General features: G+C 38.9%; 11 protein-coding genes across 18 annotated transcripts; 6 read left to right on the top strand and 5 right to left on the bottom strand.

The window, feature by feature from the left end:
* Nucleotides 1–35913: 35913 nt before the first annotated feature.
* PLPP1 (phospholipid phosphatase 1) lies at nt 35914–150815 on the top strand. 2 transcript variants are annotated; one of them, XM_079703249.1, is made up of 6 exons: nt 35914–36164; nt 72201–72355; nt 109245–109525; nt 138074–138131; nt 149941–150117; nt 150682–150815. In XM_079703249.1, the coding sequence occupies exons 1-6, from the start codon at nt 36107–36109 to the stop codon at nt 150811–150813; spliced, it is 861 nt and encodes a 286-aa protein (XP_079559375.1). In that variant the 5' UTR covers nt 35914–36106; the 3' UTR covers nt 150814–150815. The 2 variants fall into 2 exon arrangements, with proteins under 2 accessions (XP_079559375.1, XP_079559376.1); XM_079703250.1 differs by lacking the exon at nt 72201–72355 and adding an exon at nt 103903–104054.
* A 298-nt stretch (nt 150816–151113) lies between these two features.
* On the bottom strand, nt 151114–276188 carry MTREX (Mtr4 exosome RNA helicase; the record flags this gene model as incomplete). The annotated part of the gene is made up of 27 exons (XM_079703248.1): nt 151114–151249; nt 152663–152767; nt 164512–164674; nt 165836–165892; nt 169195–169300; nt 174379–174542; nt 178398–178586; nt 179968–180078; nt 188849–188977; nt 207642–207710; nt 208312–208484; nt 218801–218951; nt 223168–223293; nt 225179–225280; nt 226830–226940; nt 228782–228861; nt 230173–230304; nt 231762–231864; nt 232266–232364; nt 233677–233801; nt 241675–241765; nt 243095–243269; nt 264201–264313; nt 265265–265327; nt 268600–268666; nt 270073–270210; nt 276061–276188. The coding sequence occupies 27 exons, from the start codon at nt 276186–276188 to the stop codon at nt 151197–151199; spliced, it is 3123 nt and encodes a 1040-aa protein (XP_079559374.1). The 3' UTR covers nt 151114–151196.
* A 447-nt stretch (nt 276189–276635) lies between these two features.
* DHX29 (DExH-box helicase 29) lies at nt 276636–323449 on the top strand (the record flags this gene model as incomplete). 2 transcript variants are annotated; one of them, XM_079703907.1, is made up of 27 exons in its annotated part: nt 276636–276816; nt 284433–284506; nt 285712–285825; nt 286948–287077; nt 287816–287961; nt 289410–289535; nt 292457–292583; nt 293310–293468; nt 296152–296317; nt 296566–296689; nt 297958–298563; nt 299851–299994; nt 303657–303833; nt 304855–304995; nt 306240–306384; nt 306512–306629; nt 307635–307719; nt 309255–309343; nt 310497–310625; nt 310720–310795; nt 311506–311730; nt 313052–313188; nt 313594–313687; nt 318432–318734; nt 319532–319663; nt 320787–320883; nt 323197–323449. In XM_079703907.1, 27 exons carry the CDS (start codon nt 276636–276638, stop codon nt 323241–323243), a joined length of 4092 nt encoding a protein of 1363 aa, XP_079560033.1. In that variant the 3' UTR covers nt 323244–323449. The 2 variants fall into 2 exon arrangements, with proteins under 2 accessions (XP_079560033.1, XP_079560034.1); XM_079703908.1 differs by having other exon boundaries at nt 297958–298410.
* A 29332-nt stretch (nt 323450–352781) lies between these two features.
* On the top strand, nt 352782–354906 carry CCNO (cyclin O; the record flags this gene model as incomplete). The annotated part of the gene is made up of 3 exons (XM_079703986.1): nt 352782–353156; nt 353791–353976; nt 354421–354906. 3 exons carry the CDS (start codon nt 352782–352784, stop codon nt 354904–354906), a joined length of 1047 nt encoding a protein of 348 aa, XP_079560112.1.
* Nucleotides 354907–359170: 4264 nt separating this feature from the next.
* MCIDAS (multiciliate differentiation and DNA synthesis associated cell cycle protein) lies at nt 359171–365268 on the top strand (the record flags this gene model as incomplete). Its single annotated transcript, XM_079702850.1, has 7 exons — nt 359171–359287; nt 359375–359471; nt 359652–359743; nt 362995–363067; nt 363635–363849; nt 364460–364570; nt 364828–365268. The coding sequence occupies 7 exons, from the start codon at nt 359171–359173 to the stop codon at nt 365266–365268; spliced, it is 1146 nt and encodes a 381-aa protein (XP_079558976.1).
* A 51784-nt stretch (nt 365269–417052) lies between these two features.
* On the top strand, nt 417053–488813 carry CDC20B (cell division cycle 20B; the record flags this gene model as incomplete). Of its 3 annotated transcripts, none has more annotated exons than XM_079702897.1 (12): nt 417053–417115; nt 417397–417459; nt 441793–442012; nt 445981–446111; nt 449103–449196; nt 455817–455933; nt 460351–460547; nt 461627–461721; nt 463955–464180; nt 472628–472753; nt 473260–473377; nt 488713–488813. In XM_079702897.1, the coding sequence occupies 12 exons, from the start codon at nt 417053–417055 to the stop codon at nt 488811–488813; spliced, it is 1551 nt and encodes a 516-aa protein (XP_079559023.1). The 3 variants fall into 3 exon arrangements, with proteins under 3 accessions (XP_079559023.1, XP_079559024.1, XP_079559025.1); XM_079702898.1 differs by having other exon boundaries at nt 473260–473365; XM_079702899.1 differs by lacking the exon at nt 472628–472753.
* On the bottom strand, nt 423717–428393 carry GPX8 (glutathione peroxidase 8 (putative); the record flags this gene model as incomplete). 4 transcript variants are annotated; one of them, XM_079702902.1, is made up of 3 exons in its annotated part: nt 423717–424310; nt 427330–427465; nt 428343–428393. In XM_079702902.1, 3 exons carry the CDS (start codon nt 428391–428393, stop codon nt 424147–424149), a joined length of 351 nt encoding a protein of 116 aa, XP_079559028.1. The 4 variants fall into 4 exon arrangements, with proteins under 4 accessions (XP_079559028.1, XP_079559027.1, XP_079559026.1 ...); XM_079702901.1 differs by having other exon boundaries at nt 427330–427591; XM_079702900.1 differs by having other exon boundaries at nt 427330–427591; nt 428190–428393.
* On the top strand, nt 477808–478122 carry LOC307052110 (vesicle-associated membrane protein 3; the record flags this gene model as incomplete). The annotated part of the gene is made up of 1 exon (XM_079702904.1): nt 477808–478122. One exon carries the CDS (start codon nt 477808–477810, stop codon nt 478120–478122), a length of 315 nt encoding a protein of 104 aa, XP_079559030.1.
* Nucleotides 488814–493789: 4976 nt separating the features above from the next.
* LOC307051626 (granzyme A-like) lies at nt 493790–500692 on the bottom strand (the record flags this gene model as incomplete). Its single annotated transcript, XM_079702088.1, has 5 exons — nt 493790–493951; nt 495796–496065; nt 496315–496456; nt 497903–498041; nt 500623–500692. The coding sequence occupies 5 exons, from the start codon at nt 500690–500692 to the stop codon at nt 493790–493792; spliced, it is 783 nt and encodes a 260-aa protein (XP_079558214.1).
* A 10120-nt stretch (nt 500693–510812) lies between these two features.
* LOC307052478 (granzyme A) lies at nt 510813–520128 on the bottom strand (the record flags this gene model as incomplete). The annotated part of the gene is made up of 5 exons (XM_079703404.1): nt 510813–510965; nt 512277–512549; nt 516266–516407; nt 518202–518349; nt 520068–520128. The coding sequence occupies 5 exons, from the start codon at nt 520126–520128 to the stop codon at nt 510813–510815; spliced, it is 777 nt and encodes a 258-aa protein (XP_079559530.1).
* Nucleotides 520129–560545: 40417 nt separating this feature from the next.
* On the bottom strand, nt 560546–568570 carry GZMK (granzyme K; the record flags this gene model as incomplete). Its single annotated transcript, XM_079703293.1, has 5 exons — nt 560546–560707; nt 562124–562393; nt 563164–563314; nt 568061–568208; nt 568507–568570. The coding sequence occupies 5 exons, from the start codon at nt 568568–568570 to the stop codon at nt 560546–560548; spliced, it is 795 nt and encodes a 264-aa protein (XP_079559419.1).
* Nucleotides 568571–576716: the final 8146 nt, after the last annotated feature.

The following is a 576716-nucleotide window of genomic DNA, read 5'->3' on the forward strand; positions in this document are numbered from 1 at the left end:
CTGAGATGTTGCAAAAGTCACACTTCCTAAGAGTTCCATTTAAGAGTGCTCTCTTAGCAATACCAACTCCATTTTGACTTCCTTTCATAGCTTTTACCTATGATTATAAAGTTAAATCCATTGGCATCAAAACCTCAAACATGGTTTAAAATGTTGAGTATGACATGAATATATCCCCAGTTGATAGTTTCCTTATCTTGCAGGGCATCATAGAAGGTAGTCTTAGCATCAATGACAAGCTGTGTTATTATTATTATTATTATTATTATTATTATTTTTTGCGGTACGTGGGTCTCTCACTGTTGTGGCCTCTCCCGTTGCGGAGCACAGGCTCCGGACTCACAGGCTCAGTGGCCATGGCTCACGGACCCAGCCGCTCCGCGGCATGTGGGATCTTCCCAGACCGGGGCACGAACCCGTGTCCCCTGCATCGGCAGGTGGACTCTCAACAAGTGCACCACCAGGGAAGCCCTGTGTTATTATTTTTAATTGAAAATTTAATTGAGGTAATTGTAGATCCACATGCAATTGTAAGAAATAATACAGTGAGATCCTGTGTACACTTTGACCAGTTTCCCCCAGTGGTAACATGTTCTAAAACTATAGTATAATACAACCTGGATACTGACATTGATACAATCCAGTTCTACTTGGACTCGTGTGCATGTGTGTGTGTGTGTTTATTTATACAGTGTTATCATCTATGTAGCTTTGCGTATCCACCACACAGTCAAGATACAGACAGTGCCATCACCACAAGGGTTCCTTATGTTGTCTTTTGTAACACACAGGCTTCCCTCCTACCCCCCAAACTGTATTATTTTTTGACTTACCAGTTAGTTCTCCATGTAAATTGGAAAGCCAGTATATATAGTGATTAAGAATGGCTCAGAAGTCCCCGTTGCCTGGGTTTGAATCCTGACTCTGCCACCATGCTAGGTAATGTACATACATGATCTTATTTAATGCTCACAAAAGCCTCCTGAGATAAATATTCTTGTCCCTGTTTTCATATGAGGAAACGAAGCCTTAGAGACATTAAGTATAATACAGAATTTACCCAAAGTAACACTCCAGTAGACATTTTAGCAAGATTCAAAATCAGATCCATCTGATCCCAAAACTGATGCTTTTCCACAATAGCAAACATATTAATTACAAGTGTTCCAGTTAGAGCATTGTGCTGGTTGTTAAGCTATTGTCTCAACCTCAAACTCACCCTACTCTTCACTACTTTATGATACAAACCACAATTCTCCTTAGCCAGTTGGCTCCCTTGTAGGTTCTGCCAATAGAAAGCTCCAAGGGGACAAGTTACTGGCTCTTTGCCATTTGTTTGTCGTTCCTATCGGCATCAGCCTGGAAACAGCTCTTCACCCTGGCAGTGGCAGTTCCTTCTAGTTGATTCCAGCTTGCAAGTTGTCTGCATTCCAAGCACCAGCCTCATTTCAAACACTCAATGATGCCACGCCATCCAACCACACTCCCTCCCAGAGATCTGGGTCCTGACTCCTCGAGCTCTCCTCTGAGTCCCTGAGGCATCTTACATCCTCAGGCCCCACCCCCATGGTTCCAAATTTTAATAATCCGGCCTCTACTTTTTGGTCCTCCAGTCCTAAACATGGTAATCACCTCCTGAAGTTACTTACTTCTACCATATTTTTTTTTTGCGGTACGCGGGCCTCTCACCATTGTGGCCTCTCCCGTTGCGGAGCACAGGCTCCGGACGCGCGGGCTCAGCGGCCATGGCTCATGGGCCCAGCCGCTCCGCAGCATGTGGGATCCTCCCGGACCGGGGCACGAACCCGTGTTCCCCTGCATCGGCAGGCGGTGTCTCTCAACCACTGCGCCACCAGGGAAGCCCAACAATTCTTTATATTAAATTCTCTCTGTTAAAATAATTGTTCTGCTTTCTGACTCCTGATTGGACCCTGACTGGTACAACTAGCTAGCTCAAAATTTGGAAATTTATTTGCAAGATTGACCAAAAGTGTGGCAAAACTGTTTCCTCTAGCAAATAGGACATGTTATCGTGTTAAGAAAAAATATTCAAAACTTTAAAAATAAGGCAAAAGGATGACTGTATGTCTGTCCTTTCAGTGTCACACTGGCATTGTCTAACAGGCCTACCCACATAACTACATAATTCTCTAGAGAAATGCACCTTTGTTTAACTTATTATTTATTATTGCTTAGGGCCTACACTCTGTGAAATTAGACATAAACCTGTAGAAGATTAAGTGGTAAATGATTTTTGCAGAGTAGAGTTGTAAATTATTTCTGTTGGATAGAAAAAGGAATCACAAAGTTTATAGTTCTATTACCCTAAGGGCATTGAAGTTTTAAAAAACTAATAGACTTTATTTCTTAGAATTTTAGGTTCACAGATAAACTGAACAGATAGTACAGACAGTTTAATATACGCTCTCTCCTCTTTCCCCCACCTCCCTTTTTTCCCCTATTAATAACATCTTGCATTAGTGTGGAACATTGTTTCAATCGATGAACCAATATTGATACATTATTAACTAAAGTCCATAGTTTACCTTACAGTTTATTCTTTGTGTTGTACAGTTCTAAGGGATTTAACAGCTGCATAATGTTATGTACCCACCATTACAGTATCATACAGAATACTTTCACTGCCCTAAAAATCTCCGGTGCTTCACCTATTCAACCCTCCCCACCTACCCTGAATCCCTGGCAACCACTGATCTATTTATTGTCTTTAGTTTTGCTTTTTACAGAATGTCATGTAGTTGGAATCATACAATATGTAGCATTTTCAGCCTGTCTTCTTTCACTTAGTTATATGAACTTAAGGTTCCTCCATGTCTTTGGAGGTCATTTCTTTTTATTGCTAAATAATACCTATTGTATGGATATATCACAGTTTATTTGTCCATTCACCTATTGAGGGACATCTTGGTAGTTTCCCTGCTTTTAGCACTTATAAATAAAGCTTCTATAAATATTTGTGTGCAGGTTTTTGTGTGGACATAAGTTCTCAACTCATTTGTGTTTGCTGGATCATATGTGTGGACAAAGAATGCCGCCTGCCATATCAGTAAAAAAGGATGTTGCAGTCATCAGCCCTCAGCCACTGCAGCTACCCCTGCCTGTGCACCCTGAGAGGATTCAGGATAGAGAAAAACAGGATACTGACTCTAGATAGTTAAGGCGCATATCAAAGAGGTAATTTCATTAAGTCCAGATTCTCACATCTTCCCATACATAGAAAAGTGCTAAATTCATTAACTTGAGATGGCTGTTTTTTCTTTAATTAGCAGTAACCTTCTGACGATAGACTGCCTGTTTTTTTTCTTTTTCTGAAAACTCCTGTATATCCTGGCTCCTCCCTTGCCTCTTCGAAACAGTCCCTCAGAGCTATCTGAGAGGCTGTTTCCCGGGCTGAAGTCCTCAGTAAGCCTGTCAAATAAAACATAACTCTCAACTTTTAGGTTGTGCCTTTTTTTTCAGTTGACATATGGTAAGGGTATATTTAGCTTTATGAGAAACTGCTAAACTGTCTTCCAAAGTGGATGCATTATTTTACATTCCCATTTTTAAAAATTTATTTATTTATTTATTTATTTATTTATTTATTTTCGGCTGCATTGGGTCTGTTGCTGCACACAGGCTTTCTCTAGCTGCAGTGAGTGGGGGCTACTCTTCGGTGTGGTGCGTGGGCTTCTCATTGCAGTGGCTTCTCTTGTTGCAGAACATGGACTCTAGGCACGCAGGCTTCAGTAGTTGTGGTGTGTGGGCTCAATAGTTGTGGCTCAAGGGCTCTAGAGCACAGGATCAGTAGTTGTGGTGCACAGGCTTAGTTGCTCCGCAGCATGTGGGATCTTCCCAGACCAGGTCTCGAATCAGTGTCCCCTGCATTGGCAGGCGAATTCTTAACCACTGTGCCACCATGGAAGTCCCTGCATTCTCATTTTTTTTTTTTTGCGGTACGCAGGCCTCTCACTGTCGTGGCCTCTCCCGTTGCGGAGCACAGGCTCTGGACGTGCAGGCTCAGCGGCCATGGCTCACGGGCCTAGCCACTCTGCGGCATGTGGGATCTTCCTGGACTGGGGCACGAACCCGTGTCCCCTGCATTGGCAGGCAGACTCTCAACCACTGTGCCACCAGGGAAGCCCTGCATTCTCATTTTTAAAAGAATCTAATTTAGCAATCTTACTCCTGGATTCTTTCTTTCCTAAACTACATATACTTAGTCTCTTGAATTCTCTTATGAACAAGTTTTACCATCTTGATGGCTCCCCAAGTAATAAGGTAAATAAACATTTGGCATGTGCTCACTTAAATATTTGGGCCATGTTTTTCACTTTCTAAATATTATACTTTGACAATAATAGCCAACCATATTTCCCACATGAAAGATGACCCTGCTGATTCACCCTTTTTTATTTTTCTAAAGCATGGTAATGACCTTTACAGTCACACTCTGAATGACTTTCCCAAGTGTGAACTCCCATGTAAACTGGCTCAACAACCCTACGAAAAGTTAATATTTTAAAAATGCAAAAGAGCACCTGGTGAACATTCCAGTAAACTGATCCACAAATTTGTTAAAAAAAAAAAAAAAAAGCTTCAATTTGGGAACCAATTACTGGATAAATGCTAAGTCATCCTGGCATAAATCTGATTAAAGTAAAATTTTCAAGTCACACAGTCTCCTTTTTTCTATATGTTTTAAAATTTGGTGGCCTCTGTTAAGGGAGAGGATGGAAATCAATCCTCTGCAACTGTGTCTTAGGCTTATATCCAAGAATTAGAATGCTTACAGGGTTTTGAGGCCTGCAGGCTGAATTCTGACACTACACAGACCGTCCACAGGCAGGGTAGAAAGAGTAGAATTACATGTCGCAGTCAGGGAAGCTAGGGTGCATGGTTTGAATGTCAAGGGCATTCTTGGGCTTGCTGCAAACCTCATTCTGATTCGTCCATTTTCAGATTGTTGAGCTGAAGTCTTTTCCCCTGCAGTTTTAAGTTATTCCAGACCATGGATAGAATGGTTCGCTCTCCCCACTCTCCTCAGATGTGGAGCCCCTGGGCAGCGGCTGGCACTGTGCATATGTAACTTGCACACATACCCTCCTCAACTAATGTAAAGGTCCCAACATAAACATTAGTTCTCACCAGTGTTCCAAGGATTTTAAAGACTTTGGTGCTGTAAAAAAAATATTTAGTCAGCTTGTGACAGCTACAATCCTGCTCCTGTTTCAGCTTTAAAAAAAAAGAAGGAAAAAAAAAAAAAAAAAAAAAAAGGAAACCATACTCATTTCTTCCTTCCACAGCTCAGTGAAGTTCCAAAAAGTAGAAAGAATCCCTTAGCTTGCCTCATTGGTAGAAATGCCTGGTTGGGACATTCCTTTGGGCACTTTAGCCGAAAACTGCATACCTCTGGGACCAAAGCATCCCTGCTTTAGTCTCTGTCTCAGAACTGACTGTGAACTCTCTACAGGGATAGGAGAAGTCTGTGCAAACCCCCCCAGAGAAAACAACACAAACCACACCTGACCCCAGATGGAGGTTGCATTTCCGGAGAGAAAACACAGCCACTGAGATAGTAGCTCCCTCAGGATCTCTTTTTATTCTGACTGCTGAGCAGGTAACCACCTTTTGGGGAGTGCCTTTTCTGTTTCCATCGTATCCAGGGACGTGTAGGAAACTTTTACTCACTGAAATGAGACAGTAGCCAGTATGACACACTTGATATCCTTCTCCAAGGCACCATGCTTACATGAAAAGGAACTCTGCCCTATAGGAAATGGAAAAGCTGATGGGGCCTTTTCTATCTAGGATACTCATGGCTGTTTTCCTGCTGGAGCCTGTGCTTAATTCCTTGTTTCACTTGGCAATGAGCAAGCGAGGAAAACAAGGGTATTAATAACGATCATTGACATTTGAACTTCCTGGGTACACCCTGTGCTTGTACCCAAGTGCTGAACAGAATTTTTAAAAAAGATTATCTCTGTGTGTGCATGAATGAGACTAAAAGTTGCCACAAGCTTAAATCATTCATTTTCCTTTGTCCCAGGAAAATACATTTTTGTCTCTGTGGCATTTGAATCAACTCTTCTTTCCTTTCAGAGTTTTGGCACTTGAAAAGGTTTTATGTCATGAAATGACTTTATTTATGTATTCTGCAACTCCTGCCACAAAGCCTTAGGGCACGCCAATTAAAAACACAACAGCAAAGAAGTGAAGCAATGTGATGATTTTCCATCAATGAAATGATTTCCATCAGCAAGCTCCTTGCAAAATGACACTGCTATTTAGTGGCTCAAATGCCATAAATCTGGTTCTTTCTGGGTTTGTGGCAAATCCCACCTGCTGTGGTCTTAGTTGGTGACATGGGATTTTGATCTGGCTGCCATTTGTTGATCCATGGCCCCCATCCCTCCTTTCTTAGAAAGGTGGAAAATCAGCAGGGATGTAGGTGCTGGAAAAACAGAGGTCCTGGTTGCAGTCTCCTGTGGGTGGTTCCATAGTCCATTTATGGACCATGACCTATAGAATTCAAATTCTGGGACATCTGAAGTCTGCCCCATATTCTCAGAAATCTGCCCACAAGAGAGTTTACCAGAAAAGGGATCTCTGAGGTGAGGAGCTGGTGTCTACATCTTTGCCTCAGACGGTCAACATTTCTCAGAACAACTCAGCTGGGAGCTCTTCTGAGAAATAAGCTGACATCATAGAGTTGAAGGACTTATTGCCTCAAGACTCTAATGCTCTAGAAAATTAAAAGCCACTATTTGTTTAAAACTGACTCTAGCTTGGAGTCAGATGCACTGATGCCCCCTTACAAGCAAATGGAGGACTTGTGCCCCAGGAGCAAGTGTCCTCTGCTGTGAGGGATTCCAGCGTCAGCAGTTTATGTGATTTATACAGTGGTAAGAACACATTTGGTGGAAACCCCCCAGCAAAAGCAATTCATATATCTATCCCTGATGCCTTTCCCCCACCTACTTTGGCCCTCTTAAATAGCCTAATCCACCTAACTGCATGTTTGGCATTCTGAAAATGCAACATTAACAGTGACCAAAGAGAATAAATTAAAGATAGAAGACATTTAGGTATTTAAATGACCTATTCCAATCTCTAACAACTCCCTCCCTGACTCCCTACCATCTTCTCCCTTTTTTTTAAATTAAAAAGTAGAGGGAATTCCATGGCAGTACAGTGGTTAGGCCTCCATGCTTCCACTGCAGGGGGCGTGGGTTCTTGCTTGTCAGGGAACTAAGATTCCGCAATCTGTGTGACACAGCCACCAAAAAAAAAAAAGAAAAAAAGAAAAAAGAAAAAGTGCAGAGAGGACCTGCAAGATGGTGGAGGAATAAAACATGGAGATCACCTTCCTCCTCACAAATACGTCAAAAATACATCTACATGTGGAACAACTCCTACAGAACACATAATGAATGCTGGCAGAAGACCTCAGACTTCCCAAAAGCCGTGTGGCTGACAGGGTCTTGGTGCTCCGGCCGGGAGTCAGGCCTGATCCTCTGAGCGGGGAGAACCAAGTTCAGGACATTGGACCACCAGAGACCTCCTGACCCCACGTAATATCAATCGGCAAGAGTTCTCGCAGTGATCTCCGTATAACACTAAGAACCAGCTCCACTCAACGACCAGCAAGCTCCAGTGCTGGACACCCCATGCCAAACAACTAGCAAGGCAGGAACACAACCCCACCCATTAGCAGAGAGGCTGCCTGATATTATACCACGTTCACAGACACCCCAAAACACACCACTGGACATGGTCCTGCCCACCAGAAAGACAAGATCCAGCCTCATCCACAGTCCCTTCTACCAGGAAGCCTACACAACCCACTGAATTAACCTTACCCACTAGGTGCAGACAACAAAAGCAACAGGAACTTCAAACCTGCAGCCTGAGAAAAGGAGACCCCAAAGCACAGTAAGCTAAGCAAATGAGAAGACAGAGAAATATGCAGCAGATGAAGGAGCAAGGTAAAAACCCACCAGACCAAACAAATGAAGAGGAAATAGGCAGTCTATCTGAAAAAGAACTCAGAGTAATGATAGTAAAGATGATCCAAAATCTTGGAAATAGAATGGAGAAAATACAAGAAACGTTTAACAAGGAACAAGAAGAACTAAAGAGCAAACAAACAATGATGAACAACACAATAAATGAAATTTAAAATTCTCTAGAAGGAATCAATAGCAGAATAAGTGAGACAGAGTAACGGATAAGTGACCTGGAAGATAAAATAGTGGAAATAAGTACCACAGAGCAGAATAAGGAAAAAAGAGTGAAAAGAACTGAGGACAGTCTCAGAGACCTCTGAGACAACAGTAAATGCATGAACATTCGAATTATAGGGGTCCCAGAAGAAGAAGAGAAAAGAAAGGGACTGAGAAAATATTTGAAGAGATTATAGTTGAAAACTTCCCTAATATGGGAAAGGAAATAGTCAATCAAGGCCAGGAAGCTCAGAGAGTCCCATACAGGATAAAACCATGGAGGAACACTCCGAGACACATATTAATCAAACTATCAGAAATTAAATACAAAGAAAAAATATTAAAAGCAACAAGGGAAAAGCAACAAATAACATACAAGGGAATCCCCATAAGGTTAGCAGCTGATCTTTCAGAAGAAACTCTGCAAGCCAGAAGGGAGTGGCAGGACATATTTAAAGTGATGAAAGGGAAAATCCTATAATCAAGATTACTCTACCCAGCAAGGATTTCATTCAGATTCAACAGAGAAATTAAAATCTTTACAGACAAGCAAAAGTTAAGAGAATTCAGCACCACCAAACCAGCTTTACAACAAATGCTAAAGGAACTTCTCTAGGCAGGAAACACAAGAGAAGGAAAAGACCTACAATAACAAACCCCAAACAATTAAGAAAATGATAATAGAAACATACATATCGATAATTACCTTAAACATAAATGGATTAAATGCTCAAACCAAAAGACATAGACTGGCTGAATGGATACAAAAACAAGACTCATATATATGTTGTCTACAAGAGACCCACTTCAGACTTGGGACACAGTCAGACTGAAAGTGAGGGGATGGAAAAAGATATTTCATGCAAATGGAAATCAAAAAAAGTTGGAGTAACAATTCTCATATCAGACAAAATAGACTTTAAAATAAAGACTATTACAAGAGACAAAGAAGAACACTACATACTGATCAAGGGATCAATCCAAGAGCAAGATATAGCAATTGTAAATATTTATGCACCCAACATAGGAGCACCACAATACATAAGGCAAATGCTAACAGCCATAAAAGAGGAAATCGACAGTAACACAATAATAGTAGGGGACTTTAACATCCCACTTTCACTAATGGACAGATCATCCAAAATGAAAATAACTAAGGAAACACAAGCTTTAAATGACACATTAAACAAGATGGACTTAATTGATATTTATAGGACATTCCATCCAAAAACAACAGAATACACTTTCTTCTCAAGTGCTCATGGAACATTCTCCAGGATAGATCATATCTTGGGTAACAAATCAAGCCTTGGTAAATTTAAGAAAATTGAAATCATATCAAGTATCTTTTCTGACCACAGTGCTATTGGACTAGATATCAATTACAGGAAAAAAAACTGTAAAAAATACAAACACATGGAGGCTAAACAATACGCTACTAAATAACCAAAAGATCAATGAAGAAATCAAAGAGGAATTCAAAAAGTACCTAGAAACAAAGGAAAAGGAAAACATGACAGCCCAAAACCTATGGGATGTAGCAAAAGCAGTTCTAAGAGGGAAGTTTATAGCAATACAATCCTACCTCAAGAAACAAGAAAAATCTCAAATAAACAATCTAACCTTACACCTAAAAGAACAAAAAGAAGAACAACTAAAACCCAAAATTAGTAGAAGGAAAGAAATCATAAAGATCAGAGCAGAAATAAATGAAATAGAAACAAAGAAAACAATAGCAAAGATCAATAAAACTAAAAGCTGGTTCTTTGAGAAGATAAACAAAATTGGTAAACCTTTAGCCAGACTCATCAGGAAAAAGAGAGAGAAAACTCAAATCAACAGAATTAGAAATGAAAATGGAGAAGTAACAACTGACGCTTCAGAAATACAAAGGATCATGAGAGATTACAACAAGCAACTCTATGCCAAAAAAATGGACAACCTGGAAGAAACGGACAAATTCTTAGAAAAGCACAACCTTCCCAGACTGAACCAGGAAGAAATAGAAAATATAAACAGATCAATCACAAGCACTGAAATTGAGACTGTGATTAAAAATCTTCCAACAAAAAGAAGCCCAGGACCAGATGGATTCACAAGAGAATTCTATGAAACATTTAGAGAAGAGCTAACACCTATCCTTCTCAAACTCTTCCAAAACATAACAGAGGGAGGAACACTCCCAAATGCATTCTATGAGGCCACCATCACCCTGATACCAAAACCAGAAAAAGATGTCACAAAAAAAGAAAACTACAGGTCAATATCACTGATGAACACAGATGGAAAATTCCTCAACAAAATACTAGCAAACAGAATCCAACAGCACATTAAAAGGATCATACACCATGATCAAGCGGGGTTTATCCTAGAAATGCAAAGATTCTTCAATATATGCAAATCAATCAATATGATAAACCATATTAACAAACTGAAGAATAAAAACCATATGATCATCTCAATAGATGCAGAAAAAGCTTTCAACAAAATTCAACACACATTTATGACAAAAACTCTCCAAAAAGTAGGCATAGAGGGAACTTACCTCAACATAATAAAGGCCATATATGAGAAACCCACAAAAATAAAATAAAAATGCAAAAAAAAAGTACAGCATATACACATAGAATAATATTTATTAGAACACAAATAATTTTTAAAAATCTTTCAAAGTTCCATGTTTTAGAAACAATTATTGTAACAGCCTTTTTTCTATGCAGAAATTTTATGTATTTTGTATTATAAATCATATGTATAATATTGTATTATAAATTATCACACATTCTATAAACAATTTACATAAGAAATAAAGGAGAAACTAACATTTCCTAGAGTCTCAACCCACAATAGATGATAATATTCTCTACTATATATCAAGATTACATATATATTATATAAAACATAAAGTGATATATACAATATCTATATTGATACATAGTGTCTAATATGTATCTACTACATATTATCACTTGATATTTTTACCAAATGGCTTATACTATATAGTCTGTTCTGTAATTTGCTTTTTTTCACATAACAATATATCTAGACATCTTTCAAAGTCCAGATGTAAGTATCAACTCCATTTTTAAAATGACTATATAGTATCCCATTGCATGGGATGTACCATAGTATTGTTTCTAATCTCTACTTCGAAAGATTTGTTGTTCCTAATTTTTTGATATTGTAAACAATGGAGTAGACATCCTTGCATATTTATCTTTGCACATCTATTTGGGAAATGGAATTGTTGGATCAAGGGACATTGTGTGTATATTTTAAAGTAAAATAATAATTACATTATATATAATTATGTCCTTCACTTCCACTAAAGACTATATCATTTAATGATCTCACATTAACTTTGTAAGTATCATTTCAATGCAAAATGTCTCACCAAGTGAATTCACACTTCTAAGCCATATGAATACTGTATACATGAGACACTTACCCCTCACTGTTTTTAACAACTAATGCTAGTGGCTGGCTTTAACCACATCCTGTGTGGGACTCAGTGTGGCTATAAAACATGTCTTATTCGAGGCAAAAAAATACATAAACAATTTTTAAATTTTTCTTTATATCTGTAAAGATAGGAAAAGATACAAAAAGTCACATTCCATAATTTTACTAAGGGAATAAGCCAATGTTTCAAAGATGAAAAAATATTTCTTGATAGCACATCTAAGCCACCTAAGATTTTAGTGAAAAGTCTAAAATATAGTCAGTTTTTAATCCATCCTGTATATACTACTTTACATCTGCTAATACTTCAGTAAAATATTTTAAAAAATAGTCATGTCAGAGCGAGAGGATGATTCTAGCTAAAATGGTTCTTTAGCAGTTAACCTAGGAAACCACAGTGTTTCCTGATCATAATATTTGCTGCCCTGGTTTCTCATCCCCTGGATTATCCATACATTGCTCTTGGCTAACAGGTGTCAGATAGTTTCAAACCACGGTAGTTAATAAACACAATACTTAAAATGCAGACTAATGAGCCTGTTCAAACCCCTGTCTCCAAGCTGCATTAAATCACACCTCTATCAAGAGCCTGATTCCCAGAAACATGAAGTGTATCGGACCATGCAATTCTGGAAACTTTTATTAATCTGCTCTTTGTAAAGCACTGTCCATAATCCAGGATTTTTTAAAATGAGTAAATGGAACACTTTTTTCAAATAAAATTTTATATAGAAACCTAATATTTAAAGCATTAAAGAAAACTGCTCAGGTCCAAGCCAGATCCAGGCTCACAGCCCCACTTCTTCAGCTCTCTGTTTTCCCCAGGACTGTGGTCCTTGAGGTACATCCTCAGACAGCAGTTGGGTGTAAAATAAGCAAGAAATGAAACAAAATAATAGATGAGATATTGATAAGGAGAAGGGCCAAATATGCAAAAATCAAACTCTCTTTTTTCCCAAGAAACAAATATTCATTAAATGAATTTTTTAAAATTAATTTTTGGCCACACCCTGCAGCAAGTGAACTTCCCACGACCAGGAATGGAACCCATGCCCCCTGCATTGGAAGCACAGAGTCTTAACCACTGGACCACCAGGGAAATCCTACTGAATGAATTTATAACCAATTCTGTTGACCTTAACGCACACATTAGGCTCACACAAACATCTGAATTAATACATACACACCTATCCTGATAGACACTCTAACATACAATAAACATTTTGTGACATTGTTCTAATTTTCTAACCAGATTCTTTCTCTCCTTCTTTCTTAAAAATAGAGCTCCATTTTCCCCCCTCAGGGAAGTGGTACATTTAGTTAATAATACTACTTTCCCAGACCCTTTGTAGCTAAGGTGGCAATATGAACCAGTTCTGGCCAGCAGATATTAGTAGAATCTAATAGAGCATTTTAGAATCTAGTAGAACATCTGTGAACACTTTGTGAAAGGGATAGATGTATCTGGCTTGCACCTTAACTTGAATATAATCAAGAAGGGGTCCAACCTTTTTCTGGAAGGGGGATAAACTGACAAGCTTCAATAAGAGTACACAATTTCCTATGCGGTTTTCAGCAAATGTTCTGCTTTATTAGGCTTACTTTAACTAAATTTTCTAGCACTGCCAATCATATTGCCATTTCATATATGCAGTTGTACTTAGCATCATATTTCAAGTTTCTAACAAATTTGAAATGAACACAATCTAATATAATTCTGATTTAATACTCCATTTAGGCTTTCTTGAGTTATTAATTCTTTTAAGGTTCAGAAGAATCTTATATAATTTTGTCTTCCTTATTGTACTAAAAGTTCTTCTTACATAAAAACACATAGGTAGACATAATTTTTAAAACCCCAAATCTTGAATTCAAGTATAATCAGAGGTCATTTATTATCTTAACAACTGATATTTGACTAATATTAGACCCGCTAAACCATTCCCTATCCTATTTTTTGGAATCTCCTTTCTTTTAATTGAAGTATAGCTGGTCTACAATATTATGTTAGTTTCAGGTGTGCTACATAAGGATTTGACATTTGCATATATTATGAAATGATCACCACAATAAATCTAGGAACCATCTGTCCCCATACAAAGTTATTACAATATTATCTGTCATACTCCTTATGCTGTATACTTCATCACTGTGGCTTATATATTTTATAACTGGAGGTTTGTACCTCTTAATCTCCTTCAACTATTTGTCCCACACACACCCCTCCCCTCTGGCAACCACCAGTTCTCTATCTATGAGTCTTTTCATTTTGTTTTATTTGTTTGTTTGTTTTGTTATTTAGATTCCACATATGGTATTTGTCTTTGGCTGACTTTTTAAAAAATATTTATTTATTTATTTGGCTGCACTGGGTCTTAGTTGCAGCACACTGAATCTTCGTTGCCATGTGTGGGATCTTTGTTGCAGCATGTGGGATCTTTTAGTTGTGGCATGTGAACTCTTAGTTGTGGCATGTGAACTCTTAGTTGCGGCATGTGAGATCTAGTTCTCTGACCAGGGACTTATTTCAGTTAGCATAATACCCTCTAGATCCATCCATGGTGTGGCAAATGGAAAGATTTCATTTTTTAATGGCTGAGTAATATTCCATTGTATATATATACCACATTTTCTTTTTCCATTCATCTCTCAATGGACATTCAGGTTGCTTCTGTATCTTGGCTGTTTTAAATAATGTTGCAGTGACATTGGTATATATATCTTTTAGAATTAGTGGGTTTTTTTTTCCTTTGGGTAAATACCCAGACATGAAATTGCTGGATCATGTGGCAGTTCTACTTTTAATTTTTTGAGGAACCTTCATACTGTGCCAGAGTGGCTATAACAATTTACAATCCTACCAACAGTGCATGAGGGTCCTCTTTTCTCTACATCCACGTCAACACTTCTTTGTTGTCTTTTTGATAACAGCCATTCTGACAGGTGTGAAACAGTATCTCATTTTGGTTTTGATTTGCATTCCCCTAGTGATTAGTGATGTTAAGCATCTTTTCACATGTCTGTTGGCCCTCTGTATGTCTTCTTTGAAAAAATGTTTATTCAGGTCCTCTGCCCATTTTTTAATTGGATTGTTTGTTTTTTGACATTGAGTTTTTAGTTCTTGGTATCGTTTGGTTATTAACCCCTTATCTGATGTGTCCTTTGCAAATATCTTTTCCCATTCAGCAGGCTGCATTTTCATTTTGTAGATAGTTTTCCTTTGCTGTGCCAAAAGATTTTTAATTTGATGTTATGCCATTTGCTTATTTTTGCTTTTGTTTCCCTTGCCTAAGGAGACAGATCCAAAAACATTGCTAAGACTGGTGTCAAACAGCATACTGCCTGTTTTCTTCTAGGAGTTTCATGGTTTCAGGTCTTACATTTAAGTCTTTAATCCATTTTGAGCTTATTTTTGTATATGATGTGTATATATTGAGTCTTTTGCATGTAGCTGTCCACTTTTCCCAGCACCATTTGCTGAAGAGGCTGTCTTTTTCCCATTGTATATTCTTACCTCCTTTGTTGTAGATTAAATGACCATATAAACATGGGTTTATTTCTGGGTTCTCTGTTCTGTTCCATTGACCCATGTGTCTATTTTTGTGCCAGTACCATACTGTTTTGATTACTGTAGCTTTGTAATATAACTTGAAATAGGGACATGAGATACCTCCAGCTTTGTTCTTTCTCAAGATCGTTTTGCCATTTGGAGTCTTTTGTATTTCCATATGAATTTTATAATTATTTGCTCTAGTTGTGTGAAAAATGTCATTAGTATTTTGATAGGGATTGTATTGAATCTGTAGATTGCCTTGGATAGTATGGTCATTTTAACAATATTAATTTTTTCAATCTATGAGCATGATGTATTTTTCCATTTATTTGTATCATCTTCAATTTCTTTCATAAATGTCTTATAGTTTTCTGAGTACAGGTCTTTTACCTCCATGGTTAGGTTTAGTCCTAAGTATTTTATTCTTTTGATGCAATTGTAAATGGGATTGTTTTCTTATTTTACCTTTCTGATAGCTCTTTGTTAGTGTATAGAAATGCAACAAATTTCTGCATATTAATTTTGTATGCTGCAACTTTACTGAATTCATTTATTAATTCTAATAGTTTTTTGGTGGCATATTTAGGATTTTCTGTGTATAGTATCATGTCATCTGCAAACAGTGAAAGTTTTACTTCTTTCCAATTTGGGTTCTTTTGTTTCTTTTTCTTCTCTGATTGCTCTGGCTAGGACTTCTAATACTATGTTGAATAAAAGTGGTGAGGGTGGGCATGCTTGTCTTATTCCTGATCTTAGAGGGAATGCTTTCAGCTTTTCACCATTGAGAATGATGTTAGCTGTGGGTTTGTCATATATGGCCTTTATTATGTTGAGGTATGTTCCCTCTATACCCGCTTTGTGGAGAGTTTTTATCATAAATCAATGATGAATTTTATCAAAAGCTTTCTCTGCATCTACTGAGATGATTATATGATTTTACTACTTTTGTCTTTTAACCTTCCTACTAGCTTTATAAGGGGTTGGTTGATCTACCATCTTTACCATATATTTGCCTTTACCGTTGAGATTTTTTCTTTTCATAATTTTCTTATTTGTAGTTGTGGTCTTTTCTTTTCTCCTTAGAGAAGTCCCTTTAACATTTTTTTGTAAAGCCAGTTTGGTGGTGCTGAACTCTTTTAGCTTTTGTTTGTCTGTAAAACTTTTTATCTCTGCATGATACCTTGCTAGGTAGAGCATTATTGCTTCTTTTTTTTTTTAATATAACTTTATTTATTTATTTATTTTTGACTGGTCTTCGATGCTGCACACAGGCTTTCTCTAGTTGCAGTGAACGGGTCTACTCTTTGTTGAGGTGCACAGGCTCTCATTGTGGTGGCTTCTCTTGTTGTGGAGCATGGGCTCTAGGTGCATGGGCTTCAGTAGTTGTGACACGCAGTCTCAGTAGCTGTGGCTTGTGGGCTCTAGAATGCAGGCTCAGCAGTTGTGGCACATGAGCTTAGTTGATCCGATGCGTGTGGGATCTTCTGGGACCAGGGCTTGAACTCGTGTCCCCTGCATTGGCAGGCAGATTCTTAACCACTGCACCACTAGAGAATTCGGTTTTTTTTTGTTGTTGTTGTCTTGTGTTTTGGTTTTCTTTTTCCTTTCATCACTTTAAATATATTGTGTCACTCCCTTCTGGCCTGCAAAATTTCTGCTGAAAAGTAAGATCATAGTCTAGGGAATTCCCTGGAAGTCCAGTGGTTGGGACTCCATGCTTCCACTGTAGGGGGTGTGGGTTCGATCCCTGGTCAGGGAACTAAGATGCCACAAGCTGCACGGTGCACAGCCCCCTCGAAAAGTAAGCTCATTGTCTTATGGGAATTCCCCTGTACGTAAATAGTTGCTTTTTCCTTGCTTGTTTTAAGATTCTCTCTTTATCTTTAATTTTTGCCATTTTAATTGTAGTGTGTCTTGATGTAGATCTCTTTGGGTTGACCTTGTTTAGGACTCTCTATGCTTCCTGGACCTGGATGTCTGTTTCCTTTCCCAGGTTAAGGATGTTTTCAGCTATTATTTCTTCAGATAAGTTATCTGCCCCTTTCTCTCTCTTGTCTCTTTCTGGGACCCCTATAATGCAAATTTTAGCTTGATGTGATCTTGGACGTCTCTTAAACTATGCTCATTAAAAATTTTTTTTTCTTTTTTCTATTCAACTTGGGTGATTTCCACTACTCTGTCTTCCAGTTTGCTGATCCATTCCTCTGTATCATGTAATCTACTGTTGGTTCCTTCTAGTCTATTTTTTATTTCAGTATTGTATTCTTCAGCTCTGTTTCATTCTTTTTATATTTTCTAACTCTTTGTGAAACTTCTTACTGTGCTTACTCACTTTTTCTCCTTACTCACTTTTTCTCCTGAGTTCACTTATCATTTTTATGATGATTGCTTTGAACTCTTTGTTGGGTAGATTGCTTATCTCCACTTTGCTTAGTTCTTCTTCTGGGGTTTTATCTTGTTTCTTCTTTTGGAATGCATTCCTTTGCCATTTCATCTTGCCTAATTCTCTATTTTCATTCCTATGTATTAGGTAGGTAGGTGGGTTATGTTACCCAATCTTGGAGAAGTGGTCTTATGTAGGAAACATCCTATAGGGCCCAGCTGCACAGTCCCCTCTGGACACCAGAGCTATATGCTCTAGCACTACCCTCTATGTGAGCTGCATGGGCCCTTCTGTTGTGGTGTGGCCAACTACTATGGCCACGCTGGTAGGTGGGGCTGGTCCATGGCCCAGTTGGCTGCCAGGCCCTGCCTCATATGGAGACTGCCAGTTTGCTGGTGGCTGAGGTCAGGTCCTGGCACAGTTGGCTGCAGGGTCCTGGGGGTCTTGAGGCTGGTGCCAGCCTGCTGGTGGGTTGGGTTGGGTCCTGGGGCACTGGCTGCTTGGCCTGGGGGCTCCCAGCACTGGTGCTTACCAGGTGGTGGGTGGGTAAGCCCCTGGCATTAATAGGCTAGAGAAAGAACTCCAAAATGCCGCTTGCCAGCACCAGTGTCCTTGTGGTAGAACAAGCTTCTAAAAACGGTTGCTGCCTGCATATGTGTCCCCAGATGCGGTCCTACCTGCCTTTTACCTCTCCAGAAGGCTCTTCAAGATCAGCAAGTGGGTCTAACCTAGGTTTCTTTCAAATTACTGCCTCTGTGTTGGATCTCAGAGCATGTGCAGCTTTGTGTGTGCCCTTTAAGTGTGGACTCTCTGTTTACTAGGGCCCTCTGGCTCTCCTGTACACAAGCCCTGCTGGCCTTCAAAGCAAGACATTCTAGGGGCTTGTTTTCCCAGTGCAGGATCCTTGGGCTGGGGAACCCAGTGAGGGGGTCAGACCCATTGCTCTCTAGGGGGAGTCTCTGCAATCGTGATGATCCTCCCATTTGTGGGTCACTCACCTGCAGGTATAGTACTTGACTATACTGTGTCTCCACTCCTCCTACTCATCTCATTGTGCTTCCTTCTTTATATCTTTAGTTGTGGGAAATCTTTTCTGCTAGTCTTCAGGTCATTCTCATCCATAGTTGCTCTATAAATAATTGTATTGATGTGCCCCTAGGAGGAGGTGAGCTCAGGGTCTTCCTACTCTGCCATTTTGGCCACCTCTCTAATTCTATCTTTTACAGATGAATGCTTCTGATGTTTAGTGCCTTTTAAACTATGTGAAATATACATAATTATGGATAAAGTCTAAAATGGCCAATCTCAAAATTAACCAAAATCAGATTGCAGAGACAGTTTTCTGCTTTAATGCCATGCCTAATTCAACTTAGACCAGCAAAACAGAATATTCACAAAAGTCATCAGACATTATCCAGTTAATAAGAATGATATTGACATTAATCCATCATTCGGATTTTAGTGATAATGTAAATATAAAGTTCAATCTATTTATATATTAAATAGTGTGTGTTTGTTTGGAGGCTACTCTCATTCTATAGTCCAGCTCAGCATGATGGTTTCATTCTAGTAGGGTAAAAGAAAACTTGGAGGATCCAGAAATTTGGACTAGAGTAGTCTCATCTTTAAGCACTGCTTTTTAAAAACTGAGTCCACAGATCACCTACATCAGAATCATCTTGAGGTGTAAAAAGTATAGATTTTTCTACTTCATTTCCAAAAATTCTTATTCAGTTTCTGGGGAGAAGCCCAGGAATCATCTGGTCTCCAGGTGATTCCAATGTGCACTCATGCAAGAAGCTGGCAATAGGGAGTTCCAGCAAGAGATACTAGGGAATTCTGGTAGGCTAGCTTGCAGAGCTCAGCTGCAAGTGAACTATAAGACAGGTAAGCATCTGGCATCCAAGAAGCCTCAAACCAGTCCTATACCAGTTCTGGGCTACTTGTTATCAGATCTTTCTTCAACTCTTTCTCTGCTCTGCTCAGTACAGCAGGGTATCTTTTTCCTGCAGGCTGTTTCCTAGGCCCCTGTAGATTGACTTCCCAATGGGATTAGCCAGTGAGAGATATTGGCATAAATCTGGAGAGCAGAAGGAAGAAGCCAGGGCATTTTCCCCACATTTCTGTCTTAGCCTCCTTCTCTAGCTGCAATTGTGTCTTCTTCACCGTTCAGCTTCCATCAGACAGGCCCACTGTGGTTCTTGTTTCCACAAGTTGACTCCAGCCCTCAGTCTCGAATCATATCATTTTCAATCTCTGTACCTCCAGGTTTGAAGTGGAAGTGCCTTCCTTCTTCTGCTGCTAATATCTGGAATGCTTTAAATTCCATATTAATTTCTCAACTACTCCATCACCCATGTAACCAATTCTCTTTCTTAAATTCTCTTTATTTTAAATACTCAGAATGTTTCTGTTTTCCTTGTTGGATCACGACTGATACAGGGCCCCAGCCGTAGGGCTAGCTAGGGTTCAGAACCAGTTCTCCAGTCATTCCCGAAGCAGATAGAACAGAATAAGTCCTGGGGCAGGCTGCCAAGAATAAGGCAGACAGGGCCTCAGTCATGGGGTGAGGCCCTGAGGTCTATGCCTCAGGGTTCCCCAAACATGTGATAAAGCTTGGTTCCTCCCCACAGACTGTATCTTGTTAGCTTAAAAATGGGACACAAGAGTACAATGTCTTGTGGAAACCGTACCACTGGAGTGTCTAGCATGTAGTAACTGCTTAATCAATATTTATTGACTGGATGTGCATAGGTTGCAAGGGAAACTATTTGATCAGATTTAGGGTGAAAAATGAGAAAGAGATTCTTTTCACCTCTATCCAACAAATACTTCTGGCATAAAAAGAAATGAAAGTTTATTTTTCTAAAGCTATTAATTTTTATTTTTAAGCACCCAGAATTTTTTTCTTCTGGAACTGTATAGAGTAAGTCCCCTACATATGAATGAGCTCTGTTCCAAGAGTGAGTTCATAAGTCCAATTTGTTCATAAGTCCAACAGAGTTAGCTTAGGTACCCAACTAACACAATCAGCTATATAGTACTGTACTGTAATAGGTTTATAATACTTTTCACACAAATAATACATAAAAAACAAACAAAAAATAAAGAAAACATTTTTAATCTTACAGTACAGTATCTTGAAAAGTACAGTAGTACAGTACAACAGCTGGCACACAGGGGCTGGCATTGAGTGAACAGGCAAGAAGAGTTATTGACTGGAGGAGGGAGAGGAGGTGGGAGATGGTAGAGCTGAAGGATCATTAGCAATAGGAGATGGAGGGCAAGCTGTAATTTCACTCATGCCTGACGTTGATGGCACAGATTCTGGTTCCTTGCTGGATTCAATTCTATCTACCCTCTTGAAAACATGATCCAGTGATGTCTGGGTAGTAGCTCTTTTTTTCTCATTATAGATGACACAGTAGCACTGGATTGCATTCTGAACTGTCGCTGCAGCCTTCGTGTACCATTCTATGTTCGGGTCTTTTGCCTCAAAAACTAATAGTGCCTCCTCAAACAAAGAAAATCCACTTGCCACTTCCTGCGTCGTGACTCTCTTCGGTTCTTCAGTTACTTCTTCTTCCTCTTGTCTCTCTTTGTCCTTTTCCTGGGCCCCCAATTCCATCTTTTTGCCTTGCGCCACTCTCTCAATTATTTTCACTTTTGTTTCCATCGTCATTGCTTGGTGCTTCTTAGCAGTACCAGCTACATCACTGCTGCTTTTATGCTTGCTTCCAGACATCCTGGGCTTGAAATAAAGATACTGTACTACTGTACTGTATACAGTACTGTCCAGTAAAGTACACAAAGCACAACTACTTGTAGAGGATGCACACACGTGACAATGTATGACAGTCACATGAGCTAACTTACGTGATTGGACATGCAAACCACGTACGCGTCTTTGAAAGTTCGCAACTTGAAAGTTCGTGTGTAGGGGACTTACTGTAATATCTTTTAGAGATTAAGTCAGGGTTTTTAAAAACTAGAAAACCAAGACTTTGAGCTAAGAATTTATTTTATCTTCCTGGCAGTGAACATTAGTCAGTATCTTGCTTTTGCAAAAAATGCATGTTAATGAGATATGCAATATCAGTTGCTTGTCACATTAAATTTCTACCACAGTTTTGTAGTAAAGTGTTAACATCCTTAGGGAACTGAAAGTCTAGTATTACTGGGAAAACAATTAAGATTTAGGAGAGAGCAGACGTATTGAGATTAATGGGTTAATTTTTCACTGTAAGTTGGTACATTTAATATTTTTATTTATTAAAATTCCATGAAATCAAAATTTCTATGTAACTAGTCTCACTCAATAACTAGGACATATAATTTTTAAAATCAAAAATTAAAGTGTTGATGTACAATATTATAATAGTTTCAGATCTACTATATAGTAACTTGACATTTGCATACATTATGAGATGATCACCATGATGAGTCTAGTGACTATCTGTCCCCATACAGACTTATTTAAAGGTTAAAAATACTGGACTTCCCTGGTGGCGCAGTAGTTAAGAATCCACCTGCCAATGCAGGGGACGTGGGTTCAAGCCCTGGTCCAGGAAGATCCCACATGCCATGGAGCAGCTAAGCCTGTGCACCACAACTACTGAGCCTGCGCTCTAGAGCCCACGAGCCACAACTACTGAGCCTGAGTGCCACAGCTACTGAAGCCCGCATGCCTAGAGCCCGTGCTCCGCCACAAGAGAAGCCACCACAATGAGAAACCCGTGCACCGCAACAAAGAGTAGCCCCCGCTCGCCGCAGTTAGAGAAAGCTGGTACACAGCAACAAAGACCCAACACAGACAAAAAAAATAAATAAACACTAATTGTCTTTGTTTGGGGGGTATTGAATTATTGTTGATTTTTTAATCTTTTTTTTTCATTATCCATACATTTCTAAAAGAATGAGCATTCAGGGACCTCGTTGGTGGCTCAGTGGTTAAGAATCCACCCGCCAATGCAGGGGACATGGGTTCGAGCCCTGGTCCGGGAAGATACCACATGCCGCAGAGCAGCTAAGCCCGTGCGCCACAGCTACTGAGCTTGTGCTCTAGAGCCCGTGAGCCACAACTACTGAAGCTGGTGTGCCTAGAGCCCATGCTCCGCAACAAGAGAAGCCACCGCAATGAGAAGCCCGCACACCACATTGAAGAGTAGCCCCTGCTCGCCACAACTAGAGAAAGCCCGTGCACAGCAACAAAGGCCCAATGCAGCAAAAATAAATAAGTAAATAAATTAGTTAATTTGAAAAGAATGAGCATTCATCTTTTTCTAAGTTGAAAAAGAAAACAAAGTTAAAATTAAAATATAAACCAAGGCTTTGTTTGCTTCTTTTTTTTTTTTTTTTAGAAAGAACATCCATAATGCCAACCATAAAGGGGGAAATTGACACATTGGTCTGGATTGTATTAAAATTAAGAACTTCTGCTCCTCAAAAGACAACCAATATATCCAGCTGCAAAGGACTTCCCAGATCCAGTTCCAATGTGTGTGTGTGTGTGTGTGTGTGTGTGTGTAGGCTTCCCATACCAACAACCAATTCTTGGATGTCTGTACGTTGTTTGAGAATTCAAAGCAATTCTGACACTATCTACCTGGAGATAGAATCAGATTCCACAGGTAAAGGGCTCAGTCCCACAAGACCGCCCTCTGCTTTAGACACCCAGGTTACCTGTGCTTCTGACCAACTGGCTGCACAAATGGAAGGTTCCGATGACCCCCTGCAACTCAGGGTGCCAATTGCAAGTCCAGGTTGTTTGTTACCTGTACTTCTGACCAACTGGATAAAAATCAGAGATTCCCATACCCCCTTCTTTGTTTCGATTAATTGGCTAGAATAACTCACGAACTCAGAGAAACATTTTACTTACTGGATTACCAGTTTATTCTAAAAGGATATGACAAAGAATACAGATGCATAGGACAAGGGGTGGGCAAAGGGCAAAGAGCTTCCGTGCCCTCTCCACAGGGACCACTCTCCCCAAATCTCCACATGTTCACAAAACCAGAAGCTCTCCGAAACCTGTTCTTTTGAGTTTTTATGAAAGCTTTATTACATAGGCATGATTGATTAAATAATTGGTTATTGGCAATTGATTCAACCTCCAGTGCTCTAACAAGCCCTCTGCACAACAAGTTGCTTATATGGCTTATATGTCTATAGCACTTGCAGCTAAGTAAGCATAGCATTTGTTCTCTATTTTCCCCTTTAAACAGATCTTCTGTGGTAGGCAGAATAATGCTTCCCCTCCAAAGGTATCCATGTCCTAATTATCAGAACCTGTAAATACGTAATTTTATATGACAAAAGAGACTTTTCAGGGGTAATTAAATTAAGAACTTTGAGGAGATTATCCTGGGATATCTGGGTGAGCCCAAACTAAAATCACAGGTGTCCTTGAAATGGGAGAACTTCGCCCAGATGTGGTTAGAGGGAGATATGATGATTGAAGAATGTTCAGAGAGGTACAATGTTGCTGGCTGTGGGGATGAGGGAGACCATGAGTCAAGGCATATGGGCAGCCTTTAGAAGCTGGAGAAGGAGAAGAAATGGATTCTCCCCTAGATCCTCCAGAAAGGAGCACAGTCCTGCCAACACTTTGATTTTAGCCCAGTGAGACACGTTAGAATCCTGCCCTATAGAACTGTAAGATAATAAATGTTTGTTGTTTTAAGCCACTAGTTTGTGGCAATTTGTGATAGCAGCAATAGAAAACTAATACACCTTCCTTCTCCTGATTGTTGGAAATGCATTTTTTAAGAAATATGTCATGCTTTCTCCCCTTATGAGCTGCCACTGTCAGCAGCAGCAATAATGACCCTAGAATGTCAGAAGTTTGGCAAGACTGGGAGTTCTTAACTGTATTGCGTCAAAACAGATATGCAAGAGTAAAGGGCACAGAGGGCTTATCTACAGTTCGACCTCTTCACTGTCCTTGGAAAGGACATGAAAAGAAGTGCTGTTTCTGCAAGGTACAGAGATCAGGGAAATGCTCCTACATATACCTGCCCTTGGTGTAACAACAAAAATAACTTCATAAATAGGGAAATCATTCAAGTAAACACATGGCATGCCAGTGATTCTAAAAACCCATTCACACATCCGAGAGCTGGTTATACCTCCCTGACCTGGGGCCAAGAAGATGATCTTTCCAAGGTCGCCAACAATAAGAGAATAATATAACAGACAGAGAACTCCGTTGTTATTAACAAGCCAGCAAAATAATAACTTGAGAGTGTGCCAGTCAATGGCAACCTACTCTCTCTACCCATGTTCTCTGATAGGACCTTTGATTTTTTTTTCCAGTTGTTTTGAAAGTGTTGTGTAAATACAGCTTTAAGAGAGGTTTCTTAAATTCTGGAATTTAAGAATTTAGGAATTCTGGAACCACCATTAGAGCTAATATTTGATACATGACATTGACACATCATAGTTTCTGGATACTTGCTAATTTGGGTTGAAAATTGTTTGGCCTTATCTTGTAAACTTGAACATATGCACACCTGTGTTAGTTTCCTATGGATGCTGTAGCAAATCACCACAAACTTGATGGCTTAAAACAACAGAAATTTATTCTCTCACAGTTGTGGAACCAGAAGTCCAAAATCAGTTTCACTGGACTGATTCAAAGTGTTGACAGGGAATTTTGCCTTCTTCTCTTCTGTCTGGAATCAAATCTCCTTTTGCCTCCCACTTATAAAGACACTTGTGATTGTATTTAGAGCCCACCTGGATGATCTAGGATGATTTTCTGATCTCAAGGTCCTTAACTTAATCACATCTGCAAAGACTCTTTTTCCATATAAGTTAACAAGATCTTTGGGGGCCATTGTCAGCCTACCACAATACCCTAGCAATTCCACTCCTATTAAATGCTCTAGAGATACTCCTGCCAAAGTGCACCAAGAAACGTATACAAGACTGTTCATAGGTGTATTTTTCGAAGTGCATTTTAAAAGTCCAAAGGAATCCACCCAGATGTTTGTTGATAGGTGAATGGAGTAATAATGAGTGGTGGGCTTCCCTGGTGGCGCAGTGGTTGAGAGTCCGCCTGCCGATGCGGGTGACATGGGTTCGCGCCCTGGTCTGGGAAGATCCCACATGCCATGGAGCGGCTGGGCCCATGAGCCATGGCTGCTGAGCCTGCGCGTCCGGAGCCTGTGCTCCACAACGGGAGAGGCCACAACTGTGAGAGGCCCGCATACCGCAAAAAAAAAAAAAAAATAATAATGAGTGGCATATTCACATAAAGAGAAATTTATCCATTAGTGACAATGACTGATCTGTAGCAACAGGAAGCATGAATAAGCAGCAGAAACAATGGTGAGTGAAAAAGCAAATCCTCACTTACTAGTGTACATGATACGATACTGTTTTTATAAAGCTCAAAACATGTAAAATATTAACCAGGGACAAATATGTGGTAAAGTCATGATTTTCTTTTAAATAAAGGCAGTGATAAAGACAAAATTTAGAATGTAGTAACCTCTGGGTTAGTGGTGGTGGAAAATGGAGCAGGCTGGGGGTTTGGGATTGGGAAGGAGCACTCAGGTAACGTCAACCATGTTGGAGACGTTTTAGCTCTTATGTCAGGTAGTGAGTCCTAAGGTGTTTATTTTCTTATGCTTTACAATTTACACACATTACAAATATTCCTTTATATGTATCAAATATTTTTAAAAACCCTAAGGTAATGGACCTAGAGGGTGGTATGCTAAGTGAAATAAGTCAGACAGAGAAAGACAAATACCGTATGATTTCACTTACATGTGGAATGTAAAAAAAACCCCAAACCCGGAAAAACCCAACCAACCAAACAAAACAAACCCGAAACAGACTCATAGATGCAGAGAACAAACTGGTGGTTGCCAGAGGGGAGGAGGGAGGGAAGTGGGCAAAATAGGTGAAGGAGAGTAAGAGGTAAAAACTTCCCATTATAAAATAAACAGGTCATGAGGATGTAATGTATAGCATAGGGAATATAGTCGATAATACTGTAATAACTTTGTATGGGGACAGATGGTTACTAGACTTAACATGATGATCATTTCATAACGTATTTAAATGTCAAGTCACAAAATTGTATACCTGAAACTAACATTCTATGTCAACTATACTTCAATAAAAAACCAAAACCGAACCAAACAAACAAAACCCTCAAAAAATCCACCATGGTAATTAGTGGCATTGTGTTAGGCTTTTTTAAAAAAATTATTTATTTATTTTTATGGCTGTGTTAGCTCTTCGTTTCTGTGCGAGGGCTTTCTCTAGTTGCAGCAAGTGGGGGCCACTCCTCATCGTGGTGCACGGGCCTCTCACTATCGCGGCCTCTCTTGTGGAGCACAGGCTCCAGACGCGCAGGCTCAGTAATTGTGGCTCACGGGCCCAGTTGCTCCGCGGCACGTGGGATCCTCCCAGACCAGGGCATGAACCTGTGTCCCCTGCATTGGCAGGCAGATTCTCAACCACTGCGCCACCAGGGAAGCCCTGTGTTAAGCATTTTTTGAAGTTAGGTATATAGACTCAAGCTGGTTAGAGAAAACAGAGGGACTTATCACAAGGATTCATATGGGTAAGAACTGGGAAGCATCTGGGATTTGAAGCAGCTGAAGTATCGACTTCGATCTCCTCCGTTCTTGTATGCAAAGGGGAAGAGTCTGGTGCAGGAAGGCTGGTTCAGCTATAAACAGGTTATCTAACAAATTCTTAACTTGCTGATAGCTTCAGTTTTGAGAGCAGTATTTCCTCCCTAAATATAACGATCACACAGAGTAATTTAAAAAATTACCAGATTTAATAAATCAGAATTTCCAAGACCCTAGATAATCTGCATATTTAATAAGCATAGCAGGTGATTCTCATTATCAGGGAAACCTGGGAAATTTCTGGAGCATAGCTTCTCAAATGTTAATGTGCACAGGAGTCACTTGGGATCTTTTTGAAATGCAGATTTTGATTCAGTAGGTCCTCGGTGGAATCTGAGTGTGCCTTTCTGAGAAGCCTCAGGTAATGCAGACACTGCCAGTTGTGGGCACTATTTGAGCAGCAAGTTTCTAGAGTTCAGTATAGTGTCGCAGACCCCTTTTGAAAATCTAGGAAGAGCTATCTATAGATCCATTTCACAACAAAATTTCACACATAGAATTTAACATACAATTGCAAAGGGTTTGGAGCGCCCCGGACACTGTCCTTAGGCCAAGGTTAATAGGATACACCATCAACCTGGTTCTGATGAAATGACAGGAATCTTTGAATAGTAACATCCAACATTTATTGAGCACCTACTATATGCCTTGGCACTATGCTAAGTGTTCTAGACGTATCATCTCATTTAATCCTCACAACAAACCTATGAGGAAGGTACTGTTGTTATCATTCTCATCTTACAAATAAGGAACTGGTGCATAGAAAGTTTTAAGTAATTTGCTCACGTGTATTCAGTGAGCCTGATTCCTGAGCCCAGGTGTTGAATTACTACGTTGTACTGCAGTCTTACTGCCTAGCAATTACTTTGAAGAAAGTAATTTATTTTATTAAAATCTGTCTGGAGAGTGAAAATGTGGACTGACTAGACCTGAGGTTTTCAAATTCTGATGGGCATCAGAATCTCCTGGGGCATTTGTCAAACATGATAAAACAATGCTTGAGTTCCATCCTAGAATAGAATCTCTGGGGTTGGGGAAGGGAATTTGTGTATTTAACCAATGCCCCAGATGATTCTAATGTGTAAAGTTTGAGTGTCATTGCCATAGATTTTACAAAGGGCAGTGTTTTAAAAATCCAAAGGTGTTGAACTTCGTTATGTGAGAAACTCTGAAAGGAAGGTGGCTCTGAGGGTTAGGAAGTTCCTAGAAATGCTTTTCTGACTCTGATCTTAATGAGGAAGAAAAGCAAGGGAAGTTTCCTTTGCAGTCCAATCAGGAGTATTCCATAATACAGTCACTTAGAAGGGGACAGATCCACTTTTTTTTTTTTAAGTTTATGATATTTATTACTGGGGTTGTTTACAGAAAATAATCTCTTTTCCACTATTAAAAATTTTTTTTTGTTGTTGAAGTATAGTTGATTTACAATGTTGTGTAAGTTTTGGGTATACAGCAAAGTGATATCTATCTATCTATCTATATATCTTGTTGGTTATCTCTTTTATATATAGTAGTGTGTATCTGTTAATCCCAAGCTCCTAATTTATCCCTTCCCCACTTTCCCCTTTGGTAACCATGAGTTTGTTTTCTATGCCTGTGGGTCTATTTCTGTTTTGTATATAAGTTCATTTGTATCCTTTTTCCTTTTAGATTCCACATATAAGCGGTATCGTATATTTGTCTTTCTCTGGTTTACTTCACTTAATATGATAATCTCCACTTAATTTAGACATAAGAATAGGTGTTTGTCTCATGTGACCTCCTTTTAGAACTTTTATTTTAAATACCATAAAACTGTCTATATCTGGGAAAATACTAGTATTAATTTTTTTTTAAATGTGAGGAGGGAGGAAAGATTCACTTTTAAAAGTACAGTTGACCCTTGAACAAACGAGGGTTTGAACTGCTCGGGTCCCCTTACACTCGTTTTTTTTCACTAAATGCATACTATAGCCCTGCCTGATCCCCATTCGGTAGAAGGCGTGGATGTTGAACCTAGGATACGGTGGGTCAACAGTAAAGTTATTCTCGGATTTTCCGCTGAGGATCAGCTTCCCTAACCCCCAAATTGTTCAAGGGTCAACTGTAGCTCACATTATCGAGGACACAAAAATGTACTTATAAAGTGGTGTCATGAGCCTGTAAGAATAGCGGAGGGAAAATTAACCCTACTCCTCACCTCTGGCCCCAGGGAAGCTTAAATTTGGGGGGAAAAAGCTAGAATAACAACAGAAAGCATGGGGGGCATAGCTTGACTCTCTCCTAGACTGTTGTTTATTTTTTGTTTTCTGTTCATTTGTTTATTCAAGCAGTTTAACAACAACAACAAAGAAACCTGCATGTGACTTCATTGGGCCAAGTACAGCTCTAGGAGCTGGGGATACAGAGGTGAAGAAGGCTTACTCCCTTTGCTTTAAGGAGGTGAGTTAACCAGTTATATCAATACAGGGATGAGGTTTAACAAAGCACAAACTGGGGGTTGTGAACAGAAAAGAAATTAAAAGATGAGAGAAGGGAGAATTTTAATATGATTTCTAAAACAGCTGAAGAAGGTGGAGTCTGATTAAAGACTAGTAACTGGATGGCAATCCTACTCAAGATTTTTTTTAAGAAAAATATATATGATGTCTTTAAGGCTATAGATATTTTATAGGCAAATAACTTCTCTACCTCTGGTGATATACTATTTTAAAGAGATGGTTAAAGGAATAATTTGTGAGCATCCTAGAGAAAGGAAGTGGTGATAACCTGAGACCAGAATAACACAGCAAGACCAGCCCCATTTCTTTGGTAGACTAGGGAACCATGGTAAATTTGCGTCTGAGTGGGTGTTAGGGAAGCAGAAATAATAGATGTGGATTCACAGAAATCTTTGTTTTTGAAAAATTATGTAGTGTGTCTGCCTAGATCAGACATTTGCAAGGCAATTGCACCTACATTTTTATATTTGATTATCTCAATAAGCCGATTAAGGAAATATTGTCTTCCTAAAAAAACAAACAGAAAACTAAGGCCCTCCAAACTTGACACTGAAGGAGAGTCTTGGTGGAAGAATATCTTGGTGGAGCTGGTTTGTCCACCCACAAGGACTCCAACTCTGATCCTAGGGATTCACCTCCTTTTACGGAGGTGAATTACTCTCGCAAGTACTCTCCTCACATTTGTAGACTGGCTCAATTATAATAGAAGACTTTCCCCTTAATACTCAGCAACAAAGCTGAAAAAGGGCTGGAAGCCATAAACAAGATTTTAGGAAACACGGAAGATAATAAAATGGAAATAAACACAGAAGAGGACTTGAAATTAAATATGCTTTACAAAATAAGGTTTATTCATCTTGAATTTACAGCCCACTGCAGAGATTATGACTTCCTCTCATACTAGATTGTTTTAAATGACTGTTTTCAGCATGTCGCTATGTATTTTCAGTGATGTATTTTTACCTCCAGACACACTTTAAAACTACAAAGTGCTATAACCTACCTTCTAGAACCTTATCTTCCACTAGTCCTCAATGTGAGTTCCTTGTTTCACAGCCTTTCCTACTCAAAGACCCCAGAATATGTCACTTGTTTTGCCTCTATGCTCAAACCATTCTTCAACATCCATTCTAGATACGAAAATTGTTTTATTCAGGGCTTTGTGGTTTCAAGGACCAGAAATTCAATTAAATTAGCTCAAGTAAAAGGTTTTCTTAGAGTAGTATAATATATGATTTCTCAGAAATAGTAATCAAAGTACTCTTGAGCCTTGTATCAGTTGTGAATATTTGAGACTTAAGCAATTTTTTTCCCTCACATTAGAAGAAATCTGGAGGTAGCCAAGTTGCTGGTTGTTTTAGTAGCTCAAGATTAAAAAGACCAGTGATGTTCCTCTTCTTGACCATTCCCTCATGATCACAAGGTGGCTGCTGTAACTCTAAATATCATGTCCATGTTCAAGGAAGGTAGAAAGCAGAAGGAAGCGAAACCAGCCTTTTCCTTTGGTCAGGAAAGTAAAAACTTTCACACAAATCTGCCAGTAGACATTTACATTACATTTACAATAACTCTGTCACATAGCTGCTTATAAAGGAAGTGAAATGACAAGCCACATATTGGAAGGAAGAGTTTATAACACAAAGAATTGCTACTGAGAATATAAAAAGAACTTCCATAGTTTGATAAAAATAAGATAAACAACCTAATAGAAAAACAGGCAAAAATGTGAGTAGGCAATTGACAGAAGAGGAAACATTTTTGGTGAATAAATTTAGGAAAAGATGCCCAACCACATTAGTGATCAGGGAAATGCAAATTAAGACTATGTTGAAATATAGACTATATCTATTAAATTACCCCAAATTAAGAAATCTCAAAATATTAAGTGTTGCTGTAAATGTGGAGTCTTATCTACCACTGGCGGGGGTGGAGTAAAATGGTATAACCGCTTAGCAATCCAATCTGGGATTTTCCAGTGAAGTTGGATTTTTGCATACCCCATAATGCAGCAGTTCCACAGCTAGCGATTCCACACAGGACACATGTACATGAATGTTCACAGCAGCATTATTTGTAATAGCAAGAATGGAAATAACCCAGATGGTCATTGTCAGAAGAATGAGTAAAATGATACATTTATATGATACACCTGCAATGATTGCAGCAACATGAATGGGTGTAAGAAATGAGTGAAAAAAATCAAGAGCAGAAGACTACATATATGGCATAATGTTTTTAAAAGATAAAATACAAGAAGCCTAGGGCTTCCCTGGTGGCGCAGTGGTTGAGAGTCCGCTTGCTGATGCAGGGGACACGGGTTTGTGCCCTGGTCCGGGAAAATCCCACATGCCGCGGAGCGGCTGGGCCCATGAGCCATGGTCGCTGAGCTTGCGCATCTGGAGCCTGTGCTCTGCAACGGGAGAGGCCACAGCAGTGAGAGGCCTACGTACAAAAAAAAAAAAAAAAAAAAAAAAAAAGAAGGCAGCTAAACAATATATATTTTCAGAGATACATACACATGTGGTCATGTGTTTTTGAAAAAAACAAAGCAAGAAAAAGATAAACACAAAATTCAGGATAGTGGTTACTTCTCCTGAGACAGGGAACAAGAAAGGGATTGAACACACAGGTAGATTCAATGATACCACAATGCTCTAGGTATTAAGTTGAGTAGTGGATTCCCAGTTGTCTATTATTATGCTTCATAACTTACTTATATGTTATATATATATGTATGTATCAAATGTTACATAATAAAAAAACTTTAGTAAGGTAATAAATAGCTTTGACAATAAGTACACAAAGGATCATATCATATTGTGAAATTTTTTTGGGAGGGAGACACATGTACTAGGGAACCAGACACTTACATTTTTAATTGTTTTAGTTTTACAATGCTTTTTGAGTATAATAAACACTTTTTTGCTTCAGTCCAGGTGGGGAGAAAGGACCTAAGCACATACAAACACAAATGTTCTAAAGGGTTTTATTCTTATTACTGTGCAGAAACTTTATAAAATAAAAAGAAGTAAGCGCTGTTGGAACAGAGAGATGGAGACGTACCAATAACACTATGTTAAAGAACAGTGCCGGTAGAGGAGTGGGGACAGTAGTGAGACTACACAAGTATTAAGAAGAAATTAAAAGGGAGGTTGTAGATTACAGTCTCCTTTTCAAAATGCTTAGTAATAAAAGAAGAGAGGAAATTAGTTTCTCTCTTCTTCAGAGATTCTTCAGGACTATTCTTCCCAAGCCCACTCTATTTTGCTTTTGTATTTGATGGCTGTATTACAGAGACAAAAATACAGACCCCAGCATAAACTTTGCTAGGCATTTAAGAAAATCTCTAAGGTTTCATGTCCTATCCAGGGACACACTAGTACCTACCCCCAAGGGGGTGTTAATGGTGTCACTATATAATCAGTGTTTCATTATTTTCACCATCATTTCAAGGTTATTTAACTCATTCTCAATTCTAGTGATCACACTAGAACCCAATCTTGATAATAAACCAAAACAAATAAACAACACTCTCCCAAAACTAACAAAACCCCCCACCTCAAAACAAAATGACATTTCTTAATCATTCTCTCAACTGAAGACTTACTGCTTATAATCTGCACATAGCACAGATCCCATTTAAAATCACAGGGCATGACAATGCATTTTAATGGACTTTGCTTTGTTGATCTTTTTTTTTTTTTGCCATGCTCATCGACTTGTGGGATCTTAGTTCCTCAACCAGGGATCAAACCCAGACCCTTGGCAGTAAAAGCACGGCGTCCTAATATTACTCAGCCATAAAAAGGAACGAAATTGAGTCATTTATTGAGATGTGGACGGATCTAGAGACTGTCATACAGAGTGAAGTAAGTCAGAAAGAGAAAAACAAATATCGTATATTAACGCATGTATTTGGAACCTAGAAAAATGGTACAGATGAGCCGGTTTGCAGGGCAGAAGTTGAGACACAGATGCAGAGAACAAACATATGGACACCAAGGGGGGAAAACTGCAGTGGGGTGGGGATGGTGGTGTGCTGTATTGGGCGATTGGGATTGACATGTATACACTGATGTGTGTAAAATTGATGACTGATAAGAACCTGCAGTACAAACAAACAAAAAAAACAACTAATACTAAACTTTCTTTGGGTTATTTGTATGGAAATATGTTAATATAAATGTTTCAGACATTACATGAAATTTCTAAAAATCTTAAAAAAAAATAAATAAAATAGCCCCTCTTGCAGGAGCCCAGAATAAATAAAATTGCATGGGATTGGATTATTAAAAAAAAAAAAAAAAAAAAGCACGGAGTCCTAACCACTGGACTGCCAGGGAATTAATTCTCTGTTGATCTATTTTTAAAGCTATTATTTGTAACTCCTCCAAAGGGAAAACATGTCTTAATATATTAACTGTCTACTAGCTTCTCACCTAAGAAAATGGCTGTTGGTGTGGGAGACACAGGAAACAACAATGTGACTCTCACCTTCCTGTGAAGTCTCCAGAGCTCCCAGGTGAACACCCTGTCCCCTTGAGTGCCTCCTATACACCAACACACTTCTATCACGATATTCACCTAACACATGCCAAATACTTACATACCACAAGTAAGTTCAATTCACTGTGGCCTTGCAATTTGGGGTCCCTGTAACTCTGGAAGTAAGGGAAGTCAGAGAATAAACAATGGCACATCTTTCTCAGGTATAAAGTGTTTAAAGCTTTCAGAAGATATTCAAACAAAAGGTGAAATCCAATGTTCATATTCCTTTTAAAGAAAAACATGCTTCTTCAAATACATCTTTTTGCTTGTTGGGGGATCACTTGGGGCAAGATCTTCAGATTCCCTGAGGGTGATAGTATCTCTCCACTCATTTTATGACTGTTTTGCAGGCAAAGTCAGAAGTACTAGGTAACAGTTTTCAATTTGTCTCACATCTTATGAATGAGGAGGAGAGATACCAATGGTTAACATCTGTAGAGGGTTTAAGCTTTTAGAAAACACTTTCATGTGTATTTTTTCTGGGCTTTATCACTTCTTGACTAAAACACAGAGCAGGGATTATCAACATCCCAATTTTACAGGTTAGGAAACTGAGTTACTAAATTTTGCTAGGGTACTCCTGGAATCAGGGGTGAGAGGAATAAAGAAAACTCATTCTGACACTTGTTAAAGTGGTGAGGAAGACTTTATTCCAAACGATTGCAATAGGGGGTCATAACTTGCAACAGGAGAAAGCAATTGTGCTCAACTCCGACTACGGCAAAGACATCTGGGGGTTTATGACAGCCAACAGACAAGCAGAATGAGCGGGTTAGTGGATGGAAAATTAAGAGAAGACATTAAGGGTAGAGGGATTCCTGCTTAAAGGCAGGCCAAGGACATATATTAAAGGACTTACATATAAAGGAATTTGATCACATATGAAAAGTAACCAGATACCAAGGGTAGAGGGATGACTTAGCAGAATTCACGCTAATACGGGGTTCTGCCCTGCCAGATTCGAAGGCCTCAATGGAGGCCCAGGCGAGTGGAGGGCTCGGAGGAGCCTGGCTAAAGTTTGTACAGGGAGAGAGTCTTTTTCACTGACTACCCCGTTCCTCTTTATTACCCAATCCCCATGAGGAGAGCTGGCAGGCAGCCAGGGTCGAGGGTCCAGCTCTCCTCTCGAGTCAGCAATGACCGGCGGCCAGGGATGCGGAGGCCAGGTTAGACGACCACCGGCAGAAAATGGATCTGAGCAACAACCCTCGCACCGCACCGGAGATAGACCCCACGCTCCGCCGTCCGCCGCGCGGCCCACTTGAGGGGCGGGCTGCGCAGGTCGGGCGGGGCGGGGCCGGAGGCGCCGATTGGCTGGCGCGCCCCGGCCTGGTGTCTCCCCGGCCCCGCCCCGTCACCCCTCACTGGCCGCCCCGCCTCTGCCGCGCTCCCCCAGCCCGCGAGGCCGCGCGCAGGCGGGTCCCGCGCTGCCCCGCGGGAGGGGCCGAGCCCGTGTTCCTCCTCCCTACCGGTCCCCATCCTTAAAGCACGAGTCGGGACGCCCCGCCTGTTGTAGACGGCGCCTGCATCTGGACAGCGAGCAGCCGGGGCAGGCCAGGGCCGACCGAGGAGGGCCTGAGGCAACGGACCCGCCGCGGCTGGCACACGAGCCTCTCGGCCCCGACTGAGTGGTTGCGGGAGCTGCGAGGGAAGGGGTCGCGGGCGCCATTGCTGCCCGTCAGAACGCCGCAGGGTCCCCGTCAGCCCTCGGCTGCTCTCCCCCGGCTGGGAGGAGCCGTCGCCAGTCCCCGGCCCGGTCTCGTGAATCGGGTGCCTAGTCTGCCGCCCGCGCCGAGACCATGTTTGACAAGACGCGGCTGCCGTACGTGGCCCTCGATGTGCTCTGCGTGTTGCTGGGTACGTACGCGCCGCCGGCCGGAGGGGCGTGTGCGCGCGAGCCCGGGGTGTGGGTGCACCGGTGGGTTGCGGGTGTGTGTTCGCTGGGAGGGGACTGGGCGAGAGCCGCGGACGGGCGTGGGGTGGGGGTGTGTGTGTGCCTGACGCGCGAGCCGTGCCGGGCGAGACGGTGGGGGCGGCTTCCGCAGCCCGGGGACCCCGCTTCGCAGCCCGCACCCCGGCTCCCGCGTGGCCGCTGCTGTTTGTCGCCCGGCGGTGCGCTGAGCCCACCCTGCTTGGACGCTGTTCACGCCTCTGCGCTCCATCCCTTGCTCTCCTGTCCTCTGTTTCCCTTCCACTCCCAGCCCGGAGGGTGGGCTCTTCCCCTCTCAGCTGTAGAGAAGCCTGGTCACTGGCTCATCAGGTTCAGTAGCGAAACGGGAGGTTTGATGCATTGGGGGTTCTCAGTAACTGGCGCCAGTGCCAGGTTTATCTTATTTGTGGGAAGCCGTTTACATTTCTGTCTATGAAAGACTAGAACTCTCCTAATTAGAAGGTGTTACCAGCTTGTAAATTGTCAGGCTGTTAAGTGGGTGTGATGATGCCAGGTTTCTGCCTATAGGTTTGAAGAACCTTGCTTTTTTGGGGCTGGAGTGGGGATGGTGTGCCCCAGACCTGCTGTGTCCTTCTCTGCACAGACCTTGCCATTGTGTAGCTTTCCATCTCCTGTGAGAGCCCAGAAGGAGCACTAGACATTTCTTTGGCTGCAGCAAATTTGGCGTTGTCTTTCTGACAGAAGAGTTCAGTTGTGAGTCTTCTGGTTGCCAGTTGCTCTTTTATTTTGACGAGAAAGAATTGAAGTCATTTGGCTAAGGGATAGGCGTTAGGAGGAGAGATTTTCACCTTTTCAGTATGTATTGTGTAAGGCACTATCTTTGAACTATTTATATGTTATGGAAAAAACGACAACAAGAAGACCTCGATGTTTGGGTAGTCCTACTCATGGTTGAGTATCGAAGTAATGGTATTGGCAAGTTCTCAGCGTTGGTTGGAGAGCTGTGACTTTAGCATCTTAGATGCAGGTCTGCATAATAGCTTTTCAGTGATAGGAAATTTTCCCCGGTTTTAATCCAGTATTCCATTCTCTTGCCTCAAACCTGACCATTTAGGTGCTTGCAGTCTTGCCGAATTTTTTACAAATTCTGTTACCTGTTTTTTGAGGAAAAATCTCTTTTTTATTTATGAAACATCTTTATTGTTTATGAAGACACTTACTGTATAGCTCCACAGTGAATTTTAGGAATTCAGTTTAGGAAAGGGAAACACGATTTTGGAACACTCTTTTTATAGAAGCACAAGTGATCCTTTCAGATGTCCGGACATATTCATAATTACATTAAATATATTCAAATTTATTTTCAGTGAAAAGCGTACCTTGGTAAAGATGTTATATTTAAAAATGTATTTTAACTTGTACTGAATGTTAGTGGAGGTTTGTTAAACTTCATTTATATTATAGTGAAGGGAGAGGAAAATGTTTAGTCATAAGTGACTTTGATAATTCTAATATATTGGATATTATTCTGTCATTGCCACATATTGTGTATTGTCAGAATTATATATAAACTTGCCCTTTTCCTGCCTTGTGGGAGTTGGTAATTTATGAAACAAACGTCATGTTTTCTCTTTGGGCCAAACACTGAACCAGGATAGGTGAAACATAATACTGCTCTGAGGTAGCTCAGTGTTATTAAACAGAAAGCCATATGGTAAATCTATGTTTTGTTTTGTTTTAATTCATGTATAATGGAGGAAACTATATGCAGTACAACTTTATAAATTGTAGGTTCTTGCAGTCTATATTTTCAATATGATGGAAACATCACATAATTGTCCTATAGAGGTAAGAGTAATTTTATTGCTACATGGACCTGACAGTTGCAGAATTTATGACGGCTCTCAAAAAAGATAAAATTGTGTTTATGACTTTAAGTATCTTCGATGGTTTTGGAAAAAACTTGTTTTGGGGACTTACGCATTTAGTATCAGATACTTATACCGATCTATTTGAAACACATTTTATCTGTTCTTGTGTTACTAGAGTTTTAAAGTAATTCAGTGTATTGTCAAGATAAGCCCAGAATTCCCTATTCCTAAATAGAAAGTGAAGTGTTATTTTAATTTGGTATATACGATGACATTAGATTTAACAGTATCAACTCTCCATTACAAGCAGCAATGAAGGAGAACAGTGATGCTAGAGATACAAAGCATTTTCATGCTGAGTTTTGGGAGATAATATATTTTTATAGCAAACTCACCTTTCTAGTGGAGTCTAAGGGCCCACTTTAAACCAAACTTTAAATTTGGTTTTCATTCACCTAACTGACAGCAGGAGATTGGCGGCCTAAAATCGTGATAGCTCAAAGAGGGTTATCAACCTGGCATTAACTTTTTTTTTTTTTTTGCGGTACGCGGGCCTCTCACTCTTGTGGCCTCTCCCGTTGCGGAGCACAGGCTCCGGACGCGCAGGCTCAGCGGCCATGGCTCACGGGCCCAGCCGCTCCGCGGCACGTGGGATCCTCCCGGACCGGGGCACGAACCCGTGTCCCCTGCATCGGCAGGCGGACTCTCAACCGCTGCGCCGCCAGGGAAGCCCAACTTTTTTCTTTTTCTTTGGAGAACTACAGGCGAGATTTGACTATAGCAACAAAAAGATGATTAAGCACTTCATAAGTACAGGGTTATGTGAAAGTGATTCATAATTATAATGTGAATATGTTCCAGGTTCTGTTAATGATCACCCAACATCATATAGTGTATCCATTTGATATGCTAATGTTATGTGATTGTGTTACATGCCTACTTTATAATATTACAGAAGGTGACGTCTGTTGAAGTGATAGTTAAACATGCTTGTGGGGGGGGTGTGTGGGTTGTGCATGTGTGCACATGTGTATACGCATTCTACCCCAAATCAGTGTTATCACCGCTGTGAAACATGAGTTCCTCCATATAATATACCCAGATTATTAGTTCCTTTAGTGGATCTGGTCAATTCTTGGAAGAAGAGTGAGAATTTTGAGAGATGATGTATATTTGATTCCTTTCTGTGGTGGAGCATGGTCTTGCCATCTTTCTCTGGCTCTTTTGATAATGAGTTCTATGATTGTAGAAAAGGCCATAAATACCATTTGAGCACACAAGAAAAGCTACTCTGCAGAGAATGGTAGTGGGCTGGTATGGAAGCTGTGTTTTTGCTCAATGGTTTAAACCATGTCCTGAATAAAACTTATTAGTGTTTAATTGCTGAGGGTCATTCTAGATTTTATGCACCCTGGCATTAGGCTGCCAGTTAATGGACACTGAGTCCACTAATTGATTCAGTGCACATTGATTGAAGGCTAACTCTGTTCCAAGTTCATGTTAAGTGCTAGGGATACAAAGACGAATAAGACAATCTGTGCCCTAAAGGAGTTCAGGGTCTAATGAGGGAGAAACAAACAAGAGTCACAACACATTATGATAAGTGTAATAATGAAGGTATGGAATATATGGCCTTTGAGTACAAAGAAGAGAGTTGCTCTAGATGAGATCCATTATAGATAAAAGGGTTGTCTGTTTATTCTTAGAGATGCAGAAATGACAAAAATTACCTAGGACTACTCTTAGAATCTTTTTTTTTTTCTTCCTCAACTTGATATAGGGCAGTGGGAACCCAAATAAGTACCTGTGTTTATGACTTTTTTTGCAGGTTCTCATGACGCCTAGAAGATTTGGGTGGAACTGGCAAAACCTTTTTATGTGCCTGTGTTTTTCTGGGTGGCGGTCATTTGGAATATCCTTCTGTATTGTATATTCTCCTTTTGCCCCTTCAGATCTTTTCTCCACCCTGCTCTTGCTTTTTGGTTTCTGGTTGGCTTTGACCAATGGGACAAGAGCAGGAGGCCTGGAAGAGCCAGTTTACTCCTGCTGGATTTGTGTTGCCAGAGCTGTTCTGTGTTTTGTGAGTAGGTCACAGCTTCTATTCAGTGGCCTTCTGTGCCAGCCAGCTACAGTTACAGATCTTTCTGGGTTCTGGTAACCCTTTACTTGCCCCCTTAGGCCTAGAGATGATAATGACTTCCTCATGTTGCTGGTGTGGGAGTATTCCACCATCCCCTGCTGCTTTCCCTAAACCCTGCCTGTACTTTTGAAGATTATTCCTTCATTAAATTCTCTCTTGAAAACCTTATTTGGATGTGTTGTTTTTTGTCCAGGGCCCTACTGATAACACTCATGTTATGTCCAAACAGATGAGGTAACTTCCCTTTCTGCACTTGACACCAGTTACAGTTTCCCATAATAGCAGGTGATACAGCAACTCATGGGCCCCACCATTGGCTTTCTTGGAATGGAGGGCGTCATGGTTACCTCAGCATGCTGCAAACGTGGTATCAACATTATGCCAGATCAGAGTCAATAAATTTAGGGGAAAATGTGGCAGCAAAAAACATTGGCATCCATAGGTGGTTGTGGAATCCCTGTTACTTATTCTTCTCCAGTAATTATGCTGACATCATCCTGCCCCTTAAGTAGTACCCCTCACGAGTGCCCCCTTTCCTGACCCTGAATCTGGGCCCCTTTCTGAAGTAAAAATCAAATACTTAATGAAAGAGTCTCACTTGCTAAATAGTCTGCAGCCTTCCCTTTTCTCCTAACATTTATTTGTTCATTCACTCATTATTGGGTGAATTCACTCATGTATTTGTTTCTTATCTAGTAGGTGCTGGGCATTCTGTTAGATACCAAAGAGGTAAATAAATAAATAGGACATAGTGCCTGTCCTACTTGCCATTTCAACTTCTGTTAACTTCTATTCAGCAGACTTCTTTTGCTTCTGATGAAAGTTTACTGTGCTTGTTTCTCTGTTTTTTTTTTTTTTTTTTTGCGGTACGTGGGCCTCTCACTGTTGTGGCCTCTCCCGCTGCGGAGCACAGGCTCCGGACGCGCAGGCTCAGCTGCCATGGCTCACGGGCCCAGCTGCTCCGCGGCACGTGGGATCCTCCCGGTCCGGGGCACGAACCCGTGTCCCCTGCATCGGCAGGCGGACTCTCAACCACTGCGCCACCAGGGAAGCCCTGTTTCTCTGTTTTATGTAACTGTTCTCTTTCCTCTCAGCCACAGAGAGAGAGAAGGAATCTCAAAAGATGAACAGAAATTTGTCAAACTGGCCTATTCTTGGGTCACACTGGCCTCCTGTTGCAAGGCTTTTTCTACCTTTAAATGGCTAGTTTGGAACAAAAGCAGAGGCCTGGAAGAAATTGATAGTATTTGGCTCTAGTTGGTTTTATACAGTTGACATTAAACTTAAATTTACCTTGCTTGGAATAGAGTATGGAAATATTCTGAGGCCATTCCCCTCTATAGCTTTTATGAAAAGTAATTTTTTCCTTTATATTCTTTTTGAATTACATCCTTTTGGAAACTCTTGGACATGCTATGAATCTTTATTAATTTCTTTCTTGTTTAGTCATTTTTGGCTGAGTTCTACCAAAGTTTCCTATGTGTTGCTTAGCTTGTGGAATTATTCTAATTCTTTTTGATAAGAAATTAAAGTTTAAATTGTTTACCCTGCTAAAAAAGAAGTTGGTAGTAAGTCATTAAACATCCACATTTTAAGTGAACCAGTTAACGTGTAGCTTCAGTTTTATGGAAAGGAATTTGGAATGTTAATTGTTTCCTCCTAATTTAGGTGGCTTAATTCAGCATATGAGATGGAAATATACAGTCTATGTAATAAGCTAGTTAGGGATTATATGGAAACTGTCTTGCCTCTTTTCTTATTTTCTTTCTGAAAAAGCGTTCATTCAGGTATTATGAGCTGTGGTTACAAGTAACTTTCTTCTTTCTTTTTGGCCCTCTTCTTTTTCTACTTACCTTATTTTTCATTTTCACTTTTTCCACTCCAGCCTGCTTTCCTTCTTCCCTTCAACCTTCTTGCTCTCTAGGTTTAAAGCCCAGATGGCTCAGAGTCGTTTTTTACTTAACTGAAACTAGTCTAACATTGGGAATGACTTTTTCTTTAAAACATTAGATAGACAGCACAGTCTAGTGATGGACTCTGGATCCAGACTGCCTAGGTTCACATTCCAGCTCCTCCATTTACTAGCTGTGTGACCTTGGGCAAGTTTCCTCTTTGTGCCTCTGTTGCCTCAGCTGTGTAATGATAAAAGTACCTACCTTGTGTGGTTGTTGTGAGGCTTAAATGAGTCAGTATATAAAGGGCTTAGAGCAGTGCCTTGCACTTAATGTGCACAATGTGTTTGTCAAATAAAATTAATCACCTATAATCCTACTATAACAACATCATTATTTTAGTAAAAATAACATCAACCTCATTTTTTAATAGGGACAAAAACACAAACTTTAAACCGTTTCCCATGAGTACTCATGGAATGTCTTTGAAGCTTACAGAATATCTTGAAATAGTAGTGTTTTATCAGTCACATGTAAAAACCACATATATGATCTTCAGGTAGTGGTAATCCCAGCTACGGTAGAAATCGATCTGTATAGTCTGGGGTAGAATGTAATTAAACAAATGGAAAAACTGTTACTTTATACAGTGGTTAAGTCCTGAATTTCAGCTTAATCAAGAAAATGGAGTTAGCCACACTCTGATCACCTTCACTGTTTTTATTGCCCAGGCCTTGGAAATGATTGAGTGACCATGTAAAAAAGTAGACTTACTAATCCTAAATTTTTTGAATGACCTTAATTGTGCATCCTCATTTGTGTAAATTCTGTTGTTTGAATTCCTACCTGCAGTTAAGCAGGCAGCAAAGAAAAAGCTACTGTGTAATACCTCTTCATATCCCCTCTCCCTCTTACCCCTGTTCTTCCCATCAGGTTTTATTTATTTATTTAGTTGCTTGCTTGCTTGCTTGCCGCGGCATGCGGCTTATTGGATCCTAGTTCCTTGACCGGGGATCAAACCGAGGCCCCCTTCAGTGGAAGCGTGGAGGCCTAACCACTGGACCTCCAGGGAATTCCCTCAGAGATTTATTTTGACATGTGTTAACCTGGTACTATTTTTTATGTTGTGTTTAACACAATGTTAAGTTTTTAAAATATCTGATTTTGCAACATCCTTCGTTTATTTATTTATTAGCTATTATGCGCTTAGTACAATGCTAGGAGCTGTAATTATCACTGTGAAAAAGATAGGTAAGGTCTCTATACTAATATATAGAATGTGTGACAAATATATAAGACAATTACAGATGTTTGTGAATGCCATGGAAGAATGAAAACAAGGTTAGAAGAGAGTGAGATGTGGGAGGTGGCAATCTCAAGGAAGGCTTCTCTAATGAGGGCATTTTTGATTTCAGATTTAAGGATGAAAGTGGAGGAGCTGGAAGAAGATGATTCCAGGCATAGGGAAGAGCAGGCGTTGAGGGCTAAAGGGGCAAAAGGGCATTAGTAACAGAAAAGAGACCCGTGTGGCTGGAATATAGTATGTATCCATGATATTCCTTTTTTTTTTTTTTAATTCGCTCTGTCTCGGCACACGTACGTGTCACCAGCTCTTTTTATTTTATTTTATTTTATTTTATTTTTATTTATGGCTGTGTTGGGTCTTCGTTTCTGTGCGAGGGCTTTCTCTAGTTGTGGCAAGTGGGGGCCACTCCTCATCGCGGTGCGCGGGCCTCTCACTATCGCGGCCTCTCTTGTTGTGGCCTCTCTTGTTGTGGAGCACAGGCTCCAGACGCGCAGGCTCAGTAATTGTGGCTCACGGGGCCAGCTGCTCCGTGGCATGTGGGATCTTCCCAGACCAGGGCTCGAACCCGTGGGTCCTGCATTGGCAGGCGGACTCTCAACCACTGCGCCACCAGGAAAGCCCCGATATTCTTTTTTTTTTTTTTTTTTTTTTGCATTACACGGGCTTCTCACTGCTGTGGCCTCTCCCGTTGCGGAGCACAGGCTGTGGACGCGCAGGCCCAGCAGCCATGGCTCACGGGCCCAGCCGCTCCGCGGCATGTGGGATCCTCCCAGACCGGGGCACGAACCCGTGTCCCCTGCATTGGCAGGCGGACTCTCAACCACTGCGCCACCAGGGAAGCCCCCCGATATTCTTAATAGTGAATTTTGCAACTTATTTCTAAATGTCAGAGTGGATAATAATAATAATAACTGACATTTACTTAGTGCTCACTAGGCCCTGTGTGGCTGTGAGGTCTCTCAAAAACGTGCTCAGGGACGATAGCTTGTTCATCTTCATTCTGTAGATGATGGAATTAAGGCCTAGAGCAGTTGGGAAACTCCCAGTGTAACTCAGGTAAGAAGTGGTATGGTTGAGAATTGGGAAATGCATTTTTAAGGGTTATAACTTTTGAATTCAGATTGACTGGTCCAGGTTTGAGAAATGAAGAGGGTGAGGAATGAAGGATTGAGGGAATTAATTGGCTGTAAAAGCAGTGGTTATTTTCGGTGGCCTAAATGTTTTATGACTATCTTTATTCTATATGATGTTGCTGCAGAGTCAGTTTCTGCTTATCATGTTTTGAGCATGTGTCTGCTGTCCAAAGGAGGCACTTTAATTTTTCATAAGTCAAATGCGTAATAACTACTAAGAGTTTGCTAGGAGGGTATATCATACTGGAAGATGTAACTGATTTGCCCTGTTCAGTAACATACCCACAGACTTTTTCTTCAAATACGTTGTTGTCATAGGCATTTCTACCCAGTAAAGGAAGACCTTTGTCCTTCATTGCATTACACATGAGTCATGTGTATAGAGTTTAGAGTCACCTTTCGTAACTCACTCCAGCAGATATAGTTAGAGCCTCATGGTTTAGTTCTCAGTTGTCACTGCTTGGAAATGTTTCCTGAGTCTTTTTTCAGGGTGGAGTGCCCAGGAAAATGACATATAGGAAATGTGTAGCGGATGAGCTCTTGAGTTAATTGGCAGCTTGTTAAGCCAGGTTCTGCCTTGCCTTTTGGTTCATTTACGTCAGCAGGAAGAGAGATGGGTTGGCTGCTTAGGTGCTTGAGGTAAATGAGAAGAAGAGAAGAAAAACGTTCTTTATTGAATGAATAAATGAGCCTTTGGTAAGTGTCTTACATAAACTCATGAATCATCACAGAACTGTATGGTATTAGCCTATGGTATGAGCCTCATTGTATGCCCTAGCACTGGTAATACAAAATGGGTGAAAAAATAAAACAAAACCCATGGATCTCAAATAGCTTCTTGCTTTCTCTGGAAGTCGGACTCATAACAAACAATGACAATACTGTATGGTTGAGTTGAGTGCCTGATATGTCACAACACTTAGGTTACTAAAAATGAGTGAGATAGGGCCTCCCTGGTGGCGCAGTGGTTGAGAGTCCGCCTGCCGATGCAGGGGAACGGGTTCGTGCCCCGGGCCGGGAAGATCCCTCATGCCGCGGAGCGGTTGGGCCCATGAGCCATGGCCGCTGAGCCTGCGCGTCCGGAGCCTGTGCTCCGCAACGGGAGAGGCCACAACAGTGAGAGGCCCGCATACCGCAAAAAAGAAACAAACAAAAACAAACAAACAAACAAACAAAATGAGTGAGATAGGGTCTCCATCCCCAAGAGGTACACAGAGCACTGTAAGGGGAGAGAAGTAGGAATTTGAATGAAGTCTGTCTGTATTTCAAAATAGTTTCTCCTGAGACCACTGCTTTTACTTTCCAGCAGAGGTAATGTAAACCTTTGGGAACATCACTTTTGGCTAGTGCTAAATTCTGGAAATAATTCCTGTAGATAGTTCAGAATCCATCTATATTACTGGGTGGAAACACTGTAATACCGGTGCTTAGAAAGTGTGTGGCACATGGTAGGCATTCAGATATTTGTTACCTGAGTGAGTAGGCAATAGACTTGAGACAGCCACTCTTCTGGGGCTGGAATGCTCACTCCATCTATTACTAACTGTACGACCTTGGGCAGGTTGCTTCAACTCTCCGTGAGTTTTGTCATCTAATGAGGAAAAAGATGATGATAATAGTGTCTTCCTCATAGTGCTGTGAAATTAGATGAGATAATGTACGAGACAGTGTATGCGAAGTGTTTAGCGTATTCCTTGCCTGTGCTATTGTTGTTATCATTATCATTGTTAAGTTAATAAACCAATGTAGTACCACTGACCCAGTCTGTTATTTAAATTTGATACCATGTGCTGGTGACTTTTCTTTTGGAACATTATTTAGTGTAGTTCTAGCTTCAGTTTAAATAGCATTTAAATTGGAACCTGGTTCATATTTCAGTTTTTAGTGTCCAGATCACTATGGGAGATGTTTTGATTACTTCTAACCTGTTTCTTTCTGGACTCAGATACCTTACTCAGATCTTCTCATTTTACTTCTAGGTAAGCAATATTCCCACAGCTCATAGACAAAGTACCCAAACGAATGTTTGTGGTTGTAGAGAGAAGAGCAGACTAGAAATAGGAATAAACAAAGGTGTGTGTGAATAGCATGGTTGAGATAGTCATAAGTTCTCTTAGTACTCACATTTTAAAACACGAAGATTTTATTTCTTGAATATAAACTGGTCAAAAGCTAATAACTTGCAATACAGGTTGAAGTACAGCTGCAATACAGCTAAACATAACGAGTTCTTATAACTTCTCTTGATCAATAAGAATTTTTCCTTTTTTTCTTTCCATAGAGTTTAAAAAATAAATGTATATAGTGATCACATCCATCTGCAGTGTTCTTGGATAGTCCTAATTTTAGGTAACAGTCTTCTTCATAGAGGCAGTTTGTTAAATGTATAACTAAATGTAATTCAAAGTTATACTTTTATAATATTTTTCTTAAAACAACTATTAAAAAAACCCACACTTTTTTGGGCTTCCCTGGTGGCGCAGTGGTTGAGAGTCTGCCTGCCAATGCAGGGGACATGGGTTCGCGCCCCAGTCCGGGAAGATCCCACATGCTGTGGAGTGGCTAGGCCTGTGAGCCATGGCCGCTGAGCCTGCGCGTCCAGAGCCTGTGCTCCACAACGGGAGAGGCCACAACAGTGAGAGGCCCACGTACCGCAAAAAAAAAAACAAAAAAAACCCCACACTTTTCAAATGACATCCCAATTTGATTTAGAAAATATACTTAGCATAGTTATACAGTGCAGCAGAAGCAAGTGATGTTTATTGTATTTTACTTTTTTAAAAATAGCATTGATACAAGAGAGGAATTTTGAATATGCTCCTTCTCAAATATTGTCTGTGTCTAACCCAGTGGCCCAATTGGAGAAAAGGTCTCTTAATTTGTGATTGTTATCAAAACTTGTTAGGCGAGTTATGGGTAATACTCAACTTTATAGCTAGTGTTGGATATCTACATTAATATGAGAGATTCTAAGTTCTGCCATTGAATATAGTTTAATTACTAACAAAATCTAATAAATAAATAAGTTACCTTTTAAGAAGATAAGTTTGTGCATTAGGATTTGACATTGTGGATGATTTTTCACTGAATAACAATTTTGTTTATGTAACTTTTTTTAAAGGGTTCAGAGTGTGGTCTGGTAGTGAAAGAGGTTGGCTTGGAAGTCAAATTCTAGTCTTCTGCTACTCTCTCTGATCACATGGGCAAGATCACTTGGGCTCCTTCATCTACTTATATGTAAATTATAGTGAGAAGAATGTCGGCCTTGCCTATCTCTCCAGATCATAGGGGTGAGCAAACCTTGCTTATTAAGGAGAGTCAGTAGCTGCAGAATATATTGGAGCAGTTGATACCACTGGACTCAGGGTAGGAAAACGAAGAGCACATGGTAAATGGGGCATTTTGAGCAACTGCAGCAGACTTGCAGGAGATCAGTTATAAATCTAGCCTGGCCATGACGACAGTGAGTGTTGTCAGCAAAAAATAGGAAAAAGCTGAAGACTGATTGAAGTATTCAGGAAGTAGTGATATAGGAAAAATGGGCCCTGATACAAAGTAATGCAGGCCCCCTGCTTGAGTCTCTTCTTTCACCACACATAGGTATATGACTTTATCAGTGACCAAATGGCTCATGAAATCTTGCAACTAGTTGGTTACTCTTATGTCAGCCATATTGTGAGAAATGGTAACATATGCTACCTTGAGAAGCCAAAGCAAAATATAATTTGGTCAAACTCACTGAAATTTCAGTGAAGGGAGATTTTCAGTTTTAAAAAAGATAAAGAATAATGTTCACCTACTATCAAAATAAAAAGAAAAAACGAAAAAAGAAAGAAACCACAATTCTAACCTAGTCTGCTTAATATCAGGAGATTGTCATCTGTATCAACAGCAATTTGTCTTCAGCTAAGACTGTCAGATTCTTTTGGCAAAGATCTGAAATGCCAGGGGAACCTCTTCTAACTTTATATCCACCTGTGCTATATATTCTATTCCAGTGACTTGCAGAATAGTAAATAGGAGAGAGATTTCTTTAAATTAAATAATAACATTATCTAGGATTATGTTTCTGTTTTCCTCAGTACTAGTCTTGCAGTTTGTTAGCCAGTTAATGATTGGAATGGTGAGACCTTAATGTTACTTTTAGCTGTAGCTGGCAGAATGATTCATTACTACATAGGGCATTGGGGTATAGCTATCATTGAACAGTTAAGGAGTTTTGTCTATCCTATAGCCCTGGAAACCCACCACCAATTAGAAATATGTACATCATAATTAAAATACCATGGCCGAAGTTGTAAGAAAATTTTGACAAAATTGAGTCCTATTTAAGAGTCATATTTTTTGTTTGCTAATAATTTAAAACTTACACTTAAAAACACTGAGTAGTTGTGACTGAAATTTTAAACTCATAAGCCTCTGTAGCCCAAAGGCCCTGATGTTGGCTTTGGCTAACTTAATTTCTTCTGATAAAAAGGGAGGCAAAGAGGAGAGTGAGGAAAAGGAAAGTTTAAAAAAACAAAGAAGTGAATATTGCTATAGTCTGTTTTTACCTTCCAAGAGGAAGTCAGGAGAGGGTGAAGCTTCTTTGAGAGGAAGAGGGCCAGTAGGATTAATCATGAGGATGTACCTCACAAGGCCTGAGATTGCTGCCCAGTAAAGAGATTGTAGTGGAGGTTCTGATTTTCAGTTGGATGAATCTAAGGGTCACATTTATAGTAATTTAAATTTCCTGAAGTAAGGAATTTGTCCTTTAGGTTGATCAACTATAATTGAACCTATGTTTTGGATTTACTAGGAAAAAAGAGCAGATTGCTGGAAAAATTTTGTTATAGTTACCCTTACTTCATGTCCTCAGACTTTTCGTAATTAAGAATGAAATATTGAGATTGGAGGGGAATTCCCTGGCGGTCCAGTGGTTAGGACTCGGCTCTTTCACTGCCGTGGCCTGGGTTCGATCCCTGGTTGGGGAACTAAGATCCACAAGCTGCCCAGTGCAGCAAAATCAATCAATCAATCAATCAAATTTTAAAAAAAGGAACGAAATATTGAGATTGGAAGACAGCATAACTTGGTTGAATATTTTGTAAATTAAAAGAAGAAGAGTTTGAAATTTTGAACTGTAAGGTACATCAAACAGAATTGTGGCAGAAATGTTATAGTTCATATAGGGGCTAGCCATAGGCATGTTTTAGTGTATTATCTGAATATAATTCAGAAGAGGGTGTTTATGTTATAGGAGATAAAGACATATTAGTACTCTGTATAATAAAGGGGGTGAATGGGTACTTTTTGAGGGGGCTAGCATCATGTCTGTGCAAACTGATTACTCAAAATAAGAGGGGAATGGACTGTTGTATTACTTTAAAGCAGTTTAAATGTAGGGTGTTACCTTGCAATTTCAACAGAACTTTATTAAAATATTTTATATGTTATCAAGATACTAAATAAGTTTCCATTTATTTTTACTAATGTATAAAAGTTTTACAGAATTATTTTATATTGATAGGATGCATAAAAGTTAAAGAATATGGACACTGGAAACATACTGGTCTGAGTTTGAATTCTAGTTCTATCACCTACCACTAGGGTGAATCACCCAAGTTGACAACTTCAATTTCTTTATCTGAAGAGGACTGGGTCTTCATCTGTATGTTCTCCTTGGCTGTGATGCAGTGTCCACTACATAGTAGGCATTTGTTAATTCCAGTAATATTAGTTCTTCACATATTGTGTGCTAGGCCCTGTCTTAGGCAGTGGAGATGCATATAATCACACAAATAAATATAAAAATGAACCAATAAGTGCTATGAAGGGGAGGTATGGGTACTATGCGAGTTTATAAAAAGGGTTTTGAATAAGGAGGATAGGGTAGCTTTTTTAAATGATGACTTTGGCTGCAGGGAGGAATAATAGATTGAAGTTGGAAAAGAATGGATTTAGGGAGATCAGTTAGGAGGCTGTTGCAGCTGTCCAAATGAGATAATGGTAGTGAAAGTAAAGAGGTGCTGGTGGAAATGGAGAAAAGTTTGAAGGGATTTGTGAGGTATCTGAGAGGTAAAATGGACAGGTTTTGGTGACATATTGAAAGTGGAAAGTCGGAGAGAGAGAAATGTCAAAGATAGTTTTGAAAGTTCTGGCTTGCATAATTGGATAGACGTTGGTTTCTGTAATAACTGAGCTGGGGAGCACTAGGAGAGAACCCATTTGAGATGGGAAGGCGGGGGAGATGAGATAGTGAGTTTGGTTTTCAGAGTGCTGTGTTTAAGGTGCCTTTGAGATTTCCAAGAGGAAGTATCAAGTCCTTGTTTGGATAGATGGGTCGAAAGCTCAGAGGAACTGTCTGACTTTTGGGAGTCATTGGCATATTCATGGTAATTGAAGTCATGAGAATTGATGAAATCTCAGGAAGAAGTTATAAAGTGAAAAGGAAAGAAGGTTTAGGACTGAGCTATGAGAAACACCAACTTTTTAGATTGGTTGGAGGAAATGAAAAATACCAAGACTGAGAGGGAGGGAACACTTTAAAAACCAGGAGAATGTTTCTGGAAAGCCAAGTGAGGAGAATGCTTCAAGGAGAGAGTGGTAACAATGTCTACATTCTCCTGAAATGTAAGTAAGATAACACTTGGAAAGTGTCCATTGGGTTTAGTTACGCAAAGGTCATTGATAACCTTATGTAAAGCCATTTTTAAATTGGGGTGGGCTGGAGGCTTCCCTGGTGGCGCAGTGGTTAAGAATCCGCCTGCCAGTGCCGGGGACACGGGTTCAAACCCTGGTCTGGGAAGATCCCACATGCCGCAGAGCAACTAAGCCCGTGTGCCCCAACTACTGAGCCTGCGAGCCACAACTACTGAAGCCCGTGCCCCTAGAGCCCGTGCTCCGCAGCAAAGAGAAGCCACCGCAATGAAAAGCCCACGGACCGCAACAAAGAGTAGCCCCCGCTCACAGCAACTAGAGAAAGCCCCCGCACAGCAACAAAGACCCAACGCAGCCAAAAATAAATAAATAAAATAAATACATTTATTATAAAAATAAATGTTAAAAAAATAAATTGGGGTGGGCTGAGAAGTGAGTAGTTGGTGAAGTGGAAATCTGTGGCTATTGGTAATTCTCTTAAAAAGTTGCACTTAAAAGGGAGAGTGTAGTAGCCAATAGTCTGGGATAATACGTTGTCATGGTTTCCTGTGCTATGTTCAATGGGGGAAGAATGATCTTGCCAGATAGAGGGACCATTTTTAGGTCAATGGTATAGGAATAGTTGAACTCCTCTTACAGAACCCTGTTTACTGGGAACACTGGATTATTTGATATCCTTGTTTTCCAAAGTAACTGTTACCAAATGTGGTGGAGTTTGGGATATGAAGCCTGGTAGACTTGGTTTCAAAATTCTGCTTTGCTATGTATTCTTGCTTCAGGTCACACAAATTCTTATTTAGTCTTGTTGAGCTTCAGTTTCTTCACTTGCATAATGGAGCGGATACTGTCTACTTCACAGATTTGTTAGGAATAAATGAGAACCTATGTAAATAAAGTACCTGGTACTTAGTAGGCATTCAACAAACTAATATCTGCCTGTCTTTTTTTTCTTGCTTCCCATGGCAGCTGCTATTTATTGTGTAGTTTCAGCATTGCATGTTTGCTCTTAGCCATAAAGGAATAATTTGTGGGAGTTCTTCCTTCTTGCAACTTATCTTCTGTATAAAATAACTTGAGTGCTATAAACATAGATTTTTAGGAAAACGGATATATGATTTGCTACTGCAATAATAACTATTAAAAAAAGAATTTTACCAAACTTTTTGGCTTGTGTGCCTTTTAAAAAAAGTGTGTGTGTTTTAAACAAAGCTTACTAATTTAGATATGCCACTTTGGTAACTTCCTGCCAAAGTTAGAGTTTTTATGTTTTCCTTCTGAGACACACCTTAGTATAACTTTATTTAGTTTCTGGAACCTTGCCATTTGGCATAATTTCAGACTAGACATGATGGATCCACATAAATACTTTTAAGATTTAAAATACACAATACATTTTTTTTTATAGGTGGGGGCATGTGAACTCTTAAAAGCCGTTGAGGTCTCAGGTCTGGATTTTATTTGGTTGTTTAAAATTTATTTGTAGTTTTTTTTTTTTTCTTGCGATACGTGGGCCTGTCTCACTGTTGTGGCCTCTCCCATTGTGGAGCACAGGCTCCGGACACGCAGGCCCAGCGGCCATGGCTCACGGGCCCAGCTGCTCCGCGGCATGTGGGATCCTCCCGGACAGGGAGGACACGGACAAACCCGTGTCCCCTGCATCGGCAGGCGGACTCTCAACCTCTGCGCCACCAGGGAAGCCCAATTATATGGATTCAGCATAATGCATTTAACCCCATTTTTCGACATTTGAGTCTTGGATATGGAATAACATCATTAGTAAAATCTAGGTTAGTTTTTTCTTTTAAAATAATTATTCTGCCATTTCCAAATTTTCTAAAATTAACATGTAATAAATTAGTAAACTCTAAAAAGCCCAGAAAAGAATATAAGTATCACTACTAATCTTACTGCCACCCAGAGATGACCTCTTTTTTAACATTTTGGTTATATATCTTTCCAGACACTTTTAAAAAAAACCTGTGCTCTAAATGGAAATACACTGTCTTCAAATGAGCTAAAGAAGACTGTTAGGAAATTTCTCAAAAGAAATGATAGATCCCTCCCCCCCACCCCCGCCAAAAAAAAAGATCTGTCTAAAGTCCTTGTAGACCAAGCTAGAAGTCTATATTAACTGAGAATATCCTTCCAATGTTGAAGAAATAAATTTCAGACAGAATTCAACATACAAACCAATACAAGTTATTATTTGTAATCATGTATGTATCTAGCATAACTTTGATACTAACATGGCAAAGACATTTTATATATATATATAAACATCCACATATATATATTCACATATATATATCCATTCTCTCTTTCTTATGAAAATATTAAGAAAAAATTAGGAATAGAATTTTACCAAACTGAATCTAGTTACCTAAAAGACAATATATTACAGTAAAGTTTGATAAGGTCCCCAAAAAATCAACTGAAATTTTAGAAGCAGTTGATTTTATTGGACATGACTGGAAAATTTTTTAAAATTAATTTTGAAGCAAGAAAATATTTTTCCAAATATGCTTATATATATCTATATCATTTATTCAATAAATCTATTTATATTTACATATTTATATTTATTTTTATATTCAGTAAATATAAACTGTAGGTATAGTAGACATCAGATTCTGTATTCAATGTTAGGCATCTTTTTTTTTTTTTTTGCCATACGCGGGCCTCTCACTGTTGTGGCCTCTCCCATTGCGGAGCACAGGCTCCGGACGTGGAGGCTCAGTGGCCATGACTCACGGACCTAGCCGCTCCGCCGCATGTGGGATCTTCCCAGACCAGGGCATGAACCCGTGTCCCCTGCATCGGCAGGCGGACTCTCAAGCACTGCGCCACCACGGAAGCCCCTAGGCATCTGTTTTAAACAAGATTCATTTCTTGCCCTCAAGTAGCTTATAGTTTATTGAAAATGTAGTTAAGGCCTAGTGATAGTGGTAAGAAAAAGAAAAAAAGAGGGAGGAAACAATAAAAAGCATTTTCATTAAAGGGAATAGACAATTCCTAAGCAGGTATTGGTGTGAAATAAAGTTAGAGTGATGAGTAGATCATACAGTTTTATGTCTTATGTTGTTCTGTGCTGTCATTTCATGTCATGTGATATGATGTGAAATTATATTAAGGAGTAGAGAGACCACTTACTAATGGCAGTACTTGGATTTAAGAGCCTCATCACATTTGTCAGTTAAAAGATAACCTAGCTACAATGTGGCATGTGGACTCGAAAACTCAAGAGGGGCTTCAAGAGTCTAAAAAACTATCATAACACTTGTGAAAATTAATCAGAATAAACCAGGGAAATGACTGGAAACTTAAAAGAAGTATGTGGACTGTGAGGGAGAGGAGCAGTAGGAACTCTCATTTATTGCTGGTGGGATTGCAAAATAGTACACCCAGCTTGAAAGACAGTTTGGCAGTTTCTTACAAAACTAAACATACTCTTACACAGGATCTAATAATCATGCTCCTTGGTATTTACCCAAATGTAAAAAACTTATGTCCATACAAAATCCTGCATGTGGATATTTATAGCAACTTTACTCATAATTGTCAAAATTTGGAATTTTTGGAATTCCAAAATTTTGGAATTTGGAAGCAACAATGATATCCTTCAGGAGGTGAATGAATAAACTATGGTACATCCAGACTAAGCAAAAAGTCATGAAAAGACAAGGAGGAGCCTTAAATGTATATCACTAAGTGAAAGAAACCAACCTGAAAGGGCTACATACTGTATGACTTCCACTATTTGACATTCCAGAAAAGGCAAAACTATGGACAGTTGTTGCCAGGAGTTAGAGGAGAGAGAAGGATGAATAGGTGGAGCATAGAGGATTTTGGGGGCAACGAAACTACTCTTTGTAATACTATAATGGTAGATGCATGTCATTCTACATTTGTCCAAACCCATAGAATGTACTACACCAAGAGTGAACCCTAATGTAAACTGTGGACACTGGATGACAATTATTTGTCAATGTAGGTTCATTAAGTGTAACAAATGTACCACTTTGGAAGGATTATTGATAATGTGGGAGGCTGTGCATGTGTGGGGAAAAGAGGTATGTGGGCAATCTTTGTACCTTCCGCTTAATTCTACTGTGAACCTAACACTGCTCTGGAAAAAATAAAGTCTATTTAAATAAAAAAATAAAATAGATAACTAACAAGAACCTACAGTATAGCACAGGGAACGCTGCTCAGTATTTTGTTAATAACCGAAATGGGAAAAGAATTTGAAAAAGAATAGATACATGTATATGTATAACTGAATCACTTAGCTGTACACCTGAAACTAACACAACATTGTTAATCAATTATGCTCTGATATAAAATAAGAATTTAAAAACGAACAAACAAAAAACGTGTGCTCTAAAAAAAACAAAGCAACAAGTTGGGATATTACTTCATGTACCCTTTTTAACATAGTCTTCTACAAAATTACTTTTAATGGTTATGTGTGTTTCATTGTTTGTATTTGGCATAATCCACTTTACTTCCATTTTTTAATATTTAGGTTATTTGCAGTTTTTGTGCTGTAATTCTGTATACAACATCTTAGTAGAAACTTTGGAAAAGCTTCTTGGCTCGCCCATCCCAGACTATCTCAGTGTGTTCTGGCCTTTTCTGCCTGCTTCTCTCTCTCTTCCAGTACTTCCTTCTTTAACAATAAGACCAGATCAGGCGGACAAGCTCTACTTCAAACAATTCATTAACTATCAGGCAATGAACATGCTGGCCTCTGTGAATTCAGGGATCAGAGAGAGACATAGACCCATTTTATTTGCCAGAGATAAATAATTTCAATACATCAGTTAAGTGTTGTGATAATTTTATGTATGTATCAGGTCCGTGGAAACTCAGAAAGAGAGCAGTTGTTGTGAAGGCAGTAGGCAGAGGAGAAAGATCTGGGAATAAGCATTTAATTAAGCTCTCTTAATATGCCAGGTAATATGCTAGGCATATTACTAGGCTCTTAGTTTACAACAGGGAGGTACATAAATTATATTTATTTGCATCCACCATATGAGGAAACTGAGCTTAGATAGGTAGATCATTTGCCCATGCTCACTCAACTAGTAACTGGGAGAATGCCCAGAGTAAACCCAACTAGGTGTATCTGACTACAAAGCCTCAGCTCCATCTGGGACCCCACCCTGCCACACCAAAGGAAAGATTCCAGGAGGAGCTGAATAGAAAGAAGCTAGAATGGCAGGTAGACGTTAGCTAGGTGGAGGGGGTGGGGTCATTGTTTGGAGCTTGGTAAGAGGGGAGTCGAGAGAGGTGATATGAGGCTTAAGCCAACATTAAGAAAAAATTTGTATATAGTAAAATTCACTCTTTTGGGATACAGTTCTGTGAATTTAGACAATTTAGAACTTAGAGTCATGTAACCACCACACAATCAAGGTACAGAACTAGTCTGTTCCCCCGCCCCCCAAAATTCCCTCAGGCTTCTCTTTTTTAGTCAACTCCTCCCACCATTCTCCACCTCTGACAACCATGGGTCTGTTCTTCATCCTATAATGTCATATAAATGGAATGTCATATAATGCCATATAGTAAATGGAATCATACAATATGTAGCCTTTTGAGTCTGGCCTCTTCACTTAACATAATGCATTTTTAATTAGGCGGCCATTAATGATGTAAACGTTACTGTATAATTTTGCTGTAGTTTTTTGCTTATTTCAAAATGTGCTTATATCATCCCCAAGTCCAGCTTCATGTAAACAGCATGTTTTTTTTTTTTTTTGGCTGAGAAATGATTAATAGTTATAGCTTCAAATATCAAAGAAGCCCAAAATAGATTCCGGATAAGTGCCCAGGAGAAAGTAAAATAGAAAAAAATCAGCTGTCTCTCCCCACACCCTATTATGTTAGCCATCTCCTTGCCTCTTGCATGTAGAAATCAGCATGGAAAGTTTGCTACTGAGTGTGACCTTTGCCAGCATGAAAAAAAAAGGGAACAGCTGTTACCATAAGAGGGTGGAAGGAATTAATGTTGTTCCTGGCCAGTTGGCACTGTGTGCCTTTCTGGGACAGTAACAACAGGTGACCAGCTTCTGCTTTTTATTTTTGTTATCGTATAAATAAATAGCCTAACTTGTTTTTTGTGCGGAAGTATCAGGGTCCATATTAAAATAAACTGCCCATGTCGTTGTCCTGGATTTTTTTTTTTAAAGCTGTTTAAGTACATACACAAATTTATTTTAAGTGTCTTAATGAACTAAGAGACTCCAAGGTTGAGGATATTATAGGTAATTATTGACAGAAAACCACAAAAAGTAAAAACCTTTGGTAAATGTCACTTATATCTAAACTGCACTTTATCCCTTTTGTTCCAACTTAAGCAGAAAACCAACAAGATAACTAAGTACTTTTTATAGTAAAACCATGTCAGCCACAGAGAGGTGGCGACTACAAGCCAGTGACCAGAATGTAGGTGTTCCTAAAAGCCGAGGGTGCACTGTTCTTTGAACTCTTGCCCCTGGATACTTTGAGTGCCATCTCTGTGAATCACACCCAAATATATAGTGCTCTCGACCACTGACCCCTCCCATGTGGCTCCACACTCTTCACCTTCTCCCCCTCTACCTTGCACAAACTCCTTCTTGAGGTACAGTTTTCATCAAGTCCTTTCTTGCTCAGGAGCCAGTGTTGATTTTTCATTTCTTGTTGAAGCATATCCAAATTATTACCTGGAATTGAAAATCCTTATACTGTAGTTTTGCTTTGCCCATTCATATTTCTCTTATTCCTCATTTCCCTCTACCCTATTATAGTTGGATCATCCTGTTGTTTTTGTTTTTTAAATTGTCTGGCAACAGACTGAGCTCAGGTATCAATCTTTAATTCATTACTAATTGTTTCCCATTGCAGGTATTTTGAATATTTTTTTCTACTCTATTAAAACCTCCAGTTATCTCCTGCTCTCCTCATTTTTTAGCAAATGGTACTGTTTCCCACTTCATTTAGAAGGCTTTAGAGTCAGATAAGTGCATGTTTGAATCCTGGATGTATCACTTACTATCAAGGCTGGTAGACAGTATACATCTGAGTCTTCCTTTCCCCTGCCCACAACCCTCCCATGGACCTCCCCAAGATCCCACAACTAAAAGGTTGAAGCAGAACCCAGCTCCTCCAGCACCAACTGGCATCTGTTCTGAATGGCCAGTGCTGGTGCAGTACTAGTTGTTAAACATTTTAAATTTCACCCTTATTACATGTATGACTTTAAGTTACTTATTCTCTCTGAGTCATCCTCTCATCTTTAAAATGGGGATAATAATACCAAGGTGACTCTTTGTTCATTCATCAAATATTTGTTGAGGGCCTGCCTTGTTCTAAGCACTGTGTTAGGTGCTTGGGGTATATCAGAGAATAAAACAAACATACTCATGCCTTCTTGGAGCTTGTGTTCTAGTATTCTGAGAATTAAATGAAAATTACTGTTAAATGTTCAGTATGGTGCCAGACCCACAGAGGTGCTCACACTGTTTCAGCCCCCTTTCTTCCCTTTTGCCACACTGTTTTCATCAGGGCCAAAGGGCCCAGGGGAGTGTGGGAGGGGGAAAGGGTGAAGCCAATACTAATAACTGGATATGGCATCCCCAGAGAGTAACCAGGACCTGACTACATTGCATAGAAATACAAATCAAACAGGAAACACTAAAAAAAAAACCCAACACTAGCCAACCCTGCTCTTGATGAGTTGATAGTCTTGGTCGTCTGTGTATGCTTACATTTCCTCTCATCTCCTATGGATCCAGCTCCATCCATTCATGCTCATTCTCAAGTCCTCCTCTCCCACCATCTGCATTTCACCACATCAGCTCACTATCACATGTTTTGCACCATAGAGAAGACCAAAAAAATCATTAACCTTCTTTTGCCGTATTTGTCCTTCAAGGTAGAGACCAAGTTCTCCCCCTTCCTTCCTTTTTACCACAAGGCATTTAAAAGTTTCTACCCACTTACTCTCATTCTCTAATTCTTTTCAGTTTTTCTGTTTTCACTCAGAGTACTGCAGTCCTTCTATCAGGAGTCATCAGTGACCTCTTGTGTGTAGCTTTTTAAGTGGCATCTGCTATTGTTAAGACGATCTGAACCCAGAAGGCTCACGGCCTCGTTGACCCAGGGTTTAAATCCTAATTCTGCAACCTAAGTTGCCTTGGGTAGGTGTCTTCATCTTCAAAATGATGTAATAACATTTCCCCTTTAAAGTTACTAAAGACCGTCTAGCATACTTTCAGGGAGTTAAGTAAAAGCTGTTATTGACATTTTTGAAAAGTGCCCCCTCATTTTCCCTGACACTATTCTTTCATGTTCTTTATCCTACTTACCTGGTAGTTCATTGCTTAGTAGTCGGCTATGTTGTCTTTCTTTTTTCTTTTTAACATTATGGTTGTTGTCACTTTCTCTGATCGTCATAAAATCTCATGGCTTCAGCTATCCCCTTTATAATTGAAATTTCAGATATTCATCTTTACTCTGCATTCTCTCTTGAGTGTCAGATATGAATGTCTAGCTGTGTGCTAGACATGAAACATTTGTCAAATGATCAGGACTAAGAATCAGGAAGGAGTCTCTGCATTTGATCTGTAGAGGAAACAAGCTATCTTACCTGGCAGACTTATTAGTTTCACTTGTTAAGGTGGTAAAATTTTGAATGACTTTCTTTACTTTTGGACATCTAATGATCCTTTATAAAGGAGGGGGAGAAAACCCTTTATGTTCAGAAATAACATACAAGTCCTGTCAATTGGCAGGAAGATTTTTCATGTGATTCTGGAAAGATTTGCAACACCTGTTTCCAAAGAAAGCAAGAAAAATATTGCATGTTTTTCTCTCCAAAATGTATTTTGTTCAAACTGAATTGGACACCAAATAAAGAACATTCCTTAAATTTGGAATGAATAGAATTTTCTAAAAACTGCTCAGGTAACACAAAGTAGTAAAGAGCCAAAAAATTTTTATTTACTTTTAACCTTGGCCTTCTAAAAGGAGAAAATGAAAGGGTTTGTAGAAGCAAATTTCACGAAAGTAACTGTAGACTTACTTGTTAGACCCAAATATACATGTAGAGAAATGAACAAACATGGTTAAATTTATATATGCTGGATTTTTTTTTTGGAAGGGAGAATATTTCTTACATATGGGTTTTATCCATTACCTTTTTGGTAAAACATCAGCTCCTAGAAGCAGTTCCCTCACTGTTTATTTTTCTTGTAAGTTTGCTGTTTATTTTTCTTGTAAGTTTTGCTGAGGTTTCTTATTTCTCTTCCATAGTTTGCCTCAAACTGTACTTACACATTAGGATGGCTCAATCAACCCAAGTGTAGTACATCAAGATATATGCTAGGTCACACAGAACAACTCCACCTTCACCCCCAGTCTAACCAACAGAAGGAAATCAGCTGTTTGTCTCTACACAGACCAGCTTAAGCTTATAGAATCATGGGTTCAAAAGGGACCTGAGAGATGTCATTCTTCTTTTTCATTTGTAGCTAAGAAACTGAGACCCTGGTGGTTAGTGTCCATTCCTAAAAGAGAGGTGGTATGATATGAAAAGAAGAGGAACTTTTTGTTAAAATCCTGGCTTCCCTCTTTACCAACTGGGTAATACTGGTATCTGCCTTAGTACACACCCAAGAGCTGTGCACTCTTGGGTGAGTTGCTTAACATCTGTGAGTTTCTGATAAAATTCAGCTCAGAGATATAGTTAGTGCCGTTTAAAATTTTTAATAATTTGCTGTATTTGTGTTTTGTTTTCTTAAACTTGAGCAAGACTGATTATTTTGTTAACCTATAAAAACTCATTTGGTGGCGCTTCCCTGGTGGCGCAGTGGTTAAGAATCTGCCTGCCGACGCAGGGGACACGAGTTTGAGCCCTGGTCCAGGAAGATCCCACATGCAGTGGAGCAGCTAAGCTCATGCGCCACAACTACTGAGCCTGCGCTCTAGAGCCCGTGAGCCACAACTACTGAGCCTGCGAGCCACAACTACTGAAGCCCGCGCGCCTAGAGCCCGTGCTCCGCAACAAGAGAAGGCACTGCAATGAGAAGCCCGCGCACCACAACGAAGAGTAGCCCCCGCTTGCCGCAGCTAGAGAAAGCCCGTGTGCAGCAGCGAAGACCCAATGCAGCCAAAAATAAATAAATTTATATTTTAAAAAACTCATTTGGTTTTATTGATGTGATTTTTTGACCAATTGATCTGATTTTTCCTTTTTCTATTTCATTAATCTCCTATATTCTTTCACTTTCTCGAGCTTTTAAAAGATAAGTTATTGTGTTGAATGTTTGTTTCATTAATTTCTAATGTATAAATTTAAGACTACATTTTCACGTGTAGTATTTTAACTTTGTACTTTAAATTTTGATTTGTCATATTTTCATTCATATCAAACTATTTTGTGATTTATATCTTAACTTTTCTATGACTTAGTGACTTGGAAGTTTTCAGACATGCAGATTTAGGGGGATACTCTTTCTTTCCCCTGTGTAGAATTGTTAGAGATAGAATATAGGCAAACATCTGGCAAATAGTAGGTATTCAACAGATATTGTACTTTTCTTTAAAGAAATAAACTTTGACTCTTGAAATTAGAACAGGAAACATAATATTGCAATAAGTATGGAAGTAATACTAAAAGTGACTTTAGTTCTATAATATAGCCAAATAAGGAGACGAAGTATAAAGAGCAAAGAGGGATGATGGGAAGAGGGTAAAATTGGGAGGAGGGGAAGGAGGAAGCAGAATTAAGGGAAGATGTAGGAATATCAGGTTGAATTAATTCTAGCTTCTTTGAGGTCATATTCTACTGATCACTTAGGTCTGTGGACTTTAGGATATTAATTATTTTTATTATGTTTCATATACTTTTATAGCAGAAGTGTCCATAGATGACCATTTTTGGGTGTGTATATGTGTGTGTGTGTGTGCACGCAGGTTGTGAAACTATATGGCAAAAGTTCATGTGTTTTTGAGGAGAGGGTCCATAGTTTCATTAGAATCTTAAAGGGGTCTGTGAACCCCAAGAAGTTAAGAACTGCTACTTTAGAGACTTCACTATGTGGGATAACTTGAGAAGCCTACCAGGAAAGAATTCTGTTTTTTTCTGTTCTAACAGTAATGACTACTGCCCACTTGAGAGAGATTGAGTATCCTTTCTAATTCCTTAGGTTAGAAGCAGATGATCAGTCAGTGTACTAAGAACAGAATTTAGCTTTTACAGAAGTGAAACTTAAAACTAGATTGTATTTTATAAGCATACGTATTGTGCTGCTTGGAATGAATTACAAAAACCTACATGCCTTTGATTAGTATTATCTGTATACAGCCAAGCGGAGTGTTCATGGCCTCCATTCAGGGTATGAATAATTCTGGGAGTAAGAAGAAGCAGTTGGTAGCTGCTCTTCAGATGGGGTGCTGTAAAGGCGGGCTTTGGGCAGCCAGAGACAAGAAGGCACTCTGCTGGGTTAGAGATTAAGGGCTTCTTACCCCAGGACAGAAGAGTGGGAAGATTTGAGGTTGGTGAGCCAGGTAGGAGAGTACCCCAGACAAACTTGACCAGCCCTCTTCCTTCCCCTTATAGGAAGGCTAGTTGCCTGGAGAGAGAAGCCAATTCAGGGTTCTTAAATTTGAGGGATGCAGCAGGGACAGGTTCTTTAAAGGAAGCAAAAGTATTCACGTAGGGGAATTTTATTCTGGGCATTGGCTCACAGTTAAATCTATGTTTACTCAAGTACTTCATAATTATTTCCTCTTAAGTTAGGGAATCAAAATTAGTTTTGCTGTGTATTAAGTGTTAATGAAATTTGATGGCTCTCAACCTTAGTTTATTTTTGACCCCCTAAATCTGCATTATCCATTATGAAAGCCTCTAGCCGTATGTAGCTATTTAAGATGAAATTAATTAAAGTAAAATAAAAAAAATTAGTCCTTCATTCTCACCAGCCACATATCAAGTGCTCATTAGTCAAGTGTGACTAGTGGCTGCTGTATTGGACAGCATGTTGTATTGGTTATTTTTGTCATCACAGAAAATTTCATTAGACACTGCCCTAAATGAAATTGCTTATTTTCTTTCCTCTCTTCTCCATCAGACTAATGGTTTATATTAATATGTAATCAGTTTTGAGGTTTTGTTTAAATCAAAAACTTGAAAGACCCACTAGAGTAATATTCCTTTGCTTACTACATAATTAAAAAGACAGTGCCACCCTTTTAGAATGATCTGCCTGAGTACCATTATTTTATAAGATTTTTCAAGAAGTGGTGACTAAAATAAGTATATTCATTATGGCTTGTATTTGATTACCCCTGCTAAACTGATGACCTTCTACTAAACTGATGACCCTCTAGATTATTTCTACTGCCTATAAGATAAGCATGTTCTGGAAGGGCCTAAAGTGTTGTAACAAAATTTCTAATGTCGAAAAACCTTAGACCTTGGAAATTTGTTTTGTACACTTTTTAGGAGATACTAAACTTATAGCTATTATGATCTACCTACTTCATATGTGGTAAATCATTGTAGTTTTCAAAAGTTGCAAGAGAGGAAAACCCCCAAAAGTAATAATCTCACTGTAGGCCTAGTTCTTTGAGAGCCTATCAATCAGGCATAAAAGCCAAAGGATAATTTCTGTTACTTTGTTACTATTACTTTGTTTTTTGTTTTAAACAGAATAGAAAAATAGGCCTTTTCCTTTGCCCTGGTTTCAAACAATCTCTTTACTATAGATGGGACTTTTTCAGTTAAGTTGCATGTATAACAATTTCAGGAAACACAGTGAGAAGGGTTTCATTGTGATAAAGTGTTTTTTAAAATTCAAAATTAATGATCATGATCTTTTGTTTTATTATGAAATATTCAAACATGGAAGTACATACAGTGGAAAATTAGTTTTCTACCTGATTTGTATTAATACCATCTGGAAATAACTACTTGAAAGTTGGTTATATATTCTAGGCTTTCCAATGTATATTTAGACATAAATGCAAATACTTTGTTTTATGTAAATGAAACTATACTAAATATAATGTTTTGTACAGGTTAGTTTGCCTACTAAACAATATATACATATACATATATTTCTATGTATATGATTCATACTCATGCTATTGATTAGGTTTAAAATTTTTTTCCCCAGATTTTATGGTAGGACATCTAAAGCATAAATATGTTTTATATGAAGATAATATACAGTTGTAGTGGATGTGCAGCTGCTTTAGCATGATAGTGACCTATATGTGCTCAATACATGTTAATTTCCATTCTTCTTTTTGGACATATATGAGAAAGGCCATGGAAGATGATTAACTGGTTTTTTCACTATAAAGCAAACCTTTCTCTTAATCATATTTGTGTTTTGTTATTCAGGTTTATAAATTACTACAAGACTAGCAGGGTTGCTCTTTAAGAGTCTTGTAAGCTAGGCTGCCCCAACTATTTTAGGTGCTTGTGGTAAGAGCAGATATTTCCTAGTGAGTAAGAGACCACATTATGATTTATCCTTTTTTTTTTTTTTTTTTTTTGCGGTACGCGGTCCTCTCACTGTTGTGGCCTCTCCCGTTGCAGAGCACGGGCTCTGGATGCGCAGGCTCAGTGGCCATGGCTCACGGGCCCAGCTGCTCCGCGGCATGTGGGATCTTCTCGGACCGGGGCACGAACCCGTGTCCCCTGCATTGGCAGGCGGACTCTCAACCACTGCGCCACCAGTGAAGCCCTGATTTATCCTTTTAACTGAGAGGGCACAGTATAGTATGTACTGTAAAGTTGTACAGTATGTGAAAACATTTTACATGGGAATCTTGGAACAAAGTCCTTTGCTAACTTTGAAGATGTATAGAATGGATGCTGAGATTGGGAATTCAACACTTCTTTTATGGCGTAGGATATGTTATTGTGTGCTTTGTGATAAAATTTCAGGTCTGATTGTTTCTGTAGGTTCTAGAGAAGAGATTAGGAAAAGATGGATCTAGAGCTGATTGTTAATTATTTGTAAAGTCCTATTTTGAAGTATTATTGCTTTATACTCCTCATTTCATCTGGAAATCTGATCCTTCTGCTTTCCTGCGGGAATTTGTGGACCTCTGTTTTGGGTGGATCAGGAAAGAAGATTGAATTGGGGCCCCAACTCCTTTTTTCATTGAGAAAAGAGTAAGGGGTGCTGCTGAGAGAAGTGCTTCTGCAATAGCCATGTCTTAAGCTTTGTTTGGAGATAATGCTGGACTGTACAAAAATTGCCTTCAAGATTCCAGGAATTTGTGAATCATAAATTTCTTTTAGCAATTAATGTGGGTATATCAGTCTTTTTATCTTTATTTGTTAGCACTTTGTGTTCCCAGTGGAAAACAAGCTTGAGAAATAATTGTTAGAATATAGAATTGTAAGTGCTTCCCTAGCATGTTCTTGGACTTAAGATCATTAACCAGTTTTGTTTGTTTTTTGTTCTTTTCTTGGTTTATTTGTTTTAACTTGGGTCTTGTGGAGAGAAAAATAACTTAAAACTTTTCAGGACCTAAGTTTATAGTTATACAAAATTATTATTATGTGCCTCAGAGGCTTTTGCATGCTTGTTTATTCATTGGTTCATTTATTCATTCAACATATATTCCTTGAAGTGCTTACTATAGGCAGGATTGTGGAGGGAAGTCTATCAGATAGTAATCTACTCAGGGTAAAGGACAAATGGAAAATGTATTTTGTAGAGAGTCCAAAGGCTGAAGATAGGTGTGTGTGTGTGTGTGTGTGTGTGTGTGTGTGTGTGTGTGTATTTAAGAGAGAGATAGACACACATCCATATATACATATACAGAGACATGGTCCATAGTTCTGTGGGAAAAATCTCCTAAACATTTTTAGAACTGTCTCTTCTTATTTCCACTGTTATTTCTTTATTTGAAGCCCTCAACATCTCTCATATACACTAGTATTCCTTGCCTCTGGACTTTCCCTCTATTCTAACTTCATACTTCTTTTTCCTTTATACAGTTTTTACCAGAGTCTTTTTCCCCACTAAGGCACAGATTGGGTGGTGTGTCTCCTGTTACCCACAGAATAGAGTCCAAACTTCTTAATATATAGTCTGAATATAGATTCTGTAAATAGTCCCTTTATTAAACTCTCCTGAGTTATCTATATTTAGTTACTGGACTCTATTTCATGCTGAGACCCTGACTGGTCTTACCTTCTGCCTCCCGGTTCTAGCTTTTTCCCTGCGTGGACCTGCTCTCAGCATTGTCTACCTTGTCCTCAGTGCTAGGAGGCTCACTTTGCCCTTTGGCTTCTAGATGGGTTTGAAGAATGGGAAGCACTGGAAGGAGAGTGGGGTTTCTTCTCCTGGAGTCCTCCTGCCAACTCCTGTCGTGTTGGCTCTCCCAGAGGTCATAGCTCTTTGAACCTTTTAGGTCTAGGAGTGGTTGCAGCTTCAGAAGGTTGTACTATCTCTTGACTTTGCCCTCACCATACCTTGTAAATAGTCCCTTATTAAGCTCTTCTTAAGTTCCCCAGTTTGGGAGTGCTGTTTCCTGCTGGGATCCTGACTGCTACATTGTCTAAGTCATCTAAGCTTCAGCTCTGTTTGCAGTTACAGCTGTGTTATTTTCCAGTAGCGCTTATCTCTCTCTTATTAAAAATTTTGTGGTGAGGTCTTTTTCATTCCTTTCCTTCTTTAGTGTTTTTAGTCCTTCCCTTTTTTTTCTTTTTCCTTTCCTGGCACTGTGGCTGCCGTGTCATAGGAATTGAAATGTCTGAGTGAATAATGAGAGGAGATTTTCAAGAAGATGGACACTTGAATTTCCCTGTGCTATAGTGTAATATTTATTTAGATGTCTGAAATTGAGAAAATAGGGAAAGGTGTAGTGGGTACTGAAGTCAGTATAGTTACTTTAATAATGTCTAGATTTATATTTCATTCTTTTCAAAACGTAAACTTAGGACTTGTTTTTCTTTACCTTTGCTTCTACATATTAGAAATTAACATTGATTCTCTTTACAATGCATTTTAGATTTATTCCATTGGAATATTTTGTAACAACTTGTCTTTAAGGAACTATGTACTATGTATAAAATGGGAGATATTTTAATTATTACTTAATTGGAGAAGAATATAGGAAATAAATATATATATATGTATCTATCTCCAGGTATTCATTTGTCTATCTTCCTCAATATAACTTAGAGATGTGCTAAGAGCAGACATACAGTAGCTAACAAATGTGTTTATTAGCAGTATTGAACTTTTAAAAGTGACTTCTCTTGGGCTTCCCTGGTGGCGCAGTGGTTGAGGGTCCACCTGCCGATGCAGGGGACGCGGGTTCGTGCCCCGGTCTGGGAGGGTCCCACATGCCGCGGAGCGGCTGGGCCCGTGAGCCATGGCCGCTGGGCCTGTGCGTCCGGAGCCTGTGCTCCGCGACGGGAGAGGCCACAACAGTGAGAGGCCCACATAACGCAAAAAAAAAAAAAAAGTGACTTCTCTTAAGGGAATTTCAATTAAGAGAAAAATACCCTAGAATTATGATTAGTGTCAAAAATAGTTTCTATATCCTTTATATATTAAGGAAAGAATATTCGTGTCCTATGAAAGAGTTTGTTTTGAGAAGAATCTTCCTATAGTACTAACTTTGACCCAGAACTCTCTATTACTACCCTAAAAAATTACCACTGAAAATAATTTCTGTGTAGATAGAGAATATTCCATTGCTTTTTAGAGTAGAAGTGTCTGTTTACTCTGGGGGGATGGCTATACCTGTGTGTGTGTGTGTGTGTGTCTTAGTCTGCTTGGGCTGCCATAACAAAATACCAAAAACTAGGTGGCTTAACAACAGAAATTTGTTTTCTCAGAGTTCTAGAGGCTGGGATTCTGAGATCAGGGTGCCAGCATGGTCAGGTTCTTTTGAGGGCTCTCTTCCTGGCTTGTAGATGTCCACCTTCTTGTTGTATCCTCACATGGCCTTTCCTTGGATGCGTGCGTGTGGAAAGAGATCTCTCTCTCTCTCTCTTCCTTTTCTCATAAGGCCACTAATCTTATTGAATTAGGACCCTACCTTTATGACCTCATTTAGCTTAATTACCTCCTAAAAGTCCTATCTCCAATTATAGTAAAATTGGGGGTTAGAACTTCAACATAAGAATTTGGGGGGACAGACACAATTCAGCCCATAGTAGTGTGCGTGTGTATGTGTGTGTGTGTATATATAAATCATATGAGTAATAGAGGAAATCATTGTGATTTTTTTTTTTTTTTTTTTTTTTTTTTTTTTGCGGTACGCGGGCCTCCCACTGCCATGGCCTCTCTCGTGTGGAGCACAGGCTCCGGACGAGCAGGCTCAGCGGCCATGGCTCACGGGCCCAGCCGCTCCGCGGCATGTGGGATCCTCCCAGACCGGGGCACGAACCCGTGTCCCCTGCATCGGCAGGAGGACTCTCAACCACTGCGCCACCAGGGAAGCCCCATGTGATATATTTAGCTTGAAGAAAGAGATTCATGCTTAGACAATGACAACCCAATACTGAAGCTCATTATTGAAGTTTCTTCATAAAGATGTGGTGTTAGTGGAGGTGGTGTAAGATATTCTCTCACAGAGTATATATGACACCTTTTTTCCTCAGACCTCATTGTCTTTACTCTGTTCTCACTCTTCTTGATGTCTTAGCATTGACGTCCTACATTTAACCTAGTACAGACTTGATACTCTAAGCTACTTTCATTGGCTTTTTGTATAACAACATTGTCTTACTTCTCTATTGTTCATTCTTGTGTTTAAAGAATGGTCAATATGTTCTGCTGAATGAGAGAGACACAGCCCCTGCCCTCTAGAGCATGTAATCATCTCCTCTCCCTCTCTCTCTCCTGCAATCTCTTTCCATGATTTCACTATGGATATTAGTCCTTACCTGATTGTTTTTATTGATCTCTGTTAGTCTTGACTTTAGGCATTCTCTGAGACTGTTTTATTCTCCTGGCTTGTTACCACCTCCAATGCCAACAATCTGCAAATCTGTCTCTACTTCTGATCTTCATCCTGCATTATATTCCTTTCGCTGTTCAGTGAATTTTCACTGAGAGCCAACTGTGTGCCTGGTCCGAAGGATACAAGAATGATATGGTCTTTGTCCTCAAGTTGCTGACAAAATGCAAAAAGCAGTTTAAAATACTGTGTAATGGATGTGTGTCCAAGGTGCCATGGGGCAGATAAGTAGGGAGTGCCTTACTTAGCAGGGAAAGGGAAACAGGGGACAGGTATCCCCAACAGAAGGCTGAACATATATGTAGGTACCTAAAGTTTTGAAAACATAGTATGTTCAGGCAACAGCAAATTGTTCAGTGTGATCGGAGCCTTAAGCTGCATGGGGAAGAGTGAAAGATGAGGCTGAGCATTTAAGGTGTCAGATTACCCCAAAGGCAATATTTTCAATACTCAACTAATTTTCTTTCATCATAAACCAGCTGCCCGTCCCAACTTCACGTTTTTGTCAATGGGACCATCAGGGACCATCATTCTCACTATTCCCAAAGCCTGAAGTGTCATCTTCAGGTCTGCCTCAACAATTGTGACCAGTCCTCAAATTGAGTCATTTCGATATTCAAAACACTCTTTCATGTGTCCTTTTCTATTTTCCCTGTCAACATACTACTTAACACTTAATTAGTAGATTATTTCAAAGCTGTGTTAAATGCTCCCCTTTCTAATTTTTTTAAGTTAATTTTTAAAAACCCCTTATTTTACTGTATTACTAACCCTGAGCAAAAGAGGACAGTGATATTTTATTTATTTATTTTTTTATTTATTCCTACAGGATAAGTCCTTTCTTAGGCCCGTATTTTAAAAACATAATTCTTTTTGTTAAACCCCCGAATCTCAGGTTCTCTGCCTTCCATTAAAAACCACACAATTGTGGAATTAAGAGTAATCTGTAGAAAAGAAGATTTTGTTTCACTAACGTTGAGTTTTTATTCTGAACATAACATGTATTTTGTACTGAACAAGCGTTTTCAAAGGACAGGCACCCCTCACCCAAATCATCTTCCTTGTCACAATTCTGTTAATTTAGCAAATCACTCGCCTCCATGGGAGACATCATATATATACACTGACTCTAGGAACAGATAGCCTGTGTTGTAATCCTGGTTCCACTACTTACTAGTTCCAGCAGGATTCCTCATTTCTTAAAGCCTCATAGTAATTTTATGTGAAAAAAGGGGGAAGTGATGTTACCTACTTCACAAGGTTGAGGTAAAGATTGAGTTAATCTGTGTAGCCTAGTGCTTGGCGTGTGTGAGCACGCAGTACATGTTCGCTATAAAATGTTATGTACCTTGAAAACTTCTTGCTCATTCTCTCTGTACTCTTGTTGGTGTGACCTCATGCTGCTCTTGCATCCCTCTACCACTAAATGCTCTCCTTGAGGCCCTCCCTATTGCCTGTGATTTACCTGCTGCTTCAAGTTCAGCTCAGTTGCCTGTTCTTTAATAGTCTTTTTTAAAAAATTAATTAATGTATTTATTTGGTTTTGGCTACGTTGGATCTTTGTTGCTGCACGCGGGCTTTCTCTAGCTGTGGCGGGCAGGGGCTACTCTTCGTTGCAGTGCGCGCGCTTCTCATTGTGGTGGCTTCTCTTGTTGCAGAGCACAGGCTCTAGGCACGTGGGATTCAGTAGTTGTGGCATGTGGGCTCAGTAGTTGTGGCTCGTGGGCTCTAGAGCACAGGCTCAGTAGTTGTGGCGCACGGGCTTAGCTGCTCCACGGCATGTGGGATCTTCCCGGACCAGGGCTCGAACCCATGTCCCCTGCTTTGGCAGGCGGATTCTTAACCACTGTGCCACCAGGGAAGCCCTAATAGTCTTTTCTAACTACTCCAGTTCACGTTGACCTCTGAATTCCTATAGGGCCTTTTATATCATTTTAGAAATTAGTCATATTTTCTCTTTTGTGGTGTTCCTTTTAACATTTACATACAGTAAAATGTACTTTTTTTTGGTACAGTTCTGTGAGTTTTGACAAATACTTAGAGTTGTGGAATTACCATCACAATCAAGATATAGAACAATTTCATCATCCCTCAAAAATCTGTCTTAGTATTATTAGTTTTAAAACTGCTTCCTGAGTATGCCTTCCTTTGCTACTTGTACAATTTAGGCTCTTGAACCGAGTGCCCGTTTTACACTAATTGTCTCCTCTATGTATGGCATACTCTAGTATCAAGGATATAGTAAGTAGATGCTTGACTGTTTGAATTGTATAAAACAAAGCCTAAAAGTGTGGTAAATTTAAACATACTAAGAAATTACTAATTTAAGTTATTTAACTTCTCTTTGGTCTTTCATTTTATTTGGGTGAAAAATTTCAAATGAACATTATTTCTGTATAACTTGTTAAAGTGATTTTGGAGCCTTGCCAGGGCTAATAAAAACCATTTTTAATTTGTCTTCGGAAAACAAAGGGCTTATTTCTGTTCTTATTATCAAATATACTTACAGTTTCTATTTTTTTCTAACCCTATTAATTTAAATTTTAATATGAAACAAAATTTTATATCTTTTCCCTTCTTGACTACATTTGGCTGTTATGATGTATTATTGATTATTAAATGTATTTACTGAGTTTTGCCTTTTTTTCTTAAACATATTTAATGTATTGAGCAATTCAGTTAAAAATGAATTACGTACAACATGTAAAATACAAAACCTTCTTGTTTTCTCAACTTTCTTTTTTCATGGGCCAATGTTGCTGTCTTCCCTTGGGGTTTCCTTTATTGATTGTCCCTAAAATCAGAGGTCAACGCAAGTAAGAGAATTTAAACTTGATAAAGGTGGGGCTGATGTGGACAAGCTAATGATGCATGGTTTCCTCAGTCTTTACTCTTGGATGTAATGGAATAGTGTGATCCTTTTTCAGAAAGGGCAAAATACGGTTAAGATTTGCATCCCATTCAGTAGACTTTACTTCCTAATGAAGTGAATTGAATTTAACCATGTGTGTCTTTTTTTCCCTTCCCTAACAGCTTCCATGCCTATGGCTGTTCTAAATTTGGGCCAAATATATCCATTTCAGAGAGGCTTTTTCTGTAAAGACAACAGCATCCAGTATCCGTACCATGACAGTACCGTCACAACCACTGTCCTCAACACAGTGGGGCTTGGTTTACCCATTTCCTGTGTAAGTAAATGAATAAGTAGGTAGTGATGGGTTTGTTGTGCTGGAGGTTTTATGAAGTGATCGAATTGGGGTGGGGGTAAATACATAGTACTGTTGTCACCAGTGTTGGTGTGGTGAATGATTGCTTAAAGAATATAGCCACTGCTTCAGTCCAGGGCAGTGTTTCTCCAGTTAAAGGGAGATATTGCCCCAAATAACTTGATGTCATCATAAAGAATTATAGAATGATTATTTTAGAATGAAGAGTTCATTTAAGTCATTTTGGAGCAACACTTTTCAGTAGACAAGTGAAGAAACTTAGGCCCAGATACTTGCTCAAGCCCAGTAAGCTATTTTATGGCAGAGCTGAAACTAAGATTATGCTTGTTTTTTTTTTTTTTTTTTTTTTTTGCGGTACGTGGGCCTCTCACTGCTGCGGCCTCTCCCGTTGCGAAGCACAGGCTCCGGACGCGCAGGCTCAGCGGCCATGGCTCACGGGCCCAGCCGCTCCGCGGCATGTGGGATCTTCCCGGACCGGGGCACGAACCCTTGTGCCCTGCATCGGCAGGCAGACTCTCAACCACTGCGCCACCAGGGAAGCCCAGATTATGCTTGTTTTATCATGTTAATGGAAATTGAGGCCACAAAAAAGGAGACAGATTTATTTGTTAAATTTGAGAATACAGCTCATCAGAAAGAATGTAAATACATATGCAAAAGAAAATCCTCAGAATATATCAAAACTATATCACTGTTTTTTAAGTTGTACTATTCATCAGTTTGTAGGTTAATACTGGGTTTCATTACTTTAAATAACTGGACACTTTGCTTCTAGGTTAAATTTCACAAACTAGCTTAAGGTTGGCACTTGAGATATTGTGCTTACTTTCTCTATCCTTGGTTCGGATTTCTGCACCTTGCCCTGTGTCTCTCTGTGTGAGTTGGAAATGGATGAGAAGAAGCAGAATAAAGATTTACCTCCTTGAGTGTCTTGGGAGTCCAGCAGATCATGCCATACTTCTCTTTCGACAACTTGTCTCTCGTCAGTTGCCTTCCCCAGATAGTTGACTTACTTTTTTTTTTTTATTGTTTTAGCAAACTGAAGCCTTATTTCCACAGTAGGACAGACTGGCTTTTCTTTCCCTATTTTTCCCCCAAATTGGCTAAGAATAATAGCCTTGTTCTTTGGTTTTTCAGTTCATATCTGCGTTCAGTTCATATTTGCCTTTTTTGGCTAGCAAATTATTTTTTTATTTTTTGGTGATGTCTTTAGCACAGTATTCTGAAGGTGAAGGGGACTTGGATTTAGTTATGTTTCAAGATATATTAAACATTTCCACATGCAGTCTGTGCATCCTAATTTGATTAAAGCCACTTTCATAGAAGTAAAACGGAAGGAAAATCTGGGGTTAGTTTAAGGAAATATTTACTTTTTTCCTAAGAAGTAAATTCCATGATAACTGGTAACCTCTATTTTAGCCACCAGGCTTATGAAACAGTGTGCAGGAAAGCATGCAGATAGATGGAAGAACATTTATGTAAACATATCTTAATGTGCAAAAAAACCTTTACTCTAAGTTCATTAAAAAATGTGTTATTTGAAATCCTGTTATGTCTCCATTGTATGCAGTGTTTGCCTATTAAAATTCTCTTACTCTAGGATGTGGATTACTCCCATTTTCTTTTTTTTGCGGTACGCGGGCCTCTCACTGTTGTGGCCTCTCCCGTTGCGGAGCACAGGCTCCGGACGCGCAGGCTCAGCCGCCACAGCTCACAGGCCCAGCCGCTCCGCGGCATGTGGGATCCTCCCAGACCGGGGCACGAACCCGTGTCCCCTGCATCGGCAGGCGGACTCTCAACCACTGTGTCACCAGGGGAGCCCTACTCCCATTTTTGATTGGGGATTTTAGCGACATCATTCTTGGTGATTATTGTAAAAAACACAGAAATGTCAATAGCCTTTTAAACCAAAATTTAGAGTAATGGACTTTGCATTATCCTTTTCAACTGTTGTGGTGTGTGTGAATGCAACCAAAAAACCCCCAGGATTTTGAATTTCAGCACAAGTATTTTTCTAGCATTGATTATTATGTAGATTATTGCTACAAGTATTATTAGTGTGCTATATTAAGTAGATGATATTCACAGTTTTAAAGGATAAAATACAACTTGGAAGAAATATTTTCCCCTATTTTTGGTATTCTAATTGCTTTCAGATTACTTTTTTTTTTTTTTTGGTGGTACGTGGGCCTCTCATTGTTGTGGCCTCTCCCGTTGCGGAGCACAGACTCCGGACGCGCAGGCCCAGCAGCCATGGCTCACGGGCCCAGCCGCTCCGCGGCATGTGGGATCTTCCCGGACCGGGGCACGAACCCGTGTCCCCTGCATCGGCAGGCGGACTCTCAACCACTGCGCCACCAGGGAAGCCCCAGGTTACTTTTTTAAAATCACTTTTACTCCCTTTATTAATGTCTGAGGAAAAAGACAATACAGGATAAGTTTTGGGGGTTGAATTATTATATAATACTGCATCTCTAAAGTTTGAGATTCGGTAATATTTAGGAAGATGAGGCAGATAATTTACTGTGGATATATGGATTTTCTCAAGTTCTTTGTTTTTGGCATATAGTTTGAAAAATCATATTTCTTTAGGTGACTGTCCCAAAGGAGGTAAATGAGGCCCAGTATTTTTTAAAATTTTTGAGTAGCTACTTAAATGGTAATAAAAAATTGCTATGAAGAAAAAAAATGGATGGGTTAGTAATATGTTTATAAGGTGTAAAGTAATATATAAGTAAAGTGTTATATATGGCAAAAGTGGCCATAAGAGCCCTGCACTGTAGGAGGACATTGGTGTTTGTTGGGTTTTATGGCATGACAAGTCTCTCGTGCCACCCTTTCCTGTACTAGTCCAGAAAGCTGGTATCAAAATGGCCTATTGCCCACACTTGAATATTCTAACTCCTTTGTTTCCATGTTGACGTAAGTGCTGTGCTGCCTTTTCCCAGTTTCCCCCCAATTGGACAAGGCAATAAGCTTTGCTAGGGTAAGAATGGTCTGTTTTGCTCCACTTGTATCCTTAGTGTCAAGCACACTGCTTGGTATGTAATAGGTGTTTAATAAATATAGATAGAAAAATTTAATGAAAAAATACTAAATGTGAAATGGAATAAGATTGTCACTTATGTTTAATAATAATTACTATGATGAAAATTCAGCTTAACCCTTTGGAAATATATTGTATTTCCAAGTCATCTCTTAATATCAGATACCTCATTAAAATAGCTTTTCAGGAAAAAAATGGAACACTATCATACTGAATATATATCCTGATTAGAGATATCTTAAAATATGGGGGAACGTCTACTGGAATGAAAGAAATATGGTATTATGGAGCTTAATTTCTTAGGTTTGAAAAAAGTTTTATTTCCTTGTTTACTTATTCCGATGTGGAGCTGTATTTTTTGTCTACATTGTTGTGGAAAGTACTGCTTCAGTCAGTTCATATGGGCATTTATTCCAGCACCCTTTTTTTATATAATTGTCACAAAATGAAGTAGTACCAGATGCATCCTTAAGTAATTTGTTATAATCACAAACATTTCCTTTGTTTAAAACTGCTTTTTATGCTACTGTTGGAAGAGGTAATGTATAGATTTGGTATATTAAGTATTTGTTGTACATCCATTTTACAGAACACTTGAAAATATTTTGATAAATTTTAATATATTGGATGAACCTAAAGGAAAGAAAAGTTATATAAATATTGAGTATATACTGCCAATAATGAAAACTAAAGCTCAGTTGCACATTAGCCAAGCTTACTGAATTCCACTGCTGGTTTCCTAAATGCTGTGGCTTTTTAAAGGATTTCATAGGAAAAAATTTCTGCTCATAAAATCTTTTTTTAAAAAATTTATTTATTTATTTATTTATGGCTGTGTTGGGTCTGTTGCACGCAGGCTTCTCTAGTTGCAGCGAGCGGGAGCTACTCTTCATTGCAGTATGCACGCTTCTCATTGTGGTGGCTTCTCTTGTTGCGGAGCTCGGGCTCTAGGCAAGTGGGCTTCAGTAGTTGTGGTGTATGGGCTCAGTAGTTGTGGCTTGTGGGCTCTAGAGCGCAGGCTCAGAGGTTGTGGCGCATGGGCTTAGTTGCTTCGTGGCATGTAGGATCTTCCTGGACCAGGGCTCGAACCTGTGTCCCCTGCATTGGCAGGAGGATTCTTAACCACTACGCCACCAGGGAAGTCCCAAAATCTTCTTTTTAAAAGTAGTTTCAGGGAATGTTATGGAATGCCTTTTCTAAGGTTAAGTGGTCAAGAGCTGTTGCTTCACACACTGAGTACATCTCTATTAAATGACTAGACATTGTCTTTTAACTTTTCTACTGCATGTATCTTGACAAATCTGCAGGATTTAAGTGGGTTAAATGTTATTCCTGGATGGGAATATCTGATTTTTGAGAAACCCTAAAATCTCTTTCTACTAAGTGAGCTTCATCAGTGAATTATATGTGATAAGAAGATAATTGAGGGCTTCCCTGGTGGCGCGGCGGTTAAGAATCCGCCTGCCAATGCAGGGGACACGGGTTCAATCCCTGGCCCGGGAAGATCCCACATGCTGCGGAGCAACTAAGCCCGTGCGCCGCAACTACTGAGCCTGCACTCTAGAGCCTGCGAGCCGCAACTTCTGAGCCCATGTGCCACAACTACTGAAGTCCGCAGGCCTAGACCCCGTGCTCTGCAACAAGAGAAGCCACGACAATGAGAAGCCCACGCACCACAACAAAGAGTAGCCCCCGCTCACCACAACTAGAGAAAGCCCGTGCACAGCAACGAAGACCTAATACAGCCCAAAATAAAAACAAATAAATAAATTTATAAAAAAAAGATAATTGAAATTAAAATGTTCATTTTGCCTCCCACCAGGAATTAAGTCCTTTTACAGAGCATCTAAACTTGTACTCAGAGTTATACCCCTACCCCTGGCACTTTTTCAAGCAGAAGTGACATAATTTTTTAATTTGGTAAATATTGAACTGGCAAGATGACCAAACAAAAATATTTTTGATGGATGTAATGAGATTAATATGCAGTTATATTAAAATATATGAAAAAGGTCAAATATATCTTTTCATTAATTCCTTTTTATAAAATGGGCCAAATATATATATATATATATATATATTTTTTTTTTTTTTTTGCGGTACGCGGGCCTCTCACTGTTGTGGCCTCTCCTGTTGTGGAGCACAGGCTCCGGACGCGCAGGCTCAGCGGCCATGGCTCATGGGCCCAGCTGCTCCGCGACATGTGAGATCTTCCCGGACCAGGGCACGAACCCATGTCTCCTGCATTGGCAGGCGGACTCTCAACCACTGTGCCACCAGGGAAGCCCTATATATTTTAAAATAAACCTTTCATCTCTGAATACATGAAAATTCTAGAATGGTAATATCTGTGTTTTTCTGTTATGGACCAAAGAGTTTGAAGGCAGAGTATCTCAGTATAACTTATTTTGGGAATGTCATCTGTCATACTTTAGGTAAAAGTGAAGTGAAGGCATTTGTGTTAATATTTCATAAGTTTATTTTCCTCTTTCATAAATACTATTTTGAAAACTCTAGCTGGGGGTATTATATACTCTCCTTTTTTAGGTCCTAATAAATTGGTTGAAATTGTGACATTGTTTCCTTGAACACTTTTGTAATTAAAAATAAATTTGCAGCTTGGATTTGGCACTGAGTTTTTAGATAACAATGCCAAAAGCATGGTCCATGAGAGAAATAATAAGTTGTACTTAATTAAAATTAAAAACTTCCGCTCTGTGTAAAGCTACGCACTGGGGGAAAATATTTATAAAACACATATCTGATAAAGGACTTGTGTCCAAAATATACAAAGAACTCTTAAAACACAGCAAAAAACAAACAGCCCAATCAAAAAGTGGCAAAAAGGTCTGAATAGACACCTCAGTGAAGAAGATATACAAATGGCAAATAAGCATATGAAAAGTTGCTCCATATCATACTTCATTAGGGAATTGTAAACTAAAACAACAGTCAGATTCCTCTACACATCTATTAGAATGGCTAAAATTTGAAACACTGACAACACCAGATGCTGTGAGGATGTGGAGCAACAGAAGTTCTCAGTAATTGCTGGTGGGAATGTAAAATGGTAAAGCCGCTTTGGAAGACTGGCAGTTTTTTACAAAACTAAACATAGTCTTACCACAGGACCTAGCAATGGAGCTCCTAGGTATTTATCCAAATGCGTTGAAAACTTATGTCCACATAAAAACCAGCACATGATGTTTATAGCGGCTTTATTCATAATTGCCAAAGCTTGGAAGCGACTGAGATGTCCTTCAGTAGGTGAATGGATAAACTCTGGTACATCCATACAATGGAATATTATTCAGCTAAAAATAAATCAGCTATCTAGCCATAAAAACACATGGAAGAACCTTAAACATATTGCTAAATGAAAGAAGCCAATCTGAAAAGACTACCTGGTGTATGATTACAGCCATATGACATTCTGGAAAAGGCAAAACTGTGGAGATAGTAAAAAGATCAGTGGTTACTAGGGGTCGGTGGGAGGACAAAGGAGGAATGAACAGTTGGGGTACAGAGGATTTTTAGGGAAGTGAAACTGTTCTGTATAATATGGTAATGATGGATGCATGACATTATGTATTTGTCAAAGCCTATAGAACTGTACAGCATGAAGAATAATCCTTAATGTAAACTATGGAGTTAATAATAATGTATCAATATTGGTTCATCAGTTATAACAAATATACCATACCAATGAAAATTGTTCGTGATAGAGGAAATTAAGGGTGGTAGTTATGGGGAGGGAGTGTATCTTTTACTCTCTGCTCAGTTTTTTTAATAAACCTAAAATTACTTTAAGAAATAAAGTATATTAATCTTAAAAATTCTGAAAAGAAAAAAAATTTGCTCACAAAGTCTGGTGAAATGTCAGTGCTCTTTGTCTAAATAATATTAGTAATGATGATTATCCTCATAGCTAGTGAATAATTTATATATTCGTTGCAAGGAATGGGATTACTTGATAAGATGTAAAGAGTAAAATTTCAGGGCTTTGCTTCATATAATTTATCTATTTGTTAACTCATTTTATGAGAGTACTTGTTTTGCTTTGAGAGCATTGGTTCTTGCCAAGGGAAACGAGTGCAAAATTGGTTGACAGTTAAATAAATAAAATACTTTTAACTTATAAGACTTAATATCTAGTGAAGACTTAAATTTAGAAAACATGATAGTACTTAAAAATTCAGCGCAAGCTTTCAGTTTTTATAATGAAAAGAAAGCAACTGAAATCTTGTCATAGTCCTATAATTAAGAAAATATATGTGTGGGATATATTTAGTTCATTTTATGTAAGGGACCATTACCATTTCAAGTTTTTTTATGTAGTAGGTCTATATAATACATTAAAATTTTTTTGGCTCTCTGAAAAATAATAGATTGAGTTTAGCATCTTTTAACAGTGAAGATTTTATCTAAATACAGGTTCACAGTCCATTACCTGGAACTCTTGGAGCCAGAACTGTCTGAATTTTTGAAAGGTTATATGATTCATACATCTTAGGTAATGCCTTCAGCAGGGTCTAGGACAGTACCTTGTAATCAAAGACACTAATTTTTATGTAGTGAAATAAGACTAGTCAAAATAAGTGGAGTAAATAAAGGCTGGGGTCATTCCTTCATTTGTTCAGGTTAAGTTCTGCCATTAGATAAGTCCAGGTTAGGCTTTGGTGCCAAATGTCATGAAAGAACTAGGATTTTGAGGGCTTTGGGTTTTAGAATAAGGGATTATGGGCCTTTTAATGAAAGCTGATTTAAAATTATTTATTTCTTAGCCATGTTATGTGGTTACTTTAAACAAATATTTGAAAATCCTATTTAGTTTTTGTTGTGAAGCAGGACCTATGGTTAAAAGTGTAGGCTTAGAACTGTTTATGTGAAATGAACTCATTTGTGATTGGAGCGCAGGGTTAGTGATGTAAGCCATAAAAGATGAACATGTCCAATGCACTACAGTGATTTTTGAATGTTACCTTATTCAGTAATTGTGAAGCATGAGCAAAAATATTATCCTGTAAAGAACATTTTGGTGTTTCCCTGTAGCTACAAATAGCTTATATATCATATCTGGCTTTCTGGAAAATCACTTAATATTCTACTCTAGCCAAATTATTGTGGGCTCCATCTTTAAGAATTTTAAAAGGGTCTCCAGCATTTCTGTCAATTATCTTTAAGCTTCCATATTTAGAATGAGAATGAGATAGCATTTTTAAAATGGCAGTTTACTGCTTTATCATGAACCTGTGTTTCTAACATGACAAGAAATGAAATTCTGTTTACTTGTAGAAAGAAAAATTTTTGTGTTTTTACACCTGTTTTTGGACTGTGAACAATCAACACCAGTTCAGAGTGTGGTTCAGAAAGGTAACCTACTTTCAGAAGGCAGGTCCCAGTTGCTGCATCTCTGGCACCAGGGTAGGTAACAGCAGTGAGGAATCTTTTTAATCAGACTTTTCAAAGGCTGTCTTGGCTTAGAGGGCTGGGTGAGTGTGAGAGGGGATTAGATTTGGGGGGATCTTGTGAAATCTAGGGAAATATAAGCAGAGGTCACTGGCAGGACAGTAAGAGTGGGGAGGATGGTCTAGTGATGCACTGATTTTCTCGGTAGAATATGTGGGATTGTATATGTTTTCAATCAAATACATTCTTTTTTTTTTTTAATTTAGTTTATTTATTTTTGGCTACGTTGGGTCTTTGTTGCTGACCGCGGGCTTCTCTTTGTGGTAGCTTCTCTTGTTGCAGAGCACGGGCTCCAGGCGTGTGGGCTTCAGCAGTTGTGGCTCTTGGGCTCTAGAACGTGGGCTCAGTAGTTGTGGCACACGGGCTTAGTTGTTCCGTGGCATGTGGGATCTTCCCGGACCAGGGCTTGAACCCGTGTTCCCTGCACTGGCAGGCAGATTCTTAGCCACTGCACCACCAGGGAAGTCCAATCAAATACATTCTTATACTTGAGTATTAATCTTCTGATACACTTAAAGGCATCCTTTTAGAAGCTATCAAAATCTGAGAGAAAAAGTGAAATTTCTGACAAATTAATTTCTCTGTTACTTGGGGGAGTATGCCCTTGTGTAGTTTTAGCAGCAGATTTTCCATTTCCAATGTGGAGAGTAACTGCTTTGTGGGACCCAGTAAGAAAAATCACTGGACAAGGAGATGGAAAGAGTGACTGCGAAGGCACCCATTTTGTTTAGTGTAAAATTTTGTTTATTCTCTAAGAAAAGATTATAATTGGGTACTCATTGGTTTAGAATTTTTGCATATATGGTAAATGGAAGGCTGTGTTTGTTCTGTCATTTATTGAGTGGCTTTTGTGTCTGAGGTACTTCTGTGTTATAGATTCTTTCCTCATAACAACTCTCTGAGGTTGGCAGGTATTTCTCTTTTATAGCTATTAAGAGGCCAAGTTGGGATTTTAACTCCACCAAGTCTGCATCCTCTGTTGTTCACATTCTTTTTGACAGTCCCTTATTGTTTTCAGTGTGGTGTGGGTCTGTTTGGATGGAAAGTAGGTAAATCCAGTAAACTCTTTTGTTTTGGTTTTCTTTTATCAGTTAAACGTTGTCAATATGAGTCTAGGTGGTGAAGATTAGATTAGAGAAGAGTGGTGGGAAACTTGGGTTAGTGTGATAGCAGCCACCAAAGCATGTAGTGGAGCTTATCTGTCTAGGTTGACTTTATCACCTAGAAGAATTTCTGAATCATGATCTAGACTCGTTGAGTGAAAATCTGAATTTGAATCTTGTTTCTTAGCTCTACTCCTGAAATTCAGTATGACCTTGTGCAAGTCACTTGATCTGTTCATATATATTTCTCTAACTATAAAAAGGGTGCTTTTTGGTTTATCAGAAAGCCACGAGAAGAGGGTTTGTTTCATGGATGCCAACACCTAACCTATCTCAAAGTCTGTCCTTGTTCTTTTTTTTTTTTTTTTTTTTTTGCGGTACGCAGGCCTCTCACTGTTGTGGCCTCTCCCATTGTGGAGCCACAGGCTCCGGACGCGCAGGCTCAGCGGCCATGGCTCACGGGCCCAGCTGCTCCGCGGCACGTGGGATCTTCCCGAACCGGGGCACGAACCCGTGTCCCCTGCATTGGCAGGCGGACTCTCAACCACTGCGCCACCAGGGAAGCCCTGTCCTTGTTCTTAAGAAGAGAGTTCACTGATTTAACTCCCAGTATAGTAAACCACTTTGGTATTATACTTTGGAGAAAGGCACTGCCAATTATCCATCATTTATGCGAGAGTGTAATGCTTTGCTTATAATTCTTTCCCTGATCTTTTCTCATTGTCTGTCTGTACTACTCGTTTTGGGCTTAAATATGCTTTTCTCTGGACCTTAAAGCAACTCTATAAGAATGCGTGGTCATTTATTATACTTGATATACTTCAGTAGCTTCCTTGGGAATTTTTTAAGAATAAACTGCTCTTCCCCCTCCAATTTAATAAGAAATTTTCAGTTCCCTTAACTTTTCTACCTCAGAGATCCTGTCCTTTGTCTTCCTCAGCCATTTACCTCCCATGTCATATCCTAGTTGATGCCATTTCTAATAACTTAAACCCCTCCATAATCTGAATTTTAAGCATTCTACTCTATAATCACCACCTTTATGCAAATAGTTCCTGTCAATCACCAGCAGTTTCCAAGTTGTTAAATCCAGTGCTCTTCAATCTCTCAGCACCATAATAAAACATTTAGAAAAAATTGTAGACTCATAGAAGTTGAAAAAATAGTTCAGAGTTCCCATGTACCCGTCACACAGCTCCCCCCAAAGATGACATCTTACATAACAATGGTTAAATCATCAGTACTGTTAACCAGAATACAGACCTTATTCAGATATCACCAGTTTTTGCATGCACTCTTTTTGTGTATGTGTATAATTCTGTGAACTTTATCACTTGTATAGATTCGTGTAACCATTACCACAGTCAGGGTTCAGAATTGTTCATCACCTCATGAAAACTCCCTCCTACCATCTCTCTGTGTCACATCCTCGCCCAATCCCTAACCCTTGGCAACCACTAACCTACTCTCTACTATACCTACTATAATTCTATCAAGTATGTTATATAAATGGATTCATACAGTATTTATCCTTTTTAAATTGGCTTATTTTCCCCTTGGAGTTATACCCTTGAGATCTATCCAAGTTGTTGAGTGCATCAATGGTGTGTTGGTTTTTTTCTTTTCTGTTGAGTAGTATTCTGATATATGGATGTATCACAGCTTACTTATCTGTTTGTCTATGAAGGAACATGTTGGTTATTTCCAGTTTTTGACTATTACAAATAAAACTCTATGAACATGTGTCTACAGGTTTTTGGGTAAATACAAGTTTTAATTTTTCCAGGGTAGATAGCCAGTCATAGGATTTCTAGGTCTTTTGGTAAATGTATGTTTAAATTTATAAGAAACTGCCAGACTGTTTTCCAGAGTGGTTGAACCATTTTGCATTCTCACCAGCAGTGTATAATGTTCTGCATCTTCACCAACACTAGTATTGTCAGTATTTTTTATTTTTACTATCTGTAAGTGTGTAGTAATATCTCATTGGGGTTTTCATTTGCTTTTCTCTAATGGCTACTGATGTTGAACATCTTTTCATGTGCTTGCTTGCTATCCATGCATACCTCTTTGGTGAAGTGTATGTTCAAGTCTTTGCTCATTTTTGGATTAGATTTTTTGAAACTGTAGTTTAGGGAGATCTTCATATATTCTGGTATAGAAAGTCTTTTGTTGAATATGAGATTTGCAAGTATTGTTTTTACCAGTCTGTAGCTTATCTTTTCATTTTCTTGAAAGTATCTTTTGAGAGCACAAGTTTTTGGTTTTGATGAATCAAGTTTATGAATATACATTTTTGTCTTTTATAGACTCTGCTTTTGGTGTTATGTCTAAGAATTCTTTACCTAACCCTATTACAAAGACTTTTTTCTGTGTTTTCTTCAAAAAGTTTTATAATTTTCTGTGTTCTGCTTATCTCTGTGATCCATTTTGTGTTGTTTTGTATAAAGGGTGAGGTTTAGGTCAAGGTTCATCTTTTTTTTTTGTGTGTGTGTGTATGGGTGGCCAATTGTGCCAACATCATTTGCTAAAATGACTCTCCTTTCTCCATTGAGTTGCTTTTGTACCTTTGTAAAAAAAAAATTAGTTGGCTGTCCTCTTGTGGGTCTATTTCTGGACTCTGTTCTTGCTTCATTGATATACTATATGTCTTTCCTTCCTCTTATACCACACTTTTTTTTTTTTTTTTTTTTTTTTTGAGGTACGCGGGCCTCTCACTGTTGTGGCCTCTCCCGTTGCGGAGCACAGGCTCCGGATGCGCAGGCTCAGTGGCCATGGCTCATGGGCCCAGCTGCTCTGCGGCACATGGGATCTTCCCGGACCGGGGCACGAACCCGTGTCCCCTGCATCGGCAGGTGGACTCTCAACCACTGCGCCACCAGGGAAGCCCCACATTGTCTTGATTACTGTAGTTATATATTGGTGGTAAGAAAAGATATACTGAGTAGCTTAAAATCAAATGGGAAAAAATAAAATATAGTACATTTTTCTAAAAAACAATTCAGGAAGTATTCCTCTAAGTTTATTATTCTTTTTCAAATTTGCTTTAGCTATCTAGTTCCCTTGCTTTCCCACATAAATTTTAGAATCAATCTATCTATGAAAAAATCTGGCTGGAATTTTGATAAGAATTGCATTAAAAGCTATAGATCAATTTGGGCAGAATTGACATCTTTACTTTGTTAAATATTCCAATCCATGAAGATGCTATGTCTTTTCATTTATTTAGGTCTTTGATTTTTTTCACCACTGTTTTGTAGTTTTCAGCATACAGATCCTATATTTTATTAGGTTTATACCTAAGTATTTCAGTTTTCTGAACTATTATAAATGGTATTATGTTTTTAATTTTGGTTTCCAATTGTTCATTGCTACTATATAGAAGTATGATTGATTTTTATGGGTTGACCTTATATCCTGTGATCTTGCTACACACACTTATTAGTTCTAGGAGTTTTGGAATAGATTTCTTGGGGTTTTCTATACTCTCCTGGTTTTAATTCTACTTTAGTGGCTGCTTTTTCTCATTCTACTTTGCAACTTCCTTCTCTTCTTCCTGACCTTTTAATTTTGCAATTCTCTGGGTATCAGTCCTTGGGTCCTCTTTTCTCCTCTATACTCATTCCTTGGTGATCTCATCCAGTTTCATGGCTCTAATACCACCTCTATGTTAAATTTATATCTTCAGCCTGAACCTTTCCCCCAGTGAACCTTACATCCAACTGCCTCCCTGACATCTCTACTAATAGGCAACTCAAACTTGATGCATCCAAGTATGAACTCTTGGATTTATTCCTTGCTCCCCCTTTTCAGTCTCTAGTCTTCCTCATCTCAGTTAATCCAGCTTTAAACTTCTGGTCTCCCAAATGGAACATCTTAGGATCATTATTGACTCCTTATTTCTCACACTCATATCCAGTCCATCCATCAGTAAATACCGTTGATGCTACTTCCAAAATAAATCCAGAATTTGCCAGCGTTAAGACCCGTGCCATTACTTGCAGTCCCTTCCCAACTCAAGCCTGTAGGAACTCAGTTAATTGTTAAATAATTGAATAATTGCTTCTTTATTAGAGAAATCTCTGAGATCTTTCTCTAGTTGAATTATAATGTCCCTTAATGTTGACAGAAATAACAATTATTTTTACATCTTCCTTAAGTTTCCTGCATTCTTAAGACTGTGATTATGGACTGTGATTATGGATTCTTAAGACTGTGATTACAGATGCCACTCTCTCCTGGGCACCTGATATGTTTTATATACATATAATGGAATACTATTCTGCAATAAAAAGGAACAAAATACCAATCTATGCTACACCATGGATGAAACTTAAAACAAAAATTTTTCCTGGAGGCATTTGTGTAGTTTTCACTGGAAGAGTTCCCTTAACATGTAAAAAAGTTTTTAACCATAGTTTCTCAGTTTTGCTGGACACTCCATCACCAATCTTTCTAAAACAGTTGTTAGCATTTATATTATGGTTTCAAGATCCTTATTATTTGTGTAGGAGGAAGTTGAAGAAGATGTTGTGTGACCATGATCTTATGTTGTCTTTTCCTGTCTCTGGTAAAAGGATGGAGAGGTGTTCTGGTGTGTTTAGTTTGTGGAAGCAATGAGTTATATATCACTTATTCTCTTTTGAACCATTATAAATATTCACTCGTGGGCTTCCCTGGTGGCGCAGTGGTTGAGAGTCCGCCTGCCGATGCAGGGGACACGGGTTCGTGCCCCTGTCTGGGAAGATCCCACATGCCGCGGAGCGGCTGGGCCCGTGAGCCATGGCCGCTGAGCCTGCGCTCCCGGAGCCTGTGCTCCACAACGGGAGAGGCCACAACAGTGAGAGGCCCGTGTACCGCAAAAATAAATAAATATTCACTTGTAGAAGGTGGAAGGCTATATTTATTGGTGGGTGAGTATGAGTTTACTATGCATAGAATCTGATTCTTAAATGGGGTAATACGACTAGCCACGTGGGCATATTAAAAAGCAAAATGTGGGAATGTAAAGTGGTGCAGCTATTTTGGAAAATGTTTGGCAGTTTCTTAAAAAGTTAAACGTAAACTTACCACATGACCCAGACATTCCACTCCTAGGAGTCTACTCATTTGAAATGAAAATAATGTCCACACAAAGACTTGTAAATGAATGTTTATAGTGATATTAGTCATAATAGGCAAAAACTGGAAACAACCCAAGTATCCATTAACTGGTGACTGGGTAAACCAAATGTAACATATACATACAATATGATACTATTTAGCAATAAAAAGGAACAAAATGCATGCTACAACATGGATGAACCTCAAAAATATTATGCTAAGTGATATAAACCACTTACAAAATACCACATATTGTATGACTCCATTTTTATGAAATGTTCAGAAAAGGCAAATCTATGTAGATACAGAAAACATACGAGTGGTTGCCTGGGGTTGGTGGTGGGAAAAAAGGTTGAATGCAGATGGGCTCATGGGAATTTTTTTGGGTAAGGAAAATGTTCTAAAACTGGATTGTGGTGATGGTTGCACAACTCTCTACATTTACCAAAGTCATTGAATTATGTATTTAGAGTGGATAAATTTTTTGGTTTGTAAATTATACCTCAATGAAGTTGTTTTAAAGAAGGAAATGAAAATGAATTTTGTAAACTGAAGTATTAAGAGAAACATTGTATGACAAATGCAGTCATTTGACAAATGGTGAAAAGGGATTGTTTTAGAAGTGTAATCTTTCAGGTAAAAGGAAAAGGGTACTTGATTTGAATAGATGAAAGAGTAAATGGAACCCTTCATTTTTGCCCTAAAACCTATAGTAAATGTCAAAGATAGCATCAGATACCCTTAAAATTTTGCATTTCTGTAACATTTGTATACTGTGGCTGGTAGAATAAATTGGTGGTGTAAAAAAACTTTTCTGGAACAGTTTGTCAAGGACCTTAACATCTATATCCTTTGCTATAATTCCACATAAAAAATATATTCTAAGGAAATAATTAGAAATGCAAACAAGGATTGGTATTTAGAAATGTTCATTATAGCATTATAGAGGATAATCAAACAATAATAACCTATATGGTCTCAAAGTAGGGGGAATGGTTACAATTGTTTTAGTTATGGCTCTGTTGGTTGCAAGGAGCAGAATCCCTTTCTAACTAGCTTAAGTGAAATTGGGCTTTGTTGAAAGGATATAAGGTGCTTTAACAACCCCCCAAACAGCAAGATCAGTGCAGCCCTTTGGTAGTGGGGAACCAAAGCTGCTTTCACCTTTTCTCATTTTCGGGTCAGACTAGTCACTTCAGTTTTCTTTGCAGACCTGCTTTATTTATCCTCAGCCTCTTCTCCTGCCAGTCTTCTAGTGCATTGATCAGTGCTGTTTACCAGCTCTGACTGAGTCAGTCTTTGTTCTAGTTCCAAAATTTCCAGAGCAGGACTCTGGACTAGCTCATCTTTTCCAGCCCTAAGTGGGTCAGTGAACACCTGGTGATTTGGTCTTCCTCTCCATCCTTCTTGGGGGGGTCTACATTCAGGTTTAGTTATTTAGTGAAAATGAAATGGCTTTGGGTAATAACTTTGATGTAATACATCTCATGAGTTTATATGAGAGATTGCAAATATTAATATTAATTTAAAACATTTCTAGGGCCTTCTGTGATACAGTCTCTTCACTTAAACTCTCAGAAAGGTAATGTGCATTTTTGGTAGATTCATGCTTATTTTCTTATCATTTCTTACTAAAACCTCTGTGGTCTGGTTTCCACTCCTTCTTCCTTATTGAAACCACTTTTGCTAAGTTTGGCAATTGAAAACCCATTGGGCACTGTGGACCAATCACCACCTCCTGAAATGCTGTCTTTGGACTTGGCCTGAATGATGCCGCTTTCTCCTGACCTTCCCTCAGCCTACCAAGTCTGCTGCCTCAGTGGATCCTCTTGCTGTGCTCATCCCTTTAATATTGCTATTGCCCCATGCCTCGCCTTTCACTTCTTTTCACTTACACAATTTCTTTTACCTTTGTGACTTCAGGGATGCTTTACTATCCCCAAATCCTGCCTCTATACCAGACCCCCTCTACTGAGATTCTGACTCTGATAACCAGCACCTTTTTGAGTATCACCACTTAGAGCCTCACCAGTTCCTGTTCTTTTGAAACTTCATAGCTCTTTGTATCTCTGTTTATTCTCTGCTGTAATTATGTACTGTGCCTTATTCAACTTTGTATTCTTTGTATCATTTCACAGAATTCCTTGCACAATGGATTCACTCAATATTTGCCCACTTGAATATTCCTATTTTTAAAAATGGACTAATTATACTTGTTTGTGTCCCACAAAATTTTTTTCTAAATCTAAGAGTAATTTCTTTTGTGGTCCAAGGGAAAAAAACAACTTACTGTTAATGGGTATGCTTAAGAACATTTTTCAATATATTTGGGTCTATTAATACAAATTTTTCTTGAGAATAAGGATAGAAAGCCTACTGAGTTTTGGACACTAATCATATGTGGATTTAATTTCTGTACTACATACCTTTTCTTATTCCAAAAGAAAGAAATGCTAATTGAAAAATTCAACCAATTTGGAAAAATGCATTGTAGACACTGAAAGTTTCCATTATTTTATATAGAGTTCTTACAAGTAAAAGGAATTCTAGAAGTGGAGGTTGTTTGTAAATACAAAATAAATTTGCTCATTGAGTTAGAGTTGAAGGCTGAGCATTTAGTTATTGCATAGGGCTGGCGACAGTTAAAATTATAGATCTGAGTATTCACCTCTACAGTGTGTACTGTTAAGTGCAAAAGGTTTGTGCTGCAACTGTGGTATTTGTATTAAAGGCTTGGGCATTTCACCCCTTCCTCTGTATGCAGACAATTTGGTGAATCAGAGGATAGTCTGAATTCAGATATGAGAGGTAGTATAAGGGTCAGTTAGCAAAGTCAGCTCTAGTTTAATTTTTTTTTAAATGTTGCATTTACTAGAAATAAAGCTTTGGAAAACTTGTAAGCATCTTAAAGACTTAAAAAAAAACTCAATAACCATTTGCCTTTTTAATTTGCATCTACACTAGATAAACAGTACATGAAGCAAGAATAAATTCTAATTACTCCATTTGCTAATAGAGAGCCTTAAGGGAAATAGCCCTCTAATTCATAGTGAAAATGAAGTGTAAGGATTTTCTCTTTCATTTACTTCCCTTTCTCTTCTCCTTCCCACCTAATGTAATAAAATTAGCTAAGGCAATACTTTACTTTTTTTTTTTTTTTTTTTTTTACGGTACGCGGGCCTCTCACTGTTGTGGCCTCTCCAGTTGCGGAGCACAGGCTCCGGACGCGCAGGCTCAGTGGCCATGGCTCACGGGCCCAGCCGCTCCGCGGCATGTGGGATCTTCCTGGACCGGGGCACGAACCCGTGTCCCCTGCATTGGCAGGCGGACTCCACCACTGCGCCACCAGGGAAGCCCAATACTTTACTTTTAACATGAACCTGCAGGCTAAGAGTTATTAGATTTATTTATCTTGTTTTATTTTATTGGTAAGAGATATCTTTCCTATAGCACCGTTTTCCATTCTCTGAAATTCTCAGGTTCTAGCCACATTATAAACCTGTTCTTTAATAAATATTTTGTTGGCTAGATATTTATTTATTGTTGTTTGAGGTGAAAATGTTTGTGCTCAAATGTTTTATTTTAATCTTTTTAAAATAAATTTATTTTATTTTTATTTTCGGCCGCGTTGGGTCTTCGTTGCTGCACGTGGGCTTTGTGGCGAGCAGGGGCTACTCTTTGTTGTGGTGCGCCGACTTCTCATTGCGGTGGCTTCTCGTTGTGGACCATGGGCTCTAGGTGCGCGGGCTTCAGTAGCTGTGGTGCATGGGCTCAGTAGTTGTGGCTTGTGGGCTCTAGAGCTCAGGTGCTGTAGTTGTGGCACACGGGATTAGTTGCTCTGCGACATGTGGGATCTTCCTGGACCAGGGCTCGAACCCGTGTTCCCTTCATTGGCAGGTGGATTCTTAACCACTGCGCCATCTGGGAAGCCCTGTGCTCAAATGTTTTAAAATATTACTGGAAACTTGAAATTTATCTCCTTGTATCTAGATACTAATATTGTAGCTGACTAACTTATTCATTCCTCTTGAAAGATTAAGAATGCTACTCTTTGCTTTTTTCATTTATTTTATTTTTTAATGATTACCACAGTAGGTTTAGTGAACGTCCATCATCTCATACAGACACAACATTCAAGAAATAGAAAAAAATTTTTTCCCTTGTGATGAGAACTTTTAGGATGAACTCTGTTAACAATTTATAACATACAGCAGTGTTAATTATCTTTATCATGTTGCACATTACATCACTAGTACTTAACTTTTTTTTTTAAACATCTTTATTGGAGTATACTTGCTTTACAATGGTGTGTTAGTTTCTGCTGTATAACGAAGTGAATCACCTATATGCATACATATATCCCCATATCCCCTCCCTCTTGCATCTCCCTCCCACCTTCCCTATCCCACCCCTCTAGGTGGTCACAAAGCACAGAGCTGAGCTCCCTCCCTGTTCTATGCAGCTGCTTCCCACTAGCTATCTATTTAGTTAGTTAGTTAATTAATTAATTATTTTTTTTAACATCTTTACTGGAGTATAATTGCTTTACAGTGGTGTGTTAGTTTCTGCTGTATAACAAAGTGAATCAGCTATACGTATACATATATCCCCATATGCCCTCCCTCTTGTGTCTCCCTCCCACCCTCGCTAGCCCACCCCTCTAGGTGGCCACACTTATTTATCTTATAAATGGAAGTTTCTGCTTTTTGACTACCTTCATCTAATTCCCCTTCCCCCAACCAATGCCTCTGATAGCTACAAATCTGATCTTTTTCTTTGTGAGTTTGTTTGTTAGTTTGTTTTTGAAGTATAATTGACCTATAACATTATGTTAGTTTCTGGTATACAACATAGTGATTTGATATTTCTGTACATTTCAAAATGATCACCATGATAAATCTAGTTGTCATCCATTACCATACAAAGATAGAACATAATTATTAACTATATTCCCCACACTGTACATTTCATACCCGTGACTCATATATTTTGTAACTGAAAGTTTGTACCTCTTAATCTCCTTCACCTGTTTCTCTCCTTGCCCCAACCCCTTCGCTTCTGTCAACCACCTGTTTGTTCTCTGTATCTATGACTTTGGTTATGTTTGTTCACTTGTTTTGTCTTTTAGGTTCCGCATATGAGATCATATGTCCTTCTCTGTTTGACTTACTTCACTTAGCATAATTCCCTCTAGGTCCATCCATGTTGTTGCTTATGGCAAGATTTCATTCTTTTTTATGGCTGGGTAATATTCCATTGTATATGTACAGCACCTCTCTTTTATCCATTCATCTTTTGATGGGCACTTAGGTTGCTTCCATACCTTGGCTATTGTAAATGATGCTGCAGTGAACATGGGGTGTATATATCCTTTCTAACTAGCGTTCTTGTTTTCTTCAGATAAATACCCAGGGGTGGAATTGCTGGGTCATATGGTAGTTCTATTTTTAGTTTTTTGAGGAACTTCCATACGGTTTTCCATAGTGGCTGCACCAATTTACATTCCAACCAACAGTGCATGAGGGTTCCCCTTTTTTCACATCCTTACCAACACTTGTTATTTGTTTTCTTTTGGATAATAGCCATTATGACATGTGTGAGGTGACATCTTATTGTGGTTTTGATTTGCGTTTCCCGGATGATTAGTGATGTTGACTGTCTTTTCATGCATCTGTTGGCCATCTGTACGTCTTTGGAAAAATGTCTATTCAGATCCTCTGACCATTTAAAAATCAGGTTGTTTGTTTTTTTGATGTTGAATTGTATATTTTGTATATTAACCCCTTATCAGATATATCATTTGCAAATATCTTCTCCCATTCAGTAGTTGGCCTTTTTGTTTTGTTGATAGTTAACCTTTGTTGTGCAAAAGCTTTTCAGTTTGATGTAGTCCCATTTGTTTATTTTTGCTTTTGTCTCCCTTGCTTGAGGAGACATATCTTCAAAAAAATATTGCTAAGACTGATGTCAAAGAAGTTACTGCCTGTGTTTTCTTCTAGAAGTTTTATGGTTTCAGGTCTGACACTTAAGTCTTTAATCCATTTTGATTATTTTTGTTCACAGTGTGAGAGAGCAGTCCAGTTTGATTCTTCTCAATGTAGCTATCCAGTTTTCCCAACACCATGTATTGAAGAGGCTGTCTTTTCATTTTTAGTCTCTGTGTGTCTTTAGATCTAAAGTGTGTCTCTTATAGGCAGCATATATATAGTTCTTTTTGTATGCATTCAGCGGTCTGTCTTTTGATTGGAGCATTTATATTTAAAGTAATTATTGATATGTGTGTACTTATTGCCATTCTGTTAATTGTTTAGGGGTTGTTTTTGTGGTTCTTTTCTGTTTCTTCTTTTGCTTTCTTTCCTTGTGATTTGATGACTATCTGTAATGTTATATTTGGACTGTTTTCTCTTTTTTGTCAGTGTATCTATTACAGATTTTTGGTTTGTGGTTACCATGTGGCTTTCTCTCTCTCTCTTTCTCTCTCTCTATATATATGATTATTTTAGGTTGCTGATCTGTTAAGTTTGAATGCTTTTTAACCACCCTTCATTTTTACTCCTCCCTCCCCCAACCCCCGTTTACTGTTTGTGATGTCATATTTTACATCCTTTTGTTTTGTGTATTGCTTTGCTTATTTTGGATATAGATGACTTTACTACTTTTGTCTTTTAACCTTCCTACTACCTTTATACGTGGTTGATCTACTACCTTTATTATATATTTGCCTTTACCAATGAGATTTTTCCTTTCATAGTTTTCATATTTATAATTATGGCTTTTTCTTTTCCACTTAGAGAAGTCCCTTTAACATTTCTTGTAAAGCTGGTTTCCTGGTGTTGAACTCTTCTGTTGTTTTTTTTTTTTAACATCTTTCTTGGAATATAATTGCTTTACAGTGTTGTGTTAGTTTCTGCAGTATAACAAAGTGAATCAGCTATACGTATACATATATCACCATATCCCCTCCCTCTTGCGTCTCCTTCCCACCCTCCCTATCCCACCCCTCTGGGTGGTCACAAAGCACTGAGCTGATCTCCCTGTGCTATGCAGCTGCTTCCCACTAGCTATCTGTTTGACATTGGGTAGTGTATATATGTCAGTGCTACTCTCTCACTTCGTCCCAGCGTACCCTTCCCCCTCCCTGGGTCCTCAAGTCCATTCTCTACGTCTGTGTCTTTATTCCTGTCCAGCCCCTAGGTTCTTCAGAACCTTTTTTTTTTTGTAGATTCCATATATATGTGTTAGCATATGGTATTTGTTTTTCTCTTTCTGACTTACTTCACTCTGTATGACAGTCTCTAGGTCCATCCACCTTACTACAAATAACTCAATTTCATTTCTTTTTATGGCTGAGTAATATGCCATAGTATATATGTGCGACATTTTCTTTATCCATTCATCTGTCAGTGAACACTTAGGTTGCTTCCATGTCCTGGGTATTCTCAATAGTGCTGCAGTGACCATTGTGGTTCATGAGTCTTTTTGAATTATGCTTTTCTCAGGGTATTTGCCCAGTAGTGGGATTACTGGGTCATATGATGGTTCTATTTTTAGTTTTTTAAGGAACCTCCATACTGTTCTCCATAGTGTCTGTATCAATTGACATTCCCACCAACAGTTCAAGAGAGTTCCCTTTTTTCCACACCCTCTCCAGCATTTATTGTTTGTAGATTTTTGATGATGGCCATTCTGACTGGTGTGAGGTGATACTTCATTGTAGATTTGATTTGCATTTCTCTAATGATTAGTGACGTTGAGCATCCTTTCATGTGTTTGTTGGCAATCTGTTTATTTAGGTCTTCTGCCCATTGTTGGATTGAATTGTTTGTTTTTTTGATATTGAGCTGCTTGTATATTTTGGAGATTAATCCTTTGTCAGTTGTTTCGTTTGCAAATATTTTCTCCCATTCTGAAGGTTGTCTTTTCATCTTGTTTATGCTTTCCTTTGCTGTGAAACACCTTCTAACTTTCATTAGGTCCCATTTGTTTATTTTTGTTTTTATTTCCATTTCTCTAGGAAGTGGATCAAAAAGGATCTTGCTGTGTCATAGAGTGTTCTGCCTATGTTTTCCTCTAAGAGTTTTATAGTGTCTGGCCTTACATTTAGGTCTTTAATCCATTTTGAGTTTATTTCTGTGTATGGTCTTAGGGAGTGTTCTAATTTCATTCTTTTACATGTAGCTGTCCAGTTTTCCCATCACCACTTATTGAAGAGGCTGTCTTTTCTCCATTGGATAATCTTGCCTCCTTGATCAAAGATAAGGTGACCATATGTGTGTGGGTTTACCTCTAGGCTTTCTATCCTGTTCCATTGATCTGTATTTCTTTTTTGTGTCAGTACCATACTGTCTTGATTACTGTAGCTTTGTAGTATAATCTGAAGTCAGGGAGCCTGATTCCTCCAGCTCTGTTTTTCTTTCTCAAGATTGCTTTGGCTATTAGGGGTCTTTTGTGTTTCCATACAAATTGTGAGATTTTTTGTTCTAGTTCTGTGAAAAATGCCATTGGTAGTTTGATAGGGATTGCATTGAATTTGTAGATTGCTTTGGGTAGCATAGTCATCTTCACAATGTTGATTCTTCCAATGCAAGAACATAGTATATCTCTCCATCTGTTTGTATTATCTTTAATTTCTTTCATCAGTGTCTTACAGTTTTCTGCATATAGGTCTTTTGTCTCCTTAGGTAGGTTTATTCCTAGTTATTTTATTCTTTTTGTTGCAGTGGTAAATGAGAGTGTTTCCTTAATTTCTCTTTCAGATTTTTCATCATTAGTGAATAGGAATGCAAGAGGTTTCTGTGCATTCATTTTGTATCCTGCTACTGTACGAAATTAATTGATTAGCTCTAGTAGTTTTCTGGTAGCATCTTTTGGATTCTCTGTATATAATATCATGTCATCTGCAAACAGTGACAGTTTTACTTCTTCTTTTCCTATTTGGATTCCTTTTATTTCTTTCTCTTCTCTGAATGCTGTGGCTAAAACTTCCAAAACTATGTTGAATAATGGTGAGAGTGGGCAACCTTGTCTTGTTCCTGATCTTAGTGGAAATGGTTTCAGTTTTTCACCACTGAGAACGATGTTGGCTGTGGGTTTGTCATATATGGTCTTTATTATGTTGAGGTAGGTCCCCTCTATGCTTACTTTCCGGAGAGTTTTTATCATAAATGGGTGTTGAATTTTGTCAAAAGCTTCTTCAGCATCTATTGAGATTATCATATGGTTTTTATCCTTCAATTTGTTAATATGGTTTATCACATTGATTTATTTGCATATATTAAAGAATCCTTGCATTCCTGTGGTAAACCCCACTTGATCATGGTGTATGATCCTTTTAATGTGCTGTTGGACTCTGTTTGCTGGTGTTTTGTTGAGGATTTTTGCATCTATGTTCATCAGTGATATTGGCCTGTAGTTTTCTTTTTTTGTGACATCTTTGTCTGATTTTGGTATCAGGGTGATGGTGGCCTTGTGGAATGAGTTTGGGAGTGTTCCGCTCTCTGCTATATTTTGGAAGAGTTTTGGAAGGATAGGTGTTAGCTCTTTAAATGTTTGATAGAATTCTCCTGTGAATCCGTCTGGTCCTGGGCTTTTGTTTGTTGGAAGATTTTTAATCACAGTTTCAATTTCATTACTTGTGATTGGTTTGTTTGTATTTTCTATTTTTTCCTGTTTCAGTCTGGGAAGATTGTGCTTTTGTAAGAATTTGTCCATTTCTTCCAGGTTATCCATTTTATTGGCATAGAGTTTCTTGTAGTAATCTCTCATGATCCTTTGTATTTCTGCAGTGTCAGTTGTTACTTCTCCTTTTTCATTTCTAATTCTGTTGATTTGAGTCTTCTCCCTCTTTTTCTTGATGAGTCTGGCTAAAGGTTTATCAATTTTGTTTATCTTCTCAAAGAACCAGCTTTTAGTTTTATTGATCTTTGCTATTGTTTTCTTTGTTTCTATTTCATTTATTTCTGATCTGATTTTTACGATTTTTTTCCTTCTGCTAACTTTGGATTTCTTTTGTTCTTCTTTCTCTAATTGCTTTGGGTATAAGGTTAGGTTGTTTATTTGAGATGTTTCTTGTTTCTTGAGGTAGGAGTGTATTGCCATAAACTTCCCTCTTAGAACTGCTTTTGCTGCATCCCATAGGCTTTGGATTGTTGTGTTTTCATTGTCATTTGTTTCTAGGTATTTTTTGATTTCCTCTTTGATTTCTTCAGTGATCTTTTGATTATTTAGTAGTGTACTGTTTAGCCTCCATGTGTTTGTATTTTTTACAGATATTTTCCTGTAATTAATATCTAGTTCAGTAGCATTGTGGTCAGAAAGGATACTTGATAATGATTTCAATTTTCTTAAACTTACCAAGGCTTGATTTGTGACCCAAGATATGATCTATCCTGGAGAATGTCCCATGAGCACTTGAGAAGAAAGTGTATTCTGCTGTTTGTGGATGGAATGTCCTATAAATATCAATTAAGTCCGTCTTGTTTAATGTATCAGTTAAAGCTTGTGTTTCCTTATTTATTTTCATTTTGGATGATCTGTCCATTGGTGAAAGTGGGGTGTTAAAGTCCCCTACTATTATTTTGTTACTGTCACTTTCCCCTTTTATGGCTGTTAGCATTTGCCTTATGTATTGAGGTCCTCCTTTGTTAGGTGCATAAGTATTTACAAGTGTTATATCTTCTTCTTGGATTGATCATTTAATCATTATATAGTGTCCTTCTTTGTCTCTTGTAATAGTCTTTATTTTAAAGTCTCTTTTGTTTGATATGAGAATTGCTACTCCAGCTTTCTCTTGATTTCCATTTGCATGGAATATCTTTTTCCATCCCCTCACTTTCAGTCTGTATGTGTCCCTAGGTCTGAAGTGGGTCTCTTGTAGACAGCATATATATGGGTCTTATTTTTGTATCCATTCAGCCAGTCTGTTTTTTGGTTGGAGCATTTAATCCATTTACATTCAAGGTAATTATCAATATGTATGTTCCTATTACCATTTTCTTAATTGTTTTGGGTTTATTATTGTAGGTCTTTTCTTTCTCTTATGTTTCCTGCCTAGAGAAGTTCCTGTAGCATTTGTTGTAGAGCTGGTTTGGTGGTGCTGAATTCTCTTAGCTTTTGCTTGTCTGTAAAGATTTTAATTTCTCCGTCAAATCTGAATGAGATCCTTGCTGGGTAGAGTAATCTTGATTGTAGGTTTTCCCCTTTCATCACTTTAAATGTGTCCTGCCACTCCCTACTGGCTTGCAGAGTTTCTGCTGAAAGATCCACTGTTAAACTTATGGGGGGGGGTCCCTTGTATGTTATTTGTTGCTTTTTCCCTTGCTGCTTTTAATATTTTTTCTTTGTATTTAATTTTTGATAGTTTGATTACTATGTGTCTTGATGTGTTTCTCCTTGGATTTATCCTGTATGGTAGTTTCTGCACTTCCTGGACCTGATTATTTCCTTTCCCATATTAGGGAAGTTTTCAACTATAATCTCTTCAAATATTTTCTCAGTCCCTTTGTTCTTCTCTTCTTCTGGGACCCCTATGATTCGAATGTTGGTGCGTTTAATGTTGTCCCAGAGGTGTCTGTGACTGTCCTCAATTCTTTTCATTCTTTTTCTTTATTCTGCTCTGCGGTAGTTATTTCCATTATTTTATCTTTCAGGTTACTTATCCATTCTTCTGCCTCAGTTATTCTGCTATTGATTCCTTCCAGAGAATTTTAAATTTCATTTATTGTGTTGTTCATCATTGTTTGTTTGCTCTTTAGTTCTTCTAGTTCTTTGTTAAATGTTTCTTGTATTTTCTCCATTCTATTTCCAAGATTTTGGATCATCTTTACTATCATTACTCTGAATTCTTTTTCAGGTAGACTGCCTATTCCGTCTTCATTTGTTTGGTCTGGTGGGTTTTTACCTTGCTCCTTCATCTGCTGCATATTTCTCTGTCTTCTCATTTTGCTTAACTTACTGTGTTTGGGGTCTCATTTTCATAGGCTGCAAGTTCGTAGTTCCTGTTGTTTTTGATGTCTGCCTCCAGTGGGTAAGGCTGATTCAGTGGGTTGTGTAGGCTTCCTGGTGGAGGGGACTGGTGCCTGTGTTCTGGTGGATGAGGCTGGATCTTGTCTTTCTGATGGGCAGGACCACGTCCAGTGGTGTGTTTTGGGGTGTCTGTGACCTTATTATGATTTTAGGCAGCCTCTCTGCTAATGGGTGGGGTTGTGTTCCTGTCTTGGTAGTTGTTTGGCATGGGGTGTCCGGCACTGGACCTTGCTTGTCGTTGAGTGGAGCTGGTTCTTAGTGTTGATACGGAGATCTCTGGGAGAGCTCTTGCTGATTGATATTACGTGGGGCTGGGAGGTCTCTGGTAGACCGATGTCCTGATCTCAGCTCTCCCACCTCAGAGGCTCAGGCCTCATACCCAGCCAGAGCACCAAGACCGTGTCAGCCACGTGGCCTGGTCCATAGTTGCATATAAAATGTGGTCCATTGTGAAGACTTTCAAAGCCAGAAACCGGAGGTCAAAACTGTACTGCACAGCCAACTTTGTAACTATCTGCCCAAACAACCCTACTGCGTGGAGCCTTTCAGCTGCTCCCAAATGTTGATTCTTTTTTCCAACTGCAAAGCACTGGGGCAGCCTGTGCTGGTTTGGGGAATTTTTTTTTTTTAATATCTTTATTGGAGTGTAATTGCTTTTCAGTGTTGTGTTAGTTTCTGGCTTTGGGCCATTTTGAAGGGAAGGTCCTCAGGACAAGTGATCTTGGCAACTGCTAGGGGCTTACTCGAAAATTCCCCGATCAGGCTGGCTAGCCATGAGTAGCAAGGATCCTGGCTGGCTGTGCCAAAATTTGTTACGTAGTCCAAGCTTGTACTGGTGTTGAACTCTTAGCTTTTGCTTGTCTGTAAAACTTTGATCTCTCTTTCACATCTGAGTGAAAGCCTTGCGGGGTAGAGTATTCTTGGTTGTACGTTTTTACTTTTCATCTCTTTAAATACATTGTGTCACTCCCTTCTGGCCTTCAGAGTTTCTGCTGAGAAGTTAGCTGATAGCTTTATGGGGGTTCCCTTGTAGGTAACTTGTTGCTTTATGGGGGTTCCCTTGTAGGTAACTTGTTGCTTTTACCATGCTGCTTTCAATGTTGTTTCTTTATTTTTAATTTTTGCCATTTTAATTATAATGTTCTTGGTGGGCTGCTTTTAAGTTGATCCTGTTTGAGACTCTCTGTGCTTCCTGGACCTGGATGTTTTCCCAGAAGTGTCTTAAACTCTCCTCATTTGTTTTTATTCTTTTTTTTTCTTTCTTCTGTTCAGTTTCAGTGATTTACACAATTCTGCCTTCCAGTTCCTTTGTATCATATAATGTTCTGTTGATTCCTTCTAGAGTATTTTTTTACTTCAGTTATTGCATTCTTCAGTGCTGTTTGGTTCTTCTTTATATTTTCTAACTGTTCATCCATTCTTCTCACAAGTTCTTCGGGCATCTTTATGATCATTATCTTAAACTCTTTTTCAGGTAGGTTGCCTATCTCCACTTCACTTAGTTCTTCTTCTGGGGTTTTATCTTGTTTCTTTACTTGGAATGTTTTTCTCTGTTTCCTCATTTTGCGTAATTCACTGTTTTTATTTCTGTGTATTTGGTAGGTTGGTTACATTTCCTGATCTTGGAGAAATGGCTTTATGTAGGAGATGTCCTATGTGGCCCAACAGCGTACTCCTCTCTGGTCACCAGAGCTTTGTGTTCTATGGGTGCCCTCTATAGAGGCTGCATGGGTTCTTCTTTTGTGGCTGGCTGACAATTGTGGGTGTACCGGTGTGCGTTGGTGGCCCTCGATCCTGTTGGTTGCCAGGCCCTGCCTTGTGTGGAGGCTGCCAACTGCTGGTGGATGGGGTTGGGTGGTGGGTGGGGCTGGGTCATGGCTTGGCTGGCTGCATGGCCACCCACCACCCAACCTGGTAATGGCCTGAAGGTTGTTGGCTGGATTCTGACATGGCTGGCCAAGGGGCCCAAGGTGTCCTGCAGCTGGTGTTGGCCTGCTGTTGGGCAGGGCCAGGGTCCTGGATGTCCGGGGTGGTGCCAGACTACTAGTGGGTGGGCCGGGTCTTTACACAACTTGCTGTGGGGGGCTGTGGTGGTCCTGGGGCTTGGGTTGGCTTGCTGGTGGGCAATGTTGGGGCCCAGGAGGACCTGGGGCTAGTGCCGGCCCACTGATGGGCAGAACCAGGTCCTGGGATCTTTGGTTGTGGGGTCTGAAAGTTCTGGAGCTGGTGTTGGCCCTCTGTGGGCAGTGCCTGGGCACAGAGTTTGTGGCTGCAGGGCCTTGGGGAGTCTGGGGGTGGTGTCTGCCACAGGTGGGTGGGGCTGGGGCCCATCAGATCTCGGGGCTGGTGCCAGACCCCTGGTGTGTGAGGCCGGGACTGGGGCTAGTGCTGGCCCACTGGTGGGTGGGGCTGGGTCAGATGACTAGCTGTGTGTGCATGTGTATGTGAGTGGTTCCTGGGGGTCCCAGTGCTGGTGGTGGCCCACTTGTAGGTGGGGCTGGGTCCTGGGTCCTGTGGTGGGTGGTGTCATGTGCTGGGATGGCTGGGGGCTCAGGGGGTTCTACAGCAGTCAACCTGCTGGTGGGTAGGTCTGTATTCCTGCCCACCTAGCTGCCTGGCTTGGGGCATCCCAGGGCTGGTGCTGTCTGGTGGGCAGGCCTGGTCTGCCATTGACTGGCTAGAGGGAGGATTCTAAAGTGGCACTTAGCAGCACCAGTGTCCTGGTGGTGGGATGAGCTTCCCAAAATGGCTGCTGCCAGTGTCCTTGTTCCCAGAGTGAGTTTCAGTTGCCTTCTGCCTCCTGGGAGTCTCTCCAAGATCAGCAAGTGGGTCCTACCGAAGCTCCATTCAAATAACTGCTTCTGCCCTGGGTCTTGAAACATAAGAGATTTTGTGTGTGCTCTCTTAAGAGTGGAGTCTTTATTTCCCACAGCCCTCTGGCTCCCCCAGAAGTAAGCTCTACTGGCTTTCAGAGCCAAACAGTCTGGAGGTTCATATTACTTGTGTACACCCCCGGGTTGAGGAACCTGATGTGGAGCTAGGACCTTTTGCTCCTTGGGGAGAACCTCTGCAATTGTAATTATTCTCCCATTTGTGGGTTGCCTACGCCGGGAATATGGGTGATGACGATACTGCATCTTCACCCTTTCTACTTGTCTTGTTGTGGTTTCTTCTTTATAGTTTTAGCTATAGAAGATCTCTTCTGCTAATCTTCAGGTCACTCTTTTTTTTTTTTTTTTTTTTTGTGGTACGCGGGCCTCTCACCGTTGTGGCCTCTCCCGTCGCGGAGCACAGGCTCCGGATGCGCAGGCCCAGCAGCCATGGCTCACGGGCCCAGCCGCTCCGCGGCATATGGGATCCTCCCAGACCGGGGCACGAACCCGCATCCCCTGCATCGGCAGGCGGACTCTCAACCACTGCGCCACCAGGGAGGCCCCCTTCAGGTCACTCTTACGGATAGTTGCTCTGTAAATAATCATGATTTTGCTGTGCTTGTTGAAGGAGGTGAGCTCAGGGTCTTCCTTCTCTGCCATCTTGGCCACTGCTTGCATCATAAAGACTTCTAATGGTTTAACAGCTTGGCAAATTGGTTAACACAAAAAAATAAACTTTGGTTTATGTATTCAGAGTCTAAATGAAAAACAGGAAGATAAATAAAAAGAACCAGTAATGGGCTTCTCCTTTTCATTTGGCCCTTGTAGATTAAACACATTTGATACTTGTAGTCTATGCATCAGGCAGAGTGGCAGAAGCTTGGTTGTCATTGAGCCTTTAGGGCTTAGCAGAGTTGATGAGAAACTGTAAATGGTCATCAAGACTTGGAGCTTCATGGAAAGAACACCTGAATATACAGTGAGTATGTTAGCTTAGTGGTTATGGTATTACTGCTGGGAGAATGGGTCACTTAGGGAGAGAATCATCCATACCTGGAAAAGTCTTGAAGCAGAACTCATGTTGAGGGTTTCTGCTAAACTCTATCTCTTAGAAAGCAGTCCTGGTCAGTATTAATCAGGATGCTGGGTGCAGTGATGAAGTAAAGGAGGACTGAATTCTTAAAGTTCACATTTAGACAAAAGTTTAGACATTTTGAGATGAGATGAGTGTGAGACATGATCTTTAGGGAAAACATTGATGATGAAAAAAAGAGAGAGCTCTTTTAGGTGCTTTTGTGCTTGACTCTGTTGTCCATCTTTTCCTGAGAAGCTTGGTTTAAGTTTAGACTCCTTTTCATAGCAGCTCTAAACTTGCTGTAGGCAGTACAGAAATGAGTGGATAAACTTTATTTAGATACTCTGATAGCTTAGCCAGTGACTGTGACCTGTCCAAATGTGGTAGTAATATCAAGATAAAATGGGGAATGTCAAAATGCTGTTTTCAACCTTTTGGAAGTAAAGCTCCTGACAAAGTGGTTTGAAAATAGTGTTGAAAACCCTATGATTAAATGACAACAAGAGCATGAGAAGAGATTTTTTTCCCCTAAAATCAGTTTAGTGTATCTGTGCAGAAACAAAGGGAAGAAGTTGCTCTTGGTTAAATTCGTTGATAGAGGATTTGGAGGTATTGTTTCCTGTAGAAAAAAGATCTGTACCCTAAACTATAATTTTTCTAACTTCTGTTGCATGCGTTGCTGCATTTCCTTTTTCCATGTGCTCTATTATTTTCGTGGCAAATGTATTTTTAAACATGGTCTCTGGGATAATTATCGCCATTAATTAGTTTTGATATTCCTTTTTAATGATATTTTCATTTATTCCTTTTGCTAGCTGGATTGCCTTTTGCAATTCTTACTTCAAGGCATACCCCTTTCCAACGAGGATTATTCTGTAATGATGAGTCCATCAAGTACCCTTACAAAGAAGACACCATACCTTATCCGTTATTAGGTGGAATAATCATTCCATTCAGTATTATCGTTGTAAGTTAAATCCACTTTTCCAAGTTTATCACTTTCGGGCAATTGGCTTAGTTTTGTGTTAACCTATTAATGATTGAATGTATAACCTTCTAAAACAATGTGTTTTTTTAACCTTTAATGTTATTTGATCAAAATAATCTCAGCTATTTTAAGTGGAGCCAAAAGAGCAACAATGTATAATCAGAAGAACCTTACTGAACATGTGTAGGTTTTATGCTAACCTTTCTAAGTCACTTTGATTTTTTTTAGAGCTCCAATTTGCTATTGTTTCAGTAATAATGCAATAGATGACTATTATATCAATGTATTTCTAGCATACTTCTTACCTAGGATGTTATTTTATAATTTATTGAGGCTGTGCATATGAACTGACTTTCTAGTTACTGAGTTCTAGAAAAATCTTAACAGGTGTTAAGACTTCATTTAACCCATGTTTAGTTTACTTTAAAGAATTTTTAGATAACGGCAGAAATAGGAGAGAAGAGCCTGAATTCTATATATAATTAGAAGTGAACACGACAAAGAATTTTTACTGGCACTAAAACACTGTAGTAATTATTGTTTTCTAGGATTTCAGGTGGGAATGCTTAGAGAATGTGCTCTGGGGAGAAGATATCGAGTGATTAGACTACATGATTTTTATAATCGCTTGACTCGGATTCTATGACTTTAATTAGTTTTAAGCTCCATAACTTGTAACTTTAGAAATAAGATTTATGTTACAGGCAGAAAATATGGTCTCATCCAGGAGACAGGCCAAAAAGATAATAGCATATCTAGCTTGTCTGTTCTGGAGTTTATTAAAAAACAAAACAAATCTTCTTGATTTAGAAATTTAATGTCTTATTGCAGAATGATCACAGCCCCTTGTTAGCACAAAAAGTTAATCAACTCATAATTTGTGGTGTATAATTAATAAAAGAAAACCTCTGCTATACAAATGTTTGTTTCGCAAGACTCTGAGCTCCTTGAAGGTAGAGGTGGTGCCTTGTTCATCTTGGTATCCTCACTGTTGCCATGGACCCTGGCACGTCCTAGGTGCTAGAATGAAACTTGAGAGATTTTGCCGTAATGTTGGTGACTCTCCTACAGTATAGTGAAGTTTTAAGAAATCAGTGGTTTGTTTAATCTAGACAGGTCTTTACACTGAGTTTTTACTATTAAAAGAAAGAAAGCCAAGCCTATGATCCTTCCATTAAAGAGGGAGTATGAGCCTCAGGGTCTTCTTTTGAAAGTATATGTTTCTGGGACTTCCCTAGTGGTGCAGTGGTTAAGAATCCACCTGCCAGTGCAGGCGACACGGGTTCGAGCCCTGGTCCAAGAAGATCCCACATGCCGCGGAGCAACTAAGCCCGTGCGCCACAACTACTGAGCCTGCGCTCTAGAGCCCGCGAGCCACAGCTACTGAGCCCGAGTGCCACAACTACTGAAGCCCGCGTGCCTAGAGCCCGTGCTCTGCAACAAGAGAAGCCACTGCAATGAGAAGCCCACGCACCACAACGAAGAGTAGCCCCCGCTCGCCACACTAGCGAAAGCTGGCACACAGCAACGAAGACCTGATGCAGCCTAAATAAATAAATAAATAAATAAATAAAATAAAGTATGTGTTTCTGAGAGAATAGCTCTTTAAATATAAAAGTTTTAGTAGGACTCTTCCGCAAATAGTAGCTGATTTCAGACAGGATTCAAGTACTCAAACACTGCTACAAATGTACTTGTCTTTCAATTCTACTTTTCTTTGTGTCTCAGTAAGAAGGATGCTGCATAAGCAAAACTACAGAAATCTGCTACAGACCGGAGGCCTGCAACAGGACAGGGTGCTGTGTAGCCTGCACAGCTAGCGCAGACCCTGACTACACTCAGTTAGCAAAAACTTGTTATTTGTATTTTATTAGCTTGGAAGTTTTGATTATTTCACCATCACCTGTGAGAAAGTTATCTTTATAAAACAGCAAGTAAGTTGAGTGTAGTTTTCTTAAAAAAGAGCAGACTGTTTAAAGGTGCTGTAAAAGTACTTTTTTCATATCAACTGTATCAACAAAGACAAACACTGCTTAGGGCAGTGGTTTTATGTACTAATTTAAAATAATTTCAGTTTATTCATTAACTCAGCTTCTTTCAGGCAGCACTTGGTTAGACTTGTATATGTTTAATTTAATTTCTAGAAAGTAAATTATTTCTTTAAAAAAAAAATCAGGACTATGATTGGGATTTCATACCAGGCCTTTGATTTGACTTGCAAATGACCCACACATATATGAGTGATTGAGGGGGCCTGGTAGAGAATCAGAATTAATATAGTTTCTCAGAAGCCAAGGGAGAATTTCAATAAGGACAAAATAGTCAGTGATGTCTTATACTACTGAGAAGTTAAGATTTGGGTTGATAAAAATCTGTTTGATCTGATGAGACCATTTTGACTTTTTTGGAGAGAAATTCAGTAGAATAAAGGGAATGGAGGTATTTAGAGATATTTAGGAAGGAGTGGAAGTACGCCAGTGATTTTAGACTGTTCTTTGGGAAGGTGGGGTCCTGAGTGGAAGACACATAACTGTAGTGACAGTGTAGAGATGTATAAAATTATCTTGGTTGGTGGAGATATAAAGAAGATGGTGAGAAAATACTCTGGTACATAGGTTTTAAATGGTTGAATCATGCTGATTTAGATAATTATTAGCTTTGATCTTCAAAGTATTCTGTTTTACTCCCCAAACATCATCTTTAGTTCTTTAATAATTTATCCTGTCTTTATTTGGAGTAGTAGATAATGCGTGACCAGTAATCTCAGCTCTAAGATTAGGGCACAGTTAGTTTAAGCGTGGACTTCACCAGAGGCTGAGTTGGTATAAATGGCTCAAAGGGCAAGATAAGGTATTAAAATGAAATGAAAATATGTCTTGCATGTGTAGTGCAATGCACAGACACATCCCTGCATTTAAGTTAGAAGAATTAATTTAGAACATCTCTATTGTCTATTTTTTATATAATAAAAAAATGATGTATGTCGACCTAGCATTTGTTGGCTTTAGAGCCCCCCACACCATTTCCCAGAATTAAGGGTTAAGTTTCAGCATGTACCACTTCTCTAGATAAACTTTTTTTTTTTTTTTTTCCTTTTTTGTGGCACGCGGGCCTCTCACCGTTGCGGCCCCTCCCGTTGCGGAGCACAGGCTCAGCGGCCGTGGCTCACGGGCCTAGCCGCTCCGCGGCACGCGGGATCCTCCCGGACTGGGGCACGAACCCGTGTCCCCTGCATCGGCAGGCGGACTCTCAACCCCTGTGCCACCAGGGAAGCCCCGTAGATCAACTTTTAATCTGTGCCCAGTGCTCTGAATGTTCCTAGTGAACTGATTTTCGGTCATCAGTGGCAGGAACCAGGGTTTGGGTGGTCCTAAACAATGATCATTATGACTAGGAAGACTCACAGAGACCAGTACTTGTTTTTGGAAAGTAGTTGAGTGCTTACACAAGAAGAGCTGACCGCTGAGAAGTGGAAGTTTTGACTGCTCAAATTGTGGTTGACTAATATATTTGGTACATATTTCAAATTATCAAAGATCAACTCCATAACAAAACATTAGAGATATCCTTTCTTGCTGCTAATCTATCAAGGCAGTTGCTGGAACACCTTAACAGCCTGAGGAGACTGTAATATACTTTAATTCAAGGCCTCTAGGGCAATCGCCGGGGAGAACCCTAAGCACAGTTGGGGAGGTATGGTATCCCCAGAAGTGCGTGTGGTTTTCCTCTCCTGTGAGGCCTGTTCTCAGCAAAAGTTTGATTAAGTCATTCACATTAAGGATTATAATGAGGAATATATTTCTATGGGGTTTAATATGTTTAAGTTAAGGGTGTTTACCTTTTACCCAAGAGGCAGCACCTTGAATTGAAATTTACTGATCACCAGCTCTGTTTTAGGTCAGTATGGTGGTACTAGCTTTCTATTCAACTAAAAATTCATTCTTGCTTTTGTAGAGTTCATAGTCTAGTTGTCAAAGTTATAACATTCTAATTATGGAATTCTAGGAGCCTTTGAGCCAGATGAGGAAAAAAATTTTGGTATCAGGTTCTTGAAATCCCTTTCAGGAGGCAACCATTTATTTCATCTGTGGTAAGGCTCACCCTGAAGATAATTAGTCGTCACTAATAGAAATGTTTGAATGCTTTGTAAAATTGTTATGTGAATTTAAGGCGAAGCAGTGAAACTTTGTGATTCATATCCACCCCCAACATAAATTAGCAAGCATAATTTTTTTAAGTGTTTATTTTGGTCTCAGGTAGCTAGAGTGTGGCTTATTTTATCAGCAATTGTAATTTTTTGTAATGTTGCCATTCAGTATTTTTTCAAATTTCTCAGGATATTGGCCTGTGAACTTGGGAAGTATTTGAAAACCTTTTTATGCAAACCTTTTTATGCCTTTAAACTAATTACACTGGTGCATGCTCACACACACACTCTAATAGAATCTGGGAAGCCTCTGACTCCCATTTTACAAAAGTCAGTGAAAATTAAAGGGGAAGGAATCACTTGAAATGTTGTCTTGGAGAAGGAGAGCATCAAGTGTGTGTTTGGTCTTTAAATGAGACTTGTTAAGGAAGCCAGCCCTAAATGTCTCCGGGAGAGGCAGGACTGGGAGGCCTTGACAGCTGATCTCTGCCCTCTGTACCCTTTGGCCTCTGTGTTTGATCCCTGCTTTTATTATATTGGCTTTTTCCTCTCTGTGGGACTGTTTTACCCTTTTCAACATGATGAATATTTTTGATTCAAAGGAATGTTTGATGCAAAGGCAGACTCTGTCAGATAAAAGTACTTATGTAAGGGATATTCTAATTGGGAAGTTTGTATTCTTTGAAAAACCATGGTTTTTATCCTCCATGATACATCATTGTCTACATTAAGGCTCAGTTTATTTGAATACAAGTAAAGAAATAAGGTTTTATTGTTTCAAGGTAGACTTTGAAAGTATTTTGGCTTTGCCATTGCTCTGTAAGCAAAGTATCAATTGATCTGACACCTTTTTTTGTGGTCTAGAATTAGATATCCTGTTCTCCATTTGAAAAGGAAAAAAGGGGGAGGTATTTTTAAAACAAATATTTTATTGTGATTTACCATTTTCTTTTCTATTTTTTACTTTGTTTAAAGTGCCTGGTTGCTGCTTTAACATTATTTTTCTGTTTTTTTTTTTTCAGATGATTGTTGGAGAAACCCTATCTGTTTACTTTAACCTTTTGCACTCGAATTCCTTTATCAGGAATAACTACATAGCCACTATTTACAAAGCCATTGGAACATTTTTATTTGGTGCAGCTGCTAGTCAGTCCCTGACTGATATTGCCAAGTATTCGATAGGCAGACTGCGGCCTCACTTCTTGGATGTTTGTGACCCAGACTGGTCAAAAATCAACTGCAGTGATGGCTACATTGAAAACTTCATATGTCGAGGGAATGCACAAAAAGTGAAGGAGGGCAGGTGCGTGTTAAATTTTTAATGCTTGTTTTATCTTGTATATTCTTGGAATAGAAGGTTTCAGTGATTGGAAGATGAGCCATCCACTAACTCAGAGAGAGAGAAGCTAGTGTAATCACCAGGAGATGAACTGAGATCATGTTTGATCTATTTTCTCTACTTACTCTTTTTTCCTGTTTTATCCCTATACTCTATTTAAGAGCATTTTAATGCAACTCTTTTCATCTTCAGTGTATAATAATATAAAATGAACCTTTTAGATCATACAGACCAGGGTCAGCAAACTTTTTCTTAAGGTGCCAGATAATAAATATTTTAGGCTTTGTGGGCCATATGTTGACTAGTATCCAACTCTGCCTTTGTAGCAGGAAAAAGCAGTCACAGACAGTCCTTGAACAAATGGGTGTAGCTGTGTCCCAGTGAAACTTTATTACATAAACAGTGGCTGCCCTGTGGGTTATAGTTTGCTTACTTCTGATCTAGTCCAACAGGTATGAAGCTCTGCTAGATTTCTTAGTTTTCTTAGAGTATATTTTTTGTAAGGTAACTTCATTCATATTTTGATAGCTCTAGGTCCTCAGGTTGCTTTCTTATAACACACTTGTTGGGCTACTTTCTACATCAGGAGCACTGTTAGACATGAATGAAAGAGAATGTTTGGAACCCAGAAGGTCTAATGCCTTTAATTTATAGATGAGCAGACAAAGGGCCAGTAACATTGAATAAAGCCACTAATTAGTAGCAGAGCCAATTCCTCATCCCAAGTCTCAGAATTGTCAATCTTTCCTTTTCTATATGTTTGACCTTCTTGTATTTTAAGATAGCTGTTACCATTTTCCTTTATTTATTCATCCAACAAATACTTTCTCTCAGAAAAACATCCTCTGATTTTTTTTTTAATATATGATTCCCAGACACTTTATTGTCCTTGTTAGTTCTTTTGTAAGTCACAGAGGCCTGCTAGTACCCCTCGGTATTTGCATTTAGTGGGGATGAAAAAACACCTTATTTAAGAGTATGCATTATGCTATGTGCTTGGCATTCAGCAGTGAACAAGACAGCTCTGGTTTCTATCTTCATGGAGCTTAGTCTAGCAGGGAAGACTTACATTAAACAAATGTTGCCAATGGAATAGAACCTCCCTGTTGATAACAAGGCCAAAGAATAGACAGGCTGTTGAATGGCAAGCTCTGAGGTGATGATATGAGGACTGATATGGGTGTAAAGTTTTAATGAAGGGGGGAAAGTGACTTAAGTGCTAACTGGTTGAGAAGTAGATAGCGGAAGGTGGTATTGTTGATTTGAGCTTAGGTAAGCAAGCATTTTTTATAAGAGGGAAAGAATGGTCCAGAAATGGCTTTGAGGAGTGATGAAGATAATCAAGACCAACACTGGACTCTTAAGGTGTGGGATGTAGATATCTCATTCTCTGCTTTGATAGTAATACAGGGCTAGGCAGTGTCCTAGGGAAAGGTTCTTTAATTTAATGACTAGGCGATGTGAAGTTTCAGTGAAGAGTTTGAAGACAAGGGAAATACAGAGGATTTTAACCATAGAATTGGAATTCCAGAATGTACAGTGGAGGAGTTGGGTTGGAAGGGATAATTAGTGGCTTGGCTGGAGAAGAGAAAGCTTATTTTAATAGAGATTGCTTCTAATTTGTTGATCAGTTTGTGAAGAACTGCCATTTTGATATTAAGTCCTCTAATCCATGAGTATGGTATATCTTTCCATTTATTTGATGTTCTTTAGTTTCTCTTAGCAATAGTTTTTAGATTTTGGTGTCCATGTCATGCACACATTTTGTTAAATATATCACTGAGTTTTTAATATTTCTTGATGCTATTACGAAAGGGTTTTTAAAAAATTTTTAAATTGATTTCTAGTTCTTATGTTTAGAAATAAAACAAACAAAAAGTTGGCTTTTTTATATGGTTTTATTTGGCCTTTTATCCTATAACCTTGTTAATGTAACTTATTAGTTGGAGTAACTTCTTTTATAGGTTCTTCAAGATTTTCTCTGTTCCTCTTCATACTGTCTGTGAATAAAGAGAGTTATACTTCTTTTTTTCCCTTCTATATTGCCTTTTATTTCTTTTCCTTGCTATATTATACTGGCTAAGACTGCTAATACAATGTTGAAAGAAGTGGGGAGAGCAGATATGCTTGTCTTATTCTTGACCTTAGGTAGAAAGCACTCAGTGTTTCACCATTAAATATATTACCTATGTGTTTTCTGTAGATGTCCTTTATTAGATTTTTGTCGAAAGTGTATGGTTTGTCAGATGCTTTTTCTATGGCTGTTGAGAAGGTCATATTGTTTTTCTTCTTTATTCTCTCAATACAATGTATCCCTTTAATTTTGGAATATTAAAGCAGCTTTTCATTCCTGGGAATAAACTCTACTTGGTCATGGTATATAAAATCTTTTCATATTAAGTGGATTCAATTTGCTAATGTTTTGTTAATGATTTTTACTTCTGTGTTCATGAATGTTATTTGTCTATAGTTTTCTTGTAAAGTTGTTGCCTAGATTTGGTATCAATGTTTGGTATTAAGGTTTGATAGAATTTGCCAGTAAATACATTTAGACTTGGAGTTTTCTTTGTAGGAATGTTTTTTTAAAAAATGGATGTAGGGGGCTTCCCTGGTGGCGCAGTGGTTGAGTCTGCCTGCCGATGCAGGGGACATGGGTTCATGCCCTGGTCTGGGAAGATCCCACATGCTGCGGAGTGGCTAGGCCCGTGAGCCATGGCTGCTGAGCCTGCGTGTCCAGAGCCTGTGCTCCGCAATGGGAGAGGCCACAACAGTGAGAGGCCTGCATACCGCAAAAAAAAAAAAAAAAAAAAAAAAAGGATGTAGGATTATCAGGTTATCGCTTTCTTTTTTAAAAAAAATTATTTATTTAATTTATTTGTTTTTGGCTGCATTGGGTGTTTGTTGCTGTGCGCAGGCTTTCTCTAGTTGTGGTGAGCAGGGGCTGCTGTTCATTGTGGTGCATGGGCTTCTCATTGTGATGGCTTCTCTTGTTGCAGAGCACAGCTCTAGGCGCACAGGCTTCAGTAGTTGTGGCTCACGAGCTCTAGAGCGCAGGCTCAGTAGTTGTGGCGCACAGGCTTAGTTGCTCTGCGGTATGTGGGATCTTCCCAGACCAGGGCTTGAACCCATGTCCCCTGCATTGGCAGGCGGATTCTTAACCACTGCGCCACCAGGGAAGTCCTGGTTATCTCTTTCTTATATGAGCTTTCGTCATTTGCCTTTTAAGGATTTGTCCATTTATCTAAATTATCAAATTTATTGACATCAAGTTGTTCACAGTGTCTCCTACTGTCCTTTTATTGTTTGTAAGAAGTGTAGGGCAAACGCCTCTTACATTCCTGCCATTGATAATTTGTGTCTTAATCTCTTTTTTTCTGGAGTGGTCTGGCATGAAACTTTCAAGTTTATTAATCTTTTTATTAGTTTCATTGGTTTCTTTTGGGGTCACTGACTTTATTGTTTTTCTGTATTCAATTTCCTTTATTTCTGCTATTTTATTTACTTTCTTCTGCTTGCTTTCAGTTTTATTTGCTCTTTTTTGTAGTTTTATAAGGTAGAAACCTAGATCATTAGCTATGTCACAAATTTTGATATATTGTATCTTCATTTTCATTTAACTAAAAATATTTTCTAATTTCCCTTGTGTTTTCCTCTTTGATCTACAGGTTATTTATCTTTCTGTAATTTATTTCTGGTTAAATTACATTGTAATCATAGAACATACTTTGTATGATTAGAATGCTTTTAAATTTATTGAGGTTCGTTTCATTGCCCAGCATATGATCTGTCCTTGAGAATATACCATGTGCATTTGAAGAGAATGTGTATTCTCCTGTTTTGGGGGTGGAATGTTCTATAGATGTAAATTTGGTCAAGTTGATTGATAGTGTTATTCAAATCTATATCTGTATGAATTTTCTACAGAGATGTTTTGTCAGTTATTCTTAGGAGTTTGAAATCTCCATTAACTATTGATTGTTTTTGTTCTTTCCTTTCTGTTAGCTTTTGTTTCATTTATTTTGTGATTCTGCTCTTTGTTGTATAACATTTCTAAATGTTCTTTTTTCCAGCTGTAGGTACCCTTTTCTGTATGAACTGTCTCTCTTTTTTATGAATTTTTGAATTTTATTTATTTTTTTATACAGCACATTCTTATTAGTTATCCATTTTATACATATTAGTGTATATATGAACTGTCTCTCTTTGTTTCTAGAAATATCCTTTACCTTAAGTCTATTTTGTCTGATAATAATATATAGCCACTCTTGTACTCTCATGTTTTATTGCTTGGATAGTATATATTTTCCATAAGTAAAACTTTTGGTTCATTTGAATCTTTGAATATAAAGTACGTTTGTTGGATATTTAAAGTATGTAGGTCAGATCTTGTTTATACTTTTTAATCTAGTGTAAAAAATCCCTGCTTTTTGATTAGAGTGTTTAATTAATTCACATTTAATGTAATTATCCATTGTGGATTTAGGTCTGCCATTTTGCTCTGTGTTTTCTATTTGTCTCATCTTGCTACCTTTTTTTAAAATTGAGGAATAATTGACATGCAATGTATAATAACATCATATTAGTTTCAGGTGTAATTTCTTTTTTTTATCTCTTGATTTCTGTTCTTATACTGCTTTCTTTTGTATTACACAGATTTTTTTAGTGTAAATTTTAAGTATTCTACTGACATTTAGTCTAATTTTTTGGTTATTTTTTGGTGTTTCTCTAGTGATTACATCTTTTTGTCATAATTTACTTCAAGTTAATGCTGACTTTTTAAAAAAAATTTTGAATTTTATTTATTTATTTATACAGCAGGTTCTTATTAGTCATCAATTTTATACATATCAGTGTATACATGTTAATCCCAATCACCCAATTCAGCACACCACCATCCCCACCCCCCGTGGCTTTCCCCCCTTGGTGTCCATACGTTTGAGAATGTCCATATGTTCTCTACATCTGTGTCTCAACTTCCGCCCTGAACACCGGTTCATCTGTACCATTATTCTAGGTTCCACATAAATGCGTTAATATATGATATTTGTTTTTCTCTCTCTCTCTTTTTTTTTTTTTTTTTTTTTTTGCCGTACGCGGGCCTCTCACTGTTGTGGCTTCTCCCATTGCGGAGCACAGGCTCTGGACGCACAGGCTCAGCGGCCATGTCTCACGGGCCCAGCCGCTCCGTGGCATGTGGGATCTTCCCAGACCGGGGCACGAACCCGTGTCCCCTGCATTGGCAGGCGGACTCTCAACCACTGTGCCACTAGGGAAGCCCTGTTTTTCTCTTTCTGACTTACTTCACTGTGTATGACAGTCTCTAGATCCATCCACATCTCAACAAATGACTCAATTTCGTTCCTTTTTATGGCTGAGTAATGTTCCATTGTGTACATGTACCACAACTTCTTTATCCATTCGTCTGTCAATGGGCATTTACATTGCTTCCATGACCTGGCTATTGTAAATAGTGCTGCCATGAACATTGGGGTGCATGTGTCTTTTTGAATTATGGTTTTCTCAGGGTATATGCCCAGTAGTGGGATTGCTGGATCATATGGTAGTTCTATTTTTAGTTTTTTAAGGAACCTCCATGCTATTCTCCATAGTGGCTGTACCAATTCACATTCCCACCAACAGTGCAAGAGGGTTCCCTTTTCTCCACACCCTCTCCAGCATTTGTTGTTTGTAGATTTTCTGATGATGCCCATTCTAACTGGTGTGAGGTGATACCTCATTGTAGTTTTAATTTGCATTTCATGTGCTTCTTGGCCATCTGTATGTCTTCTTTGGAGAAATGTCTGTTTAGGTCTTCTGCCCATTTTTGGATTGGGTTGTTTATTTCTTTAATATTGAGCTGCATGAGCTGTTTATATTTTTTGCAAATTAATCTTTTGTCCATTGATTTGTTTGCAAACATTTTCTCCCATTCTGAGGGTTGTCTTTTCGTCTTGTTTACCGTTTCCTTTGCTGTGCAAAAGCTTTTAAGTTTCATTAGGTCCCATTTGTTTATTTTTGTTTTTATTTCCATTACTCTAGGAGGTGGATCAAAAAATATCTTGCTGTGATTGATGTCAAAGAGTGTTCTTCCTATGTTTTCCTCTAAGAGTTTTATAGTCTCTGGTCTTACATTTAGGTCTCGAATCCATTTTGAGTTTATTTTTGTGTATGGTGTTAGGGAGTGTTCTAATTTCATTCTGTTACATGTAGCTGTCCAGTTTTCCCAGCACCACTTATTGAAGAGACTGTCTTTTCTCCATTGTATATCCTTGCCTCCTTTGTCATAGATTAGTTGATCATAGGTGCATGGGTTTATCTCTGGGCTTTCTATCTTCTTCCATTGATCTATGTTTCTGTCTTTGTGCCAGTACCGTACTGTCTTGACTACTGTAGCTTTATGTTATAGTCTGAAGTCATGGAGTCTGATTCCTCCAGCTCCATTTTCTTCCCTCAAGACTGCTTTGGCTATTTGGGGTCTTTTGTGTTTCCATACAAATTTTAAGACTTTTTGTTCTAGTTCCCTAAAAAATGCCATTGGTAATTTGATAGGGATTGCATTGAATTTGTAGATTGCTTTGGGTAGTATAGTCATTTTCACAATGTTGATTCTTCCAATGCAAGAACATGGTACATCTCTCCATCTGTTGGTATCATCTTTAATTTCTTTCATCAGTGTCTTATAGTTTTCTGCATACAGGTCTTTTGTCTCCCTAGGTAGGTTTATTCCTGGGTGTTTTATTCTTTTTGTTGCAGTGGTAAATGGGAGTGTTTCCTTAATTTCTCTTTCAGATTTTTCCTCATTAGTGTATAGGAATGCAAGAGATTTCTGTGCATTAATTTTGTATCCTGCTACTTTACCAAATTCATTGGTTATCTCTAGTAGTTTATTGGTGGGATCTGTAGGATTCTCTATGTATAGTATCATGTCATCTGCAGACAGTGACAGTTTTACTTCTTCTTTTCCAATTTGTATTCCTTTTATTTCCTTTTCTTCTCTGATTGCCATGGCTAGGCCTTAAAATTATGTTGAATAATAGTGGTGAGAGTGGAGATCCTTGTCTTGTTCCTGATCTTAGAGGAAATGCTTTCAGTTTTTCTCCATGGAGAATGATGTTGGCTGTGGGTTTGTCATATATGGCCTTTATTATGTTGAGGTAGGTTCCCTCCTTGCCCACTTTCTGGAGAGTTTTTATCATAAATGGGTGTTGAATTTTGTCAAAAGCTTTTTCTGCATCTATTGAGATGATCATATGGTTTTTCTTCTTCAATTTGTTAATATGGTGTATCACATTGATTAATTTGTGCATATTGAAGAATCCTTCCATCCCTGGGATAAATCCCACTTGATCATGGTGTATGATCCTTTTAATGTGTTGTTGGATTCTGTTTGCTAGTATTTTGTTGAGGATTTTTGCATCTATATTCATCAGTGATATTGGTCTGTAATTTTCTTTTTTTGTAGTATCTTTGTTTGGTTTTGGTATCAGGGTGATGGTGGCCTCATAGAATGAGTTTGGGAGTGTTCCTTTCTCTGCAAATTTTTGGAAGAGTTTGAGAAGGATGGGTGTTAGCTCTTCTCTTAATGTTTGATAGAATTCACCTGTGAAGCCATCTGGTCCTGCACTTTTGTTTGTTGGATTTTTTTTTGCGGTATGGGGGCCTCTCACCATTGTGGCCTCTCCTGTTGTGGAGCACAGGCTCCGGACGCACCGGCCCAGCGGCCATGGCTCATGGGCTCAGCTGCTCTGTGGCACGTGGGATCCTCCTGGACTGGGGCATGAACCTGTGTCCCCTGCATCGGCAGGTGGACTCTCAACCACTGCGCCACCGGGGAAGCCCTGTTGGAAGATTTTTAATCACAGTTTCAATTTCATTACTTGTGGTTGGTCTGTTCATATTTTCTCTTTTTTCCTGGTTCAGTCTTGGCAGGTTATACCTTTTTAAGAATTTGTCCATTTCTTCCAGGTTGTCCATTTTATTGGCATAGAGTTGCTTGTAGTAGTCTCTTAGGATGCTTTGTATTCCTGTGGTGTCTGTTTTAACTTCTCCTTTTTCATTTCTAATTTTATTGATTTGAGTCCTCTCCCTCTTTCTCTTGATGAGTCTGGCTAATGGTTTATCAATTTTGTTTATCTTCTCAAAGAACCAACTTTTAGTTTTATTGATCTTTGCTATTGTTTTCTTTGTTTCTATTTCATTTATTTCTGCTCTAATCTTTAACATTTCTTTCCTTCTGCTAACTTTGGGTTTTGTTTGTTCTTCTTTCTCTAGTTCCTTTAGATATAAGGTTAGATTGTTTATTTGAGATTTTTCTTGTTTCTTGAGGTAGGCTTGTATAGCTATAAACTTGCCTCTTAGAACTGCTTTTGCTGCATCCCATAGGTTTTGGATCGTCATGTTTTCATTGTCATTTGTCTCTAGGTATTGTTTGATTTCCTTCTTGATTTCTTCAGTGATCTCTTGGTTATTTATTAACGTATTGTTTAGCCTCCACGTGTTGTGTTTTTTACATTTTTTTCCATGTAATTCATTTCTAATCTCATAGCGTTGTGTTCAGAAAAGATGCTTGATATGATTTCAGTTTTCTTAAATTTACTGAGGCTTGATTTGTGACCCAAGATGTGATCTATTCTGGAGAATGTTCTGTGTGCACTTGAGAAGAAAGAGTAATCTGCTGTTTTTGGATGGAATGTCCTATAAATGTCAATTAAATCTATCTGGTCTATTGTGTCATTTGAAGGTTCTGTTTCCTTATTTTCATGTTGGATGATCTGTCCATTGGTGTAAGTGAGGTATTAAAGTCCCCCACTATTATTGTGTTAGTGTCGATTTCCTCTTTTATAGCTGTTAGCAGTTGCCTTATGTATTGAGGTGCTCCTATGTTGGGTGCATATATATTTATAATTGTTATATCTTCTTGGGTTGATCCCTTGATCATTATGTAGTGTCCTTCCTTGTCTCTTGTAACATTCTTTATTTTAAAGTGTATTTTATCTGATATGAGTATTGCTACTCCAGCATTCTTTTGATTTCCATTTACATGGAATATCTTTTTCCATCCCCTCACTTTCAGTCTGACTGTGTCCCTAGGTCTGAAGTGGGTCTCTTGTAGACGGCATATATATGGGTCTTGTTTTTGTATCCATTCATCAAGCCTGTGTGTTTTGGTTGGAAAATTTAATACATTCACGTTTAGGGTAATTATCGATATGTATGTTCCTATGACCATCTTCTTAATTGTTTTGAGTTTGTTTTTGTAGGTCCTTTTCTTCTCTGTGTTTCCCACTTAGAGAAGTTCCTTTAGCATTTGTTGTAGAGCTGGTTTGGTGGTGCTGATTTCTCTTAGGTTTTGCTTCTCTGTAAAGCTTTTGATTTCTCCATCAAATCTGAATGAGATCCTTGCTGGGTAGAGTAATCTTGGTGGTAGGTTCTTCCCTTTCATCACTTTAAGTATATCATGCCACTCCCTTCTGGCTTGTAGAGTTTCTGCTGAGAAATCAGCTGTTAATCTTATGGGAGTTCCCTTGTATATTATTTGTCATTTTTCCCTTGCTGCTTTTAATAATGTTTCTTTGTCTTTAATTTTTGCCATTTTGATTACTATGTGTCTTGGCGTGTTTCTCCTTGGGTTTATCCTGTATGAGACTCTCTGCACTTCCTGGACTTGGGTGGCTATTTCCTTTCCCATGTTAGGGAAGTTTTCGACTATAATCTCTTCAAATATTTTCTCTGGTCCTTTCTCTGTCTCTTCTCCTTCTGGGACCCCTATAATGCGAATGTTGTTGCATTTAATGTTGTCCCAGAGGTCTGTTAGGCTGTCTTCATTTCTTTTCATTCCTTTTTCTTTATTCTGTTATGCAGCAGTGAATTCCACCATTCTGTCTTCCAGGTCACTTATCCATTCTTCTGCCTCAGTTATTCTGCTATTGATTCCTTCTAGTGTAGTTTTCATTTCAGTTATTGTATTGTTCATCTCTGTTTGTTTGTTCTTTAATTCTTCTAGGTCTTTGTTAAACATTTCTTGCATCTTCTCGATCTTTGCCTCCATTCTTTTTCTGAGGTCCTGGATCATCTTCGCTATCATTATTCTGAATTCTTTTTCTGGAATGTTGCTTACCTCCACTTCATTTAGTTGTTTTTCTGGAGTTTTATCTTGTTCCTTTATCTGGTACATAGCCCTCTACCTTTTCATCTTGTCTGTCTTTCTGTGAATGTGGTTTTTGTTCTGCAGGCTGCGGGATTATAGGTCTTCTTGCTTCTGCTGTCTGCCCTGTGGTGGATGAGGCTATCTCAGAGGCGTTGTGCAAGTTTCCTGATGGGAGGGACTGGTGGTGGGTAGAGCTGACTGTTGCTCTGGTGGGCGGAGCTCAGTAAAACTTTAATCTTCTTGACTGCTGATGGGTGGCCTGGGTTCCCTCCCTGTTGGTTGTTTGGCCTGAGGCAACCCAACACTGGAGCCTACCTTGGCTCTTTGGTGGGGCTAATGGCGGACTCTGGGAGGTCTCACGCCAAGGAGTACTTCCCAGAACTTCTGCTGCCAGTGTCCTTGTCCCCATGGCGAGCCACAGCCACCACCCCCCCGCCTCCGTGGGAGACCCTCCAACGCTAGCAGGTAGGTCTGGTTCAGTCTCCCCTGGGGTCACTGCTCCTTCCCGTGTCCCGATGCGCATACCACTTTGTGCATGCCCTCCAAGAGTGAAGTCTCTGTTTCCCCTATTTCTGTCGAAGTCCTGCCATCAAATTCCAGTAGCCTTGAAAGTCTGATTCTCTAGGAATTCCTCCTCCTGTTGCCGGACCCGCAGGTTGGGAAGCCTGACGTGGGGCTCAGAACCTTCACTCCAGTGGGTAGACTTCTGTGGTATAAATGTTCTCCAGTCTGTGAGTCACCCACCCAGCAGTTATGGGATTTGATTTTACTGTGATTGTGCCCCTCCTACCGTCTCACTGTGGCTTCTCCTTTGTCTCTGGATGTGGGGTATCTTTTTTGGTGAGTTCCAGTGTATTCCTGTCGATGATTGTCCGGCAGCTAGTTGTGATTCTGCTGTTGTCACAAGAGGGAGTGAGAGTACGTCCTTCTACTCCGCCATCTTGGTTCGTCTAACCAATGCTGACTTTCTTATGGCAAAATTAGCCCTTTGTATACATTATAGCTCTGTGCCCCCAACCTCCACACACTTTGGTTTATTATTGTCATATTTATTACATCTGTATACATTATAAACTCAAAAATTGTGTTGTAATTTTTGCTTTAAACAGTCACGTTTAAAGAAATTAATAGAAGAAATTAGCTGAAAGTCTCTTTAGTGATTAGGAGATGTAGTGAATCTTCAGTGAAGAGTTTAAAGATACAGGAAAATACAGGTTTCTTTGTTTATAGAACTGGATTTCCAGAGTGCACAGTGGAGGGTTTGGAAATCCAGTTACCATCTGGTGTAATTTCTCTCAGGCTGAAGAAATTTCTTTAGTATTTTTGTGGCTCAGGTTTGCTAGCAACAAATTCTCAGCTTTTTTTTTTTGGTCTGGAAATACCTTTTCCATGCTTTAATTTTTCAAGAATAATTTTGCTGGATATAAAATTCTTTGGTATTTTCCTTTCCAAATTTTGGAATATGTCTTTGCACAGTCTTCTGGTTTCTGTCGTTTCTGATGAGAAATAATCTGTTAGTTGTATTCTTGTTCCCCTTTATGTGATGTATTATTTTCTCTCATACTGCTTATGTTAATTTTACTGTGATGTGTCTAGCTATGGTTCTGTCTTTATATTTGTACTGCTCAGAGTTTGTTGAGCTTCTTTATAGGTTTCACCATTCTAGTCTTAGTTCAGTACTTTTTCATCAAGCACTATGCCTGTGTCTTTAAGAATATGTTTCCTACATTAACCAACAGAAAATAGACAGGAAAACTCGAATGTTTTCTCTCAGCCAGGGAATTTAAGAAAGTCACTATGGTGATGAGTGTTTACCTAAACTCCAGAAAATGTTTTTGTAAATGCTCCTTAAAGGACACAAATTCTTTACACATGTATTGTTTTTCTGGTTCAGGTACATAAATCTTAACTCAAACTTTTTTTGTGACCTGTCTTATTGAGAGATTTTTCTTTCTTATACAAGCCATTTGGACAAAATTTGAAGTAATATAATTTAGTTAAAATGTTATTAAAAGAATTACATTTTTCAGTCCATATGTGTCATCCTCTCTATCTCTTCCTAGTGTACCCAAATTGGCCAACGTGTACTATGACTCTCATTGTATTTTTGACTTAAGTAAACTTGGGTTTTTTACCCATCATCATTTCACATTTCTACATCAACCCACAAGCAGTTTTCCACTTAAAGTCCTATGTAAGGGTCAGGAAAACAATCTCTTCCAAAGCAGTATGAATATCTGGATAACTCAAATTGCAAAGCTATGTATATTGCAAATAATTATTTTTTTATTTTTTAAACCCTTCAGAGACTTCCCGTCACTCTTTTTTCTTTTTATTTATTTGTTTGTTTATTTATTTATTTATTGTTGGCTGTGTTGGGTCTTCGTTGCTGCACGCGGACTTTCTCTAGTTGTGGCAAGCGGGGGCTACTCTTTGTTGCAATGCGCGGGCTTCTCATTGTGGTGGCTTCTCTTGTTGCGGAGCCTGGGCTCTAGGCACACAGACTTCAGTAGTAGTGGCCCGTGGCCTCAGTAGTTGTGGCCCATGGACTCTAGAGCGCAGACTCAGTAGTTGTGGCACACGGGATTAGTTGCTCCGCGGCATGTGAGATCTTCCTGGACCAGGGCTCGAATCCATGTCCCCTGCATTGGCAGGCAATTCTTAACCACTGCGCCACCAGGGAAGTCCCGCAAATAATTATTATCTATAGTTTTCAAAGAAGAACATCCGTTAGTAAGTTTTGGGGTTCTGTAACAAGGATAAAGGAAAATCAAACATAGAAATGAAATTTTAAGAAGACTGTATCTTATGAGAAAAATGTGATTTCCATCACTGTTTCCAGAATGAATTAGTTGTTGCTGGTTTCAGAGCTGGTTTCAGAGCTGTATAACATCGGTACATAACTGTGGCTTTGTGTTGCTGTTCTATTGTGGAGCATAGTTTGGTTGGATACAGACTTTCCTATTCCTTTTCTCTTGAATTTTAAATAGTTTGGTTGGATACAGACTGTCCTATTCCTTTTCTCTTGAATTTTAAAGTCAGGATGCCAATAATGCAAAAACATTTCAGTCTAGAATTGTCTCTAAGTTTATTAGGAGTATGGTGTAATCTGCTCTTTTATTTATCTCCACAGCCTGCTCCCTGTAAGTTTTTAATTATCAAATTATAATGTTTGACGGAAAGAAGAGAACATAGGCACCCAGAATGAGTCATTTTTGTTGACGATAAATGAGTCAGAGTTACATCTTAGGATGAGAGTACCCTCTTGCAACTTTGGTTTTTGGTCTTGATTTTTTCCCCATTTGTTCTCTTATTTCTTTGTCTCTTTCTCCCTCCTCCCTTCTTGCGCATGTGTACACTTTTGTGCCACCTGATATCACTGATGTTGCAGGACTTTTACTGGGCTTCATTTGTGGTGACCATTGGGTCCTAACATAGAAGTGAGAACATAATGGACTAGAATGGAATAATTGTAATATCCAGAGAGTCCTATTCATTGTTTAAAATCAATACCCTTGAATTTACTATGAAATAAAAGGGGCTTATAACTGTAACAGTAGGACTTCCAGCTGCCATTGCTTGTGCCAATGAGAATAGCATTGCTCTCAGTTTTTGAAAAAAAATTACTGACGATTCCAGATAGTTCAGACCTGTAGCTCCCTTCGGAGGTTGAGATTCTCTTTAGAGAATTAGTGGCTCTCACACATTAGTGGTTCATTAGAATCACCTGGAAGGTTTGTTAAAACAGATTTCTGGGGCTTCATCTCCAAGTGTTTGATTCAGAAGGTTTGGGGTAGGGTCTGAAAATTTGTATTTCTGGCAAGTTCCCGGATGCTGCTGCTGTGTTGATCTTGGGACCACACTTTGAGAACCACTGCTTTATATCACCTGTATATGGGACCATGACCTCGCATGACGTCTCAGGCTGTGAGAGCTGATATTCACCCTGTAGGGTGAATTTAAGATTGTGCACAGTGAGCTGGTCTGTTTATGATAATACAGTATAGAAACTATTGGCTTCTTTGAGAGATTTACTTTTTTTCTGGCTTTTATTTAAATTATATTTATTTAAGAATAAACTCAGTGTTCCTGATCAATTCCTAGTGACTGATCTCTGGCTTTGTGAATCAGATATTCAAAGTTGGTTCTGTTTGGATTATGGCAGCTTATATAGCTTCGATGTTTAATTGCAATATGTTTGGTCGCGTGGGAGAAATAATTTTCCTTTTCTCTATTTATTTATTTATTTATGGCTGCGTTGGGTCTTTGTTGCTGCACGCGGGCTTTCTCTAGTTGCAGTGAGCAGGGGCTACTCTTCTTTGTGCTGCGCGGGCTTCTCACTGCAGTGGCTTCTCTTGTTGTGGAGCACGAGCTCTAGGCGCGCAGGCTCAGTAGTTGTGGCACACGGGCTTAGTTGCTCCGAGGCATGTGGGATCTTCCCGGACCGGGGCTGGAACCCAGTCCCCTGCATTGGCAGGTGGATTCTTAACCACTGTGCCCTCAGGGAAGTCACTCCTTTTCTTTTTGTAATGCAGCCCACATGCAGGTAAATAAAGCTGAAGTCTGAGGGTGTGCCTTCTGTAATAGTGAAAAACCATTGTAACTAGACTTACTGGCTGTGGTACTAAGTACCTGGTAAAACCTGCTTTATACTTTGAGAGAATGGCTTCTCCTGTGTAGCCTAATTATAAAACATCACTGGATAAGCCTTTATGCCTTCAAAAAGATTCATTTGTTCAGGCTGATCTGTATTTCTCAGGCATGTATGTATCAGTAAACTAAACAACCTTCTTTTTAGTCATATCTGTATGGAAATATCAATGTATAGAATGAAAGAGGATGATTTTAAAAGATCCTTCACTCTAAGAGCATTAGTATTAGTGTATTTAATAGAAGGTGACTTCAAGGCCAGCACCTCTTTCCACCTCCTCTGTTCTGAATAGCAAGCAGTACCTGACAGTTCAGGTTGTAGCTGTGACTGCTTCTTCACCCCCATACCACCCTGACTCTTTTTGCCCCTGTGTTTCTCACATTTAGCCACATTGGAATCATGTGGACAGTTTGTTAAAATAACAGATTGCTGGCCTCACCCTCAGAGTTTCTGATTCAGTGGGTCTGGGGTGGGGCTCAAGACTTTGCATTTCTAAAAAAAGTGTTCCCAGATGGTGCTTTGGCTGCTGATATGAGAACCACTGCTTCAGCGTATTCCAGGAAGTTACTGGAATTCAACTAATACCTATTACTCCTAAGTCCTAGTTAGTGTAAAAGCTACCAAGGTGTGCCTGTTGCTCTTGTGGTGCCCGCTACGTAGGAGCTAAGACATGTTCAGAGATTGTGTGGATGATAGAAAGTGATACATGCCTTAAAGGAGTGAAGATAAAATGCTACATGAAATCAGAGGGTGGTAATACTACTTCTAGTAGAGGAGGCATTTTGGAGGATGAGTAAGGTTTGAATGTGTAGAATTGGGATGGAATATATCTCAGGTCCAGGGAGCAACATGATTAAAGGCTGGAGACTTAAGAGTATACAAGCAGGGCTTCCCTGGTGGCGCAGCGGTTGAGAGTCCGCCTGCCAATGCAGGGGACACGGGTTCGTGCCCCGGTCCGGGAAGATCCCACATGCCGTGGAGCAGCTGGGCCCGTGAGCCATGGCCGCTGAGCCTGCGTGTCTGGAGCCTGTGCTCCGCAATGGGAGAGGCCACAACAGTGAGAGGCCCGCGTACCGCAAAAAAAAAAAAAAAAGTATACAAGCAGTGTTTTATTAGACTTAGTTTCAGTATGACCTGTTTGATTTTTGGGGTTTTGTTAAATTATAAAGGCAGTCTGGGGCGTTTAAAGCTAAGGAAACATTTCCTCTTTGATTAGAAAATGAAAATGTAGTTGTACAACATGATACCTAATTTTTATGTAAACTTCTGATTTAGCTTGTGTTGCATTCATGCATTCCATATAATTTTATCTGTTTTAATGTGGAAATAAAAGCAAAGGATTTTTTCCCCCTTAGATTTAACTTGATGCCTCATTCTTTTTCCTGAGAGGCGGAATGAGTTGAGTCTACGTGTGACTCTGTTTTGGCTGAGGTGCAAGTTTGCAAAGATATGAAAGAGACTTTCTTCACTTTCTGTGACTCCCTGCCACTATTTATTGGTAAATATTTGTATACCATAATTTATTTTAAAAACAATCAAACATCCTTTCCCCAGCATGCACCAGACTAGCAATACTCTTTAAGTTTTAGATGTTTGACAACCCAATCCAAAAATGGGCAGAAGACTTAAATAGGCATTTCTCCAAAGAAGATATACAGACTGCCAACAAACACATGAAAGAATGCTCAACATCATTAATCATTAGAGAAATGCAAATCAAAACTACAATGAGATATCATCTCACACCAGTCAGAATGGCCATCATCAAGAAATCTAGAAACAATAAATGCTGGAGAGGGCGTGGAGAAAAGGGAACACTCTTGCACTGCTGGTGGGAATGTGAATTGGTACAGCCACTATGGAGAACAGTATGGAGGTTCCTTAAAAAACTAAAAATAGAACTACCATATGACCCAGCAATCCCACTACTAGGCATATACCCTGAGAAAACCATAATTCAAAAAGAGACATGTACCAAAATGTTCATTGCAGCTCTATTCACAATAGCCCGGAGCTGGAAACAACCTAAGTGTCCATCATCGGATGAATGGATAAAGAAGATGTGGCACATATATACAATGGAATATTACTCAGCCATAAAAAGAAACGAAACTGAGCTATTTGTAATGAGGTGGATAGACCTAGAGTCTGTCATACAGAGTGAAGTAAGTCAGAAAGAGAAAGACAAATACCGTATGCTAACACATATATATGGAATTAAAAAAAAAAAAATGTCATGAAGAACCTAGGGGTAAAACGGGAATAAAGACACAGACCTACTTGAGAATGGACTTGAGGATATGGGGAAGGGGAAGGGGAAGCTGTGACAAAGGGAAAGAGAGGCATGGACATATATACACTACCAAACGTAAGGTAGATAGATAGTGGGAAGCAGCCGCAGAGCACAGGGAGATCAGCTCGGTGCTTTGTGACCGCCTGGAGGGGTGGGATGGGGAGGGTGGGAGGGAGGGAGATGCATGAGGGAGGGGATGTGGGAACAGATGTATATGTATGACTGATTCACTTTGTTATAAAGCAGAAACTAAAAAAAAAAAAAAAAAAGTTTTAGATGTTTGACATTTCATTCTATTCCCCTCCTCCCCTTTTAAATGCTTGTTTAGATAATTAATTATGAACAAATCCATCAGCTTTTTGAATTACCCCTTGGATTTTCTTCTCAGTTTTTGAATTAGAATGTAGGTCTTGCAATGGATATATTAAGATGACACATATCCTTGGGTTTTAATAAATCAACCAGTGCTTTATATTAAATGTTAAAAGGCTACTAAATCATATTAACATGTCATCAGCTGATTATTTCATATTGATGCTTTGTACCTTCTCCTTAGAACTCTTGAATTCCACATTGCCACCTTTGAAATATGAAAAGAAAAGTTTCATAGATATATTAGTGAGTACTTTTTCCAGATTAAAATATAATGATAAACCCCATGGATCAAGTGGTAAAGTGTAAGTTTTCATTCAAAATAAATGTGAACAATACCCTTAGCTATTTTCGTCTAATAGCAAATAAATATTTTTATTGAGAGGTAGGAAGTAAGTTGAATTTGTGAACAGCAAAACAAGCCTAACGTATGGGTTTTATTAGCTACATATTCAAAGAATTGAAATCTGCATTAGAGTGATTTTTAAATAAAACACAGTATTTTTCTGTTTTAAGTAGGTTTTGTGATAAAAAGAGAAGATGGAAAACAGGAAAAGCATCATCATTCCCTTGGATGTGACTATCTTCAAAAAGTACCCAAACTGTTGACTTAATCCTGAGTGTATTCCTACTTGAGGTCAAAATTACTTTTCTTCTCATTTCTCTCCCTTTGCTATTGAAAGTGTGGTTCTCTGCTCTGATCAGCAGCCTGGGTATCACCTGGGAGCTTGTTAGACATGCAGAGTCTTGCATCCCAGCATTGGCCCTACCCATAAACTCTCCATTTTGAACAAGATCTCCGTACATTAGTTTGAGGAGCAAGCCCTGCTCTGTCTTGTGACTTTGCTGTACCAAAATGGCACTAGCCTCACCTGGGCCAGCTGATTTCCTAACAGGTTACTGGTCAGTAACGTAATGACTTCTAGGTGCCTCGATCTTGACTTTCTTGTGATGCTGTTCTCTATTGAGTAAGCAGACAGAAAAAGCTTGTGTTGCTATGGGATTTTTAATGCTCCTCTTTTGGGAGAGTGAGGTTTGGGAAGACACTAGATGACATTATCTAATAACATTACTATTCATTTATATAATAAATGAGCTTAACATGTATGTACTTGGCTAACGTTCTCTTTTCTTTTTTCTTATGTAATCTATTGCAGCTGCAATGTTTTGCTTCTCAGGTAACGTTTGGAAACTACGAAGAAGTTGGGGAGTTTTCAGGATTTTGTTTTATTGAAGGATAGAAATGCATCTTTTCAGAATTGAGAACATGCTTCATAGAGGCAATGGAAAGTAGCATTCAGACAATACGTAAAACCTTTCTCCTTATTTGTCAGCCCTTGTTGTTTTGCTTTGGGTTTTGGCCACTTACATTTGCTTTGAGAATGCTTTTAAAAAACTTAAATTGTTTTTTATTTGCAACAGAATATATCTGTCACTTCATCGTTGTGGATATCATCTGCTCTACTAATCTGATTGCTTTTGATCGTAAAGTAAAAAAGGTTTCTGGACATTTTACACACGTTATTAAAATGTTTGCCAGATGTGTTGGGAAACATGCATTAGGTACTGTATGTTTAAGCTCGTAACATTTTGACATTGAAACTCCTAATTCCCCTGAACTTTGATGATAAAGTCAGAATTCCTAACCACTGTGAGGGGAAACACAGCAGAGGGCAATGCTGTTAAAATCCGATAATTTATCGTATGTGGCTTGCTACAATTTATTGGCATAGACTAAGCTAAGCATAGCATTTAATTACATGATGAAATTATCACGCAAAGATAACATATTTTCCTTAGTTTTATTTTATGCATTTTGTTCAGTACAACTAACAAAACACAAGATTGCTGAGGTGTACTTCTTGTGGGTGGTGGGGGGATGGGCAGAAAAGGTGGATTTGCATGTAATGTTTAAACTATGAAAAGTGTAAGAGTGTAATATTTTCTGGGATAATTAAATGATTATTCAAGAGATTAGGTTCTACTTTAGCTTAAAAAAATAAATTGAGCACCTACCCTGTGCGTGATAATGATGTTGGGTGTTAGGGATACAAGATGAATTAAGATGTGATCTCAGCCAGGGAGGATGGGAGTTTACCAGCAATTTTTCTTTTGTTTAGCTGTACCTTCTGAATTTTTATAATGAACATATCTTATGTAATAAAAAAATACAGAAGTTCCTATTTAAAAAGTCTTGTTCCACCCCTACCCATCTGATATATTGGAGGAAGAGAGTACAGTTATAGATGATTTTACTGTAAGAAGGTTGGTGCTAAGACAGATGTGTTCATTGAGTGCTGATGATCTCTCCTTTGTGGAGAAAGAAAGAGCAGTAACTTCAACCTAGCTGTTCAAGAAAGGTTTCTTGGAGGAAACAGTGGCTCTTATATAATTATTAAAGAAAAGTGGGAAGCCCAGGCCAGGCAGAGGGACGAATAAGCTCAGAGAGTGTGAAACATGGTGTGTGTTGGGAAATGTAAGTAGTTTGGTAGCAGATGAGAGATTGGTGGGGCTTGTGAAGGGTCTGTTATTCAGCAGTTTGTGCTCATGAAGGGTTTGAAACAGGAGAGTAACTCTGTTTTTATACTTGTAAAAAATATTTAGCTTTCCTCCACTTAATTCTAATCTAAATATACACTAAAATGGGTAATTTTAGTAGGAATCGATATAATTTAACAGCAGAAGGAGTTGAGATACTAAAGGAAATGTGACTTTTCTGCTTTTCTCCATCATGTAGAAAGGTTTCTCTAAGTGGCACTCTGCTAGTCCTGTAGCATGATCTCTACTGATGTAATCTGGTCTAATCTGAAAGGAACCAAGAGTGACCTGTCTGGCCAGCTTCCTGTTGGGCTCTAATAGTTTTACATCTATGTGGGCCTTTGTCTCTTCTCTTGCCCCTGGCAGTGTCTGCTTCAGCTCAGATCTAAAGTTCTGCATTGGTGCAGTTCTAAAGACAGTTTTATTGATGTCTTGAGCCTCATCCTTCTTGACCCTGGTGCCCAAGGGTTGGTGGTGATTTCATGTTCCACGTTAGGGTTGGAAGTGGAGCGTACTAGCTAGGTGCTAATAGGCTTTCTTGGCCTTGGTGTTGTCTTTTTGGGGGAGGGCTTAAACTAAAAATCTCTCCATCTTGCCCCTAGCTAGCAATCCTGCCTCTTAAAAAAGATAAACAACTTTGAAGGTGATTTAGAACTGTCCTTCCTTCTGTCTTACTCTGAAATCTTTTCCCTTTTAGCAAGTAGTCTCCTTGTTCAACGTGTTTTCAAAAGGTTGGTAGGCAAGGTATTATTAGTTGCCGCATCGAATACTTCATACTGTGTCCTTTGTTTAATCTACCGCTTGCCGCTTGTTTCCTTTTTAACTGGCTTAGATAAGGTGGCTTAGGTGATTTGAGTCTTTCTGCACCAGGTCATGAATTTTCCCCCATGCCAAAGGAAACTTGTGACCTTTCTTCCCCTAGTTAGTGCATCTATTCATGTTTTACCCTTTGTCATACCTACTCTCTCCTCATCTGTTGTTAGAGTCACACAGTTTCCCTGATGAGAATTTGGGACCATTTCTTCCCGTCACCTGATTTTCAAGACACACACAGTTCTGCTTTCCTTTATCTGAAGGTTCTCAGCAACTTCCTACTTTCCAGATTCCTGCTTTTTGCAAGATTCTTCCCTAGACACAAGACACATGATCATTTGTTTTTAGTCATCAAATGGTTCATTAAATCAAGAGTTAGAAACACCCTATGCATGTACCAATTGTCTCTTACTTTTTTTCTCCTTTTTTTCATTTTCCGTGGTCCTGCTGGCTTCTCTCCCTTAAGGTTCATGATCTAATATCTGCGGATATTTGATTGTTTGGTATATGATTAACTGATGTTAGTGGCTATGCAGTGGTGTTTGATGCTTTAATATTAATGAGTAAAATTGAACAGTAACGTGACTTATTTCAGATAGGCATATTACTTTTATGTATAAAGTGGCTTGGTTAAAATTGACCCCATATAATGTGGCATAGCTTTATATATAAATATAATAAAATCATGGTAAAAATAATTCAAGGAATGTATGACAGGGTAATGTATGACAGGGTTTTTGCTGCTGATTAAATAAGTTTTCAATCTCTGGGTGGTTCAAGGATATAAGGTGAATTTACATTATTTTTGTTGTATTTTATTTAAATTAAATTGGTTGGGATCATCTTATGTTCCTCCACCATTTATTACCTTTGTCTTTGTCTCTGTATCCTTTAGAGCAGAGATACTCTGCAGTTCTTGTATTTCTAGACAGTCTGATCTCTTTAAAAAATCTTCCTTCTTCAGACACTCAGTATTAAACTAACATGTGTATTGGCTCTGTTACTTGTAATAACCAGAGTTAATATACTGAATTTCAGTGGTTTTAAATTATGTGCATTTTTTTTATTGGAAACACAATTTGTGATATTTAAAAATACACATAAATGTCCAACATTTCATTGAAAGATGTGAAAACGGGCTTCTAGGGCCTGAGTCACTGCTGGGTTCAGGGCATGAACTTATAGGTAGGGAGCTGCTTTTGTTTTTGTTTTTTAAATAGGGACAAAGTTTATTTTTTTAAATTTTATTTATTGATTGGTTGATTTTTGGCTGCGTTGGGTCTTCATTGCTTTGCGTGGGCTTTCTCAAGTTGTGGTGAGCGGGGGCTATTCCTCGTTGCGGTGCATGGGCTTCTCATTATTGTGGCTTCTTTTGTTGTGGAGCACGGGCTCTCGGCACACGGGCTTCAGTAGTTGCGGCACGTGGGCTCAGTAGTTGTGGCGCACAGGCTTAGTTGCTCCGAGGCATGTGGGATCTTCCCGGGCCAGGGCTCGAACCCGTGTCCCCTGCATTGGCAGGTATGGATTCTTAACCACTGCGCCACCAGGGAAGTCCCGGGGAGCTGCTTTTGTACTCCAAGTAGTAGCACGCTTGGCAGAGAAGCTCTCAGGGAAACTATTGCTCAGCAAGAGGAGTTTGGGGTGGGGTGTGTGTGTGTGTGTGTGTGTGTGTGTGTGTAGTGGGGAAGGGTTTGTAGGAAATTTATAGCAAGCATATTGAAGACACTTTGATTACCATTTAAAATATTTTCATATATATATATTATCCCTATAATAACAGGTTGTGTTTCTAATACCATTACTGTAAAATGTGAAAGTTTTTTTTAATCCCCATTTGGTAGTTTTCCCCAGAGCCACTGTTAACAGTTTGTGTATCCTTTCTGTTGTTTTCTATGTATTTTTACATTAAATGTGAAATATAGTTTTATGTGGTTTACATAAATGACATTTAAAAATATATCCTGGAGATAATTTTTTGTCAGTTCACATAGAGTTACTTAATTCCTTTTAGCTGATTTGTAGTATTCAGAAAAACAGTGATAGAATCATCTCTTGGGTCCTTGAGTTGCCAGCAGTGTTGCAGCAAACATCTTTGTGCTGGTGCTGTGTTTCTCTAGGATGCCTTGATGCCTTGAAGTGGAATTACATATAGATAGATACATTTAGATAGATGTTGCCAGACCACCCTCTTAGAAGTGTGTGCTTGTATCAATTGAGTATGAAAGTACTAATTTGTCCCATTTTATAGCCTACTTGAGTCCCCAAGTATCTTAGATGTGAGTTTTTTTTAAGATAATAACTTGATATCTCATTGCTTAAGCATTTAGTAACAGTTATTGGTTTTACAAATCCTTTTGAAATAAAGTAGGATGAATATGGGGAAATTGTTCACTAAGGGTCATTCCTCCTATGTACAGTTGTGTGGGACATATTTTAACTCTTTTACAGGATCAGTCCATGTTTAAAGGTTATCACAGAAGGGAAATTTAACATGTCCTTCAAGTTAATTTGCTGTTATGTAAACTTTATAATCAGGAAATAACATTTGGAGAAAATGCCTCATTTTGCAATTTGACTTCCTTTTATTTGGTCTTTATAGCATACAAAGAACAAATTAGTATTCTCTTAAGATGATTATTTGCACATAGATGACATTTATTTTGTCACAGATCATCTAAGTTCTTCTTCATATATTTACTTCACACACGTTGCCATGTATAAGCAGTGACTCCTGTTCTTTCTGATGGGCGCTCCCTTCCTGGAGATGGCAGGATTAACATTGATGCTGGGCTTGCCTGGCATTCACAGGGATGGAATCATGGTATGGTGGGGAAGAGCTGGGAAGAGTCAGATTTAAACCTCAAAGTGATGTGACTTTTTGAGCTAGTTGCTGAACCTCTGGGAGGTTCCGTTTTCTCTATGTGTAAAATAGGATTGACAGTTCCTATTATGGGGGTTTTTGTAAAGAGTGGAAATTCTGGGTATTAAGTACCTGAACATAGAAGGTACTCAATAGCTTGTAACCATTAACAGTCTTTTGACAACCTTTCTGCTTTAGAATGCTTTAGGAAGCAATTTTAGGATGAATTTTAGGAGAAAAAAGGAAGTTCTCCTAATTTGCAACAGAGCCACTTTGGCATACCCAGTGAACTGGTGGAATAGTAATAATTGGAAACATTTGTGAGTGCTGGCCACTTTATAGTTAAAAACAAACTGTTTTTGCCAAACTATTGTGTCTCCTAGTAGAGCAGTTTATTTTAGATAACATTTTATTAGTTCTAAGTCTTGTTTAAAAAAAGATTGCTTCTAAAGACGCAGACGTAGAGAATGGACTTGAGGACACGGGGAGGGGGAAGGGTAAGCTGGGATGAAGTGAGAGAGTGGCATGGACTTATACACACTACCAAATGTAAGGTAGATAGCTAGTGGGAAGCAGCCGCATAGCACAGGGAGATCAGCTCAGTGCTTTGTGACCACCTAGAGGGGTGGGATGGGGAGGGTGGGAGGGAGACGCAAGAGGGAGGGGATATGGGGATATATGTATATGTACAGCTGATTCACTTTGTTATACAGTAGAAACTAACACAACACTGTAAAGCAATTATACTCCAATAAAGATGTTTAAAAAAAAAGATTGCTTCTATTTCTGGCAATATGGAGGATTAGAAATGCTTACTGATACAGTTCAACTAAACATGCTAGATGATATAGCACGCATATACATATGCACATGTTTTGTATTATATATTAAAATATACATAAATCTTAAAATACATACAAATCTTTTAAACAAGTAGCTGAGCTGGTGGGAGAGTAAAGGCATTTTTATGAGGCTGGGGTCAGTTAATGCTGTAGATTTGATGTGTGCCCTGAAAGTACCTGCCAATTCCTGGTAGCCTAGAGCCTGAGTTTTGATAGTCTCTGAACATGGGGCACAGGAGATAAAGGCTGAGGCCAGAGCAGTATAAAAAGACAAATGGAAGGCCCGTGGATAATATAAGGACTCTCAAAGGGCAACATCCTCCCAGGAGGAACCATCAAAAAGAATTCTTAATCATAATATCATACTTGTACTCTTCTGAGGACAGAATTCATACTATCTGTGTGGCTTAAAGAAAAAAAAAAAGGAGAAGTTTGAAGTGGATTGATAGTGAATCCAGCAGAAGAGAACACATATTTCTGGAAGAATTCTCTTTAAAGCAAGGACTCTTAAGCTTCCCTGCAGGCAGAGTCCCAAGAATATGAGCTCATACTCTAATATAAATGAACATATAATCTATTCTAAGTGAGAGTCAGCAGATAAAACAAACTACATAAACTCTCAAAGATTGCAGATATTAGAATTACCCTATAGAATATAAAATCAACATATTTGCTGTATAGAAGTAAATTAAGAAGAGACTGAGAATATGATGTAGGATCAAGAGAATCAAAATTCACTAGACAGATTTGCAAAAGATCCAAAGAGATCTTCTATAAATGATACATACATGGTAATTAAAATTTAAAAAACAGATTGATTAAACAGATTAGACACAGTGAAAGGGAGGGAAGATAGACCTGAGGAGACCAAGATTAAAAATAGAAAATAAAGGTTAAGAGATGTGGAAGGATAGAATGAAATGTCTAACATGTTGAATCAGAATCTCAGAAAAATGATCATAGGATGGAGGATACACAGTTCAAAGATAAAATTACTGAGACCTATCTATCCAAAACTGGTGAAGTATCCAAATCCTCAGCCATAGGAAGCCAACGGATACTAAATCAGATAAATAAAAGGAAAGTCACACTTAGAGACATGATAACAAAACTGCAGAATATTGAAGACTTTGGGGGTAGAGGAAGCAATTACAGAGAAAAGACATATAACTCAGAAAGACATATGGCTCACATGTTACCAGAAGATAGTATGATGATATCTTCAAAGTGATGAGAAAAAAATCATCAACCTAGAATTCAAGGTATCATCATTCAAGACTTAATGCAAAATAAAGACATTTTCAACTAAAAGAATAACTAAAGGTGTTTTCTACTGTTTTGTGAGTTGGGAAGAGGAAAGGAAGGAAAGTCAGGTGGTGGCAGGAGAGCAGTGAGGTGGCTAGGAGGTTACTTGTGATTTAACCTCCCCGTGAGCCCCAGGATGCTTAGTAAATGCCATTAAAAATTAAGAAGCACTTGGTGTGAGGTGATTGCTTCTGATGACTGATAAAAGCTGGATTTGGTTGTCTTTGCAGTTTGTAAGGCTGAATGCTGATGTCGATGTTATGGTGAATTGAGGAGTAGGAACTCAGACTCTGGTGGGTTGGGGTGGGCGGATGGCTGTGAACACTCTTAAGGCTACGATTTTGGGGTTCAGACCAGGTTTAATGAGTTCTCCCAGGAGAAGGGGATGCCCTGGCTGACAAATGTTAAGAAAAAAAGTCATCTTAAGTTTGCTATTTGGAACAGAATCCCATTCCCAGCAAGTTACATAGTCAAGACCAGTCTACTTGCTCATTGTTTACTAGACCATGCCCCAGAGTTAGTGCAAACAGCTGCATTTCTGAATATATTTTTATCTCTGTAAATTTTCTTTTTGAATAGTCTTTCATAAGCTTTGATGGAAAGCTAGCTTAAATTGTTACTGTATGTATTACTTTCATCAGAGTGGCTATAGTGAAGTGAGATGGTAGTCTAGGATTGGTTAAAATCTTAAGAACAGAGCAGGTTTCTTAGACCAGGGCCAAAATCTTAAACTTTTCAGTTGAGGTCACTGTGATGAAAACAATCTGCATTTTGACTACTCTTTGGATTTTATTAAAGTATCCACACAATTGTTTGTTCATTTGAGAATTATGGACATAATAAAATGCCCTTAAAAGCTGTATCTCCTAGAGACATCAATAAAGAGATTTGTATGGAATATGAAAATAATTTGAATTCATGTTTTTGGTGTTTTATTGTTTTCTTTTGAATGGAAATAAAAGCCAATGTTACCATGATGTGTTTGATAACTTACTGTGGGTGAAGACTTAGAGACTGAGTCTCTAAGCTCTCCCTTTATGTTTTTAATCCCTGTCTGTCGAAGTCAGAGCCAGACTTCTTTGGCTGATCTTAAACTGGATAAAATATCTGTTTACATATTCAGAATAAACAACTAAAACCATTTTGTTTTCAACTAATGAAATCACCCTGTGAATGAATTAGAGGTGTTCGAAGCCATTACATGAGTTTGGTTTTTATGATTTTTGTGGCACAATCTACAGTGAATACTCTGAACATGGAGTTTCAGTGAAACTTTTAACTTGCTTGGCTTTGAGAACATTTCTGTGATCATGGTCATGTTGTCTTGATGGGATTTGACAATCCTTGAAATCGGCTTTTATTAACTTTAGGCTCTTCAATATAACTTACTGAAACTAGCCATAAAATGTACAGAACTCTGCTCAAATTATCTGATTTAAAACAAGGATTTGTATTGATCTTTCAATAGCCAAGTAGTTGGGAAGGCTAAAAGTGATTTATTTTTCTTGTTTTACGTAGATTAAACCCAGGATAATGATCAAGTTTCATTACGTAAATCCTGTTTGGCCCAGGAAGTTGGAATATTCTCTTTCTTAGGAATGTATCTGATTATAAAAAAGACTATCATAATTCTTGGTGGAGTCATCATCAGTATCTGCGTAGGAAATCTCCACTCTCCTGCTTACTCTCAGTTGCCAGACGTACACACATGACTTTCTGATACGTGTTTTAGGAGTCTTTTCTCCTCTCTGAATCAGGGGAACCAAATTCCTTTTGAACCAAGTAGGGTGTAATAAGTAAGATACTTAAGAACCTGGTTCCTCTTGGTTTTGTTCTTAAGTGCAATAGAATTAAGTTTTGTAAGCATGCTGTCATTTTTAGGTAGAAAGATGATACCTAGATGTTTATAGACTATAATAATGAAAGAGCTGGCTCATCAGGTACAGGACTATCAGTGCACAGTGTGAAAATAAATGTCAAACAAAAGCACTTAATCTGGTGGGAAATCTAAGGCAAGATGCTAAAATAACACTTTAAAATTTTTGAATTTATTTCTTAAAAAGTAGCCAACTTTGTGAGTGTTCCAAAGGAGGTATTCATTACTGCTGTTCAGGGACAAACCCTTCAAGTGGAAAATAAAACTTAAATCATGGTCTCAGAAGTCTTTATGTAATAAAGTCAGGCCATTTATGCCAGTTATAGCTTGTCATGTACTACTTCAGAAATGCTTGGCAAGTTTGTTCTCAGTGACTCATTACCCATCCTAAAAGTATCAATAAAATGATGCTGAGTAGACGTCGGACCTCAGGCCCTCCTAGGACTACTTAACTGCCCCCTGCCCCACCCTTCTGATTTCTGAAGGTAAGGAGAGGGAGCTGTGTACACTGGGGAGGTAAGGAGATTTATGAAATAAAAAATATCCTTTGGGCTTCCCTGGTGGCGCAGTGCTTGAGAGTCCGCCTGCCGATACAGGGGACGCGGGTTCGTGCCCCGGTCCGGGAGGATCCCACATGCCGCAGAGTGGCTGGGCCCGTGAGCCATGGCCGCTGAGCCTGCGCGTCCGGAGCCTGTGCTCCGCAATGGGAGAGGCCACAACAGTGAGAGGCCCGCGTACCGCAAAAAAAAAAAAAAAAAAAAAAAAATCTTGGTTTCTAGGAGAGAAAATTAATGTTTCTTTTCTTTCTCTTCTAGATTGTCCTTTTACTCGGGCCACTCTTCGTTCTCCATGTACTGCATGGTGTTCGTGGCAGTAAGTACTTTGTGTCTGTTGATGGTGGCATACGTGCTGCCTGCACTTTATGTGTTCAGCTTTGGTGTCCTCCCCTGTGAGACCCCTCCGACATTCTCATCGGCTTCACTTCTCAGTCAGCTGTAAGCCATTGCTGGCTGCACTAGTTCAGAGGAGAAATGGATGCCTGTGCTCCTGCCAAAGCCAGTTACAATTGTTTGAAACAGCTTTTGTCCTTCATTTAGAGGAAGCAGGCAGGCGCGTTGTATAGCAAGCTGCAAATTGGGAACCTTCAGGATAATAGGGAGTCTTTACTCTTGAAGCAGACAAGTGGTGGAGGACACTTGTCACTTTTCTGACAATGGTAGAGGCCTAAACAGATAACCATCAAGTCTGCAAGCCTGGTGCTAAGAATTAGGTGACGTGTCCCCTTACTTTGGGACATATTTTCTGAAGAGGTTTTCTGGAACATGCAAACAGCTTCTGTGTAATCCCAGCAGGTCACTGCTCTGAAATACAGGCCAAGGTGGCTGCTGCCCCTAACGACCTCACCCTGACGAGAGCCCTGGCGTTTATTGCACGTGAAGGCAGCTGTTGTTGCTCCTATTTGAGCAGGTTTTATTTTCCTTCCACTTTGTGAACCATTTCCCAGACTGCTTTCCATGGGACTAGAAAGGTTCTAACTTCAGGGAGAGCCAGTTGCTGCTTCAGGAGCTTGTCATCTATACAGTCTCCCGATGGCGAATCTAATTGCACCTGCATTATACAGAGTCAACAGCGAAGAGTTAGAGAAGACTGGCACCCATATTTTGCATATCAAACTAGAGAGGAAGTGTGTAGTGAGAGTAGTTAGTGGAAGACCAGGCTTTAGGGCACACACAAGGGGTCTTTAAACGTCAATTTAATTGACTTTTATTTTTTATAATGTCTTCTGTGTCCGTGTGTCTCTCTGTATGTATAAAATTATCAAAATTTGGTGGGAAAAGAAGGGAGAGGAGAAGTTCTCTACCTTACAGATGAGCTGTAATTTTTGTCTTGTTTCTTCGTAAGTGGATCTTTTATACAGTTGTGCGTGTAAATTTGCTGTTCCCCATTCCCCTTCCCCCTCTGATCACGTTAAGTGCTATATGATATTAAATGCATGACATGGATTAAAGATTCATGATGTGTATTGTTAAGAGTAGGCTGCTGGGAGTTATTTGGTTTCATTTAGAGAGAATTTAACATCAGTTTTACCAAATCTTCCTTTTATTTGAAAAAAAAAATTCCAAAAAGTGAAAGAACGTAAAATTTATAAAATGTAAAAATTGCAGATGTGTTATATAAAATTCAAACCCAAACTTCAAAACCTTTTCAGTAGAGCTAATTTTTGGCTTCTTCAACATTTCTGCAAATTGCAAGGCTTTCATCTTATGTTAATTTTGTGAGGAAGCAACAGGGTACCAATTCAGCAGAATTTAGAGCTTCCTTTTTAAAATAGTCTCCCAAATGTTTCTGAAAATGTGCCATGGGAAATGTGACTTATTTGACGGTAGTAACAGCAAATACTGTTCTAGCAATCTCTGTTCATTTATCTTTCTAGGAATAATTACCATGTTTTCTAAAGGGAGCCACCATATTTTTTTCTCTTTCAACAGGACATGGGGAGTGGGGCAGAAGGGGAAGGCTAGCAATGGCTAGAGCTATTAATATATCCTGAGAACTTTTCCCAAAGCAAAGTTTGTGACTACACTGAACGGCTTTTGAATGTTTGTCTGCCCCAGAGCCAGACATCACCAGGGCTACTTTTGTGGTTTGTTATTCCCTCCCCTGTGTGTCAGTATCTTTAAGTCCCTCTTTATGAGAGAGAACTAAGAATCTGAGGTTTGGTTGATATTGATGACGATTTGCATTTACACTACTCTTAAGTTTTGACTCCTTCTGAAAGCTCCCATGAAGTAGGAGAGGAGGGATGGTTGCCACCGTTTCACAGATGGGGAAATAGGGGCCTTGGGAGGAGGCTGCTAAGGTCTACAAGCTCTCTGGGAATCTCTTGTTAATCAGGCTCCCTTGCTTTGTTGACTACTTGAGCTGGACCCTAGTCCAGTTATTTCGAAGAAGGTCAGGTGATGCAGATCTCTGAAAATAAAATGGTGACATATAAACGGTGACACCGTTTTTTTAAAATAAATTTATTTATTTTATTGTAAATTTATTTATTTTATTATTATATTTTTTTGGCTGATTTGGGTCTTTGTTGCTGCGCGTGGGCTTTTCTCTGTGGTGAGCGGGGGCTACTCTTCATTGGGGTGCGTGGGCTTCTCATTGTGGCTTCTCTTGTTGTGGAACATGGGCTCTAGGCACGCGGGCTTCAGTAGTTGCGGCATGCAGTCTCAGTAGTTGTGGTACGCGGGCTCAGTAGTTGTGGCTCGCAGGCTCTAGAGCGCAGGCTCAGTAGTTGTGGTGCATGGGCTTAGTTGCTCTGCGGCATGTGGGATCTTCCCGGACCAGGGATCGAACCCGTGTCCCCTGCATTGGCAGGCGGAGTCTTAACCACTGTGCCACCAGGGAAGCCCGCCACTCATTGTTTTTAATTTCAAAGAATATTCTCAGCTGTATCATACTCCATGCCTTATATTTATTTTTGCTCTTCTTCTTTGCTCCTTTGACCCTTCTTAAAATATCTGTATATTCGCTCAAATAGAAACTTTTACTGAGCTCTTTTGTGAAATATGAAATTAACGTATAGAGGATGAAATTATAGAGGGCCTCGATGGCCAGCCCACTCTGTGGACACCCAGGAGCAAACGAGGAGGCAAATTAGGGCTGTAAGCAGAGGGCAGATTACCTCAACTCTGTATTCGGTGGTTGGGTCAGTATCAGCTATTTAGATGTAAAGGTATAACGCAAAAGAAAAAGCTCAAATAGGTTTGTCATAGACCAAGAAATTTCTGGAGAAGCAAGCAGACCAGAGCAGCCATGCACTGCGTTTCACTGACTCGGAGCAGTGGAAATATTTAGTTGATGTGGATGTAGGCTCCAGCTTTTATTTCAGCCGCTGAACACACAGATGTCTCCTTGCCTTCCAGCGTTCACATTTATATACCACACTTAGCCACTACGCCCCCGCCCCAAATTCCTTAGGCAATGGCTCGCCTCTCTCCCCTAGGCATCTTGGCATCATGCGTCAGTCCCAGATTCGGGGGGAGATGTAGTCATTTAAATCCTCTCTGAGGACAATCTTTGATAGGCAGAACTTCCCTGTCAATTCCTGACACCCAGAAGTTAACTTCTGGTTAAAAATGTCTCTTAAAGAAAATACCTGACCATTGTTCTCCTCAGGCAGGGAGCCGAGCCCTGCACACTTTATAGTGCCTGGAGTTAGACCTGTGAAAACCACCTAGGTTGGCAGCAGCGCAGGGTAGGGTTGCACGTAGCCAGTTGATGTGCTTAGTCACTCCCCTGGAGTTTGGCCACATGCCAAAGATTCCAAATTTACTTGATTGTTCAGGAAAAGAGGAATGGGATGAGACTGTCCTTTTTTCAGTACAGTAAGGAATACACTAAAGTACTTTTCCCAGCACTGTCATATTGAGGCTGTAACCCCAGAGTGTTTATATCACTGCCTGTTATGAAATTTCTATATAAAACACTACAACAGGAGCCCAAGTACGTCTCAGTGTCAGTGCTTCAGCTTGGCTTCCCTCCCTGCCACAGAATGCCTTGTATCTGGGCCTTGCCCCCATCTCTGTCTTACTCAGACCCTCTGACACCATCTACTTTCCTCAGCATTTGTACAGTCCCTCATCTGGCATTGACCATACACTACCTAGCACTGTTGATATTTCATGAAGATGTTTCTCAAACTGTGAATTAATGTGAGCATTGGGCAAATGGCCCATAAACTACATGAATCCTACCTAATATTAAGGTAGGATTTGAGATTTAAATTTAGGAACTCTGTGAATCCCTAAAGATGGTAAAATTAAAGTCTAGAGAAGAATAAACTGAGGCCTGCCTTGCAGTGCTCTCCTGGCCAGGTCTCTCATCAGATGAAGGTGGAACAATGCAATGTGCCTGGCTTGGTATTAGAAGCAATGTTTCAAAAAAAGTAGACCAAGGTATATTTCTTTGTGTTGAGCATGCTGTTGCTAGTCTAATTCAGGGGTTAGCAGAGTTTTTCAGTCACAGGTCAGATAATATTTAGGCTTTGTAAGCCAGGTGCAATCTCAGTCACATATTCTTTTTTTTAAATAGTCCTTTAAAAATGTGAAAATAATCCCTTGACTGTGGTTGAAAATGGGGGGGGAACCCTCTATTTTTTTATATGATTTTTAAAATGTTATTTATTTTATTTACTTATTTTTGGCTGCATTGGGTCTTCATTGCTGTGCATGGGCTTTCTCTAGTTGCGGCGAGTGGGGGCTACTCTTCTTTGCAGTGCACGGGCTTCTCATCGCGGTGGCTTCTCTTGTTGCGGAGCACGGGCTCTAGGCATGCGGGCTTCAGTAGTTGTGGTGTGCAGGCTTCAGTAGTTGTGGCTCGTGGGCTCTAGAGCGCAGGCCCAGTAGTTGTGGTGCACAGGCTTAGTTGCTCCGCGGCATGTGGGATCTTCCTGGACCAGGGCTTGAACCCATGTCCCCTGCATTGGCAGGTGGATTCTTAACCACTGCACCACCAGGGAAGCCGGAAACCGTCTTATTTTAAGAATAAAGTACAGCCATACCTTATTTTATTGTGCTTCACTTCATCACACTTCACAGATAGTACGTTCTTTGTAAATTGAAGATTTGTGGCAGCCCTGCACCAAGCAAGTCTATGGGTACCATTTTTCCAATAGCATTTGCTCACTTCATGTCTCTGTGTCACATTTTGGTAATTCTCAAAATATTTCAGACTTTTCATTATTACTGTTATATCTGTTATGGTGATCTGTGATCAGTGATCTTTGATATTACTGTTGCAAAAATACTACAACTCGCTGAAGGCTCAGATGATTGTTAGCATTTTTTTAGCAATAAAGTATTTTTAAGTTAAGGTATGTACTATTTTTTAGACAAAATGCTATTGCACACTTAATGGACTGTACAGTATAGCATAAACATAACTTGTATATGCACTGGGAAACCAGAAAATTCATGTGACTCTCTTTATTACGATATTCACTCTACTGCAGTGGTCTGAAGCCAAACCCACAATATCTCCAAGGTATGCCTGTATTAAGAGACTTTATGAGGCAATAGCATTTTATGGTTAAGTGTTACAAGGTCAGTCTCGGAAAGGCAAAATAAAAATAAACCAGCTTCAAAAAATACCTTGTTCAACAATCAAATTTTAAAAATGAGGTTGTACAACTAGATCCTTTAATGGAAGCTAAATGTATTTTTCTTCAGAAGTTTTAGACAACAAAAGAAAGGTGACATCCTACTCTTCAGTGATAATAAAATAATGGAAGAATGTTTACGTATTGTCCTAGACATTGAGTTTCCTTACTTTTTAAAAAAGTGTAATTTTTTACACAAAAGGAAAAATGTGTACAGCTTCTTTTTTCCAGCGTGGTCCTGTGCACTGGGAAGTCCTCACTGTTTATTCTGACGTCGTCCTTGTGACCCATATTGTGAGGCTCTTCATAAAGTGACCCACAAGTGTTAGCTTCCCTGTGTTTTGGGGGAGGCCTCTCTGCACTTGGCAGTGAAGCATTTGCTGCCTGCATGGTGGAGCTTCTTCCTACAACGCTCCTCTCTGGGCTTGAATATCTAGTTATTTTGAGCAAATTGACTCCTGTCCTTCTTGCCCGAAAGAATAAGAACATTGCCTTTATGAATCTCTAGTAATATCCCAGCTAAGCAGCTTTTCTTTCTTTAAAAATGTCAGGCATAGTAGCTTATTTTCAACCCATTTTCAGTAGGTTTTACTTTGCTAAGAGAGATTGGACACTATCCTGCATTGAGCCGTAAGATTTACATGGGGTTTTCCTGACCAGAAGCCCTACCTGGAAGGGTGGCATTTGCTCATTTTGGAGGCGAAAACTACCCCTGAAACCTTCCTTTTCACAAAGGCCAGTGGTGAGGCCTGGTTTCAGTGAGAGTGTTCCTTGGAGGATATTGGTCGAGTCGCAAGGCTAATTCTCTTCAGACTAGTTTCTGCTTTCTGAAACTGGGCTCTGCAGTCAGTGGTTGTAACTGATTTGCTCTGAGCCCTTGATTTGACTCACTGGTCAGGTTCAAGACAGGGAGGGATAGACAGACCTCACTGCAGTCTCCTTTGGGGCCTTGAGGTTAACGCCCTCTCCCTATCACATCCTCCTGTGGTATTTGTCTATCCTCCTCCTTTTAATAGATGAAAATGGGGGGAGGGAGGAGTGTAAAGATTAGTGAAGTATATGCTGTATCTTTGTCTTTCCTGTTAACTCTTTTTCATTTCCCAACTTGTGTCTCCTGGAAATCCAAGGCCTGTTGCATTTTCCTGTATGTTAGAGCAGGGATGCCACCAGGCAGGCTCATGTGTTCCTTTTATAAACATGACTGTTCTCTTAAATATTTCAGGACAGTGTTCAAATTTGTGGGGGAGGTAGGCATAGGAGGTGTAGTCCTTTATACGTGAGCAAAGACTGGACACCTAACTGGGGATTCTCCCCCATCCATTCTCTCCTTGGCTCACCCTTGTGTTAATTCCCTTTGCTTCCCCTCTTAAAAATTTAGTTACCACTGCAAATCTAGCTCAGTGTAAATCCCTGGATTAGGCCCTCTTTTCTACCTGCCTCTATGTCTACAAGTCTTCCACTGCTGACTGGAGCTTTGTGGATTGCCATGGTAACGAAACTCGCCAGCTGCATTTGTTTCCATCCTTTGTCCCTTTGCTGCCCTGCACTGGGGCTTCATGAATCCTGTACTATCAGTGTGAAGCTTTTGCTTCTGGGAAGCACCTCAGTGAAGTGCTGCAGGTCATTGCTTTTGTTCTGCTGTTTCCACCTTGTCTTTTATTTCTAGTTGTGAACTTTCTATTTTGGAGCTTTTTCCTTCACCAGAAAGTTGGATGTTAGGATTGGGAGGGATCCAGAGGCTAGAATCTCTCATCAAGCAGCACCCCCTTCCCCCAGTGAAATACCCACTGGGCAAGTCAGTTAGTTAGCTAGGCCAAAGCGAAGCATGTTCAGAGAAGAATGTTAGAATGGGCCTGAGAGAATGATAGGTGAGTCATTCGGCTTAGGGGCTCACACCCTTGTACTGGTTGCAGAAAAAAAGTCATAGAAGTAAATCTCATGCCTAGTGCCACAGTTCTCTTGTAATGGTGCCTTCAGTGGACATTTAGTATGTTTGTTCTGATGTGGGATTTTATTTTTCTAAGTTTTTCTCCTTGTTTGAACCCAGGTGTACAAAAAGCCTGTTTTCCTTTTCGAAACGTACCTTTTTATAAAGTAAAACTGTCTATCATTTGAGTCACAGAAATTCAAATTTAAAAATAAAACAGGATTTTGGTTAAACACACAAAAAGGAGGACATTAACTGGGTTTTTTTTTTTTTTTTTTGGCGGTACGCGGGCCTCTCACTGTTGTGGCCTCTCCCGTTGCGGAGCACAGGCTCCGGATGCGCAGGCTCAGCGGCCATGGCTCACGGGCCCAGCCGCTCCGTGGCATGTGGGATCTTCCTGGACCGGGGCACAAACCCGCGTCCCCTGCATCGGCAGGCGGACTCTCAACCACTGCGCCACCAGGGAAGCCCTTTTTTTTTTTTAAACATCTTTATTGGAGTATAATTGCTTTACAATGGTGGGTTAGTTTCTACTGTATAACAAAGTGAATCAGCTATACATATACATATATCCCCATATCTCCTCCCTCTTGCGTCTCCCTCCCACCCTCCCTATCCCACCCCTCTAGGTGGTCACAAAGCACCGAGCTGATCTCCCTGTGCTATGCGGCTGCTTCCCACTAGCTACCTATTTTACATTTGGTAGTGAATATATGTCCATGCCACTCTCGCACTTCGTCCCAGCTTACCCTTCCCCCTCCCCGTGTCCTCAAGTCCATTCTCTAGTAGGTCTGCGTCTTTTTTATCTTTTGGTTGTAAGCAGCTGACTTACGTAGATCTCCTAGAGGAGAGGATGGTTTACAGTAAAGACATACATGGATTAGAACAGGCACACCACCAGGAACAGAACTTTTTCCATGTGTCCCATTGACCACCTGGTTTTTTACAGTGTGGCTGCCACTCCACACCATGGCTGCTTCATTCTTTTCTATTAAATGGCTCATTCTTATCTTAACCATAGCTTTTGCTTCCTCTTAACTTTAGTTTGCAAGTAGTCTATCATGTATCCATTAGGTGCCATTTCTACAACTTCTGAAAATAGAGAACTCCTTCTTACTCCCAGTGTAAAATCCCAGAGGGCACATTACAGCCCAGCAGATTTCTAGGTCAAGCCTGTCATAAGTCATACTCAGTGCCCTCCCAGAAAATAAGGCAGGGCTATGTGGTCCCCTTCAATTTTGTCTGTGCATCAGCAGTTTCCCCCAGAGGGAAAATTGAAAGTTTTTTTAAAAATTAATTAATTAATTATTTTGGGGCAGCATTGGGTCTTAGTTGCTGCACGTGGGCTTTCTCTAGTTGTGGAGAGTGGGGGCTACTCTTCGTTGCGGTGTGCGGGCTTCAGTAGTTACGGCTCACGGGCTCTACGGTGCACGGGCTTCAGTAGTTGTGGCTCACGGGCTCTAGGGTGCGTTGGCTCAGTAGTTGTGGCTCATGGGCTCTAGGGCGCAGGCTCAGTAGTTCTGGTGCACGGGCTTAGTTGCTCTGCCATATGTGGGATCTTCCCAGACCAGGGCTTGAACCTGTGTCCCCTGCATTGGCAGGAGGATTCTTAACCACTGTGCCACCAGGGAAGCCTGGGAGAAATGAAAGTTGTAGATGCTGCCACTGAACCAGTCTGGTACGATATACAACACTGGATATGGAGTTCTAAATCTTAAGAGATAAAGCAATTGAACGCCTTACCTCTAACGGGTTTAGTGCACGTGATTAACATATGTGTGGGAAGAAGGGGAACAGTGGAGGTTGCAAAGGCAGGGACCTACAGAGCCTTTTTATTATCAGCTCTGGCATTAAAGCATGAGCTGTCCCTGTGTCTAGTTCTAATATAACAGTGCTGAGAAGCATCAGATAGTCAGTTCCTCTAAGAAAGTTAGGGAAAGATGGAGGAATGGAGACTTCTTTTTAATGAAACATACATACCTTCTTCTCCCCTCTCAAAGGACAAGGAGTAGAATTTAAAAAGTTGTAAATCCACAAAGTCAAAGAATGGAAAACGAGACAATAAGCAAGAGGTAAAGATTCTGGAAAGCAGTTAAATGAGTGGTAGGAGGAAGCCAAGTCTCTAGCGCCTCCAGAGAGTGGGAGCTTAAAAGATTTGCACTGCAAAACCTGAGAAAGGATGAGGAAGTGGAGCCACCAGAAAGACAGCATGGTGTGCTTTGTTGCACCTGCTCATGTAGGACAGACTTCTGGCTGGAAACACAGGAGGGGAGTTGTCGAGGTCTGGAGTTGTTCAGGGCATGTCAACTGTGGAACTCGGTTGACCCAAGGTTCAAGAAACTCAATGTTTACCGCCTTGGGGTCTACTGAAATGGAAGAGTCTTCCCAGGGAAGAGCAGGGCTAGAGGTGGTGCCCAGCTTTTGTAGAGCTACATTGAGTACCCTGGACCCAGGGAAACACAGAACAGGCATATAGGAAGCACACTCAATTAACCAACCTCACCCAGAGCTGAGAACTGTTCTGTGACCAGAGCCTGCACTCAGGCCATACGGCCATTAGTCAGCAGAAGGGCCAGAACACAGAGTGGAGCACAGGTTAGGTATTTGATCACAACTGGGGAATCCCAGAGCTCCCATAGGGGGAGTGACCTCTGGATCCACACCGAGGGGACCATCTGTACTTGGGTAGACGTGTAAGAAGAAACTAAGTACTTAGAGGGTAAAGGGTTCACCTCAAGTATATTGCAACTTATTTGATTACTGATCCGTAAGTGAATGTTATTTTCACAGGGATGTTAAGGAAGAGATTGGGGCAAATTAATACTTATTTAACAGATGTCTGCAGGCTACCTAGAGTCAAAGTCAGGGTTCTTTCAAAGGGAAGTATTGTTAGAGGGATTTTAGCATCTTAAGTGAGGAAGAGCATTGAAAGCCCTGTCTCTGAGTTTCCTTTAGGTTAGGACTAGCTTTACGTCCATTTTATAGTTTTTTTTTGCTTTTTGTTTTTTTTTATTGCTATGTTGCTAGCAGGGATGGGTGCAGTTCTCCCTAAGATGTCTGCATTCATGTAAGTATTTGTAATTCTTAGGTATGTTTTTATAGTCTAAATAACCCATGCCTTTAACCCTTATCTGAAAAGGTAGCTTAAGACTAACCAGAAGAGGGTCAGTTAAACTTTATATATGAAACTTGGCTTCAGCCCTAGTCAAGGAACTGTCCTCCTCAAAATGAACAAAAAGTTTCCAATTAAAATAGAACTAATGAGGTGAATCTTATCTGGCATGGCTGTGGTACCTAATTGGGCTTCAGTTGGCACATGTCAACTTTGCCCCAACCAGAACCAACTATCTTCCCAACTCTAGAATCTTGAGACAAGCCTCTTTACTCCTTACGTTTTTATAGCTTCAACAACAACAAACAAAAAAAGGGGAGAGGAGCTCTACAGAAAGCCAGTAGCACTTCAGCCAGCTAAGGAGTCCAACTCAGTTAAACAACTGGTATGCTCTTTTAGGGTTAGATGTTTATACTATAAAGTACTTGATAAAATTAGACAACCTCTGGGGCTTTGCCAGGTGCTGAGAACTGAACACAGCAGTGCCCAAAGAACTGGAAATGGATTTGTGTATCTATTTTAAATAGGCAGCGTCATTGGGTACAGCCACATAATTAAATGCAGTCCTCAGAAAACAATTTAAGTATATGAGCCATAAATTACTGAGCAGAGTTTTAAAAAATGAATATTAAGAAGTATATTCTTATTGGATAGAAGTTAGGAAACATTTTTTTTTACAAAAATGAGAACATATTGGCTGAAAGGAGTTCATAGGAAACTACTGCAAATTCATTCTACATTACAATCTTTAGGGATGCACCTGAAGTCAGAGGCAGGCTGACAGTGGCAAAGGCAAGATTCTCAGGTCTGATTAGAAAAGTTGTAGAACTTAAAGGGTACATGTGCTATTGAAAGAATAGACTCCTTTACTGGATCAGGACTAAACTACAAACTGTATTATTTACTTAGGCAGATTATTGTATTTACTTATAAATACAGATGATTTATTTAATCTCAGTTGCTCTGTTAAATAATTTGAGGCCAGAGGAGCTCTCAAGTAAATTGTTTCGGTGAATTAAGCTAACTTAGTTCCTAGATGGCTGGGTAGAAAATACAGTAGCCTGGCCCAGGATAAGGGCAACCTGTGCTCAGAATGCTAGCGGTTGATCCCAAGACTCTATGCTAAAGACAGTTATAATTCAAACTGGAAGGTGAGGAGCTGCCCCGATATCCTAGAAGGTCAGAAACGCTTACCTTGTTCATAATTTCAAGAGTGGTCTAAGAAATTATGTTACTAGGACAATAGTTTTTTTTAAATTTTTTATCCTTTTGGTTTTGTTTTGGGATTAATTTTTAGGTAATAATGAGTACAAGAATGCTTGCCTAAAGCCCTGTTCCATAAATAATAAATCACAGTTTAATGAATATTAATATTTAGTGACTATCATTTTAAACATCAACCCTTTAGCAATGTGGTGATAATTAATATAAAACATAGTCTCCAGTTGGTATGTTAAGCTCTTTTCTTTATTCTTATCTTTTCTGTTAGCTTTATCTTCAAGCCAGGATGAAGGGAGACTGGGCAAGACTCTTACGCCCTACACTGCAATTTGGTCTTGTTGCCGCGTCCATTTACGTGGGCCTTTCTCGAATTTCTGATTACAAACACCACTGGAGTGATGTGTTGACCGGACTCATTCAAGGAGCTCTGGTTGCAATATTAGTTGTAAGTATACAGGGCAGCAGCCTACATCCTGATACTGAGAAACACTTGGATAAATAAGTAGAAAAAAATGTCCCAATGAGAAAACTATGCTAAGGCAGAGAATGTGGCTCAATAATTGCTACTGGGTAAGGATCCCAATGTTATTAAAAGTCATTTTAGGATAGATAGCAAATAATACCTACGTTACTTACTCTTTGCAAAAGTTATTTAAAATTTTACTAATTTTTTTTTTAATTGTAAAAAGCTCTGGCTGTAAAGCTTTGTTTTTAGTATGAATTGAAAAAAAAAACACCTAATTTACATGAGGAATGACACTTCCATTAAGGGCTAGCAGAGTGAAGCCATCTGCCCAGTACATAACAGAGCAACTCTCAGAATGTCCTTAATAAAAATTCCTGTTAGACACTAATTTATTCGTACCCTTAACCTGTACCCTGTAATGTATATCCTTTTGTTTATTTTTTGCACACTGCTTATTGCAACTTTGTATATGGTTTTTAAACTTATTTAAAATTGTATCATTAAATACTTTGCCCCATTCTAAATGTTACCTGTTCTATACAGGCTGTATATGTATCAGATTTCTTCAAGGAGAGAAATTCTCCTTTTAAGGAAAGGAAAGAGGAGGACTCTCATACAACTCTGCATGAAACACCAACGACAGGGAATCACTATCGGAACAGTCACCAACCTTGAAGGTGGCAGAGTGCCCAGACGAAGCTGGCCTGCTTTCTAAAGGAAAATGATTGCAACCAGAAGGCAAGAGGATGCGTCCTTCTTCCCAGTATACAAGCCTTTAAGGGGACTGCTGCTACTGTACCTCTTGGATGCCCACTTTCCCTGTGTGTATATAGTTACATTTAACACAATGGTTATCTAATAGCTCTAAGTTCATTATAAAAAATTTCAAGCCTTTCACTAAAACAAATGCCCCACCTGTACATTTTTTATTAAAAAAATGTAACGCTTATGTACAACTGTGTATGTAATATGCTTTCTTAGAATGATGCTTGATTTAAATATAATACATCAGACAGGTGGTGAACAATTTAAAATCCCACATTCCTTTAGCTGACTCTTTATAAGTAGAGGCTGGCAGCAAACACAATATCTCTCTTGATTTTGGTGATTCCTAAGAGAAAAGAAAATACAGTTTAAATTTTCAAGACCACAAAGAATGTAATTCTTCTCCCCTGGGGTTTTGAAGACAGCACAACAATCCTGATTAAATTTGGTGAGAGGGCAAGCCTGGAAAATACAAAACCTTGCTTGCCTGAAAGACACCTAGAGGAGTTCACAGCCACCTGAGAGATGGGAAACTTAGAAACCAGACCCCTGTCCTCATGACTCTTGAATCTAAAGTACCCCGTGCATGCGGGGGTGTCTAAAATTATTCAGAAAGACCAGACCAGAAGGACTAAGCTGTCCAAGAAGTTAGTTGACCCAAAAGCATGAATTCTTCAGCCTGCAATGGAAGGCACTATATTTCAGTTACCATGTGAAATTCTTTCTGGACTAAGGACAAACACATTTTATCATATAGAAGTTTACAAAACTAGACTTAACCCTGGAGTGATGAAATAGGTCTGCCTCTCTTTAACAATGCTGAAGCTATAAGCAGCTTTCATAAGCTGCTTCTTAGGGCACTGAGTTGCCAGCAGAATCACCAGGTTTGACTGTGAGCAGCTGGTAACTCAGAGCAACTATGTGGCTGCTCTTCTTTGATGTTTTAACTCATAGTCCTTTCTCTTGGCCAGCATTCAGATGGAATGAAATTATTTGCAAGCATGTATGCCTCCCCCCATTACTACCACCTTGGTCTAGCCGTTCTTTCCTGATCTGGTCTTCCTGCTTCCACCTCGCTAATCTACAGATTTGCCTGGATGCAACAGCTAGAACTGCCTTGTGAAACCCAAGTCAGAGCACACCACGCCTGTGTTCAAAACCTCCAATCATTTCAGAGAAAAAAGCTGAGGGCTGGGAGCTACATGACCATTTCTTTTCTTCCTCCAACCCCTACTATTCTACTCATTGTTCAGCTGTGCTCCATCCACACCGGCCTCTTGTTGTTGCTTAAGTATATCAAGTGTCTATGAAGGACCTAAATGCCGCCTTCTGAGTAGGGGACCCTAGGCGATCGTATCCATCCTCCAATTCCCTACTGTTTCTTCCTTTGTTTTTATTGCTACCTGATATATTTTAATTGTTGACTTGTTTACTGTCCACCTCCCTGCACTAGAATGTGAGCCCCATTAAGGCAGGGGTTTGTATCTTTTTTGTTCACTGCTGTATTCCCTGGTGCTTAAAACAATGTCTGGCACACAATAAGTGCACAATAAATATTTTGAGATTTTATATATATTCATTTACAAACTTTTTCCAACACACACACACACTGATATTTTCTCTGAACACTACTACATGGCCCTTCATGGCAATCCAGTGAAGAGCATCTGAAAATGTTCTCCTACGTTGTGGTCAAGAGCTCAAGTCTCAACAGGATTTGCCTAAATTATTAGAAAAAGCTTATGGGCTGGATACTGACCTTCTGAAAATTTATTTTCCAGCTCAGTGTTTCCAATGGCTTTTGCTGCTTGACACATTTGTCGAAGTAGTTCTTCCAGGCGTCTCATACAACGAATTATGCTGCCTGGACAGAAAAGGAAACAAATCACTTGTAAAGTGTAAATAATCAGGAATAGCAGAACTTTTGTGGGACTTCTCCTGCAGTAAACCAGTAGTAAACTTGACTGGTGACTGCTAGGCACCAGGAAGGCTACAAATATGGAAAGTTTAATTCCCATCCTTGACTAATGGTAGAGAGAATCATGGATTTATTATAATGTGTTCACACGTGCTCTTACAGAGGTAAGTAAACAAAATGCCCTGGGAGCACAGGAGAGAGCAACATGGGTGAAAGGTAGCAAAGGTGACATATAACTTGGGTCTCATGAATGAGGTCCCTGTCAGGCAGTGACAAGGGAAGACCACTGAGACAATGTAGAAAAGCAGCTATTCAAGGACCCTGAGTGTGGCCTACTACGGCCTCTGGATACTATCCTGTGAAGAGAATGTGACAGGGAATTTTTAGGCAGGGGAATAACAGGATCAGATTTGTCATTTTAAAGGTGCAATCAATCATTCTTCTGGACCTTAAATAGACTCTTTCATCAGTGCTTTCTGCAGACAATGTGTCCTCATTGAAGCATAAAAGAGATCAGTCTCTTCCCACTGGATGTGACTCCCTGTCTGAGACAAGTGTTTGCATCAAAGGTGAAGTTGTAAACACTTTCACTTCTGTCAGACTTGCACAAGGAGGGGCCTTGGGATCCTAATTCTTAAGTGCTACCTGCCTAAGTTTAAAACTCTTGGATTTCATTTTTAATGCCTGAAATACATTAGGAATATCAGTTCTGATATGCAAGCTGTTAACTCACTTCAGGTCCATATTTAACTCCTTGCAACACTGGAAGAATTCATTAACATGTATCAAGCTCTTGTAATACACTCAATGTGCAGTGTTGAGGGCTCCTTTTTACCTTTTAATGCCTTCCACATTATGGTACAGTGTGCCCAAGGGAGAAAAACAGTAGAGAGATTTAACTCACAGAGCAGAATGGAATTTGAACTTAGACAAAGGCAAAAATATAAGCCATGTACCTAAGAGAGTCATCAGGATTCAGCAGGAAGTGCCCATGTACATGTACAGCACCTTTTCCCTCTGAGAAAATGTTGCACACGGGCCTGGGCTGATAAGGACAACATGCCTGGTTTCTGAACCCACCTATGGGCCAGAGCAAGCAGAACACAAAGATGCTAATTCACAGCGAGAGGTTTATGGGATGAAGATAGGTCAACGAGAGGACCACCAGCACGTGTGTCACCTTGAAAGATCAGTGGGGATACCTCTCTTAAAAGGATGCTGTCATCTCCTACTTATGGGATGTTCACCTAATCTAGACTTGGTTATAAAAGGAGTGAGCTGAGACACCTGGAGTTAGAGGAAAGAAGACTGGATGGTGACTTGGATACTAGGAAGGATTCAGCTAAGTAATTAGCTCTATGATCTAGCTCCTTATTCTACTCTTATTTCCCCTTCTCATTTGTAAGGTAAATGATGATAAATGCAATGTAAACAGAGGGCTTACTTTACCTAACTGGATTTATCTCACTTGGGATATGAGATGCACAAATTCTGTGACAGGGGCAAAGCTCTAAAGGAATGTAAGGTCATAATACAGTCCTTAAACCAAAATATTCAAAGTTCATACTTTATTGTCCTTCCTCTTCTCCCATTAAAAGGTCCATGGAGTTCTTGGAGAAGTAGGGTCAAGACTGACATCTCACCTCCACATATACACACGTCTTACAATAACCCTGGCTTTCTTATTATAGAGAGTAAAGTAATTGATGTTTATAATAAGACTTAGGCATCAAGAAAAGGTGAAAAGGCTGAGCATGTTTTGAGAAAAAAGGGTGATGTCCAACATTTTCTGAGTACTTACTTTGTGGCAGGTCTATAATCTATGTTTTGTGTAAATTTTCTTGTTTGACCCTTACAGTTCCATGAGACAAGTACTGTTATCCCTATTTTACAAAAAGGGAAAAGAAGAAGCTCAGAGAAATTATAACTTGACCAAGGTCAGAGCCAGGAGTATATGATGGAGTCAGGATTTCTAGACAGTAAGATTCTACAGCCTAAGCATTTAACCATATTATACTATAATGCCTCACAAAAATGATTTATCTATATTTTCTAAAATAAATGTATTACTTTCATAAATTTCAGTTTTAATTAAATTCAGTTTATACATTTAAAATAATCGAGAAAAAACTGTAAATATTTAGTAAGATTTTCAGGTCATACTCTAAGCTCCTCACTTCTGTTATAAATCTTCATTGCCAGGTAATGCCAAAGAATTTGCAGTAATGGGTTTCAAGAAGTAGGAAGTACTGGAAATTGGCAAGTAGCATCCAGTCACAAAGAGTCTGTTTTCTTAATTCGGCAATCAGAGTAATGACTTGTGATAATTTCAGTGAAGTGGGGGACTAGGTTACTATGGCTCAAGAGGGAAATGGGAGGTAGGGAGTTGAAGATGGTCTATTCTCGACTACTCTTTCCAAGCCAAGCCTGGCTTGTGAAAGGACTGAGGGATTGAGGATGATGATGACAACAGGATAACTTACTAAAAAATGATGGCAGCAGCTGACACTTATTGACTACTTTGTGCCAGGCACTGTACTAAAGGCTCTACATGCATGATATTAACCTCACAATACGAGATAAGAGCTATTATTATTAACATTTTATAGCTAAGGAAAAAGGCACAGTTAAGTAACTTTCCCAGGATCATTCATCTAGTGAGTGGGTAGGATTTAAGACCAGGATATATATGCTCTTGCTCTTAAACACTGTATGTTATGTTGGTAGCTGGAGAAGACGTGGATGAGAAATATAAACATATTCATATGCTAAAATGGCAGCAGAAAGGACGTGACTCAAGACTGCGAAGGTACAGAAAACAGTGGAAGGTGGCCCTGGAACTGAGTGCAATTTCCTCTGAAGAGGAAAATAAGGGAAAGGATATATGCCATGAATTTCTAGGTTAAGACAGGCCTAGTGGCATCTCCCTTTCCTCTGAAGCAGGAGTGATCACCTAGAAATCTGGGGCAAAGTTGAGGTAGATGCTTAAGGAGAGCAGTGAGGATCTGGAATTGCCTCTAAGAGAAGTCTCAGAGCCAGAGAGGAGTCCTGCATGGAGGACATAGTCTCTGGATATGGACAGACCAGGGATTACATGCATGATGTTAACCTCACAATACGAGATAAGAACTATTACTCTTCCCACTTTATAGCTAAGGAAACTAAGTAGTAGATGGCATCTACTACTTGAGGGACTGTACTAGCAAGCTGTGGGAAAGACTACATGAGGTAGAGTGTTCAAAGTGTACCTAGCCGGTGCTCAACAGTCTCTCCTCCTGCTACTTCTATTATTACTAGGAAGGTTTAATGTGATTCTGAGGTTACAGACTATGGCTTTTGATGACACCAAATCATACAATTATTCTCCAGCAGAACTCTGCTGTGAAAGTATAGGAATAGAGAAAGTGAATTATTAGACTGATCCAGGTTGGTGGTGCATAAGGCAGATGGAAAAACAAGAATATCAGTTGCTTCCTAGTTCTCTGTCCGTGACTAGAAAAAAGGAACTCTGGTTCAGAAGGAAAGTTCTTTAATCAGTGGCTGTGTCCTCTCCAGAGCAGGTCTCCAAGAGAATGCGGAAGCAACTATGTGATATCTACCTGGTGTTTACTTCCTGTTACTGAGACAACTCATATGACACCAATAAACTATATTACGATTTTGAAAATTAACAGAACAAATGCTGATTTTACTAGCGACCTTTAACAGAAGAAAATAGTGATTTCACAGAAGATGTTGTTTCCAAGTAGGAGGAGACTGTCAGTTAGCCACTTCCAACATTCTACTACCATTTTACAAATGAGAAACCCTAGAGGTGGTTAACGCCTTTCAGGTTCAGGTTAACAGTTTTACATCTAGGATTAGAAAAGAAATCTGATACCCTCATTGGAAATGGCAGAGATAACCATATTAGCCACCCTTTACAGCAATGGCTTCCCTTTAAACTTTGAGGCTAAGAGTTGATGGAAGAAGAATCTTAGACCTTTACAAGCTGAAACCTTTATAAAAGTTGAAGATACTAGTTTGTTTTGCTGTGACCGTGGCTGAGAAAATTATGAACAGACAGGACCAGGGAAGGAGAAAGCTCAATTAATGGCCTAAATGAGGAAAACAGGGAGAGAGAGAGGGAGAGAGAGAGGGAGAGAGGGAGAGAGAAAGGGAGAGAGGGAGAGAGGGGGAGAGGGGGAGAGGGGGAGGGGGGAGAGGGGGAGAGGGGGAGGGAGAGGGGGAGAGGGAGAGGGGGAGGGAGAGGGAGAGAGGGGGAGAGGGGGAGAGGGGGAGAGGGGGAGAGGGGGAGGGAGAGGGGGAGAGGGAGAGGGGGAGGGGAGGGGGGAGAGAGGGAGAGGGGGAGGGAGAGGGAGAGAGGGAGAGAGGGGGAGAGGGGAGAGGGAGAGGGGGAGGGGGAGGGAGAGGGGGAGGGGAGGGGGGAGGGGAGAGGGGGAGAGAGGGAGAGAGGGGGAGAGGGAGAGGGGGAGGGAGAGGGAGAGAGGGAGGGAGAGGGAGAGGAAGCAGGTCTGAATGGCATCTTGAGGACAGTTACCTGGGTGAGACAGGATAAAAATGCACAAGCTAGTTGCAGTGGGGGAAAGGATGGGGCTGAAAGCAAAACCATGAAGCAAACACAACCAACCAGCTTTACAAATATGGGTAAGAAGAGGATTAGCCTATTCCCTAGGAACAGGAGGCTGCCAGATGGACACCAGCCACTGTAGGATCAGAAGGGAGCATCTCCTAGCTCCACTGGTAAATTCATGACTCGAGAAATGGACAGCACTTTTATCTCTTCCCCTGGATGAGTGTTGCAGCTCCTACTCCCTCTTCCATTGGGCCCCCATGTGCAGGCACAAGCAACACAACAAGGGCAGGTAAGGAGCCTATCCCCCACCCACTGCATCCCCGGAGGAACGGTGCTCCTCTACTGCTTACGAATCTTTTGATACCATTACGGCAAATGCTAGTAGGAGCACTGGTGAGTCTGTTCAGTCCTGATTCAAACATAAGGTTCTGGATGGTCTATGTGTGATATTTCTGTATTAGGATCATCACTTGTAGACCCTAAGTTTTATCTTTAAAGGTGGTATTTCACAAACTTCAGTCATTAGCGTATCACTCATTTTTGCTGTAACACTTTTTACTTAAGTAAATGAAAGCTGCTCACTTATTTTTTATAAATAGGCCATAATTAGAAAAACAACTGTTACAAAAACAAAACAATGCTATCAATTCCAGCTAGATACTATTGCCAACAAAAAGTTGATCACCCAGACATATTATAGGCATCTCAAACTCAACAGTTCCAAAAAGTAAACTCAATACTTTCCTTCCAAATCATTTCTATTAACATATTAAAAACTTTAAGTTTACTCATCTATAAAGTGGAGATAACAAGAATTCCTATACCTAATGGGGTTATTGTGAGAAATGAATGAAATAATGCATGTAGGGTGCTTAACAAGTGTCAGTAACATAATAGGAGCTCAATAAATGTTGGCTATATTTGTTATTTCTGTTCTCAGGTGCTAGGAATGCTGAGCTCCAGTCCTGCTCTCACTGAAAGAGGAAATCCAGTCGCAGTAACTTCTGGGTGTCTAGAGAGAGGGTGGGGGCTGGAATGGAGAAGGTATGCATGACTCATGCAGCCAGATATTAAATGTGTACTTTGCAAACACTTCTATTTGAAGAGAATTAAATTAGGTAATGGTTAAAAATGTAAATATATATAGGATTTTAAAAAGGAACAGGGTGTATTTCACAGGTCATTTAGAATTGAAAAGAAATCCTTTATAAAACTGCTGTGCAGTGCATCCGAGAGCCAGGTGCCCTGGCTCACAAACTCTGTTTTGACTGATTTCAAATGTGTACTGGGAATCACAGATAACCTGATATTGTTTTGGTATTTCTACAAATTGAGAAACTCATGTTAATAGCCAGGATCTGCAAAAGCTATCAGAGGCCCAACCACATGAAGTATATTGCTAAGATAAGCTAAAGAAACTAAACGCACATTGAGCGAGTGAACACTGCCACACTTTGTAAGCACTCCCACCCACTCAATTTCTGGAAAATGAGTTCTGACAGTTTCAGATGACATAAGAACAATTAAGAAAATGAGGCCAGGCGGTACAGGGTTGCACATACAATGGCTGTGGGTGCTGGCCTCAGTCTTGTCAACAAATCACCGTGTGTGTACAAACACTGTCCATAGCTGGCTGTAGCGTAAAGGGGATGAATGAAGCCTACCGTGAAGAAGTGAATTACCCAGCATACTTCCTACCTACTGCAGTTCTCTGTAATACAAGGGTTCTCCTTACTCCCAGTTTTGGAAATCATTCTGCCTCACCAATTAGGACCACCTAGATTAAGCGTTAGATAAATTAGATAAGAGATACAAAGCCATGACCCATCCCCCCAGGCTATCTGAAGCTGACCAGAAATAGAAACATACACACTAACAACCTAACTGTTTGTTACAAATCTTTTTTTCTGGTCTTGCCAGAGTGGAAAGCAAAACTGAATTCTTACTAGTCATTGCCTTTTTTTTTTTTTTTTTTGCGGTACGCGGGCCTCTCACTGTTGAGGCCTCTCCCGTTGCGGAGCACAGGCTCCGGACGCGCAGGCTCAGGGGCCATGGCTCACGGGCCCAGCCACTCCGCGGCATGTGGGATCTTCCTGGACCAGGGCACGAACCCGTGTCCCCTGTATCGGCAGGCGGACTCTCAACCACTGCGCCACCAGGGAAGCCCTAGACATTGCCTTCTGAAGAAAAATTGTGGTAAAATACACATAAAATTTACCACTTTAAAGCATGTACCCCGGAGTCACTGCCTGTTTTTATCCTCATATTTACATCACCTCTCTGGGAAAATCTCACAGTGAGATATAATTCACATGGCATAAAATTCCCCCTTTTAATTAAGTGTACAGATTCAGTGGTTTTGGGTATATTTGGAATTGTACAACCATAACCACTATCTAATTTTAGAATCTTCTTATCACTCAAAAAGAAACCCATATCCATTAAGCAGTCACACCCCTTCCCCTTTCTACCTTCCCCCAACCCATGGCAAACACAAATCTACTTTCTGTCTCTATGGATTTGCCTATTCTGGACATTTCACATAAATGAAATTGTACAATAGGTGGCTTTTGTGTCTGCCTTCTTTCACTTAGAACCTTAATCTGGTCAAAGTTCATCCATATTTTGGCATTAATCAGTACTTCACTTTTTTTTTTTTTTACAATAGAATACTGTCCCATTATATGGATAACACACAACTTATTCACCCACTGATGGACATTTGAGCACACATGCTTTAAGGGTAATTTTATAAACATCAGGCTCATGAGGTTCTTAAACAACACCATTCTAATTGAGGATGGAAATCAACACATTTCTTTATCTGGAGAGGTATTTATTTCTACCTCCAGCTTTCTGGCATTTGCAAAAGTGGTTCCCCACAGTTCACGCCCTGAATCTGATTTAATAACTCCTATCTAAGTGGTTATTGAGGCCTGAGGTTAGGACCATAATTATATTTTCCTGCTATCATTTACCACTAGATCCCAGCTTAGGCTGAAAACATTCCTGGAGGGCAGTGTTGCTTGCACTGCACCCAGCACAATTCCTGATCCCACTAGGGTCTCAGTTAATTATTCATTAAATGAGTCAGTATCAGGTACTAATTCCTAAGTCATTTAGTACTAAAACTGTGCCAAAATTTAAACACAGAACAGATACATACTAATAGAATGTTACTCTATTATTATTAGCAAAAGTATTTTAAAAAAACAAATCCATTGGAAAATCCCTTCTAACTCTGATGTACCGTCTCCTAAGAAAGGGTAAAACTATGCTAGTGGAAAGGCATTTGGTGGGGGCAGAGAGTAGGAATGTGCCAAACAGCATTTGCTTTAAAAATCTAGGACAGGGACTTCACTGGTGGCGCAGTGGTTAAGAATCCACCTGCCAATGCAGGGGACACGGGTTCGAGCCCTGGTGCGGGACGATCCCACATGCCGCGGAGCAACTAAGCCCATGTGCCACAACTACTGAGCCTGCGCTCTAGAGCCCATGAGCCACAATTACTGAGCCTGTGTGCCCCAACTACTGAAGCCTGTGTGCCCTAGAGCCTGCGAGCCACAACTACTGAGCCTGCGTGCCACAACTACTGAAACCCGCACGCTCTAGGAACCACGTGCTGCAACTACTGAGCTTGCATGCCACAACTACTGAGCTTGCATGCCACAACTACTGAAGCCCGTGCACTCTAGGACCCGCGAACTGCAACTACTGAGCCCGCATGCCCCAACTACTGAAGCCCACGTGCCTAGAGCCCATGCTCCACAACAAGAGAAGCCACCTCAATGAGAAGCCCACGCACCGCAACAAAGAGTAGCTCCTGCTCGCCGCAACTAGAGAGAAAAGCCTATGCAAAACAACAAATACCCAATGCAGCCAAAAACAAATCAAAACAAAAAAACCTATGACAGGCAGAAGTACAGTAAACACTTTCAAGTGATAATTTGTCATAGGAGCTTTCCTGATGACATGTGCTTAGTGGAAAGCAAATCTTTCATGCACAGTGAAGACTACAATATTGTTTTTGTATAGACAGAAATAAATAGTAATGGCCCTGTCTAGGTTACAATGGATCTACTACAATGCATCAGTAGACTGAAACCCCATATCTGTATGGGCTATAGCCCATACAGATATATTTTTAATTGTTATCCAAATTTAACTGATGGAAATAAGAAATGATTATATTCTATCATTTTTTCCAGGGTGATAACAGAGGCAATAATTATTTATGTAAAGTGTTCAAAATTCCTCAACTGAATCAGTGTAAACTCTTCTCTTACATCAGACATCCCCCAAACATATGGTGTTCATCATTACAATGTTAACTAGCTCCAGCTGATGTTTGAAAAAATACTTAAAACTACTCCTGAGGCTCATGACATGACATGATCAGACACTTGACTGAAGCACATTAAAAAGTTCCAATGCAGTCATTTTCTGCCTGTAAAAATAAAGACACACTATACTATGGGCTAGAGCTTTGATTATAGTATTTTTCCAATTATATAAAGCATGTACAGTAACAAGATGAGGAGAGAATGGCTATTCTGAAATGGATGAACTAAGCAACATAGTAAAAAGAAAAAAAGGAAAAAAAAAAGGTTGTGGCGGGGAGACACTATATGCTAGAAAAAAAAATATCCTAAGTAAGTCAAGGTTCTCAGTTATTTTTTTGCTGTTTAATTACATAATTTGCTTTTATGAGCTATCCCAATTTTAGAAAGAAAAGGTATAGCTGATATAATGGTACCATGAAAATTGTGTTGATGTTAGACCCAATTTCAAGTTATACACTGAATTCCTCAATTTTTAATCATAGATTTCTCAAGCAAACTGTGACACTGAAACAGCCTCAAGGAATTGAAATAGATTTCAGGAATTAGATTTCAGGAACTGAAACAGATTTCAGGAATTGCTAGTATGTTGTGGAAAACATCAACTCATAGGTGGCAGAAATACAAACTGTCAGGACTTCCCTAGTGGCGCAGTGGTTAAGAATCCGCCTGCCAATGCACGGGACACAGGTTTGAGCCCTGGTCCAGGAGAATCCCACATGCAGCAGAGCAATTAAGCCCGTGTGCCACAACTACTGAGCCTGCGCTCTAGAGCCTGCGAACCACAACTACTGAAGGCTGCGCGCCTAGAGCCCGTTCTCCGCAACAAGAGAAGCCACCGCAATGAGAAGCCCGCGCACCGCAAAGAGGAGTAGCCCCCACTCGCTGCAACTGGAGAAAGCCCGTGTGCAGCAATGAAGACCCAACGCAGCCAAAAATAAATAAATTAATAAATTAATTTTAAAAAGTACAAACTGTCTTCAATTTAGCAGTTTAGGATTTATCTGCCATACTGTGGTAACTTTTTCATTTAAGCACAAAGAATAGAAAAATAATCCACAAAGATAATTTTATAAGGCTTCCTATATTTCTAGGCCTATTGTCCCTTCATTTTTCTTAAACAAACAAAACAAAACAAACAGTGCACCACTATTGTTTTATGCCATTGTGTTTGCCTTCTCAGAGAAGCAGATATACAAATATGCGCTATTATATTAACAAGTCGTAGAATTTAGGCATAGAACAGTGATTAGTTTCATCCTTATGTTCCAAAAAGAAGTTAGACTGAAGAGTGGTGACACTGTACTTGATTGCCTTTGTGTGTCTGAAACACACAAGCTGCCATACATCTATCTGGGTTTCTGCGTGTTAAGCAATGTTCACAGGTGAGATGAGGATGTCATGCTTCCCTCTTCTCACAGCCTCAACAGTAGCTACCCACCATCAATTATTATAGACCTTCTTACCATTCCTACAAGCATGAATTTTCAGTGGACAGAGATGGTATAATTCTAGGTAGTATTTAAGAAGTCTCTAGGTGGTCCAAAACTCAAAGATAAGGTATTATGGTTCTTAGATGAAGTTATCAACTATCATGTGCTTGTAGTCACAGAGGCCAGAATTCAAATCACAGTGCCATCATATAGTACATACACCTCCATGACCTTGACCAAATTATTTACCTTTTAAAAATCAGTTTCCTTGCGCAAAGTGCAAATAATATCTACTCTGATGTGCTACTTTGGTGATTAGATCTAAATTATATAAAATGCTTATTAGCACAACTCCTGTCACACAGTAGTTACCTAATAAATAATGATCACCCTGGTAACAGAATACAGTATTCAGAAAAAGATTTTGGGACCATAATACTAATGACCATTTAATGGAGGCTTAGAAATAAACTTTAGGGAAAGGACTAAAACAGCACACCATAATTAAAAAATAATATACTATAAACTGTAATATTTAAAACCTTAAAACCCATTAAAATTCAATGTAGTGAAGTAAAGGCTCATAGTTGATTCTGTTGCAGAGATTCATAAACTCAGTAATCTATCAGTCTTTAATAATATCGGGTAAAAAGCATAGTATACAGGGTGTGTTAAAAATATAATTTTTCTCAAAATAAAATTTTAAATGTTCTTATAATAAATCTCTATGAAGTCCAAGCTCATTTATTTTCATTTTTAAGAAAGTTCGGTGTAAACACAATTCACCATTATAAATATCTACAATCTGCATAAGCCAATCTTTTTGCAATGAATACAGCATTTCTAAATATGGTTTTCTTTAAATATTGTGCTTATTATTTGCTTCTTGTAATTCACTTATAATTACTCCTTATATATTCCCTTTATCTTTACTTCTTCATTTAAAATTTTTCTTCAGTTGAGTAACAGTTTTGATTGCTTTTAGAAATGCAATGATGGACAGCATTTTTAGCTCTGCTATTTTTTGGTGGAATTGCATAGCAAGCCATTAGGTTATTACTAAGAGAATAAAACCAAAAGTAAAAATACCCACATAAATAGGCCTTATCTGTGACTGCAGAGACTCTGGCACAGGATTATAAACTGTTATAATGAGCAGACTGAGCTTATTAAATAATACAAAGGATTCATGGAGAATATTTTTGATTTACATAGGCAGAAGATTTCCTTTTATTATCAAAAATTAAAAATAATATATTATTCTTGTTTAGTATATCAATGCCATCCTAAGTATATTTCTTATATCAGAAAGAAATATATGTGTACAAAATTTAACCATACCTTCAAAGACATCTGTCATTTTGCAGATATGGGCAAATGTAGCTCCTGTTGCCCAGGTATATACTACATCCATTAAGTGAGGTTTAAATGAGCTTAGGTAAGTCTCCTCATCAATTTCCAATTTGGCTTCTGCTGAAACTTTTGCAATTCTTTTAGCACATTCCTTTGAAGATAAAAGATATACTTAAAATTTCTTACTTAGGATCTCCCGTATCACTTTTTCTTTAGGTTTCCAAAGTCAGTATTCTACAAGGTTCCTTTTTCTTCCTAGGTAATAAGCCTGCAATTTGGATATTCTGCTTCTAAGTAGCCACAGTGCCTGTTCCACTGCTGAGTAATCAAACAGCAAAGTTTTCCACTACATTAATTAAGAAAAACATATCAAGAGCATGATTTTCACCCAGTAATACCTTTTCTACAAAAACCAAAACTCTTCATTAAAATTATTAAACAGTAACATTTAACTCATCTCTAATTGTTTCATTAAGAAAACAAAGACAATAATAAGCCAGACTCAGAGAAACATAAATCCTATGGCAAAATGATGCTTTTTCTCCAACAATGCTTTAAAAAATATAAATCTTAATATTTCCTTTTCCTTACAATAGGAAGTTAGATTTCATTCTTTTCTCCTTGGTAATCGAGAAGGTAAAAAACTCCTAGGCCTATTAAGACTTCCCTGATTCTGGAAGTTTAAATTTCTTAGTAATATTAAGGAATGTTAAATGTTCCATTTAAAGGGGCCTTCTTTTATGATTCATTTCTCTCTTGCAGTGTCTTATAGTTCATCTTTCCCTATCTAATGTTGAAAAGATAGATAAAACCATTCTTCCCAAGAAAAATAATAAAAGAGACCAATTCATTACTATAAACTACTGTGGCTTTGAGGATCCAGAAATAAATCATTTCTTAGGCTAAAACAGATTTTAAAACCTGATTTTAAAATTTGTTGTAAACTGAGATGGAAAAATGTATAAAAAATTAAGTTAACTAAATCTATCAAGATGCTATTCTTAACACCAAGGAAAATGATGCAGACACTGAATTGTTGGTATAGCCTATCTACACTATGCAATGTTAAATCTGTACTCACAGCAACTCTATATAACTTAACATTTTGGTGAGGGAGAATGTTTAATTTTTAAAATAAAAATTACAAATGATGTTATTAAAACAGCAGTAAATGACAAGACTAACATCAAATGATATATTTAATCCTGAAGGAAGCTGTCTCTGTGGAATAATAAATATTATGATTAGACTGTCACAAATGTTTATTTCACAACATACTATTCATAAAATATGTAGTTCAAAAAAATCTTACCTGCATTTGACGAAGTGGTCCTGCTAATTGCTCTGTTAATTTGGGCATCTCACTAGACTATAAAAGAAAAGGAAGATTGTATGTAAAACCCAAGTTTAAAATGCAGTGTATACTATCTGCTTTTATAAACAAAACAAAGCTTCCATGATATCCATTAATTTCAAATTATAAGACCTCAGTCATTAGCATTTAGAGTTTCTAATCAACTTAGTTTGTGTAAGCAAAATTATCACTCCTCTCATCCTGAATTATACTATTCTCTTATATTTCAGAGGAAAATATTACACTGCTAAATTTGCAAAGTGTGCTAAACTAGCTATTTTCTGTGACCATAAATGGAACTGGAGAAAATACTGTAAACATGCATAGTAGTTTAGTTACATCAACATTTATAAACTGTTGTATCATACTTTGATTTTTGAAACAGTTTGGCTTCTAGGCAACTCTCACTCTGTGGAAACTAAAAATCTTGGATAAAGAACATTACAAATAATGCCCTCAATTTTAGTTTTACCCAGATATTTCTAGCTCTCTAACCACTTTTAAAATATTTAAAAGTTTAGATGAGTTTCAGTATTCTTATTATTGTCTTCCCACTACTGAAAAGTCTATCAGTTTCTCAATTAGAATAATTGAGTTTCAGGTCTATTACTAATTAGTCAAATAAACTTGGACAAGCTGCTTGAATTCTGTGTGTTAGTTTCTTACGCTGTCAAAGAGAATAAGTCAGGTCCTCAAAACCTATAGACTTGTGATTAGAATAAAGTTATTATTAAGGAACAAATTTTGACAAAGATAGACTTACTATACAAAACTAAAATTATTACAGGAAAGGTATGTATGTATATATGTGTGAGACAATTTAAAGTAATTATAGGTAAATTTTAAAAAAGCAACTATAGGTTAGTTGCAATAGATCTGCCTTTACTTTGAGCATCAGTATTTATATAGGACTTGGTTTTGATTTGTATCATGAATGAACTCCACATCTCAGTTTAGTGAAAAGTACACAAGACTGTAAATGTCTTGTGTCCATTCACGATCAACAGTTACTGATCTCTTCCTCTCTCCTGGTCACTGTAAGTAGAAGGCACTGGTCCTGATGTAAGTAAGCTACGTGTCATTTTACCAATATTCTCCTACCAGGTGAGTGCAGTTTGCTCCCTATCTCTCCTTCAGGTCTCAATTCAAATGGCACTCTATCAGTGAGGCCTTTTCTAATCACCTTACTTAAAACAGTAACCCCAGCCCTCGCAAAATTTCTATCTGCTTCCTCTGCTTCACTTTTCTCCAAAACCCTCATCACCTTTTGTCATAACGTGTGTATTTTATTTATTTTGTTTATCTTCATCAACTAGCATACATGAAAGTATCATGAAAGCAAAAATTTCTGCTGTCTTTCTAGTGTCTAGGTGTCTGCATTGCACATAGTGGGTGCTTAATAAATATTTGTATGATACTTGATATTTATATTATAAACACTATGTAATCTTTAAATTACTTCTAATGATATAAAAAATAAGGGGGCACGGTATTAGAAACAACATGCTTCAAAACAGAAGTTATCAGCATTTATGACAAGTATCTTACTATATTTACCTTCCTTTCTGGCTAGAAAACATACTTTTAAAGTATGAACAGAATTCCACGGTACTTTCAGTACAATTATCCATTTTGATGTTGAAAGGCACCACACCACAAGAATTGATGACACTACATGTAACATAGCAGGGCTTCACTGAACAAATCTCAACTACATTTAGTGACATCCTGCTCCAAGATTTAAGAGTTGTGTTTTGGCTAGGCCCAACTCCCGTCAAGAGGTAACATACATGGCCTCTCAGAAGACAGGATTTTTTTACTGCCACATTAAAAAAAAGCACAGTATAAGAAATTAGCCACAAGACAAAGTCTGACACAGGCAGAAGATCACCAATCCCCAAATAATCTCTAAACCTTATATCTGTTCAAAGAAAACTGGACAAACATTCTAAACAATTATCTTAGAAATTAATGTAATAAAATTTTGAACCTAAGGAAAACAACAGCCAAACATAATATTTTGTGAAGAAATGCATTCCTCACATGCAAATTAAATTACTTCATGGGTGCACAGCAGGCATTCTTATGAGAGCATAAATCATTTTTGGATTACTGTCCTATTTGTTATCATTGCCACTGCAGTTGTAATTCTGATCTGTAATCAGAGAGCTGAGAGAAAATACCTACCTACTCCAAGAAGTTATGTATTTGATCTGATTAATAAATAAGGAAATAGTTAATGGATAAACAGATCGACAGCAGAACTGCAAAACAAATTTGTCTTACACAATTTACTTTTTTAAAAGTTAAACTAAGTGTATATGGTAAAAGGTTCTCTAAAAATTTATATAGTAGCAACATTATTTTTAGAAGGTAAATGTGCCTGTCTTACTCTTATTTTGTCAATTTTATACACAATGAATAAAGTTTTTTTTTTTTTTTTTTTTTTTTTTTTTGCATTACGTGGGCTTCTCACTGCTGTGGCCTCTCCCGTTGCGGAGCACAGGCTCTGGACGTGCAGGCCCAGCAGCCATGGCTCACGGGCCTAGCCGCTCCGCGGCATGTGGGATCTTCCCAGACCGGGGCACGAACCCGTGTCCCCTGCATCGGCAGGCGGACTCTCAACCACTGCGCCACCAGGGAAGCCCCTAAAGTTTTGAATTTGAAATGTGAAACATGCGTTTTACTTTTTAAAATAAATCATACTGGCTTTTGCAATAAAGTAAATGATGATTAGTGTCCTTCTGGTCCATCCAGCATTTCATTTTTTGATTTCTTAAGAGCTGGTGAAAGTCAACTAACTACTCACATGAAAAAATTACTGCCAAGCCAGTGATGAGAATCGTATAGCCATTATCTCAAATCTTGCCAATGAAAACTAAGACTTCAGCCTCTAGTACAATCAGCTGCGCCTCAGTTATTCTCCAAAATTGAGAAGAGGAATATTAATTCAACCTCACTCCCTTTTCATTTTTACTAGTTTTGCCTAATTTTACCTTTTCTTTTTCCTTCTAGACTGTCTGACTAAGCTAGACCTTCAAATAATGCACTGGGTTTTATACAGCAAATTTTTAACTTGGAATCTGATTAAAGATGATTGTCTATAAATAAAATTCTAGTTTACTTTCTTTTCTGATAATATACACTTAATTGTTTCTCTCTTACTAAATTTGGGTTATAGTTGCATTGATTTCTAATAACATTACCTATAATATGTAAATATGCAGGCATATTTTAAAAATTAAAAAATCCATAATAATATTAAATTATAAGACATGTAAATTAACAAATAAGATGTGCTATATCTATTAACTCACATTCTCTTGAAACACAAAGCAGCTTAGTAGTGCCGTTGCCTGTTCTGCAGATAGGTCATTGAAGAGGCCATTAAACATCATCTCAGTTAGAAGGAGTTCATCAGCACTATACAGCCATAAACAAACAAACAAACAAAAAGAGAGTAAACTCCAAATGTTAGAATATAAAAACACACATATGTACCCACACATCCTTAAGATATAGTTTTAAATAAAATATGTTATTTGAACATGAGGACTAGTCAGTGAGGAGTGACAAAGATTTATTTAACTAAGGAAATGGCAGGTCTTTATATTTACCAATATATGAATAATAAATGTGAAATGGGTGTTTCCTATAAAGAGCCCATTCTAGCAAATACCAAAATGCAGATATTCATTGAAATAAAGAATCATTTCTTAACTCTCAGAATACCAGAAAAATTAGTCATTAGCATTTATTACCTAGGTCCAAGGACCTTTTAAATGGTTTTCAACTCAATTCAATTATTTTACAAATAATTTAAAAAATAGACAATGAAAAACATTATAGAAATCTTAATTAGAATGTACCCATAGCAGACACACATTTTATTCAGTTTCCTAGTGTTGAGAATGTTATAAATTGCTGCTCATCAAGACTGTTATCTATGAATCTGGAGTATATCCATCTAGTAAATACAATTTCAGATTTCAAACGTATCTATAATAGGTACTAGCTTATCATTACTTCTGTTTCTTCTTGCACTTGCCTTGTCAAAACATATTACTGACTCCAGATTTTAAATACATCTTTTAGGGTCTAGCTTACCCTTACTTTTGGTTCTTCTTTTGCATCATCTAAATACAGTATTTTAAAAGATTATGACAAGTCGTAATTTCACTGAAGAGAGAAAGGCCATCTTCTTCGCTCCATAATTGTACATTTTCACATTCAGATTTTTAAAAAAATTTTATTTTATATTGGAGTATCGTTGATTTACAATGTTGTGTTAGTTTCAAGTGTACAGCAAAGTAATTTAGTTACACATATATCAATACATATATCTATTATTTTTCAGATTCTTTTCACATATAGGTTATTAGAGTATTGAGTAGAGTTCCCTGTGTTATACAGTAGGTCCTTGTTGATTATCTATTTTATATATAGTAGTGTCTATATGTTAATCCCAACCTCCTAATTTATCTGCCCTTACCCCCCAGCCCACCTTTCCCCTTTGGTAACCATAAGTTTGTTTTCAAAGTCTGTGAGTCTATTTCAGTTTTGTAAATAAGTTCATTTGTATCGTTTCTTAGATTCCACATGGTGTAAGAGATATCATATGGTATTTGTCCTCCTCTTAGTTCACTTAGTATGATAATCTCTAGGTCCATTCATGTTGCTGCAAATGGCATTATTTCATTCATTTTTTTTGGCCGAGTAATATTCCACTGTATATATGTACCTTATCTTCTTTATCCATTCATCTGTAGATGGACATTTAGGCTGATACCATGTCTTGGCTATTGTAAATAGTGCTGCAATGAACACTGGGGTGCCTGTATCTTTTCGGAGTATGATATATGCCCAGGAGTGAGACTGCTGAATCATATGGTAGCTCTATTTTTTTTTAAGATTTTATTATTTATTTATTTTTGGCTGCATTGGGTCTTTGTTGCGACATGTGGGCTTCTCTCTAGTTGTGGCGTGCAGGTTCCAGACCACATGGGCTCTGTAGTTTGCAGCACGCAGGCTCTCTAGTTGAGGGGTGCAAGCTCAGTAGTTGTGGCCCTTGGGCTTAGTTGCCCCGCAGCATGTGGGATCTTAGTTCCCTGACCAGGACTGAACCCACGTCCCCTGCATTCTTTACCACTGGACCACCAGGCAAGTCCCTCTATCTTTAGTTTAAGGAACCTCCATACTGTTCTCCATAGTGGCTGTACCAATTTACATTCCCAGCAACAGTGTAGGAGGGTTCCCTTTTTTCTACACCCTCTCCAGCATTTATTTTTTGTAGACTTTTTGACAATGGCCATTCTGGCCAGTGAGAGGTGATAGCTCACTGTAGTTTTGATTTGCATTCCTCTAATAATTAGTGATGTTGAGCATCTATTGATGTGCTTTTGGCCCATCTGTATGTATTCTTTGGAGAAAAGTTTATTTAGATCTTCTGCCCACTTGACTGGGTTGTTTGTTTTTTTTTGTTATCGAGCTGTTTGTTTATTTTGGAGATTAATCCCTTGTTGGTGGAATTGTTGGCAAATATCTTCTCCCATTCTGTGGGTTGTCTTTTCATTTTGCTTATGGTTTCCTTTGCTGTTCAAAAGCTTTATAAAGTTTAATTAGGCCCCATTTGTTTATTTTTATGTTTATATTATAAAAATAATAGATTGTATTATAAAGATTAGAATTTTTTCATTTCTTCGTCATCTGTTTTTTATCAATTTCCTTGTATTTACAACTATCTTCAGTATTTGACCAACTAAGAATTGTATCAAGGAAAATTTAGCCACAAATACAAAAGATGAAAGATAAAGTCACAAGTCCTTTTTAGCAAAATGGGATGGCCCAAGTTCTTATCACAAAACATTACATAACTAAGTCCTTTATCTTGAACAGAAAGGAGAGTAAAGTTATAAAAATCTTAAATTTTTCTTCTTGTTCTTAGAAATATATTATTCACTCACTGACTCTTGAGTGTGAGAAGTTACCTAGGGTCTGAGATTTTGCTTATATGATCAATTTCACCATCATCACTTTGCCTCGAGTGCTTTTTGACTCTGTGTTAACTTTCTGATTTGTGTAATAATTGCAAAAACATCTTTTTCTGTTATTTTTCTCTTTGCCATGTGGATGACAAATAAAAAATTCTGAATTCTCAACTGTGTTCAACGAAAGCTGAAAAAAGACTACAGTGATGGTGTCTCTAGAATTCTATAATCAAGGTTCCATATAGAGTATCTTACATTTATAAAAGGGCTTAATGGATCCATCCAGTAACTGTAAGGGTGTTACTCTAAAAAAAAAAAAAAAAAAAAAAGAAAAGGAAAAAAGGGCAAATTTCCTATTTTTCATAAGATTTCTAAAAAAGAATAAAGTAATGAACTATCAATATTTATAAACAGTAATAACTACTCAAAAATAAAGTCAAAAACTAAACATGGGTTCCTAATGGTAAACTGAGAGTTAAGTCAAGACAAAAGGACAAAAATACAAATAAGGCAAGACTACTTCTATAGTCTAATGCGGGAGGCAGAAAAGAAAGATAATAATCACAGGACAGCAATTCAATAGAGATTTATATAGGCAATTATGCAAAAAAAGTTGAGGAGCCTAAAATCAAACTGAAGAAACTCAAAGCAAGTTTCAGAAGATCTTTAAAAAAAATTATGCAGGAACAGGGAGCAAGGAAAAGGTCATGTTAAATAAAAGAAACACCATGTGTGGAATGTGGCAACAGAGAGGATAGAAAGGGAAAGGCAAGAATACACTAAATTATGGAATTTATTCTGAAAGCAATACAGAATCACTGAGAGACTTTTACCAAACAATGACATGGTAGGATTTGTGGTTTGGAAAGACTATTCTGAAAGCAAGAGTATAAAGGATGGGTTATAGAGACTTATAAACAGGATGCACCTTAGTCAGTGGGAATAGTTAAAACAGCACAGAGGTAGGAGAAAACAATCATGAAGATGTGAGAAGAGAGCTAGAAGGAAGAGGAGGAATCTAGGAGGACTCCCCAGTTTTTGCCTTTAGTGGCTGGGTCTTATTTAGCAAGACAGACCAGAGGGAGAGGCAAATTTTGGGGGAAAGGTAACATACTTTGATATGTGATATTGTTATCACTATCTCTCTAAATATTCTTTCTTCTAAGACTAAAACTAGCTGCAGATATCTAATAGAAATTAATTTCTATATTAACTATTAAATATCAATACTACATAACATCACAAAGAAATAATTCCAATAACATTAATTTTGGCATTCAAATCAGTAGATTGGTGTTATAGTCTAAATTTAATCCTGGGTAAATTATTAGCCTTATAGTGCCTAGGTTTCTTTAAGTACAAAGTAGGAAAGCTTAATTTTATCACAGTTTAAAGGAAAACTACAAGCCTGTAGGCCAAATCTAACATGAAGAAATGTTTTACTTAGCTTGCACAGGGACTTACAAAAATAATTTTGAATTAGTCTGTGAACATTTAAAAATCAAGAGATTTCACCAAAAAAAAAAAAAATCTGGATTTTTGACTTTTCTAAGTTGAATACTCTGATATCACATTATTCTGTAATAATTAATTGGGGCTGGGTAGTCACTGCCCCCTTTTGGCGGCCTAGAACTGTCCTGTTTGCCACAGAATCTTGGCCCCTGCCGATATCTGAATTCATATCTGAACCAGATGATCAATAAGAACAATATGAATAAGTCTTCATCAGGAATATCCAAAACCATCTACAAGGCTTGTAATTCTTTGGCCGCATCCATTAGGGCCTTGGTGAGAACATAAAAACTGTTTCAAGATGTCTTTTATGGAATCATTGAGAATAATGGTCATGACTATGGCAAAATAAGTATCTTCAAGATGATGGCAGTCAAGTGGGACCCTGAGCCAGAACATCTTAAAGAGCCCTTCCAGCATTTTGGACCCACAGAAACAATCGGAGAGAATGAAATGACTTCTGTTTTAAGTCATTTAGTTTTAAGGTCATTTGTAATGTGGTAAAAGATTACCAAAATAGACAACAGCTTATATCCAATTTACAAAAGTTTATATCCGATTTCAAGCTGTGGCCTATAACATGCTATACTCTAATACCCTACTGTTAGACCAAAACTTTACATAAAAAAGGAAAATGATTATTAGATGAAGTTTCAAGGTGGGAAAATGTTCCTAACTGTAAAAATAATTAAAAGTATACAAAAACCATATATAAACTAAGGTTACAATTATGTAAAAAGTCCACAATGCATTAAAATAAAGAAAAAGGAAACATATGAAAGTACTAATGGTGTCTGTGTTAATCCTTAATTAAGGATTCAAAAGATTTTTATTCTCCCTTTCTAATTTCTCAACTTCATGATCAGAACCTGTATTTTAATATGGAAGGCATTGTACAAGTTTATATTTTTAATATAGCTCTTTTTCTAAAAGATTAACAGCCCTCATTTAAAAAACAGTATCCCATTTTAGCATCAGTTTTCTAGAACAACCAGGTTTTACCTGCTTATTTCACAAGCCACTCGTCCTTTCATCTCTATGACATCAGAAGACGTAGCAAATCCCAACCTCCTTAAAACACGTTTGCGACATTTGAGCTCATCCATTTGTAGGACAGTTCTTGCTTTCTTTAGTTCTCGCTTTGCGGATTTAATGTCTATTGCAATCTAAGGCATATAAAAGTACAAAAGAAGTTCAATAATAAGGTAAACAAAATGAAATGATGTTTAGTCATGAAATGAAACAAAAAGTATTATATTGGGGGCCGGGGGACATGGAGGAGAACACAGGAGTTTCTTACTGTCCCAGGATATTATACAAGAGGAATGATGTATCTGAGGTAGCAATGACATCAACTCCAGCTTTTCATCCTTAGGGAATTAGGGGGTAACTCAGAGAATAAGGAAAGAAAGATGAGAGAGTATATGAATCTTATCTCTCAACTACTTATATTTCCCTTACGATGCCCTGAAAAGTATTCCTTCTCTTTGCCCTCAAATTGTATAACAAATCTGCCTAAGCTGGAAATGGATTTAGCAGAGAATAGGTCTTTATTCTATAGAGAGAGATGAATGCTTAAAAGGAAAATGTTATTTTGAGGTCATCCTATAGGGTAGATGAGTTTTAAAATTCCATTAATCAGAAAATATTACATACTTTTCAACTGTGACAGAGGATGACAGTACAAGAGCAAGACAACACTGTGATCCTGAAGTGGAGGCTTGAAGTTCAGAAAGACACGGACAGAAAAGTTTAGGGATTGAGAATTAGAAATTCAAAGACTTTGGAATTTTGCAGATGATTTATTAAGCTTCAACTGAGGAGTAGAAATGTTGAAGGCAATTATGGTGGTCAGTAACTGATATTTATTGACAGCTAACTATAAATCCTGTTTCTTCAAGTGCTTTACATTATTTCATTTAATTCTTACAGCAATCATATAAAGTAGGTAACTAATATTAAATGTGCATTTTACAGATGAGAAAACTGAGGCAGACAGAGATTAACAAGATCAAGATACTGGTCAAGATCACAGAGCTAATGAGTGATAAAAGATGGGACTCAAACCCAGACTATCAGACTCTAGAATCTAAACTCCTAGCAATTATTTACATTGCTATGAACAGATATATTGTCATAATGCTAGGAGGATAAGAAGGAATGCTTTATATGTTAGACAACTCTATACTACCTAGCATGATCTATCAGGCCTATCAGAAAAAAAAAATTTGTCTTCTAAAATTTCTTTAATTGAAGATGTGCCTATATTAGCATAGAAGACTGTGCTAAGTACCCAGAGGTGTATAAAGCTTAAAGATTGGTAGAAGACAGTCCACTATTTAAGATTTTTATCATAGTAATTTTTATATTGATTGCATGTTGAAATGTATTTTGGACATATTGAGCTAAATAAAAATCTTATTAAAATTAATTTCACCTGTTTCTTTTCACTATTTTTTTAAAGTGGCTACTAAAGAATTTAAAATTACGTAAGTGGCTTGTATTATATTTCTACTGGATAATGCTGTTCTATATCTTTTTCTACATACTTTAAAAGAACACAGATATCCATGTTTGTAAATGAATAAATACATAGGTACAGGGGCTTTTCCCACAGAAGTGAGGTCAGCTTCCTTTTCCACTCAATACAATTAGGACTTCTTTTCCAAAAAGTACATATAAATTTACCTCATTTTAAAAAAATGGCCATGTTGATACCCACTGTGTGGATATGCATAATTCATGTATCTAATTTTCTACTGATGAACACTGAGGTTGTTTACATTAATTTGCTTTTTCAAACAATGCTACAAGAACATCCTTGTACTGCCTCACTTTGTAGTTTCAGTCTGAGAGGACGGGAAAGCTGAATCAGAGGGTATGAACACTTAAAATGTTGACAGTTGAGGGGTCAGATTTTGAAGGCTTCCTAGGCAGGGCTAAGGAATGTCAAATCTATCCTGCAGTCACTAGGAGGTCAGGAGGTCATTAAAAAAAAAAAGACTTGTTTTTCCCCCCTAAGTTGTTAACTCTTTGTAGTTTTCTTTCATTAAGAAATGCAATACAAGCACATTACAGAAGATGGGGGGTGGGTGGGAGTAGGATTACCTACTATAATCTCACTGCCCAAACACAACCACTTAAGGTTTTCCTTTCAGTCTTTTCTGGTGTGCGTTTTTACTTTTGCTAAATTGTAATCATAGTCCACAACGATTTTAGGTCCTACTTTTAAAATTTAATGTTCCTGCATAAGCATTTTTTCCATGTACTGCAGTCTTCATAACAATTTTATTTAGCCAGTCTTTCAACCAGACACTAGGGCCTTTTTGTTATATTTGAGTGGCTCAGATAATGCCTTTCTCTGTGGCTTCAAACCACCTTCTCCGTGGATACTTTCCAGTCACCACTCAACCAAACTCAAGTCTTTCTGTTCCTGTGTTGAAACTGTTAAGGATGATTCTGGTGGTCAGGTAGGAGTAACTGGAAGCAGGGAGGGAGCTGCTGCAATGGTCCTGGTGATAGATGAGGCCAGGATGACAACTGAGTATACTTAAGCTTTTTGTGTCTCAGTTTCCTCATCTTGAGAAGAAACCTTCATAGTGGGCCACAGCATGGTGTGCTACATGTTCACTGAGAACACACCTGCTGTGCCCAACATGGCACAGGGCCACATCACGTTAGTTCACAAAAAGCTAGAAAGGGGCAGTGCTGTAAAACTATGAGCTGAACACATTACTCTATTAAGCCAAGAAGTTTCTACTTATTTATTCAATAAATACTAGGCACCTACTTTATAAAAACAGATCATTATGGGAAATATGGAAGAGTACAAATAAGCTTAAATGAAACACCTGAGCCTAAGGAGCTTAAAAATCTAGTTTGTGAGACAGGAAGACAAACATGATAAAATAGCCTGTGATAAAAGCTGAAAAAGCATAATAGCAAGGAGTTATAAACTTCAAGGAGGAAGTGACATTTGTATATACAAAAGATTCTAGTTGAAGAGAAGTGGATAGTGGAAAGAAATGTATTCATTTCAAAAAGCTTTTTCTAAATTCATTATTCAGAATGGCTGTAAGAATGCTTTTACTGGTTAGAGAATACAGCTAGTTAGCCTAAAAAGGTGAACTACTACTTCATACCACTAGGATGGCTATAATTAAAAATACAGACGAAACAAATATTAGTGAAGATGTGGAGAAACTGGAACTTTAATATATTGCTGGTGAGAATGTAAAATGGTGCAGCCACTTCGGAACACAGTTTGGCAGTTTCTCAAAAAGTTAAACATAGAGTTAAACACAGTGTTACTCACTGACCTGCAATTCTACGCTAATTCCACCCAGGGGAAATGAAAAGATATGTCCACACAAAAATGTGTACATAAATGTTCGTAGCAGCATTATTCATAATAGCCAAAAAGTGGAAAAACTCCAAATGTTCATCAACTGATGAGTGGTTAAACAGAATGTGGTATATATATACAATGGAATATTTTTCGGCCATAAAAAAGAATAAAATACAAATTCATGCTACATCATGGATGAATCTTGAAGGTATTAGCTAAGTGGAAGAAGGCAAACACAGAGGCCACATATTGTATGATTTTTTTAATATGAAATCTCCAGAATAGGCAAATCCATAGAGGCAGAAAGGAGATTTGTAGTTGCCAGCGGCTGGAGGGTAGGGAAAGGGGGAGTGACTGCTAATTGGTATGTGGTTTCTTTTTGGGGTGATGAGAATGTTCTGGAATTAGATAGTGGTTATAGTTGCAGATATCTGTGAATATACTAAAAACCACTGAATTGTATGCATTAAAAGGGTGAATGCTATGCTATGTGAATGACATCTCAAAGTGATCAACTTTTTTTTACTGGTAAGAGTTGATAGTTTACTTAAAAGATAGCTAGACATTTTCCTGTTTTAGGTGATGAAACCAATAGGAAAAGAAAATGAAAAATATATACTCACTTATATAGCGAAATACTTAGAATTCTATGATAAAAGAGTTTCTGCCATACCTGTGCTTTTTTTTCACAAAGCGTATACACAGTTTCCAAATTTGGATCATTGTGAAGTGGATGAGAATACATTCGATGCTCAAAAGCCTCTACTTTCTGGATGACTTTTTTCAGTCCTTGATCTTGAATACCCATGTCATCAATAGGATCTAATAAGGGAACACCATCAGGAAAACGTTTCTGAACTTCCTGAAACAAAATATTTAAAATTCATTTTTCATCTTACATACAAAATTAGTTAAGACTAAACTAAATACTTCCTTTTATGTTTTTTCTATGTACAGACATGTATTATAATTTATTAATAATTCTAATATTTAAAGTTTAATAGCTCTGGATGCAGCACAATTTATTGATAAAGCCCATCATTGTATATTTAGGTTGTTATAACTTCTTGCCATTATAAATAATCCTGTATTGAACATCTCATGTGTAAATGTTTTCAATATTCTGATTACTTCTTTGGGGCTGATTCCTAGGGAGGGTACTACTGAGCTGAAAGATATAAACTTTCAAAGGGTCCAGATCCCCATCACTAAATTTTTTTGTAACATGATTTGACTGTTAAATATAATGAACATGTGAGTTCAGGGAAGAGATAGGTCACTATAGGCTGGTATCCCACTGGGAGACTTTCAGGGTCTTGGATAGGGCTTAAAGGTAAGATAGGATTTGGCCAGTTAGAAATAAAAAAAAAGTGGGGGGGGTTACCCACAAAATCTTTTTATAAAACTGTCAAGAGAATTATTCATTTCAAGAAGCTCACCCATGGACCACAGCTTAAAAATTCCTACTGTACACTGAAAGCATCCTGCTTTCTCAGATTTTAGTACACAGCCTTCACTACATAGTAAATCCTTTTCAAATATTTATTGACTAACCAACTAAACCAACTAACAAAGTGCCTTTTTATTTTCCTACCGGAAAATAAAATTTTCTATAAAATCTTAATTTTTCCTATTGAAAGTAAGACTATTTCATCCATGTATTAACTATACTATAAAGTCGTTAAAAGTCCTGGCACATGATTTTATACATAAAACTTTTTTTTTTTTTTGCGGTACGCGGGCCTCTCACTGTTGCAGCCTCTCCCATTGCGAAGCACAGGCTCCGGACGCGCAGGCTCAGCGGCCATGGCTCACGGGCCCAGCCGCTCCGCGGCATGTGGGATCTTCCCAGACCGGGGCACGAACTTGTGTCCCCTGCATCGGCAGGCGGACTCTCAACCACTGCGCCACCAGGGAAGCCCTATACATAAAACTTTAAATACACTCTATAGTTATTTTCATTCATAACGAATAAAGCAAAACATATTTAACACACAATAGTGGCCATGTTTTCCTCTGTGAGCCCTCCTTTAGCCTGACTTTGTTGCTAGATTCAAAGAGAGGAAAGTCTACATATAGATCTGCTGCCACTATCTTTGTTAAAAATGACTGCCACTATTGGTAGTGTTTATAGGTTTTCTGAAAGAAAGCAATATATTTAACAGCAAATCAGCTGCCTTGTTATAAACCCTATTTATATTTACATAAAATTTATATTTAATTTATAAAATTAACGTGTATACCTGTATTGATTTTAAAACACTCTGTCTATTGTCCAGTGGTCGAAGGTCTTTAGGAATGTAAAGTCTAACACTGCTGATAGCGGACAGGAGATGCACCAAAACTGGAACAACCTACCAACAGAAAAGTTATATATATATGTTACAATTAAAATTGAACGTGTTCAAATTCTGCCATTTCTTAAATTTAGCTTGAATTCTTAAAAGGAAACTGCATTTACAATATGTGGCAGGTATAATAAGTAGATAGTAATCATTGTGGAGGCTTATATCCTAGTAGAAACTATATTTAAAAAGTAAAAACAAATTTAAACCTTTAAGTAACAGGCAAATAAATGGTACATAAAAATAAGTGATTCCCTTAACACAGAATCCATATTTTATTCATTTTTGCACCCTCAGTACTTGCTACTTTTTAAATACCTAAAAGTACTATAGCACTACAGAGGAAGGAAAGACTCCTATTTAGGTCTATTTAGGTTTAGTTGGCCACGTAAGACTCATGTAATCTCTGGATGGGCCAGAATGAAGAGCTGAAAAGAGGTATTTCAAGCAGAGAAAACAGTATACTCCATTAGACATAATCTTGAAGAAAACTTATCTTCAAAATTTCTTCCGTGCTTTCTCCTGACAAGAATACCCTTCCCTCACCATCAGAAATGCCATTTGCTTTCTTTAAATTTGCTCCCTTTAAATTCAGACTCTATAAACTGAGGAGAGGTTAACATTCTCACAGATCCAACTTTGTCAGCTTATTGGTCTCCTTACCTTTACACTGATCACCACTGGAAAAACAACTGTCATTCACTTGCTGATAACAAATATATTCACTGTGTTTTACTAAACAAAATGGTATAGCGGCTGAATGTGGGTTCTGGAGTCAAGACTGCCTGGGTTTGAATTCAGTCTTCAGTTAGTTGTGTGACCTTGATCAAGTCACCTAGAGTTTTTAAGCTTCAGTCTCCCCATTTAAAAAATGAGGATAAACAATGGAACAGAACAGAGAGCCCAGAAATAAACCAACATACCTATGGTCAATTAATTTATGTCAAAGGAGGCAAGAATATACAATAGAGGAAAGACAGTTTCTTCAGCAAGTGGTGTTGGGAAAGCTGGATGACTGCAATTAAATCAACGAAATAACAACACTCCTTACACCATATACAAAAATAAACTCAAAATGGTTTAAAGACTTGAATATAAGACATGACACCATAAAACTCCTAGAAGAGAACATAGGCAAAACATTCTGACATAAATTGTAGCAATATTTTTTTAGATCAGTCTCCCAAGACAAAAGAAATAAAAGCAAAGATAAACCAATGGGACCCAATTAAACATGTATCTTTTAAGAACAAGCACCTTCTCCTGCATAGCCACAATATTATGAGATCATAGAAATTTAACAATAATACATCATCTAATATATAGTCCACATTAAAATCTCCCCAACTGATCCAATAATGTCCTTTATAGACTACTACCACTACTACTATGACTACCACCACCACCACCACCACTACTACTACGTTTGGAGCCAGGATACTACTACTACTACTACTTCTGGATTCAGGATCCAGCCAAGGATCATTTACTACATTTAGTTGTCAGGTCTCTTAGTCTTCTTTAATCTAGAATACTCTCCACCTTTTTTTGTTCTTTTATGGTATTAACATTTCATATAATTTCAAATTTACAGAAAAATTGCAAGAATAGGATAAAAAGCTCTCATATACCTTTATTCAGATTCACCAATTATTTGTATTTTGCCCCATGTGCTACAACATCCTCTCTCTATATATTTATGTATATACATATACACAAACATACACACCCATACAACCGCAGTACAAGTATTAAAAGAGGGAAATTAATGTAGATACACTGATATTATCTAATCGACAGTCCATATTAAAATTTCATCTACTTTCCCAATAATGTCTTTTGCCCTGCCTTCTCCCCCACCACTCCATGGAGCGAAACTAGGATCATGCATTGAACCTAGTTGTAATATTTCTTTGTTCTTCTTTAATCTAGAACAGTTCCTCAGTTCTTCTGTGACTCTCAAGACATTGACATTTTTGAATACTATAGGCCAGTTATTTTGTAGAACGATTCTCAGTTTAGGTTTGTGTAATCATGAAGAATCATCAGAATCAGGTCATGCATTTTTGGCACAAGTGATTTTTTTGTTGTTGGTCTCAGTCCATTGGTCAACATTACTGGATTGGTGATAGTAACTTTGATTACTTGATTAAAGTAACATCTGCTAGCATTTTCTACTATAAGTTACTACTTTCCCTTTCACAATAAATTTATAGGGAGATAAATTTATAAGAAGTTGAGGCTTCCCTGGTGGCACAGTGGTTAAGAATCTGCCTGCCAATGCAAGGGACACGGGTTTGAGCCCTGGCCTGGGAAGATCCCACGTGCTGCGGAGCAGCTAAGCCCATGTGCCACAACTACTGAGCCTGAGCTGTAGAGCCCGCAAGCCACAACTACTGAGCCCACGTGCCACAACTACTGAAGCCTGTGCGCCTAGAGCCTATGCTCCGCAACAAGAGAAGCCATGACAATGAGAAGCCCGCACACAGCAACAAACAGTAGCCCCGGCTCGCCACAACTAGAGAAGCCCACACACACAGCACCAAAGACCCAACGCAGCCAAAAATAATATAAATAAATTTATTTTAAAAAATGTAAAATAAATTTATAGGGAGAGTCTTTATAGACTTTGTAAGTATCCCATTCTTCATTAAACTTTTTTTTTTTTACATTTTTAAAATTAATTAATTAATTAATGGCCGCATTGGGTCTTCGTTGCTGCGTGTGGGCTTTCTCTTGTTGTGGCACATGGGCTTCTCATTGTGGTGGCTTCTTTTGTTGTGGAGCATGGGCTCTAGGCGTGCAGGCTTCAGTAGTTGTGGCATGTGGGCTCAGCAGTTGTGGCTCACAGGCTCTAGAGCGCAGGCTCAGCAGTTGTGGCGCATGTGCTTAGTTGCTCTGCAGCACGTGGGATCTTCCCGGACCAGGGCTCAAACCCATGTCCCTGCAATGGCAGGCGGATTCTTAACCACTGCGCCATCAGAGAAGTCCTTCATTAAACTTTCAACTCACTAGTTTTAACATCCATGGATTATTCTTGCCTGAGTCAAATATTACTTATGGTAGTTGTCTAACGTTGACTCTTCTAACATCTCCATTCCTTCTACAGTATCTATTCTGAGTATATAAGCTTGTGGGTTCTTATTTTATTTTCACTTGATTATAATCTTTTACTATCATTATTTTTATTCTCAAACTGTCAAATTCACTTTTAAAGAAGACATTATGTGGACTGAATTGGCTTTTGAGCCGCCAATTTGTGATCTATACAAATCCTAGATACATGGGCTGGCTGGAAAGAGAAGACTCAGGACATGAAAAACTGTCAGTGATGTACCAGGTAGCCAACACCCAGAGGGAGAAATACACAATTTTTCTATACTGAGGTACATGTACACAATCCAAAATGGCAGAAAAATTAAAAATAATTCACTTGACTTTAGAGAAGAAGTGTATGCTTTATGTACTTGCAGTTGAATTATGCACAAGTTGCATTATGCAGAAGTATTTCCTTGAAAACAGAATAAACACTATCTGCAAAGACTTGATTCAGAAGGAAGACAGAAACTGCCCAATTTCTAATGCTGCTTCCCATAATAAGTTCCATCCAAGAAATGGTCAACTAAGTCTCACACTAATGACAGGAAAGAAACTACAAAGGCCCTCCTACAAATGTCTCCTTAAGTACAAGAAAGGGAGATCCTAAGACTTAAGTTCTGTAAATAAGAACTTAAATGTTTAAAAACCAAATGAATAGTTGCCATGAAATTATGAATCTCTACACTCACAAGGATTTAAAAACATGCTATAATATTTGCATTGTGCAGTTGATTCAACTTTCTAAACCTAATAACCTTTATAAAAGAACCTAGAATTCAGGCTCATCATAATGCAACATCGGTCTATATAAATCCAAATAATCACGAGGGCAATTATTAGAAAAGCGTGAGAATACCAACAGTAAGGAGTATTTTTATTCTTAGACCTTTTTCTTTGCAAGTTTGTCATAAATCAATTTCCCCCTTTAAGATAAGCAAATGATAAGGTAAATAATATCAGAAGTCAGTACATTTTAAGTCAATACATTCTTTAAGTCAATACACTCTAAGTAAATTTCGACCAATGTCATCTCTTCAATTAAGACTATTAGCTGAAACACAATATGATTTTTGAATTTTTCATCTAAATCAGAATGATGTTTTTTGAACCAAATGAATTTTAATCAAGTCAAGGCAGACAAAGTTATTCAAACCAATGTGATTTTTATTAAATTTTAGATTTACAAAAATTAAATTTGTGTCTTGATCTAATTTAAAAGCTGACTAATGTAATAATCTATTGAATGTAATAGATGCTTTCTCTAAGTTTATCCAGAAGAATGCCAGTGAAAATGGTGGAGCAAAGACCTCCAAAAATCCTCTTCTCCGTAAAAGCATTGAGAATACTGGCAATTGTCAAAATCAACTTCTTCAGAACTCTGGAAATTAAACAAAGGCTTGCACCAATCCAAGGAGCATTTAATTTAAAAAAAAAACCCCAAACCAAAGAATTGGATGCTTTGTGGTGTTTTAACTTACTTTACTCCCTCTCCTGCTCAAGCTCCTCAGTAGTCTTGAAAACCAAGAGCCTGCAATCACTGAAAATCAGTCTGGCAGCCACCAGAAGGGCAGAACAGGGTTGAAATGACTTCAAAAGGCCATTCCCAGAGAACTGTCAGTATTTCACCTGTTTGGTGGTCCCCTAGAAGACTCTATTCATTCACAAGGAGGTCATTATTTGACCTGACCCAGGGCTTGCTCAGTGCAAACAACCTTTTCCCTAGGGGCATCTGTTAAAAATAGTAAGAGGCAATTGTTTAACATCATGACTTTCTGAGGTGGTGGATAACAGGTTAACCAAAAAGCTTAAAAAAAAAAAAAAAAAAAAAAAAGATGGAGAGTAAGATGTCCACAGGGAGATGTGAAAGGCGCTCCTAGAAAACTAGAAACATAGAAGGCCTCATGCATGTGTAGGGCTGTGTTCACACTCCAGAAAAAACAGAGAAGGCCCTACACTCTCACCTCTGGGTGTCCTTAAGACTGAACACACAGGAAGTGAAGGCTAAGGTACTACTGTCAACTCTGGCTAAGTGTTAAAGGCATGCTACAATATGCATGCAGAGTCCCTAAGCAGAGACTGGTGGACTTAATGGTTATGGGCATTTAAGGAAGTTTTGTCTAATCATTAGCTGACCACTAAGCTAACTAAGCAGAGACTTCAGTGGCCATGCACAACAAAAAATAGAGACTTAATTAAGATAATTAATTCAGAAAAGTCTACGAAACAAGCAAGCAAACAAACAACTACAATAAATAGCAACATAAAGAAACTTAGGTTTAATTTCCAAAGTTGCCATGTTATATTATATAAAATGTGCAGTTTAAAAAAAATTACAAAATATGTAAAGAAACAACAAAATATGGTCCATATACAGGGAAAAAGAGCAGTCAACAGAAACTGTCACTGAGGAAGTCCAGCTACTGCACTTAATAGACAGAATTTAAATCAGCTATTTTAAAATATGTTCAAAGTTTATTTAAAATTTAAAAAATATGATTTTAATTTGTAATAGTACACTTTTTTTGTTTGTTTGTTTGTTTAGTTTTTTTTTGCGGTACGCGGGCCTCTCACTGCTGTGGCCTCTCCCGTTGTGGAGCACAGGCTCCGGACGCGCAGGCTCAGCGGCCATGGCTCACGGGCCCAGCCACTCCGCGGCATGTGGGATCTTCCCAGACCGGGGCACGAACCCATGTCCCCTGCATTGGCAGGCGGACTCTCAACCACTGCGCTACCAGGGAAGCCCTGTAATAGTACACTTTTGATGCAAACTTCTAAAGTGAAAAAACTGCTAAATCTCACTCTATCACCACTATTAAAGGGTATTTTGACTCTCAAGTAGTTTTTTAGATAGCGTAAGTGTATAGTTGTGATCTGTAACCTTCTATTCTATGTCCTTTTATAGATGTTTTAATCTAATGCTGAATGATTCTAGAGAATTCTTTGTCTAGAGAAACAAAACAGAAATCAATTTTCTAGGCTTTGTAATTATGGGCTTTACTTCCTGACACAGAGTCTCATTTAACTTTTATGAAATGGCTGTGATAAGGGGCAGTGGTCAGAAACACTTGAAGCTGGCAAAGCAACAGTGACAAGAGCAATTTTTATAATACATTGTCTTAAGTGTTAACCTCTACTAATCAACTGTTATCCAAAGCTAGCTATATTCTAAGCCATTTTGTTTTTCTGGAAAAATAAATTCAAGATTTATTTCACAGGTAAAAGAAAAAGTCACTTCAGAAAGTAGTCTTATACAAAGGCAGATCAAAAGCTAAATTTGACATTACACACACTCAAAGTTAGAGGAGGGAAAGATAACTATGGAAATCCCACTTCCTCCTCATATCTCATGTAAAGGAAATTGGGTTCAAACCTACCCTAAATAGTGCTATACAATCATAGCAGTTGAGAGGTGAGATTTCCTTATAAACTAACTGCCTGTGGCATTATTTCACTGTGTCCAGGATTCCTACTCAAAATATTAATTTGCAAAAGCAAATAATATTATATACATATTCCATTTCTTAAGGTATAGGTCTCCTCCCTGTTTTATTCTATGCCTTTGTCATTCAACCATATAGACAGAACTTGGAGGGTTTTTTTTAATTTTAAAAAATATATTATTTAACCAATATATTAAAAATATTACCATTTCAACATGTAATCAATCAATATAAAAATTGATTATTATTTTTTAGTTATTTGCTTTTTCTTATTAGTCATCAATTTTATACACATTTATGTATACATGTCAATCCCAATCGCCCAATTCAGCACACCACCATCCCCAGCCCCCCCCCCCCGCTGCTTTCCCCCCTGGGTGTCCATATGTTTGTTCTCTACATCTGTGTCTCAACTTCTGCCCTGCAAACTGGCTCATCCATACCATTCTTCTAGGTTCCACATACATGCGTTAATATACGATATTTGTTTTTCTCTTTCTGACTTACTTCACTCTATATGACAGTCTCCAGATCCATCCACGTCTCTACAAATGACCCAATTTCATCTTGGAGTTATTTTTAAAGAGGGATGTTTTGTGCTCTGCACATGTTGGTTCCACAGCTGGGAATGCAATTTTTGTCTGAAAGAGGTTCTTATATTCCTACAAATTTGCCTAAGTCTCATTACTTCTTTTATAAGACTATACACACACGTATCTTTGATGGTCACCTCTCTGAGCAAAAAATGCTCCCTCCATAGTTCTAAACTCCATTAAATCAGAGACTACATATGTAATTCATGCTTACACATCCCCACCTTAATTTCCTTAGCAGCATATGCTGAAATAAACTGAATAAAAAAATTATTCAGCAGAGGAGAGACACTCAGTTTTGCTCAGGGTTCAGTGCAGACTTCCCTGCAGAGACTGTCTATTGAACTCAACAAAATCATATTATTAAGTACTGCAAAGCTTCTCAGTATCTTTAAGTAAAACAGGCACAGATGCTCATGCTTAATAAAATTTGGGCCTAGAACACAGCAGACAACAAACAGGTTTCACCTAAAATACTAACTCCAATGAATTACTCATTAGATCATTTTCTCGGTAAGAATCCAATAAGCTTTGAGTGTAAAAGGGGCCCATGACTTATTATTAATATCTGCCATGAGAGAAGGAGAATGTTGCGATGCATGCCACATATTTGCCATTCCAACTTCAAAGATTCCTTTGGCCACAATGAATATATGTCAAATTGTGGGAATTTTAGCCTAATTTTAGTTAGGCAGTCAGTTGACAAAATAAATATTAGGGAAAAGAAAATCAAGTAAGTTTCAATGGTGGTGAAATTCTGGAGGAGAACAAATTAGAAGAGTGAGGAACAAAGATCAAAGGCTAGCTGGTATTCAGAATTATAAATAACTAGACTTTTAAATCATTATTTTAAAATGTTTAATAATAAAGTCTTTTTAAATACTGTCAGCTTTGAATCTCACATTCATTTCACTGATGCAAAGCAGCAGCCGATGATGCTACAGTGGCAGATTTTACTTTCCATAAACCAAAGCCTGTTATGACAAGTTATCATTACAATGACATTTCCTAAAAGACCTAGCCAATACACCATATACTTAAAGCAGTGTTTAAAAATAACAAAATTTCAGTATGATATTACTCTTCAAATAGATACTTGGACTCTCCACAGTAAGGCTTACCTACAATTATTCTATATTAATTATTTTAAAATGAAATAAAATAGGAGACATTTAAGTAATATGTGTATCTCATGTGGCAAGCTGAATGTTTTGCATTTAATTAAAAGCACATGTAAATTAAACGATTTTAAGGAAACCTAGGTAGAACTTTTTCATTAACACTGGCTCATTATTTTCAATCATTATTTTCACAGGAATGTAATAAACAATATGGATGGAATAAAGTGTAAAATGATACAATCGCAAAATAATAAAACATCTTTTTTAGCTCAGGTAAATTCCAGCTTCATGTGAAAATTTAAATTATTAAATTCTCTTTATCTTTCACTTTGTCACTAATTACCTTGCCATAATTTGATAAGGAGATTAATCACCCTACTGGTGTTAGATGGCTTTCACATACCTTGAAAACTTCCAATTAGGAAATCACGACAGTATGTTCATTATAATCACATTCAGGAAAGCTAGTGATTATAAATAATGTACAAAATATCTGAAATCTGAAAATGAAAAATAAAGTACAAACCTGCATCTCTCCTTTCTCATCAGACTTAGCTGGTTTTGCGGCTTCAGTAGCTGAATTTTTCAAGCTCTCTTTGCTACAGCGCAGAAGTACTTCCACTACATATAAAGGATCCAGTTCACCAGAATTAGGCTAGAAAAAAACAGGATAAAAGAAGTTTATTAATTCTTAAAAACTGGCACACAAATTTTAAGTTCCATGTGTACAGGAACTCTGTTCTCAGTATTTAGCACTATGACTTACGTAATGCACAATAAATGTTAATTTCATGAAATGAAGCCTGTCTCTTTTCATCCTTCAACATGCTCCACTGGATGAAAAAACACAGAAATTACTTGATACTTACAAATTTAAATGTTATGATCACTGTCAACTGATATGCCATTTTAAGTTTCTAATGATCGGTTTATAATTTTATTTCATGTTATGCCAGAATTAGAAAAAGAAACCAAAAGGAATTATCAGTATCAGAAAATGAGTATGTTATCTTCAAATAACCTTAATTAAACAAGATGAAAAATATAATCAGAGTAGATTATTTTATTGCTTAGTATACTGGCACCTCTACTCTGTGGTTTCATATCATTTCATTAAAAGTCTTTTAGTCTTTTATATCCTCTAATAAAAACATGATTCTCAAAGACCTAACACTAATCACATCTTCTGCATTATGACAATTTATGTTTGAGAGCAACATTTTTCAAACAGTAATAGAAGACTTTTTTCTTCAGTAAAGAATTCCTCTTTGCTTTTTTAATTCAATATTTGAATAATCTCTTTTGCATAAAATTAGATAAAGGGATAAGTTTTTTTTTAAAAATTGTAGTTGAGTTACAATGTTGTGTTAATTTCTGCTGCACAGCAAAGTGATTCAGTTATACATATATATACACTTTTTTATATTCTTTTCCATTATGGTTTATCACAAGATATTGAATATAGTTCCCTGTGCTATACAGTAGGACCTTGTTGTTTATGCATTCCATATATAATAGTTTGCATCTGCTAACTCCAAACTCCTATTCCATCCCTCCCCAGACCACAAGTCAGACTATAAGTCTGTTCTCTATGTCTGTGAGTCTGTTTCTGTTTCGTAGATAGGTTCAATTGTGTCGTATTTTAGATTCCATATATGTGATACCATATGGTATTTGTTTTTCTCTTTCTGACTTACTTCACTTAGTATGATAATCTCTAGTTCCATCCATGTTGTTGCAAATGGCATTATTTTGTTCACTATTTTGTTTTTGTTTTTCTTTTCAATGACTGAGCAGCATCCCACTGTAGCAGTATATATACCACATCTTTATTCATTTATCTGTCAATGGATATTTAGGTTTCCATGTCTTGACTATTGTGAATAGTGCTGCTATGAACATAGAGGTGCATGTATCTTTTTTAATTATAATTTTGTTCGGATATATGCCCAGGAGTGGGATTGCTCGATCAATGGCAACTCTATTTTTAGTTTTTTGAGGAACCTCCATACTGTTTTCCATGGTGGCTGCACCAATTTACATTCCACCAACAATGTAGGCAGGTTCCCCTTAAGGGAGAGTTATTTTGATTGAGAGGGGAACATGGAAAGAAGTGATGACTTGTTCTCCTCCCACCCACCCTGCACAGTTCCTGTGCAAAAATGAAAAACTGTCAAGAAATAACCATGAATCCATTCCTACAATCTATTTCTGTAATAAAACTATCCATTTGCCTCAGAATAGTAAAATATGTTTACAAAACAAACCAAAAATACAATCATAATTATCTTAAACTTCTGAGTACAAATTTCCTCAAAGAAAGCACAAGCTCCATTTTCCAATTCAAAAAGAAAACTAGTTTTTTCTCGGCACGTATTTTTACTCAAAATATATATATATATATATATATTTTTTTTTGTGGTACATGGGCCTCTCGCTGTTGCGGCCTCTCCCGTTGCGGAGCACAGGCTCCAGACGCGCAGGCTCAGCGGCCATGGCTCACGGGCCTAGCCGTTCCGCGGCATGTGGGATCTTCCCGGACCAGGGCACAAACCCGTGTCCCCTGCATCGGCAGGCGGACTCTCAACCACTGTGCCACCAGGGAAGCCCAAATATGGTTATTTTTAAAGAAGTTTTAAAACATTTTTCAGCTTGATACAGATTCAAAGACAGTATTTTCAATTAGACTTGTATCTGCAAAGATTATGTGTGTGTGTACACACACATGCATATATATATATATATATATATATATTAGTTAATACAAAATGAGTCTTAAAATGAGGTAAATAGTTATGACCGACTGTTAACTCTTCCAAGGGGCCAAGAACCATAAGGAGAATCAGTGATTAAAATATTTAGCTTTCCAGAGGGGAAAATACCTCTCTAAGTAAGATGCATTTCACAATATGATGAATAAATTAACTACAAGGTGTTATAGGACATACGAGTATTTGGACAAAAATAACCTAAGATTTATGAAGAATCTTTAATGTGTCTAGATAATCTAGAACTCTGTTATTGGGTTTAATTCCAATTCTGTAGATTTTATTTATAAACAATATTCTCCCTATCATCTCATACATAATTATCTTTGTAGAACTACCAAAACCATTTACAACATTACAGAGGTATTCTCAAGTGTTACTATGGAAACTCTTTTGAAAGCTTTCTTTATTGTAGCATTAAATGAAAACTTGCTGTTAAATTTATTTCCTAAAATGATAAAACTTTGCTCAGCAAACTTTTTCTAGTTCTGTACTTTGGTAAAGGTGGGTCAACAATATCAACCTTCACATAAGAGAAATATAATTTTGATAATCTCAAGATTATAAAATGTAAAGAAACAAATACAAAATAAATATCGATAATGCATCTGTATCTCCTTAAAATGCTTCAAAATATTTTCTTCATCAGTATGTATTTTCCCTCTGTGGACAAAGAATGTCATGTCACCTGCCATATCAGTGAGCAAAGAATGCTGCAGCCATCAGCCACCGAAGCCACCCCTGACGGTGCATCCTGAGGGGAACTCAGGATCAAGATAAACAGGCTGCCTCCCATCAAGCTATCAGCCTCTGCGGCCACCCCCAATGGGACACTCTGAGGGGATACAGGATGGAGAAAAACAGGGCAGTTAAGGTGCATATCAAAGGAACAATTTCAATAAGCCCAGATGCTTACATCTTCTGATACACAGAAAAGTGTTAAATTCATTAACTTGAGGTGTCTGGTTTTCTTTAATTAACTGTAATCTTTTGATGTTCTGACTACCTAGTTTTTGTTTGTCTGCAAAAACTCCTATATATCCTGGCTCCTCCCTTACCTCTTCAAAACAGTCCCTCAAAGCTATCTGAAAGGCTGTTTCCCGGGCTTAAGGTCTCAGTAAGTCTGCCGAATAAAACATAATTCTCAACTTTTAGGTTGTGCAATTTTTTTCAGGAGACCGTTTTGGCGACTAACAAAGGGACCCAGAACAGACTACTCTCCTTTGCCTGAACTCTATGAGGATCCGGAGCCTTGGTACCAAGCTGAGGCCACTTGGGCCTGTCTGTCTCCTCGCAGAGTCCAGACAAATTTGGGTGATCTCTCCTGGTTCTCGAATCTCCTAAGTTTTATTTAATCTCCAGTTTATCTCCTGGTTCTCGAATCTCCTAAGTCTCCTCTTTGAAGGAGCAGGTTACCTTTGAAACTTTGTTTCAAGAAGAGGTACCTGGTTTACCCTCAGTTGAAAGATACTGGGGAGATTTCTGCTCGGTTTAGACACTGAGCGGGTTAACCTCCGTTGAAAGACACTGGGAAGACTTTGCTCATCTGAAAGACACTGAGTAAGGTTGGAGTGCGTAAATTAGGTAGAAGACTGGCTTGTCGTTTTTCCTTGAATTGGTTACTTTAACAGTTTATTGTTATAAAAGTGAGGTATCTCATGAGGGCTTTCTGTTCCAAAAAAGGAACATCTCCTCCCAGGTGGCAACGGCTTTTTCAGGCAACTAAGATGCTTGTGGGAGTGGTTGGAGGCAAGCCCTCATAATATGCAGCTGCCCCTACAGGGAAACCCCACTCACTTTAATTAAAAATTTGCTCTGCAGGGGATACGCATAAGACTTGGTCACTCCATGATCTGAGCACCCACAGTGGTCTCAGGATACTGAAGGGAAAAACTGAGACACGTAAGAGAGCTAAAACAGCTCCAGGGTAAAACCTAGAGGAGTTAAGCTCACAAACAGCACCCTGGCCCACCACAGGATTGTCACTAGCTACTTTATCTCAAAAAACTGACCTCAGAACAGGGAACAAAACTTTCAAAACAAAAGGAGTGACAAATTACCAGGTTTATGTACATACAAAACTTACACTTACAAGTACTTTAATTGGGGATTAAAGGAAATCTTGCCCTAAAAATGACTAAGATGGGGGCTCTTTTATTGCATATGCAGTTAAGTTAGAGAAATCCAGCTTGATAAAACATATTTTCAGAATTCTGACCGTAAAGAAAAAGCCCTTTTAGTGGGAACTTGCATTTATCTTTCCGTGTCTTTGAGAGGTAAATGTTCTACCCAATCTTCTTCAGCTCTGTGTGTGTGTGTGTGTGTGTGTGTGTGTGTGTGTGTGTGTGTGTGATTCTGAGCAATCTTTCGTCTGACTGTGCCAACTTTCAGGGGGCTTTCTGCCCTCTTAACCTTCCTTGTATCAGCCTGTACAACCAAGGTCTTTTACTATTTTGGGGAGTAAATTTTCTGGATTTTGTTTAGGTGGCTTCCTTCACACTGTCTTGTGGGCATGCCTCTTGCATTTTATTGGTTTGAGTCCCTACTGAGATATATCTCGTTAATGGCCAGATGATGGATCTTTTAAATTTGAGAAACTTCTAAACTGGTAAATTTTTAGAGCTTTCATTATAAACAGCTGTTCTATTGGTACCTATGAAAAAATCAAATCAGAAGGTAGAAAAAGATAAAATGATTAACCTGAGAACTCCTTTAATTTAACCCAAACAAATGAAAAGAAAACATGGCTTGGGAAGCTTTATTTATGCACTCTGCTTTCCCTTCATGGGTCTTACAGATGCTAACAAACACACTAGGATAATTCATGTTAATTAGGTTGATTAACAGGGAAGTAAGAAAAAAACTGAAGAGAAAGTCTAGAGTCTTCTTCAAAAAAAGATAGAAATTTTAAAGGGCCTCATCCCAAATGGATAAAGAAATTTTTACATGGTTATTTTAAAATAGAATAAATAAAATGGATGTCAATGGGATTAAAACAAAAGGTTCTGATACAACACTACCTAAGATTGGATGGGTCAAAGGGACCCCCCCCTATTGGTCCCCAACATTAAAGGGCTCCAAACGAGTCTGGGGTAAAAAAAAGTCTGAAAAAATTGCACTGAGATAACTGACCAACAATTGCTTGGGCCAATTAATCAACTTAAAAAAAATCAACAAAGGGGCCTGAGTCCTTTGCCTCAACATCTCATTGGGAATCCCAAAGCCTTTTATATAAAAACAGATTAAATGGTTGGGATAAAAAGAAAAGTTTCTGGACTCCTTAGAAGACTAAGGTATGTTGATAGTGTCCTAATACAAACTAAAGTTAAAGGTACAAAAGTTGACAGAACTGAGATAAAGTTTATAAAATTCGGTATATTTAAATAGATCTTATATAAGATTATTACATCTCTTTTGCCTAATTATATTGTGAGATAGACATGTTTCACTGGGGAATGCTTCCCCTGCCTGGAAGTACAGGACAGGGCATATAAATCTGCCCTTCAGACAATATTAATTAAACATACTAACAGAAACCAGCAGGGTTACCTGAACCCACACAGTAAAAGGAACACTTAAATACCTTAAACTCTAGTGAAAACCAACAAGCAGCAAGTAAAACTGTGAACTGTTTGTCATACCAGCATTTCCTAATTGGAACATTCCATAAACTCTAGAAATATTCATCTTCTTTCCTCAATATGGTACAAGACTGGGAGCTAATATTCAGGGGCTAATAAGAAGAATAAAGATTTTGCTCTGGGTCTAACCTATGCAATCGGAAAGAGGGTCTTTGTTAAATGCCTTATGCAAGCCTTTGAAAGCAAGATAAATTGAACCCTGAAGTTCTAGAACATAGAACTCAATTTTCAGTTTGGCTGGAAATCTTCTGATATTAAAAAAAAAAGGAAATTAAAGAAAATATAGTTGGGCAAATCAATCTTTAATTTCATTTTGGCAGAAGACCAGTTCTTCAGAGAATTAAAAGCAACTGTCTTTGTCTTGTAAACCTCTACAAATTAGAGATGTAAATACAGCCCACAGTGACTTGAAAGTGAGTCATATTAGCTCAGTCTGGTAAAACCTGAAACCTAGAAGAAAAAGGCCACGGGGTGGGGGAGGTAGGACTTTTTAAGCTCAAGTCTCTGGAAAGGCTCCCTCACCCAAAATCTAATTCATAGCCTCCTTAACAGTTTATCAAGGACAAATACAAATCTTAAAAGTCTTTTCCACAAATAGTGAAGCCCTTTTCATCTCAGCAAATTTAACTTATTCCAACTGTTATTTATAAACTAGTAAGTTTATATTTTAATACCTGATTCTTAACTTTTTAAAGTGAAGCTGTGAGATCTCTGGTTTTGTCTGTTTATATGTATGTGTGTACATTATATATATGAGATGTCTCTACCTCTGGAAAACATTACCAAAATTAAACTTATAAAAGAGTTCTACTTAATTGACTTAAAAGTAAGTGCTTATAAATATTTCTAAATATACAAGAAACTGGGGGCTTCCCTGGTGGTGCAGTGGTTGAGAATCTGCCTGCCAATGCAGGGGACACGGGTTCGAGCCCTGGTCTGGGAAGATCCCACATGCCGCGGAGCAACTGGGCCGGTGAGCCACAACTACTGAGCCTGCGCATCTGGAGCCTGTGCTCTGCAACAAGAGAGGCTGCGACAGTGAGAGGCCCACGCAATGCGATGAAGAGTGGTCCCCGCTTGCTGCAACTAGAGAAAGTCCTCACACAGAAACGAAGACCCAACACAGCCAAAAATAAAAATAAATAAATAAATAAATTTATAAATATAAAAAAGAAACTGGCCAGAATGAATTTCAGGTTCACATGATCTAGGAAATATCAATACAGACATGTCTGACTTTTATTGTACCTAGGTTTACTGAAGATCAATAAATTCATGTTATTTCTGTTATATAGTTTGTCAGCAAGAAAAAATTTAACTTGGTATGATTTTCATAAGTTACAAAATAAAGGTAAATGAGATAAGAGTTTTCAGGTGAAGTCTTTTAGGAATAATTATGCTTTGGGTATGTCTCTCTAAAATAGTTTTTCCAGATTTTTGGTAACTTGAGTTTTGCTAAGTTAAGTTAAATGATGGGAACTCACTGAATATCCAGGTTATTTCAAATAAGATAAAACACTAGAACATTAGTTGCTAAACAGGTCTAAATTTACCTACCTCTGTCTCCTTACAAGAGGGAACTAATTTGGGTTTATTAGACACATCTTATACCACACTGAGGAAAGAAATTATGCTATGAGAAGATGGATGTTTCTAGGTTATGGAATATTCCAACCAGGAAATGCTGGTATGACAAAAAGTTCACAATTACTTGCTGTTTGTTGGTTTTTTCTATAAATTAAGGTTTTTAAGGGTTCAATTGTAATATGCAGTTAAAGTTACTAAAGATAATAAGGGAAACATTTCCATATGTAAGGAAAATGAAATGTATGCAAAAGAAGGCATGAGGAATGAAAATATATTTTGTTAAGGGGAAAGAATGTTTTGTCCTAGAGCCAGCTGTTTCTAGACGAAAATATAAGGGACAAACTAATAAGAGTATAGAAAATTGTAGAAGGTTTGTAAAAGGAACCCTGAAAAGGAGTTTTGTATATGGTCAGGCTGGGATTAGATTAAATTTGATTATGTAAATGGATTTTGTTATCAAAAGTAGGCTGGTGCAAGACTGGATTTGGTTCCTCTCTGTTAAGAGAACCAAGTTTTCTTGGAGTACTGCTTTTGATAACAGATTGTATGAGTTTCTTTGCCTTTAAGTGATCTGTATTTGTGAAATCTTTTATCTCTCTGGTTAAGTGAACAAGTATTGTTTCACAGTGATTTTACCAAGTGTTCTGAAACTTTTTGATATCTTTGACAAACTTCCCAAACATAAAATTCTAACTGAAGTTCTTTTGACCTCCAGCTAACTCTAGGATGCTTCAAAGAAATTGTGAGACATCTCAGAAAGGAATGTTAAACTAATTAGGCTTATATGGTATGTTAAATTACTTGAGGAGCATTGCCATTTATTGGAGATAAATCTTCTAAGGTTATACTGTATAGGTAAATGTCATTAGTGTAGATATTCCAAAATTTAATTCCTAAAAATCTGATATGCCCTGGTATAATGTTATTAGTCATAACTCCTAATTATCTTAAAATGTTGTATGTCACAGAAACACCCAAGTTTCTTGTCAATTGCATTGTAATCAGATCTATCTTCCCAGGAAGAGCATGATATCAGCATTTCTTATCCTGCTCCCACCTACCTATTGCTAGGGCTAAGTTCTGGGCAAGTAGGGGATTGTAGGGGCTGAGAGGTGGGGGCCCCCCTTTTCTGCCCTGTCCCCACTGCTTAGCCAGAGGCTATCCTGGGGGTAGCACTGCTGAGAATACTGGGGCCTCAAATGCCCTTGTCCTGGCTTATAAGACATTGATTCCAAGCTGGGAGAGGCAAGTTGAGAAGATGTGAGGCTCTTATGCTCCACTTAGCCCTCAGGGCCTAAAGCAGGAGTGTCACCCAGAGAGAAGTAGACCATTGTTCCCACACCAAGCTTTAGAACTTGGCTCAGAGATTGTGCCTGGGGGGAGAGGCAGGCCTTAAAACAGCTCTTAATACCTTCCAAGAGAAAGTGATTTCATTTGCAATAGAGGCTGAGGAAGTTCAAACTTTAGAGCATGCTCAAAAACAGTGAAGGCCGAGGTAAAAGACAAATGGAGGAAATGTGTAGAATCGCTGGAAATACAGACAAAATATGGAGGCCAGCTAGTTTACAGGAGAGAACCTTGGGGGAGGGGAGGTGGGGGGAAAGCTAGGAGGAGCCTCCTGCAATTAGTGGGGCTTAACAGAAGGGTATGTTCAGGGAAAGACACCAAGAGACCCTTTTTAAAACCACTGTCATCCCAGAGTAACTATGGGCATATCCAAGGCTGTGCCAAGGAGAAACATAAAAGGTTCAGCACTGTAGGCGGAAGAGGGAGGTGGAATACATTTCACTCAAAAAATGTAGCTGTTCATGAAACATATAAACAAGCAAATAACAACAATAAACCTGGCTTGGGGGGTGGGGGAAACGAGTATGAAGAGTGCTACAATATATTATTGAAAATGTCCAATTTCTAAGGAAAAATTATGAGACATGGACAAAGACAGAAAAGTATGAACCATAACGTATAAAACAGAAAAAAAAGCAGGCAACAGAAAGTGCCTGTGAGAGTGACCAGATGTTGGATTAAACAAAGTCTTAAAGGTAGCCATTATAAATATGAGCAAAGAACTATGGAACCATAATTAAAGAAGTAAAGGAAGGGACAATAATCAATGTCCCAATTTGATTGACAATAATAATCAAATAGAGAATATCAATAGATAGATATGATAAAAAGAACCAACAGGAAATTCTGGATTTCAAAAGTGAAATACCTGAAATGAAAAACTCACTAGAGGAATTCAACAGCATATGTGAAGAACAAGAAAGCATTAACAAATTTGAAGATAGGCTGGAAGAGATGATACAATCCAAAAACAGAGGGGGAAAAAAAAAAAGAAGAAAAATGAACAAAGCCACAGAGAAATGTAGGTCACCAATAAGAATGACAACATAAACATAATGCGGATACCAGAAAAAGAGGAAAGAAGTAATGAAAAAATATTTAATAAAATAATGGCTGAAAACTTACCAAAATTAATTGAAAAACAATCTACAGGAAACTCAATGAACTCCAAACAGAGTAAATGCAAAAAGATGCCCAAATACACATATCACAGCAAAAATGCAAAAACCAAACATAAATAGAAAATCTTGAAAGGAGTAAGAGAAAAACAAGACTTATTTTTTTACAAGGAGACTACAATAAGGTTAATAGCAGAAACTTCTCAGGAGAAATGATGGAGGCCAGAGGCAGTGGGTTAGCATATTCACAGAATAAATCTCTTAACCAAGAAATCTATATGCAGGCAAAGACATCATTCAAAAACAAACATTCCTGAATAAACAAAAACAGAGAATTTTTTGCTGGCATACCAGCTTTACAGAAAACACTAAAGGAAGTTCTTGAGGCTGAAAGTAAGTGACACCAGTCTTAATACTGAATCCACATGAAGAAACAACTCTGGTAAAGGTAATTATAAAAGACAAAATAATTGACTATTTCCTTTTCTCTTAAATGACTTAAAAACTAATTATATAAAACAAAATGTATATATCAAATTGTTGAGACTGTTGAGCCTATAACAGAAATGTAGTATATTTGCCAATAATAGCACAAAGAAGTAGGTGGGAGCAAAGCAGTATTGGGCTAAGTCAATAAATCTAGATGGTAAGTTGAATTCATACGAATTAAGAAAGACAACCAGAAATGATAAATAAGGTTAATATAACAGAAATTATAAATATATACTTACTCTCCTTTCTCCTCTAAGCTTCTTTAAAAGTCATAACATTATATAAAGTAATAATTATAACATGTATTGTTGGGTTTGTAACATTTATAGGTATAATATCTATAACATATATACCACAAAAAGAGGGAAAATGGAACAGAGGCATAAAAGAGTAATGTTTCTATATCTAACTGGAATTAAGTTAGTATAAATCTGAAGCTTATTCTATTATGTTAATATGTATATGGAAAGCCCTAGCAACCACTAAGAAAATAACAAAAAATATAGGTAGAGAAAAAAGCCCATGAAATAAATTAAAATGTCACATTAGAAAACAGGTACTCAATGCAAAAGGAAGCACTAAAGGAGGAATAGAAAAACAAAAAAAGAAATGACACATAGCAAACAAAAAAAGACAGCCATCAATCTAGTCATACCAATAATAACATTAAATGTGAATGGATTAAGCAGCCCAATAAATAGGCAGAGATTTTTCAGATTATATAAAACAATATCCAACCATGCTGTCTATAGGAGACATAGTTTAAATTCATTGATACGAAAAAGACTCAAAGTAAAAAAGATGGAAAGAGATATAGCATATGAACAACAATCAAAAGAAAGCTGAAGTGGGCTATTCTAATCATAAGATGAAACACACTTTAGCAGAACACAAAACACATGAAGCAAAAATTGACAGAAATGAAGGAAGAAATAACATTTCAACAATAATAGTTAAGAGACTTCAATACCCCACTTTTAACAATGCATAAAAGAACTAGATAGAAGGATCTGCAAGAAAAGAAACAGAAGACCTGAACAACACTCTAAAAAACACTAGACCTAACAGATACCTAAAGAACACCTCACCTCAACAGAATATACATTCTTCTCAACTGCACATGAAACATTCTGCAGGAGAGGACATGTTAGGTCACTGCACAAACTTCACTAAATTCAAAAGGAATGAAATAATACCAAGTATGTTCTCAACAACAGAATGAAATTAGAAATCAAAAGCAGATAGAAATTTAGGAAATTCACAAATATATAGAAATAAACACATTCTTAAATAACCAATGGGTGAAAGAAAAACTCGAAAGGGAAATTAAAAAGTACTTTGAGATGAATAAAAATGAAGACACAATATGCCAAAATTTATGCAGCTAAAATCCTTGCAAATGGAAATTCATTGGTATAAACGACTTATAAAAGACACTGGTACAAATGTATTATGAAAGAAGAAAATCTCAAATTAATAACCTAATCTTCTACTTTAAGACAATGGACAAAGAACTGCAAACTAAATCTAAAGCTGGAGATGGAAGGAAATGATAAAGAGTATAAATAAAGGAGCAGAAATTAATGAAACTTAAAAATAAAGAAAAATCAATGAAACCAAGAGCTGATTCTTTGAGATGAACACAACTGATAAACCTTTAGCTAGGTGAAAGATTAAAATTATCAAAATCAGAAATGAAAGAGGAGGGTAAGCTGGGATGAAGTGAGAGAGTGGCATGGACATACATACACTACCAAATGTAAAATAGATAGCTAGTGGGAAGCAGCCACATAGCACAGGGAGATCAACTTGGTGCTTTGTGACCTAGAGGGGTGGGATAGGGAGAGCAAGAGGGACAGCAAGAGGGAGGGGATATGGGGATATATGTATATGTATAGCTGATTCACTTTGTGATACAGCAGAAACGAACACACCATTGTAAAGCAATTATACTCCAATAAAAATGTTTAAAAAAAAAGAAATGAAAGAGGAGACATTACTAACAACTTTACAGAAATAAAAAGGATTATAAAGCAATATTATGAACAAGTGTACACCACTAAATTAGGTAACTTAGATGAAATGGACTAATTCCTAAAAAGACAAATCACTGAAACTGTTTCTAGAAGAAACAGACAAACTGAACAGACCTACAACAAATAAAGAAACTGATTTAACAATCAATAAACAATCCACAAAGAAAAGCCCAGGCAGGTAACCTCACAGCCAAATATTTAAAGAATTAATATAAATTCTTAAAAAACTCCTCCAAAAAACAGAAGAGGAGGGGAATACTTCCTAACTCATTATGTGAGGCAGGCATTACCCTGATACCAAACCCAGGGGAAGACAGCAAAAGAAAACTACAAACCATTATCTTCTTTGAATATGGGTGCAAATATCTTCAACAACATATTAGCAAACCAAATCCATTAACACAGAAAAAGGATAACAGAGAATGAACAAGTACGATTCATCCCAGGAATCCAAAGTTGGTTTGGTATTTGAAAATCAATTAATATAATATACTTCATCAGATTAAATACAAAAGAGAATAAAAAACAACCACATGATTATTTGAATAGGCATATAAAAAGCATCTGACAAAAAACAACTCTCATGACAAAAACACTCAACAAACTAGGAAAAGAAGGAAACTTCCTCAACTCAATAAAGGACACTTATGAAAACATACTTAATGGTGAAAGAGTGAATGTTCCCCCCACCTCAAGATCAGGAAAAAGACAAGGGCATCTGCTCCATCAATATTGTACTGGAGGTTCTAGCCAGGCCTATTAGCCAAAGAGAGGAAATAAAATGCACCCAGAATGGAAAGGGAGAAGTAAAACTACCTCTATTTGCAGACAAGAAAATCCTAAAGAACCCACTATTAGAACTAATAAAGTTAGCAAAGTTACAGAATGCAAGATCAATATATAAAGTCAACTGTGTTAATATATACTTGCCATGAAATATTAAAAAATGAAATCAAAAGAACAATTCAATTTATGATAACATCAAAAGATTAAAATACTCAGGAATAAATTTAACAAAAGAAGTGCAAAATTTATAGTTGGAAAACAAATTATTGTTGCAAGCAATTTCAAAAGATCTTAAAAAATGGGAAAACTTCCCATGTTCACAATCGAAAGACTCAAGAGTTGTAAGCTGACAATACTCTCTCCAAAATGGTCTAAAGATTAAATGAAATCCCTATCAGAATCCCAGCTAACTTCTTTGGAGAAATTGACAGATAATAATATTCACATGGACTTGCAAGGGTCACAGAATAGCCAACAACACAATCTTGAATAAAGGTGGAGGTCTTACCAATCCATTTCTTTAAACCTTAACTACAAAGATACAGTAATACAGACAGTATGGTACTGGCATGAGGATAAAGATATAGATCAACTGAACAGAACTGAGAATCCAGAAATAAACTCATGTGTCCATGATCATCTGAGTTTTGACAAGGATGCCCGCATCATTTAATGAGAAAAGAATTTTCCAACAAATAGTCCTAGGACAAGAAAAAAGTTGGATTCTTATCTTAAGTCACATATAAAAATCAGCTCAAAATGGAACAAAGACCTAAATGTTAAGAGCTAAAACTATAAAACTTAGACAAAAACATAGGGGTAAATCTTCATGATCTTGATGTTGGCAGTGGTTTCTTACATATGACATCAAAAGCCTAAGTAACAACAACAACAAAATAAATTGGATTATATCAAAATTTAAAACTTTTGTGCTTTAAAGAACATTGCCAAGAAAGTAAAGATGTGCAAGATGGCATCTCAGGTGTATTCTAGTAAACATTTAGGGAAGAGTTAACAACTATCCTGCTCAAGTGATTCCAAAAAATTGTAGAGGAAGGAATACTTCCAAATTCCTACAAGGCCATCACCACCTTCATACCAAAACCAAAGATACCACAAAAAAATGAGAAGCTAATATCACTGCTGAACATAAATGCAAAAATCCTAAACAAAATATTAGCCAACCAAATTCAATACTACATTAAAAAGACCAAAGCCGAGATAAAGTGGGATTTATCTCAGGGACGCAAGGACAGTTCAATATCCACAAATCAGTCAATGAAACACCACATTAACAAACTGAAGAATAAAAATCACATGATCATCTCAATAGATGCAGAAAAAGCTTTTGATAAAATTCAACACCCATTTACAATAAAAACTCTCAACAAAGCAGGTACAGAGGGAACATATCTCAACATAATAAAGGCCACATATGACAAATCCACAATTAACATCATACTCAATGGTAAAAAAGCTGAAAGCATTTCCTCTAAGATCCGGAACAAAACAAAGATGTCCACTCTCGCCACTTCTATTCAACACAGTAGTGGAAGTCCTAGCCACAGCAATCAGACAAGAGAAAGAAATAAAAGGAATCCTAATTGGAAAGGAAGAAGTAAAACTTTAACTGTTTGCAGATGACATGACACTATACATAGAAAATCCTAAAGATGCCACCAAAAACTACTAGAACTCATCAATGAATTCAGTAAAGTTGCAGGATACAAAATTAATATACAGAAACCTGCTGCACTTCTATACATTAACAAAGAACTATCAGAAAGAGAAATCAAGAAAACAATTCCATTCACAATTGCACCAAAGAGAATAAAATACCTAGGACTACATCTTACTAAGGAGTTAAAAGACCTGTACCATAAGAAAACTATACTATACTATAGGGAAAGTGCATGACAGTAATGAAAGAAATTGAAGACAACACGAACAGATGGAAAGGAATATTGTAATCATAGACTGGAAGAATTAATATTGTTAAAATGACCATATTCCCCATGGCAATCTATAGTTTCCAAACAATCCCTATCAAATACCAATGGCATTTTTCACATAACTAGAACAAATAATTCTAAAATATGTATGGAAACACAGAAGACCACAAAGAGCCAAAACAATCTTGAGAAAGAAAAACAACCTTTAGAAAGAAAAACAAAAACTGGAGGTATTATACTCCCTGATTCAAAACTATACTACAAAGCTACAGTCATCAAAACAGCATGGTACTGGCATTAAAAAAAAGACACATAGATCAATGGAACAGAATAGAGTCCAGAAAATGGACTCACACTATTATATGGGCAATTAATCTATGACAAAGGAGGCAAGAATATACAATGAGGAAAAGACAGCCTCTTCAACAAATGGTGTTGGGAAAACTGGACAGCTACACATGGAAGAATCAAACCAGACTACTCTCCCACACTATGCTCAAAAATAAATTAAAAATGGATTAAAGACTTAAATGTAAGGTGTGAAACCATAAAACTTCCAGAAGTAAACACATGCAGTAAAGTCTTTGACACTGGTCTTGGTAATATTTTTTTGGATCTGTCTCCTCAGGCAAGGGAAACTAAAGCAAAAATAAACAAATGGGACTAAATCAAACTGAAAAGGTTTTACTCAGTGAAGGAAACTATGAACAAAACTAAAAGATCACCGACGGAATGGGAAAAGATATCTGCAAACGATATATCCAATAAGGGGTTAATATCCAAAATATACAAAGAACTCACAAAACTCGACATCAAAAAAACCAAACAACCAGATTAAAAAATGGCAGAGGGCCTGAGTAGATGTTTTTCCAAAGAAGTCATTAGGATGGCCATCAGGTACACGAAAAGATGCAACATCACTAATCATAAGGGTAATGCAAATCAAACCCACAATGAGCTATTCACCTCACACCTGACAGAATGACTATTATCAAAATGACAAATATAAATGTTGGTGAGGATATGGAAAAAAGGGAACCCCTGTGCTCTGTTGGTGGGAATGTAAACTGGTGCAGCCACTATGGAAAACAGTATGGCAGTTCCTCAAAAAAGTGAAAATATAACTACCAAATAATCCAGCAATTCCACTCCTGAGTATTTATTTGAAGAAAACAAAAACACTATTATTCAAAAAGATATATGCACGCCTATGTTCCTTGCAGTATTACTGTATATCTCATAATAGCCAAGATATGGAAGCAACTCAAGTGCCATCAATAGAGGAAAGAAGACATCTCTCTCTCTCCCACACACACACAGGAATATTACTAAGCCATGAAAAAGAATGAAACCTTGCCATTTCCAACAACATGGATGGACCCGGAGAGTATTACGCTAAATGAAATAAGCCAGACAGAGAATGACAAATACTAGATGACTTCACTTAAATGTGGAATATGAAAAACAAAACGAGTGAACAAACATAACCAAACAGAAACAGAGTCATTGATGCAGAGAAAAGATGGCTGCCAGAGGGAAGGGGAGGGGAGGAGGAGAGAAATAGGTGAGGGAGATTAAGAGGTACAAACTTTCAGTTACTAAATAAATGAGTCACAGGCATGAAATGTACAGTGTGGGGAATACAGTCTATAACTATGTAATATTTTCCTGGTGACAACTAGAATTATCACTATGAACATTTTGAAATGTACAGAATATACCATTATGTTGTGTAATAGGAACTAACAGTGCTGTCAGTCAATTATGCTCCAAAAACAAACAAACTCATAGACAAAGAGATCAGATTTGTGGTTTCCAGAGGCAGGGGTAGGGGAAGGGGGAATTAGATGAAAGTAATAAAAAGATATAAACTTCTATTATAAGATAAATAAATACTAGGGATATAACGTACAACATGATAAATATAATCAACAGTGCCGTTAATTATAATGTTATAATATAATTATAACGTTATAACAGTGCTGTTATACATGAAAGTTAAGAGTAAATCCTAAGAATTCTCATCACAAGGTAAAAAGAGTTTTTAAATTTCTTTAATGTATCTATATGCGATGATGGGTGTTCAATGTACTGTGGTAATCATTTCATGATGTATGTAAGTCAAATCATTACATTGTACACTTTATATTTATATAATGCTGTATGTCAACTGTATCTCAATAAAACTGGAAGAACAAAAAAAACCCCAAGCAAACCAATCAACCAACCAATTAACCTTCAATGGCCTGCCACTGCTTTCAAATATTTAAATCTAGATCCAACATACTCAAAATCTGTATTTTAAATACTTTCCACGATTAATCTCAATACTTTTTATTTTACTCCTTCCCTTCACCTGAAATGTTCTGTGCCTGCTGCATACTACTTCCACCAGTGAATATCCATCAAATGAAATTCTACTTAGTGTTCAAGGTTCCATTTAAAATTCTCTTCCTTCTCAGGTGCCATCTCTAATAGCTCAGACAAAATTTCTTCCTCCTCCTGCTCCAAATGCACTTTGCTTATATCTTTACTGAAGTATTTCATAATCTGCCTTAAATTTTCATTATCTGCTTGCCTCTGTTCATAAAATGAGTGAGTACAGGAATTGTGTCTATGGTCAATGAATGTTTCTTAAATTAGAATCAAATGAGACAATGAGTGTGACAATACTTTGAAAAGCATTCCTGTAAATTATGAAAATGGTAATAATCTATTCAGTGGGATTAATCATAGATCATTAATCAAAACTCCTATCACAAACCTATGAACTTAATTATTTCTCCACAACAAATGGCTTCAGTATCTCATTTACATATTTCAGGACTAACTTTCAATCCCAAAGCTTAATTCTCAATTGCCTTTACACATAGGCGGGACAAAGAAGTTAATGACAACAAAATCATGAAATCATCTCATGCAAACCCTTCATTTTAAAGAAAAGAAAAAACAGGCAGGAAGATTCAGAATGTCTTGCCTGAGGTCATATATTGGCACTTGTTGGTTGGTGCCTACTGCAGGTAAAGAAAATATAATAGACGGGAAGGCTGATTTAATTTTGAGGTAATCATTTTTCTAACAAATTATCAAAATCATCCTTGACTTTATGTATACGTAATCTTTTCAAAGTATTTATATAAATAATGACCAAAAGCAACTTTATTATTGCCTTCATGTAGAGAGAGTAAAATTAACCAGCTTTCCTAAGTTCGTTCTTTTAAGTCTCTAACATATACCTGAATCAAAATTCCAATTTTCAGTGTCAAATGCTAATTTTTTCTAATATTCAATTTAAACAGTAAATTTATAAAAAGGACTGGTGAACTCAGAGAATAAATGTAAAACTGTCATGAAATTAAAATCTGTGATAATGTTAGGAAAATAACCATACCACTTTAAGGATAAAATTTATGATTATTCAAAAAATTAATTCCTTATATAGAATTTATTAGTTTCTCTTAAGGTAATGCTATTTCTTTTTTTCTTTCTTTTTTTTTGGTTATGGTATTTCTAATCTGATCAATTTCCTGAGCCTGAAAAAACATTTCACTAAAAATTTACATACAATTCCACTTTTAGGACAACAGTTTACCTTAACATTTGATTTTTTTGAGAAATTCACCACTACACCCCAGCCAAAATCGTCTCCTTCATTCTTTACCTGAAAAGAAAGTAAAGCAAGTAAAAAGGAATGTTTATGTCCAAAAGGCAATTTAGATATCATGCCCACATTATAGGCTAATAAAACTTTGAGTTTTCCTGATAAAATGTTTTTTTGAAAGATCATTGTTAAACTTAAAAAAAAGAAAAAAAAAGAAATTAATCCTACAGAAAGAAATCACTGCCAAATTTCAAGGGATTCCAGAACAGTAATAACAGGAATCTCCCAGTTGGCAAATAAATGTTAAAAATGATATGGTGTATTTGTTTGGAGAATATCTGAAGTCTTTTATAGCTAATGAATTCATCCAGGTCTTAAAACTGCATTATTCTGGGACAGCATTTCATAACTGGAAATATTTCATGTTAATTCCAAAACTGTCCACTTCAATTTATATCCCCCCAAATGAAAATCAGTAGCGATTAAAAGGCCTTCACATGACCCCTCCTTCCTTAATCAGTGCCACATGAAACAGGTAAAAGAATAAAATTAATATAGATCCAAAAACTACTGTATTTTACCAAGATAAGAAAAAAAATTGGAAGCTTCATCCAAAAAATATTAAATATTGAAATAATTTATGACAAAAATAATGACATACCTTTACCAAACGACCTGGTTGTAGAAATGGTAAGCAATATTTTGGTTTGTGAATATATTCTTCAATTTCTTTACCCAATTTGGCAAGCTGCTGCCTAATCTTATAATAGATGACTACACTTTCTTCATTTGGTATTACTATTTTATTATACTGTTCTTCTGAGTTCTTTACCTCTGTAAGTAAATAAAACACATATACAACATCACAAAATTATACATCTTATGTAAATTATACCAAAGATACATCTTTTTTTCCTACTACAATTGTAGGGAACAAATTCAGACTGTTTAGGTTAGAAGCTTTGAGGAAAAGATTCAGAGACAACCATAATACATGCTGTCTAGTTTCTCCCTTCCCCATTAAGGTTCACCTTCTCTATCTCTTCTCACAGTTCCCCAACTCACTGTGACCTCAAGGTGATTCTGAACTGGAGTGGTTTTATCGGGTAAGTTAATTCTCTCCTGTGGATAGGGGGAGAAGACTATTTCTGAGAATTCTAGACCTACACTGTTGAACAAGCACTGCCCTGTAAAGCTTTGTATTATGGTAGAAATGTTCCATATCAGCACCTTCCAGTATAATACCCACTAGACACTATGTGGCGAGTTAAATTTAAAATAATTAAAATTAAATAAAATTAATCATTTAGCTCTTCAATTGCACTAGCACCATTTCAAATGCTCAACAGCCATATGTGGCTGTTGACTTCTGTACTTGAAAAGCACACAGAGAATATTTCCACAGAAAGTTCTACTGGACAGCACTATTTTGGATCTTCTAATATGCTGCTTTAACTCAGCAAAAAACCCAGTTTGTTAATGTCATCAGGCATGCACCACCACCTGGGACTATGTCTCCTAAAACAGAACACAGGAAATTCAACCACAGTTATCTCTCTACTCAGTCAGTGGCCAAAACACTAGCCCCTTTCAGCAACTGTCCTTTTAGTTAATCTAACCATCTCTGATGCCATTCCCTGCTCCAATTCTTGCAGCTAGTGCTGACCTCCCATCCTCACTCATTCCATTATGCCTCTTTCCCACTGTGAACAAACACTATTCTTCCTTGGGTAAAGCACACATAAAATTCACTATTAATGACATGTAGTACACTAACAATATATGAAACCATCACTACCATGTAGTTCTAGAATATTTTCACTACCCCAAAACTCCATACCCTTTAAGCAAACACTACTCATTCTTTCCTCCACCAGACCCCGGCAACCTTTCTGTCTGCATGAATTTGCCTATTCTAGATATTCCATATATATGGAATCATACAATGTGTGGCTTTTGTCTTTGGTTTCCTTCACTTAGCATAATCTTCTCAAAGTTCATCCATGTTGTGGCATGTATCAGTACTTCATTTCTTTTAATGGTGGAATAATATCACACTATATGGGTACACCATTTTGTTTACCAGTTGATGGACATTGGATTATTTCCACCTTTTGGCTACCGTGAGTAATGCTGCTATGAACATTCATGCACCAGTTTCTGTTTGAACGTATTTCCAATTCTTCTGCTTATATACCATGAGTGGATGGCACTGTTGGGTCCTACAGTAATTCTATATTTAAGTTGCTGGGGAAGTGCTAAACTATTTTTTACAACAACCACACCATTTTGTTAATTACCGAAAAAAATAAATTCCCATCCTAGCAAGTGTGAGGTATCTCAATATGGTTATGATATGCATTTCCCTAATGATGCCAACCATCTTTTCATGTACTTATATATCTTCTTCAGTACTTATATATCTTCTTTGCAAAAATGTCTATTCAGATCTTTTGTCCATTTAAAAATTAGGGTCAGTGTCCTTGTCCCCACGGTAAGCCAAGCCACTCCTCACCTCTGCAGGAGACCCTCCAACACTAGCAGGTCAGGAGTTCCATGGACCCTGAACACTGTGGATGGAAACCAATGTGATCTATGAACTTGGGTTGCTTGTTTTTACACAAATTGCACTGAAGTTTGAATTCCACTCCAAGCTGTAGAGAGACTGTTCTGAGGACCAGTATAATTTCTGCAGTAACACAAGCCATGTGGCTGACAAGGTCTTGGTGCTCTGGCCGTGTTTCAGGCCTGTGCCTCTGAGGTGGGAGAGACGAGTTAATGACACTGGTCCACCAGAGACTTCCAGGTTCCACGTAATATCAAATGGCGAAAGCTCTCCCAGAGATCTCCATCTCAATACTAAGACCAAGCTCCACTGAACAACCAGCAAGCTACAGTGCTGGACATCCTATGCCAAACAACTAGCGAGACAGGAACACAACACCACCCATTAGCAAAGAGGCTGCCTAAAATCATAAGGTCACAGACACCCCAAAACACATCACCACTCACAGTCCTGCCCACCAGAAAGACAAGATCCAGCCACATCCACCAGAACATGGGCACCAGTCCCCTCCACCAGAAAGCCTACACAACCCACTGAAGCAACCTTAGCCACTGGGGGCAGACACCAAAAACAAAAGGAACTACGAACCTGCAGCCTGAGAAAACACAGTAAGTTAACCAAAATGAAAACACAGAGAAACACACAGCAGATGAAGGAGCAAGGTAAAAACCCACCAGACCAAACAAATGAAGAGGAAATAGGTGGTCAACCCGAAAAAGAATTCAGAGTAATGATAGTAGAGACTATCCAAAATCTTGGAATGAGAATGGAGAAAATACAGGAAATTTTGAACAAGGACCTAGAAGAACTAAAGAGCAAACAATGATGAACAACACAATAAATGAAATTAAAAATTCTCTACAAGGAATCAATAGCAGAATAACTGAGGCAGAAGAATGGATAAGTGACCTGGAAGATAAAACAGTGGAAATAACTACCACAGGCAGAATAAAGAAAAAAGAATGAAAAGAATTGAGGACAGTCTTAGAGACCTCTGGGACAACATTAAACGCACCACCATTCAACTTATAGGGGGTCCCAGAAGAAGAGGAGAAAAAGAAATGAACTGAAACAATATTTGAAGAGATTATATTTGAAAAGTTCCCTAATATGGGAAAGGAAATAGTCAAGTCCAGAAGCACAGAGTCCTATACAGGATAAATCCAAGGAGAAACAAGACAAGACACATATTAATTGAATGATAAGAAATTAAATACAAAGAAAAAAAATTAAAACCAGCAAGGGAAAAACAACAAATAACATATAAGGGAATCCCCATAAGTTTAAGAGCAGATCTTTCAGCAGCACTCTGCAAGCCAGAAGGGAGTGGCAGGACGTATTTAAAGTGATGAAAGGGAAAAACCTAGAACCAAGATTACTCTACCCAGCAAGGATCTCATTCAGATTAGACGGAGAAATTAAAACCTTTACAGACAAACAAAAGCTAAGAGAAATCACGACCACCAAACCAGCTTTACAACAAATGCTAAAGGAACTTCTCTAGGCAGGAAACACAAGAGAAGGAAAAGACCTACAATAACAAACCCAAAACAATTAACAAAATGGTAATAGGAACATATATATCAATAACTACCTTAAATGTAAATGAATTAAATGCTACAACCAAAAGAAACAGACTGGCTGAATGGATACAAAAACAAGACCCGTACATATGCTGTCTACAAGAGACCCACTTCAGACCTAGGGACACATAAGACTGAAAGTGAGGGGATGGAAAAAGATATTCCATGCAAATGGAAATCAAAAGAAAGCTGGAGTAGCAATACTCATATCAGATAAAATAGACTTTAAAATAAAGAATGTTACAAGAGACAAGAAAGAACACTACATAATGATCAAGGGATCAATCCAAGAAGAACATATAATTGTAAATATTTATGCAACCAACATAGGAGCACCTCAATACATAAGGAAAATGCTAACAACCATAAAAGGGGAAATTGACAGTATGGGACTTTAACACGCCACTTTCACCAATGGACAGATCATCCAAAATGAAAATTAATAAGGAAACACAAGCTTTAAATGATACATTAAACAAGATGGACTTAATTGATATTTATAGGACCTTCCATCCAAAAGCAACAGAATACACTTTCTTCTCAAGTGCTCCTGGAACATTCTCCAGGACAGATCATATCCTGGGTCACAAATCAAGTCTTGGTAAATTTAAGAAAACTGAAATCGTTTCAAGTTATCTTTTCTGACCACGATGCTATGAAACTAGATATCAATTACATGAAAAAATCTACAAAAATACAAACATACGGAGGTCAAACAATACACTACTAAATAACCAAGAGATCACTGAAGAAATCAAATAGGAAATCAAAAAACACCTAGACACAAATGACAATGAAAACACGATGACCCAAAACCTATGGGATGCAGCAAAAGCAGTTCTACGAGGGAGGTTTATAGCAATACAATCCTACCTCAAGAAACAAGAAACACCTCAAATAAACAACCTAACATTACACCTAAAGCAATTAGAGAAAGAAGAAAAAAAAAAACCCCCAAAGTTAGCAGAAGCAAACAAATCATAAAGATCAGATCAGAAATAAATGAAAAAGAAATGAAGGAAATGACAGCAAAGATCAATAAAATTAAAAGCTGGTTCTTTGAGAAGATAAACAAAATGGATAAACCATTAGTCAGACTCATCAAGGATAAAAGGGAGAAGACTCAAATCAGTAGAATTAGAAATGAAAAAGAAGTAACAATGGACACTACAGAAATACAAAGGATCATGAGAGATTACTACAAGCAACTCTATGCCAATAAAATGGACAACCTGGAAGAAATGGACACATTCTAAGAAATGCACAACCTGCCAAGACTGAATCAGGAAGAAATAGAAAATATGAATAGACCAATCACAAGCACTGAAATTGAAACTGTGATAAAAAATCTTCCAACAAACAAAAGCCCAGGACCAGATGGCTTCACAGGCAAATTCTATCAAGCATTTAGAGAAGAGCTAACACCTATCCTCCTCAAACTCTTCCAAAATATATCAGAGGGAGGAACACTCCCAAACTCATTCTACGAGGCCACTGTCACCTTGATACCAAAACCAGACAAAGATGTCACAAAGAAAGAAAACTACATGCCAATATCACTGATGAACATAGATGCAAAATCCTCAACAAAATACTAGCAAACAGAATCCAACAGCACATTAAAAGGATCATACACCATGATCAAGTGGGGTTTATTCCAGGAATGCAAGGATTCTTCAATATACGCAAATCAATCAACATGATACACCATATTAACAAATTGAAGGAGAAAAACCATATGATCATCTCAATAGATGCAGAGAAAGCTTTCGACAAAATTCAACACCCATTTATGATAAAAACCCTGCAGAAAGTAGGCACAGAGGGCACTTTCCTCAACATAATAAAGGCCATATATGACAAACCCACAGCCAGCATTGTCCTCAATGGTGAAATACTGAAACCATTTCCACTAAGATCAGGAACAAGACAAGGTTGCCCACTCTCACCACTCTTTTTCAACATAGTTCTGGAAGTTTTAGCCACAGCAATCAGAGAAGAAAAGGAAATAAAAGGAATCCAAACTGGAAAAGAAGTAAAGCTGTCACTGTTTGCAGATGACATGATACTATACATAGAGAATCCTAAAGAGGCTACCAGAAAACTACTAGAGATAATCAATGAATTTGGTAAAGTAGCAGGATACAAAATTAATGCACAGAAATCTCTGGCATTCCTATACACTAATGATGAAAAATCTGACAGTGAAGTCAAGAAAACACTCCCATTTACCACTGCAACAAAAAGAATAAAATATCTAGGAATAAACCTACCTAAGGAGACAAAAGACCTGTATGCAGAAAATTATAAGACACTGATGAAAGAAATTAAAGATGATACAAATAGATGGAGAGATATACCATGTTCTTGGATTGGAAGAATCAACATTGTGAAAATGACTATACTACCCAAAGCAATCTACAGATTCAATGCAATCCCTATCAAACTACAACTGGCACTTTTCCACAGAAGTAGAACAAAAAATTTCACAATTTGCATGGAAACACAGAAGACCCCAAATAGCCAAAGCAATCTTGAGAACGAAAAATGGAGCTGGAGGAATCAGGCTCCCTGTCTTCAGACTATACTACAAAGCTACAGTAATCAAGACAGTATGGTACTGGCACAAAAACAGAAAGATAGATCAATGGAACAGGACAGAAAGCCCAGAGATAAACCCATGCACATATGGTCACCTTATCTTTGATAAAGGAGGCAGGAATGTACAGTGGAGAAAGGACAGCCTCTTCAATAAGTGGTGCTGGGAAAACTGGACAGGACATGTAAAAGTATGAGATTAGGTCACTCCCTAACACCATACACAAAAATAAGCTCAAACTGGATTAAAGACCTAAATGTAAGGCCAGAAACTATCAAACTCTTAGAGGAAAACATAGGCAGAACACTCTATGACATAAATCACAGCAAGATCCTTTTTGACCCACCTCCTAGAGAAATGGAAATAAAGACAAAAATAAACACATGGGACCTAATGAAACTTAAAAGCTTTTGCACAGCAAAGGAAACCATAAACAAGACCAAAAGACAACCCTTAGAATGGGAGAAAATATTTGCCAATGAAGCAACTGACAAAGGATTAATCTCCAAAATTTATAAGCAGCTCATGCAGCTCAATAGCAAAAAAACAAACAACCCAATCCAAAAATGGGCAGAAGACCTAAATAGACATTTCTCCACAGAAGATATACAGACTGCCAACAAACACATGAAAGGATGCTCAACATCTTTACTCATTAGAGAAATGCAAATCAAAACTACAATGAGATATCATCTCACACCAGTCAGAATGGCCATCATCAAAAAATCTAGAAACAATAAATGCTGGAGAGGGTGTGGAAAAAAGGGAACACTCTTGCACTGCTCGTGGGAATGTGAATTGGTACAGCCACTATGGAGAACAGTATGGAGGTTCCTTAAAGAACTACAAATAGAAATACCATATGACCCAGCAATCCCACTATTGGGTATATACCCTGAGAAAACCATAATTCAAAAAGAGTCATGTACCAAAATGTTCATTGCAGCTCTATTCACAATAGCCCAGAGATGGAAACAATCTAAGTGTCCATCATCGGATGAATGGATAAAGAAGATGTGGCACATATATACAATGGAATATTACTCAGCCATAAAAAGAAACGAAACTGAGCTATTTGTAATGAGGTGGATAGACCTAGAGTCTGTCACACAGAGTGAAGTCAGAAAGAGAAAGACAAATACGGTATGCTAACACATATATATGGAATTTAAGAAGAAAAAAAATGTCATGGAGAACCTAGGGGTAAAACAGGAATAAAGACACACACCTACTAGAGAATGGACTTGAGGATATGGGGAGGGGGAAGGGTAAGCTGTAACAAAGCGAGAGAGAGGCATGGACATATATACACTACCAAACGTAAGGTAGATAGCTAGTGGGAAGCAGCCACACAGCACAGGGAGATCAGCTCGGTGCTTTGTGACCGCCGGAGGGGTGGGATAGGGAGGGTGGGAGGGAGACGCAAGAGGGAGGGGATATGGGAACATATTTTTATGTATAACTGATTCATTTTGTTATAAAGCAGAAACTAACACACCATTGTCAAGCAAAAAAAAAAAAAAAAATCAGTTAGAACCACACTAAAAGCAACAGCAACAACAGTTGGGGCTTGGGGAGACACAGGACAGGAGATGGAGAAATGGTGGCAATTTTTTTTTTTTAAGATTTTTTTTTATGTGAACCATTTTTAAGGTCTTTATTGAATTTGTTACAATACTGCTTCTGTTATATGTTTTGGAGTTTTTGAACCTGAGGCATGTGGGATCTTAGCATGTGGGATCTTAGCTCCCTGACTAGGGAGTGAACCCGCATCTCCTACACTGGAAGGTGAAGTATTAACCACTGGACTACCAGGGAAGTCCTGGTGGCAATGTTTAAGCTCACAGTGTGGGTAGCAGCCTTGTTCAAAGTCATATTGAATAATTTGAGCCCAGCTAAAGGTCCTAAGGGCTTTAAATAAATGGGAAAATACTTGGAGAATTCTCCCTCCATCCCCTGCTGTATCTGGGATATTTTCTATGGCATTACAAAAGAATAATAGAAAGTGAAGTTTAAAGAGTAACTTACTTTACCAAAGGGGAAGGGTGGGGGAGGGATAAATTGGGAGTATGGGATTAACAGAGGCACACTACCATATATAAATTAGATAAACAGGGTTTTACTGTACAGCACAGAGCACTAGATTCAATATTTTATAATAAACTATAATGGAAAAGAATTTTTAAAAAGGAACATAGATATATACATATATATATGTATAACCAAATCACTTTGCTGTACACCTGAAACCAACACAATACTGTAAATCAACTATACTTCAATGTTTTAAAAAGTAATTTTTAAAAAAAATCTGAATCATGCGCTTCCCTGGTGGCGCAGTGGTTGAGAGTCTGCCTGCCAATGCAGGGGACACGGGTTCATGCCCCGGTCTGGGAAGATCCCACATGCCGCGGAGCGGCTGGGCCCATGAGCCATGGCCGCTGAGCCTGCGCGTCTGGAGCCTGTGCTCCGCAACGGGAGAGGCCACAACAGTGAGAGGCCCGTGTACCGGAAAAAAAAAAAAAATCTGACTCATCTTTTTGTGTATATAAATTTACCTATCTATCTAATCTATCTTATCTATCTTATCTATTTATCTATCTATCTATCTAAGGCTGTGTTGGGTCTTGGTTGCTGTGCACAGGCTTTCTCCAATTGCGGCGAGCGGGGGCTACTCTTTGTTGCGGTGCACGGGCTTCTCATTGCGGTGGCTTCTCTTGTTGTGGAGCATGGGCTCAAGGCACACGGGCTTCAGTAGTTGTGGCGCACGGGCTTAGTTGCTCCATTGCATGTGGGATCTTCCCGGACCAGGTATTGAACCCGTGTCCCCTGCACTGGCTGGTAGATTGTTATCCACTGCACCACCAGGGAAGTCCAAAGGTAAGTCTTAATATCAGCCAGCTTAAGAATCTTTTTTTTTTTTTTTTGGCAGTACGCAGGCCTCTCAGTGTTGTGGCCTCTCCCGTTGTGGAGCACAGGCTGCGGACACGCAGGCTCAGCAGCTATGGCTCACGGGCCCAGCTGCTCCGCGGCATGTGGGATCTTCCCAGACCGGGGCACGAACCCGTGTTCCCTGCATCGGCAGGCGGACTCTCAACCACTGCGCCACCAGGGAAGCCCAAGAATTTTTTTCATTGTCTTTTTCAGCCGGAGAAGTTACTATATCTATTCTTGTTATATTAAAAACGGATGACCCACACTTTAATAAAAACAGCATGGGTTAGTTAGGAAGTGGAGTCCAAGTCAAACCTGCCATCAATCAAACGTTTAACCTTATATACAGATTTAAGTTCTCTTATGCCTTATTTTTTTACGTCTGTAAAATGATGCCAAAGCTTCTTCCAGCTCTATAATTTGTAATGAAGAAGAAGCTCTCTTAATTAAGACCAAAGAAATTAAGAGGAAATAATTATGATGTCATCCAGGTAAGGGTAAAAAAAAAAAATGAGAATTTAAGTTACTTGGATGTTCCAAGCCTTTTCATTTTTTTAAGGTATATTATTACACTTCATTTACTTTCAAGTGCATAAAATTGAGTGGTAGTATCCTATCAACTTGTGATAGAAAGATATCTCAAATTTGCCTTTATTGTTAAATAAATCATAGTACATTCATAAAATGGAAATATTATGCAGTTATTAAAAACCATACTTTCAAAGAATAATTGAAATTAAATTTTAAAAAGCCAGAATCAGTGAGTTAGTGAATGTAAAGCATTTAACACAAGGCTAGGCATATGATAAATGTTTAACAAATGATATCAACTATAATAACATCGTTATTACCAAAACATTGTTAATCCCGACTTTGAAAAAAATATGAAAAATATGTATGAAAAATAAAAATGATGGAAGAACCACGAAGTGTTAGCAGTGGTTTTGTGGCTGTCTGTGTGAAATTACAAATGGTCTGAAATTTCCTTTGTACCTTTTGCCAAATTTGGGGGTTTTTTCTTTACAACTATGCATTGTTTTTACAAGATTTACCCAAACCAGAGTTTTAAATCTTTGCTTCTGTTTTAGATTTTAATCAGTTCTATATGATAATCAGCCACGATCTTCTAGCATAAGGATCAACTCACAATACACAATTCTACTTGAACATAGTTACAATAGAACACTTACTTTTTGGACTTTAGAAAGCATTATATTAATTTTGAATATTATTATTCATGAATATGAATTATCATGTGATATGTCTGTAACAATAAATTATACTAAATTTGAATTAACCATAGAATTATGTCCTGATAGTGTTTTCTTTCATTTTAAAATGTTCTAGTTGGTTACAATGATTTGGCTTACCAGAAAAAAACCAATGGCTAAAGCAGTCAATAACACCATAATTTTGCTATTTGGTCTACCCTAGCTAAATGAGGCTATTATGGTAATTTTATACTTACTCTCTACTACTCCTGGAATTGCTCTATAATGCTGAAACTGGTAGAAGGATTTTTCCAACATGTACTCAGGATTTATTTCTTCTACTCGTAGTAAGTTCAAAACCATGTTGTAGGTCAAATGGAAAGCACTATTTAGAGGATCAGCTGAGCCCTGAGAGAAAAAAACAAGTCAATGTTGTAGATTTTAAAAATAAATTCATAAAAGTATTTTTAACCTCCTGAACTGCTTAACAGTTTAGCCTTCACTAAGGAATACTACAGAAATGTATTAAGTTCTTTCCTTTAAATGACCAATACAAAGTGATAAAAGAGTTGATCTTTGGGAAAGTGAAGGGGGGGAAAAAACACCAACTAGGACAGTAGTAGTTAAAATACTGTTGGCCAAGTATGTTTAGCTCTCTGCCTTCTAGGTACTTGACAGGATTACACATTTTGCCCTCAGTGGGGAGGGCAAATAAGTTTCAGTGATGTATCACTTCCTGGTCAAATATTTAACTGCTGGTGTGAAAAGCTACATTTTCCCTGCTGGCACAGTGACTGCCAATGTTCAAGATGGTGGTTTCTCTATCAGCTTGAATCCCTAAACAATAATAAGCATAGTCTCCTTTGTAAACGTGCAATGAAGAAGTAAAGAGAAACAAACCTTTAAGTTACTGAGATTTAGGTTTGTTACTGCAGCATAACCTAGCCTATGCTAATAAGCACACTAAATTTATTTCAGAATGATATTCAGAAAAAATTATTTTGAAACTCTCAGCTTCCTGAAATGACATAAAACTGCCTAAGTGTTTCCCCAAAATTTACAGACCAGTCTTTGTCAACACTTTGCTAATTCCACTTTCTCCTCCTAATTGTGGCTGTTACCAAAGAAGGGCTAGTTACAATAGTGTGACCTTAATTTGCAACAAGGTTTATGTCCAAAATACTTCCTTGAGATCTAAACTTTTCTTTCAATGTTTCTTCAGGAATACGTTTTCTTTTCTCTTCTCTTTTCTTTTCTTCTCCCTCCCTCCCTCCTTCCTTCCTTCCTTTTTTTTTTAATATTTTTTTTTGGCTACGTTGGGTCTTTGTTGCTGCTTACGGGCTTTCTCTAGTTGCGGGGAGCGGGGGCTACTCTTCGTTGCGGTGAGCAGGCTTTTCATTGCGGTGACTTCTCTTGTTGCGGAGCACGGGCTGCAGGCGCATGGGCTTCAGCAGTTGTGGCTCGCAGGCTCTAGAGCGCAGGCTCAGTAGTTGTGGCGCATGGGCTTAGTTGCTCCATGGCATGTGGGATCTTCCCGGAACAGGGCTCAAACCTATGTACCCTGCACTGGCAGGCAGATTGTTAACCACTGCACCACCAGGGAAGCCCAGGAATACTTTTTTCTAAATGCAAATACTTCCTAAGATTGAAAATGGTTATGTAGTGCCCAAATGAGAATGACCAAATTCTTGGGTGATACATGCTGAAATATTTAGAAGTGTCACAAAACATGCAAATCTTTAAATAGCAAAATACACAAATACTGTTAGGGTATTCAGAGGCTTTTAAATTGAGGTTTATAAGCCAGCCTTATTGCATTCAGAATTATAAATGTATGAATATAGGATTTTATGAGGAGAAGAAGCAGAACTTTCAACAGTCTCAAATGGTGCTATTCCTTAACTCCTGAAAAATCAAGAGCCATTTACCCTAGGGGGTTAGTTAGTAAGTCCCTAAAACCTTCATTTTTATCCACTTTCCTTGAAAATAGGGCCAAAGGGAGATGTGGAGTTAGTATGAAAATCACATTCTTGGGGAAGAGAGGAATGAAAGACAACTTCAGCTACTTCATAATTTTGCAAACAGACCAACTTTTTACTATTCTATTATTTTTCTTTTCTACTATTACCTCCTTTAAGAAATGTGGGGCTTCAATATTGCAAATGTTTATTTCCAACCTCAAGCTCTGCTTCTATATTCAAACTGCTGTAGAATACACCTATCTGAATTCTCCATCACCTTAAACTCAACAAAGCATTTTAACATTGTATCCAAGTGACCCCAGGACAACCCCAACTTATGCCTGATATATTGATATAATTATTAATAGTCCCTTCTTTCAGTATTACAGTATCCTAATTTGATGCTAAAAAATATGGCTATACAGCCGTTCCCCAGTGCCTTCGGGTTCCCTATCTGAGGATTCAATGAACTGTGGTTTGCAAAATACTTGGGAAAAAAAATTGCAGAAAGTTCCAAAAAGCAAAACTTGAATGTGTCATGCAGCATAGGCAACTATATACACTGTATTTACGGCTATTTAAATAGCATTTACAATTCCATACTATAAGTAATCTAGAGATGATTTAAGTATATGAAAGATGTGCATAGGTTATATGCAAATACTGTGCCATTTATGTAAGAGACATGAGCATCCTTTCATTTTGGTATTTCAGTATACGTGGGGGTCTTGGAACCAATCCCCTGAGAATACCAAGGGAGGACTGTAACTACACAGAATACTATTTACTCTTAAAGAAAATTCTGCAATATGTAACAACATGGATGAACTTTGAGGATATTATGCTAAATTAAACATGCCAGTTACAGAAAGACAAATCCTGCATAATTCCTCTTATATGAGGTATCCAAAATAGTCAAATTCATGGACTTAAAGAGTAGAATGGTAGTTGTCAGAGACTGAGAGGAGGAGTAATTGGGAAGTTACTAATTAAATGGCAACAAGTTTCAGTCAAGTGAGATAAATAGAGATTTGCTATACAACAGTCAACAACAACATATTTTACAACATAATTTATTAAGAGGGTAGATCTCGGCTTCCCTGGTGGCGCAGTGGTTGAGAGTCCGCCTGCCGATGCAGGGGACACGGGTTCGTGCCCCGGTCTGGCAAGATCCCACATGCCGCGGAGCGGTTGGGCCCGTGAGCCATGGCCGTTGAGCCTGCGCGTCCGGAGCCTGTGCTCCGCAACGGGAGAAGCCACAACAGTGAGAGGCCCACGTACAGCAAAAAAATAAAAAATTAAAAAATAAAAATTAAAAAAAAAAAGAGGGTAGATCTCATGTTAAATGTTCTTTGCACAATAAAATTTAAAAACTCTTTTTTTAAATGAAATGAAAGACAATAGAAATTTACACTTACAGGGTAACAAATCTAGAGATATCAAGTAAATGGAATGAAAAAATCTGTACTAAAGGAACCAGATGCTGCCATTAAAATATTACCTCCTGACTCAATTATTTCCATACACAGAGTACGAGGTAAGAAAAATAGTGTTTATTATATGTGACAAAATTTAAAGAAAAGAATAACACAAATTTTCAGTCTTGACCATTTTCCTTACACAAAGAATTAAAGTTATATGGACACTTAAAGATGGGTTTCCAAGTGTTAATCTTTAGAACTGAAAATAAGACACCATACGATCACTATGAATATGTACAGATAAGCTTTGTCTTTACTCATATAAAAACATTAAAAAAAAAAAAAAAAGAAAAAAGAACTTTACCTAATTTTCCTTCAACATACCAGGCTTCCTACAACCATATCTCAAATTCTCCATGCAGTTCCTAAGTCTTAGAAGTTGAACACAGTATATTTCAGAGATATTGACCTATGTATGTCTTAACATGTTTTGAAGATTTATTTTAAGTAGCTAATCAGCTGGCACTTAATTTTATATTTTAATTCATGTTAAGTTTCCTATCTTATTGACAGTGTTCTCTATGGATATGCTTAATAATTCCTTACTATCAATACACGGAGAAGGAGAAGGAGAAGGAAAGCAATCAGGCAGGTCAAACTTCCTTGGGAAGCTCTTCAAAATAAAACAAAAATCTTAGACAATCCAAAACACAAATACTAAGCAAGCAGAATGAACAGGTTAATTTGAAATAAAGCTTATAAATTTAACTTTATTATTGGGATATTATAATCTCTCAACAGGATGAATCAGAATGGTAGATTGTAGAATTAATTTATTAAGCTATCTAGGCTTGCAAAGGTATAGGAAGATAACTGTGCACGATACTGATAATATCTGCCCTACTTCCTGTGCTGATAGGTGAGAAGCGATTTGTGCAGTGGAGCGGGCAGATATAGAGGTATCTCAAATTTGGAGGGCAAAGTAAATATTTCTGCCCTCTGCAGATCTCCATCCCCTCCACTGCACCACTTGCTCTTTTCCTATTAGAACAGAAAGTAGGGTACAAAGTATCAGCAATTTGAGCAGTTACCCTCTTCCACCTTCCAGAAAAAGCCCAGATAGTTTAGTAAATTAACTCATCTACTCAAGAGAGGTATTTGAACTGACACAATTAATTTCAATGTGGTCCTGAAATATGTTTCTCAAATTCCTGGTGAAGGCACAGAAGCTTAACTTGTTACCTTAAGTAGTTGTTTTCCAATTGTTGGGCTCATCTTTTCATCTACCATAAGAATTACAATTCCTCTGTCATCCATTCCCCTCCTTCCAGCACGACCAGACATCTGAATGTATTCACCAGAGGAAATCTGAATGAATGTAATTAAAAATGCAAAGTTTAGGAGAAAACCTGGTGAAAAACATATTCTTAAAATTATTCTTATCATAAAGTTCACAAGCACAAGCTACACATTCCATGACAGGAGACAAGATTAAAAGCATGAACTTTTAGGAAAGTTTAAGTAAAAAGATAAAAATGCAAAACACTTAAGAATAATGTTGCAAAACTAAATTTTAGATCCAAAATGATCAAATAGCTATAGAGAAATACTGGCTAATTCACTGGCATAAAAAATATCTTTGAACTAGATATTCTGGAAAACAGGAAAGTTTAAGAAAGCAAACAATGACCCAAACTCTATTAAATACCAATTCTGTCTGGATCATAACAAATTTTCTTAATTTCCAAATGAGATTAATATAAAAATCAACACATACAAAAAGCACAATTTCTATTTTCTCACTGTATGTCCTTGGCATTCGGAAGAGTCCGTTCATCACTAAGAACCACCTAAGGGAGAAGGGTTAGTAAGCCTCCCATGCATAGTCTTTCAGGGTAAAACTGAACCACCTGAACACTGGGCAAAGTTTTACCTATAAGTACATGTATACTTTTCTTCTGTAGAAAGGGTCCAGCATGTTCGGACTCTCCAAAAATGTTTGACTCAAGAAGAGTTACAAACCACTGTGCTACTAGAAAGCATATTACTGATAGCATCAAAAACAGACCTAACGACCTGGGACCAACCTTAAAGATCAGAAAAGAACATTTCAAAAAGGCAGTCCAATAAAATCTCAACAGCACTCAAGGGCATCGTTACATTTTGACACATTATGATTTTTAGATTTCATAATTAGGATCTTGAATCATCAAGAAATGGTTGTTTTCTTAAATTCAATTGCCCACTTTACTACATACCCTTCCCTGGGGTCCACTGGATGCCAAGGAGCATGTAAAGTCATGAAAAACTTATTTATTTTCTTGTAGCATCAGTTTTATTCAAAGAATTAAGTAATTTTAAACTGATGATGAAGAATTTTAAAATTTACATTAACTTAAAATATAAAACATATGGAAGACTTTATCCACTTTGCAATTAAAAATTATATTCTACATGAAATAGTCTTCTTTTGACTTAAAAAAGTCACAAGTTACAGAAAGTTTTTCAGGCCTTCTCAAAACTTTGAGCCCTTCTAAAAACATAGAGGCCTTCTCTATGACGCCTCCCTGACCACTTATATACAAGTGACTTCTTTTCTTGTGTTCTATTCTTCCTACACATACTTCTCAGAGCCCATAAAATAAACTTCCACCTGCACTAAGTCTCTTCACAGTAGGGATTAGTTTGGTTTTGCTTTAAATTTAGCATCCTCAGTATCTACCATAGCTCTAGGCCCATAGTTTAAGTTTGGTAAGAAGCGATTACTTGCTTCTGGATTAAGGATTTATTTTTACTCCAATTCACCATTTCACTCATGATCCCAACTTTTGCCTTAGGAAAGACATATGTGCAAACCTGTTAAAAAAAAAAATCTCTATTTTAAACCTAAAGAGTAAAACAGTGAGCTACAACTGTAGCCACTATAGTAGAGGTGCTTTAAATAACTTAAAATTTGAAGAAATAAAAATTCTAGACATATTTTAAATGCATTAAAGCATTCATGACTCATTTGCACACCTATCCCTCATCACCAAACTCTTTCACCTAAAGTAGTTTTTGGTTTTTGTTTTTGGCTAAAGGATAGAAATATAAAGGATCTGAAATTAAACTTTGATGAACTTCTCATATTCACTCAGGTACAAGTTTTAAAGTATTTAGAACTGAAAAACTCAAAGACTACATGAGCCAAAATCATCTTAGGTAAAACAACTGAAGCTAAAAGTTATTTCAATATATAAATTATTTTACTTACCCATCGGAAATCCTTCCCATCAAATTTTCGGGCGTTTGTAAATAAAACAGTTCTAGCTGGCATGTTAATCCCCATAGCAAAAGTCTCAGTGGCAAATAAGGCCTAAATGAATAAATATACAATTAAACACATATTTTAAACTGAAAAACTAGTTTCGTTAATAGATTACTCAAGTATAAATAAATCATTAATTTTAAAAATTAGCTGTTAATGAAATTGTACAAAAATAAGACATGCTATCCCAGGTGTATTTCAGTATTTTGTATACAAAATAATTAAAATTACATATAATTATGTATATTATAGTAAATTTATATTATAATATTTAATGTCCCTTGCATCCCAGAAATTTTTTAATTCAGGGAAAATAGTCTTTCTTTCTGTAACTCCAGTGGTGGTAACTTGGAGAGACTACTACTGGTCTAATGGACAAAGCATTATTAGGCTGGAGAATATTTTTCTAAACACAGTCACATTTCCTGGTTTCTTCATTGATGATGCAGTGTTTTTAGAGACACCTTTAAAATCTCTGAGGGGAGATCAAAATCAGCGGCACTTTATGTTCACATCTAAGACTTTACCAAAGAGCACACAAAGGTATGTGTACAAGTTAAGTCATTGAAGTACTGTATTAAATAATCTAAATTTTCATCAATTGATAACAATATAAAAACACTTTATTTCATCAACTTAACAGAATGTTATTCATCCGTTAAAAAGAATGAATAGCAACGCATATGATGAAATTGAATAACATGGGTAATATAATCACTTTTGTTTACAAATTAAATCAAATGTTATTTGTATGTATCCTAGTGGATATTTCTAGGAAGTGAAGGGCAATGGTGGTCTTTAATTTTTCACTTTATGTACAGTTATTCTATTTGAATTCTACAATCCACAAGTATCACTTAAAAGATTCTTTAAAATGGGTCTCAACAAAACATGAAATCTATATGAGGACATCAACAGGGCCTTACCAGGACCCAGGTACAAATAGTGACCAATTCTTTATCTAAAATCCTAAAGTATGGTCTTTAGGGTGAGTAAATTTCTTTTAAATATCCTAGTTAGTGCTGAAGTTCTCAGGACAAATCTCTAATCTGATTTTTAAACATAAAATAATTTATGAGTCATATAAAGGCTTACAACTATATTTTGGAGTTGTTTCCCATTTTCAACATCCCATTACTGGGTACAGACATCGACATAATATTAAAAATTAAATTAGACTCTCTTTGGTTTAAAGGAGAACATCCTAAAAACTCTTTCATAAGTCTAAACAGCAATTCTCCTTGTCTTTTCTAAACTAGTCCTTTTAATCTGTATACAGAATGGAGTCCACTTACAGTATCAACTTCAGGTCTGAAAATTAAACAGCACCTTCTGGAAAATTCTAAACTGTATTCAGTAATGATACCATTTCTTACTTTAAGACTAGGAAAAGAAACAAATGACTTTTACCTACAGTCTAAAATTTATGAAGTATAACACTGTATACAAAAATAAGTTCATTACCTAAGCCATTCCATTCGACTTACTTAAAAAATAACAATTAAAAAAAAAGTTGCCTACAAACAGTGTTCTTGATAACTTTCAAATTGCTCACACAACACAATTTTAGGGCATAATAAATAAAATAAAATCATACCTTTATCAATCCTTCAGAAAAGAGAATTTCTATAGTTTCTTTCAAAATAGGAAGTAAACCACCATGGTGAATACCAATGCCCCTCTTCAAAAGAGGAAGTACATGTTCAACCTACGATTGGATTCAATTTTATTTTTAAAAAGATGTGAGGAAAAGAACTTTTAAAATGTGAAACTAACAAAATTAAGAAAAATGGGTAATCAAGAAAGAATGCTGTTTAAAGAAATTTTATATAACTTTTCCAGAAAAACTAGAAACCAAACCCATATTCCCACAAATTATTAAACTTAAAACACAATATAATTCTGTCCTAGCTTTAATAGGAAAGGCATGTTTAAATAAACTTTATAAATGTTTTGCTTCCTCATTCAAATTTTCCAGTATTACTTCATCTCCTCTAAAAAAATTAAAGGTTATGATAGCAAAGTTTGCATCTGCATGAAATGAACTTAAAAAATACCACCAGGAGTTCCCTGGTGGCACAGTAGTTAAGAATCCGCCTGCCAATGCAGGGGACACGGGTTCAAGCCCTGGTGCAGGAAGATCCCACATGCTGTGGAGCAACTGGGCCCGTGAGCCACAATTACTGAGCCTGCGTTCTAAAGCCCGGGAGCCACAACTAGTGAGCCCGCTCGCCTAGAGCTCGTGCTCCACAATAAGAGAGGCCACCGCAGTGAGAAGCCCATGCACCACAATGAAGAGGAGCACCCACTCGGCACAACTAGAGAAGACCTGTGCACAGCAATAAGACCCAATGCAGCCAAAATAAATAAATTAAAAAAAAAAATACTGGCCAACTCAAACCAAAAGAAAATAAATAACTATAAAGCATATTTAATATAAATATGTACTTTATCTAAAAACAAATGAATTACTGAAGAGTTCATTCTCATTAACACTATTAAATTCCATTAAATTTTACTATTAGAAGTGTGCTAGGATAACAAGTATGTATAAAGACATGGCTCAAGCTCTTAGATACTAATAATTCAGCTGGAAAGAAAAATTACAGTAAGATTTCATAAATTAAATATCATTTTAAATACAAAGAAACATGCAATTGCAGTCTTATCATAAATCCCACACAAATCAAAGCAATCATCTGTAAGCAGAGTATGCCCCTCCAATTTTTCTTTTCACAAAATAAAACTTTCATATAGTATTAGGCTGGGCTAAAGCATTAGTTCTCAGTTTCGGATGCACATTAGAACAACCAGGGGAGTTTCTGAAAGATTCTAATGATCAGGACACACACCAGACAATTACATCAGAATCTCTGGAGTGGCAACAAGGCATCAGTATATTTTAGAACTCCTAAGGCAATTCTAATAGTCAAAAGAAAAAACCACTTTAATTAATTAAAGCAAAGTAGAAATCAAATTTCTCACTAAACTTAGGTTTTCTCTATTGTTTTGTCTGGTAGCCTTATGAATTAAGAAATTCACTGACTTAAAATCAGCATTAAAAATTTTGTAGTATTAGGAACAGAAGCAGTAATTTCCAGATCATGCTAGCTTTCAGAGAAAAGTTTCTTCAAGGCAGCAAATGTTTCCTTTTGTCACCTTCTTAGAAGTTCAAAATAAGAATCAAGGTATCGGGGCTTCCCTGGTGGCGCAGTGGTTGAGAGTCCGCCTGCCGATGTAGGGGAAACGGGTTCGTGCCCCGGTCTGGGAAGATCCCACATGCCGCGGAGCGGCTGGGCCCGTGAGCCATGGCCGCTGGGCCTGTGCGTCCGGAGCCTGTGCTCCGCAACGGGAGAGGCCACAACAGTGAGAGGCCCACATACCGCAAAAAAAAAAGAATCAAGGTATCATTTCAGTGCACAATGCAACATATTTACTGCAGTGTGCAAACAGTGCGATATATAATATAGTAACAAATCCAGGAAATACAAAGTGAATATATACTATCTGTTAATAGCCACAGTCTACTTAATGACATTAAACACACACCTGAGGGAGCTTTTTATCTTCATCTGACAAGCAGTCAATTGCGTTACTGAATACTTCTTCAACCATCTTCTTTTCTTCATCTAAGAGAGAAAACCCAAAGGTATGTAAGTATCTAAATGAGTCAGTGATAACAAATTTCACACAATGCAAAGAATAAGAGTCTATAAAGAGTAAAAGTAAAGACTCATGATTTTAGATAGGCAGAAGGTAAAGTAGATCAAATTTTCTACATAATTATTTAATAAAATTCATTGCCTTTCAAAACAGATCAAGCAGAGTTAGTCCATGAATAAAAGTACTATCTTATAAAAGCAGTAACAGTAATTACGCTAGGTATCTACATGCAATATTTAAGTCAAAAAATTACAGGACACAGGGATTATTATTGCTCACTATTAAGGAAAGTAAGGCATTGAGCAAATAATGGGCATTGGTATTAACTGTTACATCAGCAATTCCAAAGCCTATGCTCTTAACCATTACACTGCCTGCTTATAAAGTGACTATTTGTCAATAAATATTTGACTTTATCAATATATAACCTTGCAACATCAAGCACATACAGCACTGGTAGTTATAAGAAAACATTTCTAAGTAGAGCAATTCACTCAGTCAAAAAAAAAAAAATATTATTGGCTTTAGGAGGGTATATGGGTTATCTGTCATTTGTTATTTTTTACCCATGGAAAAGTAAAAATTAGCTTTAAAATCATGGGATTAGTTCTGTGCCTTGATAAAGAAAACAAGACGACTGAAATTTGATTCTGCATGACTGAATATATTATTTACTTCTCACTGCACAGGATCAGATATGTAAAAGGCTGAAATGAATGACAACTGGGTTGCTATTTGGCATGCTGCAATTTTTGCCTAGGCTATGCTACTATCTAGCTGTGTGACTTTTAAATGGTTACATTTACAGTTAATAAATGAGAATAATATATTCATTTGCTAGAAGTTATTTTACTTTATTCAAAAATTATACCACAGTTAGGTACAGGGGCAGGTCTTCCCAGTTTGGATTTCTAGAAGAATGAAACGTAACAGAAGGTAGTCTGACCAAGAGACTAACCTTAAGTAATCAGACAGAAAACCACAATAACCAAAGAGCTATGGCAATGAAGTATAAGAAGGTATGAGTCTAATATTTCTTACTAGGGGCCTTTGGGTTTTATATAGAACAATGTATTATACTTACCTTCCAATAAAAGAAGACAGAAGGAAAAGAAATGATAAATTGAGGGCCTTAAAGTTTTTACAAATGTGATGTAATTACTGCTGTAACAGTAAGGTGAACTGCAAATTCTAGCAATACACAAAAATGTCTTACCAGAAATATATTTACACTAGTTTTCACGTAACATTAAAACTATACTGAAATTATATAGTACCTGTGTTGAAATCTAATTTGGTCATTTGAAGTGCATAGGCTTCACAATCTTTCTTACTAAAACTGAAAATAATTACAGGTTGAAAGTTTCTTTCCATAATCATCTTCACAATCTTGAACACATTTGATGGTCCTGCAAAATAGGTACATAAACCATATCCAAAAATTAACTCAAAATGGATTAAAGACTTAAATGTAAAATCTAAAACTACAAAACTCTTAAAAAATATACAGGAGTAAACCTTCATGATGCTGGGTTAGGCAAAGCACTCTTAGATATGATACCAAAAGCATAAGCCACAAAAGAAAAAAAAACCCTGATAAACTGGATTTCACCAAAATTTAAAACTTTTGTACTTCAACAGACAACAATAATAAAGATAACCCTAACTCACAGAATGGAAAAAAATATTTACAAATCAGATATCTAATAAAGGTCTAGTATCTAGAGTATAAAAGAATCCTTACAACTAAACAACAAAAAGACAATGTAATTTTTGAATGGGCCAAGGATTTGAATATTTTTCCAAAGATAAACAAATGGCCAGTAAGCACAGGATCTTCATTAGCCAACAGAGAAATGTAAATAAAAACCACACTGAGATATGACTTCATACATACTAGGATGACTATAATCAAATAGACAGGCTACATTAAAGTACTGGCAAGGATGTGGAGGAAATGGATACCTCATATCCTTCTGATGACAATGTATAATGGGGCAGACACTATGGAAAATAACTTGGCAGTTACTGAAAAGGTTAAACATAGAATTATCATATGACTCAGCAATCGCACTAGGTATATTCTCATGAGAAAAGAAAACACGTTCACACAAAAACTGGTAGTACACAAATGTTTACAGCAGCATTAATCACAACAATCAAAAAGTTGAAAACAACCTAACTGTTCATCAACTGAAGAATGAATACATAAAATGTGGTAAAATCATACAATGGAATGTTATTTAACCATAAAAAAGAATGAAGTACTGACGTACGCTATAACATAGATGAACCCTGAAAACAAGCTAAGTTGCAAAACACCACATATATCATGATTCCATTTATATGAAATTTCTAGAAAAGGAAAATAGAAATAGAAAGTAGATTAGTGATTGCCTAAGGCTGAGGGGTGGTGGGGAAGAGGTTGGGAGTAAATGAAGAATGACTGATAATGGGTATGGGGTTTCTTGTTGAGTTAATGAAAATGTTCTAGAATTAGATAGTAGTTGCATAATTTTGTGAATATACTAAAATCCACTTAATTGTACCCTTAAAAATGGTGACTTCTATGATATGTGAATTGTAATCTCAATAAAAAAACTGTGGTGACGGCTGCATAATTCTGTGAATGTACTAATAACTGTTGAATTGTATACTTTAATGGGTGAATTGTATATGAACTATATCTCAGTAAATGTCATAGAGGAAAAAGAGATTAAACCTTTATTCATCCAATTTTATCATACACTATCTAGCTCTTTATACAGCCCCGAGGGGAAAAAAGTTAAATAAAAAAACCCCAAAAAATGTAACCTGAAAATACAATTTACATGTAAAATTCTCTTAAAACAAAGTTCCAAATCACCTTTTGTTCCTCCTTTTCTCCCCTTCTGATCTCCTTTTGCCAAATCACCAGCATCTCGAAGTACCTGCATCGCAGTATTAAAATTATCTTCTCTGAAGTCACCCTGGAATCACAAAATTTTTCTGTGTAACTTAATACCTAATCATAATGCAAATATTTTTTCATACCTCAAAACAGAGCTCCTTAAATAATAAATAATTTAATATAATAACTGGGAAAAGCAAAACATAAGATATCTAAAACATGTCCAGAGCCCCTTATTCTCAAGGCATTTAAAAAATACTGGAAAAGGAAGGAAATCTAATCCATGCATTAAAAAATACGAGTCTTAAATATAATTTTTGACATAAACATACACACACAAAAAACCAACAATAACTCTGGACCACAAAACTACTTAAGAAAAAAAACGGATTTCTGCCATTCTTCTCTAGTTTAAAGAAAAATGGGTATAAACAGCAAAGTATGATATTATAGATATAAGAATTATAATTACTCCCTTACATTTTCATCAACCACAAGGTGCAGACCATCTCCCCCTGCTGGAAAAATGTAGTGCTGTAATGGAGTAGGCCGATAATCTGTGTAAATTACATGACAAGGCTGTAAAAACAAAGAAAACTAATTAACCATATATTTTATTTCTTCAAAATAATACCATGTATATGACCTACCTAAAACACCTTAAGGAGACAAACTTTTGAATTCAACATTTCAAAAAGGAAAAAGTTTTTTAAAAAAACCCTTAAGTCAGGAAGAGAAAAATGGGGAAAAATGAGGTCTATCAAATTATACTACCATCTGTTCAATTTTACTAATTCCCTAATCAGGGATAAATATCAATACATGATTTGAGTTTCCATATGATCTTGGATCCATACCCTAGACCTGTGATGTCATAATTAAAGAAGACTTCAATTTCTCCGTAGCAGCAGTAATGGTGACACAGAACGCTCCCTGAGGTAAAATGGAACTTTTCTAGCCCAGAGACTTTTCAAAGCCTTACTAAAACAGCAGGTTGATCTAACTCCTCCAGAAGATCCACTGTGTTTCTATCCTACAGAAGCAACATGGATGTTACAAAAATACCATTAGAGAGCTTATAAATGGATAAAAAAAAAATTTGTCAGCATTCTGGTATAAAGGAAAAATAAGGGCAGAAAAATAAAACCAAGAATAAATTTAGTACACATGAACAAAAGCTTGTTATAAGGTCCTTTAATGCTGCTAAAATTAGACTAGAAAAGCAAAAAGGAAATACAGTCAGTAAAAAGTCTGCATTCACATGAAAACAATCAAATCACACTCTCAGGAAATGCCCAGCTTTTTCCCAGTACCGAGGTCTTAGAGAAAATTCTCTGTGTACTCGTGGTTCATTGTACGAACAGATAGTTTCCAAACCTGGCAGGTCATCGTGATCAATTTGGGAGTGTTTAAAAGTTAAAGATTTCAAAACCCAAGATCCTACTTCCAGAGATTTTGATGTATTGGGTTTGAGATGGGACTCAGAAAATTCACACTTATAAAAAAATTAGTCGGGGGCTTCCCTGGTGGCGCAGTGGTTGAGAGTCCGCCTGCCGATGCAGGGGACGCGGGTTCGTGCCCCGGTCTGGGAAGATCCCACATGCCGCGGAGCGGCTGGGCCTGTGAGCCATGGCCGCTGAGCCTGCGCGTCTGGAGCCTGTGCTCCACAACGGGAGAGGCCACAACAGTGAGAGGCCCGCGTACCAAAAAAAAAAAAAAAAAAAAAAAAATTAGTCGGTTGATTTTGATAAGCTTGCTTGATTTAAAAAGTAGTTTCACATTACAATGTCTTCTTTATTCTAGGCAGCATCAGGAACAAAGTACAGGATATAGTAAGGCCAACTTGTAACATTTTAAATATTGAAAACATCAAAAAAGGGAAAGAAAATACCTGTTTATGTAAGTGGCAAATCCATTCAGCAAACTGCCGGGCATTTGGAATAGTAGCCGAAAGAAAGACATAGTGAACATTATCAGGAAGCAAAATAATAGTTTCTTCCCATACGACACCACGCTCTGAAAAATACAAATACACCTTGGAATTCAATGTCACTTTATTATTTTCTCTCAAGCTCAATAATTAGAAATACAGACCATGTTGCACAAGGATATTTTTAGCCACAGACCCTTACTGTAAACTACTTTTGTTCTAACCATGAATTCATTTAGTAGAAAGTTAGTAGACTAAACCACCATGAACACAATGTACTCTGAAATAACAGCCTGCAAAAAGCAGTGCCAAACTGAATGCTGTTCTAACAGCCTAACAAGAGTCCCAGGACAATGGAAATAGTATTTCCATCTCACTTAGAGAAGCAGAAGTTGCTGGCTTATAGAAAGTCACAGTAACAAATTTCAAACACCACTACTACAGCATATAGCATCGTTCATCTAAATTACCATCATGATCTCCAGAGATGAAAGAAAGATTTGATAAACAACAAAACTATAAGTCAGATGGAAAAAAAATGGAAAAATCCATGTGAGAATTTCCCTCTCATAAATGAACAAATCAATACAGGATTCATGATTTAAAAACCAAAATAACTCTGTATAGAACCTAATCTTATGAATTTCACAAAAGTGAAATTTTGAAAAAAGGGTAAATGATTTCTTAAACTTGTATTACTTTCACTATGAATACAGGTTAACTCACTGCTTTAATTCAAATAAAAACTAAGCTTTAAGTGTGTACATATTAAACATTTAAATTTTACATGTGTCTGTTAACTTTCGCCCTCCAAGTTCCACCCAAAATTCCAAGTAAACTTACTTTTCCATTACAGTAGTGCAATAGTTCAAGTAAAGGGATAAATTTTTTGCTCATTTTTATTTCATAATCCTCACTTTATTTTTACCATAAACATGCACTTATTTAAAAAAATAAAATAAAAATCAAGAATGTTAACTTTGTAGGCTAGAAGTTTTGGAAATTCCTTAACATTAGTTATACAGGAGAGCTCTCTATTAAAGGGAACTAATTTTAATTCCATTTTTAAAATGTGAACTTGCATTTTCTCACACAGAAGTTGTTACTTTTTAAGAAGCTGTAACTGAATGAGATCCTACTGGAAATATCACATCATGTTATCCACAAATTAGTTTATGAGAACTCTACTCACATGGAAGATCAACAACTACTTGTTCCAAATTCCTAATGCCATTCTTTTTTTTTTAACATCTTTATTAATAGACTATGATTTAGTGTTGTTAGCTTCTGCTGCATAACAAAGTGAATCATCTATATGCACACATATATCCACATATCCCCTCCCTCATGCATCTCCCTCCCACCCTCCTTATCCCACCCTTCTAGGTGGTCACAAAGCACCAAGCTGATCTCCCTGTGCCATGCAGCTGTTTCCCATTAGCTATTTTACATTTGGTACTGTAGGTATGTCAGTGCTACTCTCTCTTCATCCCAGCTTACACTTCTCCCTCCCCATGTCAAGTCCATTGTCTACCTCTGTGTCTTTATTCCTATCTTGCTCCAAGGTTCTTCAAAACCATTTTTTTTTTTTTAGATTCCATATACATGTGTTAGCATACGGTATTTGTTCTCTTTCTTACTTCACTCTGTATGACAGACTCTAGGTCCATCCACCTCACTACACATAATTCAATTTTCTTTTTATGGCTGAATAATATTCCATTGTATGTATGTGCCACATCTTCTTTATCCATTCATATGTCGACAGACACTTAGGTTGCTTCCATATCCTAGCTATTATAAATAGTGCTGCAATGAACACTGTGGTACATGACTCTTTCTGAATTATGGTTTTCTCAAGGTATATGCCCAGTAGTGGGACTGCTGGGTCATATGGTAGTTCTATTTTTAGTTTTTTAAGGAACCTCCATACTGTTCTCCACAGTGCCTGTATCAATTTACTTTCCCACCAACAGTGCAAGAGGGTTCTGTTTTCTCCACACCCTCTCCAGCATTTACTTTGTAGATTTTTTGATGATGCCCATTCTGACTGAAGTGAGGTGATACCTCACTTTAGTTTTGATTTGCATTTCTCTAATGATTAGTGGCGTTGAGCATCTTTTCACGTGTTTGCTGGCAATCTGTATATCTTCTCTGGAGAAATGTCTATTTAGGTCTTCTGTCCATTTTTGGATTGGGTTGTTTTTTTGATATTGAGCTGCGTGAGCTGCTTGTATATTCTGGAGATTAATCCTTTGTCAGTTGCTTCATCTGCAAATATTTTCTCCTGTTCTGAGGATTGCATTTTGGTCTTATGGTTTCCTTTGCTGTGAAACAGCTTTTAAGTTTCATTAAGTCCCATTTGTTTATTTTTGTTTTTATTTCCATTTCTCTAGGAGGTGGGTCAAAAACGACCTTGCTGTGATTTATGTCAGTGTTCTTCCTATGTTTTGCTCTAAGAGTTTTACAGTGTCTGACCTTACATTTAGGTCTTTAATACACTTTGAGTTTATTTTTGTGTATGGTTTAGGAAGTGTTCTAATTTCATTCTTTTACATGTAGCTATCCAATTTTCCCAGCACCACTTATTGCAGACGCTCTTTTCTCCATCGTATATTCTTGCCTCCTTTACCAAAGATAAGGTGACCATATGTGCGTGGGTTTATCTCCGTGCTTTCTACCCTGTTCCACTGATCTGTTTTTTGTCAGTACCATACTGTCTTGATTACTGTAGCTTTCTAGCATAGTCTGAAGTCCAGGAGCCTGATTCCTCCAGGTCTGTTTTTGTTTCTCAAGATTGCTTTGGCTATTCAGGATCTTTTGTGTTTCAATACAAATTGTGCAATTTTCTGTTCTACTTCTGTGAAACATGCCACTGGTAGTTTTATAGGGATTGCACTGAATCTGTAGATTGCTTTGGACAGTACAGTCCTTTTCACAATGTTGATTCATACAATCCAAGAATATAGTATATCTCTCCCTCCCTTTGTATCATCTTTAATTTCTTTCATCAGTGTCTTATAGTTTTCTGCATACAGGTCTTTTGTATCCTTAGGTAGGTTTATTCCTACATATTTTATTCTTTTTGTTGCAGTGGTAAATGGGAGTGTTTACTTAATTTCTCTTTCAGATTTTTCATCATCAGTGTATAGGCATGCAAGAGATTTCTGTACATTAATTTTGTATCCTGCTACTCTACCAAATTTATTGATTAGCTCTAGTAGTTTTCTGGTAGCATCTTTAGGATTCTCTATGTATAGTATCATGTCACCTGCAGACAGTGACAGTTTAACTTCTTTTCCAATTTGAATTCCTCTTCTTTTTCTTCTCTGATTGCTGTGGGTAAAACTTCCAAAACTATGTTGAATAAAAGTGGTGAGGTAAAATGAGAGAGTGGGTAACCTTGTCTTGTTTCCTGAGGAAATGCTTTCAGTTTTTCACCATTGAGAATGATGTTGGCTGTGGGTTTGTCATATATGGCCTTTATTATGTTCAGGTAGGTTCCTTCTATGCCTCTCTTCTGGAGAGTTTTTATCATAAATGGGTGTTGAATTTTGTCAAAAGTTTTTTCTGCATCTATTGAGATGATCATATGGGTTTCATCCTTCAATTTGTTAATATGCTGTATCACACTGATGGATTTGCGTATACTGAAGAATCCTTCCATTCCTGGGATAAACCACTTGATCATGGTGTATGATCCTTTTAATGTGCTGTTGGATTCTGTTTGCTACTATTTTGTTGAGGATTTTGCATCTATGTTCATCAGTGATATTGGCCTGTAGTTTTCTGTGTGACATCTTCATCTAGTTTTGGATCAGGTGGTGGTGGCCTCATAGAAAGAGTTTGGGAATGTTCCTACCTCTGCTATATTTTGGAAGACTTTGAGAAGGATAGGTGCTAGCTCTTCTCTAAGTGTTTGATAGAATTTGGCTGTGAAGCCATCTGGTGCTGTGCTTTTGTTTGTTGGAAGATTTTTAATCACAGTCTCAGTTTCAGTGCTTGTGATTGCCTGTTTATATTTTCTATTTCTTCATGGTTCAGTCTCAGAAGGCTGTGCTTTTCTAAGAATGTGTCCATTTCTTCCAGGTTTTCCATTTTATTGGCATACAGTTGCTTGTAGTAATCTCTCAGGATCCTTGTATTTCTGCATTGTCAGTTGTTACTTCCCCTTTTTCATTTCTAATTCTGTTGAGTCTTCTCCCTTTTTTTCTTAGTGAGTCTGGCTAATGGTTTATCAATATTCTTTATCTTCTCAAAGTGTCAGCTTTTAGTTTTATTGATATTTGCTACTACTTCTTTCATTTCTTTTCCATTTATTTCTGATCTTTATGATTTCTTTCCTTCAACTAATTTCAGGGGTTTTTTGTTTTTCTTTCTCTAATTGCTTTAGGTGCAAGATTAGGTTGTTTGAGATTTTTTTGTTTCTTGAGGTCTGATTGTATTTCTATAAACTTCCCTCTTAAAACTGCTTTTGCTGCATCCCGTAAGTTTGGGGTCACTGTGTTTTCATTGTCATTTGTTTCTAGGTATTTTTTGGTTTCCTCTTTGATTTCTTCAGTGATTTGATTTCTTCATTTCTTGGTTATTTAGTAGTGTATTGTTTAGCTTCCATGTGGTTGTATTTTTTACAGATTTCTTCCTGTAATTGATATCTAGTCTCACAGTGTTGAGGTTGGAAAAAATATTTGATATGATTTCAATTTTCTTAAATTTACCAAGGCTTGATTTGTGACCCAAGATATGATCTATCCTGGAGAATGTTCCATGAGCACAAGAGAGGAAAGTGTATTCTGTTGTTTTTGGATGGAATATCCTATAAATATCAATTAAAGCCATCTTTTTTTTTTTTCTTTTCCATCTTAATGTATCATTTAAAGCTTGTGTTTCCTTATTTTCATCTTGGTTGATCTGTCCATTGGTGAAAGTGGTGGAGTGTTAAAGTTCCCTACTATGATTGTAGTACTGTCTATTTCACCTTCTATGGCTGTTAGCATTTGCCTTATGTATTGTGGTACTCCTATGTTGGGTGCATAAATATTTACAATTGTTATATCTTCTTCTTGGATCAATCCCTTGATCATTATGTAGTGTCCTTCTTTGTCTCTTGTAATAGTCTTTATTTTAAAGTCTATTTTGTCTGATATGAGAATTGCTACTTCAGCTTTCTTTTGATTTCCACTTGCATGGAGTATCCTTTTCCATCCCCTCACTTTCAGTCTGTACGTGTCCCTAGGTCTGAAGTGGGTCTCTTGTAGACAGCATATGTACAGGTCTTGTTTTGGTATCCATTCAGCCAATTGACGTCTTTTGGTTGGAGCATTTTACCCATCTACATTTAACGTAATTATCAGTATGTATGTTCCTATTACCATTTTCTTAATTGCTTCGGGTTTGTTTCTGTAGGTCTTTTCCTTCTCTTGTGTTTCCTGCCTAGAAAATCTCCTTTAGCATTTGTTGTAAAGCTGGTTTGATGGTCCTGAATTCTCTTAACGTTTGTCTATCTGTTAAAGTTTTAATTTCTCTATCGAATCTGAATGAGATCCTTGCTGGGTAGGGTAATCTTGGCCGTAGGTTTTTCCCTTTCATCACTTTAAATATGTCCTGTCACTCCCTTCTGGCTTGCCTAGTTTCTGCTGAAAAATCAGCTGTTAACCTTATGGGTATTCCCTTGTATATTATTTGTTGTTTTTCCCTTGCTGCTTTTAATATTTTTACTTTGTATTTAATTTTTGATAGTTTGTTTAAGATGTGTCTCAGTGCGTCTCTCTTTGGATTTATCCTGATGGTACTCTCTGTCCTTCCTGGACTTATTTCCTTTCCCATGTTAGAGAAGTTTTCGACTATAATGTCTTCAAATATTTTCTCAATCCCTCTTTCTCTTCTTCTGGGACCCCTCTACCATTCGAATGTTGCTGCGTTTAATGTTGTTCCAAAGGTCTCTGAGACTGTCCTCAAGTCTTTTCATTCCTTTTTGTTTATTCTGCTCCCTGGCAGTTATTTACACCGTTTTATCTTCCAGCTTACTTATCCGTTCTTCTGCTTCAGGTATTGTTATTGATTCCTTCTAGAGTATTTTTAATTTCAGTAATTGTGTTGTTCATCACTGCTTGTCTGCTATTGCGTTCTCGGTCCTTGTTAAATGTTTCTTGTATTTTCTCCATTCTGTTTCCGAGATTTGGGATCATCTTTACTATCATTATTCTGAATTCCTTTTCAGGAGGTTGCTTATGTCATCTTCATTTATTTGGTCTTGTAGGTTTTTCCCCTACTCCTTCGTCTGTAACATATCCTTTTGCCATTTCTTTTTTTTGTTTTTTTGGATGGGTGCTGCTGTATTCCTGCCTTAGTGGTTGTTGGGCCTGAGATGTCCAGCACTGGAGTTTGCAAGCAGTTAGATGACCTGGTTCCTAATGCTGTGATGATCACCTCCGGGAGGCCTCACTCCTATTGATATTCCCTGTGGTCTGAGGTTCTCTGTTAGTCCAGTGGTTTGGACTTGGAGCTCCCACCACAGGAGCTCGGGCCCAACTTCTGGCCTGGGAACCAAGATCCTGCAAGCTTCATGGTGCAGTTAAAAAAAAAAAAAAAAAAAAAAAAAGAAGAAAGAAAGAAAGGAAAAAGGAGTAGTACAATATCAAGAATAAAAAACAAAATAAAATCAGAAAGATAAAGGTATATTAGGAAAAATAAAACTGTAATTGAAACAATTGCAACAAGGTAAAATAAAACCACAGCAGAAGGAAAAAAGGGGGGGGGGCAACAAGCCATAAGGAGAGATCACTAACAAAGTATAAAGAATAAAATAAAATTAGAAAAATAAAAGATTAGGAAAAATAAAAATATAAAAGAATCAACAGCAATGAATCAACAATGTAAAACAGAACACCAATCTAAAAGGAAAAAGGAAAAGAAAAAAAAGGGAAGAAAAAACAAAAAAGCCTTGGCTATGCAGAAGGAGTTGAGGTAGGGGGTGGAACTTAGGTAGTGGCAGGATTTAGGGTGGGGTGGGACCTAGGCGGGTGGTGGGGTGAGCGTGGGGCAGGGCCTGAGCAGAAGGGGAGAGGCAGCATGTCGAAAGGAGGGCCTCTGGAGTGTGGGGTTCAGGAGTTAGGAGGTAGGGCCCTGACTGAGGGTGTGTGGGTGGGATTTAGGCCCAGCTCATTGGAGGGATTCTCCGAGTGTAGACGTAGGGCCCTGGGTGGGGGTGTAGTGGCGGGGCTTGGGCTGTGCGCTGTAGATGGGAGGCTCCGAGGGCAGAGTATTAGGTCCGGGAGCCCAAAATGCTTCCTGCTGCCTAAGTGGACAGGGAAAGCACTGGCCCCATTCCCTTCTGTTCTTTTGTGAACCTCCCCCACTGTCTCCCCTGGGGTCTCCCCCATTGCCACTGGACCCTTAATCGTGGGTGGGCCCTGCTGGGTGCAGGAACTCCTTCTCTCCCCCAGCCACCCCTCAGGGGTGCCATCCCAGAGGTCCGGCCTTTAGTTTTGCTCCCCCTTTCCTCCCCCCAACTCTCTCAGGACCCACGTGGCTGGAGGGAGACTAGGTGGGCAGAGGATCAGGCCCGGAATCTCAACAGGTTCCTGGGGGTCCAACTGGGGAGGGGAAACCTGGACATGCTCCCTTTTGATCCTCTGCCCTCCCAATGGTTCCCCAATTTCCCCCGTTGGGCATGGGATCCCTTCCCCTCCCTAAGCTGCCCCTCAGGGATGCCAGTCCCATCCTGCCTCCACTTCTCCTCCCACTTCACTCCCCCCATGCCCCACATCCTACACGGTCACTGGGGTTTCCTCCTGTCCCTTAGGTGTCCGTGGTCCCCCACTGGTGCCTGGTAGGTGCCCTAGTTGTGAGGAGACGCGAATTCCGCATCCTAATAGTACGCCATCTTGACTCCGCCCTACCTAATGCCATTCTTAAATAGAATACATGCTCACATCTCAACAACACTACAGAATATACCTGAATCTCTCATGTAATGAATTTCATCAAATATGACCCAAGCAACTTCTCGCATAACTTCAGAACCTCTGTACAGCATACTTCTCAAAATCTAAAGAAAAAGGAGAAGATTTAGCAGGATTCTGACATACCAAAAGCTCTTCTATCTAACAAGAAATTTTGGATATTCTTTTTTAACGGAAAGATTAAAATAATTTTAGGGAGGGCTTCCCTGGTGGCACAGTGGTTGTGAGTCCACCTGCTGATGCAGGGGACACGGGTTCGTGCCCCGGTCCGGGAAGATCCCACATGCTGCAGAGCGGCTAGGCCCGTGAGCCATGGCTGCTGAGCCTGCATGTCCGGAGCCTGTGCTCCGCAACAGGAGAGGCCACAACAGTGAGAGGCCCACGTACCACAAAATAATAATAATAATAATAATTTTAGGGAGATACATATCTCTTAAATACATAATATTCCTTCCCTAAATCCAAAATAAATAACTTCTCAAGTAAGTAATCAGATATAATCCATGGAAAGAATTATCATCTCCATATCCATATATCTTGAAAAAGAAGCCACTTCCTTTCATGTACAGCACTTAACCCAAGACCTACACTTGCTAGAATACAAGAATAACTTAAAGTTATCTTCTGTCTAACACAATGGATCTTATACTGTTATCCACTTTTTCTACCTCATCTTACCAATATGAATACTTTCTAGCAACTGTTATTCTGATTTCTGAGTTAAAGCAATCTTCCACGGATGGAAGAAAGTTTTGAGAATGGAAAATAAACTTACTTTAGGCACCAAGATGAAACGTGAGCAATGCTTTTGGGTAACTCTAAAAGTCAGAAGCTAGTTTATGCTCTCTAGTGTACCATGTCTTTGTAGAATACAATGATATAATTCAATCATGTACAAAAGTACTTAGTAAAGACAGCTAATAGTGTCCAAAATGTAAGATGTTACAAAGATATGTAAAACTTAACTGTGATTATGGAAAGAAGCTAAACATAACTGGGCATTTTTTAAAAAGTTAGTTATCTATCTGTATCAACACTCAGATACAGAAGAAAAAAAAATCACACAGAACAAGGAGCCACTACATATTCGAAACTATGTACTGAAATCCTTGAAATTATACAAAACCATCAAATTATTTTCATGTCACTGACAATACACCTTTAAAAATATTTTGTGAAGAAAAAACTGCATCTATATTATGACAAATAACAGAAATATTGGTAATTTACAACTAAATTCAATTATTAGAACTTGTTTTAAGATGAACTCTATCCCTTTCAAGTAAATCTACTCAGACAGTAAAATGTAACATTTTTATCGATATAGAGCAAGTAATAAAACATTAGCTGTTTTAACTGAATAGCCACATTAATTGAAAGGAATATTAATTTAATTGAGACACGATATAGATTACCTCTGTGGTCATAACAAGACAAGATGCTGTAGGATTAATAGTAACATCTCCAGTCATCAGACCAACATCTTGAAATTCTTCATACATTTCACGGTATTTCTGGTTACTCAGGGCCTTAATTGGGCTAGTAAATATTACACGCTGTTTTTCCCTTAAGGCCAATGCAATGGCATATCTAAAAATGTGAAAACAAATAAGAATAAAGAATTCACAAAACCATGTCTTTAGAAGTATGTGATTTAAAAATTCTATTCATACATAAATTGTGTCCAAACTTTCCCTAATTACGTATCTTAAATAGACTTTGCAGAATATTAATATCGTATTCTATTTACTTTCAAAAAACTATAATAATAGTAATAACGATGATAAATGTGAAGAATAGTGGTCTAAATGAATAAAAACGTTTTAAACTCTGGTCTCTTGGAGTTAATGTAACTTAATTACTAATACCAATGGATTACTAATGGTTATTATCCTATTTCTTGGAAGGAAAACACATTTGTTTCTCTAGATGGGCCTCCAAAAGTTTACAGAGCCTCTGCCTGTCAATTTACACATACACAGAGTATAAATACTTAGGAAACACTGGAAAACGAGTTTTTCTGAGTTTCACAAATAAGTTAACGCATATGTATTCTCTCCCCACATGTATTAGTTATCAAGTCTGTCCTCTGTTTGTTATTTTGAATAAACAGTTCTGACCTTTTTTTTGGTCGGCAAACTTTTTCTTTTTTAAAGATTTATTTATTACTTAAATTTAAAATTTTATTCTTGGCTGTGTTGGGTCTTAGTTGCGGCAAGCAGGATGTTCACTGAGGTGTGCGGGTTTCTCTCTAGTTGTGGTGTGTGGATTTTCTCTTCTCTAGTTGTGGCATGGAGGCTCCAGGGCGCATGGGTCCAGAGTGCATGGGCCCTGTAATTTGCGGCACACAGGTTCTAGTTGAGGCGCATGAGCTCGGTTAGTTGTGGCACGCAGGCTCAGTTGCCCTGTGGCACGTGGGATCTCAGTTCCCTGACCAGGGATCGAACTCACAACCCCTGCTTTGTAAGGTGGATTCTTTACCACTGGACCACCAGGGAAGTCCCATCAAGTCTGTCCTTGACTGGAAATTAAAGCAGGTTCCAATAGTTCTTCTGCAGAGATTAACAGAATGCAATATAGTTTTTCCTTTTTGAAGAAAATTCAGCAGAGTTAAGTATTTAAAAATAGAACATGAAATCAGAACTAAACTTATTAGCAGCATGGTAGATCCTCCTTATTTAAGATACAGTTCCTATCCACAACAGACTTATAACCTATATGGGGAAAAAAAATATGGGATTTCCCTGGTGGCACAGTGGTTAGGAATCCGCCTGCCATTGCAGGGGATACAGATTCGATCCCTGGCCTGGGCGGATCCCAGAGGCCGCGGAGTGGCTAGGCCTGTGCGCCACAGCTGCTGAGCCTGTGCTCTGGAGCCCATGAACCACAACTGCTGAGCCACGTGCCACAGCTGCTAAAGCTCACGTGCCTAGAGCCTGTGCTCTGCAACAAGAGAAGCCAACACAATGAGAAGCCTGTGCACCTCAATGAGGAGTAGCCCCTGCTCGCCGCAACTGGAGAAGGCCCGCATGTGCAGCAACAAAGACCCAATGTAGCCAAAAATAAATAAATAAATAAATAAAAATTACTTAAAAAAAATTTATCCCAACCATGCCCCCAGTGAAATAAACAATTAAAAAATTAAAAGTTGTCCAAACATGATCAAATATGAATAGTAAGAGACATACATGAAAGAGAAAAGAATATACAGATGCTACAAAAAAATTAGAAGATATAAAAAGAAACAGGAAAGTGATCAATACTTAAGAAAAAGAAGCAGTCACGAGAAACTGAGTGGGCCCAGATGCTGGACTTAGCAAAGACTTCAAAGAAGCTATTACAAACATGTCCAAAAAATGTAAGGAAACCATGTTCTAAGAATTAAAGGAAATAGAACAATGATTCAACAAACAGGCAATCTCAACAGACACCTGAAACTATAACAACATAACCAAATGAAAACTCTACAGATGAAAAGTACAATAATTGAAATGAAAAATCCACTAGGTGGCTCAAGAGCAGATCTGAGATGGCAGAAGAAAGTATCTAAATATGAAGATAGATCAACAGAAATTATCAAATCTAAAGAGAAAAATAGAAGAAAAATAAACAGATGTAATATACCACATTAACAGAGTAAAAAGCAAATACCATATCCTTGCCTCTATAGATGGAAAAAGGATTTGATAAAATACAATGCTTCTTTTTTAATCTTCAATACACTTATTTTTCCCAGCTTTATTGAGATATAATTGACATGTAACATTGTGTAAGTTTAAACTATACACTGTAAGATTTGTTACACATATATACTGTGAAATGATTACTATAATAAGGTTAAGTAACATCTCCATCACCTAATTACCTTTTGGTTTTTTTCTGGTAAAAACATTTAAGATCTACTCTCTTAGCAGCTTTCAAGTGTATAATACAGTATTTTTAAAGATAATAACCATGCTCTAAATTAGATCCCCAGAACTTACTCATTTTGTAACTGGAAGTTTGTTTCCTTTGATCAATATCTTCCTACTTCCTCCACCCTGTCCACCCCAGCCCCTGGCAACCACCATTCAACTCCGTTTCAATGCGTTCAGCTTTTTTAGATTCCATGTGAAAGTGAGATCACACAGTCTTTGTCTTTCTCTGACTTATTTGACTTATAATGCTCTCAAGGTCCATTCATGCTGTCACAAATAGCAGGATTTCCTTTTATGGATGGCTAAATAATTTTCTATTGTGATCAACAGTGTGTGTGTATATGGATATAGACAGATAGATAGATATCACATTTTCTTTATCCACTCATCTGTTGATGGACATAGGTTGTTTCCTTGTCTTGGGTATTGTGAATAGGAATGCAGGTATCTCTTTGAGATACTAATTTCATTTCCTTTAGATATATATCCAGAAGTGGGACTGCTGGATTATACTCTATTTCTAATTTTTTGAGAAACCTCCACACTGCTTTCCATAGTGACTGTACCAATTTATATTCCCACAACAGTGCACAAAGGTTCCCTGTTCTTCATATCCTTGCCAACACTTGTTATCTCTCGTCATTTTGATAATAGCCATTCAAATAGGTGTTTTAAAATTTTTTTCATTTATTCCCAACTGAGAATAGAAAGGAACTTCCTCAACCTGATAAAAGGCACCTAGGAAAAAACTATAGCTAATATCACACTTCATGGTGAAACACTGAATGTTCTTCCTTTAAGATCAGGAACAGACAAGGATAGCTACCATCACTACTACTATTCAACAATGTACTGGATATTGCCAATGCAATAAGAAAAAGAAACGAAAGGGATAACATATCAGAAAGAAGCAGCAAAAACTGTCTTTATTCCCAGACAATATGCCCACCTATGTAGAAAATCTTATGGAACATGAAAGTTACTAAAACTTGTTAGTAAGCAAGTATATTAACAAACTGACAAGATAAAATATCAGCATATAAAAATAAACTGTACTTCATAAGTCAGAAACACATATATATGGAACCTAAAAGATAAAAAAAGGTTCTGAAGAACATAGGGGCAGGACAGGAATAAAGATGCAGACGTAGAGAATGGACTTGAGGACACGGTATGGGGGGGAGGTGGAAGGGTAAGCTGGGACGAAGAGAGTGGCATGGACTTATATACACTACCAAATGTAAAATAGATAGGCTAGTGGGAAGCAGCCGCATAGCACAGGGAGATCAGCTCGGTGCTTTGTGACCACCTAGAGGGGTGGGATAGGGAGGGTGGGAGGGAGATGCAAGAGGGAGGAGATATGGGGATATATGTATAGCTGATTCACTTTGTTATAAAGCAGAAACTAACACACCATTGTAAAGCCATTATACTCCAATAAAGATGTTAAAAAAAATTAAAAAATAAACTGTACTTCAGTATACAAGTCACTAACAATACAAATATGAACTTAAGAAAGAATGCCATTTGCAATAGCATGAAGCAATAAAATACTTAGAAAGAGATTTAAGAAAATGTAAGACCTGTACACTGAAACTACAAAATACTGCTGAGGGAAATCAAAGAAGATGTGAATAATGAAGAAATATACCATGCTCACGGACTGGAAGAGTATATAACAATGTTAAGATGAAAATTCTCCCCAAATTAATCTATAAATTCAACACAATCCCTATGCAAGTAGTCTTTTTTGGTAGAAATTAACAAACTAATCTTAAAATTTTATTGAAGAATGCAAAGGACCTAGAGAAGCCCAAACAATTTTCAGAAAGAGTGAAGTTAGAGGACTCTAATTGCCTAAATTCAATACTGACTTTAAAGCTACAGTAATCAAGATAGTGTGGTACTGGTATAAGGATACACACAGAGACCAACAGAATAGGAAGTCCAAAACCAAATCCATACAATTATAGTCAATTCACTAGTAATTCAATAGTCAATTCAATTCAACGGTAATTCAGTGGAAAAATAAGTTTTTCAACTAGAACAATTATCCACATACAAAAAGATTAATTTAAACCCCCTTTACCTCACATCATACATAAAAATTAATTCAAAGGAAATCATAGCTCTAAGTGTAAGAGCTAATACTATAAACTTCAAAAAGAAAATATAAGAGGTCTTCCCTGGTGGCACAGTGGTTGAGAGTCTGCCTGCCAATGCAGGGAACACGGGTTCGTGCCCCGGTCTGGGAAGATCCCACATGCCGCAGAGCGGCTGGGCCCGTGAGCCATGGCCGCTGAGCCTGTGCGTCCGGGCCCTGTGCACCACATGGGAGAGGCCACAACAGTGAGAGGCCCGCATACCGCAAAAAAAAAAAAAAAAGAAAATATAAGAGAAAATATTTGTGATTTGGGATAGGCAAAAATGTCTTAAGTATTGACATCAAAAGCATAATCAATCAATCCATAAAAGAAAAAACTGAGCTGAACATCAAAATAAAAATCTTTTGTTCTACAAAAGATAACATTAAGATAGTTTAAAGAATTATTTATGATGCAGTAAGACCAACATCTCAATTTTAAAAATCAGTGAAAGACTGAAATAGATATTTCATTTAAGATATACAAATGGATATTTCATTTAAGATAAGCACAGGAAATTGATACTTAACATTTTTAGTCATTGTAGAAATTCAAGACCACTATGAGACATTACTATATACTCACTAAAATAGGTATAATCAAAAAAGATAATGACAAGAGGTGGTAAGGACATAGAGAAACTGGCACCCTCATCCATTATCAGTAGGAATACAAAATGGTACAGCCACTTTGGAAAACAATCTGGCAATTTACTGAACAGTTAAATATATATTTGCCATAAAACCCAGCAATTACAGGTACTACCCAAGAGAAATAAAAACATGTCCACACAGACTTGTACATGAATGTTTATATCAGAACTACTCACAATGGTCAAAAACACAAAACAACTCAAATGTCTATCAACTGAATAGGTAAATAAAATGTCAGGTATCCATAAAATGTAATACTACTTATAAATAAAAGGAAATGGGGGCTTCCCTGGTGGCACAGTGGTTGAGAATCTGTCTGCTAATGCAGGGGACATGGGTTTGAGCCCCGGTCTGGGAAGATTCCACATGCCACGGAGCAACTAGGCCCATGAGCCACAACTACTGAGCCTGCGCATCTGGAGCCTGTGCTCCGCAACAAGAGAGGCCGCGGTAGTGAGAGGTCCGCGCACCGCGATGAAGAGTGGCCCCCGCTTGCCACAACTAGAGAAAGCCCTCACACAGAAATGAAGACCCAACACAGCCAAAAATAAATAAATAAGCCAAGCATTTAAAAAAAAAAGAAATGAACTAGTGATATATGCAACATGAATGAACCTCAAAAATGTTATTCTAAACAGGGAAAAAAAAAGACACAAAAGACTCCACATTACATGATTTCATTTACATGAAACTTCTAGAAAAGGCAAAACTATTTAGACAAAGCTGATGAGTGTTCGCCTAGGGTTGGAGGTGGGAGTAGGTTGAAAGCAAACACACGTAACAAAACTGTATGTATGGAAGTCTAAACTGGAGAGGGTTGCACAGCTGTACAAATTTATTAAAACTCACTGAACTGTATACTTTAAATGGGTGAATTTAACAATATTTAAATTATATACTAATAAAGCTTTTAAAAAAAGCTTTACATAAAATAAAAAAAACATCAGGGCCAGAAAACTACTCAATTACATAGATAATCTGGTACCAAAATGTTAACCCTAGCACCAGATGTATAAATAAAATATTCTACTTGCTACAGTTAACCAGCTAAAGCTGGAGTTTACCTCAAGTCCTTGAATCCCTAGGGGAAATCTTTATGTGAGATCCATGAACCACTCCCTGAAATTATAAAATATGCTATATACATACAAATATATACCTCATCACATTTTTTTATTGAGGTAAGATTCATACAACATAAAATTAACCATTTTAAAGTGTACAATTCAGTGGCATTTAGTACATTCACTATGTTGTGCAACCACCACCTCTACCTGATTCTGAAACATAATTCTCATCCTTCCAAAAACCCCATACCCATTAGGCAGTTACTTTTTGCTCCCCTCCTCTCAGCATCCCCTGGCCTCCACCAATCTTTCTGTCTCTAGGAATTTACCTGAGATATTTCACATAAATGAAGTCATACGGGATATTTCACACAAATGGAATCATACCTACTGAGTCTGGCTTCTTTTACTCAGCATGTTTCTGAGGTTCACCCACACTGTAGCGTGTATCAGTACTTCACTGCTATTACAGCTGGGTAATATTTCATTGTACAGATAAACCAGATTTATTTATCTATTCATCAACTGATGGACTTCTGGGTTGTTTCTACCTTTTCACTACTGTGAACAGTGCTGCTATGAACATTCATGTATAAGTATCTGTGTATCTGTTTTCAATTCTTTGGAGTAATATACCTAGGAGTGGAATTGCTGAGTCATATAGTAATTCTACATTTAACTTTTTGAATAAGTACCAGACTGGTTTCCACAGCAGTCCTCACCAGGTTTTCAAAGGTGTCTATAAACCTGGTGAATTTCTTAAACATCTCTTTATGTTCTCCTAACCCAGAGTATGAGAGCAGGTTTCAGCATATACATGAAAATTTCCCATACTGAAAATCAGTCTGCTTTTGTAGGAAAAATGTAAACAAAGTTACACTACTGCCCAGAATCCTAATGACTATATATATTGCCTTTAAATGGATAATGCACCAAACTATTGTATACTTTTCTAAGTGAGATAAAATAATTGAACTAAAAATAGTCAAACCTCTTCTATATTTGTGCCTTAGGAGGAAACCAACTTCTGACTTCAGCACCTTCTGAAAAGTGGACCAATAAAAAAATTAGTCCTACTCCACTGGATAGAACTAGGGCAGTACCTGACCATAATGTGTTTGAATCTCGGAAACAGATCAAGACTAATCTGCAATTGGCTGATGCCATTAGAATGATAATCTAAGATCCAAAGCTTCACTTGTCTAACTCCCCTGCAAAGAGAAAAATTTTGAGTTACACCTAAGCCAAGGTCTAGAAAGACTAATATACAATAACCAGATAGGCCCTGACTATTCCAAAGGACAATATTCCAGAACTCATGAAATATATCCACCATTATGCCAAGGTAAAGGCAATGATGAATAGGGAGAGTGGAGCCATTTTTAAGTTTTCTTCCTCTATGATCTTCTTTACTCTTTAGGTGATCACTGTTAAGAATACCTAATTCAGCTGCTCAATAGGAAAGCTGTAATTTCTCCATAATGAAGAAATAAAATATATTATAAATTATTAATAGTTAACCTGAAAACTCAAATTGATTCTCGAAAAGATGCCAAGATTGAGGGGAAAAAATAGTCTTTCAACAAATTCTGAGACAACTGGATATCCATATGCAAAATAATGAAGTTGGACCTACAAAAATAAAAAACCCTCAAAATGGATCAAAGGCCTAATATAATAGCTAAAATTACAAAACTCTTAGAAGAAAATATAGGTGTAAATCTTTGTGACCTTGATTAGGCAACGGTTTCTTATAAATGACACAAGCAACAAAAGAAAACAGATGAACTGCAGTTCATCAAATTAAAGACATCTGTACCTGAAAGGACACTCAAGAAAGTGAAAAGATGACCTACAGAATGAGAGAAAATTTTTGAAAATCATATATCTGACAAGGAACTAGTATCAGAATACAAAACAACTATCACAATTCAACAAGACAAACAACCCAATGAACAAGTTAAAAAAAGACTTAAGCAGACGTATCTCCAAAGACATAAAAAGGAGAACGAGCACATTAAAAAATGTTCAATATCATCAGTCATTAAGGAAATGCAAATCAAAACCACAATGAGATATCACCTCACACCTGACAGGATGGCTATCATCAAAGAGGCAAGAAACAAGTGTTGGTGAGAATGAGGACAAAAGGGAACCCTTGTGCCCAAGTGCTCATCAATAAATGAATAAAGAAGATGTGGAGAAGAGAAAAAAAAAAAAGATGTGGTATTGCATATCCAACAGAATATTACTAAACCATAAAAAATGAAATCTTGCCATTTGCAACAACATAGTTGGACCTAGAGGGTATTGTGCTAAGTGAAATAAGTCAGACAGAGAAAGACAAATACTGTATGATTTCACTTGTATGTGGAATCTAAAAAACAAAACAAATGAACAAACACAACAAAAGAGAAACAGTTATAGAAACAGAAAACCAACAGGTAGTCACCAGAGGGGAGGGTGGTGAGGGGAGGAAAGAAATAGGTAAGGGAGATTAAGAGGTAAAAACTTCCAGTTGCAAAATAAATGAGTCATGGGAATGAAACATACAGTATGGGGAATATAGTCTAATAACTACGTAATATATTTTTATGGTGACATATTGTAACCAGACTTATTGTGGTGACCATTTTGAAATGTACATAATTATCAAATCACTACGCTGTGTAATAGGAACTAACATAGTGTTACAGGTCAATTACACTTCAAAATAAACTTACAGAAAAAGAGATGAGATCTATGGTTACCACAAGTTGGGGTGGGGGGTGTTGGGATGAAGATGGTCAAAAGGTAGAAACTTCCAGTTATAAGTAATAGGGATGTAATGTACAATACAATAAATATAATTAACACTGCTGAAGATTACATAAAGAAGTTGTTAAAAGAGTAAATCCTAAGAGTTCTTTCTCATCACAAGAAAAAATTTTTTTTCTATTTCTTTAAATCTGTATCTGTATGAAATGATGGATGTTCACCAAACTTATTATGATAATCATTTTATGATGCATGTAAGTCAAATCATTATGCTGCAAACCTTAAACTTACACTGTGCTATATATCAACTGTATCTCAATAAAACTGGAAGAAAAAATAATTTAAAAATAATAAACTTCACATGATCAGAATCTAGAAACAATGTACATAATACAGGATTATACTAATACCCACAGAACCATAATCTTGTCTAAAATAAGTAACATCATTGTGCTTTTTATCTTTCTGGAATTCTTTTCAGAAACCTAATTAGTTCACCTTTAAAAATGTTTTGCATTATTCTAACTTGTACTATGCTGAAAATCCACATTAAAAAGGTTTTATTTAAAACAATCATAAAATAAATTTACTGTATGATCAATTTTTAAAAAAAGGTAGTAACAAGTGTTGGCAAGGATATGGAGAAACTGAAGCCCTCATAAAATGATGATGGGAAAATAAAATGATGCAGCTGCTGTGGAAAACGGTTTGCTGGTTCCTCAAAAAGTTAAACATGGAATTAAACATGACCCAGTAATTCCATTCCTAGGTACATACTGAAGAGAAGTAAAACCATGTGTTCAAATAAAAAGTTGTACATAAATGTTTCTAACAGCATCATTCATAATAGCCAAAGAACTGCGAATACTCATATATCCCATAAATTGATGAATGGATAAACAAAATGCGGTATATTAATACTATACAATTAATCAGCCATAAAATATTAATCAGTCATAAAATGCAATTCAACCCTGATGTAAACTACAACACAGATGAACCTTAAAATCATTATGCTTAGTGAAATAAAACAGAAACAAAAGGTCACATATTGTATCATTCTATTTATATGAAATGCCCAGAAAAGGTGAAGTCATACAAAAAGAAAGCAGACTGGTGGCTGAAAGGAACTGAGGCTAAGGAAATGCGGAACGACTGATTAATGTGTACATGGCTTCTTTTTGCCATGGCGAAGGTGTTCGCGAACTAGATAGTAGAGACAGCAGCACATATGAAGGAAAAAAAAAAGTTAACCCACAAAAGACCATCTACAACAGATTGCAAAATCCCATCCACGTGAAAGAGCACAATCCACTTTCAGAATGGCCCAGTTCCTCTCAAACTTCAGTGGACATATGCATCACCTGGTGATCTTGTTAAATGCAGATTATGATTCAGTAGTTTTGGGGTGGGTCCTGAGATTCTGCCTAATAAGTCTGTAGGTGACACTCATGTATCTGGTGCAGGACCATACTTTTGAGTAGCAAGACTCCAGAACTGTGGTCTTTAAATACAGTTTAGAAGAAAAGATACCTATCAAAAAATTTAAAACACAGGCAATATATGTGTATTTATTTACAAAATTAGATAACTACTGTAGTAAAAGAGAACATACATTAAAAATAATGTAGAAAATACTTACTTCCAACACAGACTAACAAGGACTGGCTTTACCTATCCACCTGAAACAACTACAAAATATGACAAAATATATGAAACAATGATTTCAGACACTGAATAAAAGCATAGTAATCCTTGAGAAAGTGGAAGCAAATGAGGTAGTTCCAGATTACTGTCCACAGAGTTTCCAATTCACAGTTCTAGGAGATGGACCCTAGAGGTTTCCCTAAGTTAAGCAGACAGAGGTGGGAGCCTGGGGAGGCCATGGCACCTACACTGCAGTGGAAAATAAACAGAGAGGAGAGAGCTGCATAGAGGGAAAGCTCTGAACATCTGCTGAGCACTCCTGTGTTTCCAAGTAAGTAATAATCAGTGAATAAGTGTTCGGAAACAACCCAAAGCCAGGGGGAAACCAACCAAATGAAGCAGATCTAAAAATAACCAGAGCTTCACAGGGCTGGGAGTTATTCAGGTTCCCACTGGTCATGGTGGAAAAACTCATAATTCACAAAATACTGGCTGGAATACCAAGAAATATATTAAATAACGGAGAAAATTATCCCTATATTGAATGCTACTCTAGTCCTGCCTAAAATCATCATCAACACAAGCCCTGAAAGGATTACATTTTTTTCCAAGAAACTATACCCCAGAAAAAAGCTCAAGATGGGACTTCCCTGGTGGCGCAGTGGTTGGGAGTCCGCCTGCCGATGCAGGGGACATGGGTTTGTGCCCCGGTCTGGGAGGATCCCACATGCCACGGAGCGGCTGGGCCCGTGAGCCATGGCCGCTGAGCCTGCGCGTCTGGAGCTTGTGCTCCATAGCGGGAGGGGCCGCAGAGGTGAGAGGCTCGCGAACCGCAAAAAAAAAAAAAAAAAAAAAGCTCAAGATGTTAATATAAAGGGACGTTCAAGATGGCGGAAGAGTAAGATGTGAAGAACACCTTCCTCCGCACAAATACATCAGAAATACATCTACATGTGGAACAACTCTTACAGAAACCTACTGAACGCCGGCAAAAGACCTCAGACCTCCCAAAAGGCAAGAAACTCCCCCACGTACCTGGGTCGGGCAAAAGAAAAAACAGAGACAAAAGAATAGGGACAGGACCTGCACCAGTGGGAGGGAGCTGTGAAGGAGGAAAAGTTTCCTCACACTAGGAAGCCCCTTCACTGGCAGAGATGGGGGTGGGGTGGGGGGAAGCTTTGGAGTCACAGAGGAGAGCGCAGCAACAGAGGTGCAAAGGGCAGCGGAGAGATTCCCCCAGAGGATCAGTGCTGACCAGTACTCACCAGCCTGAGAGGCTTCTCTGCTCACCCGCTGGGGTGGGCGGAGGCTGGGAGCTGAGGCTCTGGCATCAGAGGTCAGATCCCAGGGAGAGGACTGGGGTTGGCTGTGTGAACACAGCCTGAAGGGGGATAGTGTGCCACAGCTAGCCGGGAGGGAGTCCAGGAAAAAGTGTGGAACTGCCGAAGACGCAAGAGACTTTTTCTTGCCTCTTTGTTTTGCAGTGTGCAAGGAGAGGGGATTCAAAGCACCGCCTAAACTAGCTCCAGAGACGGGCATGAGCCGCGGCTATCAGCACAGACTCCAGAAACGGGTATGAGACGCTAAGGCTGCTGCTGCAGCCACCAAGAAGCCTGTGTGCAAGCACAGGTCACTATCCACACCTCCACTCCTGAGAGCCTGTGCAGCCAACCACTGCCAGGGTCCCATGATCCAGGGACGACTTCCCCAGGAGAACACATGGCGCGCCTCAGGCTGGTACAATGTGATGCTGTACACTGCCGCCGCAGGCTCGCCCCGCATTCCGTACCCCTCCCTACCCCTGGCCTGAGTGAGCCAGAGCCCCTGAATCAGCTGCTCCTTTAACCCCGTCCTGTCTGAGCGGGAACAGACGGCCTCAGGAGACCTACAGGCAGAGGCAGGGCCAATCCAAAGCTGAACCCCAGGAGCTGTGCGAACAAAGAAAGGGAAATCTCTCCCAGCAGCCTCAGGAGCAGTGGATTAAATCTCCACAATCAACTTGATGTACCCTGCATCTGTGGAATACTTGAATAGAAAATGCATCATCCCAAATTGAGGCAGTGGACTTTGGGAGCAATGATATATATAGTTTTTCCCTTTTTCTCTCTGTGAGTGTGTATGTGAATGCTTCTGTGTGTATTTTGTCTGTACAACTTTGCTTTTATCATCTGTACTAGGGATCTATCTGCTCAGTTATATTTTTTTCTTTTCTTTTAGTATAGATTTTAGCACTTTTTATCATTGGTGGATTTCTTTTTTGGTTTGGTTGCTCTCCTTTCCTTCTTTTTTTTTTGTTACTTATTTTTTTTTGTAGTACGTGGGCCTCTCGCCGCTGCAGCCCCTCCCACTGTGGAGCACAGGCTCCGGACGTGCAGGCTCAGCGGCCATGGCTCACAGGGCTAGCTGTTCCGCGGCATGCTGAATCCTCCCGGACCGGGGCATGAACCCGCGTCCCCTGCATTGGCAGGCAGACTCCCAATCACTGCGCCACCAGGGAAGCCCTGTTTTTTGTTACTTTTTAATAATTATTTTTTATTTTAAAAACTGTATTTTTTTTCTTACTTTCTTTCTTCTCCCTTTTACTCTGAGCTGTGTGGATGACAGGATCTTGGTGCTCTGGCAGGCTGTCAGCCCAGTGCCTCTGAGGTGGGAGAGCCGAGTTCAGGACATTGGTCCACCAGAGACCTCCCAGCTCCACATCATATCAAATGGCAAAAATCTTTCAGAGATCTCCATCTCAACGCCAAGAGCCAGCTCCACTCAACGACCCAAGCTACAGTGCTGGACACCCTATGCCAAACAACTAGCAAGACAGGAACACAACGCCACCCACTAGCAGAAAGGATGTGTAAAATAATAAGGTCACAGACACCCAAAACACACCACCAGACACGGACCTGCCCAGCAGAAAGACAAGATCCAGCCTCATCCAGCAGAACACAGGCACTAGTCCCCTCCACCAGGAAGCCTACACAACCCACTGAAGTAACCTTAGCCACTGGGGGCAAACATCAAAAACAACCGGAACTACGAACGTGCAGCCTCGGAAAAGGAAAGCCCAAACACAGTAACTTAACCAAAACGAAAACACAGAGAAACACATAGCAGATGAAGTAGCAAAGTAAAAACCCACCAGACCAAACAAAAGAAAAGGAAACAGGCAATCTAACTGAAAAAGAATTCAGAGTAATGATAATAAAGATGATCCAAAATCTTGGAAACAGAATGGAGAAAATATAAGAAATGTTTAACAAGGACCTAGAAGAACTAAAGAGCAAACAAACAATGATGAACAACACAATAAATAAAATTAAAAATTCTCTACAAGGAATCAATAGCAGAATAACTGAGGCAGAAGAACGGATAAGTGACCTGGAAGATAAAATAGTGGAAATAACCACTGCAGAGCAGAATAAAGGAAAAAGAATGAAAAGAATTGAGGACAGTCTCAGAGACCTGTGGGACAACATTAAACGCACCAACATTCGAATTATAGGGGTCCCAGAAGAAGAAGAGAAAAAGAAAGGGACTGAGAAAATATTTGAAGAGATTATAGTTGAAATATTCCCTAATATGGGAAAGGAAATAGTTAATCAAGTCCAGGAAACGCAGAGAGCCCCATACAGGATAAATCCAAGGAGAAACACACCAAGACACATATTAATCAAACTATCAAAAATTAAATACAAAGAAAAATATAAAAAGCAGCAAGGCAAAAACAACATACAAGGGAATCCCCATAAGGTTAACAGCTGATTTTTCAGCAGAAACTTGGCAAGCCAGAAGGGAGTGGCAGGACATATTTAAAGTGATGGAAGGGAAAAACCTAGAACCAAGATTACTCTACCCAGCAAGGATCTCATTCAGATTAGATGGAGAAATTAAAACCTTTACAGACAAGCAAAAGCTAAGAGAATTCAGCACCACCAAACCAGCTTTACAACAAATGCTAAAGGAACTTCTCTAGGCAAGAAACACAAGAGAAGGAAAAGACCTACAATAACAAACCCGAAACAATTAAGAAAGTGATAATAGGAACATACATATTGATAGCTACCTTAAATGTAAATGGATTAAATGCTCCAACCAAAAGACGTAGACCGGCTGAATGGATACAAAAATAAGACCCATACATATGCTGTCTACAAGAGACCCACTTCAGATCTAGGGACAAAAACAGACTGTAAGTGAGGGGATGGAAGAAGATATTCTAAGCAAATGGAAATCAAAAGAAAGCTGAAGTAGCAATTCTTGTGTCAGACAAAGTAGACTTTAAAATAAAGAATGTTACAAGAGACAAAGAAGGACACTACATAATGATCAAGGGATCATTCCAATAAGAAGATATAAAATTGTCAATATTTATGCACCCAACATAGGAGCACCTCAATACCAAAGGCCTCAATACCTAAGGCAAATGCTAACAGCCATAAAAGGGGAAATCGACAGTAACACAATCATAGCAGGGGACTTTAACACCCCACTTTCACCACTGGACAGATCATCCAAAATGAAAATAAATAAGGAAACACAAGCTTTAAATGATACATTAAACAAGATGGACTTAATTGACATTTATAGGACATTCCATTCAAAAACAACAGAATATACTTTCTTCTCAAGTGCTAAAGGAACATTCTCCAGGACAGATCATATCTTGGGTCACAAATCAAGCGTCGGTAAATTTAAGAAAACTGAATCGTTTCAAGTATCTTTTCCGACCACAATGCTATGAGACTAGATATCAATTACAGGAAAATATCTGTAAAAAATACAAACACATGGAGGCTAAACAATACACTAGTTAATAACCAAGAGATCACTGAAGAAATCAAAGAGGAAATCAAAAAATACCTAGAAACAAATGACAATGAAAACACGATGACCCAAAACCTACGGGAAGCGGCAAAAGCAGGTCTAAGAGGGAAGTCTATAGCAATACAATCCTACCTGAAGCAACAAAAAACATCTCAAATGAACAACCCAAACTTACACCTAAAGCAATTAGAGAAAGAATAACAAAAAACCCCCGAAGTTAGCAGAAGGAAAGAAGTCATAAAGATCAGATCAGAAATAAATGAAAAAGGAATGAAGGAAACAATAGCAAAGATCAATAAAACTAAAAGCTGGTTCCTCGAGAAGATAAACAAAATTGATAAACCATTAGCCAGACTCATCAAGAAAAGAAGGGAAGAAGACTCAAATCAATAGAATTAGAAATGAAAAAGGAGAAGTAACAACTGACAATGTAGAAATACAAAGGATCATGAGAAATTACTACGAGCACCTACATGCCAACAAAATGGACAACCTTGAAAACATGGACAAATTCTTAGAAAATCACAACCTTCTGAGACTGAACCAGGAAGAAATAGAAAATATAAACAGGCCAATCACAAAAATTGAAACTGTGATTAAAAGTCTTCCAGCAAACAAAAGCCCAGGACCAGAGGGCTTCACAGGCAAATTCTATCAAACATTTAGAGAAGAGCTAATACCTATCCTCCACAAACTCTTCCAAAACATAGCAGAGGGATGAACACTCCCCAACTCGTTCTACGAGGCCACCATCACCCTGATACCACAACCAGACAAAGATGTCACGAAGAAAGAAAACTACAGGCCAATATCACTGATGAACATACATGCAAAAATCCTCAACAAAATACTAGCAAACAAAATCCAACAGCACATAAAAGGATCATGCACCATGATCAAGTGGGATTTATCCCAGGAATGCAAGGATTTTTCAATATACGCAAATCAATCAATGTGATAAACCATACTGACAAATTGAAGAATAAAAACCATATGATCATCTCAATAGATGGAGAAAAAGCTTCTGACAAAATTCACACCTATTTATGATAAAAACCCTCCAGAAAGTAGGCATAGAAGGAACTTATCTCAACATAATAAAGGCCATATATGACAAACCCACAGCCAATATCATCCTCAATGGTGAAAAACTGAAACCATTTCCACTAAGATCAGGAACAAGAGAAGGGTGCCCACTCTCACCACTATAAAAGGGATCCAAAAAAATAAAGATTCCAAGAAATAAAAGGAATGCAAATCAGAAAAAAAGAAGTAAAGCTGTCACTGTTTGCAGATGACATGATACTATACATAGAGAATCCTAAAGATGCTACCAGAAAACTACTAGAGCTAATCAATGAATTCGGTAAAGTAGCAGGATACAAAATTAATGCACAGAAATCTCTGGCATTCCTGTACACTAATGATGAAAAATCTGAGAGTGAAATCAAGAAAACACTCCCATTTACCACTGCAACAAAAAGAATAAAATATCTAGGAATAAACCTACCTAAGGAGACAAAAGACCTGTATGCAGAAAACTATAAGACACTGATGAAAGAAATTAAACATGATACAAACAGATGGAGAGATATACCATGTTCTTGTTTTGGAAGAATCAACATTGTGAAAATGACTATACTACCCAAAGCAATCTACAGATTCAATGCAGTCCCTATCAAACTACCACTGGCATTTTTCACAGAACTAGAACAAAATTTCACAATTTGTATGGAAACACAAAAGACCCCGAATAGCCAAAGCAATGTTGAAAAAGAAAAATGGAGCTGGAGGATCAGCCTCTCTGACTTCAGACTATACTACAAAGCTACAGTAATCAAGACAGTATGGTACTGACACAAAAACAGAAATATACATCTATGGAACAGGACAGAAAGCCCAGAGATAAACCCATGCACATATGGTCACCTTATTTTTGATAAAGGAGGCAAGAATATACAAAGGAGAAAAGACATCCTTTTCAATAAGTGGTGCTGGGAAAACAGGACACCTACATGTAAAAGAATGAAAGTAGAACACTCCCTAACAGCATACATAACAATAAACTCAAAATGGATTAAAGACCTAAATGTAAGGCCAGACACTATAAAACTCTTAGAGGAAAACATAGGCAGAACACTCTATGACATAAATCACAGCAAGATCCTTTTTGACCCACCTCCTAGAGAAATGGAAATAAAAACAACAAAGAAATGGGACCTAATGACACTTAAAAGCTTTTGCCCAGCAAAGGAAACCATAAAAAAGGCGAAAAGACAACCCTCCAAATGGGAGAAAATATTTGCAAACGAAGAAACTGACAAAGGATTAATCTCCAAAATTTACAAGCAGCTCATGCAGCTCAGTATCAAAAACACAAACAACCTAATCCAAAAATGGGCAGAAGAGCTAAATAGACATTTCTCCAAAGATATACAGATTGCCAACAAACACCTGAAAGGATGCTCAACGTCACTAATCATTAGAGAAATGCAAATCAAAACTACAATGAGGTATCACCTCACGCCAGTCAGAATGGCCATCATCAAAAAATTTACAAACAATAAATGCTGGAGAGGGTGTGGAGAAAAGCGAACCCTCTTGCACTGTTGGTGGGAATGTAAATTGATATAGCCACTACGGAGAACAGTATGGAGATTCCTTACAAAAGTAAAAATAGAACTACCATATGACCCAGCAATCCCACTACTGGGCATATACCCTGAGAAAACCATAATGCAAAAAGAATCATGTACCACAGTGTTCATTGCAGCTCTATTTATAACAGCCAGGACATGGAAAAAAGCTAAGTGTCCATTGACAGATCAATGGATAAAGAAGATGTGGCATATATATACAATGGAATATTACTCAGCCATAAAAAGAAATTATATTGAGTTATTTGTAATGAGGTGGATGGACCTAGAGTCTGTCATACAGAATGAAGTAAGTCAGAAAGAGAAAAACAAATACCGTATGCTAACACATATATATGGAATCTATAAAAAACCAAAAATGCTTCTAAAGAACCTAGGGATGGGATAGGAATAAAGATGCAGAGAATGGCCTTGAAGACATGGGGAGGGGCAAGGGTAAGCTGCGATGAAGTGAGAGAGTGGCATGGACATATATACACTACGAAATGTAAAACAGATAGCTAGTGGGAAGCAGCCACATAGCACAGGGAGATCAGCTGGGTGCTTTGTGACCACCTAGAGGGGTAGGATAGGGAGGATGGGAGGCAGATGCAAGAGGGAAGATATATGGTGATATATGTATAGCTGATTCACTTTGTTATAAAGCAGAAACTAACAAACCATTGTAAAGCGATTATACTCCAATAAAGATGTTTAAAAAAAAAACGATGTTAATAGCAATGCAAAAATATTCATCACCCAAGGAGGTAAAATTCACAATGTCCTGGGCAGGCATTAAAAAATAATCAGGTAAGCAAAGAACAAGGCAAATAGAACCTATAATAATGAGTAAAAATAAATAAATAAAAAGGCATCCAAAAATGAGACAGAAAATATAAAATAGTAAACAAGGATATTGAAAGTTACTATAGTACAACTATATTCTATATATTGAAGAAAATTGAGAAAGGATAAAACAGCATGTTTGGAAGAAATATGGAAAATATTGAAAGACCCAAACCAAACTTTCAGCGATAAAAAAATCTAAATCTAAGATGAAATAAACTGGGTAGGATTAATAGCATATTTGACATTGCAGAAAAAGAGATGAATAAACTTAAAGCCATTTAAGAGAAGCTGTCCAAAATGAAACACAGAGAATAAACACCAAAAAACAATAATAAATAAGAGTATCACTAGGCTCAGAGACAACTTAAAGTCACCTGATATAAGTTTAACTGAAGTCCTCAGAGTACTAGGAGAAGGTGGACTATTTGACATAAAAAATGGCTGAAATTTTTCCAAATCTGATGAAAACTAATAAACCCATGATTTGAGAAGCCCAATAAATTCAAGCATAAGAAACATGAGAAGAATTATGTGAAGTCACATCATAATTAAACTGCCAAATGTCAGTGATGAAATTAAAAAACAGCCAAACATCCCATCAGAGCCGTATGCAAAGCAGCAGGAAAATACTGACCTATAACGAAGGGAAGTCAATTAATTAAAACAGATCAGGGAGTAACACAAATGAAAATAATAGTCACAAAAACATTTAAACAGTTTTTAAACTGTATTCTGTATGCTCAAAAAGCTGGAGGAAAGTTAAGTAGACACACGGAAAACAAACAGACAAAAATGAACTTATAGCAAAGAAAACTATCATGTCTGAGATGAAAAAATGCACTCAATAGGATTAAGGACAGATTAGATAAGAAGCAAAGATTAATGAATCTGAAGACAGAGCATTAGAAAAGACCTGAAATGAAATGCACAAAAAATGAACATAGCATTAGTGAATCATGATACATATTCATGACTGAAGGGAAGTTTACAGCACTAAATGTATTAGAAAAAGGTCTGAAATCAATGATCTCACCTTTCCTCCTTTAAAAAACTAGAAAAAGAAGAGCAAACGAAGCCCAAAGTAAGTAGAAGAAATGAAATAAAGGTACGAGTCTAAATTTACTTACAGAAATCAAATAGAAAAAATTTAAACTTTTAAAGAGTAGGTTAAGAAACAGTTATTTTAAAATTTCATTTTAAAACTAGAAAGTGAGCAAGAAAAGGAACAGAGATAAACTACAAAACAGCCAGAAAACAATTAACAAAATGGCAGTAAGTACACACCTATCAATAATAAAATGTAAATAGACGAATTTTCCAATCAAAAGAGAGAGTGGCTGAATGGATTAAAAAACAAGTTGCAGCTATATGCTGCCTATAGGAGACTCACTTCAGATATAAGGACACACAGACTGAGAGTGAAGGGATGGAAAAAGATATTCCATGCAAGTGGAAACCAAAAGAAAGTTGTGGTAGCTACACTTATGTAAAACAAAATAGACTTTAAAACTAAGATTGTAAGGACCTCCTTGGTGGTGCAGTGGTTAAGAATCCGCCTGCCAGTGCAACAGACATGGGTTTGAGCCTTGGTCTGGGAAGATCCCACATGCCGCAGAGCAACTAAGCCCATGCGCCACAACTACTGAGCCTGCGCTCTAGAGCCAATGAGCCACAACTAGCCCGGGCACCTAGAGGCTGTGCTCTGCAACAAGAGAAGCCACCACAATGAGAAGCCCGCGCACCACAAGGAAGAGCAGCCCCCACTTGCAGCAACTAGAGAAAGCCCACGTGCAGCAACGAAGACCCAATGCAGCCAAAAATAAATAAATAAATTTATAAAAATAAATAAACAAATAAAAATAAAACTAAGGCTGTAACAAGAGACAAAGAAGGGCATCACATAATGATAAAGGGGTGAGTCCAACAGGAGGATATAATATTTGTAAATATTTATGTACCCTACATAGGAGCACCTAAATGTATAAAGCAAATATTAACAGTCCTAAATTCCATTTAAAAAGAAAGCTACTCACTCAGCGCATACAGTTTTTCCTGCTGATGTATGTGCAGATACTAGAACAGACTGATTATTATCAACACACTGAATGGCTTCTCTTTGAAAAGCATCAAGAATGAACGGGTATTCCTATAAAAAAAATTAGTATCTGTATGAAGACACCTAGACACATCATAGTACACTTAAAACCAAGAGATGCTACCCCTAGAAAGCATTCTGGGAGCATTTCTTTATGAGTCTATTTGGGAAATATGCCACCCACTAGAGAAAATTAGGAAGAATTAAAAAAAAAAACTTTAACCAGACAGCATAGAAGTTATTTCTACTATCTGATCTTTCAATTATTATGTTTACATATATATTAATTACAATACAATAATCATTACCATTTATCAAGAACATGCTTTATGGTGGGCACTGTGCAACACATTTTCCACATACTAATCTTCACAGCAACCCCTAACATATATATAATTTCCTTTCACAGATGGGAACTCTGAGGCTATGAAAAGGCAAGGCCTCAATCAAGTTCACTCAGCAAAGGCAGAATAATATATCTATTAGACTTGAAGAGTTCATGTTTACCCCACCATACTGTCTTTTTTACTTAAGAAAATGACTTGGAAAATTTATACTACTCTTTTAAAATCTATCAGGGTTTCAAAATCCATTTAATATCAGCATAAGAGTTTAAGTTTCATTAGAAACTTGTTCAACTCCCAAAACTATATGCAAAACTGTACACATGCATTTTTTTCTAGAGAAAGATCAGTACTATTCATTAGATTCATTAAAAAGGTTGAGATTTATTTTCATTTTTAAAAATCTTATCACATGATACTTGGTTTTCAGCATGGTTGTTTATTGATTTGGTTCTCACCATATTTGACTTCAGGTGGCAGCTTCTTAATTTGTACATACATATGTGTGTGTATATATATATATATATATATATATATATATATATACACACACACACACACTGGGAAGTATAAGAATCTCGTTTAAAAGCTTATCTTTAAGATTTTTAGGAAAACAGACTCACAAAACTGTACAAACCGTACTGCCCAAAGTACAAACCTTTGCAGCTTTTCCAACGCGAGGTTTAAGTGGTAGATAATCTTCATCTGCAGGAAGTGCAACCTGATGTTAAAAAAAAAAAAATCAATTTACTATTCGAGAATTGATGCATTCAGCACTCCCTGATCAATGATGGTTTGAAAAATAAAGGTGGTGAACTAAAGTGTTTCTGACAGTCTTAGACACTGTAAAATTAAATAACCACCTTTGAGAAAAAGTCAAAATGCAAAAGCTACAACATTCAAAAAACTTCTATTAGTGTTTATCTGACAGTAATCTAATTAAAAGCACTTAAGTCTATCTCCCAGAAGAAACTGTGTTTATTAAGGTCTAGGACCTATCTCAGCTATCTTTGTATTTTCTATATCTAATGTACTTCCTGACATTAATGAATGCTCAAAAAAGCAGAATGGACATAAAAAGGGATGCCACTGTATGAAAGAAATCTATGTGGAATAAAATGGTATTATTTCCTGGAACAGGAAACTAATTTTCCTCCAGTGAAGATTAAGATCTGGAGAGCAGTTCACAATATATCTAAATTCCCAATATGTAAGCCAATTAGTGTATAAATAATCAATCAACAAGGGCAAAGTACGGTACACACAGAAGTTAGAAATAATTTCTAAGAGCAAAATTTCAACAAACAAGTATGAGATAAGATTAGCTGTCTTAGAATATTGAGAGATTGTTGGTAAATTTGCAATTCAATTACAATCAAGATGATGTGTGTAGTGTTTCAAAAGGAATAACTAGAACTTGACTGTAATTAAGTGAAATGATAAATTATGAAACTCAATGAACAATACCCAGTATAATAACTGTGTTAGAAGCAATGTGAAACTCTAAATGGAATCTATAAAGGGGTAGAATTTGGTGGTTTATCCAGCACACATTATTAAAGAATTAATTTATGAGTTGTTTTTATTAGTGAATGAACCATTCCAGGAACAGGAATAGTTTTCATCAGTCTTCCCCTTAAGACTACATATTCCCCTTTATTATGACACCAAGAAACTTCTAAGTAGTTTCTAACTCCTAGGTAGTTTGACAATAAGAGGACTACTTATCCATTAATTTAAGGGAAGGTCCTTCTTTTGTTATACCATACCATGAGTAGGATGAAAGTGATTCTATCCAAAGAGCACAACCTCTGGTGCACTGGCAAAATCAAATTTCGGAATCCGAAAATCTGAAGACTAGACCCTAAATCACATGGTGTGATCCTCAACAAGGTATGATCAACCTGCGGGGCCATACCTGGTTACTTTGTTCACCTCCCTCACATCTACTTGGTTCACCTCCCTCACATCTCTCCTGATACTTGCTATGACATGAACAAAAAACATTTAACACAAAGCAATTAAGATTTTAACATTTCTGAGATTTAATAGCAGCAACAATAACAAATTGTGTTTTCACATGTATGAGAATCAGAGTTTTGTTTTTATTCTCTGAAAACAGTCTGGGCAACACTAACTTATAACAGACAGGTAGAAGAGAAGCCTACAGAGACTAAGGAGTCAGAAAAATAGAAAACCAACAGAATAATCAAGAGTCAAATAGACTTAGCAATTAGTTATTAGTGATTTTTGCCAGAGCAGTTTGAGAGACATGGAGAAAGAAGAAATCTAACTATAGAAGATTAAAAGATGACTGGAAGGTTAGGAAGTTTAGCAGGGATTTTCTAAGCACAGCACTCAATAACAACTCTGAAAAGAAAGGGACCATAACTTTTTTTATTTATCTCTTTATATTCAGTGAATAATAAAATATACCTGGCACCCAAAAGACATGTACTGAATGAATGACTAATGACTACAATGGGGAAGAAGAAACACAACACAGTGGCTAAAAAGCAACACAGAACAGAAGACAAGCTTTTGAATATTCATATGCTGATAAGAAAAGGAAAATAGAGACAAGGAGACACCAGAAACAGTCAAGGGAAAATGGAATGATCCAAGTCTTTGTGGAGGCAGGATAGGATACAAACAAGAACACTGGCAGAGCAACTCTCCTCAGCCTAAACAAGGCAGTGCCTTGTCCTTTGAGTGGATGTGACTCCAAGTTGATATCTTCAAACCTCTAGATAAAGTAAAAGGTAAGGTTACCTGCTAAAAAAGTGAGAGGAGATAAAAGAATGGAGGGCTTGAGGACAATCATGAAGGAGGACAGAAAGAACTTCTGACCTCTTGAGAGCAAAATTTGTGTGTGTTTGAGGTTTTTCTCCCATCTTTTTTTTTTTTTTTTTTTTTTTGCATACGCGGGCCTCTCACTGTTGTGGCCTCTCCTGTTGAGGAGCATGGGCTCCGGACATGCAGGCTCAGTGGCCATGGCTCATGGGCCCAGCTGCTCCGCGGCATGTGGGATCCTCCCGGACCGGGGCACGAACCCGTGTTCCCTGCATCGGCAGGCGGACTCTCAACCACTGCGCCACCAGGGAAGCCCTCTCCCATCTTTTTAAGACCACAGCATCAAATAGGGTCTAATGTAAGTGTATAATGAATGATCTAATGGATATTATACCTGCCAAACTAAGTGCTATTCTAAAGGAACATAAGGAAATTTCAAGTAGAAAAACAGGTGTTTAAAAAAATAAGGCTCCAGATCTACATCAAAAGCAATTTTTAATTTGTAATTACTCTGCTTATTTAATAAAGTCTTTAATAAGATTCCCCAATTAACTGTAGTAATAACATATAAAGTTACATGGTAAAGGCAGAAGGGCTTAATAGAAAGAACTAGTGTTACAGTTTCCTTATGTCCCATATGTTTATAAATGCTCACTGATAAATGGTTACTACAAGCTATCAGTGACCACCATCTTGTGGCAGACAATGAAACTGCAATGTATCAGTCATCAGAGCAAAACACAAAAAAGCAGGGAACCTGCAAAATGTCACTGTTACTTGACTTTAGGAGCATGGGAATAAACATGTACTAAATTCCTACTCTGAAAAACAAAACAAAAAGACAAACAAAAAACCCCTACTCTGTGCTGGGTATCTCACCTAATTTTCTTACATAATCTTCACAACCACCCCATGATGTAAATCCCATTATTCTAAACTTACAAATTAGAAAACCAATGTCAAAGAGGTTTAGAAATTTATCCAAGACTGTAGTTAGGAAAAGCGCTGTGTCAGTGTCTGAGCTCAGGTTTGAATACAAACCCCCAGCTCCTTCCACTAGACTATGTACACTGACTGCACAGAAACTACATATTGTTTCCAAAGCCCTTAAGGCTAAACTGCTTGTCAATCATCAAACTAGATAGGCCAAAGCAAAATCCCACTTATAACACCAACTTACCATCCACTGTTTGTGCTTACCTCATGTGTACACCCTTCAACAGTTTCAACTGATTGTACCTTGACTCTGGGCATCAAGTCTGACAAACTTAAAAAAAAAAAATTGTTAAAATTACATTAAAATAAATTTCTGAGAATTATATATGCTGGGAATTCAAAATGGTGAGTTAGCATCTTTTATTACAAATACAAAACAGACTCCAAGTGGATTATGCAGGGGACATGGGTTCGTGCCCCGGTCCAGGAAGATCCCACATGCCGCGCGGAGCAGCTAGGCCCATGAGCCATGGCCACTGAGCGGTTAGGCCCGTGAGCCATGGCCGCTGAGCCTGCACGTCCGGAGCCTGTGCTCCGCAACGGGAGAGGCCACAACAGTGAGAGGCCCGCACACCACAAAAAAAAAAAAAAAAAAAAAAATTACGTAATAGGAAGTATAAAATAAACTAGCCTAATACAGATGTTGCTATAATTTATAGAAGTGTTCCCTCTTCTCATCAAAATCCTAAGTTACACTCATCGAGGTTCTGTTTAGACTCTGAAAGGACATGATTGTGGATAAATTGAAGAAAAATAGATGTATTTCTGCACTAGATCCATTATTATTGATTGTACTTTTGATTTTTTACTTTAAATCAATAACCATACTTTGGATAAAACCCAAGAGTTACTACAATAAGCAACAATGATTTTAAATTATCAGTATTATTTTGTAACCTATTCCACTAGTTTGGACAAACAGTTCATCTTAAGTATTTCAGTGATACATCTACCACCACTTACAGTAGCTACTTTTGCTAGCTACAACAACAGCTAATCGGTTAAAAAACAACAACAACAACAAAAAACCCCACAGGAGTAAATTCTTCATTGTAGTGCCAAGCTAGAATATGGCAACTGAGAAGGGAAAAGCAAAGTCATGATCATCGCTACGAGAGGAAACAGGTCGACCTAAGAAATTGGAATCAATTTCTAGAAAGTTCCAACTTTTGAAATCAAAGAAACACCCAGCTATTTCAGACAAACATATCCTTGGGTCTCCCTCATTGATAGTAGTCTTGAGATTCATAGCCACTCTACTGCTACATGCAACAGTGAAAATCTAATTCCTCCTAATGCTCCTTCTCAAGTATTCCCTTCCATTGTGTCAGTTTTATTCTTTCCTTTTATCCCACTCTTCCAGTGATCCTCTTCTAAGACATTAACAAATAAATGAAATGGCATTTCTTCTTTTTAAAAAAATCAGGCTTCAAGATTCTTTCTTAAAATTGGATTCAAAAGTATTAAAAGCCTTTCTTTTCTATATTGTTTTCCATTTCCCCAAACTTACATAACTGTCCTAGTTACATGTTTATATGAATATATAAAGCATATTTATTTTCATTTCTCTAATTCAACAAATATTTTCACAAAGTAACAACATACAAGCAATTTTCAAAACTTCAGGCAACCACCCAACTTAAGAGTTACTAACATTTATAACAATGGAAATACTACCTTAAGTCTTCAGTTATTGACTCTTCTACCCTGAGCTTCTTTCCAAAAATGGGTTCATCTGTGCCCTCGAAGTCTGCATCTCTCTTGTTTTTTCCAATATTAGTTGACTCAGATTGTAATTTACCATCAAAACGTTTTCTGAAAAGTGAACGGTTTAGAATGAATTCTGCAATAGCACTTCTTACTTTAAGGGTGACTCCATAAAATATTATCCCATGTATAATATACACTATTAACAAAAAAAAGTCATGTAAATAGATGTTACAAATCAAAAGTGGCTAAAGCCCAGAATACTCTTATTTTAACTAATGAAACTGAATACTACTCTTTCATTTCATATTTTCTTGGAAATTCTGTTCTAAAAATATTTTGCAACTCACATTAACACAACTATTACTAATATAATATTCTTAAAAACTGTAAAATACCATTAGACATTTACGTAAACACTTTCAATAAACATTTAATGCTTTTCTAACAGCATAATATTACTATTTGGGAGAAAAATTTTTTATGTGGTTGGATTCACTGGTCAAAAGTAGTGACAATAAACAGTGCTTTGTGGATTGGATAACCATAGGGGAAATCAATCTGACCCCTATGCCAATTACACACAAAAATCAATATGGATATTAGATCTAATTGTGAAAGGCAAAAACAACAAAGCCTCTAGAAGATAAAATGAGAAAATTATCTTTAGGTATTACTAAACAGGACATAAAATTGTTAACCAAAAAGTAAGTTTGCTAAATTGGACTGCATTGAAACTAAGAGTTTCTGTAAATCAAAAAGTACCATTAAGAGAGTACAGAGAAAAGACAAAGTGGGAGAAAACACACATATAACCGACAAAAGGCGTATGTATCTAAAATAATGGAAGTGACAGCTATAAATTTTTAAAAAAAGATAACCCAATAAAAAAAATGAGCAAAAGACTAGAACAGGCACTTTACGAAAGAGGATATCCAAATGACCAATAAGCATACCAAAAGGAGCTCAAGAACCATTACCAGGAAAATGGAAATTAGACTATATTAGATCAGTGGCTCCAAAATTATTGATCTCAGAAATGAGAGACTTTGTTTTGATTTTCCAGTCTAAAAGTTACTGAGGATTCCAAGGAATTTTGTTTCTGTAGTCTTATCTATTGATGTTTACCATATTAAATATTAAAACTGAAAAAAATTAGTATTTTCCCAAAAAAATTTTAATGAGAAGAATGGCATTATTTTATATTTTTGCAAGTCTCTTTAATGTCTGGCTTAATAGAAGGCAGCTGGACTCTCATCTATCTCTATCTCTACATTGAACTTGTTGTGATACAGTTTTTGGCTGAAGTATGTGAAGAAAAATTCAGTCTCCTATAGTTGAAAAAGAGCAGGCTTTTCAGATAATTGGGAATATTCCTCTGATCCCACACCAAACCTCAATCATACTTCAAAAGTTACTGCCAGAGCTACAGTTAAGAATTTTACAAACAATATTGAGCAAAAGCCAGAAACAAAATAACATATTCTGTATGAATCCATTTACATTATATTTACAAACAGAAAAAAAACGAACACATGTGGTTATCGTGTTAGTCACTTTACTGGGGGAAAAAGATGGATTTCTGCAATATTCTATTTTTTGTCCTGAACAGGGCTTACATTGGTGTGTTCACTACAAAAATTTGTCCCATGACTTTCGCACTTTTTTTTAGTATGTTTTATCTCAACAGAAAATTTTTTTTAAAAAAGAGTCAACAAATAGTAGTACTGATCTATATGCTTGAATAACATTTCCATAATGAAGTTTATTCTTTGATGCTTGGCAAAACCTGAAATATGTAATTCCTCTCACGCCCCATTTAGTGGAATAGGTATTCACAGTTGTTCCATATTACTTACATGAATCTCCTTTGGACAAGCGATCAATATCCTTGGCCCTCAGTAAAAGAAGACATATGAATGATAATTATGATCCCTCTAGTTCTAACATTTTATTATTCTTTCTGAATAAGTAAGCATCAACCAAAGCATTGTAATTAAACCTACTAGGAGTTGGTGACAACTATAAAACAAAGAAACATCATTCCTATACCTTTGAGAAGCTTAAAACCTAAATTCATTGTAGAATACTTTCCTTCAGAAGAGCTCCATTATTCTTTAATACTATATTCAACTCTCTATTCAACTGTATTCTTATCTAAACAATTGAATATGACTCTAATCAAGTCTCAACGTCAGCAGCTGTCCAAGATATATACATGCAAGTGCCTATATAACTTTAAATTTCTAGTAACCATATTAAAAGTTTAAAAAAGAAACAAATTTTATATTTCATTTAACCCAAAATATACAAAATATTATAATTTCAGTATATAAAGATAAAAATGACGTATTTGACATTTTTTATAACAAGTCTTCAAAATACAGTGTATATTTTACATTCACAGAACATGTCAATTCTGATTAACTACATTTAAGCGCTCAACAGCTACAGGTAGGTAGTAGCTATTACAGGAGTCCCCCCTTATCTATGTTTTCCCTTTCCAAGGTGTCAGTTACCCAAGGCCAACTGAGGTCCAAAAATATTAAATGGAAAATTCCAGAGGTAAGTAATTCATAAGTTTTAAACTGGATGCTTTTTTGAGTAGCATGATGAAATCTTGCACATTCCTGCTCCATCCTGCCTGGGACATGAATCATCCCTTTGCCAACAGTATCCAGCCTGTTAAGTCACTCAGTGGCTGTCTAAGTTTTCAGATCACTGTTGTACTATGGCAGTGCTTGTGTTTAAGTAACCCTTATTTTACTTATTAATGGCCCCGAAGCACAAGAGTAGTGATGCTGGCAACGCCAAAGAGAAGCCGTCAAGTGCTTACTTTAAATGAAAAGGTGAAAGTTCTCAACTTATATATTGATATAATTATTTTATTTTATTTTTAGTAATTGTTAATCTCTTACTGTGCCTAATTTATAAATTATGCTTTCGTAGGTATGTATGTACAGGGAAAATCATACTACATATAGGGTTTGGTACTATCCAAGGTTTCGGGCAACCACTGGGGCTCTTGGAACCTATCCCCCTCAGATAAGGGTGGGGGACTACTATAGATTGCATAGTTCAGCTCTAGATATAAGGACAGTTTACAGTAAATACCTGAAGATAAAAAAGCTAGTAAAATGACAGCATAAGAAAGCAAATTCAGGATGTGGAAAACTAAACAGGACAAATGAGCTGGTTTCTCCTCTCGTCCACCCCTCCAAAAGAAATCAATAGCGTAAGGAAAAAAGGGACTGTTGTAAAATGAAAGACTTCAGGGATATAACAAGCAAAACAGTATAAGGGCTTTGTCTGGAACCTGATTCAAATAAACCAACTACAAAAAAATACCTTTGAGACAACTGGGGAATCTTACTGTGGATTGACTATTCAATGATATCAACGAATTATCGTACATTTTGTTAGGTATAACAATGGCATGACAGTTATGTTGGAAAAGAAAGTCACTATCAACAAGAGATGCATACTGAAATATTTAGGGAGAAATAACATGATTAGCAGAATTTGATTTACAGTAAAAGGGTGTGGGAATAAATTGACCATGACTTGATAATACTGAAGCTGAGTTACGAGTACATGGAGTTTTTCATATTATTCTCTCTCTCCAGACAATTCTCATAAAGTTTTTTTTAAAAAGCACCCACTTGGTCTAGAGTATTAAATATCAATACAAAAGACAAGATCCTCTAAAGTTCCAGGATTTGCCCTTCTGTGTTATACAAATCAGATGGAAATCATGCTATACATACTGACTACGATACAAATAATTATGATAGTATGATAGTTACAATAAGGCAAATTGGATTTTTCCCTAAAAATACCTAGACGTCTAGGCCTAGTTAGAAGTGTTGGTAGTAAACAAAGTTCTGTAAGTTAATCATGGTCTATATTTTCTTATGTATTTCCTTTCTCTAATGTTCACATATTTCCTAGTAAAATTAAAATATAAATTGTTTTTATATCCTACAAATTTTCACTTTGGACGGTTGCAGAAACAGCTTACCCCTAATATACTGCAAAGTGAATTTTACTTGAGTAATTTTGAAACAAAGTATTTACCACAGTAGGAAATTATACATGTATCATCTTCATAACATCATAGTTGCCCGTTCAAACTACAGAAATTATTAATTATTCCTGTTTGGAAAAAAATAAAAAGAACCTGTCCTCCTTTCTCATTTTCCCTGAAAAGTTCTCCAAGACTACTACACCCTCTAACTCAATGAGAGAGGAAGAGGAAAAAAAAAAAAAAATGAGAGAGGAAGACTATTTTTCTCCTTTGTTTCACTCTTATGTGACATTTCAAACTCCTGATTGTTCTAATATCCCTCTAATCTCTAGATTATGTGTGGGAAAACTATACTTTCCCACAGGAATCTCCACTTCAAGCAGGACCAATTGAAATAGCATCCAAATATATACCTACCGTTCTGGTATTTCTCCAAACCCAGATTAAAATTGCCCAATGGATACTTCAATATGGATATACTATCATCACTTCACTTTGTCTCAAGCCAAATTAATTTCGAAATCAAAATCTCCTATAAATTTCCCTATTTTTCTTCTTCCCGATATCCAAGTTCAAAAAGTCTCTTTTGACGCCCCCTTCCATCGTCCTCCTTAAATAAGGCCTGTCAATTTTTTCCTTCACAACATTTTAATCTTTCCTTTTCCTTCCATCTGTCACCTCCTGAGTTGAGGTTTTTATAATCTCATAATTAGATAACTGAAACACTTTTAAATTTACTTTTTACTATCAGTGTCTTTCCTCTTGACTACTGATAACCAAATTAATTTTTCTAAACTATCACTCTACCTATCCAGTCACCAAGTTAGGAAAAAAACACATGTTCACCTGGGTTTTTAAAATGAAATCAGAACTCATATGCTTGTTATTCAAGGCCCTTCATAATCTAAAACCAATTTATATTCTCAGGCTTATCTCTTGTAGTCCCTAAGCAAACACTCCGCCTAGCCCAATTTGTGCTACCAAACAAAACAAATCAAAAAAAATCTAAGCGTCAATAAGGAATCATCTCAACACAGAACAGCTTCTTGCATATAAGGCTCTCTAGATATCACAAATAGCTCTCTTTCCTGAACTTTTATAGCACTTAACTGTAAACACAGCTTACTGTATTTCAATCTCCTACTAACTCTTTAAAATACGTATCTGTACCACCTCCTTACCTCAAAGAAAAGTTCCTTGAGAGCAAAATCATGACTAATTTAATTCAAGCATCCATTGGGTATCCTCCCCCAACGTCGAGAGTAAATTTTATTCATTACTAATGAATCATCTTACTTTAAGTTTCAGGGACCAGTAATTTTTTAAATTTTTCTTAATAAAATCAAAGGAAGCCAGCATTGAGAATCTATTATGTGCTAAGCACCGTTAGGCGCTTACACATACTATCTCGTTTACTCCTCACAAAAACCCTAGTGGTTGGTGCTATCACCTCATTATAGGCAAGAAAACTGCAGCTGGGAGATTGAATCTCTCTCCCGTCTCCTGCTACTATTTGCCCTTTCCCCTCGCAGTCAATCCAAGTCACATTTTCTAAGCTTCTTAACCCTTTACTCAACTGGCGATTCGTTTCCTGTATTGTGCTGGAGCTGGGGGTACAGAAACTAAGAGACAGCTGACCTGCCCTCACGACCCCAGAGCGCAGGCAGGGGTAATAGTCAGGCCTTACGCAGGCGTCAGGGAATTGCAGCGGCTTAAGTCCACGCTGCCTGCGGCCACCGGAGAACGGCAAGACCCAGCTTCCCCAAACCAACGTTCTTCCTCCCTCCTCAACATTTTTCTCAACCCCCTTCACTTCCCAACGCCACTAACGTACACCCTACTTCTCGTGGTCTTCAGAAGAGAGTGGGATTTTCTTCCCTCAACACTGAGGAGAGAGAAAGAAAAAAAGACATTTCGGACATCTTCCTTACCCGGCCTTTTCCGCAGACCCTGGCGGCCCCTTCCATTTCCCCTTCTCCTTGTCTTTTTTGGCTCCGGGCGCAGTGGTCGAGTCGTCCTCAAACACGCTGAAGAGCTCATCCCCGAAAGCGTCCGCCATCTTTCGGAGCTGGGAGACCGAATCTCCCTCCTACCCAAGATGCTCCGCGACCGCACCGACAGTGACGCCAAGCGAAGCCTCAACAGGGGCCCGTGGGAGACAAAATTAGTCGAGTCACGCAGCCCCGGAGACTTTTTCCCTGCCTCCTTTTTCTCCTCCGACCTTTCCTTTCCTTTCCTGAACACCAGCGGATAGGCAGCTCCTTGGCTAAAGAGGGAGCGAGGCGAGGGTTCCCGGCACGCAGCAGACGCCTAGGTGGGCGGAGAGGAGGCGGGACCTTGGTGAGTCGGACCAATTGCGAAGCAGCGGTTGTAGCAGGGCCTAGAAGCCCGGATGGAGGACGCAAGGTGGCGGCGTGGGATTTGGGGAATGTGAAGAGCTTCTGGAGGCGGTGCGGGAGTGGTTCCGGGACCTGGACCGGGAGGAATCTTCTGCCGCAGCTGCAACATGGGCGGCAAGAACAAGAAACACAAGGCGCCGGGGGCCGCGGCGGTCCGGGCCGCTGTATCAGCTTCCAGAGCCAAATCCGCCGAGGCCGGAGCTGCCGGGGAGGCCCAAAACCAGAAGCCTGTGGTCAGGCCGCCCCCCTCCGCCGCTACTAGCACCAGGGATCCCCGAGTCAAGCAAGGTACGAGCGGTCGGGCCCCGGCCTCCTCCTAAACCGCTACTGCCAGTCCCGAGGGAGAAGCCTTCGCACCTGGGCGGACCCTCGGTCTTAAAATTTCTCTCTTTCACACCCGGAGCTGCTGGCTCCCCATCGGGTAGCCTTGTTTTAGATCAGTGTAAGCTGCTTGGGCCTCCAGAGTTCCGACTTTAGCGTCCCCCACCTAACCTCCACTTCATCTCCTGAGAACAAAAGAAATTTGCATTACCTCCCGTTTCAGTGGGGGTCCGTCCTGAGCCGTCATCTAAACCAGCGAGGCGAATGCAGAGAGTAGTGTGTGGAATTATTAACGTTCTAGAGTGTGTGGAATTATTAACGTTCTAGAGCCAGACCCATTTTCTACTTGCTTCTCAAACCATTTTCAGCCACGATGTAGCGTTTCCACGTGTTATGGAAAAAATCAGTACTTAAGAATTTAAGCACTTACACACCGAATATGGGTAACCTATTGTAAAAATTATCAGCGATCTTTACTGCAGCAGTGCATTTTTGCTTACTGTGTAGTTTGGTTTGATAACTCAATTTGGAGATTGCCGGTTCTGGCTGCAGATCAGCGGGCCACTTACAGCTGATTTAGACAGTTATACGCTGTTTTCTTCTGCTTAGCTTGTTTGCTTGTAGTTCTTACTGAAATGTAAGTCTAGCAAATATTTGTTGAAAACCTACTGTGTATTTGGCATGAAGTTAGGGATGGGATGAGCAAAATAGACAAATCATCTCTCCTGGAGCTTGCCAATCTAATGGCGCACACAGCCATGAAGTAGTCACACAAACGTTGCTCTATGATTGATAAGTGCCACAAAGAAAAGTTAAGGAAGAGAATTTAACAGCGTAATCTGATTTTTACTGGGGAAAAGGAGGAGTAATGGACAGTCTCTTTGAGAAAGTGACAGTATCGGGAGGATGAATAGGTGTTAACGCTGTACAGAATGGGGGAAATAGTATTTCTGGCTGAGGTAAGGAACACTATTGTGCAAAGATCTTGAGTCACGAAAGAGCATGGGCCTTTAAGCTACTCAGAATGTAAGCACTGCCTAAGGAGGAAAAGAGACGAGACTGAAGAAGTAGGCAGGTAACAAACCTTCACTTAGAAGGTGAATAATAATTCTTTGCCCTACAATATATTGTAACCCTTTAACTACAAAGTTATTATGCCTGCAATTACAAATACATAGAATTTCTCCTTAAGTATTCTGTGGCACTTTTACTCTGTGAATCAGCCTCTTTCTAACTCTCTGTCTTTCCTTGATATTCTTCTGAATTATTTGAACTTTCTATTAGTCATCTGTTGTATTCTTTGGCTTCCCATTCTCCCAACCCCAAAATATGACCATTACCGTAGGTGTCAGTCTGTGACAGTATGATTCTCTCTCTACAGCCCTTTCAGGAGAGTTCATCTACTTCCATTACTTCTGTCTTTTCTTTTGTAGATGACTCCTCAGTCAACATGTCCAGTCCTGGTCTGTTCCAAGCTCAAGTCAGCCATTTCTACATTTACTTGGACTTTTGGCCCTATTTTGCAAGCATGTTAAATTTAATAACATGGCTAATACTGAACTATACTTCTCTCCCCCAAACTAGCTTCTCCTGTGACTTCTTTGTTTCTGTTTTTCCGTATTCTTCTATCCAGTGTCAATAGTTATTTTTTATGTCTTCCTTTCTTCTTCACATCCAATCTGTTGTCAAGCTCCGTGCAGTCTTTTCTTATTTCTCTTCCACGTATGCCCTTTTCACTTTTGGTTTATACTGGTCACACCTCAGTTTAGGCACTCATGAATTTCTCATGAATTTCTGGAGTACCAACACAGCCTTCTAATGGGTTTCCCTAGCAGTGCTCTTTTTTCCTCCTCCAGTCTGTCCTGCATAAAGCACCAGATTGATCTTTCAGAACCATGCTTTGATCATGTCACTTACCAGTTTTTTCTACAGCGTCTTCACTGACTTTGTGATAAAATACACACCATTCAGCTTGTATCTAAGACCCCCTTTCTAGCCTTTTTACTAGTTCCTATATTCAGCTCTAGCAAATCTGGTGTATTTTCACTGCTCCAAATGCAGCAGTTGGCTTTCTGCCTCCTCATGTTTATTCTTGCTGTTTTCTCTCATTGGAATGCTATCTATCCCTAATGCTATCTACCAGAATCCTGTAATACCCACCCCAGATATCAACTACTTTTTGAATTCTTCTGTCTCCCTAGCTCATGTATATCATTGTTGTTTGAATCATTCCTTTTGATGTTTAGATCTTGCCTATGTGAGCAATTATACATTTTATCTATCCTTTAAAATTGTAGGAGGTAGGAACAGTTTTATGGTTACGTATTAACATCCCTCAGTATCTAGTCAAATGCTCTGAATATAGTCATCCAAAAAAATTTCTTGGGTAAGTGACAAGGAAAATTTCAGAGGAGTCACTAAGACCAAGAAATCAAAAAAGAGAAAATGAGAGGTTATCTACCAAATTTGTAGAGAATTTTTTATAACCGTAAATCAATATATATAGCAGTATAAAAATGTTGCAGCAAGATTGCCACATGATTTTGTTTGTTTTCTTTTTTTCTGTCTGGATATTTTTATATTACATATAATAGGCCTACTTGGAAGAAAAAAGTGGAAAAGTACACAGAAAAAATTATCTCTGAACTCTTTGTTGTTCCTAATGTAAATGTAATTGTTTTACTCCACTTTCATCTCTCTCTCTGGCTTTTCAAACAATTTGAAGGATTGTACTAGCATACTTTCTCAAAATTGGACTCTCATCTAGAGGTAGAAAATGACTGGTGCCACGAAATGGTTCTTGGCACAATCCTGGGTATTCTTCCACTTCTATTTTTTCATTTCTTTTGTTTATCAAATAATGTTTGAAGAGCTACTATGTGCCAGGCAAGATTTTAGGCACTGGGGATACCACAAGAACAAAATGGACTGAGATCACTGCTTTCAAGGGGCTTACATTATTGGGGGCTGGTGGAGGATGCTTACAACCATAAGGCTTGTGTTTGTGAAAATTCTTAAACCTAGTTGAGACTTAAAATCTTAAGAGGGAAATAAGACTAGGGGACTGATGTCATGAATAAATTCATAAAAACCGTTATAAATAGTTTTTAGGGTCACCAAAATAAAATAGAAAAAGTGCCATGAAAGTCAGAAAACAGTGACTTGGTAAAGAATAAATTGGGTGGTGGGGTCTGTTTTGGTTTAGAACAGAGATGGCTTTTCTGAGGAAACCTGCTGAGATGATTTGAAGCAACCAGTTATTAGATCTGGAGACAGAATGTTTGAGGCTTAGGCAACAAGGGCAAAGGCCCTAAGGTGGGAACAAGCTTGGCATGATACAGGAAGACAAGAAGAAAGTCCGTATGGGTGGAGTGAGGCGGGGCTGGGGGGGGACTGGTGTTTGTATTAAATGGGGAAGAGACCTTAGCTAAGATTAGTCAGGTAGTTTTGGCATTATGGATGGACTTCCTCACAGACCCTGACTGCTTAGATTATATCAGCTAACTCTAATTTATTCTCCAGATATGCTGTACTTCCCCTTCATAGCCTATTTGGGTAATTAGTTGCTTAATTACTCCACCAGAATATGAGCTCCATGAGGACAAGATTGGGTCTTATTTATTCCTGACTGAGTCTCTTGGCCGGTTTGGTTCCCCTTGCAGATGTGTACTGTTGGGCAGAAGGGAGCCACAGTGCCTCAGTGCACCTATCACCAGCACCAGCACCTCGAAGTGAATGTTTCAGTGATAGTGGGTCGTTACAATCACTGTATGATGTAAAATGCAATACTGTATAAAAGGAAAATATTCCATAAGAAAAAAGAGTATTGGACAAGAAATTGATTCTGGCTGATGCTTCTTTTTTCTTGCTAAGTCATCTTGAGGAAATCACTTAGTTTTTCTGTGCTTCAACTTTAATGTAATAAATATTTTTGAGAGCCAGTTACGTATGTTCCTTTGTTCCATGAACAGTCATTATAAATTCGAAACCCTTAGTGCTTTTGCCTTAGGGATACATTCTGCACACTAACTTCCTTATTTCCAGTCAGATTTCCAATAATTCCCTTCATCTGAAACAAAACCAAAACTTGTGGAGAAGGGTCTCTAAGCAGCAAGAAAGGTAGCTGTCATACATCTTATGCACATTACTTGGCAGAAGAATGGGGACCATTTTTATTCCATGGCCTATTGACTTAGAATTGTATTTGAAAATAGGGTTACTCATTTACAAGTTTCAGTATCTATTTTCTTCTGGTGCCATCACTTTTTCCTAGATAACAGATTAGAATTTGGGGGTGGGGAGTTATTAGGTTGACATTCTGAAAGGTGGAAGCTGACAGGAGAGAAGACCAAAGAATCACTAAATAGAAAATAAGAGCAGTCTCAGGGAATTGGGGAGCCTCTGCAAGCCTCTGTGCAAAGTCATAGATACTCATAATAAGTAATGCATCATGAAAAGCTTTGAATTTTGCTTATTGTATGTATTATGGCAGGAAGTATAAATACACTTTAGAAGGATTTCTATCAAATTGTTTTAAAATGCATTTCAGATTTTGGAGTTTTCATTCATGCTGATTAAAATTCTTACATGAACATGTTTTAGGAAGAATTTGAAAATGAAAGGGCCTTACTGGTTTACTTGATTTAATTGGTAATATCCCTGGCAAGATCTCATTATTGCTTCAGTTCCTCAGAGTATTGAATAAAATGAAAACATACCGTTTTTAGAGACCCTGATTGATACCCAGCGAATGCACAGCAGTGTGGGTATTCATTCCCCTCCTGATAGTCCGGGGACTTAGATCTTTTATTTGCCCTCCTGAAGTTTGCAGTATAAGCTGACCTCAAGGAAGTGATATGGTTGGACGTTTTAGGTGGAATGGTTGGAGGAGAAAAATGAGAGCTGACTGCAATCTTTAATTCACTCATTTAAAAAACAAAACCAATCGGAAATTCCCTGGTGGTCCAGTGGTTAGGACTCAGAGGTTTCACTGCTGGGGCTCAGGTTCACCTCTTGGTTGGGGAACCAAGATATCGTAAGCTGCGTGGCGTGGTCAAAACAAAAAACAAAACCAAAAAACACTTACTAATGGAATTTACAATCTTACCTCTGTCAGTAACACAGGAACCTGAACTGTTTCTCAGTATTGTCTTGGTAATGAAACATTCATGCATCTGTACCTTTCCAGAAAGGGTTATAACTGGGGCCCCTCCATGGGTTTAGGGACCTCTAAAACTGATTAGTGTGCTAAATTTGTGAATGAATTTACTACAAGTGATAAGACCCCCCAGAAATGGTTAAAGACTACTGATATATACTTTCCTTTATAACCACTGACATGAGTTTATGAGCAAGGTTACCAAGATTAAGGTAAAGTCTGAGACTAAAAGATGAGGAAAACCATACTATACCAGAATTGTTATTATCTTTTAACATATTCTAGGTAGCTTTGGGTACCTTTTTAACTATAGCACAGAAGTAATTCAGGGACCCAACAATGTTCCTAGTTCAGACTGCTCAAATGTAAATAGTTATTTTCAGAAACTTTGGTTTTCCTTTTTAAATGCCTCATTATATTAACTAGCATCTTAAAATGAACAACCCAATGTAAGTCAACAGAGACTAAAATCCTGAACTTTATTTATAATAAGCAACTCTTTAATGTTTAGGTTTCTCAAAGTGAAAAAAAATCCTATTTTAAGGTTTATAAAAGCAGAGTAACAAGGTTTTGTACGATTCTAGGATTATTTTTATATAGCATTGGTTCTCAAAGTGTGCTTAGGGGATCCTGGGGAATTTTTGAGACCTTTCTAGCAGCGGCTTAATGAGATCAAACTATATTCATAATAATTCTAAAATGTTATTTACCATTTTCATGCTCATTTTCTCTCTAGTGTACAGTGACTACATGATGTGTGATATTACAGAAGACTGAATGCAGAAGCCAGATGTTAAGAGATTTGCAAAAGTAGAAATTTTTTTGATTTGGAAAATATAGTTATTTTTCATAAAAGTACTATATTAACATGTAGTAGGTTTATTTTTAATGAATTAATAAATATTTAAAAAAATTTCCCTTTTGGGACTTCCCTGGTGGTTCAGTGGTAAAGAATCCACCTTGCAATGCAGGGGACGTGTGTTTAATCCCTGGTCAGGGAACTAAGATCCCACATGCCGCGGGGCAGCTAAGCCTGCGTGCCGCAACTACTGAGCTCGCATGCCACAACTAGAGAGAAGCCCATGCACCGCAACGAAGAGCCCGCGTGCCTCAACAAAGATCCCACATGCGGCAACTAAGACCCGATGCAGCCAAAAATAAATAAAAATAATAAGTATTTAAAAATAAATAAAATTTCCCTTTTAATTTATAGTATGATAAATATCAATATTATAAGCTACTTAAAAAGTATTTGGGATCTTCAATAATTTTTAAGAGAGTAAGGAGATCATGAGACCAAAGTTTGAAAATAAAATGTGTTCCTTCCCGGTTATTCATTGTTAGAAAACTTAATATATAGCATTTCTATTGACTGGAACAGACTTGGCAACTGTAGTGGGTTGAGTAGTGTCCCCCAAAATTTCATGTCCCCATGGAACCTCGGAATGTGATCTTATTTGGAAAAAAGATCTTTGCAGGTGTAATTAGTTAAGAATCTTGAGATGAAATCATCTTGGATTTAGGGAGAGCCCTAAATCCAATGACTAGCGTCCAGAGAAAGGAGATAGAGATTTGCATACAGAGAGACAGAGGGAATAAGGCCACATGAAGACCCATTTTAAGAAGGAGGCAAGGGCTTCCCTGGTGGCGCAGTGGTTGAGAGTCCGTCTGCCGATGCAGGGGACACGGGTTCGTGCCCCGGTCCGGGAAGATCCCACATGCCACGGAGCAGCTGGGCCCGTAAGCCATGGCCGCTGAGCCTACGTGTCCGGAGCCTGTGCTCCGCAACGGGAGAGGCTGCAACAGTGAGAAGCCCGCGTACCGCAAAAAAAAAAAAAAAAAACCTACCAAAAGAAGGAGGCAGACAAGCCAAGCGACGCCTGAGGTCACCAGAAGCCAGAAGAGGCAAGAAAAGAGTCTTATCTAGAGACTTCAAAGGGAGCATGGTCCTACTGACACCTTGATTTTTGGACTTCTAGACTTCAGAATTGAGAGAGAATGTTTCTGTATATTCAGCCACCAAGTTTGTACAGCAGCCTTGGAAACTAATATAGCAACCTTATACTCAGTAGGAGAGAATGAGAGGAACTCCCACCTCCTTTTTGCCTTAGGAGGAGTGCTTTCTCTTCAAAGTTACCCATCTTCTCTGCCAGGAATCAGATATCCTCTGAGAGGTCTTCAGCTAAGTCCCAGGCATTTGCACTCTATGAGAAACTAGTTAACCTAGAGAGTGCTAAGCGGTAGAATGTTTTTGCTAATTTAGCGGAAGTATTGCCGACTTCCAGATTGAGTTATTTGGTAAAGTGGAAAAGAAAGAGCTGAAATCAAATATTTAATGTTTAGCGACCTTTAGAGGAAAATTAAAATAGTGTAATGGATATTAATCATTAAATTACCTTGACTGTTCATTGTCTGTTATATACAGGTCCGAAAATTTATAGTTTTAATTCTGCAAATGATTCTGGTGGTCCTGCAAATCTGGATAAATCTATTTTGAAAGTGAGTATCAAGGTTTTGAGTCATTTCAAGAAATGTTACCTTAAAAAAAAAGATATACTCTTTAATGTAAGCAAGTGATGGAGTGTTTTAAATTTTTGTAAATAGTACAGTAATTCCTCATCTATACTAAATAAAAGTAAATCATACACATCTGTTGAGAGCCTGTAAGAAATTAAGGAAGAGCTGGATAAGGTCCAAACTTCTAAGTATATCATACACATCCTTTCAGGTCTGACTTAGTATACTTTTCCAGCCTCCTCTCTATTACTCTTCTCCACTTAAAATTTTAGTTCATATCTCATTGTTCCCCCAAATCCCATATGATTTTAACGATTCCAGGCTTTTGTCCATGGGCTCTTTGCCTAGAATGCTTTATTTCCCTTTCTCCATTTGTCACCTCTGTGAAGTCCATCATAACTCACCAGGTTATTTTCCTGGTGGTTCCATCAGCACTTCTTACATCTTTCTAAATAATGACGTGCTGGATTACAGTTTATCTTTTTATATATGTTTCCTGTGCTAGACTGAATTCCTGAAGTATGTTTTTGTGCATTGTTCGTAGTGAGCATTCAGTAAAGATGTGATCAAAAGAAGGTATTTTTGAAGGTAGTTGGCTGTATAATCTTAGGTTAAACATATGGAAACAGCAGAAGGTAAAATGGCCAATAGGAAAAAACAGAAAACAAACTCTGGAAGCCAAAATAATTTGTGTAACCTAATTATTACAATTTATATAAGTTTTTACTTTTACTTGATTTGCCCTCTTTTTAGTGTAGCATCCATTCTTTCAGGCAATGTGCTTGGGCTGGTTTACGTTAAGGCAAATTTCTGGGTTCCATCCCCAAGGATTCTGATTCAGTATGTTTAGGATAGGGCTTAGGAATCTGTCTTTGTGGTGGCAATCTAAGGGTGGTCCAAGGACAGTCTTGAGACATACGGCTTCAAGAGGCTTTATAAAAGGATTTTTGCCTTGCCACATGTTGTTGCTTTTTCCGTATCCCATTTTTTCTTAAATATATGGTAGGAATGTGCCCCAGTGAATGGTATTCCAATATATGATAATCACTGTATCTGATTTCAGCTGAAATTCTGGGCTTGGTTGGAAGGGATATAGAAAACTGTGTGATTTGCTTCTAATTATTTAATTATTAAATGTTATTTAATAATTTATCTTCTAATTGATATGGCCTTTTTGGTCTCAACAGGTGGTAATTAATAACAAACTAGAGCAAAAAATTATTGGAGTGATAAATGAGCATAAAAAGCAAAATAATGACAAGGGAGTGATTTCTGGAAGACTGACTGCCAAAAAATTACAGGTATTTTGCAAACTTTTTTTTAAGTTACTTATTTTTAGTGGAGCATTTTTAAGACAGCTCCACATGTGAGATAAAATGACTTTTCACCTTCCATTGAAATTTCATATAGATTAGTTCCATCTGTAAGAATAAGGAAGGAACTGTGCCAAAAACAAGTACATGCATTCACATAGTGATATGAAAACTAAATTACATTCCCAGAATTATGTTGGACTTGTGGTGGGCACTTTCCTTACATTTTCTCTGACACACCAATCCTGGAAGGTATTTTGCCCCATTTTTCAAATGAAGGAAATGAGGCTTGGAAAGATTACATATATTATAGCCTGAGGTTTTTAATTACTAAGTAGCAAAGTAAGCAGAGTCTGGATTTGAACCCAGTCCTGCCCAGCTGTAAAGATCATGCTTTAGAAAGTACAATAAAAAGCTTTATGTCTGAACATGTTCATTGAAGCACTGCTGATAATAATAATAATAAAAAAAAGAAAACATCTTAAGTGGTCACCAATAGGAAAATAGATTATGATATGTCTACCCAGTGGAATATTCTGTAACTATTAAAATTGATGAACAATTTCTAATAATTTGGGAAGATGCTTATGTTATAATGTTAAGTAAAGTTTGTTTTTACAAAATCATAGAAAAATGACTGAAAGGAAGCATACTACATTGCAAACAGTATCTTTAGATAGTGAGAATATGAGCAGTTTCTCCTGGTCCTTTTTTATTTATCTATAGTTCTCAGATTCTCAATACAGTGAGAGGGACTTCCCTGGCAGTCCAGTGGTTAAGACTTCACCTTCCAATGCAGGGGGTGCAGGTTCAATCCCTGGTCGGGGAGCTAAGATCCCACATGCCTCGGGGCCAAAAAACCAAAACATTAAACAGAAGCAATATTGTAACTGAATTTCAATAAAGACATTAAAAATGGTCTGCACATCAAAAACAAAATCTCAATACAGTGAGCACATTTAACTCTTCTAACTGGAAAAAAAAGAAAAAAATATTTTTGAAGTTATAATTTGTGTCAGAGTTTCTGGTTTAAAATGAATGGGAGAATAGACTTAGTAATGAAAAAAGAGAAAATTGACAGAATGACTTTTTTACATTTTCCTTTCATAGGATTTATACATGGCTTTACAAGCATTTTCATTCAAGACTAAGGACATTGAAGATGCCATGACTAACACACTCTTACACGGAGGTGATCTTCATTCTGCCTTGGATTGGCTCTGTTTAAACCTTTCAGATGGTAAGCAGTATTGTCATAAATGTCTTTCAGTTTATAAAACCTTTTGAAATAATTTCAATGTTTATGATATTTGTATCAAGCTTTTGACTTGTACTGAAAATTTTTTTCACTGTTATAATTATTTTTAGGATGTTCTTACACTTTTCTAGTCTTTTTAGTATATTCTTCTTAAAGGTTGTTGTCTGTGCAAGAAGAAATTACTTTTGTGTGTGTTGCTTTCAGTTGTTGATAGCCATTTTACAATGCACATAACACAGCAGATTCTCAAAGTTTGCCTGTCTGTAACCTGTCAGGCTGTGTATCCTCGTTTTGGTTTAGAAATTAGGGCTGTCTGGCTTTGGATAAATAATATTTAATTAAGCAGAGCGTCAAGGTTGTAATCTTTGGCAAGAACCTGAAATGCATATTGCTTCTATGACTGATTAAGGATACTGTCACATGTTGTGACAGGCAACCAAAGAGAGGGGAGGGTTAAGATTTTCTTATGGAAATTTAGGAGTCTAGCATATTGAGGGTGAAATAAATGGTCAAATAGAGGTGGGCTGGTTATCATCTAGAGAGTGTTCCCACTGGTTTGATAATAAAACGAGGTTCATCATAGGATTTCTATTCCTAGGAGATGAGCAGTAGAATAAAATTAGGTGCTCTTTGTCTAGACAGTTTATGTGAGTGTTTAATAAATATTTGTGTGTTTTATGTATCATGTACATGTTTATTTTCATCCCAATTTCTCTTAAGATGCACTTCCTGAAGGATTCAGTCAGGAATTTGAAGAGCAACAACCTCTAAGTAGGCCAAAATTTCAGTCTCCTCAAATACAAGCCACTATTTCACCTCCACTGCAATCTAAAACCAAAAAACAGGAAGAAGATCCTAAGATAAAGGTAATTTAAGAATTAAACATTTAAAGTTGTATAAAATCAGAATGAAGCACATGTAATAGTTCATAAGGGTATAAATATTAGGTTACAATAATGTTTTTACTTACTGAAAATGTCTAATGGGTTTGCCAAACTCTTCTATCACTGTCAGTTTCAGTTATCTATTGCTACATAACAAACCACCCGAAAATGTAGTGACTTAAACCAAGAATTTCTTATGATTTTTCAGTCTGAACTGGGCTCAGCTAGGCAGTTCTTCTGCTCCATGAGGTATCTCCTCAGACTGGAACATCCAAAATGGTTTCTTTACTCACATGACTAGGTGCCTCGGCTGGGAGCTAGCAAGTCATCTCTCTCTCCACATGACTAGCTTAGGTTTCCTCTTCTATGGTGATATTAGGGTGGTCAGACTTCTTACTTGACATATGGCTTCCAAGAGCAAGTATCTCGAGATAGTAAGCCCCAGTGTACAGATTTTTATCAAGCCTCTGCTAGTATCACTCTTGCTAATGTCCCATTGGTTGAAGCAAGTCATGTGGCCAATTCAAAATCTGTATGGAAGGGGATTACAGAAAGGCATTAATACTGGAAGGTGTACTTCATTACACTTCATTATGCATTACACCTAACTACTCTGCATATTGTAAAACATCTATGAACATGCGTGAACCTAGAGAACATTATGCTAAGTTAAATAAGCCAATCACAGAAAGACAAATACTACATTATGTCACTTATATGAGGTACCTAATATAGTCATATTCATAGAAACAGAGAATAGAATGGTAGTTACCAGGGGCTAAAGGGAGGAGGGGCAAATGGGGAAATGTTGCTTAATGGTTATAAAATTTCAGTTATGCAAGATAGGTAAGTTCTATACAGCTGCTATGCAACACAGTGCCTATAGTTTACTGTACACACACACACACACAAAAGAACACACAAAAATTTTTGGAGGTGATGGATATGTTTAGTACCTTGATCATGGTGATGATATCATAGGTGTATGCATGTCCAAACTCATCAAAATGATGAGTCTATATGTATATATATACAGTAAATAATTAACATTTTAATAATATGTACATTAAATATGTGCAATTTTTAATGTATCAGTTATACCTCAGTAAAGCTTAAAAATAAACAGCAAAAATCTGTGGAAACATCATCCCCACAAAACCACTGTTTTTAAGGACAACACTAGTTTTTAACAGTTCTTTCATTTTTTTGCCTCTTTATGTAAATGTATTCTTCAGATCATGTAAGTTTAGACTTATTAACGTTTAGTTCCACTCATTTGTCCTTCACTGAACAGTACAGAATGTGATTTTTGAGGCTTATGTGTCTACTGTTTCTGAGTGTAAAGAAATTATAAAAGCAGTGACACTTGATGATAGTTTTGACACCTTTTTCTAATTTTGATTTTTCAGATATTTGTTTTTTCTTTCTAGCCAAAAAAGGAAGAAAAAAATTTGGAAGTAAATATGAAAGAATGGATTTTGCGATATGCTGAACAGCAAAACGAAGAAGAAAAGAGTGAGACTTCTAAAAGTTTAGAAGAGGAAAAATTTGATCCTGTGAGTAGAAATTTATATTGGGCTTCTAGCTGGATATACCTGGCAAAATATTTAACTTTTGTAAGACTTAGTTTCCTCATTTGTAAATGGAGGAAATAGTTACCTCTAGGGGTTTATGTGAGGATTAAATAAAATAACAGGGAAAAAATGACACAAAATAACTGCTCAATATATGTTAATTACATTCCTCCCATGTTTAAAGAGATAATCACCAAGTATTTTTAAATGATTGTTCTGTGTAAGGAGTATGCTAAATTATTTGGTTAATTTTAAAAAGCACCTTCCTTTATAGAGGAAACCCATTGCCTGGAAAGAGAAAACCTACATATCATAAGATAAACTAAAAATATTAGGTTAAGTGAAAAAAGCAAGTTGTAGGAAGAAAATAGCACAATACATATATCTGATAAAAGACTTCTGTATAGAATTTATAAAGAAGTTTTAAAAGGACAACAGACACTTTACAGAAGTAGATATATGGATGGCCAATAAACATGTAAAAATAAGTCCAACATCGCTAGTCATGGGAAAAATGAAAATGGTAACTGCAGTGACATACCACTATGTATATATCAATCAAAATGGCTAAAATTAAAAAGATCAGTAATACCAAGTGTTGGGAGGATGTGAAGCCACTGAATACTCATACACTGATTGTAGGAGTATAAAATGAAATGGTACAACCACTTTGCAAAACGGCTTGGCACTTTCTTATGAAGTTAGACATACACTTACCATATGACCTAACAATTTCATTCCTAGGTTTTTACTCAAGAAAAATGAAAATGTCAACAAAAAAAGACTTATACACAAATGTTCATAGCAACTTTACTAATAACAGCCAAACACTGCAAGCAACTCTCAAAAACATTATGTAAGAATGAAAGAAGCCAGGCAAAAATGAGTACATGCTGAACAATTTCATTATATTAAATTCTAGAAAAGTCATCTATGCAAAATGTGTCTCTAGTGAGAGGAAGCAGGTTAGTGGTTGCCTGAGTCCAGGGATGGAGGAAAGAGACTGACTGTTAGGCATGATGAGGAAACTTTTGGGGATGATGGCAATGTTTTATGTCTTGATTATGATGATGGTTACATGGATGTATACATGTGTCAAACACATTCACTTATACACTTAAAATGACATTTTATTAGAAGTGAATCATACTTTTATAAAGTTGATTTAGAAAGACAAAAAGGAGGTTGCAGAACAGCACGTGTAGTATAATGAACTCATTTGAGTAAAACAATACACACACACACATATATTTACATTCTTATGTATGCAAAGGAAACATCGGGAGAGATACACAAGAAGCTATTACTAGTGATTAGGACTGGGGTTGGTAGGGTGGGAGGGAGACTTCTTTTTTATACTCTTCTGTATCCTCATAAGTTTTTTTAACCATGTGCCTTTATTAAAGTAATATAAACAAATAATTTAGGACAGTTACACGTGTTACTTTGAGGTTCAGAGAAAGAGGTCTCTTCTGATAGGAGCATTAGGTCAATACTTCAAAGAAAAAAGTGGGACTTGAAGGATGCATGAAGTGTGCATAGGCAACAAAGAATGGGAAAATGACCCAGATGGGTGAAATAATGTGAATAAGGGTACAGCAGTGGAATTGTGCAAGGGGCCTTTGAGTATTAAACAATAAACAGGATAAAATGTGTAGGTGAGTACTGGCCAATAGGAGTAAACAGGTGAGTTAAACTGAGACTAGAAGATTTTGATGCCCAGAAAATGAATTTGACAGCTTTTCCTACTGATTGTGAAGAGTTGCTAGAAGTATGGGGTCAGGTGATCGACAAGAAGAATCTGACATTTTAGGGCAAATTTAGTAGTGTTTAAGGTGATTTGCAAAGGGTAGGGAGGCCATTTTGGCAGCTCTTGCACTTGCTCAGGTGTGAAATAATAAGGTGCCAAATTGTAATTTGCAAGAGAAACATTTAAAGCAAGAATCAGTAGAAATTGATGATGTACTGAACATAAAGGTTAAGAAGCCAAAGTCAGCAAGAGATTCGTAGGTGGAGGGATGGTGGTATCAGTGCCATAGATAGGAAAGATTGAACGAATGAGTGTGATTTAGGTGAAATTGAGGTGATAGCCAACCCTTCTATCTGTTACACTGTATTGATGTTTGCTTCTACACAAAATGGTCCCAGAATTCAGGTGGTTGTGCTTCCTTAGTTGTCTCTTTTCCCTTTGTCTCAGCGGTTGTCTTTCATAGCAGCACTGCACATGCCCTCTTCTCCACCCAGAGCTTTAATGCGTCTCATCTGCTATCAACCTAACCTAAAGAAAAAAACAGTAATTTGAGTTTAGCTTTAACTCTGTCTAGTTTTTGCTCAGCAGAGTTAGGTCCTTAAGTTTTATAGCACCCATCTTCCCCAGAGGCCTTTTTTTTTTTTTTTTAATGTCCCTGGCTATCTTCCATAAGATAAAGATTATGGGAAGGTAACTTTCAGAAATGAGTATTATCCTATTATTGCATATGTAATCCTTTAAATACATGTATTTATAAAATGTATAAAAATTTAATTTTTCTTTTTACAGAAATGAGCTCATACTTATATTTTATTATGTAGTTTGCTTTATTTAATGTGTCAAGGAAGTTTCTCCATGTGGATCACCCTCATTCTTTTGCTACCTCACTTTCTTTCCCAATGGCTGACTAGTTTTCTCTGTGGAGATGTACCACACTTGATTTCCAGTTTTCCTTTTCAATCAGTACTGCAGTAAACATCTATGTACCTGCAAATCTGCACATTTGTATCATTTCTCTATGAAAAATTTCTAAAAGATTTGTTGGATCAAAGAATAAGATCAAAAGATCACAGGTTTTGATATAATACATTGACAATAAACTAATCTTGCTCTTCTTTTTATTTCTTTATCATCATCTTACTTGGAACAACAGAATGAAAGGTACTTGCACCTTGCAGCAAAACTTCTGGATGCAAAGGAGCAAGCAGCTACCTTTAAATTAGAAAAAAACAAGCAAGGCCAAAAAGAGGCTCAAGAAAAAATAAGGAAATTTCAAAGAGGTAAACACTTTAAAATTCTCAGACATATAAATATCTCTTCTCTATTGGCCTTCCTAGGATGGAGGTTGCCTCTTTTTAATATGTCTGCTCTTTCCTAACAGTTTATAATTGGGATTAGCAAACTTTTTGCAACAAGCCAAATAGTAAATATTTTAGGTTTTGCAATTTGTTATGATTACTTAACTCTGCTGTCACAGCATAAAAGCAGCCATAAACAATACATAAGCAAATGGTTATGTTCTTATAAAACTTTATGGATGCTGAAATTTCATATATAATTTTCACGTCACCAAATATATCTTTTTGTCTTTTTCAACCAGTTAAAACATGTAAAAATCATTCTTAGCCCACAGGCCATATGGAAATAGGCAGCAGGGCTGGATTTGGCCTGCAGGCCATAGTTTGTTAACCTCAGGTGTATACCATAAAATACCATCTCCATTCAAGAACAAGAGGTGGATATAATTCCATGAGTGTTTATTTCTAGTGAAGATGTTTTTCCTGGCCTTCTACATCTGTTAAGTAATTGTTCTGAAAATGTTAGTATATGATGTGAAAATAAATTGCCTCTGACTTCCAGCACAAATTCCTAGAAGGAAGTGTTGAATAATTGACTACAAGGAAAAAGAAGGAATGTTGTTTTTTTAAACCAATTTTTGCAAAGTAAAAAGGCATGAAAAACAAATACAAATAAAACAAAAATAAGCATCATGGTTTTTTTGGTAGAAATGGAAACTTTAGAAGACCATCCAGTATTCAATCCAGCCATAAAGATTTCACATCAACAGAATGAAAGGAAGAAGCCTCCAGTAGCCACAGAAGGGGAAAGTGCTTTGAACTTTAATTTATTTGAAAAATCTACAGCTGCTACTGAAGAAGAGAAAGGTAAAATGAAGGGAAAGTGTTCCAGGGTATAATTTGTAAATAGAAAAATGTCAAGGACTGTATAATTGAGAAATTGTTACTTTGTATTCCAGCAAACTACATAAGATGGCAGTAAAGTTATGCTTCCACATACTGTCTTGGAAAAGTAATAATTATGATAACTTATATAGCATTTTGTAATTACAAACATCTTGCTTCGGCCTCATCTCTCTTCAGTCCCTCCTCCAAACTCCTGCCAGAATTATCTTTCCATAACACAGATCAAAATGTGAGTTTCCTGTTAAAAATTTTAATCACTTAGCAACTTCAAACCTGTATCATGGCACTGAAGATCCTTTCCACCTTATTCTCCCAGCTATGTACTACAGCTACATCATTCTTTAAAACATATATTGTTTCATGGCTCCATGACTTTGCTCATCCTGTTTTCCCCTTCTTGGCCAACCTTTCCCTTGCTTAGGGGCTTGAATCAAATAGCACCTCTTCTTTAAACCTTCCCTGATTCCTGCTGTGCCACCAGAGTTGTGTAAGTGTGTTCTTTTTTGTGCTCATAGGTAAATTATTGATATAGCTAGTATATTTATCAGTCTGTAGTACAGTCAGTTGAGTCCCACACTAAATAGTCAGTTCTTTAATTGTACATTCTTTCTACAAATATTTATTGAATTTTTATTGTTCATAATATCAGGTGCTACATGTACAGTTATTAGCAAAATAACTTGATCTTTGCCCTCTTCAAGTATACAGTCTAGCAGGGAATGTAAGCTTTAAACAGACACAGATACACAATTACAAACTGTGATGTGTGCTGTTGAAGAAAGAAAACTGGCTTCCAATAATAGAGCTAATAAGGGGGCCTAATTTGCATTGGGGAAACCTTGCTGAGGTCTTGCTCTGAGATCTGACAGAATGATTAGGTATTAGCCTGGTAATGAGTTGGTGGAAAGAACTTCTAAGGAAGGAGACAGTACATTGGAAGTCTAAGGTGGAAAAGAGCTTAGAGCATCACTATTCAACAGAACACACTATCATGGGAATGTTCTGTATCTGCACTATCCAATGTGGTAGCTACTAGCCAAATATGAGTACAGTTGGCCCTTGAACAACTCAGGGGTTAGGGCCGCTGACCCCGGTGCAGTCAAAAATCTGCGTATAACTTTTGACTTAAACATAATACTATGTTTAAGTCAAGCATAAATACTAATAACCTACTAATGACTGGAAGCCTTAGTGATAACAGTTGATTAACATAGTTTGTATGTTATATGTATTATATACTATATTCTTACAATAAAGTAAGCTAGAGAAAGAAAAACATTATTAAGGAAATCATAACGAAGAGAAAATACATTTACAGTACTGTACTGTATAGATTCTGTGAGTTTATGTTATCTATGTACAAGATGAATCGTCTGTCAGTACCTATATCAACATTGTCTTATATGATTCAAAACACTGTAGATGTTATACGTATTACTAACACTAGACATCAAAAATGAAAAGATAATGTGCAGAAGAAATTCTTAGTTGTTTATAGGTATAATGATTCATGCATTAATAATGAAGAAGCAGCAATATGATTATTTTACTGGTACCCTAGTGTAATCAATACAACTGCTTTACTTCACTGTTAGTTTAGCCTTATACACTAATGAAAGAATCATTATAAAATTTTTATGGCATACAGTATTACAGTAGTATTCATAATATACTATTGGAAACACTGTTAATGTTTTTTTAAAAAACCACTTACCTATGATGATAGGCTGATATGCAGTTTCTCCAATTATGAGAGAGAGGCATTCTGTAAGAGAGGCATTCTGTAAGGTAAGGTAATTCTTTAAAAGCAAAGTTATAAAACAAAGAAAATAACACATTATTAATTTTATATTAATTATCACCTCATGCCCGTGTAAGGATAGGCTATCCACTTCAATATGTCTTACACATGATGTTCTTCATGTGTGTTTTTGTATACTTATTGAAAAGAAACCTGCATATAAGTGGACCTGTACAGTTCAAACCTGTGTTGTTCAAGGGTCAACTATATCGAGCACTTGAAATGTGACTAGTATAACTGAGAAACTGAAATTTTAATTTTAATTAATTTAAATTTAGCCACATGTGGCTGGTGGCTACTGTATTGGGCCAGGCAGGTTTAGAGCATTTAAGGAATTGACTCATGACCAGTGTGGCTACAGCATAGTGAGCATGATGGAAGACTGACAACAAATAGGCAGGGATGGGCCACAGAGGGCTTTTAGGCAGTAGTGAAGAATTTGGACTTTATCTTATACGCAACATGAAGCTATTGACAGTGGTGGTAGTGGCAGCTGTTAAGCAGAGAAATGACATCTGATTTATATCTTTTCAAAAGAGAGTCTACCAAACATTGTAATTCAGAGTATTCTAAACAATTCATTGCATGGATTGTATCATAGATATTTTACAAGAACACATAACTTAAGATACTTTTTTAAAAAGATCCAGATTTTCACTGATTCTGTCCATCAAGAGGATTTCCTTACATTACTTAAAGAAGAGTAAGCCTTTCTGCCTGTCTTATTTTAAACCTATTCTCTTTTAAAAGTCCGTTCCCAAAAGTGAGAGAACATTAATCTTTCAAAAGAGACTGTATATTACTACATAACCATTTTTAAAGAACCAATCTTTATCATTTTAGAGAAAAAGAAAGAACCTCATGATGTAAGAAATTTTGACTATACTGCTCGAAGCTGGACTGGAAAATCTCCCAAACAATTTCTGATCGATTGGGTCAGGAAGAATCTTCCCAAGAGTCCAAATCCTTCCTTTGAAAAAGTTGCAGTAGGTAGATACTGGAAATGTAGGTATGTTTTTGGTTAACTGTATGAACTTATAGAAAAATCTAAGATGAAAATCTTTTTTTTCTGATGAGTTAAGTAGATATTTAGGAAGCTAATTCCACATCTCAGATTGATAGTGCTTATAAGTCATTATGTAGTATGATGTCTTCCATGGGAATATTTAATTTAAATAATTAAACTACAGGTTAATGGAATTCTGACCTTTTTTACTTCATCAATTTTATTTTAAAATGTATTTGGCTTCTTTGTAGGGTAAGGGTAATCAAGTCTGAAGATGATGTACTGGTAGTATGCCCTACAATCTTAACAGAGGATGGCATGCAAGCTCAGCACCTGGGAGCTACTTTAGCTCTTTATCGTTTAGTGAAAGGGCAGGTGAGACTTTTTAGACCTAAGTGTTTCAAAAATCATTTCTGGAGTAATGGGTATATTTTGTCAACATAAAACTGTACCTGCATGTGGAAGTTAGTTTTTAATTATGGCCCTTTGTGCCAATTTTCTCTTTACTGAGTGCTTCTTCTGATTAATCCTTGTTTCTGCTTATTTATAATTTTGACTTCCTGTCACTTCCAAACATAGTTCAGTCTTTCTCTCCTTAGACCAGAGGCTCTGAACCATTTGGTCCAGCTTTGTAAGCTATACTAATTTACAGATTAAAAAATAGTTGTGCTAGAGTGGTTGAATTGAGAGTTTTTAAACATTTGTTTTCCTTTAATGTTATATTGTCTCTCAACTTTAAAAATCAGACACTGGTTCCAGTTTTCACTTTTAGGTTATATTGACTATAAGCTTCCAGTTTAAGGAAAGATGAAAATAAAGTATTACTGAAGAGAGCACTTTTAAGAGAACACAATGCTCTTTTTTTTGGTTGGGGGGTATTGTCAACATCTCCTTTTTATAATAAACGTATATATCTTTCTTCATGGGGAATTAGGACTACTGAAAATTTAGGCACTGATTAAGTGGAACTCCAACAATAGTTCTTTTCCATTTTGTGTCAGTAAAAGTTCTTAATGTCTTTATTTCCCTCATTTTGCAGAATAAGGTATCAGAAGCTAAACTTAATTGATGGAAGTGACTGTCAGTGTTACAGAAATAATTGTGGGCTCTTTTATAACACAGAATTAAGATAACTTAGTTTCATCCAGTGGAGTTCATTTAAAATACTTTGACCTGTAATATTATACAACTGCTGGAATCTCAGAGGGAACTTTGTTTTAAAGATGCTTTATGGATCATCTGTATATTTAAATAGCACCACTGTAGGAATAAATAATAAATATGTATTTAATAGTTTATTGTGTTCCGGGAATAAGCACGTTACATGATTAACTTAGTTTACCTCAGAGTATGCCTGTAAGGGAGGTACTATTATTAGCCCTATTTTACAAACTTAGAAACTAAGACACCAAGAGGTTAAGTTACTTGCCCAAGGTCACACAGCTAGTAAGTCTAGAAGCCTGAATATGATATGCTATTTATAAATTTGCATCATATACATGTATATCTTATATTAAAGTAGTAACACTAGTTTAAGAGACATTTTAAGAAGAAGGCAGCTATCCTTTTAAGTTCTAACCTATTGAATTTTGGTGTCCAGTAGTTAGTGAAAACGACATAACTACTGTGTTTTCCCTTTATAGTCAGTTCATCAGTTACTTCCGCCCACTTACCGAGATGTCTGGCTGGAGTGGAGTGATGCGGAAAAGAGAAAGGAACAGTTAAATAAAATGGAGACCAATAAGCCACGTGACCTTTTCATTGCCAAACTTCTGAATAAACTGAAGCAGCAGCAACAGCAACAACAGCACTCTGAGAATACGAGAGAAACCTCTGAAGATCCTGAGGAATCTTGGGAAAATTTAGTTTCTGATGAGGATTTTTCTGCACTGTCCTTGGAATCAGAAAAGGCAGAAGATTTGGAGCCGGTTAGAAACCTCTTTAGAAAGTTGCAAAGCACACCTAAGTACCAGAGACTGCTAAAGGAACGGCAACAGTTACCCGTGTTCAAACACAGGAACTCAATTGTCGAAACTCTTAGAAGGCACCGGGCTGTGGTGGTGGCAGGTGAAACAGGGAGCGGCAAGAGTACTCAAGTGCCACATTTCCTGTTGGAGGACCTGCTTCTGAACGAGTGGCAAACAAGTAGATGCAGCATCGTCTGCACCCAGCCCCGGCGGGTCTCAGCGGTGAGCTTAGCCACAAGAGTGTGTGATGAACTGGGCTGTGAAAATGGACCTGGAGGAAAGGTGAGACACTGTCCAACCTCACCTCAGAGAGCGCTGACCTCACTCAACCTGTGCCCTTGGGACCCAAATGGAGCCTTTGCCATATATGAGTTTTGACCGATGCTGTTTGTTCAGTAGCGTATCTCAGGTGTTTCTCATGTTTTCTTGGATAGATGTGATATTATGCACTCTGCTGTATATGAAAAGGATTGTCAGTAATTATCATTAAAATTCTCACATAAAAGGAAAAATATATGCACTTTAATAATTGAGTATTCAAATGTATTACATACTAAGTGATCATTCAAAGAATATAAACACATACAAGTATAACTGTAATATCAGATATCTCAAGTATTTGGAAATCTTTTCTGTGGGATGTATTCCTGAATGATTTTCATTAGTTCAGTGAACAGAAGGAAAAAACAATATAAAAGAACATGCCAGACTATTTTCAAATCCTGTATATAAAAAAATAATAGAAAAAGTACTTAAATATCCACTGTCACACACTTTGCGATAAAAGTATACACAAAACTGGCCAGACCTTAACCGGAGTGACAGCAAAGTATAGGAATTAATAAAATTGCTTTAGAACCAAATGTAATGAATTCCCAGTTCATATAACTCAGTTTAATTATACTTTGAATTGTTCTTTATAAATATGATACTTAACATCTTTGTCTCTATCTTTAAGTTAGGTATCCCTTCATTAAAAAAAAATTTATTTGGCAATTTTTCTTGGTTTCTCTCATGAAATGTAAGAGGAAAAAGGACATAATTTCTGTCTTATTAGGAATTTACATTAAGGGGATGACAGACATGTTTACAAGAATAACAAAGGAATGACTGAAGGAGAAAGAAAATGTGATGGGAATAGAAGTGACTTCAGGATTCCCATCAGGCACCACTGGTTTTTAATGGTTGCATCTTTTATGAGATCTTGATAGAAAAGTAGACCAAATTGTAGGAGCTTCTCTAAAATTCTCTTCCTCAGTACCTCAATATTTTGCTCCAAGATAAGAAATTGATTAAATCTATTAATATTTTTGTAATAATGTTAATGGTACTCAAAGCAGGTGAACAGCTTTTTGTTTCAAAACTGAAAAAAGGTTTTTCTTGTTTAAAATTGCCAAAACTAATTTTATAGCTTTATATAATTGAAAACCATGGGAAAGTAATAAATTGCACTAAACAGATTCACTTAGACTGCTCCATATAGTAGCAGGATCAGCACCTGTACTTTTTAAAGCTTGTTTCCTAGATCATTTGTGAGACTCTAATCTTGGCCTTATGTTTTCCCTTCAGAATTCTTTGTGTGGATATCAGATCCGGATGGAGTCTCGAGTGAGTGAATCTACCAGGTTACTCTACTGTACAACAGGGGTTTTGCTAAGAAAACTTCAAGAAGATGGTCTCCTAACTAATGTGTCTCATGTTATTGTAGATGAGGTGAGTTGATTCTGTAGTCATCTTCAGAAAAAAATTCTAAACATTTTTGTATTAAAAAGATGTTACTTCTAAAACTAGCTGACATTTTCTTCATGCTTATTAAATGCCAGACACTTTACATATAATAATTATTTAATTTCCTCTACATATAATAATTAATTTCCTCTAACAAATGTGTCTCCTGTAAATTGATTTATTTAACAAATGCTGTATAACATTTGCTATATGCAAGGTGCTATTTTAAGGACTTCATATATACAACTTCATTTAATCCTTCCAGCAATCCAGTGAAGTAGATATTATTATCCCTATTTTACAGTTGAGGAAACTGAGGCACACAGAAGTTAAACAGCTTGCTCAAATTCACACAGCCAATAAGCTCTACAACTGGGGGTTCAAACCCTGGCAGTACATCTGCAGCCATCTCTTACCAGTCTGCTGCCTCTCAACTACATTTGTTAAAGGATTTTCTCAGATTCTTATAAAAAACAAGGAATCCTCATCAGAATGTCATTTTCTCTATAGATATACCCCTACTTGAATCAAATTTGAATGCACACTAAAATTGAATTATGCCAAAAGTTTCACATTAGAATTATTTTAAATGGTATACTAGCCTAGTATATGTTAAACTGACTTGCTTTGTACATAATTTTTTGAAAAAGAAATAAGATATACAGCATTTCTATTATTCAAAAATTGAAATTTTTTTCAATTTTCCCTGATGTAAAGTTTCTATGAATGTCTGTTAGTTCACCAAGTTCAGAAGGCATTAGTGAAAGTTCAGTTGTTCTCTGATTTTTAATTAATAGACTATACATAGATTATTGGGTTATTTTCCTCATTTTGGTTAGTAAGTATTAGAAGTATAGAGAGATACAAAAATGAAAATAAAAATTATCTGTAGTCTCATCCAGAAAAAAAATTAATGTTGACATTTGTGCATTTATATATGTGTGTTTAGCATGTGCGATATTTATTTTATAATTCTTTCACATCATTAGTCTACAAAAACACTATTTTTTAATAGCTTTATAGAAGTATATAATTTGGATGTCCCATAATTTATTTAACCATTTTCCTGTTGGACAAGTTTAGGGTAAGCTGTTTTTAAATATAATAATTTTGGTTATAGATGAGTGATAGGAATTCATTTTTATCTAAGGAGTCTTTAATCTTCAGTGGGGGAAGGAGTTGTACTGTTATCACTAAGATGTCAAAAAGAAAGAGGATGTATGGCTGCTTGATTGAGCAGGCCCATTGGTAACTTGCTCCTGGCAGTGTTGGGTGGGGAATGGGGTGTCATAGTTGCAGCTGTGCATGGCTAAGACCTAGATTTTATCAGTATCCTCAAGAATCAACTTAAGTCCAAATGCTAATTTATCTATTTATAATGAGAAATTTTTACTGCTAGGTAAGATGAAATACTTGTATCAGCCAGTCAGTAAGTTTTCTTGGAGCCCCAAATTATTAGAAAATTGATTGATAAATATATATCAGAATGAACCCTAATTTAAAAGTTAGACCAACTTCAGGGAGCTGTTCTTTGATGTTTTAGTATCAGCAGTCTGTAGGCCTGATTTACTGAATTGTGCTTCAGTGTGATAATGTCAACCTCTTGTTGAAAAGTACAGTAAGAGTAAGAAAAAAACCCAGTGAAATTCATCATCATGTTAAATATAATGATGTAAGAGATGCTGGCATAGAGTTCATTACATTATTCAGGACCTTCTTTATGAAGATGCTCAGGATGATACTTCTGGCTTTCTTATTAGGAATAGTTGTGCGATTTGTTTTAGTTTCTGGTCAGTGTGTGAGTTAAGTAGCTTTTCCTCTGGCTGCTGGTATGTTTACGGCCAAACTTTTTGCCCACCTCTTCCAAGTGTACTTAATAAAGCATACATTTTTATTAGCTCTATTTTATGTTTTATCCTCATTTTTAATTTTCTTTCTTAAAAATGTCAGTATCTATATAAATTACCATCTATTTGAGGAGGTTCCCCAGATCTGTTTCATCCATCAGGAAATCTTTCTCTCTTGAGCTTCAGATATAAATATCCTGGTCAAACTACCAAAGTAAAAACATCCAAGATTATTCCTTCTTCTTTCTCCCATATCCCCTAAATCCAATCACCTAGACTTTGTTGATTTTACTTTTCTCACATTCATTTACCTCTCCATATTCACTGGTATTGCCCTCATATAGGCTACCATTATCTCTTTTAATTAGTACAAAAGCCTCTAATTAAACTTCCTACTTTCTGTTTTGCTCTCTTCTACTACATTCTTCAATTATAGCTGGAGTTAATCTTTTTTAAACAAAATTCAGACCACATGATCCCCCTGCTTTGAAATATCTTACTCATTACCCTGACTCATTAGGATAAAGTCTCAGCTCCTTAACACGGTTTACAAGACCTCATTTGGGCAGATTACTGAGTACCTCGCCAGCTCAATCTCTTGCCCGTTCCTCATCCCATGCTCAAGTCATCATTTTTGTTTATTTCCTGAAATGTATAATTATCCCCCTGTCCACCATGATTTTGCACAAGTTGTGTCCCATGACTACTTTTTCTCCCTTTATCATACTGTTCCTTTCTCCTCCTTTTATTAAAACTCATTTCAGTTCTCAGCACAGATGGCAGATCTCTCTTAGTAGCCTTCCTGACCACCTGAATTAGCTACCCCTTGCTGTACAGCAGAAACTAACACAACATTATAAATCAACTATACTCCAATTTAAAAAAATTAAATATAAAACAAACAAAAAGAGAATATTAGACCCCTCCCCCCCAAAAAAAAATTAACTACCCTTCATACGTAATTTCAAACCATCCTCTACAGTATCCTCTTCCAAGGCTGTAAACTCTGAAATGAAAAGACTATCTTGGTCATTTTTTAATCCCCAGCATCTAGCACAATGCTTAGTACTGTTTGTAGTGAACATTTGACTGCTGTTGCCTCCCTTCTGAGCAAATGAATGATCAAAACCGCTTTAATTTTTGTTATCTTGATGTATTCTATCTTTTGTATGCTGCCTTAATCTCATAAAATAAAATGGAGTAGAAGTAACTCCAGTACAGGAAGTTGGAACATAGACTGGTACATCCAACAGATATTGAGTTCTGACAATGTCCCATGTTTTTTTATGCTCTATAGCAGGTTTACAATGCTCTCATCCCTAAAATGCATCTGTTGGAAGGGCATAAGAGCTTTTTCTCAGACAGTTGATAGAGAACCTGTCAGATTCCTACTAATCAAAATTCCCCTTTTTCTACATAGTGGATAAACCATCTGTCTTGTTGCAGTTTTATGTCTGTTCAGCTGTATATTAGTAGCAGCGCTTAAAGAGTTACACTGGCTTCTAAGTGAAATTGGGAGATACCCTAATCTTATCAGCTGAACACTTACAAACCATCTCCTAAGGTAGAGTCCTACTATCATAGCTAATCTTGTTCATTATATACTGATTTTTACCGACTTCAATTTTAGAGGGTGACTTTATTTTCAATTCTGAAGATCTGCCTTATTTGAAACATACAGCCTCTCTTTCTGCATGTACTGACTATATGTAAATATTGATTAACTTTTAGTAGATTTGAGTGTCTGATTGTTTTAGCCTATTACTTGACCTTATGATTTTTTTGTTCCCCTTATGCTAGGTTCATGAAAGAAGTGTCCAGTCTGACTTCCTACTAATTATCTTGAAGGAAATTTTACAGAAACGCTCTGATCTACATTTGATTCTAATGAGTGCCACTGTAGACAGTGAAAAGTTTTCTAGCTATTTCATACACTGCCCTATTCTGAGAATTTCAGGAAGAAATTATCCTGTTGAGGTAAGTTTTCTTTATAATGCATATGTAAATAGAAACTACATTCCCACCAGTGAGTGTCACCATAAGACAGGCCCTTAAGTTCTAGGCCCTGAGCCTAGAACGATTCCTAGGGTATTGCAAGTCAAGAGAGGACCTGGAGGGCTTCCCTGGTGGCACAGTGGTTAAGAATCTGCCTGCCAATGCAGGGAACACGCGTTTGTGCCCTGGCCCGGGGAAGATCCCACGTGCCGCGGAGCGACTAAACCCGTGCGCCACAACTACTGAGCCTGGGCTCTAGAGCCTGCGAGCCACAACTACTGAGCCCACGTGCCTCAACAACTGAAGCCTGCGCACCTAGAGCCCGTGCTCTGCAACATGGCAATGAGAAGCCCGCACACCGCAACGAAGAGTAGCCCCCACTCACCGCAACTAGAGAAAGCCCACGCACAGCAACGAAGACCCAGCACAGCCAAAAAAAATAATAATAAGTTAATTAATTTTAAAAAAGAGAGAGAGAAAGGGAGGACCTGGAGATGGCCTTGGGAATCAGATGGCTGGTGCTGCCTTGACTGAGGGTGAGTGGGCTGGAAGGAGGATTCTGCTGATGAACAACATACTTCAGAGGTACATAGCGTAAAACACACTTCCATAGCAAAGGCATTACATCCAGATTGGGGGTAGCTGCCTAGCAATAAGGAACTCCTTTTTCACCCATCCCTCAAATTTAGGCTTGTCTTTGAAGCTTCCTTCTATTCTTAATGTTTGCCCTTTTGGTTCAGCTGATAAAGGCTGCTCTTTTAATTGGTTTTCACTTGTAAAAAATATACACACCTTAATGTGCTTTGTCCTGAGACTACTAGGAATAGATCCATCTACATCAGCCAAGTTCTTCACTACCAATAAATGCAGAAAAAAGCTTTTTTCATAATATTCTAAATTAGCATTTGGTGACATTCAAAAGGTAACAATCCCTTGTTCTCTTTAAAATGATATTTACTGAAATGAATTTGAGTTCACTATTTATATGCCTTAATCTATGCAGGTTTTTCATCTTGAAGATATAATAGAAGAAACAGGCTTTGTCCTGGAGAAAGACTCAGAATATTGTCAGAAATTTCTGGAGGAGGAAGAAGAAATAACCGTTAATGTTACAGGCAAAGCAGGGGGAATAAAAAAGTATCAGGTAAAAATAAAACATTTTTGAAAGACATCTGATTGTGATATCCAGGGCACAAACTGCCGTAAGAGTTTTAAAATATGGCTGAGGGCTTCCCTGGCGGCGCAGTGGTTGAGAGTCCGCCTGCCGATGCAGGGGACGCGGGTTCATGCCCCGGTCCAGGAAGATCCCACATGCCGCGGAGTGGCTAAGCCCATGAGCCGTGGCCCCTGAGCCTGCGCGTCCGGAGCCTGTGCTCCACAACGGGAGAGGCCACAGCAGTGAGAGGCCTGCGTACCGCAAAAAAAAAAAAAAAAAAAAAAACATGGCTGACACAGTGCATTCAAATATAATCTGGTAGAAGAACAGATATGATTATGAGCAAATTTTAAAGGTCATTTCTTTAAATCTTTGTTTCACTGACTCTAGTGTTTGGCTTACGATATTTACTCTATCTCAACACCTTAGATAGTCAGGATGGGGCAGGACCCAAATCTAGATCCTTGCCATTGGTTTTCCTAGCAGCCTCTGTCCTGACATGCGCCAACCTTAGCTCTATACTATCCAGGGCAAGCACAGATCTTCATAGAGAGTTAATTTACTTTCAATGACATAATTTCAGAAATATCACAAAAGCTACATTATCCTGCATTTTGGCCAGTGGTACTATATACAGTATTTTCATTATATCCACAATATTTCATTCATCTAATGGAAGCACAAAGTAGAAGTTACTTTATCCTTTAGTTAAGCAGATAAACCAAGGAAGCAAAAACTAAAATCTTTCCCTAAAACTGCAGAGATAGAAATTAGAAACTACAGAAAGACTTTAAAAAATTAAAAGTAGTATTTCAGAGAAGATGATTGGAATTCAGCAACCAAAGTAGAATCTAGAAGGAATGAGGCAGGTGTAAATTACTTAATAAAGTTATTATGACCTCTCTTGGCCAGGGTGCTTTCCAGCTGCCACAGAACAATGCTTCCATTGTTCTGTTTTTCTTCATTTCTTTTTTAATTTAGGGTTTACATGCCAAGATAAAAAGGTTTGCTATACTTAAGGGGGCTGTATAAAATGAAATTAATAGGAGAGATGAAATTTTATAATACTTTAATTCTGTTAAAAATTGTATTCTTGCTATATTTTAACAAAATAATAGTGACAATGAGAAAATACAGATTTGAATGAATGCAAATAACTCCTTTTTTCCTTCTTTGTCTTATAAAAATACATAATATTTTTGTTCGGCTTTTTTCTGATTGTGTTTCTTTAGGAATACATCCCAGTTCAGACTGGAACAAGTGACGATTTAAATCCATTTTACCAAAAGTACAGCAGCCGCACTCAGCATGCTATTCTCTACATGAATCCTCATAAAATCAACCTGGATCTCATTTTGGAACTTCTTACATATTTAGGTATGTATCTATTTCTAATGTGTCTCTATTTGTTTTGATAAAACTTTTCTACTAACTGGAGATGCTCTATTAATATCTTATATGCTGTTCCTTATTTTTGAATATTGTATCTTTTTAAAAATTTCAGACAGAAGTCCCCAGTTCAAAAATGTTGAAGGAGCAGTTCTGATCTTTTTACCAGGCCTTGCTCATATTCAACAGTTGTATGATCTCTTATCAACTGACAGAAGATTTTTTTCAGAACGGTAACTACAGATCTTCATTATATTCCTGGTAGTTTTAAAACAGAAAAATGTTTCGCACATTAAAACTCTTGATCAGAACTTTCAAAGTCTTTTCACCTTTAGTTAAAATTGTCCATGGCAAAGCTCTTTTTTTTTTTTTTAACATTTCTATTATAGCATTTTATCTACTAAAATTTTTAGGTACTATTTCTACATTTGTTTTATTTTCTCAATATGATTAAGCAGAGGGAATCCTGTGGTTAAGAGTAAGATGGTGACTCCCCTCCCCAGCCCACTGGATGGTGCAAAACCCTAACAGCATTGCAGTTTATCATCCATACATTTTTTTTTAATATCTTTGAAGCACTTTTTTTTTTCTTTTTAATAGATTTATTTATTTTTGGCTGCGTTGGGTCTTCATTGCTGCGTGCGGGCTTTCCTCTAGTTGCGGCGAGCAGGGGCTACTCTTCGTTGCAGTGCGCTGGCTTCTCGTTGCGGTGGCTTCTCTTGTTGCAGAGCACGGTCTCTAGGTGCATGGGCTTCAGTAGCTGTGGCTTGTGGACTCTAGAGCGCAGGCTCAGTAGTTGTGGCGCACGGGCTTAGTTGCTCCAGGGTATGTGGGATCTTCCCGGACCAGGGCTCGAACCCGTGACCCCTGCATTGGCAGGTGGATTCTTAACCACTGTGCCACCAGGGAAGCCCATCCATACATATTGAACTGGCTTTTTACTATGCCTGTTTTGATACAGTTTATTACTGCTGTGATGGTTATCACTTCAGCATCAGAATATATTTTAAAAATTCTTTAAACCCTACATTCCATATAATTCATTCATATTAAGTTTTTTCTCTTTGATGAGTATATATGGGGTTTCATTGTACCATTTTCAGAACTTTTGTGTGTGTTTAAAATTTTTCATAATAAAAAATTTAAAAATTGCTTTCTATTTGCAAATAAATTTTGTTATTCTTTGCAGTGTCTTCTAAAGAGAAACTCTTGCTAAGAACTATGATTTTAACTTTCAGATATAAAGTGATAGCTCTGCATTCTATTCTTTCAACTCAAGATCAAGCTGCAGCATTCACACTTCCTCCTCAAGGAGTCAGGAAGGTAAAATTCAGTACAGCAAATTTATATGTGATCCAACTGAGAATATTTCATAAAAGTGTTACGACTTTTTATCATCAAAGACAGTTATTAATATTAAGTGCTTTATAATTCATGCAGACTCCAGATGCTCTGCAACTTAACATAATCAAAAGTGAACCCAATATTAAAATTCAATTTATATTACATTAGGTGCTTATGTTTATATTATATGTTATTAATAACTTTAGGGGAGTGGTAGTTTAAAAATATGGCATGGGTGTTGCTTATGAAAAGAAAGATCACTACTGTTCCTTAAAGAAGATACCACAAAGGATGTTGGATATCAGGAGCTACTTGAATCCTGGGAGGATTCTTTTTTGTTCTCTTTGCTACTCATCCCTGATTATTTTTGCAATACAGAGACCATTAGGTTAGGAAACAATCTAAGTATTTTCATCCTCTCCTCTGTTCAGATGCTGAATAAAGAGATACTTGGCAAAGAGAGTTTCTCAGATTTTGACCCTCTCTTAGGCGGGGGCAAAGATGAGCACAATGTAGAAACTCTGGGGAACACAGAGCTCCCAGCAAGAGCCTGGACTCTAATGCAGGAGGCCTGGGTTCTTGTCCCTAAGCTGCTGCCATGTCTGTGACCTTTGGCAACCCACTCAGCTTCCTTTCTCATCTTTAAACAGGAGCTGGATTAAATTCACGGTTTTCTAACTGTGCTCTGAAAACTCCAGGGGTTCAGAGGCTGTGTGCTCTGATCTGTAACATTTGGCTTCCCTGTAACATTTTGTCTTAAGAAAAGAATTCCACCTCTAAAAAATTTGATCACCTAGGTCCCATCTAAATCTTAATAATTTGGGTTCTGTTTCCTAGGATAAATGAGTAAGAAAAGCAAGCAATCAGTATTGAGATAGAGCCATAATATATTGAATTTGACCTAGAATTTCCTAAATGTTTTACCTCCAAGGACTCAACAGAAAACAAACAAACAAACAAACAAACAAGCCACAAGAAGATTGCACTATTCAGCCATCACCATTAAGAAATTTTGAGCTAGAAAGGGACTTAAGAAATCATCTATTTCTACCTTGTAATTTGCAGGTCAGGTTATTGGAGGCCAGAGAGGTAAAATGACTTGCCCAGGTCACAGAGCTAATAAGTAGCAGAGCCAGGGCAACAACCCACCAGTTCTTCTTACTGAAGAACTATTACTTTTTTTTTCTACTTAACTGTGAAGTTTCTGCTGAGCAGTCTCCATTCTCTGATCCAATTTCTCATTCCATATATGTCATTTTTAAGATGACTGACTAGAATTAGGGGAATGGTATTTTTGTTGGAATAAGAATCTGTAACTTTAATTAATAAGCTAAGATGATAAAATTAATTAGAGCAAATTTAGATTACACAGTAATAGCAATTAGATTGTGAATTTTTGTAAATAAAATTGAAATTCATTTTTAAAAATTCATTGGCTAAACTATCCAAAGAAGTTTAAATAATGGCACATTGCTGAAAGTTGTTACCTAAATGTTTTGGCTTTTTATTTTCAGATTGTTTTAGCAACAAATATTGCAGAGACGGGTATCACCATTCCAGATGTTGTATTTGTAATTGATACCGGAAGAACGAAAGAAAATAAGTAAGTTTGAATTTTTCAAATCAAAACATTTTTAACCTGAAAAGGGCTTGGGACTCTTGAATTCTTAGGAGACATCACAGAATCATCCCAATTTTAGTACATGTGCTGCTGAAGCAAGCACTAGATCACAGAATCATATCAGGAAAATCTCAAATGTCCTAATTCTGCCCAAAACAAAACGTCTCAGAGAAACCGTAGGGAAGTTTAAAATGTCTGAGAATAAATGTCAAAATTCATGTCATCAGTTTTCCCATAAGTAATATCAATGTACTGCTACTTTTAGAAAAGTGCTGAGAAAATATTCAGAACATAGATTTTGTAAATTAGTTTATAACTTAATGTTTTACAAAAGCATTATTTATGGGATTACAAAAAAAAGCATGAGTTTTAGAATCAGAGTTGGATTATAAATCTCTGATCTATAATCTTGAGCAAGTAATATGACCATCAGTTGTAATCATCAGTTTCCTCATATGTAAATGGGAAAAATTAAAATTTCATAATTGAAAGTACCTAGTACAGTAATTGGCACATAATACATTAACTGAATCTTCAACAGAAAGATGATTACTTCATGTTTATACTTCACAAATAAGGGAGACCACCTTAGTAGTCTATTGTAATCTATATACACTGTCCCTAATATTAGGAAACTTGAGCAATATTTGGAAGTGAGTATGACTATCCAGTACAAAATAAACTTTTGATTTTTTTAATTGTACCTGTAGAGGAGGTGTTTTCAGGGTTGAACTGTATCTTGTGAAAGGTGCGTTGAATTGTAACATTCACAGTGGCATTTCTCAAACTCTCAAAGAATTCTTATTGCATAATTAAGAGGCACTCTAATCTTCAACTTAATTTTTTTTTTTTTTTGCGGTACACGGGCCTCTCACTGTTGTGGCCTCTCCCGTTGCAGAGCACAGGCTCTGGACGCGCAGGCTCAGCAGCCATGGCTCACGGGCCTAGCCGCTCCGCGGCATGTGGGATCTTCCTGGACCGGGGCACAAACCCGTGTCCCCTGCATCAACAGGTGGACTCAACCACTGTGCCACCAGGGAAGCCCAACTTAATTTTAGAGTGAAATATTTCCAGTTCTTTCAGATTTTGATTTCAGTCAATTATCCACATATCCTCTCCTAAAACATTTCTCTAGGTACCATGAGAGCAGTCAGATGAGTTCTTTGGTGGAGACGTTTGTCAGCAAAGCAAGTGCTCTGCAGCGCCAGGGGAGAGCTGGGCGCGTCAGAGGTGGCTTCTGTTTCCGAATGTACACGAGAGAAAGGTATGGCATAGCCCGGAAATTAAGAACACATAAACCAGTACAGTGTGACATTTCTGATAGTATGTATTTAGTATTATTTTATTTTATTTTTCAGATTTGAAGGCTTTATGGACTATGCTGTTCCTGAAATCTTGCGTGTGCCTTTGGAGGAATTATGTCTTCATATTATGGTAATCCCAAAGGAACTTAGATGAATTTTTTGTTCTTCACCCCTTTCTGGGCGGGGCGGGGGGGAAGAAGACTTAAACTTATCTTACCTTCTGTTGCTCTACATTTTCAAGTATTTTATTTACTCTTTAATAAATGCCCCCTTCCCCCATCTTTTATAAGTAAACCCACTGTGCTTTAAGTCTGCCATAGGGACTCATACTTTATAGATGAAATTATAGACTCATAACCTAGACCAGTAGTTCTCAACTGAGGATGATATTGCTCACCAGGGAAAAACTGGAATGCCAAGAAACATTTTTGGTTGTCAGAACTGGGAGGAGAGGGAGACCATGCTATGGACATCTAGTGGGTCAAGGCCAGGGATGCTGCTAAACATTCTACAATGAACAGCACGGTCCCCTAAAACAGAATTACCTGGCCCCAAATAACAATAGAGCTGGACTTGAGAAATCCTGGCCTAGACCAAAGGTTTCCTACTCTGAAAGATCTATAATGTCTTTCCGTTCTCAGATTTTTGATTCTATAAAAATCAGAAATGAAGAAACTAAAAATATGGACTGGAAGATCTCATCCTTTTTCCTACTCCCTTAATAGACACAGATATTTATCCTCTTTGCTTAAAATTTTACTTAAATTAAGTTGCAGTTTGACCATCTCTTTGTTAATTCTTTATGATCACATACTAATTTATCACTTTTTCAATCTGCAGAAATGCAATCTTGGTTCTCCTGAAGATTTCCTCTCCAAAGCTTTAGATCCTCCTCAACTTCAAGTAATCAGCAATGCAATGAATTTACTCCGAAAAATTGGAGCTTGTGAACTAAATGAGCCTAAACTGACTCCATTGGGCCAACACCTTGCAGCTTTGCCTGTGAATGTCAAAATTGGCAAGATGCTTATTTTTGGTGCCATTTTTGGCTGTCTTGATCCAGTGGTAAGACAAACAACACTGCTGCTTCTTCACTGTAAATATCATTTTGGCTGGGGAAGTATTAAGTTTAGAAACAAATTTTAACTTTTATTTTTTTTAACTACACAGATTGTCTGTACTAACATTAAAACCAGGAAAGCTAAATGCTTAATGAGAATTTTTGAATATTTAACTTTTTATATTTATATACAAGAAAATCATCCATTTACTAAGTGTATTGTAGGTACTATTTTGTAAAAGGGTTTTGGCTTGTCTAGACTTCTGCTATCAAACATCCCACTTGAAATATTTACTTAATTGAATATATAGTAAGTGATTCTTAGAGCGTTTTGAACTCCACACATAAGTAGAATCAAAACTTCCTTTTGGGCTTCCCTGGTGGCACAGTGGTTGAGAGTCCGCCTGCCGATGCGGGGGACACGGGTTCGTGCCCCAGTCCGGGAGGGTCCCACATGCCGCGGAGCGGCTGGGCCCGTGAGCCATGGCCACTGAGCCTGCGCGTCCGGAGCTTGTGCTCCGCAACGGGAGAGGCCACAACAGTGAGAGGCCTGTGTACCGCAAGAAAAAAAAAAAAAAAAAAAAACTTCCTTTTTTCTGAGTTACCTCTGAGCTAGCAATTACCAGCAATTCTGTTTTCTCAAATTATCTCAGAATTAACAAACTTGGTGACTCTGTCTGAATCTCTTGGCTCATATGCATGCTCTGCCATTCCAACTTTCCAGCTATATCAAGTTGTGGCCTTTTCTGGGACTACAAATCAAGGCTGTTTGAAAATGAAGTGGAGGGAGTATGACTTACTCTAGTCTCTTTTTTTCTAGTATCAGATATAGATACTCACCAGAATTGTGTTGAGTCCAAGAAATATCCTCTGCCATGACAGTTGATCTGAAAAGCTGCAATAACAACAAATGGGTTGTTATGTAGTCCAGATTATGTAAGAAGTATTTAAAGAGCATTGCAGGCAATGGAAATTCAGGCTAGGAGTCAAGATCTCTGAGCTGTGATTGAGGAATTTCTTTTAACTGTGTGACAGACTATAAATCACACAAATATTCATTTTTTTAAAATCTCTGATTCTGGTGGTATTACTTCACTACCCACAAAGATGGTGTAAAGTAAAGTGATAAATGTTTAAAATTCCATAAAATGAAACTAAAAGTAACTAATTAAAATGAAAATATGTAGCTATTATAGAACACGTTAAATTGAAAAGAAGAAACATGCAACTTGAAAGTGCAATTGTTTTATGATTTGCTTTCTATTTCAAATCAGCTTTCACTATATACCTCCTTAATGATAAAATTTTTTGGTTATTTATGGATAGGCAACACTAGCTGCAGTTATGACAGAGAAGTCTCCTTTTACCACACCAATTGGTCGAAAAGATGAAGCGGATCTTGCAAAATCAGCTTTGGCTATGGCAGATTCAGACCATCTGACGATCTACAATGCATATCTGGGGTAAATAAATAATCTGGGTTTTGTCAGTAGGTCAAACCTGAGGGTATTTACTTTTTAAAAAAATTTATGTTTGACTTAATAAAAGGATACATTTAAGATTTAAATTTATTTTTAGTTACTGCATCTGTCAAGTTGAATTATTTTAAAGATTCACATTTTTATAATCCTAAAATTTATGAACAATGTACTCTGTTATTATGTGTATATTACCTTGTATTTGAGGTTATTAATTTACTGTTATACATGAACAAAAAATATCTGTATTGTAATTGAAATTCTTACATACAATTGGCTAGTTCCTAAAACTTCCTCTTTTGATATGATTATAAGGTAATTAAAGCTTTGGTTAGTAATCTGAAAAAGAGTTTGGAAACATATTAAAATTTGGTCATTTTACTTATGTAGATGGAAGAAAGCACGGCAAGAAGGAGGCTATCGTTCTGAAATAGCATATTGCCGGAGGAACTTTCTTAATAGAACATCACTGTTAACCCTAGAGGTAGGTCTTAATGCAACTATCTTAATTCAGGGTCACATAGTCAATAGGATTAATTTGGAAAAAGAAACGCCTAGTATTGTACTTGACACATAGTAAGGGTTTAATAAACATTTGCTGAATTAATAAATTTGTGATTTTTTGTTTTGTTTATCCCAGCAGTTAACCTGTATTACACAGTGATTCAAAATAGTATGTAACAATCGTAATATATTCAGGAAATGATCAAAGATGCAACATGATTTCATAGAAATAACAGTAGCTTGGGAATTAGGATAGTTGTCTATTCAGCAGCTCAGCTTGGGGAAGGTTAATTAAGTCTCAGTTTCTCATTTTAAAAAATGGAATTGAATTGGGGATATTCTATAGGTTTTCTCAACTCTGATAATCAGCTATTATTTTAAATTATTATGGAAATTTTCAAACATACAAAATAGTATAGGGAACTCCTGGGTACTCATTTCCTACTTCCATAATTATCAACATGTGCTCAACCTTGTTTTACTTATACTCCCGTTAATCCACTATCTGCCCTCTAGATTATTCTGAAGCAAATCCCAGGCATCAGATTGTTATATATCTCTGAAGTATAGGACTGTTTTTTTCTTTAACATTACCATGCCTTAAAAAATAATTCCTTAATATCATCAACTATACAATATTTAAATATCCCTGATTATCTCATAAATGTTTCTTTACAGCTAGTTCAAATCATGATCCACACAAGGTCCACACATTGTTTGATTGATATGTCTCAAGTTTAGTACAACATTTAAAGGGAAATGGTGTTTAGTGCAGACATGCTATAAAAGTATTCATAACCTCTCACATAATTCCCATAACCTCTCACATAATTCCCCTATTCTATGCTCATATTTTAAAAGGTTAAAAAATATTTTTTATTCCCATATAATTTGACCAATTTTTGTGTGTGTGATTTAAAATAACTGCTGAACCTAGTACCTAAGCATCTATTAGGTGCTTAGTCAATATTTTTGAATTAATAAGTAAAAACTAGATTATTAGATTAGCCTAACAGTGTACTTCTGTAATGTCAGATATGCAGTAGACTTGAAGAATGCAAGAAAAAATAAATAACTGCTGAGATGACAGCAGGGACTTTGCTAAGTGGAATAAACTTTGTCCTTCTTGAAGCAGAAAAAGGGATAAATTGAAGAAACAGATGCCTCTGGGCCAGCTGACTGGGGTTCAAGATATGGAGAGCTAATCAACACTCCTTTATCTCCACTCCACTTCCTCCCAACCTCCAAGTTGCCTCCCACTCCCTTCCTTCTGTGAGCCTTTTCTTCACCTCCCCTGGGCTGCAAGGTTTTCAATCTCTTTACCAGCCTTGTGGTGTGGCAGCAACTGTCTGTTTGGTCTTTCCTCTCCTGGACTTAAAGTCCCTTAAGTCCCAACAAACCAGAAGCCTAAAGTAAATCCTAAATGTACACTTCACCTTTTAATCACTTGTATCCTGTTTACTTTAAAATGCTCATCCTCCCTGTAGTATTTCAGTTGATTGGCACTACTAGAGGTAGAAAAAGATTTTAGTCAACAAGTTTAGATTGTTGCCATTAATAAACTTTGTCAGAGTTCTTTAGGAAATTAAAATGTTTCCCAGAGACAAATGAAGAAGGTTCTTGCAGTCTAGGTTCAGAGTCGTCTGTAATTCTTCCTTACTGTTCTCTATGTGACCATCCTTATTGAGTAAAAATGTTGAAAGGAGAGCTACTGTGGAAGTAAATAGACTGAATGAAAATGCGTTCAGGTACATTTTTTATTGCTCTCACATTTTAGACATTCATCTAAAGTCTTGGGAAGATAATCTATACAAAATCAGTTGATGTTACGAATCAGATGACTCCATTTAATCCTTGACCTTCCAGTATCTTTTTTTCCTCCCTAATGTAATATGGGCTGTAGTTAACTAAAAATTTGGCATACTGTTAATTTTAATTGACGTATGGTTGATTTACAACATAATATTCATTTTAGGCATACAGCATAGTGATTTGGTATTTTTATAGTTTATACTCCATTAAAGGTTATTACACAATAATGGCTATAACTGCCTGTGATGTACAGTATATCCTAGTTGCTTGTCTGTTTTATACATACTAGTGTATATCTCTTAATTCCACATTCCTACCTTGCCCCTCCCCCTTTCCCTTCCTCCACTGGTAATCACTTGTTTGTTCTCTGTATGTGAGTCTCTTTCTGTTTTGCTGTATACATTTGTTTATTTTAGATTCCACAAGTAAGTGATATCATACAATATCTGTCTTTCTCTGTCTGCCTTATTTCACTAAGCATAATACTCTTTAGATCCATCCACACTGCTGCAAATGGCAGGATTTCACTTTTATTTTTACTAAAATTTTTTTTAATTTTATTTTTTTTAATACAGCAGGTTCTTATTAGTCATCTATTGTATACATATTAGTGTATATATGTCAACCCCAATCTCCCAGTCCATTCTCCCCCACCTCCGCTTTCCCCCCTTGGTGTCCATACTTTTGTTCTCTACATCTGTGTCTCTGTTTCTGCCTTGCAAACCGGTTCATCTGTACCATTTTTCTAGATTCCACATATATGTGTTAATATATGATATTTGTTTTTCTCTCTGACTTAATTCACTCTGTATGACAGTCTCTAGGTCCCTCCACATCTCTACAAATGACCCACTTCCGTTCCTTTTTATGGCTGAGTAATATTCCATTGTGTGTATGTACCACATCTTCTTTATCCATTCGTCTGTCGATAGGCATGTAGGTTGCTTCCATGACCTGGCTATTGTAAATAGTGCTGCAATGAACATTGGGGTGCATGTGTCTTTCTGAATTACAGTTTTCTCCAGATATATGCCCAGAAGTGGGATTGCTGGGTCATATGATAATTCTTTTTTTAGTTTTTTAAGGAACCTCCATACTGTTCTCCATAGTAGCTGTATCAATTTACATTCCCACCAACAGTGCAAGAGGGTTCCCTTTTCTCCACACCCTCTCCAGCATTTGTTGTTTGTAGATTTTCTGATGATGGCCATTCTGACCAGTATGAGGTGATACCTCATTATAGTTTTGATTTGCATTTCTCTAATAATTAGTGATGTTGAGCAGCTTTTCATGTGCTTCTTGGCCATCTGTATGTCTTCTTTGGAGAAATGTCTGTTTAGGTCTTCTGCCCATTTTTGGATTGGGTTGTTTGTTTTTTTAATATTGAGCTGCATGAGCTGTTTATATATTTTGGAGGTTAATCCTTTGTCCGTTGATTCATTTGCAAATATTTTCTCCCATTCTGAGGGTTGTCCTTTCGTCTTTCATCTAAAATTTTACTATAATATTAGATATTTGTGGAACTTGAGGAATAGTAATATATTAAGACATTTCTTCACAAGTATTGGCTGGTGCTAAACTTGAAAATAAACTGATATTAATAAAATGCATAATCTGAACAGTTTACTAAACTAACAAAATACTATTTATACAAAGACTAATGCACAAAAATATATACTTTTTAAAATTATTTATTTATTTATTTATTTATTTATTTTTGGATGCATTGGGTCTTCGTTGCTGTGCACAGGCTTTCTCTAGTTGCAGCAAGCAGGGGCCCCTCTTTGTTGCGGTGTGTGGGCTTCTCATTGCGGTGGTATCTCTTGTTGCAGAGCACAGGCTCTAGGAGCATGGGCTTCAGTAGTTGTGGCATGCAGGCTCAGTATTTGTGGCTTGCAGCTCTAGAGCACAGGCTCAGTAGTTGTGGTGTACAGGCTTCATTGCTCTGCGGCATGTGGGATCTTCCTGGACCAGGGCTCGAACCTGTGTCCCCTGCATTGGCAGGTGGATTCTTAACCACTGTGCCACCAGGGAAGCCCCAGATATATACTTTATACTGCTGGCTTTACTTAGTAATATGATAGACTAGAAAAATATTTAACAAATATTAACGTTTATAATAAGGCTATAAATGAAAAATTTTAGCATGCCAAATTTCCACAAAGGCTTTTTTTTTAAATTGAGGTATAGTTGATTTACAGTATTAATAAGTTTCAGATGTATCACATAGTGATTCACAAATTTTAAAGATTATGGTTCATTTATAGTTACTATAAAATATTGGGTGTATTCCATGTGATGGCAATATATCCTTGTAACTTACTTATTTTATACATAGTAGTTTGTACCTCTTAGTCCCCTATCCCTATCTTGCCCCTCCCTCCTTCCCTCTCCCCACTGGTAACCACTAGTTTGTTCTCTATGTCTGTGAGTCTTTTTGTGTTATATTCACTAGTTTTATTTTTTAGATTCCACATATAAGTGATAACATACAGTATTTGTCTTTGTCTGACATATTTTACTAAGCATAATGCCCTCCAGGTCCATCCAAGTTGTAGCAAATGGCAAAAATTCATCCTTTTTTTATGGTTGAGTAATATTCCATTGTATATACATACATCATCTTCTTTATCCATTCGTCTATTGATGGATATTTGGGTTTTTTCCATATCTTGGCTATTGTAAATGGTGCTGCTATGAACATTGCAATTCATGTATCTTTTCGAGTTAGTGTTTTTTTTTTTTCCGGATATATGCCCAGGAGTGAGATTGCTGGATCATGTCGTAATTCTGTTTTTAGCTTTTTGGCGTCCTGTCAATTTTGATAGGAAACAGTAATATAAAATACAAGGTTGGTTGGTACCTTCTCTATTTTAATTATGATCTTGTCTCTTTTCAACAAACCAATCCAGGATGTAAAGCAGGAGTTAATAAAGTTGGTTAAGGCAGCAGGATTTTTATCATCTACAACTTCCAGTGGCTTGGAAGGAAACAGAGCCTCACAGACCCTTTCCTTCCAAGAAATTGCCCTTCTTAAAGCTGTACTTACTGCTGGACTGTATGACAATGTGGGGAAGATAATCTATACAAAATCAGTTGATGTTACAGAAAAATTGGCTTGCATTGTGGAGACAGCCCAAGGCAAAGCACAAGTACATCCATCCTCAGTAAATCGAGATTTGCAAACTTATGGATGGCTTTTATACCAGGAGAAGGTAAAGTACTCATTCTTAAATTCCAATATTCAGGGCATTATTCTCGAAATCAGTCATAAGAAATTAGGATCCCCAGCAGATACCGTATTTGGTTCTTAAATTGAGCTATTCATGTTTGTTTATATTTGAAATCAAGATGTACATGGTTTCTCAACAAAAACATATAACATGTCTTTTTTCCACATTTCCAAATAAGGGAGATATGGGATGAGATAGAACTATATATGATGTGGCAACAGTTTGAGTCACAGTGCAACCTAAGATAATTTAATAGCAGATATTTGTAGATTACAATTAAAACAGTCAACCTTTTGAATCATAGCTCATTAAATTGATAAAGATCCATAATTTCAAGAATTGGCTTGAATAACTCCCAGCATATCATCAAACTTAAATGTGTAAAACATAACAAATTCCTGACTAATGGCCATTGCTGAACCTTGCTTTAGAAACCAGACACTCGGAAACTTAATCATAATTTTATTGTTGTGTTAATTATTTAACAGCATTAGCATAAAATTGCTTGTTCATAGTCTCATTTATGTTCAAGGTATATAATTCAGCCTTACAATTAACGTTTAAAATCCTTTTAATAGTATAAATGCACAGGTGGTGACTGTGATGATTATAAAATTGACAAATTATGCACATAAGAGAATGTAGACATGTAGCTTTATAAAACCTGGTTTAAAATATATAGTAGCAAATTATAGAAAAATGCTTACATGAAACAGATAAATGAATTTTTAATATTTTTAAGCTTTAAAGTGTTTTTTTTCCTCTCTGTTTTCATGCAGATACGGTATGCCCGAGTATATTTGAGGGAAACTACCCTAATAACCCCTTTTCCAGTTTTGCTTTTTGGTGGTGACATAGAAGTTCAACACCGAGAACGTCTTCTCTCTGTTGATGGCTGGATCTATTTTCAGGTACATGCTACAACTGATCTTATTGATTATATTAAAATTTCTACTTCCACTACCACTGAGGTAGTTTTTTTAAAAATTTTATTGGAGTTTGCATAATTTCTTCCAATAATTTGACTTAAAATAGAAGACTTACTTATTTTATCTTGCCTATATGGTTTTAAATTTGTTTAATTTGAAAATCAAATTATATTGCTATTACAGATTTCATTTATTGTCAGTAATAATTATAATTTGCCATGTGTTTTATACTTCAGTAGTTAACTTTACATGGTTTATCCCTAATTTAATACCCTAACAGTCTTGTTAGATAATTTCTATAGTTTCTTTCTATAGACAAGGCACTTAAGCTCAGTGAGAAGTTAAATAACTTACCTAGGTTACATGGATTGTTAATGGTAGAGCAAGGTTTAAACCTAGAACTATCTGATCCTCAAACTCATGCTCCTTCCGCTATATTGTGCCACCTATAAAGAGACACAGATTCATAGCTTAAATGCATATTGTCACATTCTTCATTCTTCTCTGGAAAAATTAGACCAACCAGTGCTACCAGCAATAAGTTTATTTCTCTGTAACTCATCAACGTTGACCAGTTTAAGCAAATCTAATACATTCTGCTGATGTACCATGATAGCTGTTTGTCTAAGACTGGAAATGTAAATTTTAAAGGCAACTTAAAAAATATGTGCAGTTCTCACAGAAGTAGGCTGAGGTGGTAGTAGAGTTCTATAACTGGATTGTGGTGATGGTTGCACAACTCTATAAATTAACTAAAAATCATTGGATTGTATACAATGAATTTTTTATGATCTATAAATTATACCTCAATAAAGCTTTTTTTTAAATTTCATTTTAAAAACTAGTAAGAGAAGAAAACAAACAATTGAAATAATGGTTGCTTTATTTTGGAAAGAGATATCAAATTTATGGGTACTTAATAAGGAAATTGAAGTTTATGTATCTTAGCTACAGGAAGTAATTTATTTATACTTTTCCCATAATGTTTTAAAGTTAAGATGTGCTAAAGCATATTGTAAGGTATACATGCTTACTTTGATTTTATTTAAACACATTCCCACTCCCTGGGATTAACATTGTTCAATTTGTCATCTCCTCTCAATAGGCACCTGTTAAGATAGCTGTCATTTTCAAGCAGCTAAGAATTCTCATTGATTCTGTTTTAAGAAAAAAGCTTGAAAATCCTAAGATGTCCCTTGAAAGTAAGTGTTTGATTATAATGTAGGTAGAAAACAGTATACTTTTAAACACTGGCATACACTATAGCTCATTGAGGCTTAAATTCCATGTGATTAAAAATTACTTTAATAAAATTTATTTTATGCTGAATTCCATCAGGCACAGACAATTCTTCATTATTCACAATCTAGTTATCCTCTTAAGATTCTTCTGGTTTACTCCTTCCTCTTCTAAGCTTCACTTCTAAACTTCGGGCCGTTTCACAGAAAAAGGATGATAAAACTGAGCATTTGTAATTTTGCTACTAGTTTACATACTAGTAAACTAGTGATACAGTTATTATAAAAAATAAGAAAGAGGGACTTTCTCTGAGGTTCCCAGCATGTTTTCTCTACCATTCTCACAAATGCAGAGCTGTTAGTCTGTATAAAATATGTACATTATCCTTCAACAGAAATCTGCAGTGGACACCTGAGTTGCCACTTAGTCTGGTATAGTGTTTCCCAAACTTGCCAAATAATCAGAATTATCCTGGCAGTTGTTAAAAATACAAAGTCCAAAGACCTACGCCAGGCATACTGAATCTCCTCTGTGGAAGAGGCCGATGGCCATGTTATTATTTTGTAATCTCTTTTAATCTGTAACACTTCAGCTCTACTACCTTCCCCATTTTTAAATTTATAGTAAACTAGGTTATTTTTCTGGTAGAATTTCTGACATTTAGGATTTGGGTGGTTGCATCTTCATGCTTTGATTTAATGTGTTTCTCTGTTTCTTATATTTCCTGTAAACTGGTAGTTATATCTAGAGAGTTGATTAGAATCAGATTTTCAGGAAAAGAATATTTTTTGGTTGGTGCTATATTCCTCTCATTGCATCACATCAGTTTGGTTTTCCTGCTTTTAATGATGTTAAGAATTGACTTATTGTTCAATGTGATTATATTTAACAAGTATCCCAGTTAATTCTCATCGTTAGGCAAGGGGGGAGCTACTGGTCTAGTGCTACTACCCTGAAGCCTCACACTCTGTGTTTATTTGCATAACTGAAGGTGAACGAATAAGCGCTAAACTGTATTAGTTTTCCTATACTGCTGGAAACTTAGATCAGGTCTTGACCTATTAAGAGATGTGAGCTCTTTTCTTGAGGAACTTTGTGCACTACAACTCAGCCTTAGAAAAAATTACATTATATAAAGGACAGGTTGAACCTCAACTTTTAAATTAAGAAAAATGAATTTTAAAATGATTTCAGTGTTTCTCTTTGCCATAAAAGAGAAAGCAGAACTTGCCCTCTGATGAAGCGTATATTTTTGACTTGGGGGGAGGATAAGGTACATTAGTGTCCTCTTTCTGGACTTTATAATAAGAAAAGTTGGGATATAACACCAAGCTGTTGAAATAACTGAAGTTGCTCTTGTACTTTCTTTTACTCTACTCTTCCTCAAACTAAAAATCATGGCTCTTTCTAGACCTGCCGTGTTCCCCTTGCAGCAGGTGACCTTTCTTTTCCTTTTTTTTTTTTTTTTTAATGTCACTGTAGCCTCTAGGAACCAGAGTGTCAGGCCATGGGCCCCGTTATCAGAATTCTCCATTGCAATCATTGAAACATAGACCATTCTCTTACTGAAGTATCTAATAAGATACGGAATTTCAGTCTTGGAGCCCTGATTACAACTATCCAGAGAGTAGTTAGGAAGTCACAATATCAGACCAACTGTTTAAAAGTGGAAGCAGCTGTTAAAACCTCTAGCAAATAACGTAGCCTCTATTGGCCTATTCATCAGATTAATTGGTTTGATTCCTTTGTTGTGTGGAGAGGTCTGTCACTTTGCCATTGACACCTCTCCAAGAGCACTTCCCAGTTAAATTTCTTTGTTTCCTTTGGACTAAACATGGAGAAACGGATAAAGAGTTCCTTATTCCTTGCCCATACTGTTGGAATCCTGACACGTTCTGAAGTTTATAGAAGAGTCAAAAAGCCTTTAGTATATTTGAGCCAGGTGAAAAAGTTAGGAAACTTCTGTCTTAAAAGAATTTTTAAGGAAATAATTCCTTATAAAGGACCAACAGTTATATCACATCATCTCTTCAGGCCTTTGCCTACTTTTTATCAAAGTAGGTGTAATACAACTATAATGATAATGAAAATAATATTTGTATGGCAACAAATTATAGAGGCATCTCTAGTTTTATAGTGAATATTGCTGATGTTAATTCTGTATTCTAATTTAAAAGAATATTTTAATGAAGTATATCTGTGGTTTACATGTGTATATATTGGAAAATTAGTCAGTGATGAGTTTATTCATGGGAATTTTTTCTCCTTCCATCCAGATGACAAGATTCTACAGATCATTACCGAATTGATAAAAACAGAATAATAATTGAAACTGAAATTCATGGTCAACTGCTTTAACAATTAAGATGAAGACCAAGTCATGAAATTATGTGAAAATGGACCATCCCATTAAGTATTTCAGTACTTAAAATGTTGGTACTAGCCATAATGTAAAGGTGGTGGAAAAAAGCACATACTTTAAACGTGTAATTTTCTAATTTCTTTTTAATGATGATTATTCTCAATGCATTTGCCACTACATTTACAATAAATTCTTTGGTATCATCCATGTTGTATACATCATTATTTGCCTTATGGGCAGGGTCTGTGTCTATAGTATCTATAACTTTGTGTTGTGATTCTCTTTGTACCCACCTCATCCTGTCTATCAATCCTTGATGTCTAGAGAGTTTAGACCTTCTTGACCCAGCGGAGAAAATGAGCTCCAAAACCAGTTGTAATTGAATTTTCACAAAAAAGAACAACTTCACTTTTTTAATATTTGATACTCAAAGTCAAAACCTAATAAGGTATTCACTATTAATGGATGCCACCTATATCAGTAACATTCAGTAAGTACAAAGATATAGTACTGGAGGATAGGCAGCTATAGCTAATGCTACTGTCAACTCAGGGATGAGTAGCTTGCACCATTTTCCTCAGTCATAAGCTTTGGTATCACTGTTCTTGAACCCTTTTTGTACCCATAATTGGATTGATAAGGTCGGTAACTTTGAGATAGTAAAACATGCTTAGAAATTTTTCAGTGGTTTCATTGCGTTTCACTGAGGATCTTTGAAACTCCATCTTGATTATGTAGAGGAATTTTCCATCAAGATTGTTAAGGAACTTCAAATATATTTTTGTGTAAAGCAGAGGCAGAAATTGTATCTGAAGGACAAAAGATTAGAATTGAGTAGGAACGTAGTCTAATTGCTTGACTCCCGTAGTAGGCATTCAGTGAATATAGTTGACCCTTGAACAACACAGGGGTACCAATCCTCCATGCAGCTAAAAATCTGCCTGTAACTTTTGACTCCCCCAAAACTTAACTACTAACAGCCTACTGTTGGCCAGAAGTCTTACTGATAACATAAACAGCCGATTAACATACATTTTGTATGTATTTGTATATCTAACATATATTTTATACATTCATGACATACCTTTTTCATAATTTTTTTTGATATTTCTAGGCTACATGGTTCATCTGCAAATTTTTTAAATTGTTGCAAATCTTCAAAAAAACTTTCCAATATATTTACTGAAAGAAATCTCTGTAAGTGAACCCACAATACAGTTCAAAACTGTGTTGTCCAAGGGTCAACTGTATTTGTTGATGAATAAAAGAAGCTGTAACTTTCACTTTATGTGCAGATAAAAGTGAAAATATGCTTAGTAGCAATCGCTAATTTTAGGTTTCTACTTGACAGCAAAGAGTCAAATGTGACTGTGGTTAGGAATCTCTGGCTAGTGCCATTAACAGAAATGGAAGTGTTAGGTGAAAGAGCTAGACTGGGTGCTGGGGGCAGTTTCACCTGTGACTGACGGGGACAGAGAAATTGTGGAGTCCTGCTGGTGGAACTGATGTTGATAGATTACTCTGTGCAAGCTACTGCCCAGATGTTTTTTGTTTGCTGACTCATTTAATCTTCACAACAATCCTATTAGGTAGGTAATGCATTATCCCCGTTTTACAGATGAGGAAACTGAGGCATGAGGAAGTGAAATAACTGGTCCAAGATCACACTGATAGTAAGTGGCAGAAGCATTATGGCTCTGGAACCATTTACATTTCTGAAATGTAACCGTTCCTTTGTAAATGTGAAACTGGCTCACGTCAGGATTAGGATCATAGGGTTAGAGTCTTTCACACAGAGGTGATAGTTAACAATGTGGGAATGAAGATGATCACCAAAGGAGAGAGCAGATAGAAGATAAGTAAGGTTAAAATCTTGCAGAACTCCATACTTCCAAGTCCATTCACTCCTTTCCATCTCCTCAGCCATCACACAGACCCACATCACCATCATCTTTCACCTATATCACTAGTAATCTCCAAACTAGGCTCTCCCCTTCTTACCCCTCTCTAATCCATTGTCTCTACAACTGTAAGAATGATCTTTTGAAAAGATACCTGTTGCTTGGCTGAATAAACCCTTTACTGGCCTCCCATTGCCCCTAAAGTATGAAGTTTTGAACATGCCTACAAAGCTCTGAGTGATCTGGACCTTGCTACCCTCCAAACCCCTCTCCACTCTCCCTCTTCTCGCAGTGCTCCAGCCACACCAGACTCCTTTTGAATCCTAGAAGATGCCAAGTGCCTTTTTAATCATTTACATGTGCTGTTCTCTGCTGTTCCGGTTCTTTACCAACAGCCTTTACCTGCCTGTTTGCTATCTCCACAGACCATCCTATGGACTTCCTCACTGACCACCCTTCTGAAGTATATCTCCCCTTTTAATCACTCTTACAACACAGTACTTTTCTCAGAATGTACCATCTGCTTGTCTTCTCCCACTAGACCATATGCTGCACCATGACTGTTTTCACTCGCTATTGTGTACCAGGCCCACTGCCTGGCACATCCAGGCATTCAATAAATGTCTGCTGAAGATGAATGAGGTGTGAGGAGAGGCAGGGTAGGGCGTTCTTACCGAAGTAGAGGAAGGAAAGTTTCTGGAAGCAAGAGTATTGGCAACAGACATTACAAACTAAGAAAAGACTTCCAGATTTCATAAATAGATCAAGCTTTTGAGAGCAGTTTGAATTAAGGATGGCGAGGAAGGACACTGTAAGAGGTCCCACAGCCACCTACACTTTTGGTGGTTTGCTAGAAGGACTTGCAGGACTCAGGAGGCTATCATTTATTGTAGAGAAAGATATACAACAGGATCATCAAGGGAAAAAGACACATCACATGGAGTCTGGAGGAATCTACACACAGGCCTCCTATGTGTTGTGCGATGTCTCTGCCCAGAGAAGCCTGCTGGAGACTCGGAATCCAAGGATTTTATTGAGGGCTGGTTACAGGCACAAAGACCAAAATCATAACTATCAAAATTCCAGACACCCAGAAGGAAAGCAGGCATTCAGTGCCCCCAAGCAGGCAAAAGTGTTATCTGAAAAGGAACTTTTCAAAAGCCAAATTTTCAGGCTCCAGCCAAGAGCCAACCCTGCAAGTAGGCCCTTCTAAAGACAGCAAACTCAGGCCTGCTATGTTAAAAACTCTTCCCTGCACAGTCACAAAGCATAATTTTTAGGGAATGAATACAAACCAAAAGGCGGTGCACCAAGTAAAGAATACTCTTTACGGATGTGATGAAGAAACAGAGAACACATAAGAGGCTGAAGAATGAGATATTTTAGGATAGGAAAGACGCTCACTGATCTGCAGACAAAACAGAAATAACTAGCAGAGAGTAAAGATAATATTAGCATTGGAGGGAGCCCAAGAAAGGACTAAAGAAGAATACAGGGAACAACTTGAAAAGGCTTTTTGGCTTTCCCCACCCAGCAATGCTTAGTGACTTGAGGAGATAAGCCTCTAAAGTTAATAAAGGGCCTTTTTTGCATTCAAGTGACCTTGGGTTCTTAGAATGAAAGAGACTGTCTCGCTGAAATGGTTGACCAAAATGCTTACATACAGGCAAATGGGTCCAGAAAAAAGGCCATGGACCAAGAAAACAGGGAGAGGCTGAAAGATTAGAGGTCAGGATCTAATCCCAAATTCATTGTAAGTGAAAAGTAAGGAAACTGATTAAGGAAGAGAATTTCATAATTTAAAATCTGAGATGCAATTGTTCCAACAATAAATAAACCCAAAGGGCTTCCCTGCTGGTGGAGAGGAAAATGGAGATAAGAAACACTGAAGGTAGGTCCAGAAGCAGGATAGCCAGCACGTTGGTTCATAAGTGTGGATGCAGGAAAAGGATGGAGAAGACCACACCGGTTTCTATGGTTATTGGGGAAAGTGGAAAGGTGCCCTGGAGCTTAATACACAGTGGCAAAAATAAAAATAAAAAATAAGGAGAGAGTCATATGAGAAAATGCATGCTTTTCAGGTTAGGGGTTGTTGAATCCTGGTGGTGGTAAAGGAATATGCCCACTTCTTCTCACTGAATCAATCTTACCCACAAGACATTTTAAAATATAAGGAATAGTCTATATTGGGGAGGATTAGCCAGAAGGAAAGGAAATATTATGAATGGAAAGTAGATTTCCATTAAAATTGTTTTAAATGGAGTATTATGTGATAAGCACTTAACTAAAAGCTTTATTATATTCTTGTTTAGTCCTCACAACAATCCTGAGGGGAGATGGATAATATATTTCCAATTTACAAATGAGGATATTGACACAAGCATCTAAATTCTCCGAGGTCGCTCAGCTAATGAGGAAAAATGAAAAGACCATTCCAGAATAATCTGAGCATTATACTGGTGTAAGGATAGACATATTAGATCTATGGAATAGAATTGAGAGTTCAAAAATGTGTTAACAAATACAAACTACTGTACATAAAATAGATAAGCATCAATGATTTACTGTATAGCACAGGGAACTATATCAATATCTTATAATAACCTATAATGGAAGATAATCTGAAAAATATATACAACTGAATCACTTTGCTGTACACCTGAAACTAACACAATATTGTCAATCAACTCTACTTCAAATAAAAAAAGAAACAAGTAAACCCATCTGTCTGTGGACAGCCGATTTTCAACAAGTGTGCCAAGACTGTTCAATGGGGAAAGAACAGTCTTCTCAACAAATAGTGCTGGGACAACTGGATATCCATATACAAAAGAATGAATCTGGACCCTTACCTCACACCACATACAAAAAGTAACTAAAAGTAGATCATAGAGCTAAGTGTAAAAGCTAAAAACATTTGTCATTTAAAGCACACCATCAGGGCTTCCCTGGTGGTGCAGTGGTTGAGAGTCCACCTGCCGAGGCAGGGTACATGGGTTTGTGCCCCGCTCCGGGAAGATCCCACAAGCCGCGGAGCGGCTAGGCCTGTGAGCCATGGCCGCTGAGCCTGCGCGTCCGGAGCCTGTGCTCCGCAAAGGAAGAGGCCACAACAGTGAGAGGCCCGCGTACTGCAAAAAAAAAAAAAAAAAAAAGCACACCATCAAGAAAGTATTTAAATGACAACCCACAGAATGGGAGGAAATATTTGCAATCATGTCTCTGATAAGGGACTTGTATTTAGAATATATGAAGAACTCTTACAAGTCAGTGATGAAAAGACAATCCAATTAAAGAATGAGTCTTTTGGTGGTATAAGAAGAAGGCCTGGACAACCAGAACCGCTTTTCTGGATTGGTTCCATCGATGCTTGTCCCTGAAGACAGGAAGTACCTTGCCAGTAAGGAACTGCCTTTTAAAGTTCTTTTGATATTGGACAATGCCCCCAGCCACCTAGAACTCCATGAGTTCAACATTGAAGGCGTCAAAGTGATCTACTTGCCCCCAAACATAATGTCTCTAATTCAGTCTCTATATCAGGGGATCATAAGGACCTTAAAGGCTAATTACACACGGTACTCTATGAAAAGGATTGTCACACTATGGAAGAGAACCCTGATAGAACATCAGGACATCAGGAAAGTCTGGAAGGATTACACCATTCAAGATGCCATCGTTGTTATAGAAAAAGCTGTGAAAGCCATCAAGCCTGAAACAATATATTTCTGCTGGAGAAAACTGTGTCCAGTTGTTGAGCATGACTCCACAGGATTTACTACATAGCCGGTCAACGAAATCATGAAAGAGAGAGACTGTGGATATGACAGAAAAAGTGGAAGCTGAAGGGTTCAAGATATGGATCTTGGAGAGATTCAAGGGCTAACAGACACCACACCAGAAGAATTAACAGAAGACAACTTGATGGAGGTGAGCGCTTCTGAACCAGTGCCAGACTATTAGGAAGAAGATGTAAAAGAAGCAGTGTCAGAAAACAAATTGACATTAGACAAACTGGCAGATTGCTTTTAACTCCTTTTATGACATGGGCCCTTCTGTGATACAGGCACTGTAACTAAAGCAAATGGTAGAAGAAAGACTGGTAGCATATATTACAGAAACATTTTCAGAGAAATGAAAAAGCAAAAAAGTCAGAAATTATGAAGTATTCTGTAAAGTTCACCAAGTGTGCCTGCCTCTCCCCCCTCCCCTTCCACCTCCTCCTCCTCTTCCACCTCTTGTCACCCCTGAGACAGCAAGACCAACCCTTCCTCTCCCTCCTCCCCTTCAGCCTACTCAATGTGAAAATGACAAGGACAAAGGCCTTTATGATGATCCACTTCTACTTAATGAATAGTAAATAATCATCATGTCATATAGCTAATAAGCTTATCTGTTGTGTATGTATTGTTTAGCCTCCATGTGTTTGTGTTTTTATAGTTTTTTGCTTGTAGTTGATTTCTAATCTCATAGTGTTGTGGGCAGAAGAGATGCTTGATATGATTTCAGTTTTCTTAAATTTACTGAGGCTTGCTTTACAGCCCAGCAAGTGATCTATCCTGCAGAATGTTCTATGTGCACTTTCAAAGAATGTGTATTCTGCTGCTTTTGGATGGAATGCTCTATAAATATCAAGTCCATCTGGTCTAACGTGTCATTTAAGGCCTGAGTTTCCTTATTGATTTTCTGTCTGGATGATCTGTCCATTGATGTAAGTGAGGTGTTAAAGTCCCCCATTATTGTGTTACTGCTGATTTCTTCTTTTATGGCAGTTAGCGTTTGCCTTATATATTGAGGTGCTCTTATATTGAGTGCATATATATTTCCAATTGTTGTATCTTTTTCTTGGATTGATCCCATGATCATTATGTCATGTCCTTCTTTGTCTCTTGTAACAGTCTTTATTTTAAAGTCTGTTTTGTCTGATATGAGTATTGCAACTTCAGCTTTCTTTTGTTTTCCATTTGCATAGAGTACATTTCTCCATCCCCTCCCTTTCAGTCTGTATGTGTCCCTAGATCTGAAGTGGGTCTATTGTAGACAGCATACATATGGGTCTTGTTTTTGTATCCATTTAGCCAGTTTATGTCTTTTGGTTGGACCATTTAATCCATTTACACTTAACGTAATTACCGATATATAGGTTCTGATTTCCATTTTGTTAATTGTTTTGGGTTTGTTTTTGTAGGTATCTTTTCTTCCCTTCCTCTTTTTTTCTCTTCTTTTGTGATTTGATGACTATCTTTAGTGTTGTTTTTGGATTCCTTTTTCTTTTTTGGGTGTATATCTTTTGTCTTGATAAAGTTTTGGTTTGCAGTTACCATGAGGTTTTGATATATCCGTCTTTAAATATACAAGATCGTTTTAAGTTGCTGGTGTCTTAATTTCAAATGCATTTCCAATATCCTGAATTTGTATTCTCCTCATGATTGCTGGTTTTGATATCATATTTGTGTGTGGATGATTTCCTACCTTTAATGTATGTTTGCCTTTACTGGGTGCTTTCCCATTCATAATTTTCTTATTTCTACTTGTGGCCTTTTCTTTTCCACCTAGAGAAATTCCTTTAGGATTTGTTATAAAGATGGTTTGGTGGTGCTGAATTCTCTTAGTTTTCGCTTGTCTGTAAAACTTTTGATTTCTCTGTCGAATCTGAATGAGAGCCTTGCTGGGTAGAGTATTCTTGGTTGTAAGTTTTTTCCTTTTCATCCCTTTAAATATATCATACTACTCCCTTCTGGCTGGCAGAGTTTCTGCTGAAAAATCAGCTGATAACCTTATGGGGATTCCCTTGTATGTTATTTGTTGCTTTTCCCTTGTTGCTTTTAATATTCTCTCTTTGTGTTTAATTTTTGTCAGTTTGATTAATATGTGTCTCGGTGTGTTCCTCCTTGGGTTTATCCTGTGTGGAACTCTGCACTTCCTGGCCTTGGGTGACTGTTTCCTTTCCCATGTTAGGGAAGTTTTCAGCCATTATCTCTTTAAATATTTTCTTAGGCACTTTCTCTCTCTCTTCTCCTTCTAGGACAAAATGCCCCTAAACAACCAATGGATCACTGAAGAAATCAAAGAGAAAATTTAAAAATACCTAGAGACAAATGAAAACAAAAATACGACAATCCAAAACCTATGGGATGCAGTGTAAAAGGGAAGATTAGAGCAATATAATCTTATCTCAGGAAACAAGAAAAATCCCAAATAAACAATCTAACATTACACCTAAGGCAACTAGAGAAAGAAAAACAGACAAAACCCAAAGTTATCAGAAGGAAAGAAATAAAGATCAGAGCAGAAATAAATGACATAGAGATGAAGAAAACAATAGCAAAGGTCAATGAAACTAAAAGCTGGTTCTTTGACAAGATAAAGAAAACAGATATATCTTTAGCCAAACTCATCAAGAAAAAAAGGGAGAAGGCTCAAATCAATAAAATTAGAAATGAAAAAGGAGAAGTTACAATGGACATCACAGAAATACAAAGGATCATAAGAGACTACTACAGCAACCATATGCCAATAAAATGGACAAATTCTTAGAAAGGTACAGTCTCCCAACACTGAACCAGGAAGAAATAAAAAATATGAACAGACCACTCACAAGCACTGAAATTGAAACTGTGATTTAAAAACTCCCAAAAAACAAAAGTCCAGGACCAAATGGCTTCACAGGCAAATTCTCTCAAACATTTAGGGAAGAGTTAACACCTATCCTTCTGAAACTATTTCAAAAGATTACAGAGGAAGGAACATACCCAAACTCATTCTATGAGGCCACCATCACTCTGATACCAAAACCAGACAAAGATACCACAAAAAAGGAAAATTACAGGCAAATATCACTGATGAACACAGACGCAAAAATCCTCAACAAAATACCAGCAAGCTGAATCCAACAATACATTAAAAGGATCATACACCATGATCAAGTGGGATTTATCCCAGGGATGCAAAGTTTTTTCAATATCCAGAAATCAATCATTGTGATACACCACATTAACAACCTGAAGAATAGAAAACATACGATCATCTCAATAGATGCAGAAAAAGCTTTTGACAAAATTCAACACTTATTTATGATAAAAACGCTCCAGAAAGTGGGCATAGAAGGAACATACCTTAACATAATAAAGGCCATAGGGACTTCCCTGGTGGTGCAGTGGTTAAGACTCTGCACTCTCAATTGCAGGGGGCCCAGGTATGTTCCCTGGTCAGGGAACTAGATCTCACATGCATGTTGCAATTAAGAGTTTGCATGCCACAACTAAGGAGCCCATGTGCCACAACTAAGGAGCCCATGAGACACAAGTAAGGAGCCCACCTGCCGCAACTAAGAGCCAGCAAACCAAATAAATAAATATTCTAAATAATAATAATAATAAAATAATAAAGACCGTATATGACAAACCCACAGCTAACATCATACTCAACAGTGAAAAAAGGTGAAAGCATTTCCCCTAAGATCAGGAATAAGACAAGGATGTCCACTCTCACCATTTTTATTCAACATAGTTTTGGAAGTCCTAGCCACAGCAATCAGAGAAGAAAAAGGAATACAAATTGGAAAAAAAGAAGTAAAACTGTCACTGATTGCAGATGACATGATACTATACTTAGAAAATCCTAAAGATGCTACCAGAAAACTACTAGAGTTCATCAACAAATTTGGTAAAGTTGTAGGATACAAAATTAATACACAGAAATCTGTTGCATTTCTATACACTAACATCAAAAGGTCAGTAAGAGAAATTAAGGAAACAATCCCATTTACCATCACATCAAAAAGAATAAAATACCTAGGAATAAACCTACCTAAGGAGGCAAAAAACCTGTACTCTGAAAACTATAAGACACTGATGAAAGAAATAGAAGATGACACAAACAGAAAGATATACTGTGTTCTTGGATTGGAAGAATCAATACTGTGAAAATGACTCTACTACCCGAGGTAATCTACAGATTTAATACAATTCCTATCAAGTTACCAGTGGCATTTTTTGCAGATTTAGAACAAAAAACCTTAAAATTTGTATGGAAACACAGAAGACCCCGACTAGCCAAAGCTATCTTGAGAAAGAAAAACGGAACTGGAAGAATCAGCCTCCCTGACTTCAGATTATACTACAAAGCGACAGTAATCAAAACAGTATGGTACTGGGGCAAAACAGAAATATAGATCAACAGAAAAGAACAGAAAGCCCAGAGATAAACTCACACACTTATGGTCAATATATCTACAACAAAGGAAGGAAGAATATACAATGGAGAAAAGACAATCTCTTGAATAAGTGGTTCTGAGAAAACTGGACAGCTACAGGTAAAAGAATGAAATTAGAACATTCTTTAACACCACACACAAAAATAAACTCAAAATGGATTAAAGACCTAAGTGTAAGACTGAATACTATAAAACTCTTAGAGGAAAACATAGGCAGAACACTCTGACATAAATCACAGAAATATCTTTTTGTATCCACCGCCTAGTGTAATGAAAATAAAAATAAACAAATGGGACCTAATTAAACTTAAAAGCTTCTGCACAGCAAAGGAAACCATAAACAAAGTGCAAAGACCACCCACAGAAAGGGAGAAAATATTTGCAAATGATGTGACTGACAAGGGGTTAATCTCCGAAATATACAAACACCTCATGCAGCTCAATATAAAAAAAAACCCAATCAAAAAATGGGCAAAAGATCTAAATAGATATGTCTCTGAAGAAGACAAACAGATGGCCAAAAACCACATGAAAATATGCTCAACATCACTAATTATTAGAGAACTGCAAATCAAACTACAATGAAGTATCACTTCACACCAGTCAGAATGTCCATCATCAAAAAGTTGACAAATAATAAATGCTGGAGACGGTGTGGGGAAAAAAGAACCCTCCTACACTGTTGGTGGGAATGTAAATTGGTACAGCCACTATCAAAAACAGTATGGAGGTTCCTTAAAAAACTAAAAATAGAGGTACCATATGATCCAGCAATGCCACTCTTGGGCATATATCTGGAGAAAACCATACTTTGAAAAGATACATGCACCCCAATGTTCCCTGCAGCACTATTTACAATAGCCAAGACATGGAAGCAACCTAAGTGTCCACTGACAAATGAATGGATAAAGAAGATGAGGTACATATATACAATGGAGTATTAGCCATAAAAAAGAATGAAATAATGCCATTTGCAGCAACATGGATGGACCTAGAGATTATCATACTAATTGAAGTAAGTCAGACAGAGAAAGACAGGTAGCATATGATATCATTCATGTGTAGGATCTAAAAAATGATACAAATGAACTTATTTACAAAACAGAAGCAGACTTACTGACTTTGAAAACAAACTTATGGTTACTAAAGGGGAAAGGTTGGGGGGAGGGATAAATTAGGAGGTTGGGATTTATATATAAACACTACTATATATAAAGATAGATAATTAGCACAGGAAGCTCTACTCAATACTCTGTAGTAACCTATATGGGAAAAGAATCTGAAAAGAAATAGATATATGTATATGTATAACTAAATCACTTTGCTATACACCTGAAACTAACACAACATTGTAAATCAAGTATATTCCAATATAGAATAAAAATTAAAATAAGATATACAGGACTATAATTCAAAAAGAGACAAGTACCACAATGTTCATTGCAGCTCTATTTACAATAGCCAGGACATGGAAGCAACCTAAGTGTCCATCAATAGATGAATGGATAAAGAAGATGTGGCACATATATACAATGGAATATTACTCAGCCATAAAAAGAAATGAAATTGAGTTATTTGTAGTTAGGTGGATGGACCTAGAGTCTTGTCATACACAGTGAAGTAAGTCAGAAAGAGAAAAACAAATACTGTACGCTAACACATATATATGGAATCTAAAAAAAAAACAAAAGTTCTGAAGAACCTAGGGGCAGGACAGGAATAAAGACGCAGACGGAGAGAATGGACTTGAGGACATGGGGAGGGGGAAGGGTAAGCTAGGATGAAATGAGAGAGTGGCATGGACATATATACACTACCAAATGTAAAACTGATAGCTAGTGGGAAGCAGCCACATAGCATAGGGAGATCAGCTCGGTGCTTTGTGACCACCTAGAGAGGTGGGATAGGGAGGGTAGGAGGGAGACACAAAAGGAAGGAGATATGGGGATATATGTATATGTATAGCGGATTCACTTTGTTATAAAGCAGAAACTAACACACCATTGTACAGCAATTACACTCCAGTAGAGATGTTAAAAAAAAAAAAAAGGTCTACAGGACTTTGGCTTTTATTTTAAGTGAAATGAGGAGAAACTGGCAGGTTCTGAACAAATGAGTAAAATAGTCTTGACTTGGATTTTAGAATGATCATACAGTCTGCTGTATAGAAAATAAATGGCAAGGGACAAGAGGGAAACTGAGAGACTCTTTAGGAGGCTACTGCAATAAGAAACAATGGTGGCTGGGACCAGGGTGGTAGCCCTGGATATGGGTGAAAAACAGTGATTCTAGAAGATACAGCTGATAGGATTTGCTGATGGCTTGGGTGTGAGGTGTGAAACAAAGAGAAATTTTAAGGATGATTGTGGATAGAGCAGTTTTGGGAGTGAAGATCTGGAGTCCTGGCACTGGACTGTTACTCTCAATAGAACCAAAGGACCAAAAAGGATACAGCAAAAAGCTAAAGGAATGAATCAGATTTGGGAAAAGGTGGAGATAAGCTGGAAGAGAAACAGGACGTTGAGAAGAAGGCTAGAAATACATTAGGAACATGGAAAGGTTAGTATGAATTTACAAAATATTGTCAGAGCAGCGTCTAATTCCGAGTGATCACAGGTTAACTTTCGTCCTCACGCGGCAGTAGAATGCTATCCCACTAAGAATGAAGCTATATTGGGGCTTCCCTGGTGGCGCAGTGGTTGAGAATCCGCCTGCCAATGCAGGAGACATGGGTTCGAGCCCTGATCTGGGAAGATCCCACATGCCGCGGAGCAACTGGGCCCATGAGCCACAACTACTGAGCCTGCGCGTCTGGGGCCTGTGCTCCTTAACAAGAGAGGCCGCGACAGTGAGAGGCCCGCGCACCACGATGAAGAGTGGCCCCCGCTTGCCACAACTAGAGGAAGCCCTCGCACACAAACGAAGACCCAACACAGCCAAAAATAAATAACTAAATTTATTTTTTTTTTTAGAAAAGAATGAAGCCATATAAGACTGTCTGACAAAGCTGAGGGCACTGACTGACCATTCAGTCTCAGAGTCATCCACCTAAATTCTCCAGAGCCAACAAGAAGCATGTGTTTATAAGAAATAAATCACAGAAAATTTTTTCTATAACCCCAGTCTTCTGTTAAAACTCCCAAAAGGAAAAGGTGTAGTGATACTTTTTCATAGAACATTTAATGAAACATAAACAGTAGTAAAGGTATATTAAAAAGTAGAGGATGGAAACTGGAGAAAGTAAACCTCCCACGTGCCTTCACCAAGCCACTGGTTTACATGTCCTGTAATGCATTACTGTACTGTACTGCTTCTTCCTCGTCAAGGCCTCCCGCAGCTCCGGGGGACCCACTATTCTGACTTACGTACTATTAGTTTTCCCTTTTAACTGAAATGTATACGTTGACTTACATTTGGGGTTAAGTCTATCATCTTGCTTTCTGTTTTCTATTTGTCATATCAGTTCTTTGTTCCTTTTTCTATTCTTTTCTGATTTCATTTGGATTAATCAAGTATTTTTCTTATTCTATTTTTCTACTCTATTAACTTAAGTGTTTTGTATTAGTCTTTAGTGATTACCTTAGAGCAGCATAATGCAATAAAAATTTCTATCTTGATAGAATTGTTCCGTAACTACACTCTCCACTGTGGTAGCCACTAGCCACGTGTGGTTATGGAGCACTTGAATGTGGTTGTATGACTAAGGAACTATATTTTTACTTTAACTTTAAATATAAATAGCCACATGTGACTAGTAGCTACTATATTGGAGAGCACATCTCTAGACATTAAATATGCATCCTTGCCTTCTTACAGTCTACCCTAAATCACTACATTTACCACTTCCTGAACAATGCATGATTGTATTAATCATGTTTTTTATTTCTGTATCTTATAATGTTTTGACATTTAAAAAATCTTGCTGACCAGGGAGAAACTGCCCTTCCTGGGGCTAGCCAATTCTTAGAGACAGCAAAGACCTTGGGTAGGAGCACACCCTTCATGGGCAAGCCAACCGATCCTGAGTTTATATTCCCAATGACCCCCTTTACCTAACTCTCGCAGACCAAGCTAGTATTTCCCCTGAACTAAATCATCCCAGGGCCAGGTACTAGGCAATGACAGATCACCCCTGTAGCCCACAGCTAACTGGAATTATTCCAACTAGCCAGCGCTATGCTGTTTACTCTGAGGGTTGCCTTTCCCACAGAAACCCCAGTAAAGACTCTGACCTAGGCTTTCCCCTCACTCCTAGTTCTACCTCCTGATGAAAATCTGGTGCTCCTCATGTGGCCCTGCATGGCATGACAGGCCCCCTTCTCTCAGGAAATGTAAGTAATAGATTTTTTTTTCAATGGCATTGGCTCCTCCATGTTGTTCAGCTCCATAAATTAAAATCCTACAGTTATAAATAAAACAATTACGCTTACAACATTTAACTTCATTTAACTCTCCCACCATTTGTGCTACTGTTATCACATATTTTACTTCTACAGGTATTCTAAATACCAAAAGATTATTGTTACTATTGCTAGTATTTTTTATGGTATAGATCTTCTGGTAATGAATTCCTTCAGCTTTTGTTTGCCTGAAAACGCCTTTATTTCACCTTCTTTTTTTTTCACCTTTTTTTTATGGATATCTTCACAGAATATAGAATTCTAGGTTGGCAGTTTTTGTTTTTTCCTTTCAGCACTTTAAATATGTTATTCCATTGTATTTTGACTTTCATGAGTTCTACTGAAAAGACATCGATTAATATTATTGTTGTTTTTTTGAAAGTTAATGTGTCTTCCCACCCTCACCCCAACCATACTATCTAGCTCGTGAGAATTTTCTCTTTACTGCTGGTTATCAGCAGTTTGACTATGAAGTGCTAGGATGCATATACATACATCCTGCTGGGGATTCACTGAGTTTCCTGAATCTACTGATTTCTTTTACCAGTTTTGGTAACTTCTCAAGCATCATCTCTTCAACTATTGCTTCTGAACTATTCCCTCTCTTCTCTCCTTCTGGAGCTCCAATGTCATGTATGTTAGACTTTTTGGACTGTTAGACTATACTTTTGTATCAAACGTGTTGTTTTTATATTCTGTGCTTCCAACCTCCTGCCATTCTTTTTTCTCTGTAATTCAGTTTGGATAGTTTCTGTTAATCTGTCTTCAAGTTCACTGATCCTGTTTTCTGCTATATCCAGACTGCTGTTAAAGCCCTCAAATGAGTGCTAATTTCAGATATTGTGTTCTTTAATTATAATATGCTCATTTGATTATTTTTTATAGATTTCAATCCTCTGATGAAATTCTTCTCTTTCTGTCCTGTGTATCCATGCCGTGTGTTTTCCTTAACATACTTATAATAATTATTTTAAGTTCTTGTCTACAAACTCCAATAATCGATTTATCTATATTTTACTAGAGTAAAACTATACAATGAGAGGCTGGAAAGGAGTCACTCCTCCAGAAGTGTCAGAATGAATTATGCAAATGAAAAGGAAGACAGACATGCCAGGAAAGGTGTAATTATTCACTGGGCTCTGGGGTGAGAAAAATTGGAGGTATTTCTTGGACAAGAAACCAGACCCTGACAGGTCCACTAGGGAGGACACAATCTGAAACATAAACAGAGAAAGTATTTTCTGCTGACTCATACAAAAGGCAGATTCCAATGAAGAGTGCCCTGTCAACTCAGTCCATGCCACTCAGACACTAGGGAGACCAATCCAAGCGTCAGGTTAGAGTCATAGGTAAAGAAGACAACTTCACCAAAGTACCAGCCTTAAGAACTAGCTGATAAGTATGCATTAGTTAGACAAACCAAACAAGACCAAGAAAAATAGGTCCAGGATAAGGGCAGGGCTTATGGGGTGATAGTCTTAAAGAACTACTAAAAGAGATGAAGAAAGAGATTTTAAAGTTAGGTTTGGGCAGACTGGCCCTCAGGTTATGAATCTCTGAGGCCATATAGAAAGGGAATTGCTATATAATGGTGTTCATGAGTAGGGTAGCTGTCTAACAAGTAAAATTCAATCTAGCATAGAGACCTCACATATCTGGAAAACACTGACTAGGAAATATAATCTAGGAGCAAAGAGGAATTCGACTAGAGTAAATAATGGCACCAAACTAAAATTCTCTCTAGCCAGGAGTCCAAACAACTAGATCAGGACAAAGTCATACAACTAGTTAGTAGAGCTTTACCCTCAGTTTTCTAGTCAATATGTTTGTAAAAGATTCTACCTCAGCCTCTAGAAAACAAAAGAGAAAAGGGTCAGGTGAGTGAGGCAGCTGAGGTCCAATGGGAGTATTTGGACTCTCTGAAGTAAAGGCCAAACAGAAGCAGGGTTGTCTGCCCATGTTAGTCCACTGGGTTTTCCTTTGTGGACAAAAAAAAAAAAATGTTGCCTGTCATTTGAGTAAACACGGAGTGTTGCGCCATCAACCCATCCACTGCTGCAGGGCCACCCCAGCCCCCTGACCCCGCCCCCGCTCCAGTGCACCCTGAGGGGAATTCAGGATGGAGAAAAACAGGATACGGGGCCCTAGAAGTTAAGATGCACATCAAAGGAATACTTTCAATGAGCTCAGACTCTTGCATCTTCCCATACATAGAAAAGCACTAAAATCATTAACTTGAGAAGTCTGATTTTTTTGTGATTAGCAGTCATCTTTTGATGTTAGACTACATGTTTTTCTTTGAAGCAAAAACTCCTATATATATATAGCCTGGCTCTTCCTGTACCTTTTTGGAACTGTTGCTCGGAGCTACCTGAGAGGCTGTTTCTGGGCTTCAGTCCTCTGTAACATCCCTGAATAAAACATAATTCTCACCTTTTGGCTCGTGCATTTTTTTCAGTTGACACCTTTTACTAAGCCATTTTGATAAATCCAAAAGCTATATTGATTTTGTCTTACAGTCATTTTGAGCTAAAGTATTCTAAAACAAATGACCTATACCCTTCCAAAAGGTCACAATGGGGCTATTTTTCTTACCTACTTCATTTCTACGTAGAAGACAGAATTTAGAGACTGGTGGAGAGACACACACACACACACACATACACATACACTTCACATTTAGTTGTAAAATGGAATTGTTAATTTACCTCAAACCACAGTCTGCTGAGAGCTATTAATAAGCAAGTCCTGGGCTTCCCTGGTGGCGCAGTGGTTGACAGTCCGCTTGCCGATGCAGGGGACATGGGTTCGTGCCCCGGTCCGGGAAGATCCCACATGCCGCGGAGCGGCTGGGCCCGTGAGCCATGACCGCTGAGCCTGCGCGTCTGGAGCCTGTGCTCCGCAACGGGAGAGGCCACAGCAGTGAGAGGCCGGTGTACCGCAAAAAAAAAAATAAATTAAATTAAAAAAAAAAAAAAGCAAGTCCTATTCTTCTTGGTTACACAAGCCCCTTCTCTTTCTCAGCTGGTTGAACATTCTCTCTTCATCCTAAGTCCCTATGGACAGAGGTTCCCAATCCCAGGGCGCAGAGCAGGAGGCGAGGGGGCAGGGCAAGCTAGTGAAGCTTCATCTGCTGCTCCCCATCGCTGGCATTACCACCTGAGCCATTCCCCGCCCCCCCCACCTCACCCCCCCACCCTGTCCTGGAAAACTTGTCTTCCACAAAACCGGTCCAAAAACCGGGCGCCAAAAAGGTTGGGGACCACTGCCTATGGACAAAGTACTAAGGGGAGTGGTAACACTGGCTGGCAAGCCCAGCACCTCTGGAGGAGGGAGAGTGTTGAGAGGGGTTGAGGAGGGAGCTGAAATATAGCGCAAAAGGGGAAAAACTGAGCGGTGTAAACTTAAGGTTAGTTGGTTTTTTTTCGGGGGGGGGAATCTGCCTAGGAAAGAAGAAAATAAAAGGGTGTGAATGAAGAGAGACAATAGTAGGGAGAAATGGGAGGGTGCGGGGAAACACTCTATTTATAGAAAAGATGGGGCATTGGAGGATATAGGAGACAGCTTTGCCCTTCTGTTTATGGTTTTGGGCCATAAAAGTTTGTGCTAATGTAAAGAGAAATTTTTCCTTTGCATCTTTAACATTAGTATCCTAACATTTCTAAATAAATGCCAAAAAACTAAATGTCCAAAACCTTAGATTAGTTGGCTTCAGGAAATCACTTTGGAGTGAGGGTTGTATGTCACTGTACACAAAACTTCCTGGAATACTTTAACTAAGTAAAGAATGGCATGTGCATTTGATGGGAAACTCTGAGGCTATTAAAAATCATGATCTTGATGAATATTTAATGATTTGGGGAAAATGCCATGATACAATGTTAAGTGAGATAAAGCAGATGGGACAGAGACAGTGTGATATGTTGGCTGAACTCTTTCCTCTTTTTGAGCTTACAGGAGACTACAGCCCAGCCTCCCTTGGGTTATGCAGGGATCATGTGATTGGATTTCTCATCAATGGAAATGTGAGCAAAACTGATGAATCACATTCTAGTCTTAGGCAGTAAAGAACCACTGCAAATTTGCCAAGCTCACTCTCCTAAACACAGGGCTGGAAGCATAGAGCTCCAAAGATGGTGATCTGCAAACCAGAAGCAGCTCTGATCAATCTATCTCCAACTTGCTGTTAGAGGAAAGCTGACCAGGAGACCTGCCTGACCTGCAAGGACTGTGCTAAAAACAAGAAACTCACCTTCATTCTGTTAAGCCATTAAGATTAGATTTAGTTGTTAGGGCAATGAATACACTAGGATACCAAACTATATATATGAAGAGCTTAATTTTGTTAATAAAAAGTATATACAAAAACCTATATATGTATGTATTGCATGTATGTGTTTGGATATATACACACAGGTAACTGAAAGATACATACTGAAATGTCAGTGTTTTCTGTTATAAAACTGTAACTGTTAAATTCTCTATTCATTATGAGATTTTTCTAATTTTATTGCAATAAACAGACATTACTTTTCTCATCAGGAATATACAACAAATGTTATTAATGAAAAAGCACGAGGCCAGGCTGAGGGCAGACACTGAATGAACATTGGTAGATGAACTGAAAAGTATTCCAGTGAGTATCTGACTGCCATATTGGAGGAAGGGGTGCATGCTACTGTCACTGCTCTTCCTGGAATGCCTAGATATTTTACAGTGATTGTACATCTCCAGAATAAGTCAGGTGCATTCTCTAAACATGTTACTTTGGTTACTTACAGTTTGCATATTTCTATGTTAAACTTGTATTGTGAATATCACCAAAAAGACAACCTCCAATTGGTCTTTGAATTTCAAATTGATGGTACAACATAAAATACAGGAGAGCACAATGTCTGGAACAAAAAACAGATTCTCCACAAATGGTTCACACACGTATACCTCCAAGCCGATGCTGAAAGAGCAGACATAATCAACATACAGAAATGCAGGTTATAATGCTGAAGAAAAATGAAAATTTGTCAGCCTCTCCAAAAGTACTAGGCAACATTGTTCCTGAAGGATATAACTTTAACACCCAGACTTGCCACATGGGGAGAAAAATCCAACCACTCCGTCCATTCATTTCAAATCCGCATAGTTGAACACACTCAGAGACTGGCTGGTGCCTCCCAATAGGGCAGCCTAACCTGCTCCATGCTGAGTGCCTTTGTTAACTGCAGGCCCTTGGTGCCTTTTCTCATAAATTCTAAGAAACATATGACTAGGCGTCCCTCACCAGCTGCTCTGTTTTGATCTGCACCCTGTGATTTGACATCCAAGTAGGCGCATTTCATATTGTGCCCTTCAGCCTTCCCCCTTGTTGTTTTTCAATAGGACCAGCTTTGCTTTATGTTTGGGACAGGGGGTTGTTTTACCATGGACTGAAGATACTAATTGCTGCCTTCTTTGTTTTCTATGTGGTAGAGAAAGAAAAGATATGATAGATCTGCCCCTATCTAACAGAGAAGCCTGACGTTATGGTAACATAGGACGCCCCACTGGGCAGAAGAAGACTCTTCTGCAAGCTAGACCTTCATCATTTAAAATAACAACAATAATAAACACAGAGATGTACTAGCTTTATCTTGCACTTGGTTGGGAAAAATCCATTGTATACAGTAAGTCTACTTCACACTCTCACTCCTTTGCAGTTCACCTCAACATAACTACTCTAGGAGGATTTAAATATCATTATCTAAACATTTGTAGGACCTCCACCCCTCACCAAGAAAACACTGCTGCCACACAATGGCATAGCAATTTAAGCAACATTATGAGGAACCTCACTTAGGGACTGGATTTGCACAACATTAAAAGAAAAAGACTGATATCCTGACTTTAGTAACATATGAAGTGAGAACTCTCTTCAAAGAGGCATTCCTGACCATCCAGTTTAAAGTGGCCACCCATTCACACTCTAGGCCAGCACGCTTTAAAATCTCTGCAGAGAACTTACCATGGCCTGGTATCATTTATATTTTATTGTTTTACTTTCAACCTCCCCTCTCCTCCCTCTATATGACCTTGTGTGTCTTACCACTGCTGCAGATCTAGAGCAATGCCCAGCACTTAGTAGGTATTCATTAAATAATGATTGTGGAGGCGCAGAGACAGACAACTACAGTGTTCAGGTACAGTTATATTCAAGTAACAAGACAACTCTTTAAAAGCTTCCTTTAGGGGGCCTCCCTGGTGGCGCAGTGGTTAAGAGCCCGCCTGCCAATGCAGGGGACACGGGTTCGTGCCCCAGTCCAGGAAGATCCCACATGCCACGGAGTGGCTGGGTCCGTGAGCCATGGCCGCTGAGCCTGCACGTCCGGAGCCTGTGCTCCGCAACAGGAGAGGCCACAACAGTGAGAGGCCCGCGTACCGCAAAAAAAAAAAAAAAAGCTTCCTTTAGGGACTTCCCTGGTGGTCCAGTGGCTAAGACTCCATGCTTCCAATGCAGGGGGCTGGGGTTTGATCCCTGGTCAGGGAATTAGATCCCACATGCCACAACTAAAGATCCCACATGCCACAACAAAGATCCCACATGCTGCAACTAAGACCCGGTAGAGCCAAATAAATAAATAAATATTAAAAAAAATAAAATAAAAAAGTAAAAGCTTCCTTTAGTGATTGTCTTTGATCTGCTGCTTCATGTGAAACACTGTTTGCACCAGGAATGGAAGGTGGGAAGAAAGCTGCACTTTTTAACAGGCAATAAGTCTCGACTAAAGAGCAAAGGCGCCAACTTCCCTCACTCCTCAGGTCAGCCTGCTTTCTGAGACCTCCTACTCCTAGCAAGGCCACTAGATAGCAGAACTTACACTCTCCAGACAATTAACTTATGTATTTATTTATTTATTAATTGTTGGCCACGCTGCGGCTTGCAGTATCTTAGTTCCCCAATGAGGGGCTGAACCCAGGCCTTGGGCAGTGAAAGCAAGGAGTCCTAACTACTGGACTGTCAGGGAATTCCCTCTCCAGACAATTTAAACTCATCTTTTCAGTACCCGTGCTTTCTCTGAGAAGCTAAGTGAACTGTCACTTCGTTACACGATCACCTCCTAAGAGGTGGCTGAGTCACAGAAATTAGACACAGTCTGTGCTCATCACACTCCAAATGGCTTCACACTTCCTTTGGCCTCAAAGCCTTGCTTCCTTTCCCAAGCTCTCAATTCTAGCTCAGCTTGAACCTCTAGGCACATACTTGGGCAAGACAATTCTGGCTGGCCTGCTAAACCAGACTGCAGAGCCTCCAAGGTTTATCATGAGAAAGTGCAACTAGCTCTGACCACGTGGGCTCCTCCTTCTTCTGGGGGTTCTATCCCCTCAGCTTTGTTCTCCTTCAACGCCATGGCCCAAGAGTACACTCAAAGCCTTCCCTTAGTTCTCCCTTAGCACTTAATAAACACAGAACAGCATCAGGATAAAGGTCCAGACTAGAATCACAGACTCGGGTTTAAGGCCTGGCATTCCACTTACTAGCTGTGAATCTTCAAGCAAGCTCCTTAACCTCTCTAAAGAGTCTCTCATCTGTAAAATGGGGACAATAACTGTATGTAGCTCATACGGTTCAGGTGATGATTAAATGCTACAGCAAATAAAAGTGCAGCCTAGGGCTTCCCTGGTGGCGCCGTGGTTGAGAGTCCGCCTTCCGATACAGGGGACACGGGTTCATGCCCCAGCCCGGGAAGATCCCACATGCCGCGGAGCGGCTAGGCCCGTGAGCCATGGCCGCTGAGCCTGTGCGTCCTGAGCCTGTGCTCCGCAACGGGAGAGGCCACAACAGTGAGAGGCCCGCGTACCGCAAAAAAAAAAAAAAAAAAAAAAAGTGCAGCCTAACAAAGCATAAGAACTCAGCCAATGTTGGCAATAACAGGGTCCTACAAGATGTGCCTCTATTACCTTTTTTACCTCACCTGCTAATCCCCTCACTCCAACTCCTTATACTGGGCTCCTCACTGTTCCTCCTCACACTAGGTTTGCTCGTGCCTCAGGGCCTTTGCACTGGCTATTTTATCTGGCTAGGATGCTTTTCCCCCAGATGCCATCCTGGCCAACTCCCCCACTTCCTAGAGGTCTCTGCTCAAAACTTCCCAGTGAGCTTTATCTGACCAACTTATTTAATCCTGCAACCTGCATGCCAGCACTCTCAATGCCCCAGTCCCTATATGGCTTGTTTCTCCCTGTACCACCACCCTATATACGCTCCATGAAGGCAGGGATGTTTGTCAGTTCTGTTCCCTGATATAAACCAAGTTCCAAAACAAAAGTCTCACATATGAAGCAATACAACTTTGCTCCCACAGTACCCAGGCCCTGTTTTATTCTACCCACTCTTTTCTAATGTCCACATGAGAGCTATTGCCACTTTTCAGGCCTCTCCTAGGGGCCCTGCTTTCTAAATTTCAGCTCATCTGCATATGAAAAATTGCATTTAAAAACAGATAACACATATGCATAGTTCAAAATTCAGAAGTTAGATGAAGGTATACAGTAAAGAGTCCCTCTCCCTCTTGTTTTATTTAACACTCTATTTTGAAAATCTTCTATATCAGTCCATAAACATCTTCCTCATTCTTTCTTTTAAATTGAACTACAGCTGATTTACAATGTTGTGTTAATTCCTGCTGTACAGCAAAGTGATTCAGTTATACATATATATATATATATTCTTTTTTTAAATTCTTTTCCATTATGGTTTATCATAGGATACTGAACATAGTTCTCTGTGCTATACAGTAGGACCTTGTTGTTTAGCCATTCTATATATAAAAGCTTACATATGCTAACCCCAACCTCCCATTCTCCATCCCTCCCCCAATACCCTCCCCCTTGGCAACCACCAGTCTGTTCTCTATGTCTGTGATTCTGTTTCATAGATAGGTTCATTTGGGTCATATTTTAGATTCCACAAATAAGTGATATCATATGGTATTTGTCTTTCTTTTTCTGACTTACTTCACTTAGTATGATAATCTCTAGTTGCATCCATGTTGCTTCTTCGTCATTCTTTTCAATGGCTACACAATATTCTGTGTTTTACATGTCCCTTATTGAAGACAATCAATATTTTGCTTTTAACAAGGATACTGCAATAAGTATCCTTTTATAAATGTTTACAGATCTTGCCAAATTGTCTTCCAAAATGGTTGTACCAATTTACACTCTCACCAACAATATATTGAGGCCCTATTTCCTTATATCCTCTTATCAAAGGTTTGGACTTTTATCAATCAGATTAAGTGCAAAATAATATCTCATGATAGTTTTAATTTGCATTTTTTCTTATTATGAGTGAATTTGAACATCATTTCATATGAGACATTTTCCTGTGGACTATCTATTCAAATATTTTCTCATTTTTCTATTAGATTCCCACTCTTTCTTACTGATTTTATAGAAGTTCTTTAGATTTTAAGAAAATTGGGCTTAAGAAAAAAGGAAAGAAACAGCTAACACAGATAAAACATGAAAAAAAGAAAATTAGGCTCAAGCCTGTGACATGTTACAAGTATTTTTCCAGTTTTGACTGAAAATACATCTTTCCCTATAAAAACTTTTTTTTACTTTTACATAATCAAATTTATCAATCTTTTCTTTTATAGTCTCTTGGTTTTGTGTCATAATTACCCATTCTGAGAATATCACAAAATCTGAGGCATGCCACTTTAACATCTACCATCATGAGCAAATCTCCTTAGATACCTCACTACCTGGGGGGACAAGCACAAGAGAGAAACATTTCTTTCTTGCAGATTACCAAAAATATCCCCCTTATTGTGGTTTCTTTTGGGGAAGGCACACCTTTTCTCCAAGCAAACACACCAGGAATGACCTCAGTCTTCAGGTAAGACTCTGCTCTCTATACACTGGTAGTAGCTCAATAAAGCTACATAATACATTCCTAAAACAAGTCTGATAGTAAAACAACATCTTGACTGTTTCATAAGTAAATGTCAACACCCTAAATGTTATATCCACAGTGCTAGAAGGGCTGTTCCCTCCTGATACCTCTGAGTCCACATGGGCAACCCCACCATCTAAAAGGAAAACAGCAGAGTGAGTATCAGACTACAATCACAGTTTGAGGAAATGCTTTGAAGGCTCACTGAAGCAAGTCACTTAGTCTCCTAGATTTCAAGAGAGCTGGGTTGGTCTCAAGCATAATTATGCTACTGTGCTTACTACTCTTAGTTTTTCTGATCCAGGCCCTGGAAGGACAGGCTGCTGCTGGAGACCTCCCAACCCAATATTACATCTTCCTTCTCATAGCTGGAATTCAGCATCTGAATGTGGCAAAAAGACATACACTTTACAGAAGTAAAATTTCTTAAATGTTAGCCCAGGTAATGCTTATTTGGAGAACTATATCTTTAGTTCAACACTCCCAAGACCTGCCTCAGATCTCAAATGAAGTCCAGTGGAACTGTAGTATGAATAGCAGCCTCCTTGCTTCTTACAGCTATAAACATATATCAACATATAAGTCAGATACATATGAGATATTATATATATGTAATACATATATTATATGTATCAACAAACTGGATGACAGGTATTATTTTCCTCAGTCACCCTGGCTGGCAAAATAACCCACATACCTCAGCTGGAAAAACTCAATAATTATAGCAGCACATAACTCATATTGAGTAATATGTGGGCACATTATATGCTTTATCTAATCCACACAACAATTTTATGGGATACTCTTACTATCCCATTTTTTTTGTTTAACAGCTGGGGAAATGGAGGAATAAAAAGGTTGAGCAATTTGCCCATGTTTACAGAGCTTGTGCACTGCATACCCAGGCTTAAAACCCAAGGAGTTTGACTCCAGGGCCAAAGCTCTTAACCATTACATGCTACCACCTGTGCCAGGCAGATTGCCACAGGTGGATGTGAGTTGGGAGAAAAAGTACACATATGCACTAAGGGAGAAGCAATGCACTTGAGCATGTGTACTGAACCCTTAATGAACTGGTAATTGGCAAAGCACCAGGAAGGCAGGTAACAAAGAGATGGCCTTTTCCCCAGGTGTGGGTGCCTGTGGACATTTAGATGTGTAAGTAAAATGTCTGGCTTTTTAAAATGTGCTGAAAATTCCTGCCCTTTGTTTACTAAATACCAGCAAAACTTGTCTGATTTCAAGTACCTTAAATACTTCTCAATTTGGGCACTTAAATACATTAATAGAAAACAGAGTCTTAAGCAAGTATTTTTAGTGACATCAAAACCGAGCTTAAAGATCATGTGAGGTACCAACAAAGTTGTCCATATCTAAGTAGCAACCCACTTGCTTTGTTTGCTGAAACAAGGTACTGTCAGGAAATGAAATCTTCCTACTTCAGTCCCCCAATCCTAGACATGGGGCAGCATGAGGGTAGGGGCTTTGACAGAAGCTAAAGTGCTAAACTGGAAAAAAAAAAAAAAAAAGACGAGGTTGGTTCCATTATATTAATACTCACTTGCAGATTTCATAAACAACACCTGAAAATAAGCAGTGTCAAATCGTGGCTAAGCAGCTTTCATCATAGCAGCCTGGGTTTAATTAGGTTTTACATTTTTAAAGTATTTTAGGTTTGCCTAGTGCCTTTAAGGTGCATTGGGCCCTGGTCCCAGAAAGATTAAAAAACAGAAATTAATTTTAAAGACCCTTCATAGGGAAAATAAAATGCCCTTAGCTTGAACCACAAATACTGTACCTAAAGGCCTCCAGTTTCTTTTCCTCCAATCCATTTTCCACATATCAGAGTGATTTTTTTAAAACAAAAGACAGATCGTGTTTCTCCCTTGGTCAAGCATCTTCAGTCGCTTCAGGTAAAGTCTAAACCTTTAATGTAGCCTACAAGGAACTGCACGATCTTGCTATTGAAGGAGTACAGCATGGTGATTATGGAGCAAAGAGCTAGGCTGTCTCCATTTGAATCCAGTTCTGCCATTTACCATCTGCATGACCTTGGGTAAATTACTTTTCCTGTCTATGCCTCAGTTTTTCTTCTCTGTAAAATGGGGATAATAATAGAATCCCTCTCATAGAGTTGTGAAGATAAAGTGAGTATAATATATACATATAAAAAGCACAACACAATCCCTGGCACATAAGAAGTTTTATATATTAGCTACTATCTCTTATCTCCCCTGTTTCTTCTCCTCCCTTCCCCCCAACTCTGTGTTCCAGCCATTCTGCATCAGATAGGCCCTAGAATGTCCCAGGAATCATGCTTCCAGACCTTCCCACATCCTGTTTCTCTATTTTAAATACTTGCAGCCAAATCTCCCTCTTATCTTCTTTCCACCCCCATCCTTCTATCTTCACTTAACCACCACTTGCTTTGGGAAGCCTTTCCAGTCCAGGCCAGTTGTTTCTAATATGGGCTCCCATGGCCCCAGGTAGGACTGCCAGAGGTTAGGAGGTCCAGTTAAATATGGATGTCAGATAAACAATAAATACTCTTCTAGCATAAGTATGCCCCATGCAATATTTGGATTTCAGATAAACAATGAATGAGTTTTTAGTAAAAATAGGTACTATGCAATATTTGGGATACTAAACACTTATTTATCTGACTTTTGAATTTAACTGGAGTCCTGTATTTCATCTGTCAACCCCACACCCGGGAGATCCTCCATCATAACCCTTACCACACTTCAGTAATTTAAAAAGTATGACAAGTGGTTTTGTTTCCCCCACTACAGTGATAGCTGTGCAAGGGCAGGGCCCAGGCAGCCTTGCTAACTGTTTTAGACCTGGCATGGCAGGCATTCCACAAGTACTGAGGAATAGAGCCATCAGGCCAAAGCTCAGGCACCCCCTATTACGAGTTAACTCTAACATCAGGCAAACTCTGGGAGGATAAAGCCTTTTCAACAAGGTACCACTAGCCTCTTGTCCACAGGTGGATAAAATGATGGTACTGCTTTTCAGAATATCTCCAGTGTGATAATATCGACTCCACAATGACAATTTTAAGGTGACCCCACTATTTTATATTCCAAAAAGGACTTGGAGTTTTCACACCTATTTCACTTGACTCTTATGGCAAGTATTAATATCCACAACTAACAGGTGAGGAAACAGAGGCTCAGAGAGGGTAAGCAGCTTGCCCAAGATGACCATCAAAGAGAGCGACCATTTTAACCCGAGGAGCTGACTGTGCACTCTTCCCACCATACCACATGGCCATCTGGGCCGATTTAAAGAATCAGAATTCTTTAAATCAGAATTCTTTAAATCAGAATTCTTAGGTCCTTCCTCCTCACCTACACACCCTCTCAAAGAAGAAGTCTGATACCTGACTCCGCTCCACAGATTTAATTGCTCCTCCTATAAAAGTTCCCCAACAATTGCCTGAGAGGAGACAGGGAGGCCTGGCATCTGTATTTTGAAATACAGGTAAGTCTTAGCTCATGTTATAAATGACATTATTTAGGTCTGAAGACTAAAGACCTTGCTCAGAATTACAGGAAAATAGGAGTAACACTGACTGGAACCCGAAATCTGTTCCTTCTCTTTTACCTGAATTTCTAGAAGACACCACCCCACACTCCGCTAAATTTCTAGGGACAAGGATTTACACGTTGATTACATATATTTGTCAGCTTTCTTCTGGAATGAAAAATGGCTGAACCTGCTCTCCAAACAGCACCTAGTAACTCACCTCTTCGAGCACCTCTGCAAAATTCATCAGCCGGAGGGTATGTGGGCTTTCTGCCACTGGGAGATGCCTGTAAGGTCGACTAGATGCTACTTGTGCCCCTTCTCCTAAAGGGTCTGAGCCCGAGGGAGATTCACTCAGGCCGGAGAAGGACTGCCGCTTCTACTAGAACAGGAAGCTGCCACGTCTAGTCCAGTCTCTCTCACCGCCCCCCCTCCAGCTCTACTTCCGTAGGCTCTGAAGGAAGCTTCCTCAAAGGAAACTTCCACTTTGAAGCAGCGGAAACAGGAAGCAGGGAATAACCGAGAAAGATTGCACCGCGCGGGGCAGGGGGTCAGAAGCTAATGACCTAGAACATAGCAGGCGGTGAGCAATTTAATAAAGCTAGAAATGCAACCCTCCAACAATGATAAGTTCTTAAAACGCTGCAGCTTACTTGGTTTGGGGGGAAACTGCGGAGAAAATATCACAGGACTGCAGACCTGCTGTTGGAGGTTCCTCGGGCAGCCTTCTGTTTGGAGCACTAATACCGGCTGGCTGGCTGGACTGGCCCCTAGATACGCAGCAGCATCGAGGAACCTGCGGAGGCTGTGCTCCCCAGCCCGGCGGAAGGAGGGATGCTGGCTCCTCAGGTCCTGCCTAAAACGAAAATCACAAACGCAACTGAATTATAATTATTGTTTGTATGGGTCACTGAAGAAAACGTCTGTGCTGACAGAATTCTAGCTGGAGCCTTCGTTTGGAGCTCGGAAGCGGACCTTTACAAAATTACCGACCTGGTTACAGCCGGCATAGAAGGTGCTCGCACTTGTCAAAACCATCTGGCCAAGGACGAGGAGGCGTCCCCTAGGGGAATCTCTTTCCCGGGCGCGGTTAGATCCCCTCATCTGGATCCGGCGTCCACCTGGCCTAGCTGCCGCCCCACCCCACCGCTACCCCACGCCGCGCGCGTTCAGCTCCTGCCGCAACCCGAGCTCAGTTGCCCGGGTAACAAGGGATGCACACGGAGCGGGCCGCGCAACGCGAGTGCGCCCTGCGCGCTGTAGCTCCTCCTCCCCCTTGCAGACCCCGGCGGCTGAGTGTGCCAGCGGCGCGCTCGGGAGCGGGTCTTTAGCCGGGAAAGCGCGGTTCTCGGGCCGCTCTGGGCTCAGCCAGTGAGAAGCCGGGGGTGTGGCTAAGGGAACCTGCAGGGAGAGTACTTATGGGCTCGCCGCAGGTCAGGCCTGGCCTCTTCTGCACTCTCGCGCACGCGTGCCCACCTCAACCGCAGCCGGGGAGTCGTAGAACGGCCACACGGCTTCATCATGGTGACCCCCTGCCCCACCAGCCCCGTGAGCCCCGCCGCCCGGGCTGGGAGGCGGGACGACCAGAACCTCCGTGCCCCGGTGAAGAAGAGCAGGCGCCCACGCCTCCGGAGGAAGCAGCCGCTGCAGCCGCTGAACCCGTGCCCGCTACCCGGAGACTCTGGCGTCTGCGACCTGTTCGAGTCCCCCAGCCCCGGCTCGGATGGCGCAGACAGCCCCGCGGCGCGAGGCTGCAGCCCCCTACCCGGTCCTGCCCAGCAGCTGGTGCAGCTAGATCTACAGACCTTCCGCGACTACGGTCAGAGCTGCTACGCCTTCCGCAAGGCGCGGGAAAGCCACTACCACCCGCGGGAGTCATTGGCGCGGCAGCCACAAGTGAGGCGCTGGTAGAGCCTGCTCTCCACCGCCGCTCCTCTTCCTCTCCCGGGCTCTCTCCTTTTCTGCTCTGTCTGCCCTCCGCGGCGCCCCGCCCCCCGCCAGCCCGACTTCTGCCCCCGGTCCGAGCGGGAAGGGGCTTTGGAGGGCCGGGCCACCAGCCTCATTTTACAGATGGAGAAAAGCGGGGCCTGGACGGCTTAAGTGACCTGCCCGAAGTCTCCAAACTGTTTAGCAGGGACACGGTAGAATGCAGATTAGTTAAGACAGTTTCTAGGTTCGAGTCCAGACTCCTACCGACCCCGGCAAGTTACTTCACAGTCCTAAACTTGTTTCTTCATTTGCAAAGTGGTGACCTCTCTGCCCCCACTGATTGCTGAGAGTATTAACACGAGGTAACGTGTATCCGCGCTCGGCACGGCGCCAGGCACGAATCCCGGCATCCTGGCTCCTAGCCCTGCCTGTGCTTTTTCCACAGCAGCGCTGCCCACCTCTTTCCGTTTCCAGCGCCTTTAGGTTTTTCCTCTGTTTCCTGCCTCCCTCCGGGGACGCTCCTTAGGTCTTCGTGCCCTGTCCCTTCTAGCCGCTCTCAGCCCTAGGCTCAGCTGGCCCGCCTCCCTCCTCCCTCCGGCAGGTAACGGCGGAATCCCGCTGTAAGCTGCTCAGCTGGCTAATCCCCGTGCACCGCCAGTTCGGCCTCTCCTTCGAGTCGCTGTGCCTGACGGTGAACACTCTGGACCGCTTCCTTATCACTACGCCTGTGGCTGCAGACTGCTTCCAGCTGCTCGGGGTCACGTCCCTGCTCATCGCTTGCAAACAGGTACCTCCACGCGGGGTCTGGGGGGCAGCCAGACCGGCCGCTGTCTGGCCGCCCGGCTTTTCAGTGCACACGGCTGAGTGCTGGGTTCCCTGAACTCGTTTTGCAAACTTACATACTCCACAGCCTTAACTACAGAATTCCCCCCAAAACGAACAGTCCTTTCACCCAGCCCCCAAAGAAATAGGCCGCGTGTCAACAGCTCTCTCTAGCCCCTCTATTCTAGTCTCCGAAAAAAAAAAAAAACTTCAAAATTTCTCAAACCTGTTTTCAGCGTTGCGCTGGAAGTACACCCCAGATGATTACAGTGGAAGTATGGAGAGGCGAAGCCCCAAATATCTCGCTGGCAGGGATTGGGGAAGTCCTGGTTTTCTCCCGAGTGTGAGACTGGGTGGGCCTCCGGCCCTGGATGCTGCGCAGCGAGGGATGAGCGCCCCTGTGTTACAGGTGGAGGTACACCCGCCGCGCGTGAAGCAGCTCCTGGCCCTGTGCTGCGGCGCCTTCTCCCGGCAGCAGCTCTGCAACCTCGAGTGCATCGTGCTGCACAAACTGCACTTCAGCCTGGACGCGCCGACCATCAGCTTCTTCCTGGAGCATTTCACGCACGCACGCGTGGAGGCCGGGCAGGCAGAGGTCTCCGAAGCCCTGGAAGCGCAAGCCCTGGCGCGCGGGGTGGCGGAGCTGAGCCTGGCTGACTACGCTTTCACCAGCTACACCCCCTCCCTGCTGGCCATCTGTTGCCTGGCGTTGGCAGACCGTATGCTGCAGCTCCCTCGCCCGATGGACTTGCGCCTGGGCGGGCACCCTGAGGCGGCGCTGCAGGACTGCCTGGGCAAACTGCAGCTACTGGTGGCCATAAACAGAACGTCCCTGACTCACATGCTGCCCCTCCAGATATGCAAGAAGTGCAGCCTGTCCCCGAGCTTGAAATGAAGTAGACCCTTGGTCTCCTTTGATCCCCTGGCCTGGCTGCTGGACCTCTCCCATTGCTCTGAAAGAGTGCGGTATTGGCCCACAGAGAAGCGTTCAGGCCTCCCAGTTGGTCACCAGGTCATCCTGCAGGTTGTAAACAGTGTACGATTGTGGGGTTTCATTGTTTATTTATTTTGCTAACAGCACACGAGAGAAGAGACGAATCTTTCCCCAATAAACAGGCTGTCTGTGGTGGTTTGTCTGAGTTCTACCAATGTGAGTGTTTGTCCACGAAGAGGGAAGGTGAAGGCAATCCTGGAATAGAGGCGGTCAGTAACCATGCAGGGTTCCTCCCTCCCCCCAGGCATCTCTGTTTGGGAACACCAGGTCTGGAGAGGTTCCTGTAGACTGAGGTTCCAGTTACAAGGCGAGTCAGGGTCACTTGTTGGCCTGTAACTGGTGACCTTGTTAGGAGGCTGAGGACTGCTCACTCCTAGAGGTTCAAAGGGTGAGGGTGGGGTGTGAGGCTGCAAAGAACCCACAGCAGTCCATGTTGTCTAGCGGGACCAGGGGGCACACTGCTGGTGCAGAAGATCCCAGGCTGAGAAGCTTTGGGGACTGCACAGTCCCACTAACTAGGGCAACCAAGAGTTACCCTGACAACTGCCAGATGTGGGAAATTGAAGGCTTTGCAGGCAGTTATGGCCATTGCAAATTGAGTCAATTTATCCTGCAATCACATGGTTGAACAGTTCTCTCTTGTCTTACACCTACTATGTATGAGCCCATGGTAACAATGGTGCAATAGTAATCATGGCTATCATTGAGTGCTTACGTGTACCAGGCACAGTGTTCAGCATTCATTAGTTCAATCCTTCAACAGTTCTACGAGGCAGAGTCTATTATCCCATTTTTCAGAGAAGGACACTGGGCTGCAGAGAGGTTAAACAACAGTGGAGCAGCCAGGATTTGAAGGCAGGTGATCTGAGTCCAGAGTTCCACCCTTTGCCACATGCTCAGTTTCCTCCACTTACAGGTTTCTGGAAATGCTCAAAAAAAAAAAACAAAAACCACCTCTCTTCCCAAGGTAAGTGTGGGACAAGTGATCTGTTCAGTGCCCTCCATTTAATAGGGACTATGGAGAACATATTTGGAGAGCCAGTACAGTCCTTGCCTCTAGTCATGTTACAGGAGTCATTTTACAGATAGGAAAAGTGAGTCAAGAAATGCGACAGAGGCTTGCTGGAGTTCTGTGACTCCACAGCTGTCCCATCATCTTCATTCTCACTGTTGTGAATCTGCTGTAGACCCTGAATCTGTAACCTCCAGCAAATTAACCTCTCTGAGCCCAATCGCCAACTGATAGCGGGGCTATTATGAAGCTTAAATGAGATCGCTATGAGGCAGTATAAAGTAGTGCTTAAACACTTGGACTCTGGAGTCAATTTGCTGTGTGACCTTAAGCAAGTCACATATCTATGCTTAAGTCTTTTCTGTAAAAATGAGAGTAACAGTAGCATTTACCTGGTAGTGTTGAGGTATGGATTTAATGAGATGTTCTCTACAAACCCCTCAGCACAGGTCCTGCCTGGCACATAGCAAGTCTTCAAGAAGGCTAGGGGCTTCCCTGGTGGCGCAGTGGTTAAGAATCTGCCTGCCAGTGCAGGGGACATGGGTTTGAGCCCTGGTCCGGGAAGATCCCACATGCCGCGGAGCAACTAAGCCCGTGTGCCACAACTACTGAGCCTGCGCCCTACTGAAGCCCGCTAGCCTAGAGCCCGTGCTCTGCAACAAGAGAAGCCACCCAATGAGAATCCCGGACACCAACGAAGAATAGCCCTGGCTTGTGGCAACTAGAGAAAAGCCTGCGGGCAGCAACAAAGACCCAAGGCAGTCCAAAAAAAAAAAAAAAAAAAAAAGGCTGGTGGCAGCCTGCACAATGATGGGGTGTGGGGCAGGAGTTACACAGATAAAAAAACTTGGTGAAAAAATAGAGATAAAGCAAATACAGGAAAATGTTAATGCTACTGTTGTTCATTGTACTGTGTTTTTCAAATTTTCTGTATGGTTGAAAAAATAAAGTTTTGGCGGAATAAACTCAGTCATGTTCTACTGCATTTAGAATAAATCTAAATGTATGACAAATGGCACAAATAAAAAGCAAACTCAAAACATACTTAGAGAAATTTCCTTGCACTTCTTGTGCACCCAAGTACTCTCCAGAGACAGGAGCCCCTTACGAGCCCTTCTCTCCTGATATGTTGATATGCTAAGCTCTCTAGGATCTTTCTCCTCCTTGGCTCAGGGAGAGGGAAGGGGTGATCCCCGAGCTGTTAGAGGAAAAGCTGGTCTGTGATGGTGAAAAGGAGGAGGAAAATCATATCACCTGTTCCAAGTTCCAAAATATCTGGAGCTCTCAGCCTGGCTATTAAGGCATGGGGTACCTCTGCAAAAGTGATTTTGGGGGGAGTTGTCTTCACCAGCATTTACTCAGCTAAGATTGATATGGGGGATTTGGTTCCAGAATCATCCAGACCAGGAATCATGTAATCATGCTATTCCAGCTCCTGTTGCCACAATCTACTGTACATTTTTATGCACAATGCCCATATTTTTCTATTCCAGTGTGGAACTCATTGATGGAAAATGGGCCTGTTTTGGATCTTGCCATGTGTAGAGATCCCCCAAAACTCAGCTAAGAGCTTCCCCACTCCTTTTACAGACTGGGAAGTCATTAAGGGTAGGGATGGGGAATGGACTGACTAGTGGCTAGGCTACTCAGGAACCGGAGGAAGTAAGAGACAAAGCCAGCAAGAGGCTGTGGGAGGCTGGAGGTGCAGCTGAAAAGGCGCCTCAAAACAGCAACATTGATTTATCCACACCAAGCACCAGTCGCATTACATAAACAATCTCATCTTCACAGCAACTCCTCTGAAGCTAGTGTTATGTTTTTCCAAAAGAACTGGGGTTCAGGTATCTGGTGGAGCCTGGGTTCCGACCCTAAAGCCAGAGCTTCTTCCTCACCATCAGCGACACCACACCAACTCTAGCTGGCTGAAATCACTGGTTCCTGCATCTATAGATGGTTCAGAGAGTCTCTAAGTCTAACTATATCATTGGATTGCTTTCCATCACTGTTAGGGGGATCTTGTTTATTAATCCAGATAATAGATGCAAATAAAAGAGGATCTTTCACTACTCCTATGAGGTGTAAGGCACCAATTTAAAGTGCCCAATAGGGGGTCACAAGGATTTCAATTTCAGATGATTGTTCAAACTGTATGGATATAAGAGTGGTCCTGAAAGAGACCCCTCACCCAAGGATCTAGAGATGCCCCTTCCTGGGAGAGGCTTCCGGCTTGGGAAGAGGAGCGAAGACTCCGGCTGAGCAAGCAAGGCCGGTTGTACAGAGAGTGACCAAATGCCTCGAGCGGTAGCTGAGGCTTCCGGGGAAGAGACCGGGTTTTGGGGATTTGGGGCTGTCCACTGTGGACATGTGTGACCCTCTCTTTTAAAGGCTGTGCTCAGGTGCTGCTGCCTGAGAAAGTGCGGGGTAGGGGTAGGGGTACGGAGCGGGGCTCTAGGCATCAGACCAAGTGGATGTCAAACCCAGGAGGGCTCCCTAGCCTTGGGGACTTCTGTAATCTGGGGCTGTTCTGGGGAGTCCCTGCTGGACTTCTACAATACATCCCCAGCAAATCTTACATGGCGGGGCAAATGCCGGGGTCTGACTTTGGCAGTTGACACTCCAAGTTTGTTTCGTGCCTTGTGGCTGGCGTGGGAAGAAAATGAAATAAGAATCGTTAACTTTTCCATATTCCCGCTGTCCATACGCGGAAAGGCGGTACCCAGCGTTAGGGACCAGCAGGGGTTGTCCTCCCCTCCTCTCCCTTCCTATGGCGTGGCCGGGAGGCTGCGGCGCCAACGCTAGCCAAAAGGGCGCTCGCGGGCCCGGGCCCCGCGCTCGCGGCTCCCGGGGGAAGCCGCGTTGCCAGGTTGGGTTTTAACGCCTCCGCCCGCGCACAGATTGTCCGGGGCTGAAGGCGCCACCACTGGCGCTCAGGCGCGAGCCGCCCCTCCCGCGCGGCGGTCCTCCTACTCCACCCCGCCTTCCCTCCGCACCTTCACAGTCGCCCCTTAGCCCCACCCCGGCCACGCGCCTCCCCGACTTCCGGCCGGCTTCAGAGCCTCTGGAGCGCTGGGTGTGGGGTCGCCATCCCGGCCCGGCCGCCGCCTCCGAGCAGTCGACGCGGGGCTCCAGGCCTGAAGCGGGCGGGGAGGCAGGATGCAAGCGTGCGGGGGCACCGCGGCGGGTCGCCGGGCCTTCGACAGCATTTGCCCCAATAGGATGCTGGATCCGCGAGGCCGGCAGTTCGGCAAGCCCGGGAAGCTGGAGAGGAAGGTGGGGCCGCGGGACGGAGCCGGGCAGGGTCCTCACGCTCCCGGCAGTGAGGGCTGACCCGCTCTCACCGTTTCTGTGCCCTGCTAGTTCGCCCCTGCGCGGAAGCTCTTTCTCGGTAGCAGCGGCAGCAGCCCGGTGTCGGTGTACGAGGATCCCCCAGACGCCGAGCCCGCTGCGCTGCCAGGTGATACCGGTGGTCCCTGCGCGACCCCTCGGGTTCCCCGCGCCAGGTGGGTGGGGCGCGCGGGGCTCAGAAGAGCTTTTCTCCCAGGGGTTTCGGAGTCCTGGCGGCGATGCCAGCGGCGAGCCCTTGCCGGGAGGCTTAGGGTCCGCCCGGCGCGTGTCTCCGGTTCTCCCCACGCAGCCCTCACCACCATAGACCTGCAGGACCTCGCTGACTGCTCCTCGTTACTCGGGTCCGACGCGCCGCCTAGTGTTAATTCGGCCGCCTCACAGGTACCTCTCCTGGTGGAAACTCGCGGCCTCTCGAAGCCCAAACTTCGATTCGGGAGTTAGTTCTCGAGTTTGCTCAAAGAACCCTTTTGGGCGGGGAGCGCAGGCACATCTGGCTAGCGGGGGGAGATGTCCTGCAGAAATCCAAGCCTCGAGGATTAGAACTTCCACCTCCCTCCTAGTATATTAACGGTGGCCACATTCTCAGAACTGTTTTGACCAACTCTGGACAGGGAAGCTCATCTGGAGGGCTCGCCTGCCAGACGGGTCTCCCATTCCCCTCCCCATCTATTCCTTGGAGCTGCGATAAAGCAACGTGGAGATTGCGCACTGAGGGACCAGGTGGGTAGATGGGAGCAAAGTTGCTCTCTGGGCACCTATCTGTTCTCCCAACATGCCTTTCCCGGCCATTCATTAACCATTTTCATTCCCTGGATGTCTAAGGAGTGTGGAGATCGGAGAATAACTTCTCGATCAAGACTGGAAAAAACGAAGAGAATTTACATTTGGAGGAAGTGGGAAGAGTGACAAAGGACTCAAAGAAATCTGACTGAAAACGTTGCTCTCTACAGAGATGGCCCTTCAGCAGTTGGGCACTTTATAAAAGTCCTTTTCGCCCCCTGCAAAGGCTACTGTCACTTACTCCCATGGGGCAAAGAGGCATTTCCCCCAAAAAACCTATCTTCTTACTTGCATCCCACTTCTACCACTTGCTAGGGCTGAGACTCCCCAGCCAGATGATGGTACCTCCCAGCACTGGTGTCTGGGAGGCCAGAAGCCTGCCTCATCGATGGATATGAAGGCATCCATCGATGCATATGAATGGATATGAGTAGCTAAATGCAACCTCCAGGAAGGGTGCCAGTTCCAGGTTCCTGGCAGCAGGTGCCGGGGATATGAGGTTTCACGGGAACAGACCAAGTACAGAACTCTCCAGAGGAAATGACCACCTCCTAGAACTGGGGTTGGGGTGGTAGAGCAAAGCTTCCCAGGGCCTCTCTAAGTGCCTCTTAGAATTGGGATAGAGCCTAGGGAGACTCAGGGTAGGTGGCAACTGAGAGCAGAGATTGTGAAGGCAACAGGTAAAAGTGGGAATTGCCCTGCAAAGGCCATTCTCCTGTTCTTTTAGGGTCTGGATGCTCAAATGAAAAAAGACAATACATGAGCATCTTTCAACGGACCCAGAGGGCTACATCGCGCCCTTTCTCCAACATGTTTATTTTGCAAGAAAAAAACCAAACCAAACCATACCAAACAACAGCAACAAAACCAAGCAGGCTCTTGCTGAATTTTTGCTTATGTATACAGAGCTTAAATTTGACATCATGCTCTGTGTTAAGTTTTTTGGTTTTGTTTCGTTTTTGTTTTTTGGCTGCTGTTTTTGTTGGAGAAATGCCAGGTTTTTACCTAATTGGGAAGACAAGATTCACAGTTTCAAGGACAGAGCTCATGCCCGATGGCCCAAGCAAGAGGTCCAGGATTTTCCCCGCGGGAAGGCAGAACTGGTACAGAAGGAGATATATCCCTAGGGGAAGATTCTGTGGGGGAACCCCCTGGCCAGTGCACACTGGTTATATTTCTCCTTCCTGCTGGGGAAAGTGGACAGAGAGAGGAAGTGCTCTAGAAGTGTTTGAGGTCCAGAATGGGCTAAGACCTGGGATAGCACAGGAGGAAGCATTTCCTGGGTGGCCGTCCCTGAGAGTTGGCCTCTAGTCTCCTCATGGTAAGGGCTTTTCTCTACTGAGGGGGAGACCTTTGAGCCCTTGGGAAATGTCTCATTTCTGACTCCTTCAACGAGGGGAGTACTTGTGCTTCAGGATTTGTCTGGGGCCCTCAGTCTTTCCTTTCTAAGCTCCCTTCCCCTTACAGACTCAGTTCTCAACTGGTACTAGAGGTCTCCCTGGTTGAAGCTCTCCTCCCTGAAGGAAACTGATACTTGTACATTCTTCGAAGTTAGAGTCAGAATAAGTTCCTCTTCTCAGAAGTATTTGAATAGTAAAGAAGGGTGTTTGAGAGAAGAATATGATTAACCCAAAGGAATAAAACAATTGGTAATAGTGGAATCAGTAGAATAGATATTTCTGATGGGCATACTGGATGCACCCCTCACACCATGCTCCTTGAGAGGCTTCTTTCCCCTTCCCAGAACTGTCTTCATTGGAAGCCAGGCTTTCCTAAAAGAGAAATAAAAGCTAGAGGCAATGAGGTATAGAGGAAAGAGGACTGAAATAGGCACCAGCATTCTGGGGCAGAAGCTCCAGTTTCACTATTTCAGAGCTGGGTGGCTTTCGACAACGCAATTTCTCTGAGCTTCAGCTTCTCCATCATGGGAGGAGTCACTTCCTGGGCCCTGCCTACTTCCAACATTGGTGTGAGAATTAACAGAGAGACTCGATGTAGAAGTTTGTGTCAACTCTGTGCACGAATTAAGAGAATAAGAAGTTTCCTGGTCACCAGCCTTTTACAGTGTCCTTCCGTCTCACGCACCCAGGCACATTGCAGGAACCCAGGAGAGTGTCCAGTCCAAGATGCTGGAGATGCATCACGCCGTACGTGAAAAGTCAACTCCAACATTTTGAGAAACGGAAGAGCAAGAGGGGCCACGCCTGCTGCATGCTGAACAGAAGCACTTTCCACAGCATCCCTGGTCCCTTATATCTTAGCCTACCTTTTCTCTTTCTGTGTGGGGAGAGGTGGTTTAGTTGTGACTGAGCCTTGGCGGGATATGTGGACTCGAGTTACTGCTTTGGATGCCTCCGCACGCTGGCGGGTCTTGGGAGGAAGGACGGCGTGTTCGTACGCCATGCTCCCAGCTCTTAGAGCTGTGACTCCTTGGTCTGTGGGAGGTAAGTCGGGGCTGAAGGTCTGCGGGCGCACTAGCAACGCGCCTGGTTGGCTGGTGACCGGCCAATGAGGCGGCGCCGGGCTGTGCCGTCTGCCAGAGGCCGGGCGCGGGGCGGCTGTGCTGCGCGCAGAAGGACCGACGCGCGGCGCAGCAGCGCGCAGTTTCAGCGCCCGGCAGGACCCTCGCGACCGGGTCCCCGCTTCGTGCGTCCTTCTCCCCACCATGGCAGTGCAAGCCTGCTGGATTCCGTGTCTCGGGCAGGGCTTTGATTTTCAGGTACAAGTTTCCGCTGCGAACGCGAGTGCATGCAGACCTGCCATCGAGCCCGGGAGGTTAACTGTCGGTCTAGGAAGTGTTCCAGACCCGCCAGGCTCAACATTAACTAGTTTGTACCTCTGGTTTGTTTCAGAACCACTCCCAGCAAACGGCAGCGGACTTCGATCTGCAGGATTTCAGAGACACCGTGGATGAGCTCATTGCAGGCAAGTGCAATCTCTTTGCAGTTCAATCAGTAACGGCGGGGGTGTCCTCACCCCTCAAATCTGACTAGTTCGGATTTCGTGGTCCTGAAAGTGGTAAACCCTGTACCTGTCAACGACTCGCCAGCAACTCATCAAAGGGTCTGGCTCATCCATATTTAGCCCCCCCCGCTTTTCCTAATGGAGAAGATGAGTCTCGGGATCTATAGCGCTTTCTCAGTTTGCCCGTGTGAGTTCTGGGAGAGGGAACCCTACGCTGTGACGTGGTCTGGAAGACGCTGAGTGACAGGAGTGTGCAGAGTAGTGCATTTGTGTGACTTCAGGCAAGTTTGCCCTGGCCACCGTGGAAATTCAGTTCAGATCATCTCAACAGGCATTTATTGAGCGCCTGCTGTGTATGTACAGGATATCAGGAAGAGCCTGGGGATCGTAGGGATTGCAGAGTGAGGGGTGCTTTATTAATAAACAAAAATCACGTAAAGCCTATACCCGCGTGATATTTTGTCCCTGCCGTTAGCTGGGCACGAGTCTGAGGCTGCAAACCCAGCTCCCTCTCTTCCTCTTCATCAGACTCATCCTCTTTGATGTCGCCTCCCCTGGCGGGCGGAGACTTCCCCTTCTCTCCTTGCGACGTACTGCCGTTTGGTCCCTGTCTCTCCTCCCCACAAGCCTTGCAGTCACCGCCGCTGCGCCCTCCCGACGTGCCCCCGCCAGAGCAGTACTGGAAGGAGGTGGCCGACCATCACCAGAGGGCGTTGGGGGACGCACTCGTGGAGAATAACCAAGTAGGGACACTGGGCTGGCGTCCAGGAGTCCTTGGGGCGGGGGCAGGGTATGGGGCTCCGGGAGGAAGTGGGGTTGCAGGAGCGGGAATGAGCCCCCTTGGACGTTAAAAGCAGTGGACGAGTTTACGTAGCTGCTGTTGCTCCACTGGCTCTGCCTCAGTTTACAACGTCACTAAGTGGGAATGATCTTACCCACCAGATTTTTAATAGGGCCACCAATATTTATTGAAGGCTTTCTATCTGCCTGGTATTGTGCTTACCTATTTACTTTCCTCATTAATTACAGCCGTTGAGCTAGATACTTTTACCAGCCCCATTTTACAGATAAGGAAACTGACTTATAGGAATGTTGAACTTCTATATCTGCCTGTTGCCCAAGTCAGCACTCCTCACCGCTACACTGAGGATTAACTGAGAAACATTTTGTCTAAGTGCTCTGTAAAAATCAATCAATCAATCAATCAATCAAATTATCATTCTCACCAGTGTAAACGTCCTTGGGACCCCAGTTTCTAATTAGACGTTAGGATCTGGGTTCAATTTATGCAGACTGTACAGACGAGACCGAGCACGGTAGCCTATCGCTGAATGTTTGGGTCTCCTCCTGCAGCTGCACGTGACGTTGACCCAGAAACAGGAGGAGATCGCCTCACTGAAGGAGCGGAACGTGCAACTGAAGGAACTCGCCAGTCGGACACGGCACCTGGCCTCGGTGCTGGATGTAAGTGGGGCGCGCGCGTGTAGAACACTGCAGGAAGTCGGAAATGTTCCGTGCACCTCCCACCCAGCTCCCGGTGTTGGGAGCCGGCGGGGGTCGGGGAACGGAGAGGACCGCTGGGAGCTCGCTGAGTCACTTGCAGGCGTTGCCTAAGTCGGCCGAGTCGCGCAGTTCGAAGTGCGCCCAGGTCTCCTTTGAGCGCCCAGCACGAGGCGAGTCCGGCTGGCCCCAGGGCGGCGCTCCTCCCCATCTTTTTGTAGAAGCTGATGATCACACAGTCCCGGGATTTCAGGGCGGCAGCCGAGTCCATCCCGCTCAAGGCGACTTCCAAAAGGAGCCTGGAGGAGTTGTTCAGCGCTGCGGGGCAGGATTGCGCGGAAGTGGACGCTATCCTGAGGGAGATTTCCGAGCGCTGCGATGAAGCGCTGCAGAGCCGCGATCCCAAGCGGCTCCGGCTGCAGCCCGAGCCCCCGAGCACGGACGGCAGGCCTGGGAACCTGCACGGCGCCTTCCGGGGGCTGCGCACAGACTGCAGCCGGAGCGCGCTGAACCTGAGCCACAGTGAGCTGGAGGAGGGCAGCTCCTTCAGCACCTCCATCCGCAGCCACAGCACCATCCGTACCCTCGCTTTCCCCCAGGGCAATGCCTTCACCATCCGGACAGCCAACGGGGGTTACAAATTCCGCTGGGTCCCCAGTTGAGCTGGGATGTGGTCCTCCGAAACACTGCCCTCTATCCAAACTGAAGCGCCTGGAGGCTAAACGGGAATAGCTGAAACCTGGTTTCTCAGAAGAACTCCACTTGCAGGGCCGACGCCAGCCTGAAACTTTTTTTTTTCAGGAACAAAAACGTTTTGATACCGATGCACTGTAAAATTCTGGTACAAAATACTGTGTGGTCCCTCCCAGTTTCACAGCGAAACCGTGTGTGTATGTGTGTGTGTGTGCGTGCGTATGTATACATACGCTTATATATCACAGTCAATTTTTAAAGTATTTATTTTTAGCAGCTTTGAATTACGTACTTTTAGAGCTGGAAGGAACCTAAAAACCACTTAGGTATTTTATAATTATAATAATGCCCTACTTTCATACGAAGCAAAAGGGGGCTCTAAGAAGTTAAGCAATCTTCTACACAAAGAAGCGTCATGGGAACCTTCCGAGCGCTCTCGCTAGTCTTTTAAAGATTGTAGGTCCAGAGGCCAGGTCTCTGGGTGAACGTTTCAATACGTCACTCACTTCCCCTGATCACTTAATTTTGTTACTATTGGAATCTTTCATTTTAGCTGCCAGAATAAAAAATTAGGAGAGGTTAGGGTTAGGAGTTCCTAAACCCTTGTCTTAGGGCAGGCAAAAAAACAGAGGAAAGTGAAGATTCTCAGAGTCGATGGGTTATTGACAAAATAGGTGCTAAACACGTTTGTTTGTAATGATCATTTACATAATTTTGTAAGATTTATGATAAATGTTTGTATTAATTATGTATAGTTTTATTTGTCTAGACAGAATAACCACAGAAAAAGCAAACTTAGTAAGAAACACACATTGTTTTAAGAAAATGGTACATCCCACATGAAAAAGAATGTGCATATTTTAGGGTGTTCATATTTTTGGGGGGGCAGAAACCAAGTGTGGAAACCTTGGTAAAAGTAAAACTATCTATTTGAATTCCATGGATAAAACTGGGGTACACATTCATGTTTCATATTTCTTGGCTTCACCTTCTAAGAAAAACTTAGGTGTTATATGGTGCCTTCGCTTTGCCTTTTCTTTATCCCCTTTTGCGTGGGCTTCCTTTTTCTACTCTGTTGTGAAGTTTTGTTGGTATAATATGTCAAGTCGTGATTTGTCCTAACCTCCACAGTTCTCAACAAGAGGGCTGCTTCTTGCATTTGGGGGCTCAGCATGGGCAAGTGTCCAACCCTGTTAACACCACATTGCTGGTTCTGCCATCCGAATGCCATCTGAATGGAGAGATCAGGTTACAGGTGAGCTGGGCAGGCTGGCGGAACCTGCTTCTCCAGTTTGTCCTGGGTAACTGTTATCTGTATTTAAATGGCCATTTTGAAAACAAACAAGAAAGTGATAAAATAGAGCACATTTCCTCATACTTTGTCTAACAAATGGACTCTTAAAAAATACACTGGATAGTTCAGAATTCTTTTTTTTTACACTTATTTTATTACTTATTCATGAAAAAAATTATTTGGAGCAAGAATCATCAGCTGCGTGATCCTGTAGGTCACATGACTGAATCTAATCTGTTAATCTTACTGTGTCCTCCTTGAAGTAGACGCTGTGGGCTGAAATCTGTGTCATAAGCGATAAGCATGATGTCTTGGTTTCAGCATAGGGATTTATGGGACAAAATTAGGGGCTTGAAGCCACCTACATGTTGAAAACACTCACAAACAGGTTTCCCCAAATTAGTTCTTCCTTCTCCCCTCTCCCTTGTTCTCTCTCTCTGATCTTTGCGTCTCACAGAAAAGAGCACCAGTACTATAAAGTCTGTGCCAGGCAGTTGAGATAGGAATGGAGTTTACTCGATTTTTAAGATAAGGGTTTATTTTTAACACATAATAAGTTGAGACAGGAGTTGCTAACATTTGTTTTGGCTGCTAATGATGCTATCAACGAACCAGACTTTATCTTTCTACTTTATGCCCCCCTAACTTGTTAGCAGTTTGTCCTCATGCTCAATGTGTCATGACCATAAGGTTACTGCTGTAGCTCCAGACATCATGTCTGCATTCAAGATAAAAATAAAGAGTACAAGGTTTCACAGATTGAAAGGGAAGACAAAAACTCTGCCAAAAAACCCCCAGGTGGACTTTCACTCAAGTCTCATAATCAGACCTGAGCCACACAGTTACCCCTACTTTCAAGGGAGGCTGGGAATCTAGTTTCTCACTCTCCTAGCCACTATAGTGAGAGGTAGGCAAGAGAGAAGGGAGTTGGGAAAAGCTCTTACCCTATCTAACTAACAGTATCTGCCACAGAGGTTTAGTTGGTCTCAGTAATATAGGGAAGCCTAAAGAGAAAATACAGGAGGAATGTGTCCCTCAGACCCTGACACCAGATCTTGGCCTCCCCAGCAGGGAGTGAGGTGGGCTTCCATCTTGAGAGAGGGCCCAGGATAGTTCTCGGCCTCCCTTGGGGACCTGGGAGCCTGAAAGGGAAGGAAGCACTCAGAGTGGTGCTGCAGCTGGAGCCTGAGGCCTGGGTATGTGATGAGAGTCTTTGAGTGTGCGAGCCTCTGGGAATAGGATGAAGGAAGTGATTGGTACTCTGGTTGGATTCTCCTTAATAAATTTCATCTTCATCTTTTAACTAAAAAAATGGAAATAAAAATTTTATGCAAGGAAAATATACTCATTGTAAATACAATGAAGTAACAAGTGGTAATGAAAGTACAGTGAAGTAACAAGTGGTAATCCTAACAACTAAAGATACTATTCTGAATATTTTGGTGTATTTCCTTTCAGAAATTTTTAATGTATATACATATGTGAGTGCATAGGTATGTTTGTGTGTATTTAAAACTTGCATCCTCTAGACATTATTATTTTTTAAATAAATTTATTTATTTGTTTATTATTTATTTATTTATTTTTGGCTGCATTGGGTCTTCGTTGCTGTGCTTGAGCAGGGCTACTCTTTGTTGCAGTGCGCGGGCTTCTCATTGCGGTGGCTTCTCTTTGTTGCGGAGCACAGGCTCTAGGCGCGCAGGCTTCAGTGGTTGTGGCTCGTGGGCTCTAGAGCGCAGGCTCAGTAGTTGTGGCGCATGGGCTTAGTTACTCCGCAGCATGTGGGATCTTCCCGGACCAGAGCTCGAACCCTCGTCCCCTGCATTGGCAGGTAGATTCTTAACCACTGTGCCACCAGGGGAGTCTGGCAGGTGGATTCTTAACCACTGCATCACCAGGGAAGTCCCTACATATTATTATTGAATAGCAACAATTGACCATTGTATAGAAATGGTCAAGGGTTCTGCAGTCACATAGAGATGGATGGTTGCTATCCTGGCCCTGCTGGGATGGGCCAGCTGGGTGACCTGAGTCTGTGAGTGGGCCGCATTCCTCAGTTTTGAAACTGGGACGATGGAAGTTGTGCGATTGATTGAGGTGATGCATCTCAAACGCTTGACACAGTACCTGTTACATGATGAACACTATAGTTATCTGTTTGTATTTTCTATCGCCGCTATAACAAATTACCATAAACTTAGTGCTTAAAACAACATAAATTTATTATCTCACAATTCTGTAGGTCAGAGATGGTTAAGCTGGGTTCTCTGCTCTGGATTTCTAGGAAATCAAGGTGTTGGCCGGGTTCTTATTTAGAGGCTCTGGGAGGACTCCATTTCCAAACTCAGTCTGATTGTTGGGAGAATCCAGTTCCTTATGATTGCAAGACAGAGGTTCCCATTTCCTGGCTTGCTGCAAGCCAGGTACTTGTCTTTGCTCCTAGAGATGTCACTCTGGTCCTTGCATTTGGACCCCTATGTATCAAAGCCAGCAACGTGTGTCAAATCCTTCTCACTGGAAGCTCTCTGACTTTCCCTTCTGCTGTATCTCTCTCTTGCTTTCAACTGGAGAAAATTGCCCAAGAAGTAAAAATATAGGCATGAGTTAGATGTCAAAAGTGTGGGCATGGGTTATCTGGAGAGCAAAAATGGTGCCCTTGCTCACGGCTGAATTCTGGAGCCTGTCAAATGGAGGAAGCTAGAGAGCAGCTTTATTAATGAGTGCTGAAGACATTCACAACAGTTTCTTAACCCTTCTAGGAAATCGTGGGGAGGAAATCAAGAAACAGGGAAATAAATCCAGTTCTTGCTTCCCAGTGGAATTCCCTGCCTCAAGGTACCTCAGACTGAGTTATAGAAGGAAAGTTGCCAGGGTCCTGGAGGCATCTTTGTCCTGATGCTGTGCAAAAATTTCCTGTTGGGAAAAGATGTATTGATTTGAGAAAAGAGCATTTCATGCACATCTCAATGTCCTGCAACTCTGCCCAAGCCTAAAAATTCATCCTTATGTGACCACTAGCCTGTTAAAAGTGCTATTTAAAAGTTCTACATTTTTTTCTAATTCATTGGGTTAACAGAGTCTTTCTTGCCATCCCAAGTAACTAACAGATCTTTTTCTGAGAAATTCCATTTTCATATTAAAGAATGCCATCTTCATCCAGCACCTCTCTCTGTCTGGAGTGAAGTTTAATTCACTGATTTATTGAGGTTCTATATATTATTTTCACCTGGTTGTTTATATTTTATTGCCACGTACATCCAAAATTGACCTGAGACCGTTTGTAATGAAAACTTACATGAAATAGGGCTGCTAAAGTTGAGTACCATTAAATGTAAGGAAATCAGCATAGTTAGGGTAGTAATAATTTGCTTTGATTCAATCATTCCTACACTTAAAGACCTATAGCCTTCCTTTAGGCAAACACCTGTTCAAACTTGAATAACTAACAACTGTTTCCAATATTTCCTTTTAGCTGCCTAACAAAACACAAGGTAAATCAGACGTGACAACTATTTACATTTATTCGTATTGTACTGATGTAAGGGAAAAGCAATACCACAGATTTACTTAGGATTTCTATGGGCAGTCAAGTAATAATTAGAAATTGCATTTAGGATAGGATGTGGAAAATTCACTTACTACTAAGCCATGCCATGGTTTAAAGCAAATACAAATACCATGTTCTGTGAGGGGTAATGATAGCTTTGAGCACTTGTATAAGATCATGCCTAACTCTCAAGGCTTCAAGATTTGTCTTTCATTTATTTGTTTCTAATGGAAATTCCTAATGTAGAAAATCCCTCTTGGGGTGCTTCCAAACTCATCATGATTGCCCCTTTTCTGGGAAGAGACCTGAGTACACAAGGCTGGGTCTGTTTGGTTTAGGTTGTCACTCCCCTCTTGCCCTCATCATCCACATCGCCAACAAGGAGATTCTGTTTTTTTAAACAGAATTATCAAGATATATTTCACATACTATATAATTCACCGATTTGAAATGTACAGCTTAATGTTTTTTAGTATATTCAAGGGTTTTGCCACCATCCCCACAACCTAATTTAAAAAGTCCCTTCTATAAGGTACCTGTTACCTGTTACTTCTCATTTTCCTCCCCAATCCTCCAGCCCTGGGTAACGACGAATTTATTTTCTGTCTTTATAGTTTTCATAATCTGGACATTTCATATAAATGAGATCATATGTATTTTTTTGTGACTAGCTTCTTTTTTTTTTAATTTATTTTTGGCTGCCTTGGGTCTTCACTGCTGCGTGCGGGCTTTCTCTAGTTGTGGCGAACAGGCAGGGGCTACTCTTTGTAGCTGTGTGTGGGCCTCTCATTGCGGTGCCTTCTCTTGTTGTGGAACATGGGCTTTAGGCATACGGGCTTCAGTAGTGGCTCACGGGCTCTAGAGCTCAGGCTCAGTAGCTGTGGTGCACAGGCTTATCTGCTCTGCAGCATGTGGTATCCTCCCGGACCAGGGATCAAACTCGTGTCCCCTGCATTGGCAGGCGGATTCTTAACCACTGTGCCACCAGGGAAGTCCTAGCTTCTTTCACCTACCATACTGTTTTTAAAATTCATCCATGTTATAGCACACGTCAGTACTTAATTCCTTTTTATTGCCAAATAACATTCCATTGTATGGACATTTTTGTGGCTATCATGGAAAATGTTGCTATGAATATTTATGTACAAGTTTTTGTGTAGACATATACGTATTTTCATTTCTCTTGGAAATGAAATACCTAGGAGTGGAATTGCTGGGTCATAATGATAACTCTACATTTAACATTTTGAGGAACTGCCAAACTATTTTCCAAAGTCTTTGTTCCAAAGCTGCACCACTTTACATTCCCACCAGCAGTGTATGAGGGTTCCAGTTTCTCCACATCCTTACCAACACTTGTTATTGTTTGTCTTTTTTGATCATAGCCACACTAGTGGGTGTGATGTTATATCTCATTATAATTTTGCTTTCCATTTCCCTAATGACTAATGATGTTGAACTTTTTTTTTTTTTTTTTTTTTTTTTTTTTTGCGGAACGCGGGCCTCTCACTGTTGTGGCCTCTCCCATTGCGGAGCACAGGCTCCAGACACGCAGGCTCAGCGGCCATGGCTCACGGGCCCAGCCGCTCTGCGGCATGTGGGATTTTCCAGGACCGGGGCACGAACCAGTGTCCCCTGCATCGGCAGGCGGACTCTCAACCACTGTGCCACCAGGGAAGCCCTTGAACATTTTTTCATGTGTGTATTGGTCATTTGTATATCTTCTTTGGAGAAAAGTCTTTTCAATCCTTTGCCCCTTTTAAAATTAGGTTATTTCTCTTTTTATTGTTGAGTTGTAAGAGTTGTTTATATAGTCTGGATACAAGTCCCTTATTGGATAAATGACTTTAAAACACTTTCTCCCGTTCTTTCTGGTTTGTCTTTCCTGATGCTATCTGTTGCAGCAAAAATGTTATTTTGAAGCAGTCCAATTTGTTTATTTTTTGTTTTGTCACCTGTACTTTTGGTGTCATAACTAAGAAACTGTTGTCTAACTCAAAAATCACAAAGATTTACTCTTGTATTTTCTTCTGAGTTTTATAGTTTTATCTGTCAGTTTAGGTCTGTGATACATTTTGAATTAATTTTTGTACACAGTGGGTATTCAAACTTTATTCTTTTTGCATTGGATATCTAGGTATGTCAGCACCATTTATTGAAAAGACTATTCTTTTCCCATTGGATTGTTCTGAGACCCTTGTTTAAAATCAGTTGGACATAAATTTGAAATCAGGAAGTGTGAGGTCTTCCAACTTTGTTCTTTTTCAAGATGGATTTGTCAGTTCTGGATCTCTTGCATTTCCAAATGAATTTTAGCACTACCTTATTATTTTCTGCAAAAACCCCAGCTAGCTGTGGTTTTGATGGGGTTGTGTTGAACTTATAGATCAATTTGAGAATATTGCCATCTTAACAATATTAAATTTTCTGATACATGGATATTTCCCCTTTGTTTAGATCTTTGCTAACTTCTTTCAATAATGTTTTGTAGTTCTCAGTGTACGTCGTATACATCTTTTGCAAAATTTTTATCTAAGCATTTTATTTTTGTAACAGCATATTGCTATTGTAAGTGGAATTGGTTTCTTAGTTTCATTTTCAAATAGTTTCATTGACAATGTGTAGAAATACAACTAATTTTTGTATATTGATCTTGTATCCTATAACATTGTTATTTTAGTTTATTAATTCTAATAGTTTTTAAAAAAATAGATTCCTTAGGATTTTCTATATACAAGATCATGTCATGTCACCTGCAAATAAAGATAGTTTTACTTCTTCCTTTCCAATCTGAATATCTTTTATTTCTTTTTCTTGCCTAATTGCCCTCACTAGTACCTCTAGTACAAAGCTGAATAGAAGTGGGGTAAGCAGACATCTTTTTGCTTTTCCTGATTTTAGAGGGAAATATTTAGTCTCTCCTCATTAAGTATGATGTTTAATCTGGATTTTTCATAGATGCCCTTTATCAGGTTAAGGAGGTTCCCTTTATTCCTACTTTACTGAACATTGTTTAAAAATAAATTTACTTATTTATTTATTTTTGTCTGTGTTGGGTCTTCGTTTCTGTGCGAGGGCTTTCTCCAGCTGTGGCGAACAGGGGCCACTCTTCATTGCGGTGTGTGGGCCTCTCACTATTGCGGCCTCTCTTGTTGCAGAGCACAGGCTCCAGACGCGCAGGCTCAGTAGTTGTGGCTCACGGGCTTAGTTGCTCTGCGGCATGTGGGATCTTCCCAGACCAGGGCTTGAACCCATGTCCCCTGCATTGGCAGGCAGATTCTTAACCACTGCGCCACCAGGGAAGCCCCCTGAACATTTATAATAAACGGGTATTGGATTTCGTCAAATGCTTTTCTGGAGTATTTATTGAAATATAATTTATGTGGGTTTTGTCCTTTATGCTATTAAAATGTTTTATTATCTTGATATTTGGACCCAAGAGATTCTTTTTTTTTTTTTTTTTTTGGGGGGGGGTTTTCTATTTGGTTTTGGGTTTTTTATTTATTTTTTTTTTATTAGTTTCTGCTTTATAACAAAGTGAATCAGTCATACATATACATCTGTTCCCACATCCCCTCCCTCATGCATCTCCCTCCCTCCCACCCTCCCCATCCCACCCCTCCAGGCGGTCACAAAGCACCGAGCTGATCTCCCTGTGCTCTGCGGCTGCTTCCCACTATCTATCTACCTTACGTTTGGTAGTGTATATATGTCCATGCCTCTCTTTCCCTTTGTCACAGCTTACCCTTCCCCTTCCCCATATCCTCAAGTCCATTCTCAAGTAGGTCTGTGTCTTTATTCCCGTTTTACCCCTAGGTTCTTCATGACATTTTTTTTTTTTTTAAATTCCATATATATGTGTTAGCATACGGTATTTGTCTTTCTCTTTCTGACTTACTTCACTCTGTATGACAGACTCTAGGTCTACCCACCTCATTACAAATAGCTCAATTTCATTTCTTTTTATGGCTGAGTAATATTCCATTGTATATATGTGCCACATCTTCTTTATCCATTCATCTGATGATGGACACTTAGGTTGTTTCCATCTCCGGGCTATTGTGAATAGAGCTGCAATGAACATTTTGGTACATGTCTCTTTTTGAATTATGGTTTTCTCAGGATATATGCCTAGTAGTGGGATTGCTGGGTCATTTACAGACATTTTTAAATCAATTCAAAGTTGTTAAATGAATAACGAAAACAGTTATATTATAGAAAAAATTTTTGTATAGTTGTAACATAAAGAAATTCGAGCACCTAAAACCACACCTATAACAGGAGAATGGCATTTGTATCTGGGTTTAGTGTAGAAAATGATTTACTCAAGAAGTTATTTTATCTTCTGCACTAAGTACTTAAAGCACCCTAAAGCTAGCTACATGGTGGCACAAAAATGTTTAATAGATTTATACTGGAGGGAGAATTTTTATAGCTAGATTGGAAACCTATCAATTAAATGGAACTACTAGATCAATTCAGAATGACAAATTAAAACTAAGAATGTCAAAATGTAATAGAATAAGTGTCCTTATTCTATTAAATGTGTTATATTTATTGGTAACACATTTTTATCAGACCAGCTTATGGACTCTAATACAGTATGCAATATTGACAGGAAATTTTTCAGTTAATCAGGTAAATAGTGGCTTATTAAGAGGTCTTACTGTCTCTTAGCTTAGGCTTGTTTTTATTTAATAAATTTTGGGGGGTACAGTTACAGTGAGGAGATTTTGACTGAACATAAGATCTTGCCCAGGATGGTATCTATGAATATTTGTTGGCTGTACTCATTCAGAGTGCTTCTCCTTAAAAATACCTGAAGAGATTGTTTTACCTTGAGAAGTGATAAAGAAGACCAATTGAAGAGACTCCACAGTTTATGAAATGAATCAGATAACATTTGCAAACAAGTATATGCACAGCTATCAGATGATGAAGGACCTACAGCCACAGAGTGTGTTTACAATTAAGAATTACTCCGGGGCTTCCCTGGTGGCGCAGTGGTTGAGAGTCTGCCTGCCGATGCAGGGGACGCGGGTTCATGCCCCGGTCCGGGAAGATCCCACATGCCACGGAGCGGCTGGGCCCATGAGCCATGGTCGCTGAGCCTGCACGTCTGGAGCCTGTGCTCCGCAACGGGAGAGGCCACAACAGTGAGAGGCCCGCATACCGCAAAAAAAAAAAAAAAAAAAAAAAAAAAGAATTACTCCGGACTTCCCTGGTGGTCCAGTGGTAGAGAATCCGCCTTCCAATACAGGGGACGGGGGTTCGATTCCTGGTCGGGGAATTAAGATCCCACATGCCGCAGGGCAATTAAGCCCGGGCACCACAACTACACGCAACACAACTACAGAGCCCACGTGCCCTGGAGCCTGAGTGCCACAACTAGAAAAAGAAAATCCGCACACCCCAACTAGAGAGAAGCCTGCGCACCACAACGAAGAGCCCGCGCCGCAATGAAAGATCTCGCATGCTGCACGTAAGATCCGACGCGGCCAAAAAAATAAAGAAAATAAATAAATTAATTACATAAATAGTAAAAAAAAAGAATTACTCATTTCTCGAAACTAAAGAGTCATGACAACTGATTCGATATGTGATCCTGGGCCAGATCCTGTACTGGAGGAAAAATGTACTATAAATTACACTATTGGGTCAATGGATAAAAGTGGAGTAAAGGGTGCATATTAGATAAAAGTATTGTATCAGTGTTAAATTTCCTGAATTTGATAACCATACCCTGATTATGTAGGTTAATTTCTTTGTTTTTAAGAAATACGTGTTTAAATATGAAGGGTGAAAACGGACATGAGGTATGCACCACTTTCAAAAGGTTTAGAAAAGTAAACTATACACATATCTATATTTATACACTTATCTATTATCTATCTATCTATGTATCATCTATCTATCTATCTAGAATGATAAAGAAAATAAGGCAAAATGTTAAATTTGGTGAATCAGGATAAAAGTTAAACAAGAGTTCTTATTATTCTTGTAACTTTTATGTAAGTTTGAAATTATATCAAACAAAAAGTTAAAACACACACATATTAAATTTTTTAAAGTTGAAAAAAAAAAGAATTAGTTATTTCTCAGCAGGGTGATGATGAAGCCCTGGGCCAGACTGCTTCATGTAACTTGTCCTTGACCCAGACTCTTCTTTTTAAAATATCCCTCTTTTGTATCATTCCTCGGCCCATTTCTACATTCCCTGTCTACACCAGTCCATGTGAAACTGATTAATTCTTTGTATCTGAAGTGATATGCTAACTGCAGAATTTGCAATCTATTCACAGTGACCTAAAGTTCAGTCTTTCAAATATGAACTTTCTACCTCAACTAGAGAGACTCCATTAATTAAACTCTGTCGTGCTGGCTGTTTCTGTTCTCATTTCTTTTCTTTTCTTTTCTTTTTTTAAATAATAAATATTTATTTCTCACAGTTTTGGAGGCTGGGAAGTCCAGGATTAAGACGCTAGCAGATCTGATGTTTAGTAAGGCCCCACTTCCTGGCTTATAGACAGCTGCCTTCTCGCTCATCCACCTTTTTTTTTTTTTTTTTTTTTTTTTTTTTTTTTTTTTTGTGGTATGCGGGCCTCTCACTGCTGTGGCCTCTCCCGTTGCGGAGCACAGGCTCCGGACGCGCAGGCTCAGCGGCCATGGCTCACGGGCCCAGCCGCTCCGCGGCATATGGGATCCTCCCGGACCGGGGCACGAACCCGTATCCCCTGCATTGGCAGGCGGACCCCCAACCACTGCGCCACCAGGGAGGCCCTCATCCACCTTTTTGCTCCATCATCCTCAGGTTGTTGACTTGTCTTCTTAAGATGTTTCCCTTCATGGTCCCCTCAGAGCTCTGTAGTTCCGCGTGCAGAAAGCAACATCTTCTAGTGAAAAGGGAACTTTCTTCTCCCACGTTGACTTAGAGCAGTTCCTGAGATGGAAATTTGCATTCAGGGAGGTTATGGGTGATTGCTCTCAGGAACAGGACCTGATAGGGATGACAGACAGGACTGGCCAGCAAGAGAAAATTGAGCCAAGATGCAGCTGCAGCAGAGACCTCAGCTGACTCCACAGGGCACATTAGAGCTGCTTGAATCCTGAGTTTCCCAAGTTGAGGCAAGAGGCTGGACCTATGTGCCTCTATGTGGACCAGTCACTGGATGCGGGCTTAACCTTGGCCATAGACCTCTTGGAAGTTGCAGGAGCGAGAGCTCCTGTCCTGAAGGGGGGTCTGGGTGGTGCACCCAGCATCCACTACACATGTCTCCTTTTATGAGCAAAGACGTATTTCCCACATGCCCCTTCACACCCCCCTGGCTGGCATTGCATCTCATATCCATTTCTAAACCATTTATTGGTAACGGCAATGGCGATACCAGGATTGCCTTTGACTGAAAAAGCGTCATACTCGGGATAACTTTGGTTTCTCCTGAAGGATGAAGCTGCTCTGAAGGAGGTGAATAAAATCAGGTATGTTAGCAAGGAAGGTGGAGGGTGGGATGGCCATTCGGTGGCAACAGAATCTGGTCCATGTAATACTGAATATTTATCTTTCTGATTGATCAATGCTCAACACAGTGGAGGAAATCCCAGTTACAAGGTGTCTAGAAATATGTTCATCTCTCAGTGCTTATGGGCAGAGCATACAAGGAGGAGATAAAGGGCTACTTCCCATGGGAAGTGCCAAGCTGTGGTTGCATTTGTGATGTAGGAGGAAAGGTTTATCTCCTCTATATGGTGACCTTGAACAACATAAGGGTGAGGGGTGCCAATCCTCTACAAAGTGGAAAATCCACCTATAACTTATCGTAGGCCCTCCCTATCAGTGGTTCTTCTGTATCTGCGGTTCTGCATCTTATTCAACCAATCGTGGATCTTTTAATGCTGTAGTATTTACAATTGAAAAAAATCCACATATAAGTAGACCTGTGCAGTTCAAACCCATGTTGTTCAAGGGTCAACTGTATAAGCTGTATTTAAAATGGTTTCTGTGAAAGTTGGTTGAAGGCTCCATTGTCCTGGCTCCCAAGGAGTCCGGATGGACCTTAAATGTTCTCATTTCTTTTTTTTTTTGAAGGTTTTTTAAAAAAATTAATTAAGTTATTTATTTATTTTTGACTGCGTTGGGTCTTCGTTGCTGTGTGCGGGCTTTCTCTAGTTGCGTCAAGAGGGGGCTACTCTTCGTTGTGGTGCGAGAGCTTCTCATTGCGGTGGCTTCTCTTGTTGCGGAGCACAGGCTCCAGGCATGCGGGCTTCAGTAGTTGTAGCATGCAGGCTCAGTATTTGTGGCTTGTGGGCTCTAGAGTGCAGGCTCAGTCATTGTGGTGCACAGACTTAGTTGCTCTTCGGCATGTGGGATCTTTCCGGACCAGGGCTGGAACCCGTGTTCCCTGCATTGGCAGGTGGATTCTTAAACACTGCACTACCAGGGAAGCCCCATAAATGTTCCTATTTCTTATTAGGCAAACTGATGTGACATAGGAAATTTAAGTAGGGTGATGCTCCTTTAACTTAAATATGGAAAGGCTTATTAATACTTGTGCATATTGTCTATGAAATGATTCCTAGTATATTATCACTTGCTGCATGAGAAGCATTTTTTTTTTTTTTTTTTTTTTTTTGCGGTACGCGGGCCTCTTACTGTTGTGGCCTCTCCCGTTGCGGAGCACAGGCTCCGGACGCGCAGGCTCAGCGGCCATGGCTCACGGGCCCAGCCGCTCCGCGGCATGTGGGTTCTTCCCGGACCAGGGCACTAACCCGTGTCCCCTGCATCGGCAGGCGGACTCTCAACCACTGCGCCAGCAGGGAAGCCCTGAGAAGAGGTTTTATAAATAGCCTTGGCTTTAACAGAGAAAGAAAAAAATCTTCCAGGCTCAAACATTACCTCAAACATAGGCTCAAAATATTCTTTTTTTTTATTATTTAGGAGATCATGTACTTGGGTAAACTCATTTGGGTTTGTTTCTTCATCTGAAAAGATAAAAAGAGCCTGGTGCCTCATAGGCTTAAATCTTCTATGGTTATTAGGGAGCAGAAAACATTTCCTTTTTCCTTTGAATCAAACTAATGATTACTAAGTAAATAGAAAGATATTTGAAAACTCTTGTTTATCTTGGTTTTATCTTAAGAGTGTTTACTATTGCCAGTGTAAATGTTGAACATTTTATTTTTATGTGCTAGAACAACTGACAGAAACAAATGAAGATTTAAGACAAAGGAAAAAACTGAGAAGTTGAGTTGTATTTTGGATTTAAAGCTACTTTTGTGTCAAGACAAGTACATTGTGCAGAATGAAGTTTATATGGTCAACAAATGAAGAAAGTGCAGATGCCTGGTTGTTGGAAATCCACTTTTATTTATCAATACAGAAGAATTTAAACGTAAAGTGGAAGAGACTAAAGTTATTCCTGTATATCCAAAGTGAAATTGAGAATTGAGGCAATTGGTTTTCCGGATGTTTTCAGAAGAAGCAATTTTTGACTTGCAAAATTTCGAAAATTGCTTCACTGATCCATCTTACTCTCTATACAAAGAAAACACCTAAGGTATTTTGTAATGGATTTTAATTTATTTATTCGAATTTTAGCTTTTAAATAAAAATATAGGAAATCTCCATGTTATTATTATAGTCCAGGGAATCTTCTGCTAGTAAAATGCTTTTATGTGTAGAAGCAGGTGGGCATTTTAGGAAACATTTTCAGATTCAGAAATGGAGTTGGGGAAAGAACTACAAAAAGTAGGGTTCATTCAGGAGAGCTGATGCCAAGCCAGGGTAGGCCTCCTGCTCTCCCCAGTACATCTCCCTCCCCCGAATCTTCTCATTTCACTTAGATACGTGGTCCAACTTTCCTCTGATTAAAGATTAATTTGGGTTAATAAGTAGTCTCATTTAAAAATATGATTTTTTCCATTATAACAGTAGTATGTGTTCATTAATGCAGTTGTAGGAAATAGAGAAAGTAATGAGAAAATAATGAGAAATTATCTCTAGTTTCACCCCCCATCATGAGTAAACAGCTTCTCTAACTTTCTCTGGGAGAAATATGGGGCTGTTTGGCATTCATGAGTTAGTGCAAATTTGTTGTGCTGGGTTGTTTTCCCCCTCCTTCCTACCAAGCTCATATGCATTTATTTATTTGGCGGGTACATTGGACATCTCCTATGTGGTGAAAGGCTAGGAATGTAGAGCCCCTCTCCCTGAGGAGCTCACAGTCTATGGGGAAAAGGCTACTCTCAAGGAGTTTGGATGAAAAGAGAAAATAATTAGCAAAAAAGATTTTTTTAGAATGAGAAGGACATATTTTATATGTTGAAATGAAGGAACCGATAAAGGAGATCCTGAAGTTGTAGATAATAATTTAGAGAATTGGGGAAACATGGACATATGAATAAGAAAAAAACCTTGCACAGTATATAAAAATCACTTGTATTCTTCGAGTTGGATGGATACTGGTAAGTTTGGGAGGAAATAAAGGTAAGAAGAGATAGAAGTTAAATGAGTTTATACCGATAGCCTCAGTTTTCTTTGACACAGATTTTTCAGAGACACATATATACACATACATATTATTATGTTTGTGGACTTGTATTATTAATACAGTGGTTCTGCTACATTATAGGTTTAAAACTCAGGACTCAGGACTCAGACTTGTATTATTAATACAGTGGTTCTGCTACCTTATAGGTTTAAAAGATTTTGTGGATTAATTTTGGAAGTTAAATACCATTTAAAATTAATTCTGTAGGAAAGTGCAATTGACTTACAAAAGAACATGGAGCGTGCAACTCAGCAAACAGTCATGGAACACCTCTGCTGTGTAAAGAATGTTGCTTTGTGCTGAGAAAGTCTCCAAGATGAATGAAACCAGGATCCTATTGTCTAAGTGTGACCTTTCCTTGGTTAGAGTCTTTCCCATGTTACTATTGGTTGAAGGCTTGATTTTTTAAGTTTTAGAAATAATCCAAACATGGCCATCAGCGAAATGCATATCAAAACCACAATGAGATACCATGTTATACTCACTGGAAGGCTATGATTAAAAAAAAAAAAAGACAGATAAAAAGGGTTGGTGAGGCTATGGAAAAACTGGCGTCCTCATATATTATTGGTGGAAATGTAAAATGGTGCAGCTACTTTGGAAAACAGTTTGGCAGTTCATTAAATGTTAAACATAGAGTAACCATATAACGCAAAAAATTCACTCTTAGGTATCTACCTAAGAGAAATGAAAACATGTCCACGCAGAAACTTTTGCATGAATGTTCATACCAGAATTATTCATAATAGTCAAAAGTTGGAAACAACTCAAATGTCTGTCATCTGATGGATGAATAAAATATAGTATGGCCATGCAATTGAATATGATTTAGCAATAAAAAGAATAAAGTACTGATACATGATACAATGTGTGGATAAACTTTGAAAACAGTATGCTACATATAAGAAGCCAGTCAAAAAGACCACATTTTGAATGATTCTATTTATATGAAATTCCAGCATTGGCAAATCCATAGAGACAGAAGATAGATTAGTGGTTGCCTAAGGATGGGGAGGGGGGGAAATGGGGAGTGACTGCTGGAGGGTAAGGGATTTCTCTGGGGGAGAGGTGGTTAAAATATTCTAAAATTGATTGTGGTAATGGCTGCACAATTCTGTGAATATACTAAGAATCATTGAATTGTACACTTTAAAACGGTGAATTTTATGCTATGCAATTGCAGCTGTTAAAACACACTAAAAATAGTGTCTTTGAAGAAAGTGGCAGGAAAACCTTAACACTAACATTTAAGCAAAAATTTTGAGTGGTTAAGGGCTGTTCTGGAGCCCTTGGGTTTTTTTTTTTTTTTAATTAACATCCTTATTGGAGTATAGTTGCTTTACAATGGTGTGTTAGTTTCTGCTTTATAACAAAGTGAATCAGTTATACATATACATATATTCCCATATCTCCTCCCTCTTGCGTCTCCCTCCCACCCTCCCTATCCCACCCCTCTAGGTGGTCACAAAGCACCGAGCTGATCTCCCTGTGCTATGCAGCTGCTTCCCACTAGTTAACGATTTTACATTTGGTAGTGTATATATGTCCATGCCTCTCTCTCACTTTGTCACAGCTTACCCTTCCCCCTCCCCATATCCTCAAGTCCATTCTCTAGTAGGTCTGTGTCTTTATTCCCGTCTTTTCCCTAGGTTCTTCATGACCATTTTTTTTTTTCTTAGATTCCGTATATATGTGTTAGCATACGGTATTTGTTTTTCTCTTTCTGACTTACTTCACTCAGTATCTCCATTTTCCAGCTAGGAAACTGAGGCATGGAGAGGTTAAATAACATGCTAGATTCCACAGCTAGAAATGGTCAAGCCAGGATTAAAACCCAAGGGCCCTAGAGTCTGTCATACAGAATCCTTGGGTTTTAATCCTGGCTTGACCATTTCTAGCTGTGGAATCTAGCATGTTATTTAACCTCTCCATGCCTCAGTTTCCTAGCTGGAAAATGGAGATACTGGCAGGGCTGCTTCACTCACCGACGGAGTACACAGGTTTCATGCAAAACTGAATGGTACAACCGGAACAAGTTACAGAGCTCATGTCAAAGCTCACTAAATGTTAGCTATTATTGGTAGAGAGCTCTAACATTTTTAAAGTACCCTACATACATTTTCTCACTTGGTAACACAAGTACTCGGGACATTTACGTTCTTTCTGCCTCAGTAAAATTTTGAGCAGCTTGTTTTTGGCACTCGAAACTCTCCTGGTGTCTGTCACTCTGTCTCATCCCTGTTTAAACCTATTTGATTCTTACTTTTACCTAATTTCTGCTAAGATGTCAATAAATAACACTGAATAATGTGACCCAGCCAAGAAAATTTCCATGTTAAAAGAGAAATCTTAAAAACCAAAGAAAGCTTGTGGAATCCAAAGGAAAGGCAACTCTACAATAGTATCTTTTTCTTTGGCCATTACATAGCATTACTGAGGCAGCCTGATCTGCCCGCTCCTCAGTAGGGTTCTGATTTTTATTATGATTTAGCATGTATATTGTGCCTATACTAAAGGTAGCTTAAAAGTCCTAAAAAAATAAGAATTTTCTCATAAAAACCAATTTACACTTATTTTCTTTAGATTTGTTAGGCCTCATGCTAATAAACCAAGATTTAAATCTGTTTTAATTCTGAGAATTTTATTACAAATTGAAGTATTTTATTATTTTTTTTCTTGTTACAAAATCAATGACTGCAAGCGAAAAGACTAACGTAAAACACCCATATTTCTCCACTTTGATGGGGACTTCAGACATTTTTGTTACATATATACATACAAATATATACTTAAAAGAACAGGAATCATCCCATTGTACATCTGTTTTTTCTCCTACCTAACAGTAGTGATGATTCTTTTATGTTTTTAATTTTATTTTTTAATATTTAATTTTTAATTTTTTAAACATCTTTATTGGAGTATAATTGCTCTACAATGGTGTGTTAGTTTCTGCTTTATAACAAAGTGAATCAGCCATACATATACATATATTCCCATATCTCCTCCCTCTTTTATTTTTTTATTTTTTAAAAATTTATTTATTTATTTATTTATTTTGGCTGTGTTGGGTCTTCATTTCTGTGTGAGGGCTTTCTCTAGTTGCTGCGAGCTGGGGCCCGCGGGCCTCTCACTGTCGCGGCCTCTCTTGTTGCGGAGCACAGGCTCCAGACGCGCAGGCTCAGTAGCTGTGGCTCTCGGCCCCAGTTGCTCCGCAGCATGTGGGATCTTCCCAGACCAGGGCTCAAACCCGTGTCCCCTGCATTGGCAGGCAGATTCTCAACCACTGCGCCACCAGGAAAGCCCTCTCCTCCCTCTTGCATCTCCCTCCCATCCTCCCTATCCCACCCCTCTAGGTGGACACAAAGCACTGAGCTGATCTCCCTGTGCTATGTGGCTGCTTCCCACTAGCTATCTATTTTACACTTGGTAGTGTATATATGTCCATGCCACTCTCTCACTTCATCCCAGCTTACCCTTCCCCCTCCCCATGTCCTCAAGTCCATTCTCTATGTCTGCATCTTTATTCCCGTCCTGCCCCTAGGTTCTTCAGTACCTTTTTTTTTTTTTTTAAGATTCCATATATGTGTGTTAGCATACGGTATTTGTTTTTCTCTTTCTGACTTACTTCACTCTGTATGACAATCTCTAGGTCCATTCACCTCACTACAAATAACTCAATTTCGTTTCTTTTTATGGCTAAGTAATATTCCACTGTATATATGTGCCACATCTTCTTTATCCATTCATCTGTCGATGGACACTTAGGCTGCTTCCATGTCCTGGCTATTGTAAATAGAACTGCAATGAACATTGTGGTAGTAGTGATGATTCTTTTATGATTTTTATTTCTGAAATATTTTAATGACTTCACTTCATTATATAGATGTGGAATAATTTATTTAACCAACACCCTGTGGCTGGATATTTAACAAATCTGCATGGGATCATGCACATTTCTACAATTATCTCAAAAGCAAACAAAATGCTAGGAAATTAAGGGAAGTAAGGCATTTCTTCCAAAATTCAGCCTTTCAGGCCTTTATAATGGTGGCACAGTTTTGAGTTCTGTAATCTAAGATAAATATTGAAACCTGAGGATTCAGAAGAAGACAGTAAACAAAGCATTGAGAAATAGGACTTGAAATTATTTAACTTTAAGAAGAGGAAGCTTACAGATGACTATATATTTATTTATATAAAAAGAATATCCCACAACACCTTGTATTTTCCTATGTCACTCTCACAGTCTGTCAATATTAGAATTATTATTGTCCATGTCTCCTCTTTTAGTCTGAGAGCTTTCAGAGGGCAGAAATGATCTCATTTCTCTGTTTAACCTGTAGTGTGTGCTGTCTATTGAACACGATTTGAACATAATGATGACATCTCAAAGAAACAGAGAGCAACCAGAGTTTAGTCCTGCTTACAGTCACTATGTTAATCTTCATAAGCTTCTGAAGGAATTGCCAGCCATGTGACTCTGTAAATATTGCTAGGATGCTACTGTGTGTTTCTTATTCCCATGAAGAATAATTTAAGCTTTTCCTTGCTGCCTTACTCTAGTAAATCAGGTCCTTGTGTATAATATTACTGAAATGTAAACACAATTGTGTTGAAATTATGACCCACTTGCTAATTTGAACTGTACGAAATGTTAACTAAATGCTTCTGTATTTACACAGGTATATTTACTTATTGGATAAGCATAGTTGGAAGTGTTTCATTTAAGTGTGATGATCTGACCCTCTTGTGCTGCAGCTGAGGGGCAAGTTTTCCACCATAGTGATACAATTCAAGTTTTCTGGGTATTTTAAAACCTAAATATCTAGGAGATAAAGCTGTGAAATCTCAAGAAAAAATAAGAATGGCATACAGCCAATTCATGTCGTCAAATTATGCTCTCCAACTTTGAGGGTGGTTGTAAATTTTACCAGCTTCTTGAGCAGTAAGGTAACTGTAAACATTTAGGTTGTTTGAATCACAACTTCCTACATTAGATGACAAAATAATTTAGATGGCTTGTACCTTGCTAAAGTAGGTCTGATTCTGGTGTGAGTTGGTTGGTGTTTATTAACAGGAAACAGAAAACGTCCTTGATGAGATCTTCGCTTTTGTTTGGTAGCAGGTAACAAAATAAAGGCTCGGGCTTCCCTGGTGGTGCAGTGGTTGAGAGTCTGTCTGCCGGTGCGGGGGACACGGGTTCGTGCCCCGGTCTGGGAGGATCCCACATGCCACGGAGCAGCTGGGTAAGTGGGCCATGGCCGCTAAGCCTGCGCGTCTGGAGCCTGTGCTCCGCAATGGGAGAGGCCACAGCAGTGAGAGGCCCACGTACAGCAAAAAAAAAAAAAAAAAAAAAAGGCTCATATTTAGTCAAGTCTCCAGTTAATAAAGGCAAACATCATACCTTGACTCCTTACATGTTGTCCCAGGGGAAAAAAAAAAGCAGAGAAACAAGTTTATAAACGGTTCGATTCCCTAGCAAAACCAAGTAATTTGGAGTTGTGGGAGTTAAATATCCTTTTAAAATAGCTGCTTTCTTTAGTCCACTGCTGAAGTTTGTAGTACAGTGGCTGAACATAGCATTCAATAAATTCTAGCTAATAGTTTTTTTCAAGAAAACAATGTCTTAATCTAAAAACTTACTCAAAAAGTTAATGGGTGCAGCTACAATAGACAATAAATTTGAGGAATCAGAGTGAAAAGAAAATGGCAATTAAGAAATGCAAAGCAGGGACTTCCTTGGTGGCGCAGTGGTTGAGAATCCGCCTGCCAATTCAGGGGACACGGGTTCGAGCCCCGGTCCAGGAAGATCCCACATGCTGTGGAGCAACTAAGCCCGTGCACCACAACTACTGAGCTTGTGCTGTAGAGCCTGAGCGCCACAACTACTGAAGCCCACGCGCCTAAAACGCGTGCTCCGCAAAAACATGAAGCCACCGCAGTGAGAAGCCCATGCACCACAACAAAGAGTAGCCCCGGCTCGCCGCAACTAGAGAAAGCCCGCGTGCAGTAACGAAGACCTAACACAGCCAAAAATAAATACCTACATTAAAAAAAAAAAAAAAGAAATCAAAGGCACCAGGATGCATATTATGTTGCCTTTTTTTTTTAACCTAATAAGATAGTCCTGTATTTCCTGAAGAATTTAGTGAATTAATTACTTTTTCTTGTTCACAGTGCCTCCTTCAGGAAAGACAAGTTTCGTTTTAATTTAGTGCAAATACATCCTTATTGGATTGAGCTACGTCAAATACCTGAAGATTAGGCATAATAAAGACAAAGTTTGTTTTAGTTTAATTGGTTATCATGAGAATGTCTACTCTGATTTTTTCTGCCTGGCTGTGTTCAATGCAGAAGATCAGTCTGTAAGTTTTAAAATTTTGATGTGGGGCATTAAAAAATTGATTAGAAAGGGAATGCATATGGTTTCTAATTTATTTTCTTTCAGGCATCATACTTACATCATAATATATAAAGTATGCAATTTTAATGTTATATACAGGAGATTTAACAGTCTCCCTTGATAGTTTGTTTCTTTAATCAGTCTCATAAGGGAATTTTCCATTATATTGAATGAAACATGAAATTAAACTATTACTTTTAGTATTTAAAATAGTACCCAGTGGATGAATAATTGGTTGAGGAAGCTGGAATAGTTCAGATTAAACAACCTGGGGGAAAAGGGGAAGAGCTGCAAGACCTCTCCAAGGCTGCATTGTGCAATATGATAGCCACTGGCTACATATGGATACTGAGCACTTGAAATGCAGATAGTATGGATTGAGCTGTGCTACAAGAGTAGAATATGCACAGGATTTTGAAGGATTAATACAAAAAAAAATCTTACAATATCTTATTAATATTTTTATATGGATTACTTGTAGAATTTATGTTTTCTTTATATTAGGTAAATAAAATAAATTATTTAAATTGATTTCACCTATTTATTTTTACTTTTCTTAATGAGGCTACTAGAAAGTTTAAAATTATATAGGTGGCTTGTGTTACATTTCTTTTGGGTAGCACTGCTCTAGAGCCTACATATTATAGTGGCAGTAGCACTCATAACAATGATAGATTTACTGAGCACATACCATGTGCCTGGCCCTGTACTAAGTGCTGATAAGAAACCTTCAAGTAAAGTTCCATGATCACTCATGTTTTCACCTGGAATTGAGAGATTAAATAATTGCTCAAGATATCACAGCTAGTAAGTAGAAGAGGGGGTATTGGAACCAAGTGTGACTCCTCAGCCCACTTTCTTAATATCTACATTATAGAACCTCATGGAATAACCTTTACTTGGAATCACAGAAATCAGAGCTATGTAGAAAAGGTAGGGCTTTAATTCAAACTTTCAGTTTTATAGTTGGGAAAAATGAGGCCAAGATCTCCTGGACAAGAGAAGTTAAATGACTTGTCCAAGATCTCCTGTAGCTGAGTCTCATATAGTTTACCACTTCATTTGGGTTGGGATGAATTATGATAAATCCTAAGCAGGAGAAGAAGAGGGTTCTATGACATCAAATAATTGGGGGTTGGGATATGGTCTGAAAAGTCAAGAAAGGAAGTAATGTTTGAACTGAGCTCTGGAATAAGGGCAGAAGCTAACTAGGTCGAGGGGGAGGGGCAGGAGGATATCACAGCAGAATCTCTATAGTTTTCTAGTAAGAGTTTGCTTAAAGGAAGGTGCTCACAGGCTTAGCTGAAGACATCTCAGAGTGGTGGGTTCCTGTCCTAGCCTCATACACAGACTTGGGTCATAGGGCTTCAAATACCAGACCTTTCATTATCTCTTCCTTTGGAAATCTTTATCCGTTTTCTCTCATCTTCTGTGTCCCAGGTTTCACTTGTCAGGTTGCAGATGATCCATAAGCTGCTCTGTTCATTTCTTGATATTAGCAGATCAAGACCTCTTAAAACTTATGTGTGCTTTTTCTAAGAGGGCAACTGAAAGGGATCATTTACAGATTAAGATTCCAAACTATCTGTATGTTTTCAACGGAAATACATCCAACTAGGGAAAGACCAATTAAATTCACTGTAATTTTTTTAGTCTTTTTTTCTATTTACTTTACTCTTGTGACTTTTACCATCTTTTTTTTTTCCAATTAAAAAAAAGAATTTATGGTATCTTGGACTAAGATGATGGCTGTGAAGATCTGAGCAAAATTTAGGAGGTAAAATTGACTGGACCTTGTGATGGATTGAACAGGGAGAAGGAATGAGATGTCAAGGATGACACCTAAAATGCTGGTTTATATCACTGGATGGATTATGGCACATTTACTAAGTTGGTGCATATTGGAGGAGGCCAAGATTTGGGGGGAAGGTCATTAGTTCAGACCAGCTAGAAGTTTGAAGTGCCTGTGAAACCTATTGGTCTGGATTAGGTATGGGTCACTGACACTGTGGACAAGGTTGAGATTACCCATGGATGGTAGGTACAGTGTTAGTGGTGGGCTGGAGCTGGTCTGTACTGCTCCATGAGCCAATTTGCTCTGCATGATGTCATGTTGGTAACTTGAAATAGGCAATGGTGGAAGTATGTACACCACAGAAATTGGCAAAAACTTCAAGTTTTAGGTCTCTCCCTGCCTCCCAGCCGATTATCAGCATGCCACTGATAAAACTTAAACATTTCAAAAACCTAGTAAGAAGAATGAACCAGTAGTAACTACTGAGAAGGAGGAAAACCAAGAATGTGTAGGGTTGCTGAAAATGGAAAAAATTTCAAGTAGGAGGGAATGATGAGTAATCTCAAATATTGCTCACTTTTATCAAGTAAGATGAAAAGTGAGACTCATGGGCTGTAGCAATGGGGAAGTGACAGTGAGTAGGTTGAGTAGTGAGCCAGAGTTTGGAACCGAGAGTGGGGTATAGACAAATCTTTTGAGAAGCTTAGCTGTGGGGAGGATAGTCTAGAGCAATAGCTGGAGATTTATACACATTTCAGTGCTTACTGGATGAATCCAAGGGAAAGGTTGCAAACAAGGTAGGACAGGGAGGGCTGGGGAGATACTACTACAGTATGGATCCCGAGATGAGATGATGGTAAAATTCCTAGAGAAATTAACCTTAGGAGAAGGGCTATTTTCTCTACTGCATAGGAGAGAATGAGGAAAATGGTGTCACGGGTTGGGTTTCCCAGGAGGCAGACTTGGATTTATTTTTCTCAGATCTACCTTCTAGTTTATGAATTTTTTCTGACAAGATTTTTAGATACTTTAATATACTTGTGAGATTTCTCTGGTTATGACAATCGATAACCATTGCGAAGTATGATACTCAAAAGTGATATCTGCAGATATGGTCTGCCTCATACAAAGGAAGGAGTAATATTTCTCTCCTGAGGACACTACATTTCTATTTTTTAAAAAAAATTTTATTGAAGTATAGTTGATGTACAATGTTGTGTTAGTTTCATGTGTACAGCAAAGCGGGTCAGTTATACATATATCCATCTTTTTTTAGATTCTTTTCCCATATAGGCCATTATAGAGTATTGAGTAGAGTTCCCTGTACTATACGATAGGTTCTTATGAGTTATCTCTTTTATATATAGTCGTGTGTATATGTCAGTCACAATCTCCCAAATTTTCCCTCCCCCCTTTACCCCTGGTAACCATAAGTTTGTTTACTACATCCGTGACTCTACTTCTGTTTTGCAAATAAGTTCACTTGTACCCTTTTTTTTTAAGATTCCACGTGTAAGGGATATCATATGAAATTTGCCTTTCTCTGACTTACTTAAGTCAGTATGACAATCTCTAGGTCCATCCATGTTGCTGCAAATGGCATTATTTCATTCTTTTTATGGCTGAGTAATATTCCATTGTATATATGTACCACATCTTCTTTACCCATTCATCTGTCGATGGACATTTAGGTTGCTTCCATGTCCTGGCTATTGTAAACAGTGCTGCAGTGAACATTGGGGTGCATTTATCTTTTGGAATTATGTTTTTCTCTGGATATATGCCCAGGAGTGGGATTGCTGGATCATACAGTACCTCTATTTTTAGTTTTTTAAGGAACCTCCATACTGTTCTCCATAGTGGTTGTACCTGTTTACATTTCCACCAACAGAGTAGGGGGGTTCCCTTTTCTCCACACCCTCTCCAGTATGTATTGTTTGTAGATTTTTTGATGATGGCCATTCTGACCGGTTTGAGGTGTTACCTCATTGTGGTTTTGATTTGCATTTCTCTGATAATTAGTGATGTTGAGCATCTTCTCATGTACTTTTTGGCCATCTGTATGTCTTCTTTGGAGAAATGTCTATTTAGATCTTCTGCCCATTATTTGATTGGGCAGTTTGGGTTTTTTTGACATAGAGCTGCATGAGCTGTTTATATATTTTGGAGATTAATCCCTTGTCAGTTGCTTCATTTGCTAATATTTTCTCCATTTCAACTCATTCTGTGGGTTGTCTTTTCATTTTGTTTATGGTTTTCTTTGCTGTGCAGAAACTTTTAAGTTTAATTAGGTCCCATTTGTTTTTGTTTTTATTTTCATTACTCTAGGAGGTGGATCAAAAAAGATATTGCTGTGATTTATGTCGAAGAGTGTTCTGCCTATGTTTTCCTCTAAGAGTTTTATGGTGTCTGGCCTTACATTTAGTCTTTCATCCATTTTGAGTTTATTTCTGTGTATGGTGTTAGAGAGTGTTCTAATTTCATTCTTTTACATGTAGCCATCCAGTTTTCCCAGTACCACTTATTGAAAAGACTGTCTTTTCTCCAATGTATATCTTGCCTCCTTTGTCGTAGATTAGTTGACCGTGGGTGTGTGAGTTTATTTCTGGACTTTTATCCTATTCCATTGATCTATATTTCTGTTTTTGTGCTGACATTACATTGCTATTAATAGAGCTCGCATTTTTTTGGTAGCCACATTGACATCATCCTGTTGACTCCTACCAAATTGTAGTCAACTAAAACCCCCAATTCTTTCTTATATGGTGGTAGTTTTTAAACATTACTTCTCTTTCTCCATCATAATCATCCTTTGCTTGGAAGAGTATGGTTTTTGTTATCATTTTTTTTAGTTTGTGAGTTTTTTTTTTTAAGAATAAGTGTAGGGGCTTCCCTGGTGGCGCAGTGGTGGAGAGTCCGCCTGCCGACGCAGGGGACACGGGTTCGTGCCCCGGTCTGGGAAGATCCCACATGCCGCGGAGCGGCTGGGCCCGTGAGCCATGGCCGCTGAGCCTGTGCATCCGGAGCCTGTGCTCCGCAAAGGGAGAGGCCACAGCAGTGAGAGGCCCGCGTACCGCAAAAAAAAAAAAAAAAAAAAAGAATAAGTGTAGATTTTATATTTAGCTTGATGAAATATTATTTTCGCACATTGTTGCAGCCTGGAGAGGTAATTTTAGATTTTGATACTACTGAATTAATTCTTCCAGACATGTTGACTCTTTCAACTCTTATGCGTATTTTTGATGATTGAACAGTACCTTAAAAGAAAACTATACATCTATACAACCAAAAAATACAAATGATAAGCCATGGGCTAGTGAAGCCTTAAATAGGCAGACCCTCTATTTATAATATCCTGCCTTTAATTTTTCAAAGGTAAAATTTGGGATGTTAATGATCCCAAGTACGTCACATGATTTCAGATAAGAAGAGGGCTTTTTAGAGTATTTATGTTATTTAGTGCTTTAATAATTCCTACATGGGAACAAAGACATTATGTTGTGCTTCATATAGGCTTAAGTATTTGAATGAACATTTTTAAAAACCAAGTACCATGTGTGGATTTAAGTAAAAGAAAAAAACCTGAGGTGACTTCCCTGGCAGTCCAGTGGTTAAGCCTCTGCACTCCATCCCTGGTCCGGGAAGTAAGATTCCCACATGCCAAAAAAAAGAAAAAAGACCTGAGATTTTTCTCATGTGCAGAATAAATATTTTAAAAGTAAACTTACATTAAAAAATAATTTCTATTTTAAAAATGCAACTGAAAAAATTAAGAAAAATGGCTAATATCCTCATGAAGGAAATCCTCTTATTTAATCAATAAAGTTATTGGTATTTCTGGTTCTCAGTACCAAGAATTTTTCAGACTAAAGGTCAAGTTATAGTGAAAGAAACTAGAAGTGGGACAAGGTGAGAACAAATTAGTGAAGCTCTCACATGTCACTGGAGATGGATGAGCCTGGATTTCAGAGAGTAATGTCTTCCGTCACTGAACAAAGACTATGCTTCCCTCTTTTAAAGACTCCATATCACCACACTCCATAAATTATTAAAATGATTAAAAGACCAAGCTTTAGTCTTTGGAAATTGTTTGCTAAGTAGATTTGCTTAATTTGCTAAGTAGAACAATACAGAATTTAAAACAAAAACAAGTCAAGTAGAAATGATTTTGTTGAATATGACCTATTTCATTCTTACTAAAATGTATGTAATGAATAAAATTAAAAATTTAAATCAAAATATAGAGTATAAAGGCCAGTTTGGTCCTTTGAACACATTATTTCAATTAGGATAATAAGAGGGTATGATGGCTTAAATGGAATTACATTGAAAACTTCAACCATGGAACAAGTTTCATCTATTTAGAATGCAAATTTTTAATGCATTTTATTGGGCTTTTAAAATTCTTATCTGTCACAACTGAGTTAACTGACTTTTAATGAAGGTATCCAAATAATTTCAGAATTAAAAAAAAATAAATTCTGTAGAGATTGAAATAATAATTTTGATCTTGTTAATATTTTACTAACCCTGGGGGTTAACTAAATTTCTCTGACATCTAAATTTCTAGCCATCTGCAGATATCTTGAACTCAAACTATGAAAATGATCCAAAAGAGAAAGCATAAAAAAATTCCATGGCTATATAAGACTAAGTTTTCTGCTCTTTTAGTCTCTCATGAAACTTCTCACTTAAGGACATGGGCCTTTGATTTGATTTTATCCTGTTTACAGCCTAATAAATTAGCCTATTACTATTGAATGGGTGCTGGCAAAAGACACAAGACCCCTGTGTCAGAGACAAAGAACTTTTAAACAAAATAAAAAAAAAATTTTTATTGAAGTATAATTGACATGTAATATTATATTAGTTTCAGGTCTAAAACATATTGATTCAATATTTGTATATGTTGGGAAATGATCACCACAATAAATCTAGTGAACATCTGTGACCATACATAGTTATAATTTTTTTTTCAGATGAGAACAAAGGACTTCATTACTTACACCACAGCAGGAGGCATAAGCATGGGGCTTCCCTGGTGGTGCAGTGGTGAAGAATCCGCCTGTCAGGGGCTTCCCTGGTGGCGCAGTGGTTGAGATCCGCCTGCCGACGCAGGGGACACGGGTTCATGCCCCGGTCCGGGAAGATCCCACATGCCGCGGAGTGGCTGGGCCCGTGAGCCATGGCCGCTGAGCCTGCGTGTCCGGAGCCTGTGCTCTGCAATGGGAGAGGCAACAACAGTGAGAGGCCCATGTACCACACACACACACACACACACACAAAAGAATCCGCCTGTCAGTGCAGGGGACATGGGTTTGAGCCCTGGTCTGGGAAGATCCCACATGTTGCAGAGTAACTAAGCCGTGTGCCACAACTACTGAGCCTGCGCTCTAGAGCGCATGAGCCACAACTACTGAACATGCGAGTCACAACTACTGAAGCCTGCATGCCTAGAACCCAAGCTTGCAACAAGAGAAGCCACTGCAATGAGAAGCCCGTGCACCACAACGAAGAGTAGACCCCACTTGCCCCAGCAAGAGGAAGCCTGAGTGCAACAACAAAGACGCAACACAGCCAAAAAAAAAAAAAAAAGAGGCATAAGCATCATATTTTTTTTAATTTAAAAATTCTTAAAAACATCTTTACTGTAGTATAATTGCTCTACAATAGTGTGTTAGTTTCTGCTTCATAACAAAGTGAATCAGCCATACATATACATATATTCCCATATCTCCTCCCTCTTGCTTCTCCCTCCCACCTTCCCTATCCCGCCCATCAAGGTGGTCACAAAGCATGGAGCTGATCTCCCTGTGCTCTGCAGTTGCTTCCTACTAGCTATCTATTTTACATTTGGTAGTGTATATATGTCCATACCACTCTCTCATTTTGTCCCAGCTTACCCTTCCCACTCCCCGTGTCCTCAAGTACATTCTCTACCTCTGCGTCTTTATTCCTGACCTGCCCCTAGGTTCTTCAGAACCAACTGTTTTCTTTTTTTTAGATTCCATATATGTGTGTTAGCATATGGTATTTGTTTTTCTCTTTCTGACTTACTTCACTCTGTATGACAGACTCTAGGTCCATCCACCTCACTACAAATAACTCAATTTCGTTTCTTTTTATGGCTAAGTAATATTCCATTGTATATATGTGCTACATCTTCATTATCCATTCATCTGTCAATGGACACTTAGGTTGCTTCCATGTCCTGGCTACTGTAAATAGAGCTGCAATGAACATTGTGGTACATGACTCTTTTTGAATTATGGTTTTCTCAGGGTATATGCCCAGTAGTGGGATTGCTGGATCGTATGGTAGTTCTATTTTTAGTTTTTTAAGGAACCTCCATACTGTTCTCCACAGTGGCTGTATCAATTTACATTCCCACCAACAGTGCAGGAGGGTTCCCTTTTCTCCACAGTCTCTCCAGCATTCACTGTGTGTAGATGTTTTGATGATGGCCATTCTGACTGGTGTGAGGTGATACCTCATAGTTTTTTTTGTTTTGCTTTTTTTTAAATTTATTTTTGCTTTACAACAAAGTTAATCAGTCATACATACACACATGTTCCCACAACCCCTCCCTTCTGCGTCTCCCTCCCACCCTCCATATCCCACCCCTCCAGGCGGTCACAAAGCACCGAGCTGATCTCCCAGTGCTATGCGGCTGCTTCCCACTAGCTATCTACCTTACGTTTGGTAGTGTATATATGTCCATGCCGCTCTTTCACTTTGTCACAGCTTACACTTCCCCCTCCCCATATCCTCAAGTCCATTCTCTAGTAGGTCTGTGTCTTTATTCCTGTCTTACCCCTATGTTCTTCATGACATTTTTTTTTCTTAAATTCCATATATATGTGTCAGCATACAGTATTTGTCTTTCTCTTTCTGACTTACTTCACTCTGTATGACAGACTCTAGGTCCATCCACCTCATTACAAATAGCTCAATTTCATTTCTTTTTATGGCTGAGTAATATTCCATTGTATATATGTGCCACATCTTCTTTACCCATTCATCCGATGATGGACACTTAGGTTGTTTCCATCTCTGGGCTATTGTAAATAGGGCTGCTATGAACATTTTGGTACATGTCTCTTTTTGAATTATGGTCTTCTCAGGGTATATGCCCAGTAGTGGGATTGCTGGGTCATATGGTAGTTCTATTTGTAGTTTTTTAAGGAACCTCCATACCGTTCTCCATAGTGGCTGTACCAATTCACATTCCCACCAGCAGTGCAAGAGTGTTCTCTTTTTTCCACACCCTCTCCAGCATTTATTGTTTCTAGATTTTTTGATGATGGCCATTCTGACTGGTGTGAGATGATATCTCATTGTAGTTTTGATTTGCATTTCTCTAATGAGTAAAGATGTTGAGCATCCTTTCATGTGTTTGTTGGAAGTCTGTATATCTTCTGTGGAGAAATGTCTATTTAGGTCTTCTGCCCATTTTTGGATTGGGCTGTTTGTTTTTTTGTTATTGAGCTGCATGAGCTGCTTATAAATTTTGGAGATTAATCCTTTGTCAGTTGCTTCATTTGCAAATATTTTCTCCCATTCTGAGGGTTGTCTTTTGGTCTTGTTTATGGTTTCCTTTGCTGTGCAAAAGCTTTTAAGTTTCATTAGGTCCCATGTGTTTATTTTTGTCTTTATTTCCATTTCTCTAGGAGGTGGGTCAAAAAGGATCTTGCTGTGATTTATGTCATAGAGTGTTCTGCCTATGTTTTCCTCTAAGAGTTTGATAGTGTCTGGCCTTACATTTAGGTCTTTAATCCATTTTGAGCTTATTTTTCTGTATGGAGTTAGGGAGTGATCTAATTTCATACTTTTACATGTCCCTATCCAGTTTTCCCAGCACCACTTATTGAACAGACTGTCCTTTCTCCACTGTACATTCCTGCCTCCTTTATCAAAGATAAGGTGACCATATGTCCATGGGTTTATCTCTGGGCTTTCTATCCTGTTCCATTGATCTATCTTTCTGTTTTTGTGCCAGTACCATACTGTCTTGATTACTGTAGCTTTGTAGTATAGTCTGAAGTCAGGGGGCCTGATTCCTCCAGCTCCATTTTTCGTTCTCAAGATTGCTTTGGCTATTTGGGGTCTTCTGTGTTTCCATACAAATTGTGAAATTTTTTGCTCTAGTTCTGTGAAAAATGCCAGTGGTAGTTTGATAGGGATTGCATTGAATCTGTAGATTGCTTTGGGTAGTAGAGTCATTTTCACAATGTTGATTCTTCCAATCCAAGAACATGGTACATCTCTCCATCTATTTGTATCATCTTTAATTTCTTTCATCAGTGTCTTATAATTTTCTGCATACAGGTCTTTTGTGTCCTTAGGTAGGTTTATTCCTAGATATTTTATTCTTTTTGTTGCAATGGTAAATGGGAGTGTTTCCTTGATTTCACTTTCAGATTTTTCATCATTAGTATATAGGAATGCCAGAGATTTCTGTGCATTAATTTTGTATCCTGCAACTTTACCAAATTCATTGATTAGCTCTAGTAGTTTTCTGGTAGCATCTTTAGGATTCTCTATGTATAGTATCATGTCATCTGCAAACAGTGACAGCTTTACTTCTTCTTTTCCAATTTGGATTCCTTTTATTTCCTTTTCTTCTCTGATTGCTGTGGCTAAAACTTCCAAAACTATGTTGAATAAGAGTGGTGAGAGTGGGCAACCTTGTCTTGTTCCTGATCTTAGTGGAAATGGTTTCAGTTTTTCACCATTGAGGATGATGCTGGCTGTGGGTTTGTCATATATGGCCTTTATTATGTTGAGGAAAGTTCCCTCTATGCCTACTTTCTGCAGGGTTTTTATCATAAAGGGTGTTGAATTTTGTCGAAAGCTTTCTCTGCATCTATTGAGATGATCATATGGTTTTTCTCCTTCAATTTGTTAATATGGTGTATCACGTTGATTGATTTGCGTATATTGAAGAATCCTTGCATTCCTGGAATAAACCCCACTTGATCATGGTGTATGATCCTTTTAATGTGCTGTTGGATTCTGTGTGCTAGTATTTTGTTGAGGATTTTTGCATCTATGTTCATCAGTGATATTGGCCTGTAGTTTTCTTTCTTTGTGACATCCTTGTCTGGTTTTGGTATCAAGGTGATGGTGGCCTCGTAGAATGAGTTTGGGAGTGTTCCTCCCTCTGCTATATTTTGGAAGAGTTTGAGAAGGATAGGTGTTAGCTCTTCTCTAAATGCTTGATAGAATTTGCCTGTGAAGCCATCTGGTCCTGGGCTTTTGTTTGTTGGAAGATTTTTTATCACAGTTTCAATTTCAGTGCTTGTGATTGGTCTGTTCATATTTTCTATTTCTTCCTGATTCAGTCTTGGCAGGTTGTGCATTTCTAAGAATTTGTCCATTTCTTCCAGGTTGTCCATTTTATTGGCATAGAGTTGCTTATAGTAATCTCTCATGATCTTTTGTATTTCTGCAGTGTCAGTTGTTACTTCTCCTTTTCCATTTCTAATTCTATTGATTTGAGTCTTCTCCCTTTTTTTCTTGATGAGTCTGGCTAATGGTTTATCAATTTTGTTTATCTTCTCAAAGAACCAGCTTTTAGTTTTATTGATCTTTGCTATTGTTTCCTTCATTTCTTTTTCATTTATTTCTGATCTAATTTTTATGACTTCTTTCCTTCTGCTAACTTTGGGATGTTTTTGTTCTTCTTTCTCTAATTGCTTTAGGTGCAAGGTTAGGTTGTTTATTCGAGATGTTTCCTGTTTCTTAAGGTGGGATTGTATTGCTATAAACTTCCCTCTTAGAACTGCTTTTGCTGCATCCCATAGGTTTTGGGTCGTCGTGTCTCCATTGTCATTTGTTTCTAGGTATTTTTTAATTTCCTCTTTGATTTCTTCAGTGATCACTTCGTTATTAAGTAGTGTATTGTTTAGCCTCCATGTGTTTGTATTTTTTACAGCTCTTTTCCTGTAATTGATATCTAGTCTCATAGCATTGTGGTCGGAAAAGATACTTGATACAATTTCAATTTTCTTAAATTTACCAAGGCTTCATTTGTGACCCAAGGTATGATCTATCCTGGAGAATGTTCCATGAGCACTTGAGAAAAATGTGTATTCTGTTGTTTTTGGATGGAATGTCCTATAAATATCAATTAAGTCCATCTTGTTTAATGTATCATTTAAAGCTTGTGTTTCCTTATTTATTTTCATTTTGGATGATCTGTCCATTGGTGAAAGTGGGGTGTTAAAGTCCCCTACTATGATTGTGTTACTGTCGATTTCTCCTTTTATGGCTGTTAGTATTTGCCTTATGTATTGAGGTGCTCCTATGTTGGGTGCATAAACATTTACAATTGTTATATCTTCTTCTTGGATCGACCCCTTGATCATTATGTAGTGTCCTTCTTTGTCTCTTCTAGTAGTTTTTATTTTAAAGTCTATTTTGTCTGATATGAGAATTGCTACTCCAGCTTTCTTTTGGTTTCCATTTGCATGGAATATCTTTTTCCATCCCCTTACCTTCAGTCTGTATGTGTCTCTAGGTCTGAAGTGGGTCTCTTGTAGACAGCATATATATGGGTCTTGTTTTTGTATCCATTCAGCCAATCTGTGTCTTTTGGTGGGAGCATTTAGTCCATTTACATTTAAGGTAATTATCGATATGTATGTTCCTATTCCCATTTTCTTAATTGTTTTGGGTTCATTATTGTAGGTCTTTTCCTTCTGTTGTGTTTCTTGCCTAGAGAAGTTCCTTTAGCATTTGTTGTAAAGCTGGTTTGGTGGTGCTGAACTCTCTCAGCTTTTGCTTGTCTGTAAACGTTTTAATTTCTCCATCAAATCTGAATGAGATCCTTGCTGGGTAGAGTAGTCTTGGTTGCAGGTTTTTCTCCTTCATCACTTTAATTATGTCCTGCCACTCCCTTCTGGCTTGTAGAGTTTCTGCTGAGAGATCAGCTGTTATCCTGATGGGGATTCCCTTGTGTGTTACTTGTTGTTTTTGCCTTGCTGCTTTTAATATGATTTCTTTGTGTTTAATTTTTGACAGTTTGATTAATATGTGTCTTGGCGTATTTCTCCTTGGATTTATTCTGTATGGGACTCTCTGTGCCTCCTGGACTTGATTAACTATTTCCTTTCCCATATTAGGGAAGTTTTCAACTATAATCTCTTCAAATATTTTCTCAGTCCCTTTCTTTTTCTCTTCTTCTTCTGGAACCCCTATAATTCGAATGTTGGTGCATTTAATGTTGTCCCAGAGGTCTCTGAGACTGTCCTCTGTTCTTTTCATTCTTTTTTCTTTATTTTGCTCTGCAGCAGTTCTTTCCACTATTTTATCTTCCACCTCACTTATCCGTTCTTCTGCCTCAGTTATTCTGCTATTGATCCCATCTAGAGTATTTTTTATTTCATTTATTGTGTTTTTAATCGATGCTTGATTCATCTTTAGTTCTTCTAGGTCCTTGTTAACTGTTTCTTGCATTTTGTCTATTCTATTTCCAAGATTTTGGATCTGGGAAATAGAATCTTCGATCATCTTTACCATCATTATTCTGAATTCTTTTTCAGGTAGACTGCCTATTACCTCTTCATTTGTTAGGTCTGGTGGGGGTTTATCTTGCTCCTTCTCCTGCTGTGTGTTTTTCTGTCTTCTCATTTTGCTTATGTTACTGTGCTTGGCGTCTCCTTTTTGCAGGCTGCAGGTTCGTAGTTCCCGTTGTTTTTGGTGTCTGTCCCCAGTGGCTAAGGTTGGTTTAGTGGGTTGTGTAGGCTTCCTGGTGGAGGGGACTAGTGCCTGTGTTCTGGTGGATGAGGCTGGATCTTGTCTTTCTGGTGGGCAGGTCCACGTCTGGTGGTGTGTTTTGGGGTGTCTGCGGACTTTTTATGATTTTAGGCCACCTCTCTGCTAATGGGTGGCGTTGTGTTCCTGTCTTGCTAGTTGTTTGGCATAGGGTGTCCAGCACTGTAGCTTGCTGGTCGTTGAGTGAAGCTGGGTGCTGGTGTTGAGATGGAGATCTCTGGAAGATTTTCGCCGTTTGATATTATGTGGAGCTGGGAGGTCTCTTGTGGACCAGTGTCCTGAGGTTGGCTCTCCCACCTCAGAGGCACAGCACTGACTCCTGGCTCCTCAATTTGGGATGATTTGTTGTGTATTCATGTATTCCACAGATGCAGGGTACATCAAGTTGATTATGGAGCTTTAATCCGCTGCTTCTGAGGCTGCTGGGAGAGGTTTCCCTTTCTCTTCTTTGTTCTCACAGCTCCTGGGTCTCAGCTTTGGATTTGGCCCCGCCTCTGCGTGTAGGTCGCCGGAGGGCGTCTGTTCTTCGCTCAGACAGGACAGGGTTAAAGGAGCAACCTCTTCGGGGACTGTGGCTCACTCAGGCCGGGCGGGAGGGAGGGGCACAGAGCGCGGGGCGAGCCTGCAGCGGCAGAGGTCGGCGTGACGTTGCACCAGCCCGAGGCGCGCCGTGCGTTCTCCCAGGGAAGCCGCCCCTGGATCCCGGGACACTGGCAGTGGCGGGCTGCACAGGCTCCCGGAAGGGCGGTGTGGACAGTGACCTGCGCTCGCACACAGGCTTCTTGGTGGCGGCAGCAGCAGCCCCAGCGTCCCACGCCCGTCACTGGGCTCCGCGCTTTCAGTCGTGGCTCGCGCCCGTCTGTGGAGCCCCTTTAAGCAGCGCTCTTAATCCCCTCTCCTCGCGCACCAGGAAACCAAGAGGGAAGAAAAAGTCTGTTGCCTCTTCGGCAGCTCCAGAGTTTTCCCGGACTCCCTTCCGGCTAGCTGTGGCACATTAGCCCCCTTCAGGCTGAGTTCTCGCCGCCAGCCCCAGTCCTCTCCCTGCGCTCTGACCGAAGCCCGAGCCTCAGCTTCCGCTGGGCGAGCAGACAAGCCTCTCGGGCTGGTGAGTGCCGCTCGGCACCGATCCTCTGTGCGGGAATCTCTCCGCTTTGCCCTACCCAGGTATGTGGGGAGTTTCTTGCCTTTTGGGAGGTCTGGGGTCTTCTGCCAGCGTTCAGTAGGTGTTCTGTAAGAGTTGTTCCACGTGTAGCTGTATTTCTTGTGTATCCTTGGGGAGGAAGGTGATCTCCGCGTCTTACTCTTCCGCCATCTTACCCGGAAGTGATACCTCATAGTTTTGATTTGCATTTCTCTACTGATTAGTGATGTTGAACATCCTTTTATGTGTTTGTTGGCAATCTGTATATCTTCTTTGGAGAAATGTCTATTTAGGTCTTCTGCCAATTTTTGGACTGGTTTGTTTGTTTTTTGATATTGAGCTGCATGAGCTGCTTGTAAATTTTGGAGATTAATCCTTTGTCACTTGCTTCATTTGCAAACACTTTCTCCCATTCTAAGCGTTGTCTTTTAGACTTGTTTATGGTTTCCTTTGCTGGGCAAAAGCTTTTAAGTTTCATTAGGTCCCATTTGTTTATTTTCGTTTTTATTTCCATTTCTCTAGGACGTGGGTCAAAAAGGATCTTGCTGTGATTTATGTCATAGAGTGCTCTGCCTGTGTTTTCCTCTAAGAGTTTTATAGTGTCTGGCCTTACATTTAGGTCTTTAATCCATTTTGAGTTTATTTTTGTGTATGGTATTATGGAGTGTTGTAATTTCATTCTTTTACATGTAGCTGTCTAGTTTTCCCAGCACCACTTATTGAAGAGGCTGTCGGTTCTCCATTGTATATTCTTGCCTCCTTTATAAAAAATAAGGTGACTGGGCTTCCCTGGTGGCACAGTGGTTGAGAGTCTGCCTGCTGATGCAGGGGACATGGGTTTGTGCCCTGGTCCGGGAAGATCCCACATGCTGTGGAGTGGCTAGGCCTGTAAGCCATGGCTGCTGAGGCTGCGCGTACGGAGCCTATGCTCCACAACGGGAGAGGCCTGCATACCGCAAAAAAAAAAAAAAAAAAAAAAAAAATAAGGTGACAATATGTGCATAAGTTTATCTTTGGGCTTTCTATCCTGTTCCATTGATCTATCTTTCTGTTTTTGTGCCAGTACCATACTGTCTTGATTACTGTAGCTTTGTAGTATAGTCTGAAGTCAGGGAGCCTGATTCCTCCAGCTCTGTTTTTCTTTTTCAAGATTGCTTTGGATATTTGGGGTCTTTTGTGTTTCCATACAAATTGTGAAATTTTTTGTTCTAGTTCTGTGAAAAATGCCTTTGGTAGTTTGATAGGGATTGCACTGAATCTGTAGATTGCTTTGGATAGTATAGTCATTTTCACAATGTTGATTCTTCCAATCCAAGAACATGGTATATCTCTCCATCTGTTTGTATCATCTTTAATTTCTTTCATCAGCGTCTTATAGTTTTCTGCATACAGGTCTTTTTTCTCCTTAGGTAGGTTTATTCCTAGGTATTTTATTATTTTTGTTGCAGTGGTAAACGGGAGGGTTTCCTTGATTTCTCTTTCAGATTTTTCATCATTAGTGTATAGGAATGCAAGAGATTTCTGTGCATTAATTTTGTATCCTGCTACTTTACTAAATTCATTGATTAGCTCTAGTAGTTTTCTGGTAGCATCTTTAGGATTCTCTATGTATAGAATCATGTCATCTGCAAACAGTGACCATTTTACTTCTTCTTTTCCAGTTTGGATACCATTTATTTCTTTTTCTTCTCTGATTGCTGAGGCTGAAACTTCCAAAACTATGTTGAATTATAGTGTTGAGAGTGGAGAACTTTGTCTTGTTCCTGATTTTAGAGGAAATGATTTCAGTTTTTCACCACTGAGAATGATGTTGGCTGTGGGTTTGTCATATATGGCCTTTATTATGTTGAGGTAAGTTCCCTCTATGCCTACTTTCTGGAGGGTTTTTTAGCATAAATGGGTGTTGAATTTTGTCAAAAGCTTTTTCTGCATCTATGGAGATGGTCATATGGTTTTTCTCCTTCAATTTGTTAATATGGTTTATCACATTGAATGATTTGTGTATATTAAAGAATCCTTGCATTCCTGGGATAAACCCCACGTGATCATGGTTTATGATCCTTTTAATATGCTGTTGGATTCTGTTTGCTATTATTTTTTGAGGATTTTTGCATCTATGTTCATCAGTGATATTGGCCTGTAGTTTTCTTTCTTTGTGACATCTTTGTCTGGTTTTGGTATCAGGGTGATAGTGACCTCATAGAATGAATTGGGGAGTGTTCTTCCCTCTGCTATATTTTGGAAAACTTTAAGAAGGATAGGTGTTATCTCTTCTCTAAATGTTTGCTCGAATTTGCCTGTGAAGCCATCTGATGCTGGGCTGTTGTTTGTTGGAAGATTTTAAATCACAGTTTCAAGTTCAGTGCTTGTGATTGGTCTGTTGATATTTTCCATTTCTTCCTGGTTCTGTCTCCGAACGTTGTGCTTTTCTAAGAATGTGTCCATTTCTTCCAGGTTGTCTGTTTTATTGGCATAGAGTTACTTGTAGTAATCTCTTATGATCCTTTGTATTTCTGCAGTGTCTGTTGTTACCTCTCCTTTTTCATTTCTAATTCTACTGATTTGAGTCTTCTCCCTTTTTTTCTTGATAAGTCTGGGTAATGGTTTATCAATTTTGTTTATCTTCTCAAAGAACCAGCTTTTAGTTTTATTGATCTTTGCTATTGTTTCCTTCATTTCTTTTTCATTTATTTCTGATCTGATCTTTATGATTCCTTTCCTTCTGCTAACTTTGGGGTTTTTTGTTCTTCTTTCTCTAATTGCTTTAGGTGTAAGGTTAGGTTGTTTATTTGAGATGTTTCTTGTTTCTTGAGGTAGGATTGTATTGTCTCAAAGTCCACACCACCTCAATTTTGGGATGATTCGTTGTCTATTCAGGTATTCCAGAGATGCAGGGTACATCAAGTTGATTGTGGAGATTTAATCCGCTGCTCCTGAGGCTGCTGGGAGAGATTTCCCTTTCTCTTCTTTGTTCGCACAGCTCCCCGGGTTCAGCTTTGGATGTGGCCCCGCCTCTGCATGTAGGTCGCCTGAGGGCGTCTGTTCCCGCTCAGACAGGACGGGGTTAAAGGAGCAGCTGATTCGGGGACTCTGGCTCACTCAGGCCATGGGGAGGGAGGGGTACGGATGCAGGGCGAGCCTTCGGCGGCAGAGGTCGGCGTGACGTTGCACCAGCCTGAGGCGCGCCATGCGTTCTCCCGGGGAAGTTGTCCCTGGATCACGGGACCCTGGCAGTGGCGGGCTGCATAGGCTCCCGGGAGGGGAGGTGTGGAGAGTGACCTGTGCTTGCACACAGGCTTCTTGGTGGTGGCAGCAGCAGCAGCCTTAGCGTCTCATACCCGTCTCCGGGGTCCACGCTGATAGCCGCGGCTCGCGCCAGTCTCTGGAGCTCCTTTAAGCAGCGCTCTTAATCCCCTCTCCTCGCGCACCAGGAAACAAAGAGGGAAGAAAAAGTCTGTTGCCTCTTCGGCAGCTCCAGACTTTTCCCGGACTCCCTCCTGGGCAGCTGTGGCGCACTAGCCCCTTCAGGCTGTGTTCACGCCGCCAACCCCAGTCCTCTCCCTGCGCTCCGACTGAAGACCGAGCCTCAGCTCCCAGCGCCGCCCGCCCCGGCGGGTGAGCAGACAAGCCTCTCGAGCTGGTGAGTGCCGGTCGGCACCGATCCTCTGTGCGGGAATCTCTCCGCTTTGCCCTCCGCACCCCTGTGGCTGCGCTCTCCTCCGCGGCCCCGAAGCTCCCCCCACCCCGCCACCCGCAGTCTCCGCCCGCGAAGGGGCTTCCTAGTGTTAGGAAACCTTTCCTCCTTCACGGCTCCCTCCCACTGGTGCAGGTCCCGTCCCTATCCTTTTGTCTCTGTTTATTCTTTTTTCTTTTGCCCTACCCACGTACGTGGGGAGTTTCTTGCCTTTTGGGAAGTCTGAGGTCTTCTGCCAGCGTTCAGTAAGTGTTCTGTAGGAGTTGTTCCACATGTAGATGTATTTCTGATGTATTTGTGGGAAGGAGGGTGATCTCCACGTCTTACTCCTCCGCCATCTTGAAGGTCTCCTCAGCATCGTGTTTACCTCAATTCACCTTGCCCTCAGATCCCACAGGGATGTAAAGGGTCCAAATAGATGCCTTCCCCCACAGTGGGTTGCATTAGAGAAGAATGCATAAGTTGGGAAATCTACTGATTTTACAGTAAGCAGAAGGAAGCTTGCTCTTTGTCTCAGATGGAGAGGTTACCCCATCCCTCAAGATTGCTTGTTGCAAATCAGTTCTGAGAAATGGTTTAGATAAAGAGTATTCCAGACCCTGCATCCCATCCTTAGCATATTCAACAAGACATGCAGGAATGTGAGAGGCCCATGGGAAATAGTAATAATATCTACTTCACATGTTGCTGTAAAGGTCAAATGAAAAAGAAATTGAGGAAAAGTTTGTAAAAGGTAAGAGCCAATCTCAAAAAACTGGAAACAACCCAAATCAACCCAGATGTTCTTCATCTGGTGAATGAATAGACAAACTGTGCTAAATCCACACAATGGACTCAGCAACACGAAAGAATGACCCACTGATGCAAATAACATGGTGGGTGTATCACAAATGCATTATGCTAAGTGAAAGAAGCCAGACTCAAAAGGCTACAGACCATATGATTCCATTTATGTGACATTCTGCAATAGACAAAACTATAGGAAGAGAAAATAGACCCGTGGTTGCCAGAAGCTGAAGATGGGATGAGGAAATGACTATAAAAGGGGCACTGAGGAATTGTTGGAAGTGATGGGGCTGTTCTACATCTTGATTGTGAGGGTGGTTACAGGACTCTATGAATTTGTCAGCACTCATAGGATTGTCCACTAAAAAAGAGTGAAGGTATTTGAGTCAAGGTAGAAGAAAACTGCAGCTGAATTGCTATAAGTACACCTGTATGAACTTTGCCATTTACACTTACTTGCTTCAGCCCATAGTCCAGATTTGTGCTGTAAAGCCTCAAGACACACAGGCTATTTGTAGGACTCTACGCAGTTACAGAGCCATTCCCCCAGTGAGTACATCGGTGGGATGATGTTTCCTCCTTGGTTTCAGAGAATATTCTCTAAGTATCCCTCTCCTTTTACCACAACAACACCCAAATACCTAATTATAGCAAGTCTAGTTCAATATACCATGATATAGTCAGTTCCCAACTATATAGCTAGTAGAGGAGAATAGTTTTAAGAATTTAGAAATACAGAAACAATCCTAAAATCTATTTTAAGCAATAGTGTCAGCCATATCATCTTACCATTATTTGTTCTACTTCTCAGATGAAGAAGCTGAGACTCTGGAGGGGAGTGTTAGGTGACTTGGCCAAGTTCACACAGCAATAAATGAAAAAGCTAGGATTCTAAACCCAGGCAATCTGGCTCCAAAGTCTGGTGTTTTCATAACTCTATGCTACAAAGGAACAGAAGGACAAGAAGGCACATATTTTGTCTCACTCCGAGTTTAAAAAAGATAATAAAATTCAATAAAAATAAAATTGGGGGTAGGAGAAATGAGTGAAGGGAGCCAAAAGGTAAAAATAAAAAAGAATAATGCCCAAAATAAAGCATGTGACAATAAAGCAATAAAAAAAATTGTAAAGACCTAAATGTAGACTGGATACTATAAAACTCCTAGAGGAATACATAGGCAGAATACTCTTTGACATAAATTGCAGCAATATTTTTTGGATCCACCTCCTAGAGTAATGGAAAGAAAACCAAAAATAAACAAATGGGACCTAAATAAACTGAAAAGCTTTGCACAGCAAAGGAAACCATAAACAAAAGGAAAAGACAACTTACGAAATGGGAGAAAATATTTGCAAACAATGCTACCAACAAGGGATTAATTTCCAAAATATACAAATAGCTCATGTAGCTTAATATCGAAAAAACAAACAACCCAATCAAAAAATGGCAGGAGACCTAAATAGACATTTCTCCAAAGAAACCAACAAGCACATGAAAAGATGCTCAACATCTCTAATTATTAGAGAAATGCAAATCAAAACTACAATGAGGTATCACCTCATACCAGTCAGAATGGCCATTGTTAAAAAGTCTACAAATAATAAATGCTGGAGAGCATGTGGAGAAAAAGGAACCCTCCTGCAATGTTGGTGGGAATGTAAATTGGTGCAGCCACTATGGGGAACAGTATGGAAGTTCCTTAAAAACCTTAAAACTAGAGTTATCATATGATTCTGCAATTCCACTCCTGAGTATATATCTGGAGAAAACTCTAATTCAAAAAGCTACATGTGCCCCAATGTTCATAGGAGAACTATTTACAATAGCCAAGACATGGAAGCAACCTGAGTGTCCATTGATAGATGAATGGATAAAGAAGATGTGGTATATATACACAATGGAATATTACTCAGCCATAAAAAAGAATGAAATAATGCCATTTGCAGCACCATGGATGGACCTAGAGATTATCATATTAAGTCAAGTAAGTCAGACAGAGAAAGACAAATATATGATATCACTTATATGTGGAATCTAAAAATGATATAAATGAACTTATTTATAAAACAGAAATAGATTCACAGACATAGAAAACAAACTTATGGTTACCAGAAGGGATAGTGGGGTAGGGAGTTTGGGACTAACATATACACACTACTATATATAAAATAGATAAACAACAAGGACCCGCTCTGTAGCACAGGGAACTATATTCAATGTCTTGTAATAACCTATAATGGAAAAGAATCTGGAAAAAAATATATATATGTATAACTGAATCACTTTGCTATACACCTGATGCTAACACAACATTGTAAATTAAAGATACATCAATTTAAAATGGTTAGAAAAAATAAATAAATAAAAATAAAATTGATTAGGAGCAGAAAACCTAACATTTGTCTTGGAAGACACTCCTGCATGGGTCTCTCATGTTCCTGAATGTCTTGCTGAATATGCTAAGGATGGGTTGCAAGGTCTGGTGACTCTATTTAACCATTTCTCAGAAGTGATTTGCAACAGGCAATCTTGAGGGATGGGGTAACCTCTCCATCTGGGGCAAAGAGCAGGCTTTCTTCTGCTTACTGCAAAAGCAGTGGATTCCCCAATCTAATGCAGTCCTCTCCTCTAATACAACCGACTGTGGGGGAAGGCACCTATTTGGGTCCTTCATGCAATCCCTGTGGGGTTTGGGGGCAAGGTGAACTGATGTAAACATGGTACTCATGTTGCTTGCTGTGTTGTGCACAATAAAATCCTTTGTCTCTGACCCAGGAGTCTTGTGTCTTCTGTCAGCATACATGAAACAGTAATAGGCTAACTTATTAGATTGTCAATAGGATAAAATCAAATCCCAGACCCCAAAGTTTGTATCTAAGTTTAGATACAAACTTTAATGTGTTAATGCTTCCTAGAAAACTTGGGAAAATGAAGGTATAAGAGCAAGCAATCATAAAATAGGAAAGAAGGGACAAGTATGAATTTTTAAATTAGAGAACGTTTTGCATGGATTTATCTGAACTGCCTCTCCAACCCTTTACCTTCTGGCTTTGTAAAAAGAAGCCCTGGCTTTAGGGCTAATTGTTCCTTAATGGCACTCTGCTTCTCATGCTAAACTTGAGGAAACTAACTTCTTCTGTGTTAGTGGGAACTGTTCCAGTGGGCATTCGTGTTGCATGGTCAGATATGGTGAAAGGATGACTAGCTGTGACTTAAGGCAGAGAACTACTAAGTTGATAGTACCAACTTCAGTTGGTAATTTGTGAACTGTATGATACAGAGGTGGAAAGAATATTAGAGCTCCTCATTTTATAAGTAATCTGACTTTTGGGAGAGGAGTAACTTGGCCAAAACCACACTGCAAGTTAATGGCAGAGCAAGAGTATCTGGCTTGGAGTAGAAGTCTGCTTTTCATTTCACCACTCCAGTTCTATTCTACTTCTCCAGAACTATTCTCAATTCATAGCAATTATGGGATACTGATTTACATTAACCAAGCTCAAATCCGGTGGATAAACCATAATTCAATTCATTTCCAATTGTAGCTGTGTAACTGTCTAGAGTAGGGGCACTTCCCTGTCAGGGGAAACTCTTCCCAGACTTAAACTTAAGTCTTAAATCAGAAGTTTGCTTGGTGAGCACAGAATTGGAGCACATTTAAATGTATATTCTCTCCGCCTGCCAATGCAGGGGACAGGGGTTCGATCCCTGGTCCAGGAATATCCTACATGCCATGGAGCAACTAAGCCCATGCACCACAACTACTAGGGCTGTGCTCTAGAGCCCAAGCACCACAACTACTGAGCCCACGTGCCACAACTACTGAAGCCCGTGTGCCCTGGAGCCCATGCTCCGTTAACAAGAGAAGCCACCGCAATGAGAAGCACATGCACTGCAACGAAGAGTAGGCTTCTCCTGCTGCACCTAGAGAAAGTCCGCATGAAGCAGCGAAGACCCAGTGCAGCCAAAAAAAGTAATAAACAAACAAATAAGTAAATAAGTGTGTATTCTAGTGACATAATCATCAAACTAGAGAAGCCATATGGATTGCTCTTGATCCAGTATATTTCTATTTAGACAATGAGGTTGGAAGTTTAGAATTTATTCACTCAAATTTATTGACCACCTACTATGTGTCAAGCATCTACTATGTGTAGGATCTGGGCCCAAGGATAGTGTTCTCTGGGCAAGTGCTTTATAGAGACATATTTATTATCCAAATACTTTTTTTTTTACAACTTTATTGGAGTATAATTGCTTCACAATGGTGTATTAGTTTCTGCTTTATAACAAAGTGAATCAGTTATACATATACATCTGTTCCCATATCCCTTCCTTCTTGCGTCTCCCTCCCTCCCACCCTCCCTATCCCTCCCTCCAGTGGGTCACAAAGCACCGAGCTGATCTCCCTGTGCTATGCGGCTGCTTCCCACTAGCTATCTACCTTACGTTTGGTAGTGTATATATGTCCATGCCTCTCTCTCACTTTGTCACAGCTTACCCTTCCCCCTCCCCATATCCTCAAGTCCATTCTCTAGTAGGTCTGTGTCTTTTATCCAAATACTTTTTAAAGTTAGACATCTAAGTACCATTACCTTATCTCAAAAGAAAAAATTATTATTTTGGGGGCTTTCTATGAGTTATCTTAATTTCATCATAAATATGTACAGTAGAAAATAATTATCACATTTTGCAGATGAGGAACCTGAGACTTAAAGGGGCAAAATATCATTTTCAATACCTGTCACACAATTAGCAAGTGGCAGACCTAGGAAGACCCAGGTCTACCTTACTGAAGCACCTTTGCTTTCCACTACACCTTTTAACTCACAATTTCTTAAAATTGAGTTTATTACATTCTAAGCATAGCCATATTAAGGTTTTCTTTTGTGACTCTATAATCCTAGTTCCATGATTTAGGAAAGGTACTAATCTCATCTACAAATCAATTCAACAAACATTTATTGTATTGTACAATGATGTACAAAGCTTACTATATACAAGACAGTTAGCCATTCTCTGAAGAGGACATGAATATGAAAAAGACAAGATCCTTGTATTCTTGGAGTTACAACATAGTGGAGAACACACACACACACACACACACACACACACACACAAGCTGGAACTAAGTAGACAAACAGTACAAAAGATATGCTATGGGAACTTAGGGAAGAGAAAAAAATTCCAAATAGGAAGATCTGAGAAGGCTTTATGGAAATGGTAACTGAAATTTCATGGGTAAGATTGCCAGGAGAAGATAGGGAAAAAGAACCCAAAGGTGAGGCAGCCTTAGCAACGGCCAGAAGGCAGGAGAGTGCTGGGCATTACCTACATTGTGGGGGGCCGGAGATGCTGGTGGGATTGTGAGAGATGATGCAAGAAAGGTAGAGAGATGTTAAAATAATAGAGGACTTGTACATGAGCTAGAAAGTTTAGAACTTAATTCTATGTGTAAGAAAGATCCTTTCACGGATTTAGGGCAGAGGAGAAATATGATCAGCGCAAGATAGTGCTTATTGCCTTCTATAGTTTTTTCACTGGATCTCCACTACTTTGCCTAGTGCATGGCACTTGCTGGGTGCAAATAAACATGTTAAATGAATGGACTAGAGGAGAATAGACTGGAGGTTGAATTATCAGTTAGGTTCTTGTAATTATTCAAGAAGAGAACAGATGTAATCCATACTACAGAGGTGAAAACGACTGTCTTTGATTTGGGCACATGGGAAAGAGAGAGTTAAGCCTGGCTTTGACTTTGCTGTACAAGGAAGATAAGTGGTCCTGGGAACAAGGTGCATGCAGAGGAATAGGTGGTTTGGGGAGAATGGGAATAGGGAATGATTCCCAATTCTGTTTTGGATTATGTTGTATTTGAAGTGCTGGTAGGATATCTAGTAAAAGGATTATCAGGTCTAGAGCATTTATGAGTCCTCTTTTGAGGAGGGTACCATGTTCATAAGCCCGACTTCATCAGTTGTTTTATACAGATATGTACTCATTTCAGTTTGATAGTTTCCTTACATTCCTTAAAATCTTGGGGAGGTAACTTAGTACCCTATGCAAGAGCTATACCACAGAGAAAAAGAGAAGGGGAAAATGCTTGAAGTGGTTGGAGGTGAAGTGATATGATTTTTGTGCTTTCAGCTGGGCAGACTTTACTTCCCATCTTCATTAATTGGGGTATGGATGGAGAAGACATTTTATTTTATTTTATTTTATTTTTTTGAACAAAGTGAGGGCACATTTATTGAGAGACAAAATGAGATCTGCACAAAAGAAAAGTCATCCCATGTTCTCGGATGGGAAAAAATTATATTACAATATGTAATTATCTCTAAATTAATATATACATTTAGTACAATTAACCTAATCTCTAATGCTTTCTAAATCTACTTATTGAAAACTTTAGAAGTACTTCATAACGTAAGAAGGTAATTAGAAAGTGTCAGGACAACAACCTAAAATAGAAAGTTTTATTTTCTAGTTATATTGAATTACTTACAAAGTTACCCAGACATTCTCATATCTTGAACTTCTGCTCAGTTCTTGAACTTTCTGGTGACTGTGGTGAGAGTTTTACTGCAATACATCATAAGTTATTTGGCTCACCATATATTATTTTGTATTGGAGAAAGACATTTTAAAGGACAGACTCTTTACTTAGAAATCATTCAGTAATGGGACAATATGCGTATACACAAACTACTTACAATTGAAAAATAATAAGTCATGTAACCAGAGGTGACGTAGTTTATTGACTGCTCTTCTGACTGAAGCTTTTTTACGTTTCCAAAACCTTCTCAGGTTACGTTTTATTGTCCTACTGATAGTCTGAATTATAAGGGATTCACTGATTCCTTCCCCAGCGCTATTTTGAGCTATACATTCTGGGGAGCAGTCACGCTCAGAGAGTTTATTAGTCCAGGACACGATGGTCTCCTTCCCTTCCTTTCCCCTCCCTCCTCCGCAGTGAGGGAAGTCCCCCTTCATCCAGCGTCCCCACCTGTCCCACTCAGGCTGGAGCTGGATACATCCCCATCAGCGGGCGCTTTTCCCACCCACCACCTGGCAGGGCACGTGCCCCGGGGACCGTTGGAGCGAACCCCAGCCGTCCCTTTTGTCCAGTAAGGAGCGCGCAGGGAGGGTTGGGCTGGCGCGCGGGAGCTGGGGGCGCGAGCCGGGCTGGCTGGCGCAGGGGAGGTGGGGCGCCCGGGGGAGGTCGGGCCGGGACGCGGGACCAGCCTCCAGCCCGGCGGGAGGAGCAGCGGCCCGAGGGACGCGACAATCGACCGTTGGAGTTGGGGATGAGGGGCTCTCCGGTTTGTATTTCTGGAAAGCAGTTGAAATCAGTGAAGTAGAAAAAGCAAGTTGCAAAACCGATAAGTATAGTAAGATCCCATTTATGTAGAAAGATTCACAGCGCCAAATTATCTATGTGTACGTATGTAAATGCACTGGAAAAGGTCTGACGATGCTCTGGGACAAGGAGTAGCTTGGGAGAGCGGATGGAGGGAGCTTACTTTGTACGTTGTACATTTCTGAGCTATTTAACATTATTATTATTTAGCATGAAAATGTGATCATGTAATTGAAAAAAAAATCTGCATTTGGGAAGCTTGGCTATCCTTTTGTTTCCCATAGGTAGGGACCTGCTCAGACTCAGAGCACCGGCAAGAGATGAGTCAGGAAAAGCTTCTTCCCACTATCCCTTCTCTCTGCCTCACTACTCTACCTGTTTCCCCCTCACCTTCTTATTGGAAGTCTTTCCAAGTGGCCTTTGCCCTTTGCCGAGGAGTCCTCACAGCCGTTCTCATGATTACAAATCTACTTTCCAAACCCAGTCTCAAAGAGGAAGCATTTTGAAAACAGGTAATTACTCACAGGCACCTGAACATTTGAACTAGCCATTATTCCTAAAACATATTTGATACAAATTAAGATAAAATGTTTATAGAATATATCTATTTTGTCCTAAACAGGTGTACCATAGTTTTTCTATTTGTATGAACACATGATGTTAATTTTTTTATTTTAAGTTTTCATTTTGAACTAACTTGACTTAGAAAAAGTTACAAAAATGGTACAAAGAATCCCATTGTATCCTTCACCCAACTTCCCTAAATATTAACACTTAACCATAATAAATGATTATATACATATTACTCTATTAACTAATCTACAGATATTGTTCACATTTCTACAATTATTCAACAAATGTCCTTTTTTTTTTTCTGGTCTAGGTTTCAATCCAGGATCTCATAATGCATTCAGTTGTCATGTCTACTTAGTTTCTTCTGATCTGTGGCAGTTTCTCAGTCTTTCTTCATGACTGACCCTTTCGAAGAGTACTACTGGCCAATTATTTTGTGGATGTCCTTCAATTTGGGTTTGTTTAGTATTTTCATTATTCAAGTTATAATTTTTTTTGGCAAAAATATCACAGAGGTAATATTGAACCCTTCCCAGTACATTATATCAAGAAGCACATGATGTCCATGGGTCATTAATGGTGACCTTAATCGATTACTTTGTTAAGGTGGTGTCTGCCAGGTTTGTCCAATGAAAAGCTGTAATTTTTCTTTTTGTATTTAATTATAGGAGGCAAACATCCTCATCATATGCACACCAATTTTAGCATTCATGGTTCCTGACTGAGCAGTATGTGGTGTTTGCCAAATGGTGATTTTTCTGTTGACATTATTCTGATGTTAAATTTCAATCTGAATATTTAAATGCACCATAACTTTTAAAAGGAAGATTTTGACTAATATTTTTCTACTTTACACTGGGGGGAAAAGGCATTTGGAGCCTGTGTGATATGCCATGGAATTAGTGGCTAAAATAGAATTGTTGAATGTGTTACTTATAGATAACTGAATTCTAAATGAAAAATTCACTATTCTTAGTACTTGTAAGGAACATGGGATCTGAAATCCCAATTTGCATGAATTTACAAGCTCATTAATTGAATTGGTTTTTATTACTCCCATGTTTGTACCCATTCTTATAAATGGGTGAACATAAAATGGTATTTTAAATAGAACTAAGATTAGAAGTTTTTAATTTTATTTCAATGTATTGCTATTTTTAGTTGGTATTGAAAACTAATCCTTTAAATCAACAATACTTCTGACTCTCATCCAGCGATATTTCACTTTACTTAGCCTCAGTGTTTGCTGAAAGGATTTACTGGAAGTTGGAATGAGTATCCTTTGAATGCACTGCAAGGAAAGTGGAATTCTTGTGGGTGAAACTTAGAGATCTTTTAATCCAAAGGTTATTTGACTAGCAAGCATTTTGATAAATCTCATTTGAAGATTAAGTTACCCTGTGCAGCATTTCCTCTAACCCTTTATCACTGTAAATGGAAAACTGGCCTAAGATTGGATCTTAGCCTCGATGCTATTTTTATTTCAGAATGAAGGAAAGCAGGAGAAATGAGTTTAGATTTTAAAAATCACTGACCCTTTTGACTATCTGATATCTATTAACCCTTCTCCCTCCCCAAATGCACAAACCCACATGTTGCATTAGAGGGAAAGCAATCCAATGTCAATTGTGGGGGAGGGGAGGAAGAGGAGGGAGGAGGTAATGAGGGGGGAAAAGCAGGCTGCTAGACTGTCAGAGGTTTCCCAGACAGTTTCCCCCACCCCTGCCATACGGCACAGCTCTCCTCTCCTGGCAGCTCTGGTGTGCACAGCCCAACTGGTTCCTTGTCATTTCCCTCCAAACCCCTCCCTCAACCCCCAGTATCATCGTCTCCTTTATCACTCAGCCCCCAGTCTGCTCAGCTTTCTTGCTGGGTCTTCACTCCCTATCAGGTCCTCCCCGTCACTGGCCGTTTCATCAACTTTCACTAACCATTGTTGGGGGAGAAAGCTCAGAAGCTGGAGTGAGAGAACCTGACCACTGCCAAATGGTTAGAGCAAAGAAGAATTTCTTGAATAAATATGTCAATGATCCCCCCCACCTTTCTCATTAGCATAGAAATCTTGCCACGTTTTCTTGTCCGTTTGAAGATGGAGGAAGAGCTGATGACACGTTGAGGGAACAAGCCTAGACTCAGTAGCTTAAGCAAAGGGTGATTAGCGTCAAAGGAGAGGAGGCCGGAGAGTTATGCACCCCTCCGATCCCTCAGAGGCAGAGGCAGGATGATGGGGTTGGAGAATGAGAAGTGGGGGCCGAGGAAAAGGGAGCAGGGTTCGTTATTACAGAACATTTTTGTTTCTAAAATGGAAAGAACGTGAATTCCCAGAACCCGCTTCTTCGCCCGCCAACCGCCTTGCCTCCTGCAGCTGTCCAGCCCTCCGCTCCTGGCCCGGCGCAGGCCCGCCACCGCTCGCGGTAAAGCTTGGCGCTCCTGTGCGCGCCTCCGCGGACAAAGAGCTGGAGGCTGCGGGGCGCGGCCGCCGGCGGGGAGGGAGGGAGAGAGAAAGAGAGAGAGGACCCAGGCGCGCGCAGGGGGAATCCCTCCCGGGCTCTGACGTCACCTCAGCGCTGGCCAATGAGAAGCCGGAGAGGGGGATTCCCGCTCTGGCTGCCGCCCCGCCGGCTTTTTAAAGCGTACCCTGGGGAAAGCTCGCTGGGAGCGGTGGGAGGAGTGGGGAAAAATGGGAGGTTAGGGGTGAAATATGATCGTCCTGGGGAACAAGACTCCAGAGGTTTGATGATTAAGCGTCAAGACTGGCTTAGACCTGGGGGGCAAAACCAAAAGCGGTCGAGGAGAGGCTACTCTCCAGCCAGGTAGGGCAAACTCCTCCAGAGATGGAGTGGAAACTTGAGCGCACCGCCCGGAGGAGGGTCCGGACCGAAGAAGAGATCCTATGGGTGAGTAACGCCCTTTTGTTTCCTCGCCCCAACTCCCTAAAGGGACTTCTTGTCGAAGGCACCGTTTATAATACCTGTTTAGGACCAAGAGGTAGTTCAAAACTCTAAATCCTGATTTTAATTTTGAGTTGTGTAATTTAGTTATATTCTGGGGGTGCCTGTTTTCTTTCAAAAAAAAGTGAATGTAGTTTGACTAAGTAAGGATCTAGAAACATTCCACGCCTAATATTATGATTTTCCTAAACAGTTTCTATTCATATATGTTGTCTGTATTTTCAAAGGAGGAGGTCATGCGGGTGCTCGCCAGAGACATGAAACAGAAGAGAGGTCAAGATTCTCCCAAGGTGAGTGTCCAGGGCTTACTCCAGTTCTCTGTCTTGAATATGACCTCGAACAAACTAATTCTTGCTAAAGATATTTGCTGGAAGTATGAATTGGTCTGAAAATATGAAAAATTAAGAAAACCTCATACTATCACTAACTACAGTCTATATATTAAACAGTATATATTAAAACATTTTTGTAAGAAACTGAAGATCTCTGACTGACAAATAATGGTAATCATTTTAATCTGAATGTTACATTCTAGTTTTTGCCTCTACAGCAAAGATGAAGCTTGGATGTGTCAAGTAGGCAGTGCATCTTTAGATGGCTGTTATAATTTCATTTTAACAGTTGCTAGTTGCACTCCCCTCTGTTGCGTTCATAAGCTTGCCCCCCAAAGAAACTGAAATGGTGCTATCTTGTGGTCAAGAGCAGAAGTGGCATAATCTACGGCCCTTAGGTTAGTAATTTAACAGTTGATCCCTTGTAGTACTTTTTCACCTTGAAAGTCCGAACCCAAAGGCCTTTAATTTCTCTTGTAATCAGTGTAAATCATTATCATGATTCACCTTGCTCCTCTCTAGGCTAAATACATTCCTTCAGTCTTTACTTATAGATTTTAGTTTCAAAAGCATCACTAGTTTTATAGATTTTTTTCTAGACCTTCTTTAAATTTTTCTGTATTTAATTGGTGACACAATAAATTGAACACATAACTTTCAGAATGCAATGACTAATAGCCTTTGTAGCCAGAGAAAACAAACGACATTTGACTCCTAAAATCCCCTAAATACTTTAATATTTATTTTTCCCAAACAAAGCTGAAGATTTGTCTTGCCTACCTTTCGTATCACCATGGCTCCTAGATAGTTGACTACCTGATACAGACAACTGGTCTTTTCGTCAGTAAATAGAAGTAATGGGAAAAGCTACAGTTATGTATAACTTTGTTAATTCACTTGTATAGCAGTACCTGAGCCTTTAATTTGTAAAACCTAAGTGGAAGTATTTTGAAAGTTTTCTTTTTAAGTTTTTGAATAGATTAAAGAAAATATTGGTTTTATTTCTTATAGTATTTTTGGAGGAACAGGTTTTGCCTGTAAGTTTTCTTTAATGTGACTATTAAGATGAAAGTTCTGCCACTGTTTCATGTTACAAATTTAGCCTCAGTGACTTTATGGGCCATGAAAAGCAGCGGTGACCTGAATCAGGTAGGCAGTGTATTGTTAGCTGGCTGCTTTGGGTCAATTCAGCAGCCACAACTACCCTGCCACTTGCTTCTGGATAAATTCTTCTTGTTAACGAAGTACACTGGTTACCTGTGTGTGATGGGTTGGCAGTGTATTGTTAGCTGGTTGAATATGTGAATGGCATCAGCTAACTTGCAACTGCTATCTTATTGCATGTACAATGAACATCAGAGTATAATTAAATCTGTAAGTAATATGTGGGTATGTTTGTGTGTATGTGTACTTTTTGCCATGAACTGGGTCACTCTTTACCATAATGCTTATTACTACTTTTCAGTTATAATACAACAAACAGCTTTATAATGCTGAAGAAACTACTCCAATTAATTATTTTAAAAATTTCAGGTAATATTCTGGAGTCTCTAATACTTGTAGACAGTATTAAAGTATTTGTGAAATTATATATTGATTTTAAATATAAAATTTAGAATATAATGACAATTTGGAATGGAAAACCTAAAATGTTTCCTCAAATTTTCAACTAAGTCTTTAGAATTCTTTCTGGATGATTAGTTTCTTAATTTGACATTAGAGTAGGTCTCAATTACCATGTGTGTGTACAGCTAAAGGGAGAATTGAAGTAACTTTCCAGATGAGTCAGTCAACTAAAACATTTTCACTTGAATATCAAGAGAATTGGGGATTTTGGGGGTTAGGGGATGAGGCTGAATTGTTTGGAAGATTTGCCTTGAGTCTTCATTTTCTGTAAAATCACAGACTCATACAGCGTTTGGAAGAGAGCATGATATTTAGTTTGTGAAGGGGGAGAACTGACCGCACAATATAATTTAAAATATTTTCTCATTCCCTTGGAGGCCATTTTGACTCATGGAGCCGTGTCAGGTGTGTGCTTGGTCCCAGACACACTGTGGTTGTATAAACATTTGCAGTAAGTTCATGGAACTGACTTTGGTGGTCTGGTCAATTATTAACACCCTAAATGAGAAGTGAGAAATGTATCACATTCTCTACTGCATTGGACTATAAGTTATGGGTAAAATTAAATTCCTACCTTATTTAAATGTAAACATTTCTAGAACCATGGGTTAAAGAGATACCTATAATTTGATTCTTATGCATTTTGCTACTTTCAAACCTCATCCTCTTTTTGTTGTTGTCTAGTATCATTCCATTTTCAGCATCTTTGTGTTTAAGTATTCCTTTAATGTAAATATTGTTTTCATCTTGTTTTTTTTAAGGTTAAATTTCAACATGTTATTTTCTGTAGAAAATCACTGATCTGTTGATAAAAATAAAACCTACTAAATTTAGAAGGCTTGTCCTTTGTGTTTTACTTTAAAAAATTTTTTTTTAAAGAGCAAGACATAAAATGCCAACATTTATACTCAATAAACAGAATACATAGTTCAGTTCCTATTATTGAGATGATGAGAAAGGAAAGAAAGAATCGAGTGTAGTAAAGATAAACAAGGAGATCAATGGGTAAGGAGGCGATTGAATGTTTAAATTCAAAAAGAAAGCGTTTTCGTAAGAGTGAGGAGGAAAGAGAGGGATCCACACTTGGGATGTCAGAGGAAGAGAAGACGGAAGTGGGTTGAAAAACAGAGGAGGAGGGAGGCAAAGCTGGTTGGAAGTATCTTCTCTGGGGGCAGCCACTGCTGTTCACTGGTGCTGGGGATGTAATTGCTTCCCATCACACCTTCTGGAAAATGTCTGAGTTTCTCAGTGCTCTTTAATGGCTCTCCCCCACCAGCCTCTGCCCCCAAAAGAGAATGCTTCCCTCGGCAAGGTGTGGCCTTAACCGTTCAGAGGGAGGAGGGAACAAGAAGAGTGGGAAGAAGCGTGATGTGTTAGTTTCTTGGTGTAACAGTTATTAGGATTTTATTATTCCCTGGGGAAGATGAAGTCAAGCTGAGGGATAAATACAGAGCGTCCCCATAGTAGCTGTGCCCAAACATGACATTTTTCTTTCAAAGGAACACGTTAGCAGGAATACACATGATTTTGTACAGGGATCACCCAAGACCTTCCCACTCATATCGGGAAGTCTTGAAACAGTTAGTATGTTTAAAGAAAATAAATGTAGAGAACTAGTTTTTGTTTTCCTTCTTAGACTTTGTCTCTCTCTCTCTCTATATATATATATAGATATATTTTTTTTTCTTATTTTTTACTGGAGTGTTTTCCTACTTGAAATTACCTGCAGGCAATCCAGTTACGTCGTTAGATTATAGTGTGATTATACAGTTATAATGTTAGCAGCTTTTCATAATTCAGTATAACTGCATATACATCCACATTTATATATAACCTGTCAAAATAATATATTTGTAATAAAAATAAAGAGTATATGTGATATGTTTTTGCTTTAGATTTTTCTCTGTGGAGATCCTTATTACCATAAGTCTGGTTTTAAAAATTTTGTTGTGCTGGAGCCAGCTTGTCTTGGTCTGTGAGAATTGATTGTTAAATTTTCAGAAATTTTACAAGCCAGTTATCAAACCGTTAGTAGATTAAAATTGACCATGTGGGAGCATTCACACCATAGAAATTGCAAATGCTGCAAACTGGGACTCCTCCTCCAGAGATTTGGTTGTTAAACATTTACCAGTCATCACTATATATATGCTATACATACTAGAGTTATTAAGAATTATGTATATGTACATATATACGTACTATAGGTATGCTATAATTAGTACGCAATTTCAAAAATGAAGTACAATTTTTAGGGAATATTTCAGGCAAATTCATATTTATTCCACTCTCCAACACTCTGTATTTTTACATCTGCCATAAGATGATGATCAGGAGTTAGTAGGAAGTACTCCTCTCCACTTCCCAAATAAAACAAACAAAAACAAACTTCGTCAATGAATTATTAACCACAGTTAAAGGCATTTGATTTTGTCCCTTTCCTTTGTCAGGAGGACAACTGCTGAATACTCTTTTATGGGATGCCCACTATTTTTGTTATACTTCTCAGTTCAGGCAGCTCACAGTAGTTTATGTCCCAGACTTTTTGATGCTGAGATAGAGAAGGTATTGTGCTCAGTTCAAGAAAAATGCATTTTTTTTCCTCTGTGTGTTTGCCTGATGGTATTCATATGAGACATTTGAGGTCTGGGTGGCAACACATCAGCAAATGGCTCTCCTCCCTTTTATCACACATAGCCTGTTACAGAACCCTGAATGGACACCTGTATGACACACTTTCAAATACCTACCTGCCTTCCCTGCATACTCAGAGGGGCAAGAGGAGAGAAGCCTAACCTAGTAGAGATTATAGGTTGAATAAGGCAACCAAGTTTGGAGATATCTAAGTGAAAAACCCACTTTTTATGGCTTTGGAGAGAACTAGTGATTTGGGGCAGGATGGACATCTCAGCTGCGTTCTCTGGGACAGACCTGGTCGTCCCCCAGCTCATTACTCTCTGTCTGGCAGTGGGGTGTCTACGTAACCTCTGTGGTGCTGGCAGATACACTTCTGCTCACACCCTGATTGTGAGCACATAAACACCCCAGCCATCCTGGAGCACTGATATGAACTCCTGGAAGTCGTAAGCGGGGGTAAACAGCAAGAGTGTTCCAGAAGCAACACTTGCAGGGATTATCCTAAATAAAATTTTGCTAAGAGGCCCAGAATTCAAATTGCTAACAGGCTTTTTGGGGGCAAGCTTGCAAAAGACAGATAGACTAGTGAGGTGGCTTCCACTTCTTCAACAACAATCCAGGTTAGTACTGATTCCTGATCACTTGAAAGACTTTGGGAACTTGGAAGGGGCTTTTTATTCACTTTGACCCCACCCCCAATTTATAGGTGAGGAAACTGAAAAGTAGTCGAGCTTGGCCCAAGGCCCTGCCGCTGGTGAGAGGTAGAAGTGGGCTTTGCTCACACAGTGAGCACCGTTCTTTTTTTTTTTTATGTCTTTTTTATTGTGGTAAAATTCACATAATATAAAACATACTATTTTAACCATATTGACTGCTATTCTTGAGGTGCCTCTGCACATCCTCTTGACCTGAGGGGAACCACACCTCCGCCCCCATCAGAGAGCTTACTAAATACATTCAGAGCTGGGGGTTGGACATATATGTTGAAGTAGAAGGTATTCTGGGAAATACATTTGATTTTTTTAAGAACTTTAAACACTTTTGCAGAATTATTTACTGAGGTGGCACTACTGATTTCACCATAAAAAAACACTTCACTTTCACTCATCAGGTCAGAATTGGAGAGCCAATTCACAGTTATTTAGATTGGGTCTTCCTTCTTAGCCAAATTCTACATGACTGTTTTTTCACATTGTTTTTTGGCTCCAGTATTCCTGTTTAATTCCTTTATGAAATGAATATATATTTCATGGGGCAATAATTAACCTTCATCAACTTGGCAGGTTGCTTTTTCCCAATAATTAGAAGGCTGACAAAACATAAAGATCAGGACTTTGGTAGAAAAGGTATGTTGTGACTCTATCAAAAGGCTCAGTGATTGCTGATGTTTCTAAGACTCATGTAGTTGGAATCACTCCCTTTTCTTTGTTAAGAGTTTTGACTGTTTGCAGTTGATTCTTCTTACTACAGCCATGAGAATGATGCAGCATTGAATCCTTTCCAAATGGCTAATCTAGTCTGACTGGATTAGCAACCAAAATTAACCTGTAAGGAACCTATAAGGAATTAACCTGTAAAGAATTAACCAAAACCTGTAAGGAATTAACCTGTAAGGAATTTATCAAAATTAACCTGAAGGGGAATCAAGCTGAATGATCATATACTCATGGCTTTTTTCTTACACTTGGGATTTTCACTCAAAAATACAGACTGACTGAAGTGTTAATATTCTAATTATGGAATTTGAGTTGCTTCTAGAAAATAATAAATATTGAGAAAGATGAAGGCTTTTTCAAATGTTGTGATAATATCATTTATAAGTGACTATTTGGCCAGGTGTAGTAAAACATACCATGAACCTGTACTTAAAAAAATAACCCCCAAAACCCCAAAATCCTGTACCTGAAACAGATAAAAATACATAAGGATTAGAATCTATATTTCAACATTTTCAATGTTTATTTTGCTTTTTATTACATAAAAATAATCATTTATAATTAGTTACTCTGGAAATGTCACACAGTGTCTTGAATTCAAACAGTGGTCTAGTGTGTTGGCATTTCCATCAAGAATGATACTAGAAAATGTCAAGTCAGACAATAAGATATTGAAGCACATTGGTGACTGTATTCTGAATTATTTAGTGTGGTCAGATAAAGTATTTAATATATTTCATTTAGAGTCTTTGTCTACTCTTCATTTTTGCTTTAGGTAACATCTCTGTTGTGGGGACATTCACTACCAGTCACTGACAAGATAAGATAAAAGGAAAGTCATCCTTCAGTGCCACATTTAATTGTCAGAGTATTTAAAATGGGATCAAACCCTCATGGAGACATTTCTGTATTCTGACTATTGCCTTAGAATGATTCAATGGCATTTTCATAGATCCTCTTTCTTTTTTATGATCATTTGTCTAATCAGAGCTGCTATCTCAGGCCTGATGATTTCAATGGGCTCCTCTGGCCTCCAAGATTTCACAACTTGACCTTCAGGGTTGACCAGATACTTCCAGAAATTCCATCTTGGTTCCTTGTTTGACGAATCTAAAATATCAGAATATATTTTCATGAGTAAATTCTTTGTCAAGATTTTCATTTTTGTTAGTATCTGCATAAATTACAACTTTAGAATCAAGTTCTAGGATTGTCATCATTTCAAAAACCAAACTAAACAAAAAGCAAAACACCCAAACAAAACAACTCAAAGTTTGTGTAACCAGATTTCTATATACTTGGTGACTTCACTGATGATTCTACTGACCTAGAATCAAGAAATGAAATAAATTAGTTTATTTTAGATTTGTTGATCTCCACCACAAAAAATTTACCCTGTCACTAGCTGAAAACTTTCAGTTTCTTAACATTTTTTTTTAAGATAAAGTGATGTTCTAAATGTCTTTGGTAATAGGAATGTATGGATTACTTTTTGTAGTAAATATATATGTTTTTAATATTGTTGCATATTATATAGTAAGGAATTCTAAATAGTTGTAGATATCCTTTGATACATCTTAATTTAGGTAAGAGATGTAGAAGTTTTTTTCTATTATATCATACAGGATTTGTGTGCATTATTATTGACTAACATGAGAAAAACTATAATTATTATGTGCCTAGTAATGTATGCTCAGTGCTTTAAATGGATCCTCTCCTTTAATCTTTACAGCAACCCTGTAAACATTGGATATTATTATTATCCCCATTTTGCAGATGAGAAAAATGGAGGCCTGGACTCACAGTCACATGCTAGTGAGTGGTAGAGCCTGGATTGATATCTAGACCTTCCTATTTGCAGAGCTTGTGCTGTTAAAATAGGGGACATGGCAAAGCAAACAGATTTTAGGAGGAAGATGACAAATTCATTTTTGTACACAAGGAGATTCAGGTTATGTGGGACACCCAATCAGAGGAGGCTTTGGAGCTTAAGAGCAAGAGCTCACCCAGGTAAGGAGAGCCCATGTGGATGTGGCAGAATCCTGAGGATCAGTAGAGTTAAGGGTGGAGGAAAAGAGGAACCTGCAAGGGAGGAAGAGAAGGGGCCAGAGTAGAAGTCACAGGCAGCGAGACCCACCAGGCTCAGGAGAGTTATGGAGTGAGAGGCCAAACACAATGATCTAAGAAGGAAGCAGAGACAGGGAAGTGGAGAAAACAAATGTTAACTATCCTTTCAAAAACGTCGCTGATGAGGTAGGTAGAAGGAACACACTGCCTAGAGTTTTTAAAATTGAGGGCTACTTTGCTTTATGCTGGGGAAAGAACAAATGCGGGAGCACAGGTTAAAAATAATGAATGAAAAGTAGCCTAATATTTACTTATACGTGTTTTATTTTGTGTACTGTGCCAAGCATTTACACTGGTTATTTCATTATTAATAGTGTTGCTGATTAGCTCAAACATCAGTGACTTGGTATGAACATCATCTTATTAACTAAAGCCTTCTTAAAATCGCTTTGAAAAATAGCCATTTTCTATGATGGAAAATGTGTTTTTAAAGGTAATGTCCATCAGGGCAGGGCTCTCTCTAGTCAGTGTAACATCTTCGTGTGAATTAGAAAAAGATATCCTTCCAGGTGGGGACAGTCCCTCGGTACATACCTTGCACTCGTCTGTGTTTCAGCCCCCGTTTGCCTCCTTACTCCTGTTTAGTGAACAACCTGTACACCTGTACAGAGCCATCTTGTTTGTGAGTGCATGATCAGGTACTGTCCATTGTGGCCAGTTTTCAAAGATCTAATTTTCATTTGGCCGTCAACTCATAATCTTTGTCTCTGGAGCTTCATCTAACTTTAGTGAAACCTTAAATCACTGTTACCTTTTTGATTACACAGGGTAAGTGGAGTTTCAGAAGCTTTTTTAGTGACAAAGGGGAAGAACCTAGGAGCTATTGTGCCCAAGTATTTGGCTGCTGTAATTGAGAGGTGATTACAGGGCACATGCTCTGGCTTTTTTTCCCCTGTGCACCCTGGAAATAAAAGGAATGAAGACCTCACTCTAGTTACTATTCATGGTGTTAGGCATTATATTGACTTTCCCTAGAAACTGAATATAATGTTTTTGGATGATTCTGATTTCATACTTAAAAGAAATATTATAGAACATCAGTAGCTGGTTTGTTTGATTGGAAGCTTGATTGCCTGGCTAAGGTCATGGTTTTAGCAAAACTCAAATTACCCACAGTGAAAATGACTGAGGCTGTCATCTATATAAGTTAGATGAGAGGACATTAGCTGAGTGTCCTTTAGAATGGTGTCTGCCACAGTGTAAGCTGTATGTGAATAAGTACTTTACTTTTATTATTAACACACTTAATCCTCCAGGCAATCTTAGGGGGTAGATACTATTGATAACATCATTTTACAAATGAGGAAACAGGCACAGAGAAATTATGTGCCTGATGTCACCGAGCAAAAGTAAAAGAGCAGGGGTTTCAACACAGACTGGGGCCAAAGTTTAGCTTTTAGTCACTATACTGCACCACGTTTACGCTGGAAAATCTTTAAATAGGTTTCTGTAGCTAGCTTAATTACAGAGATAGCCTAACACTACCCTCCTCCCAAAAAAATCAAGATATATTGTTTTGAATTTTACCAAAAACCACCTGGCAAACAGATATTATTCACCCTTGAGGATAATATCTTAGATAAGTAAGGCGACATAAAATTAACCACAAAGATAAGTTCAACTAATAATGCTCAGCAATATTGATGTGGGATGTATAGCTTTAATATTGCGGAGGGATATTTGCCCACATGCTAGTTAAATGAGAATTGAAATATTTCGTGAAAATAGCCATGACCACACTTAAAGTAAATTCTTCAGGAAAATGATCATAAAAATAAAATACATTGGAGTAGATTTATTTTGCCATCCAAGAAGTTAAAACATTGATTTCAGGGAAGCATAACTTCTAGAAAGTCACAAAGGATGAGAATCTAGCTCTTTGATAGTTTTATAAAACTTTCCCACTAAAACATTTCAAATGAATGTATTGTCCTGGTATATTTGTTTTAAAAATGAAAAGCAATTAAAAACATTAAATTGGTGAGGCAAGGTAGATATTTACCAACAAGAAATCTAAATGCAGGTTCTGCTTCAGGTCCTAGAATCTTAATCTTGTGGAAGATGGGGAATGTTACTCCGAAGTTATTTCTTGCAAAAGATACTACTTCCTTGCTTGCGCGGGGCTCCGATTCTCCAAACTGATTGCATGGAAAAGCCAAGACGCTGAAGTGGAATGGTCCAAACTCTTTGTGCAGTTCCTGCAGTGCTAAGTAATTTCTGTCTGTGAGTTGGCAGTCACTAGCCACGTTTACAACTAGTGCAACCTCCCGGAAAAAGAAAAAAAATCCAACCGGAAAGTGAAGCAAATAAAAGATTAAAAAAAATATTTGCAAGTAGTTAAAATCCTAAACCATTTTGGAGGAATACAACCTTTGATAGATGGTTATCTCATATTTTTAGATATACCCAATTCTGCTGAAAATCATAACGCGGATGCATGAGTTAAAACTCTGAAAAATCACGACCATTGAAAAAGTCCTATGTACTCAACTAAAGTATTTTTTGTAAATAAAAGATAAAATATGATTATTGATAGAGTGCTTTTTAATGTTGTTAGATTATGGAATTAATACTTTCATATTCGCATTATATGGAATACTCCATATTCACATTACTAACTCTAAGAATCTCCTAAGCAACTTAAAGTATTAATCCAGCACTTAAAGCAAACAGTTAACATAATCAGTTATCAATTAGAAGTATATAAACTGAGAACTCTGATGGCTAAAGTGATATACTAATAACATTACTTTGAAGACTAAATTATAATATGACCGTTTAACAGTGAAAAATGGACTATTAAGAGAATAAGCAGAGAACACAGACAAACAACAGAAATAAAAATCAGAAGATGCAACTTACTTTGCCTTTAAACTTTTCCAGAGAAACCGTTCTTCCATTTGCATCTTTCACTTCAAATGTATAAAAGCTGTTGATTTTAGGTTTTAGGAATTTTAGTTGTAGAAGAAATAACATTACTGTACATAGAACCATAGACAGCAAAACTGCAAATACCTTTGCTTTGGGCCCTGAACATCTCAGAGGGTAGGCTGTGAGAGGCTCCATTTTGGATGATTCTAGAGGGAAGTCTCAGCAGGCTGGAATTCAAGGAGGAGCTGAAACTTGAAACCAGCCTAGGGTAACGGAAAGTCAGGAAGGACATACTAGCTCCTCTCACTGCTGAGGAATAGAAAGACCTTTCTCAGATTGAGAATGGAGTGAAACTCCTGAATGAAGTAAAAAGCTCAAAAGAATATCAATGTATATATGATGTCAGTTGCAATTTTTGCTTGAAAAATCAGGACATTTTTGGTAGCTCTTTAATATCGACCCAACAAAGAAAATATTTCACCAGAAGATGGTGCCCTTGTAACTTGAAAGCTGTGAGGTGCTCCCAGCAATTGACTGGATGTAGGGAATTGGGTGTATAATACCCAGGAATAGTTCAGAGTGTCAATTAAATTGGTCTATTAGTATGACACATGATCTATAGGAATTTAATATTATATGTGTATATATAATGCATATGGCTTAAGCATGCTATATGAGTTCAAGGAATTTATAGTGGAAAGGGCAGTGAAATTTCTGAAAAGGCTACTCGCTATGACCTCATCTAGCTAAGGCAATGCCAGGTGAATATAGTAAAAATAAATAGATTAAAAACTATGATGGCTCTAAAAAAACCTTTCCTCTACCATAAAGCAAGCTATAGTTCAGTGATTTTTCAAATTTTTGATTATGATGCATAGTAAGAAATTCACTTTACAATATAGCTCAGTACATAGACAGGTGTAACTGAGAAGTTTCATTAAACGATACTTCCCTTTTGAACTGTGTTGCACCCTGGTCTATTGCATTTTTCAAACAGCCTGGTTCTGAACCATGAAAATGATTTCAAGGTTCACCAATGGGCTGCAAACTGTAGATAGAAAAATACTGAACTGTATAATAAAGCAGGACTTTAATAAATAAGATATTTCTACACTAAAGGCAAAAACACTCCATCCCCCATCCTACTTGGGTGCATCATCTAGTTGCTTATTATCTTCATTTCTTTCTGTGGCTGTCACTTTCTACAGGAGGCCTAACTTTGTTGAAAACTTTAGGGGCAGATATGGAAAGGGAATTGAGGGCTGCATATCCTGAAATCCATGGTTCCTTTAGCCACCTTAGAAAATGCCCTGTTCAGGGCACACAGCCAGTTTCTTTTTTTTTAACATCTTTATTGGAGTATAATTGCTTTACAATGACGCATTAGTTTCTGCTTTATAACAAAGTGAATCAGCTATACATATACATATATCCCTATATCTCCTCCCTCTTGCATCTCCCTGCCACCCCCCCATCCCACCCCTCTAGGTGGTCACAAAACACCGAGCTGATCTCCCTGTGCTATGAGGCTGCTTCCCACTAGCTAACGATTTTACATTTGGTAGTGTTTATATGTCCATGCCACTCTCTCACTTTTCCCAGCATACCCTTCCCCCTCCCCGTGTCCTCAAGTCCATTCTCTAGTAGGTCTGTGTCTTTATTCCCGACCTGCCTCTAGGTTCTTCATAACCATTTGTGTTTTTTTTTAGATTCCATATATATATGTTAGCATATGGTATTTGTTTTTCTCTTTCTGACTTACTTCACTCTGTATGACAGACTCTAGGTCCACCAACCTCACTACAAATAACTCAGTTTCGTTTCTTTTTATGGCTGAGTAATATTCCATTGCATATATGTGCCACATCTTCTTTATCCATTCATCTGTCAGTGGGCACTTAGGTTGCTTCCATGTCCTGGCTATTGTAAATAGAGCTGCAATGAACATTGTGGTACATGACTCTTTTTGAATTATGGTTTTCTCAGGGTATATGCTCAGTAGTGGGGTTGCTGGGTCGTATGGTAGCTCTATTTTTAGTTTTTTAAGGAACCTCCATACTGTTCTCCACAGTGGCTGTATCAATTTACATTCCCACCAACAGTGCAAGAGGGTTCCCTTTTCTCCACACCCTCTTAAGCGTTTATTGTTTCTAGATTTTTTGATGATGGCCATTCTGACTGGTGTGAGGTGATACCTCATTGTAGTTTTTGGTTTTTTTTTTTCGGTATGCGGGCCTCTCATTGTTGTGGCCTCTCCCATTGCAGAGCACAGGCTCCAGACGTGCAGGCTCAGCGGCCATGGCTCACGGGCCTAGCCGCTCCACGGCATGTGGGATCTTCCCGGACCGGGGCACGAACCTGTGTCGCCTGCATCGGCAGGCGGCCTCTCAACCACTGCGCCACCAGGGAAGCTCCTCACTGGAGTTTTGATTTGCAGTTCTCTAATGATTAGTGATGTTGAGCATCTTTTCATGTGTTTGTTGATGATCTTTATATCTTTTCTGGAGAAATGTCTCTTTAGGTCTTCTGCTCATTTTTGGATTGGGTTGTTTTTTTGATATTGAGCTGCAGGAGCTGCTTGTATATTCTGGAGATTAATCTTTTGTCAGTTGCTTCATTTGCAAATATTTTCTCCCATTCTGAGGGTTGTCTTTTTGTCTTGTTTATGGTTTCCTTTGCTGTGCAAAAGCTTTTAAGTTTCATTAGGTCCCATTTGCTTATTTTTATTTGCATTTCTCTAGGAGGTGGGTAAAAAATGATCTTGCTGTGATTTATGTCATGGAGTGTTCTGCCTATGTTTTCCTCTAAGAGTTTGATAGTGTCTGGCCTTACATTTAGGTCTTTAATCCATTTTGAGTTTATTTTTGTGTATGGTGTTAGGGAGCGTTGTAATTTCATTCTTTTACATGTAGCTGTCCAGTTTTCCCAGCACCACTTATTGAAGAGGCTGTCTGTTCTCCATTGTATATTCTTGCTTCCTTTCTGAAAAATAAGGTGACCATATGTGTGTGAGTTTATCTCTGGGCTTTCTATCCTGTTCCATTGATCTATATTTCTGTTTTTCTGCCAGTACCATACTGTCTTGATTACTGTAGCTTTGTAGTATATAGTCTGAAGTCCAGGAGCCTGATTCCTCCAGCTCCGTTTTTCTTTCTCCAGATTGCTTTGGCTATTCGGGGTCTTTTGTGTTTCCATACGAATTGTGAAATTTTTTGTTCTAGGACACATAGCAGGTTTTGAATGAAGGTACTTTGTTCCACTAGGGCCTGACTGTTGGTGTTGTGGTAAGTTTCCAGAAAGTGCTAGAAAAGTGCACAGAATGATTTGAGAAGCTGTGAGAGTCCCTTCCCATCATCGTTAGGTATTTGGAGCTTTAGAGGACATGCTAAGGAGGCTGTCAGCCCTGCTCTGGTCCCTGCTCCTGGGGTATGTGTTTGGAGGTAGCTGAACAAAGCCCACAGCTTAAGCACATAAACCTGTCAGAGCACATAAACTATTCTCTTGTAAATATAATTTCTAGTAAAAACTAGAAATACAAATACTAATACAAAATGTATTATATCACTTCTTAACTGTGATAACTTTACTTTGGAGCTCTCTAGCTGAGTTATTGAAAGAGACAAAGTGCCTGTGTTTATATTACCTCCGAACACTGCTATGTAGCTTAAATTCTCTGCCCTTGCTCCTCCAGGTCAGGTCCTTGTCTGCAGCACTGCCATCACCTGGGTGCTTGTTAGAAACACAGCCTTTCAGGCCCCATCCCAGCCTTTTTTGAATCAAAATCTGCATTTTTACAAGATCCCCTCATGACTCAAATGCACATTTAAGTCTGAGAAACTTTAGACCTCAATTTTTTTCTGGTTTGCAGAGCAATAAGCTTCTTTGGTTTCCCTTTATCTTCCACAGTAGATGTGTTTCATGTCTCTGTGTCTACACTAGCTACTTTAACTCCGCAGGCTGTTTAAGCAAATAGCTTTAAAAGTTAATTCATAGAACCTGTTGTAATTTGAACCATGTAAACTCATTCCATTATAACTGTGCTTTGAGGGAGGAGACAGAGGGATAACTCTGGAAGGGATGCTGACTGACCATCTCCCAGGCAGGACTCCATAGGGTGATATTATTTTGATAAACTCATTACGCTAGCTTCTAGTCCATTGTTTTCTAAGAATCTCCCATTGAGTGATCCAGAGCTGAAAGGACTTGAGAAGGCCAGTATTATGCTGTATGAATTTACAAGAGATTGCTGTATAAGCCAGCATGCCAGTTTTTACAACCAGAAATAAAACAATTGTGCAGACCTGATGTTTCCTGTTCGTTTGACCAGAAAATTCACTCTATATGAAAACTACTTGGAAAGCTTAAGTAAGTCTCTTGTCAAGGACAAAATCAGATCAGAGCCAGTTTGTTAATTTTATAATTCTTAAGGCTTAGGAGCATGAGATATAAATATAAACATATGTGTATATATATATATATCTATGATATCTAAATATCCATACAGGCCCATTAACCAAACATTTAAGAGAGTAGTCTGGAGAACACCCACCCTAGACAGTGATGACCACAGATAGATTTTGGACCTTGCTGGAGTCTTTCTCTGTATATATTTGATTTCATATCTCTCAGCTTTCTGGGGATCGTTATCATTGCTTACATGTTCTGTCTATACTAAGACCATCCTCAGATTATAAATAAATCCACATTGCAAATTTCTCTGCTTAGGGGATCATATGTTAGAAAACCCACCAGTTCTCTTTCAGAAGCTCTAGGAAGGCTTCCTAAAGGCGGGGAAGACATTGATGAGGTTGAAGGTCAAGGTTAAGGGAAGCTACTGGGTCAAAAATGGGATAAAGCAGTGGACTCAGTCAACCAACTAAGGCACTGCAGAAGATACAATAAAGCGTAAGTGATGGAAGCAGCCTCACACAAGTATGAAATCAAGTTTGGAGATAAAACACACATGAAGCAAGGGCAGCAAATAACCAAGTGCTAAAGAAATGACATGTTGGTAAGAGCTTTGTACTACCCATGATTCTAAATAAATAACATGTTTGTAGAAAGCTATTTTAAATATTTAATATATAAATATGCATATTTTATATTACAGAGGATCAAGTGTAGTATAAAGCTCTTTACAGACATTATGTAACAATTCTTTGAAATATGAAGAAGTTAATAACTCACCCAGGATCACAGAACAAGTAAGTGGGACAACCAAGACTAGAGTTTAGGACTTCCAAATTCATAACCAAAATTATTTTAATGACATTAAACTATTTCTCTGTAATAAACAAAATATGTTTACTTAGAAGAAAATGTGATATGTGAGATTGCTGTAGTACTCTGGTGAAGGGGTTTTATTCATCACTAGATATTTAGATTTTTTTTAAAAGATTTTTTTTTTTTTTTTTTTTTTTTTTTTTTTTTTGTGGTATGCGGGCCTCTCACTGTTGTGGCCTCTCCCGTTGCGGAGCACAGGCTCCGGACGCGCAGGCTCAGCAGCCATGGCTCACGGGCCCAGCCGCTCCGCGGCATATGGGATCCTCCCAGACCGGGGCACGAACCCGTATCCCCTGCATCGGCAGGCGGACTCTCAACCACTGCGCCACCAGGGAGGCCCTAAAAGATTTTTTTTTAATGTGGTACATTGTTTTTTAAAAGTCTTTTTGCATTTGTTACAATACTGCTTCTGTTTTATGTTTTGGTTTTTTTGTTTGCAAGGCATGTGGGATCTTAGCTCCCCCACCAGGGATGGAACCCGCACCCCCTGCACTGGAAGGTGAAGTCTTAACCACTGGACCGCCAGGGAAGTCCCGACATTTAGTTTTATAAGAAATCACTGTAAGGGTCTGAAGAGGGAAGGGAATGGAGAACAACAACCAAAACCTTGGCCACGTGTACTGAAGTTATGTGGAAGGGGTCAGAGCCTGCAGAGCAACAAGTCAAGCTGAGAGATGATAGTGTCTTAACGAAGGCAACCTTGAGGAGGGAGATAGAAAGGAAGGGGTAGATGCTAAAGACACTCTGGAGCCCCCAGTGGCAGGTGTTGGTAATGCAGAATAAAGGATATCTGACCTTGATTGTTTTTGCTTGGGTTGTATTGCTCCCTAGGATGAGGGGGCATTGGAAGTTAAAAAATGAGACGGTAAATATTTTGGTCTTCACGATCAATTTTAAATAATATTTAGACCCTGATTTCAAAATGTCCTGTGGACAGAATGCTGCTGTGTTGGGCTGCTGGTGGTGGGGCAGGTGGGAAGGGCAGACATTCAGAGGCTGAGGAAGAGCGGTTGGGGGGGATATGCCTGAGAGCTAAGGACCATCTCTGTTACTTTTGTCTCTGCCATTAGGTTCTAGAAAGACCCTGGCATCACCAGCATGTCTTTCCTTGGAATGTCTAGGTTTTTCCCACCCACTGAATATTTGTGTGTCAGATTATTTATCACTAGATATATATTTGTTTCTGTTTTCCCAGTTGTTTCATTTTGTTACTTCCTGACCTTATTTTTAACCTCTCTAGGTTCCTTTCTATTTATTTTTTGGCCCCGGTGCCCTGAATTCCTCCCGATTTAGTGTCAATATGATGTGAACTCTAAAGGTAAACAAGGCACACTGATGTGCTTGGAGTATCAAGTCATTCATCCCTTTTCCCTTCTTTGTCTTATTTTCCTTATCTCCCTCTTCCTCTCTATTAATAAATACTTGAGTCATTTAAAACTATGCGACAGGCATTTCCTCAGCAGGAGATAGATCCTGGAACAAAAGTTTAAAAACATTGAAGATGAAATACCACAACCTACAGCAGTGTTTCCTAAGCTGTAGTTATTTGCATACTGCCTCAGTGATTTGCCCTGTCTGCATACAATTTGTTGGTTACTTAACTTTTTTGTCCAAATTGAATCATTTATTTTACTCAAATTAATTTTTATAAGGGAAAATTTTCTATCAACATTGAAAAATTTTAAACATTAAAAAATGCACGTTAAAATACATAACTATTAAAAAATGTTCATCTGTGCCATTACAGACCATATGTCCTTAGTGGAGGGGCTGACTGAGAACAATATATTCAAAATGTTATGAACAATTGCGTTCTAACTCTTTGAACGTTCTTTGTGTTGAATACAGACTTGCCTCTTCCCATGCATTGGTCCTAGTTTTGTCATAGGGAGAAACACAAAATAAGTTTTGCTTTTTTGTCATAAATTGCTTCTCTTTAAAGAGGACAGTTCCTTTTGGGTCTCCTTTCCTCTGGACTAGATACCCCAGGTGCCCTCACTCCATTCATGTGTGGCTATTTAATGTGTGTTCCCTGCCCTCCTATCACTGCAGTCTCTTTCCTCCAAATAAAATCAAGTTTTGAATCCTGGCTTGTCCATCTCCTTCCAAAAGAACAGTTCTGAGACTGGCCACGGTTCTCCAGATGAGTTTTGACCGGTGCAGAGATAATCAGATTTTGCTTGCTTTTCTTCTGGACACTGTTTTTCTCTTAACAAGGCCTAAAATTGTACTACTTTAAAAAAAAGTAATTGCATTATACTGTTGACTCATATTCTGGATGTGGTTGTCTAATACTGCCCATCATTTTCACTTCTTATCAGTTCTTTCCCATGTTAGGCCTGTGCTGTGAAAAAATCTAAATGGGAAAAATTTTCACATACTCTTATTGAATTGAATTTTGCTGATTTTGGTCTTTGTCCCAGACTTTATTCTGAATCCTACTCTGTCCTTTAATATTTTAACTCTCTTCTCACCTTAGGAAAAAGCATTTTGATAAATAAATTTCCATTCAAACTACTGATAACAAACTGAACAGCATTAGGCCAGGGACAAAACCCCTTCTGTACATCACAGGCAGATTCATTCAGGCCAACATGGATCCAGTAAGACTCGTGTGATCCCGGTCACTGGCGACAAGCTACTTATTTCTAGTTACTTGTTCTTCCTATTGGAAAACCATGGAGAACACTTGTCTATCTAAATTTGGGGTGGGGGGGAGGGCATTTTCTCACTTGTCATCATAGATCACTAATCAGTATCCATTCTGGAAGTGTCATCAGTGTTCTGAGGTTTCATTTATCCGGTCCCAGAGACTTGAACTTATTTAAATTGCCCAGATGAATATCTATTGCTTAATTTATCTCACTTTCCAGTTTCTGCAGAAATGTTTATGATATCCTGTCCAATTTGAAAATCATTCTTCTTAATGGGAAAGAAAGAAAGAAAATAGCTTATCTCCTTGCCTCTGGATTCTTTCTTAAATCCCTTGTGGCTTTTTAGGATTCATTGCCTCTGAGGGAAGAGATTCATTCATTTATTCATGAGCTCCTAGATGCCCTAAATGTCTTATAATCTGAGGATAGTAAGAGAAAATACAAAGTCTCTGGTCTTAATGAATTGATAATATAGTAGAAGGACATAAAAATAATCAGAAAAGTGGAATATAAGCCATCTTAGTCTTTGTGGGCTGCTGTAACAAAATACCATAGACTGGGTAGCTTATAAACAACAGAAATTTATTTCTCACAGTTCTGGAGGCTAGAAGTCTGAGGTCAGGGTCCCAGCATGGTCGGTTGAAGGCTGTCTTCTGGGCTGCAGACTTCTTATTGTACCCTCACATGATAGAAGGGGCTTGAGAACTCTGTGGGGCCTTTTTTATAAGGGCACTAATCCCATTCATTAGGGCTCTGCCCTCATGACCCAATCACTTCCCAAAGGCCCCACCTACTCACACCATTACCTTTAAGGATTAGGATTTCAACATGATTTTTTTTGTGGGGGGAGGAGGGACACAAACATTAAGACTACAGCATGAGCAGAGGTGCTAAAAGCACAGGGACTGAATCACTTTGTGAGTTTAAACCTTGGGTTACCCTGGTTGGTTTTGAGGTTGTGCACTGCATGCTCCAGGGGCTGCCATTCATAAAGGCAATGTTGTGTACAATTGTGTGCAGTGGTCTGAATCCTGGATCCGCTACTTATCAGCGCTATATCTTTTCTCAAGTTATCCTTGTTCAAACCTATTAACCTTCACTTTCCGACTCTGGAGAATGGGGGATATAATTGTACCTATCTCATAGGGTTGTGACGAAGTTTAAATAAAAACCCTCTAATACATTTATCTCAGTGCTTAGCACTTATTGAGTGCTTGATAAATGCTGTTATTATTAATAAAATGTGACCAGGCTCTATTGGAAGCACACATAGTGAGCTATAGAAGCACAGGAGTGCTGTGTATTAGTTTCCAATGACTGATGTAACAAATTACCACAAATTTGGAGGCTTAAAACAACATACGTTTATTCTCTTACAGTTATGGAGGCTAGAGGTCCAAAATCAGTTTCCCTGGCATAAGGCAAGGAATCAGCAGGGGAGGCTTTAGGGGAGAAGCCATTCCTTGCCTTTTCCTGTTTCTGGTGAACCAGCATTTCTTGGTTGTGCATTACCCCAGTCTCTGTCTCTGTGGTCACATTTCCTTCTCCTCCTCTGTGTGTAGTCAAATCTCCCTCTGCCTCCTTCTAGAAGGACATGTTATTTCATTTAGGGGTTACCCAGATAATCCAAGATGTCCTCCCCATCTCAAGATCCTTAACTTAAACACATCTGTGAAACCCCTTTGCCATAGTAGGTAACATTCATAGGTTCTAGGGATTAGGATATGGATATCTTACGGGGCCATTATTGTATTAGGATTCTCTAGAGAAACAGAATGAATAGGATATATAGATATAGACAGAGATATAGTTATAGGTATAGATATAGATATAGATAAGAGGCTCATGAGGTTATGGAAGCTAAATCACACAACCCTGCCATTTGCAAGCCGGAGAACCAGGAAAGCTGGTGGTATGATTCAGTCCAAGTCCAAAGGCCCGAGAACTGGCAGACTGCTGTTGTAAGTTAAGGAGTCTGAAGATCTGTGGACCAGGAGCTCTGATGTCTGAGGCCAGGAAAAGATGGATGTCTCAGTTCACAAAGGGAGAGAATTTGCCCTTCCTTTGCCTTTTTGTTCCATTTGGGACCCTGGTGGTTTGGATGATGCCCACCCATATTTGTGAAGGTGGATCTCTTTACTCAGTCTACTGAATCAAATGCTTCCAGAAACACCCTCACAGACACATCCAGAAATTACATTTTACGAGCTATCTGGGCATCTCTTACCTCAATCAAGTTGATGCATAATTTTAACCATCACAATTATATAGCCCACCACAGGCTGCCCAACCCAGTTTAGAATGGGGAGGAAAGGAATGTCAGAGACACTTTCCTGAAGGAGTTGGTGGCTGACCCCAGCCATGAGGGTGGGCTAGAGAACTGCTGAAGAGCATCCCAGGTGGGGAAACCGTATGGAGAGAGTGACAGTGGACAAGCCAGAGAAACATGGCTCATTGTCAGTTCAGTGTGAAATTTCTTAATCATTTTTCTTAGCTGACATATCAAATTATTCTTTATTTTCCCTCTTTTAAACTCAGGATTATTTTGTTTTTAAATGTATGTTTAAATTTGGGACTCCAGGAAAACCTTGATCAAGAGTATCATGTTTGTTGCAAGTTAACTATATCTTCAAATATGGTGGCTGTTCCCTTTCTTGCTGCCTAGAAGGGTGAGGGCTGCTTCGCTGGTGTTTGCAGAGATTGCAGACCTAGCCTAGCCCACAGCCTGAATGGGGCCCACAGACATGCTTTACTTAATCCCACACGTTTTAAAATTTTTGAATCACTTAAAAACTTTGAAAAGTAGGGAAATTGATAAGAAAAATCTCAATTTATAACTTCTGTTAAAACATGGGACAACGTACCCCTCTGACTATCTTTCTTGCTGAAACACGAGCACTCCGATCAGAGAGAGATTCCCACCGCCCAGTCTCCTTCTGACTGGGGCTGAGTCTCTCCAGTCTTTGAGCTGGATCTGTGGTTTCCTTGTCTGAGAGAAACCAAGAAGTAGGAGATGAAAGTCTGAGTGGGCCACATTTCTCCCTCCAGGCCCGCTTCTGCTAGCTCCTTCCCTGCTGCTCCCTTGTCTGGGCTTCTGAGGATGAGACGCCAGATTTACGTTTCCAGGGCTCTATCTTTCCTGCTTTTCAGCTTTTCTGTTCCTACTCAAAAACAAGAACAAGGGTAGAACAATCGAAAGGCAAAAAAATTGACCCCAAACAACACTGTTCACAACAGCAAAGGCCTCGGGCTCCTGACTTCTCTTTTTCTGGGGAAGGTGCCCTTTTTGGTGCAGTTTCTGGAGGAAAACAGAGCAGCAGTAGGGGAGAGATCTCCACCCACCAGCTGGAGTGGCTGCAGGCGACCGGGTGATCACCTTACCCACACTTACTAAAAAACCGAAACAAAACCGATACTCACTGCCTTAATGTTCTGGCATATTTCCTTCCTATCTTTCATTTATAGATAGGAAGTAGGACCATATTGGAATACTCTTTTATGGTGTCCATTTTTCACTTGGTAGTATAGTATAAGCATTTTTGTGTTTTATTGAATTTAATCCTATTTTTAAAGATTTTTAAATTGAGGTGAAATCATAAAAATTTAAAAAAATGAAATTAAACATAAAATTAAACATTTTCAAGCGAAAAATTCAATGGCCTTTAGTACATTCACAGTGTTGTACAACCACCACCTCTATCTCATTCCAAAATATTTTCATCATCCCAAAAGAAGACTCAAAAAAAAGAAGACTCCATACCCATTAGGCAGTTTCTCCCCATTTCCTCCTTCCCCCAATCCATGGAAACTACTGATCTGTCTTCTGTCTCTATGGAGTTACCTATTCTGGATATTTCATATACATGGAATCATACAATATGTGACTTTTTTGTGTCTGCTTCTTTCACTTTTCATAATATTTTCAAGGTTTATCCACATTATAGCATTTTATTAGTACTTCATTCCTTTTTATAGCTGAGTAATATTCATATACATATTGTTATACAGGCATATATATACTCCATTGCACACATATATTCCCCCCTCAATTTGTTTATCCATTTCCACCTCTGGCTATTATAAATAATGCTGCTGTGAACATCTGTGTACCTGTAGTTGAGTACCTGTTTTCATTTCTTTGGGGTATATACCTAAGAGTTGAATTGCTGGTCATATGGTAATTCGAGGTTTAAATTTTTGAGGAGCTGCCATACTTTTTCCACAGCAGCTGCACCATTTTGCATTCTCATAAGCAATGTACAGAGGTTCTAATTTCTCCACATCCTCACCAATAGTTGTTATAGATAGGTCGACTGATTGACTATAGCCATCTTAGTGGGTATGAAGTGGTGCTTCATTGTGGTTTTGATTTCATTTCCCTAATTTCTAATGGCTGCAGAGTATTCCCTTTTATGGATGCCACATAGTTTACCTAGTCAATTCTCCACTGGTAAACACTGCGTCCCTCTCATCTTTTTGCCCTTACATATATACTGCAGTACACACCCTCACGTTCTCAGTTGAAAGCATGGACTGTGGAGTCAGACAGATGAGTTTAGGGTATAGCATCTCCACTTACTCCTAGTGTGGTCTTAGGCAATTCACTTAACTTCTAAATCTCAGTTTCTTCATTGGTACAATGGGAATAAATAAGAGACCTGTTTCACCAAGTGTTTCAGAGGATTAAATATGAATGTGCATAAAGCCATTAACATATGGGTTTGTACGTGGTAAGCAATCAATAGATGCTGGAATCTTTGATTTCTTCCTTAAATTCTTAGAGGTGACATTGCTGGGTCAGTACAGGTTAGGCACCTATTTGAGGGCTTTTGACACACATTGCCAAATTGTCCTTTCCAGATACTAATTGACATTCCACCAGAACTGTATGCTAGTGTTTGTTTCTAGAACCTTCAACATTGGGAATTGTCATTTAAAAAATCATTGCTAACATCTCATTATTGTTTTAAATTTGCATTTTTGATTATTAATGAGCTTGAATATATTTGGGGCATTTATATATCTCTTTTATGAATTGTCTTTTTATGTCCCATGCTCACTTTTCTCTTGGGATGATAAACTTGTCTAGATTTCTGTAAGAGCCCTTTATACAAAGATATTAACCTAACATGCCTGTCATTTTGTTAAAAAATAAATCATTTTCAGTTTGTCATTTGCATTTTAATTTCACATAACTACATGGCATGGCTCACCACTAAAGGATCTGTAAGTACCAAACTCTTAGTGTTTCTCAGAGGGGATGGACAGAAGTTGAGCAGTTAGGCCTCAGTTTTCCCATCTGAAAAATGGGATTGGACTAGAAAATTGCTATTTATTTCCAGACTTTATGATATTTTATGCTTTTATGAAATTTTATGATTTTATATTAACACCTTATATGATCAGTATATAGTGTTATTCAACTTCATATTTTATATTTGTATGTAATAGTAATAAGCATAAACATAATTACTCCTGAAACTGCTTTGGTATGTCTTCAGACCCTTGAGCAGAGGCTCTAAGTGTGGTATATATATATATTATACATACATATATAACATGTACTAGGTGAGTTGTTTATAATTCTCTTTTAAGGAATTTTAACTTTTGTATCATTGAGGCTACTATAAATCATGTCTCTTTTTGTTGTTAAATAGGTATTTGATGCAGTTAATCCAACATACTCTAACTTCAAGAGCAACTTTGCGAAGAGGCTATCGGCTGAAGTTCCTGTTGCCAGTAGCCCAATTACCACAAGATGGCGGCAAAGCCAAACCAGGGATGTGGCAGCCCATTCCTTTGGGGAAGAGCATTCAACAGCTGACCTCCCAGAAACTGTGCTGAAGATAACTCCTGAGAAAGAGACCTTGATTCCAGGTGAGGTAATAAAAATGCCACAGGCCAGTTTTGAAATCTTAAAAAAAAGATGTATTCCTGAGAGAATCTTTGTCTTACAGAAATATCTGATGTCACATTTAGTCAACTGCTTTTCTCTTTTTCTCCCTTTGAATATGAAATTTCCAGGGGCAGGGGGAAGGGGAGGCCTGAAACAAAACCAGAAGAAAGTATGTTGTATGTTAAATGTGTCTCTGAGATTTGCATTGGTAGATTATTGCTTTTGTAAATATTTTAAGTATGTATAAATATATGTATACATACATATGTATACACACAAATATGTTTCTCTTATGTTTTGTAAAATATAGAGTTTTTGATGACTTTGGTAAGATTCCTTGTCTACAACAGTCAGGAAAAAGATGTATTAGTAATGAAATAATTAGGTATGAAATAGGAGAAGAAAAAGATGAAAACAGGAGAGGATGAGTGGAAGAGAAAGAAAAGTAAGGAAGATGAGAGAGATGGAGAGTAGAGAGGAGGCAGAGAGAGAGAGGAGGAATAAGAAGAAGAAAGAAGAGAAGAGATGAGGGGAGTGGAGGGAAACAAGAAGAGAGGGAAAGAGGGAAGAGGGAAGCAAAGAGAAGGAAAGATGAGAGTGGGACAGTCTAATGCCTGCCTGGGACAGAGATGGGGAATGGGCACCAAAGCTGTGATCTGGTGGGCAGGGATCCAGGATTAACCTGTCAAAGCTTTGAAACACAAGCTCTCCTTCTAAAATATGTCTCATATTAGCACAACTTTAAAAATTTTTTTCCCAGCTTTATTGAGATTTATTTATTTTGGCTGTGCTGGGTCTTTGTTGTGGTATGGGTGTGGCATGTGGACTCTTAGTTGTGCCATGCATGCAGGATCTAGTTCCCGGACCAGGGATCAAACCCAGGCCCCCTGCATTGGAAGTGTGGAGTCTTACCCACTGGACCACCAGGGAAGTCCCAGTTGAGAAATAATTGACATATAATACTGTGTGGGTTTAAGGTGTATGACATGATGACACAATGCACTTATGTATTGCAAAATGATTACCACAATAGAGTTAGTTAACATTGCCATCACGTCACATAATTACCATTTTTTGTGGTGAGAACATTTAAGATCTATTCTCTTAGCAGTTTTCAAGTATATAATACAGTATTGTTAACAATAATCATCATGTTATACATTAGATCCCCAGAGTTTATTCATTTTCTAATGGGAAATTTGTGCCCTTTGACTGACACCTCCCCATTTTCCCCATCCCCTAGCCCCTGGCAACCACCATTCTACTCTCTCTTTCTCTGAGTACAGCTTTTTTAGACTCCAGGTATAAGTGAGATCATACAGTATTTGTCTTTCTCTGTCTGACTTATTTCACTTAGCATAATGCCTTCAGGGTCTATCCATGTTGTTGAAAATGGCAGGATTTCCTTCTTTCTCATGGCTGAATAATATTTCATTGTATGTTTATGTACCCCATCTTCTTTGTCCATCTGTTGATGAACACTTAGGTTGTTTCCATATCTTGGCTACTGTGGATATCTCTTCAAGATCCTATTTTCATTTCCTTTGGATAAATGCCCAGAAGTGGAATTGCTGGATCATTGCTGATCGTTCTATTTTTACTTTTCTGAGGAACCTCCATACCGTTTTCCATAGTGACTGCATGAATTTACATTCCCACCAATAGGAGCACAACCTTTTTTATTCCCATACTTCAGAAGCAAAACTTGACACTTAGGGATTTAATTTCTGTTCTTCCTTTTAAAAATCCTAGGCAATGTAATTCATTGTCTTATCAGTATGTTTAAGACAAATGGTAACTTACTGCCACTCTTTTCTCAATGGCATTAGACACAGTGAAGCACCATAGTCCTGCAGATGGAAAGGGAGCTCAAATCATTTTTTTTTTTGATAGGTAAGAAGTGGATTTATTTAGAGAGAAACACACTCCACAGACAGAATGTGGGCCATCTCAGAGGTGAGAAAGACCTCAAATCATTTTTAAGCCAATGAAATTTTCCTGTAATAGTAAGTATCAACACAGAAAATAGCTGATTGAAACAGTAGGAGATAAAGGGTTGTAAGAAAGGTCATTCTTATGGCTATCTTCTGAAAGATGTTTTAATTGAAGGGTGATTTTAATGCTAATTGTATCAGAGGAATTTCTGGCTAAAATTAACGGCTCCCTTTTCCTTCATAGTTCCTTAATGAATTAATTATTTTCAAATAAAGCATGGCATGAGAAATTCAGAATTCTAAAAGAGATTATCAGTCAAAATAATTTTACAAGAAAGTATATTTCATTTTCTATTAAGTTAATACTGCATATTAATCAGAAACATTGGTTTCTCAGTGTTTTGCTGGTGGGGTTTCTTTCTTTTTGTTCCAGAAGAGTGAACACTGAAGACCCTCCCATCCTAAAAGGGATGTTTGCAGAGAGGCTCGTTTGCAGTCATGCTCTGTGGACAAAACCTGAGAGGTCCCGGATTCCTTAGGCTGGTGGACCTGACCTCTTTGTTGATAACTGGGGTGATTGTCAGTACTAGCATCCAACTGTAACGTTTTCTTTCTCATTTGAGAGCCGGCTCCTTCTCCTCTTTACTTGTCTACAAATAGGACAAAACAAGGATGCATAATTTTGCAAGACACAGAGTAAGATCTAAAACGTTGCAGAAGGGGCTTCCCTGGTGGCACAGTGGTTGAGAATCTGCCTGCCAATGCAGGGGACACGAGTTCAATCCCTGGTCCGGGAAGATCCCACATGCCGCGGGGCAACTAAGCCTGTGCTCCACAACTACTGAGCCCGCAAGCCACAAGTACTGAGCCTGTGTGCTGCAACTACTGAAGCCCGCGTGCCTAGAGCCCGTGCTCCACAACAAGGGAAGCCACTGCAATGAGAAGTCCGTGCACCACAACGAAGAGTAACCCCCCCTCCTTGCCGCAACTAGAGAAAGCCCGCGCACAGCAAGGAAGACCCAGCACAGCCATAAATAAATAAATAAATAATATACATTAAAATAAAAAAGAAATGCCTTAAAAAAAAACAAAACTTTGCGGAACATTTCATGTTTTCATCCCTCTTTCCTCCTTGGAATTAGATTTTGGATTCCTCCTTCCTCTTAGACTTGGGATAGCCCAGAAATTGAGGTGTTGGGCTCTAGGAACATTAGTGACAGTTTATCTAGCACACATTTGTCCAAATGAAGAAGGGATTGTCATATCGCAAAAGGCCAAGATACTTAATCTAGTGCTCCCTCGGTTCCGCTGATGAACAAGTGATATAGCAGATATTTAGCTTTAGAAGATGACTTTTCAAAGTTTTCAGTGCAGTTAAGTATGGTAAAGGGCTTTCTCAGTCTTGAGAAGAGAATAGAAATGGACAATAACAATGCAAATAACATTGACTCTTCCATGACTGTAACTTAGGAAGTATTTTACTAAAGTCATCTCAAAGTAGCTTTACATCTTTGTGCAATAGGAAGAGGGAGAGGCAAAGTGATTTGCTTCTGATCATGTAGTGAATGTCAATGATTGGAAGGCAAGCATCCCATAGTGATTTCCTGGCAGGATGATCACAGCCTGGGCAAACCAGGTACGCTTTGCTCCATCATTTTAAACTATTGAACTGTTTGTATCCATTCTTCAAATCTGCAAATGTGTCCTTTCCAGGCAGACATAAAGCATTTCTGCTGCTGCTGCTGTTGGGGTCAGGTCTTTAATCTTAGCATTTCCTCCTGGTTTTGGAAGACATTGAGGCACTTTCTTACCCAGTGTTCACTTATGAACCCAGTGCTCTGAATAGGCCCTGTGCTGCCCTCTCCACCCCACTCCACCCAGGATTTTGCAGAGACCAGGGCCTGTATCTTCACATTCTGTTCTATGGTACATGCCAAGGGCTGACCTCCAACCAAAGGTTTAAAAGATTATATTGTTTTAAAAACCAAATTCAAAGCTAAATGTTTTTCTGGCAGGACCCTACAAAGAGCCACTGAAGACCCCGGACAAAGGAAGTTTTGAAACAAATAGCTCTGATCTCCATTTTTGCAAGGCACCTCATGCACTGGACGGAGGCAAGAGGAAAACTGTTGCCTCAAAAGACCAGGTAGGTAAAGAGAGAAAACTGAAGATCTCACATCTTGAGAAGCTCAGACAACTGAGTCCTAAATGTGAGGTAAGAGCTGGCTTAGCTGCTATGACAAATCAATAAGAAAATGATGGGTTCCTAATAGAAAAAAATGAGTCTGTGTAGGACATGAAAAGAGGCATTTCCAAAAAGAAATAGAATACCTGGCAAATACACAAAAAAAGTGTTTAATTAGTATCAGTTAAAAAAGTGAAAATGAGACTAACCATCAAAATGTTAAAGACTAAAAATAGAATAAAATTATACGTACTATGGTATGTTTCCTCTCAGCCAAAAGTTCTCTTGTACAATCATTTCCCAACTATTTGGAAAGAATGTGGTGACTTGGTCTGCCCTTTGGGGTCTCTCAGGATCAGTTTGACTCTTTGTCTATAAGATGGTCTTTTAAATATTTCCCTTATGTCTCTGTTGTTGTTGTTTTTTAGTTTCTCTACTAAGTTAATTTAATTCTTTTAAGTACCTTATTTATTATGGTTTTAAGATCATAGGAGTCTGCCCTAAATCCTCGGTGCACATTAAATATCAGTAGCATGTTTTTAGGTTTATCAAATCCCATGAAGAGCCTCTGAAGGAATCAATGTTTCATTTAGAAAACTTTGAACTAGGAATGTCATAAATTCTCAATTTAGGCAAAGTTACTCATTGAGTGTGTGCTTCCTGTGTTTGGCATATATATCTTGCTGGAGGAACAATAAAATATTGTGAATGTAAAATTTAATTATTTGAACTCATATGCAGTTGGAAACAAATGTTATTAGAGCAGGTCTTTTGCTGGGTGCTTATTGTTGGGTAAGGGTTTGGGGTGGGTGGATGGCCAAGGGGTTCTATTGAGGTAACTATGGGTGCTGTTGAGCTCATGCCCAGGCCTGGCTATTAACACCACTGTCCTTTCCACCCTCTAGTGCTGTTTGGAGTTTTTACTGCCCTGGCCATCACGACTCCCCTTTTCCTTCCCCTTGTGCTGTCTGGTAACTCGTGGCAGCAAAGTTGGTGGCTCTGTCTGTGGGGTCACAGTGGTGTTGGCAAGTTACTATTGTTATAGCAATTGTTATCCAGCCAGAACATCATCCCAGCATCACTGAAGAATCTGGGCAGGGAATAATGGAAGGCTTTTTACTACTTTATGTAGAGTATTTGTTGTCATGACTAATGGGAAGTCAAACATCAGCAAGAATGGTGCAGATATAAAGTGAGGTCTTTTATCTTGACAGTAAACGTGTGTCTTCATGTGGTCCTCAGAGATCATCTGGAGGGTGTTTCCGCAGTGAGACCTGCATAACTCTAGAGACTTCAGAATTCTCATATCCAGTCGGCTGTATGCCAAGTTGCTCATTAAAGTATTGGGTTGGCCAAAAAGTTCGTTTGGGTTTTTCCATAAGATCGTACAGGAAAACCCGAATGAACTTCTTGGCCAACCCAATAATAAGTGGATCTCACCTAGGGAAGAGTATCCCTGGGTATATCGAGCAGAAGCACACTATCTGGGCAATGCCTTGGTCAGCTTTGAGGTAACTATGGGATTCTGAAGAAGTGAATCTGTGAAGAGTTACATTGAGCTACTGGCCAGCAGGTCATTGTAGGAATGTTATTTTAAACCACTGCTTCTCAAATGGGGGCTACTTTGCTCCCCAGGGCACATCTGACAAAGTCTGAAGACATTTTTTTTTTTGCGGTATGTGGGCCTCTCACTGTTGTGGCCTCTCCTGTTGCGGAACACAGGCTCCGGACGCGCAGGCCCAACGGCCATGGCTCACGGGCCCAGCCGCTCCGCGGCATGTGGGATTTTCCCAGACCGGGGCACGAACCCGTGTCCCCTGCATCGGCAGGCGGACTCTCAACCACTGCGCCACCAGGGAAGCCCTGAAGACATTTTTGATGATCACAACCAGGGTTAGGTATCTAGTAGACCACAATAATGCATTACCTGCCAATAGTTCTGAAGTTGTGAAACCCTGCTTTATAATTAATTGTTCTACTTTGAATACCTAAAAATCCATGATTCATTGACTGGCAATGCCTATTATGTGACACAATATCTGGGAAGAACACCAAAATATCAAAATGATGCTCAGCAGAGAGACTTCTCTCTGAATTATGGTGATCCAGTGATTAAATGTATTGTTGTGAAAGAGATAAAAGAGAATCTTCTCTGTTTTAACTATTTACTATTATATTTCTAGAATGAGTACTTTTTTCCCCTTTTTACTAATTTGCCCATCTGTTTTTGATTGAAGTTGGAAGTAAGAACATCAGGAGTGCTCTTTATATACTGGCCCAGAGAGATAGCAATCAGATTTTTGTGCTCATGGAAATTTAGGCAATTTACTTAAGCTCTCTCTGACTTGATATTCCCAGTTCTCATGGGTAAAGGTGTTAGTGGAAAAGGACCTTTAAGATAATAAGTTTAATCCCAACATATTACAGATGAGGAAAATTGAAGTCCAGAGAAAATCTCAGTAACAGACTGAGAGACCATCTCTGGGTTGAATGCTGAGAGGCACCCCTTGAAATAAATCTTTCTTGAGGAAAGCATTCTTACTAATACTCAACTTTATTGTTTTGAGGAGGTCTTTTAATTTCAGAGAGTACTATAAATACGACATATCAGTTCTTGCAGGCTTTGGTGATGTCACTGGCATATGGTTGGTTTGTGGGCTAAAAGGATTTTTAGGACAGAAGAATAAAAGAGGATTTTATTGTAGCTGAGTGATACCCTCCCTCTGGGGTTGTTGGGGAGATAAGAAATAATATAGCAGTAAAACGTTCAGCACTGTGTTTATTACACAGTGGTTAGCTAATAAATAATGACAATTATTCTAGTTTTGGTTTCGGTAATGTGTAGCCTTTGAACTTTGTAGTGAATTAGCAGTTTTAATTCTATACCATGAAACACATCTGAGATGTACACATATGTTTCTGAATAAGTAATCTCTTTGTGTCTGTTTTCAGAAATGCTTAAACCAGCTATTATCGACCCAGAAAGTGGCTCAGCAGGTTAATGGGAAAATGCAGCTGTGCGAGCAATCCCAATGCATTTGGAAAGGTATGGGCCAAAGATTTTCTGTTTGTCCTTCTTTCCTACCCACCTCTCTCCCTGCCTCCTTCATTTCTTCCTTATCTTAAAATATTTTATTTTTATATTTATTAGAACAAACTCAACATAATTGTAAAATGTAGATAGTTCTCGTGATCCTCTGTCTTAACCATCCTTACCAACACTTCCCATTTCCCAGAGGCAACCACCCTTAGCTCTTCCAGCTATGCCCCGTGCTATTTACATTTATGTTCTAAATAATAAGTGTAAACGGCTTTTTTTTAAACAATTTTAGACTTTATCACAAATTTCTAGCATAGTAAGAACTTAGCTCTCCTCCTGTTTCATTCACCTCCCTTAGTCTATTTATATTACACTTTTAAAGAGTAAAATTAGTATTTAACGTTTACATCATATTACTATAAAACTATTATTTCCTGTCAAGCCAAATAGTGTACTATAACTATGCCTCTTTTCTAGTATAACCTTTTTTTCCTAGACTTAAAAAGTTGCTTTATATTTTCACTTATTAGATACCTGTGAAATTATGAATGTTTTCCTTAAATGCTCCTATGTTTTGTTCCACAGCCATCAATAACATTTTCCATGTACCCACCCACATCAGTTCTTGTTTTCCTTGGTGGCCTCCTACCCAGAGCCTGCTGAACACGCTGCTCTCTTGGCCAGTCCCACAGTTGTGATTCTGGGACTTCTCTTCTCTGATGTTAGATCCGCTATTTCCTGGCAGCCATGTTGTGCTCTTTCTGGGTTTGCTGGTCTGAAAGTGTGCTTACTCTACTTTTACACTTGATTCATAGTTTGGCTGGCTACAGATTCTAGTTTCACTCAGAATTTTGTGAAAAAATGTATTGCTTTATTGTTTTCTAGCATCCACTGTTGCTGCTGAGAAGTTATATGATGTTGTGACTTCCTGTCCTTTGTATGCCACCTGCTTTTTCTCTCTGAATGCACATAGAAAAATTTCTTATCATTAGTGTTTTAAAATTTCATGATGATAAATCTTCGTGTAGAATAAAAAAAAAAAAAACCTCTTTATAACTGACAAGCCCACCGGTGGATCTTTCCAGTCTTGGAGACCTATGTCTTTTAATTCTTGGAAAGTTTCTTGAAATATTTTTTAGTAATTTCTTCACCTTTGTTTCTTTTTTCTTTCTTTCTGAAATGTTGACCATAATTGTTGGTCCTTCTGGATTAGTTCTCTTATTTTCTTCTATTCTATTTTTCATCTCACTTTTTCTTCTACTTTGTAGGTGGTTACCGCATTCTGTCCACTAGCCTTGCGATTAAATTTTTTATTTTGGCTATCCTAGTTTTAATTTTAAAGTTTCTTAGACACTGTCAGGCCTCTCTTTCTCTCTCTTTCACTCTCTCTCTCCCCTATACCCCTCCCTCCCTCACTCACTCCCTTCCTTCCTTCTCTCTTTCTCTCTTTCCAGCATCCTGTTCATGCTTCATGTATATACTATTTTCTCTTATTTCTCTGAAAAAATTTCACATACAGTTTTGGAAGGATTGCTGTTCTTCCTGAATTGTCTTTCTTTGCTTAGCTCCTCCCACAGTAGTTTTGGTTTCCCTCTTTCAAAGTGAAGAAAGCTTCAGTGAAGCTTCCTGAAATGTGTGGTGTTCTGGAAATAGTACTAAGGTAAAGAGCTGTGACCTGCCAAATTCACTATGACAATTTTCACTCTATCTGTTTTTGCTGGTGCTCTTGAGTTGAGGTTGTCATTTTTTGGTTTATTCAGGGAGTAAACATCTGGTTTCTTTTGACATGTGCACTTGTGTGTATGTACAGGGTGTTTGTGTGTGTGTGTGTGTGTGTGTGTGTGTGTGTGTGTGTGTGAGCTTGACAGTCTTATAACCAAACTCATCTCATTCTAAACCTTCCCTGTGCCTCTGAGCCCTGACCCCTTGTGGGGTTTCTGCAAGACAAATCAGCTTGCTTCTCTTCACCATGCCCCCTCTATAGGCACTTGAGGGTCATTTCTTATGTTCCTACTGGTCAGTTATCAAACCTTTATTAATTTTGCAGAAAATTACTGTAATGTCTTCTTACTGCTATTTCACTCCCATACTCTTTGTTCTTATATCTTCACACCTTAAAAAAGTCATTTGCTGTCATTCTAGTGAGGTTGAAAATAGGAGGCAGAGGAAATACACTTATGTGGCCATTCTTCTGACTTGACTTGCAAGTCTGTTGCTCTGCTTTAGATAGATGACTTTGGTGGCAGCACTGAGGAAGATTTGAAGGGGTGGGCTGTTGGAAGCAGAGTCTAATTGAAAGGAATGTTCTATGAAGGTCTCTGTTCTTAATTCTTTTAAGGGGATTTAAAGTGTGAAACAGATTCCACATAAGCCAGGTAACTACTCTTAGGCAAGTGGATCACTGGGACAAATTTTATCCAGGTGCTGTGCATATAAAGTATTTCTTCATACCTCACCCATATTTGCTAAGACTCTGAAACCTCACAGTAGGCTCCTCCTGTGACTTGTAAGTATACCTATTGGGGCCAAAGCTGGTAGAAATCTTTGGGTGGTGATGTCATGTGTGCATCAGGGCAACTCTGCAGCCATAGAGTGGGGAGATATTGCTACTGTGGCAGTTTCTACAAGGTCCTCCTTCCATGCTGCATTTAGTGCTCCCGAAGTCAAATTTACCCTGCACCCTACGTGTTCTCCTTCCTACTTCCTCTTTCCATCTTGGAAGTCTTTGTGTCATTCATGAGATTGTTATCATGGTTGGAAAATAATTGATTAGGAGCCTAGCTCTGTGAGAGAAACTTAAGAGAACTAGTGGTTCAACTCATAAATGCCAAGGAAACTTGCCTGTTAAATTTCCCTCTGGGATAAGATAACCTTGTGCATGTGTATTTTTCATGCCTCTGTTTCCCAGCAGTATAAAAGGGACAAAAACAGAGTTAGATGCATAAAAATAGGCACAACAAGTTTAAGGCCTGCTGAACATTCTTTTGGGAGATTTGGGAATGTACAGTTGGATGAATGAGTGAAACTTATCCTTTACTTCTTTATTCTTAGAGTTATAATTTCTTAAAAGCAAAATAAAATATCTGGGGACACGTCTTACCTTAGCTCTCCCATTTCTTCTGATCTGATCAGCAACAAGTTTGTGTTTCTGTAACATGCTGAAGATTTGATGTAGAATAGAAATTGTATATTCTATAAAGGCAGAAAGAATGTACCTGTATTATCTTGTTATCCTAGGAGATCTATCTATCTCTATGTATCTATGTATTTATCTATCTGTCTACAATCTATCCATCCATCCATCCTATTTTTTAGAGAAGTTTTGAGTTCACAGCAAAATTGAACAGAAAATACAGAGAGTTCTCCTATATCCCTGCCTCAACACATGCACAACTTCCCCTGCTACCAACATCCCACACTAGAATAGTACATTTGTTATCATCAATGAACATACATTGACACTCCCTTATTGCCCAAAGTCCATAGTTTACATTAGGGTTCACTCTTGGTGTTGTATATTCTATGGATTTTGACAAATGTGTAATGACACGTAGCCACCGTTATAACAGCATGTAGAGTAGTTTCACTGTTCTAAAAATCCTTTGTACTTCACATATTCATCTCTCCCTCCTCCTCTAACCCTGGCAAACTTTTCACTGTATCCATAGTTTTGCCTTTCCTAGAATGTCATTTAGTTGGAACGATACAGTGTGTAGCCTTTTCAGATTGGCTTCTTTCATTTAGTAATATGCGTTTAAGTGTCCTCCATGTCTTCTCATGGCTTCATAGCTCATTTCTTTTTAGCGCTAAATGATATTCTATTGTCTGGATGTACCACAGTTTATTTATCCATTCACCTATTCAAAGACATCTTGATTGCTTCCAAGTTTTGGCAATTACGAATAAAGCTGCTATAAACATCTGTGTGAAGGTTTCTCTGTGGACATAAGCTTTCTACTCACTTGGGTAAATACCAAGGAGTGCGTTTTCTGGATTGTATGATAAGAGCATATTTAGTTTCATATGAAACCTCCAAACTGTCTTCCAAAGTGGCTGTACCATTTTGCATTCCCACCAGCAATGAATGAAAGCCCCTGTTGTTCCACATCCTTGCCAGAATTTGGTGTTTGTCAGTGTTTTGGATTTTGGCCATTCTAACAGATGTGCAGTGGTGTCTCATTATTGTTTTAACTTGCAATTCTCTAATGAAATATGATGTTGAACATATTTTCTTATGCTTATTTGCCATCTTCTTTGGTGAGGTGTCCAGATCTTTTGCCCATTTTTAAATTGAGTTTTTTGTTTTCTTATTGTTGAGGTTTAAGAGTTTCTTTGTATGTTTTGGATAACAGTCCTTTATCACATATGTCTTTTGCAAATATTTTTTCTCAGTCTGTGGTTTATCTTCTCATTCTTTAGACATGTCTTTTGCAGAGCAGAAGTTTCTAATTTTAATGAAGTCCAGCATATCAGTGATTTCTTTCATGGATCATGCTTTTGGTGTTGTATTTAAAAAGTCACTGCCAGGGAATTCCCTGGCAGTCCAGTGAATTAGGACTCAGTGCTTTCACTGCCATGGGCCCGGGTTCAATCCCTGGTCGGGGAACAAAGATCCTGTAAGCTGTGTGGTGTGGCCAAAAAAAAAAAAAAAAGTCACTGCCAAAACCAAGGACATCTAGATTTTCTCCTGTGTTATTTTCTAGGAGTTTTATAGCTTTGTGTTTTACTTTTAGGTCCACAATCCATTGTGAGTTAATTTTTGAGAAGGGTATAAGGTCTGTGTTTAGATACATTTTTAAAAATTGAAGTATAGTTGATTTACAACATTGTGTTAGTTTCAGATGTACAGCAAAGTGATTTGATTATTTTTTTCCCCAGATTGCGTGTGGACGTCCAGTTGTTCCAACACCATTTGTTGAAAAAACTAACTTTTCTCCATTGTATTTCCTTTGCTCCTTTGTCAAAGATCCGTTGACTGTATTTGTGGGGCTCTATTTCTGGGCTCTCTATTCTGTTCCATTGATCTATTTGTTCTTTTGCCAATACTACACTGTCTTGATTACTGTAGCTTTTTAGTGAGTCTTAAAGTCAGATAGTGTAGGTCCTTCAGCTTGGTTCTTCTCCTTCAATATTGTGTTGACTTTTCTCCATATACACTTTAAAATCAGCTTGTCAGTGTCCACAAAATAACTTGTTGGGATTTAAACTGGTATAGCACTGAATCTATAAATCAAGGTGGAAAGAGCTAACATGTTAATAATACTGAGTCTTTTTATCCATGTACTTGGAATATGTCTTCATTTATTTAGCTTTTCTTTGATTAGAGTTTTGTAGTTTTCCTCATATAGATCTTGTACATATTTTGTTAGATTTATACCTAAGTTTTTCATTTTTGAGGTACTTATATAAATGGTATTGTGCTTTTAATTTTAAATTCCAATTGCTTATTGCTAGTATATAAGAAAGCAGTTGACTTTTGTATATTAATCTTATATCTTTCTGTAATCACTCATTAGTTCCAGGAGTTTTTTGTTGATTCTTTGGGTATTGCTTTTTTTTTTTTAATATAGCACATTATGTTAGCTTCAGGTGTGCAATGTAATGATATATTTGTATATATTGCAAAATGATCACCACAATAAGTTTAGTTTACAACTGTCACCAGATATATTTACAGAATTTTTTTCTTGTGTTGAGAACTTTTAAGATCTACTTTTTAAGCAACTTTCAAAGATGCCATACATGCTGTACATTAAATTCTCATGACATTTATTTTGTAACTGGAAGTTTGTACTTGATTTTTTTTTGAACCTTTATCAGCAGTGCTTGAGTATGTATTTCTAGTAACCTTGTAGTTCTGCCCACAACTGCAGGTTTTCATAGTTAACGTTGCAACTATGAGTAACACTCTGGCTTCTTGGTATAGCATTGTGAAGCTCTCATTCTTTTATTAGAAGCCATGTGGTTGTAGGACCACAACTTACCTGGGTGGGCTCATTTCCTGTTGATCATGTCATTCTCAGTTTGATTACAAGCCAAGTGGTTGGAAAGATGAAAAGACAGTGGCTTGTGGTTTAGTCTTAGTGGGGTCATTTGATGAGAAGTAAAACTGAGCACAATATATAACCTTGAATTCAGATAGTCATGGGTAACACTAGCCAAAAGTAACTCTGTGTGCTCTGGTACAGAAACAGTGAGAGAAAGAGCCAAAGTCAATGACTCAACAGTCTTATTGACAAAGACTCAGAGTAGGGCTTAGGTCTATTAGATAATTGTTGATGTTATAGATACATGAATATGTGAACATTACTTTGGTTTTAAAATCTTAAGTGACAGAATAAATATTCAAAGCATGATGTAGTGTCTCTGTGTGCTCCCCACAAAAATCTGTCATTACATTTAGGCCTGGTATTCATGTGCTTTTTATTAGAAAATGTCATTGAATATTTTTTTAAAAATTGTTTAAATTAATACTGAAGTCTTTTTCTTCCTTTCCTCCCCCTGCAACTTATAATTCAATTTTATCATGATGACCACTTTGTTTTTCACCCCCTTATCTCTTAATACCTGCAAGGATAAAGATTTTGTTTTCAGGATTATAGTGTAGAACTGTTCATTTCTTGTAGGCTGCAGTGATGGAGTCAGAGATGAATACTTCCACATTCAAAGGTTCAGTGATATAAACTATTCCATACTCCAACCAGAGGTGAAGATTCATCTCACCGCTCTTCGAAATGACTATTGTAAGTTATTGCTTAGATCAAGAATTGAAAAGTTGAAATGACAAAATGTATTCTGTGCTCTGGCATAAACTTGAAATTTTATTCTGGAAGAACCAGATGGCCTTGTGCCTCATGCTTAAATGGTGTACCATCCAAATATGGCTAATATTGTGGTTTTTTCATTGTGGAATTTTCATGTTCAGGAATGGATATTGTTGGTCTTGGTGAGGCACAAGAACTACACATTACGTTTTACTGTATTAGAATGAAGTGTATACTACTAAACGTAAAATAGATAGCTAGTGGGAAGTAGCCGCATAGCACAGGGAGATCAGCTAGGTGGTTTGTGACCACCTAGAGGGGTGGGATAGGGAGGGTGGGAGGGAGGGAGATGCAAGAGGGAAGAGATATGGGAATATATGTATATGTATAACTGATTCACTTTGTTATAAAGCAGAAACTAACACGCCATTGTAAAGCAATTATACTCCAGTAAAGATGTTAAAAAGAAGAATGAAGTGTATAAATCGTGGCCTATTCTTATTCTTATATTTTATTTATTTATTTATTTATTTACACTCACAACTTTTATTTTTTATTTAAAAAATTTTTATTGGAGTATAGTTGATTTACAATGTTGTGTTAGTTTCAGGTGTACAGCAAAGTGAATCTGTTATACATATACATATATCCACTCTTTTTGCTTATATTTTAAACATGGATAAATCTTATCAAACAACCACATCGGTTCTTTGTCTCCAGCTTCTTCTTATGTCACTAGCTTGTGATCTAGTTGGGAAGATGGGACTAACCTACATTGACCTGCTACCAACATGCCAGTGTAGAGTATAAATAATAAATTGTGGGGTTTAAGGAGTTATAAGGACTATAAGTAGTTTGCTGATCTTTGGATTTGTTCAGAAAGGCTCTGTGGAGACATTCAAACTTGAAATGGATCTTAAAAGATGGGTAGGACTTGGAGGAGTGGAAGAGAGAAGGTAGAGCATCTTCAGTGGTGTGAGCAGCATGAACAAAGGCAGGATGTTGGTAATTCATGGTAATTAATGGCAATGAAGAGGATACACTGGGGACTGGTGAATAGGAGGTGGATGCAGATTATGGAGATATTTCAAATCCTGATGTAGATTTTTAGATTTGTCGTGGGAATTCTCAACTAGGAGAAATATCAAAGGAAAATTCATGGCAGAGTATGCAGAGTGCATTTAGCAGGAGAGCTACCAAAATGTAAGGGACTGTTTTCTCTCCATGAGGAAAACTATATGGGAAGAGGGACAAGTTTAAGATTATTCCACGTTTTGAAGCAGGGGAAGGATGGTGTCACTGAGAAGACAAGTTAGCAGGAGAAGTCGTGTGAGGAGGGAAGATTATTCTTGCAATATTACACTTGAGGAGACAGTGAGATATACAAGAGTTTCTGGCAGGTTATTAGAAATGAGATTTGTAGTTGAAAGAGGGGAAAGGCTAGAGTGTAGGTCAGATGAGTATGATTGAAGCTGAGAGCCCTGGTGAGCTCTCCTGGTGAGAGAGAAAGGAGCAGAGGGAAGAGGTCTGCTTCTGGGGAGCATTCACAAAGAGGAATGAGCAGGAAAAAGCAAAATCATTAAAGGGAACAGTTCTCCTACCATTCTCCTCCTATACCTTCTTCTCTAAGAGAATTTATTTCCATGACTAATGAAAATTGAAGAATTCATTTCAAGAGATGTTTAAAAAGCACAACACTCATATTAAAAAAAAAAGCAAACAGAGCTTCCCTGGTGGCGCAGTGGTTGAGAGTCAGCCTGCCGATGCAGGGGACACGGGTTCGTGCCCCGGTCCGGGAAGATCCCACATGCCGTGGAGTGGCTGGGCCCATGAGCCATGGCCGCTGAGCCTGTGTGTCCGGAGCCTGGGCTCCGCAACGGGAGAGGCCACAACAGTGAGAGTCCCGCATACCGCAAAAAAAAAAAAAAAGAAAAAGCAAACAAAAACCTTTTGTCCCTACTTCCCCTTCAGGCCATAACCCCTTTTGTCTCCTCCCTTTGACAGCAAAACTTGTCAAAAGATGTCTATATTCACAATTTCTTATTTCTCTCCCCATTGTCTTTGAATCCGCTTTAGTCAGTTCTTAAATCTCACCATTCCTTTGAAACTGCTCTTCCAAACATCACCCGAAACTCTTCATTGCTAAATCCAGCAGTCACTTCTTGGAGTTCATTTACTTAACTCTATCAGCCACATTGGAGCCAGTTGGTCACTCCCTCCTGCTTGATATCCCACTGTCTTGGTTTGCCTCCTAGCTTTCTGTTCACTCTTTCTTAGTCATTTTTTGCTGGTTTCTCTTTCTCTTCTATCTCTCTGCCTCCTAAATTTTGGAATGCACCAAGTCTCATTCCTTGGATGTCTTTTCTTTTTGACTTCTATTCTATTTAAGTTGATCTATTGGCTTTCTGGCTATATCTCCTTAGTTGTAGCTCTAGGGATTGCAATGCAATCTAAACTTTCTCAGTCTTCTTAGAATTACTGTTGCATATTTCACACAATATGTAAAAATCTTGCAGTCACATGTGTCTCCCCAGCCCCCAACTTTTTTGGGAGAGTTACTTCAGTTGTCTATGTTTTAAATCTGCATGCATTGAAAACTCCACCACCGTTAAGTTTTACTTTAAAAAGGCATACGTAATTGTATTTTAAATATTTTAAGAGAGAAAAAATTGTCCTTTATATTTACCCGAATATTTACCAATTACAACATTCTCCTTCATTCCTGAAGATCCAAATTTCCCTCTTATATAATTTCCTTTCAGTCAAAAGCTTCTGTTAGTGTTTCTTGCAGACCAGGTCCGTTGGTAAAGACTTCTTTTACCCTTATCATGATATTTTTGCTTGATGTAGAATTCCGGGTTGTCAGATGTATTTTTTCAGCACTTTAAAGATGTTCCACTGACTTCTGGCCTCTATGGTTTCTGGTGAGAACTCATTTGAAACCTTGCTCTCTTGCTTCCAAGACCTGACTCCAGTTACACATATGTTAGATCTGTGGATATTATCCCAAAAATCCCTGAGGTTCTGTCCATTTCTTTAAAATTTTTTTCCCTCCATGTTCTTTATTTTATTTATTTAATTTATTTTTTAACGTTTTTATTGGAGTATAGCTGCTTTACAATGGTGTGTTAGTTTCTGCTTTATAACAAAGTGAATCAGCTATACATATACATATATCCCCATATCTTTTCCCTCTTGTGTCTCCCTCCCTCCCACCCTCCCTATCCCACCCTTCTAGCTGGTCACAAAGCACCAAGCTGATCTCCCTGTGCTATGCGACTGCTTCCCACTAGCTAATGATTTTACATTTCCTCCATGTTCTTTAGATTGGATAATTTGAGTTTTCCCTGCACTTACACGATTTGGGGTTAGGCTGAGATATGTGTGGGTTTATACACTCACAATTAGAGGATGCCTTTCTGTGGCTCCCCTCCCATCTTTCCCAGGCTTTCTCCTCACATTTTGGCCACTTCAGGCTCCTTTCTCTGGTTTCTTTGACTAGCAACATGGTGGGCTTTCTATCAGAGTTTGAGCTGCTGGTGTTACTCCATGATCAGGACCCACACTCAGGGTAAAGCCATGTGAAGAAAAAAATGGAAAACTCACCCCTGGGAAGGTTGCTTCTCCAAGTTTTCACTCCCTTACTTGGTTTACCTGCTTTTGCTTATTTTCCAGAGTTCTCAGGTATTTGTTTTTTGAATTTTGTTCAGAGTTTGTAGTTTGCATCAGTGGGAAGGATGAGTTATAGGGGATTAGACTGCTCTAGTGAAACTGGTGTGCTTCAGAGTTTTGTACTGATATGTGTCAATCAGGATAGGAGTTTCTGTCTTATAAGAAATAAGATAGGGTACAGTTTAGTATGTGATCATACAAATATGGTTTCTCTGAGCAGTCATATGATTTTTATAGAGTAAGATAGAGAATGCTACTAAGAACTTCTAGATATCATAAATATGCCAGAGATCACCTCTTCTAGATATACTCTAATTGGGTTGCCTTTTGATTAGCAATGATGGTGTCATCTCCCATATGTATATTCTGGGTCCGACGATGTCTCCATAAGAATTACATGCTTCTAAATTTTAATGATCTGTTAGATGAAATCCATTTATATTTATAATGGTAGATGAAACTGCCATGTTTTCTAAATGCCTCTAAATAAGTATATAAGAGCATAAATGGTAAATGTTATTGCTTATTACACTGTATCTTGATACAAGATTCTATTCCAGCTTTCATTTTTGAACTTCTCATGGTCTGCTTGCAACCATGATTCTGTTTTCCAGCTGACCATAGGGAAGTTATCAATCTTTCTCCTCTACCTATAAATAAAGTTATTTGAAAATATTTTTATTTGGCTGTGTAATCACCCTAATTTGAAATGCTTTTCTTATAGATCTGAATATCCTAGACTGGAATTTGAAAAATCTTGTTGCTATAGCCCTTGGATCTTCTGTATACATCTGGAATGGGGATAATCACAATAGGATTGAAAATATAGACTTAAGTGTCACTTGTAACTATATATCTTCTGTGTCCTGGACAAAAGAGGGAACCTGCCTGGCAGTTGGCACCAGCGAGGGAGAAGTGCAAGTACTGGACAACTTTTTCTTTCTCATAATGTGTTCTGTATAGTTGCTAGATAACTAAGATTGACTTTTAATAACAGCTTATTATAAAATAAAGAAACTATAGTAGATGTGGTACTTGAAGCTATGGGGAATAAGAGGATATACCATTTTGGGTCTCTTCTGAATGGTGTTTAATGAGGATGTAGGGATACTCTGCTTAGTTTTTTCACACAAGCTTTCTTTCTGTCACATTTCCTTTCTCCCCCCCGTTCTTTCTCTCAGACTAAAGTTGGACTTATGAGATCCCCAGTTTTAGGACTTTGGAGAGAAGAAAACAACCTTCCAGTCTTCCTTTCTCACCTTAAGCCATGATCAGGAGTAGAGTTACTTAAAATGAGTGAATTTTTTTTCTAATAGTCTCTCTGAAATGGGAGCTTACCAAGTTTCCATCAATCTATCTAATTTCTCTTGTACCATTATTGTTATTGTTGTTATTAGCAATAGTGTAAACAATATTGCTCAGGTGTTCAATGACGTTGGAGGGCCACAGATGGCTCTACTGTTTTCTCATCTCTGTAATGATACTGGATACTATGAGGGTTATGTCATGATTTCTTCTTATGCCAAAGTTCTCATTCCTAATATGAGTCAGAATATCATTTATAACTGGCAGAAAAGGAGTCTCTTAGCAGTAAATAGAATTCCTGACTTTACAAAGTGTCTAGGCACTCAAATTTTATTTGTTGATAACTATAGGTGAATTTCCAGGTTTGGAATTCCCACAGTTTGAAGGAACTAGAAGTGTCATAGTGATTCTCAACCCTTTGCAGCCCATTGACTTCACCTGGAGAACTTTAAAATAAATGCCATATCCCCAGGCTCTTACTCCCACCATTAAATCAGAATGGCTAGCACCCATAGCCTGCTCCCTCAATGATCCTAATATGCAGACAGCATTGAAAACTGCTGACTAGGGTTAGAGGTGCTGAACTTTCACTTAGCATAAGGATTGGCTATATCAACACTAGTTGGCTATCAGGCCTTTGAGAAGACCGTGGGTTGTGAAAATGCTACATAACCGTGCTTGTTCATTTTTTTCAGTTATGGGATGTGGTCACTAAAAAGCGACTGAGAAATATGCTTGGTCATTTGTCAGTAGTTGGGGCTCTAAGCTGGAATAACTACATCCTTAGCAGGTGAGCAGTGTCTTACTGGAACCAATTATATTTACATCACCAATTGACTATGGGTGCTGAGTGAACAGAACTACAATATTTAAAACCAAAACCAAAGTAAAACAAAGCAGACATTATTAGTAACAGTTATGATCCTACCTGTCAGGTATTCAGACCTGGTGCTATAAGCGGTCCAGTGGCCACGTGTACCATGGTGGCTCTGTGCCTAAAGCATGTACTCATACTGAGATGTGATGTTCAGGATTCATTAGATTGTTCAGATAAAATGTAAAACTCTGTTTAAGCGAAAAGTTTCTCTGTACCAAGTAATACCTACTAGAGAGTTATTTTGTTGAAATGGGTATTTATTGATATCAGTATCACTAATTTGGAATATGTTAAGCTTTCTGGGGGCACATTTCCAATTCACAGACCCACAGAGGTTAGAGCTGGAAGGAACCTCATAGATTAACCAGTTCAGTGATTCTCAGACTTGACAGTTTGTCAGAATCCCTGGAGGGCTCCTCAAAACCCAGATTGCTGCTCTCATTCTGGGAATTTCTGATTCAGTAGGTCTGGGGTGTTCTGATAATACGCATTTCTAATTTCCCAAGTGATGCTGACACTTTATCACTTTTGAGAACTACTGAGTTAGTCATCTAACTGCTTTTTTTTTGCGGTACGTGGGCCCTCTCACTGTTGTGGCCTCTCCCATTGCGGAGCACAGGCTCCGGATGAGCAGGTTCAGCGGCCATGGCTCACGGGCCCAGCTGCTCCGCGGCATGTGGGATCTTCCCGGACTGGGGCACGAACCCGTGTCCCCTGCATTGGCAGGCGGACTCTCAACCATTGCGCCACCAGGGAAGCCCTAACTGCTTCTTTTTGACCAGGAAAGTTAAGCGACTTGTCCCTGTGAGCCTACATAATTGGTCTAAATACATATTTAATAATAGTCATTCATCTTCATACTGTATTTCTTAAAGTAGATTTAAATTTAAATAAAATTTGAAGCCTTTTACAATTCCTTAAGTAGCACAGATGTAAATTTGAGATTTTAATACCTTGTGATTATATGCCAGACTTAAAACTACTTAAGCAAATTGCCCTTATATTGGCCTAAATATTTACCCTGTGAAGTTGTTGTAGTCAGGTCAATTCTATACTCGAGTTCCTTTTACAATCTATTTACATTGCTTAAGTTTAGTTTCATTATCCATGAAGAACATGAACAAATACTTTCTTATAATCATAGCAGCTAACATTTTAGAATACACTGTGCCAGGCAATGTGCTAACTCTTTAGGAGTGTAATTGCGTTTTAATCCCTGCAATGACATTATAAAGTGGTTTATATCCCCCCACCCTCTTTTTCTGAGGAGTAAACTGAGACACCAGCCTGAGGTCACATGGTTAACATAAGGGGAAGAGTCAGGCTTCGAACCAGGTGGTCTGGCCACAGAGTCCATACTGTTCATCAAAATGCTATCAGGGCTATGCCTAAGTAGTTTTTAAAAATCTGATACTGCACTTTGAGAAACTCAGAAATAATTGTAGGCAGTTATTTACTTTCTCCTTGGAGAAAACTAGTCCAGAAAGAGTTCATTATCTTTGTGTGATAGGACCTTTATCATCATTTGGATCCAAATCACTGAGAGTGGAGACATTATCCAGTGATTTTTAATCATATTGCACTTTGCTGGGACATTCAGATAGTTTTATATTCTTTTTAGATATCAGTAGCATGAGCAAACTAATAATAGATCTGTAGATTAATAGAAAAAGGAAATAATACATTTTTATGTCTAACACATATATCATACACATATGCCATTTCGTTGAGATAATATGAAATATTCTGAATTCCAGAAAAGTAACATTTCCTGGGTTCAGTACATAAACTACTATCTGGGAAAATATGATAATCTTCTAAATTTATTTTTTCCATGCCTGCATTAAAGCCATTAAAGTTAAAGCCATTAACTTTAAAGCATCATATTAAAGCCATTAGAGTTATCTATCAAAAGATATCTTTTAAATATCCAGTTTTGAAACTCTGCCAGGCAAATCTATTTCACTTGTGGGAAGAATCACCCAGGCAGAATACTCCATCCTTATTAACTCAAGAAATGTCTGTGTTTTGAATCTGTCCTAAGGGGTCTTTCAGGGGTTTGAACAATACTTTCTTTCATGTTATGCTTATGCAGCATTAGGGCTCAAGTTTTCTGTCCTAAACCTGCCCCTTTACCTCTGGGCAGTGGGTCGAGACTGGGCCGTGTTTATCATCACGATGTTCGGGTAGCCCAGCACCATGTTGGAACTCTTCACCACAAGCAAGCTGTGTGTGCCCTGAAGTGGTCGCCGGGTGGCAGGCTGCTTTCCAGTGGCTGTAGTGACGGACTGCTGACTATATGGCCCCATGATCCAGGTGTGAATGCACAGGGTCACCCGCTAAACGTCATACCCCAACCTACAGCAGTCAAGGTAATAAATCCAACAGTTTTGAAAGGTGTGCTTGGGCTGGAGGTTAGTTAAGCATGGGGCATCTGGTGTAAAGTTAGTTAAAGTATAGTTTTGCTGAAGTGACAAGACAAAAGATCTGCAGAGAGCTGCTTCCTGGAAAGAGCTGCTTACATTCTTAGATGTCTTATCAGAAATACATTGAATTGAACTAAGAGTTTCTGGAAACCTGGGCAAGCCAAGCCTTGTGGCAGCTACTACCTGGGGAATCATAAGAACAGTCACTAGTGTAAATACTTTCATACTCACCACCGACTAGCCAACTAGTATAGCAGGAGCAGCAGCAGACTCAGAGGTTGACGTCTACGTGATTTCTCTCATGATGGAGATTCTAGTTTTGCCAAAACAGCTTGTTTATAGTAAAAGCTAATTGGAAGTAGGGTATTGAAGAAAATGATTGCTAATAAACATAAAGATACTCTCTAAAAAACATAAAAATATTCTATGATGAAACTGGGGTCCATGGGCTCAGGAGAATTTCTCAGCCTCTTCAAATTGTATGCAAAATTTTGTGTTTACTGAAAAAGCGCTCTTATCCAGCCCCGTCAGTGGTGTAGCTGAATGGTTATTTAAAAAAGAATACTAAGGTAGGTAACCATAAGATATGATACGTATATATTGCAAATATTTTATTTCAACTGAAAATTAAATTGTACATTTATTCATAATACAAGGTCAAGGTCTTTACTTTGAAGGTAGGTTGACCGATTAGAGTTCTTCATTGCCTTTCTTGTATGAACTACAACCATATTTCATTGTTTAAGTTTTCTATTTATGGTATTTATTCTGGTTATCTATTGCTATGTAACAAATTACCCTAAATCCTAGTGGCTTAACACGACAATTATTTTATTATCTTTTATGGTTTCTGGGGGTCAGACTTTGGGAAGGGCTCTTCTCAGCAGTTCTGGCTCAGGGTCTCTCATGGGGTTGTAGTCAGACAGTGACTGAAGCTAAAAGTGCTGGGAGCTGGCACAGCTGTTGGCTGGCTAGTCATCTTTCCCTCTTCATGTGGTCTCAGAGCTTCTCCACATTGGGTCAGTTTGGGCTTCCTCACAACATGGCAGTCTTAAGAGAGTTGGACTTTGTGGCTCAGGGCAACAGGGCCAGTGCTTCAGAGAACAAGGTGAAAGCGGCATCACCTTTTATAACTAATTCCACAAGTCACGCAGTGACACTGTTGGTGCATTCTATTGTTTGTAAGCCAGTCACAAGCCCTCCCAGATTCAAAGGGAGGAGAATGAGACTCTACATATTGATGGAGGATGTTGGTAAAGGGTATGTGGGATGGGAGATTAATTTTTAACTCCAATTAAGCTTAAACTCAGGATGAGATTAATGTACTCATTTGATGCTGGTGTTATAAAAAGTTACAACTATTTGGAAACCTATATCAGCACTTCTGAAACTTGGAATTTACCTAAAAAAATAATATATCAGAAACAAAAGACATATGCCAGAATGTATTTATCATAGTATTCTTTTTTTAATTTTTATTTATTTTTTATACAGAAGTTTCTTATTAGTTATCAATTTTATACACATCAGTGTATACATGTCAATCCCAATCTCCCAATTCATCACACCACCACCCCAACCCCCCACTTTCCCCCCTTGGTGTCCATACGTTTGTTCTCTACATCTGTGTCTCTATTTCTGCCCTGCAAACTGGTTCATCTGTACCATTTTTCTAGGTTCCGCATATATGTGTTAATATATGATATTTGTTTTTCTCTTTCTGACTTACTTCACTCTGTATGACAGTCTCTAGATCCATCCACGTCTCTACAAATGATCCAGTTTCGTTCCTTTTTATGGCTGAGTAATATTCCATTCTATATATGTACCACATCTTCTTTATCCATTCATCTGTCGATGGGCATTTAGGTTGTTTCCATGACCTGGCTATTGTAAATAGTGCTGCAATGAACATTGGAGTTCATGTGTCTTTTAGAATTATGGTTTTCTCTGGGTATATGCCCAGTAGTGGGATTGCTGGGTCGTATGGTAGTTCTTTTTTTAGTTTTTTAAGGAACGTCCATACTGTTCTCCATAGTGGCTGTATCAATTTACATTCCCACCAACAGTGCAAGAGGGTTCCCTTTCCTCCACACCCTGTCCAGCATTTGTTGTCTGTAGATTTTCTGATGATGGCTATTCTGACTGGTGTGAGGTGATACCTCATCGTAGTTTTGATTTGCATTTCTCTAATGATTAGTGATGTTGAGCAGCTTTTCATGTGCTTCTTGCCCATCTGTATGTCTTCTTTGGAAAAATGTCTATTTAGGTCTTCTGCCCATTTTGGGATTGGGTTGTTTGTTTTTTAAATATTGAGCTGCATGAGCATTTTGTATATTTTGGAGGTTAATCCTTTGTCCATTGATTCATTTGCAAATATTTTCTCCCATTCTGAGGGCTGTCTTTTCATCTTGTTTGTAGTTTCCTTTGCTTTTCAAAAGCTTTTAAGTTTCATTAGGTCCCATTTGTTTATTTTTGTTTTTATTTCCATTACTCTAGGACATGGATCAAAAAAGATCTTTCTGTAATTTATGTCAAAGAGTGTTCTTCCTATGTTTTCCTCTAAGAGTTTTATAGTGTCCAGTCTTACATTTAGGCCTCTAATCCATTTTGAGTTTATTTTTGTGTATGGGGTTAGGGGGTGTTCTAATTTCATTCCTTTACATGTAGCTGTCCAGTTTTCCCAGCACCACTTATTGAAGAGGCTGTCTTTTCTCCATTGTGTATCCTTGCCAACTTTGTCATAGCTTAGTTGACCATAGGTGCGTGGGTTTATCTCTGGGCTTTCTATCCTGTTCCATTTATCTATATATCTGTTTTTGTGCCAGTACCATATTGTCTTGATTACTGTAGCTTTGTAGTATAGTCTGAAATGAGGGAGTCTGATATCTCCAGCTCCGTTTTTTTCCCTCAAGACTGCTTTGGCAATTCGGGGTCTTTTGTGCCTCCATACAAATTTTTTTTTTCCATACAAATTTTAAGATTTTTTGGTTCTAGTTCTGTAAAAAATGCCACTGGTAATTTCATAGGGATTGCATTGAATCTGTAGATTGCTTTGGGTAGTATAGTCATTTTCACAATATTGATTCTTCCAATCCAGGAGCATGGTATATCTCTCCATCTGTTTGTATCATCTTTAATTTCTTTCATCAGTGTCTTATAGTTTTCTGCATACAGGTCTTTGGTCTCCTTAGGTAGGTTTATTCCCAGTTATTTTCTTCTTTTTGTTGCAATGGTAAATGGGAGTGTTTCCTTAATTTCTCTTTCAGATATTTCATCATTAGTGTATAGGAATGCCAGAGATTTCTGTGCATTAATTTTGTATCCTGCTACTTTACCAAATTCATTGATTAGCTCTAGTCATTTTCTGGTAGCATCTTTAGGATTCTCTATGTATAGTATCATGTCATCTGCAAACAGTGACAGATTTACTTCTTCTTTTCTGATTTGTATTCCTTTTATTTCTTTTTCTTCTCTGATTGCCGTGGCTAGGACTTCCAAAACTATGCTGAATGATAGTGGCAAGAGTGGATGACCTTGTCTTGTTCCTGATCTTAGAGGAAATGCTTTCAGTTTTTCACCATTGAGAATGATGTTTGCTGTGGGTTTGTCATATATGGCCTTTATTATGTTGAGGTAGGTTCCCTCTGTGCCCAGTTTCTGGAGAGTTTTTATCATAAATGGGTGTTGAATTTTGTCAAAAGCTTTTTATGCATCTATTGAGATGAGCATATGGTTTTTATTCTTCGGTTTTTTAATATGGTGTACCACATTGATTGATTTGCATATATTGAAGAATCCTTGCATCCCTGGGATAAATCCCACTTGATCATGGTGTATGATCCTTTTAATGTGTTGTTGGATTCTGTTTGCTAGTATTTTACTGAGGATTTTTGAATCTATACTCATCAGTGATATTGGTCTGTAATTTTCTTTTTTTGTAGTATTTTTGTCTGGTTTTGGTATCAGGGTGATGGTGGCCTCATAGAATGAGTTTGGGAGTGTTCCTTCCTCTGCAATTTTTTGGAAGAGTTTGCGAAGGATGGGTGTTAGTTCTTCTCTAAATGTTTGATAGAATTCACCTGTGAAGCCATCTGGTCCTGGACTTTTGTTTGTTGGAAGGTTTTTAATCACAGTTTCAATTTCATTACTTGTGATTGGTCTGTTTATATTTTCTGTTTCTTCCTGGTTCAGTCTTGGAAGGCTATACCTTTCTGGGAATTTGTCCATTTCTTCCAGGTTGTCCATTTTATTGGCATAGTGTTGCTTGTAGTAGTCTCTTATGATGCTTTGTATTTCTGTGGTGTCCATTGTAACTTCTCCTTTTTCATTTCTAATTTTTGTGATTTGAGTCCTCTCCCTCTTTTTCTTGATGAGTCTGGCTAAAGGTTTATCAATTTTGTTTATCTTCTCAAAGAACCGTCTTTTAGTTTTATTGATCTTTGCTATTGTTTTCTTTGTTTCTATTTCATTTATTTCTGCTCTGATCTTTATGATTTCTTTCCTTCTACTAACTTTGGGTTTTGTTTGTTCTTCTTACTGTAGTTCCTTTAGGTGTAAGGTTAGATTGTTTATTTGAGATTTTTCTTGTTTCTTGAGGTGTACTTGTATTGCTATAAACTTCTCTCTTATAACAGTTTTTGCTGCATCCCATAGGTTTTGGATTGTCGTATTTTCATTGTAATTTGTCTCTAGGTATTTTTTGATTTCCTCTTTGTTCTTCAGTGATCTTTTGCTTATTTAGCAATGTATAGTTTAGCTTTCATGTGTTTGTGTTTTTTACGTTTTTTCCCCTGAATTGATTTCTAGTCTCATAGCATTGTGGTTGGAAAAGATGCTTGATATGATTTCAATTTTCTTAAATTTACTGAGGCTTAATTTGTGACTCAAGATGTGATCTATGCTGGAGAATGTTCTGTGTGCACTTGAGAAGAAAGTGTAATCTGCTCTTTTTGGATGGAACATCCTATAAATATGAATTAAATCTATCTGGTCTATTGTGTCATTTAAAGCTTGTGTTTCCTTATTAATTTTCTGTCTGGGTGATCTGTCCATTGGTGTAAGTGAGGTGTTAAAGTCCCCCACTATTATTGTGTTACTGTCGATTTCCTCTTTTATAGATGTTAGCAATTGCCTTATGTATTGAGGTGCTCCTATGTTGGGTGCATATATATCTATAATTGTTATATTTTCTTCTTGGATTGATCCCTTCATCATTATGTAGTGTCCTTCCTTTTCTCTTGTAACATTCTTTATTTTAACGTCTATTTTATTTGTTATGAGTATTGCTACTCCAGCTTTCTTTTGATTTCCATTTGCATGGAATATCTTCTTCCATCCCCTCACTTTCAGTCTGTATGTGCTCCTAGGTCTGAAGTGGGTCTCTTGTAGACAGCATATATATGGGTGTTGTTTTTGTACCCATTCAGCAAGCCTGTACCTTTTGGTTGGAGCATTTAATCCATTCACGTTTAAGGTAATTATTGATATGTATGTTCCTATTACCATTTTCTTAATTGTTATGTGTTTGTTTTTGTAGGTCCTTTTCTTCTCTTGTGTTTCCCACTTAGAGAAGTTCCTTTAGCATTTGTTGTAGAGCTGGTTTGGTGGTGCTGAATTCTCTTAGCTTTTGCTTGTTCGTAAAGCTTTTGATTTCTCTGTCAAATATGAATGAGTTCCTTCATGGGTAGAGTAATCTTGGTTGTAGGTTATTCACTTTCAACACTTTAAATGTATCATGCCATGTGCCACTCCCTTCTGACTTGTAGAGTTTCTACTGATAAATCAGCTGTTAACCTTATGGGAGTTCCCTTGTATGTTATTTGTCATTTTTCCCTTGCTGCTTTCAATAATTTTTCTTTGTCTTTAAGTTTTGCCAGTTTGATTACTATGTGTCTCAGCATGTTTCTCCTTGGATTTATCCTGTACGGGACTCTCTGTGCTTCCTGGACTTGGGTGGATATTTCCTTTCCCATGTTAGGGAATTTTCGACTATAATCTCTTCAAATATTTTCTTGGGTCTTTCTCTCTCTCTTCTCTTTCTGTGACCCCTATAATGCGAATGTTGTTGTGTTTAATGTTGTCCCAGAGATCTCTTAGGCTGTCTTCATTTCTTTTCATTCTTTTCTCTGTATTCTGTTCCACAGCAGTGAATACCACCATTCTGTCTTCCAGGTCACTTATAGTTTCTTCTGTCTCAGTTATTCTGCTATTGATTCCTTGTAGTGTATTTTTCATTTCAGTTATTGTATTGTTCATCTCTGTTTGTTTGTTCTTTAATTCTTATAGGTGTTTGTTCTTTAATTCTTCTGGGTTTTTGTTAAACATTTCTTGAATCTTCTCGATCTTTGCCTCCATTCTTTTTCCGAGGTCCTGAATCATCTTCACTGTCATTATTCTGAAAATTTTTTTCTGGTTGCCTATCTCCACTTCATTTAGTTGTTTTTCTGGGGTTTTATCTTGTTCCTTCATCTGGTACATAATCCTCTGCCTTTTCATGTTGTCTATCTTTCTGTGAATGTGGTTTTGTTCCACAAGCTGCATAATTGTAGTTTTTCTTGCTTCTGCTGTCTGCCTTCTGTTGGATGAGGCTATCTAAGTGGCTTGTGCAAGCTTCCTGATGGGAGGGACTGGTGGTGGGTAGAGCTGGGTGTTGCTCTGGTGGGCAGAGCTCAGTAAAACTTTAATCCGCTTGTCTGCTGATGGGTGGGGCTGGGTTCCCTCCCTGATGGTTGTTTGGCCTGAGGCAACCCAACACTGGAGCCTACCTGGCTCTTTGGTGGGGCTAATGGCGGACTCTGGGAGGGCTCATGCCAAGGAGTACTTCCCAGAACTTCTGCTGCCAGTGTCCCTGTCCCCATGGTGAGCCACAGCCACCCCCTGCCTCTACAGGAGAACCTCTAACACTCGCAGGTAGGTCTGGTTCAATCTCCTATGGGGTCCCTGCTCCTTCCCCTGGGTCCTGATGTGCACACTACTTAGTGTGTGCCCTCCAAGAGTGGAGTCTCTGTGTCCCCCAGTCCTGTCAAAGTCCTGCAATCAAATCCCACTAGCCTTCAAAGTCGGATTCTCCAGGAATTCCTCCTCCCGTTGCCAGACTCGCAGGTTCAGAAGCCTGACGTGGGGCTCAGAACCTTCACTCCAGTGGGTTGACTTCTGTGGTATAGGTGTTCTGCAGTTTGTGAGTCACCGCCCCCCCCCCAGCAGCTATGGGATTTGATTTTACTGTGATTGTGCCCCTCGTACCATCTCATTGTGGTTTCTCCTTTGTCTTTGGATGTGGGGTATATTTTTGGTGAGTTCCAGTGTCTTCCTATCAATGATTGTTCATCAGTTAGTTGTGATTCCAGTGCTCTCGCAAGAGGGAGTGAGTGCACATCCTTCTACTCCGGCATCTTGAACCCTATTAAAGTATTCTTTATAAAAACAAACAACAAAAACACAGTACCCCCAAATCCACTTCTTTCCAAAAAACTCAACCCAAGCCAATGCAAACCAAACCAAAATAAGATAAAAAATCAACCTGAGTCCAGCATTAGAACAAACATTAATTAGAGTATAATAACATGATGGAATATTGTGGGATTACTAAAAATGATAACTATGAAAAATACGTTAAACTTGGAAAGCCGTATAATAAATGAAAACAACAGAAAAATAAAATAGTATATACATCATGCTTAGTACTTTATAAAATACTTTTACATATAGAAGATAATATGTAAAAATGAGAATAGTTGCCAGGATGATTGATAAGGATATACAGGTAAATATAACTGAAATATTTGTTAAAATGTTTTTTAAAGTTACTGTTACTAATCATTTCAGTTATCAATATAAATTTATAATATTAAATTCTGTTTCTCAGAATTAACAATAACAATTTATAACTAAAGAAAAGGCAATTTTACTTTCTAAAATGTAATAAGATTTGAAATACATGAGATTTTCTTGTGTTGTGAGCAAGCATGTATAGCTCTCCATTTTTTTCTAGTCCCTCTCTGACCTAGAACCTAAGGACGCAGGTAGACAAACCAGAGGAAGACTGTATTTTATAACCAGATGCTAGGGGCACATGTCAACTCTTCCAGCAGCACATTTTTGCCCCAGAGGATGTGTTGAATGAAGCTTTTCAAACATATTATTGTGTGGTTTTTCTATGTTTAAAATATTTGCAATTGTTATCTAAATTTGAAAAAGGCACCAATATGTGATTTCTATTCCCTGAGAAGTAATCTCTGGAGAGTAAAGTAGCTCTTGCCTTTGGATCAGAGGTCCTGGAGATCTGCCACGGGGACAGAACTCTGGAACTTCTGCTTATATGCATGCAGCTCATTCATGAGTTCACCTTCTCCAAAGCTGACCTGCCTGTGTGATTATTTGGAACTTTAAAGGCCATGGATTGGTGTCCCTGGCAGTCTGAAATCCTCGCTGTTGGAGGAGGAGTGAAGGATGGACACTTACATATCCTGGACATAAATACTGGGCAGAGCATCCAGACCCCAAGCACAAACTCACAGGTAAACGTCTTTCAGGGAGTTTACCTTCATTCTGATCTTCTAGAATCTTATGAAAATAACTTATGATAGAGCATAGGACCCAAACACACCTCTCTTTACCTGCTAAGTCTACAGGAATTTCAGTTCTTAAGAGTTTCTTTTTGTAAAACCTTCTTCATCTGTCAGTTGAAAGTTAATTTAACTTGTGTATCCTTTTGTTTTTCATTTCCCTTCTTTCTCAGCACTGCTTTGACTGAGAAACTTGAGAGTAGTCTGACTATTCCTGGACAATGATCATAGTCCACTTCAATTCATAGGTTCATTGTGCCTAAGCCTATTTGTATATTTAGTCTTTTGTTGCCTTGGGATAAACTTTCCTAGAACTAACATAATTCCTCTAATACCCTAACCCCATGTATGGACTGGAGGATAGATGTGGACAGAGCATACTGACTAGAATCAGTTTAAAATGCATTCAATGAATCAGAAAATGCCATAATTCTATATTTTGGGGGTCATTATTACAGATTTGTTCCCTAATCTGGCTACCTAAGACAAAGGAAATCGCAACTGGCCAAGGGTCTCCTAAGAATGATGTGACTGTGTGGTCCTGTCCTGCTCTGGCCAGGTCACGTGGGTTTTTTGGTAAGTAAATAAGTAAGTAAAATTCCACGTACCTATTGCAAAGTGAGCTGCTACTGGTGGAAAAATCTATGAATGGAAGATTTTCTCCATCTGGTTCTTTGAAGTATATATTTTATCAGAGGAAAAACCCTACACCCACCACACCTCTGGTGTGAGTGTTTCTGAATTTGATTGTGCGTCACTTATAACTATCATGTCTTCTTGCATTCGTGTATGCAGTGATGATTGTGGACAGTTTTCAAAATGTGTTTCCGAACTCTGGAGTTAGCATTATAACTCATCTTACCCTATTTTGCAGAAGAACCAGCAGAGCTGAAATGTGTGGGAGGTAAGGAAGTATGAAAAGGGTGAGACATTGTTCTATGTGGGGAGACCACTCCAGACTGTGAGACTCTGGGAAGCCTCTGCCCTTTCAAGGCAGACTGCTGTTCTTTCTCGGTGTAGTTCTGTAAATGTTTACTGGTTACTTCTTGAGAACAAGACCCCATGATGGAGAACAAGAGCCGGGCCTTGTCCTCAAGAGCCTTAAATGCTCTTTGGTGCAATCTGAAATGTTAAAGGGGGCTGAGGGAAATAGGGAGACAGAAGTGTTGGCTGGTGAAGGAAGAGCACTGGCATCCAGTCTCTTGTATACCTCTGATTACATATTCTATCTTCTTCCTCTTGCCTCTCAACTTGTCTTCTGTTCATCCCTGAAAGTTATTTATTCAACATTTATTTATTTAGCATCTACTATGTGCCAGGCACTTTTTGTGGCACTGGGAATACACAGGTGAACCAGACAGACAATATCCTTGCCCTCATGGAGCTCACACTTTTGTGGGAGCAGACAGACAAAAACCAAATATATACAATATTAGGTAGTGATAATACCATGACTCTCTTTGGAGAGTCTGAGAATGTTATTGGACACAAGAAAATACCCTTAACAGAAAGACTTCCTGTTTCTGCTGGTCAGGCTGGCTGGAGCTCAGGTTAGCCTCAAAATGACTATATATCCTTCAGATGTTATACTGTGTGACTTGGTGAATAAAAATACAGGCATGGTACAGCCACTATGGAGAACAGTATGTAGGTTCCTTAAAAAACTAAAAATAGAACTACCATACAACCCAGCAATCCCACTACTGGACATATACCCTGAGAAAACCATAATTCAAAAAGAATTATGTACCACAATGTTCATTGCAGCTCTATTTACAATAGCCAGGACATGGAAGCAACTTAAGTGTCCATTGACAGTTGAATGGATAAAGAAGAGGTGGCACATATATACAATGGAGTATTACTCAGCCATAAAAAGAAATGAAATTGAGTTATTTGTAGTGAGGTGGATGGACCTAGAGACTGTCATACAGAGTGAAGTAAGTCAGAAAGAGTAAAACAAATACCCTATGCTAACACATATATATGGAATCTTTAAAAAAAAAAAGATGGTTATGAAGAACCTAGGGGCAGGTCAGGAATAAAGACGCAGACCTACTAGAGAATGGACTTCAGGACACGGGGAGGGGGAAGGGTAAGCTGGGAAAAAGTGAGAGAATGGCATGGACATAAAAACACTACCAGAGCCGGAGGAAGATGGCGGAAGAGTAAGACGCGGAGATCACCTTCCTCCCCACAGATACATCAGAAATTCATCTACACGTGGAACAACTCCAACAGAACACCTACTGAACGCTGACAGAAGACCTCAGACCCACCAAAAGGCAAGAAACTCCCCACATACCTGGGTAGGTCAAAAGAAAAAAAGAATAAACAGAGACAATAGGATATGGACGGGACCTGCACCAGTGGGAGGGAGCCGTGAAGGAGGGAAGGTTTCCACACACTACAAGCCCCTTCGAGGGCGGAGACTGCAGGTGGCGGAGGGGGAAAGCTTCGGAGTAGCGGAGGAGAGCACAGCAACAGGGGTGTGGAGGGCAAAGCAGAGAGATTTTGGCACAGAGGATCGGTGCCCTCAGGCACACACCAGCCCGAGAGACTTGTCTGCTCGGCCGCCAGGGCGGGCGGGGCTGGGAGCTGAGGCTCGGGTATCGGCTTTCAGTCGGAGCGCAGGGAGAGGACTGGGGCTGGCGGCAGGAAGAGAGCCTGAAGGGGTTAGTGCTAGCCCGGAGGGAGTCCGGGGAAAGGGTCTGGAGCTGCCGGAGAGGCAAGAGACTTTTTTCCCTTTTGTTGCCTGGTGCGCGAGGAGAGGGCATTCCCCTCCCTCCCCTCTGCCTGAGTGAGCCAGAGCCCCCGAATCAGCGGCTCCTTTAAACCCGTCCTGTCTGAGCGAAGAACGGACGCCCTCCGGCGACCTACGCGCAGAGGCGGGGCCAGGTCCAAGGCTGAGACCCGGGAGCTGTGAGAGCAGAGACAGGGAAATCTCTCTGTGCAGCCTCCGAGGCAGCGGATTAAAGCTCCACGGTCCATTTGATGTGCCCTGCGTCTGTGGAGTGTATGAATGGACAGCGAATCATCCCAAATTGAGGAAGTGGACTTTGAGGACAAGATTTAAGACTTTCCCCCCTTTTTACAACGAATTATCCCAAATTAAGGAGGTGGACTTAGCAAGATTTCAGACTTTTCGCCCTTTTCCTCTTTTTACAACGAATTATCCCAAATCGAGGAGGTGGACTTGGAGAGCAAGATTTTTGATTTTTCCCCCTGCTCTCTTTTTGTGAATGTGTATGTGTAATCTTCTGTGTAAGATTCTCTCTGTATAGCTTTGCTTCCACCATATGTCCCAGGGTTCTTTCGGTCCGTGTTTTTTTTCAATAATTACTTTTTAATTTTAATAACGCTACTATATTTCATACTTTATTCTATTTTACTTTACCTGCTCTTTCTTTTTTTCCTCCCTTCCCTTCCTCCCTCCCTCCCTCCGCTCCTCCTTTCCTTCTTTCTTTTTCTTTCCTCCATCCCTCCCTCCCTCCCACCCTTCTTCTTTCCACTTTCTTTTTCTTTCCTTCCTTCCTCCCTCCCTCCCTCCTGTCTTTCTTTCTTTCTTTCCTTCCTCCCTCCCTCCCTCTCTTCTTCCATTCACTCTTCCTTTTGCTTTCATTCCTCCCTCCCTCCCTCCTTTCTTTCCTTTCTTTCCATCCTTCCTCCCGCCCTCCTTTCTTTCTTTCTTCCTTCCTTCCTTCCTTCCCTTCTTCCTTTCTTTCAATCTCTCTTTCTTTCTTCTACTAATTATTTCTTTCTACTTTTTCTCACTGTTATTCTGAGCCGGGTGGATGAAAGGCTCTTGGTGCTGCAGCCAGGAGTCAGTGCTGTGCCTCTGAAGTGGGAGAGCCAACTTCAGGACACGGGTCCACAAGAGACCTCCCAGCTCCACATAATATCAAGCAGCGAAAATCTCCCAGGGATCTCCATCTCAACACCAGCACCCAGCTTCAGTCAACGACCAGCAAGCTACAGTGCTGGTCACCTTATGCCAAGCAACTAGCAAGGCAGGAACACAACCCCACCCATTAGCAGAGAGGATACCTAAAAACATAATAAGGCCACAGGCACCCCAAAACACACCACCAGATGTGGACCTGTCCACCAGAAAGATAAGACCGAGCTTCAACCACCAGAACACAGGCATTAGTCCCCCCCACCAGGAAGCCTACACAACCTACTGAAACAACCTTAGCCACGGGGGACAGACACCAAAAACAACGGGAACTACGAATCTGCAGCCTGCAAAAAGGAGACCCCAAACACAGTAACATAAGCAAAATGAGAAAGCAGAAAAACACACAGCAGGTGAAGGAGCAAGATAAAAACCTACCAGACCTAACAAATGAAGAGGTAATAGGCAGTCTACCTGAAAAAGAATTCAGAATAATGATAGTAAAGCTGATCCAAGATTCTATTTCCCAGATCCAAAATCTTGGAAATAGAATAGACAAAATGCAAGAAACAGTTAACAAGGACCTAGAAGAACTAAAGATGAATCAAGCATCGATTAAAAACACAATAAATGAAATGAAAAATACTCTAGATGGGATCAATAGCAGAATAACTGAGGCAGAAGAACGGATAAGTGAGGTGGAAGATAAAATAGTGGAAAGAACTGCTGCAGAGCAAAATAAAGAAAAAAGAATGAAAAGAACAGAGGACAGTCTCAGAGACCTCTGGGACAACATTAAACGCACCAACATTCGAATTATAGGGGTTCCAGAAGAAGAAGAGAAAAAGAAAGGGACTGAGAAAATATTTGAAGAGATTATAGTTGAAAACTTCCCTAATATGGGAAAGGAAATAGTTAATCAAGTCCAGGAGGCACAGAGAGTCCCATACAGAATAAATCCAAGAAGAAATACGCCAAGACACATATTAATCAAACTGTCAAAAATTAAACACAAAGAAATCATATTAAAAGCAGCAAGGGGAGGTCTCAGGTCTCCTGTCGCGCTGCCCCGGTCCGCCGATCCTCGCCCGCTGCCGCCGCCGCCAAAATGACTACAAGCGTGCCTGCAGGGTCAAGCGCTGCCTCTGGCAGTAGTAGAAGACTTCAGCAGACACAAAATCAAGTGGATGAGGTGGTGGACATCATGAGGGTCAACGTGGATAAGGTGTTGGAAAGAGATCAGAAGCTCTCTGAGTTGGATGACCGTGCAGACGCACTGCAGGCAGGAGCCTCCCAATTTGAAACGAGTGCTGCCAAGCTGAAGAGAAAATACTGGTGGAAGAATTGCAAGATGTGGGCAATAGGGATCAGCGTTGTTGTCATCATCATCGTCATCATCATTGTGTGGAGTGTTTCTTCCTGAAGAACCAGTGAAACTCCAGCCTGCTGTTCAAGAAACCTCTTCAAGAGTTTTGGTTTAGAACCTGCTATATTATCAAGCTTACCTACTGTTATATCTAAAATGATTATTTTCTGTTAGTGACTGTAAAGTTTGTTTTCTAGGAAATGTGCCTTTGTTTTGTAATATGCACTGCAAACTAGAGGTGTAGTCAGCCCAGCCCCCATTTTGCACAGTGCCTTTTCAAATTTACATATGGGCTGATGAAGAGGACTTCTTAAGTTGCAGAGTGTAATAACCTAGCAGTAATGTTGTCTGATTAACTGCCAGTGATTCCAGTTAAGGAAATTTGTTCCAAGTTAGCTGTCCTAGTCACATGACATTACCCTCATTTTAAACCTTTGGGTAGTCAGATTCCAATTTGTGCCTTCCAGAAAGAACACTACTGCCTAACACAAATACAGGCTGTGCCTTATTTTGCTATTTTTCTGATTCCCTTTAAGAGAACTCTCTACTGTTTATAAACACTGCTGACGTTTTCGCTGTATTTAAAACAAGATGCTGGTAAAGAGTTTTTGCTCCTGCGTTAGATATGAAGATGTTTACTTTCTTGTTACTGTTATGTATCACTTGCTAAAAATATTGTTTTAATCAGAAATAATAACCTCGTTAAAACATTTTTATAGAACTGTGGCTGTGACCAAAGTTCCTGTTTTGCCAAAAAGTTAAATCCCAGTCAGATGTCGAGTCTGTTCCTGGTAGATGAGTTCAGAAAAGTGACCAGTGGGACTCAAGGTGCCCTTCAGAATTAAAATTGTAATATTGTGTGTGAACCTCTGACATCCTGGCAGGCCTTTCTTGCCCTTGAAAGGCTGTAGGTCTTGCGACTCTCCTTCCGATCCAGCATTTTTCCTGGGGGTTAGAGAGGGTTTGAGCTCAACTGACCATCTCATTCCTGTAGACAGAGTTTTACCCAGCCATGTGCAGGTTATCAGCTGTAGACTCCAATATGTTTCTAGTAATTACGTGAGCAACAGTGCTGTAGTCTTCAAGTGAGACCATCTGTGAACTGCTCATTTTCTGGTCCAGTCCCCACGGACGATAGTTTTTTGGAGTTTGTTTCCTATTTTGATCCATAGTCCACTTCCTAAATCTGCCTTCTAAATTATGCTCTCGATTAGGCATTGGTCAGGGGGGACGAGATTTTACAGAGGATAGCTAACCAGAGACACTTTCTTTGATGTCACAGACTGTCTGCATAAGATGCTGCTTTGGGAATAGCTGTTGTCATCTGAGAGGCTTTTGTTGTGTACGTGAGACTTTGGACATCAGGGTGTGTGGCTTAAGGACAGGAATTCAGGTAGGAATGAAAACAGGCGAGGAGGCACTGAGGGGGAAAGGAGCCTTACCACCCTGTGGCTCACTGTTAGCGGAGTATTCTCAAATTCTTGTTCACACACACGTTTGTGACTTACAGAGCAACAGTTAAGGTGCACCAGGACCCAGGTTCCATTTCTGTAATATCTTGTTCCCCTGACATCAGTGAAATGGTGTGAAGTTGAAAATATGCCTTGCAGTGTGCCCACCTGGGAAGAAGGGAGCAGCCGTCAGTGTCGGGACGCTGGCCCACCCTCGGCTCAGGTCTCCGGCCGGGTCTGACTGAATCCTTGGTGCTCTCTCCTTGGCCTCGATGCTCAGTCCCATGTAACCCACTGGCTGCTGCGTTAACCCAGGAATGCTTCGCCTATATCTGTGCATTTAGCTGGGAAGTCGACCACTATAATAAACTGAATAAAGTGTTTATAAACATAAAAAAAAAAAAAAAAAAAAAAAAAAAAAAAAAAGCAGCAAGGGAAAAACAACAAATAACACACAAGGGAATCCCCATCAGGTTAACAGCTGATCTCTCAGCAGAAACTCTACAAGCCAGAAGGGAGTGGCAGGACATAATTAAAGTGATGAAGGAGAGAAACCTGCAACCAAGATTACTCTACCCAGCAAGGATCTCATTCAGATTTGATGGAGAAATTAAAACCTTTACAGACAAGCAAAAGCTGAGAGAGTTCAGCACCACCAAACCAGCTTTACAACAAATGCTAAAGGAACTTCTCTAGGCAAGAAACACAACAGAAGGACTATACCTACAATAACGAACCCAAAGCCATTAAGGAAATGGGAATAGGAACATACATATCAATAATTACCTTAAATGTAAATGGACTAAATGCTCCCACCAAAAGACACAGAGTGGCTGAATGGATACAAAAACAAGACCCATATATATGCTGTCTACAAGAGACCCACTTCAGACCTAGAGACACATACAGATTGAAAGTAAGGGGATGGAAAAAGATATTCCATGCAAATGGAAATCAAAAGAAAGCTGGAGTAGCAATTCTTATATCAGACAAAATAGACTTTAAAATAAAGACTATTAGAAGAGACAAAGAAGGACACTACATAACGATAAAGGGATCGATCCAAGAAGAAGATATAACAATTGTAAATATTTATGCACCCAACATAGGAGCACCTCAATACATAAGGCAAATACTAACAGCCATAAAAGGGGAAATCGACAGTAACACAATCATAGTAGGGGACTTTAACACCCCACTTTCACCAATGGACAGATCATCCAAAATGAAAATAAATAAGGAAACACAAGCTTTAAATGATACATTAAACAAGATGGACTTAATTGATATTTATAGGACATTCCACCCAAAAACAACAGAATACACATTTTTCTCAAGTGCTCATGGAACATTCTCCAGGATAGATCATATCTTGGGTCACAAATCAAGCCTTGGTAAATTTAAGAAAATTGAAATTGTATCAAGTATCTTTTCCGACCACAATGCTATGAGACTAGACATCAATTACAGGAAAAGATCTGTAAAAAATACAGACACATGGAGGCTAAACAATACACTACTCAATAATGAAGTGATCACTGAAGAAATCAAAGAGGAAATTAAGAAATACTTAGAAACAAATGACAATGGAGACACGACGACCCAAAACCTATGGGACGCAGCAAAAGCAGTTCTAAGGGGGAAGTTTATAGCAATACAATCCCACCTTAAGAAACAGGAAACATTTCGAGTAAACAACCTGACCCTGCACCTAAAGCAATTAGAGAAAGAAGAACAAAAAACCCCCAAAGTTAGCAGAAGGAAAGAAATCATAAAGATCAGATCAGAAATAAATGAAAAAGAAATGAAGGAAACGATAGCAAAGATCAACCAAACTAAAAGCTGGTTCTTTGAGAAGATAAACAAAATTGACAAACCATTAGGCAGACTCATCAAGAAAAGAAGGGAGAAGACTCAAATCAGTAGAATTAGAAATGAAAAAGGAGAAGTAACAACTGACACTGCAGAAATACAAAAGATCATGAGAGATTACTATAAGCAACTCTATGCCAATAAAATGGACAACCTGGAAGAAATGGACAAATTCTTAGAAATGCACAACCTACCAAGACTGACTCAGGAAGAAATAGAAAATATGAATAGACCAATCACAAGCACTGAAATTGAAACTGTGATTAAAAATCTTCCATCAAACAAAAGCCCAGGACCAGATGGCTTCACAGGCGAATTCTATCAAACATTTAGAGAAGAGCTAACACCCATCCTTCTGAAACTCTTCCAAACAATATCAGAGGAAGGAACACTCCCAAACTCATTCTATGAGGCCACCATCACCTTGATACCAAAACCAGGCAAGGATGTCACAAAGAAAGAAAACTACAGGCCAATATCACTGATGAACATAGATGCAAAAATCCTCAACAAAATACTAGCAAACAGAATCCAACAGCACATTAAAAGGATCATACACCATGATCAAGTGGGGTTTATTCCAGGAATGCAAGGATTCTTCAATATACGCAAATCAATCAGTGTGATACACCATATTAACAAGTTGAAGGAAAAAAACCATATGATCATCTCAATAGATGCAGAGAAAGCTTTCGACAAAATTCAACACCCATTTATGATAAAAACCCTGCAGAAAGTAGGCATAGAGGGAACTTTCCTCAACATAATAAAGGCCATATATGACAAACCCACAGCCAACATTGTCCTCAATGGTGAAAAACTGAAACCATTTCCACTAAGATCAGGAACAAGACAAGGCTGCCCACTCTCACCACTCTTATTCAACATAGTTTTGGAAGTTTTAGCCACAGCAATCAGAGAAGAAAAGGAAATAAAAGGAATCCAAATTGGAAAAGAAGAAGTAAAGCTGTCACTGTTTGCAGATGACATGATACTATACATAGAGAATCCTAAAGATGCTACCGAAAAACTACTAGAGCTAATCAATGAATTTGGTAAAGTAGCAGGATACAAAATTAATGCACAGAAATCTCTGGCATTCCTGTACACTAATGATGAAAAATCTGAAAATGAAATCAAGAAAACACTCCCATTTACCATTGCAACAAAAAGAATAAAATATCTAGGAATAAACCTACCTAAGGAGACAAAAGACCTGTATGCAGAAAATTATAAGACACTGATGAAAGAAATTAAAGATGATATAAATAGATGGAGAGATATACCATGCTCCTGGATTGGAAGAATCAATATTGTGAAAATGACTCTACTACCCAAAGCAATCTACAGATTCAATGCAATCCCTATCAAACTACCACTGGCATTTTTCACAGAACTAGAACAAAAAATTTCAAAATTTGTTTGGAAAAACAAAAGACCCCGAATAGCCAAAGCAATCTTGAGAACGAAAAACGGAGCTGGAGGAATCAGGCTGCCTGACTTCAGACTATATTACAAAGCTACAGTAATTAAGACAGTGTGGTACTGGCATAAAAACAGAAAGATAGATCAGTGGATCAGGATAGAAAGCCCAGAGATAAACCCACGCACATATGGCCAACTTATCTTTGATAAAGGAGGCAGGAATGTACAGTGGAGAAAGGACAGCCTCTTCAATAAGTGGTGCTGGGAAAACTGGACAGGGACATGTAAAAGTATGAGATTAGATCATTCCCTAACACCATACACAAAAATAAGCTCAAAATGGATTAAAGACCTAAATGTAAGGCCAGAAACTATCAAACTCTTAGAGGAAAACATAGGTAGAACACTCTATGACATAAATCACAGCAAGATCCTTTTGGACCCACCTCCTAGAGAAATGGAACTAAAAACAAAGATAAACAAATGGGACCTAATGAAACTTCAAAGCTTTTGCACAGCAAAGGAAACCATAAACAAGACCAAAAGACAACCCTCAGAATGGGAGAAAATATTTGCAAATGAAGCAACTGACAAAGGATTAATCTCCAAAATTTATAAACAGCTCATGCAGCTCAATAGCAAAAAAACAAACAACCCAATCCAAAAATGGGCAGCAGACTTAAATAGGCATTTCTCCAAAGAAGATATACAGACTGCCAACAAACACATGAAAGAATGCTCAACATCATTAATCATCAGAGAAATGCAAATCAAAACTACAATGAGATATCATCTCACACCAGTCAGAATGGCCATCATCAAGAAATCTAGAAACAATAAATGCTGGAGAGGGTGTGGAGAAAAGGGAACACTCTTGCACTGCTGGTGGGAATGTGAATTGGTACAGCCACTATGGAGAACAGTATGGAGGTTCCTTAAAAAACTAAAAATAGAACTACCATATGACCCAGCAATCCCACTACTAGGCATATACCCTGAGAAAACCATAATTCAAAAAGAGACATGTACCAAAATGTTCATTGCAGCTCTATTCACAATAGCCCGGAGCTGGAAACAACCTAAGTGTCCATCATCGGATGAATGGATAAAGAAGATGTGGCACATATATACAATGGAAGATTACTCAGCCATAAAAAGAAACGAAACTGAGCTATTTGTAATGAGGTGGATAGACCTAGAGTCTGTCATACAGAGTGAAGTAAGTCAGAAAGAGAAAGACAAATACCGTATGCTAACACATATATATGGAATTTAAAAAAAAAAAAATGTCATGAAGAACCTAGGGGTAAAACGGGAATAAAGACACAGACCTACTTGAGAATGGACTTGAGGATATGGGGAAGGGGAAGGGTAAGCTGTGACAAAGGGAAAGAGAGGCATGGACATATATACACTACCAAACGTAAGGTAGGTAGATAGTGGGAAGCAGCCGCAGAGCACAGGGAGATCAGCTCGGTGCTTTGTGACCGCCTGGAGGGGTGGGATGGGGAAGGTGGGAGGGAGGGAGATGCATGAGGGAGGGGATGTGGGAACAGATGTATATGTATGACTGATTCACTTTGTTATAAAGCAGAAACTAATAAAAAAAAAAAAAAAAAAACACTACCAAATGTAAAATCGTTAGCTAGTGGGAAGCAGCCGCATAGCACAGGGAGATCAGCTCGGTGCTTTGTGACCACCTAGAGGGGTGGGATAGGGAGTGTGGGAGGGAGGGAGATGCAAGAGGGAAGAGATATGGGGATACATGTGTATGTATAGCTGATTCACTTTGTTATAAAGCAGAAACTAACATGTCATTGTAAAGCAATTATACTCCAATAAAAACGTTAACAAAAAAAATACAGGCAGCTCTTGACAGAGCCACTTCAGTACCAGCACGAATGTAGGAGAAGCATGAGCTGGTCCTTTGCAAATATTTTATCACAATTCACCAGACCTTTTTAGTTTAGAGAAACACTTAAAATCAAGCCTCAAAACCCAGTTCTTTACAAAATTATAATTCCAGCAGCTAGATAGGTCCTTCAGGCAGCTAGGTGGGAGTACTGATAGATACTTGAAGCATTTGCTGATGCTTAGAATAAGGAATGTACTTAGTGCATTTTTGTTTCTCTGTCCTTAATAAGTTATACTTTTCTAGTTTTAATGACTTGTGATTTTTTTTTCATTGATATTAGATAGCTCTCCAAAGGTACATTTAACCTTTTCTCCTTCCTTTAAAATGCTTTTGGCTGGAGAAGATGCAGTTAATTTTGAACTTTTAGACACTAATTTTCATCTCTAACTCAGTAGTTTCTGCTGTGTACAAGATTTCCCCAAAGTGTTTAGCAGGAAGATTGTTTTACAAACACACATCATGTGGTCAGATACATTTGGAAATTCTGGGTTAAACAAGAACAGTTTTTCTTTCCTAAGAATGTCTCAAAGCCTTTGATACATTATGTGTATTGGGAATCTCCAAGAGGAGTTACAGCATTCTCGGTTTCCCAAATTCATCTGGGAAATCTTTGTATGGGAGAATCTTGAGGTTCTTGCTCGGTGAACATGCTTCAGGGGGCACTGCCACATGGCATGGGGCTGCTGAGGTCTCCAGCTTCTATGTGTTTTTACTGTCTGTCAATGTTTCCATTGTGGGTCAAGATCAGCACTGAAAAAAAAAAAAAGAAATAGAATGGTATAGAATGGAAAAATGGAAAAGTAGGTATTATTTTGTGAATAACTTTTGTCATAGTTATCAGTACATTTGCATGGTCTATGTATGGGGTCACTGCATAAAATGTAGTTTTGACAATGAGTTGTGGTCATAAAGCTGGAAAAATGCTGTTCTAGATTGTGGTCATGCCCTTAGTAAGTCTCACCCTGTTACCCACAGTCATAATTCTCTGGGGGAAAATTTTAGTTAAAGAGGTCTCACCCACCTGACTATAGAAGAAAGATACCTTATAATTCCCCCTCCTAACCACCCCCCGAGAGTTGTAATTTCCAAGGTTTGAAACAGTGGTAGGTAACTTTCTAGTCTATAAGTGAGATCTGGCCTTTGACTGGGTTTCATCAGTCCATTGCATATACGTCAGTATGTGGTTTCATTTATGGATGTAGCTGCATAAAGAAAACCAAACTTTGAATGCTTTCAGTGACAGTACTCTTAGCATGTGGGGATGTAAATCCTAAAAGAGGACTTTCATCTGAGATAAGGTGGCATTTCCCACTATCTAGTAAACTAAGATTGTCACTAATGTGAAAAATGTATTTCAAGAATGTTTTTGTTTCCATCCAAATGCCATATTCCTAACAAGTTCTAGAAGCAGCTATCCACTTTTTTTTTTTTTTTTTTTTTTTAGAAATCTGGGGAGTGAACTGGAGTCTAGCAGATTTTTAGAGACTGTTTATTTTATTTTATTTTTTAAATTTATTTATTTATTTTTGACTGTGTTGGGTCTTCGTTTCTGTGTGAGGGCTTTCTCTAGTTGTGGCAAGCGGGGGCCACTCTTCATCGCGGTGCGTGGGCCTCTCACTATCGCGGCCTCTCTTGTTGCCGAGCACAGGCTCCAGACACGCAGGCTCAGTAGTTGTGGCTCACGGGCCTAGTTGCTCTGTGGCATGTGGGATTTTCCCAGACCAGGGCTTGAACCCGTGTCCCTTGCATTAGCAGGCAGATTCTCAACCACTGCGCCACCAGGGAAGCCCCAGCTATCCACTTTTTAAGTCAAGATATTTTTCAAAGCCTGCTCTATAAAACATTTGGGATTTTTTCCCTGTTATTCCTTTTTCCACTTTCTCTTCTTCCTTCCTCTTCATCTTAACACACCATAATAAAGGATGAAAGAATATTTATTACTGATTATATTTATTGAATAGATTTTTCTTTTTTAGGTTTAATTTTAAAGCATTGGTATAATGATCTATATTTTCCTAACTAAATTAAGTTGCTTTTCATTTATATGGCTCAAATTAAAAAATTTTTAATTTTTAAAAACTAATGGATACTGGCCTTCATTAGAAAAAGAGATTCTTCTTTGCGTTGGATTTGGAGCATGGTAAACAGTTAAAGCATTGAATTGGATTCTAGTTCTGGCTCTGCCATTAATCAGCTGTGTGACCTTGAACAAATTGTTCGATATTCTTAAATTTTTTCTTCATCTGTAAAATAAGAAGATGGCATTATATCTATAAATTTAAACATTTTTAATGCACCAACATGCCTAGGGCCAATCCCATGTCTCCTTGGTGGTGTGTCTGTGCACGTGTGTATGTGTATGTGCGTGTGCGTGTGTGTATGCAGGAAGGAGAGCATTGGGAGTTATGTGTTTAGATGGAAAAAGCCCCAAGTATCTAAGAAATGTCTCCTTTGGGAGTGGAATAGTGTATCTGCACTCCTTGCTGTTGAGAATCTTGTGTCAGAGAACAAGATTATTTCTGAAATTCCAGCTCTCAATTGAGTTGTAAGCAGTACTCCTCCTATGAGGGGGTGGCCACCCACCTCATTTGATTTTAGTTGTGCCCCCAAATACCTACCCACTCAAAAACATATCCAACCTCTTTTTTCCTCTCATCTTGCCAGTCCCAGCTTTCTTTCATGGAGTCAGCTTTGTGGATTTTGGCCTAAAGTTTTTGATCGTGAAAGTTACTGTTGGATTAGGACAGGTTTTGCAAAGTATTTTCCAAGGAACCCTAGTAGTTTGAGATGTTCAAGTCAAAAGGACACTGGTGAAATAAGTTTCAGAACTGCTGCCTATTATAGCCTCTTCTACCAAATATTTCTAATGCATATAGCAGTTTTGAAATAAGGAATCTTGTATAATTTTCTTAACTTGGAGCTTCCAAATTACTGTGAACATTAAAGACTCTTTTCATTTTTAATACCTATCAACCTCGTATAAAACTATTGTTCCACAGAGTGTTCTTTGAGAAATGATCAGATAAATAATAGAAAGAGGGTATTGTCTTCAGAATTCCATATGAAAGACTCATGTATGTTTTGTGAGACAGATTTTTGGGTCCTTTTCCATTAAGCTGCATCAGTTTATTTGATTCGTTTCTTGAAACCAAGATCCCAAAAGCATGACTTTCAGGGAAGGATAAGAAGAGGGATAGAGTGTGTGGTAGGAGCACAGCCGTGGTAATTCCTGTGTGTTGGTGGGTTAGAGAAGATAGAACTAATAATGGTATAAGGCATGAGGGGTGTGGTGAGCTAAAAACTGGTCCCCTCAAAGCTATCCACGTGAAATCCCAGAAACCTGTGAGTGTGACTTTATTTGGTGAAAGGGTCTTTGCAGATGTAATTAAGTTGAAGATTTTGAGATGAGATCATTCTGGATTATCCAGATGGGCCCTAAATGTAATGGCAAGCGTCCTTATAAGAGGCACACATAGGAGAACAGACACACAGAATCAGAGATGGTGTGACCACAGAATCAGAGATGATGTGCCCACAGAAGCAGCGATTAGAGTGATGTGGCTACAATTTGGGGATGGCCAACAACTGCCAGAAACTAGAAGAGGCAGGAAATAGAATCTCCCCTGCTTGCCAAATCCTTGATTTTGGACTTCTGGTCTGAGAGTATAAATTTCCGTTGTCTTTAGCCGTGCAGTTTGTGGTAATTTATTACAGCAGCCTTAGGGAACCAAAACAAGGAGGAAGAGCCCTGAAGGGCAACAGTGGAGCAAAACCTTAGCCACTTTAAGGTGTTACCCAGAGTCCTCCCTGACTGGTGTTTTCCATGGCAAAGGTGCAGTGGGAGCGCCAGCTCTGAACGTGGCAGGGGTTTGGAGGAGCCCTTTATCCTGTATGGGATAACTGGCCCCAGCTTAGGTTGCTTCCCAGTCCTCAGCAACAGCCCTTGACACATGGAACGTGAGCAGTCTGTCCTTATTCCCACAGACCACCGAGGCAGAGTGCTGCACCTGGCTTTGAGTCCAGACCAGACCCGGGTTTTTTCTGCCGCAGCTGATGGCACAGCCTGTGTATGGAATTGCTGCTAGTCACCCAGCCCCTCTCAGCTTCAGCTTCCTCGTTTCTATGTGAGAAAAAAGATGTTGGCCTTGCCTTCTCCATGGTGTTGTCATGAGGCTCAAACAGGATGACGTGCTTTTCCCGAGGTGAATGCCTGTTCTCCTGACCTTCCTTCTCAGGTTACTTTATTTGCTCTGCTTCATTCCATTGCATTTCCCAGACACTGTCTTTGACTCTATGCTTCTCTCTCTGATTTCCTCCTCCTCCTCCCCTCTTCTTCTTCTTCTTCTCTCTCTGTCTTTTCCTCGTTAGAGGTGCATTTTCACTGCTATAGTCACAAGAATATCTACAGCAAAGATTTTTAAACGCTTCTTTGTCACTCGACTTTTCTCCCAAGCTCCAGCCTCATACTTCTGCCTGTCTCTGGAGATTTCTTTTCTGAGATACTTTTTTGTCTTTAGCTCAAACTCAATACATTAAAAACACAACTTATTCACTTGAAAAACATTGATTAAAGTGCTACTCTAGGTTAAGCATGCATATTATTTCTTCTCAAAAAGAGGACTTCTGTGGGACTCCCTTTTCTCTTATCATGGTGTCATCCTTATCCTGGTCCTCCCATTACTCAGGGAGCCTCCTGTTTATTCAGTTTACCCCTTGTTCTCTGTTTTTTGTTTTACCCTAGTAATGTCCTGCATACCTGATGACCAGTTTGTGGTAATTGCCTTCTAACTGGCTTCCTGTCTTTATTCTTCATGGGTCTCCACGTTACTGCTAGGTTACATTTCTAAAATCATCGTGCTGGTCCTCCCATCCCCTACTCATAAACTCTCAATGACTCCCATTACCTAACCCCCTAGGCCTCCATCTCGGAGTCCTGAGCCCAGAACATGAAGGTGGGGACCTGTACCAGTTATGGCTCTGCCATAAACTTACTGGGTGACCTTGGGTATGTCACAACATTTGCAAGAATAGGAATTTGGATTTGATAACTGCTAAGGCTTCTTCAAGCTTGATCAGGCCACTGTTCTATATTTTTAACATTAATCCTCACTCCCTCCTGTGTTAACCCTGGACTAAGTCTTGTGATTTCCTGCCTTATGCTTTTGTTACACCTCTTCTTTCTAGTCTGGAATTCCTGCTTCTCTCTTCTTTAGCTTTGCACCTTCACATGAGTCCTGACCTCTCCAGGAAGTGTTTTGAAATGATGTTACCTGGCTTTAACTCTTGGCATCAGTCTGTATCACCTACTTTGTGTTAATATAACTATTCTAGTTGTTTTTAAAAATCTTTTATTACTATGTGAATCTTTGTTTATTTAAGTTTTAACATGCTTATTTCTTCCGGACAATTCGATTGAGGAGTTGAGGGATATTGGCCTTGCCTTCTCCATGGTGTTGTCATGAGGCTCAAACAAGATGATGTGCTTTTTAGTGTCAAGATGTTATATTTTTTAGTGTCCTTTGGAATGTTTTCATGTGTCAGCTAACATATGTTGATTAATTTACTTGCTTTGTCATAAATGGTTTTTACCAATACATACACACTCCCTTAATACCCCTCCCCAAAAAAACAAAACCAAATAAAAGCCTTGATAATTGAAAAGTGGAATAGTAAATACAAGGGGTGTTAGGACTCTCCTGACAAGTTGCCATACATTCTGTTCTTTTCCCTGTTTCTAAACTCAGAAAATCTGCTTGGTAGTGCTAGTAATTTTTACCTTATAAAATTTTAGGTCACCAAAAGCTGCAAATATGCTACATTCCTGCAATACACACTCTTCTTCTTTAAGATAATGGGTTTCATTTGATCTTCTTCTTATTTAGCCAGGTATAAACTATAAGAAAAAGTTTAGCAGGGAAAGGAGCAAAATGGTGAGGCCACTTCCAGTGTCCCCCACCATTCTGATGTGGTTACTTCTATCTTAACAATCTCACGGCACTATGACATGACCAAAGATCACTTCTCTCAATTAATACTGGTGTGTTAACTAGGCTCTCATTTAAGAAAAATAGCAATATATCTTTTACTACTGTTAGTTTTGGTGGAAGTCTGGAATATGGTTTCAGTAAAGAAAAAAATGAACTTACAGATAATATACAAAACAGAAGCCTCTTCTACAAAAATTCTGTAATATAAAATTTTTAGTGACTAATAAGTCATATAAAGCACATAAATCTTAAGTGTACAGCTCAGTGAGTGTTTAATTTATGAATAAGATCAAGATCATATGAATAAATCATCCAGATCAAGATGTGAACATTTCTTTCACCCCCAAAGACTACTTTGTGTCCACTCAGTCAATACCCCTCCATTATTCTGACCTTGGTCACCATGAATTAGTTTTGCCTTATGCCAACCTTCAGATAAATGTAATCATACCATAAATATTCTTTCTTTTTTTTTTTGGTCTGGTTTCTTTTACTCAACCTTATATTTGTAAGAGTAATTCATATTGTTGCATTCATGCATGACACAGGCATGTAGTTTGGTCTTTTTCACTGCTGTGTAATATTCCATTGTATATACAACAATTGTTTATCCATTTTATTATGAATGGATATTTGAGTTATTTTCAGTTTTGACTTTTAAGAATAAAGCTGTGGGCTTCCCTGGTGGCACACTGGTTGACAGTCTGCCTGCTGATGCAGGGGACACGGGCTCGTGCCCCGGTCTGGGAGGATCCCATGTGCCGCGGAGCGGCTGGGCCTGTGAGCCATGGCCGCTGAGCCTGCACGTCCAGAGCCTGTGCTCCACAACAGGAGAGGCCACAACAGTGAGAGGCCCGCGTACCGCAAAAAAAAAAAAAAAAAAAAAAAAAAAAAAAAAGAATAAAGTTACTACGGACATCCTCAAACACGTATTTGGTGGAAAAAAAGCCCTCATTTCTGTTTGGTGTATACCCAGGAGTAGAATTGTTAGGACATAGCATATGTGTTCATTCAGTTTTAATAGACACTGCCACTTTTCTTAAGAAGCTCTACCAATTTACACTTCTACCAGCAATGAACAAGGGTTTCATACAACTCTTTTTAAGTGGACTTCAAAATCTGTAATAAATGTTGCCAGTAGGGAATACTCCATCCATCCTCTTATTGCTATTAAAATCCTAATTAAGGATTATAGCAGGCATCTAAAATATCCTCTTAGAGCATCTCTTTTAGATATCAGCATGAGACTTCACTTTCTAATATAGGGGTTCTCATCCCCAGCTGCATATTAAAATCATTGGGGAGCTTATAAAAAGAATACTTTGTCTTGGTTCTCATCAAATTAAATAAAAATTTCTAAGGGTGAGACCTGAGCATTGGTCATTTTAAAGAGCCTGGTAAGTCTAGTGGGCAGCCATGGTTGAAAACCAAAGGACCAGTATTTTGGTCAGTCTTTAGGCTATTTTTCTCATTTGTTTTAAGAAGCTGTCTCTTAGTGTTGCTGTATGTTCTTAGTTTGGATATACTGTGTGTGTGTGTGTATGTATATGTTTATGTATGTATACATGCACACAAATATAAGATTTATATTCCAAAAGGAACTGATGAAAATCAAAGGAATCTGTTCACATAATCTCATCTTGAAGTGGCTCCTGGGCTGATGACTATCCACTAAGTTCAATACACTGAATAAATATCTTGAGTTTTTTCCCAAAGGAAAATATCAGGCCACGATTCAACACTCACTCCCTAGTATGAGATGGCAGTCACTGTAACCACCATGTTGATTAGACCTACCCAGACTCAAGGACAAGGGGAACCAAGAAATCACCTAGATAATCCAAGGCTTAAATTCAAACTACCGAGAAAGGAGGCTGACTTTCCTTGTATCCTTTTTTGGCTAGCTAAGTGCCTCATTAATATCCCCTAGAATTTTAATTTCTGTTTCTCACCTGCCTTTGGAAAATACTGTAAGGCATTTTCTGTTTCTACTTCTCCCATCGACTCAGGTTCTTACTTATACATCTGAATAGCAGGTGTTGATGTGGAACAATGGCCTTTGAAGGGCAAACATTTCCTTTTAATCCAAACGCTCCAGACTGGCTGTTTCTGTTTCTTGCAGAATTGCTGAGCCCTTCACTGTACTTGTTACTAGACAGACTGACCTTAGTGTCCCTCCTGCTGGGCCCCACTGAATCAGTGAAGTGAATAATTCAAGCCAAGTTTGCATGTCACTTGTCACATGGATGACACAGGTGACACTGGTCCCTGATCTCTCCTTTGCATTATTCACAAGGTCTCTATATTACTCTGGTTCACTTTGTTGGTGGAGATTTGCCTGCTAAAGTTATAGGAGAGCAACAAGTACAGTGATACAAATTGATTTTATTTATGATAAAATTAAGACATGACAGCAGTGGGCATATACCCGGAGAAAACCATAAATCAGAAAGATACATGCACCTCAATGTTCATTGCAGCACTGCTTACAATAGCCAGGACATGGAAGCAACCTAAATGTCCATCAACAGAGGAATGGATAAAGAAGATGTGGTACATATATAGAATGGAATATTACTCAGCCATAAAGAGGAACAAAATAATGCTATTTGCAGCAACATGGATGGACCTAGAGATTGTTGTACTGAGTGAAGTAAGTCAGACACAGAAAGACAAATATCATATGATATCGCTTATATGTGGAATCTTAAAAAAAAGGGTACAAATGAACTTATTTACAAAAAAGAAGTAGAGTCATGGATGTAGAAAACAAATTTATAGTTACCAGGGGATAAGGGGTGGGAGGGATAAATTGGGAGATTGGGACTGACGTACACACACTACTATATATAAAACAGATAACTAATAAGAATCTGCTGTATAGTACAGGGAACTCAGTACTCTGTAATGGCCTATATGGGAAAATAATCTAAAAAAAAGGAGTGAATATATGTATATGAATAACTGATTCACTTTGCTGTATACCTGAAACTAATACATCATTGTAAATCAACTATACTCTAATAAAAATTTTAAAAAAAGAAGTAACAGCAAATGAAATGAAATACGGTTATCTAAACTGCATGTTTCATAGTCTTAGCTATCCAGCTGAGGTGTTTCTTTGAGAGAAGAGTGTAGATACCAGGTCCTCGAGGGTCTCCGCATTTCCCAGGAAGGCCAAAGGAAGTGATGCCTCTGAAAATGCCTTCACATATCAAAGGGCTTCCAGAATCTCCCTGGGGGAAAACAAGAGGAATGATGAAGACCAGCATCAAATATGACCACTAGCAGAATGGAAGAAATTCCATTTAATGTGGAGCACTTAAGGTGAAGTTAAGACCAACCTTGACTTACTTGACAATTAGTGCTTAAAAACCCAAAATGTTTGGGACTATTCAATAATATGTTTAAATTGGTTTTCTCGATTTGTTTATGAAGCAGTGAAAATTGAAATGAAACTTGTATTATTGTTTGTGTAATCCACTAACTTTGAGAAAAATTCTCTGCTTTAGAAACTCTCCTGTTTGTCATTTTCTCAAAATGTTTAATAACTCAAGGGATAAAATAGTCAAATGCAGATTGGCCACTGAGGCAAAGAATAAAAGCCATGTTTTCTAGTTCCCCCAGCAGCTAATTGTCTTCCCAAAGGAACGAAACCGAAGCAACCTTTTCCTTCCCCTTCTCAAATAGACAGAAATTGCTACCTCGAGTCTCCTTTTTTTTTTAATGAGAAAGAAACATTTAATGAAATAAGTTATACAACAGTATCTCTAAAGAGCGTATGGAATGTGAAAGACTCAAAATAAAATTCAACTCATCAATACAGTAATCACTGAAGAGAAAATTACATTTTAAAACTTGTGTTATTAATCTGCCAGTCTATCACCCTATATAGTATCAATGAACATTAAAATTAGACCTTGGAGGTCAATTCCTTCAAACTCCCACAAACACCATTCTTCTCTAGCAAACATCGTTCATTTAGTCAACATTTATGGAGCATCTACCATGTGCCATGTAGTCTTCTAGACACTAGGACTAAATCAGTGAACAAAATAGACAAAAAGTACTGCTCTCGTGGAATTTACATTATTCTTTGCTTTTCCTCCCGAGTCTCCTTTGAGCATCTGATGCTAGATGGATGCTCCCGGAAGTCAGTGATAACACTTTGGAACTGCCTGGTTCCACTAAGAGGGAGGCTGCAGTTAGTTGTAAATCATGCTTTATTCTTGTGCCTGAGCCACCCAATATGTGACCTTGTATTCTCTCAAGGAACTTTAGAATCAGCGTATTTAAATGTATTTAAGGTCTAGAGACCAGATTGGCTGCTTCCGGCTTTAGGGAAGATGGGTGGTGCCGGATGAAGGGCTATTGAGGCTTGTACACAGAGTTCTGCAAATGCAAGGCTCTGAGGGCTCAGCTCCATCCCAGTGAAGTGAGAAGTGACAAACCAGTGCTCAGAGCTTAAACCTTTGTCAAGGGTTCTTCTACTCCTATCTTTAAGCAGGGCCCAGTCCCAGCCCTTCTCAGGGCATATGGTAGGGAGGCTTGTGTGTACTTTGGAATGGATCATGCTTGGAAGTTGTTTCCGGGGGCTGAGCTCAGTGCTAGGAAGCTATGGGGTTTACCCCGGAGATCTTCAGTCTGTCTTGGGAATGCAGGCATTTCAGACTTACCTGGTTAAATGGCAGAGGAATTTTTGGGGGGTGCTCAGATGGGGAAAACGTACTGAAGGCCCTAGAAGAGCCCTGACTTCAGCTCTCCTCAGTGTTATATATATTTTCAGCTTAGATCTATATATGTTAATATGAAAAATGAGAAAAAATAGCTTCTTAGTGGTTTTTGATATAAAATCAAGAAGATGTAGTAGTTCAACACAGGCACTAGCATGGTTTATGATGAACAACTCACCTGAGCTGAGAACATAAATTAATTTGACTGGAGTTTTATCAAACTTCTTTTTAAAAGCACTAGGACGCTGTAGAATCCAATGTCATGACAAGGCAAAGAGTGACTTCATGTTCTCTACATCTGCATGACTTAACCCAACAGCTAGAGTTTGGGATCTTATTTTACTTACACTGCAAGAGTCTCTTCCACCTTGGAGGCTTCCGGCACAAATCATATTCAGTCCAATCACAGGGTTATAATTATAGTGCCTTTGATCGTTGCAGATTTTTCTGTCTATGACGGTGACATTGACCTCTCTCAAAATATCAGACCGAGGTGAATTATTGTGAAACATACCCCACCCTGCAACTCGGCACATAGTTTCTGGTTTCACATCATCCCCCAATTTTGGGAGAGGAAGAATAGCCACGTGTTTATTAATTGTTGCTTTTTTGTTCAGCTGTTGGGAGACAAACAAAAAGTTAACAGAATGAGATAATAAAGAATTTCATCCAATAAAAATGAATTTTTAAAAATTTCACATTTTTATTTAAATTCTAGCCCAACCCTCAGGGACCCCACCCCACCCCCTTACGCAGCTACAGTCTGTAGTTATTGGGGCACTGAGAAAGGTTTCCATATAGGTGGCCAGACTGTAGGAGCTTCTATGACTTTTAAGTCAATCAAAAGTATAATCAAAGGTTCGTACCTTTAGAAGTTTAAGATCACCCTCATGTGTGTCCTGGTCATAGCATGGATAGGGAAACTCTTTCTTAATGAACATGATCTGTTTTTCAGGCTCACTCTTGGTTATTGAATGAGCCCCAAGAACGATCTGGGATCTTCTGTTCCTGAAAACAGACACAACACCGTTAATTTGGTTTACTCTTTAAATAAGAAGCTGAGCATATTATGTGCTGATCAGTTTCATTGTCCCATTTGTAAATATGCTTGCTGTGAAAATACTTGTTTGTGGCTCAGAAAAAATGTGTACTTTAAAGAATAAAAAGTGAATTGTTTATGAATTTATCATTATCATTATCATCATGATCACCTGCAGCTTATTTATAACAAGCTAAACTAGTTTCATTGAAAAACAAAGGATAAGAGAATTCCATGGCAGCTAAGCCAAGTCTTGGGATTTTTGTTGGGGTTTTACTGCTGTCCCCTCAACCTTCCTTTAGTTGTAATAGAGAATCAGGTTGCAGATGACTGGAAAACAGAGGTCTCAGTAGTCTAGAGACAAAAGCAAAAGACACTCGATAGTTGTAGACTAATGCACTGAAGAAATCTTTGTAAGAGAACAGCAGACTTAAATGAGAAAACTTTCAGAGATAGATTGCTTAGTGGAAGACCCTATTTGCATGGCATTGAGTGTGTGTTTGAGGGGATGGTGGTCTGCAGGAGGGTCCCAGCATTCTTTCCTTTTATTACTCCATGCTAAAGGTTCATTTTGGTTAATAAAATCAACATACTCTCTGATGCATTAATGATGAAGGTCGTTATCACTCACAGCTTAGTGTATAAACTACACCAACCATATATTCACATTGCTGTTTTTCCATTACACAGCTGATATTAGTCTCACTTAAGACATTAGAACAGTGCTTTCAGTAGACTATACTTTGATGATGAAATGTTCTATAAATCTGCACTGTCCAATATGGAGCCCCGTGTAGGCTACTGAGGACTCGAAATGTGGCCAGTGAGACTGAGGACCTAAATTTGTAATTTGATTTAACTTTAATTAATGTAAATGTAAATATATATAGCCATAGGTAATTTACATAGCCAACATGATAGTGGCTATCATAATAGACAGCCCAGGTTTAGAGGCTTGATTTAGGGAGCGGAGAAAAGACCAGCCCTGGAAGAGGTTTGAAGGCAGTGGTTGACGGTGGTTAAGAGATGGCTGAAGGCCTGAGAAGTTCATAAGAAAAACAGGAAGGCATTCAAAAGAAGCTTTCTCTACTTGACAGTGGTGCTCAGGCCCCTGAGGGGACACTGAAATTTTCACCGTTCTGCACCATGATGAAGTCAAGATCAGAAGCAAAGACTTGCAGCACCTGAGCCGGGTGGCTCTAAGGGACATCTTCTGAAAGAGCTCTGGATGCTGCTTCCTCACTGGTCTGATTCTTTGGGGCTGAGTCTGGGCTCAACTCCCTTTTGGGGTAAAGCAAGTTGTCAAAGATGTAAGTGATGTAAAGATCTTGTGGCTTTAGTGGTATTTACTCTCTTCATTAATATTCCCCCAAGTTAGAATATCTCCAAAATGTTTTTTAAACCCAAGCACTTACAGGTTACAGTGAGCTGCAGTCAATACCCAGTCTTTTGCAATCAAAGCCCCGGCACAGATACTTTTCCCTTGAAGTAGCACCATGTAGGGTCTCGAATGAGGAGTCACTTGATTTCCTCCAATAATTTTTACACAGAGATCTGTTAAAAAGAAAAAGACAAGTTATATCAGTGACCCCTCCAAAGAGTTCTACCTAAAGCCATGTTTCTAAGACTAGACATGCATTTCCCACTTAGACAGGAGGGGAGATGAGAGCATCCTCCCCATCTTCATGTGGATTTCAGATATCTGAATGTAAATCCCATTCCTGTTGGACTTTCTGAGAAGGTCCTCCTCTTTCATCCACAGAAACCATGCCGTTGGCCATTCCAGGGATTATCAGGCTGGAAATCTGTCACAACTGCTGACCTCAGGCCTCAGGGCTTGCAAAGGCAGACAACTTATACCAGTAACAGGTGCACAGGAGCCGCTGGTGATGATGACAACCTTGAGTGCTCTCCCACACCTCTCCCTTTCTGGCTAAGTATTAATTTGGGGAAGCAGAGTGGCTTTTAGAAGCTTGAAAACCACCCTTTTTGCCCCAAGCCCTTGCAAAACCCCACAGCTTACAGACTGGTATTAGTATCTTTTAGCTGTGACCCTACCCTTGAGTTCTTTGGTCATTGTGAGACTTTTGCTTATTGAAATTTGGACTCTTCTCATTCATAAATTGAGAGAATAATATCTTTTGCACCTGAAGCTCCCCTTCAATCTCCAGACTGAACCACATGGTTTAATCTAAGCCCTTTTCCAATGAAGAGAGGAGAGAAGACGCTATAGGGAGAGAATTCTGCCTTAGTCAAATTTCTTCGGTGATAGAACAAGTGTAGAGATTCACTATTACCGAACAGTGAGACCAAAGCACGAAGCAAACCATACTTGTTGGTTGAGAGGATCTTGTGCCCGTGTGATATACTCTCAGCTTCCTACACCAGATGTTCTTGGATTCTGCCCAAACATTTCTCCTGACCATTGGCTGGGACTCAGGTTTCCTTCAATAGGGCACAGTGCCTGTTACTCCATTAGTAAAGCTAACTCATTGCCAGATTTACAATGAGGTGTAAATGATGAGAGTGGGGGAAGGGGAAGTGGGTGTCCAGAAGGGCTCTCGTTTCCAGAAGGGAGTTGGGCAGGGGAAGTCCTAGACTCTAGAAGTAAAAGGATAAGGAACTTAGAGAAACCCAGAGAACTTCACCTACATCTCAATTTTCCTGGGGTGTATCACAAATAGATGGATTTCAAAGATGCATCTTTGGACCATCTGGGCTGCAGAAATCATAAACTCAGTATAATACTTCGTTTTGCAGAGTCTTGTGTTTGGTAAGCACACATACCACCTCAGAAAAAGTCCCCATATCCCACAACCTAGGATTCAGGAATAATATTTAGAGCAGGTGAGAAGCTTTTAAAACTAGCAATTCTTGGTTCCCACCCAGAATCACAATAAACTAAAATCACTGGGGCTGGGATATCAGCTTTGTTTCAAACCCTCCAGAGGATTCTAACGTGTAGAAGGATTGAGACCTCCCGTCCAGAGCATCAAGTCTTGCTTTGCTGTGGCTGTTCCTTTTAGGGACCCACATTGCTCTCTCTGACCACAGGAAACAAAGAGTAAGTTGCTTTTGTTGTTTCCTTTGAAGAAAAGATAAGACTGGATTTTAAAAATCTGCTCTGTTTTCACTGTTGTGGAGGATTTAACATGCCTGAACATAGTTGTGCTATGCCATACTTATAGTACTCTGCCCACCCTTTTGTTTCTAATGCCCTGCAACCTTATTATTTCTAAAACTTTTAGGTGCAAGATAAACCAGAGAACTTCCTTGGGAATTTTTGGTAAGATAGGTTGTTGCATCAGCCCCTGCCCAGCGCTTCCATCTCCAAAAGCTGCCAGAATGTGCGGAAAACCCATGGCTGCTCCACACTTGTCAGCACAGTTCAGCCTAGCTCCAGAGTGGTTTTCACTGCCCAGAAAGTTTTTAAGAAACACCTAGAGCTACCCAGGGGCTATTACCCTTCTAGTGATAATCCCATGACTTCAAACTGACGCATGTGCAACTCACACAAAACCAGGCAAGTTGGTTACTACTTAGTACATCAAAGAATAAGCTTCATACAAAATACTATAGCACTTCCAAAGAGTCAATGCAGGGATGCTCCCAATGTCCTAATGTATTCCCAAGGACACACTAACCTAGAGAAATAATGATAAATATTCGAATCATTCCTGATTCTTGGGGTGTGTCTAGGTCAGGTTTAAAAAAAATTGTTTATTTATTTATTTATTATTGACATATAGTTGATTTTGTCATTAAAGCTATCTATGCATTTTCTGCAGCAAGAAAGGCTGAGGCATCACTATTCCTTCCCTGAAAGGTCCTATTTGTTTTCCTAACTTAAGAACTTTTTGTTCGTTTGTTTACTTGTTTTTACAGTGTCCTTTTTGGCAGTTTTCAAGCCACTAGTTGGCAGCACTGGTGGTTCTATTATCTTTTGTAAAGGAATTGTAAAGAAGACAGAAGGATGTTTTTCTTTCTAAAATAAAGATATATGTAGAATCCAAGAAAGAATGTTAAGGCTTGTGAGAAAAAAAATCTCCTCTTAGTAACACTTAGCTAATACTGCCAAAGAATCTGCTCCATTTTGCTTAATTGCTATAATGGAAATGACAAGAATCAGTCTTACCTTCAGGAATTAGAAGGAGAAAAATGACCATTGAGAGAGTGGCTGCCAGAAAGGTAGAGGACTTCCTCATTGTGGCTGGTGTCCCCACGTCAATCAATGTGAAAATCTGTTTTCAGTTCTTGACTGGCTCTTATTTATATATTGAGAGCACAAAGGATGTGGTTTCCTTTCTTTTCTTTCTTTCCAATTTCAAAGTTGAGTATTAGGAAAAAAACCCCAACAAACCACAAGTGAGAACAGTGAGTAATCACTCATCTGCAGGCATGCTTTCCTTGGCTAGGATTGCTGAGGGGAGAGGGTTGTAATTCTACAGAGCGGGTGGGGACAATGGGCCCTCATTGCCATCAGAACATAGTATACAAGAAGAGACTCCAAATGTTTCAGCTGAGATTTCGAGGATTCTAGTTTTCATCAGAAGCAACCTTAGCTTTTCTATCCACAAATGAAAGCTCTTTAAAGACTTAAATCAGAGAGTTAAAATTGGTCACCTAAAAGTTGATCACCAACGAAGTGTCTTTCTAGTCATCTCCTTGGATTTTGTAAGGATTAATCAGCCAAGGGCACGTGGAGATATAGGATGGAAGCTTATTTATTCATAAGCTCCTGCCTGGATTTTCCTTCCCCACTTTGTGGAGGGTAACTTATTGTGCCCCTGTCTGGAGTTTGGCAGGTGGGGACAGAGGCTGGTGGGGTAGGGAGGGTTGGCTCTTTCCAGCGCCCTGATTGTGCTTCCCCTGATCATTTGATTGTACAACTTTAGACATATGGAAGTATCTCTGAGTTGCTCCTTCCTTCCTCCCTTCCTGTCTCTCCCTCCTATCCTTCCTTTCTTCCTTCCTTCCTTCTTTCTGGATTTAGCTAAGAAAGGAAAATGGGAGTCAGACATGGCTACTTTGTTCCAGTAAGGAAAATATCTCACTCTAAGAAGGATCATCCTCAGTCCCTGAAGGAACAGTATTCAGTATGCTTTCTATTAGAAATGTCTTTAGCTCTTTTTCTGAGCTGAGGATGTGGTCTTTATTATATGACATGTATATGGTCATATGTTCGATCAGGGTGTTTGGTGTTAACCAGCCATCCCCAGAATTAACACCCCGATGACCTCAGACTCAGAAGTTGCATTTTCAGAAATCACATGACCTTGGAAGAAAGCCCTACTGAGACACCTGTGTTTCCTTTTCCCAGATATTACTAGGGCATCAAAGATGAATCATTTTCAGTAAAGCAGTGGGATACCCTGCTTCTGTTTTTGGTGAATAATTTTAGTGCAAACTTTTAAAAAAATCAAATTTTAACTGACTACAGCTACTGAAAATTTCCTAAAGGAAACATTGATAATTCTGTTTCTTTTTATGAGACTATGGTTACCTTTCCTAGACTCATGTTGACTTTTAACAGCTTTCCGAGATATAATTTACATACCATCAAGTTCACTCGTTTGAAGTGTATAATTCAATGGCTTTTAGTGTATTTCTAGAGTTGTGTAACCATCACCATAATCTGATTCTAGTACATTTTTATCATTCCCCGAAGAAGCCTCATAATCATTAGCAGTCACTCTGCATTACCCTCCTTCCCCCACTCCCCTGCCCTAGACAACCTCTAATCTACTTTCTGTCTCCTTAGACTTGCCTATTTTGGACATTTCATATAAATGGAATCGTATAATATGTGGTCTTTTGTGACTGACTTCTTTCACTTAGCATAATGCTTTTGAGGTTCATCCATATTGTAGCATGTATTAGCGTTTTATTCCTTTTTATTGCCAAATAATATTCCATTATATGGAAATATCACATTTTATTTACCATTTCAGCAGGTGATATACATTTAGGTTGTTTCTACTTTTTACCTATTATGAATAAAGCTGCTATGAACATTTATGTACGAATTTTTGGGCGGACACACGTTTTCATTTGGGGTGTGGGCATAAACCTAGGAGCAGGATTACTGGGTCATATCGTAGCTATGTTTAACATCTTGAGGAACTTCTAAACTATTTTCCAAAGTGGCTGCATCATTTTACATTCCCATCAACAATGAAGGTTCCAGGTTTCTAAATTATTGCCAGTGTTTGCTATTAGTATTATTTTTTATAATTGCTATTCTAGTGGGTGTGAAGCAGTTTCTTATTGTGGTTTTGATTTGCATTTCTATAATGACTAATGACTAATGTTGAGTTTCTTTTCATGTGCTTCTTAGCTATTTGTATATCTTATTTGGAGAAATGGCTATTCAAAAATGTTGCTTGTTTTTTGACTGACTTATTTGTCTTTTTATTATTGAGTTGTAAGTGTTCTTTATATGTTCTGGATATGAGTCCCTTATAAAATAAATGATTTCCCAATATTTTCTCCCAGTCTGTGGGTTGTCTTTTATTTCTCTTGATGGTGTCTTTTGGAAGCACCAAAGTTTTAAATTTTGATGAAGTCCAACTTATCCATCTCTTTTATCACTTGTGCCTTTAGTTTCACATCTGAAAAATCACTGACTAATCCAAGATCACAGAGGTTTATTCTTAGATTTTCTTCTAAGAGTATTACAGTTTTAGTTCTTACATTTAGGTTGCCTTTTTAATTAAAATTTTGCCTGGTTCAAATTAATTTTTGTGTGTGGTTTGAGGTAGGGGTCCAACATCATTCTCTTGCATGTGGATATTCATTTGTCCCAGAATTATTTCTTAAAAAGAATATTCTTTCCCAAGGAATTGTCTTGATCTCTTTTTCAAAAACCAGTTTGCCATAAACGTTAGAGTTTATTTCTGGACTCTCAATTTATAACATTATCTGTCCTTATGTCAGTGCCGTATTGGCATATGTCCTTATGCCAGTGTCACACTATCTTGATTACTGAGGCTTTGTAGAAAGTTTTGAAATTGAAAGTTTTGTGTCCACTAACTTTCCCACTAACTTTGTTCATTCTAACAATCTTTTTCAAGATGTTTTGACTATAAAGTATAAATTCTAAAAATTGTGTATTAAGGCTGTTTATTTACATTCTTGGGAAAAATTTTAATTTATTCCAGCTGTGAATAAGCCATTGCAATATTGGAAGCCAGTAGTTCTCAAAATGTGGGTGGTGAGCCCCTAGGGGTTCCTGAAACCTTTTCAGGGGTCTGCGAGATTAAAATTATTTTCATAATAATACTAAGGTGTTGCTTTTTCATCTGTGTTGACATTTTCACTGATGTCACAAAGGGAAGGATGGATAAAACTGCTTGTGCCTTAGCACAAATCAGTGCAGTAGCACCAAACTGTACTAGTCGTCACTGTATTCTTCATTGTCAGACACTCTCAGAAGAGAAAACCAGTTTCAACTAAGAATTTCTTTGACAACTGATGGGAACATACTGTATAGCATAGGGAAGGCTACCTAATGCACTGTGGTAACCTAAATGGGAGGGAAGTCCAAAAGGGAGGGGATATCTGCATGTGTATGGCTGATTCATTTTGTTGTGCAGTGGAGGCTAACACAACATTGTAAAGCAACCATACTGCAATAAAAATTAAAAAAAAAAGAATGTCTTTGATGAGACAGTAGAAACAAGAAAACTTAAAAAAAATTTAACACATCTTTACCCTGTAGTAAATGTCTCTAATATTCTCTGTGATGTGGGAACTGTGCAAAATATGCATGAAGCACGTTGGCTACACATTAAAGTACAATGGTTGCTTTGGGGAAAAGCACTGGTGCAATTGGTTGAGTTGTGAACTTATCTATCTCTTTGATGGAATACTATTTTTATTCGAAAGAATGCTAACAGACAAAAGATGATTATTCAGACTTGGGTATTTGACAGACATTTTCTCAAACATGAATGAAGTGAGCCTGTCACTTTAGAGAAAACAATTGGCAATGTGTTGCTAATGATAAAATTAGAGCTTTCAAGTGAAAATTAGAATTTTGGGAACACTTGTGTCTGCTATCACGAGCTTGACATCTTCCAAACACTTAAGGACTTTCCCAATGAGATGGTAGTGATATTAACAAATGTATTTTAAAAAATACTGTGCAATGAATGTGTCAACATTTGGAAAATCTACATAACTCAATGAATCGATATTTTTCAAGAGAGTATTGCATGCTGTTACATGCATTTGTATTTGAATTTGCTGCCCTCTTTCCATGGTCATAGAGCAGTGAATCAGCTATTGAGGAAAAGGCCTGGAATCATATTGATTGATACATTACATAAATATTTATTGAATGCCTCTCAGGTGCCAGACAGTGATAAATGCTGGGGATAAGAAGCAAAGGTGAATAAAACAGAAAGAAGCAAAGGTGAATAAAACAGATTTAATCTTTGCCATTATGGAGCATAGAGTCTACTAAGGAAGAAATTTATAAACATGTGAAATGATTTTAAATTGTTGTATGTAACATAAAGGTAAAAAATTGGGTGCCGAAATGGAGAATACTAAGGGACGGTCTGTCTCAGAGAAGATGAGCAGCTGACATTAAAGCCCAGACCTGCTGGATGAAAGGGTGCCAACCTGAGAAAACCTAGTTTGTGGGGAGTGAGTGTGTGTGCAAGTGTGAATGTGAGTGCCTTTGGGGATGGGGACGTATGTGAGAATGTATGTGTGAGGGCAGGTGGGTGGTCACAAAGCCTGGTGTGTGTGTGTGTGTGTGTGTGTGTGTGTGTGTGTGTGTGGAACTGAGAGAAGAATATTGGCACAGCCAAAGTGGAGTGAGTGAGGCAGGGACTCCAGCTCGAGCAGGGCCTTGTACACCGTGGGAAGTTCAGATCTGTTCTCAATGTCTGTGAAAAGGCCTCTGTTAGAGGACATTTTATTTACACACTTTTGGAACAGGGTGATGTTCTTGTCCACTCTGCTCATGACAGGTTGAGGAAACCAAGGCCCAGAGAGCTTGAATGGTTTCTTCCGAGTCCTGGGGTGCGTCAGAGGCAGAGTGGCGATCAGGACCTCTGTCTCAGGTTCACTGCTCTTCTTCCTCTGCCAGTCAGGGCTGCAGACGAATCACTTCTGTAGCTGGGTTTCTGCTTAGAGAAAGTACAGTTCTTTTTGTACAAGTTGTCTCAGTGTTCTCAGTGGGGGAGATTGCTCAGGACTGAGTGCCTTGTAGGTAACAAGCATTCAATATTTGGAATTGTCTCATTGGATACACAGAAATGTCTATTTCTACATATTTTAAAGAAGAGATAATTTAGACTTGGAGAGGGAAGGAGCAGGAAAACTGACATTTCAGAGAGTATTTTCTTATAAGTAAGGCTTCTGAACTGCTTCAGGCTTCAGCATCCTTCTCTACATAGTGAGGGAGAGAGTTGGACTAAGTGCTCTTTGGGGCCCTTCTAAGCTTAACAGTCAGTGAATATACGAGGCCAGGGTGTGGGTTTCTGAAACCACTGTTTTGATCACTTGGGGTTTTTTCAGCATGGGCTTTATGCACGCTGGGTTTTAGTGAGTGGAGGTTGCTGGGTGTGCCTGCCAGGCACTGTACTTTGAACAGCATGGGTTTAAATTTTGAGCGTCCACTTATACGTAGATTTTTTTTCCCACTAAATAAACACTACGGTGCTACTTGATCCTAGGTTGGTTCAATCCGCAGATTCAGAATCGTGGATATGGAGGGCCAACTATAAAGTTATACATGGATTTTCAGCCGTCCAGAGGGTCAGTGCCCCTAACTCCTGCTGTTGTTCAAGGGTCAACTATATAAAGGTCAGCGTAAGGGGGAGGGAGCATGAATTGGATGTGTGTGCAATGCGATTTTAAGCAGGGAAATTTAGGAAGGTGTGTTGAGAAGGTGACACTTTAGCAAAGATTTGGAGGATGGTAGGGTGCTAGCCATGAAGATATCGGGGGGAACTTTCCAGGAATAGGGGAAAAGCCCTAAGTTGGTTCCTGGGGAGTATGAGGAAGAGCAGGAAGGTCAGCATGGCTCGAGAGAAGAGAGCGAAGGGAGCACAGAAGGAAATGAAGTCAGGGGAATGCTGGAGACAAAACTGTGAGGGCCTCATGGGACCTTGACCCCAAGAGAAACAGGAACCATTGTTGGGCTTTGAGCAGGGGACAGACATGAGCTGAAGTGTCTGAACAGGATCACTTTGGCTGCCATGCAGGGAGCAGACTGAATGGGGGCAAGGGAGGAAGCGGGGAGGTTAGGAGGTGATTGCAGTGATTTAGGACGGAGAGGATGGTGGGCTGGACCCAGCAGGTAGCAGCAGAGGTCATAAGATATAGTCTGATTCTGGATATATTTTGAAGGTGGGGCAGGTAATATTCCCTTGCAGAATGGATGTGCAGTGAAAGAAAAAGAGGAGTCAAAAAGACTCCAGAATTTTTGGTCTGAGCAACGGGGAGGATGGAAGATGGAGCTGCCATGAAATAACGGGGAAGTCTAGAGTTGACGCAGGTTTGGAAGGGAAGATATGAGGTCTGCTCCAGACAGGTTGCGCTTCAGATGTCTGCTAGACACCCAAGTGGAGCTTTAGAGTAAGGCGGCCGGCTCTAGCAGCCTGGAGTTAGGGAGATGTCTGTGCTCAAGACAGATTGGGAATTATCAGCGTGTAGATGGCGCACCGTCTCCAGAGTCATAGAGCCTAAATGCCATGGGAGAGGGAGTGAGGATGGAGAAGAAAAGTCCCGGGATTTAGCTGCGGGTCCCCCCAGCATGAAGAGGTAGAAGAGAAGAGGAGGTCCAGCAATGGGGACTGAGAAGGAGGGACCTGTGAAGTAGGAGGAGGGCCAGGAGAGGATGGCGTGCTGGAAACCAAGTGAAGAGAGGGCTTCAAAGAGGAGGAGGAGCTCCACTGTGTCAAATACTGCTGGGAAGGCAAGTAAAAGGGGACTGAAAACTGACCATTGGGTTTAACAAAATGAAGCCCTTGACGAGCCGTTTCTGTAGAGTGTGGAGCAAAAGCCATATTGCAGTTTCAGAGAGAATGGAAGGAGAGAAATTGGAGTATAGACATCTCATTTGAGGAGTTTTGACATAGAGCAAAACAGAGAAATGGGGGAAATGCCTGGAGAAGGAGTTTTGTTTTCTTTTTTTAAGCTGGGGAGGGTAGAAGCATGTTTATGTGCTTATGGGAATAGAAAAAATGGGGGATGAGGTGGCGAGCTGGGGAGGGATGCAGAATTGCTGGAGCTGATGTCTTTGAGTTGGTGAGAGGCATTCCTGAAAATCCATGTTGCAGTTTGCTCTTTGCTGAAGCTCTGGAGGCCTAACCCATGTACCCAAACTTGGAGGAGAGTAATGTTTAAAATGGAGAGCAGATTTAGCACACTACTGTGCGACATAGTGGCATTTTTCACTTGCTCTGGGCACATCTTTTCTCCTCGCAAGACACATCAGCTTGAAGGCAGAAGATTGCTTGGTTAGATAGGATTTTAAAACTCCCCTAACTCCTACCCCGAATCTGAAATCACATTTCCTTCCAGTAAGTCTTTCGCCTTGCTGATCTAGTGCTGTCTCTCTCAAAGGAGCTGACATCAGGCCTCCAGAATCAGCATACCATATTTCTGCAACAATGAGCACTGACAAATGATTCTTCGTTATCTCTCCTTTTTCAGAAAGTGGTCTGTCCCTCCTGTCTCTTTTCCTTAGACATACTGGTGATAACAGGAGGGTTAGATTACAGAATAGCTTTCTTCAGCTATTTCTCAATCTCTAGGATGCCCTTTGGAGATACTGTACAATTTGTTCTTCTCAAGTCTATTTAGTGGGTTCTTGACAACTCCTCCCTTTGGGTGGGATGCTTGGGTAACCCCTGTGCACCCGTTGAAAGTTGCTGCTTCTAGTTTCATTCTTAGAAGACAGACAGCTCTTTTTTTAAAAAATTGAGATATAATTCACATAGTATAAACCTGGCCATTTAAAAGTGTACAATTCAATGGTTTTTAGTGTATGCACAGGGTTGTGCACCCATAACCATAATCTAATTCCCAAAGATTTTCATCACTCCAAAAAAGGAAACCCCAAAACCATTAGCAGCCACTCCCCATCCCCCACTTCCTTCTACTCCTTGGCAAATACCCATTTACTTTCTGTCAATACATTTGCTTATTCTGGACGTTTCCTATAAATGGAATCATACATGTGGCCTTTTCTATCTGACTTCTTTCACTTAGAATAGTGTTTTCAAGCTTTAGCTGTGTTCAGCCATGTTCATACATGATACCATGTAACAGTTCTTCATTTCCTTTTATGGCTGAATAATATTCCATTGTATAGACATACCACATTTTGTTTACCTGTTCATTAGTTTTAGACTTTGGGTTGTTTCTATTTTTTGGTTATTATGAACGATGTTGCTATAAACATTCATATACAAGCTTTTGTGAGGACATGGATTTTTGCATGTGCCCAGGAGTGGGATTGCTGGGTCATATGTTAACACTATGTCTAACCTTTTGAGGAACAGCCAAACTTTTCCACAGTGTCTGTGCCGTTTCACATTCCCATCAGTGTTGTATGACGGTTTCTCTACATCCTCGGCAACACTTGTTATTGTCTGTTTTTTGATGACAGCCATCCTAGGAGGTGTGAGCTAGGAGGATGGGACCACTCAACTTTAGATTTTGGGGGGCACCTCCCATTAGATCCTTTTATGTTACTGTTTACAGATGTGAAAATGGAGGTGCAGACTAATTCCCTGCTCAAGGTCTTATACTGTCCAGTGATGGAATTGGTGTCTGACTTGTGGACCAGTGATTCTTTCCACCAGGCTGTTGTGATGTCTGTGGCATTCTAGTCAGGAATCTGAAATTTTTATTGGTCTGTCTAAAAACAGGGAAGATCTCAGCAGGAAGGCTCTGAGGGCTAATTGTGAGGTCTGGGAGTGAAATATTATTTATCTTTTCCCCCATCACCTTCCCAACACAGTAGAGAGCCTTACTCTGTTATGTGTTCTTCAGAACCTGAAGCAGATGTCCTCTTATTTATGTCCTGTTTTCTACTAGACTTCAAATATTTTGAGGGCAGTGGTCATGTCTTAGTATTTATAAATCTGGACGTAATGTCTGGTACATGGTGGGCCCTCAGGAAATGTTTGAGGAATTAAATTGGATAAATCACCCAGGATTATTAGGGAATGAGTTTATTATAAATCAACTCTTTGGAGAAAAACACAACAAAAAGATGAGATACAAATGGTAGGTGATAAAAAGCCACTTTCCTTATTACATATCACAATCTATTAAGAATAACATAGAACTAGACGCAGACGTAGAGAATGGACATGTGGACATAGTGGGGATGGGGAGGCTGGGACGAATTGAGAGAGTGGCATGGACATATATACACTGCCATGTGTAAAATAGATAGCTAGTGGGAAGCAGCCGCATAGCACAGGGGGCTCAGCTTGGCACTCTGTGATGACCGAGAGGGGTGGGATGTGGGTGGGGGGAGGGAGACTCAAGAAGGAGGGGATACATGTATACATACAGCTGATTCACTTTGTTGTACAGCAGAAACTAACACAACATTGTAAAGCAATTATACTCCCCCCAAAAGAGAATAACATAGAATGAAGCTTAGTGCTTGCATGTATAAATTGATTAGCTAAGGCAAAATACATATCAAGATACTGGCTGGACTGTGGCCTATTGGTCTATGAAATTTTAGTCTACTTGTAATTAATAAATGATGCAATTGCTCTGAACTATCTCTAACCTCAAATTCCAAATTTTCCAACTATCTAAAACACACATTGCATCTTTCCCACTGTATTTATAATTAGAATTTTTGTAAAAAGTTAAACTACACAGAAGCATAGAATAAGAAGTGAAAAATCCCTCTTTATCTCTGTCCTTATTCCAACATGGAATAGAATACCAGGCTCTAAATTCCTAAGGCCACAAATATTTTGGAGTTTCATTTGGAAGAAAGAAGAATATTCTAAATTTCCCTGAGATTGACTTCCTTTTAAGGATGAACACAAAAGTGACAGTCCTCAAATTCTGAATAAAACAGAGAATCACTGAACTGGGGAACTTTTTCTCAAGGGAAATCTCTTGCCATGGATAGAGAACATGTGATGAATCAGTCTTCACTAATCATGGAAGAGTGAAGGCAGGAGGTTATTTCTTTCATTGCTGATTTTATTTCAGACAGGCTGTCATTTGTACACAAGTTTAAGAGGGTTGTGAGGTGTTTCTTCAGATAGGTCAAGTTAAAACCCCCTTTACTTGGTTACCTCAATTTTCTACTTTGAAGAAGAAATGTTATATGGCTCCTGCAATGGTTTTCTTTATCCAGTTGAGGTATTGTCTGGTAAGGAGAATGTAGACGCCAGGCTTCTGGGGGTTACCACACTTCCCAAAGGAAGTGACACCTCTGAAAACATTATCACATATCAGAGGACTTCCAGAATCCCCCTGGAAAAGAAAGTCATATGTTTTAAACAGGAATGTTTCCAAAGATATTTACTTACCTTTTTAGTCATTCATTTATTCACTCATTCGCTCACACATTGTTTCTCTCTTTCCTTTTTAAAGGCTAATTTTATATCTCTTTTTATTAATTGTCTGCCCTCAGCATCAATTAACACAGATTTGTTTATATTTTCCAATCATTTTCATTTTGAAAAAGGCAATTCTGGAGAAGATGTACAAACCCATTTTCATCAGTAAAACAAAGAAAGAATAACAAAGGAAGCCTTTAAAATAATTGTGAAAAATAATTGTCTCCTTCACTTGACCTGTATCCCCTTTTCTTGGTCAGTAGATGTTAGGGGAAAAAACTGAATGTAGGGGCTGCCTGAAGGCATGAGATGGGACCTGAGTCACTCCCTGCTCTGAAGGTGGACACGGGTTAAGCCGTCTCAGACCAAGGAGTACTTGTGATAGTTCAAACAAGTTTTAGGGATCTTTTCCAGTTTTCATCAGCCCTCATTTCATGTTCTCTCTGACCTTGAAAACCACTTCCGGATCATGAGTTCCAAATAGGGCCAAACCGTAGTCAAGCACATGGAAAGGCAGAACAACGCAGGAGTTGGGAATCAGATGGCCCCAGTCTAAATCCAGGTCCACCCCACTGAGAGTCAAGTTATCTAACTTGGGGAAGTAACTTTCTAAGCCTTAATTTCCCTATCTGTAAAATAGAGTTGGTAATAATAGTGTCTATCCCATGGGGCTATTTGAGGATCAAGTGGCATAGAGTATAGAACTTGATATAGTTCCTGCCATCTGATAAATGCCAGCTGATGTGATCTGTTTTTCTTTTTTGGGGTGGGGGAGGGTACGCGGGCCTGTCTTGTGGCCTCTCCCGCTGAGGAGCACAGGCTCCGGATGCGCAGGCTCAGCGGCCATGGCTCACGGGCCCAGCCACTCTGCGGCATGTGGGATCTTCCCAGACCAGGGCACGAACCCGTGTCCCCTGTATCGGCAGGCAGACTCTCAACCACTGCGCAACCAGGGAAGCCCGATGTGATCAATTTTGAGAGGGCTGAACAACATCCATAAGCGGTGATTAAATGGAATCCTGATTGTTAGGAATGAGAGAAGTTTCCCTGGGCAGAATGTTTCCCTTGAGACAAAGGAGCACACACCAGCTCAGTGTCAAGCTGACGTTCTTGCAGGCCTCACACATAAAAAGTAATAATGATAGTCTGCCCTCTTGTTCCTAGGCACTCTATTTAACCTGATTTCCTATAGCCCCCAAACGGTTAAAAGTTTTAATTTACTTACTTCACACGAATCATCTTCACCTTTTCTACCACCAGCACAGATCATACTGAGATCAATAACTGGATTAAAATTATAGTGCTGGGCATCATTGCATATTTTCCTATCTATCACAGTAATGTTGGCTTCTCTCAAGACATGTGAAATTTTGCACACAGCTTTTTTGTTTCTTCCCCATCCTGCCACATGACACTTGGTGTGGGGTTTGACATCGTCTCCTGTATTTGGTAGCTGAAGTATTCCTACAGCTTTGGTCATAGTTGCTTTACCATCCAGCTAGAAAAGAGACAGGAGATGCAGTTTTAGGGAAGGATAACGGTAACCAAACCCAGAAAACAGCTCTGACTGAAATAGACATCTTGCTTATTTAGCATGTTCTTACGAAGGACATGGCCAAAGTCCTGTTCCAACCTAACTGACCATCAGTTACTGATTTTTTAAAAGTCACAGCACACCTTTTCATGCATGTTTTGCTAGGCTAGTCTAGATGAACTGCAGTCCAGTTGACCTGTCAGTGATGAAATTATGTTGGTGTTGGCTGACAGTTTTGTGGTTGAAAAGCTGTATTGGAGAGTGCAATCATTATTTTATTCAGGTGGTCTTAGGTTTGTGAACTGACTGGTACTAAGACCAATGGAAGGAAGCCAGGGCTCCAGGTGCAGTGGGGCGGGGTGGGAAAGGGGCCAGTGTCCTCATTTTCCATGTGGAAATGTGGCTTCCCCGCTTCTGAGCAAGTGCTAACCAGCCTAACTGCCTTTGGGGGCTCACCCACACTCTGCCCTTTTCTTTGATTCGCTAAGCTCTCTTCTTGGCTCACCACCTTGCTTTCTCTCTTTCTGAAAAGTCAAGGCAAGGAGAGCAGGGAGTGTGATCAAGGTTGAGTAGAGGGTAGAGGCAGATAATTCTACTTCTTTCTTTTCTTCTTGCCTCAAGCTGTAGGGAGTCCTGGTATTACAGACCTTCTAAAAACATAGGAGCACAGCAGCAAAGGCTACTGTCACATTCCTATCATTGCATGGCTTTCAGGCCCCACTTCCTGACATTAGACAGTCCCCACTTCCTCAGTGCCCACTGTGAGTTGCTGGTGTGCCCAACCCTTACCCTGCTAGCATTTAGAAAGTGAGATGGCCATAGTCTAAAATCTCTCCATAGAACATGACTTCAAATGCCTACATGCAACGTCTCTCCTCTCCTACTCATGCTTTCTCACAGCCTTCATGCTTTTTATCTGGTTGGATGGACAAGGAGACAGGAGAACCCCCAGAAAGGACTTCAGGTCTGAATGAATGGATCAGAATTGGAGTCGGGATGCATATGTTTGTAAGTAGCTCTCCTGGGGTCAGGCACACACAGCAGTGATGAGCACATCGGTAGGTTTTAACCGTGGAAGGTTGACCGCAGGGAGGTCCTGATGCCCTCTTCACGAGTTCTCTAGCAACATCAGCCCACTGGCCACAGTGTCAGAGGTGAGAGGGAGTTTCCTGACTTTACTTCAAGACCAAGATCCCCTCACACCCCCTACTCACCCCACACTATTGTAAAGGTAAGATTTTTAGTTCCTGAAGGGGACTTGACAACAGCTACCACTTTCTTGAAACCTGAGCGCAGAATCTCTTCTCTTGATGACCTTTGCCACTGTCTGGCTTAATTCCATCCCTTATCCAAAGTTATTCAGGAAATATTTATGGAGGGCCTACTATGTACTAGGAACTATACTACCTGGTACAGGGCATACAAATAAAAAGACAAAAAGTATCTGTTCTTTGAAGCTTACATTCCGGCGAGGGGAGCAGACAAACCAACGAAGGTACATCAGAAGTGCGTGCTGTCCATCATTGGATGAATGGATAAAGAAGATGTGGCACATATATACAATGGAATATTACTCAGCCATAAAAAGAAATGAAATTGAGTTATTTGTAGTGAGGTGGATGGACCTAGAGTCTGTCATACAGAGTGAAGTAAGTCAGAAAGAGAAAGACAAATACCATATGCTAACACATATATATGGAATCTAAGAAAAAAAAATGTCATGAAGAACCTAGGGGTAAGACAGGAATAAAGACACAGGCCTACTAGAGAATGGACTTGAGGATATGGGGAGAGGGATGGGTAAGCTGTGACAAAGCTAGAGAGAGGCATGGACATATATACACTACCAAACGTAAGGTAGATAGCTAGTGGGAAGCAGCCGCATAGCACAGGGAGATCAGCTCGGTGCTTTGTGACCACCTAGGGGGGTGGGATAGGGAGGGTGGGAGGGAGGGAGACGCAAGAGGGAAGAGATATGGGCACATATGTATATGTATAACTGATTCACTTTGTTATACAGCAGAAACTAACACACCATTGTAAAGCAATTATACTCCAATAAAGATGTTAAAAAAAAAAAAAAAAAAAGAAGTGCGTGCTGTGGAGAAAAACCGCAGGAGGGACGTAGGCCAAGGAGTGCCCTCTACTGGGCACGAGAGGGAATTGCCTTTCCCTGCCCAGGGAGGGGGACTGGAGGGAATTAGAGTATGGGTGAGGAGGGGTGACCTGAGAGAGAGGCCCAGCCTGAGAGTCTCAAGGCAGATAGTACGGGGGTCACTGATAAGTACTGGGGAGCAGGGAATGTGGGGAGTTTGCCGGAAACACATGGCACTCTAGGACCCTCTCTTTACTCCTACTGATGAGAGTGTATGGATCCCCTGAGCATCCTCTTGACTCCTGCTAGGGAAGTTCCTCATCAAGCCCCTTTGGACAAGTGTGAACCTCAGCTCACACTCTGCCTTCCAGTTCTGCCTTTTCTATTATACTTTCTGCACAGCAGCCAGATAATCCTTCTAGAAACAAGTCTGATCATGTCACTGCCCAGCTTAACACACTTTCGCATTTCCTTCCCCATAAAGTTCAAACTTCTTCCCATGGTCCACAATATCTGGGTCCCCTCTTTCTCAAATCTCATGATAACTTCCCTTTCTTCCCTTCTTCTTCCAAATGCATTTTCCAGAAAGACTCCTCTTATACACACAGCTCTTCCTGCCTGAAAGGCCCTTTCCTCCTTCTTTCCTCCTAACTCCTGCACCTTCTCTAAGAAAGCTTCCCTGACCGCCTGGACACACCATGTGCTCCCGTAGAGTCCCCTTCTTAGTCATCTCCATCACCGATGAGTCACATATCACCAGATCAGAGCTGTTGATATATTTGTCTGTCTCTCCCACTAGACTGTGAACACTTTGAGAACAGAACCTATTTATCTCATGAGGAAGAGAAAAGCTTACTGGCACTCACAGCTGGGCCACGATTCTTCCTGTTGATCACGAACACTCGTCATAGAGCACCAATATCAGACAGGGTGAGCCTCAAGAAGGGAGCAAAACCCAGGCCGCTCTGCAGTCACGTTTGAGTACAGGCAAAAACAAGGTCATTGTGCCCACTACAAAAATGACCAAACGGCCCCTATCGGCTAAAATGAGTGATTGCTGCTTCTTATCAATCACAGATTTAGCCTTCTAGATAAGTAAGCTTCACTGAGATACTCAGTCATAGAATTACCCCACTTCCTGACAACAGTCAGTTCAGAGCAAACTCCTACTTCCTAGAACCCTCCCCCTCATCTGACAGATCCTAGGATAAGCCCCATCTAACACTCTCTTACTGAGCCACCCTATGGTTCCTTAGGGTGTACAGTCTCCCTTGCTGAGCAAGAATCAATAAATGCAACTTGGTTTGTCTGCAGTTGAGTTGCTGGTGGCATTACCACTTTGGATGGACAGGTCTTACCACAGTAGGACTTCTGTCAATATCTGTTGAATTGAACTGAATTCCAAGAGGGTGAACATCTGGACAATTGCGCTGGGTCCCAGCTGTAGTTCTTACCCCTACATCCTGGCATTAGCCAACCACTGGCTATGAGGCCAGTGTGTAAAAACTAGTTTCACATTAAACTGACCAAATTTCAAAATTTTGCAATTTCAAAATAGTTATTGAAAAAAAAAACCCATATTTACCTGAAGGAGTTGAAGATCCCCTTCAAATGTCTGTGGATTGAAGCATGGATGGGGAATTGCCTTTTTAATGGAAAATACTTGGTCATATTTCTCTTTATGGGAGGTAGAGTGGGCCCCAAGAATAACTCGAGGATTGCCTTTCCTGGAAAAAAACAAGGATGATGTATCATTTATGTGAGAGAATAGATGAAATTAAGCATGAACTTAATGTATTAAATCTGACCAGTTATTTCAGATGGTTTCCTATTTATAAACAAGCACAGCAAGGCGGGGGGAATTTATGAGGTTTTTTTCTTTTGGTGTTTTAGTTATTTTTATTTTTTATTTTTTTGCGGTACGTGGGCCTCTCACTGTTGTGGCCTCTCCCGTCGCGGAGCACAGGCTCCGGACGTGCAGGCTCAGCGGCCATGGCTCACGGGCCCAGCCGCTCCGTGGCATGTGGGATCTTCCCGGACCGGGGCACGAACCCGTGTCCCCTGCATCAGCAGGCGGACTCTCAACCACTGCGCCACCAGGGAAGCCCTGTTTTAGTTATTTTTACCTAAAACTCCCAAGACATGTGTTATCTTAGGTGCTTCAGCTTCACATCTTTTCAAAGAAGAAGCAACAGGAGAGAAATCCCAGGTCTTCTGGCAGAGGCAAGAGCATTGGTTGGCAAGGCCTATGGTTTGTGTCACATAGATTGGCAAGCTATGCTTGGGTGCTGACCAAAGAGGACTGCCACAGGAAGAGGAGCTGCCAGATTCTCCATCTGCCTTGGATTTGTGGAATCAACACCTAATGGAAGAGACTCAACCCAAAAACCAGAGACTAAACCTAAGAGTGAGAGCAGAGGTAGTGGGTTTGCTTTTCTGTGTTTCAGGGAGACAGTGTACCTTGCTTAAGTCTTCAAAGATGACAAAGATGGAAAAGAGTCAGGCTTTTAATAGGTAAGACTGAAGAAATGAATCGATTTTATAGTGAAATTTTAAAGCTGAATCTAAACACACACACACACACACACACACACACACACACACACACACACACACACATAGGAGCAAATAAACTGCTAGCCGCCAAGTCTAGTTGGTGAACCTAATGATAGCTAATCTGGGAGAGGTGGGCACAAGCATTTCTTGATTTGCCCGACAGACTTTGCACCAAGTGGGTCTGTTAATCAAGAGTGCCAGTGGTGATCTTCACAGTGTACATTGTGCTGAATTTCCTACTTGATAAATTCTCATTTGATACAACAACATAATGCAGATCTCTTTTGATCTTCTTTGTGGGAAGCTAGTTTTTAAGTCTCTTCTTTTATTCGTGCAATTTATGCAAAAGTGAGCAGGGAAATAGTAGGTACCAACAACAGGTACTGATAAAGAAAACAGCAACATATCCTTGTGATAAACGTTATTTTGACTTACAAATCACAATTAGGAAAAACATTAGTTTGAACCATAGGAAATGGCTATTTTGTAAAGTCAAACAGTTAAATATCAGTAATTTATATGGTTCAATCTAATATGTAGCACCATGGGACAAAACTAATTATATAACAGTAAGTAAATCGCTTGTAATCATAGAGAACACTTAATTTGCTCAACTGTGTAAAATATACTTAAGGAAAAAGCCTGCAACAGAATATAGCAAAATATTAACAGTGATTGTGTGAAGTTGTGTTTTTGTTTTCAAAATGTTGATAAGATTGGTATTTATAGTGAAAAAATTTTTAAATAATATGAGAAAATGGTCATGCATTTCAATTTTATTCTATAGGATCTGGCCTTTGCTTATAGAGATAAACATAATAATAGTACATATCAGTGAATGTGCTTGCATACTTTCTTCTCCATCCCTACCTAATTTTGGTTTTGGACTTCATTTTCACAGCCCCTGTCCCCCCCACCCCACCCCCCAAACTGCCTGAGAATGAGAGGAGCTCAGAATTACTTACAGGTTACAGTGAGCAGCTGTCAACACCCAGTTTTCTTTGATCAAAGCCCCTGCACAGACTTTCAGCCCTTTGATTAGAGCCATGTAGCGTCTTGTGTGAGGTGGCACTTCTTTTCCTCCTATAATTCCCTCACAGGATACTGGAAAAACTAAAAGAGTGATCCAGAGTGAAATCCTATCTTACCAAGTCATGCTTCCCTCTGAAAAGTTCTGATATAATGAATAGATCCAGATCGAGTACATAGATGTGCACTCTGTGTCAGGGAGAGAAGATCAAATCAGTCCAGGTGGCACAGAGTTTTTAAAATTTTCCATGATAGCTCTGTATAATAGCATCTTGAACTTAAACGATCTTCTCTTCCTCAAGAATGCAAAACACCTTTAACATAATGTCTGTCTCCTTCCTATCCCTGGGAGGTAGAAAATATCAGGCAATAGAGTCTCTTTTCTTAAAGCTCAAAAAGCAAAAAGATTGAAGACTTAACATCACACAGTAAGAGCAGATTGGGGAGGAACCCCATTCTCCTGTTTCTGCCATTACTAATCTGTTCACTTCCCATTACAGGCTGCATTGTCTCAGTCTTTGGTTGGACACTGTGTTATTGACCTTAAAAATCTCACAGTGTTCCATGGTGAGATTATTATTTGGAATGATGGTTTAGTAAGTTATATTAAATTCAAAGAAAAAAAATCAACAACTATAGTAGCAATAATAATGAAAGCATCTATGATTTACCTGGTTAGTTTCAGACACTGGTTCTGATGTTTGCTACAATGCAAGGTGGGTGTTATTATTCCCATGTAGAGATAAGGAACATGAAGTTTAGACAGGGCAATTACCTCGCCCAAGTTCACACAACTAATAAATAGCAAAGCAGTCTTCTAATACAGTTCCGCATCATGAAAAATCATACTCTTTCCACTGTGAGGTACCGTTTGCCTAAAGTAGTGGCTCTGTACCTTTGTTAGTTTTGAAATATAGAGCCATTTGAGAATCTGATATAGTACCGACACACAGATGCATGTAAATATTTGCATACAGTTTTGGGAGAGTCACAGACTTCTTGATGCCCATCCATGGCCTTGAAGGAGCTCATGGATCCCACATTAAGAATCCCAGCTCTGAAGGTATCATTGAGCTATAAGATATCATAGTGTGTGGTTAAGAACGTGAACTCTGGGTTCAAATCCCAGCCCTACTACTTACTAGTTGATGACTTTAGTAAATGGACTTAACCTCTCTGTGCCTTGGTTTCATCATACATAAAATGGGCTGATAACAATGATACTTAAGAAGAGTATAAGTAAACCACATAGAATACTGCTATACTTCATTGTAAGTTTTATGCAGTGTTGGCGCATGCACACACATACACACACACAGTTCATTAGATTATTTTACATTGATGTTATTGCTTTCTTCACCACCCCCACTGCTGGAAATAGGCACTCACAAATACCTTCTGAAAACCAAAGTTTTAAGATTTATCTGAGAGCTATGACTACTCAGTTGTATCTGTATGACTGAGCCCTCCAGTTAATAAGTGATCTATCCATCCCCAATTTAATGGCTTTGTTGGTTTTTCACTTGAAGGTTGAGCTCTGTAGATCTGGCCTGAATTTATGATAACCTCCAGATATAGTTAATGCTTTCATATTTTTGCTGTAGGCACAATAGAGTATGTTTTCATCTTAAAAAGCCAATATACCATTTAGATAGCAAAGAAAAAAGGTAACATGAAAAATTATTGGAAATTAAGTTGTGATTTCTTTTTCCCTTTTACATAATATTAAACAAAAATTAAAGCAATATAAAATTCTATTTTCTTATAAGCAAAACTAAAAAGCATATGGAAATATGTCTTACCTCCAGGAATTAGAAGGAGACACATGCCAGTGGGAAAAGAGAAAAGGAAAGGAATTTTCATGGCTTCTGTTACTCACATATGGAGACTATTTGGTTTCAGGTACTGACTTAGTAATATATTATGAAACACAAAGGATGTGGGTTTTTTCTTTTTATCTTTCTCTGCTATGTGGCTAAAGAGTTTGGTATTTTATTACTGGAAAACATAGCTTTATTTTAGAGATGGTGTGGTTACTTATTTATTTCACATTTCCTTCAGGGTTAGACCTTTCCTACCTTAAAGGGTAAATGTGAAGTCATGGGGACTGTTTCATTTTTATTTATTATTATTATTATTATTATTATTTTTAATACATCTTTATTGGAGCATAATTGCCTCACAATAACATGTTAGTTTCTGTTGCACAACAAAGCAAATCAGCCATGGGGACTATTTTAAATTAAGAACACTAAATAGAAAATTGCTCTTCTTTGGCAACTTTTTCGCTTTCAAATATGAGTTTATTTAAAAAATCTGAGAATTCAAGTCTATATAAGAAATTATTTTGAAATAACATCTTTAAACCTATTCTAGTGGGGGAAAGGACAGATATTTGATGCATTCATTGTTGAGATTGCTGGGTAATCATCAAGGGAAAACTGAAGTTAGATTCTTAAAGCACACCATTCAACTATAAAAGCACTAAATGAAGATACAGATATTCACACACATGTAGAAATGAGAAAGAGACTTTGAGATATGACATCAAAGGCAGAATTTGTAAAAGATTGGTAGATTCAATGATGAAAAATTGAAGTTTCTGTACCTTAACACAGCAAAGCCAAATTGCAAACATTTTCAATCTATGTGACACAAATGGATATTTTTATAAAGCAATAAGAAAAGATGAACACCTGAAAAGAAAAATGATCAGAGAATTTGAACAAGTAATTTACAAAAGAAGAAATAAAAATGGCTCCTATATTCCTAACCTATGGAGGAATGCATAATCACATAGCACAAGTTATCTGTAATAAAAATGCAATTTAAAACATTTAGGTACATTTTTGCCTGTCAAATTACTAAAAATTAAAAAACACACAAAAAATACTCTCTGTTATTGGAAATTCTCATGTGTTGATGGTATTTCAAACTGCTGCTATCTTTTTGGAAGGCAATACATATGAAAGGGTTGTTAAATTTTGCATGATCTTTGTTGACTCAAGTCATGTTTATGATTCATAATTTAAAAAATTGTGAAATTTAGCAATAAGGAGTTCCATTGCATTATTGTTCCTAATGAGAAAAAGTTGAAAATAATCTAAATGCCCCCAAGTAAGGAATTAGGTAAGCATATTAGTTTCCCATTGCTGCTATAACAAATTACTGCAAACTTAGTGGCTTGGAACAATACAAATTTATTATTTTACAGTTCTGTAGGTCAGAAGTCTGATGTGGGTCTCCCTGGGCTAAAACCAAGGTATTATCAGGGCTGCATTCCTTTCTGGAGGTTCTAAGGGAAAATCCATTTCCTTGCTTTTTCCAGCTTCTAAAGGCTGCCAGCATTCCTTGGCTTTTGGCCCCCTTCCAACTTCAAAGACATCAATGGCTGGTGGAGTCTTTCTCATTCTGACACTGACTTTCCTTCTGCCTACTACTTCCACATTTAAGGACTCCTGTGATTACATTGGGCTCACTCTGATAATCTCCCTATTTTAATGTGAGCTGATTAGCAACATTAGTTTCATCTACAACCTCATTTCCTCTTTGCCAAGTAAACTAAGATTCATAGACTCTAGAGATTAAGATGTGGGCAGCTTTGGGTGGGTGGGAACATTATTCTGCATATCATAGTAAGTAAATTATGATTAATTTGTACAACCATTCTGTGCAACCATTAAATAGCATGGAAAGTGATCACAAAAATATTGCTGTATCAGACACCTCTTGTGTGTCACCACAGATCCCCTTGGCCTCATGTAATCCATGGACCTTGGGACTTCCCTGGTGGTCCAGTGGCTAAGACTCCATGCTCCCAATGCAGGGGGCCCAGGTTTGATCCCTGGTCAGGGAACTAGATCCCTCATGCATGCTGCAACTAAAGATCCTGCATGCTGCAACTGAAGATCCTGAGTGACACAACTAAGACCTGGTGCAGCCAAATAAATAAATAAATAGATAAATAAATAAATATTTTTAAAAATCCATGGACCTTGGCCACTTGTTCTTCTCCACCTACTCTGTGGATACCAATTCTGCATGGCCTTGTACCATGTTGAGCACCACCTGACAGCACCTTGCCTCATGCCTGCATGATACAGCTTTTGCCTCCCACCACTGGACTCCACTGCTGCTGCTGAGATCTAGGGTATGATGCAGAAATGTAGGGGAATTCAAGCCTTTTGGGGAAATCTATTGATTAGTAGGAGATGGAATCTAGTTGATAAATAAGCTATTCTTTGAAGCACTAATTCTTAGAGTTCTTGGAAGATAGTCTGAGTAATTAGTTGTGCCTGACGCCAGGAGGTTTCCTGTTCAGCCATGCACCTTTGTATTGTGCTTCTCCTCAACACTCCTCTTTTCTCCCTTCACACCACCTGCTGCCCTCTTCTCAAGTATTTTGATCTCTAAGACAGTGGTAGAACATAACTTCTCCCCTCCGGGAACTCAGGCTGACAGTTGGGAGTGGCACTAGGAGTTGGGAGTGACCTTGTAAATTAGACCCACAAAGTAGGATTTGGAGTTGAATGACTCACTGAACTGAAACACTGGGGACTCCATTGGTGGTGGTAAGTGGCAAGAGTGGAGGGGCAGTGGGCTTTTTTGCTTCTCCTACCCTGTGATGTGGGATCTGGGCAGTCCTGTCCCCTGCCTCCCAGTGAAGAAGGACACGTGTGGGAATGGGATTTCCCTGAAGTAGGGCAGGTGGGAAAGAGGTAATTGTAACTTTTTTGATTTTCTGAGCTTTGGACTTAGAGTGAACTTTGAGTGAACTCTTAGAGTGAGAAGAGACCTTTATGAGGTTCCCACCAAATCTTTCTGGTTATAGTTTGGTCATTTAGATGTGGTCTAGGGTCAGAGGTTTCTATGTGGTGAGTTTTCTAGGTAGTGAAGCGACAAACTATTTTCCTCCCCCATTCTCCAACCCCCAGCTTTGCGTCTCATCTCACCCCACTAGATCACTCACCACCTCACTATTGCTGCATCTACTGCGACCACTGGGACAGTCCCCTTCGTTTCATTTTTTTTTAAACCACTTTATTGAGATATAATTTATATATCATGCAATTCACCCATTTAAAATGTACAATTCAATGGTTCTTGATATGTAGCTATTAATTTTTAAAATTGTGGCTTTATATATATATATCATAAAATTTGCCATTTAACCATTTAAACTATACAATTCAGTGGCATTAATTATATTCACAATGTTATGCACCTATTACCACTGTCTATTTTCAAAACTTTTTAGCCATCTTAAAAGAAACTTTGTAATCATTAAGCAATAACTCCCCATTTCCCTCTCCTTCCAGCCTCCAGCAGCTTCTAATCTACTATCTGTCTCTATGAAATTGCCTACTCTCAATATTTCATGTAAGTGAAGTCTTATAATATTTGTCCTTTTGCTTGTGTTATTTCACTTAGCATAATGTCTTCAAGGTTATTTCAGTTGTAGCAAGTATCAGAATTTCATTCCTTGCTATGGCTGAATAATATTTCATTGGACTTATATGCCACATTTTGTTTATCCATTCATTGGCTGATTGACTTTTGGGTTGTCTCCATCTTTTGGCTATTGTGCATAATGTTGCAATGAACACTGGCATAAAAATATCTGTTTGAATCCCTGCTTTTTGGTTATATACCTAGGAATAGAACTGTTCGGTCATATGATAATCTATGTTAAGCTTTTTGAGGACTCCCTTTATTTGACAACTTTAGATCCTAGCTTCCTGTTACTTTCTCTACTCCTACTTATGTCTTAATTCTTGGGACTTTCAATATACAAGTAGTTGATCCTTGCAGCACTCTAGCTGCAGACTTCTGGTTTCTGTTTAGGATGTAGAAAGTTGGAAAGAGTGCTAATTCCACATTTATAACAAAGAAAAATCTGGATAATCTAAAAAATCATAATTTTTCTTTAACTTCTCAGACTTGAGGCTGCAGGTCAAACAAGTAGGCTGAAATCTAAGGGAAGACAGGTACCTCCAGGGAGGACCTACTTACCTGGAGAAAGGCATGATCAGAAGAGGTGCTGGACATCATAGAAGCTGATCGGAAGAGTTCAGATAAGTTTTAAAATGAATCCCTAAGGGCTGAGTGTGGCTTAGCATAAAAATATAGTGCCCCTGGTAGCTACAGACATAAGGAGAATTGACACTAGCTGGCAGGCTTTTCTCCATGGACCTCACCAGGAGAAAGCTGGGGGCAAGGCAGTGACTGGAGTGAGCCTCCCCTTTGGTGCAGGGGACAAGAGCAGCCACCTCTGCATGCAGGGCACAAAGCTCTGCCAGGATGCTTACCCCTACCTTCTTCACAGAGCAAAAGCCCTAAGTTTCTGAGGAAAGGGCAGCAAATACTCTCACCCTCAGGGTCGAGGTGAAGACACATTGTAGCTAGAAGAAGGGAAGAGAAAAAACCAACCCTCTGTTTCTGAGGGAGAGGCAGGAAAAGAGCCTCTGTCACTAGGGCAGAGATAGGATCACTGAGATGGTCCCACACCTGAGACTAAGGTACACAGTGCCTGCCTAGGACTGGGCCTGAATATGGACAACAGAAAATGTCTCCCCACTTCCCACCCCAAGGATAGCGAGAACTGAGTAACAAATAACAATAGTCTACTACTAGGTGGAGGCAAAAATGTGAGGAGAAAATATCTTTGAGGTTTAGGGACATAGGCAAAGCCTAAGGCTGAAGTGGAACAGAACATTGAGAAATGCTCTCTGGAAACCCAAACCCAGCCAGAAGTACGAGGTAACGCCAGAGGCATTTCTAGCCTGAGGTGTCCTTAGGGTACATGTAGCAACAATAAATGCAAACCCAGATCAACTCTTCACTAGATTGACTCAATTCCTCACAGTAGAGGCCTAGAAAAAGAAGTTATTCACATATCCAGACATGAACCTGTTTACCTCAGTGTTAGTAAACACTGCAAATTATGAGACCCACAAAGAAGCAAAGAAAACAGCACACAGTCAAGAGACAAAGCAATCAACAGAATCAGACTCAGATATGACTTGGAGGTTAGCATTATCAGAAAGAGAATTGAAATAATTATAATTATTATGTTAAAGTCCCTAGTGGAAAAGATGGACAACTGTATGACCATAAGAAGGCTCTCAGCAGAGAGATGGAAACTAAGAAGGGACCAAATAGAAATGCTGGAAATGAAAAATATGATGAAAGACTAATCACTTTGATGGGCTCATTAGGAGACTTTACTCAGCTGAGAAAATAGGGAACTTAAAGATAAGTCAATCAAAATTGTCTAAACTGAAGCACAAAGAGAAAAATGAAAAAAAGAAACAAATTAACCCAGAGCAGGCCATGCAAGACCTGTGGGACAATATCAAACTAACAGTCATGAAATTGGAATCCAAATAAGAAGAGAGGCAAAGCAGCAGAAGAAATACTTGGAAGAGGTAATTAATAGGATAAGACTTAACCCTGGTGAAGGCATGAAAGTCTTTGCACTTTTCTTTGTTGGTCTGAGCCTTCATTTGCAATCTGATTCTTTGTTTCACTGATCTGGACTATGTGGACCCACTTAACCCTGAAATATCCATTCACTTATTCATTCAATTTAAGATACATATAAAGTACCTACCATGAGCTAGATCTGGTAGTTACTGTCTGAATGGATCTTATGGCCTAAATAGAGACTTAGAAATACCAATGTCCGGTGCTGTGGTCAGTGAGAAGAGCAGGATTTTGGAAATGAGAGAGCCCTGCCTCTAAATCCTGGCCCTGTCATTTAATATCCACATCCTTTCTGAGCACAATGGTACCTAGCTTATTGGGCTGTTGAAAGGACTGCTGTAAAGTAATGGTTCTCGCTCTGAGATACTTAGTCTGGGGTGATCCCAGGCATTTCTCCCAAAGTTTCCCAGGTGATTATAAAGCAGTATTCAGTGTGGAGAAGTGCTGGTGTAAAGTGTTACCTGGCACATAAACGGCACTCAGCAATGTTGGTGCACCTCCTGGACTAACCTGGAATCACCTGCAGTTCACATTCCTGGCCAGTTGCAGCCCAGAGGGCAAGGCTGATTTGTTCTTTATTGTGACTGGGGTGGGGAATGGATGGAGTCAGAAGGAAGAAATTCTGCTGCCAGTGAGTCAGAGACTGACTGGGCTGTAGCTGCCTGAGACTTGTTTCCCAGGAACATAGGGGGTTAGAACTTTATAATCCCTCCTCCCCAGCCTCTCTCAGCACCTAGAGACCAAGGACTTTAGTTCAAGGCAACACACTTCTGCAGTTTACTCTCGGCCAGAGCATAGGTAGCGCCTTCCCCTTGTTTCTCCGAAATTTAATCCAGTCTTTCCTCTCCCTTAAAACAACCAGGTGCCTGTTTTATTTTTTGTGAAAACACGTACTTTAGATGATGGTATAAATCTACCTTTCATTAAGAATCTGCCTGCCAATGCAGGGGACCTGGGTTTGAACCCTGGTCCGGGAAGATCCCACCTGCTGTGGAGCAACTAAACCCGTGCACCACAACTACTGAGCCTGAGCTCTAGAGCCCGTGAGCCACAACTACTGGAGCTAGCGTGCCTAGAGACGTGCTCTGCAACAAGAGAAACCACTGCAGTGAGATGCCCGTGCACCGCAATGAAGAGTAGCCTCTGCTCGCCGCAACTAGAGAAAACCCGAGTGCAGCAATGAAGACCCAACACAGCCAAAAAAAAAAAAAGAAAAAAAAATCTAATCTTTAAAAAAAAAATCTCCCTCTCAAAAGTCTTTGAATTGGCAAAATTTGATAATTAACTGCTGATGGGGACTGGGTGATAGATATACAGGGATTCATGTATATTATTCTTTATACTTCTGGACATTACAAAATAAAGTCCATGCTGGCTTTCCTGTGCTTTCTGTATTATTTGTACATTTGACAGAAGAGTGACCTTTTAATATATTCTTGCCATTCATAGGGAGAGGTATTGTTGAGCTTGGCCAGTTTACCAAATATCCCGTATCAACCGTCCAGAAGAATTTGGCTAATTATGAGTCATAATGTAAAAAACTTTAAACTCCTTTTTAGTGTATTTTAAATGTTTATTCTGTTTTTATTTGGATTTTTTGAGTTTTTTATTGATAGTCTGAGATAGCTGATCTTTTATTTTTGGTCTGGGTGAATTTGAAGAGATGTATAGTATATTTGACTTTTTATAGCTTCATAGAGAGCAATATAGACACAGTTTTGTGGCCAGAAACTGAACCGCAACTTGAAAGCACAGCTATTGGGCAGGGAGTGGTAGGTTCCTAGCTGTTTGAGTTAGACACACCCCATCCTACTAGAGTAAATGTTCAGAGGATGAAAACCACATTGATGTTGGAGGAGAATAGAGCTAGTTATTGGGGCGCTCCTGTGGGCACTAAGTAATTTGAGCTATTGTTTTTGCTTTGTCCACCAGACCACTGTATTAGATCAGATTAAATTATCTCTCAAGAAGGTGTTTGAGGGTAAATGGAGAATGAGATCTCTTTATCTTCTTTGTTTTTTCTTTTTTTTTTTTCTGGAGTTGTGCAATTGTTTTTTATTAGTCTCTGCTTTACAACAAAGTGAATCAGTCATACATATACATCTGTTCCCACATCCCCTCCCTCCTGCGTCTCCCTCCCTCCCACCCTCCCCATCCCACCCCTCCAGGCGGCCACAAAGCACCGAGCCGATCCCCCCGCACCACGCGGCCACCCCCCACCATCCCTCCACCCCACGCCCGGCAGTGTATACACGTCCATGCCTCTCCCCTGCCCCGTCACAGCCCCCCCATATCCCCAAGCCCACCCCCAGCAGGTCTCTGTCTCTATTCCTGTTTTACCCCTAAGTTCTTCATGACATTTTTTTCCTTAAATTCCATATATATGTGTTAGCATACGGTATTTGTCTTTCTCTTTCTGACTTACTTCACTTTGTATGACAGACTCTAGGTCTATCCACCTCATTACAAATAGCTCAGTTTCATTTCTTTTTATGGCTGAGTAATATTCCATTGTATATATGTGCCACATCTTCTTAATTGACATCTGGAAAGGGATGGGATTGGGGTCCCAGGGTGCCCTGGGGCAGTGGGATGTGGAGTGAGGTGTAGGGGGATGGTGTGGAGTGAAAGTGTGTGGATATGTATGTGTGTGCTGTAAGCTGACCAGTTATGAAAACAAAGGCTTCATTAAGATGTGTTTAGTTGAAATGAAGAATTTCAACTAAGCTGAGAAAATAATGAAAGAGGTAGTTTTACTAAGATGTTAAATAGGAATATCTCCAGAGTGGCACCGTTTGTTGTTGTGAAAGAGGGATTGTTTATTCTTAATCTACAGGTGAGGAAACTGAAGTTCAGGAGGGTAAATAACTTGACCAAAGTTGCACCACTAATAGCTGATAAATCAGAATTTGAGCCCAGTACTGCCTGACCCAAAAACTGACCAATGCCCTTAAAGTTTGGTGAGTCATTGAATCAGAGACTTGATAAGACACTTGCCCATCTAAGGTTCTGTTCCTAATACTGTGCCTTTTGTCCATCTATATCCCTTTTGTGAAGGATCTTACTGTTTTTGAAACCTCCAAATGAGAGGAGCTTTTGGCCCCTTTGCTAGCCTGTGTCCTCCAGAAGACCACTCATGTATGAGCTAAATTTCCTGCCTATGTACTGGCAGGACTTGTCCAGCTGACCTGGAGCAAGGTGACTCCCCCAGTCTTCCACTTTTCTCAAACCGTACGAAGAACATGGGTGGAAGGGGAGGCTCCAGGCTCTGCAGATCCACCCCAGACTTTGCAGTGACTCCTGGAGGATTTAGTCACAGACTCTCTTCAGGCCAGATGCTCTCCCCAGAAGGAAGGCCAGCTTCATCTCTAATTTGGTGGCAACATTTTTAAAGAGTAAGATGGAACAGCAGTTATCATATAGCTGAGCTACAAGAAAGAACTTATCTTCTTTAATAATAACTAACATACAAGTAGAAGACAGCCACTGTGATTATCTCTTGCAGTTTTCTCAACTATCCACTTTATACATGGGGAAACTGATGAGTAGGGAGGTTAAGTAACACAGCTCACTCACTGTGCACCTAGAATGCAAATCCAGGCTGTCTCCAGAGCCCATTCTGTTAATCACTGTGCAATAGCAATGTCTGTGTAACAGTGATGTCTGAAACGATCTCCTTAAAATGAGGGAGCTGGTCAACCCAAGTCAGCCTGGGTTTACAAAGGGTGGAAAGCTGCAGAAAATCTGGATCTTTGCCCTGACTCTCTCAGTGCCCTGTGGATTGCCCCCACTCTAATCCATTTATTTACTTGGCAGCTACAGTTTCTGTCTCTTTCATGGGAGGATAGTTAGACATGAAGTCCTGGCACTGCCTCAGAGACTAGGTGAATGACTTGCAAAATTTGTTTGCAGAATGTCATCTTGGACAAATACATACCAATCTACAATTCCTTGTCACAATTTTCCACAAAGTGTGGGAATCTATGAGGAAGTGTGGAGGGGACCTTGGGGCTCCAGGGAGCAGGGAGAACCTCTGGTGCTGAATGGCTGGACAGCTGCCCGGGGGCCAGTGAGTAGCCTGACTTTCTGCTTCTTGGGGTAACTCCCCAACAGTTTGGCATATAGGAGAGTTTCCATAGAGCGACTTGATTCCTGGGCCTAGTTATAGCTGAGTGACAACACACTGGGGAGGACAACAGCTGTTTTATTTATTTATTTTTTAACATCTTTATTGCAGGATAATTGCTTTACATTGTTGTGTTAGTTGCTGCTGTATAACAAAGTTAATCAGCTATACATATACATATATCCCCATACCCCCTGCCTCTTGCATCTCCCTCCCACCCTCCCTATCCCACCCCTCTAGGTGGTCAAAAATCACCGAGCTGATCTCCCTGTGCTATGCAGCTGCTTCCCACTAGCTACCTATTTTACATTTGGTAGTGTATATATGTCCGTGCCACTCTCTCACTTCGTCTCAGTTTACACTTCCCACTTCCCATGTCCTCAAATCCATTCTCTACATCTGCGTCTTTACTCCTGTCCTGCCCCTAGGTTCTTCAGAACAATTTTTTCTTTTTTTTTTTAGATTCCATATATATGTGTTAGCATACGGTATTTGTTTTTCTCTTTCTGACTTACTTCACTCTGTATGACAGACTCTAGGTCCACCCACCTCAGTACAAATACCTCAATTTTGTTTCTTTTTATGGCTGAGTAATATTCCATTGTATATACGTGCCACATCTTCTTTATCCATTCATCTGTCCATGGACACTTAGGTTGCTTCCATGTCCTGGCTATTGTAAACAGTGTTGCAATGAACATTGTGGTACATGACTCTTTTTGAATTATGGTTTTCTCAAGGTATATGCCCAGTAGTGGGATTGCTGGATTGTATGGTAGTTCTATTTTTAGTTTTTTAAGGAACCTCCATATTGTTCTCCATAGTGGCTGTATCAATTTACATTCCCACCAACAGTGCAAGAGGGTTCCCTTTTCTCCACACCCTCTCCAGCATTTATTGTTTCTAGATTTTTTGATGATGGCCATTCTGACTGGTGTGAGGTGATACCTCATTGTAGTTTTGATTTGCATTTGTCTAATGATTAGTGATGTTGAGCATCCTTTCATGTGTTTGTTGGCAATCTGTATATCTTCTATGGAGAAATGTCTATTTAGGTCTTCTGCCCGTTTTTGCATTGGGTTGTTTGTTATTTTGATATTGAGCTGCATGAGCTGCTTGTAAATTTTGGAGATTAATCCTTTGTCAGTTGCTTCATTTGCAAATATTTTCTCCCATTCTGAGGGTTGTCTTTTCGTCTTTCGTCTTTCATGATCCTTTGTTTTTCTGCTGTGTCAGTTGTTACTTCTCCTTTTTCACTTCTAATTCTGTTGATTTGAGTCTTCTCCCTTTTATTATTGATGAGTCTGTCTAATGGTTTATCAGTTTTGTTTATCTTCTCAAAACACAAGCTTCTATTTTATTGATCTTTGCTATTGTTTCCTTCATTTCTTTTTTATTTATTTCTGATCTGATCTTTATGATTCCTTTCCTTCTGCTAACTTTGGGTATTTTTTGTTCTTCTTTCTTTAATTGCTTTAGTGTAAGGTTAGGTTGTTTATTTGAGATGTTTCTTGTTTCTTGAGGTAGGATTGTGTTGCTATAAACTTCCCTCTTAGAACTGCTTTTGCTGCATCCCATAGGTTTTGGTTCATTGTGTTTTCATTGTCATTTGTTTCTAGGTATTTTTTGATTTCCTCTATGATTTCTTCAGTGATCTCTTGGTTATTTAGTAGTGTATTGCTTAGCCTCCATGTGTTTGTATTTTTTACAGATTTTTTTCCTGTAATTGATATCTAGTCTTATAGTGTTATGGATACTTGATACAATTTCAATTTTCTTAAATTTATCAAGGCTTGATTTATGACCCAAGATATGATCTATCCTGGAGAATGTTCCATGAGCCCTTGAGAAGAAAGTGTATTCTGTTGTTTTTGGATGGAATGTCCTATAAATATCAATTAAGTCCATCTTGTTAAATGTATCATTTAAAGCTTGTGTTTCCTTATTTATTTTCATTTTGGATGATCTGTCTATTGGTGAAAATGAGGTGTTAAAGTACCCTACTATGATTGTGCTTCTCTTGATTTCCCCTTTTATGGCTTAAATGGTTAGCATTTGCCTTATGTATTGTGGTGCTCCTATGTTGGGTGCATAAATATTTACAAATGTTATATCTTCTTCTTGGATTGATCCCTTGATCATTATGTAGTGTCCTTCTTTGTGTCTTGTAATAGTCTTTATCTTAAGGTCTGTTTTGTCTGATGTGAGAATTGCTACTCCAGCTTTCTTTTGATTTCCATTTGCATGGAATATCTTTTTCTGTCTCCTCACTTTCAGTCTGTATGTGTCCATAGGTCTGAAGTGGGTCTCTTGTAGACAGCATATATACGGGTCTTGTTTTTGTATGCATTCAGCCAGTCTATGTCTTTTAGTTGGAGTATTTAATCCATTTACATTTAAGGTAATTATTGATATGTATGTTCCATTTTCTTAATTGTTTTGGGTTTATTATTGTAGGTCTTTTCCTTCTTTTTTTCCTGCCTAGAGAAGTTCCTTTAGCATTTGTTGTTGAGCTGGTTTTGTGGTGCTGAATTCTCTTAGCTTTTGCTTGTCTGTAAAAGTTTTAATTTCTCCGTCATATCTGAATGAGATCCTTGCTGGGTAGAGTAATCTTGGTTGTAGGTTTCTCCCTTTCATCACTTTAAGTATGTCCTGCCACTCCCTTCTGGCTTGCAGAGTTTCTGCTGAAAGATCAGCTGTTAACCTTATGGGGATTCCATTGTATGTTATTTGTTGCTTTTCCTTGCTGCTTTTTATATTTTTTCTTTGTATTTAATTTTTGATAGTTTGATTAATATGTGTCTTGGCATGTTTCTCCTTGGATTTATTCTGTATGGGACTCTCTGCGCTTCCTGGACTTGATTGACTATTTCCTTTCCCATATTAGGGAAGTTTTCAACTATAATCTCTTCAAATATTTTCTCAGCCCGTTTCCTTTTCTCTTCTTCTTCTGGGACCCCTAAAATTCGAATGTTGGTGCATTTAATGTTGTCACAGAGGTCTCTGAGACTGTCCTCAATTCTTTTCATTCTTTTTTCTTTATTCTGCTGTGTGGTAGTTATTTCCACTATTTTATCTTCCAGGTCACTTATCTGTTCTTCTGCCTCAGTTATTCTGCTATTGATTCCTTCTAGAGAATTTTTTTTTTTTTTTTTTTTTTTTTTTTTTTTTTTTTTTTGTGGTATGCGGGCCTCTCACTGTTGTGGCCTCTCCCGTTGCGGAGCACAGGCTCCGGATGCGCAGGCTCAGCAGCCATGGCTCACGGGCCCAGCCGCTCCGCGGCATATGGGATCCTCCCAGACCGGGGCACGAACCCGTATCCCCTGCATCGGCAGGCGGACTCTCAACCACTGCGCCACCAGGGAGGCCCCCACTGCGCCACCAGGGAGGCCCGAGAATTTTAAATTTCATTTATTGTGTTGTTCATCATCGTTTGCTTGCATTTTAGTTCTTCTAGGTCCTTGTTAAATGTTTCTTGTATTTTCTTCATTCTGTTTCCAAGATTTTGGATCATCTTTACTATCATTCCTCTGAATTCTTTTTCAGGCAGACTGCCTATTTCCTCTTCATTTATTTGGTCTGTTGGGTTTTTACCTTGCTCTTTCATCTGCTGCGTATTTCTCTGTCTTCTAATTTTGCTTAACTTACTATGTTTGGGGCCTCCTTTTCACAGGCTGCAAGTTCATAGCCTGCAGCCCCCAGGCTACAAACCTGCAGCTACCCATTGTTTTTGGTGTCCTCCCCCAGTGAGTAAGCTTGGTTCAGTGGGTTGTGTCGGCTTCCTGGTGGAGGGGACTGGTGCCTGTGTCTTGGTGGATGAGGCTGGATCTTGTCTTTCTGGTGGGCAGGACTGCGTCTTGTGGTGTGTTCTGGGGTGTCTGTGAACTTATTATGATTTCAGGCAGCCTCTTTGCTAATGGGTGGGGTTGTGTTCCTGTCTTGCTAGTTGTTTGGCATGGGGTGTCCAACACTGGAGCTTGCTGGTCATTGTGTGGAGCTGGGTCTTAGCGTTGAAATGGAGATCTCTGGGAGAACTCTTGCTGATTGATATTACGTGGGGTCAGGAGGTCTCTGGTGGTCCAATGTCCTGAACTCGGCTCTCCCCGCCTCAGGAGCTCAGGCCTGACAGCCGGCTGGAGCACCAAGACCCTGTCAGCCACACGGTTGGAGAAGAATCATGGAGTCCCTCCAATCTGGTTTTCCTTTCTCCTTCTGTCTTATGGTGCTCTGGCCAGTTTGCCCATCTACCTCTCACTAAGATCCCTGCGTTTTATGGCTGCTTTAATCACCAAAGCTTCTGAGGTAATTGCAGCAGTGGATGTTTCAGGGTAAGGGAGACACCTACTGTTCATTTTGAGGAAGACAGCTAGCTTTAGTCCTTTGAATCCAATGTCGTGTGTGTGTGTGTGTGTGTGTGTGTGTGTGTGTGTGTGTGTGTGTTTGGTAGTGGGAGGGATTTGTAATCACAATGCCTGGTGGTGGGAGTAGTGAGGTGGAGGCAGGGTTATTTAGAGAGTTCTAGAATGTCAGAGCTGAAAGAGCTCTTGGAGATCATGTTCTAGAGCTGTGCTGTCCAATATGGCAACCATTACCACATATAGCTGTTTAAATTTAAATTAAATTGATTAAAATTTAAAATCCAGTTTCTTGGTCTCAATAGCCACATTTTAGATGTTCACTATTCACATATGGTTGGTGGTTACCATATTGGGTAGCACAGATATAGAACATTCCATCCTCTTAGAAAGTTCTATTGGACAGTGGTGTTCTAGAATCTTCTGGACAAATCCCTTGGTTTTTGTTTTGTTTTGTTTTTGAGCAAGAAATAAACTTTTATTGTGTCATCAACAAGGTTTGAGATCATTTGTTACTGCAGCATGACTTAGCCTAAGCTGGCTAAAACAGTTGAAAATTTTAATAATGAAATAAAAATAGATGTATATAAAAGTACAGGTAAATTCTTCTTTTCTCAAACACTTCAAAGTACAGCTCAATGTCTTAATATAAAAAAATATATATTTTTTCTAATGTGCAGCCTCGAGCCGCCGCCGTGCCCGCGCGTGGCACTTTGGAGTCAGGCCGCCGAGCCGGAGCCCGCACTTGCGCATAAATTGGGCCACCTGGCCCCACAGCATCGGCCCTTTTAACTAGGAGCCGGCATCGCCGGGCTGCCAGTGGGTGAGGCACTGCAGCGACTCAGGCCTCAGCCCTTAAAGCCAAGGTTGAAATTTCTTTGGGATATGTCGGGGATCCTGCAGTCTCTGTTACTTAGTGTCCTGCATATCCTGTGCCTTTCCTGTAAGTTTGAGTGTCCTCTCTTTGTGCCCTCCCCTTGTTTTGAAAATGAGGAAACTGAAGCTCAGAGAAGGGGCTTACCCAACTGGTTCATACTAGAGCTGGGACCGGGACTCGGGTTATTGGCACTTCTTGCCTGGTGCCACCAAGATGCTTACTAATTACTTTTATGGCACTGTGCCAGGTATGAGGGGGTAATGAATGGTACAATTCTGACCTCTTGCCCTCCTAGAGATCATAGTCCAAGTACATGGGCTACACCAGTGTTTTTCAGATATCTTATTTTTTTAGCAGGGAAGCTTCTATTCTCCATGAACTCTTCTGTGGAAAACTAAAATATAAAATAGATGAAAACCAGAGCTGCTCTTGCTGAAGCACAATGTGAGTAAATGTGTATGTGTGTGGGTCCCAAGGCCTTGCCGTCCCAGTCTCCTCCTCGGAACTATAGGGCTCCAGGGAAGAGTTGGAAAAGTGTGGTCTATACTCAGGCTCCTTAAATGGAGGAATCTGGGCTCTCTGATTTGAAGTGACTGTAAGGCATGGGGATGGGGGTGTGCAGAGAGGGCCATGGGAATTATTGTTTGTCTGGTGCTTCAGAGGCTCAAGGGGTAGAGACAGAGGTTTGAAGATGATGACATGTCTTCCCATTATAGCCTGTATTTCTTGCAGAGCTGTGGAGGGGCAGGGCATGGCCAGAAACATGGGTATTTGAAAAACAAATGGTTAGTGGCACAGCTTTTCCCAGACGTGTTGGGCTTTTCTTGCAGGATTTCATGCTTGCATTCATTCATTGGTTTACTCATTCATTGGTGAGATATTCACTGACTTCCTATTATGGGAAACATGCTGAACTAACATTCTGTGTGGAATGGGTACTGAGGTAAGTCAGATAGGGACCTTGTCTTAAAGGAAGTTAGAGTCTAGTAAGGGAGATAAGATAGAAATATCAATATCTAAAATACAAGGTAGAAAATGCCAAATGCAAAAACCTGAGAACTGCTAAAGCATTATGGAATTCTGGAAGAGGAAGAAATTACCTCTAATTAGCCATTGGGCAAGGGATCGTGGAGGAGAGGATTGGATTTGGATGTACAGAGGTTGGGGAGAGAGGGCAGAAGTGTCTCTTTCCTCTGAAGGGAGGCTCGTGCACACATGCAGGGATGTGGGAAAGTGTTTGGGGCACAGCAAGCAATTCAGTTTGGTGGGAGCATGAGGTTACTTAAAGCGATTTGGAGGCTTTTGTCTCATCCACCCCCTACACCTTTGAGAACAAGCTATCATATGGAAGACAGTATCAGGCCCAAATCTTGCCTCAATTAGTGCTAAAGAGAAAGGAGTTAGGGACAAAAGCTACCTCCATCCTGGAGTCTTTAGGATCCTGCCGAGGAGAGAAGCCTGCCGAAAGACTAACTTGAAAACTGCCTTCCTTGATGGCTTCCTAAGCAGATTCTGACAACCATTCTAAAGGAGGCGGGCCAATCAGCTCTCCACACAGACACCGCTGGTAGTTCCCTCTGCCAACTCTTCTTGAGTATTGAAAGCTCCTGGTTTCGTGAGTTGGCTCCTTTGCACAAACCCTAGAAACACACAACTGTAAGTGAACTGTATCTTGGAGAAAGAGCTGAAGTGAAAGCATTCCATTTTTTGGATCTAGCACTGCCTTTATTCTGGCATGAGGAAGACCTTTGGTGTGTACACATTTAGAATAAGGATGGGAAGAACATCAGAGGGCCCTGGAGTGGCTTTTGCTAAAATATTTTCACAGGCTCTAGATGTTAATTTCCAGAAACTAAGTATATACAGCTTGGAAGATGTTGAGAAAATTAATGAACATATTTGAAAAATTCATCCATATTGCTGCATAGAATAGTAGTTCACTTTTTTATTTTAAAAAAATTAAAAAATTTTGCAGGATTTAAAAAAATTGTGGTAAAATATACATAAAATAACATTTACCATTATAACCATTTTTAAGTGTTCAGTTCAGTGGTATTAAGTATATTCACATTGTTCTGCAAACTTCAGTAACATCCATCTTCAGAACTTTCTCCATCTTCCCAGACTGAAACCCTGTACCCATTAAATAGTGACTCTCCATTCCTCCCTCCCCCGGTCTCTGGGAACCACTGGTCTACTTCCTGTCTCTATGAGTGTGACTACTCTAGGTTCCCCATATAAGTTGAACCACACAGAATTTATTCTTTTGTGACTTGCTTATTTCACTTCACATAATGTTTTCAAGGTTTATCCATGGTGTAGCTTGTGTCAGAATTTCCTTCCTTTATAAGGCTGGATAATATTCCTTTATATATGTATATACCACATTTTGTTTCCCTATTCATCCATTGATGGACACTTGGGCTGTTGTGAACATGGGTGTATAAATATCTGTTTGAGTCCCTGCTTTCAATTGTTTTGGGTATATACCCAGAAGTGGAATTGCTGGATCATATGGATAATTCTATTTTTAATTTTTTGAGGAACTGCTATACTGTTTTCCATAGGAACTGCATTTTACATTCCCACCAGCAATGCACAAATGTTCCAATTTCTTCACATCTTTATCAACACTTGCTATTTTCTGTTTTTTTATGTTAGCTATCATAATGGAGGTGAAGTGAATGAATGCCTTTTGAATAATAATAATTTACTTAGCTTTCCACAGCATTGATTACAAAACAATTTAATGCATCTCTTTCCCCAGGTACCTATTCTAAGTTTCACATGGATGTTACACTGACTGACTTCCTTCTGAAACTTGGACAATTAAATCTGTATTTCTCAAAGCAAATAGAAAAACAATGGCATAGAAATGTGATGAGATATCACATAGTTACTGTGTCTGATGCTCTTGGGCCCTGCAGGACTTCCTATTCATGTTCTCTAACCAAAAACTTCCAACCACAGGCATCTACAGATCTTTGCCTGTGAGGTTTCTCTAGCTGTTCGCACCCTCTCAGCCTATGAACAGGGAAGCCTGGAGGTGTTGGGGAATTAACATCCCCTGGAAACTGTTCTCAACCCATGACTGATGGTTGTTGGTGTAGAAATATCCCAACTGCTTCCCTCCTTGGTTGGGCTAACTCTGAGGCTTGTTCCACACTGTCTTCCAAAGGTCCCCAGTGAAGATTGAGCCCTGGTTGCCCACAGTGATAGCCTGCTCATTGGCATTCTTCCCTGGCTCACTTCCTTGGTTTTCTGAGTGCTTCTTGGAATCACCTCCTAAAGAAGCTATTTGCATTCACATCTGTCTCAGCATCTGCTTCTGGAGGAACCCAGCCTACAACAGTCATTACAATGATGGATGACCAGGTGGACTTTGTTGTTACATGATAAACAGTTTATAAAATAGTGACACATGAAAAGACTATAATTAGATTAAAATTATGCTTGTGTGAAAATAACCTTCAGAACTGTTTATACATTTATATAAACAGGGTTTTTTTGGTGGACGTATTCTATGTGTGTTTTTCTTGTGAAGTTATTTACATATGTAATAAAAAAATTTCCTTGAACATTTCAAGGTTTTGATCATCCTGCTATATACAACATTTGAAAATGTCTTGTCTCTATTATCCTTAGAATACAACCTGTGTCTTTCACAGATGTCTTAGGTTATCTTTAATGGTTCAGATTCCTCCAATGTCCTACCTTGGAAAGATGGCTTCATGCTTGTTCCTGGGTATATTATTGTTTCCAGCTATGCTTAATCTTAAAAGGTGAGTGGAACTTGAAGTTCTATTTTCCTTGCTTTACATATGTAGAGAAATATTTATTGCCTTTTCTTTTTGTGCTGAGAGCATCATTTGTGAAATTTCACCCCGTCAAGTCTATACCTTTCTAATGAGAAATATTTAACATTTTGCTTGATCGGCCATTCTTTGAATTCCCTATTTCCAAATATTACTTTCATGAGTGTCAAGAAGGAAGATGATTTAAAGATTCCTGGGCAAATTACTTCTAGTTAAGCGAGAACATGATTTGCCATAAGTTGCATACTCTGTATGTCTTAAGTGAGGATTTATGCGGAACATGAAAAGTATGTGGTCAAGGAGTTGTTTTTAATTTTTTGAGTGCTGCTGGCAGTCTAACTGTTTCACCACAGACTCACTAAAATTTTTAAATCAGATGAAATTTATAGCCAGGAGCTCAAGGAAGGGGATCCTGTCCAGGGGAAAAAGGCAGACTCTGAGGAGGTAACTTCTGATGAGAAATACAATTTCCCCTAAAGCTTTGGGGCCAGATGAAGGTTAGATTTAGTTGGTGGCCAAGAATCCTACAAACTAATCTGAAGGTTTTCTCAGAGAAGCTGAACCCATCATAAGTGAGGCCATTAACAGTTTAAGGAGAAACTGACCTTAGTGTGGTATTTGGTTGTTACAAAACAGGTGGTAGTAAATTGCTTTTCCTTAATAATTCATGGAGGTTTGGATGTGAGGTCTACAATTTATAAACTCCTGTAACTTTTCCAGCAATATAAATATTCCTAAGAAGCCCTTCCTTAGAACTCTGGACAATGCAGCAAGGCACTGAATTCCCATAGGGTATGTTCATATTGCTCGGCAATTCCTTCTTTAGATAGGTCTCTCTGCATCGGAGCACTGAGCTTGCTTCTGAAGGATGGGAGAACCAACGGCCAGTGAGTGAGCACCAGATACCATTGTGTATCTGCTTGGTACTGTGTTGGGCACTGGGGACACATCCCTGAACAAAATCCTCAAGGGCAGGGATTATCCATATCTTTGATCTTTAATTGCTCCAGCGCATCCTGCTGTTTTCTACATGTGTCCGTCTGCCTCTTTGATCTTGGGAGCAGCATTAAATTTAATATAGAGTTTGTTGGCAGTGAAGTGGTGTTAAACCACCAGTTTATCTTCTTTAACTACAATCTTCCCCCATCCACCTCCTGTCCCCCATTCATGTTGTCTTTGAGACAGATAAAACTGTAAAGATGGCACCTATTATATTTTATTATAATGGAAGCATATGGAAGACTGGGTTAGGCCTTTGATATATTCCGTAGAGGGCTCAATAGAGGAGAGAAATCACAATCTGACAAAGCATTAAGTAAAACGATATAACAAACCTATTCTGACATAGCATAAGTAAAAAACAAAAACCTTACCTCCTTGGATATTTTATCTCTTTGTAAAATGCCCATCCTTTTACAAGTTCACCTTTCAGTCAATATTTATCCATAAAAGAAAACACTGGCTCAGTAGGATACTGGTTCTGGCTTATACCAGCTCACAAGAGCCAATTGTTAAATTTTCAGGAAAGTTGCAAGCCAGTTGTTAAACATAGTCAATATTAAAAATTAAATTAGATAAACTTGCAATTAAATAAATTATATAAAATAAAGATAATACTCATTACTTAATCATTTTATGATGTTCTATTAATATCTGTGCTTTTGAGATATTTTATTTCAGTCATATCTGTGTTATATAAGGATGGACTACTGTGCATCTCTTCCCAACTCCATGCTCAGTGATGTCACATTGGTTGTTTGAAATCGGCTATGGTGGAGTATTTATACCACAGAAATTGGCAAACACTATAAATTAGGGCTTTCCCCTTAAGGGCCAGCCTGTTGCTAACCATTTACCAGTACACCACTGACTCAGTGCTTTCAAGGGCATTGCACTTACATCACACTTTCAGTGAGACCTGGGGGTCATCTCAAAGATTGAGACATCACACCAGCATTTGGTAGGGTCTCTTTCCTCCTCTGCAGGCAGACCAGCACACTGAGACACACAGGAAGTGGTGTATCCGGGACGCCGGCACAGTCTAACTGGCACTGACTGACTCAAAGAAGTTTTCTCTCTACATTGAAGATGTGGCCCATGGCCAGTTTTAGGTTAGGCTGAGAGACGTGGCCATCAAAACTGTTGTGGGTTCACTTGCCAAGCAGCAATCTTGCTGGACACTGTGCTTTTTACTTTCTCAGTTTTTCCTCTAGAATTGTGAACTTTGAGTGCATTCAGTGGATGCTGTGTAATGGACTATCATCATTTTTGAAGCAACATGTGTGACTGCCCATGTTTAGTGATCACATGACTTAGCTCTGCCTTGGTCACTTGGCCAGTCACTCCCTGGCAAAAGATACTTCTGCCTCTTCCCAGTTCTCTGGGTCTCCACTTGCAGGCTTCCAGTATCTTCTTAACAGGTAGCACCTTTGGAGTGTTCAGTTTCTAAAGTTTCCTCTCATACTATTCATGGTGCCTGACTCAATCGGCCTAGTCCTCCACGCATTTTTTCAGCATCCTCCCCTTCCCCTTTAGTAAACATAGTATAGATTTTGAGGTCAGTCCAACATGGTGCAAATGCCAGCTGTTATTTACTGGCTATGACTATTGGCTGTTATTGCTGTTATCATCCCTAAGTCTAAGTTTACTCATCTATACAATGGGTGTGAACCAAATAACTCTTCGGTCTCACTTGTTTGAGTATATAAAGGAGATTATATTAAATCTGCTACTGGGTGAATGTTCCCACTTGGTGAGAGCAGGAACTCCACTTCTTTTCAAGGTTCTGGGGGACTGGCTGGCAGGTGTCACCTCATCAGGTCCCACAACATCTGTGTCTTTGCAGTCACCTGGGGGCAAACTGCCTCTTTGCTAAGCCTTTAGCCACATGTGCCTGTAGTTCCAGATGCCCCTCCCCAACTCCTCCTATTGCTGCCCTTTTATTTCTCTGGGCCACAGGTAAACATATCCTTTCCCTTAATTCCTCATAGAACTGCTTGGCCAGGCTGTATCTTTTAAAAAGATATTATTGATGACTCAAGGGTAAGAAAAAGGAATTATAACATGAAGAGTGATTATCAACTGGCTACTGGGTGTGGCTTCCCTTGGGACCCACAGGCCCAGGATCTTCTGCCTTGGTCTCCACTTAGACCCCAGCCTGCTTCCCTGGAGAAGGGGCTAATGCTCCCCTCCCCACGTCTGAGACAGAGGAAGAATTAGTGAACTAAAATATGGAACAATAGAAATTGCCCAATATGAACAGTAGAGAGAAAATTACCTGGAAAAAAAAAAAAAAAAGAACAGAGCCTGAAGAACCTGTGGAACCACAATGAAAGATCTAACATTCATGTCATAGGAGTTCTGGAGAAAGGAGAAAGTGGGCCTGAAAAAGTACTCAAAGAAATAATGGCTTGAATGCTTCCCAAATTTGCCAAAAGACATAAATCTAAAGCTGAGTAAATCCTAAGCAGGATAAATCCAAACAAGTCCACACCAAGACACATCATAGTCAAACTTCTAAAACTATAGACAAAGCAAAAATCTTGAAAACAGTGAGAGAGAACTGACACCTTACCTTTAGGGGAAAAAACAATTCAAATGACAGATGATTTCTCATCAGAAACCATGGAGGTCACACAACATTTTTAAAATGCTGAAAAAAAGAAAAATTGTCAACCCAGAATCCCATATCCAGTGAAAATATCTTTCATGAATGAAGAAGAAATCAAGACATTTTCAGATGAAGAAAAACTAAGAGTTTGTTCTCTGTTGATCCACTCTAAAAGAATGTCTAGAGGAAGTTCTCTCAAGAGAAAGGAAATGATAAAAGAAGGAATCTTGGAACATCAAGATGGAAGAAAGAACATAGCAAGCAAAAATATGGATAAGTACAATATATTTCCCTTACCTTGAGTCTTCTAAATTATGAGCTTGGACACTCAACTACATATATTATATATCTATTGTCATAAGTTAGAAGCTGAGCTTAAAGCTCTGGGAAAACTTTTTGTAAATTCTGTTCTGTTTTGTTTTTGTTTTTCCCCCTCAAAGCATGGGCAGTAAACTTGATCTAATAGGAGTGAAGTTTGTGGTCCTGCCTTAAGGTCAAAGGGTCATGAAACAGACCACAGTAGGGGACAGCCAGTCCAGGAGAGTCCCCAACAGCAATGTTGATTGTGGTCGGAGGGCCATATCCTCCCCCTTGATTACAGCTGCTGCTTCTGTAGCCTGTCAGATGAACATGCTGTTCCAGCCAAAGCCCATCAATTTCAGGCTCACTTCCTTTATATGTGGGCCTCCCACTAGGAATAAAATTAAGTTTGGAGCCTTCATTTAAGGTCTTCCTTCCAGCCTTAATATCCTTATTTTCTTACTTTCTTGATCTTTTGTTTTTAAGGCAGCAGCGACATAAATAAACTTCATGGGAAATTGTTTCTGAGGCTTTAACTTGCTGGCAGACACAAATGGACCACTAATTGGTTGAGAGACACACAGCAGTCCTCTCTCTTTGGGATATGATTGTGGCAATGCCTGGGGAACCTGGAATTGACAAACTGTTGATGGAAACGTGTTTTGGCTGGATAAAGAGAGTAATTCATAACAAGCAAGTATGGGAGGAGACTCAGTTCTGCCACATCTGAAGGGGAAGTGTGTTTTGCCATCCATGTAGTGCAGCCTGCATAAGTTTTGCTTGAGAAAAGCTGTGGCTCTGGCCCTTTGTGACATGATCTATGACCTGCCTCACACCTATTTTCCACTCTTATCACCTTTTTCTCCTATCCCATGCTCCTCCCACATGGAGCTCATTGCTGTTCCCTTCCCTTTCATGCCTCTGTGCCTTTGTTCATGTCATTTATTTTACCTGTAATGACTTTTCCCTCTTATCCATCTTGAAAGTTCCTACTCATTCTTTAATCTAGTTCAATAGCTTCTTCTGTGGAGCCTTCCCTAAATCCACTCCACCCTCACCTGCACCCCATTCCAACGAATTGCTTTCTCCTGGGTCTCCTATAGCACTTTGTACAGATCCCTATTATATAGTCGGCATTACTTTGTTTTGTCTCCTCTATTGGACTGTGAAAGTGGGATCTTGTTCATCCTTGTAACTTCAGGGACTGATTCAGTGTTGAACATGTGGTAAGAGCTCAATAAATTCTCACTGAATTAACAAATAAATGGATGAGAATACGTACAATGTCACAGTGATAAAACACTGCCTAACACATCAGTGTTAAAAAAGAGGGAATAAAAAAGTGCACTTCTGGGAAGACACCATATATACTTTATCCTATTCCTTCTTGGATATTATATAAAAAATAAGCATAAAAAGAGTCTGAAAGTTGGAGAAAAGAAGGCAGACTGGTTAGGACCTGGGGATCCAAAGAACTCAGGGGTGAGTTCTTCAGGTTTGCTTTCTGCCTTTCATACCCCAGACTTATAGCTGAGGAAGCTGGCAACCTGGAAATACCAATACCAAAAAAGCCCCAGTAAAACCCTGCTATCTCTAGTCAAACAGCCAGGAAAGGAGCAGCCTAGAAAGACAGAGAACTTTTAGACAATAACTACTCCACTCCAGCCAACCTCCACAAAGAAACCTCTGGGGCCCCTGCCATGCCAGCAGAAACCAGGTGGGAATCTGATTTGTAATAAGTTTTCTCAAGTCCCCCCCACTGGGGTGACGACAGAGAAAGCTGAGTAGGGAGCTGACACTTTGTTCCCGCTGAGAGGTAATGAGTCACCTGTGCCCACGTGGTATCAGTAGAGGGCATGTGGGGGGCACTAAGGAGGTACTCCTAACCCTCCCAGTCAGACACATATCAGTGGAGGCCTAGTGGGAAGCCAGAACTGTCCCCTCTGCCCAGCAGTAATGAAGGGCTCCCTTGCTCAGGCATCAGTGAAGGCTAAGTGGGAAACCTGGACTTCCTCCTCCATGTGACAGGAATGAGGTGGCATCTTCTCTCTTCTCACTGGAGCAGTGTCAGAGGAAGACGGCTAAAGACGAAGGTTAAAATCAGGTTTGCTACCCAGGAACTTTTTGGTGTGCACCAAGCAGAGGTATTTCCTGTTCAAACCCTGGATTCATTTACTGATTCAGCAAATGTTGACTGAAAACCTACCACGTGTCAGGGTCAGTGTGCGGCCCTGAGGATAAAATTCAGAGCAAGACAGACGTAGACATGAACTCTGCCCACCAAGAACTCACATTCTAGCAGGGAACACAGACTTCACAGAAACAACTGAATTATAGCATGATAAAATAATTAAAGAGCTATTAAACAGTAACAGTATAATGAGAGAACCACATCATCCTTAACCTTTTGGTGCTGCCTGCTGTATACATGTACAACTATCTAGGAGCCAGGCTCTTCTCTTCCACCCTGGTTACCAACACCTCCAACCTCTTGGTCAAAAATTGAGTTTGGGCCAATTCAAAAATTGGCCCAGAAGGTAAACCCAAGATTCTATGATTCACTGAGAGTATCTTTTAAAAAATACATCCTCGTGATGAAGTAGCTAGGAGACGTTTTTAAATTCACAGTACTTTAAGATAAAAGGGGGCTTCCCCAGTGGCGCGGTGGTTGAGAGTCCGCCTGCCGATGCAGGGGACAGGGGTTCGTGCCCCGGTCTGGGAGAATCCCACATGCCGCGGAGCGGCTGGGCCCATGAGCCATGGCCGCTGAGCCTGTGCGTCTGGAGCCTGTGCTCCGCGACGGGAGAGGCCACAACAGTGAGAGGCCCGCGTACCGGGAAAAAAAAAAAAAAAAAGATAAAAGAATCTTTGAGTATGTAAATTATTCACTAACCTATAGGATTTGTGCTTGCCTCACCAACATTTCCTAATTTTTATTCATGAAATTAACTGGTATATTTGTAGACTTTACACATGAATGATTGTGCTTTTTACTCAGCAAACATTCATTGAGCATCTACTATGTGTCAGACTCTGTACCAGGCCTTAGGGACACAAAGATAAGGAAGATAAGGAGGGTTGAGAATAGAGGCAAGGAGAATTTCTCCCTCAACTCTCTACGTGTGAATCTTACAAGAAAAAAAAGAAACAGTAAAGAGAGACATCCTATTTATTGCAGCATTATTTGGAATTGAAAAAGATTAGAAATAATCCATCAGTAGATGACTGGTTGAATAAATTATTGGTATATCTATACAATGGTGTACCATGTAGCTGTAAAAGAAGTGAGGAATATTTCTGTATAATGCTATGGTATAATCTTTAGAAGACAGTGTTAACTTAAAAGCAAAGGGAGTGAAGCATGTAAAGTATGCTATCATATAAAAAGAGAAGTTTTAATAAGAACATAGTTACCTATTAGAAAGGAAAGGAATAAGACTCTGATCAAAGCTATACTTCTCTGAATATTTCTTGTTTTGTAGATTTGACTTTGAAACCACATAAATGTTTCACATAATTGAAAACAAAGTTCAATTAAAAAACTAATTTCTAAAAATTGAAAGCATTAAGAAACAAATAAACCTGTGTATCAAGTTGGTTGCATAACCACACAAATAAAAACTCTTCTAAGTGTCTGTATAATACAGGATTTTATCAGTAAATTCTTAGTGAGATATACCCTAAAGAAAAAAAAAGCCCTGCAAAATAAACACACCTCTCCAAAACAAAACCAAAAAACCCTTAAACTGTTTTTAGTAACAATATTTTTGATGATATTGTTGATATTGTCCTTATGTGTGTATTTTGTGAAGAGCAAATGTGTGTGTTTTTTTTATCATTGAGAGCTGGGATTTCAGCATGAGAAAAAGGACCTATGAATGCAAGAATGAGATTAAGTACGTACCCTGTGGACCTGAGTTCAAGTAGTAAGTATTAGTGTGAACTGGTTATGTTCACACTGGTTATGTGTTTTCTTAAAACAAACAAACAAACAAACAAATTCCTTTCCTGTCTGTGTCCACTGAAAAGGCCTAGAAATGATGACTGATCCACTAGCCAGGAACACTCTAGTGAATGAATGGATATAGGCAATGACCAATAACTGCTAACATCACAACAAGAAAGACAGACAGGTATTTTGTGTTCCTAATAGAAATAGAAACTGAACCTCGATCTGATCAAGCCTCTAGATCTTACTAGCAGTTCATAGAAAATAGAATGGAGAGAGGAACATGTTAAATGACACTATGGAAATGCAATAATCAAAAGCCACTCTGGGAAACTGTATTGGAAAAATGGCCCAGTTTCTTCAACAACTAAATTACAAGGGAAAAAACGTGATGGCAGGAAAACTATATATTTAAAGAGACTGAAGAGACATATTAATCAATTTCAATATATGGACCCTATTTGGATACTGACTTGAATAAGTTACTTGTTTAAAAAACTAGACAATTGGTGAAACTTGAACATTGACTGGATATTGTTTGATATTAATGAATTAATGTTAAATTTTAAAATATTCTAATTAAAAAGTTTTAAAAACCACAATAATAGTTACCCTTTTAAAAAGAGACCTTGTCTTTTAGAGATATGTATTGAAATATTTATAGGTGGCATGATATAGATGTGGATTTGCTTCAAAATATTCCGGAGTTGGGGAGACTGAATAGGATGGATATGAAATAAGATTAGCCATGAATTGAAAACTGTTGAAGCTGGGTGATGGGTTCACAGGGACTCATTATCGCATTCTCTCTACTTTTGCATATGTTTGAAAGTTTTCATAATAAAAGGTTAATAACAAAAAATGACAACCTACTTAACATAAGGTTTACTTTCTAAGTTCATTTAGGCTTGGTTTGACCATGTTTAGGATCTGTCATCTGGTTCCCATTTCCTCAGATACCAACAAATATTATTATAAAAACAAAAATGACTTTGCATAGATACTTTTTCTGTGTGCTCCCCTAATGTAAGAAAAATTGGGGGCTGCCAAACCTGTGAAACTGAGACTGGAGTAAGGAGCCTCGTGTGGTTGCTGACTTGCTCTTGAGGGTTCTGCTTCTTCCATTTGGTCTCTGATACTGATACCCACCAACCATCTGTGGCTGTGGCTTGGAAATGATGTGGCATCTGAAAAGGAGGGAAGTCCAACAGCAGGACTGTGGCAATTGCTCAATAATGAAGAACATAAAATATTGCCCCCGTGTAGCATAGTAATTGAGAAACATTTTTGAATCTAGGGTCATGGGTTTTTGGGGCTATTAGAACCTTATAGCTTTTCTAGTCCAAATCATTTGTGGCAGATGAGAAAATGAAAGCCCAGAGAGATGAAGTGACTTGGTCAAGGTTGCAGAGCTCATGGAGGAGTTGGGATCAGAGCCCATATTTTGCCAGTTTCCAGAGTTCAGTGCCCTTTCCTCCACACTGCATCTCGAGTGGGTAGGACCTTGATTTGTTTCTTTGGTCTTAGTCTGAACTCCCTATAATTGATACACTAATTCTCTGGAGCAACATTCTACGCAATGTGGAATTTTCAGTTCTTCCAGTACAAGGGGAAAGGGGCTAGTAAAGTGTGTGTTGGTGGGGAGGGGAGTGTGTGACTTTAAAATAGTTAGCATATGCATCGCGGGGAGATCAGCTCGGTGCTTTGTGACCACCTAGAGGAGTGGGACAGGGAGGATGGGAGGGAGACACAGGAGGGAGGAGATACGGGGATATATGTATGTGTATAGCTGATTCACTTTGTTATACAGCAGAAACTAACATACCATTGTAAAGCAATTATACTCCAATAAAGATGTTAAAAAAATAAAATAAAATAGTTAGCATAATTGGCTGAAGGAAACTCCTTAGGGGGAGTTGTGACTCATGCTTAGTAGTGAAGAAAGCTGCATATCAGAGCATGGGTTTGTACTTGCCAGATCCCAAGGAAGGAGTTTATAGGACAAGTGGTCTCTGGAGTCAGGTAATCTGAGACTGAATCCATGCTCTACAGCTTTCTAGCTGTGTGACCTTATACAAGTTATCAATCTCTGTATTGAATCTATAAAATGAGGATAATTATAGCAACATCATGGTGTCATTGTGAAAACTTAATGAGGCAGTACAAGTAAAACTCTTAGACCAAAGCCTGGGGCTGTTCAGTCAGTGTTGGCCATGACCTAAGACCGGATGCAAGTAGCAGTCATTGGGCATAAACAACAGGACCTACATAGGAGATCATTAGGTATCTTGGTAATTTCCAATAGGGCCTGCTTGCTGAAACTACTTGTTAGGATATTAAAAGTCTCCTTCAATCTAGAGCTGATACAGTGCCTGAAAGTCTCAGCCCTGGTGAATGAAGTTAAAGACTATGTTACAGTCAATTGTTATCTAGAAGTAGTAAGTGTAATCACATAACTCATTAACACTTCATCATCAATTCACTCATCATCTGAGAGAGCTAGTCAGTTAGCCAAGCCTTTATGGTAGGAAGCACAGTCAAGAACAGTATTGAGGGGGTCTGATGAGTACCTCCATAGAAGTTATAGCAGACACTGTTGGTGCCCCTATCCCCCTTGCTTTCACCTCTGTACACTGAAGGCTGCTTGCTCAGAAACCTTGAACTCTATCTCAGGGTGCTTTATTTTCTAGCTGTGGGAGTACGTTCGGCCCATGAGCAGGGCAAGCTGAAAGTGCAGGAATGTTAATGACCCTGGAGTGACTCTCTATCAATGATGGTGGGGGAGTTGGTGGCTAATATCCCAGCTTCCTATCCCCTTAGGTGGAATAACTCTGAGGTGTGTTCTATACTGTCTCCCAGTTTCCCCATGGGATTGAGTTCCATTGCCCATAGTGGTAACAAGCATGAAAAGTACCCTTTACTGGCTTTTCATTCTCTCCCTTCTTCCTCCTCTGCTCTCCTATTGGCTTCTCGGTGCGCCTCATAACTAGGCTACCTGCACACTAAAATTCTGGTATCAGTTTCAATGTGTGTATGTGGAGGTCTCCCCATACCACCAAGCAATTTTCTGGTACCAGCTGGGGTGTGCTACAATTTAACTCAATTCTGATAGTATCTACCTATCAGAGATAGCAACAGGTTCCACAGGTTAAGGGCTCAGTCCTGTAAGACTGCCCCCATTTCAGATGCCAATTGAAAGTCTAGGTTGTTACCTGTGTTTTTGACCTACTGGCTATAAACCAGAGTTTCCCATGACTCCCCTTGATTAATTCGTGGGAGCGGCTCATAGAACTCAGGAAACCCTTTTACTCACTAAATTATGGATTTATTACGAAGGATACTAAAGGATACGAATCAACAGTCAGATGAAGAGACACATAGGACGAGGTCCCGAACAAAGAAGCTTCTGTCCCCATGGAGTTTGGGCCTGGAATGCTGGCATGTGGAAGGGCTCTGGTTCACCAACCTGGAAGATCTCTGAACCCCTTCCTTTTGGGTTTTTATGGAGGCTTCATTACATAGGCATGATTGATTAAATCATTGGCCATTGGTGATTGATTCAACCTCTAGCCCCTCTCCCCTCCCCAGAAATCAGGGAGCAGAACTGAAAGTTCCAACCCTCTATTAATGGTTGGTTCCCCTGGCAACCAGACCCCAAACCTTTGGTACTTTCCAAAAGTCATCTCATTAACACAAACTCAGTTGTGGTGGAAAGGGGATTGTTATGAATAACAAGACACCCATTTCAGCTTTATGACTCTGAAGCAATTTCAGGAACTGAAGACAGGAAACCAAATATTATTAAAAAAAGGATGCTCCCATTGCTCTTATCACTCAGGAAATTCCAAGGCTTTGGGGAGCTGTGAGCCAGGAACTGTGGACAAAGACCAAACATATATGAGAAATATATTTTGGTCATCTGAGTAACCAAATATATATTTCTTATAAACCACAATATCTCACATTGAAATCTATATTGCAGGATCTTCTTTGGCAGAAGCCCAAACCAAGACAGCAGCCTTCAAGTATTTGGTTGGGGTCCCCCATGCCTCTTGTTCTTTCTGCCTCTCTCTATTCCCCACATCTCCAACTGCAATTCTTACCCCCAAATTTAGGGGTTATCTTTCTGAGGTACCTACTAATATTTCTATGGCAATCTCCCTGAGGAAAGTAAGGAATAGGTATTCAGAATTAATATTCAGAACCCTCCTGATATAAGTGAGCCACATAGAATGACACTTGGGAAGGGGAAAAATGTCAAAAAACCACTTCTCTGTAGAGCTCAGGACTTCAACCTTCTTTGACAACCAATTCCTAAATGAAATCAGGATATTCAGGTTTGGGTGGAGGCAAGTTATCTGACCTCTCTTGCATCAATACCACCATCAATAAGATTTGCAGGTTGTATCCATTCTCAGACTTACTGACCCAAATGGTGTTATAATGATTACATCAAGTTCATCAGGCTCCTTTGAAAGTATAGTTTTATACAGAATTGGAAAACATTAACATTTCTAAATCCTTTAAGTATATGATGAACTGAAGAGAACATGCATCTTATGAAAATTAATGAAATAATTTACCACTTAAAGTTCAATATTGCTAAAAGCTAAGTGGTATTTAGACAATGATGACAAGGCCAAAACAAGTAACTTTGAAAGTAATCTTTTTCAGACCAGGAATACTAATTATTTTTATAACCTTTTTTCCCTTATTACAAAGTAAGGACAGTGCTTACCAAGTCTTATATAAAGAATAGCTCAGTGAAATTTCAAATTAATAATAATATTCAATGTTTATATAGTATTTTTTTACCATAGTGCTCCAAGAATTATCAAATAATCATGGAACTTTCTAAGTCACCTACTTTACTACCAGTACCATTTTATCCCTTGCCTTTATAAAAAAATTTTAAAAATGACTTCAAGCATATGATAATTATATTCTTAAATGGTTCCAGAAGTAGAGATTTATTAATTCATCATTCATTTTTTCAATCAATCATCCATCAATATAATAAATTCTTCCATTTGTCCATCCATTCATCCACCCACTCATCCCTCTATTTACAACTTTTTATTAAGCAACCACCACATGTGAGGTCCTATGGTAAGTTCTGGCTCTACAGTGGTGATCAAAACAGATCTGGGTCCCAGCTCTTATGGAGCTAGTAGTATAGTGAATTCTACAGCATAAATTCTAATAAGATTTCTGTGATTATACTGTTTCTATCTAAAATAATTTGTGAAATATGCTTTTCTTAATTAAGAGTCAGACAGTTAATTTGAGGTATAATACTTTCAACTACACAGATGTAAAGGTAAGAACACTTGGAAAGAGAATGGAGACCTCGTCTAAATACAGCTGAGTTCAACAAACCCAGACCTGTATTCTGTGCAGGTTAATGTGGTTAGATCACACTATGAGGTATGCCAGAGTCCCTTGCTTGGTAAAGCAAGGCAGTGACCCATGGAAACCAATATATTAGCCCACTTCGGCTTTAATGTTGTTTTGTTGAGTTGGTTTTTGTTTTTGTTTGTTTGTTTGTTTGTTTGTTTTAATGATTAAGAGAACAGAGGCTGCAGGCAAGGCTAAAGTTTGTGATGGTTCTATCCTAGAATTCCCATGGCAAGTTGGGGTTCACAAATTTTTCTTCTGTTCCCTGGTCATGGAAGCTTCTAAAAGGGCAGATAAATAATCATTCCTGACTGACAGGGCAAGCTGAATCATCTCTTGCTGAAATGGAACTTTTCTTCCAGAGATGTATTGGCTCACACTGCTTAGTCTTAGATGTCTCTATGGTTAGGTTAGGTCCTGAGAGAGCTGAGTTCTCAAAAAGAGCAAATGAGTTCACCTTTATTTTCATTGACATGAATTTACTACAGAAATTGCTGTAGCGTTTGTTCTTTTTATCTGGTCAGAGGTGGGTAGTACAGATCTGGTGATCTACCTTGGGAAATTGTTGACAAACTACTAGTGAATCAGGCCTCATCTGTACAGGATAAGAGTGTTAGAACAAATTGTCCTGCAAGGATTCTGAATGACCCACACTTGACTTAGCTTTCTGTTCCCATGTTCCTGTTTCCATTAGAACAATTTTTATCTTATAGTTGTTTTGTACCTGTCTCCATTATGACTATTCTATGCATGTCACCTTTATAATATTTTTTGGAGCATAGTATATTTGTTTATTTGCATGTTCATGTTTGCTCGCTAATCCATGGGTTCCTATAGGGCAGGAATTGTCTTTTCTTCTTGGTATTTCCAGGGACCAGCACAGTGCTCAGTAAATAGAGGTGCTTGATAAGTGCTTGTTATATGAATGAATAAATGAATGAATGAATGAGGGAATCTCTATGGATGCTCAATAGTGAGGACTCAGAAGTCTATCTGGATTGGTTGTTAATGTGGTCACTCTTTACACTGTTGGCTGGTCTGACCACATGTGGGTCTGCTTTGGTTTTCTACAACATTGCTAATATTCAGGGTATTACTATATCCAACGTTCTTCCAATGGAATTGCTTTTGTAGTTTGGATGGAAAAACTGCTATATTATTTCAAATGATTGTGAAATAATAAAACAAATAATAACCTCAAATGCCAGAGAACATTATTTTCATGGAACTTTACAAAAAACAGTTCTACAAGATCCACTTACAAAATATACACAAAAGGAGAAAACAGTGTTACAGGCTACTGAGTACCATGTATTATTTTTATAGTAGGAACAAGAATGTTTGCCATGCAGCAGTATGTGGTTAAGATAAAAATATCTTTTCAAGTTAAGTGAGGGCATTTTCTCCATGTTAAGCCACAGGATGAAACAATGAGAAGGAAGTGATTTATTGATTATAACATTTAAATGTTACTTTTCTGAATCAACTCTTATTTAAATAGGGCCTGGTAGAAAGCTAGAACCATTTGGGATTTTGGAGGATCTGGGCATAAGGGCATAAAGACTTATGCTTGCCATTGTTTGGAGCATATACGAGGGACAGAAATTTTAGATTTCTGATTTTATCTATTAGGATTGGGCAGGGATGTATATAACAGAAAGTTCCAAATAATAATGGATTAAACATATAAATGTTTGTTTTCTCTCATATAAAAGAAGTTATCAAGTAAGAGTACAGGATTAGTATAGAGATTCTTCCCCTCTGCTTCACTGTCACTAACACTTGGCTTCTATTCAAGTTTGCCACATGGTTCCAGCATTTTTGCTGGAGTTCTAGCCATCACATCTACAATCCAGGCAGTAGGAAGGAGGAAGGGGAAAAGGGCACTCCTTCCTGCTGAATCAGCTCTCTTTAAAGGAACTTCCTGGTTAAAAGTTTATCAATTTATTTATCTTTTCTAAGAACCAGGTTTTAGTTTCATTGATCTTTTGTATTTTTATTTTAGTCTCTATTTCATTTATTTCTCCTCTGATCTTCATGATTTCTATCCTTCTACTAACTTTAGGTTTTGTTTGTTCTTTCTCTAGCTGGTTTAGGTGTAAGGTTGGGTTGTTTATTTGAGATTTTTCTTGCTTCCTGAGGTAAGCTTCTATCACTATAAACTTCCCACTTAGAACTGCTTTTGTTGTGTCCCGTGGGTTTTGGATGGAAAAGCTTCTGCACAGCAAAGGAAATCATAAACAAAATGAAAAGACAACCTACAGGATGGGAGAAAATATACGCAAACAATGCTATCGACAAGGGATTAATTTCCAAAATATACAAACAGCTTATACAGCTTAATATCCAAAAAAAAACCCAATCAAAAAATGGGTAGAAGACCTAAACAGACCTTTCTCCAAAGAAGACATAAAGATGGCCAACAGGCAAATGATACTCCTAATCAGTAATTATTAGAGAAATGCAAATCAAAACCACAATGAGGTATTACCTCACACCAGTCAGAGTGGCCATCATTAAAAAGTCTACAGTTAATAAGTGCTGGAGGGGGTGTGGAGAAAAAGGAACCCCCCTACACTATTGGTGGGATTGTAAATTGGTGCAGCCACTATGAAGAACAGTATGGCGGTTCCTCAAAAAACTAGACTTACCATATGATTGAGCAATTCTGCTCCTGGGCATATATCCAGAAAAGACAAAAACTCTAATTTGAAAAAGTACAGGCACCCCAATGTTCATAGCAGCACTATTTACAATAGCCAAGACATGGAAGCAACCTAAATGTCCATCCACAGATGAATGGATAAAGAATATCTGGTATATATATACAATGGAATATTACTCAGCCATAAAAAGAATGAAATAATGCCATTTGCAGCAACATGGATGGATCTAAAGATTATCATATTAAGTGAAGTAAGTCAGACAGAGAAAGACAAATATCATATGATATCACTTATATTTGGAATCTAAAAAAATGATACAAATGAACTTTTTTACACACCAGAAATAGACTCACAGACACAGAAAACAAACTTATGGTAATCAAAGGGGAAAGGGAGGGAGGGATAAATTAGGAGTTTGGGATTAACAGATACACACTGTGATATATAAAATAGATAACAAGGACCTACTGTATAGCACAGGGAACTATATTCAGTGTCTTGTAATAACCTATAATGGAAGAGAATCTGGAAAAAAATCTATATATATGTGTGTGTGTGTGTGTGAGCACATGCACGTATGTATGTATAACTCAATCACTTTGCTGTACACCTGAAACTAACACAAATTGTAAATCAACTCTACTTCAATTTTAAAAAATTTAAATAAAAAAATAATAAAGGAACTTCCTGGAAGCTCCCAGCCAATGATTTTCACTTACATCTCCTTGACCATTACTAGCAGTGAGAGAGGCTGGAAAAGACCACCTTTTAGCTGTGTACATTTCTGACTCCAAATAAAATGTGAGTTTTGTTAGCAGGGAAGACAGAGATGGCTGTTGAGTAGCAAACCAGCAGGCCCTGCTATGAAGGAAACAGATAAAACACAGCTAAAAAAACCATAATACTTCTTGGAGTTATTGGATGATCAGAGTACCAATGGGAATATGCATGTATAAATACTCTAGATATGAGCATATTTTATGCCCGTGACCAGAGCAGGGATGGCAGAGTACTCTTTAGGGGAAAGGCAGGTTGTTGACCTGTTGAAAAGTCTCATGCGGTAGTTAAAATTCATTATGTTGGTGAATTTATCAAGGTTCAGAGTTGACCTTCATTACTGTAGAGATTGAAACTTGATTTTTTTTTATCACACTAGAGTAGATTTGAGTCTTAAAGAGAAATTCAAATTTCCCCAACTTAAAGGTAAAGAAAAAAAATCACAGATGTAGAGAAGCAAAACGTTTATTATTTTGCAATGAGAAATAACCGTCAGGGGGAGCAAAATGCTCACTGAAGTTTGCTTGGTGAGCATGGAATTAGAAAAAGACCAGATAAATCATCTGAATGTCTAAGGGAATCAGGCTAAAGGCAGGATGGGCTTGCTGTGGGACCAGAAGGCAGGTTTAAGGGCTCACTTCCCCTCTTTCCCTGTCAGCTCTTGTTGGACCTCTGCCGGTGTTGTCTCCTCTTCCCTGTGTCCACGGATGTCCTCCTCCCCTTCTGACTGGGACACTCTTGAGAGTTGTTAACTTTCAAGCAGATTACAGCCTATCTTGTAAGCTTGGGAACTTCACTGTCTCTACCCCAATATGTATGGAGTTTAAATTTTAACTCTCAGAGGGTAGTTTAATTCTACTTACTTCTAAGTTCTCAGGAGATGTCTCAGTATAAGCCCCATAGACTGCCTCTAATAAGCTGTTATATAGACATTTATGGTTAAAACCAGAAAATGAACATGATCCTTTCATGGTAGAGGATAAAAGGTGATGAGGAGGGTTTGTAAATCTGGAGTTGACTGATATGACTTAGCAAAAAAGACTGAAGAAGTTAACATTTGTAAACAGGAAGTCAGTGTGTGAAAGCCTGAAACCAGGGTTGAATCATCCAAGACTCAAGGAACCCAACTGTTCAGCCAGCATGACTTGGTACTCAAAGAACTCTTAAGACAACATATGGGCAGCTTTCATGTGTGTCTCAGTAATCTTGTGGTGTCTCAGTAATCTGTGGAAGTGTAAGCTTTTTGAGAGATCTGAGTACATTGTCCTTGGACAGTCTGCTTTCTCCCTCATCACGTGTGTGTCCTTTCCCAAACTGAGAGCTTAGTCAAAGAGGAAGAGGGGCCCTGATTGATTGAGAGCAGTTTTTTAGTGAGATACTTTCTGGAACAATCAAGCTCTGAAGCACTGTTGTTCTGATCATTTCAGGGTGAGCTGGGATTTATTTTGTGTAAAAACTATGAGAGAGACTAACTCTGCTACCTAGTTCTAGGCTGGTTTAGTTGCTCACCTGAATTAATATTGATCTATTTCAGGCATTATATTTGGACCTAATTGTTTTCAGTGCTGTCACTTTTTATTAAAACTGGATGGACGTAAAACATGAAGCCTTTTTCTGTGTCTGTGAGGAAGGAAAATATGCTCTGTCTACAGTCATGAAGAAGGGAGGAGGTGGGATAATTCAGAATGACAACAGTTCCCCTAAAACTTTGGAGCAGTTAAAAAAATTTTTTTAATTAAAAAAATTTTAAATTGAAGTATAGGAGCAGTTTTAAAATCTGGATATTTGCCTCATTTTTGACTCTCAACTTGTCTTTGAGGCCACAGATGGAATCAAATAAGCTCTCATAGACAGAACTCCCCAAACTAAAATACTATATTATTTTAGGCTATTTTGGAAAGATTTTGGTATGTTTAATAAAATAGTACTTCCCTGAAAGGATCAGGGATACTTTTCAATTTCAGCCTCCATCATCAGCTGCTTTTCAAAATAAACTGTTTATCTTCCAGTTTCAGAGTCACCAGACCTTCCATAGCTGTTGACAGAAGCTTCCTCTTTGGCAATCTGATCTGGTTGGACTATTGGATGTGAACAGCATGGAGTCTAAAATCAAAACACAACTCTCAGGTTTTAGTGACAAATTTTCAGGATACTCACCAACTGCAATCCGAAGAAATCTCAACAGTCCTTTTGTTACATTAAAGAGACTTGCAACAATATGTTCCATGGATTTGAAATTTAGATGAGATAATTATTTTTTTAATGGTGAGTCCAGAGTTTCTACAATTCCTCCCACCCCTTTTTTTCTTATGAAGTATAGTCTTGGATTTCTTGGTCATAATCAGTATATTTTTAATGAATCAAAATGACACAAAATGGAATATTTAAAGAAACTTTTATATTACTTTATTCTCAAAGCAGTTCTATACTTTTAATTAGGTTTTTTTTTTTTTTTTTTTTTTTTTGCGGTACGTGGGCCTCTCACTGTTGTGGCCTCTCCCGTTGCAGAGCGCAGGCTCAGTGGCCATGGCTCACGGGCCCAGCCACTCCGCGGCATGTGGGATCTTCCCGGACCGGGGCACGAACCCGTGTCCCCTGCATCGGCAGGTGGACTCTCAACCACTGTGCCACCAGGGAAGCCCTAATTAGGTTGCTTTTTAATGCAGCGCTTCCATTTGGCTAAGTATTCATAGTAGAATAATGTTGGTTAATGGTTTCTAAAAGCCATGACAACAAACAAACAAACATAAAAGAATCCTTTTCTATATGAATGTAACAAAACTCAATGGTGGTACTTGGAAATAAGTGCTATTTTTCTCCTGAAACCCAAATTAAATATAAAGGCTGAGATGAACCTTTTGGTTTCTGACCATTGAAGGAGAAGCCTGAAATGATGCTCCCATCCTCCACCACCACCCACTCAAATTAGAAAGAGTTACCAATCTAATCACTGGACCACCACAGTCAAGGACAGCTGAGACCCTCAAGTGCCCCTACTGAATTGCACTTTGGTCTTCTGTTGTCAGTTGACATTGAAGGATTTATAAAAAACAATGCCAAGAATTTACTGTTCATTTTTGTAATATGTTATTAAGGATGTTCATTATCAGTGGCTTCTGGATTTGAGTGTTTATCAGAATCAACTGTATTGCTTTTAAGCAATGCAGGTTTCCAGGCCCACCTCAAGCCTATTCAATCTGAATTTCTAGGCAAGGACTCAGAACAATCTATATTCCAGACAGTCTTCTCAGGTGATCCTGATGCTTTTGGTAGGGACATAGGAACCATGGCACAGTGTCCTTCTTAAGAGGATCGTGGAAGAAAGTTCTGTTTAGTTTTAGTTCTAGCACCAGTGGCCCTACTTCTGGGAAAATAGTTTATTTTTATTTCCTGGATACTGTAATTCATGTAACTGATTCTGTTGATCTTTTTGCATTGTCTCATGTGAAGCAAAGAGCCAAATATGGCTCCTTCTAGCAAAAGTGTAGGGAGAAAATTATGGCACTTTAGGTATTAACAACACTCCTATCTTCATCTAATCTTTCTTACTCTCATTTCCTCCTTGCCTCAATTTCTTCACCAAATTATTATTTATTTTAATTAATTAGTTAATTAATTAAATGTATTTATTCATTTATTTGCCATTTGACCCTCTTCACCCATTTTTTTTTTTTTTTTTTTTTTGCGGTACGCGGGCCTCTCACTGTTGTGGCCTCTCCCGTTGCAGAGCACAGGCTCCGGACGCGTAGGCTCAGCGGCCATGGCTCACGGGCCCAGCTGCTCCACGCCATGTGGGATCTTCCCGGACCGGGGCACGAACCCGTGTCCCCTGCATCGGCAGGCGGACTCTCAACCACTGCGCCACCAGGGAAGCCCATCTTCACCTATTTTTCTCACTCCTCATCCCCCACCTCTGGCAACCACCAATCTAATCTGTTCTCTGTATCTAAGAGCTTTTTTCTTTTTTTTTAAAGACTCCACATATAAGAGATCATTTGGTATTTGTCCTTCTCTGTCTGACTTATTTCACTTAGCATAATGCCCTTGAGGTCCATCTATGTTTTTTGCAAATGGCAAGATTTCATTCTTTTTTATGGTTGAATAATATTCCTGTGTGTGTGTGCGCGCGTGTGTGTGTGTGTGTGTGTGTATACACCAGTTTCTTTATTCATCATCCATCAATAGACACTTAAGTTGTTTCCATATCTTGGCTATTGTAAATAGTTCTGCATGAACATGGGGGTGCATATATCTTTTTGAGTTAGTGTTTTCATTTTCTTCAGACAAATATCCAGAAGTGAAATTGCTGGATCACATTGTATTTCTGTTAATTTTTTGAGGAAAAATTGTTTTTAATTTCATATTTTGTTTTATTGCAGGTATTTTTGTATGTTGCTTTAAATCCTATTTGGAACAAAATGTGACATAAAAAATAATAAATACTATCTAAATATTTCTATAAACCTTGATGATTTTTTCTTAACTTGAGTTGGGGTGTTTGAACTTAGTGTTTCTTGTTTTAAAAATACAGCTTAGGATGATCCAGCAGAAATCACAACATAAACCTGATTAAAGGTGGTGCCACTACTGTCTTGTTTAATCACCTTTTTGCCCTTTTGGGGGAGTGTGCGTGGAGTTGGGGGATATATCATTCCCTGTATCTTATTTCCATACAAGACAAGCAGATAGTCTTCTAAATTTTATTCAGAATAAGATCAGCAGAGTAGAAATACATCAGTGGTACATGTGAAAAAGAATTTGATTCCTTAACAAAATCAGTCCGAATGGGTCAGGAGTGGACCCTAACTGTGCTCCACTTTAGCTACATTCAACTACCTCTGAAGATAAGGTGGCCTGTGGAACATATTATGAAACAAAAACGAAAACAAGCAACTGGTAGAGCCAAGAAAATCATGTGTAGTCTTAGTTTGCATGAGATGGGTCCAAGTTGCTTTTGATCCAAGTCTGGTATTTCCTGGTTAATAGGATGTAGATTCCAGGTTTCTTGGCATCACCACATTTACGACCTCCAGAGACTAGGGCATGGAAGGCACCTTTGCAGATCAAGGGGCCCCCTGAGTCACCCTGGACAGAAGAAAATGGGCAGATACTTGGTAAGAAGCTGTTGAACTTTTCAACCATCAGCTGTTAGTTACTCAAAGGATTATTATCTGGGTCCTTGGTTTCTTTGTGTCCTGCAGAGTGCCTGATACAGCCCCTGATGCAGTATAGATTCTCTGTGTCTCTGTCTCCATCCAGGAGCATGGTTCTGTCCATCTGTCTGTCAGCCTCTCTTTGTCCATGTCCCTGTCTCTGTCTAAGACTATGTATATTTACATCCTTTGGTAATCAGTGACTGCTGAACTTTATTCATGAAGAAATGGGTAGACATAAAGTTTGAAATAACCCACTGAAATAAAAGAAATTTTCAAAATTATGAATTCCATTTTGGTGCTCATGGATTTGAAATCAAGTTGCTATTGAGACTGGTAGAAAAAAGCAATGTATTAAAGTAAATGTCTTGGTGGCAGGTACTCTATCTTCTCTACTATTTTTTTCTATCATCATATGATTGAACGTGGGGCTCTGCACATACCCAACACTTAGTAAATACTTGCTCAATGAACTGATTCTTGAGGACTCACTCTGACAACAAAACAATAGACAAAAATTCTGTCAAGGAAAGTGACAAGGTGATAGAGGGGGAAGCCTGGCCTTTCAGATAAGGAGCTAGCTTTCAAAGCTAAAGAGCACTCTTTGCCTCTGCTGCCAATCACATCAAAAACTGCAGTACTTTGTGCTTGGTTGGCTGTGAAAATAGAGGCTGAGGGGCATGATGATCTTGGGGCACCGCAGTTACACATGATCTTTGTCATCATCATACCCTCCCCTTGATAATGCTTAATATAGTATAATGTGAATATTATATTTTTAAAAAAATTAGTAATCCATCTGTGCTAGGTAGCCTTCATCACCTGTAAACATGATCACCTACTTTTTTTTTTACTACCTTAGGAAACAGGAGATTTTGAAAAGCATGCCTGTTGTTCCTTTTAGTCAGTTAGCAGTTAGTCAATATTATTTAAGAAACACATAATATACATTTGAGCTTTTTGCATTTGAGTTTTAGAAGCCTGTCTATTAGTTTAAAGGTGGTGATGGTGGGGGGTTGAGAAGTTATCTTCTAATCACCACTAGTGACCTCAGAGTTGGTAGGCTTTCTAAGGGCAGTAATACCCCTCAGTAAAAGTTATCACATATAGTTAACTATCCTGATTAGCAAACACTTAATGAGTGTTTACTACCTGTTGTGCAAGTACTTATGACTCATTTGCATTGGTAGGTGAGAAAGCATAGAGAACACTGTGCAGGATCAGAGGGCACGTTTTTGGAGTTGTGATGTGATGTTCTCCACGTCTCTCCTCCTTGGTGTGGGGGTGCAGGTGGGGCCTGACTGTAGCTCAGCAGCCTGAAATGCCTGTTTGAGTGAGGGGTTCTTACCTGGCAGGAATCCTTCTGGCCTCTGGCATCTCCTGCACACACCATGTTTTTAGTTATAATAGGGTTGTGGTTGTAATAACTTCGGCTGTTGCAAACTTTTCGACTTATGACAGTAACAGTGACTTCTCGCAGGGTATCAGAGGGCCTTAAACATTCTGGGTCAATGGCTCCCCAGCCAATAACCTGGCATTTTGTTCCAGCTGTAATATCATTTTTGGCTCTTGGGTGGAGCACTTGGACATGTTTGTTGAGTTTTGCGGCCGTGTGAAGCTGACAGATTGAAAAGAGAATAAATTATCATTTGTCCCCAGTAGTATTATTAGCCTGAGTGATGTATGTGTGGTCCCTCTGTGCTAGGAGGGCGTCCCTCTTCTTGAATCTACTTTGGTGGTAGCCCACAGCTGCATTTGTGGTTGTTGCTTTTCTGAACATGCTCTTCATTTCCCTTAGAGCTCAGTGATCCTTGGGGAGGGAGCTTACACAGAGCAGGAATTTTGCCCAGTCTCAAGCAAACTGGCCTTTGCTCCGCATTGGATGGTTTGCTGTGGAATAACATCCATAGGTCATGACTTTGAGGGCTGGGCTATTTCCTGCTAGATAGGACCCTTGAGTATGGTCTAGACTAAGTTTGGACTAGACTAAGTATGGTCTAGACTAAGTTATAACTCACTTCTATATCCCTGAAGTCACTTGCTTGGCTCTGTTGTATAAGTGACTTGTATTTTTGACTTGCTAATGAGAAAAGTATTGGGGAAAATAGCTTGCAACATGGATCCTTGGTCCTGTTGGGATGTTCTCCTCCCACGTATGTGAGCATCAGAGCTGTTTTAACTTGTATAAACACAGCCCAGATGCATCTGTAATAACTTCTTGTTTCTCTCAAGGCAGTAAATGGAGTACAATGGGCCCTTATAAAATATGTCACAATCACCTTGAACAAGGGGAAAGTGCCAACAACATCCTTATGTGTAGATGATTTAACAACTGAACTGTGCTGTATAAGAATGTTGGAGAAACTGAAGGAATGCAATGCTACATACCTCAACCAGCATAATATCATTTGATTCAGGATCTGATGTAAATCTTGGGAATCGTATGAATCTTTTAATCTCAAATGTTTGTTTGGAGGCCTCTTTCTTTGAGAGAGAGTGTGCTCCTAAAACCACTTTGGAAGACTGGCCTTTGGCAAACCTAAAAAAAGCAAAGAGAATAGACACCACAGAATGATTCTCAAATCTTCCAGTGAGGAGTAGAAATGGTGGAGGAGGCCATATACCTACAGGAATAAGGACCAGCTCCAAGATAACCTGTGTAGGATTAGGTGGAGTGACAGAGGTGTCGGAGGACCCAATCATGAATGGATAATAACAAGGGCCAAACCCATCCCACTCCAATTCCCCAGCCTTGCAAACGAATATCAGGACTTGTACCCTACTGTGGGGAAAAAAGAGTGAAATCCTAAGTGACTGAGATCAAGTTTACAATAAAGTTGTGTTAATTTATATAAAAATAAAGGAAATTATATTTCTCAAGTTTGTGAGTTATGATTTATATCTACAATTGTTAAGTTTTTTTATCGAGGTAAAATATACATAACATGAAATTTATAACTTTAACCATTTTTAAATGGTTCTGAGGCATTAAATACATTTACATTGCTGTTCATCCATCACCACCACCATCAATATCCAGAAATTTTTCATCTTCCCAATGTTAAGTGTTTTAATAACTAAAAGGTAAAAAGGCACAACTCTACACTTGCTAATCTGGTATGTCTAAACCTCATCTCAGGGCAATATGGAGAAGTAAGATCCATTAGATGGCTTTCAACTATACTCATATGTTCAGTCCCCTCAGTTAGAAAGATGATTTAGACAAGAAGGGAAAACTTTCCTCAAGGTGAAAAATCATTTGAAATTAAGACACTTTAGAGTTAGTAGTCATTGATAATTCCATTGTGGAGATCTAGAGGCTAAAAACTAGTGAGTCAGATGAAGAAACGACAGGTTTTTTTTTAAAATCTCTAGTCATATACAATTTTAGTACCAGTATTTCAACAGTTGATCTGATTTACTGTATGTTGAATAAAATTATATTTACATCTAGTCATGAAAATATAAATTTTTTTTTTGAGATCTTGACAACACCTTGGAGCCATTTGTATAATACAAAAATATTCCATTTTAATGTGTGTTCTCAGGAAACGACTTCAAATCCTTTTTTGGAACAAGGAAGGTGATAAAAAGAATTATATTTGTTTACATGTAACTATTTCATTGTCAAGTGGAAAAGAGTCAGGGCAGATTACAATAAAAGCACACATACCCAATAAACACACATATATACATATGAATAAAGATTAATAAAAATTAAAAAGAGCACAGAAACATACGGAAAAAGGAATAAGAGGTTGTTTCAGGTTTGGGGAGCCAGTATATGGCTATGCTGGGGTGGGTTTGCGTATGGCAAGACTGTGACTGCTGGGAATTACCGTTTTTTGGTTTCCATCAAAAGAGTTTATTCTGGTTTATTTTGGGAATCCCAGCTCTATTTGTTGAAAAGTTTGTCTATTGCAAAATCAGGATGGGGATGAAATTTCTCAAAGGATGTAGATTGGATTTCTCAGGATTGATTCAAACCCAAATTCAGCATACTCACTAAACCCAAAGCTTTGGAGGGGAAGGATGATATAAAATCCCTGGGATTACTGATATAATAGAAAAGATGGATTCATACATAAATAACTAACACAGGAAAGCTGGGAGATACAAATTCAGGACGTGGAAGATGAATTCTGACTAGGGGAAGGGTGCTGAGAAAATGTCTGTTTTTCCTTCATCTTTTACCAAGTTCCTTGATTTGTTAATGGCTTTGAAGTGTTTTAGTTATTTTTGTTTCCACTGGGACATATGAATACCAAAAACAACCCAAGCAGACCATGAATGTTTTCTGAACTTTCCATTTCTAGATGTACTTCAGCTGTAATCTGTACTACAGAGGTCAATTTTTTTCTGCCCACAGGATACCTGGAATTACCTGAGTTCTGGGATCCCACCTCCTTACCTAAATCCAGGTATGAATTCCCACCGAGGAGAAGTAACAATACTAGTGTCGTTTTTGCACAGCGCAGTGTTTCTCCACAGGTGGTCTTTGGACTACCTGCGTCAGAATCATCTGGAGGTGTCTGGCTGCATGGCACCTCTATAAGCCCCGTGCCAAACCCCTTCAAGCCTCTTATTCCCTCTGTCACTCTGCCTTGGCACTGAGCAGTGTTTCTGCTTAGACCCATTCCTCTGGGTGTGTTAGTGAAGGTAGGGTCCCTATTTTTGGAATTCTCTTGCCTAAGAGAGGAGGGAATTACCTGGCTCTCAGAGATGGGCTGTCATGGTTTTATCCCATCAACACGACTGGACCATGATATTTGTTCCTCAGTGATTACCATGGAAGGTACAGATATTAATATAACATTAGATGACATTTATTAAGTTACTGTAGTGTGCCAGGTTTTGTGCTAAGCATTTTACGTATTTTCCCTCATTTAAACCTCACAACAGCCCTGTGAAGGAGGTATTATGATTATCCCCATTTTGCAGATGAGGGAATTGATGATCAGATAAATTGACAAACTTGAGAAAGTCCCACCAGTATTAAGCGGAGGCTCTGGGATGCCAATGCAGGGGGGATTAAAGCTTCTTTGGTTTGAACCTGGGGTCTGGACTGGTAACAATTCTACTCTGGGAGCCTTGAGTGATTTGGGATGGAGTGAGGCCATGTGGAAGGGGCTGGGTTGGAGCGGGGCGGTTGCATCTATTCAATGGCTAGGCAGGTGAGAGGATGGGGGAGTGTTCAGTGGGAGAAGGCATTGGAGGAGACTAAGGAAGACAGTGGACAAGAGTTGGTGAGAGTTTTGCTTCTGATACATTGAAATGCTGAAAATGTTATACAAGAGGATGTTTTACTGGTTTCCTTTTATAATTGGCACGGCAACTAATAAAGGGGCCAAGAGACTAAGTGAGGAACTTAGTGTGGATGGGTAGTGAGAAGGGAACACCCCAGATTTGGCCCCCTTCATCATTTTGCTGAGAGAGGGGCCTGGAGTTAGTAAGCCATTCTCAGGATACTCGGGAGTCCATTTGTGGGAAGCCACCATTGAACTATTTCATACATATTTTGGATTTCACAAAGCTTAATGTTTTTCTAAGCACCAATCTGCCTGCATTTTTACACCCAAGTGTCCTGTAGAGGAAATCTGATCCACATATTCTGCAGTTCTTTAAACTACAGCCATTTAAAATAATATTTAGCAATAGTTTTTTTTTTTTTTTTTAATTCCAAGACCTCTTTTTCCCAATTTTTCACTTTGGGAATCTATTTCTACTGAGTCAAGTTCACTTGACAAAATTTAAAATTCAACTTAATAATACTATTTACCTTTGGATAGCAATTTATGGCTTGTGAAGGACTTCACATACTGTGCATTTAGCTTAGCAAAAACCAAAACCCAAAAAATCTCCTCCCCTCCAATTTATTTCCTTTTTTCTATCCAGCATTTGTTCAGCATTTATAATAAATCAAGCTCTGTGTCTGGGGAAGTTATAATCCATTTGAATGTGTAACCACAAGCATATTTGAAGATGTGCATATTCTGAATTGAATGAACATTTATTGATAGTCACCCTCTGCTTAGCTGGTCCCCAGGGGACAAGTGCCCTAGAAAAGACAGAACTGATGAGGACACAAGGGTGATTTCTGTGACAGCAAGGACCCTGCTTAAATGAAGTAGCCATGTTAAATCGGAAATTAGTGGCTGGCTATTTAGAAATAAAACAGAAGTTCTCACAGTTTGCAGGCTTCAGAATTTCTAATTTGGGTTCAAACACTCTCATTAAAATGGGGCAACCAAACAAAATCCCCAAAATATGAGAAGCAAGTCAGTTCAGTTGTTCTATTTAGATATATATATATAAGTTGTTCCATATTTAGATATATGATGCCTAGAGAGTAAATGATTATGGCTAAGAGGTTCTTAAGTGAAGTGCTGTCATATTTGTAAGGAAAGGAGAAGGCCCCATCTTTTCTTAGCTTATTCAGGCAAGAAACATAAGGAAGAAACATACAAACAAAAACCACCCCCCAAGCCGAAACAAACAAAACAACAAACGCCAAATTAGTTTTCTATTGCTTTTCCTTTTGTGATGGTAGCGGCATCCCAAGAAGGGTTTTGGACATTTTTAGCTGAAGTAAGAGAATCATAGAATGAGAGGTTATAGTCCGTCTTTAGAAAAGCTTTCATTTTAAGTATCCCAGAAAAAATAGCTCGCTCTCTCTCTCTTTTTCTTTGTAAATCATCTATACTTTTTTTTTTTCACCTAGTTAGATTGTTGCCCCTTACAGCTGTGATTCCCAAACTGTGGGCCTCAGACCTCTGTGGTAGGCATTGAGCAGAGGAGTTAAGGTAAAGGGTCTCAAAAATCTAATAGCAAAGCAGGCTCCTCATACATATAACAGGTATAAGAGCTGCAACTTATTTGCAGCTTACTATGTGCTAAGCATGCTAGAATATTTAAATAGATACTATTTAATCCTCAAAACCCCATGAAGCAGTTATATACTACTATTATTATTTCCCATTTGTAAAATGGGGCGCAAACTCAGGTTGTCTGATTTCCCCTAACAAGGTCAGGAATACTGCCGCTTCAGTTATAACTGTTGCTGTGTTCCCAGGCATTACATGAAGGACTTGAATTTGTCTGTTGGGTTGCCTAGATCTCCCAGAAAAGGAGAACCTGGGGCAGAATCGCGGATGTATGAGAGGGTAAATAAACTCCACCAGTTGGTCAGTTATCACAGAAGCTAAGGGTAGATCAAATTCTCTCCTGGGAGAGGCAAGCTTCTCTTCTAGCCAACTTGAGGAAACACAGTAAGCCTAATACTCACCGAGAGTGGCAGTGGGCTGCTGTGAGCACCCACTGTGGATGGATCAGCACTCCCCCGCAAATGTGATTGCCGCCATACTGCATGGAAGCCATAAATGGCCTGGAATGAGGTGACGCTTCTCTCCCTCCGATAATCTCCATGCTGAAACCTCCAAAAGAAAACCAAAAGATTTAATGCAAAAGATCTAAGGAGATTATTTCATGTAATTCTTCTTTTGACAGTCATTATATAATTTTTCAAAGATGAAAAAAAATCTTTCAGTCACCTAATAGTTATTATAATTTTACTGATGAACAGTAAATATACTGTTCAGTTCAGTAAGTATAATACATTACACTTTAGAGGGAGCTACATGGAAGTAAAAATTATTTTCATTTATAATGTAACAATACAATCACTAGAAAATCATTTAATTCTCACATGTGGTAGGTATAGGAGATACTTACACTCTGGAGTCATGTAAGTCCCAGCTATTAGGAAACATAGAAAAAAAGAAGAAGACTTAGTCATTTCAATGGCTTAGATTTTAAGAAGCCCAGATGAAATATTGTGACTGTATTGGTGAAGGAAGAAGAGTCTGAAGACTGAGTTTCGATTTTGCAAATTTAACTTTCTCACCACAAGTGTTCTAGAGGTAAAGTTTTTCACACCTAAGATTAGAGGTATATATCAGTTTGGGGTGTTTCAGAATTGTGCTTTTAGCACTTTTTAGAGCAAGGTATGTGTGCCATAAAGTACTCATTTCTGTAGTTAACCATTTTCAATATCTGTATAAGTATTCATGTTATAAATGGTGAGAGAATACAAAATATGCAAGCCATAAGAACTTAATGAAGTTCAAAGATGTTCATTGCTCTAAAGTAATACTAACTATTTTTCCTGGCAGAAAATGATGCCTATCATATTTAGTTTCTCTATATTTTTCATTTGGACATAGATTTATTATGTAGAGAGACGTGGAACCTTGCACAGATCACGGCTGCTTTACAATAAGGCTTAGCTAAAGCCTGAACATCATCCAGAGAAACCCATATGTTTTGTAGCAAATTATTCCTAGTCATGCCATTTTCTCTAAATTTGACCAAATTTGGTTAAATTTTCATTACATTTTTGGAAGATTTAATAATGTTATTAAAGGGGAACATTGGCAACATATTTCTAATTCTGAGTGTCTCTTTTACTCATTTTTAATTGAAAATGACCATGTGTTTATCCAGGGCCTTAATAATAATATCTTTTAAAAATCAAGGACTGCACTTTGTCACTCTCCCCAGGAACAGATGAAACACATTGCCAGGCCTTCTACTGTACTTTCTCCTTTACTACAAAAGGTATTTGACTTAAGATTCTACGAGATTCTGTTTGTGCTGGGTGCTGATCAATAGTGCAAATGTCATAAAATGAGGATGGATAGACAAGCCAGGCACCATGCATGACCACAAACACTCTGCAGGAACACTGACCAAAATTTACCTTGAATTAACAAATCTTATTTTCCTTTTTCTAAGATATATGTGTCCTATCTTTTATTTTTTTTATAAAGGAGAATTGGAATACAGAGCTATTTTTCTTGGCAGATTGCAAAAGACTCCTACTAAATTGCTCTCTAGCATAAGACTGTGGGAATAATAAAAAACAATATTATACTTGTATATTCTACATTATAATTTAATGTGTCTTAAATTAGTTCCAAAATTCTCTTTACATGATCATTTATATGTTTTCATGTCTTATGTCTGTGAGGAAGGCAGGACAAACTACTATTTTTATGTTACAACTGAAGAAATAGGTTCAGAGAGGCTAAGTAATTTGCCTAAGGTTACACAGCATACAAGCTGGACCAAATCATTTGCCTGATCTGAAATAACTTGTATGTTAATAAATATACCACCGGAGCACAGAATTTGAGAAACATCCTGTTTGCACTTTACCAGGATACATCAACAGTAAAGCTCTTCTGCATGGTAAATAAGAAGAATTAACAAAACCAATGCAGAGTAGTGACTTCCTGTCTCATAGACCTGTGGGTGAGACAAGGAGGAGCTGGATTAAGAAAAGCCACAAACTTAAAGCAGATTTGTTATTTCCAGCCAAAGGTCCTCGTTACTTTTCAAGTCATTGTTGTCACTGTTGGTGTGCCTTGATGGATTCCTCATGTGCCACTTCTGCAAGCTGTAAAGTGGGCTTGATGATGCCAGCTCCCCACTGTATTGCAGTGATGTTGGGAACATAAGAAAGATAATGTGTGACATGTGGAAGTGATCTGAGCTGTGAGGAAGAAATGAACTGTGTAAAAGACAAAGCTTCATTTTTGCCAGGGTGGCAGGGGGGCATGGTTAAAAAAAATCTCTCAGCTGCTTATTTCTGTGTAGTAAGGACTAATATCCACATAGATTTTTACAAATTGCTAGGCATTTTCAACTCTATTTCCTGGGAGGTGGCTGTCATTAGTCTTGTTTTGTGGATAAAGACTTGCTGGAGATTACTGACCTAGCAGGTGGCAGATCAGTTCTTAAACCCTTAGGTGCTGGCTCCAGGGTCCATGTGGCTTTCAACCTGACCACATGCCTGCCCTACTTTGAGAAGTTCTGGGGCTTAGATGTTCTAAGAGGCAAGCTGGCTGTGCAGAGGGAAAAAGGATTTAGCCATATACACTGCAATTAGACATGGTGAGATTTAGTTCAATTGGGAGGCTTTTTTTTTTTTTCTTTAGAATTTTTGGCTTTTTTTTCCCGGACGGTCTCATAACTCTTTCTTGTAGCTGACCTGGAAAATTCTGAGAATCATGTTGGTTTATAGTAAGGAGTTATTTGGTTTGGGCTTTAAACTGATGCGGGGGTTAATGGTATCATTTGTTATAACATTCAGGATCCTGGATTTGAGAACAGTGGGCTGTGTAACATGATGAGCTCCACCATCTAACTTATTTCTTGGTGTCGGTTTTTGTTCTGTTGAGTCTGCTGCGGGGAGAGCCGTGTTTGCTTTGGACGAATTTTGCAGCAGCTGTGCTGGGCTGAGCAAGTGTGAGGCGGTGCTCCGAGCAGGACTGGTTCACAGGTCAGGGGCCTTGAGGTTCTCCTTTGCTGTGTTGTGTTCAGCTGTCCCTATTAGCTGTTCTTGGGGATGTTGATTTTGAGCTCCAGGTTTTTGTTTTCCTCCATCCCTACTCTCTCTCTTGACCCTTCTGTGTTTCGAGAGATCCATACGGAGCAGTTGTCTGGAAGCTCCAAAGGCCACATATGGTTCTCTCCGTTGGGCTTCCATCACATTCATTAGCCACGCCCTCTAAAGCCTTGTCACTCAAAGGATGGCTACCAGACCTGTGCCGGTGTGTGACCTGTTTATTACCCATCTAGGGCAAGATGAGGACTGAAATTGAGAGACAGCGTTTAGAGGCTGTTACAGTCATTTATCATGACTCGGTACTAATTTATTTTATTTAATGAAATGTAATTTAATGTCTGTCCAACCTAATCATATAATAAGGCATGCATTTTGTATGCCTTTTAAATTTTTTAATTTAATTTTCCTACTCATCTGTGTTTTATTGTATAAAAGTATCAGTCCACGATGAATTGAAACAAAAACCAAACAAATGAACAAACAAACAAAATTTCAAAACGTACCTGGTCTACCCCATGGGTAGTTTGAGTACTGCTCTGTAGACACAACTGCAAAGCATGTCTATTTCAAGCCCTTCCCGTTTCTTCCCTTTTGACCTCCTTTGGAAAGTTTTCCAACACCAAGTTTTCCAAGACTCCCAGGGCTGTCCTGCACCAGGCACTTGAGATCAGAATTTGGCAGAATTCTACTGGGTCCTTCCTTTATGACCAACACCCTCTGGGCCTTGGTTTCTGTCCAGTAATGATTTAGCTAATCTGATAAATGCATCTGCTAAGAATTATGATGAAACTATGGCAGTTTTGAAAATTGGAGTAGGGAGAGTTATTGGGGTGCTGTATGATGACATTATGTCCAAAGGTGCCCAGAAGACAAATTCTACTTCAGATTATAGCCATTCCTTCCATGAGATTCCATAAAATGGATGAGCTTGAGAACAACTGCAAAGGAAAGCAAAGTATCCCTTGGCTCAGACCTGAAGCTTTGGACTTAACCTCAGTGTAGAGAAACTGGGTAAGCTGCATTGGAGCATATGGAGCCCTGTCTTTTCCTAAGCTACTTCATATTAAATACTTCAGAGAACTGCTCCATGATCTCCCTTTGGTGGCATGATGATGGTGATTAAAGTAGGATGGAGGGAAGTTTGTTTTATATTTCTCTGCCTTTTAATCAGAACATATTTTGCGTATTATCTTCCTTTATTAAATATGAGTATGTTTCCTACTCACCACTATTGAGTTAAGTAACACAATAGTCCTTTAACCTCCTCCTCCTTTACTCCTCTCCAAGTCAACTATGAAATAACTGCAGTGATGAGAGGTACAATGGGTGAGTATGGACGGTATCTTGGCATAAGGAATAACCACACGAAAACAGCTTGAGAATTTGGCAGATGGGGATTTCCCAGTACACCTGGAGCTGGCTGCCTGGCCAGACACTGCCCTGATCTCAACTTTTTCTCCAGGCCTCAAGCTGCCCTTTTGTGACACCTCTTCTTTTTCTTTTCTTTTTCAGGGTGGCTTTTGATGTTCATTTTCACTGAGTTGAAATGTTATGGGAGGGGAAAGTCCCACATGGTGTGGTCCTGTGATGTCACTGGATATAAGGCAGATCACTCACACTGTCTGCAGTGTTTGTCCTAAAAGATTTACACATGTGAAAATCCTTTCAACAGGGATGACTGCCAAAGGAAGGTTTGTAGCCCTGATCTCTCTCCCAGCAGACTTGTAGGGCCACTGGCCTTGCACAGAGGAATTGAGGACTTGGATGAACCTGGTGGGTTTTGGGGAGAAAACTGGGGTGCATATGTAGTCAAGGGAAAGATGTCAGGGAAAGAACTTGGTGATAGAAACCAGAAGAAATGTGGAAGCAGGAAGGGAAAGGAAGGAAATAAATAAATATTGTAGAGGAAAGAAGAAAACAATCAATGGAGGATGGGAGGCCTTACAGTGAAACACTTCCATTTATATTTGAACATCTCAGATACTGTGATGTGTTCCAGGCCAAATATATCATCTTTTTACAGTAGAAACACATCTGTTAAAAGGAATAATCTTATCACATTGAAAGCAATTAAGTTGTTTAAATGAATCAGATTGGTTTCATGAAATAAAGCAGGCAAACTAGTAGTTATTTCAGAGAGGATGATCAGATTCATTCATAAGGGAAACACAGTAAATGCTGTAGCCAAGCTGGAACTCAATAAATCAATTGATTCAGTATTCCTTAATTTTTCACTTACAATGAATTCAAGTAGAAATTGTCACACAGTTCTAAGTGTGATAGAAATACTTTTCCCAAAGGTGAATGATTAACCAAACACCACACACACACACATACACACACACACACATTTGCACATTCCCCTGCCCCACACCCACTGATCCCTAAATCCCTATCCTACTCTTTTTTTTTTTTTTTTTTTTTGCGGTACGTGGGCCTCTCACCGTTGTGGCCTCTCCCGTTGCGGAGCACAGGCTCCGGACGCGCAGGCTCAGCGGCCATGGCTCACGGGCCCAGCCGCTCCGCGGCACGTGGGATCCTCCCGGACCGGGGCACGAACCCGTGTCCCCTGCATCGGCAGGCGGACTCTCAACAACTGCGCCACCAGGGAAGCCCCTATCCTACTCTTTATCACAAATAAATTCCAGGTGGATCAAAGATTTTCTATGAAAAAAGTGAAAACATTATAAACATTAAATGAAATGGTAAGATAAAAGCAATGTTTGAGAGAGGAAGACATAAAGGAAACCACCAATACATAAGAGTATATAAAACTTTGACTTTTGTAAGGCAAAAAACACCAGAGGCAGTACCCAAAGACATATGATAAAACATTCCCCCCAAAGATAATATCTTTAGTATATGAAGAGCTCTTACAACTACATCAAAGAAAATAAGAGTAATAATAAATGAGCTTGATGATGAACAAATCAGTATAAGTATAAACAAAATAATGCTTTAGTTAAATTTCCTTATAAGGGGCCTAGCATATACATATTTTTAAAAAATATTGATGATTTTAGGATAGAAAATAAAGCACATTTCACATTTTTGCAAGTCTTAGTAAGTAAAAGTTTGATGCACTAATGGCAAAACTATAGCAAGTGCTGATAAAAAGACCACCAAGCTGAGAAGATATAAATCAACGAAAGCATAATCTACTACATTCACATTGTTGGTTGACAAGTCAGTGAATGAGTTTTGGCAACAATGTAATGATCGTGCTTTTCTCTTTTAGATCTTGAACTCTGTAAATCCTCTTTCCTTTCACAACTTCCTTAATTCACCTCTACTTCTCTCCAAAATCCAAAACACATTTTCTCTTCTCACCAGAATTTCAGATCGCTAGCCTTCTTGCAATTTACCCACATCCACTAGCTTTCTTCTGGACACATCTGACCTCTTTTCAGTCTGAACAAGATGGTCATGTTAACAAGGCCCACCTATCTGGAATTCCCTGGCGGTCCAGTGGTTAGGACTCTGCGCTTCCACTGCAGGGGTTTGACCCCTGGTTTGATCCCTGGTTGCAGAACTAAGATCCCGCATGCCTCAGGGCGTGGCCAAAACAAACAAACAACAACAAAAAAAACCCCAAACAAGGCCCACCTATCAACTCCAGGTATCATGCCTCCTTAACCTTCTACTGTGGAACTGCCCAAACTTACATCTCCCTTCCCGTTTGCTTTCTCAGATTCTAGCTTAAAGAATTCTGCTGCAGAAAATCACAGGACCCTAGTGGGCTAGCCCACCAGCTCAAGAGTAGAGAGTTCACTGTACTCTAGAAATCCTCTCACTTATCTCCTTCATTCTCTAGATCACTGACCACAATCTTTCCCAGACTCTATCTTTCCCAAGCCCCCCCTTTCCTGCCATCACTTCACCTTCTACTTCAGACGTTGAAGGTGAACTCTCTCTTTTTATTTAACTACTCATCTTTTCTTCCTGGCCAAGCGGGAGCACCTCCACAGAAGGACACCTCTATTCTTCTCCTCATCTCCCAGGGTCTTTATTTCTTTATAAAGCAACTTAAATGTCTACATCTCCACTAGCTCATTCCTTCAATATCCATCCATCCATCCATCCATCCACCCATCCATCCATCCATCCATCCGTCCATCCATCCATCTATCCATCCATCCGTCTCTACATTAATTTTGTATGCAAGCACACAGACCTATCTATTCATGAAAGATATTCACTTGAACATGTTTGATCCTCTGTTTATCTTTCCTTTCCTTTCCTAATCAGAGTTCTTTCTTTCATAATCAATTTCTTGCTCTCTTGTCATCCCAATAAATTGTTTTCATTTCTCACTGCTAAAACACGCTATCAGTGAAACTTGTGGGCTGTTCTCAATACTCATTCTCGTTGATTTATCTGCATCTTTTCTTTCTGCTGACCAGTTTTTCCTTGAAGCATCCTCTGTCCCTGACTCCTGTCATGCTCTCTGTTCTGACATGTTTTACCCCTTCAGTCACTATTTGTCTCTTTACTGCCACTTCCTCTTCCTGTTCTCCAAATTCGCTCTATAAGTCTCGTCTATTCTCTTAAGCCCAGCCTGTTCCAAAGCAATTAAACAAAGTTAAATGTAGTTCTAGTCTTCAGGACTTCTCAGAGCCTTTAAATGCTAATGTGTATTGTTAATACCCAAGAGGATATGTAGGGATATAGTATGCTCAGTGTCTCAGACTTGTTGGACTAAGGAACATTTATTTTCACAGAGCATATCAAGGGACATGGATTCCTTAGACCTCATGGTGGGAAACCTGTGTACAGTTTCCAATTTTCCACCTTGACCTCTCTTCATAATATTGCTCCAACAACTTTTTCTTCTACTCTCTAGACTTCTTACTCTCAAGAGGGAATAGATTATTTTCTATTTACCACCTCTAGGCCATCCAAGCACTTGCCTTATTATTCAAGTGCTATAGGAAGTGCCACCTTCTCCATGAAGTATCTCCTAATCATTGCAGGTGGAGGTGATTTTTTCCTCTTCCCAAAGCAAGGGGAACCCTTAGAAGTAATAGTTAACATCTTCATAGATGTTATTATGGTGTTTAGCTTATTCAGTCTCTTCATCTCCGAGATTGTCAACTTCTTGAGGATTGTGTTTATGCACTTTGTACCTGCAAGGAATGCTTTCAGCTGCAAGTAATAGAAAACTCAACCGAGAGGGACTTAAACAACAAGGACATTCACTTTCTCATGTAACAAGAAGCTCAGGGGTAGCGGGGCACCAGGGCTGATGAATCCAGTGGCTCAGTGTTACTATCAGGACTCAGGTGTGCATCCTCAGTCCTCATGTTCACTAACCTCATGGTCCCAGGTGTCACATCTGGCTTCTACAAGGTTAAAAGGAAGGTTAAAGTATACAGCTCTTCCTGTAAGTGTATTTTAAGATCTCACATCTTTTCTAGAAGCATGATGATACCTCTCCACTCCACATGTAGTTAGACGGAACAAGATCACATGCCTTCCCCAAACCAAGGGATTTTCCATTGGACTGGCTTAGACACATCTCCCAAGCTGGGAT

Source organism: Hyperoodon ampullatus (assembly GCF_949752795.1).
Source record: "Hyperoodon ampullatus genome assembly, chromosome: 4".
In the NCBI taxonomy this organism is placed as follows: Eukaryota; Metazoa; Chordata; class Mammalia; order Artiodactyla; family Ziphiidae; genus Hyperoodon; species Hyperoodon ampullatus.

Coding starts and splice junctions, on each gene's coding strand:
- PLPP1 (XM_079703249.1), top strand. CDS start 36,107: ATGTTTGACAAGACGCGGCTGCCGTACGTGGCCCTCGATGTGCTCTGC. Junction 36,165..72,200: donor TGTGCTCTGCGTGTTGCTGG/GTACGTACGCGC, acceptor CTTCCCTAACAG/CTTCCATGCCTATGGCTGTT. Junction 138,132..149,940: donor ACTGCATGGTGTTCGTGGCA/GTAAGTACTTTG, acceptor CTTTTCTGTTAG/CTTTATCTTCAAGCCAGGAT.